At 45.3% G+C, this 571,700-nt stretch overlaps 14 protein-coding genes and 3 long non-coding RNA genes across 44 annotated transcripts; 10 read left to right on the forward strand and 7 right to left on the reverse strand.

Annotated features, from left to right (window-relative positions):
* Window positions 1-1,978: 1,978 nt before the first annotated feature.
* LOC309350369 (16 kDa beta-galactoside-binding lectin-like) lies at window positions 1,979-10,579 on the forward strand. Its single transcript, XM_081877413.1, has 5 exons — window positions 1,979-2,062; window positions 3,163-3,219; window positions 3,307-3,386; window positions 6,003-6,186; window positions 10,415-10,579. Exons 1-5 carry the CDS (start codon window positions 2,054-2,056, stop codon window positions 10,559-10,561), a joined length of 477 nt encoding a protein of 158 aa, XP_081733539.1. The 5' UTR covers window positions 1,979-2,053; the 3' UTR covers window positions 10,562-10,579.
* A 4,573-nt stretch (window positions 10,580-15,152) lies between these two features.
* On the forward strand, window positions 15,153-21,699 carry LOC309350371 (16 kDa beta-galactoside-binding lectin-like; the record flags this gene model as incomplete). The annotated part of the gene is made up of 5 exons (XM_081877416.1): window positions 15,153-15,212; window positions 16,347-16,403; window positions 16,497-16,576; window positions 19,789-19,963; window positions 21,547-21,699. The coding sequence occupies exons 1-5, from the start codon at window positions 15,204-15,206 to the stop codon at window positions 21,697-21,699; spliced, it is 474 nt and encodes a 157-aa protein (XP_081733542.1). The 5' UTR covers window positions 15,153-15,203.
* Window positions 21,700-26,098: 4,399 nt separating this feature from the next.
* LOC309350370 (16 kDa beta-galactoside-binding lectin-like) lies at window positions 26,099-31,920 on the forward strand. Of its 2 annotated transcripts, XM_081877414.1 has the most exons (5): window positions 26,099-26,154; window positions 28,298-28,351; window positions 28,437-28,516; window positions 30,353-30,524; window positions 31,723-31,920. In XM_081877414.1, exons 1-5 carry the CDS (start codon window positions 26,146-26,148, stop codon window positions 31,876-31,878), a joined length of 471 nt encoding a protein of 156 aa, XP_081733540.1. In that variant the 5' UTR covers window positions 26,099-26,145; the 3' UTR covers window positions 31,879-31,920. The 2 variants fall into 2 exon arrangements, with proteins under 2 accessions (XP_081733540.1, XP_081733541.1); XM_081877415.1 differs by lacking the exon at window positions 28,298-28,351 and having other exon boundaries at window positions 26,106-26,154.
* Window positions 31,921-35,358: 3,438 nt separating this feature from the next.
* Window positions 35,359-41,195, forward strand: LOC309350564 (16 kDa beta-galactoside-binding lectin-like; the record flags this gene model as incomplete). Its single annotated transcript, XM_081877529.1, has 4 exons — window positions 35,359-35,420; window positions 37,236-37,315; window positions 39,587-39,758; window positions 41,034-41,195. Exons 1-4 carry the CDS (start codon window positions 35,412-35,414, stop codon window positions 41,193-41,195), a joined length of 423 nt encoding a protein of 140 aa, XP_081733655.1. The 5' UTR covers window positions 35,359-35,411.
* Window positions 41,196-48,574: 7,379 nt separating this feature from the next.
* Window positions 48,575-57,982, forward strand: LOC309350377 (16 kDa beta-galactoside-binding lectin-like). The gene is made up of 4 exons (XM_081877424.1): window positions 48,575-48,711; window positions 52,820-52,899; window positions 56,778-56,949; window positions 57,624-57,982. The coding sequence occupies exons 1-4, from the start codon at window positions 48,703-48,705 to the stop codon at window positions 57,768-57,770; spliced, it is 408 nt and encodes a 135-aa protein (XP_081733550.1). The 5' UTR covers window positions 48,575-48,702; the 3' UTR covers window positions 57,771-57,982.
* Window positions 57,983-62,716: 4,734 nt separating this feature from the next.
* Window positions 62,717-65,476, reverse strand: LOC309350420. The gene is made up of 2 exons (XR_014160342.1): window positions 65,153-65,476; window positions 62,717-65,033 (listed from the first exon to the last, which is right to left on the reverse strand). It is a non-coding gene; the product is annotated as an uncharacterized lncRNA (long non-coding RNA).
* Window positions 65,477-67,293: 1,817 nt separating this feature from the next.
* SHROOM3 (shroom family member 3) lies at window positions 67,294-301,836 on the reverse strand. 5 transcript variants are annotated; one of them, XM_081876598.1, is made up of 11 exons: window positions 301,216-301,836; window positions 249,379-249,533; window positions 115,858-115,989; window positions 92,800-92,931; window positions 85,798-89,116; window positions 80,845-80,921; window positions 76,545-77,402; window positions 74,692-75,207; window positions 71,274-71,427; window positions 70,013-70,285; window positions 67,294-68,882 (listed from the first exon to the last, which is right to left on the reverse strand). In XM_081876598.1, exons 1-11 carry the CDS (start codon window positions 301,381-301,383, stop codon window positions 68,544-68,546), a joined length of 6,123 nt encoding a protein of 2,040 aa, XP_081732724.1. In that variant the 5' UTR covers window positions 301,384-301,836; the 3' UTR covers window positions 67,294-68,543. The 5 variants fall into 5 exon arrangements, with proteins under 5 accessions (XP_081732724.1, XP_081732728.1, XP_081732726.1 ...); XM_081876602.1 differs by lacking the exons at window positions 249,379-249,533; window positions 301,216-301,836 and adding an exon at window positions 237,846-237,913; XM_081876600.1 differs by lacking the exons at window positions 249,379-249,533; window positions 301,216-301,836 and adding an exon at window positions 190,699-190,838.
* Window positions 301,837-313,969: 12,133 nt separating this feature from the next.
* On the forward strand, window positions 313,970-340,371 carry ST3GAL5 (ST3 beta-galactoside alpha-2,3-sialyltransferase 5). Of its 9 annotated transcripts, none has more exons than XM_081877069.1 (7): window positions 313,970-314,063; window positions 330,598-330,719; window positions 334,744-334,858; window positions 335,261-335,604; window positions 336,147-336,333; window positions 337,229-337,387; window positions 339,754-340,371. In XM_081877069.1, exons 2-7 carry the CDS (start codon window positions 330,676-330,678, stop codon window positions 340,015-340,017), a joined length of 1,113 nt encoding a protein of 370 aa, XP_081733195.1. In that variant the 5' UTR covers window positions 313,970-314,063; window positions 330,598-330,675; the 3' UTR covers window positions 340,018-340,371. The 9 variants fall into 9 exon arrangements, with proteins under 9 accessions (XP_081733195.1, XP_081733191.1, XP_081733197.1 ...); XM_081877065.1 differs by having other exon boundaries at window positions 313,976-314,063; window positions 330,598-330,709; XM_081877071.1 differs by lacking the exon at window positions 313,970-314,063 and adding an exon at window positions 314,073-314,097.
* Window positions 340,372-340,405: 34 nt separating this feature from the next.
* Window positions 340,406-343,661, reverse strand: LOC309350433. The gene is made up of 2 exons (XR_014160365.1): window positions 342,765-343,661; window positions 340,406-342,220 (listed from the first exon to the last, which is right to left on the reverse strand). It is a non-coding gene; the product is annotated as an uncharacterized lncRNA (long non-coding RNA).
* Window positions 343,662-347,077: 3,416 nt separating this feature from the next.
* On the forward strand, window positions 347,078-398,393 carry CCDC158 (coiled-coil domain containing 158). Of its 9 annotated transcripts, none has more exons than XM_081876629.1 (27): window positions 347,080-347,559; window positions 351,789-351,840; window positions 352,427-352,463; window positions 353,765-353,886; window positions 357,353-357,654; window positions 359,290-359,399; window positions 360,527-360,854; window positions 364,618-364,694; window positions 366,925-367,035; window positions 368,210-368,324; window positions 370,433-370,552; window positions 372,192-372,389; window positions 374,559-375,041; window positions 377,341-377,530; window positions 379,780-379,938; window positions 382,617-382,729; window positions 383,721-383,879; window positions 384,414-384,506; window positions 386,526-386,642; window positions 387,632-387,798; window positions 389,966-390,019; window positions 391,487-391,546; window positions 393,971-394,038; window positions 394,214-394,423; window positions 396,295-396,315; window positions 397,164-397,265; window positions 398,206-398,393. In XM_081876629.1, the coding sequence occupies exons 3-27, from the start codon at window positions 352,438-352,440 to the stop codon at window positions 398,280-398,282; spliced, it is 3,582 nt and encodes a 1,193-aa protein (XP_081732755.1). In that variant the 5' UTR covers window positions 347,080-347,559; window positions 351,789-351,840; window positions 352,427-352,437; the 3' UTR covers window positions 398,283-398,393. The 9 variants fall into 9 exon arrangements, with proteins under 9 accessions (XP_081732753.1, XP_081732755.1, XP_081732754.1 ...); XM_081876635.1 differs by having other exon boundaries at window positions 347,234-347,559; window positions 379,780-379,932; XM_081876633.1 differs by lacking the exon at window positions 347,080-347,559 and adding an exon at window positions 348,756-348,775.
* A 4,920-nt stretch (window positions 398,394-403,313) lies between these two features.
* STBD1 (starch binding domain 1) lies at window positions 403,314-408,244 on the reverse strand. Its single transcript, XM_081877148.1, has 2 exons — window positions 407,980-408,244; window positions 403,314-404,514 (listed from the first exon to the last, which is right to left on the reverse strand). The coding sequence occupies exons 1-2, from the start codon at window positions 408,227-408,229 to the stop codon at window positions 403,745-403,747; spliced, it is 1,020 nt and encodes a 339-aa protein (XP_081733274.1). The 5' UTR covers window positions 408,230-408,244; the 3' UTR covers window positions 403,314-403,744.
* Window positions 408,245-415,310: 7,066 nt separating this feature from the next.
* LOC309350231 (protein FAM47E-like) lies at window positions 415,311-442,206 on the reverse strand. Of its 5 annotated transcripts, XM_081877053.1 has the most exons (9): window positions 441,898-442,206; window positions 438,340-438,724; window positions 436,451-436,605; window positions 430,768-430,921; window positions 426,478-426,657; window positions 424,390-424,542; window positions 423,267-423,344; window positions 416,381-417,203; window positions 415,311-416,093 (listed from the first exon to the last, which is right to left on the reverse strand). In XM_081877053.1, exons 1-8 carry the CDS (start codon window positions 441,912-441,914, stop codon window positions 416,997-416,999), a joined length of 1,329 nt encoding a protein of 442 aa, XP_081733179.1. In that variant the 5' UTR covers window positions 441,915-442,206; the 3' UTR covers window positions 415,311-416,093; window positions 416,381-416,996. The 5 variants fall into 5 exon arrangements, with proteins under 5 accessions (XP_081733179.1, XP_081733176.1, XP_081733177.1 ...); XM_081877050.1 differs by lacking the exon at window positions 416,381-417,203 and having other exon boundaries at window positions 415,311-415,811; window positions 441,898-442,190; XM_081877051.1 differs by lacking the exons at window positions 416,381-417,203; window positions 441,898-442,206 and adding an exon at window positions 439,668-439,754 and having other exon boundaries at window positions 415,311-415,811.
* A 12,818-nt stretch (window positions 442,207-455,024) lies between these two features.
* Window positions 455,025-489,728, forward strand: SCARB2 (scavenger receptor class B member 2). Of its 2 annotated transcripts, XM_081877001.1 has the most exons (13): window positions 455,026-455,224; window positions 469,977-470,134; window positions 470,969-471,116; window positions 474,603-474,791; window positions 475,543-475,634; window positions 477,084-477,203; window positions 477,954-478,132; window positions 479,721-479,839; window positions 481,857-481,930; window positions 483,236-483,287; window positions 484,790-484,948; window positions 485,167-485,238; window positions 488,419-489,728. In XM_081877001.1, exons 1-12 carry the CDS (start codon window positions 455,108-455,110, stop codon window positions 485,194-485,196), a joined length of 1,437 nt encoding a protein of 478 aa, XP_081733127.1. In that variant the 5' UTR covers window positions 455,026-455,107; the 3' UTR covers window positions 485,197-485,238; window positions 488,419-489,728. The 2 variants fall into 2 exon arrangements, with proteins under 2 accessions (XP_081733126.1, XP_081733127.1); XM_081877000.1 differs by lacking the exon at window positions 485,167-485,238 and having other exon boundaries at window positions 455,025-455,224.
* Window positions 489,729-495,931: 6,203 nt separating this feature from the next.
* On the forward strand, window positions 495,932-511,328 carry NUP54 (nucleoporin 54). Of its 2 annotated transcripts, XM_081876996.1 has the most exons (13): window positions 495,932-496,227; window positions 497,818-497,979; window positions 500,623-500,706; window positions 500,816-500,944; window positions 501,913-502,139; window positions 502,342-502,529; window positions 504,388-504,584; window positions 505,322-505,376; window positions 505,997-506,090; window positions 507,527-507,634; window positions 509,149-509,268; window positions 510,020-510,130; window positions 510,752-511,328. In XM_081876996.1, the coding sequence occupies exons 1-13, from the start codon at window positions 496,173-496,175 to the stop codon at window positions 510,878-510,880; spliced, it is 1,659 nt and encodes a 552-aa protein (XP_081733122.1). In that variant the 5' UTR covers window positions 495,932-496,172; the 3' UTR covers window positions 510,881-511,328. The 2 variants fall into 2 exon arrangements, with proteins under 2 accessions (XP_081733122.1, XP_081733121.1); XM_081876995.1 differs by lacking the exon at window positions 497,818-497,979 and having other exon boundaries at window positions 495,944-496,227.
* Window positions 497,995-500,306, forward strand: LOC309350480. Its single transcript, XR_014160421.1, has 2 exons — window positions 497,995-498,310; window positions 498,511-500,306. It is a non-coding gene; the product is annotated as an uncharacterized lncRNA (long non-coding RNA).
* A 1,378-nt stretch (window positions 511,329-512,706) lies between the features above and the next one.
* Window positions 512,707-538,358, reverse strand: PPEF2 (protein phosphatase with EF-hand domain 2). Its single transcript, XM_081876839.1, has 16 exons — window positions 538,202-538,358; window positions 536,450-536,577; window positions 534,260-534,317; window positions 532,122-532,300; window positions 529,915-530,029; window positions 528,151-528,197; window positions 526,197-526,363; window positions 526,065-526,101; window positions 523,807-523,956; window positions 523,104-523,331; window positions 520,727-520,912; window positions 518,733-518,875; window positions 517,186-517,289; window positions 515,883-516,052; window positions 515,304-515,391; window positions 512,707-513,256 (listed from the first exon to the last, which is right to left on the reverse strand). The coding sequence occupies exons 1-16, from the start codon at window positions 538,272-538,274 to the stop codon at window positions 513,012-513,014; spliced, it is 2,118 nt and encodes a 705-aa protein (XP_081732965.1). The 5' UTR covers window positions 538,275-538,358; the 3' UTR covers window positions 512,707-513,011.
* A 10,164-nt stretch (window positions 538,359-548,522) lies between these two features.
* On the reverse strand, window positions 548,523-564,526 carry LOC309350255 (N-acylethanolamine-hydrolyzing acid amidase-like; the record flags this gene model as incomplete). Its single annotated transcript, XM_081877102.1, has 11 exons — window positions 548,523-548,553; window positions 550,592-550,673; window positions 552,002-552,030; window positions 553,246-553,312; window positions 553,928-553,990; window positions 556,135-556,307; window positions 558,484-558,560; window positions 560,113-560,203; window positions 560,911-561,037; window positions 562,245-562,409; window positions 564,294-564,526. The coding sequence occupies 10 exons, from the start codon at window positions 564,524-564,526 to the stop codon at window positions 550,598-550,600; spliced, it is 1,101 nt and encodes a 366-aa protein (XP_081733228.1). The 3' UTR covers window positions 548,523-548,553; window positions 550,592-550,597.
* Between the last annotated feature and the right edge of the window lie 7,174 nt (window positions 564,527-571,700).

Genomic DNA, 571,700 nt, shown 5'->3' on the forward strand with positions numbered 1-571,700 from the left:
TCTGTCTCCAACTAGGAGGAGAAATTAATGGACCTGTCAACAATGTCGATTAATTACAATGCACCCCCCTCAGCATTGGACTAACATTAGATGCAACCCAATATTATCTCCCCCCCAAAAAAAATCTGTATATATAGAAATGTTTGTATTTATGATCTTTATATTTATAAAATATTATGCCACAATGTACTTGTTCAAAGGAAGGCAATGTGGTGTAGTGGTTAGAGTCATGTCAGGCTGGGACAAGTGAGTCCTGCGTTCGAATTCCCCAGGACTGAGCCACAATCCAGTCTTTATTCTCCAGCCCATGGGTAGGCAAACTAAGGCCTGGGGGCCAGATCCGGCCCAATCGCCTTCTAAATCAGGCCCGCAGACGGTCTGGGAATCAGCATGTTTTTACATGAGTAAAACGTGTCTTTTATTTAAAATGCACCTCTGGGTTATTTGTGGGGCCTGCCTGGTGTTTTTACATGAGTAGAATGTGTGCTTTTATTTAAAATGCATCTCTAGGTTATTTGTGGGGCATAGGAATTCCTTCTCCCCCCCCAAAAAAAAAATATAGTCCGGCCCCCCACAAGGTCTGAGGGACAGTGAAAAAGTTTGCTGACCCCTGCTCCAGCCCTTCCACACTGTAGACCAATAAAAGTATTTTAACAGGGTGTTTCCCAAACGTGGGTCTCCAGCTGTTTTCAGACTCAAGTTCCCATCATCCCTAACCATTGGTCCTGCTAGCTAGGGATGATGGGAGTTGTAGTCCCAAAAAACAGCTGGAGGCCCAAGTTTGGGAGACCCTGCTCTAACTCTTCCTTTTCCATCGGCTCAATTGCCTGCTGGCCTAGTGTTGTGATGTGAATGAGAGGAAACCATGTATGCCATCCTGGGTTTCTTGGAGCAAAAGTGGGGGCAAGGATGTCCTCTCCATATGTTTGGACTACAGCTATCATCACCCCAACCTGCACAGGTGAGGGCTAATCCTGATGGGAGCTGCAGCTGTCAAAGCATCTGGAGGGTACCAGGTGAATGAAGGGCAGCAGGAAGACATAGCACCAGACAATGGGAAACTTTTTTTTTTCATTTTCCTTTGCATGAGATTTTTCAACTGTTCTTCTATGTTCTTTCAATGCTGATTTCAAATCGGAAATCGATTTTTGTGTACATGCTATAGTTATCTTTCAATTTCCGACTTTTGCTGATATGTCATATTTACACTGGGGATAATTGCACACTGATACGTTGATCTACCCTAACCACATGGTAATTATTGTATTGCAAACTTAATTTTTCTTTATTTTTACAGTTTTTTAACCAAAATATTTGTATTTTTCAGATCGGACTGTGGCTTCTTCAAGTAGACAAAAATGTGTCTATAGCATGTACACGAAAATTGATTTCAGATTTGAAATCAGCATTGAAAGAACATGTAACAACAGTTGAAAAATCTCATGCAAAACAAAATGGAAAATTTTTTGTTCCCCAGTATACTGTGTATCCCAAAGGAATACATTTTTTTGCATACCTCCAACTGTACATAGATATACATGTCATTTTCAATGCCATACATATCATGTTTAATGCTATATAAGTCACTTACATTTATACTCATATTGTACTACTTTGGCTATGTGTTTAATAAAATATTGAATTCTGGCATTATGAAAAACAAAGATTATGGTGAAAGGTGAAAAACATGAATTGCAAAAAAACTAGAGCTTACAGAACAAAACCAACTTCAGATTTCAGAATCAGCACTTCGAAATTAGGTTAGAACAACTGCAGGTGTCAATGCAACAAAAAAATTGTTCCCCAGTGTAATCACTGTTCTCCTGCATTCAAAGCAGGCCAGGTGTTTTGCTTGTTGACCATGATTTTCCTCCTCCTCGCATTTCTAGAGAGCTCCAGTCAGAGCAGACCCTTTTTGTCAGGTGGTGCATTTCCCCCCAGCTACTTAAAGACACAAGGGGGCACTTTCTTTTTGCAAGGTACTTCTTTTGCTGAGGCACAGAACTGAGATTGGAAGGGAGAAGGCGTCGCTGGACCCGAGCGAGATTGCATCATGGATCCTGTGAGAGTCCTCTTTATTGTTGCTCTTAGATTATTGGTTCTGAGATTGTTTTACAAGCAGCAGGACCTAAACAAGGCCAGAAACTTATAAGCATCAATAGGTCTCTTTGGGAAGCGGTGTATCAGCTACGAAACAAGCACATTTTGCATGTGTCACTATTGCATGTCTGACTTCTATCTTTTTCTCTTGCTTTGGGGTTCTTGAAAATCTATTATTGGTGCATCGTTAGTAGGGCTGTCCTCTGTTGATGATGATGGTGTGCTATCCAGACAGTTGTGCTTTCTAGCATAAAGGGGGGCGGGACTGGTCTCTGCCCTGCAGAGCTTACAATCAAAACGTCTACCTGTGGGAGAGATAAGTGTAATTTAGGAGGCGGATGTATGCCGATGCAGTTCAGCATACTCAAAAAGTCTTTCTAGAAGGGGTGGGCGTTGAGGCTTCACAGAAAAGGCAAGATTTGAAGAGGGCTTGGAAACATGTGTTTGAGAAAAATCTCCAAATGAATCCGAACTTCAATGTCTAAAATCCCTGGACAAGGATCCTGAGATCACGTTAAGGGTAGCCAAATTCTGTGCGATTGCCATAAAACTTAGGGAACAAGCTGTGCTATTATAATAATGTTTTAAATGATAATTTTAGGTTATATGTTAGTGATTAAGTTTTAATTTATATATATTTTTAACTGTTGCTATATCTGTATTGTCCCTGTTATACCTAATTGCAAATTCAAATGTATCCCCATGGTGTTTGATGATTCCCTTGATATTGTATGTGGGCTGGAACTGGTCTGTGACCGAAATAATGAAATTCATTCATTCATGTGTTTGAGTGAGTATGCAAAAAATAATCTGTGGTTTGTTTACAGTGTCTTTAGGCTTCCCTATAAGAGTTAGTGAAAGCAGCGCTTTTAACTGGAGGTTGCTACTGGGAATAACATGGCAGGAGGGAGAAGTAATTGCTTTCTATATGGGACTAGCAAGCTGCTAGTCTTAAAGATCTGGCAAGCCTTGGATTCCCAACACTGTCTGTAGCAAATGAAATTCTCTGTGCTTCTGCCTATTGATTTATTGTTGACTCCTTCCTCTTATCCTGTCCCATAGGTATTAGGGAGTGCCCTCATTCATCCATGGACCCGGTTTCACGACAAGCCAATGAATGTAAGAGCCTTCACTTTCTTGCCCCTTTCCCTCCGAAATCTCACCATTCCACCATCGCAGCTGAAGGCGTGTTTCCCTCTTCCCTAGGGGCTGGTTGCGACGGATTTTCTCCTTATGCACGGAGACACTGTCCAAGTGAAAGGGAGGATCTCGTCGGATGCCAAAGAGTAAGTTGAGAAGTAGGAAAGTGTCTTGCGACTCTTGTGGTGCATTCATATTACTGCTTTGGAGTACAGTGGTACCTCGGGTTACATACGCTTCAGGTTAGACTCTGCTAACCCAGAAATAGTACCTCGGGTTAAGAACTTTGCTTCAGGATGAGAACAGAAATCGTGCTCCGGTGGCGTGGCAGCAGCAGGAGGCCCCGTTAGCTAAAGTGGTGCTTCAGGTTAAGAACAGTTTCAGGTTAAGAATGGACCTCCAGAACAAATTAAGTTCTTAACCTGAGATACCACTGTTGCTATTTTGCCTGCTTGCCCCCCAAGCTGTTCATGTCAGCATGGCTTCAGTTAGTATAATAAATAATAATAAATTTTTATTTATATCGCGCCCTTCCTGGTTCAGGAAACTGGGCTCCTAACAACAAATTTAAAACACTTAATTGATGCTACAAAAAAACACCAACAACCCAGCATAAAATACGGTATAAAGCATAAATAACAATAAAATCAAATATTGATTTAGGGGGGGGGGAAATCCATCCAATAAACATTAGATGATCACCAGGGCTAGCTGGCTAAATTAGTCCCACCTGGGCCAGCGAGGAGACCAGGGGAGAACCAGCTGTGGGATCCCAGAGTGGGTAATCTTCACAAAAAGGGAAGGGGGAGGGAAGGAAGGGGAATAAAAGATCAGGCCAGGTTCAAATATACACACCGGAGAGCACTTATGGGGCAGAAATGTCTAATTCCTACGCAAAGGTGTTCGTAGATTGGCTAGTGATAAGTTGGGAACACCTTAAGGACTGCAGTCTTTATGAAGCTGGGTTAAGAAACAACTGCACCAAACTGTTGCCTGTTACACAGGTTTCCCGTTTGTAATTTATTATATTATATTTCTATCCCACCTTTCCTCCAGAGAATGAAAGGCGGCATGCACACTTTCCCCATTTTTTTATCCTTGCAACAACCCTGTGAGGCAGGTTAGGCTGAGAGAGTGGGGGGGGGGGATGCCTCCTAGAGTTTCATGGCTGAGCAGGATTTGAACCCGGCTCTCTGAGGCGCAACTCCAGCGCTCTAACCACTACTCCACACTGGCTCTCAAAATAATGCAGTTTAGATGACATCATGCGGATTTAAAGTTCCAGCAGGGTCGACAGGAGTGCAAACACACCCTTGGATGGTTTTGCTAATGCAGGGGTGAGAATAAGAAGTGGACCTCTGCACTGTTTTCTGGCCCTTGGCCCTTTCCCCAGGCTGAATCCCTTGCTGGCCCTGATGCCTGCAGAGTGTCCTTGCCTGGTTGGAATTTCCCATTGAACTCTTAATTTTTCATGCTAGCTAAGATGGAGTGTAAGGTAAAGGTAAAGGGACCCCTGACCATTAGGTCCAGTTGTGACCGACTCTGGGCTTGCGGCGCTCATCTTGCTTTACTGACCGAGGGAGCCGGCGTACAGCTTCCGGGTCATGTGGCCAGCATGACTAAGCCACTTCTGGTGAACCAGAGCAGTGCACAGAAACGCTGTTTACCTTCCCGCCGGAGTGGTACCTATTTATCTACTTGCACTTTGACGTGCTTTCGAACTGCTAGGTTGGCAGGAGCAGGGACCGAGCAACGGGAGCTCACCCCGTCGCGGGGATTCGAACCACCAACCTTCTGTTCGGCAAGTTCTAGGCTCTGTGGTTTAACCCACAGTCCCAGGATGGAATGTGGAGAATCTTATACTGTACACTTTGTGACTCCTGTTGCACGACAGGGCTCTCCAAACTCTGATCTGTGAGCTTTGTTCAGGTGGCCCTCAGCCTGTCTATAAAAACAGCAATTCAAAATCCTATAGCACCTGTTGCAGCACATTACAACATGCAGGAAAAAAACCATTAAGTTCTCTATGTGGACCTGTGGTGATTCTCAAGTGACCCATGAGGGGAGGAGAAATGTTGGGGTACCACCGAGTTCAGGCACTTAAGAGTCATGGGGGAAGGAAGCAGATTTGGGAGTCTATCCTGCCACCCCAACAGTCTATATCAGGGTTTCCAAAATTTGGGTCTCAAGCTGTTTTTGGACTACCATCATCCCTAGCTAGCAGGATCCATGAGTGATAATTGTAGTCCAAAAACAGCTGGAGACCCAAGTTTGGGAAACTCTGGCCTATACAGTGGTACCTTGGCCTACATACGCTTCAGGTTACAGACTCCGCTAACCCAGAAATAGTGCTTCAGGTTAAGAACTTTGCTTCAGGATAAGAACAGAAATCGTGCTGCGGTGGCAGCAGGAGGCCCCATTAGCTAAAGTGGTGCTTCAGGTTAAGAACAGTTTCAGGTTAAGAACGGATCTCCGGAACGAATTAAGTTCTCAACCCGAGGTACCGCTGTATGCTGCTCTCGGTTGCTAATTCCTGTGTGATTCTCTTGCATCCCTGAGCGCTAGAACCAGGCCTTATTTCTATTTCTTTTTAAAGCTACCATTCTCATGAAGCCCAAATACAGCACTAAATGTTCTCACTGTTTGGCAATACAGGCAAGATGCCCAGGAGAGGGGCTGCATAGTTGTTGTTTGTTTATACAGAAGTCCAGGAAGCCTTAACCTCCACGCTCTTGTTTTCCATAACTTCCATCCTCTTCAAGTTTTGTTGTGCATCTGGGCCGTGATCGCGACAATCTCGTTCTTCACTTCAACGCCCGCTTTGACTACCAGACGGACGAGAACACCATTTTGAACACCATCGTGTGCAACTCCTTGCAGGACAGCGTCTGGGGGAAAGAACAGAGAATCACCGATTTCCCTTTCGAACAAGGTGCCAAAGTTCAGGTGAGGGTACGGCAGTCTTATCAAAGATCTGTGTGCAAATGGAGCAGGCAGGCGAGTGGCTACTCTGCAGAGGACATGAGTGGCCTGCAGTGTTCATGCAAGGGCCTTCTCGGTAGTGGCACCTGCCCTGTGGAACGCCCTCCCACCAGATGTCAAAGGGTAACAACAACTACCAGACTTTTAGAAGACATCTGAAGGCAGCCCTCTTTAGGGAAGCTTTTAACGTTTGATGCATTACTGTATTTTAATATTTTGTTGAAAGCTGCCCAGAGTGGCTGGGGAAGCCCAGCCAGATGGTGGGGTATAAATAAATTATTATTATTATTATTATTATTATTATTACTACTACTACTACTGTACTCCTATCAACCCCAGCCGGTATGGCCAATGGTCAGGCATGGGAGCAATACCTGAACATCTGGAAGACCCCACGTATCTTTTCCTTAGAGCAGGCACCCCCAAACTCAGCCCTCCAGATGTTTTGGGACTACAACTCCCATCATCCCTAGCTAACAGGACCAGTGGTCAGGGATGATGGGAATTGTAGTCCCAAAACATCTGGAGGGCCGAGTTTGGGGCTGCCTGCCTTAGAGGGTGTGGAAGGAGGACCTTCCTCCTTTCAAAAAATTCAATTTATATGTGTAGAACTGGAATGCAGGTGATTGAAGACGGGCTTGACTGAATAAGGCTTCTGTGCTTTATATATGTATATGTGTGTGCGTGTGCGTGTGCATGCACAGGCCAGCTCACCTTTGCCTATAGATAACTAGCATATAAGGATTCTAGCCTGGCCTGAGAAGCTAGTTTTCTGCACACAGGTTCTTTCCCTCCTGTGATTCTTATCTCTAGCTCTGCATTCTGTACCAGCTCCACTCCAAGCTTGGAGGAGGCCCTGGAAAAAACAATGTACCGTATTTTTCGCTCCATAGGGCGCACCGGACCATAGGGCGCACCTAGTTTTTATTCCCCCCCCCCAGGTCCAGGAGCGGCGGCAAGATTGTGCGCAACCTCGCCGCCGCTCCCGGAGCTTGCGGGGCTAGGGATGGGGGAAGCCCGAGCTTCCCCCGACCCCAGCCCCCAGAACAGGCAGCTATCCAAAAGCCTTCGGAGCGCAGTGGGAACTCCCGCCACGCTCAGAAGGCATGCGGATGGCTGCCTGAAGCCCGGCGAGCGCTATTTGTACTAACTATTCGTACATACATATATTTACCATACGACTATTATTTAAGTATTATTAACCTATATATTTAAGAATATTTATGTATATCGTGCATTACTGTACAACCTCATGGATATCCATTAATCACTACCTTCCATAATCTTACATTCAGACATTACCTGCAATCATTCTCTTCAACACGGAAGTGTATTTTATACATGGTTATCTCTTAATCTAGCTTCTCACGTGAGAATCATCAACCCCTGCGTATAAGGCCCGCCTCCCTAGTCTCACGTCCATAACATGAGGTTGCACCACTTTCTCACCTTTTCCAAGGCCTCTGGTTGTTAGGTCAGGACCATTCTACTCTCCATCACCACTTTCTCACCTTTTCCAAGGCCTCTGGTTAATGGGTTAGTTACCCTCTTACCCTTGCTCATAGCATAACTGGTTTTCCTGGCGGCTGGTATTTTTTATTTCTCTTTCCCTTCAGACCTCATCTCTTTCCCTTCAGACCTCATCTCAAGTGCTCCTACCAATCCGGTTTCAGCCTGAGCTAACAGTGCAATGGAGTTGGCGCAGCACTTACCAGGCTTCAGGGTGCAGGCTGCTGTCCGCAAGCCTTCAGAGCGCTCCGAAGGCTTGCGGATAGCTGCCTGAAGCCTGGAGAGCGAGAGGGGTTGGTGCGCACCGACCCCTCTCGCTCTCCAGGCTTCAGCGAAAGCCTGCATTCGCTCCACAGGACGCACACACATTTTTGGAGGGGAAAAAGTGCATCCTATCGAGCGAAAAATTAGGTAGATGGAGGTGATTTTTATGTAAATTATGCGTCTTCAGTACAAATGAGCAACTCTGTCTTAATTCTGGGTGTATATCAGTTTGCATCTGACCTGAGCAAACACTGTAGCTGCAGTGAGGCTGCTCATTGGGAGAATTCAGTGTGCAAAAAGCAAGGCTGGTACAGTGGCTTGGGCGATACCTTCCGTTGTTCTAATAGAATTGTAGAGATGGAAGGGAGACTGAGGGTCATCTACTCCAACCTCTACAAAGCAGGAATCTTTTGCCCAACATGGGGCTCAAACCCATGACCCTGAGATCAAGAGTCCCACTTGCTCTTCCACATAAGAGCCTTCTGGATCAGGCCAGTCTAGTGTCCTGTTCTTATCGCGGCCAGCCTGATGCCTGTGGAAAACCTGCAAGCAGGACCTTAGCCAGATTTAGGTTTGATGAGGCCCTAAGCTACTGAAGGTAATGGGGCTCTTTATATGTCCAACTGTCCTTTGTCAACTACAAATTGTCACTGTTTTTTGTGTTGAATATGTGATATATGGTAATTTATGGACCTAATAGGTATCTAAAGCCATTTGCAATAACAAAATACGTATTTTATCAAAGTGCATCCAGGTTTTTTTCCTTGGAATTTTTTGGGGGCCCTCAAGAGAGTGGGGCCCTAAGCTATAGCTTGTTTAGTTCACAGTGGTACCTCGGGTTACATACGCTTCAGGTTACATACGCTTCAGGTTACAGACTCCGCTAACCCAGAAATATTACTTCGGGTTAAGAACTTTGCTTCAGGATAAGAACAGAAATCGTGCTCCGGCGACGCAGCAGCAGCAGGAGGCCCCATTAGCTAAAGTGATGCTTCAGGTTAAGAACAGTTTCAGGTTAAGAATGGACCTCCGGAACGAATTAAGTACTTAACCAGAGGTACCACTGTATACGTAAATCTGCCACTGCCCAGCACAAGAGCAATCTCCCCTCTTGTGGTTTCGGCAACTGGTGTTGGGAAAACTTCCTTGCCTCCAAATTGTGTGTGCTAACTGTCCTTGCTCCTAGCCAAGGCATTATGGGCACCGTGAAGACATTGAGGCCAATGATCCTTTGACTAACACCATCCTCCGGCAAATGAAATTTCCCAGTGGACTGTTCAATGTTCCCTACTTTATGGTACTGTTGCTCCACCACTCAGGACTCTAGTTTCCTCTCAAAAGCAATAGAACTGGGGATTTTCTTTCTCTTGGGGGTTGATTTGTGGTTTGTTTGTTAAGTTAATGTGTTGACATCATTGTTCATTTTCACATATATTTTTTCCCCAATGCATTTTTATTCAGACTATCCAAATAAACATAAACAAATAAACGTATCAATATAGATATATAATACACAAATAAACGAACTATAATTATAGCTATATGTACATTGATATGTTTATTGGTATGTTTCTTTGTGTATTTTCACATATTTTTGTGCCCCTAAATATGCTGCAAGTTACTTTGTGTAACGTTTTGTGTAGTGAGCATTTTCACAGATTTAAACATTAATATGGTACACCCCTCTCCCCATCTTATCCTGCTTGTAACATGAGGGATTAAGTCCAGGGGTCAGTAAACTTTTTCAGAAGGGGGCCAGTCCACTGTCCCTCAGACCTTGTGTGGGGGAAATGAACGAATTCCTATGCCCCATAAATAACCCAGAGATGCATTTTAAATAAAACCACACATTCTACTCATGTAAAAACATGCTGATTCCCAGACCACCACCGGGCCGGATTTAGAAGGCACCATATTTTTCGCTCAATAAGACGCACCAGACCACAAGACGCACCTAGTTTTTGGAGGAGGAAAACAAGAAAAAAAATATTCTGAATCTCAGAAGCCAGAACAGCAAGAGGGATCGCTGAGAAGTGAAAGCAGCAATCCCTCTTGCTGTTCTGGCTTCTGGGATAGCTGCGCAGCCTGCATTCGCTCCATAACACACACACACATTTCCCCTTACTTTTTAGGAGGGAAAAAGTGAGTCTTATAGAGAAAAAATATGGCAATTGGGCCGGATCTGGCCCCCGGGCCTTAGTTTGCCTACCCATGGTAGGCAACTCTGGTCCTTGGGCTCTGAAGTGCCTCAGACTCAACTGAAATGTAAAGCACTTGGGTAGAAGCAGCCTCAGACAGGAGATGGAAATGCTGAATGCCCAATGTCTATACAGTAGTTGCCATTCCTTTTAGTCTTTCAGGGCATGTAAAGTGTTTAGTGTACTGGTTTTCTCATGATGACTCCTCCTGCTTCTTCCAGCTTTCCTTCATTTTTCTTTCTGCGGAGATAAAGGTGAAGCTGGCAGAAGGTCACGAGTTCACCTTTCCCAACCGGCTGGGCCTGAAGACCATCAGCTACATCAAGGTGGAAGGAGACTTCAGAATCAGAGCCCTCAAATTTCTCTAATTTCGCCCTGCGTCCCTGTAGTCCGGCAACAAGTCTGAATAAACTCAACCGTTCTTCAAAAACTGCCTCCATGGTTTTAGTTTGTAACAGTGAGGGGAAATACTTTTGAGTCCAGGAGCCTCATTCCCTGCTGGAGAGCCTTCTGTGGCCCACATGACCATGGTGGGTGGAGCCAGAGGCAAAAGTGGACAGGGCAACAAATGTAAATATTGCCTTTGAACAGTTGGGCATTTTCTAGGTAAAGGGACCCCTGACCATTAGGTCCAGTCGTGGCCGACTCTGGGGTTGCGGCGCTCATCTCACTTTATTGGCCAAGGGAGCCGATGTACAGCTTCCGGGTCATGTGGCCAGCATGACTAAGCCGCTTCTGGCGAACCAGAGCAGTGCATGGAAACGCCGTTTACCTTCCCACCGGAGTGTTACCTATTTATCTACTTGCACTTTGAGGTGCTTTTGAACTGCTAGGTTGGCAGGAGCAGGGACCAAGCAACAGGAGCTCACCCCATTGTGGGGATTCGAACCACCGACCTTCTGATCGGCAAGTCCTCGGCTCTGAGGTTTAACCCACAGCGCCACCCACGTCCCCTAGGCACACTCAAAACCCCCACTCACTTCTCTATCTAGACCGGTCTCTCTCAACCTCTGGTCCCTGGCTGTTGTTGGGGCTGCAAATCCCATCATCCCTAGCTAGCAGAACCAGTGGTCAAGGGTGATGGGAGTTAAGCCAAGGTTAAGAAAGGCTGGTCTAGACTCTAGACCGGGGGTTTTCAACCAGTGTGTTGTGGCACCCTGGGGTGCCTTGAATGATGGTTTGGAGTGCCATGGGCAACACTGGCCTCTGTCCTCCTTTCCTTCTCTCCCTCCTTGATGCCCTCTCATGTCTCTGCCTCCCGAAGGCTTGCACGGCTGGTTGTTGCAGCAGCCCTGGCTGCAATCTCCCCTGGCGAATGGTTGCCTCTGGGGCTGGCCTGGGGGTTGCCAGGAGCCGAGGCGGCTTTGGAGTGAGCAAGCAAGTGGGAGAGGGAGCCCAGCCATCTTGTCCGCCAGCCCTTGCTGTTGAGAACAGACAGACAAAAGGGAGGCAGGTGGTGTGCTGGCCTTTTTGTGCTTGCTGTGTGCAAGGCCTGCCTGGGAGCCGAGTGCCCGTTGCTGAAGCCTTTCTGCCACAACAAACAATACAAGCAACACGCAGACCAGTATGCTAGATAGCACTGTAATTCTTATTGCATAATATACATGATTTAGTAACAAAAACAAAATGTGTGCACTTGTAAATTCTGTAATATATTTGAAATAAATTGAACACACGTCTGTCAATCTTTGAAAGTGGTTTGAAAGTATAATAAGTCTATGGTTGAAACAAAGTAATAGATGCTATCCTGTGGGCTAAGCGGTAAAACTTTTTTTAGCCGTTCATGGTGCCGAAGTAGTAGGTGAATAACAATGGACGGTGATCCCGGATAATCTGAGTGTTTCGCTGGAATCTTCTTCAGCACAACTACAAAAGAATTCAAATATGAAACAATGACCTGTGTACATAAAAACTATATAAACTTCACACATTACAATCCATATGCTATAACTACAATAAGAAGAACAGAGGTATTCTGTATTGAAGCCTCTCTGCCATGCAGACCTGGCAGCGGCCACTGTCGCCTCCCAAGATAAGGTGCTGGTCTTATGTTCATCTTTGGCCAGTCTGTGTTGGGCCACTAAGGCTGGGGGCATCCTCTTCCCAGGTCCCTGTGGGACAAACCTCACTTTGGGGCGGGGGGGGGGGGGTAGCTCAGAAACCAGGGGTGGTGGCAGCGACAGCCCAGAGGACTCCCAAGGAGAGGGGAGTAGAAGCTGAGGGAACACCCCACAAAGGAGGGTGTTTGAAAAAGGGTGAGTTGCAGGTAAGGGGTGACATAACTCCTGAGCTCCACATAGGTGCCACAGAAAGAATGTAGTTGGTCAAGGGAGCTGTGGACACAAAAAGGTTGAAAACCTCTGCTGTAGACAAGCAGGTGGCATTGGGCAAGAACACTTGGAGATGTGAAATCGGAGCAGTGAGGGGTGTGTGGCTAGGAAACCTATTGAGGGCCACACAAAGGAGCCTTGGGGACCACATTTGGCTTTCTGGACTGAGGTTCTCCACCTGTATTTTATAAAAATTGGTACATCCTGCTGTCCTGTATTTGCTGTGGAGAAAAGAGGAAATTCTGGTGCCTGTGTCAAAATGATTTGAAAGCCTCTTTTGTTTGGTACCTATTTTTATGGATTGTCCTGGCTGGCAGTTTAAATCACAGGATTTAAACAGTACAGGAGAGGTGCCCGTCCACAAAAGGGTTGCAGTCTCAAAGGCATGATGCACATGTCCATGTTTTGAAGCAAGATCGTGGTAATTCTTTGCACATTTGGGACAGGTAAGTAATCTAGACGGACAAAATCATAAGCAGTCACTTACCAGGAAAGGCCACTGAGGAAGATTTCCTGGGAGGTGGGAAAGGAAAATATATTCAAAAGCCACATTATATGTGCTGTTCCCTGACCCCTACTGCAATGACACAGTCGCTGCGGGTCTGAGCGAGAGGATGTTATATGAGGTACTGTGACATCACCCAAAACAGACACTTTGGGGCCAGAAACTTGAATGGAAGAGGTCTAAATGGTCTGCCTCCTCAACTGTAATGAAATTAGAAAGTTTTGGGAAATGATATGCAACGAGCTGAAGAAAATGTTCCATCTAACATTTGTTTAAAAACCTGAAGCATTTTTGTTAGGGACTGTAGGAAAAGACCTGCCAAGGAAAGTGAAAAATATATTTATGCATGCGACAATGGCAGCAAGAGTCTTAATAGCACAAGGATGGAAGAACGAGGAAATCCCGACTAAAGAATTATGGCAAGAGAAACTGATGGACTACGCAGAATTGACAAAACTGACATACAAACTACGGGACAAGGATAACTGTGACTTTAAAGATGAATGGGAACCTTTTACAAAGCACTTAAAGAAACAACAAAGGGAACTGAACTCCTTGGCAGGTTTTGATTAAATAATCACAAACTTTTTATTGACAATAGCCAGTCAGATAAATTAAGGATTTATACAATTGTGTAACATGCAGAGAATAACATTTGTTGATAAACCAGAGAGAGGAGCTGAAGGAAGTCGGGGGGGGGGGAGAGGGGAGGCTGGGTTACTTTATGGGGAGAGGGAAATGGGGGGAAATTGATATGTCTTTTTTGATAAAATGTCTTGTTGGAATTCCTAATAAAAAATATTTTAAATAAATAAATGGTCTGCATCCTCCAGACATGCCTGGAGTTGTTCCACGACTCTCTGCTTGATTGCGTTGCCCAGGGATACTGGAGACTGGGCAATACTTGGCCACAGTGGCCAGGTCCAAAGATGCTTTAATAACTGCTTCCTTAAGGGGTTCCAGGAAGATTTCCTCACAGAGGGAAGCGTTCACCACCCCATGGAGCCCGTTGCCCAGTTCTGCCCAGCTCGCTTTTATGAGCTGGGATGGACAAGGGCTGAGAAGACAGGCTGTCGGTTCTACTTGCGCAAGCGGCCTGTCTACATCCTCAGAGGTAACAGAGGATGAGGCTTCTTCAGCTGGTGTGGGAGGAGATATTTCCAAATCTGCCCAGTGCTCCACTCTGTGGGAATTTTGGCAGGAAGGTAGTGCAGTGTACCGTAGTGGTTAGAGTAGTGTCAGACTAGAACTAGCAAGATCCCAGTTCCAAGCCCTAGACATGAATCGCCAGTCACAGTCTCTCAGCCGAGCTGAGCTTGCAAGGTTGTCATGAGACTAATGAGGGGGGGCCATGCCTGCCACCCTGAGTTTCTTGGAAGGAGAGTGGGCCAAAATGTAATTATTTATAATAACAAAATAATGGTAGAGTGGATGGTTGAAAATATAGTCCAGGCAAAGCACATTAGTTCATGGGAGATGCCAAAAGCACAAGCAGCTTTAAATCTGTTTTTAAAAATGAAATACAGCAAATATATCTGCCTTCCTGCATGGCTGTCCCGGAACTGATCTACCTCCGTCCAAATGGATGCAAAGCAACGTAGGAAGAGTCTACTGCATGGTGCCTTTAAAGATTGTTACCCACCCACCCACCACCCCGATTTCCAAGCCTTGTGAGAGCCAGGGGGTCTGTGTTTCCTTTTGGACAAGGAGGCTCAGCGGTGGGGAGGGAGAATGAACAAATGCCTGAATGGTTACCAGCTGTTGATTTAAATTGCATAAGGTGGTGTTGGCCAACAATGCGCCCTCCATAGGTTTCAGACTCCAACTCCCATCAGCCGCACCTGAGCACAGGTGAGGGCTCAAGCTGATGGAAGCCATATTCTCAAACATCTGGAGGTACTAGGCTGGCGTAAATAAATAGCACCAACTGTTTGAGCTTATTAGGTGTGTTCCCAGGCCAGCTGTTTAGCCTATTGACTCTGATTTTCTCCACCTTGCATTGCTAGAGAGAGGAGCAGACCCTTCACTCACTGCAAACCCTTTTTATCACGTGATGCAGTTTAAAAGGACCTTGAGAACAAGCCTCAGCTATTTAAGGTGTAAGTGGGGCTTCTTTTGCAGAGGTTGGAAGGAATAAAGTTTTGGTTATTTGCGGCACCCTTGGAAGAGATCATTATGCAGCCTGTGAGTCTTGTATGTCCATTTTTGTGGTTGTTAGTATAGGAGGAAGTTGCTATTGAAGCTGTAATACCACCAAGTGCAATACAACTAGGCGGAAAATTTAGAAGGATTAATAGGAGGCTTGTTCTCTCTAGGGAAGAACATGATTGTTTCTCAGCTGCTAACTCTTATATCTCTGACTTCTAGCCTCTGTTTCTCTAGCTGCTTCTGGGTTCTTTATTTTAATTTTTTATTGAAAGCATTTCAATTAAGCAATATAAAGTAGGAATAAAAAGTGCATAAAGAGAAAAAGAAGGTGTATTATATCACTATATATGCAATCAACTACAATTCCGCAAGTGCTTATCTACAATAGAGGCATATAAATGTTATTATTATCCAAATACAAGTATGGTTATTTATAACCATATATTTAGAAATATGTTCCAAATTTCATTATCCTGCTTCTAAAGTAGGTCCAGAAGCAGTAGCTACCGCAAAATGCAGGTCAGCTGTTCACTGGGGCAGGAGAAAGAGCAGGAAAACGTGGGATCTGAGAAGGGCTCAAAAACACGCGTATTTGAGTGAACATGGCTAAGTCATCTATTTTATGGTTCCCTTACAGTACTTGTAAGGTAAAGGGTACAGGGACCCCTGACCATTAGGTCTAGTTGTGACCGACTCTGGGGTTGCAGTGCTCACCTTGTTTTATTGGCCGAGGGAGCCGGCGTACAGCTTCCAGGTCATGTGGCCAGCATGATTAAGCCGCTTCTGGCGAACCAGAGCAGCGCACGGAAATGCCGTTTACCTTCCTGCCAGAGCGGTACCTATTTATCTACTTGCACTTAGTGCTTTCGAACTGCTAGGTGGGCAGGAGCTGGGACTGAACAAGAGGAGCTCACCCCGTCGTGGGGATTCGAACCGCCGACCTTCTGATCAGCAAGCCCTAGGCTCTGTGGTTTAACCCACAGCGCCACCTGCGTCCCTTTCACAGTATTTGTAAGCTGTCCTAAAGCAGAGTTCCTGGAAGCATCTCATTCTATTAACCTGAGTGTTGAAATTCCTGCACAGGTTCCCTAGCACTGCTCTAACCAATGCAGTCTATGCTCTTGTCTGTCTGTCTATTGTTGACGGCTTCCTTTTGTCCTCCTTTTGCAGCAACTGCCAAGTCTACTCGGTGGTCCCTGGGCTCACCTTATTTCCAGGACAAAGACTGTAAGAGCATTGATTTCCCTTCCCCCTTCCCCTCCTGAATCTCATCCTGCCACCACTGCGATTGAAAAATGTCTCTTGTTTCCCTTGCTATAGGGAGTAGTTGCCACTGAGTTTCAAGTCCTGCATGGAGATATGGTCCAGATAAAAGGAAGGATCCTGCCAGATGCCAAAGAGTGAGTAGGGAAGGGGCAGAGTATCGCCTGTCTCTGGGAACTCGCGTGTAGGCACACTGTGTAAAAGGTAAAGGGTAAAGGGACCCCTGACCATTAGGTCTAGTTGTGACCAACTCTAGGGTTGCGGCGCTCATCTCGCTTTATTGGCCGAGGGAGCTGGTGTACAGCTGCCGGGTCATGTGGCCAGCATGACTAAGCTGCTTCTGGAGAACCAGAGCAGCGCACAGAAACGCCGTTTACCTTCCCGCCAGAGCGGTACCTATTTTTTTTATATAATTTAAAATATAACTTTATTGAATAATACAATCAAATTTCCAGACATATCTGCAAAAACACAATTTTTTACAATTTTTTACACATTTGCCAAACATAAAGAGTAAGAAGAAATGAAAAAGAAAGAAAGAAAAGGAAAACAAAACAAAAAGAAAATGCTGTTTTCCCTAAACAGTAATTCCAGATGTACACTTACACACATTATAAAATACAAATCTTAATTAAAATATCTTAAAAGACTTCCACCGCCTAAACCACACTTCTTTTGTTATTTAATTCTCCTTTACCTCTGAGCAACGGGAGCTCACCCTGTCATGGGGATTCGAACCACCGACCTTCTGATTGGCAAGTCCTAGGCTCTGTGGTTTAACCCACAGTGTGTACATAGCCCTTAAACATGCTTCTGAGAGCGGAGAATCTCTTATGTATGCCAGGCAAGCTCTGCCCTGGTCATGCGTCCAGGACATAGCAATTCACACCTGTACCAAGTTCTTAAGCTGAATGCTGAAGCACCAGATTTATTAAAATCAGGCATGGAAGGGCGAATCATGTTCTAAACAAGAATGTAGAACACAGATCCTCTCATGTTTTTTTAACCTGACTTCATACTACATCCACACCCTTAAAATGGAGAGTAAATTAGGAGAGAGATTGCAAGAGGGCTGTGCCTGGGTGTATGGCGAAAACGCCCTACTGCACAAAAGTAAAATGTATTTGCCTACCTTCTTCTGCCTCTGGCACTGCCTGCTATTGGCATGTTACCTAGGAAGGAATGCAAACCACCTCCCCACTGGGCTTAAACAGGTTCCCCCCACCCTGTGCTAATGTGTAGATGAAATCTTCCTCCTTGTCTTGGTTTCTACCAGCTGGCTGGGGCCGATGGGAGTTTCCAAAACATCTGGAGCAGCCTTTCTCAACCTGTGGATCCCCAGATGTTGTTGAACTGCAACTCCCATCAGCCCTAGCTAGCAAGGCCAGAGCTCAGAGATGATGGGAGTTGTAGTCCAACAACATCTGGGGACCCAGAGGTTGAGAACTGGTGATTATTCTGGAGGGTACCAGGTTACAGAATGCAGTAGCCAGCAACAAAATAAATTTGCTCCATCAGTATGGCAAGCCCTTCAAAACATTTGAAGACGCCTTTCCTATAGCATCCTAACTCTCTTGTCTAGATCCTGTGTACCCTACTTGGTCCCATTAACCAAGTTGCCTTCCCATAGCCCCCTCACCTTCAGCAGGGGGACGCTGGCCTTCCCTACAAGGCTGTTGTAAATTATGTAATGGGGAATGTGGGATATGGGGATATATATTGTGAGTTAAGTAATTTAAGAGTCACGGGGATTGGCAGACACATTATGCAGATCTTGGGCTCCATCCTGACACCTCATTGGTCTATAACAAGCTCCAGGTAGATAATTCCTGAGTGAATCTCTGCAACCGTGAGTACTAGAACATTGCTTTATTTTTAATTTTTTAAGTGTTTTCATGAAGCCTAAATCCAGTACGATATATGAATTTGAGGTGGGTTTAGGCTATAGGCCTGGGTCCCCTTCTAATTGTTGGATCCAGAATGGATACAATTCCTAGACTAGCCAGGCAAGATTCCTGGTTATTCCTAAAGGCCCGCTGTGGGTTAAACCACAGAGCCTAGGGCTTGCCAATCAGAAGGTGAGCGGTTCGAATCCCCACGACGGGGTGAGCTCCCGTTGCTCGGTCCCTGCTCCTGCCAACCTAGCAGTTCAAAAGTACATCAAAGTGCAAGTAGATAAATAGGTACCGCTCCGGCAGGAAGGTAAACGGCGTTTCCGTGCGCTGCTCTGGTTTCACCAGAAGCAGCTTAGTTATGCTGGCCACATGACCCAGAAGCTGTATGCCGGCTCCCTCGGCCAATAAAATGAGATCAGCGCTGTAACCCCAGAGTCGGCCACAACTGGACCTAATGGTCAGGGGTCCCTTTACCTTTACCTATGGGTCATTCAGGAAGCAAAGGAAGAGGCTCGGCGCCCCAGGGCAAATGGGTGCTTCCCTCCCCCCCCCCAAGTTGCTGGTAGTTACAAAGACTGGAAGAGAGAGTTGAGTTATGTGACCTAGAAGCTAGAAGCTGGAAGCAGCCGGCTGGGAAACCAGGGAGATAGAGCTGTGCCTGATTTCTGCTTGAATCCAAGGCTGCATCTAAGGGGAAAGAAAAGGGGGTGTTAATGTTGTGAACCTAACAACAACAACAACAACAACAACAACAACAACAACAACAACAACAACAACAACAATAGTAGTAGTAGTAATAATAATAATAATAATAATAATAATAATAATAATAATAATTTTCTACCCCCACCCATCTGGCTGGGTTTCCCCAGCCACTCTGGGCAGCTTCCAACAGAACACTAAAATACAATAACCTATTAAACATTAAAAGCTTTCCTAAACAGGGCTGCCTTCAGATGTCTTCTAAAAGTTTGGTAGTTATTTTTCTCTTTGACATCTGGTGGGAGGGCATTCCACAGGGTGGGTGCCACTACCGAGAAGGCCCTCTGCCTGGGTTCTCTGTAACTTGGCTTCTCACAGTGAGGGAACTGCTAGAAGGCCCTCGGCGCTGGACCTCAGTGTCCGGGTGGAACAATGGAGGTGGAGACACTCCTTCATAGGTTCAGGTTGTATATATGTGCAAACAAACCATATGTCATAAAGGCAGCTCAGTCTCTGCTGCACCTCATTCTGAAGGAAACGCAAACCCCGGTAAGTGCTTGAAACCCCTGGAATCTCACCCCTCAGAGATCGAGGTAGCATGTAAAAATGTTCTCAATATACTCACGGCATGGCAAGCATGTGAACATCTAGGAGAGGAGCCCTGTTGTTGTCGTTGTTGCTGGTGCTGCAGTCCAGTAAGCCTCTCACGTTTGCTATTCTTGTTTCTTTCATAACTTTCCAACCTCTTCAAGATTTGTTGTGAAACTGGGCCAAGACCCCGAGAACCTCGTTCTTCACTTCAACCCGCACTTTGACCCCCAGAAGTGTCGGAACACCATTGTATGCAACTCCAAGGAAAATGGGTTGTGGGGGGAAGAGGAGGAGAGCATCTCCAAGTTCCCTTTTGAGCAAGGCGGCAGAGTTCAGGTGAGGTCTTAGCAGTAGATCAAATGGAGCCAGCCAGCCAGCCAGGCAGCTTCTCCTGGAGTTCCCTGTGGAGGGAGGGGCATCTGTAGCCTTCCAGATGACATTATAATCCCATCTCCCATCAGCCTTGGCTAGCATGGCTGATGGTCAGGCATGATGGGACCAACAGGCCAACAATGTCTGGAGGGGACGACGACACAGGTTTACTTTTCCCTGGGACGCCTCCATGTTTTATAGGAGGGTTCATTTTATATGGGCAGAACAACTGGAATGCCAGCGTTGGGGGACCTGGCCTGTCTGAACAACAGTTGCGTCCCACTTTTAATTACAAGGGTTCGCAAATGAAATGATCATCGCCTTTGTTTTGTGGATGTTTATGAATTCCATGTGTTATTACGATGCTTTTAAAAAATAAAAATATAAAAGCCTATGCTTATCACTCAAGATCCTTTATTAGGCATAGCCAACCACACATTATCAAACAGACACTGTATACAAATTGTGCAACATACAAGCTCAACATAACAAGGTTTGTCCGGGTCAGATCTTTAACCCCAGAGAAAATCAATTTGCATAAATAATACAATACAGCACTACCAAATCCCCAATCAGTTAAGAACCGCTAATTCACTTTATAATGACCCAGGCTTTCTACATGGACAGCACTTAAAAATTCAGCCACTATTAAAATAATTTGTTCATTCCTGTCCGAAAGCAGATCCTGAACCGTTGGGAGCATAGAAATCAGCCTATTGAGTTGTAAGGCCTCTAATAATTGTCTTCTGGCATAAATGCCAAAATCACAAGAAAAGAAAATATGCTCCAAAGTAGCCTATGCTTATGCACTTACATATATATATTGCAAGTCAGGTAGAGATGTTTTTGGTACAAGTGACTCTATGCGGATAGATGTAAAAATGTGGCTGTCTTGGTCCTTGGGTTTTGATGTACAGCCATACCTCATGTTATGTCCGCTTCATGTTACGTTCTTTCAGGTTACGTCCCACAGCAACCCGGAAGTACCCGAAAGGGTTACTTCCAGGTTTTGCCGCTTGCGCATGCGCAGAAGCACAAAATGACATCACGTGCATGTGCAGAAGCGGCGAACCGCAACCCGCATGTGCGCAGATGTGCCGCTGCGGGTTGCGCTCTTTTCATGTTGCGAACGGGCCTCCAGAACGGATCCCATTCACAACCAGAGGTACCACTATGCTACAGACTCATCAGCAGTGGAAAAGCCTTGGGGTCAAAGCAGCCTTTGGTGCTCTTGTCAGGAAAGGGAAACCCAGAATGGCCAGCTTGCACTGTCGACAACAGTGACTGCCATTCCTTTGGAATCATAGAATTGTAGAGTTGGAAGTGACCCCAAGATTCATCTATTCCAACCCCCTTCAATGCAGGAATCTCACCGTAAAGCATCCATGACAGATGGCCACCCAACCTCTGCTTAAAAACCTCCAAGGAAGGAGAGTCCATCACCTCCCAAGGGAGACTGTTCCAATTTAAGAAGTTAAAAGGTTCCCAGGTCATTTAAAAAACGGTTCAGTGTCCTGTGTTGACGGCTCCCTCTCTGCTTCTTGCAGCTTTCCTTCGCGTTCCTTACTTCTGAGATTATGGTGCTCCTGGACGACAAACATGAGATCTCCTTCCCCAACCGGCTGGGCCTGAGGGTCCTTGAATACATGGCGGTGGAAGGAGGCTTCCGAATCAGAGCCCTCAGATTCCTCGAATCTTGATTTCCCGCAGTCCTGTAACATGTCCGAATAAATTCAACTTGGTTATTCGAAATGGGCAGTGGAACATAGTTTTGTTTTATATATTGTGTGCATTTCTGAGCACAATTCAAAGTGTTGGTGTTGACCTTTAAAGCTGTAAACGGCCTCGGCCCAGGATACCTGAAGGAGCGTCTCCAGCCCCATCGTTCAGCCCAGACACTGAGATCCAGCGCTAAGGGCCTTCTGGCGGTTCCCTCATTGCTAGAAGTGAGGTTACAGGGAACCAGGCAGAGGGCCTTCTCGGTAGTGGCGCCCGCCCTGTGGAACGCCCTCCCACCAGGTGTCAAAGAGAAAAACAACTACCAGACTTTTACAAGACATCTGAAGGCAGCCCTGTTTAGGGAAGCTTTTAATGTTTGATGCATTACTGTATTTTAATATTTTGTTGGAAGCCGCCCAGAGTGGCTGGGGAAGCCCAGTCAGATGGGCAGGATATTATTATTATTATTATTATTATTATTATTATTAATAATAATAATAATATAAATCTTTGAACAGTATTGTTAGAGCTCAGAGATTGACAACTAGGTGTAAACTATAGGGGTCTGTGCTTTAATTCATTTATTAAATGAGTTTCTAAACTTAATATAAAATATCTAAGCCAGGAACAAGAATATATAAAAATATACAGGATAAAACCAGCCATAAAGCACCATACAAAATCCTCCCTTGCAGACCTAGCCATGAGTTTAACGTTGATTGCATGAACTATGCTAGCCAGATTATCCCTGTGCAAGTATGCTCACAATTGCCTCAGGAGGTAAAAAGTCTTATGGCTGCCCAACTAATTGTTTTGCATTCCTTTTTTGTATGTGCATCTCAGGTTTAGTTTTCCACAAGGCCATAAATCTAGGATGCACCACTTCAGACTGCAGGTGGTAATTACTTCAGGCTTCTTTGTTTATTATTATTTTTCAAATCCCTCCCAGCCAAGAGACTTAACATGCTAGCAGGCAATGAGAGAGGTTCTAGCTTGGCCACCATTGCAACTTGTTAGTCTTCAATGCAGAGGGAATCTTTTGTATGGAGGTGAATTCTGTCATCTGACCAAGCTGAGGTGGTGCAGCTCAGACAGAAATATTACTTCCTTCCTCAGTGGAAAATGTGGCCTTTATTCGCACTCTGCCAATGTGGGCAAAGCCCAGTTCCTTCCAACACACCCCTGTTTCCTCTTTTTAGCACAGGCTCTACTTTAGCTCTCATTTCTACTTAACTCTCTGTTTCACTCATTCACTCACTCACTCACAACCCACCCAGGCAATGAGCAACCTTCAGATGGCTCTATTTTTAGGAAACCACCAGAATGTGCCTTTAATAGCACCTCTGGACTGTATTAGCAATTCTCACCTGCCAACTGCTGCATGTAAAAGCTACTGTTAAAGGCACAGCTGCAGAATCGGAGTGCAAATTTGGCAACTCCACAATCTGCAACACCTGCTGCAACAGGTTTTCAATTGTTGACTGAAGATGTAAATCGCACTGATACAAGACCAGTGGGTTCGCCTTTTTGCTACCTCTTGCATTGGTAAAAAGATTGTGTGCAACTAGGTTCTACTCAGAGAAGACCCATTGAAATCAATGGGCTTAGGTTAACCAAGTCTATAAATACCTTGGAGTAGGACTAAGGTTGGCTACAACAAATTATTTCTCAAAAACAAAACAAACCCTGTGGTGGTATTTTTATAGTCCTTGTGAAACCTTAGACCACAATATTTTTCTTAGTCAAGGAGACAGTTTGTGGATTAGTATACTTTTATCATGCACAAAAGATTTTGTGAGACCTCCTCCACCTTACAAAATGTTTTGGTTGCTATGTTTGCATGTGGTAACTAGAATTGTCACACAAACGGAAGCCGCCCAGAGTGGCTGGGGAAACCCAGCCAGATGGGCGTGGTATAAATAATAAAATTATTCTTAAATATAACTATTTAAAGGATGTAAAAATCTGACCTCGTGTCTTGGAAAGGGTAGATGGGTTTTTATTTTCATAGAATCATAGAACTGTAGAGCTGGGTCATTAGTCCAACCTCCCCACAATGCAGGAATATGCAGCTCCCCCATACAGGGATCAAACCTGCAACCTTGGCGTTATCAGCACAATGCTCTAACCAACTGAGCTATCCATTTTGAGCTATATGCATTCTGAATAAACAATATTGTTTATTCTGTAATATGAGGTTGTGTTGTTGTTTTTAAAGAGACTCTCTTTTTATTGCTTTGGAAATTGCGAGCTGGGTGGGTTAACCTTTAAACGTGAACTCGATCAAAATTCTCCCTAGTCACAAGATGCTTTGGGTGGAATTCAGCAGTCACTCTGACAAACTGGAACGTGTCCAGAGGAGGGCAACCAAAATGGTCAAAGGCCTGGAAACGATGCCTTATGAGGAACGACTAAGGGAGCTGGGCATGTTTAGCCTGGAGAAGAGGAGGTTAAGGGGTGATATGATAGCCATGTTCAAATATATAAAAGGATGTCACATAGAGGAGGGAGAAAGGTTGTTTTCTGCTGCTCCAGAGAAGCGGACACGGAGCAATGGTTCCAAACTACAAGAAAGAAGATTCCACCTAAACATTAGGAAGGACTTCCTGACAGTAAGAGCTGTTCGACAGTGGAATTTGCTGCCAAGGAGTGTGGTGGAGTCTCCTTCTTTGGAGGTCTTTAAGCAGAGGCTTGACAACCATATGTCAGGAGTGCTCTGATGGTGTTTCCTGCTTGGCAGGGGGTTGGACTCAATGGCCCTTGTGCTCTCTTCCAACTCTATGATTCTATGATTCTATGAAATGCGCCGTCTGCACAAACTTCGCAGCTCATCAGATGAAAGGATCCCTTCTCTCCTTCTCCGCACACTCTTTTGGGGGACCTCCTGAATCTCACCAAGCCAATTTGGGTGGTGCCACTGAAGGCAGTGGTGTAGAGTGGTTGGAGGCCACAGGGGCAACTGCCCCTCATGCAAAATTTCAACACCCCTGCCCCAATACAGCTGCATGTTTCCAATGCTGGGCTCTCTTGAAAATGGCTTCTCCATGTGAACCAGGAAGTGACCTCTCAAGACAACGGGAAAACTATTCTATGCTTATCTTGGCAGCTATGATCTCCTGGGCAATGCAGACACTGTTAGGCAGTTGAAGTTGAATGTGCATGCGTACTCTGCCCGTTTCCCTTCCACCTACCCCTCTGCACAGCCCCAGGTGCTGGCAACCTCCGCTATGCCACTGGTTGACGGGGCCTGATAAGTGACTCTCTCCCTTGGTGCAGCAAATTAGCATGGCGACCCCTCTGATGGGATGCGGGTGGTGCTGTGGGTGAAACCACAGAGCCTAGGACTTGCCGATCAGAAGGTCAGCGGTTCGAATCCCCACAACAGGGTGAGCTCCCGTTGCTCGGTCCCAGCTCCTGCCCACCTAGCAGTTCAAAAGCACGTCAAAATGCAAGTAGATAAATAGGTACCGCTCCGGCGGGAAGGTAAACGGATTTCCGTGTGCTGCTCTGGTTCACCAGAAGCGGCTTAGTCATGCTGGCCACATGACCTGGAAGCTGTATTGAAATATACTCAGAGTCGCAAATGTACGCTGGCTCCCTTGGCCAATAAAGCGAAATGAGTGCCACAACCCCAGAGTTGGTCACAACTGGACCTAATGGTCAGGGGTCCCTTTACCTTTACCCCTCTGACATTTGCTATGTCCACAGCTGAGGCTTCCCCAGATTCGAGAAGATGTGGGAAGGGACACTTCTGCGTTGGCCTAGACTAGCAAGTTCTATAGTATCAGCATCTGGTAGGAAGCCAGTGTGGTGTAGTGGTTAGAGCCATTCCAGACTTCAACAGGCAAGACCTGGTTCAAATCCCCACTCGTCCACGAACCAATCACCTTATTCCACTGAAGACCATTTATTTCCTTGGCTCAGTTGTTTGCTGACCTATCGTTTTTGCTCTGCTGGCACCCAAAACCCAGATCAAAGTAAAAAAATAGAGTGGACAAATGTTCCAACAAGTGCCAGCCAGGAAGCTGCTGATAATCAATTGCATAAAGCCGACTTTGCCAACCTTGTGCTTTCCAGGTATTTTGGACAACAGATCCCATCAGCCCAGGTGATGGGAGCTGTAGTCTGAAACATCTGGAAAGCAAAAGGTTGGGGAGGGCTGGCAAAGCAAACTAGCTTCAGCTGTTTGAGTATATCATCAGTGCTCCCATTCATCTGATTTTTGCAAATCAACCCAGATTTTCTCTGACTTGCATTTCTGGGTATCTGAACAGACCACCCACTCACAGCAGACCCTTTTTGTCATGTGGTGCTGTTTCCCCAGCTATTTAAAGCAGCTGGGGCTTGTTCTCCTAAAACTGCAGAGCTGAGATTAGGCAGAAGAAAACGTTGCTTACTTGTCGGCCGGACTCCTGCAAGAGTGTCCCATGGATTGTGTGAGTTCCAGGTGCTCTCTGGTTTTTAGCATAGGAGACTGTTTGCAGGGAGGCTGCAGTATAAACTGCTGGGACTAAGCAGTTCTAGAAACCTGAAAGTGTTAATAGGTAGCTTGTTCTTGCAGGAGAAGAGTAAGCTTGTTTCCTAGATGACAGGTGCTTGTTTCTAGTTCCTTGCTAAATATTGTTGGTGCTTTGTCAGGGTGTGGGTGTGTCCTGTAATGCAATACAGTGGTACCTCGGGTTAAGTACTTAATTCGTTCCAGAGGTCTGTTCTTAACCTGAAACTGTTCTTAACCTGAAGCACCACTTTAGCTAATGGGGCCTCCCACTGCTGCTTGGCCGCCAGAGCACAATTTCTCTTCTTATCCTGAAGCAAAGTTCTTAACCTGAGGTACTATTTCTGGGTTAGCGGAGTCTGTAACCTGAAGCGTATGTAACCCGAGGTACCACTGTACCATCAATACACACAAAGCTTTCTGGAGCTTAGAAAAAGACTGGTCTCTGTCCCTAGCACCTTACAGTCCAAAAATCTGCCCATGGGAAAGGCAAGTACAGTGTAATTTAATGGGAAGTGGGTGCATAAATGTGGTTTTGTATTATAAGGAAAAACTGCTCCCTTTCCCTTATGGGGTATTCCGGAGACTGTATGGAGTCCTTAAGTGGGTTCCCTATCGGTAGGAGAAAATAAGAGGCCAACCAGAGAATATTGAGAAGCAAAGCAGCTAGTAAGCCTGGTCTTTATTAAAGGGACTGTCACAACAGGGTCCCCACTCATTACACACAGGAGGGAGGCGAACCCTGAGCAATGGTGCACAAGCCCTTATATAGACTTTTGAAACTGCCCACCCTGGCAGTCTACAGCAGAAATCCTGCCTGCCAGGATACCTGATAATGGTCACTGATTGCTTTACCTGGGCAGCCTGGTCATTCTTTTGTGATGGTAAATACTTTAGTTCAGGCTTCTTCAACCTTGGCCATCCAGATATTTTTGGCCTACAACTCCCATGATCCCTAGCTAGCAGGACCAGTGGGCAGGGATGATGGGAATTGTAGTCTCAAAAACATCTGGAGGGCAGAGGTTGAGGAAGCCTGCTTTAGTTCCTGAATCCAGGTCACAGGCTCGCCCTATTCAATACACAAATACGGCCTTAAGACAGGATTTGCAAGCAAAAAGACAATGGGAAGGCTTTCCCTATTTGCCTCCCTTACTGCAGAGGAATATTTGAGGAGAGTCAAAATGGCTTCAGGATTGCTCTATTTCAGACACATGGTTCATATATTTAGATATGTGTGCATTTATGAATATTCATTCTATATCGGAGACCTTAAAATTCTTATAACAGTGTGCTCAAAGGGGAATGGGTTTGAAGTAAGGACTTCACAGAAAATGTGGGTTTGGCAGAATGCATATTTGAGTGAATTGGTCCAATTGATCTGTGGTGTTATTTATTCACAGTAGTTTTACATTGCCCAGTGATGGAGTTCTTGGGACCAGCGCCATCTTTTTTAAATGAACAAGGAATAAAGGGGGGGGGGGCGGAAGGAGGAAAACTCTGGAGGTCCAGTGGAGTTCAGCCTTCTGACCCTAAGCAGCTAATAACTCCTGAAAAAAAAGTCAGTTCCTGAAAAGCTTTCCTACCCCTGCTCTAACAAATGAGATGAGTACTTTTCCGAGCACAATTCAAAGTGTTGGTGCTGACCTTTAAAGCCCTAAATGGCCTCGGTCCAGTATACCTGAAGGAGCGTCCGCACCCCCATCGTTCAGCCCAGACACTGAGATCCAGCGCCGAGGGCCTTCTGGCGGTTCCCTCATTGCTAGAAGTGAGGTTAAAGGGAACCAGGCAGAGGGCCTTCTTGGTAGTGGCGCCCACCCTGTGGAATGCCCTCCCATCAGATGTCAAAGAGATAAACAACTACCTGACATTCAGAAGACATCTTAAGGCAGCCCTGTTCAGGGAAGTTTTTAACATTTAACGCTGTACTGTTTTTAACACTTGATTGGGAGCTGCCCAGAGTGGCTGGGGAAACTCAGCCAGATGGGCGGGGTATAAATAATTTATTATTATTATTATTATTATTATGCATGTGCTTCTTGTTTATGGACTCATAGCCGGCTGCTTCCTTTTCTTCTGTATTGTAGGCTTTGTGTCCTAACCTTGATGCATGGGATGAGCCTTGCTCCAGCCCAAAGACTGTAAGAGCACCAATTCCCCTTCCTCCACTAAATCCTACCGTGTCACCGCCGCAGCTCAATTTGTGTCTGATTTCTCTTTCTGCAGAAATTGACTGCCACTGAATTTGAACTTGAGCAAGGGGACACCATTCAAGTGAAAGGGGTGATCTTGCCAGGTGCCAAAGAGTATGTTGTTCTTGTGTTTTTATTTCCCTCCCCGCCAATTTTTATTTATCGTTTTCATTTTTACACTTGAAACAATAACAACGCTTCACTTTTAAAAAAGAAAAACAAACCACAATTAATATCCACTCCACTTCCACCCCTTCCATTCTTCGTTTTGCACATTCTAATTTCCCCCTACATCTTATTCTTTCTCAACTTTATATCTCAATATTTCTTACTGCTGAATTTATTTTGTTACTGTTAACTTTTTGATAGGTTTACAATACATTTCCAAATAATCTATAAAATATTTCCAGTCTTATTCGAATACTCCCTGCCCCTGTTCCCTTGTTCTATTTGTCAGTTTTGCCATTTCTATATATTCTATGAATAGAATAATTTAATCTATTCATCTGTATCTGCCCTTAGGGTGAAAGGTGGGTAAGGAATAAAGAACCAGCAGCATGTGTCTCTATCCTGTCATTCCTGTGTTTGGATGTGTTTTTCCACTATCTTGGATCCAAATTCAGAAACAGAATGACCTAGCTTGAGGTTGAATCCTGACAAGACAGAAGTACTGTTTTGGGGGGACAAGAGGCGGGCGTGTGTGGAGGACTCCCTGGTCCTGAATGGGGTAACTGTGAAGGACCAGGTGTGCAGCCTGGGAGTCATTCTGGACTCACAGCTGAGCTGTCCATGGAGGCGCAGGTCAATTCTCTGTCCAGGGCAGCTGTTTATCAGCTCCACCTGGTACGCAGGCTGAGACCCTGTCTGCCCGCGGACTGACTCGCTAGAGTGATGCATGCTCTATTATCTCTTGCTTGGACTACTGCAATGCGCTCTATGTGGGGCTACCTTTGAAGGTGAGCCAGAAACTGCAACTAATCTAGAATGCGGCAGCTAGAATGGTGACTGGGAGCGGCCACCGAGACCATATAACACTGGTCTTGAAAGACCTACACTGGCTCCCAGTATGTTTCTGAGCACAATTTAAAGTGTTGGTGCTCACCTTTAAAGCCCTAAACAGCCTCGGTCCAGTATACCTGAAGGAGCGTCTCCACCTCCATTGTTCTGCCCGGACACTGAGATCCAGCGCCGAGGGCCTTCTGGCGGCTCCCTCCCTGCAAGAAGCCAAGTTACAGGGAACCAGGCAGAGGGCCTTCTCGGTAGTGGCACCCAGCTGTGGAACGCCCTCCCACCAGATGTCAAAGAGAAAAACAACTACCAGACTTTTAGAAGACATCTGAAGGCAGCCCTGTTCAGGGAAGCTTTTAATGTTTAATAGGTTATTGTATTTTAGTGTTTTGTTGGAAGCCGCCCAGAGTGGCAGGGTATAAATAATAAATTATTATTATTACTATTATTATTACTAGCTGCATTTTAAGCCTGAGAAGAGTATTCCCAGAGCACTGACTAACTTTTAAAGCAGTGGATCCCTTTCGGAGGCCATCTTCCAACATGGGTGTAGTCAGAATTTGTGTTTTGGGGGGCAGGACCCCCCACCTGTCATCATTCTCTGTCTGGCTCTGTCTAGAAGATTTGGAATGAAATATCTCAACAACCATTGTTTTAAGTTGCTTTCTTTTGACCCCAAGTGTTCAGAAAAACCTGTCAAAATCTTTCTACCATTTCTACTGTTAGTTAAGTTAGCTATGCCACTGCCCCCTGAGGCAGTTTGTTCCAGCTCTTGCTGTTTCTAAATGTATGATGTGAATGTGGCCCTTCAGTCCCAAGTTCGAGTTTTAGAGTTGGAAGGGGCCTTAGAGTCATCTAGTCCAACCCCTGCAATGCAGTCACCAGTAACACTTTCACCCTGAGTTCACGTTTTTCCTCCCTGCATTGGTCATCCTCTTAAAGGTTTTCCGTCAATCTGGGCGAAGACTGTGAAAATCTTGTCCTTCACTTCAACCCACGCTTTGACAACCAGAATGACATGAGCTCCATTATCTGCATGTCCAAAAAACATGGGGTGTGGGGGAAAGAAGAGAGGATAACCGACTTCCCTTTTGAGAAAGGTGGCAAATTTAAGGTGAGCACTTAGCTGTATATCATAGAATCTTAGAATTGGAAGGGACCCTAGGGGTCATCTAGTCCAACAATTCAGGAATCTCAGCCAAAGCAGCCATGGCAGATGGCCACCCAACCTCCAAGGAAGGAGAGTCCACAACCTTCTGAGGGCATCTGTTACATTGCTGAACAGCTCTTAGCCTCCAGAGCAGGAGAACACAAACTTGCTCCATCCTCTACACCAGTGTTTCCCAACCTTGGGTCTTCAACTGTTTTTGGACTACAATTCCCATCACCCCTGACCACTGATCTTGCTAGCTAGGGATGATGGGAGTTGGAGTCCAGAAATGGGTGGAGACCCAAGGTTGGGAAACACTGCTCTATACAACAACCCTTTTGATATTTGAAGATGACTATCCTATCTCCTGTTGACTTTGTCCATGGAGTTTTCTTGGCAGGGATACTGCAGTGGCTTGCCGGCTCCTGCTCCAGGTGGATCACGTTTGGTCAAAACTCTCCACTATGACCTGTCCATCTTGGGTGGCCCTGCACGGCATAGCTCGTAGCTACTCTGAGTTATTCAAGCCCCTTCACCACGGCCAGGCAGTGATCCCATGGACTGCAAGAAGACCAAACCTATCCATTCTTAAGGAAATCAGCCCTGAGTGCTCACTGGAAGCTGAGGCTCCAAGACTTTGGCCACCTCATGAGAAGAGAAGACTCCCTGGAAAAGACCCTGATGCTGGGAAAGATGGAGGGCACAAGGAGAAGGGGACGACAGAGGACAAGATGGTTGGATAGTGTTCTCAAAGCTACCAGCATGAGTTTGACCAAACTGCGGGAGGCAGTGGAAGACAGGAGTGCCTGGCGTGCTCTGGTCCATGGGGTCACGAAGAGTCAGACATGACTAAACGACTAAACAACAACAACAAGCTTCTGGTGCAAACAAGCAATGCATCACTAGCAGAAAATCGACCCATACCAACAGGTTAACCTGGATTAATAGCATTTATTTAACTCACTGTAGATAAGAGTAAAATGGGGGTGCAAGGCAATTCTGATGTGCCCTAGACTGCCACACTTGGGGTCAGAACAGCCTGGGGTGCCCTTGCAGGAACCATTCCTTTAAAAGCTTTCAAATGCTGCCTGGGACATGTGTTTTGTTTTTAAAGTGTGTGGTGTCCCCCGCTGGTCATGATTATTCCTTTTATTTATTGTAGCTTTCCTTCATTCTTTACACTTATGAGATCAAGGTGCAGCTGGCAGACGGCCATGACATCTTCTTCCCCAACAGGCTGGGCCTGGAGACCATCAAGTACGTTGCGGTGGAAGGAGACGTCAGAATCAAAGCCCTCAGATTTCTCAGATTATCCTAGTCCCAAGTCACTGTTGTCTTGTTACATGTCTGAATAAACACAGCTTGTGCTCTTCAATACATGTCATTTCACATGGTTTTATTTTGTAAGAGGGAGGAAGGGGGCAATTTTCAGGCCAGGAGCTGCTGCCATTAATAATAATAATAATAATAATAATAATAATAATATTTACTCTGCCCATCTGACTGGGTTTCCCAAGCCCCTCCAGGTGGCTTCCAGCACATATAAAAACATAATAAAATGCCAAACATTTAAAATGTTAAGAGTTTTCAACATACGATACAATAAGAACCCAACTAGTGTAAAAAAACAACAACGGAAAATTAAGGATAAAGGAGCAAAAGAGGAAAGAAAGAAAGAAAAGAGAGAAATAAATTAATATAATAAAACACAAGGAGACGATAGAGAAGAAGAAGAAGAGGAGTTTGGACTTGATATCCTGCTTTATCACTACCCGAAGGAGTCTCAAAGCGGCTAGAGAGAGAGATATAGAATCTCCTATCACACTTGTTTCTTAATTTTCAATCTGCATACAGAGAATTTAATTCTCCCAGCGCTTCCTCCTTCCTCAGTCTCACACCCCCAAAAAATCACTCTAGCTTGCCTCTCAAATGGCTGACTTTCTCTTTGGTCTATTACCTCTCTGAATCTACCTTCGTTTATCCTGATTATATGTCTTCAGAGATCGAAACATTCATATGAATAACATTAATTGAGAACCATAAAAAATTAAAGATCTTTGGGAATGGGTGGGGGTGGGGGTGTTGAGGGAAAAAAGCCTTTGAGGGCCACATTCCACTGGTGAGTTGGGGTTGGGGCCCAATATAGGTTGAGGAACAAATGGAAGTTTTTCCTTTATGGCTTCTGTGCGCACACAGGCAGAGCACTTTGCAGCAGTAGACCCTACCCCAAAGCGACGGGTCAGGCCGTAGCTTAGACATGGAATGCGTGCTCTACATGCACAAGGTCCCTGGTCCAATTCTTGGCTCAGTTCTCCAGGTAGGACTAGGAATGTCCCTCATCCGAAACCTTGGACAGGCTCTGCCAGTCAGTCAGGGCTGGATTTAGGTTTGATGAGGCCCTAAACTACTGAAGGTAATGGGGTCCTTTATATGGGGCAGCTGTCTACCAGCTCCACCTGGTACGCAGGCTGAGACCCTACCTGCCCATGGACTGTCTCACCAGAGTGGTGAATGCTCTAGGTATCTCTCGCTTGGACTACTGCAATGCGCTCTACGTAGGGCTACCTTTGAAGGTGACCCGGAAACTACAACTAATCCAGAATACGGCAGCTAGACTGGGAGCGGCCACCGTGACCACATAACACCAGTCTTGAAAGACCTACGCTGGTTCCCAGTATGTTTCTGAGCACAATTCAAAGTGTTGGTGCTCACCTTTAAAGCCCTAAACAGCCTCGGTCCAGTATACCTGAAGGAGCGTCTCCACCTCCATTGTTCTGCCCGGACACGGAGGTCCAGGGCCGAGGGCCTTCTGGCAGTTCCATCTCTGCGAAGCAAAGCTACAGGGAACCAGGCAGAGGGCCTTCTCGGTGGTGGCGCCTGCCTTGTGGAATGCCCTCCCATTAGATGTCAAAGAGATAAACAACTACCTGACATTTAGAAAACACCTGAAGGCAGCCCTGTTCAGGGAAGCTTTTAATGTGTGACATTTTGATGTATTTTTAATTTTTGTTGGAAGCCGTCCAGAGTGGCTGGGGAAACCCAGCCAGATGGGTGGGGTCAGTGGCGTAGCGTGGGTTGTCAGCACCCGGGGCAAGGCAAGTAATTTGCACCTCCTAACCCATGGATTTGCGCCCCCTAACCCTAACCCCCAGATGTTGCGCCCGGTGCGGCCGGCCCCCCCTGCACCCCCACGCTACGCCACTGGGTGGGGTACAAACAAACAAACAAACAAACAAATAAAATGTCCAACTGTCCTTTGTCAACAACCAATTATCACTGTTTTTTTGTACTGAATATATGCTATATGGTAATTTATGGACCTAACAGGTATCTAAAGCCATTTGCATATGCAGATTGTAGACACCTTATATATAGAAATGAGCAAACCCGTGATATTTTAGGGAACAGGCTAGCAGGCGGGGCCCATTACTTACATCACAGGAGCCTACACAACACAAAACACTGTTGCTGTATGTAGGTTTTATTTTATTTGTTTTTTATCTTCTATTTTGGAAATGTACATCCAGTTTCTTTTTCCTTAAAAAAAATTTGGGGCCCCCAAAAGAGTGGGGCCCTAGGTTATAGCTTATTTAGCTTATATGTAAATCCGGCACTGCAAATGGAGCCGTGCACTGTCTACTCAGAAGTAAGTCCCACTGTAATCAATGGAGCTTACTCCCAGGTAACTGGGTAGCTTTATACTGCAATCCTAAGCATTTTTACTCAGAACTAATTCCCACTGAGTTCAATAGGATTTACTCTTTGGTATGTTCCTAAGCATTCTCACAGTTTCCATCATTTTTATTATTACTATTACTATATTCCACCTCTCTCCCTGACAGCGACTCAAGGCAGCTTTCAGCTAAAATTTGATTTCATTCCATTTATCTGCGGAAGCTGTTGTATACGATCCCTTCCCACATTTATTCCCTTCTTCACATTTATTCTTTACAACACTCCTGCTAGGTAGGTTACTTGTAATTGGCTCAAGGTGATGTAGATGTGTGTATTCAATCTATGTGTTTGGCGAGATCAAATGCAGGAGTAATAATAATAATAATAAATATTTATTTATACCCTGCCCATCTGGCTGGGTTTCCCGAGGGAGAAGAGGATGTCCCCATTTTCATCAGAGAAATTAGCTAAGGCTGTGTTTAAAATAGTGCTTTTGCGGGCCCATAAAGTTTGTTGGAATAAGCAACAGACTGCAATGTCCACTGTGCTGAGAGAATATCAGCCACCAAATGGTTATTGAACCTAAGAACAGAAAGCCAAGTGGCCCTTCTACATTTTGTGCTTTGCTTTCTCTTTAAGCTTTCCTGCTTCTTTCTGCTATATCCCAGAAATGCCTGCTGAAATTAAAAGTTTACAGCAGAGAACCAGCTTCCAGCACCACCAATCAGGAGCACTTTGCTGCTGCAGGCCCATTAATGCCATTTACATCTAAATCTAATTTAACTGGCTGGCCGGCCAGCCTTTGCTGCTTGTGCTGCTTTCCAAAATCCAAATCAAATCAAAGAAGCAATGACCAAATATTTCAAGGAGCCCAAGCCAGGAGGCTGCTGAGATCAATTGCACATTAAGAAGTAGCATCAGCTGTTTGAGTTTACGATTAGTGTTTCCATTCATTTGAAAGCCGCTAGCTTCCCACCCCATTGACTGATTTTTCCTCCTTGCATTTCTGCCGGTCTTCACTCAGAGGATAACCTTTTTGTCATGTGATGCAATTTCCCCAGATATTTAAGGGCAGCTGGGGAGTCTTTGCTGAAACCTTTTAAAAAGCAGCTGGAAGTGGCTTGATTTATTGAATCTCAGAGAGAAGAAAGTATTGCTTACTTGTGAGATTGTATCATGGAGACGGTGAGTCCCGGGTTCTCTGTTGCTGCTGTAAGACTAGGAGACTGTTGGTATTGAGGTGGTAATACAAGCAACAGACACTGAACAGGACTGGAAACCTATCAGCTTGGGAATGAGTTAACAGTTATCAGCTAGGAAACAATCTATGTGTGGCACTTCTAACCTTCCCTGTTTTCTTGCTTCTGGTTTCTTACTAAATTCTTTTTTTGTGTTTTGTCAGTGGGACTCTCCTCTGTTTTTGTTTGTTTGTTTTTTTAAAATTTACCGTATTTTTTGCCCTATAGGACGCACTTTTTCCCCTCCAAAAATGAAGGGGAAATGTGTGTGCGTCCTATGGGGCGAATGCAGGCTTTCGCTGAAGCCTGGAGAGCGAGGGGGGTTGGTGCGCACCGACCCCTCTCGCTCTCCAGGCTTCAGGAAGCTATCCGTTAGCTGTGGGAGAGCCGCGCGGCTCTCCCATGGCTAGCGGAAAGCTTGCCTGTACCCAGAAGCTTGGGGCGCGCTGAGCTCTGCACGCCCCAAGCTTCGGGATTAGCGCAGAGCACCTGGGGGGGAAATAATTTCCCCCCCTTTATTCCCCGCCAAAAAAAACTAGGTGCGTCCTATGGGGCGAAAAATACGGTAATCTTTTTTTGATGCAAACAACAACCGCAAAAGACACAACAAAAACCAATAATAACACAATTTGACAATTCAGATTTAAATACACCGATATACCTATGACTGCACCTTTTTAACAATATTTTCCCACCTCTCTCTCCTCCCCCCAGTTCCCCCCACTATCCGCCTTATCGCTTAAATATTCATTCCAGATTTCTTCATATTTATCCATTCTTAATTTGCGTCGACATGCAGTTCGTTCATATGTAGCTAATCTGTCCATATTATCAAGCCATGTGCTCAATGGAATCTTTTTCGCTCCTCTGTTAATGATGAGACCGTATTATCAAAATGCATGGTAATTTCCAGCATAAATTGAAAAGATGGGTCCCACCGAACTTACAAACAAAGGTTTACCTGTGGGAGAAGCAAGTATAATGTGATTTTAGGGGATGGAGGTGTGCAAATGTAGCTTTTCATGCGCAAACGGCCCCAAGGCAGGTGCCTGTGAGGGGGCCCAGACTCTGAGCTTCTATTTTAAAAATAGAAATCTCTAGCCCACTAGAAGGAAGGTTATAGAGCAAAAGGTGCAGGTACCCTTCTAAGCAATTTCTGCGAGGTAATGTTAGCCTGGCTCCTGCTGCCTTGCAGTGTTTTTAACCAGTGAGTGAAGTCATTTAGTTATTATTTCATAAAATTTATATACTGCTTGATTGTAGGAAACTTTAGTGTAGTTTACCCTGCTCTGCCCCTTCTATGACAAATGAGATACAGTGGTACCTCTGGTTAAGTACTTAATTCGTTCCGGAGGTCCGTACTTAACCTGAAACTGTTCTTAACCTGAAGCATCACTTTAGCTAATGGGGCCTCCTGCTGCTGCTGCGCCGCTGGAGCCCAATTTCTGTTCTTACCCTGAAGCAAAGTTCTTAACCTGAAGCACTATTTCTGGGTTAGCAGAGTCTGTAACCTGAAGCGTATGTAACCTGAGGTACCACTGTATTACCTATGTTCTTGTCTATTTGTTTGTTGCTGGCTGCATTCTTTGGTCCTGTCTTGTAGAAATTAGAAAGTCTTCTCCACCCATGACTCATGGGCTCAATTTGTTTCCTGGCCAAAGATTGTAACAGCACTAATTTCCCCTCTCCTTTCCTCTGTCTCTCCTAAATCTCACCATGCTATCGCTATGGTTGAAAACCTGTCTGGTTTCCCCTGCCGTAGAAGCTGATTGCTACCCATCTTCAACTTCTACATGGAGACACGATTCTAGTAAACGGGAGGTGCTGGGAAGATGCCAAAAGGTAAGATGAGAAGGTGGGGAAGAGTGTTCCCAGGACTGCAGTGGTGAGGAACCTCAGCCTTGGGGCAGAATGTGGCCCTCCATCTCTCTCTGACTCTGGCCCTCAGAACTGTTTCGGACTGCATATTTCCCTGGCCCTGCTCCACACCCTTCCTAAGTATTCTGGCCTGGCTGGAATGTGTCCTTGAACTCCGATATGCCTCTTGCTCAGATGCAGAGAGGTGTGACAATCTGCATAGCAATTATCTCACTGTACAAAGGTAAAAATTGCAACCAACGTTTGCCTCTGGCATGTTGCGCTGACCTGGAAAACGTTAATCCCCCTCCTTGCTGTTCTAGTGTGCGCATGAAATCTTCCTCCTTGCAATCTGAACTCATTGGTTTCATTCCCACCCTTTAGATCAGGCTTCCCCAACCTGGTGCCCTCCAGAACTGAAATTCCATCACCCCTGACTGCTGGGTATGCTGGCTAGGGCTTGTCCCAAACATCTGAAGGGCACCAGGTTGTGGAAAGATGCTCTTTAACCAACAAAATACAGTTGGGAAGGCTGATCTGCCAATCCTTTAAAACATGTGCAGGTGGGGAACACATAGCCCCCTTGACCATTTTTCTCTAGGTTCTGCTTACCCTGCTCGGTCCTAATAATAATAATAATAATTAATAATAAATTTATTATTTATACCCTGCCCATCTGGCTGGGCTTCCCCAGCCACTCTGGGCGGCTTCCAACAAAACATTAAAATCCAGTAATGCATCAAACATTAAAAGCTTCCCTAAACAGGGCTGCCTTCAAATGTCTTCTAATAGTCTGGTAGTTGTTGTTCTCTTTGACATCTGGGGGGAGGGTGTTCCACAGGGCGGGTGCCACCACCAAGAAGGCCCTCTGCCTGGTTACCTGTAGCCTCACTTCTTGCAGTGAGGGAACTGCCAGAAGGCCCTTGGCACTGGACCTCAGTGTCCGGGCTGAACGATAGAGGTGGAGACGCTCCTTCAGATATACATGACTGAGGCCGTTTAGGGGTTTAAAGGTCAGCACCAACACTTTGAATTGTGCTTGGAAACATACTGGGAGCCAGTGTAGGTCTTTCAACACCGGTGTTATGTAGTCTTGGCAGCCGCTCCCAGTCACCAGTCTAGCTGCCGCATTCTGGAGTAGTTGTAGTTTCCGGGTCACCTTCAAAGGTAGCCCCACATAGAGTGCATTGTGGTAGTCCAAGCGGGAGATGACCAGAGCATGAGCCACTCTGATGAGGCAGTCAGCGGGCAGGTAGGGTCTCAGCCTATGTACCAGATGGAGCTGGTAGACAGGCGCCCTGGACACAACTTTCTGCAAGTTGTTAGCCCTCATCTGCTGTAGAGGGATAAGAATGCCAGCTTACATTGCAAGGTTGTTGTAAGTCCTACATTGCAGGGGGTTGGACTAGAATGATGATCCTTTGGGTCCCAACTCTACAGTTCTATAAGAAGCTATTTAAGGGTGAATGTGGTGTTGGGAGGTTGGCATGAGTTAAGTAACTTAAGAGCTACACAGAAGGAAGCCACAGCAAGCAGAGAGTAGGCTCTATCTTGCTACCCCATCAATATACACCAGGGATCAGGAAACTTTTTCAGCAGGGGGCCGGTCCACTGTCCCTCAGACCTTGTAGGGGGCTGGACTATATTGGGGGGGGGGAAATGAACAAATTCCTATGCCCCACAAATAACCCAGAGATGCATTTTAAATAAAAGGACACATTCTACTCATGTAAAAACACGCTGATACCCGGACCGTCTGCGGGCCAGATTTAGAAGGTGAGTGGGCCGGATCCGGCCCCCAGGCATTAGTTTGCCTACCCAGGATATACATTCAACTCCAGACTTCATTACAGTGGTACCTCGGGTTAAGTACTTAATTCGTTCCAGAGGTCCGTTCTTAACCTGAAACTGTTCTTAACCTGAGGTACCACTTTAGCTAATGGGGCCTCCTGCTGCCGCTGCACTGCCAGCGTGTGATTTCTGTTCTCACCCTGAAGCAAAGTTCTTAACCCGAGGTAGTATTTCTGGGTTAGCGGAGTTGGTAACCTGAAGCATATTTAACCCAAGGTACCACTGTATTCTCTGCAATCTAGAACTTTGCTTTATAGTGAAGAGTTCTCACAAAACCTAAATCTTTGGGCTGAAGACGTCCTAGCTGCATAGGCCATATATCAATACCTGGTACCGGGGGCCTGTATTAGTTACTCTGCTGGTTTCACTCTGTATCCTTGCTTCATATCTGTTATCCTCGCCAAGCTTTGTTGTGAATCTGGGCCAAGACTGTGAAAACGTCGTCCTTCACTTCAACCCCCGCTTTAACTACCGGACCGATGTGAACGTCATTGTCTGCAACTTCAAGAAGCTGGGGAAGTGGGGGAAAGAGGAGAGACTAAACTTCTTCCCTTTTGAGCAAGGCGGCAAAGTCAAGGTGAGGACTTGGCAGAAGTGGGGTGGGTGGGTGGTCCTGGTTCCATTATGGTGGAGGTCCGCTAGGGGGGTGAACTTGTGGTCCTCCAGGTGACATTGCACTCCAAACTCCCATCAGCCCCAGCCAGCTTGCCCAGTGGTCAGGCACAATGGGGCCAGCAGTCCAACAGCACTTGGAGTGCCTATGTACAGGACAACTGGAACCCCACTGTGTGTCTTCTTCTAAGATCTCACCTTCCCAGCTGTTTCTTAGCCAAGCTGGTGCCTTCCAGATGTGTTGTCTCAGGCTGATGGGACTTGTCATCTGGAAGATGCGGTTGGTGTAAAAAGGTAAAGTTAAAGGGACCCCTGACCATTAGGTCCAGTCGTGACCGACTCAGGGGTTGCGGCACTCATCTCGCTTTATTGGCCAAGGGAGCCGGCGTACAGCTTCCGGGTCATGTGGCCAGCATGACTAAGCCTCTTCTGGAGAACCAGAGCAGCGCACGGAAACACCGTTTATCTTTCCGTCGGAGCGGTACCTATTTATCTACTTGCACTTTGATGTGCTTTTCAACTGCTAGGTTGGCAGGAGCAGGGATCGAGCAATGGGAGCTCACCCTTTGGTGGGGATTCGAACCGCCGACCTTCTGATTGGCAAGTCCTGGGCTCTGTGGTTTAACCCACAGCAACACCCACATCCCTGAGGTTGGTGTAGACAGTGCTAAACTCACAAGTTCACACCAAGTCAACCAACCCTCCTAGACCATCCTGCTAGCTGCCCTAACAATACTTTGGCTATTATGCTCCCCTAATCTAGCTAGAGGGACATAGGTGACGCTGTGGGTTAAACCACAGAGCCTAGGACTTGCTGATCAGAAGGTGGACATGATATGATTGGCTGCAGAGGCATCCTGCAGTCCATTGGAAGCTGTGCCGGACGTTCGGCTTCCGAAAGTCATTCAAAACCCGGAACACTCACTTCCGGGTTTCGATCGTTTGGGAGCCGATTTGTTTGGGAGCCAAGGCGTTTGAGTTCCAAGGTACGGCTGTACAGTCTTTTAATAGGTAGTATTAACATGTAGAGTTAAGACAAGTCTGGCTCTTGGGCTTTGGAAGGGCACAAACTCGGCCACTATGAAGAGCCCTGGGGTCAAAGTAACTCATGATGCTCTTGCACAAGACCTGGACACTGAATGGTCAACTCGCCATGTCTCCAGAATGACTGCTGTTCTGCTAGAAGTTTTCAAACACCATCAGGCTTTATAAAAAATGTTCCTCCTTCTGCTTCTTTCAGATCTCCTTCACCTTTCTTTCTTCAGAGATAAAAGTCTTGGCAGAGGGCCACGAATATACCTTCCCCAACCGTGTGGGCCTGGATGTCATCAGCTACATAGCAGTGCAAGGAGACATTAACCTCAGAGTCCTCAAACTTGTCCCCCCTCGTCCTGTGGATTAATAAATTCAATTGTGTTGTTCAAAGAAAGGGCGCATCGCATGTTTTGATTTTAGAATGGGAATGGTGAACCGTTTTTCAGCTTGAGGGCCTCATTCTGTCCTAGACAACCTCTAGAGGGCCGCCATGTGGGAGCAGTTGATTGGCTCAGAGGCCCAACGCATGGGAATTTCACCTTTTAGGTTTCTCTGCACACTCACCCAACCTTCTCTGGTCCTCCATCCAGGCCACCAAGAGGAATGGTCAGATTTCAAGGACACATTGAAACCAGGCAAAACTCATGGAATACAGAGTAATAATAAATTTATTATTATTATTATTTATTCCCCGCCCATCTGGCTGGGTTTCCCCAGCCACTCTGGGCTGCTTCCAACCGAATATTAAAAACACAATACAGCATTAATCATTTAAAAACTTGCCTAAACAGGGTTGCCTTCAGATGTCTTTTAAAAGTAAGATAGTTGCTTATTTCCTTGACATCTAATGGGTTGGTGAGGGTTGTAGCCTGGGCATACTTCCAACGGCCAGATAAGAAGGTCCTGGGGGCCACATTTGGCTCCCTGTCCTGAGGGTCCCCACCTGTATTTTATAACATCTTTGGGATTATGCTCTTCTGCTTTTGGATGACAGTAAAGAGGAAGCCATGATCCCCTCTGCCGGGGTTTCCTGAGTCATTGACCTCAAACATTTCTCTCTCTTGGGGGCCATCTTGATAGGGGGCCCCCCTCTGTATGAAGCAGCATCAAAGGTTGTCCTCATCTGAAGTGGGAGGGGTGGTGTGTTTACTCTGCAAAACTGCATCAAACATACAAAACGGGATTCAGCCGCAGTTTTTTTTTATTTTTGTTGTCCTCTTCAGTTAGCTAAGGCTTGCATGTGATGGCACATGCAAACTTAGATGTTCTTGTGTGACTTTCTGCTTGAATTGTGGCAGTTCAGTATAAATGGGAGGGTATCTTAAATATAATTCAATTTGGCTTTACAAATGCATTGCTATGTTTTTGAGAGAGGAGAGGCCAAGTCGCTGCTGCTGCTTTCTCTTTAGAGTCAAAGAAGCCTACTATTAGTTCCTTTTGCTCCCCTAAAATGCAGTTTACAAGGTGTGTTCTTGTTTTCCGAAACATAACTGCTAATAACTAATGCTGAGTGTGCCACCTATTGGCTGAAGCAAGTTTCAGGTCTTATTAAAGGACTTGCTTTTTATATTTCGATGTGGGAGAGCTAAACAACCCTCTCGTCAGCACCACCTCCCTGGGGAGTTTTTAAGTAAAAATAAAGTAGTGGGGAGGAGTTCATTTGAAGGCTTACCAGTAATAATATACCCCGCCCATCTGACTGGGTTGCCCCAGCCACTCTGGGCAGCTTCCAGCCCTCGTATCTACGGGACCGCCTCTCCTGGTATGCCCCACAGAGGACCTTAAGGTCAATGAATAACCATAGTTTAGAGGTCCCGGGCCCTAAGGAAGTCAGACTATCCTCCGCCAGGGCCAGGGCCTTTTCAGTGATGGCTCCTACCTGGTGGAATGCTCTGTCCCATGAAACTAGGGCCCTTCAGGATTTAACCTCCTTCCGTCAGGCCTGTAAGAGAGAGCTATTCCACCTGGCCTTTAATTTGAATTTAGCCTGATCTTTTATTTCCCTTCCCTTCTCTTCCCTCCCCCTTTTATGAAGATCACCTGCTCTGAGACCCCACAGCTAATTCTCCCCTGGCCTCCTCGCTGGCCCAAGTAGGACCAATTCAGCCAGCTAGCCCTGGGGATTAAATGTAAATGTAAAGGGACCCCTGACCATTAGGTCCAGTCGTGGCCGACTCTGGGATTGCGGCGCTCATCTCACTTTATTGGCCGAGGGAGCCGGCGTACAGCTTCCAGGTCATGTGGCCAGCAAGACTAAACTGCTTCGGGTGAACCAGAACTACTAGGTTGGCAGGAGCTGGGACAGAGCAACAGGAGCTCACCCCGTTGCGGGGATTCGAACCACCGATCTTCTGATAGGTTTAACCCACAGCGCCACCCGCGTCTCCTGCCCTGGGGGTTATCTAATGCTTATTTCCCCTAAATTGATTTTTGATTTTTGATTTTTATTGTTATTCATGTTTTTATACTGTCTTTTATGCTGCTTTTATAATTAAGTGTTTTAAAATTGTTGTTAGCCACCTGAGCCCGGTTTTTGAACTGGGAAGGGTGGGGTATAAATAAAAATTTATTAGTATTATTATAAAAAACATAACATTGTAGAATTGTTGGAAGGAATCCTGAGTGTCATCAAGTCCAATCCCCCACAATGCAGGGATCTTTTTCCCAATGTGGGGCTTGACTGAGAGTCTCATGCTCTCCTGACTGAGCTCACTATATGCATCTAGGGCACAAATTGTTAGGATATTTCCGTTCCACCTTAAAAGGGAGCAGGCTATGTGAGTCATACAGCCTGCGTATTTCCTGTTCACAGGATGTTTCTGTTTTGATAGAGCTGTTGTCTCTCACTCTCTCTGCGCCTGAACACGCAAGCAGGCAGTCATGTTTTTTCTTTGTTCTGACCAACACTGAATAAACTTCTAAATGATACTCTCCTGAGTGCGTCTTTCGCTGTGCATTATCTGCTGATAGAGCGAGCATCAGTTCTGGAATGTGGAAAGCTATTTTCTGGAGCTCGTGTCGCTAATTGCTGATACTGTATCTACGGGAGATCGATGGACGTCCGGAGTCGACGTGGAGGCAGTGATGGCCTTTGTCTCCCTGGCAGTATCCCAACAAAGTCTCTGCTCGAATAAATGTTGCTAAATGTGTTTAGAGGCAGATATTCTGTGAAGTGGAGGCTGCCAGATCCACTGCGAGATTAAAATGCTAAGAAACATCCTTTGGAACAGTGAGCTGACAGGCTGGGCTTTAGAAGTGAGTGCAGGACAGAGAATGGGGCAAATAAAGTAATGTTACACATGGTGGAGAAGAGCCATCATCAGCAATGTGGAATAAGAGACAGGCAGAGCTGTCCCGAGACATTTTGGCACCTGAGGGGAATTATAAAAGGGTGTCCCCCTGCCCTGTCAGGGAAGAAGCGGGGTGAGTGAAGATCTACATCAGGATCAAGGGGGGGGATGATGATTACATGGATCCCACCTTCGTCGCCAGTGAAATATACTCAGAGTCCTGTAGTGATTTCATGCTCTTTATTGCAGCTTGTAAAACAGTGATTTAATTTCCCCCCAAACCTCAGGTCTTTATATACATTATTTACACCCTGAGTCCCATCTGATTGGCTGATTCTCCTTCCCTCCTGGAGCCTGATTGGTCAGGCCAATCAGTTGTTGCATTCTACGATCCTACCAGCCTAATAGGCTGATTAACTTCTTCCTGGAGCCTGATTGGTCTTCCCCTGCAAGCCAATCGGTTGTTGCATTCTAGGATCCTACTTGCCTATTGTTCTAGGATCCAAGGTTAGTACATAACAGGGAACAAGGGTGAGAAGGGACATGCAGTGCCTCCTATTTGCCAAGAGGTTGCTGTAGACGTGGCATGGAAGGGTCTGCCAAAGAGGTGGCAGTTCCAGCCTCCAGGGAATGTTGTTGTTGTCGTCATCTTTGGCAATCCCTCGTAGCCGAGTAAGATTGTCTTCCATGAACACGGTGATTCCGTAAGTGACTGTGGAGGCCAATTCTGGATCCACATGTCCTTCCACAGGGGGGACATTGGTTTCCGGGTGGGAAATAACCCAGAGATGCATTTTAAATAAAAGCACACATTCTACTCATGTAAAAACACGCTGATTCCCGGACTGTCCGTGGGCTAAATTTAGAAGGCAAATGGGACTGATCCGTCCCCCAGGCCTTAGTTTACCTAAGGTAAAGGTAAAGGTACCCCTGCCCGTACGGGCCAGTCTTGACAGACTCTGGGGTTGTGCGCCCATCTCACTCAAGAGGCCAGGGGCCAGCGCTGTCCGGAGACACTTCCGGGTCACGTGGCCAGCGTGACAAAGCTGCATCTGGCGAACCAGAGCCGCACACGGAAACGCCGTTTACCTTCCCGCTGGTAAGCGGTCCCTATTTATCTACTTGCACCCAGAGGTGCTTTCGAACTGCTAGGTTGGCAGGCGCTGGGACCGAGCAGCGGGAGCGCACCCCGCCGCAGGGATTCGAACTGCCGACCTTTCGATCGGCAAGTCCTAGGTGCTGAGGCTTTAACCCACAGCGCCACCTGCGTCCCTAGTTTAGTTTACCTACCCATGGGTTAAATAGAAGAAGAAGAGAAAGTGGACGTAAGCTTGCAGGTGCATTCCTCTTCCTGTGTGTTGAATTCCCAAGGGGGTGATAATGTTCCAAAGATTGCCAAAAGATTCCAGCAAAGGCAGGGCAGAACTCTTCCTGGGAAACAATCCGTTCCTTCTCTGAAGGTGCTTTGTTGCTGCAAGGTCTTTTATTCCACAAACAACTGCTTCTTTGACTCTGCCCAGATATGCTTGCTTTTCCTGGATCGTTAAAAGATCACTTTGCCATTTTTGCCATTTTTTCAGAATCTCTGGAGGCATCATTAAAGGGATGTTTATTAATTTAATTATCGAAAAGCCTGCCGGTTTAAGATAAGAAGGCAACAGCATGTTGACTCAAGTTCCACAAAGATGGAAATCTGGAAGCTCAGACCTGTGCCTTAACAGATGTGTCTTGTGATCAGCAATGATGTTGTGCAATGTAATGAATTGTGCTTGCTTACAATTTGCCCTCATTTGGGGCAAATTTGGGCCTAGGCACCCCCAGTTATTATTTTTAAACTTATTTTAGATATTGGGGGTGTACTTACATGCCCTTTTCAGTGCCTTGAAGATAGAGTTGAGCTTTCGGCTGGACAGGAATCAACCCAGCCCTTCGGAGAATACTCTCTTAAACGCAATGGGTGTATGATTTATGGTGTCCCAGAGATAATTTGGGGGGTTACATCCTGATTTTCTTACTTGTTATTCTCATTCGAGGTTCTTCGCAAGTGTTGCACAAGCACAACAACCTTGATCAGAGAATGTTGGTCCAGTAGGGCGAGTCTGACAAATTTGGTTTCTCTCCTTTTCACAGTGTCCAGTTAGATTTCCACAGCAAACTACGCTGAAAAAAATATCCCCATGAAAATTCAACAGTATATCTGTGCAAATTTCTCACAACACACACACTTTTGTATGCAGATTTTTAACATACAGATTTTTGCATGAAGGTTTCCCTAATAGAATCATAGAGTTGGAAGAGACCACAAGGGCCATCGAGTCCAACCCCCTGCCAAGCAGGAAACACCATCAGAGCACTCCTGACATATGGTTGTCAAGCCTCTGCTTAAAGACCTCCAATATCATGCATTTTTATGTTACGGTCACAATATATGCATTTCTGTACCACATTGACTGGAGAACTGCGTCACAAAATTTGGAGAAATGCAAAGCTTGAAGGATTCTGGTGTTTCAGTTAATGTATTAGTTTGAGAAGTGAGAATTCTCACTTAAATGCAAACAGAATCTAATTTACCACCCAGAGTGGCTTGGGGCAACCCAGTCAGATGAGTGAGGTACGAATAAAACAACAACAAACCCCTTTGTTTGTCTCCAAAGGGACTGAGACTTCCAACCACAGAGACATACAATATGGGGTATACCAAATCATTCCTGAACTTTGGAGTTTAGGAACATATTGACTTTTTTTTTCCAAGTAAATTTTTATTGCTTTCCTTACATATTCTTTTCCAACAAACCATATTAATGCCATACATTCCCTTTGACTCTGCCGAGTCGTGACTCCCCTCCCTCCCTGCAGTTGGTATATTTAACCCCTTTCTATCGCGCACATCAATCTCACAATAGTGCTATTATACATTGAAGGTATTATGTCAATCCTGCTAGTGTCTTGACCTCTTTACAATTCTCCTTTAAATATTCAATAAGTTTACTCCAGTTATTTTGGTATCTTTGATTTTCCTGGTCCCGGATCCTCCCTGACAATTTGGCAAGTTCTGCATATTCTGCCAACTTCAACTTCACCTGCCACTCCTGGATGGTTGGTATGTCTGGTGTTTTCCATCTTTGGGCCAGGAGGGTTCTTGTGGCAGCCGTAGCATACATAAACAGATTTTGGTCTCCCATTTTGATTTCCATTCCTATTAAGCCTAATAGACACGCTTCCAGTCTTTTGGGGAAAGTATACCTAAATATATATATATATATTTATATGATATTTATTAAAATTTTCCAATTTATTACAAAAAGAAAAAGCAACAGACAAAAAAGCAAAAATACACAATTAAAACAAACAAGTATTGTTCCCATTTCTTATTTCCATTACCTTATATCCCGGACCTCCTCTCACCTCCACCTTTTGTATTCCTATTCAGATTCTTAATTCAGCAAATCCTTATTATAACTTAATATAACTTATTTTAGCTTATTGTTCAACCTTTACATTACAGCTGGTAACCATTTAATTTCAGTCCAACATCATTCTAACATTCATTAATTTTGCAGTATTTCTGTAAATAGTCTTTAAATTTCCTCCAATCCTCTTCCGCCGACTCTTTTCCCTGGTCTCGGATTCTGCTGGTCATTTCTGCCAGTCCCATGTAATCGATCAGCTTCATCTGCCATTCCTCCAGAGTGGGTAAATCTTGTGTCTTCCAATATTTTGCGAAAAGAATTCTTGCTGCAGTTGTTGCGTACATAAAAAAAGTTCTGTCCTTCTTTGGTACCAATTGGCCAACCATGCCCAGGAGAAAGGCCTCTGGTTTTTTCAAGAAGGTGTACTTAAGTACCTTTTTCAATTCATTATAAATCATTTCCCATATACCTAAATATTTTTTTGAGTTCATTATAAATTGATTCCCATAATTTTTTAACCTTAGCACAGGTCCACCACATAAGAAAATAATCCCCATCTACTTTTTTACATTTCCCAGGAACATATAGACTTTTTAAAGCTTTCTGGTTAAGCTGCGCTTCCAACTTTTGCACAGATCCTTGTGAACCAGGAGCGTTGACCATGCAAGGCTACTTTTGGGTCCTGCCCTACCTCACTGAAAGCCAATAAAAGTGATTTACGTCTCAGTCTTTCCAGTGTCTCCTGCTGCCTGCTTTTCTGCTGGCATCCAAAACCCAGATCAAACAATGAACAAATGTTTCAGCAAATGCCAGCCAGGAGGTTGCTGGCATCGATTGCACACAGAAATAGTGTCAGCCGCTTGTGTTTGTTATCAATGTTCCCATTCATCTGAAGCAGGTTAGGGGTTTGGGGGGGGTTTTGCCCATTGACTCTGATTTCCCCCAGCTTGAATTTCTGGATATCTGAGCAGACCCTCCACTCACAACACACACTTTCAGTCATGTGGTGCAGTTTGCCCAGCTATTTAAAAACAACTGGGGGGGGGGTCTTCCTGGCTGAGTCCTTTAAAAAGGCAGCTGCCTTGACTTCTTTCGCTGAGTCACAGAGCTGAGAATAGAGGGAAGAGAGCCTTGCTGCCTTTATTCACTGGCTGGACACTAGCAAGACGGCACCATGGAGTGTGTGAGTCCTGGATTGTTGCTGTTAGGAAAGCAGGCTGTTGCTGCTGAGCTTGCAAGACATGGTACTGTAACTGAGCAGGGCTGGAGAACTAAGGGGCATTAATAAGTAGCCGGTCAGAGGCAGTAATGGTTCTGAATACCAGTTATTGGAAACTGTAGGAAGAGAGAGGGCTCTTGTAATCAGGTCCTGGTTGCAGATTTCCCACGGGCGTTTGGTTGGCCACTGTAAGAATAGGATGGTAGGTAGATTAGATGGGTTATTGGCCTCATCTAACAGGTTCTCCTGATGTTCTCGGGTTGTTCTCTTTGGAGAAAAGTTAGCCTGTTTCCTGTTGTATGCAACTTGCATTTCTTCTTGTTTCTGGTTTCCTAAGTGAACATTCTTGGTGCTTTGTCAGCGGGACAGATCTCTGTTGATGATGCTGTGCCATTAATTACACACACACACACACACACACACACACACACACTGCTTTCTAAAAAAGATTGGTGTCTTGTCCTAAATAGCTTATTATTGCAGGAGAGACAAAGGTAACTGAAGAGATGAATGCGTGCAACAACAACGACAAAAAAGACTTTTTGCATGCTCAAAGGGAATGTGAGCCAAAGTTTTAAGTAAGGACCTCACAGAATAGATTGGGATTTCTAAAGCCCGGTGTGTAAACTCACCGTACTGATCAATGCTCCTTAGCATTTTAATTTCACGGTGAATCTGGTGGCTTCCTTCTCACAGGATAAAAGGTAAAGGGACCCCTGACCATTAGGTCCAATCGCGGATGACTCTGCGGTTGCGGCACTCATCTCACTTTACTGGCCGAGGGAGCCAGCGTACAGCTTCCGGGTCATGTGGCCAGCATGACTAAGCCGCTTCTGGTGAACCAGAGCAGCGCACAGAAACTTCTTTACCTTCCCGCCGGAGTGGTACCTACTTATCTACTTTCACTTTGACGTGCTTTTGAACTGCTAGGTTGGCAGGAGCAGGGACTGAACAATCGGAGCTCACCCCGTCGCGGGGATCTGAACCGCCAATCTTCTGATTGGCAAGTCCTAGGCTCTGTGGTTTAACCCACAGATTTAACTCTAAGCACATTTAGGGCTCTGATTTGGACTGAAGGAGTGGTGCTGGGGAAACTAGCAACTTAGTGCTGAATTGGAACAAATGCTGGATAGCTCTGTCGGTTAGAGCACGGTGCTGAACATGCCAAGGTCTCAGGTTTGATCCCCATTCGGGACAGGTCCGTGTTCCTGCATTGCAGGGGGTTGAACTAGATGACCCCCAGGGTACCTTCCAACTCTGATTCTATGATTCCTATGAAATGGCAGCCATGCTTTCTGCAGATTGCTGTTTGTTCCAATTTATCACTAAAGAGCGGGTTTTGTAGGAGTAATGGCAGAGCAAAGGCAAAACCGATTGGATCTGTGCTTACTAGGCATGGGACAAGCCCTGTCTATTCTTACCTGGCTTAGCTGTTGCTGCTTCCTTGGTCCTGTACAGTCATACCTCGGGTTACAGACACTTCGAGTTGCGGTTTTTTTCGGCGGGTTACAGACCGCCGAAACCCGAAAGTACCGGAATGGGTTACTTCCGGTTTTTGGTGGTCTCACATGCACAGAAGCGCTAAATCGCACTTTGCACATGCACAGAAGCACCAAATTGAAACCCCTGCGTGCGCAGATGTGCCGCTGCGGGTTGCGGACGCTGTGGGTTGCAGACGTGCATCCTACACAGATCACGTTCGCAACCCGAGCATCCACTGTATTCTCATTTCCATTTTCCCAGGGACTGCATGCATTGGTGGCTTGTTCAAGAGGGGCTGGCTGTGGAATCGGAACACAAATTTTAACTGCCATGGCGATCACTGGTTTTTAGGCTTGAAGGCTTGTTTTTAGAGATAGCTAGACAAAGAGGATTGATCCAGTTGCAGTTAGCCAAGGCCATCCTGGTTTGGAGAAACCCATCACAAAAAAATCCGTGGAGGCCTTTGCCCACCTAGCCTGGGACGCCCCGGACTGACTCCAGCTGCAAAATCTGAGGCTGCTGAACCGACTAGGGTGTTGGGGTATTGCTTAGTGGGGTTTTTTTTTGGGGGGGTGAGGTTCTTTCTGGTTTTTGATACTAATTTTTTATATCTTAACTTTAGATCTTATGTTGGTAGTTCGAGCCCACCCAGCTGTGGGAGAGATTCCTGCGCTGCGGAGGGTTGGAACAGAAGGGTTGCCATATGTCTGGAATTTCCAGGACATAGCTGGGATTCGGTAGTCAGAAACAGTGTCAGGGCGGAAATAGCTGAGATGTCCGGGGAAATCCAGACATTTGGCAACCCATGTTGAAAGTGTAGATTTTGGTGAATTTCATTAAAAACAGCTCAAAAACTACTACTTCTTCTTTTGAGATAAAACTCAACAACTCTGTGTCCGAATTTTCACTTTTTGAAATATGGCAACCCAGTAATAGAGGAACCTGGAGGTCCCTTCCAATTTCTATGGTTCTATGTGGAAAGTGTTTACTTTTGTTGTGTATTTTGAAGTTTTATTTATTGTTTATGACTACTGTAACGTTTCTGTGTGCTGCTCTGGTTCGCCAGAAGCGGCTTAGTCATGCTGGCCACATGACCCGGAAGCTGTATGCCGGCTCCCTCGGCCAATAAAGCGAGATGAGTGCCGCAACCCCAGAGTCGGTCACAACCGCACCTAATGGTCAGGGGTCCCTTTACCTTTACCTTACTGTAATTATGTCCCCCTCCCCCCCAGGTTGTAAGCTGCCTTGCTCATGGCTTTAACTATGGAAAGGTGGCATACAAATAAACTTATGCATTTATGGTGGTGTCCTTAAGTTCTGACGGTGGTTGGTTGGCTGGAGGACAGAGAAGGGTGTGTGCCCCACTATGGCACTGTGCAAATGATGATGGTAGCTCCACCCACTTCAGCCTCTGCCCCCACCCACCACTTGCATGTGGCCCCTGGAAAGTTACCAAGAAGTAAATGCGGCCCTCAAGCTTAAAGAGGTTCCTATTTATTGTCTATTTATTTATTGCTTGGTTTGCTTCCTTTTGTCCTGTCTTATAGCAACTGGGAAGTCTGCTCCTCCATGATCCATATTTCTTTTTCTTTTTTTTTAATTTTCAAAGATCTTTATTGAAACTTAACATATATACATAATAACCAAAATTCCCAATGATTCCCTCACATAAAATAAAATATCTTAATTACAACAGCTGCATAATTATACACTTAATTATAAAATCCACCCACCCCCTACTTCCCTCCACAGCAATTTGACTTCTTTCTATTTCTTTCTACCTTTTCCCCCTTGCATTCTATAATAAATTATTTTTGTTAAATTCTGATTTTTCCTTCTTTCTTTATTGGTTTTGTCATTACTTACCTTTTTCATTCTAAGCCTATTAACGTGTCATTTTTAGAACAATATTTTGACATATCATCTTTGAAATACTTCCACTCCATTCTTAACTTTTGATTTGATTGATATCTTATAATTGAAGTTAATTTTGCCAATTCTATATACTCACTTAATTTACAAATCCTTTGTTGGTGTGTCTGAAATTTCCATTTAGTAGCAATCACTACCCTGGCAGCTGTTGTTGCATATAAAAAGATTGTTTTTTTTCATACGTGGCATGAGGAACTTAAGAAAATGCTTAAAAACAACAACACCTTGATAAAAAAAACCCCTGAAGCTTATCTGTTAGGGTTGGTGGGCAAAAACATGATCCATACTTTCAATGTGGTTTTCTTGGTTTAATTTCCACTCGTCTTTCTCCAGGGCCGTCTTACCCATAGGCCCTAGGGGTGCAGGGCACCCGGGCGCTGGGCCGAGAGTCCAGGGCCCGAGAGTTGAGTCCGGAGATGAGCCCACCCATTGGTAGGAGCATCGCGGTGGGCTCTTCTGCTGCGGGAGGCTCTGTGCCGTGAGTTCGGGTGCGACCGAGCCAGTGAGATTCTGAGGCAGCCAGCTGGCTCTGCCCTCCTGCACACCTGGGTCTTGGCAACCTGGGGCTGGTGGTGGCGCCGGGCAGATCTTTTCACCCTTAAGACAGCCCTGCCTTTCTCTCCTGAATCTCAAATAAGTTTTTCTCCTCCTGCTGCAGGGACTGGTTGCTACTCATCTGAAACTTCAGCATGGAGAGACGGTTGAGGTGAAGGGGAAGATCTTGTCCGATTGCAAAGAGTAAGTTGAGAAGGAGGGGAAAGTGTCTCCAAGTAATACTGGGACTTGTGGTGCTTTTGCTCCTGCTTGTGGTGGGCTGAGGAACCTTAGGGTACAGGAGCCAAGTGGGGTCCTCCACACCTCTGACATATGGCCCTCGGAAGCCTGCCCAGAAGAGAACGCAGCCCTACCTTACAAGGTTGTTGTGACTTTTAAAAAATCATTTTTATTAGTTTTTTTTAACATAGCATTTCCAACAATCATATAACATAACTTCTTATCTTATACAATGTTTTAGACTTCCATCAACACCTCTGATGATTTTCTGTTCTTTATCACTTATTCTGCATTTCTTAATTTATCTATTACTCTTAATTATCATCAACTAATAATTCTCCTCATAGTCTTTCTTGCAATATTTCATACAGTCCTCCTTACAAAACTTCTTGCAGTCCTACTAGCGTAATCTGTTCATTACTATTACTTTTCAAATAGTTTGTATATTTACTTCCATCTTCTAAGAATCTCTGGTCCCGCAGGTTTCGAATCCTTCCTGTTAATTTATCCAATTCTACATAGTTCATCAATTTCATCTGCCATTCTTCTTTCGTTGGTAATTCTTCTTGCTTCCATTTTGGTGCCAAAAGGTTGTTGTGACTAATTGAAGGGGGAAAGTGGGGCTGGGGTATTGGCATGAGTTATGTACTGTACGTGTCATGGGAAAGCATGATTTAGGCTCCATCATTTCACCTCATCTCTAGGGCTTCAGGGAATCCGATCCCTCCCCCAGTGGCAGCCAGTAAGCAGACAAACGAGGAAATCTTACCAAGTAATTTATTCCATAGATCACAAAGATGAAGGAATGCAGCCTCCCTAAAATAATGGCATTGCTCCAAATAAAGTCCAACCCCCTCCATCGGTGTAGTGGTTAGGAGCAATGGACTCGTAATCTGGTGAACCGAGTTCGATTCCCTGCTCCTCCATATTCAGCTGCTGGGTGACCTTGGGCCAGTCACACTTCTTTGAAGTCTCTCAGCCTCACTCACATCACAGAGTGTTTGTTGTGGGGGAGGAAGGGAAAGGCGATTGTTAGCCGCTTTGAGACTCCTTTGGGTAGTGATAGAGCGGGATATCAAATCCAAACTCTTCTTCTTCTTCCATCCCTGTTAAAGTTTGTGGGTCGTAAATCCTTTGACCCACTGAGTCTGCTGCAACGGCCCTGTAATAAATTTGATTTATTGCCACTCCGACAAACTTCCACTTGCGCGCTGCCACTCTTCTCAGTTGCTGGATGATAGCAGAGTTCACACGCAGTGTAAAATGGCTCAACTGTGTCGACGTGGTGTCTCCAATAACTCAGCTCGACACCAGTGCTTCTATTCTATCACTCTTTATTTAGAAGCATAACAAACAGAAAAGAAAAACCTACAGAATCTAGCTGCATGTTCACAGCTTTCTGTCTCTAACAAAAACGAAACTACCTTGCTCACATTCTCAGACAGACTGCTCTCCAGAGAGAGCTCAGCCCCCACAGAGCACAGATCAAAGGAAAATGCCCAGGTCATGTGGGCAGTGCACCCAGTGAATCAAGAACGCTCCTGGAGTGTTAACTCTTAACTGTCCAGAACCACAACAATCCCTCCTATTCTACGTCACCCTTATAATGGCTAATCTGAGCTTTCTGTCTCTGAGCCTTCTGTTTTACTACCTTTAATGCTCGCCTGGTCCTGTGCAGGGTGAATCAGGAATGCTTTCCAAAGACACTGAGTCTGTTAGTTATCTCTCCCCCAGTGTTTCTTCTTCCTGCTGTCCCTCTCCCAATATTTCCCATCTCCACTGCAGCCTCTGAACTATGGCCTTCTGCAAACCGCTGTTCTAGATCTATACTGTCTTCTTGTTCTTGGGAAGGTTCAGGAGAAGGTGGAGGGCATCCCCCACCATTCCTCCTCAGTCCAGCCCCTGACAACATTGGTCTACCTACAGCTCGAGACATATAATTGCTGCAGAATACTCTGCAACAATAAGTGGTGTAACCTGGTTTTATATTTTTATTTTAAAATCGAAGTGTTTTCAATCACACAGAAGATATTCCAGCTAGCAGGTGTCTATGCCTAGTATAGGGAGCTGCATAGCAGTTGCTGCTTCTATGAAAATCCAATAAGCTACTCACACATGTGTTTCTTCTGAAAATAGGTGTGTCAATTGGAACTTATAATATGGTTTAGCTCTGTAGATTGCATAGCATAAGTATAATGGTTGTCATAACTTAAATATGACATGAGATTCTCTCTCTCTCTCTCTCTCTCTCTCTCTCTCTCTCATTTTGATTAAATTTTCTTTTTTGCAATTTAAAATACTCATTTTAACATCCTTAAAATATCAATGACTTCCCTTCTCCTTTTTTTATGGTTTATTTTGCATATCATAAATCCCTGCATATTTTACAAAAACTAAACCATTCAGTATTCCATCATTTCATCCATCAAAACTTATTTACACTGTTGAATTTATCTTAATGCTGCCAGCGTTTTCAGGGGTACACATCCCCCCCCCATATATTCAATAAATGTTTTCCAGTCTTCTCTAGACGTATGTTCTTCTTGTTCTCTTATTCTATATGTTAAATCTGCGAGCTGCGCATATTCTGTCAGGTTAAGTTGCCATTCTTCTTTAGCTGGGACCTCGCTCGTTTTCCATTTTTAAATATGACATGAGATTCTCCATCACAAACATGACTTGACGTTGGTACAGGCCTCATTCCAGCCTCATCTCAAAACGTGCCCTGAAGGTATTCAGGGGAGCATCGTGAGTTCCTCACGCCTTGTAATAAAGGTCAGTGCATGTACATCAAGTTGCCAAGTAGAGTCTATTCCAGGCATAGGCAAACTCAGCCCTCCAGATGTTTTGGGACTACAACTCCCATCATCCCTAGCTAACAGGACCAGTGGTCAGGGATGATGGGAACTGTAGTCCCAAAACATCTGGAGGGCTGAGTTTGCCTATGCCTGGTCTATCCCAATTCTTGGATGGGGGCCATCAATAGACCAGGCATAGGCAAACTCAGCCCTCTAGATGTTTTGGGACTACAATTCCCACCGCCCAGTACAGTCAAAGCTCACAAGGGTGAGTTTCATTCAAACATTTAATTTGCAAAAAGGTTGAGCTGGGCGGGAACTCTGGGGGAAAGACAACAAGAGCAACTGGAATTGCTCATCTCAAGCACTCCTCTGTTCCTCACTAAAGATATATTAGCAAGAAATAATATAAATACACCAAGTTCAGAACAGTTGGTGGGCTCTCCTAGGTCCCAAGGAATCAGCAAACACCTTAAGGACAGATCTATTCTGTCTCCCACCCCCACCTCAATTTCTTAACTTGCTATTAGTGTGGGTTCTCTGGCAAAATTGTCAGGCCCATGCCAGGCTTTGAAAATAGGTTAGGGGTTCTGTCCCTCTCCAGATCAAGGTGTGTACGCATGGTAGGATTTGCTGCCTGCTAAAATTGTAATTTTACCATCTGAAACGGCATGCATGAATTCTGTCATTTTCACTTTGTGTAATAAACTAAGCTTTCTTTGTTGATTTCCCTCTCAACAATCTTAAGGGTAAAGCTATTGGATTTTCTCTCTAAAAATTACTGGGTGACCTGTCTGGTATTTCAGGGGTCTTTAGGACTGCCAGCCCAGAATAAAACAATGTTATTGGATGTCAGGGGTTTGATTTAGGCAGGAATAGAGGCAAACACATATTAGTAAACGGACACGTGTTATAGCGCTAGCAAAAGACCCCAAAGCTCTTGTTGGGGTGTGTGTGTGTGTCTGTGTGTGGACACGTGAGTGCTTGTTACGCATGTGAATTCAGACACATACAGCAACAGTTCTGTCTGCCATCCTCTCCAAGATTTGTTGTGAATCTGGGCCAAGACTGCGACAACATCGCCCTTCACTTCAACCCGCGTTTTGACTGCAAGGGGGATGTGAACACCATCGTCTGCAACTCTAAGGAAAATGGGGAATGGGGAGAAGAGCAGAGAGAAAGCGACTTCCCTTTTGAGCAGGACGGCAAAGTTCAGGTGAGGGCTTAGCAGTGTAAACCAAATGCACTTACTGAAGATGTGCAGGAAAATGCATATATTGGTGATGTGCAGCTTATTTTTTAGTTGCTGTTTTCTTAGTGTTTCATAGACTGTGATTGTTTTATTGATGATTATTTGACTGATGATTTGTTAATTATTTTATATGATCAATGCTGTGTTTGTGATGTTCTGTTATACTGTATTATGTCATTGCTATTTATCGTTTGTGAGCCGCTTTGAGATAAATTTGAATGAAAAGTGACACAGAAATAAAATCTGCTCATCCACTCCAAGGGAGGCGAGTGGAACAGGCAGGGAGGTGGCTTTCCTGGGATTCCTGGCTCAATAATAATAATAATAATAATAATAATAATAATAATAATAATACTTACTTTATTATTTATACCCCACCCGTCTGGCTGGGTTTCCTCAGCCACTCTGGGCTGCTCCCAACAGAATATTAAAAACACAATAAAACATCCAGCATCGAAAACTTCCCTAATTATGCAGGGAGGCAGTATGTTGAGGTGATAAAGATGCCAATGGACACTCTCTGGACAGCCACTTGCACTGTCTACAAAATGGCTGCCATTCCCCTTTGGGGCATGTAAAATAAAAATAAAAATGGCGTCTCCCACACTCGTCATGATTCTTTCTTTTGCTTCTTGCAGCTTTCCTTCACCTTTCTTCCCGGTGAGATCAAGGTGCTTCTAGCAGAGGGCCACGAAATCTCCTTCCTCAACCGGCTGGGCCTGAAGACCATCGAGTACATTGCGGTGGAAGGGGACTTCAAGATTCGAGTCCTCAAATTTCCCTAATCTAGTCCTCCGTCCCCTTCGCCTTGTTACATGGCTGAACAAAACTCAGCTGTGTTCTTCCAAAAAAAGTAGGCCGCTTAACATGGTTCTATTTTATAACCTGGATGGGGAAACCTTTTTCACCCAAAGAGTCGGATTCCCTCCTGGGAGACCTCCCAGTGCATTGAAAAACATCTCCATGGTAAAAGATGAATAAATTTTGGGACAGTCAACTGTGTAAGATATCCCATTCTTCCACTTGCAGATGGTTGGAGTGTTGTAAGGTAGTAAAATCCTGGCTGGGGCTGAAGGGAGTTGCAGACCAAAATATTTGGAGAGCACCATTTTGGTAACAGCTGGTGTAGGGTGGACTTCAGGACAGAGCAGAGTTTGCTCTGAATCACCTTAAGGTTCTGGCTCTAGGTGAGGCTGGGAAGTGAGAGGCACAAAACCTTAGAGAGCAGCTGTGGACATTGTGGACATTGCTGAGCTAGATGTAAGGTCAAAATTTTCTATATGTGAACACAAAAGCTGAGGGCTCTCATCACTTTGCGGCGGGGGGGGGGGGGGGAGCAACCGTGAGAGTTGCAGTCTTCCCAGCCTGTCCCCTGCTTCATCCATGTAGATTGTAAAATGAGGTTTCCTTGGACTCAAAAGGTTTTTGAACACTTGTGCTTGTTTGAGTGATGAGCCCGAAGCAAGAGGAATGTAGCTGCTCCACCCTTCTTGGTTTTCACAAATCCTGATCAGTGGAAACAGCTGGGAACGTTCTCTCTCTGGCCAAGGAATCTAAAAGCAGCAGATGATCAGAGTGGGAACAGGAAACAGTTTCACTCTTTTATTTATCTGCAGGGTTGAAAGAGTTGTGCATTGGCTACACAGCGCAAGCGTTACTTTCCTTTTTAAATTCAGGTAGGTAGCCGTGTTGGTCTGATGCAGTTGAAATAAATAAAAAAATTGTCCAGTAGCACCTTATAGACTGAGACCAACTAACTTTGTTCTGGGTATAAGCTTTTGTGTGCATGCACACTTCTTTTGAAGAAGGGAGATGGTGGTGCTGTGGTCTAAACCAGTGTTTCCCAACCTTTTTTGGGCAAAGGCACACTTGTTTCATGAAAAAAATCTCGAGGCACACCACCATTAGAAAATGTTTAAAAAATTAACTCTGTGCCTATATTGACTATATATAAAGTAACTCTCTTTAATAGGAATCAAATAAACACAAAGAAAGTATTTTATAATTACTTTATTATGAAACAGTAAGTACCGTATTTTTCGTCCCATAGGACGCTCCGTCCCATAGGACGCACCTACTTTTTTGAGGGGGGAAATAAAGGAAAAAATTTTTTTCCTTTATTTCCCCCCCAAAAAACCAGGTCGGGGAACAGTGGGATGGCGGTGCTGCGCCTCCCCGCTGTCCCCCGAGCTTGTGGGGCTGGCCCATGTCTGCCTGGCGCGAGGGGCGCTCTGCTTCAGGGCGCCCCACGCGTCCGGCGGCAGGCTACAGTCCGCAGCATGGGGAACCCTCTGTTTCAGGGCGCCCCATGCGCCCCCCGGGTGCGCAAGGCTTGCCAACACGAGCGCGGAGCACGGGGCGTCCTCCGAAGGGCGCCCCGTGCTCCGCGCTGCCAGCTGCCGCCCGCAAGCCTTGCGCTCCCGGGGGGAGATCCCCCGGGTGCGCAAGGCTTGCGGACACCTGCGTGGAGCACGGGGCGTCCTCTGGAGGGCGCCCCGTGCTCCGCGCTGCAGGCTGCTGCCCGCAAGCCGTGCGCTCCCGGGGGGAGATCCCCCGGGTGCGCAAGGCTTGCGGACACCTGCGTGGAGCACGGGGCGTCCTCCGAAGGGCGCCCCGTGCTCCGCACTGCCAGCTGATGCCCGCAAGCCTTGCGCTCTCGGGGGGAGGTCCCCCGGGTGCGCAGGGCTGGCCTACAACAGCGCGGAGCACGGGGCGATGGGATGTGGGAGGGAGCTCGCTCCCCGCCCCGCGTGTGCTCGCCGCCGCCGCCCCGCCTCTCGCCGCCCGACTCGCCCACCTCCCTCCCACGGCACACCAGGCAACGTCTCGCGGCACACTAGTGTGCCGCGGAACACCGGTTGGGAAACACTGGTCTAAACCACTGAGCCTCTTGGGCTTGCCAATCAGAAGGTCGGCGGTTTGAATCCCCACAATGGGGTGAGCTCCCGTTGTTCGATCCCAGCTCCTGCCAACCTAGCAGTTCGAAATCTCGCCAATGCAAGTAGATAAATGGGTACTGCTCTGGCGAGAAGGTAAACGGTGTTTCCATGCGCTGCTCTGGTTTCACCAGAAGTGGCTTAGTCATGCTGGCCACATGACCTGGAAAAACTGTCTGAGGACAAACGCCAGCTCCCTTGGCCTGTAAAGCAAGATAAGCGCCACAACCCCAGAGTTGTCTGTGACTGGACTTAACTGTCAGGGGTCCTTTACCTTTTAAAGGTGCTACTGGACAATTTTTCAAATTTATTTCCTTTTAATGTCAGTGTTACCTGGGAACTCTTTGTACCTTACCGTGGGTGAAACAATGCATGGCGCAATCTCCCCCTACTAGATTTTACTAGCACTGACGGAGCGCGTGTAATAGGGTCAAGTGTCCTAGAAACATCTAGCTTTGAGCAACCACTAAGTACTGATAACCCAAATCCTGCAAAATTAACCCATAACCCACCTCTTTTCTGCAGCAGTGATTCTTTGCCACACTATGCTCTACATAATTTCTCCTGTACTAACTTGCCAGTCTTTTTCCTTCTCTATATTGACGTACCAATTGGCTTTCGAGAACTCGGGTTCCTGCTCTGTACGGTCGCTGGTATTGCTAAAGAAACATTTCAGTTGGCCTTCTCTCTGTGGAAGTTTTGAGTCTCACAGGTGGGGAGAAGAAACACCACCGCCCATTTCTGGCACCTTCTTCCCCCTCCCCACCTGTTTTGCAAGCACAACCAACCAGAATCCCAGCACCAAACAGCTAAGCGCTGTGTCTCAGAAATGCTTCATCCATTTATATCATGTAAGAGCTTGTCAGTGGACTTGAGGAGTATCAGCGATCTGCAGTGACGGTTGCAAGCTTGCATTTGTTACTCATGCAGGTGTGCCTTGGGAAACTTACCTACTCAAGGCAATCTGCATATCCATCCACAGACATGCTTGTAGCATGGGAAAGAGTTCCTGCTCTTCCAGAGAGGTAGGAAATGGCTCTGTGCCATTCCACCTTGCTGTGGGGGGTCATAGGGTTGCTTTGAGACGCTTGTGTACACTTGCCTAGTGACCAGGGGATCTGGGGTGCATCTACAGGTGTGCACGTTTGCTATGGAGACAAGCCAGTGCACCTGTACCATTTGGCTGCTGTGTGGTGCTATTTCAGGAGATCATTAGGACTGCCTGTGGTGGAAACAACAACCTGAGACAGGCCTGCAAGAAATCCTGGGTAACGTTCTGATGATGTGGAGGGGAGTTGTTGAGTGGTGGTTTTCATACAGCTTAAATTCTTGGCATCTCCTGGTAGGGTTGGGAAGACTCCTGTCTGAACCCCCACATTGCTGCTGCTAGTCAATTTAGATCAGGGATTGGCAAGGTTTACTTGCCTGGGCTGGTTCACTCCATGGGCCGGATTGCGCCCACGTGCCTGTGATTTTTGGCGTCTGTGCAGACGCGATTTCCGGTGCCGCGGAAGCGAGTCCCAGCACCACACTGCACTGGTTTAGCACAGCATGTGGGGACTCACCAAGCGGGTAGCTCAGTTCGGGGGCGGCTCAGGGGCCGGTTAAACGACCCCCATGGGACGCTTGTGGCCCATGGGCCTTAGGTTGCCTACCCCTGATGTAGACCATAGTTCACTGAACCAGTTGGGGGGGGCGCAGTTGAAATGTTCCTCCCATGTCTAACAAAGGCTTCCACACAGACATCCAGCGCATCAGAGAGAGGTTCTGGCTTCTTCCCACTGCGCATATATATATATATATATATATATGTGTGTGTGTGTGTGTGCAATGAATGTTTGTTTTATACACAGGAACATTTCATTGGGTGAGCTGTTCAAAGGTTGGGCACAAATGTGACTGTTTCAGATTTGGCTACTTTACAAGGAGACAAGGACACCAAGACTCTTGTAAATGCAGGATGAGCTACAACAGAAAAGTAGCACAATGCAGAGCTGACCATAGTCCCCATGGGTGCTCTAGCAGAGAGGTGGGGGTGAGGATCCAGGGTAGAGGTCCAGCAAATGCCTGACCATGCAAACTGCTGACACAGCTAAGGTTTTAGGGATTTGTTATGGATACCAGTCATGACAATGCAAAATACTGGATGGCCATCTGCCATGTATGCTTTAGTTGAGATTCCTGCAGGGGGTTGGACTAGAGGACCCTGAGGGCTCTATAATTCTATGATTCCATGTTGGGATGGGAGGTAGGGGGAGCAGAGGAAGGGGATGTGGTTTGTTGAGTATGTGGGATGGGTTTACAGGCAGAAATGGATCAAGTCAGGTTGCTGCTGGAGCAACTGGAAGTTCAGCTACCAATGCACCACCATGTGGTCTTTTAGTGAAGAGAAAAGCTAGGGAAGGATTTGCTTCCAAAGCCACATCCAGATGACCTGCTTATTGAGAATTCATCCTGATTTTGTTTGCAAGGGGTTCAGATTATGTTGGCTGCTGAATGAGCATATATCCTCATTTGGTTGCAGGAAAGTTTGATGATGTTGTGTCAAAGGAAGCATTATCCAACACTTTCCAGTCCATTTTTCTATCACTTTCCTTATTGCAAAAGTCCTCTCTTTTGGGGAAGCAGGTTTGTTGGGTGGGACCTCCCAATAAACTACCATTGTGCACCCTGAATTTGCCCATGTGCGATTGAATCCCACCCGCAAATAGCAACACTCTTGATACAGGCCAGTGGAGCTTAGCCCGAAAGGAAACGAAAGGATCAGAAGTCACACTTGAGGCAGGAAGAAACAATTGCACAGTGAACTATTAACCTTTAATTGTTTCCAAGTACACATCACCATCCTCTTTACCAATGTTGATCATTCATAAAATTAAAAAAAACAACAACCCAGAGAATCATGACAATCTTTAGATGAGGCAGTGCAAAAACAAAACAAACCCTTTTCTTTAACCAACCAACAACCCACGCAAAGCAGGAACAAAAGGGTGCTATGCAGGGCCGGCCAACCCATGAGGCAAGGTGAGGTGACTGCCTCAGGCGGCAGAATCAACAGGGACAGCAGAACCCAATGTAGGTCCTCATTCCCCCTTGTTCTTGATGTAGATCTTCACTTGACCCAACTTCCCTGGCAGGGAAGAGGGGTGCCTTTTTGTGGTTCACCTCAGATGCCAAAATGTCTTGACCCAGCCCTGGCATCTTGTCCACACACGCACACACAACTGGAGTCCCCTTGCCTGCCACAAGACAGACATAGATTTTTAAGGCCACCAAAACCACATTATTGTCAATAGCCAGTCTTGCCCATTTGCTTGAGGGCATGCAAGAATAATTTCTAGGCCACCAGCTTGGGAAGCTTGAGTTGGTGAGTTTTCTCTTTATGCTCTCTGTATGCCACAAAACCCCAACAGAGAGCTGTGTAGGCAAGTGGGCTAGGACATTTTTAAGGGGCTAGTAGTGATTATGGACATATTGGAGTGTATTCAATGTAGAGCTGCCTTAAAATCATTTAGTGGTATAGTGCTCCACGGGATAAAAATTTTGCACTAGGGAAGCATTGTCGGGCAAAAGAATGCATAAGCAAGTTGCTGGTAACTTTTGTTGCATAATAAGTGGAGCAGCCTGTTGCACGAAGGGTTTCTGCTAATGCGACTTTTGCATTGGATCCCTCAGTTGCGTAACATTAAAGCTTACCCCCCTGCTAGCACAAGATCCCTTGCATTAGCAGACAGAGAATGTTGGATGCAGCCCACTGGCAAAGCTGATGCGAGTTTGCCCTGGGATCTTGGTGACACTGTAAATATTCAAACGCCACACCAGCCTTCCTCACTCGGCACTCGACTGCATCACCAAAGGAGGCTGCTTGTGGTGGAAGGTACCTCAAGAAATACAAGGTAGTTCTGTACTATCCCATGTTGAACTGTGCTCTTTGGACCAGCAGCAAGCCCAGCTGGTCTACTGAACCTGCCATCCAGAAATGTCCTATGACAACCAGCTTAGCACTTAACCAGAAATGGGCTCTCCATCTTTCAGTGATAGCAACACCATTATTCCACCTCCTGTAACTTATCGGCTTTGAACAGCTTACCAGCTTAAAACACAGCCAAGTCTTTCGTTTTCTCAATTTGGATCAAAACTGGTTTGGGGAAAATGTCTCAAAACACAGTATTTCATAAGAAATGACAGGATAGAAACAGGATAGTTTTGGATTATATACACAACTTCCCAAACCAGTGGGGGAAACTCACAGGATGCAGTGTAAACAAGAGCCTTACAACACAGCCTAAGGAGATGCTAGGATCAAGACTTTTCCACAGATCATGTAAGCCAAAGGCAAGGATGCCAAGATCCCTCCTGATCTACGGTAGGCTTAGCCAACGTGGTGCCCTTCAGACAATATCTGACTACAATTCCCATCAGCACAAGCCAACAAAGGCCAAAGGTCATGGATGATGGGAGTTGTCGGCCTGCAACTTCTGGAGGGCACCATGTTGGCCACCCCTGTTCTACTGGTCCAAAATCCTCCCAGAGCTCCCAAAAGCACAATTATACTGAAACCAAGAAGCATCCTAGTCGGAGCAGCATGGCAATTCATCAAAAGCATAGAGTATTACAAGTTATGCCTTGAGTATACAAAAAGCACCTACACTGCAAAACGGGTCTGATTCCAAATCTTAGAACTGCAGCAGAGCCTAAATTGTGATGGGTTGAGATTCTGCACAGCGCTCAATAGGATACTATGGATTTGAGGCCGAGTTGCTGCTAAAAGATGCATTTTAGACTTCTGTGCTTGCTTCTCTACAAAGAGCAAAACGGAAAGCACTCCACGTGGTTTCTTTGGAACAAACTTTATCTGGCAAGATAAAGGATCAGAGCCAGAGAAGCTGCTTGGAGCCAATCAACATCCAGATAGAACAATGCGGAGGACAAACCCCCATTGAATGGAGATGAACCAAATACCTCCTCGATTGTTGGAAGAAATGCTTTTCACACAGGCAAAACAAAATCACCACTGTAAGAGATTCGGCTTCACAGTTAGGCTAGGGAGCTTTCCCACGGGCAGAATATGCTCTGATCCAGCGCAAACACGATAAACCAGCCTTTCTCAACCTGTGGGTCCCCAGATGTTGTTGGACTACAACTCCCATCACCCCTAGCTAGCAAGGCCAGAGCTCAGGGATGATGGGAGTTGTAGTCCAACAACATCTGGGGACCCACAGGTTGAGAACCACTGTGATAAGCATTCGGTAGACTTGCCCTTCTGCAGGGCAACATATAAAATTTCAGACCTTGGGAAACATCTGGAAGTGATGCACCTTGCAGGGCAAATAAAGGCAGAGCAAATCTTGCCCTAGGCGGAGATGATGGTATTCCTCTCTCCCCACCATTCCACATACGGAAGCCAACCAGAGGGGCAGCAGACTCTTGCTTCAACACTAGCGATGAGACAACTTCCTCCATTGCACCTGAGGTAGTGTGCCAGATCGTGTGAACTAAGGACAGGCAGGGTGGAATAAGCAGCTGTGTCCTCCAACACAAGGGAACAGCTAGAAGGTTGCTAGAAGGTTGATGAGTCCCTGGCTGGTTTAACTCACCATTTTTTCAGCCTTGCCTCATGTCTGTAAGGAAGAGGAGTAAGAGACCTACTTGCTTGTTAGAGAGTCACTGTGAAAATGAACAGGCCTTGCATATTCGGAAAAAGCTGCCACAGAAGAGGTTAATGAAGCTTAGTGCAAGGATAAGTGTCCTGCAGCCTTCCAGATGTTGTTGGAGAATTAGCCATCTTGGCTGGGGCTGATGGGTGTTCAGCAACATCTGCAGGACCACAGGTTCCCCATCCCAGCTTAGTGGAAATATGTGGAGGGCACAGAAGGGGATCCATTCCAGGTTGCAGGAGCAACAGCATCAAATCAGAGGTAGCCGAAGTCTGGTCAGCCACATCAAAGGTGACGCAACTGGTCTATTATCCAAGCTAAGCAACCACACTGGCCTTTACCGTACAAGCTGCAGGTGAACAGAGTCTCAACAGCTGATTCCCTTGGACACCTTTGGCAGTCAGATTGGGCCACTTCCACCAACAATTAAGTAAACCCGTGTGCTTGCTAGGCATGCATTTCTTTCAAACATCACAAAATCCCTTTGTTTGGAAAGAGAGGCTGGCTGTTTGCCTCGCTGGCAATGCTGCAATAGTTAAGACAAGCTACGAAAATGAAAACCTATAGGAAGAAATGCTCTTAAAAATAGCACTCCTGTTCCTTGTCATTAAACTCTGGGCAGAGCTGTGCATTACAAGTGAAAGGCAGGCTTCGTAACTCCATGTTTCCACCATAATGCTCACCACGAGTGGGGTAGCTAGCAAGGGGAAGTTGGCAGGTGGCAGCTGACTGGCTCTATCCTGCCACATTGCCTGCCCACACCTGCTGGCCATGACTTTTAAAACTTTCTTTCCCCCTAAAGAATCCGGGGGTGAGGTGGATCCAGGGTGGGTGTGTCGGCAAATGCACAAAGAGTCAAGTCTCCTCTTTGCAACCTCCCTGCAAATGCATTAATCAGCAGATACATTTCTGCTGATATCCTATGGACCCCTCAACGCATCTGGAAGCAGCCAGGTCTTTGCTGAACGCTGGTCACCCAGCATAAACAGGAAGGTCTCTCTCTGCCTTAGTATGTCTTAAAAGATATAGAGCAGAGCACATGGAGGCAGTATTATGTTTCATCAAAATCAGAGATGATGAACCTCCAAGAGCCAATTGTCACCCTCTAGGCCCATCTGACCCCAAATAATATATTTTTTGTTTTTGCTTCTTATCCACTAGGCCAGGAATAGGCAAATTTGGCCCTCCAGATGTTTTGGGACTACAACTCCCATCATCCCTAGTGGTCAGGGATGGTGGGAATTGTAGTCTCAAAACATCTGGAGGGCAGAGTTTGCCAATGCCTGCACTAGGCTAAGCCCCTCAATGGCTGTGTCCTCCACAAGGGCTTTTGCCTGGCTGGAAAGGGTCCTTGAACTGGGATTATGGCTCATTTGGAAGATGGGAGAGATGTGTGTTGGAATCTGACTTTTGCATAGCTGGAGTGTAGCCCACTTTTTGCTCTACCCATTTCTGCACCTGGACTCTCTCGCCACTGCCCCCTCCCCCAGGTTGCCCACAAGAGAATGGGGTCTGATAAAGGTCTCCCATCTAAACAAAGGGGCAGGCTTTTAGCAGAGAGTGTTGAAGAGAGTGTGGGATGGGCAACTCTACCTGCGCAACTTTTGTGCTTCCTACCTCAGTTTTGGGTAAGGATGGCTTTGGGGGAATGACCAGTTCCAATGGGGTTTAAGCAAAGCACTGCTACATTTAAAAGAAACAACCAAGGCTAAGGATTTCATTTCCGTTTCCGTTTAAAGCAATCTATAAATAAGGACATTCAATGAACCACCTCAAGAAGTCGTTCAAATAAGTTTGCAGGCTGCATGCAGTTCCATGCTTTCTCTTGTTACTGTTTTTCTTTTTGTAAAAAATAATAATATCACAGAGCCCACAAGAGAGAGTCTCAAGGAGGAAGTATCTCTTTGCTTCAGTTTCACGTTGACTCCTGAGTTGTTCGGTTCACACAAGTGCTTGTTCCAACGGCGGCTGCTCCGCACTGCAGATCTGGAAGACGGGATTTTGCTGTGCAACGCTTTCGTGGAAAGGTCACTTACTGGCAGCATTCACTGGGCACTGAGAGAGATAAAAAGCTGCAATCCAGCGACCGCCTCGATGGTACACGGGTGGGGACCCTGCTCATGGACCTGCACTGGATCCCACCATGCAGGGAGAGAGAGAATAAGGACAGAGCCATAGCACTCTGACTGGGGATCCTTGCCCAGGGAAAACGAGATGCCAAACTGCACCCACATCCAACGTCTGGGCTGACATTCACAAAGTACATCTTTCTGCATGCAAGCATCCTTGGATCCTGGCCTGTAGCTTTTCCTGCTAGTCCTTTATTTAGATATGGTGCGTGACTATGGGTTTTTTGGGGGGCGGGTGGGATCGAGGGTGTTCCTCTTTTCTTTCCCCATGTGAAGTACAAAAAAAAAAAAAAATTAACCATTTCCCCCCTACGTACATATTGAAGTAGAATCGATAACTGGTTAGCGTATGTACAAAATCTTTACAGAATTCTATCTTGTAGCTTTAAAAAATATAAATATGGATATTGTTCAAGACAGCAGGTCTCTCATTAATATTTTAATTAAGGCTTCATTATTGTATATCCTTCATTATTTTAATGACCGTCAGGGGCTCAGAGGGGGAGGGGGCAAGACTCCTTCAGCAGGGACAGCTTGAGTTTATTTATAATTAGCTAACGACCTCCCTCATAGAACCTGCTGCCAGTCTCTTCTGCATCTTGCTTGGCCGCAAGAATCCAATGTATTTCACACAGATTTAAGTCGTGATCTCTGGGAGAGGATGAAGAAGAAAAAGAAATATTTCCGTGCTGTTTATTCCCCACCCCCACCCCAACGTTAATTAAAAAATAATAATTAATTCCTCCCTCAATTCTTTTTTTTTAAAAAAGTTAAAAGAGGTTTCTGATTAAATAATTCTGAGAAGAAAAGGTTTGACGCAGCCGCGTCGGGAAAGGTCAGAGCGAAGATGCTGGCGCTGGAGGTCGGCTGGTCCCAGTGGATGTCGGAGGTTCGGCTCCCTTTCTGCTGCTAAGCACGAAGTCCGTGGGGAGGCTCTCCAGAAGGCACTTGAGCTGTTCCTGCCCTAGCTTGATCTTGTCGTCCAGCTCGCGCTGTTCTATGAGCAGCCCAGATTTCATCTTCACGAAATGCTGGTAGTCTCGGAGCTGCTCCCCCGAGAGGTAATTGCATAGGATGTCCAAGACCACGTGTTCTCGCCGGTCCAGGTTCTCCTTCAGCTCGCGGGCGTCTTCGTGCTGGCCAGCCAGCATCTTCCGCTTCTCGTTCAGAGAGCTCTGTCCCGCGTGGGGTGGGAGGGAAGGAAAAGGGAGAGGTTTAGGGGCACAGCTCTTCTGGCTAAAATTCGCCCCCGTCTATTCCCTTCCCCACTGTCTCAGTGCATTCCTAACTACGTCCGCTTAGAAGCAGGTCCTGTTAAACTCCATGGGGCAATTCGCACGAATGTCTTCAACCTATTGCTTTCATGCTTTCAAGAATAGATGCGGTTGTGTTCCGGCATCCCACACATGGGGGATGCACAGAATGGACCATACTGAAGTATTGTCCCTCTCCCTTTCTCTAAGTAGATTTCAAAAGTTTCCGAGCACAATTCAAAGTGTTGGTGTTGATTCTTTAAAGCCCTAAACGGCCTCGGCCCAGTATACCTGAAGGAGCGTCTCCACTCCCATCGTTCTGCCCAGACACTGAGATCCAGCGCCGAGGGCCTTCTGGCGGTTCCCTCATTGCGAGAAGCAAAGCTACAGGGAACCAGGCAGAGGGCCTTCTCAGTAGTGGCGCCCACCCTGTGGAGCACCCTCCCATCAGATGTCAAAGAGATAAACAACTACCTGACATTCAGAAGACATCTGAAGGCAGCCCTGTTCAGGGAAGTTTTTAATGTGTGACATTTTAGTGTATTTTGGTCTTTGTTGGACGCCGCCTAGAGTGGCTGGGGAAACCCAGCCAGATGGGTGGGGTACAAACAATAAATTATTATTATATATTAAAAAATCACTGCCCAGTGAATGGGATTAGGGCTGTGGTCTCAGAGTCCTGTGGGTCCCCAGATGTTGTTGAACTACAACTCCTACCACCCCAGCTAGCAAGGCCAGAGCTCAGAGATGATGGGAGTTGTAGTCCAACATCTGGGGACCCACAGGTTGCCTTGTGCTGCCCCTGGATGCAAGAGCTGTCTCATTCACTGCAATGGGGAGGACAAGACAGGGTGGGAGGAGCTGCCTTTGAGCTTGAAGCGAACCAGGGAACTCACTTGTGCAGTAAGCTCCCTAAACCAAGCTTATGGCGCTTGGTTTAGTGGAGAGCTTTTTCAACCCACTTTCATTGCTGAAGATGCTGCTGTAGGGAAGCGCCACTCGTGCGCAGGCAAGAGTGAACATTTGCACGCCAGTTTTCTGAATCTACCTACCCGTTCTTGGTTATCTGCATCCTCACTGAGGCTGCTGAGAACATTCTCCACCCGAGCGAGGCGTCCTGAGAGTGAAAGCAAGAGATTGACCACTTTATCCAGGTCTCCGATGAACATTCTGTATTTCTCAAACTCATTGGGCTTGCATAGGCCACTGATTAAAGCTTCGACTTCTTCTCCCAAGGCATTGTTGAGCTTGATGTCTGCCAGCAGACTCTCCTTGGCTTCTTTCAGGGTCTCCAGCTTGTGGGACAAGCTCTCAATGAGTTCAGCCTGGTGGGACAGAATTGAGGAAAAATCATCCTCTACTACTATGTCAGGCAGCCGTCAAAAGTTGGTGTGTGGAAACTGTGGCCCTCCAGATATTCCAATGGACTCCAGTTCCCATCAGCCACAGTCAACGAGGTCTAGGATGATGGGAGATGTAGTCCAGCAACATTTGGAGAACCCCGGACACCCAACACCTGTTTTAAAGCATGTGTCTGAACATTCCTTATGAATTCCTCCAGCCAATAAAAGTTATGTATACTGTACTGAAAACTATTAATAATAAAATTTTAAAAAAACTATGTATACAAAGAAACTAATCAAGAATAAGGGTTCCATTATGGATGCTATTGTGATAAACAATTCAGTTGTTTGACCTTCTAAGGAACAATCCTGTGCAATGGTGTTCTCAGTAGTACAGTATAGGCTTCATTTGCTCAAGAACTAGAAGGCAAGTTGGAGAATTTCACCCTGGGGACAGAATCGCTTGCCTTTGCGTAAATAAAGAGAAAATGCCTTCTTCTGGCAGCACGGGGTAACTGCATTAAGAGATCTCTTAAAAATGAAAATGAAAAGCCACCCACACTTTTTTGCTTGCATAGCACCAACCAACAGGAGGTCATAGGTACACACTGAATTGAGGAATTAAGCTGACCAATGGAAGCAGCTTTACTACAAATATCTGACTTGAGCCAGAAATTAAACTATTTCTGTTTTCAACAGAAGACCTCAGATCTTCAGAAATCTTTTATGTTTCAAAAGGTGGGGACTTGTCAAATTTCAGCTAGGAGCACACCAGCAGAGCACAAACCACTTGGATTTTGTGCATGAACATAACTGCCATTAATTAGTCTTAAGGGTTAGAAGCATGGTTTTTCTTGTTTAACTCTGCTCCTTGCACAGTGCAATCACAGATCTCTGGGACTGACAGAGCTCCGGTTATGATCATGACTGACCTTGGTTCCTTCTGTGCTGAGAGATGCTCAAAACTCACCTTTTTCTCATTGATTGCCACCTGCTCTTCATCGCCACCTGTTTCCTCTGGCAAATCCTTGATTTTGTTCAGGAGTTCGGCTTTGGGTACTGATACGTTGTAGTAAGCTGAGCATGAGGCCAGCATTGAGGCAGAAGCTTCTTTCTCATCTTTCCTAAACCACGGCAGAGAACAGATATGAATGTAGGCGTCTGGGACATACACGGCTGCCATTCTTGTACCGATGAAGAAACACACATGCACAAACTGCAGAAGGAATTTTGAACTCTGCCCTCGTGCCTTGCTTTGAGATCCCAAACCCATGGCTTCTTTGGTACATTTCCCACAAGTAAGTGAATTTAATTGGGGATTGCCACCAGATGGCGCAAGTTTAACCATTTTTTAAAAAAACGGTTCATGTTTAATCAACATCTCTACACATATAGCACAAGACTGCCTAAACCGCTCCCTCCCACTAAAAATCACTGAGAGTCTTGGCAGACCACTTAATGATTTTTCTCCCTAGTGTGCTAGGTGGTGAATGATTTGTAATTTCATTTTTACTGCTCTTTTGGTTCTTACAATGTAATTTTATTCATAGCTGACAATTTACAGATTTGAAAAGAAGGGACCAGCAGCCACGGAAATAAGGGATCAGCAGCCAAAATAAGGGATTTTCCAAGTTCAACTTCTGAGCCCCTCCGAGCCAAAGGCAGAAAGCCCAGCCAACAGCCAGACGAAGCCTCAAGCCTCAAGGAAAACCACAGTCAGCTCTCCGCTGGGAAGCGCTGAGCAAAGGCGAGTCCCCAGGCAACGCAGCCGATTTGATCGGCACAAGGCATGCAAGCTCCACCCCCCCCAGTCGTTCTTAGACTCCTTATTGGATGAGCAACACAGCCAAGCAACACAGCTGGAGCCTCCCTCCTCCCTGGCCGGCAAGGAGGGAGGGAGAGGAGCTGCTTCCTTTGAAACCCGGGAAATTTAAGGGACATCATCAGTAAGGGGGCAGCAGTGGGACACGGCGCTGGGATAAGGGACTGTCCCGCCAAATAAGGGACACTTGACAGCTATGATTTTATTGCTTTGCCATTTAAATTCAGGAGAACTGCGACTGCAAGTGTTCTTCGCCAACATGCCATGGACCACCTGAATGAGGCGCATGGGCTACTGACAGTCTTCATCAAATGCCCAAATGCAGCCCCCTCCAGGCCACACCCCTTCCCAGGCCACGCCTCTCACTGGCCTTGCTTCAGGAAACCAAAAGGTCCAATCAGAGTTTAAGGACATATTCCAGCCAGGTGAGAGCACGTCAGGAGACTGCGAAGCAGGATTGTTAAAGGCAGTGGCCTGGGAAGAGGTGGTGTGTGGCTGGCGAGAGAGTGTGGTGTTGGGAGAGTCCCAGAGGCCAGACAGAGTGACTTGGAGAACCAAATTTGCTCCCCGCCCCACCAGACCGGAGGCTCCGCTCCTCCTGCACTCCAATAGGTTTCTGAGAAATCATAACCGTTCCCTGAACTGAACTCGAGAGCCACCAGAAGAAAGAGGCACTATTCATTCTGCACATTCCTCTCAAGCTGCAGGATGGATTGATTCTTAGATATCGTGTGCTTTCTTTCAAAAGAAAGTCCTTGCAGAGATTATGTGACATCCTACCCTTGCACCATTAACACAGACAAGAAAAAATCAAGCTGTGTCCATTTTCAGGGGAGCAGGTAGGAGTCTGGAATAGCTCTTTGGGTGCTTTGCAAAAAGAAAAGCCGGCGCTGTGTGTGCTTCTGTGCATTAAACCAGCAGGGATGGATTTGTTGTAGTTTAGTGGTTTAGTCGTGTCTGACTCTTCGTGACCCCATGGACCAGAGCACGCCAGGCACTCCTGTCTTCCACTGCCTCCCGCAGTTTGGTCAAACTCATGCTGGTAGCTTCGAGAACACTGTCCAGCCATCTCGTCCTCTGTCGTCCCCTTCTCCTTGTGCCCTCCATCTTCCCCAACATCAGGGTCTTTTCCAGGGAGTCTTCTCTTCTCATGAGGTGGCCAAAGTATTGGAGCCTCAGCTTCACGATCTGTCCTTCCAGTGAGCACTCAGGGCTGATTTCCTTCAGAATGGATAGGTTTGATCTTCTTGCAGTCCATGGGACTCTCAAGAGTCTCCTCCAGCACCATAATTCAAAATCATCCATTCTTCGGCGATCAGCCTTCTTGATGGTCCAGCTCTCACATCACTACTGGGAAAACCATGGCTTTAACTATATGGACTTTGTTGGCAAGGTGATGTCTCTGCTTTTTAAGATGCTGTCTAGGTTTGCCATCGCCTTTCTCCCAAGGAGCAGGCGTCTTTTAATTTTGTGACTGCTGTCACCATCTGCAGTGATCATGGAGCCCAAGAAAGTAAAATCTCTCACTGCCTCCATTTCTTCCCCTTCTATCTGCCAGGAGGTGATAGGCCCAGTGGCCATGATCTTCGTTTTTTTGATGTTGAAGGGGACGACAGAGGACGAGATGGTTGGACAGTGTTCTCAAAGCTACAAACATGAGTCTGACCAAACTGCGGGAGGCAGTGGAAGACAGGAGTGCCTGGCGTGCTCTTGTCCATAGGGTCACGAAGAGTCGGACATGACTAAACAACAACAAACAAGAACACCAATGTTCCGTACAGCCCATTTGCACTTCGATTTAAGCCAGCGGCGCAAAGGAATATTTGAACTCACGGAAAGCCTGTTTGGGGCAGGCAGTAGCTGCCCTATGGAGGTCCTGATGGGTCAAGGGAACCCTATGATGGTTCCTGACAGAGAGCTCCACAATGCACTCAGCACTGGTCAGCTGACTGGTGACAGCAAGCTTTCCTTGCCAATGCACAACTGGGAATCCACTTCAAGGCTTATGATCATTTTTTGGCAGCTGCATCTCCACCCATCTGACGTAACAGTTGACATCAGCTGTGGGCGTGCTTTGGGGGAAACATCCCCATTGGGCAAACTGGAGAGAAGGAAGATTTTAACACCCAGGGGCGCTTCCAGATGGGCTTGTTTATGGAGCATTCATCCTGGTTTTCCTGCACAAGATTTGCCTGGAGGTTATGCAATATTGCCATCTAGTGGTTTTTACTCCATGCAATTTCCCAACTCTTTTCTTAAAAGAAACGACGGGAAACTGCACTGGAAGGTGCAGGTTAACAAGGACCAGATGGCGACATCGTATAACCTTGTAATAATAATAATAATAATAATAATAATAATAATAATAATAATAATACTGCGCTTGTGATGAACGTTCAATGCTCAGGTAACGTCATATAACCTCAGCACAAATTTTGTGCAGACATATCAGGATGGGTGCCTGATAAAAAGGCAGATGGAGCTTAAAACATGGCCCATCGTGTAAGTGGAGTGTAAAAAATATCTGCTCTATGGGGTGCAAAAACCTTAAGGAAATGGGACTTACCTGCTATCACTGGGCAGGACAGAGCCACTGCCAGAGCTGCTGGCCCTTTTCTGCATCGGTTTCCTCTTCGAGTTCTCTCGAAGCATCCTGGCCCCGCTGGGAAATATCCCTTCCATCAAGTCCATGGTGGTCTTCATCTTGGAGTCGGGGTCCAGGATGTCGGCCAGCGACTTGTCCTTGTGGATGATCTCCTTTGCCAAAGCCTCCTCCTTGATGTCCTCCGGGGTCTTCATCTTCCCTGGGTTACTCTCGGGGCTGAGGTCACCGCTTTCGGGATCCCTGCTGGTGATGACAGGTGTGAGAGGCTGGCTGGCAGGAGCTTCGTCAGGCAGCCCCTGAGCAGGCAGAGGCGGCGGTTGTGCTTCCGAGAAAGGCGCGACGCCATTCGCTTTGGGTCCTGAGGTTCCGGCAGGGGGCGGTGAAGCAGCCCGGCTGCTCTTGGCGTTGGCAGTGGAGGCAGCGTTTGGTCCCGTTTTCTCTCTCTCGCCAAAGTTCCTGGGAATCCTTTTGAAGTTTCTGCCGATAAGCAGGGGGGAAAGCTATTTTAAACCTGGGTTTCTGAAACTCTGTGCTAACATGCCTCTCCCAAGGCAAGAACAAAATCATTTGAGCTTCTCGGTCATGTGCAGTAACCATCAAACAAGGCCAGCCATTAAATGCATGCCTACTAATATGAATATGCCAACTATCAAAAAAAGAACAGTGGTTCCTAAAGTGGGTGGTACCGTTCGGGGGGGGGGGCATGATCTACCAGGCAGAGGGTGCTAAGAGGCAAGGGGTCAGCAGGGGATATAAATGACTATCAGACTCGGAAAAGCTGGCATCACTGGATGAAGTTTATCAATTTTGTTGAATTAGTTAAACTAAATATTTTTAATTTGAACAATGGGGACACTTGGGATGAATTTATGGAACCAAAGGGCCAGTGCATACCCCCCCCCCAGTTTAGGAATGACTGAAATAGAATTAAATACTGCCTGGATTAACTGCCATTGAATATCTACTGAGATCAAATATAATCAGAAGTTACATGCCAAGGTTTCAAAAACTTATGTGAGCACTGGGCAATTTTTATTCAAAGAACAGTTGACCTCAACAGCTGTAAAGCTTTTGGGAGCAAATATATGGTTAGTTTGGAACAAGCAGATCAAATAAAAATTGAGGCTCTATGCACCCTTTAAAGTTATTGTTGCTGGAATCCCAAGAAACCAAACACGAAGAATGACGACAACAACAACAACAACAACAACAACAACAATAAATTTTCTATTGGAAACTCAAGGCAGTAGAGATATAAGATAATCAGAGCCCCACCGAAATCGAAGCATGAGAAGTCCCATTTTTTTTTTATAATTTGGCAGAATATTTGGACTATATGATATGTATTTTTATAAATTGGAATATTAAATGTGATTTGATTGGATTGTTAAAATGGAAAATTTAATAAAAAATATTTTTTAAAAAAATATTATAATAATAAAAATTTTTATTTATACCCCGCCCTCCCCAGCCAAGACTGGGCTTAGGGTGGCTAACACCAGGTATAAAAACAATTGCTTAAGATACTTAAAAACAAGATTAAAATACAACATTAAAACACTGCCTCATTTCAAAAGAAACTCAAATCAAGAACTTTTTGAGGATGAAAAGTCAAATCTTCACCAAGGCCAACTATTCAGACTGGTCCTACGTGTGCCAGAAAAAAACCAGGGAAGTCCCCAAATAGGAGTTCCATCACAGAAGGAGAAAGGAAAAAGGAAAGAGGGGGAGGGGGAGGGGATCAAGTTGATTCCAAGCCAAGAAGGATTGCTTGCAAAGTAAGAGCAGGGATGGGCGCGCAAGAAGAGCCTTACCTGTGTGCAGACCCTTCCTCTCCAAGGCTGGCAGTGTTCCCAGCTGCTGGATCCTTCTCTTCCAGAATGCCAGCAGGAGGAGGGGGGAATTCTTCCATGGTGTTTTCAGCAGCACTGCTGGGGCTCTGGGCGAGGAGTGGAGGGGGCGAAAGCTCATAGGCGGCATCCAAAACACGAGGCTGGAAGAAAACGTCGTCATCGCCCTCTTCCTGAGGAGACACCTGCAGGCAGGACTCTGAGATGCGGAGGGAGAGCCTGCTTTGGCCAGAAGGAGTCTCTGGCTCAGAAGAGGAGCTGTTTTGCGATGGAAGGCTTTGCCACCTCTGGAAGGCCTTCTGCCCAGATGTCTGAAAAAGCACTGCGCTTCTGGAGGGGCCGTCATCTTTGATCCGTTTAATTGTAGGAGGGAGGTGCCTTAGAGGCAGCGTCGCCTTCCATCTCCAGGTAATATCTTCCACCGGCTCTTTAGGTGGGCCGTTGGAACTTTCTGGAACCTGGCCCTGAACAATGTCATCGCTCTCAGGTCTGGGGTGCCATCTTGTGACTAGGTTTTCACTGGCAACTTGGAAATCTGAGGGAGCTGGCATGGGGTTAGCACCGTTAGATGGCGACCAGCCAAATCTGGAAGGGGTAGCAAGCCTGGCGCCTGGCTTAGGTTCAGGATGATGACCCTTCATATCTGCTGAAGGTGAGGCAAATGCTGAGGTCCTGCTGAGGTGCCTGAGGAGATCTGGAGCTTTCTGTCTCTCATTCGGAATGAACGAGCTCCCGACACTCTCATTGCTATGGCGAGTGTGGGGGCGATATTGTGTGAACGCCGATTTCTCTTTTTGACTTCTTTCTTTGCTGCCGAATGATCTAGGACAGGGTATAAAACTAGTGAGTTTTCAAAAAAAAAAAAAGGCAATCAAGTTGATGCATCAATTTTATATCAATGCGGGCTCCAGGCTTTTGCAGCAATAATAATAATAATAATAATAATAATAATAATAATAATAATACCCCAAGTTCAAATGCTGCAAAAATTCAGCAATGAAAATAAAACCTGCACAAATGGAGAACCTTTGCATGCACCCATTATTCTCATTATACTGCAATTATCTGTGTTCTTGCTGAACGTGTTATTTCTTTTATCAAGAACTCAAGCCGTGGAGGAGGCAGACTGAAAACATGCTGTGTGGGAGGGGAAGGTTTGGGTGCATGAAGTAAAAGCAGAAATCTTCTCTGCCAAGAACAACACATAGTCCGCTTCTGATCTCTGAGTCTCTACCCTATGTTCCTTATGCTTACAAGCAATTTTCTCCCCAGTGTTAAGGACTGGGTGCTTGCTTTTTTAAATAATGTGTGTACACCTCACAGTCTCCATATGGCACCATGATTGCTATCTGATATTCATTCCTATTGCATATTTTTATCCCTTCTTTTTCAGAAAATAACGCCTGTTTGTCTTTCTCTTGAAGTAGTTCCTTTTGCTTTAGCCTAACATTCACTATCTCCTGCCAACCTAGCAGTTCAAAAGCACGTCAAATTGCAAGTAGATCAATAGGTACCGCTCCAGCGGGAAGGTAAACGGCGTTTCTGTGCGCTGCTCTGGTTCGCCAGAAGCGGCTTAGTCATGCTGGCCACATGACCCGGAAGCTGTACACCGGCTCCCTCTGCCAATAAAGCGAGATAAGCACCGCAACCCCAGAGTCGGCCACGACTGGAACTAATGGTCAGGGGTCCCTTTACCTTTACCTTTAAGGAAAAGTGAAGGGATGCAGGTGGCGCTGTGGGTTAAACCACAGAGCCTAGGACTTTCCGATCAGAAGGTCGGCGGTTCGAATCCCCGCCACGGGGTGAGCTCCCGTTGCTCGGTCCCTGCTCCTGCCAACCTAGCAGTTCGAAAGCACGTCAAAGTACAAGTAGATAAATAGGTACCAGTCCGGCGGGAAGGTAAACGGCGTTTCCGTGCGCTGCTCTGGTTCACCAGAAGTGGCTTAGTCATGCTGGCCACATGACCTGGAAGCTGTATGCCAGCTCCCTTGGCCAATAAAGCGAGATGAGCGCAGCAACCCCAGAGTCGGTCATAACTGGACCTAATGGTCAGGGGTCCCTTTACCTTTAACATTCACTATCTCTTTCTTCCAGCTGTTGCTCCTGGAAAAGATGTTTCAACTTATACCATAACTATTCAGTTTTATGAAAAGCCTTTATCAAAGGCTTCCTTGGAAGCCCACAAACCTTCACTTCCTTACGGATGGTGAAGAATTATCTCTGGCTTATTGATAACTTCAGAATTCTGGCAGAGCCGTGAGCTAGTCTTTCTTTTCACGAGGCCCACCTTGACTCATCTTCAATAATGCCCAGTGCTCATTTGCATATTTAGCGAGTCTGCTGTGAACTACTGCTTTTCCAACTCAACCGGTTCCCTTCTTTGGAGCGGGGGTGGGGGAGAGAACTGTGAAACAATTCCTGAACACAAAAAAAGCTTTCCGCCAGAGGAATGCGCTTAATGTAACACATACATTGCTGATGCAGCAACAGCATTCCGAAGACCTTAAGACGGTAATAAGCACTTAGGAATGTCAGGCTTGGCAGCAAGGCATATTACTTAATAGCCCATATCGTGCTCCCGTTGGCTCGTTTCTCTGCAAGTGTCAATCTCGTTACTTAAGAAGCTGCATGCAGAAGCCAACTCATAAAAAGAGTCTCAGAACACTGATTAATTGGGAAGGATGAGACGACAGCCAGGGTTGCTTTCACGCAAAGACCACTAAAAGCTATTCGAAAACTGTTTGCTAGATTCCCACGGGGCAAAAGTCTTGGCTCCTCTGGCTTCAAAATACTTTCCTAGAAACCAGGCACCGACGCCAAGGCTGGCTTAGCTGTTGCAATTCCAAGTTAATCACTCTTCCCTAAAACTCTTTATTTTCAAAGCCATACATCAGTGTTTGCAAACCTGGTGCCCTCCAGACTACAGCTCCCATAAGCACTGAGCGGCATGGCACGGCCATGCTGGCTGGAGCTGATGGCAGTTTTAGTTCAAAGCACCAGGCGGGCACCAGGTTGGCAAAGGCTGCTCCAAGTGATAAGAGGCTATTTGTGGTGCATCAAAAGAAAGCAGAGTCTGCATCAGCTGACTCAGAATACATCGTGAGCTTGCACCTCCTTCACTGTGACCCTTGCGCCTCTCCTGATAATGTGAACATTTTCCATCAAACGGTTAAGAAGGGCCGTGTGGTTACGTATCACACCAATGACGCACATAACCACATGATGTGTGCTAGCAGCGTGGGTGGGAGGTATTATGCATTATCCTGAGCTGCTTTGGAACAACCATGGAGGTGGCAGCAGTAACCATGGTTCAAGGTAAAGTCTGCATGGATATTGCGCTACGAGTGGGCACAGAAAATCCAATAACCTTTTGTGTCTGAGCAAGAATGCAGTTCGCAGGGAAAACATACCTTTGAATTTGTTTTATCAGTTTTGGGATAGTTTCTGTGCCTTTGCCAATCTTTTCAGATATATTTGATTCCCTTACTGCTTCGGAGTACACCTTGAAACAGGGTTCTGTTTTTGTTCCAAAGGCAATTGTGATTTTATTTTTTTTAACCTGCTTCTCTTGATGAAGATGTGTGCAAGCTCCCCCCCCCCCAGCTATATATGGGGCAAGCTCACCTACTATTTTTAATGCATTTCCTCCCCCCCCCCCCAATATAAGGTGATCAGAACCCTTTCCTTGAACATTCATTATGCTATTATTAAGATGCTATGACTATCTTACTATTAGTTTCACTGTGTGCTGTGGTTTTTAATGGTGTAGTTTACTTATTCTTAAGGGACGCGGGTGGCGCTGTGGGTTAAACCACAGAGCCTAGAACTTGCCGATCAGAAGGCCGGCGGTTCGAATCCCCGCAACAGGGTGAGCTCCCGTTGCTCGGTCCCTGCTCCTGCCAACCTAGCAGTTCGCAAGCACCTCAAAGTGCAAGTAGATCAATAGGTACCGCTCTGGCGGGAAGGTAAACGGCGTTTCCGTGCGCTGCTCTGGTTCGCTAGAAGCAGCTTAGTCATGCTGGCCACATGACCTGGAAGCTGTACGCCTGCTCCCTTGGCCAATAAAGCGAGATGAGCGCCGCAACCCCAGAGTCGGTCACGACCGGACTTAATGGTCAGGGGTCCCTTTACCTTACTTATTCTTACAGAAACTGTTCTGTCGTCATTTGGTAGTATGTGCTACACACACACACACACACAGAGAGAGAGAGAGAGAGAGAGGGAGGGAGGGAGGGAGGGAGGGAGGGAGAGAATAAGTACCTACCTGGTGCCAGCAGCCACGACATAGAAAGGATCTTTCACAAAATGGCTGAACTCACTACTTTCTCCCATCAGGATGTCCTTGAGGAGAAAGAGAAGCAAACAGAAAACTGAACATTCTGCAGGCAGGCAAAAATACTGCTTTAGAAGTATAGGATGGTAATTAATACATGCATTTATTTGTTCAAATATTTACATTCCACCTTCTAACACAACCCATCATGCCACATTCTATAATTAAATAACCATGGGGGGTATTTAATTTTAAGTTTTACCGCATGTTGAGATTCCTGCCATAGCTGTCAACTTTCCCTTTTTTTTTGCGGGAAATTTCCTTATTTCAGTGCCGTTTCCCGCTGCTATCCCAGATTGTTAGATATCCCGTAGACGGTCTCTGGGACAGGTGAGGCTGCTGATCCCTTATTTTCAAATCTGGAAGTTGACAGCTATGATTCCTGCATGGCTGTGGGTTGGGACTAGAGGCTCTCTGGGTGTCCCAACTCTACCATTCTATGGTTCTATGGAATATTAGCTGCTGGAAACCGCAGGAGGGGAGAGACCTGTCACACTCAGATACTGCTTGCGAGCTTTCCACAGGCATCTGGTTGGCCACCATGAGAACAGGAAGGATGTTGAAGAAGAGCAATGTCCAGCCACTTTTGATTGATGGGGTCTGTGTGGAGAGGGTAACAACGTTCAGATTTTTGGGTATTGAATTACAAGAGGATCTGTCCTGGAGTGGGGGGCTTGTGAAGAAGGCGCAGCAGAGACTGTACTTTTTGAGAATCCTAAGGAAAAACCATCTTCCGCAGAAACTGCTGCTTGCCTTCTATCACTGTGCCATTGAGAGCGTGCTCACTTATGGCTTATGTGTGTGGTACGGAAGCTGTACTACCCAGGACAGGATGGGGTTGTGCAGAGTTGTTAAGGCAGCAAAGAGCAGCAGATTTATGCCACAAGGTGCCATAGGAAGGCACTGGACATAGTAAAAGGTCCATTGCATCCTGGTCACTGTCTCTTCGAGCTCCTGCCGTCGGGACGGAGATACAGGACGATGAAGACAAGAACGAGCTGTCTCAAGAACAGCTTCTTCTCCAGAGCGATCTTGGCCCTGAATGGGAAACCTGGACTTTGAAAGTCATCTAATCTTCCTTGCTGTATTATACTGTATTGTTTTAATTAGTGTTTTTATAGTTGTTCTGATTTTGTGTGGAGTGCCCTACCAGGGTGGATGGAGCAGCCAAGTAATTTTCGTTGTCCCCGAGAGGGTGCAATGACAATAAAGATATTATTATTATTATTATTATTATTATTATTATTATTATTATTATTATTATTATGTTGGACTAAATCAGCATCTCTGAAATCCAAAACATCTGACGTCCAAGACACAGGGAGACTTTGCTGCCAATTTAAATTCACCTGGACAATTACATTCTTACCTATTAAGATACAGTGAATAGTTTTTAAAGCAGGAAAAGCCCAATTCTAGAACAAGACAAAGAGCCTGGGAATTTGCACACAAATATAGTTGCCAGATGTGAAGAGATGCATGTTTTGAGATCAAGGAGCTCACAACTCAATCTATAATTCTCCACTCCAAAGATTGTTCCCCCCCACCCCACCCCCCAAGTTTGCCTTGCTTTGTTGTTAGATGCAAAGGCGGTAGCCAGGACAGGGTGGGGAGTTATAAGTGCTTGACCAAATTTAGAAGCCGGAGATTTACCCGGCACGCAGGCTGAGACAAGCTAAAAGAGGAGACGCAGAAGAAGATGGAGAATGTGTGGTTGAAGACAGATGGGCCAGCAATTCCGCATAGCTATCAATTTCCTCAGATCTTTAAACAAATTCCTTCAGTGACACTGCAGTGTAATTTATAGTCCGTCTGCAGGGAACAGTATATATCCCTTTTAAAAATATATAGCAAGCCAAAAGCTGAGGCACGTCTGCTGCTGCAACAACAGATAAAAAGGCTTTGGCAAACCTGATTTTTTAAAAAAGGAAACAGGGAACAAGGGGAAAAAAGAGAAGATCCTGTTTTGCTTTAACTGCTACTCTTTCTCTGTCCTCACCCCCTTCTCTTGTCCCCTTATTAAAAACATGTTGGGGTTTGCAGGAAAACATTCATATTCAAACCACAGGCTGGCTGCAATTAAATTGACCAGGCCTTGGAGAACTTGTGTGGCCACAGAGGCTTTCAAACCCTCCAATTCAACTTAGTTCCTCCCTCTTTGGTCACATATACACCAAACATTGGCTTCCCTCCAAAAAAACCACCCTGAAACTGAATCAGCAAGACAGAGGGGCTAGGATGGACTCACAGGTCTTTGGAACCAGTGAGATGCCCTGTTCTGGCTTGGGATGCACTTTGCCTCTTCAATGACTGCCTTTTCATTTCCCAAGCTCAATTCAAGGTGCTGACAGTTAAGCCCTAAATGACTTGCAAACACTGACCCCATATCATCCTGCCAGTGGGTGAAAGTCTGCAGAAGCTACCCTACATGTGGCCCCACCAGTAGGTGAAGCATGTGGTAGAGATGCTGGTACATGAAAGGGCCTTCTCTGAAATGACACCCTATCTCCAGAATGACTTCCCCCTTGGACGTCCAACTCCCAAAAGACTGCGATCTACTCACAAAATAAAAAACTGGCAGGTGATCTACCACTTTTTTGGGGGGGGGGGTGTTTCAGGGCAAAGTGGTTGAGCTTTTTTTTAGGGAGAAGGAAGGAGAAAGGTGGGAGAAAAGTCACTCACCAAAAGATTGCTAAGAAAAGAAAAGAAAAGAAACAGCCTCACAATTCCGTCTCCTGTTCTAGCGATCATGCGCAAATGGAGGACAGGGTGAGGCCAGAAGGAAAAGGAGCCTGAGATCGACCGAGATCGACCAAAACCTCCATGGGATCGACCAGTCAATCCCGATCAACCTGTTGCGACATCCCTGATCTACTGCATTGGTGTGTCTACAGCTGACACTGTTGACTTTTTATCAGTTGGCTACCTCTTCATCCAGGTCTTTGGGATGAGAACTATAATGCTGTTGCTTGTTGATGTGAGGATGTTTTCTGCTTTTATTGTTTTATCGTTGAATTCTGACCTTGGGACCGGCTGGATGAAAGATGGGTCAGAGATACCATAAATGAATAAAATGAGATATTAACATGTAAAGTGGTGTTGTTCTATTCCAGTATCTATATGGTTAAACCCCATATAATTAATAATAATAATAATAATTTATTTATACCCCGCCCTTCAAAAACTGGGCCCAGGGCGGCTAAATTATACTTGCAAATTATAGAATCATAGAATTGTAGAGGGGAACCCAAGCAATGCAGGAATCTCATACATGACAGATGGCCATCCAACCTCTGCTTAAAAACCTCCATTTGATTCCATTTATATTCCACATTTTTCTCCCAAGGAGCTCAAAGTGGCATACATGGTTCTCCCACTCCTCATTTAATCCTCACAACAACCCTGTGAGGTAGCTTAGGCTGAGAGGCAGGGACTGGCCCAAGGCCATCCAGTGAGCTTCACAGCCAAGTGGGGACTTGAACCCTGGTCTCCCAGGTCCTAGTCCGACACTCTAACCACTACACTACACTGGCTCCTTAAAATGCCAGCTAGTTCAGCTTCATGCCGGATGTGCTTGTAAAGACTGCAGTGGCTCTCACCGTCAACACAGTTTCACAGAGCGAATTTAAAAGAGCCAAAATGCAGGTTGGACACCAAGGATGTTAGCTAGATAACGTGGCACAGCTAGAACATTTGCTTACAAACCAGGGACACATGAGAAAGTTGGTGGTCCACAGCTGCTTAAGCATTTTGACTCCTTCACTATTTTGCTTTGCTGTTTATTCTGTCCTGTTTTGAAAACATAAGCTTGGTAGGTCTGGTGGTGGCCTGACAAGACAACCTGATACAGCCAGCAGAAGAGCACAGAGAAGCCAGCATGAAAAAGAAAACAACAAAAGGCCTCAGACTAAGCATTTTGCAATCTGGCAGGGCTCTTGGGCTTTACAAAGAGAAATCTCAGAGCAAATGGTTTTCCAGATTGCCTTATAAAATACCTGGTGGTGGTAGTAAGAGGAGAAATGGTTTTTGTGTGGTTTATTCCCTCCAGAAACCCAGTTTTTTGTCTCTCTAAAAATCCTCAGCAGGCAGGCAGGTTTCCCAAGAGTGCTTTTAGCAGCTGGAGGCAGAGCTAAAACTAAAAACGTTTGCCCAAAGCCAATTTAAATTCCATTGTCACCAATAAAACAATATGACAATCAATTTGCGGTGTAGGGGGGGGTATTATAGCACTGGCTTTGAAATGGTGAGACCCAGGGTCAGATTCCCAGGTAGCCCTGTGAGGAGAAAATGAATGGGACACATCCAAAGTTGCCCTTATGTAAATAGAAGGACATTGCGAGATACAGTTTCCCTCAAAAGGAAAAGCAGGATGCATGTGAATAATAATAAAAAACACCGTGTTTCAGCAAAGATAGGATATACCACCAGCCAAACATTGCACAACCCACCTTTCCTTCTCTGGTCCCATGTAAATGAATAGAGCTGTGGAATAAGAATGCTTCTTCACAATTGCCTCTCATTCCTGTATTGCAGGAAGGGTTGGACTAGACGGCCCTTGGGGCCCCCTCCAACTCTACAATTCTATGGAGAAGTGGGGAGAGAAACCTCCATGCAAGTGTGAAGATTCTCATAGAATGTAGGGGTTATTGTGGCTTTTATACCCACCAAATTCCACTGCTCACTAGAACCTTTGCAATAATGGATTGAACCCACTAAGCTATGCTAATAGTAGACGCACTGGAATTAATGCCTCTATGGTAGTCACACCCATTAATTTCAATGGGACCACAGTACTTTGAGCAGAACTAACAGTGTCTGTGCTCCAGCATAACCAGGGGGAATGAACAATAGATGGACCAAGGAAGTCCCACATCTTTTACATACCTGGCACATTTTATCCGCTGAGGGAGACGACCTGGATCGGATGTGGATGGCAACTGCCTGGTTTTCTGATCTCTCCAGCAAGTCCTCTGCAGAGGCCGACTTCCCGGGCTTCTTGGTGGGTGCCGACCTCTTCTCCAGAACTTGGTCATTAGCATGGCATGGCTTGGTGCACACGTCAAGATCTGTCTGGGTGCTTTTGGTGAGCTCTGGGTCAGCTCTGCAATCCTGACGCTGGTCTGCTTTCAGCCAACTGGGAAAGGAGCTGCTCCTGCTGCCGTGATTTGGGCTGGTCACCTTCCTGCCCTCAGGTCCGCTGGGATCGAAGCAGCCCGTGAGCCCAGGAGGAAGAGTGGCAAAGCCCCGCCCCGCTCTAGAGACTGGCTCCAGGGACTCCCGGCGATGGCAAAGACTCTGGTCCTGGAGAGAATTCATGCTGGATGAGGTTGAAAGAGACTGCCCCTCTTGGGCACCTGTTTGCGTGCAAGAGGACTGAGAGCCCTCCTGCAGGAAGCTGGAGTCTTGGGATGCAGACGAAGGCCGCTTCCCAGTTTTGCGTTCAATGTAATCTGCCAGCGCGTTCTGCTGCAGCTGCTTCAGCTCCGGCTTGGAAAGATTGATGGTGGAGCATGCCTTGTTCTCCCTCTCAAATATCTTGCGGCGGTCAGCCACCGTACTCTCTGGGAAAACAAACTGGAGGGCTTTCTTCTGGTGGGAGAAGGGCGACAGCTCGCTGTCAGACACACCCACTTCGTTCATCTTCTCCGGCTCAGAGTAAGACTTCTTTTTCTGGTCGGGGTTCAGGCGCCTCCTGCCCCCAATGCGTGCCACGTGCAGAGGGGCAGGAAGGCTCTCCTTGTTGGGATAATCCAGCTTGGTCTCTGTCGGTGTGATGCTATGCCTCTCCTTTGGGGTATGGGGAGACGCTGCCATGCTCCTCATCCCAACATGTGCTGATGCCGGCCTTTGCACACTCCTTCTGGGCTCCTTCCCGCACTGAGGGCTGATGTTGAGGTCCTTGCGGCTGAAGGAGGTGGCCCTCAAAACCTTAGACTGGGCATCTTTGATGCTGTTCCTGTAAGCCCTGCTAAAGGGGAGGTCCAGCTGCGAGCCGTTCGAGTTCTGGGTGCTGCCCTTCCACAACAGCTCTCTCTCGCGCTCCTCCGACAACTGGAAAGCACTTCTGCTTTGGGGCAGCTGCCCAGCCGGTTTCGGTAGCTCGCTTTCAGAGGTCCCGGCCTGATGATAGATGCTGTGCCATCCTGGCATCGCCACGGCAGCACTTGCTGCCTCCATCTGCTGCTCTGCACCGTGCCAATTAGCCCTCTCTGGTCTGCCAGCCCCACTCTCGCTTGCGCGCTGCATATAGGCGGCCGGGTCTGAGCTCCTTGCGCTGGCCAGGCGGCTATGATCTCCAAGCAAGTGAAGATGCTCTTGAGAGTTCCGCCTCTTTCGGATGTCCTCAACATGGTTGAGGTTGGGCTTGCCTGAGCTGAAATTCTGGCTGAAGCTGTTAGGGCTGACACTCTGCAGCCACTGGCCGCCTTGTTCACGTTGCTCTATCTTACTGACCTTCTCCAGGACAGAGCACCGGGCCTTCCGAGAGTCCAGTTGCCCATACTGAGAGTTCTGGAGGTTGCTAGAACCCAGCTGGTGAATATTTAAGTCTGACATCTTAGGGGCCATCGGAGAAGAGGGCTCCTTGTACTTTGGCTCCACCCCATGGAAATGCTCTGTGCTGGGAATGGTGTCCTGGTACCCTTCTAAGCTGTGCCACTCGCCATCCTGCCAGTGCCCAGGGATCTGCCCCTTCTCCGCTTGGCTGCTGTAATTCACAAAATGCCACTTGGCACTGGAGTAGCCCTTGCACTGTGGTACCTCCTTCAGATCTGAGCTGTTCTGCAGCTTGCTGCTCTCCGGGATGTTTTGCAAGGAGGAAAAAGCGTGCTGCTTGGCCTTACTGGGGTTCCACTGGTTTTGAGCCGTGGGATCTCTCTGCAGGTTTGCGTTCTTATCTTCCTTCTGCTCCCCTGCCCCATACCCCTTTGAGTGGCAGGTGGCTTTGCTGTCAATCGCATCCCTCGGGTGAGGCAGGCGTGCCTGAGAGCTGTGGTTCGAGTGCTGTGCGTTTCTTGCACTTTCCTGGATCGAAGCTGTGGTCATATACGGTGGGGCCGGCTCATCCTGCCTGGGAGATGTGGGGTAGGCTTCGGGATGCATCCTGTACAAGACGAACTTTGCAGCCGCATCTTCCACCTCCTGCTTCTTCCCTGGCGTGTACTCAGGCTGGTAGAAGATGGCAGCCTTGTTTGGCGGGCTTTGGTTTCCGTTCTCGTCCAAGCCAGCATGCTGCCTGCAGGCTGCAACGTTTTCGTACGAGGATGGAGAAGACGCAGGGGCGTGTGCGTACCCACTCTCTTTGGCAAGCGCTGGGTAAAGCATCCCGCTGTTGCTTGCGGAAGGGTGAGGAACCTGGGCAAAGTGGGGCTCAGGAGAAGGGACAGGGTAAACACCAGTAGGAAGCAAAGGCTGCCCTGGCTGAGCTGCCTGCGAGTAAACCTGTTTGGGCTTCATGGTGGGACTGCTCTCTGGGCTCTTCTCCATCACAGTGTGGAGCTGTCCTTCTAGGAATGCAGGTTTCTGGAGATGCCCTGGAGGAGGGGTGCCCTGGCCTAGGTGAGGCCAAGCGCTTTTGGGGTGAGTCCTACAGGACTTCCTGTGTTCAAGGCTGGACCAGGAGCTGGGCCTCTCGTGGTGCCTGGTTGCTGCATAACTGTCACTACGGGTCGGTGGCATGGGGGGGCCCTTCATATAGTGGCTATCGCTGTCAGACGAGCTCCGAGTCGGGAGGCCTTTGTTGTAGCCATGCAACCTGCTGTAGCCGTATCCTTTAGCCTGGGACTCACAGCTTGGCGAAAGAGCAGAGGACTTCACCTCGTATTCCTCCGAAACGCCTCGCTGGGCGTTGTAGACAGTTTTAATGTACCTGATATCAGCCTGCCTCATTCCCCCTTCTTGAGGTCTGCCCCGGGAATGGACGTTCTCCATGGAATAGGACCTCTCCTTGCAGAACGTGGGCGCCAGGTATTCGGGAATGCTGGAGCTGGTTGAAAAAGAGCTGTAGGCGGAATCCCTCTTGCTGTGGAGATGGGCAAGCTGGTCAATACTATTGGTGGATTTGGCTGGTGAAAGGTGGCAGGGGTGATGGGTATACCCCGCAGGGGTATGGTCCAAACTCTCCATGCTTTCCCTAGAGCTGTACTGGTCAGGACTTCTTCTTAAATAGGCATGCTCATAGCCGGAGAGATCGCTTGTGGAAGAACTGGAGGAAGGAGCGAGAGAGAGAGAAGCGAAAACTTGTTAACATGAGAGCAAGAGAGAGTTGTACTGGCTTATAAAGGGACTCTGAGGGATATGTTTAGTTTTTAGAGGAAGAGACGAAAACCCATATTTGGGCCTTGTTCTGTTCTTAGTCTGCAGTCATCCTGGTTTGCTCGGAAGGACCGCTTGACATTGCAACACATGTCTCTTATTTATCACTAGAAAGGGAGGGGAAAAAATAGATGGGAGGCAGGTTGCAAGCAGGGGAGGCTTTGCAGGGAAGTCCAAGCATGTCTACTCCGCCCTCGCAATCCATCAAAAGCACCCTAAACAGAATACCCAGACATCCACGAGTAAGAGAGAGAGAGAGAAAGAGAAAGAGGGTGAAAGGAAGAACAAGAGAGTAAGAGAAGCTTGAGGACGGAGAGGAATTTGCCCCCTCCTCCATGTCTCTCTCTCTCTCTCTCTCTTTCTTTTTTTGCTTCTTTTCTTTTTATGGAGGTGAAGGCTATACGCTGGCAGTGTTCCTGGAATCTCCAACTGAACTGGAGACATTTTGTTTGCTGTGAGAAAACTAAACAGACATGACAGGGAAGGAGGCAATGAGGGATGGGGTGGAGATGGGACAGAGAGCAGCGGAACCACAACAGCTTCAATAAGTCCATGGCAAGAGCTTTTCATCACGGACCAAGCTGACGAAAAGTCAAAGGCTGCTCCAGAAAGGATATGACACAGCTATTTGTCAAGGAGGCTCAGTTGCAGGCATAAACCCTCCTGTTGTTGTTGCTGCTGCTGCTGCTATTTGGAGGGGAGGAAGCTGGTTAGGTTGATTCCTTGACATTATTTTCCCTCATAAAAGCTGATGAAGATGTGTAGGCCTTAAAACCAGCCTGGTTCACTGTCATTATTACTCAGCTACCCAGTGGCTCAAGGGACCCCAGGTCCATGCTGAGTCATTATTCCTCAACATCAGCAAAATGAGATAATACATTATTTAACTCAAAGGAAGGTGAATCCTTCACACTGACACCAGGAAGCTTAGGAACTACATTTCCCAGAACGCCTGAATGGAGCTAAGACCTCAAGCCTGAGGCCTATGATTGCCACCTCATCCTTTCGGTTAAGAAGTGGGGTGGCAGGGAGGACATGGGTAAACTGTGGGAGAGGAAGGGGAAATAAAAAAATGGTTCTCTTCTGAATGATGCCCACATTCAATCAGCAGTGGGCTTGGTTAATAGAGCTGGGCATTTGAAATTCATTCAAAAATGGCAACCCACAGCCCCAGCCTGGCTCTGGCACAGTCAATTTCCCCTCAGCCCCGTGACAGCATAAACTTGGCCTCCTCAAACCAAGTTGCTCTGGCCACTGAAAACCCTTCAATTTCCTTATAAGCCCATCTGTCGTGTCTCCTGCTGTGACAATGGCAGGGCCTTGGGGAACCAAGGTCTCGTTCACGAATTGCTGTTTGCTCCAATTCAGCAGTAAAGAGCGGGTTTGTGTGGGAAATGCGCCTGGGGGGAAAAAACAAAAGTGCTTGGACGTGAGAGTTTTAAAGTATGTGCTAAGAAAGAACAGTGCAAAGTGTGGATGACCCTTTAGTGTCCCAAGGCCCAACTGTTGCCTGGTTTGTGTTGTTCTCCTGCTCGGCATTATCTTTTCTCATGGTACCTCCTAGCCTAAGGATAGTATCCCCACCACATGGAAGCAAAAACATAAAGGCAAAAGGAAGGATGCTGCAAAGCGACTATCTAGGGACTGAGCTGTTTGCCAAGTGAAGAAGAAGTACAGTGGTACCTCGGGTTAAGAACTTATTCATTCTGGAGGTCCGTTCTTAACCTGAAACTGTTCCTAACCTGAGACACCACTTTAGCTAATGGGGCCTCCTGCTGCCCCCAGAGCACGATTTCTATTCTCATCCCGAAGCAAAGTTCTTAACCCAAGGTACTATTTCTGAGTTAGCGGAGTCTGTAACTTGAAGCATATGTAACCTGAAGCGTATGTAACCCGAGGTACCACTGTACAGAGAATAAGAAAGAACCAGATCACAGAGAATAAGGAGGAGGAGGAATGGTTTCAACAGAACTGGCCATTTTTCTGGTTTCATTTCCTCAGCCGCTTGTGCCATTTCCTTTCCTTTTTAAACAAATGATCTCCAGATTTGACCACTCTGGCCCTCACCTATTACCAACAGACAGCGACAGAAGAAGGCTGGCAATCCGACCACTAGATGCCACTGGCGTTCTTCAGTGTTGAAACACCTGGAGCGATGGCTTCTATGCCAGCAGAGATGCGACAATAGAGACGGTAGAAATCTGGGGCTTGGAACTCTATGAGCTAGGCCATAGCAAAGAATAATTTTAAAAAAGGCAGCTCCCTGGGAAGGAATGAATGCCGTTGCCAGATGATTTGTGTTGGGTGTCAAGGAGAGAAAGAGAACACACATCTCTGTTGGAATGGTTTCTTTTTTCGTTTCTTTTTGTAATCCTAGAGTTTCTTCCTGCTTTCCCATCCCATGCTTCCTTTGATCTCAATAAATTACTATTGGTGCCAGTATTTAGGTTTCACAGAGGTCCTGAAATTCCAGCGGCTAAGTTGGGGAGGAGGAAAAGCCACTGTGCTGATGCTGAGATTCGGAATCTGCTACAAAGATGTTCAAGGAGATTGAAAGACTGGGGATTTGTCTATACATCGAAAAAGAAACATCACTAAGAACTTTCCGGTTGTGTTATGTTCCATCTTTCAGAACAGATACAGAAAAGTGGAAACACATTGTAGGGAACAGGCCGAAGCTCTATATGATCAGCTCCTTTAAAAAAAGATATTTGTGTTCCAAGAAAAGCTGAATTCTGAAACCTGTATGTATTCTGCAAACAGAACAAACTTGCAAGGGATAGAGCATGGGTAGGAAAACTAAGGCCCGGGGGCCGGATCCAGCACAATTGCCTTCTAAATCCGGCCTGCAGACGGTCCGGGAATCAGTGTGTTTTTACATGAGTAGAATGTGTCCTTTCATTTAAAATGCATCTGTGGGTTATTTGTGGGGCCTGCCTGGTGTTTTTACATGAGTAGAATGTGTGCTTTTATTTAAAAGGCTTCTCTGGGTTATTTGTGGGGCGCAGGAATTCGTTCATTCCCCCCCCCCTTTCAAAATATAGTCCAGCCCCCCACAAGGTCTGAGGGACAGTGGAGCGGCCCCCTGCTGAAAAAGTTTGCTGACCCCTGGGATAAAGCGAGCAGAACAGATGATGCAAAATAAGCAAATGCATGAAATCTGAATAATGTGTAAAGGCTATAGAATTCAGAATTTTGATTTATCTGCTCTTTTCTTTTTTTTACTGCAGAGCCTGTAGAATTCTACAATCAGCAGGGAAATCTGGGCAAAGTTCGCTGCTTGATAAATCCTCCACTCCACCACCGTGGTTGCATAGCTTTTGCAAAAATGGCTGAGGGTACCCGCTTCTTCAACCTGATACACCTTTGTTTCAGATCCATAAAGGTAACGCAGCACCTGGAAGAAAGCTCAGCAGCTTTTAAAAGACTGTGAGGTGAATGCACATTACTGCTGAGGATCATGCTTTCAGGGTGGAGCATAAATTGTTCTCTTCCTGGAATGGGAAGCACACAACGCACCAATCCTCGGATACAGGGTTGTTGTTGTTTTGGCCAAACTGCTGTGAGGCTTACCTGGAATGGTAGGCTTGATGCCAAGGAGTGCCAATCATGCCAGGAGATATTTGCATCATGCTGAGATCGGGCTGGTTCTCTATGAACTTGGCAGAATGCCAGGAGTGCGGTCGGCCCACAGGGTCGCTTCGTCTGGGAAAAGAACAAAAAGGGGTAAAATAATTAGAGACAGGAACTTGCTCAGATACCCTGACAGGTGGAGCAGGAGCAATATGATTATTATTTAGCATTTATTCTGTGCCAGCAGCGTGACCCTGTCAAGAATACAAACACGTCACGGTCTCTGCTCTCTAATGTTTATTACATTCTGCTCTGGTGCTATGCACCAGTGTGTTCCACTGAGACCATCCTGTTGAAAAACACACTAACCATTTCATTGGGCCTGGTGCAAGAGGATACCCTAAATGTCAAAAATGTCATTAGATTAATCCTGAGGCTTTGGTGGCAACCTTAAGAGGAATGTGGCTTGGAATCTACTAGAGAGCCTTGCTTCAACCAAGGGTACAGAATCTGTTTCAATCTGAGGGCCACATTCAATCCTGCACAACCTTCTGGGGGCCTGTGCAAGTGGTGGGCAGAGGAACAAGTGCAAATTTTGCCTTTGTGCAGTAGGCTAGTTTCTGCACATGCTCTCACACCCTTCTCTTCGCCCAGGGAAGCAAATCAGAGTTGATAGCTCATTGTTGTTGTTGTTTAGTCGTTTAGTCGTGTCTGACTCTTCGTGACCCCCTGGACCAGAGCACGCCAGGCACTTCTGTCTTCCACTGCCTCCCGCAGTTTGGTCAAACTCATGCTGGTAGCTTCAAGAACACCGTCCAACCATCTCGTCCTCCATCGTCCCCTTCTCCTTGTGCCCCCCATCTTTCCCAACATCAGGGTCTTTTCCAGGGAGTCTTCTCTTCTCATGAGGTGGCCAAAGTCTTGGAGCCTCAACTTCAGGATCTGTCCTTCCAGTGAGCACTCAGGGCTGATTTCCTTAAGAATGGATAGGTTTGATCTTCTTACAGTCCATGGGACTCTCAAGAGTCTCCTCCAGCACCATAATTCAAGAGCATCAATTCTTCTTCAAGAGCATCAAGCCTTCTTTATGGTCCATCTCTCACTTCCATACATTACTACTGGGAAAACCAGTAGCTTTAACTATACGGACCTTTGTTGGCAAGGCAATGTCTTTGCTTTTTAAGATGCTGTCTAGGTTTGTCATTGCTTTTCCCCCAAGAAGCAGGCGTCTTTTCATTTCGTGACTGCTGTCACCATCTGCAGTGATCATGGAGCCCAAGAAAGTAAAATCTCTCACGGCTTCCATTCCCCCCCCCCATTTGCTAGGATGTGATTACAGCCAGGTAAAAACACTCTCACAGAGGGTACAAAGAAGGGGCAGTAGGGAGTGTGCAGGTCTGTAAATCATGCAGTCCATAGTTGGTGTTTAACTCATTATTTGCAAAAAGACGATCTCCACATACTTGGCTGAGTCAGCCCTAATGCACACAGGAGCTCATTCCCTGTGGGTCTTACTCCATGAAATCAGTTGCCGAGACTAAAAGTCCCCACCTCCCCACAGCTGTCATGTTGCCTCCTCTCCATGGCATTTCCCAAGCAATTGGAGACTGTGCCTGTGTTCAACCAATCTCTCCTCTGCTCCTTTCATGCCTCTCCTGGTTCGGAGAAATGGAAGGGGAGCTTGTCTCAGCAGGAGAGGGAGACACCAATGGCTCGTCTCTGCCTCTTGACCTCCCTCCTCCCACTTGCCAGCTTCAGCTTCTTGACTTCCCCCTGCCACCGACTTCCTCAGCTCACTAAGCCCTGTTTCCCCTTCAGCTTCTGACACTTCCTTCTCCCTCTGACCGCTTCTCATCATCATCCCACAACCACTCCCTGAGGTCTGAGCCTTATTCCCTTGCTGGTTCCCCAGCTGGTTCCTCCCACCATTTCTCTGCATTCAACCAGTCCATGACAGTGTGGCTGGTGTGTGTGTGCGTGTGTGTGTGTGTGCGCGCGCGTGTGGCCTGGGGAGGGTCCAAAGAGCCAGGCAGGCAGGATTGGAGCATCACATTTGGTCTCTGGACCTGAAGCTCCCCACCCCTGCTTCAGACTGATGTTGACAATGCACGTGACACCATCAACATTGTGTTAGGCTTAAGTTTCATTTAAAAACAGGGGAAGGGAAAGATCACGGGAGAGGGTGACCAGATATACAGGAGACACAATCCCTTTGTGGGTTGTTAGTTCCCTCCATGCAAGTAGAACCACAAAAGGGAGCAGGGATATCCTCACTAACCCTGCCCCACTGTTCCACCCTCCATGCACTGGAGAGTGAACAACTGCAACAGGGAAGCTGCTCTCCATGGGATTAAGAACCCTGTTGGTGTTAGGAGCTTCCATGAGTACAACTGTCTAATGAGTACAGACATGCCATGGAGGCAGAAGGGCAAGCTAGCATATCCTGCTCTCCCCGACGTGATTCTAACCACACAGGGGAATTGAATACCCAAACAACAGGGTTAAAGAATAAAGGAAAGCACGTTTATACTGAAGCACAATAAAGTACATGAAATAATAATAATTTGTACCCTGCCCATCAGACAAAACAGGGAAGATGCAAATAAGGCAGTAAAACTCTGAACTGGTTGCTATCATTACACTGCGAAATTTCATGGTCTCGATGGAAAACCAGCCTATTAACCTAATTCATGCGGAAAACTAGTCAGAGGTATATAGTTTCTGATAATGCTTCTTTCAACAACCTGCATTAGAATTCTGGCAAATGCGAAGAAGACTGGAAGAAGTTTAAGCAATATTTGAAAAAATATGTTGATATTTAAACCTTAAAATAGCTTTGGAAGTGGATATAGGCTGTAGGGTTAGAAGTAGAAGATAGGGTATTTTTAAAAAGTATTATTTGTAAGTGATAAAATGTGAAATTATTTTAAGTGTGATTTTTTTAAAAAAAACATGGTTAGAAATTATGATATATGTAAACTGCTAAAGATGAAGTAAAATGAAAATCAGATAGGTGGGACTTGGGGAAGCCCACTTAACAATGTTTAGAAAAATAAGGCTATGGCAAGAATTTGTTCGTATTGTTTTTCTTTTCTGTTTGCGTTTTTTATTTGTGTTATAAAATGAATTTTAAAAATGGGGGGGGGAGAATTTGGGCAAATGCATCTTTTCTCATCATGACATGGGGCAAGCTACGTATGCCCACAGTCTCTGCTGTGGTTAGTGGGACAGGAGCCCTTGCCTGCCCATAGCTGTCAACTTACAGATTTGAAAATAAGGGACCAGCAGCCTCGAAAATAAGGGATCAGCAGCCAAAATAAGGGATTTTCCAAGCACAGGTAGGTTCAACTTCTGAGCCCCTCTGAGCCAAAGGCAGAAAGCCAAGCCAGCAGCCAAACGAAGCCTCAAGCGGTGGTTCCCACAGTGCAGCAACCCAGCAAAGGGGATGCAGCAAGGAAAACCACCGTCACCTCTCCGCTGGGAAGTGCTGGGCAAAGGCGAGTCCCCAGGCAATGAGGCCGATTTGATTGGCACCAGGCATGCAAGCTCCACCCCCCAGTCGTTCTTAGACTCCTTATTGGGTGAGCAACGCAGCCTAGCAACACAGTTGGAGCCTCCCTCCTCCCTGGCTGGCAGGGAGGGAGGGAGAGGAGCTGCTTCCTTTGAAACCCGGGAAATTGAAGGGACATCATCAATAAGGGACAGCAGTGGGACACGGCGCTGGGATAAGGGAGTTTCCCGCCAAATAAGGGACGGTTGACAGCTATGTGCCTGTCTCTGCACCTGCTCACCAGGAGGAGGGGAAAGCTGCATATATATATATATGGTAAAAACTAAGCAAACTTGAAGTGGCTTTCATTTTTACAGGCTGGGCCTGAAAAAGTCACAGACTAGGAAGGGGAAGCATTTCCACTGCCTCTACTGGTGGCTTCTAACCCTGCTCAGTTTCTTAACAACTCACTGTTGCAGGGTGATTCCTAAACAGTGTGGGTTGTGAGAGAATTACATTCAAACAATAAGCATAAAAGAGGGTGCCTGTTGCACCTCTGAGTGATTTACTGATCTGGGTCATTATTTGACAGGCCAGCCTTTACTGGGTGTGGGTAATTTCTCTGCACGAAGGATCATGCATTTACTCCCAAAGAACAAATACCACAGTCGTCTGCTTTCGGAGGCAACAGACACAGTTCACTGACTCATGCAGAAACTCCGTGACTGTTTCATTTTTCTGAAGGTAGGTAGCTCTTACTCTTAAGATACTCCCAAGTGCCACCTGTTTCAGTTATAAGAATGAGAAGGATGCACCAACAGCTTTTATCTGCTTAATTTTTCATCCAAACTATTGTTATCCACGTCCAGAAAGAATTGCAGAGATTGAGAGAGAGGATCTAAATACTTTGCATAGTAAACATGCTTTCTAGCTGGGAAACAGAGCCCAAGTCTTTGGGTTTCATGAGCCTTTTTGAATACCACCCAAAGAATGAGATTCTCTTACTCCTCACCACCCGCCTCTGTTGACAGAATCATATTAGTAAAGGGTGAAGGTTCCTAAGAGGAGCTGCACAAATTAAATATCATATATAGGTGCCTTTCAGACAGAGGCCCCTTGTAGCCTCCTTTGCCAAGAAAACAAGGAAACTGAATGCCGTAGGCTGGGAGGCAGACAGAATGGGATTTAACTCAGCAATTCACAGCCTGATCTTCAGAGACCCTCAAGATGTCTCCACGCAGCACACAGAGAGGCCAGAGGGATTTAAAGATTTCTTTGTAGTTCTGGTCGAATCAAAACCTAGGACATTCTCATTTCTTGCTTGAGAAAGCACATTGTCTGACAGAAATAAAACACCCTCCCCCCTCGAAGCAGCCAGCAACTGGCTTCTGAGAGATGCCTTGCCAGGGTTTGGTTTTATTTTATTTTTTAAAGCCTGCAATATTTTTAAAGCACTTCAGCCAAACAGCCCCAGAACAAAGTAATCCAGTAAATAATTAAGCTGTGGACCTGAACCAAGAGACAAGTATAAATAGCTGCGGGGCAAAGCTTTGCATTGTGTCTATAGCCTACCTCTGTTCGGAAAATGTGGATTAAGTGTCATGCGATGAGTGCTGCAATTTCCAAACAGGCCAGAACTTCCTCCTGTTGCAAAGGTTTGAACTGTGTTTGCCTGAACAGGTGTGGCGTTGTTTGGTCTTTGGTGGATTAGGCAGGAGGAAAACGTAGGCAGTTCTACCTGGTAGTCAACAGAAACCTCTCATTGACTTCAAAATGACAGATCTGCATGTAACTAGTCCTCAGCTATTGCCCTTCAACTGCATAAGCAGAATTGGAGTGAAGGGTAAATGGGAGAAAGAGGAAAGTAAAATGATGCTCTCAGAATTACAGGTCCTTATGTCTGGGGTGTATCAGTTAGCAAACCAAAGTTTGATCCTGTTTGGTTGTAAGGATTAGAACCAACCAGAGTCTCCCCACCTGTATGCAACAGGAAACTGTGATTTAGTCCAATGTGGAACTGGAAACATTCATGGTCCTCCTCGCCACCACAAATGAGGAAAGGGGAAGGGAAGCTCACAAGATCGAGGCTCGCTTTGGCTCTTCTGCAGAAATCTAACCATGGTTTAGAACAGAGCATAATCTGAACTGATAATCTAGATCTAAGGTGGGGAACCTGTAGCTCTTCATATACCGTATTTTTCGCCCTATAGGACGCACTTTTCCCCCTCCAAAAATGAAGGGGAAATCTGGGTGCGTCCTATGGGGCAAATGCAGGCTTTCGCTGAAGCTTGGAGAGTGAGAGGGGTCAGTGCGCACCGACCCCTCTCGCTCTCCAGGCTTCAGGAAGACATCCGCAGCCTAGGCAGCCCTGCGGGAGTTCCCGCAGGGATGTCTAGGCTGCGGATAGCAGCCTGCCTCCCGGAGCGTCGTGCGCTCTGCTTTCAGGGCGCCTAGCGTTTCGGATAGCAGCCTGCCACCTGGTGGGCGGGACACCCTGAAGCAGAGCACCCCTCGCGCCAGGCATACATCCACAGCGTGGGGAGCCCTGCAGGAGATCCCCGCAGGGCTCCCCGCGCTGCGGATAGCAGCCTGCCGCCCGGCGGACAGGGCGCCCTGAAGCAGAGCGCCCCTCGCGCCGGGCAGACATCGGCCAGCCCCACAAGCTCGGGGGACAGCAGGGAGGTGCAGCGCCGCCATCCCGCTGTTCCTCGACCTGGTTCGGTTTCCCTGACCTGCTTTGGGGGGGGAGGGAAAAAAATTCCTTTATTTCCCCCCCAAAAAAACTAGGTGCGTCCTATGGGACAGTTCAAATCAAATTAGTGGCAACCATTGGGCTAGAGTTCTGTGAGGATTGCCAAAGGAGGGGGTCAGACTGTGCCTTGGCCAAAGGCCTGGTGGAACAGCTCTGTTTTGCAGGCCCTGTGGAAAGGTGTCAAGTCCCGCAGGGCCCTAGTCTCTTGTGACAGAGCGTACCACCAGATTGGAGCCACAGCCAAAAAAGCCCTGGCTCTGGTTGAGGCCAGCCTAACCTCCCTGTGGCCTGGGACCTTCAGGATGTTTTTGTTTGAAGACCGTAAGGTCCTCCATGGGACATACCAGGAGAGGCAGTCCCGTAGGTACGAGGGTCCTAGGCCATTGAGGTGTTGTTGAGGCTGCCGCTCCATCATCCCTGTCCGTTGGCCATGCTGGTTGGGTTGGGGCTGAACAGGACTGGAAAGTTAACAACACCTGGTGGCCTGCAGTTTCTTCACCCTTGATCTAGCTATCAGCTCTATAGAATTGCCAGATTTTATATTTTCAAAAATGGGCAAATGGCTGTTGTGTGTTTCTTCATCTCAGCCTTCCTGGATGTAACCTAAAACCTGTCCAGCACTTAGGAGAGACTAATCTATTAAGTCTGCTAGTGCCTTCCACATCCCGGCTGCATACACATACAGTGGTGCCCCGCAAGACGAAAAACCCGCTAGACAAAAGGGTTTTCCATTTTGGAGGTGCTTTGCAAGTCGAATTTCCCTATGGGCTTGCTTCGCAAGACAAAAATGTCTTCCGAGTTTTTCCGACTCCCCCCCTTTTTTCTAAGCCGCTAAGCCGCTTATCAGCTAAGCCGCTAAAAGCCGCTAAGCGCGCTAATCCGCTAATGGGCTTGCTTCGCAAAACGAAAAAACCGCTAGACGAAGAGACTCGCGGAACGGATTCTTTTCGTCTTGCGAGGCACCACTGTACATTTAAAGCACATGACTTCACCATAAAGGAATCGTGGAAACTGTAGTTTACCCCTCACAGTTCCAATTCCCAGCACCCTTAACAAACTACATTTCCCTGAATTCGGGGAGCGGGGGGAAGCCATGTGCTTCAAATTTATATTGTAAACTGCCCTCTGTCCCTCATAGAAGGGTGGTGTGGAAATTTAAATGACAATAATAATAATTAATAATAATATATGTAAGGTGTGCATACAGTCTCCATCTTATGACCGAAACCAGTGTGGACTTCATTTCCTTAGTATCATGGCAGCTTTATTTGTTCTGCCTCTACAGTACTATGCACCACTTTGCCCGGTACTCAACCAAGTGTAGAGCTTTAGAGAACTTGAAAGCTTGCTGTGGCTATTTGGGGGCATTTTGAACAGCCTAATAATGGTATTGCCCTAGTATGGATTTTGGAGCCTGAACTGTGTTTCAGTGCCGTGGCAAAACTGTGGTGAAACTGAATCAAATGCTGGTGCATAAAGTGAGCAACTGAGTCACGGAACAGAAGTAATCAGAGCACAAGTCTGTCGCAGGGCATCTGTGATGCAGACAGATTAAGCAGGACCAACTAATCTGCCACAATGACTCTTTTCCTTCTTTTCATGTTAAGAAAACCAGCAGCAATATAAACAACTATGCCTTGAAATTTCATTCTTTTCTGGTGCACAAAGTGGTTAACGCAAATTAACAGAAGTGGAAGGAAAGCTAAACCGAAGACAACCTATGTTTATTAAGTAGATTCTATGCTGTAACAGAATGTACCTTCCTGTACAGCCACATCAACAATAGCAAACACAGACTCTGGGCCAAGTTAATCAACACACTCCAGCTGAGATATTTTGCTTCAGCCACATCAGTTAGATATAGACACACACTCTCTCACTCTCTCTCTCTCTCTCTCTCTCTCTGTGTGTGTGTGTGTGTGTGTGTGTGTGTTTGTGTGTGTGTGTACACAGTTTTTCTCTTTCTCTTTCTCTCTTGCTCTCCAAAGAAATATTTAGGAGTCAGATACCCATGCTGATCTACAGAAAATCACCCTAAGGTATACACCCTGATCTATCTTTTGCCCACCGCAGCTTTAATTTATAAAATGGCTAGTATTGCTTCTGAACAACTTGACCCAAGGAAGCTGCATGCAAGGCAACACTTCTGGTCTGGCAGCTGTCCTTCTCAGCATGAACTGGGAAGACACCTCAGAGGCCTCTGTTAATACTACATCCCCGGATTAAGGTCTTGGGACCTGGGGTGAAGACTTCAAGGTCAAAGGCGGAAGGTGTGTATGTACCCAAGACCATTTTTCACATTTAAGATACTGCTGTTTCCCACACTGGTTTGCTTGACCGCTTGCTTTTGAAGATGTGTGCTAAATGCAGAGCAGAAAGCAGATTCGCCATATTTAAACCCAGTGGGTATTATCTAGCCAAGGCAGCAATGGCATTCCATTTGCAAAAGCAGCAAATGGAAAAGTAAAAAAGCAACCCCATTTAAGCATCTTGTGTGAAAGTGACCTTACATCCTAATCTGTAGCTGTGTTCACTCAGAACTGCGGCAAGTATAGGGAAGTAAGTCCTTCTGAGATCAGCAGGCTTCCTCCTGAGTAAATGAATTTATGGAGCACCCAGGTTTCTCTGTTCTGGATTGCAAATGTTGGCAGATATGAAGTTGCCTTGTGACATTCATCAACACTTTTGACAGCAAAACTCTGGCCAAAGCAATATCAAATGAGCTTGGTAGTTGGCCCTAGGAGGTTTCCTCCTGTTCCTTGTTGCTTATCTTGTTTTTTCTTGGATTAGCATACTCAATAGCAAAGCTTCCTAGAAACTCCCGTTCTTGCATCACTTTGAGACACAAAACCTCAGTTTCCCTAACCCATCTGAGAGGTCTGGAGGTAGGCATTTGATGCATGGAAAAATACACACACACACACACACACACACACACACACACACACAAACCCTGCAAGGAATTAGCTCAGGGATAGGCAACCTAAGGCAACCAACCGCCTTCTCAATCCGGCCCTGCAGCCTTCAGGGGAGTAGAACCTTCAGACTGACTTTCTTTGTGGGACCATAAAACCCAGGTGGTTGCTCCAGGGCATTGCTGAGTCTTCTTAACTGCAGGATTGCTGGCCAAGGTTCTGAGATTTAGCCAGCCAGTGACCTCTGGATCAGCACCTCCAGTTCTGTCCAGGGTCCTGATCTGTGATGGATAAGGAGAGTAAGATGATTCGCATGACACGGTAAAACAAGCTACGGTTTAGGAAGTCCATGCAATATGAAGGTTATTAGAGAGGAGTTTGCAGCTGCTCCCTGCTCCTTTTTACTGCCACACCAAGGTTTGGTTTAGCATGTTGTCCAAAGCAAAGCTCATAGTTGAGCTTTGCTAACCAAGAGTGTTAATCAAGGTTATAGCTTGTAGTTGGCTTAACTGTGAGTCCCAGTTCAGACAAGATCCTAAGCCAAACTTTGACTTAGCACAGCAGTAAAAATGGCCAGGGAGGAGGTAAGTGGCTGTGAGCTTCTCTCTGCGTGCCTACATACCTGTGTGGGGCAAACCAGATCACTGTGTTGCAGCAGACACCTAAATAGGTGTTCTTTCCTCTTGCACATAAAAACAGGAAATGCAGTCCTATCTGCAGCTGTTATAAGTTATATGAAAAAACCATTAACACCCTTTGAAAGCATTCTGCTCAATTAGCAAAGGGCACCTTCTTAGGCAATCAAAGGACTTTTAGTTGACACATCTAACCAATTAACTGACAGAATGCTGCAGCCCTAGAGGCTCCTGCAAAACAGCCTACATAAACACCAGGCATTTCCCTTTCAAAAGATCTATTGGTACCAGCACACTCTCTTTGCTCAAAGTAAGATTTCAATAGTTCATTCTCCAGAGCCATCATAAATGCCCTGCTGTGTTGATATTGTGACTCTGCTGCTATTTTAGTTAGTTTAGCATTTTATTAAACATGTCCTTTGCTCCTTGAGAGGAAAGACGGTACTGTATATAAATAAAATAGGAATAAGCTGTTCAACTCAATGTAAACAAAACAGAAAAGAGAAAGTCATTATTTGGAGAAATGGCTTGAAAATGGCCCATGCTCCTTCCTCCTTAAGGAATCCTGGATTTTACATTATTTTAGCTTTTATAAAGGTGCATCCAAAGTTAGTCGTACTCAGAGCAGATCCACTGAAATTCATGAACGTTACTAACTTATGTGCACTCATTTCAATGAGTCTGCTCCAGTGATTCCCAAACCTTTTGCCCCATGGACCATGTGAAATTTTCTAATGACTTTTCTGCGTGTTGTATCTCACTTTACTAGATCCTGCCTCCCCCCGCCCCCCGATTGTATTTGTATCACTCCTTTGATTTCTTATACTGTATTTTATTCTACTGCAATCTGAATTCTGCGGAATTCAAACTGCAATGCAACAAAACAACAGTTAGGAAATAAAAGAAGAACTAAAAACGCAATTAAAAAATGGGCCTTAGCTGGAGGTGCTGGGGACTGAACCTGGAATCATCTGCATTGAGCTACAGTGGGGGCAGCAGCTATGAGGAATGTTGATTTAGGCCACCACATAAAGTTTTCCTTTACATAATTCTGCCAAAATCACACCAAAGGTTTGCAGAGAGGACAGGAAAAACTAAAGCACTTGGAAGCTTATTAGGATTTCAGTTGCACAAAGCCTCAATCCTCTAAAAAAAAAATTTGTTGGTTGCAATCAAGATGAAGCCACATTGCTGACAATAGCATGCTGGGAATTAGGCCAAGCTACTGCAGCTTGATTCCTCCATCCTAAGCCTGTCTATTTAGGTTCCTAGAACTCTGTTACCATGTGCCAAGGCTGGGTTGTAAGGGAAATGTGATAAGCACAGCATTATTCCACCAAAGTAGCACCACTTCCAGAGGTGCTGTTTCACATTTAAGGAGGTGGGAAAGAGTGTTGTTTTTTTACTGAGATGAGTGGAGAATACAGCAATGTTCAAAGGCCAGCTCTTGCTTATATGCAAAGTTAAATTGCAAAAAAAGCAATGCAATCTTAGCAAAGTTGTCATCGATACAAGCCAGTCACCTCTTTATTTAATGCAAAGAGATTTTTGCCTTTAGCAGGTATGTCTAACCCTCATTTAGTGCTTTAAAGCAAGTCATTCAGTGGTTAAAACCAGTGGCTTGGTCAAAGACCCTGGTGTTTGCTTCTGAGGAACAGGGGTGTTGTTGTTGTTGTTGCTGCAGGGGTGTTGTTGTTGTTGTTGCTGTTGGGGTGTCCTCCTCCTCCTCCTCCTTCTTCTTCTTCTTCTTCTTCTTCTTCTTCTTCTTCTTCTTCTTCGATCACTCGTAGCCAAGTAAGATTGTCTTCCATAAACACGGTTTTAACAATGAGCCCGTAAGTGACTCTGGAGGCCAATTCTGGAACCACACATCCTTCCACAGTGGGGACATTGGTTTCCGGGTAAGAACAAATCACAATGTGGATTTGCCAGGTGTGCCTTCCTCTTAGCACATTTCTCCCTTGCGTCCTGAGTTGAGTGTCTTCAAAGCCCATAACACCTTTGGTAAAGGTTGTTCCCCAACTGGAACGCTCCCAATTGTTGGTGTTTATACTACATTTTTTTAGATTTGCTTTGAGACAGTCTTTAAACTTCTTTTGTTGATCACCAGCATTACGCTTTCCATTTTTAAGTTCGGAATAGAGTAGTTGCTTTGGAAGACGATCATCAGGCATCCGCGCATGACCAGTTCAACAAAGCTGATGTTGAAGAATCATTTCTTCAACACTTGTAATCTTTGCTTCTTCCAGTACATTGGTGTTAGTTCACCTGTCTTCCCAAGGCCTGAGTCCTAGGTATTTTGCCCCAGGCCTTAAGTTTTCCTCCCCATGTTTAAACTTTGCTTACAGGGTGGACTTTCCCTCTGAAAGTCCATCTGATTTTGCATCTATACATAAATATTGGCACCTGCAAAGTTCATGCAAATTTGTGACATGAGCTACAGCCCTTCTCCCTGAAACTATTTCCCTCCAGTCATTTTTCTCTTGGCAGGGATTCCTTCCGCTTTTAGAGAGGCTCACGGGTGGGGGGGGGAGATGGGGAGCAGCTTGGAACTTTCCTCCAAACAACTCATGTTCTACTGCACATATGCTCTGCTTTGTAGGGATTTGACAACAATTGATGGGACTACCAGCATTACGCCTAGCTTGCCACAAAGTGCAAGCATGCACATCAGTGCCACCATCCAAATTAAATACAGTGTAATAATTTCCAATTATTGCTTAAGTTAAATATGGCTATCTACTGCTTTGCAAGGGATGCGGGTGGCGCTGTGGGTTAAACCACAGAGCCTAGGACTTGCCGATCAGAAAGTCGGCGGTTCGAATCCCCGCAACAGGGTGAGCTCCTGTTGCTCAGTCCCTGCTCCTGCCAACCTAGCAGTTCGAAAGCACGTCAAAGTGCAAGTAGATAAATAGGTACCACTCCGGCGGGAAGGTAAACGGCATTTCTGTGCTCTGCTCTGGTTCGCCAGAAGCGGCTTAGTCATGCTGGCCACATGACCCGGAAGCTGTATGCAGGCTCCCTCGGCCAATAAAGCGAGATGAGCTCCGCAACCCCAGAGTCGGTCACGACTGGACCTAATGGTCAGGGGTCCCTTTACCTTTTTACTGCTTTGCATACTGAAAGTATCACACACTTGAAGGTCTAAAAAAGGAGTGCATTGTCTTATTTTTTCCCTGAGTGTCCCTAGTGTACATAGGTATGTTGGAGTTTTGTGCATAAAATAATTTTTTAAACAAACAAACAAACAAACAAACAAGTAGCATCTCAATTAATAAATATTAGTAACAACTAAGCTGCGCTGACCATGCATTGAGTCGGTCACGACTGGACCTAATGGTCAGGGGTCCCTTTACCTTTTTACTGCTTTGCATACTGAAAGTATCACACACTTGAAGGTCTAAAAAAGGAGTGCATTGTCTTATTTTTTCCCTGAGTGTCCCTAGTGTACATAGGTATGTTGGAGTTTTGTGCATAAAATAATTTTTTAAACAAACAAACAAACAAACAAACAAGTAGCATCTCAATTAATAAATATTAGTAACAACTAAGCTGCGCTGACCATGCATTGAGTCGGTCACGACTGGACCTAATGGTCAGGGGTCCCTTTACCTTTTTACTGCTTTGCATACTGAAAGTATCACACACTTGAAGGTCTAAAAAAGGAGTGCATTGTCTTATTTTTTCCCTGAGTGTCCCTAGTGTACATAGGTATGTTGGAGTTTTGTGCATAAAATAATTTTTTAAACAAACAAACAAACAAACAAACAAGTAGCATCTCAATTAATAAATATTAGTAACAACTAAGCTGCGCTGACCATGCATTGCTAGAGCATCCCTGCCTCTTTCCTTTTAATCTGAAAGCCCCCACAAAATTCTCCCTGGGGTAGGAACCGAGGCAGTGAACATGAAGTTAAACAGAACCACGCTGGATGCTGCCAGGTCATAGGCCATAAAGCCCCCAAGTTTCCCAGAAGACTAAAAACAGCTATTTTATCCTTTCCGCAATTTCACACATTGCTATGCCATCCCATTAATCTTTCTGTGTTTACACAAGTAAATGAGAGGGATGACTGCAGTCAGTGGCAATGGCCAAGGCTATGGGAGGCAAAGCCTGGAATTCCCTCCTACTCAAACATTCTTCTCCAGTGGAGCTGCTTCCTGTTTGCAAGCACTGCTCTCAGCAAATGTATACTCTCCACCCACATTGCAACACAGGGTGGATTTCAGAAAGGTGTCTTCCAAGGACACAAACCAGAAAGCTACTTAGGTAAGCCAGAGTAGGGCATATGAATGAATGGATGGATGGATGGATGGATGGATGGATGGATGGATCTATCTATCTATCTATCTATCTACCTACCTACAGGGAGCCAGCGTGGTGTAGTGGTTAAGAGTGGTAGACTTGTAATCTGGTGAACCGGGTTCGCATCTCTGCTCCTCCACATGCAGCTGCTGGGTGACCTTGGGCCAGTCACACTTCTCTGACATCTCTCAGCCCCACTCACCTCACAGAGTGTTTGTTGTGGGGGAGGAAGGGAAAGGACAATGTTAGCCGCTTTGAGACTCCTTAAGGGGAGTGAAAGGCGGGATATCAAATCCAAACTCTTCTTCTACAGTGGTACCTCTGGTTAAGAACTTAATTCGTTCCAGAGGTCCGTTCTTAACCTGAAACTGTTCTTAACCCTGCTGCCGCCGCTGCGCGATTTCTGTTCTCATCCTGAGGTAAAGTTCTTAACCTGAGGTGCTATTTCTGAGTTAGTGGAGTCTGTAACCTGAAGTGTATGTAACCCAAGGTACCACTGTATCCATCTATCTATCATCTATCTATCTATCTATCTATCTATCTATCTATCTATCTATATCATCTACAGAAGAGGGAAAAAGCAGTATCAAATGGTCCTGAATGAATATACTAAGAACCTTAATAAAATAACTGCATGCCCAATGAGTTCAAGTGGAAACCCTCCGAAAGAGCACAAGAATGCAATTTATTGAGCATTTCTGGTAAGGTAACATCTCACCTAGGATACTCAAATTGTTCTGCCCCTGTGGAAGGTTTTCATTAAAATGGACTGGGCGTTTCACAATTGGATAAGACTTTCCTGTCATATCCAATCTGGCCCTTGGATTGCATTCTGACAAGCACACTTAAAAGCGAAAATCAAAACTGGCAGGTGTTTTAAACTCCCACTTTGTTTTAATATTGTTCAGGATATTCAGCTGTTATTGATTTTTGATTTGTTGACAATTCAACAGCTCCTTCTTTCTGTCTCTCAACACACACACACAAACACACACACACAGAGAGAGAGAGAGAGATACAGGCAACAACTCATTTATGCATGTCCCATTGACACGCAATTGTGCATGCGCGCACGGCACCGAAGTGAATCCAGAAGTGACCCAAAAACATCACTAAAATGCCACTAAAAGGGTAGGGCGGGTTGAAACAAAGGCAAAATGCTTTATGTGGATCCTGTCAATGCGTGCAGGGGCCCGGAATGTAACCTCTGCACAAAACAAGGATTGCCTGTACTTCTGAGTTTTTAAGAGAAGCTCACAACTGCTATAAATGTGTAGGATTTGTCATCAACCTAAAAAGAAGCAAAGATAAGGCCAAAAGAAAACCAAACCAAAAGGCCACTTTTTTCTGAGTGAAACCTTGTGTCCTCAAAGGCCAAACCTGTACACAGAAAAAGCAACAATTTTCCGTTTGCTGCCAAGTCTTGACACAAGGCTGGCTGCTTTAGCTGATCATTGTGCTTCCATGCACATTTAAAGCACCCAATATGTGAATCTGACCTGTGTCATACTGCATTAAAATCATGGAAGAATGGCCATTTGCAAAACCTGGCCTTTCTGCTGATGTTTTAACCGTCTCTGACGCAAGTATCATATGTTCAGTGCTTTTCCCTGCAAAAGAAGTTATTCTTCTCTAGCAGTACAGACCCAGGTGACCCAGTGTATGTGTGTATCTAGAGCTTTTCAAACTTTACATGTTGGTGACACACATTATAGACATGAATTGTTTTGTGACACAGTAATTCAGTTTGCCTGTTGTTTAAAGAAGGTTGATCGCCAAAGAATTGATGCTTTTGAATTATGGTGCTGGAGAAGACTCTTGAGAGTCCCATGGACTGCAAGAAAATCAAACCTATCCATTCTGAAGGAAATCAGCCCTGAGTGCTCACTGGAAGGACAGATCCTGAAGCTGAGGCTCCAATACTTTGGCCACCTCATGAGAAGAGAAGACTCCCTAGAAAAGACCCTGATGTTGGGAAAGATGGAGGGCACAAGGAGAAGGGGACGACAGAGGACGAGATGGTTGGACAGTGTTCTCGAAGCTACAAACATGAGTCTGACCAAACTGCGGGAGGCAGTGGAAGACAGGAGTGCCTGGCGTGCTCTGGTCCATGGGGACACGAAGAGTCGGACATGACTAAACGACTAAACAACAACAATTCAGTTTAGCTAGCAAACCGGAGGTTAAACTAGCCCCTTATAAGAGCATTTGCGCAACACACCTACACACTGCAGCCAACACACTAATGTGTCGCGACAGAGTTTAGAAAGCTCTGATCTAGAGAGAGAAAGACTGACCAACCAAGACAGAATATAGATATATACTGTATATACAGTCACTTCAGGTTGCATTTTTTCGGGTTACAGACTGCCAAAACCCGGAAGTACCGGAATGGGTTACTTCCTGGTTTCGGCGGTTGCACATGCGCAGAAGTGCCGAATTGTAACCTGCGCGTGTGCAGATGAGCCGCTGCGGGTTGCGAATGCTGCAGGTTGCGAACGTGCATCCCGCACGGATCATGTTCGCAACCCGAGCGTCCACTGTATATAGAGAAAGAGACAGATACACGTACATAACTGTTCAATTCTATGACTCAACAGCCACTTCTTCTCTGCCCCACCTCAATCCACACACATATCCAATGATCATATTATCAAAGACACTTAGAAGAAAAAGCAAACATGCGTTTTGTCTTGGGAACAAAGTTTACGGGCATTTACAGCAACTGCATCACAGAATTCTTTTTGTTTTCTCTTTCCATGCTCGTGCTATTGTAGTGCCCTGCCGGCTTTTACAAATATGCGAGTGTAGTTCTCGGGGTGTGGCAGGCAGACAAGCAAACGCCACCCACACATTCCTGCAGCCAAGTGCTGCCAGCATCTGCCAACACATTTAGACACAAGGAAAGAAAGTGTGGAGGAGGGAGAGAAAGAAAACAGGCACACAAAGACAGAACCAGGATATCCTGCAGTGGGAAGGAGGCTTGGGGACAAAGTTGGTAAGGCGATTCCTTTTATTTACCTTATGGCTTTAAAGCTCTCCTATCGACTATGCTGCTGCAATATAAAGGACTCACGTTTCTTCCTTTGTCTCACCCATCGTCTAAGAACCTTATACCACAAACTGAATACAGCCATCAGAAGGTGAATGTGTACACAAATCAGAATACAGGGAACATAAGCTGCCACCTAAGAAAATAATTCGCGCATGGCAGGCAGAAGTTCTTTTGAAGTTTTTCTCTGCTGTTCCTACTGCCAAAGAGGCAAGGTGGTGTCCTGTTTAAAAAGAAAATGTCACAGGGAGCTTGGGAAACGAACACATCACAGCGTTTGAAATTTGCCAAGCGCTGGGCACATTTTGCACCTGGCTATTGGCCACTTGCGACCAAGTGAAGATGCCAGGGTGCCAGGACGGCACCTGATGTCTCCACCATCGGGAAGTGAATCCCTGGGGATCCCTGGATCTTGCCTGTTTTCACACACTAACAACACATCCTGAAGAATTCTATCTGTGATATTTTATCTGCACAATCAGAATGAATGTCAGGAACCAAAAAGTCTTATTGAAGAATACAACTTTTGAGTCATCTGGCCCCCGAATGGCAACTAGACATTCTGTTTTGGCGACTGCAACCCTGGTTTAAGGAGCCATTTGGAGCCAAGCTTATATATCTGAGTTTATAACACTGATGCATCATGTTATTCACACATGAAATCCTTCTTTGGGTAGCAGGCTTTAATTTATAGGGCTCCAGGAGATCTGAGCACCATGTAGCAGCTAGATTCTTGATGAATCGCCAGAGGAGAGGACTGCTACCCCCAATTTCCCATTGGGGGTATCTGGTTGGTTGCTGTGAGAACAGCATGCTGGGCTAGATGGGCCTTTGGCCTGATCCAGCATGGCCCTTCTTATAATAAAATCATAGAATTGTAGGGTTGGAAGGCACCTTGAGGATCATCTAGTCCAGCGATGGCCAAACTTGGCCCTCCAGCTGTTTTGGGACTACCATTCCCATCATCCCTGACCACTGGTCCTGTTAGGTAGGGATGATGGGAGTTGTGGTCCCAAAACAGCTGGAGGGCCAAGTTTGTCCACGGCAGGAATATGCAGCTGTCCCATACGGGGATCAAACTTGCAACCTTGGTGTTATCAGCCCTAAACTCTAACCAACGGAGCTATCCTGTTCTTGAGAATACAGAATCTTGCATTCCTAACTCCACTTATCACCTTAAACTACATAGTTCAGATTATACAATTAATATTCTTTTTCCATAGGGAAAGGGGAGAGCATGGAAAACAGAAGAGGTAAAAGAATAAGAGAAGTAGTAAACAAGCAGAGACGGAACTGGAAAACAACCAAGCCACACCTGAAACTTCTTCTTTTAGCCAAACCTTTCTGAGGAACACCAGCAACCGGGATCTCGGGATCTCTCTTCCTAACCGCTCTTCTACCAAGGCAGCTGCAAAGAAGCATCACCAATGCCCAGAAGCTGAGCTTTGCCCACAACACAAGACTTGACTTTTGCACTGTCTCTTCTCTCCAGCCCTGTACCAGAGGAGTAACAGGTAGCTGGGAAGGACCTTGGAGGAAGTGGAGTAATTGCCATGATCTAATCAGTGTCTCGCTGATTATCCTTGCCTCCTCCAGAAAAGGTGAGACTTGGTGATTTACAAGAAGAATATTTGGCCCACACCTCCAACAACACAGCACTGCATCCTCAGCTTCAACAAGGCTGAGCTGGTTCCATATGTGTGCGGGCACAGAGGACAAAGGCATCTATTTTTTCATCTAGTAATTCAGATTTTTCTCCCCACCCTCGGATGTTTCTGCTCTGTCATGCAGTAAGGGAACAGCCCTCATGTTCTGAACTGCAGGGATGTTTCAGTGTTGCTTCTGTTCAGTGCTCAGCAGAGACATCACCTTGCCAACAAAGGTCCGTATAGTGAAAGCTATGGTTTTCCCAGTAGTGATGTATGGAAGTGAGAGCTGGACCATAAAGAAGGCTGATCGCCAAAGAATTGATGCTTTTGAATGATGGTGCTGGAGGAGACTCTTGAGAGTCCCATGGACTGCAAGAAGATCAAACCTATCCATTCAGAAGGAAATCAGCCCTGAATGCTCACTGGAAGGACAGATTGTGAAGCTGAGACTCCAATACTTTGGCCACCTCACGAGAAGAGAAGACTCCCTGGAAAAGACCCTAATGTTGGGAAAGAGAAGGAGAGGACAGAGGATGAGATGTTTGGACAGTGTTCTTGAAGCATGAGTTTGACCAAACTGTGGGAAGCAGTGGAAGACAGGAATGCCTGGTGTTCTCTGGTCCATGAGGTGACAAAGAGTCGGACACAACTAAATGACTAAACAACAACATGCTTAAGAGATGTAATAAAATCCAGAAAGTGGAAGGAGCCATATTACAGAGCATTCAGGAACAGAGTTTATGGAACCCAGGAACACTCACATACACTGTTGCAGTTAAACAGTTGATAGCAGGGTTTCCCAAACTTGGGTCTCCAGCTGTTTTTGAACTACAGCTCCTATTCTCCCTAGGTAGCAAGGTCAGGGATGATGGGAACTGTAGTCTGGAAACAGCTGGAGACCCAAGTTGGGAAACACTGGTGTCAGGGGTTCAGGGAGAGAGGCGCAGATGAGGGAGGAGACAGAGAGTGAGGGGGAAGGATTCCAGAGTGACGAGGAAGAGGATGACAATGACCCAAGATTGTCCATGAGTCCGTCCAGTGAATCGGAGGACTCCCAAAAGGGAGCCCCTCTGGTCAAGCCAAGGGGAGCTAGAGGGGGAAGCAGTCAGGAGCAGGGAAACGAAGGGGGAACCCCCAGTGGGAGTTGGAGAGCGAGACCGGCTGCTTCGCTGGAACGGAGTGAGGGGGGAGGAGTGACCAGTGTGTCAGAAGGAGCAGAACAGGAAGCAGAGAGGGGAAGGAGATCAGGGCAAAACGTCCTGCCGGAAGGGGAGGAAAGTAGTATCGAGGGCAGTGTAACTGTCGAAGGGAAGGTCAGGAGCAACGTACGCGCGCCAAGTTCAAAATGGGAGGCGCGCGGAAGTGAAGAGAGTCCTGGGGAGGAGCCTGGTCCCAAAGCCCGAAGGAGGGGGGAGGAGGCGGCAGAGGATTCAGCCTCTGGAGAGTCCCGAAGGGAGAGAACACAGGGGGGCAGAAAGACCCTGCGGAAAAGGAAAGAGAGAAAGAGGTGGACCAGTACAAGCCTCTTAAACTGGTGTAGAGGCGGGACTGACTCAGAGGGGACTTCAGCGGTCTAAGCGTAACAGACGTAGAGTCACGGAGCTCGGATGTAAAGCTAAGAATGTTCTTCAATAAAAGCTTTTGTACATAAGCTGGAGTGGACTTTGGTCTCTTGTGAGCTGGGACCACGGGTGACTCTGACAACTGGTAAATAGGATGGGAAGCAAATCATTGCCCCTCATCCGCCGAAGAACCACCTGGACGATGCTGCGCAATGACTCTATAGGTTAGCTTATTTGCAATCCTGGCTACTTCCTCCATGATGGCTTAGTTGTCTAGTACTGATTGGCATCAACAATGTTTGGGAAGAACATTGTCTGGAAAAATTTTTTTCCAGTGCTTTGTTTTTCCCATGGAAAAATTTCAGTTTCATAAACTCATTAGTAACAATGAATGCAATTCCAGTTGCAAATGCAGTATCAGGCATGCCTGGCTGTTTCGAAGTTGAAGCACGTTAGTCCCGATCTCTGTGGCGCAGTGTGACAAAAAATAATAATCATAGGGTACTTTTTGAAAAAGCTGTGTTTCCTAAATACAATTAAGATAAATGCTAGTTAAATTCTCTCTCTCTCTCTCTCTCTCTCTCTCTCTCTCAGCAGAAAAATTTCCCCTGCAAACTGAAAGTTTCCTGATGCAAATTACCCTAATGGCCTCTTTCCCTAAAGAGAGAGCAAATTTTCATTTGTTACAGTTGAGTGCATATGTCTTCCCTTCTGGAAAAAAACCCAGAAATAAATCTAATGGCTTTTAGTAATTTCCTCTGTGCTCTAGCCCACAATCTATCTTGTGTAAGCATTTTCTTTCTGAGGATATTGTGTCAGCCTCATTTGGAAGATAAGATGTATTGGGAATCAAGTTGGGAAACAATGGCAACAGGTACGCATAGTACTACGTACCCTAATTTGCCCTGGAAACTGTAAAATCTTCCCATTCGAAATGGAAAACCAGAAAGCCCACATCACGAATGAGCTAGCAATGCCCTGCTATTGTGTGAAATGTTTCCTTACCAGCCTTGGGCTTCCCAAAAGGACAGCTGGTGCAAGCCAGGAAAATGTGTGACAGGCACTGTTAAGTAATAGAAGGCTGGAGAGGAAAGTCACCCTGAATATGTGGCCAGTGTGTAACTTAACTACCATGTAAAGGTAAAGGGACCCCTGACCATTAGGTCCAGTTGTGACTGACTCTGGGGTTGCGGCGCACATCTCGCTTTATTGGCCGAGGGAGCCAGCGTACAGCTTCCAGGTCATGTGGCCAGCATGACTAAGCCACTTCTGGCGAACCAGAGCAGTGCACGGAAACACCGTTTACCTTCCCGCCGGAGCGATACCTATTTATCTCCTTGCACTTTGACGTGCTTTTGAACTGCTAGGTTGACAGGAGCAGGGACTAAGCAACGGGAGCTCACCCCATCGCGGGGATTCGAACCACCGACCTTCTGATCAGCAAGCCCTAGGCTCTGTGGTTTAACCCACAGGGCCACCCGCATCCCTTGTAGAGTGGCCCAAAGGAGCTGGCCATACAAAGCATATATCTTGCATACATTGTGTGCTTCAGGCTGCAATGTGCAATATGAAAAGTTGCTTTTAGTACCCACCGATATGGCGCAGGAGAACGAGAAAGACAGAAAACAGTAGTAGACAGAGGAAGAGAATGTTTGTTCCCTCTGACATACTTCTGGCGGGGAAGGGACCCACAAGTTCAAGCTGCACATTCTGTTAACGGAAACCTTCTAATCTACACCCGCATTTGGGATTTATTTTAAAGACTCGCAAAGTTATCAAAGTATGCTAGATCCAGACACTACCAAGCACAGACAAAAAGAATGACCAAAATTATCTTGTACAGTGGTACCTCGGGTTAAGAACTTAATTCGTTTCAGAGGTCCGTTCTTAACCTGAAACTGTTCTTAACCCGAGGTACCACTTTAGCTAATGGGGCCTCCCGCTGCCTCCATGCGATATCTGTTCTCATCCTGAAGCAAAGTTCTTAACCTGAGGTACTATTTCTGGGTTAGGGGAGTCTGTAACCTGACGCATCCGTAACCTGAAGCTTCTGTAACCCGAGGTACCACTGTATAGGGCAAGTGGCTCTAAAGCAAGGCTGGGGAGCAGGTTCCGGCAGGTGGAACTAAATTTATTAAGCCCCCACACCCAGTCCGTACCACTTTGACAAGTAAATGTCTTTCGCCTGGTGTCAGTAAGAAGTCAGGTAACTTAGCTTCAAAGGAAATATTTGTGAGTGCAAACTTAAGAGTATGCGCCCTACTTCATTCCTTCCTTCCAGACCAGGTGGAGTTGAAGCAAGGATGCAAAGGGGGGGAAAGTGGAGTTGATTCCAGTGGGCCTTAATAATAATAATAATAAATTTTTATTTATACCCCGCCCTCCCCTGCCAAGACCAGGCTCAGGGCGGCTAACAACCTATAATAAAAACAAGTTGATTAAAATACAATTTAAAAGATTAAGATACAACATTAAAACATTAGGTTGCAATCTCTTGCATTTGCTGCTAATTTTAAAGTGCACCCAAGGCTTGCAGAAGCACAATCTAGGGCACACTTTAACGTTCCCAGTGGTTCCTTTGCAGCTGCATCTTTAACTGCCCCACACATTACTCCAGTGGTTCCCCTTGCCTGGTCTGAAGTACACAAGAAAGATTCAGAAGTGCAGCAACATTGGCAGAAACACTCCACTCCTCACCTGTTCTTTAAGCGCAGTTTAACTCCAGCAGGCCATGGGGTTTTGCTGTATTGCAAGTCAGACCTGAGACACTCTGAGCTGAGGGAACGGGAAGCTGTAATCTCAGGATGTCCTTTTGCTGCAAAGGTATCCCTGGGAAAAGAAACAGACCAAAGAGAGGGAGCTTGAGGACGGTGCAATCACACTTCAGCAAGGAGCATTCAGGATGAAATAACTCCTCTCTTTTTAAATAAAATGCATTAGAGACCACAGATGCATATATTTGATGCTAATATTTATTTGAGTATTTCTGTCCAGCATGAAGACCGCAGAGGTGTTAACAATACAATAATGAAATAATAATAAAACAACCATTTAATAGGAAATGGAACACAATAAAAAGCCACGAGACATAAAAGGAGCAAGATGCAGGTTTGATTCAAAGCAGGATCTTCTGAAAGTCTGAGAGAGAGCAAAATCTGTACTTCAAAGCAAGTCTGTTGAGCTCAATGGGAGCTACTCCTGGGTGAAGCATGTGCGGATTGTAGCGCTGCGCTCCCAGAATCAGGTTGTCTAAATCCCACTGAAGCATCCTGAATGCAGCTTCGCAATTATATAGCCTGATCTTGTTTGTGCCAAATCAAGTCCTACCTAAGTTCAAAGGGGAGGGGGGTAACTCTCTAATAAATGTGCAAAAGCAAAAAGAAAGCTGTCTTCTGCCAGGCCAGACTGTCGTGTTCTGACAGGCAGCAGCTATGCCAGGGAGAGGTTACCTGACATCTTTTCAACAGGAGTCGCCATGGACTGAGCCTGAGGGGTGTTCACAAAATGCATGGGCTCTGCTACCCACTGAGCTATAGTTCTTGGCTGTGCATTGTAGCTCCAGTCACAATAAAATAAAAAAGCTGACAAAACGAATGCAAAGCCAGCAAAGGGAGAGAGTTTTCAGACATAAATTGCAAGAGTGACTCCCATAACTGAACCCGTTAGTACAAGGAGCAGAGAGTCTGGATTGCAGTTTAAAGATGGGTGCTGTGAAAATGCTACTTCCTTGTCCTATGCCACAGTTGCTATAGCTCTCGGTCAACTGAGATGGAGGTTTGTTATTTCCCCGAGCTTAATAGTAGTACGGGAGTTCAAAACAAAACAAAACAGAACAACCCTCTCTCATTCCAGTCCTGGTTGCTCACACATATACTGCACCAACCTCAATCTGCAACAGACACATACATATTTAGTATTTTCAGAACTATTGATAATGTATCCCAAAGTGCAGAAAGACTGTACCCCTCCAGATTGGGTGGGTTTTGCCTTGTCTTGCACAGGTGAATTATTCTGCAACATCTCACTGGTGCAATAATAGTGCATTAATTGTGGTTTACATCAGACCACCTGTACAGCTGCTCTGTAATGCTTCCACGGTGTTACTGCACTATTGCCATTTGGAGGAGCTGCACTGCACCACAGAGCAACGAAAGCGGGGCAAAAAAAATAAATCAGAACATTTGTGGTACAGGAGCTCAGAATGAAGTTACCAGACATGCACAGACTTGAAACATGCCAGTATGTTTGCCCCACAACCTTTGCACGTATTAACAGTATTGAAAGTGAAACTGCATGTAACTGCCCCAATAACATCACAAGCACAAAACCACCATGAATGCAAAATAAAAAGGATGGCAGAAGGGGCCTCTTATCTGTGGCTTCATGTGGCTGCCATGATATCCTCAGAAAGAACTATGCTTAATACCAGATGGAATTGTGGGTTGGAGGGAGAAAATCACTAGAAGCAAATAGGGTTGGCATATTTCAAGAAGTAGGGACGCGGGTGGCGCTGTGGGTTAAACCACAGAGCCTAGGACCGCCGATCAGAAGGTTGGCGGTTCTAATCCCCACGACGGGGGAGCTCCTGTTGCTCGGTCCCTGCTCCTGCCAACCTAGCAGTTCGAAAGCACATCAAAGTGCAAGTAGATAAATAGGCACCGCTCCGGCGGGAAGGTAAACGGCATTTCCGTGCGTTGCTCTGGTTCGCCAGAAGTGGCTTAGTCATGCTGGCCACATGACCCGGAAGCTGTACGCTGGCTCCCTCGGCCTATAGAGCGAGATGAGCGCCACAACCCCAGAGTCGGCCACGACTGGACCTAATGGTCAGGGGTCCCTTTACCTTTACCTTATTTCAAGAAGTAAAACTGCGGACAGTTGTTAAGCCCCAAACTTGTTGAGCTTTTTTGCACAATTAATCAAAGGTTGAACTCCAGGACTTCAAGCAGGGGTCTCTCCCAGCCAGGCCAAGAGCACTGAACCTGGGTCCTTCTCTGCACACAAAGCGATGCTCTGCCATTGAGCTATGGCTGCTCCCTGTACCTTCCGCAGCAAAAGGATGGTACAGTGGTACCTCTGGTTGCGAAGGGGATCCGTTCTGGAGGCCCGTTTGCAACATGAAAAGAGAGCAACCCGCAGCAGCGCGTCTGTGCACCCGCGGGTTGCAATTCGCCACTTCTGCACATGCGCAAGATGTCATTTTGCGCGTCTACGCATGCGCGAATGGCAAAACCCAGAAGTAAACCTTTCCGGTACTTCTGGGTCGCCGCGGGACGTATCCTGAAAGAACGTAACATGAAGCAAACGTTAACATGAGGTGTGACTGTACGCTGAAGAGCCAAAGCTCCTGATCCTCAAGACTGGGATGAAAAAGAACAGGGAAGAGAAACAGCGGAACAGAAAGCTGTGTGAGAGGGAGACATTCTGTCCTCCCCTCCCCGTCAATAAAAGAAGAAAAGAGGGCTAATGACAAGGGTGCTGGCATGGCTGTTCTATGTTTAGGGGGCTTATGGCTCAAGCCACATGCCATCCTGTGAGGCTTGGGGACGCTTCGGATAGCTGAGATTCCATAGCGTTGAGGGAAAAGAAAGAGCAGCCTTCTTTGAGGCAACCCAAACCCTCCCGTCACCCCCACTCCTCCCCACACGTGCCAGGCCAGGAATTTTAAGCCGCCACACCGTCCGTTAGAGCCAGGAAAGTGGCAGCGCCCGCAAGACTTTCGCCCCACTAAAAGGGAGATTTCTAGCGCCCGGACGGCATTCTTGCGCAAGCCTGTTGCCGTATGTCACGGCTGGGCTTCAAATCCTCCCTCAGCTGCTCGCCCTCAGCCTTTCCTCTAAATCCCAGCCCGCTTAAGCTTCCTCGCTCGACATGTGCTGCTTCTCCCCATAAGCCGGGAAGGGCCCTTTGGTGCGTTCATGACTGAGGGCGCACGGTGGTGGAAAGTCACTTCAGGTGGTCATCTGGCAGGAGCATGGCTGCCTTTCCCCCATCAGCAAAACAACTAGCAGACCAGTGATCATGGAGCAGTTAAGAGAAGGGGTCTGGCTTGCTACGTTTGCCGTGAAGTCAAACACTCACTTTCAAATTTTACCTCACAAGAGCCAACTGTGATACGAGGCAGAACACGTTGGGCTGAACCAGGAAAAAAGGCCTGTGTATGAATGAATCCCTGCTGAGTTGAGAGACTCTCAAAAGTGGCCTTGAGCTTTTTTCATGAAAAAAGTCAGCGCTGGAGATTAAAAATTAATATGCAAAAGTTTATTTATTATTATTTTTAAAATCATTTTTATTAAGTTTCCCATTTTAACAATCCAATCAAATCACATTGAATGTTCCAAGTTATACAAATGCATATCAAATAGTCCAAATATTCTGCCTAAATTATAATTTTTTTGTTGGGACTTCCCATGCTTCAAGTTTGGGGGGGGGGCTCTGATCATCTCATATCTCTGCTGCCTTGAATAGTCTTTCCTAATATGCAAAAGTTTAAAAGGCGCAAGGAAATAGGAATAATAATATATTAAGGATGGAATAACAAATAAAAGTGAATAACGCAACAATAACAAAAATAATAGCAGGTAAAGAAGATCGCACACGGGTGGAGGGAAGTGCTAGGCTGTCGGCAGGGGGAGAGAGGTGAAGGGATTAACTGAAATTGTTAAAGACTGGTATAGGATTTAAGAGATTTAAATTTTCATGAAGATTCTATAAGGAAAGCAGAAAGCAGCAAGAAATATCAAGTAAAGGTATCGGAGAGGAAATCAGCGTAAATAAAAACATGAGACTTATGGTTTTGTTACATATGATTGTATTTTGGAGTTGCCTGTTTATTTTGGAGTTGTTTGTTGTAAAGAATGTATATTATGTGAATAAAATAATAAAGGATTTGGAAAAAAACCACAAAAAAACAAAACCAAAAGTGGCCGTGAGCAAGTTGCTTCCTGCCACTCTGATCTGCCCCGCAGGGGTGTTATGAGGATAAAATAGGATAATCCTTCATATGCTGCCCTGAACTCCTGGGAGGAAGAGCAGAATAAACAAAACAATGCACCTGTCAGATCCAGTCTGTAATATAGGGATGGCAAGGCTAGTTTACAGGGCTGCTGTCAAGGATTAAGGGTGATGATGTTACATGAAGCAGCCCTACCTGACCTGGAATTTGTATATCCTGGGCCAGGTATCTCCAAACTCAGCCCTCCAGATGTTTTGGGACTATAACTCCCATCACCCCTAGCTAACAGGACCAGTGGTCTAGGATGATGGGAATTGTAGTCCCAAAACAGCTAGAGGGCCAAGTTTGCGGGTACCTGTCCTAGGCCTCCCCCCTGCCATACTTTTAAAGCACTCTTATTCCACTTTAGACAGTCAAATTTAGACAGAATTTCTCAAAGAATTCTGGGAGCTGTAGTTCATAATGGGTGCTGAGAATTGACCGGAGATACACACCCCCAGTTCCCCTTATGCAGCTACAATTCCCAGAGTAGTTCAACTGTCAATCCCTCTTCCCAGTGGACTCTGGGAATCATAGTTCTGTTTGAGGAAAGGGGTATCCCGAAAACTTATAAAGAGGATCCATTTTTCTACAGAGAGGTTATCAGATTGTCTATATGGTAAAGTACACAAATACTGTGAGAACCTGAGAAATATTATTATTTATTAAATTCATCTATTTCATATAACCAAATCACAGAATTAAGGAGTCCATAGCTAGCCCATGACCAGTTATTAATTCAATTTTAGTTATTACTTCTTCCCATCCATCCCCTAAAAGGGTTTGGGGGGCAGGCCCAAATAACCTAGCATCTCTGACATTGTCCTTGACACACACCCTACTTTTTTGCCGACAACATCCCTTTACGGTAGGCTAAGTGGTAGTGATTGGTCCAAGGCCACCCAGGAAGCAGAACCCAAATTGGAGCACAGGTCTTCATGGCTGGCCCAGTGTTCCTACGTGACCATATTGGCTCTCTTTATGCCACAGCCAAAACTCAATCCAAATGTAACCCAGTGTGGGGAATATAAGAAGCATCACAGTAGAATTAAGAACTTGCTCTTTCCAAAACACACAATTGTTTTGTTTACCTCACTCACACAGCCAAGAGATCATCCCTGAGTTGTTGAGCAAGATTTAGGACTGCTGATGTTCTTGATAAGGAGCACTGGAAATGAGCCCTTTTAATTGTCTGACACATTTTTTTTTAAAAAAAAACATACTAGTCACCTGAGCATTAGAAAATTAGATGGAATGCTGAACAGTAACGATTATAAGTAACTGGACCAATATTAAGTGAGATTAGAGAACAGGTAATTAGAGGTTGCATTCTTAGCATGAACCAACTTAAAAGATAGAGGGAGAACCATTTCAGAACCTTCTCTGGAATGTACCACAAATGGAATTTCACATGGGTAATGTTACTCAGTTCCTCCTGTCAGGTACCGTATTTTGCGCCCCATAGGACGCACCTAGTTTTTTGGGGGGGAAATAAAGAAAAAAAAATTATTCCCCCCCCCCCAGGTGCGGGGCTGGAAGAACCAGGTTGGGGAACAGCAGGAAGGCGCGCTCCGCCTCCCCGCTGTCCCCTGAGCTTGTGGGGCTGGCGATGGGGAGAAATGCACTCCCGATGGCCGCGCAGAGCTGCGCTGAGCACGGGACTGCAGGCAGCTCTGCGCAACCCTCAGAGCCAGTCTCCCGACCCCTCACGCTCTCCAGGCTTCAGCGAAAGCCTGCATTCGCCCCATAGGACGCACATACATTTCCCCTTCATTTTTGGAGGGGAAAAAGTGCGTCCTATAGGGCGAACAATATGGTAGCTCAGTTCTAGCCTGATTTGCAACTACTGCCAGACTCCACTCATCCCCTGTTTTTCCTGTAGGATAAAGAGGTGAAAATGAGCCTAGAGAGGTGATGGTGGGACTGCCACCTCCTTTTTTTGAGGGGTCTTCGTCAAAAGATGGAAATATTGCTCTGCTTCACATGCAACTGTGGAGGGTTTTCAAATGTATTAATGACCCCATGATGAGGAGACAACATACCTAGAAATGTATTGGGGGACCTATCAGACAGACAGACAGACAGACAGAATGTAACACAAAGGCAGTGAGTCCTAAAAAGCAGGAATCAACTATCACCTCATTCATGAACTTAGAAAGGGGACCTGGGCAAGGCATTCTCTATACAGCTCAGTCTGCCTTCCCTGCTTCCAGCTCACCAAACGCAAGGAGGGGCACAGCTCCTGCACTTCTACATCAGAATATAAAAAAGCCCTGCTCGATTATGCCAATGCCCATTTAGGTCAGGGTTCTGTTCTCACAGGAGACAACCAAATGCCAACAGAGAGATCGCAAACAACAAATGCCAACAACTGAGAGACATACTGCCTTTGACCATGGAGGGAGGACATAGTCATTGTGGCTTAAGGTCATAAATTTGCCTAATCCTCTTTTCAGACCAGCCACACTGGTGGCCATCATTGCATCCTGTGGTATTAAACTCCATAGTTTTAACTATGCACTGTGCGTATCTCGTTTTGCCTCTCTTGAATCGTCCAACGTTCTGCTTCATCCAAAGACCCTGGGTTCCCGCATTATGATATAAGTACACCTACTGATGATATTCCCTCATCTATACAACTACTAACGGTGCAGAAGTCCTGTTCTCTCTTGCAAGTGGCCACCCTAGTCCCCACCCACCTGCAATATGAGGTTAATACAGACCACACTTTGATTAATTATGTGTTATGTGCAAACCAGGCCAATGGCAGCCCTTTCTCTTTGCTCCATTAGAATGAAGAGGAGGGGTTTTCATTCAGGTCACTTTCATGGAATGAGGAGGAAAGTAGCTACACTGGCCTGTAGCTCCTTGAATTCTGCTACCCTAGTGTACCCTCGGTGAATAGGTCTAATGCGAGCAAGACGTGGTCTTGGGTCAATCCCTGTTTATTACAGTTGGGTATCTGGATGAGTTGAGTGCCTGATCACCTCATCTGTCTCCTGAGAAATCTCTATGTGGGACAAGAAGCTACAGTTAGAACTGGATATGGAACAACTGATTGGTTCAAAATTGGGGAAGGAGTACGACAAGGCTGTATATTGTCTCCCTGCTTATTTAACTTATATGCAGAATTCATCATGCGAAAGGCTGGGCTGGATGAATCCCTAGCCGGAATTAAGATTGCCGGAAGAAATATCAACAACCTCAGATATGCAGATGACACAACCTTGATGGCAGAAAGTGAGGAGGAATTAAAGAACCTTTTATTGAGAGTGAAAGAGGAGAGCGCAAAATATGGTCTGAAGCTCAACATCAAAAAAATGAAGATCATGGCCACTGGGCCCATCACCTCCTGGCAAATAGAAGGGGAAGAAATGGAGGCAGTGAGAGATTTTACTTTCTTGGGCTCCATGATCACTGCAGATGGTGACAGCAGTCACGAAATTAAAAGACGCCTGCTTCTTGGGAGAAAAGCAATGACAAACCTAGACAGCATCTTAAAAAGTAGAGACATCACCTTGCCAACAAAGGTCCGTATAGTTAAAGCAATGTTTTTCCCAGTAGTGATGTATGGAAGTGAGACGTGGACCATCAAGAAGGCTGATTGCCGAAGAATGGATGCTTTTGAATTATGGTGCTGGAGGAGACTCTTGAGAGTCCCATGGACTGCAAGAAGATCAAACCTCTCCATTCTGAAGGAAATCAGCCCAGAGTGCTCACTGGAAGGACAGATCCTGAAGCTGAGACTCCAGTACTTTGGCCACGTCATGAGAAGAGAAGACTCCCTGGAAAAGACCCTGATGCTGGGAAAGATGGAGGGCACAAGGAGAAGGGGACGACGGAGGATGAGATGGTGGGACAGTGTACCCGAAGCTACCAGCATGAGTTTGACCAAACTGCGGGAGGCAGTGGAAGACAGGAGTGCCTGGCGTGCTCTGGTCCATGGGGTCACGAAGAGTCAGACACGACTAAACAACTCAACAACAACAACAACAACATCTGGATGAGTTGTGCTCAGTGCATTGTGCCCAGTGTCTGACTTTTTTATATAAAAAAAAACTGAGCCCAAAAAAGCCCGAGATGTCTTTTTATTAAAAATAAACGAAAGCTGGCGTTCTCAGGATTCCAACCTTTGCGCCGGGTTCCGTGCATTCATGGCGCATGGCCAGATATGAACAGCCCTATTCATAGCAACGGTTGCAAGTGTTCATCCCCGAAAAGAACAGACGAGCATTTGTCCTGCCTTTTAACACACGAAATAAGGGCTTTCAGGAGCTATTTCAGACTGAGTTATATCCTACCGACCCATCTCGCCCCCCTCAACGTTGGCAACAGCATTTGAAATGTTTTCTCTCTCTACAGAGATCACTTCTAGCTGTTCACTGTTATTTATACCAGCTGCTCCCATTGTGCCTTTGGAATTTCATGCCACACACATTTACTGTACAAACACATTCTGTAAATGCTTTCTTGGGCTTAGCTGTATGGGATGACATCCAGGGAAAGTTAGCCTAAATCCTATTGAATTCAGTTAAGCGCTTGTGCCCCACTGGTTTCTGTGGGTCCCGCAGTCCAAAGCTATGCATGTTTACTCAGACGTAAGCCCCTGCAAGTTCCACAGTGCTGACTCCCAAGTAACTATGCATGGGGTTGCAGCTGTAGATAAAGCTTTACTTTCTCCAGGTTGCAACTGTAGATTTTCAGCTCTTTGCATAGCACTATCAGCCACAAAACAAATGCATATAATCCCTTTCTTAGAAGAAGATATTTGTTGTGGTAGTCATGGCAACTTTTAAACCCTTTCGGAGATCCCCTAAAGTCTCAAAACACCAATATATACTGATAAATGTACAAATATCAGATAAAAGAACATTTGGTTTAGAAAAGTACTGTGTTGGTGGTATAAGAGAAGATACAAACTTGATGCATTTTTTTTGGACCAGCGGCACCCCACACCACTTTCCCCCCATATTGCTTCAACCCTTCCTCAGGTGGCTTTTCTACATCCTTGAACACTTTCTTGCTTACTTACAGGCCAGAATCAGTTCACTGTTACATTTGGGACAACTTTCCTGTCCTATTTCCCATTTTTATTTATCACTGCTTAATAAATTATTATTATTATTATTATAGTGGTACCTCGGGATGCGAATGGGATCTGTTCCGGAGCCCCGTTCACATCCCGAATGGAATGCAAGATGCAACGGTATGTCTGCGCATGCCGCGCTTCTGCGCATGTGTGTGACGTCATTTTGACAGTCTGCGCATGTGCGCGCGGCGAAACCCAGAAGTAACGTGCTCTGTTACTTCCGGGTCGCCGCGGAGCACAACCCGAATTTGCCTAATCCAAAGCGTATTCATCCCGAGGTATGACTGTATTATTATTATCATCATCTTTACAATTTATTGCCTGAAATTTGTTGCTATTTTATTGATGTTTTGGGTTTCATTCACCTTATGCAGAATGATGGCGCAGGATACTGAAGTGCAAATACATAGAGTTAAAAAGATCATACGAGGGACAGGAGCTCTGTTACAAGGGCAATCTTTAGAAGGTCCACAATTCCCTCTTGCAAATTTCACCCAGTATAAACATTTGCATACAAATGGAACAGCCTTGGTCCTATATACCTGAAGGAGCGTCTCCACCCCCATCGTTCAGCCCGGACACTGAAATCCAGCGCCAAGCGCCTTTTGGCGGTTCCCTCATTGCGAGAAACCAAGTTACAGGGAACCAGACAAAGAGCCTTCTCGGTAGTGGCGCCCACCCTGTGAAACGCCCTCCCTTCAGATGTGAAGGAAATAAGCAGCTATCCTATCTTTAAAAGGCATCTGAAGGCAGCCCTGTTTAGGGAAGTTTTTAATATTTTTAACACTCGATTGGGAGCCGTCCAGAGTGGCTGGGGAAACTCAGCCAGATGGGTGGGGTATAAACAAACAACAACAACAATAATAATTTTCATCTGATACTTTACTAACATATCCCACCCCTCTATGCATTAAAAGATACTTTATTAGTGCCATGTGCTACTGTGAAAACGGCGCATTTCTAGCTACCAGCTGCATTTTGCAGGTGGTATGTTATGTGCCTCTGAAAGTTTACAAATCATCACGGAAGCCTACTCTCTAAGCACAGCCCCAGATGGAGCGGGAAGACTCTCTAAGTAAACCCGCATAGCTTCCATCTTCATGGGGAAAACGATTCAACCATATCTTTCCAACAAAATGGCTAGACAGATCTCATCAGCAAAGGCATTATTTTCACTGGCGCCACATCTGGCAATAATATGGATAGCCCTTCAAAGGGGGAGTCCCTCCTGGACAAAATATGAAAGCAAGAACCAGCTCTTTCCAGACAGGTTCTGTCGATGGCAACTGCTGCGAGGAGGGAAGTAGCAAGAAAAACTGTATTGTGTGCATCAATTACTTGGCATTGGTCCAAAATCTAGATGCTAATGTGTCCATGCCTCCATCCCTGAGTGCACTTAAAACATTGCACTATATATATTTCTCTGCAACATTTCAAAAAGATAAAAGGGTCAATGTATCAAATCCATATGTGGCTGCATCCTGATCCGCGTTCACTTCAAAGCCCGCTGCCAGAAGACTAATGGGGCTGCAGGTAACTGCAAAGGCAACTGGCAATTTTTCAGTTTGTGTCCGCTGCATTTCATTCATTAATGTTAAAAGCCTATGAATGAGGCCATCCATGTTTCTAATCAATCAAAATTCTACCTGACCGCAGCCCCTCTTACATGGTTGCTTGACAGGAAGGTCATTATTTTCTCACAACTAAAATTAAATGCAAAAAGGAGTTTTCGCCACACTCCCATCCCCGATACAGATGGCTGGCAGGCAGCTGGAGGCAGCTGGGAGAGCCTGGGCAGATCTGCACACCATAAAGGCCTTCAAGTGCACAACTTCTTCCAAAGAATCCTGGGAACTGTATGGAAGAAAGGGGTTAAGTTTACTGCATGTATGATGTTACAGGAAAATATCATGAAAATGATGTATAAGTGGTACTTAACCCCTGTAAAACTAGCAAAGATTTACCACAATAGTGATAATCTTTGCTGGAAATGTAAAAAAAAAGAGGGTACCTTTTTTCTTATGTGGTGGACCTGTCCCAAGGTGAAAAAGTTCTGGGAGAAAAAATGCTGAAATATACATTTATTAAGAAACCAGAGGCCTTTCTTCTTGGAATAACAGGTTTGGAATTGCCCAAGAAAGATGTTAAATTGTTTTTGTATGCCACAACGGCTGCTCAAATTTTATTAGCCAAGAATTGGAAAACACAAGAATTACCAACAGTGGGAGATTGGCAGATGAAGATGATGGACTTTTCGGAGCTAGCTGACCTGACGGGAAGAATCCGTGACCAGAGAGAAGAGGAATACCAAGAAGATTAGAGGAAATTTAAGGACTATTTGAATAAATATTGTAATATAAAAAACTTAGAAACTACTTGAAAGTACCAAATAGGCCTAGGATTAAATTAGGATTTAATTAAATAAATGGGATGTAGAACAGTAAGAAAAGTGAATAAATTTGATTATAATTGGAATATTGTTTAACAATGATATTGGAAAGCTGTTATATTCAGATACAAGAAAACTCAGAAGGGAGGGACTAGAGGAAGTCAATTAATATGTTTATAAGGTTGTATTTTTAAAACAATTAAGTTCATTTTTATTGTTTGTTTTTGTTTTCTTTGACCCCCCCCCCTTTTTTCTTTCTGTTTGTTTTGGTTTGCCCTTTGGTTGTGCAATGTTTGCTGCAATATTTGTTACAATTGTGGAAAACATAATAAAAATTATTGGGGGGGGGGGGAGAAGAATCCCGGGAACTGTAGTTTATCCCTAATAGAGCTACAAATATAGATATGGAAGATTGGCAAAAAATATGGAACGAAAATTTGAAGTTTACAGCATGTACCACATTAAAAGAAAATGTTATGAAAATGGTATATAGATGGTATATGACACCAGTAAAATTAGCAAAAATGTACAAAACTTGTAATAAATGCTGGAAATGTAAAGAGAAAGAAGGTACATTTATGCATATGTGGTGGGAATGTAAGAAGGTAAAGGGGTTCTGGGAGATGATATATAATGAATTAAAGAAAATGCTGAAATATAGCTTTGTTAAGAAACCAGAAACCTTTTTGCTGGGAATAACAAGAATGGATATAAATAAGAGGGACTGTAAACTTTTTCAGTACGCAATAACAGCAGCGAGAACATTGATGGCTCAAAAATGGAAACAAGAAAAAGTACCGACTTTGGAAGAATGGAGAACAAAATTAACAGACTATGCAGAACTGGACAAACTAACTGGAAAAATTAGATTCCAAAGGGACCACAAGTTTTTTGAGGACTGGGGAAAATTTACAGAATATTTGAAAACTGTATGTGAGGAATACACAACGCTAGTGTGTTTTAAAGAAGCTCTGTGAAAATATAAGGAATATTGCAAGAATGTAAATGAGGACAGAAATATTGTATTTAAAGGCAATACTAAAATTAAGGAATGTGAAGATAGAAATTGAACTACGAATGATTGTCAGAGAAGTTGAGGGAGGTCAAAGAAGTTAAGATATGTGATGTGGAAATTTGTATGATTGGAGCTTTTATGGGAAAATTTAATAAAAAAATTTATATATATATAAAAAAACAGAGCTACAAATCCCAGCACCCCTAGCAAACTACAGTTCCCAGGATTCTTTGGAGGAAGCCATGTGCTTTATGGGTTTATGGGTGGATCTGCCCCTTGTTCCCAAAACTATAGTTCAGGGGTTCAGTGTGTTTGGCAGTTAACCAGAAGGTGGGTGATTCGAGCCCATCCACGGACAGCTGTGGGAAGATTCGTGCATTGCAGGGGGTTGGCCTAGCACACCCAGCAGCTAGCGATGGTGGAAACTAAAATCTGAAACCATATGGAGACCTACAGGTTAGTCACCCCTCTTTGGAGACCTGGTGCAAGGTATCTAAAGGTAAAGGGACCCCTGACCATTAGGTCCAGTCATGGCCAACTCTGGGTTGCGGCACTCATCTCGCTTTATTGGCCGAGGGAGCCGGCGTACAGCTTCCAGATCATGTGGCCAGCATGACTAAGCCACTTCTGGCGAACCAGAGCAGCGCACGGAAACGCCGTTTACCTTCCCGCCGGAGCGGTACCTATTTATCTACTTGCGCTTTGACGTGCTTTCAAACTGCTAGGTTGGCAGGAGCAGGGACCGAGTGTTTGTGTCTGTCAATGGGGGCTGTCATTCCCGTGGTGGGGATTCGAACTGCCGACCTTCTGATCGGCAAGATCTAGGCTCTGTGGTTTAACCCACAGAACCACCCGCGTCCCTGCAAGGTGTCTACTTGCCTCTATTATCTACTTGCCTCTATTATGTACTACTTGAAAACGGACCAATAAAGATTACAAAGACATGCCAAGTCTCCAGTGCGATTCCGACAAAAGAAGAATGCTAGATGAAATTAATGGACTATGCAGAATTGGACAAAATGACAGGAAGGATTCGAAACCTGCGAGACCAGAGATTTACAGAAGATTGGGAGAAGTATATGAATTGTTTGAAGAGCAACTGTAATCAACAAATTCTGCCAGTAGGACTACAAGAAGTTTTGTAAGGAGAAATATACGGTGTTACAAAGTAGAAAAAGATAGAGATATTAGTTATGAGTTTGAAATGTAATAGGGAAAATAAGAAGTGCATATTAAGAGATTAGACTGGAAAATTTTCAGACAGGACTGAGGGAAGTCGAAAAAATTGAATAAGATGTAAAAGTATGTTTAATCACTGTTGAAAATGGTATGTGAAGAAACTAATAAAAGTGTTTGTGTGTGTGTTTCTCCAGTGCTCTCTGATCCAAGAGACATCAAATGCTCAACACTTGCAACCTTGCCACTTGGGGGGAAAGGATGAGCCTATACCAGAGGTGTTGTTTTACCTGCAAAGCTGTCCTCGTTCCATTAAAAAGACAGACTGATAAGGCCCTGATGATGCCTAGTGAAAATATTGCATTACAGATCAAGCAGAACATCACCCATGGCTGCGAATGACAGCCCCCATTGACAGACACAAACACATTCGTCTTCAACAATAAAACCTCTGCTGTCTGAAGAATTCTGGTCCATGGTAACCTCTAAACTGGGCACAGGGAACCTGTTGCTCTCCATCTATTGCTGGACTCCAACTCCCAACAGCCCCAGCCGTCACAGCCAAAGAGCCAGGGATGATGGGAACTGTAGCCCGGCAAAAAATGGAAGACCACAGGCTTGTCCCAAGCACTGATTTGCACATCCCAAATCCAGAGCTGGTTCTCTCACAAGCTGTTGCTCTGCAATAACCGCCGCCGTCTGCACAAGCAAGGCATTTCAACCTTGCTATTGAGAGTCATTCACAGGTCACTGTTTCGCTGTGGAGCTGCAGATTCTTCCCACAAAGAGCCTTGCCAGTTTTGTTTGAAAGAAACTGGCCATGCTCCTGTGCCTTTAATAGCAGCCTGAACCATTAAGCAGCCCAAGTTCTTCCCAGCATTTATTTCCATGCCAGGAAAGGCTGCTGAATGATGTCTATGTGCCCGGCAGCTGTAAAAAGGCACAGAGGGGAACAGCCATCCTACTTCACTATTCTGCCACTGCTGTTTACCCCTTAACTTCCTGGGACAGATAGTTGTGGGAGACTGCTGAACGCACTATACTACTGCTGTCAACTAGGAAAGCATCTTTTGCCCTTTGGGGACATAGGATGTTGCCTTATGGCAAGGCAGACTATGGCTCCATCTAATTCACTATGGCGCTGGAGGAGACTCTTGAGAGTCCCATGGACTGCAAGAAGATCAAACCTCTCCATTCTGAAGGAAATCAGCCCTGAGTGCTCACTGGAAGGACAGTTTGTGAAGCTGAGGCTCCAGTACTTTGGCCACCTCATGAGAAGAGAAGACTCCCTGGAGAAGACCCTAATGTTGGGAAAGATGGAGGGCAGAAGGAGAAGGGGGCGACAGAGGACGAGATGGTTGGATAATGTTTTCGAGGTTACCAGCATGAGTTTGACCAAACTGCGGGAGGCAGTGGAGGACAGGAGTGCCTGGCGTTCTCTGGTCCATGGGGTCACGAAGAGTCGGACACGAATAAACGACTAAACAACAATTCACTACTGTCTAGAAGAACAGGGGTTCTCAACCTGTGGGTCCCCAGATGTTGTTGGACTACAACTCCCATCAACCCTGAGTTCTGGCCTTGCTAGCTAGGGGTGATGGGAGTTGTAGTTCAACAACATATGTCAGGAGTGCTCTGATGGTGTTTCCTGCTTGGCAGGGGGTTGGACTTGATGGCCCTTGTGGTCTCTTCCAACTCTATGATTCTATGAACATCGGGGGACCCACAGGTTGAGAAAGGCTGGTCTAGAACATGGGTAGGCAAACTAAGGCCCAGGGGACGGATCCGGCCCAATCGCCTTCCAAATCCGGCCCAGGGATGGTCCGGGAATCAGCGTGTTTTTACATGAGTAGAATGTGTCCTTTTATTTAAAATGCTTCTTAAATGGGTTATTTGTGGGGCATAGGAATTTGTTCATTCCCCCCCAAAAAAAAAAATATAGTCCGGCCCCGCACAAGGTCTGAGGGAGAGTGGACCGGCCCCCTGCTGAAAAAGTCTGCTGACCCCTGGTCTAGAATCATAGGATTTTATAGAACTGGAAGGGACTCCACGGATCATCTAGTCCAACCCCCTGCAATGCAGGAACATGGAGTTGTCCCATATGGGGATCAAACCTGCAACCTTGGCCTTATCAGCACCACGCTGCAGCCAACTCAGCTCTCCAGGCTGACAGTGGTTCTCAACATTTTTTTCCTCTGGGCCACATTTCAGAATAAAAATCCGCTCTCGCCACACCAATTATTATTTTTTTATTGCTGAGAAATACATTGGAAAACAAAAGGAAACAACTCCTATCAGAGCTTGATTTATAACACAGAATACAACTACAGTGGTACCTCGGGTTAAGTACTTAATTCGTTCTGGAGGTCCGTTCTTAACCTGAAACTGTTCTTAACCTGAAGCACCACTTTAGGTAATGGGGCCTCCTGCTGCTGCTGCTGCGCTGCCAGAGCCCGATTTCTGTTCTCATCCTGAAGCAAAGTTCTTAACCTGAAGCACTATTTCTGGGTTAGCGGAGTCGGTAACCTGAAGCGTATGTAACCTGAGGTACCACTGTACTTTATAATATTATCATGGAGCATCCAGAAAGTATAAAATAATGCAGCTAAATAAGAACATGAATGATTCCTATAACATAACTATAAACAACAACTAGGATTGTCCTTGTGTTGCATAAAATCAGAGAATTGGGAAGGGACCTCAAGGATCAACTGGTCCGAGTCTCTGCAATGCAGGAATCTAAACTGAAGCATCTATGACAGATGGACATCCAACCTCTGCTTAATAACCTTCAAGGAAGGAGAGTCCACCATCTCCCAAGGGAGACTGTTATGCTGTCCAACAGCTCTTACATGATGCTGTTTTGAAAAGGTATCTGTCCCTATTCTGCAGATAAAAAAAAAATTTTTTTTGATGCTATGTTGTACTACACCACACAGAAATGTTTAAATCAGGGGTCAGCAATGTTTTTCAGCCGTAGGCTGGTCCACCGTCCCTCAGACCATGTGGTGGGCCAGACTATATTTTGAAGGAAAAAATGAATGAATTCCTATGCCCCATTCCAACGAAAGAAGAATGGCAGACAAAATTAATGGACTATGCAGAACTAGATAAAATAAGAGGAACTAGATAAAATAAGAGGAAGGATTTGAAACCACCCCCACCCGATTTGAAACCTGCATGTCATTATCCCATCACACTGCAGGACCAGAGATTTGCAAAAGATTGGAAAAAATATACGAACTATTTGAAGAGCAGCTGTAATCAACAAATTACGTTAGTAGGACTACAATAAGTTTTGTAAGGAAAATATATGAAATATTGTAAAATAGAGAAAGATTAGAGATATGAGTTATGAGATTTAAAGGTAATAGTGAAAGTAAGAAATGTATATTAAGTAATTAGATTGGAAAATTTCTACTCATGTAAAAACACACTGATTCCGGGACCGTCCGCGGGCCAGATTGAGAAGGTGATTGGGCTGCATCCGGCCCACGGGCCTTAGATTGCCTCCCCGTGGTTTAAAAGTTTCTTTGATTGCCCTTGAATCTTCCTGCCACACTTACCATCCTCTCGCGCCGCACCCTTTGAGAACCACTGGCCTACGCTGACTTGCAGTGGGTCTCCAGGTTTGCATATAATCTGTCTCCCAACCCTGCCAGGAGCAATTGGGGATCGAACCCTGAGCAGATGCTCTGCTGAACTATACAAGACTCTTCAGTGGCTAGAGTGGAGGCGGGGGAACTAATAGCCCACTTCTTGTCCTGCATGTCTAAATTACTTGCGATACGGAGATAGGACCGCTCTATTCTTAGCAACTGTTGCTTGGCAGATGCAACACAGAGTGAGCCAAACTGCATGGTGAAATAAGAATTATTGCAGTTGCTAGCAGGAGCTAGGCCAAAGTTTCAGTCACTGGCATGTGCCCTTATCTACAACCTCCCAGCAATCTCCAGGTATGCAGCCTGCATCATGCAGCAATGGCCCAAGCAACTCTGGGCCAAGAGAGGCCTCTGCAGCACAAACAAGGTTAACAGGTGGGCTATTACCTAGTTGAGAATTAGTGCTGTGTCCTCCATTCATACCAACATGTGTAGTTCAAAGGCTCACCTACTTCTGCTATCAGTGGCACCTGAGCCCGTGTAAAATTATGCAATGTACAGTGGCACCTCTGGATGCGAACAGGATCCGTTCCGGAGCCCCGTTCGCATCCCGAAGCGAACGCAACCTGCGCCTCTGCGTGCGCAGGTTGCAACTTGCCACTTCCGCACATGCACATAACGTCATTGTGAGCGTCAGCACATGCGCAAGCAGCGAAACCCGGAAGTAACACACTCCATTACTTCCGGGTCGCCGCAGAGCGCAACCCAAAAATATTCATCCCGAAGCTACTTCAAGCCGAGGTATGACTGTATCTCTTTTACTTCCAATAGAGATTTTTCTTGGAGAAGCCACGTGTTGCCATTCATATAAATGGCTAAATAGGTAAAGGACACCTGACAGTTAAGTCCAGTCGCGAACGACTCTGGGGTTGCGCCGCTCATCTCGCTTTGCAGGCCGAGGGAGCTGACGTTTGTCCGCAGTTTTTCTGGGTCATGTGGCCAGCATGACTAAGCCGCTTCTGGCGAAACCAGAGCAGTGCATGGAAAAGCCGTTTACCTTACCTATTTATCTACTTGCACTTTGATGTGCTTTCGTACTGCTAGTTTGGCAGGAGCTGGGACCAAGCAACGGGAGCTCACCCCGTCACGGGGATTCGAACTGCCAACCTTCTGATCGGCAAGCCCTATGCTCAGTGGTTTAGACTATAGCGCACATCACATAAACACAAACAGATGATAAGACACCCCTTAAGAGATGGCAAATCTTTTTATACCTGGAGGGGTTCTGCCCTGTGGAACACCCTCCCATCAGATATCAAAGAGATAAATAACTATACAAACATCAGTAGACATCTAAAGGCAGCTCTGTATTGGGAAGTTTTTTTATTGTGCGACGTTCTGCTGTGTCTTTGCGTATTTGTCGGAAGCCGCCCGCAGCAGCTGGGGCAACCCGGTCAGATGGATGGGGTACAAAAAAGGAATTGTTATTTTTATGGGAAATGATACCCTAACCCAGGGGTCAGCAAATTTTTTCAGCAGGGGGCTAGTCCACTGTCCCTCAGTCCTTGTGGGGGGCCGGACTATATTTGGGGGGTAAACAAATTCCTATGCCCCACAAATAACCCAGAGATGCATTTTAAATAAAAACACACAATCTACTCATGTAAAAACACCAGGCAGGCCCCACAAATAACCCAGAGATGCATTTTAAATAAAAGCACACATTCTACTCATGTAAAAACATGTTGATTCCTGGACCGTCCATGGGCCGGATTTAGAAGGCGATTGGGCCGGATCCGGCCCCCGGGCCTTAGTTTGCCTACCTATGCCCTAACCCTTCTCTCACAGGGCTTTGTGTTACACAATGTCACTCACTGTCCTAATACCCCTGCCCAATCAGGTCTGGGTTCAAGCAAGTGAGATAAGGATAGAGCACTTTGGTGTTAACTCTCTCTATCCTCATGCCTCAAGGTTAAGGCAGGCTCTTAAAGGGACAGTGGGACAGATGGTGCAAGGACTGCTTTCACCGCTCTACTTTTTCTGAAGGACAAGGGAGGAGCATTTTGTGACACAGCAGGGAAGTGAATGGTAATCGCCCCTGACACAAGGGGAATTAGAATCACAGGAGTTGGAGGGGGGGCCCCAGGCATCATCCAGCCCAACCCCTGCAATGCAAGCATCTCAGCTAAAGCATCTGTGATTTTTGCAAATGACCTTGGTTATGTCTGCGGCAGAACAGATTGAAAGAGCAAACAAATGTAAAAGGGAAAGGAAGCCTTTGGTGGTTCATAAGAGAGAAAGAAGGGGAAAACCCCCACAGAAGGACAATATATTTATTCGGACCAACCCAAATGTCATTCACTGAGTGGCAAGCTTTCGAGTTCTGCAGAAGCCTTGGTCAGGCAAAGTGTTACACAAATGGGAAATAAACAATGGAAGTACAGAATTTTATCGTAGCCATGAGGTTAGCTTGCAGGAAAACCTCTAGAAAAAATGGGTCTTTCAGTCTCACTGGGCTGCCATTGCTGTTGTTTATACCGTATTTTTCGCCATATAGGACACACTTTTCCCCCTCCAAAAATGAAGGGGAAATGTGTGTGCATCCTATGGGGCGAATGCAGGCTTTCGCTGAAACCTGGAGAGTGAGAGGGGTCGGTGCGCACTGACCCCTCTTGCTCTCCAGGCTTGCGGAGAGTTGCCTGCATGCTGAAGCCTGGGTGCGCTGAGCTCAGCGCGCCCAGACTTCGCACAGCTCTCCGCAAAGCGCGGGAGCCCGGCGCCAGGTTCCACAGCTTGAGGAGAGTTGCCTGTTCTGGGGTCGGGGGTCGGGGGAAGCTTGGGCTTCCCCCGCCCCAGCCCCGCGCCTGGGGGGGAAATAAATTTTTTCCCCTTTATTCCCCCCCCCCCAAAAAAAACCTAGGTGCGCCTTATGGGATGGTGCGTCCTATAGGGCGAAAAATACAGTAATAGCCAAGACCCTGTTCCCTTGAAACACCAGCCTGCCAGACATTAAAGGCATTGAGCAGGTGTGAAGCTTTTCTGCATGGCTTTGCAAACCTTGTCAGCAAGCAACATGACTGCTACATAGCAGCAAGTCTTGTTGCTTGCCTGACTGGCAAGGGAGAAAAAGAAAATAACTGGGAATCCTCAGCACTGCTTTTCTGTCTGGGATGGTAAAAGTCTGCCTTTTTTTGTCTGAAGCAGCTTCCTGGTCTGAAACTGAACCGGTGCACAGTATTCGCAACTCCCATTGTTCTAGGCACATTTTGCAGCAGGGAATTTCATTAGAGTGAGTAGTTTCTGAGCTCTGGGCCTAAGATTTCAGATTAAAACTGCAGAGTGGAAGGAAAGGAGGACCTTTTTCTGCCTCCCCACTTCCAGCTGCTCTCTGAAGACTGGAAAAGAGACCCTCTTAAGAATATTAGGGGGGTGGGCAGGGGAAGAACTAGACCATGTGAAAAACGAACATGAATTTTAGCTGCAATTCATTCATTTCCAGCTTTGTATTCTTCTTATAAAAAAGTGCACCTAGACATTGTGTTGTTGAGCCCATAACCTAGGTTAAAGGAGCCATTTAGCTCCTAGCTTTCATATCTCAGTTTTTAACACTGCAGTGGTACAGTCCCTGTGGACAGGCTGTACCATTTCAATAAATGCTTGTGAGAAGAGACAAGAATTTTATATAAAAAAATATTGTGCAACTTATCACCGTTTCTTTTACTCTTTCTCTCTCCCCCCCTTCTTTCCCCTCTAGTAAATTTGATTCAACACCTTTAAGGACTATGATTCATCAGTTTTAAAAAAGAAATTACAAAAAGAGAAACACGATCCTTGCCCAAAGGTTTACAATCTACTAAGCATGAGGCAACAGAAGAAGCTGAAGAGGTGAGAACGAGATGTTAAAATTGACTCCCAGCAAAAGAAAAGCAAACCTGGAAAACCCAAGGATAAAAAGGAGAAGCAACATGCATTTCCAGAGGCAGGGAATCTGAAAGGAGGAGTGCGCTAAGGGAAAGCAGAGGGGGGACAAGAAAGCAGCAGGAAGTAACACAAGATTTAGTAAGAAGATGAGAGCATAATCCCCAAAGCTAAGCACACTAAGCAGTTCCCTTGGACCAAAGGAATATGGGAGGGGGTGTCTCTGGCCAATGCCTCCATCTGAGACAGGAGCGGGTTACCTTTGGTCCTCCAGGTGTTGTTGAACTACAACTCCCATCAGCCCTAGCAAGCATGGTCAATGGCCAGGGATGGTGGGAGTTTTAGTTCAGCAACATCTGGAAAGTCGAGAGTTCTGCACCCTTAACCTAAGGCTTCTTGATCCTTTAAAACTGGAGATGCCGGGAATGAAATTCAGGGCTTTCTGCACACAGACTTTCTGCTCTACCACTGAGCTGTGGCTCCACCAAATGCAGCCACCTCCGTCTGGAAACTTAGAAGTGCTTCCAGACAACCTGTTTATCATGCGTTCATCCTGATCTGGTTGTGGGAAGGTGAGACAACGGTTGTGTCAAGCAAATGTGATTACACAGTCCACAGTGCGTTTCTTTCCAACACTTCTGTATGGCAAAAAGTCTGACCTTACAGGAAATCAGGTTTGTTGCACAAGAACTTCAAATAATTTTTTAATTGTGCAGTCTTGCATTTGCCAGTATGTGATTGAACTCCACCCAAAAAGAGCAAGTCTGGAAGCACCCTTGATTTTTAGTTGCCGCTATTTTAAAAGATATTCCCAGGATCATGAATCCCATCAGTTTCCTAGCAAATAAGATTTTGTGAATATATAGACTCAGCAAGACTTATATCAGTGGTAAGAGGCCAATCAGACCAAAATCTGATAGAGGAGTGGACTTTTAAGAAGAAATGGCTATAAGATGAGATAGTCAAAAATAATATTGATAACACAGCGAAAAGAAGAAAAGAAAGGAAGGAAGCAGCATATAGGTAGAGGGAAGTCAAAATTTATGTCTGTATGTTTAGTTTGTATGTTTGTTTTCTTTTTTGTAATCTAAGTTGAGAGGTGTATGTATCTATGTATAATAAGTTTGTTTAGTGTTCTGGTTTGTAAGTATTGCATTTATCAATAAAAGTTTCTTTTTTTAAAAAAGAATCCCATCAGTTTCCAAATTCCACAAATGCAGTGTAATCCTCTGGGAGTTTGTGATGCATACAGTTGTTTTGAGATAGCTTTGTGGGAGGGATATTAAAAAAATTATAATTCAGAAAATGCAGCGTTTTGCCTTTTTTACTGTAATAAAGATCCCTCCTTCCCCTGTAAGCAAGAACTGCATGGGGCATGCAGTTAGACCAGGTTCATCGTTGTCATTAGCACAGGACATGTTTCTGCTTCACCAGGTACAGCAAGAAAAGATGGGGCAGAGAAGCCAAAATCCTTGCCTTGCCAAATACACATGCACAGAAGCATCTCAAACTAATCCCGCAAGCTCCTAGCTTTGCATGTGGGTGTGTCTTTTACGTGGTCTCTCTGTTTGATTAGATCTGACCTCAATTCCTCACACGGGAAGCTATGCAGAGTTGCTGCTTTGCCTCTGTGCGAATTCAAGAAGGGAACCGAACGTGGAATTTCTCTTAATTGTGGGGTGGGGCGAAGAGTACGTGAGTGGGAGGGGATTCTGTTCTCCACTAATTTGGCACCGGCGGAGAGATCTTTGAGAAAATGAACTCTGTTTTTGCAGGAGACCTAATAATCCTTCCTTTGCACTGGGGGATTACCGGGTACTTAGAGAGACACTCACATGGACATTTTTAGCCTGTGCCAAGCGTGTTTTGTGTCCACAGGAGCCAGGCTTCATTCTGCTCTTTCGCTGGGAGTGAATAGGCATTCCAAGGCATTTAAATGCAGCCACAGACCTTCTCCCCTAAGCTTTTCACCCTTTTAAAGCGCTCTGAATTGCCGGTTTGGGTTTTTTTGTTTAATTCTGTTTGCAATGAGGGCTCTACATTTGCTTCCAGTATTATGTGGCCCTCCCCCTCCATCCTCCCCTCTTTTTGCTCTGTCTGAGTGCATCGCTGTCCCGCCGCAACCTCTGGCCCTGAATCCTCAATAAGAACATATAGTCACAACTGTGGGTGCATCTTTACTTGCCAGGTGTCTGCACATGAGCCCTGAAATTAGCCCGTCACCCATAAATTGGGAGGTCAGCAACCAACTACCGTATTTTTCGCTCTATAAGACGCACCAGACCATAAGACGCACCTAGTTTTTGGAGGAGGAAAACAAACAAAAAAATTATTCGGAATTTCAGAAGCCAGAACAACAAGAAGGATCACTGTGCAGCGAAAGCAGCAATCCCTCTTGCTCTTTTGGCTTCTGGGATAGCTGTGCAGCCTGCATTCGCTCCATAAGACGCACACACATTTCCCCTTACTTTTTAGGAGGGAAAAAGTGAGTCTTATAGAGCAAAAAATACGGTACCTTAAGGTCAAATACACCCTAGACCAGGGGTCCCCAAACTAAGGACCACGGGCTGAATAAGGCCCGAGGGACTCGTTTATCTGGCCTGCAGCGCCCCCCGCCACCACACCCACTCTTACCTGTGCTGCGCAATTGCCAACTTCCGGGTAGGAGGAGCACCTACCTACCTGCGCATGCACAAGCATTATTTGGGCATGCGCATGCGTTATTTCCAGTGCACATCTGGGTTGGAGGAGGCCCATGCACATGCGCACAAGCTATTTCTGGTGCTCCTCCAACCCGGAAGTGTGCCAGAAATAGCATGTGCGCACACGTATGGGCACACATATGGGCACGCGCTCCCCCGCCCTCCACGCGATCGGCGCTGGAGACACCGGCCCGAGGCGAGGTAAGTTTGCTGACCCCTGCCCTAGACATATTGACTTCTAAGCTAGCTCACCAACCTACTTTGCCTCCCAACATATCCAGCGACACCTATTTGAAGAGCAACTGTAATCAACAAATTACACTAGTAGGACTATAAGTAGTTTTGTAAGGAGAATTATATGAAACATTGCAAAATAGAGAAAGGTTAGAGATGTGAGATTTTAATGTAATAGTGAAAGTAAGAAATGTATATTAAGTGATAAGATTGGAAAATTTTCAGATGTGATTGATGGAAGTCAAAAAAATTGTATAAGATGTAAAAGTATGTTTAATTATTGTTGAAAATGATATGTTAAAAAACTAATAAAAATTATAAAAAAGGAAAGAGGCAGGAAATGTTTATAGGAAAGCACTCCTAAAACACACACACATTGAATATCTCTTCCTTGCATGCAGCTGAACAGATGTCTGTTGTGCACACATGGTCACTCGCCACATGGTGTGCTTGGTTGGTAGAAGAGCAAAACGCAGAGGAAACAGGGGAAAACCACCATTCCAAAAGCCTAGGAAATATATGGATGTACAAAGGACAGGAGAGGCAGGGCTGGACAGGCGCTAGTTAGCATGTCTGTTTATTTGCTCCTTGTGCCTCCCTTCCCAGACTTTTGTGGCAGGAGAGGGGCAAAGAAGCAGCAGGTGACAAATGTGTGAGAAGGATGCTCAAAGCAACAGGAATGCAGAGGTCAAGAAGGATGAATAGGGTGGGGGAAAGGCTTAGGTAAAGGTAAAGGGACCCCTGACCATTAGGCCCAGTCGTGGCTGACTCTGGGGTTGCGGCGCTCATCTCGCTTTATTGGCTGAGGGAGCCGGCGTACAGCTTCCGGGTCATGTGGCCAGCATGACTAAGCTGCTTCTGGCAAACCAGAGCAGCGCACGGAAACGCCGTTTACCTTCCCGCTGGAGCGGTACCTATTTATCTACTTGCACTCTGACGTGCTTTCGAACTGCTAGGTTGGCAGGAGCAGGGACTGAGCAGCAGGAGCTCACCCCGTCGCGGGGATTCGAACTGCCGACCTTCTGATCGGCAAGTCCTAGGCTCTGTGGTTTAACCCACAGCGCCACCCACGTCCCAGGAGGAAAGGCTTACCTCCCCGCTAAAGAAGACTGTGCCCAGAGTTCCAAATATACTGACGCTTTTGGAGCAGTGGGTCAATCTATTTGCGGGCCGCTGCTGCAGGAATTAAAAATGGCCAGACAAATATTCCAAACCTTAAACTTAGTGAGATGCAGAACATGGGAGAGGAAAGCATTAAGAGAAACAAAACCCAAGAGTGATTAAAATTGTTTGCCAAGGTGACTCAGTGTGCTCCCCTGCCAAGCTTGAGTCTAAAAAAAGAAAGTTGGGATGGGGTATTTGCCAAGCACTAATGTATCTGGCAGCTGATGCTTCAATGTTAGAAATTATTTTTACAGTTTTAAATGATGGCATGAAATCTTCTCTCTCTTTTTAGGCTAGGGAACCCTTTGTCTGCAGGCTGATCACAGAGTTGTTATGTACACAGTATAACTCATTATCAAATCCAAACTCCTCCTCCTCCTCCTCTTCTTCTTCTTCTGCAATGGTGGTGATTTTACTTTGATGTCATCTAACTCTTCTTTCCTCTGCAACTCTTCTTCAAGAGTTCTCACATACGCATAATCTCTAATTACAATAAAACTGGAGGTGATGAGTGTTTTATTGGTGTGGGGTTAAGCGAGGGTGGGTGTGGAGGAGAGGAGATTTATCAGCTGCCTGAAGATAATGGCCCCTAACCCATCTCCTCCCAGGCAAGTGCTAAATTCTGGGATGCAAAAGGAATCTCAAGCCATGCTAATTTTAATCCCCACCCACCCACATATTTTTGAGACAACTGCTGAAACCCTCAATCAAAAACAACTCATTGACTCTCACCATTTTTAGCTTAAATGCATGCTAAAACACACTTTGCTGTGTTGTGTATTCTCCCAAACAGCAAAAATTCCAAGGATCCTCTGCCATTACATAGTCCGAGAAGAACACATAATCATAGCAAGAAACTGGAACCGTCAATTGTAATTTGACGGGAGAATGGCACAGACAAATATGAATGGTTGTCTCAATGGAGAAATTAACCCAACAAATAATAAGAACGAATCCAACCCAAAAAGAACACTTTCCATGGCAAATTGTATTGTTTTGTAGCTTATGTGGCCCAAAAGGAACATAACTGGAGTCAACCAGTTACAGATAGGTAGCCGTGTTGGTCTGCCATAGTCAAAACAAAACAAATTCCTTCCAGTAGCACCTTAAAGACCAACTAAGTCAGTTCTTGGTATGAGCTTTCGTGTGCATGCACACTTCTTCAGATACACTGAAACAGAAGTTTCCAGACCCTTCTATATAGTGAGAAGGTGGGGAGGGGTATTACTCAGAAGGGTGGTGGGAATGGGTGATTGGCAGATAGCTGTGATGAGCCTGTTGACGACTCTTAACGACTGCAATAGGTCTTACAGGAAAAAGCAAGGGGTGAAAAGGTGAAAAATGGCTTTGTCATGTATAATGAGATAAGAATCCAAGGTCTTTGTTCAGACCAGGTTTTTCCATGGTTTTGAGTTTGGTGATAAGTTGTAATTCAGCAGCTTCTCTTTCCAGTCTATTTCTGAAATTCCTTTGTAGTAAAACAGCTACTTTGAGATCTTGTATAGAATGTCCTGGGAGATTGAAATGTTCTCCTACTGGTTTCTCTGTCTTGTGATTCCTGATGTCCGATTTATGTCCGTTTATTCTTTGGCGTAAGGTCTGGCCTGTTTGTCCAATATAGAGAGCTGAAGGACACTGTTGGCATTTTATGGCATACACAATGTTAGACGATGAGCAATTAAATAGTCCCGAGATGGTATGTGTGATGTTGTTGGGGCCAGTAATGGTGTTGTCCGGGTGTATGTGGCAGCAAAGTTGGCATCTGGGTTTATTGCAGGCTCTGGTGCCAGTGTCCGTGTTAGGTCTGGTTGTAGTATTATTGTGGGTTAGGAGTTGTTTAAGACTGGGTGGCTGTCTGTAGGCAATGAAAGGTCTTCCTCCCAGAGCTTGAGAAAGAGAACTGTCATTGTCCAGGAGAGGTTGTAGATCTCTGATGATGCGTTGTACTGTTTTAACTTGGGAGCTGTATGTGATGACTAGAGGTGTTCTGTTATTTTCTTTTTTGGGTCTGTCTTGCAGCAAGTTCTCTCTGGGTATCAGTCTGGCTCTGTTGATCTGTTGTCTAACTTCATCTGTTGGGTATTTTAGTTCTAAAAAGGTTTGCTGTAGATCTCTTAGGTGAGAGTCTCTGTCTTCACCCCTTGCTTTTTCCTGTAAGACCTATTGCAGTCGTTAAGAGTCGTCAACAGGCTCATCACAGCTATCTGCCAATCACCCATTCCCACCACCCTTCTGAGTAATACCCCTCCCCACCTTCTCACTATATAGAAGGGTCTGGAAACTTCTGTTTCAGTGTATCTGAAGAAGTGTGCATGCACACGAAAGCTCATACCAAGAACTGACTTAGTTGGTCTTCAAGGTGCTACTGGAAGGAATTTGTTTTGTTTTGGAGTCAACCAGAGATTCATGCTTCATTACAGAAGGATGTATTGGGTTAACAGTTTGACAGCTTTAAAAATCTGTGTCTATTTCCTGTCTTAGGTAAAGGTAAAGGGACCCCTGACTGTTAGGTCCAGTCATGGATGACTCTAGGGTTGCGGCGCTCATCTTGCTTTATTGGCCGAGGGAGCCGGTGTACAGCTTCCGGGTCATGTGGCCAGCATGACTAAGCCCCTTCTGGCGAACCAGAGCAGCGCACAGAAACACCGTTTACCTTCCCGCCAGAGTGGTACCTGTTTATCTACTTGCACTTTGATGTGCTTTTGAACTGCTAGGTTGGCAGGAGCAGGGACCAAGCAACGGGAGCTCACCCAGTCGAGGGGATTTGAACCGCTGACCTTCTGATCAGGAAGCCCACAGCGCTACCCGCATCCCTGTTTTTTATGTTGTCTTACAAAATTACAATTATTACTATTTTATGAGCAAGTTAAATTTTTAAAAAATAATACTGCATGGTGGTGAGGGGTCGCTAAGGGGGAATGAAAGGGAAAACCCTGTATACACAGGCAATTTTTTTTGTGCAATGGGGATTGTGGTCCACAATACAAGAAGGAAGTGCATGTATCCTGCGTAAGTAACAGATGGGGAAAACCTACCCCCAGTGCAAGTTTGACCTCAGCTATAAACTTATCCAGCAACTACAGGCAAGCCATTATTCTCTTAGCCCTCCCTGCCACCCCATTTGCAATGTGCAACCTAAACTTGCAGGGCTGCCATAAAAAATTACTGAGATAATAATATAATAAAAAACAGATCAAGGATCAAGTGCTGCTATAATTGCTATATAGGACTACAGTTATCAGTGGTGACTGGCAACCATTGGAACTGGTGGAACAGAAGCCAGGGAAACCACAGGAAGGTGCAGCCAGAGCTAATGACACACAGAGTGGTTTCTACTGACTAGCATTCTCTTAAAAGTGTGAAAGAAGACTTGGGGAGACTCTTGAGAGTCCCATGGACTGCAAGAAGATCAAACCTCTCCATTCTTAAGGAAATCAGCCCTGAGTGCTCACTGGAAGGACAGAACCTGAAGCTGAGGCTCCAATATTTTGGTCACCTCATGAGAAGTGAAGACTCCCTGGAAAAGACCCTGATGTTGGGAAAGAGGGAGGGCACAAGGAGAAGGGGACGACAGAGGACAAGATGGCTGGACAGTGTTCTCGAAGCTACCAGCATGAGTTTGACCAAACTGCGGGAGGCAGTGGAAGACAGGAGAGCCTGGCGTGCTCTGGTCCATGGGGTCACGAAGAGTCAGACACAAAGAGTCAGACACTTGGTCCATAGGTTTGCATCTGACCATCACAGAACTCTAGGCATTAGAAGGTATAGCAAATGAGCATATCAAACAGAGGTGGGATTCCCATTTTTCAGTTCCAGCAGTGGTTCTTTTTTTAAAAAAAACTGAGTCTGAGCAATTCCTGTTTGGTTTGCCATTTCTTCACTATCACCAATTTGTCACTTATTAAATATCCCAGATTCGTGAGCTCAGACTTGCAAAGCATTGTGGGTTTTGTGCTATTCAGCTGTTCAAGAGCAAGAGAATGAAGATTAAGATATTTTAAATTCTACTTTGCTGCATTATTACTAGAAAGCAGGTGGTCCCGACATGCAAAGGATGAACTGCTACACGCATGAACATACCATAGGTCTTTTCCAATTCACAATTCTATGATTCTATGACCAGTTCCCTAAAGCTACATCTCTATGCTTCTGCATCCCAGTGCCTGAAGTGCCTGAAACAAGAAATTTTAATTTGTTCTTCCAGCCTCAAAACACTCACACAGGATCAATGAATCTACAACTCATTTAGTATTGAGCTTTCCCTACACTTAAGTCACTTCCAGATTGAATTCTACCCGAAAAACCACTTTGAGGTCTTTTACAATCAAGTCGTGTGTGTAATTTCATGAAATAAATAAATAAATAAATAAGCAAGCACATACTGGCAATTTCAGATGGCCCTATAAAAGTTGATTTAGTGCTCTTATTTATTTCATATTTAACAAGGTTTGCATGCTGCTTCATCATCAAAACCTCTAGACTCATACGCAACAAACCTGCCAACCACCTGCCAAATTGTACAGTTTGCAATAAAGAAAGCACACTTGAAAAATGTCTCATCTCCCTGAAAATGAACCAGAATGAATGCACACATCATCTAACCTCTCCACAAACATTGTGCAAACAAATCAGGATGAATGCACAACCAACAGGTCACATGGAACCGACCTTAGTCTTAGCATCATAGATTTTGTCTTTCCATACTAAATGCTTAAATGTCATTTACAAAACACAGGAAAAAAATGCCATGAAAAATTGACTTCTGCAGACTGAAGGGGGGAATTGCTCAGAAATTCTTAACTACAGCTGCAATGATGCAGGAACCTATCTCTCAAAAGAAGGAGCTCAAACTCCCAATTTTGCTCTGCCAGGTTGAAAAGCCTAAGAATTTGCCCTCTGCCTTTGTTGTTGTTTAGTCGTTTAGTCGTGTCCGACTCTTCGTGACCCCATGGACCAGAGCACGCCAGGCACTTCTGTCTTCCACTGCCTCCCGCAGTTTGGTCAGACTCATGCTGGTAGCTTCGAGAACACTGTCCAACCATCTCGTCCTCTGTCGTCCCCTTCTCCTTGTGCCCTCCATCTTTCCCAACATCAGGGTCTTTTCCAGGGAGTCTTCTCTTCTCAGGAGGTGGCCAAAGTATTGGAGCCTCAGCTTCACGATTTGTCCTTCCAGTGAGCACTCAGGGCTGATTTCCTTCAGAATGGAGAGGTTTGATCTTCTTGCAGTCCATGGGACTCTCAAGAGTCTCCTCCAGCACCATCATTCAAAAGCATCAATTCTTCATCGATCAGCCTTCTTTGTGGTCCAGCTCTCACTTCCATACATCACTACTGGGAAAACCATAGCTTTTACTATACGGACCTTTGTGGGCATGGTGATGTCTCTACTTTTTAAGATGCTTTCAAGGTCTGCCTCTACTCCCCTTCAAAAAGGATGAATTACAATTTAGCCTTCTGGTGCCAAGTCTAGCAGCGCATGAATGGCTTAAGCCAGATGGGTTTGTTGGGCAGAATTTCATGTTCCTTTTACTACCAGGTAGGTGGTTGTTGTAACTATAGGAATTGACATAAAGGAGCTAATTTTAGAAGGCACAGAAGGAGGAGCAGGAGTTGTTGGTTCTAATTTCCACTAAGTTCTAGCAAAGTAGAAAGTATTGGAAGAAAAATTAGCGGAAATCTCAGCAATGGGACAAAGAAGCACAACTCATCAGAACCACCACAGGTCATAAAGGTGAAAAACTCCCCCATTTGGTTTTGATTCCCCATTGTCAGAAATCAGGGATGTGGTAATCACATTTTCACACATTCATCACACACCCAAGTTTGCCTCCCCTTTCTCTTACTGTCCTCGAGGGTAAGAACTCTGCTGAAAAACCCACTAGGCAACATGTGCGCTGATGGCTCTCTACAAATCATGTTGTACCATGTGGCATCTTTGCAGAACACTGGAGGGGAGAGCCAGCGTGGTGTAGTGGTTAAGAGCAGTGGACTCGTAATCTGGTGAACTGGGTTCGATTCCCTGCTCCTCCACATGCAGCTGCTGGGTGACCTTGGGCTAGTCACACTTCTCTGAAAGTCTCTCAGCCCCACTCACCTCACAGAGTGTTTGTTGTGGGGGAGGAAGGGAAAGGAGAATGTTAGCCACTTTGAGACTCCTTCGGGTAGTGATAAAGCGGGATATCAAATCCAAACTCTTCTTCTTCTTCTTGTGCTCAAATCCTGCTTGCTGGTTTCCCCCAGGCATCTGGTTGGCCACGGTGAGAACTGAATGCTGGACAAGATGGGCAGCTGGCCTGATTCAGCAAGCTTTATTTACATTCTTATGCTAAATGATAGGGTGCAGTTCTCCAACTGCAGTTCTCCATATAGCCATAAAGAAGATACAGTGGTACCTCTGGATGAGAACGGGATCCATTCTGGAGCCCCGCTCGTATCCTGAGCAGAACGCAACCCACATCTGCGCGTGTGTGGATCACGATTCACCACTTCTGTGCATGCACGTGACGTCGTTTTGAGCATCTGCGCATGCGTGAGCGGCGAAACCTGGAAGTAATGTGTTCTGTTACTTCCGGGTCGCCGCGGAGTGTAACCTGAAAACGCTTAACCTGAAGCGACCTTAACCCGAGGTATGACTGTATATAAGCAGGGCCGTCTTAAGCATATCCGGCGCCATGGTGCAAAGATCCCTCCAGCGCCCCGCCCCCCCCCCCGGCAACTCCAAAACAAGGGAGGGGGCGGTGGAAAATGTCCTCTGCCACCCCCACCGCCCCGATTGCCAGCGTGGTGGCGACGATCAAGCAGGAAAACGTGCTGGTAGACATGTTTTCCGGCGTCAGGGTGCCCGGGAAGGCTGCGTGCCGCCTTTTGCCAGGAAGCAGAAGGAGACAATGACCAGGAGCAGGGCCATCTTTATCAGATACAGAGGCCTCTGTGGGGATCGCTCTCCTCCTGAGGAGGCTCTGCATGCCTGCCAGCCATATGGTTGGTGGGCATGCAGGGAAAGGGGAGGCTGCTGCCAAAGCTGTGCAGCTCCCCCACTCACTAGGGCGCCCCTGAGAGGCCGGCGCCCTGGCGCAACGAACCACTAAGATCAATGGGAAAGACGGCTCTGTATATAAGGCGCCCACCCTTCTGTTAGTCTTCCCTTGTTGTGGGGAATACGCCTGCAAAGTAAGTTGGGCGTGGTAGTCAAGGACAGGCAAGAGAAAGATCACACTTCTTGCTTGGCTTCTTTTCAAACTTTTTCATCCCTCATAGCTGCCAACTGCACTTAAAACCCTTCCCCCTCATTGCAACCTGCCAGCCAAATCCTATTAAGCAGCCATCACTGTCAGTGTTTATTTCTAGTAAAAGAGCAAGGCCAGTTTCTTAATAAAGTGAGAGGCAAAGCCTGCAAGGAGAGAAGGGTGGGCACGAGGAAGATGACCAGGCCTCATTAATTAGCAGCTGCCCTGCAAAACACTGACAGGAACAAGACCCTAAACTCCGCTAAGCCACTTAAGATGCTAAAGCTCTTTGTAAACTACCTGGGCTGCTCTGCAGGTTGGATCCGGGTTTTATTTATTCGTTTTGCTAGATCAGGGCCCCAGTGAGATGGGGTAAGACTCCACCAAATCCAGATAACCAGTTCAGGACATGGGGTGGCTCCAGGCAGGCCGAGGGTAAAAAGTCCCAAAATATTGAGGTAGTGCAATACGTCTCAACTAGCAGGAGACAACAACCCGGGAAAACAAGATTGAGGCAAAAGCCAAAATCCCAGCAGAGCAAGACATAGTGAGCAGGGCAGGAAAGCAAAGGAACAAGCAGGAACAAACAGGTCTAAGGGGTTGGCCTGGGTTCCCCAAACCATGACTAAGCCGCATGAACCAGCGAGGGAAAATCGCAGCATCATGCAAAGCCTTGGTTTGCCTTAGTGGCAGTATTGTGCAAAGCAGGTCCACGAACAGAAGCTTGTGTTTATCACAATGGTGGGGAGCCCTTTTCAGCCGGGGGGGGGGGGGCGGGGGACCATAGCTGTCAACCGTCCCTTATTTGGCGGGAAAGTCCCTTATCCCAGCGCCGTGTCCCGCTGCTGTCCCTTATTGATGATGTCCCTTAAATTTCCCGGGTTTCAAAGGAAGCAGCTCCTCTCCCTCCCTCCCTCCCTCCCTGCCAGCCAGGGAGGCTCCAACTGTGTTGCTTGGCTGCGTTGCTCACCCAATAAGGAGTCTAAGAACGACTGGGGGGTGGAGCTTGCATGCCTTGTGCCGATCAAATCGGCCGCGTTGCCTGGGGACTCGCCTTTGCTCAGCGCTTCCCAGCGGAGAGGTGACGGTGGTTTTCCTTGCTGCATCCCCTTTGTCGGGTTGCTGTGCTGTGGGAACCACCGCTTGAGGCTTCGTTTGGCTGCTGGCTGGGCTTTCTGCCTTTGGCTTGGAGGGGCTCAGAAGTTGAACATACCTGTGCTCGGGAAATCCCTTATTTTGGCTGCTGATCCCTTATTTTCGAGGCTGCTGGTCCCTTATTTTCAAATCTGTAAGTTGACAGCTATGGGGGGACCATTCCTTTCTCTAGGCTACCCTTTCAGGAGCAACATGCAAGTGGTAGGCAGGGCCAGAGAAAAAGAAGGTGGAGCAATGAAGCAACATTTTAGCTTTGTTCTACAGTAGGCTAAGTTCTACACATTACACAACCCCCTATCTACCCCCCACCCAGGCAAGCAAGAGGCATCACCAGAGTACTTGCAAAAACACTCATGGAGGGTGCAAAGGAAAGCTGGGGAAGATGTCTGGCTGTGGAGAACCCTGTTGGCCAGGTGAGCATGACGATCCTCATCCTTGGTTTATTAGATTACTTGAGAACTCACAGGAACGAAGATATTGGAGATATTCTTCAGAGGTCCAGACTATGGGGAGCCCAGAAAAATTAATAATTAGCAATTTGGACTGTAATTTGGTTGTTTTTTTTAATTTTAGTTTATTTTTAAAAATTGGATTATGATGTGGATATGTTGATTGGCTGTTTTTATTGGAAATTCAATAAAAATGATTAAAAAAAAAAGATTGCTTGAGAACTCACAGTCCCTTCCAGTTTCTCAAAAGAGAACCTTTGCCAAGCTTTTGGAATAATCCAGATTATTTTGATTTAACCTAGTAGATAATTGATATAGTTCGAAGGAAGATTTTAAAGGTCTTTTATAATGCTGGGGTTTTTTAAATTCTCGTGGGCTTGTGTTTGTTCAGCTTTATCGTCAGTCACCCCGAAGCTGGGGTACACAGACATAAAATAATAAACTAAAAACTTGCAAGTTGACAGCTCTAGTTAAAATAGAGCGGGGAAGGAAAGACATATAATGTGTTGCTTTTGGGATGTTTGTTTATTGAATTCATATCCTGTCCTTCCTCCCGAAGGAGCCCAGGGCAGCAAACACCATGACAATCAAGGAAAGACAAAGTTGCAGAAACAAAAATTGCTACTTCTCCTTATCCTATTGCAAAGCCAATTGTAGCATTTATGAGCACAATACCCTTCAGGTCTTTATAATGATACACAAGGCCCTCAATAACTTCAGGCAGCAGGTTATGTTCAAGTTCCATCAACCTACAATAAGGAAGGCTGAATCCTATATGCAATCTTACTAAGCTCCATCGCCTGCATTGGGGCATGCCTCCCAGTACACTAATACCTTGGTTGTCGAACGGAATCCGTTCCAGAAGTCCGTTCGACTTCTGAAAACGTTCGACAACCAAGGCGCAGCTTCCGACTGGCTGCAGGAGCTCCCTGAACTCAACTGGGAGCCGTGGAAGCCCCATCAGATGTTTGGTTTCCAAAGAACGTTCACAAACCGGAACACTGACTTCCAGGTTTGCGGCGTTTGGGAGCCATAACGTTCAACTTGCAAGGCGTTCAGTGTTAGGATATTTCCGTTCCACCTTAAAAAGGGAGCAGGTTTTTGTGTGTCACAAGCCTGCGTACTTCCAGCTCACAGGAAGTTTCTGTTTTGCATATAGCTTTACATATAAGCAAGCTTATATATAGGATATATAGGATATATAATATCCTAATATTCAGCTTCCAAGGTATGACTGTATATATGTAGAGCAGTGGTTCCCAACCTTTTTTTGGCCATGACCCACCTAAGCATCTCTAAAATCCTGATGCCCCCTCCACAAGACATATAATTCTTATTATTCAAAAAGTGAACTCCTATTTTCATGGAGGAAGCCTAAAAGGCCATGAACTTGGTCTAAACAAGTTTCCAAAGAACATGGCATCCATGAAAGTGTGTGTATATATATATGTGTGTGTGTGTGTGTGTGTGTGTGTATAAACACACCGTATTTTTCCGTGTATCGGATGAGGTTTTTTGACTCAAAAATCACGTCAAAAAACTGGGGTTGTCCAATACACGGATAGTGGCATGGGGGGGGGGGAGAAGCTGTGTGCCACCAGCCAGTTCGCTGGCAGGAGTGCAACTCCCCCAATACCAGCAGGTGGGTGGGTGCTCCATGGGTTGATTCCCATGCATGACGGGAGCGCAACCTCCCCCGATACCGCTGCATGCAGTGGGCACTCTCTGGATTGTTTCCTGTGTGGTGATGGCGGCATCAGAGTACAATGGCTGGTGGGAGCGCAAATTCCCCCGATGCCGCTGTGCGCAGGAAACAATCTCGGAAGTGTTTCCTGCCCCCAGCAGCATGGGGGAGAGAGGCTCAACAACCTTGGGCCATCTCCCCTCATTTTCCTAAAATGGAGTCCCCCCAAAATAGGGGGGGTCTTATACACGGGGGCATCCTATAGACGGAAAAATATGGTATACAGTGGTACCTCGGGTTAAGTACTTAATTCATTCCGGAGGTCCGTTCTTAACCTGAAACTGTTCTTAACCTGAAGCACCACTTTAGCTAATGGGGCCTCCGGCTGCCACTGCACCACCAGAGCATGATTTCTGTTCTCATCTTGAAGCAAAGTTATTAACCTGAAGCACTTTTTCTGGGTTAGGTATGTAACCTGAAGCGTATGTAACCTGAAGCATATGTAACCTGAGATACCACTGTATTTATATTCGGTATACGAGGCCCCTAGAACCATAAGGAATGCATACAATTCACTGTTAATAACACATTCTCAAATTGCCCCCTTTAAAAATCAAATCCCCCCCCCCCATGTGTGCCCCATGTTGGGAACCATGGGTATAGAGGCTGATTTACAAATTTACAAATGCAGACACAAAAATATAATGCACACATTCGGCATTTGGGAACTCTTTCCTGCCTTCCTTCCTAACCTGTTGAAGCACCTTCTCCTTCCTAGGCACCTTCCCACCTCCTGTCCCTGCCCAAAACATTAGCTGCAGCCTCCTCTTTCTGCTCCCAAAACCATGTTGTAGTCCATGATCTCCGACACCCTCCAAAAAAATGCTTCTTTTCCTGGCATAGCTAACCGCTTGGCACCCTCTGTAGGTTTGCTACTTGGGAGAAACATCCCATCAGTCCAAACAGATTGGAGTGGCAACTCCCTCATTTCACACTCGCACACAAACACACTCCCCCCCCCCCCAGTGGGTTGAAATATTAGAAAATTTGTAGATTATGACAAGTGCTTACTGTAATCACGACACAGACATTTGCAACTAACAGAGTCATCTAAATGAATCAAAAGGAGGAAATGTCAGGGGAAACAAAAGGAAAGGTATTCAATCACATCTGAGCAAAACTGTATCTCATTAGCCAGCCTTTCATGTGCAAATCCACTGGAAAGTATTTTAATTAAAAGCTTAATCTCGACATTCTTCCCCCGCACAGCCCTTGTTAAAACAATTGCAGGCTGTTGTGTGCACACTGTGTGTGCGCGAACCCAGTGTGTGCCAAGGAAATCCAAAACCTATGTTTACATTTATTTAAATCGAACTAATTTGCCTAAATTGCATTAATTTGCTCTGCTAGCCAGGCTGGAGTTTGTGGAATATCGGAATATTTGGCAAGAAGCAAAAAAGGAACAGTGCAGGAACTCAGTGGCTGAGCGCATGCTCTGCATTTAGAAGGGTCTTGAGCTGGCTCCCCAATGCTGCCAGATAAATTGATGTCAAGTAGCAGCTGATGGCAAAGATGGCTGCCAGAGACCTTAAAGCAGTGACTCTCAAAGGAAGTGGCAGGAGAGGGTGGCAAGGGTGGCAGGAAGATTCAACGACAATCAAAGGAACCTTTCAACATTTCAGTAAAGCGTAGCACCAAAATAATGTTTAGTATCAAACACAGTGTCAAAATAATGTGTATATACAACCAGAAACAGTATTCACACTTCTTTTCAAGAAGAGAACATTGGCTATTCTTCTACAATTCTCCATGATACAAGTGGTACCTCAGTTTTTGAGCATTTCGGAAGCCAAACATTTCGGTTTTTGAATGCTGAAACCCCAGAAGTAAATGCTTTCGTTTTTGAACGCGCCTTGGAAGTCAAACTTCTGAGGCGGCTTCCTGTTTGAGTTTTCCATACGTTTTAAGGCTTCCGTATTGAGTTTTTGGTTTTCGGACTTTTCGGAAGTTGAACGGTCTTCCAGAAGGGATTGCATTTGAAAACCGAGGTACCACTGTGTATTGTTGTGAACAGAGATTTTCAACTCTGACAAACGTGAGAGATCAGAAAAATGTCATAAACAGATTGAACAAGCTTGCAAACCAGGGTTGGAGCTACAGTGGTACCTCGGGTTAAGTACTTAATTCGTTCCGGGGTCTGTTCTTAACCTGAAACTGTTCTTAACCTGAAGCACCAATTTAGCTAATGGGGCCTCCTGCCGCCACTGCTGCACGATTTCTGTTCTCTTCAAGAAGCAAAGTTCTTAACCCGAGGTACTATTTATGGGTTAGTAGAGTCTGTAACCTGAAGCGTATGTAACCTGAAGCATCTGTAACCCGAGGTACCACTGTACTTGTTTGGCCCTAGAGCCACATCCCCTTCTCATTGAGCTTCCGAAGTGGGCTGGGCCATTGGCAAAAGTGGGCAGAGCAACCAATATAAACATTATCTTTGTCCAGTGGGCTTCTACACACACCCCCCCCACACACACCCACATACACAACATGCATCTGTCTCTAGCCTCCATCCAAGTCCTTATAACTTCAAGGACACATGGAATCATAGAATCCAGCCAGATCCATGGGCTGCATAACAAACCAGAGAACGGTGTGGCCTAAGGGAATGTTCCAAGGGCCAGGCAGAGAGGCATGGAGGGCCACATTCAGATCCCAGTTCTGGGGTTCTCCCCCTACAACACCTGTTGTAAAGCTTACAGTAAGCAGATGACACATTAATTAAAACTCAGAAGCAGTTGTTTGCACTGATTGCCAAATGCTAACAAACAAGTGAAATCTCAGACTATTTTGTTGGAAACTGAATTGTCTAATCATGTAGAGTTCTTAGGCTTAATTCAGAGGTGGACAACCTGTAGGCTGAAGGCTGTATGCTGTGTTCAGGCTATTTAGGGTGGATGGCAAGGGTGGGGGACCAGGAAAGGAGAAAGGGGGTGGCAGAAGCAGAGAGATGTTCTAACATGGACAGTAAAAACAACATAGAACTTCCTATTGGGAAGAAATCTCTTGAAATCAATCCCAAAACAGTTTGATACACTCCCATTACAAATTGTCAGACTGTTGAACTCGGAACTGGGAGATCAGACTTTGTATTAGCTACTCAGCCACAAATTCAGTAGATGGGTTTTGGCCAAAACAAAGCCTCAATTTCCCACCTGTAAAATGTTAACAGTGACCTATTTCAAGGAATGGACAAAATCAGGCTAAGAAAGCATTTCAGCAACATGCACGTTTTAGCAAACTTCAAGAGATTCAGTGAGTTGGGGGAGGTGGCGCTGTGCTTGCTGCTGTAATTCTAATCAAGTCTATTCATGAATAAACTACATTGTATTCAATGGGTCTGTACTCCTAGAAACGTGAAGTTTGGATTGCTACATAACTCTTTCTTATCTGAATCCGTGCGATTTATAGAAGTGCCTCACTTCGCGTGGGCTGGGATTCTTCATCCCCTGGACAGCCTTGTGAGGTAGTTCAGGTTGAGATCTACAGTGGTACCTCAGGTTACATACGCTTCAGGTTACAGACGCTTCAGGTTACATACTCCGCTAACCCAGAAATAGTGCTTCAGGTTAAGAACTTTGCTTCAGGATGAGAACAGAAATCGTGCTCCGGCAGCGCAGCAGCAGCAGGAGGCCCCATTAGCTAAAGTGATGCTTCAGGTTAAGAACAGTTTCAGGTTAAGTACGGACCTCCGGAATGAATTAAGTACTTAACCCGAGGTACCACTGTACTGCTATTCCCATACCTCATAAATGAACAGAAATTTCAACCAGTCTCGCACATCAAAGCCCACCACTCTAAGTGAGAGTGTGGTATCTTTCCTTTTTTTTCCTTTTACAGTCTCCTTGTGCTTTCCTGCAGTTTTCCCTACAGTGATCTAGGGAGACAGCACCACAGACCTCACTCTGTAACGTTCAGTCCCACACACCCCTCCTATAATCCAGCCCCCCCCCAGAATGAGGGTTGGACTAGATGACCCACAGGGTCCCTTTAAACTCTACAGTTCTCTGCACTGCCTCTGCCACTTGCTGCAGGCATGCTAGCCAGTGCATCACTAACAAAACTCTTTCCTAACCTACATCCCCCACCCCAGAAAATGATCTCCTGGCCTCTCTTGCAGAAATGAAGCCTTGTTGCCCCTTTAGCAGCAGCAGAATGACTACCCCTAGCTAATTAAATGCATTCCTCCTGGCTTTTTTTTAAAATGCTGTCGTTATTGCATCAGTTGCAAATGCACTGCAAAAAAAAATGGGGTATGGCATACTTTCAATCTGTGTCCTCTAATTATACACCTTTAAAAACCAATAATTAAAAGGTCATTTGTCAATTTGACCCACATTTATATTAGCAGGGTGGGCAGTTTGATTTGCTTCCCCCCCTAATTTGATTTGATTTGCTTCCCCCCCCAAAAAAAAATTTGATTTGCTTCCTCCCCCCCCCTAAAAAATAGGGTACTTTGATGAAGCCTCTAAGAGAAATCCGACAGAATTTCACTTTCATCTGCTAGCAATTCACCGGCGTTGGAAACTCTTAAGGACCTCTACAGGTTTATATGTCTGATTTATTATCCCTGCACATGAAAGCAAAGAAGCCATGCCCGCAAGAAGCTTGGGGTAGGATGAATCACTCAGCCTAGCAAGGTGCATTCCTCTCCCTCGCTCACTGTGGCGAAAGAAAAAGCGTTTCTTGGAAAGTATTTCTACCAGAATTTTTTTTTTAAAAAAACACCCAAAAATGCAAAATACACACGTGCGCACAAACACAACTAAAATGCCCCAAATCCTTCCCTTTGCCACGCACTGCATTCTAAATCCTGTTCAAATGAGAGAGGGGCGCCCTCCCCCCATTTTTTCAAAATGAAAGGAATGCGGGAAGAAAGAAGGAAAAGCGAAAGTTGCAAAGGAGGGAAGGAAGAAACTGTGCAGAGAGAGAGAGAGAGAGAGAGAGAGAGAGAGAGAGGGGAATGGTGGGAGCGTGGAGAGGGGGAGGCAGAAAAGATGGGCGAGAAGGTGAAGAAGCGAGGGAGAAAGAGAGTGAAGGAGGAAGGGACCCGCGCGAAGGGAAAGGAGGAGCAATGGAGAGAGGGAAGCGGCTTTTTCCTCCTCCTCCTCTCCCTTTCTCCCTCCCCTCCTCCAGCTCCAGCGGGAGCCGCGTCCCTAACCAGCCCAGCCCAGCCCAGCCCCGGCGGCGGCGCAGCCACTTACCGCTCCTGCCGGCCGCGGCCCGTCGGCGTGCCCGGCCCCGAGGGCTGCACATGGGCCGCCTCCTGTCAGCAGCCGCCCAAGTTCAACGGCTTCCCCGGCATCACCCCGCGAGGAGGGGGAGACACAGAGAGAGGAGCCCCCGGCGCCTGCAACAAGAGCCGGCGCAGCGCCTCCTCAGCAGCTCCCGGGTCGGCGCGCCCTCGGAGCGCGCAGCAGACGCCGCCGCCGCCGCATCGCTTCTTCTGGCCGGGCTGCAGCGGCAGCAGGAGCCGCGGAAAGGGGAGGGGGCTTGGCGGCAGGAGGCGGAGAGAGAAGGCGGAGGGGCTCGACGCCGCAGAGCCAGGCCTTGCCCCCGGGGAGGGACGGAGGGGAAGGAGGGCGGACCCTCGACGGGTCGGTGGGGAGAGGAGGCAAGTCGAGCGCGCGGCTGCTCGGCTCGGCCAGTCCTCTCTCCCTCCCTCCCTCCCTCCTCCCAGGTAATCCCTCCTCGGGCGGTAATCCCGTCCCGATTGGCTCCCGCCGGACGGATTTGCATGTCAATGCCCCCCCCGCCCCCCAAGTTGGCGAAGGGATCGGGAATCCGGGCAGAGGAAGGGGAGGAGAAGCGCGGCTGCGTCGCGCGCTGCGTAAAAGCGCACCGATCCTCCGCCACGTGGGTCAGGGTTGGTGGTGGGTGTGTTGGAAGGGGGGGATCGGGGGCGCGCCTCATTGCCTGGCTAGGATCGGAGCCCAACACGCGCGGGAAGGTTTCGAGGAGGGAACGCGCATGTGGGAACGGAGTTTCAGTTTGCACGCGTTTCCCAGCAAGCGAGGCTGGGCGGTGTCACCCGTGGCGCAGCAGGGAAGGCTCGTCTGCCACCAGAAACGTACATGGGACAAGGAGCAGCAGGCGGCAAAACGGAACGCGTGACCTATCTCCTGGTTTCTCCTGGCAGGAGATCATGGCAAGACACGTGAATACTTCTTGCACCTTGGCAGCCTGCACAACAGCGGGGCAAGGCAGGAGCTGCGCGGATTGTCCCTCGAGGGAGATCAGAGCCTTGAAGAAACAAACAACCTGGAGGAACTTGGGGCCATATTTACACCATACATTTCAAGCACTAAGATGCCACTTTAAACAGTCATGGCTTCTGCCAAATAATTATGTGAGCTGTAGTTGAAGGGTGCTGAGCAGTGCTTAGAAAGAAAAGATGCTAGTACTCACTGTGAAATTGTTACAGTAAGGGCCACAATTTTAAAATTGGGGGGGGGGGGGAGCTTGTACTACTGTGTACCTTTGAGTACCCCCAGGGGGGAAAGCACTGGTGCTGAGAAGAAGAGTAGTTTGGTTTTGATATCCCGCTTTATCACTACCGGAAGGAGTCTCAAAGCGGCTAACATTCTCCTTTCCCTTCCTCCCCCACAACAAACACTCTGTGAGGTGAGTGGGGCTGAGAGACTTCACAGAAGTGTGACTGGCCCAAGGTCACCCAGCAGCTGCATGTGGAGGAGCGGGGAATCGAACCCGGTTCCCCAGATTACGAGTCTACCGCTCTTAACCACTACACCACACTGGCTCTAAGAATTGTTAGAAGACACCTGATTTCCCCTCCCAGAGCTACAATTCCCTGTGAAGAAGAATGGTCAAACCACTCCAAGAATTGTAGCTCTATGTGAGGAATAGGGGTCTTTAAAAGCTCTCAGCAGCCTTACCCAACCACATCTCCCAGGAATCTTTGGGGGAAACTGTAACTGTTTCAAGGGGTATAGTGCTTTAACTCTGGTATGAATGGGGCCTTGGTAACAAGCTTGATGTGACTTGCACAATAACAGCAGTATGGTGTATTTCACCAGGATATGCCGGGTGACAACATAAGAAAAGTTTTGCTGGATCAAATCAAAGGCCCATGTCGTCCAGCCTTCTGTTCTTGCAATGGCCAACCAGATAGGCATGGGAAACCCACAAGCAGTACTCTCTCATCTGTAATCCCCAACAACTGGTATTCGGAGACCTCTGATAAAATAACCATCGTGACTAGGAGTCATTGATCAGCCTTATCCCCCCATGAATTTGTCTAACCCCTTTTATAGTCCTCCAAAGTATAGATGGTGGTATAGGGACATGGGTGGCGCTGTGGGTTAAACCACAGAGCCTACGGCTTGCCGATCAGAAGGTCAGCGGTTTGAATCCCCGTGATGGGGTGAGCTCCCGTTGCTCGGTCCCTGCTCCTGCCAGTTCGAAAGCACGAAGTGCAAGTAGATAAATAGGTACCACTCTGGCAGGAAGGTAAACGGCGTTTCCATGCGCTGCTCTGGTTCGCCAGAAGCGGCTTAGTCATGCTGGCCACATGACCCAGAAGCTGTACGCTGGCTCCCTCGGCCAGTAAAGCGAGATGAGCGCCGCAACTTCAGAATCGTCTGCAACTGGACCTAATAGTCAGGGGTACCTTTACCTTTACTAAAGTGGTGGTATAGAATGCCATAATTTAACTATGTGTTGTGTGAATACTTCCTTTTGTCTGCCCTAACCCTTCTATAACTCATGTTCATTGGATGGTCCTGGTCCCGTCCCGTCCCGTCCCCCCCGTCCACTCCCCCCACCCCCTATGCTTACATGATACACCTCTTATCATGCCTACGGATCGCCACATTTGCCAATTTAAGTTCCGCTCTGTTTCTTGCTTTTCCAGCCTTAAATTCAGTTCTCCATATTACAGCATAAGATTTTTTTAATGTCCCGTGTAAATTCATCATTTTAAGGCAAATCACTCCCAATATACACATCTGCATGCAATCTTCCTTGATACTCTTAAATGCAAACTCAGTCAAATTTCTCCTCCATCCCTCTTCATGCCTCCCCTTGCCTTTTCTCCAAACTCAAAAGCCCCATGTGCTGCAACCTCACAGCAGGGGTGTTGATCAGCCCCCTTGAACATTTGGTTGTCCTTTTCCGCACCTTTTCCCAGTTCCACAATATCATTGGGAAGTGCTACAGTTAGAACTATGCACACTATTCCAAGTGTGGAAGCACCCCAGATTTATACAAATGCATGGAGATATTGGCAGGTTTATTTTGGTCCTTTTCTTAATTATCCCCAGCATGGAGCTTGCCTTGTTTGCAGCAGCCAAACATTGAGTGACTGCCGTCTGATTACCAGCCCCAAAAGTTCCTACCCCAATAAATCTGCATGTTTCTAATGCGCCACAAAACACTTTGGCTGTGATCCAGCACTTTTAAACACCATTAATTTCAATACAGAGAGTTTTAAGCGTATGCTTAATGATTCTGTTGAAAACCAGTGGTATCTTTACTGCTCACACCCTTTACCGTTTTAGTCACAGCATTACACCAGCTCGCTATAGTAAGAATGAGGACTGCTGGGGTAGCTCAGTAGGTAGAGCACAATACTGTTAATCTCAGGGTTGTGGGCTTGAGCCCCACACTAGGCAAAAGGGCTAGGATGACCCCTGTGAATCTATGAATTTTTCAAGGATCAATGCAGCTGATCTGAGATCTAAGGATGAAGGTCGGTCTACAAATTTAATAAATGACAATATCTACAATCTCCTTTGGCTAAAGATGGCAATTATCCAGGGGTAAAATTAATTTATCCTGATGGAGCATCTCCACCCCCATCATCCAGCCCTGGCAATGAGGTCCAGCTCCGAGGGCCTTCTGGTGGTTCCCTCATTGCGAGGTTACAGGGAACCAGGCAGAGGGCCTTCTCGGTAGTGGCGCCCACCCTGTGGAATGCCCTCCCATCAAATGCCAACAAAATAAGCAACTATCTGACTTTTATAAGACATCTGGAGACAGCCCTGTCAGATGGGTGGCATATAAATAAATTATAATTATAATTATAAAGTAAATACTGGAAAAATAAAAAAGCAATGTGTAATGTATGCAAGTCAGAAAAAAAGCTTTTTTCAGCAGCAAAAATCAGTTTGTCTGCCTGCCTTAATTTTTAAACACTGACTTAGCATTTAGGCTCGACAAGTGCTGCAAGTTTTCACTGAATCAGCACAGGGTAGGGGAGTGGAAAACAAACTTGCTATAATATTATGTTGAGTTTTAGCTTTTGGCACAGCAGTTGCCCCCCTGAATTCTCCTGCAAAAGTTGAGCTTGAAGTAGAGTAAGCCACAATCCCAAAACACAGAACAGGAAGAACCTGTGTCCCTCCAGATGTTGCTGGACTCCAGCTCCCATTGTCCCCAACCAGCACCGGATTTATGTATAAGCTAAACAAGCTATAGCTTAGGGCCCCACTCTCTTGGGGGCCCCCAAAAATTTAAAGGGAGAAAAACCTGGATGTACATTTCCAAAATATAAAATAAAAAACAAATAAAATAAAACCTACATACAGCAACAGTGTTTTGTGTTCTGTAGGCTCCTATGATGTAAGTAACGGGCCCCCATGCATATATTCAACACACAAAAACAGCAACAATTTGTTGTTGACAAAGGACAGCTGGACATATAAAGGGCTCCATTACCTTCAATAGCTTAGGGCCTCATCAAACCTAAATCCAGCCCTGTCCCCAACCACTGGCCCTGCTGGCTGGGGCTGATGGGAGCAAATGAGGGCCATTGGTTCCGCACCCCTAATGTAGAGGCCTCAGTCCTCAGCTTTCCCCAAAGGACACATGTTTCTGTGTTAAAAACTTCAGCTACTTTTTCAACTTCCAAAAGGTATCTTTTGAAATTGGGGTGGGTGTGCATGCAAATCCTTATGCCTACCTTCCAAGCCAGCCAGGGCCACACAGACGCAACCCAGCAGGTCAACTGGAGCATTGATTATTGGAGGTAAAAAGTTCACCGCTCGTAAAAAGCTCATGTTGCAGCAAATGGGAATTATCATCTCCCCTCTTTGCCTTGCTCTAATAATAACAAGCGAATGGCAAAGCCTGGCATCCGAAAGCCATTCCTCTTGTGCAGCAACCAAATGGTTGATTGGAAATAGGAGTGTCCAGGTGCATCTTTCCCCCAAAGAACAAACAAAAGACAGGGCAGGGCTGATAAAGGGCCCCCACTCTTGAGCTCTGTCTTCTGGGTGGTGGTTTCTCTCTCAGGTCATGTGTAGGCTCTGCTTCCCTGGGTTGATAGAGGATGCTCAGGATCAGTCTAAGATGTTTCTCTGCCTGAGGCAAAGGACATGATGGCACCCCGTACACAGAAGCCAGCCAGGCTGGTGGCCAAATCTTCAGCAGTTGCAGCAGCATTAGCGGGTAGAGGGCAGGACCCTTGGTACACACAACTCTCTTCTCTAATACCTTTCTACTGTTTGCTAACCACTGGCAATGACAAACATAGACAGCATCTTAAAAAGCAGAGACATCACCTCGCCAACAAAATCCGTATAGTAAAAGCTATGGTTTTCCGAGTAGTGATGTAAGGAAGTGAAAGCTGGACCACAAAGAAGGCTGATCGCTGAAGAATTGATGCTTTTGAATTCTGGTGCTGGAGGAGACTCTTGAGAGTCCCATGGACTGCAAGAAGATCAAACCTTTCCATTCTGAAGGAAATCAGCCCTGAGTGCTCACTGGAAGGACAGATCCTGAAGCTGAGGCTCCAGAACTTTGGCCACCTCATGAGAAGAGAAGACTCCCTGGAAAAGACCCTGATGTTGGGAAAGATGGAGGGCACAAGGATAAGGGGACGACAGAGGATGAGATGGTTGGATAGTGTTCTCGAAGCTACGAGCATAACTCATATTCATTGGATGGTCCTGGTCCTGTCCTGTCCCCCGTCCACTTCCCCCCACCCCCTATGCTTACATGATACACCTCTTATCATGCGTATGGATCGCCACATTTGCCAATTTAAGTTTCACTCTGTTTCTTGCTTTTCAAGCCTTAAATTCAGTTCTTCATTCAGTTTGCCCAAAATGCGGGAGGCAGTGGAAGACAGGAGTACCTGGCGTGCTCTGTTCCATGGGGTCATGAAAAGTCAGACATGACTAAACGACTAAACAACAACAACAACAACAACAACAACAACAACAACAACAACAAGAAGCATTCACTGCCTGAGGCAGTTGCCTTCTGCCTAATGGCAGATCCAGCCCTGAGCTAAACAGAATTCATGTCGTGCGTGCTCAAGATCCACCGCTGTGTCGTCCTTGTTCTCCCTTTTCAACATACTGTGCCAAATATTGTTGGCATCCACCTGTCTCAAGAGGCAATGGAGTGTGCCTCCAGGGGTAAAGTCAAACCCCTGTGTTAGCAGCACCAAAGTGACCTTCCCGGGGCACAAGCCTGGGCAGTCTGTATGGAGGTTTTGGGCTGCCCAGACAATAAAAGCCTCCTCTCAGCCTCACTGATGTGGTCCAAAGGAAAGCAGAGCAATGCACTTCCTTGATTTTTTGTTGTTTAGTCGTTTAGTCCTGTCCGACTCTTCGTGACCCCATGGACCAGAGCACGCCAGGCACTCCTGTCTTCCACTTCCTTGATGCTACCACATTATTGCTGTCTGGAGGGATTGCAGCACAACGATAGCAGGACAAAACCCAAAATAAAATTCCAGAACATTTGAAAGATTACAGGATTTCATCAGGAAGCTATGCTATATGCATGGACCACCCCAAAACATTTGAGGACTCAGACAGTGTGGAAAGCAGGATCGAATGTGACCACTCTGATAGCATCATGATCACAAATCATCACGAATGTGCAATTTTAAAAAATGTCTGGAGGGGTCCTTAGTCCTTGAATTTGTACTTTTTGCAGCCTTTCTGGAAATTGTTCCTGCAAGAAGATTGCCCAAAAGTGACATGAATAAGTATTGGAGGCGGCACAGCCCAAAGCTTAGCCTCAGAGCCCAATAAGGCAGCTGGTGTGTATTTAAGCAGTTAGAGGCTAAGCAATGCCTTGAGTAAATGCAGGATGTCCTCCAAAGAAGGGTCAGCTCTTCCTACCACTCTGGACTCAATTTACAGGTCTTTCCATTCTATTCCCTGGTAGAGACTTCAAGCACTGCCCTTGCTATTTTCATGATTAATCACGGGGCTACGAAAGCCTTTCTGGGGTCATGAAGTTCAACCCCCATTTGAATCCTCATTAGGCTGCTTCCATTTGCTTCAAGGGGTTTAATTTACAGCTGTTGTGATTGTTGGTGCTGTTTTCGCTATTGATTTGCTTTTGTTATCTGGTTTCGCTGTAAGAGCTCAGCTCCCAAGGTACCAGCGGCAGCAGAGCCGGTGTCTTAATTTCGTGGGTTCCTCAAGATGTTACTGGGTGGGGTCCTCCTCTCGTAAATAGCAAACAGGCTGGATGATTAAATAGAATCAGGATCCCAGCCTTGTAGGGGAAAGGGGTGCTGCGTTTTCTAATAAACAAACCCTCCTTGCAGCCATCAACAATGTTGATAGCGCAGGAGGAAAATGCAGGTAGTTTCTCCTTTCTGAAAGCAAAGGAGAGCTTGGCTGGGTTTCATTTTTGTGCAGTTAAAATGCACGTTTTCTGCCATGGTAGAAGTTAGTAATGGTATCGGTATGCAAGTCACATGGAGACAGAAATGCACCCTCAGCTGCAGGGATGGAGGGAGATGACGGTTTCATACAGGTTGGTTTGCAGCCTTACAGGTATGCAGATCCTAAACAAGCATTAAAGAGAGACAAAGCCTTAAAGCACAGGAAGTAGGGTGTTATTTATATATGGGCATCTCCTAGGAAGGATCACCCACCCATTTCTAGCTCTCTCCTTTCTGAATGTTATTCAAGAATATGGAAAAATTGTAAGACGCAATGACTATTTTCTATGTATTTCAGTGAAGTACTGTCAATCAAATTATTGACAACAGTTCAGAAAGCGGGACTTCCGGGTTGGCGCCATCGCCGAATGGCGGACTCCCTCCGAGCTCCGGAGGGAGCCTGCTCGGCAGGGGCTGGGTTCTACCGCGTCGGCGTCGCGGGGACCCTCAAAAACCATGGGCGCTGAAACCCATGGGCATGGTGACTCGGCGGGCACCGTTTGCGGCCCCCCCGACCCGCGAAGGAGCCTTTTTAAAGGCTGCGGAGCGGGTGCCGGGGGGGTGTGTGCTATGAGTCCTCCGCTTCCCCTGCCGAGCGAAGCCGCATGCCATTTGGCGGAGAGCGCTGACTTCTTCCATTGAAAATTCGGATTAAAAGAATAACCCGTGAGTAATTGGAAACTGGACTTAAAAAAGGAAAAAACTTTAAATTTTAAATTAGGAGCGAGCGGGGGAGGTGCAAAAAGGAAGTCAGCCTCCCCCCTGTTGTAGAGGATTTAAAGCAAAGGATTTAACAACTAAGATCGAGTGCTACCTAAGTTTGATAAAGCTACTAATTTCACGATGGAAAATTATAAGACTGGGCTGGAGAAGAAAAGTAGAATGTGAGCTAAAATGCAACCCCCCCCCCCGGACCGGGAGCGATCTGCGAGAGCGCCGGGAGAGGAGAAACAGAGGCTTTGACAGCTGTCAAAGGAGCTGTCAAAGCTGAAGAGTAAAAAGAGAACTTTGTTATGAGGACTTTGCCGGTTATATTTGTTACAAATTAGATATAAATTGTTTAAAATAAGGAATAACAAGTTACTTTGACTGTTGGGTAGGATCTGGAAGGAAACTGAGTAACTATAATCCCCCTAGAGGGGCTGTGGGACACTACAAGTATTGCTGCCATGGAATTTGAACTGGATTTTTTATCTCCTGGGAAACTGCAGAAATGGAACACTATTTTGTCTACAGAGGTCTCTACACTAAAGGAGACAATAGACTTATCTATTGAAGAATGGAAGGGACTTGACGTAAAGTTTTGTTCCTGAATAACAAAGCCTCTGTAGGAGATTTAGAAGCTTTTGGAATTGGAACATTTTTGCAGGAGAGCAGGAAAAGAAACTAGAGAAAAATGAGGAGAGAGAATAATAAGAACAACATGAACAATAAGAATTGGACAAAAAATGGACCTTTTTGAGATAGAGTTTCTTCCAAGACTTGATGCTCGAAATTAAAGATGATCAAAAAGACAGCAAAGAATATTTAAAAAGACGGTAAAGTGGACCTCTGAAGGATTTCGGCCTAGATGTGGGATCTCCAGGATGACAACAGGCATTGATGGACATTGGGGAACGCAACCGGGAAAGGGGGGAGGGAAATTTGGAATCCAAAGGGTGTTAAATTATACTTTATTCTTTTTTCTATTTTCTTTTATTTTAATCTGTTCTGCATATTAAAGAGGGGAACTCGTGGAAGGGAGCGGGGTCGATTTTAGGGGAGGGAAAAACATTCTTAACATTGGGTTAATTGTAATAAGTTTAAAACTTGGAGTAAGAACTTGTTGAATTTATTTGAAGGAATTGGAATACAAGAGGGGGTGGGGTGGGGAAGTCCTGGAAAAATGTTAATGAAAATAAGCTTATAGAATGGATGTTCTATTTTTTTTTTCTTTCTCTTTTTTGTTATATTTGAAAATGCTCAATAAATATTATTAAAAAAAAAAAAAACAGAAAGCATGTGAGAGCTCACATCTTGTCTTGCTTACCTAAGTTTCCATTGCATCTCTTAAGAGACATACTCAGTATGTTGGGTTTCTTCATTTTTGGTCTCCCCTCCCAAGAGAGTTCTTGAATGCCGAATGCCATTTCACAGGCAAAGGTTATATTTAGACATCAATGATGGTTTATCATGCAGGAAATGAGTTTGTGTAAAGCTTGGGCTCTCACAACCCCCTCTGCCCTCCAGAACTGTCACAAGGAGGATATCAGAAGTATTTACCTCCTTTTGTGATTGACTGCAGTTTAGTGTTTTTGAACCCCAAATTGTGGTTCATGTTAGTTACAAACAAACAAGCCAGCTTTATAAACCATGGCTTGAGGTTGGATTGTTTCAAATAGACCATAGTTAAGACTAATTATAGTTTGCCAGGTTAGGATGAAATGACAAGCTGTGGTTAATTAAAAGTGGAAAGGCAAGCTTCCCAAGAGGAGGAAGGGGGAAGTGAGAAAGTCCAAGGTTTATGTAGGCTCATCAGCATCACAGTAAACTATGGTTTATCATTATGCCTCAAGGCAGTCAAAATTATAGTCCATGTTTTCTGTCATCCATTAGAACATGCATGCAGAATCCATCGCCTGGGTTAAGAAAACCTTTAACATCTCATAACTGTTTCCTTTTGACCAAAGCAGTGATGAGAAGACAGTGAACCACCAAGGAAGGGAGAGATTAATATTCATTTGGAAACATACAGGTGAGAAAAGTGTGGAATTATTGGAAAAGTGGATGGAACAGAAATCCAATGCTTGACCTGAATACAGTACACTGTAAGTGTATCACAGGTAAAAGGTATGTTATGTGCACAGCAGAAAATTCCAGATACCTCAAATTTCAACACCCATGACCTCTGACTTTTAGACCCAGAGGACCATCACTCACTAGAAGGATGGGGAATCCCCAGGGAACAATTCACAGCAATTGGGAAGGAAAGAAATTGAACTGGCTTCAAACACAATAGCACTTAGCATTTCGCATAAATTAGCTCAATAATCCTAACAACAGCCCTGTAGGGTCAGACAGCATAATTATCAAAAACACTGCGGATGAGAAAAGGGAGCTGAGGATGGAGGAGGGAGGGAAGGGGTGTGTCTGCATTGTTGAGGCGAAAATCAAACCAGGGACTTTAGTTCAGCCTTCGCCACTCCACTTCACCAGCTGCCCTTTCATGCAAATTTGTAATGCCGTACTGCGGGTTGCCCAAGGCAGCTGCAGTTTGCAATACTGATCTGCATATCGTGTTTCCCCCATCGCCACCTAACAGGCCAGGTGTCTTCCCATTTTAGGAAATGAGGAAAGCACAGCCTGCATTTTATAGGGTGTGTCCCTCTGTAAAACTGGACAGCATCTATTACCATTCCAAGAATATTCCACTGACTGCCAGAGGAAACTTGTCCGAAACTTCCAGGTGTTAGTTGGTCCCATCCTGGTTTGGGGGATCCTGATCTGATCAACCAGTGCTGGCCTCAACAACATCCCTGCCTAGTGCAGAGACACAAGCAGCCAGGTATTGTCGTCGTTGTGTGATGAAGTCTAACAAACGCCACCTAGCCCGTAAAACTGCCTTAAACCGTCAGGTATTTATTTCAGCATTTTCTAGCAGTGACAAAACAAGGTACAATGAGCAAGCCATCGCCTTGGCTCTTGCCATCCAGAAATATCCAGTAACGATCATAACAAGCAGTTGTTTGGAGTTATTCCCCAGTGTTGCATGAGGAAGACATGGTCCTGGTCGTTTGCTGCTTCAGGCTAGTGTTGTTTCATGCTTAACAGGCTGGAGCTCAAACAAGAAAGCTCTGTTCTGATAATAGGTGTGCAGCAGCGAACAGCAATTGCTTTGGGGGAAAGGCTATCTGCACATGCTTTTAAGACACTTGTATAAATGGCTTGTGTTCCTGGTTCCAAGCCCAATCTACTTATTAGGGCATCAGGAATGTAGCCCGGATGCTTGAAAGCCAAGCACTGGATCTAGATCAGGGATCAGCAACCTTTATCAGCTGTGGGTTGGTCCACCATCCCTCAGACTATGTGGTGGGCCGGACTATACTGGGGGGGGGGGTGAACGAATTCCTATGCCCCACAAATAAGCCAGAGATGCATTTTAAATAAAAGCACACATTCTACTCATGTAAAAACACCAGGTAGGTCCCACAAATAAGCCAGAGGTACATTTTAAATAAAAGCACACACTCTACTCATGTAAAAACACGCTGATTCCCAGACCGTCCACAGGCCAGATTTAGAAGGTGATTGGGCCATATCCGGCCCCCGGGCCTTAGGTTGCCTACACCTGATCTGGACCCTACTAACACAGTTGTTTGGTGTACTGCCAATAGTCAACTGCTGTGCAGGGGAACCTCAACTTCAGGCTTCTCTGCCAGCCATGTTTAGGCCATGCCTTTGAAAATGTTCCTTGACATAACATCAAAGCAGAACGTGAAGAAAGTGGAGCGGGTCTTTCCTCTGCCCTTGTAGCGTTCTGGCATGCTTGCCTGAAGTCAAACAACAAGCCGTCTAAGTGAAATGCTTCAGAGGGGTATGTGTCTACCACTTGGGGGTGAAAAGGCCAGTTATTACAGAAATAATTCGCCGGAGGTATCTAGCACTGCTGAACTCCAATCTTTCCCATGATCTAAATGCGAAATATTTGCTAGATATACCTTCGCATCCCGATAGGGTTGCCAACTCTTTTCTGAAAAGGCTCCTGTGCTTTGAAATCAGTCCTGAGAAGGGGCTGGAGGAAAGCGATACATCATCTGCTCAGCATTCATGATAATTCAGGCCCAATCCCCAACATCTCAAATTATATAAAGCTTCCGACTTACTGGAAACATTCCTTATTTTCTGGCACCAGCCAATACTCTTCTTTGGTTGCTCTTGGCTTTCTGAGTGGTTTGGGGGATGTGTTTTAATGTTTTTTGACTCAAATCCTTGGTGGATTGGGGACTTCCACTGCGTGCCAAGTCAAGCTCTGGCAGATTGAGCAGACAAGAAGTGGTCCAATGGTCAAGAAGGCGGTTTCTGTACATGCTGTAGAGCAGTGTTTCCCAAAGTTGGGTCTCCAGCTGTTTTTGGACTACAACTCCCATCATCCCTAGCTAGCAAGATCAGTGGTCAGGGATGATGATAATTGTAGTCTGAAAACAGCTGGAGACCCAACTTTGGGAAACGTTGTAGAGGGAAGTGAGGGGCACTTGGTGCTCATCAACCTGGGAAGGTAGCCCATCTAGGAGGAGAACTCTGTGTGGCGATCACACAGGGTCCCCGGACGTTTCACCATCTATTGATCCCTGTGCCACCACTTTATTTCTCGCTGCCCCCACCCAGGCCCTACCTGGGACAATACTGAAACCAGTCAGGGTTAAATTGGAACATAAACTTCTGTTTATTTACTGCAGTTTAACAAGTGTGTGGTTTCATAAACGGTCTCAGTCAATTACAATCATGGGGTGCCTATCCAGACCTATAACTTCCACTACCTGCTCTCATTCACTAAACCACCTCTCAGATATTGACTTGTCTTCCTAGGTCCTAACTGTTCCTGGCTCAACTTATTTTGCTACACTAACTCAAACTACCCACAGACTCTATCCCAATTCACTCCCACTCCACCCAACTCCCAACAAACTCCTCCCTTTGTCCCTCCCAGAGCTGATTTTATAGTCCCTCTGACTCCACCCCCTGGGTTCTGATTGGGTAACCTGTTTAACTATTTCACCTCCAGCACTCTCATATTTTAACGTCACATTCTGACGCCTTGCAAGATATCTTTGGGAGAAGAGAAGGTTAAGGAGTAAATTGGAGTGGAGTCCCTAAGACGGTTCCTCCTTCCAGCAACTCTTGCAGCCAAGCTGGTGCTAAACATCTTGATCTGCTTTCCTTTGGTCCAAATTAGCAAGGCCAAGAGGGGGGTCTTGTCGTCTGGGCAGCCCAGGACTTCCATACACACTGCCTGGGAGTGCGCCTCGGTGAGGTCAATTCGGTGATGCTAACGCAGCAGTTTGACTTCACCCCTGGAGGCACACTCCATTGTCTCTCGAGACAGAGGGGGGCCAACTCTGAAGGATGAGTTGCTAGAGTTGTCATTCTTCAGATAACTGCCATTTTTTGAAAAACCCTGTCCATGTGGCTTCATGCATAGCTCTCAATCAGGGGCCTACCCAGGCAAAGTTGTGGCTGGGTGCTGTCTTTTCTTGCACTGTTCTCTAGGCAAGAGCTCTTGATAAATCTCTTGAGCTTTGGTTTTAATTCACAGGGCTTGTCTCTCCCCCCCCCAAAGGAAAAGCTTTGCTGCAACAGCAGGTAAGCAAGAGAATTAAAGCCAATAAAAGCATATTATCTGGCGAGCTCATTGTTCTCAGAGTCCTGAGATAAGGCCAGTTCCCAATGTATGAGAAGTTTCTTCTATTCCTTCCAGAAAAAAAAAGAGGGCACCCTATTCGTCTCATGCTTTTTTTCTTTTTTCTTTTTTTTGCACAGGCTTTAATTTGGTGAGAAAATATATTTTCCCATCAAGAGAAGCTATTCTGCCTCATTAACTCTCATTAAAAAAAGCCCTGCCCCCCCTCCCACACCTCACCCGGACCCCTAACCTTGAAACCTGAAAAGGAAGCATCAATGAAGAGAGAACTTTGTTGTCGGTAGACTGAATTAACAAACAACATTTAGGACATAAAACAAAAGGGCCACAAACAGTCCTATAAATTAAATTTATGGGGAAACACAGAAGTCTCCGTTTCTCAGCCCACAAACATTTCTGAGGTGTTTGGTTTTTTCCCTTTCTGGAGAGGGATGTTGCCTGTTGAAAAATGGTGGCCTGGTTTGCTATTTTCTTCCATTGCTGAAGTTCCACGCATCCACCGTGGCAAGTTTTAAACTTCTCTGGTGCTATCAATTAGGACCTAGAAAGCCGCCTGCTTCCCTTCTTTGTTGTACAAATGAAGTTCACAACAGAGTGCCTTGAAGTCACAATTAGAGAGTTAAGCACATGCCAGAGAGTCTCCATAGTGTTTGTAGTTTTTTGAGTTTGAAAAATTCAGGGTTTTTAAATAAAAAAATAATCTCTCCCTTTCTCTCTCTGGGAAGAGAAAAATAGGATCATATTCTCATTTCAATATTCTGCCATTTTGCCTTCTGGGTTCCTCAGGCCCCTCAGGAAAGGAGTTGCTCATGGGCCAGTGAGGCCCAATCCAGACCTCTAATCCAATGTTTCTGGCCCTGAGGGACCCTACCAATTTCGGGGAAGGTGGCAAAAAGAAAAGAAGGTTTAAAGCAGACACACTGTTGGAGTGGGCTGAGGGGTTTAAAACCTAAACCTCCACAGCCTTGCAGGGTATCTTCAGGAGAAGAAAAGGCTAAGGAATAAACCATGGGTAGGCAAACTAAGGCCCAGGGGCCGGATTTGGCCCAATCGTCTCCTCAATCCGGCTCGCGGATGGTCTGGGAATCAGCATGTTTTTACATGAGTAGAATGTGTCCTTTTATTTAAAATGCATCTCTGGGTTATTTGTGGGGCATAGGAATTCGTTCATTATTTTTTTTCAAAATACAGTGGTGCCCCGCAAGACGAACGCCTCGCAAGACGGAAAACCCGCTAGACGAAAGGGTTTTCCGTTTTGGAAGTGCTTTGCAAAACGAATTTCCTATGGGCTTGCTTCGCAAGACGAAAATGTCTTGCGAGTTCCTGCGGGGGTTTTTTCCTCCCCCCACTTTTTCTAAGCCGCTAAGCCGCTTATCTGCTTATCCGCTAAGCCGATAAGCTGCTAAAAGCTGCTAATAATAGCGCTAATCCGCTAAGCCGTCAATGGGCTTGCTTCGCAAGACGAAAAAACCGGTAGACGAGGAGACTCACGGAACGGATTAATTTCGTCTTGCGAGGCACCACTGTATAGTCCGGTCCACCACAAGGCCTGAGGGATAGTGGACCGGCCCACAGCTGAGAAAGGTTGCTGACCCCTGGAATAAACCCTACAAAAATCCAGAGCGGACTCCGTAAACAGTTGGATGATGCCTTGTATGCTTCCTTCTAGTGATTCCTGCAGCCCACCTAGTGTTCAGCATCTTGCTCTGCTTTATTTTGGACCACATCAGCAAGGCCAAGAGGGGGGTCTTGTCATTTCGGCAGCCCAGGACCCCATACACAAAAAACAATTGGACTCACAAAACTTTTTAGTTCAGTCAACAAACGTAATGAAACGCGGCTGGCACTGGGCGCCACCCTGCGGGGGCCGGCACTTACCACGGGGCCTGCAGCATGCCCGAGCCATGTGTCTCTCCTGGGAGTGACATGGTGGCTTGGGTGCCTGCAGGCTCTGTGCCACCTGAAACTGCATTGTGGAGCTTGTGTCTGCCCTCTGCCTCTCCCTCAGCCACCCTACAGCTGAGGGGGAGGCGGTGGAGAGGCTCCACACAGCGTGCCCTGCCCCCATGGGTGGCTCGCCCCATTCCCCGGCTGCAGGACGTGCACGCCGCACCGGACACCTGAGCGGCTAGCTACGCCGCTACCCCCAAAGGCTCACTCCATTGTCTTTTACCCCCACCGTTCTACCCAGACAGTGAGGTCCAGTGCCGAGGGCCTTCTGGCTGCTCCCTTACTGTGAGAAGCCAAGTTACAGGGAACCAGGCAGAGGGCCTTCTTGGTAGTGGCGCCCTGTGGAACGCCCTCCCACCAGATGTCAAAGAGAACAACAACTACCAGACTTTTACAAGACATCTGAAGGTGGCCCTGTTTAGGGAAGCATTTAATGTTTGGTGCATTACTTCATATACATTGTAATGCACCAAACATTAACTAGAGAGAAGCTAGCATTGGGGCCAGTCTGAATGGGCCTGTGCTTTTTAGGCGGTTCGTTTTGTCAAACCAGCCTTCAATTCTTCGAGCCCTTGGTAGGTTTCCTTGGCATTTTACAACCCGACTCCTTTCTCCCCCCAAACCCAATTGCCTTTTGTGCTGAGCCCGGTGGCAGAGGTTAGAAACCACCCCCCAAAAAAGAAACCATCCTGATTAAAGCAGCTTCTATCTTATTCCAAAAGCAATTTCCTCTTTCCCCTTCTCAAGCCATGTCTGCTCCAGAGCCAGGCAGCCTTTGAATCTCACATTCGCTGCCAAGCTCTGTTTTACATGGCCTGGCTGCGGATTTACGGGAGTCAGGCAGCTTCACCAGCACGAAAGCCAACAGATATAAATAACCCCTGCGAGGCAGCTCTCCTTTCACAAGGATTTGCCATTGTCCTGTATAAAACTGATGAAATCTTTCTTGTTTTGTTTTTTGGGTTGCTTCATCGCTGTGAACTGAAAATAACCCGTCTTCCTCTTGTGATAAACGACAAGACTCAGAAGACAAAATATATCCCCCTGGATCTCCTGCTATCGTTGCCAATGCAGGGCCATTCCGGCAGATGATTTGCACACCTTTGGCTGCGGCAACCCAGAAAGCAAGGCTGCTTTCGCACGGCTCCCTTGATTTACTTCAATGCGGCATGTGTGGGGACAGGGAAAGTGCACGTCCGCCTGCACGCTTTAAATTTATTCCATTAAATTTACACCTCATGCCAAGAGAGAGGCCATAGCTCCATAGCAGAGGGCATGTTCTGCATGCTAAAAGTCTCAGGATCAGTCCCAGTTAAAGGGATTTTAGATGGCTGGGCAGGAGACACCCCCAGATTATCCGCTACTTGTAATCATGATCTGGCTCAGAATGGCATCTTCACAGGTTCAACTGCTGTTATGGAGGGGCCGGAGTTTAGTGGCACAACAGGCTCCAGCCTTTCCCAACCTGGTGCCCTCCAGATGATGGACTACTCCAGGGGTGGGGAGCCTCGGGCCTGGGAGCCATATGCAACCCACCCAACCTCTGGCCTCTCTATCGGACCCAGTGTTTCCCAAACTTGGGTGTCCAGCTGTTTTTGGACTACAACTCCCATCATGCCTAGCTAGCAAGACCAGTGATCAGGGATGATGGGAAATGTAGTCCAAAAAAACAGCTGGAGACCAAAGGTTGGGAAGCACTGATCTCACAATTCATCATGAGCTCCACAGCGCTGTTAGGATTAGGGTTGGGTTGAGAGGCTCTTACAGAAGAAATGGGGGAAGACTGAATAATGGGAGCCTGGGTTGGAGATAGGGAGAGATCTCCCCTTTCCACTCCAACTTCAGTCACTTTGGAAGGGGGAGCAGGATGGCAGGATAATAATAATAATAATTTATTATTTGTACCCCACCCATCTGGCTGGGTTTCCCCAGCCACTCTGGGCGGCTTCCAACAAAGATTAAAAATACATTAAAATGTCACACATTAAAAACTTCCCTGAACAGGGCTGCCTTCAGATGTCTTTTAAACGTCTGGTAGTTGTTCTTCTCTTTGACATCTGATGGGAGGGCGTTCCACAGGGTGGGGGCCACCACCGAGAAGGCCCTCTGCCTGGTTCCTCGTAGCTTTGCTTCTCGCAGAGAGGGAACCACCAGAAGGCCCTCAGCGCTGGATCTCAGTGTCCGGGCTGAACGATGGGGGTGGAGACGCTCCTTCAGGTATGCTGGACCGAGGCTGTTTAGGGCTTTAAAGGTCAGCACCAACACTTTGAATTGTGCTTGGAAACATACTGGGAGCCAATGCAGATCTCTCAGGACCGGTGTTATGTGGTCAGCACCAACTCTTTGAATTGTTTCAGAGGAAATGAAAGAGATGTGAAAAATAAAATACTCCATATTTGCATGTGTAAAATAATCTACAGATCCTTTGAAAAATATGGAACCAAATTATATTTTCAGTCGTGGAGGGCGAAAATGGTACAACGAGTATAGCATCAAACGCTGCCATACATACGGACTCAAACATATTCTACGACCAAGTAGTTTGTGCCAGGCAAAGAAATTCAAGATTGAGCACGGATGCGATGCCAACAGCTCCAATATTTTCAATTAAGGAATCATATCACCACCAATATAAGAAATGGGGACTTGAAGACTACTATGACAACATTTCAAATTCTTGTTACGAACAATAAATCAACAAAAGGAATGCTATATAAAATGCCACTTGGACAGAACTAGGAAGCCAGTTGGGAAATAAAGACAAAATGGGAGAAAATGACAGGCAAGATGGAATATGGAGTTGCTTTCTTCATATACAGAGGAAATGCTTGAAGATATATCTGTTTGGGTCGGGGGTTGTTTCTGCAGCCAAGTCAGGCAATATTTCCTTGGGCTGCACTGACAATTCAGGTAGTAAAGAACATCAAATCTTTAATTTGGAATCTTTTAAAAAGCAGCAGAAAACGGGATGCTTTCAAATGGCGGACGATGATAACTCCCTCAGTTTGGATTACCCAAGGACTGACGAATGGCAAAACTAATGTAATTGCAGGAGGCATAAAGACGAAAGAAGGACGATATTGAGATATATTGAACTGCATTTATTAACTCCCATAAATTACAATACAGTCTTAAGATAGGCAAATACAGGTGTCTTGTAGTACATTCTTTATTCTCGTGTATTTGTGTGTTCATTTAAGGCTAATGGTTTTCATTATTGTGCCCTGTACACAATGAACATTTTGTGCCTTATGATTAAATTTGATTAAAATGATTTGAAATGCAAGTGGGTTGTCTTTCTCTGTTGGCGCAGTCACAGACTGGCCAGACTTGTACAGCTGGCACAGTATTTTTAATGCTTTATTGTTTTAACTGCTTTAATTGCTACACTTTTAAATTGTTTGTTTAATTGCCTATTTTAATTAAGGTGTGAGCTTGCTTTCGCTGGGTAATCTCATTTATATTAGGTCTAATTTGAGACAACTCTCCTCCTCATCAACACAAAGAAGTCACTCTCTTTTTTGATCTTTCATATTTGTCAGTTGAAATATATTACAGTGGTACCTCGGGTTAAGTACTTAATTCGTTCCGGAGGTCCGTACTTAACCTGAAACTGTTTTTAACCTGAAGCACCACTTTAGCTAATGGGGCCTCCTGCTGCCGCCGGAGCCCGATTTCTGTTCTCATCCTGAAGCAAAGTTCTTAACCTGAAGCATTATTTCTGGGTTAGCGGAGTCTGTAACCTGAAGCGTATGTAACCCGAGGTACCACTGTATACTGTATTATACTACACTTAAATGTTTAAAGGTTTCTTTGCTAGTCCTTGACTCTTCCCACCACACTCACCATCCTTTCCTGTCATACCCTCTGAGAACCGCTGCCTTAGTATAATCTTTGTTCATAAATTACAGCCGGTTACAAACACCATCAGCTTCACATAAGCTATAGTAAATATACTGATATTGATGTATACATGCATGTATGTTAGGATGCTTTCTGGATTGTAGTCGATATTAGACCTGATCCAGAATGTCAGCCGCGCTTCATTGAAATCAGTTGACTGTACAATTTGTCTAATCAGAAGAAAGCTTCAATTAGTTCAATGGGGCATACTCTCAGGTTAGTATCCACAGCACTGTAGCTTTCGTCTGCAACCCTGAACCCTCTCCCCTCATTGTCTTGATCAAAACGTCTTCTTTATTCTTTGCTACATTTCCCTGAGAAAGACTTCTGTGCAACCTGCAGGCGAACGATCCAAAATTACGGAAGCTGCCCGAGAAAGAATTCTCACTGCGTCTTTGTAGCTCTCATTTCCTGGGACACACAAGGCATTCACAACTCTCTGCCTGAAACTACAAAATCATAGACAAGGAAGTTGTGGCAACCAACAAACAGCCACTCCCTGTGAAATCAAATACTACGGGAATGAGGAAAATAGGGGGAACTCGACTAACTCTGGATGAGTAAACAGGTTGCAGAAATCCCAGCAGTTAATGAGGATTGATTATGCTGCTAAACACCTACACATTAATAAAACTCTGAATAGCTGATCTGTAAAACTGTGTGATAAGTGTAATACAGGAATATGTGACAGAGAGAAAAAGAAAGAAAGAAAGAAAGAAAGAAAGAAAGAAAGAAAGAAAGAAAGAAAGAGAAATTTTAAAAATGCTTCCTTTTTTGGAATAAAAGATTAGTATATCATAGCAGCAACACCAGCAAGAGACAACTGAGGTTAAGGACAGAAAATCATATGCGAAATCATATGTTCAGCTGTTTTTTGTGTTGAATATATGCTATACGGTAATTTATGGATCTAAAGCCATTTGGACATAACAAAATATGTACTTTATCAAAGCAATTGTTGAACTGAAATACAATTAAGAAGAAGTATATTAATAGTGAAATACAATTAAGAAGAATTTAAGCTCTAACTTAAAATGATGTGGGTGGCCAGATGGGCGGGGTATAAATAATAAATTATATTATTATTATTATTATTATTATTATTATTATTATTATTATTAAGATTGTGAGCAAACTCCATTTGTGAAGTGCGCCTTCAGACAAAAACGCGGAGAGGAGTAGGAGAAACATGAGAACTTCCTTCTCCCTATGCTTCCAGGTCACATTCAGAGTGGGGGATACATGCACCTCCTGCAGATCAATGCATGTTCTGCCCCTGTGCTGGTATAATATTCAACTCCTCTTAGAGAAAATGTGCTTTTCTGCTCTTCACAAGGCCCAGAAACAGAGGGGAAGGAAGCTCCCCAAGCAAAAAACAATTCCGGTTCAACCCCACTCTAGCTAGCACCCTGAACACGACAGCATGCAGGGATTTCCCAGGTTCAACTCCTGGCATCTCCTGTTAGAATTCCTGCCCCATGATTGCAGTCATGGGATTTTTGTCTATCACATGACGGTATATGTTTTGACTCCACAGAGTGGGAAGTGATGGAGACAGGATGTTTGTGTTACTGTGTTCCATTAAGTGGGACTATTGTCCTTTGTTCATTTTCTTTGCTGTCTGATGCTAGAGAGAGAGGAAGCCATGTTGCAGTGCTCCATGTGTGTTTATATGTAAATAAAGTAGATTAGCCAAAATGCTGAGTTGCTGAAGTCTGTCACGCAAGCTGTGAAGACTCTGCAGATCCCTAAGTGTGCCGGTGTCAGTTGGCATCAGTTGTGATGTTCAGGCAGAAGAAAGCTTTTGAAGCTCCCAAACGAACAGCCAGGAGGGAGGGAACATGCCAGTCGGGCGTATGTCTCTGCCAGGGACCTACTCGAGAGTAGGCTGAGCTCCTGACGTCTCCATATGGGTCTGGGAATACTCTCCTTCCTGCAACCCCAAGGAGCCACTTCTAGTCAGTGTAGGAAACACTGCTAGATGGACCCAGCACCTGACTGGCTAGGTGTTTGACAGTTTTCCCTAAGGATGGAGATTTTTTTATAGCAGAGCTTTTATGAGGCTATTAAATAAGACCTTTGCATGATGAGAACACAGCTCAGCTCTCAGACTGAAGGTTGAGGTTACTGGTCCTGCAGCTAGGAAAATGGTTTTACTACCAAATGAGGCATATTTGCTGTGCAAATCGTAAGAGAGAGGGGGAGGGAGAGAGAGAAACCAATTCCAGCAGTGGTAGTTTTGCAAAATTGCTTTGTCCTCTTTGAACTGCTGTTTACTGCCAAAAATAAAAATAAAATGCACTGACAGGTACTTAGGGCTTCTGGGAGGTACGGGAGCAGTGAGGGTCATACATTTCCAGGGCTGTAGCTGCTAGCTAGCCTTCCTTACGAGGTGGGTACCTACCTTTCTTGGTGGCGTTTCAACCTGTGATTTCTTCAGAGCCATGCAGAAATGTCTGTAATCATACTGTCAAGGTCAAAGGCCTGTCCGTATTCTAAAGTCACTGAGTTCTTAGCACCTGTATATAGCATACTTTGAAGAAGAATAGCTGTTTTCATTTCAGAATCTGCTCACAATGCTGTTTAACAAGTAACACCCTCATATTTTTGAAATGTCCAGCCAAGCCTACAATCCCAGTGGCTTAAGGAAGAGCTGTCCTCACAACACATGATTTCCTGATGACTTATGGATGATAATGATATTGATATCGGGGGAGAATCTTGAGCCAAGGAGAATCTTAGAGGTGTAGGTCTGGGCAGCCTGGACAGATGGATTTGAGAATTACCACTTTGGGGAGCCACTACTGATTTTCCCATAAGAAATTACACACATTTCAGATTTTAATGTCTCTGTCTTAATTATGGCTGGGATAACGCGAGCATAAAAGGGTAGCAAACAACAGGGTTGTTTAATTATTAGGGGCAGAGTGCATGCAAAGCAACCTGAATGCTCCAGTGTGCTATATAAATGCTAACTTGATATTCCTATTCCACATAATATTGCTGTCAGGGTGTTCTCAATAGGAGAACTAGGGTCAGTATAAATCTCAATACAGTATGCCAGGTTTCAAACTACACATAAGGCTTTCTCAGTCTAGATGCCTGGTAAGGGAATTAAAAACAAAGGAAAATAGCTCTCCACATTTCCACATCATCTTGTGAGAAAATTCACATGCACTTCAATACAGATTTTCCCCTGATATATGCATTTTTGTCTTCAGTTCTGCACGGTATACACATTTTTGTGAAGCAATTTTCCTTAATACAATGCAGTTTCTAATCTGTGCAGTTAATTGCACACCTCACCCCACAGCGTGCGTTCTTGTGGACGTCACTTAGCTAGAGAACCGCATTGCAAAATTTAGAGAAGCACAAATTTCGAAGGATGGCCGTGTTTCAGTTTGCATATTGTTCCAGAAAGCGCAACTTAGGCAGGTTCACCTTTCAATGCGAAACGAGTCAAATCTCTCCGGCAACCCTGTTAACAACTCAAACACACGTTAATGACCTCCACGTGCACGATGCCTTCTCATGTTTGTCCTGGCTACTGCTTGCTATACTGGTTGAGCATATCCCTTCAGGCTTTTTTCTTTCTTTCTTTTCACTCAGCATCACAGCTTCCACCTCACATAAACAAGCCAGCTGTAAAAGGGAAAGCAGATTCTTATCAGGCTGCCATTTGCATCCAGAGCAGCTTGTGGCTGTTGCTGAGTTGAGCATGTGATCCCTGGCTTTGCATTTCTTGTGGGAAAAGCCAGCAGTGGCAGGCTTTGATAATGTTCACAACACATCGACCATCCTCAGAAATTCACACCCTGCTCCAATCAACTGACTGCCTCATAATTCAGGGCAGACTTAAGGCCCCTCTAGACTTTTGAGGTTTTGTTTAGTTTTGTTTTGTTTGCATGTGTACCTTGCAATATGTCATTGCTGCAATTATAGTGCATTAATGGTGGATTTATACTGTACTGTACATCATTCCTCTTCATCAGTTGCATTTGCAGGTGGCGCTGTCGTCTAAACCACTGAGTCCTTTGGGCCATTCAAATCCGTGTGAAGGGGTGAGCTCCAGTTACTCTGCCCCAGCTCCTGCCTACCTAGCAGCTCAAAAGCATACCAGTGTGAGTAGATAAATAGGTACTGTTGCAGCGGGAAGGTAAACGGCGTTTCTGTGAGCTCTGGCATTTGTCACAGTGCTCTGTGTGCCAGAAGCAGTTTAGTCATGCTCTCCACATGACCAGGAAAAGCTGTCTGTGGACAAACGCCAGCTCCCTTGGCCTCAAAGTAGAGATGAGCACTGCACCCCATAATTGAATTCAACTGGACTTAACCGTTCAGGCGTCCTTTACATTTACCTGTCATCTGGAGGGGCATTCTTGTGCTATAGTGCAACAAAAGTGGGACGCGAAAGCCCCCCAGAACATTTGTGGTATGAAATGTTAGGATTTCTATAGAAACCAATGGGACCTGCACTGTTTGGAAACGATGTAACATATCCGCCCCAAAACTTTTGCTGGTACAAATTGAAAGCAGGATTGTGTATAACCACCCCAATACCATTACGAGTACAAATAACCATGAATGCACAAGAAAAAAGACATTCTGAAACAAAGACAGAGTTCCCAAACCCATATCTGCAGCTACTGTACAATGAATTATGGGGAGATATGGGGATTTTCCAGACTGCCATTATTTTCGGGGTGGGGGTGGGGATTCACACACACAGTTGCAAGTTCAGGTTGTGCAATTAAAGCAGATTTAGCAATTCTGCTGTACAACAGAATTGGGTTCTCCAAAAGATCAGACAAGGAAAGTGATGGGAAAACCCACAGTTGGATATCACTTGCTTTGATGCACTATTCTCCAGCTTTCCCGCAAACAAATCGGGAAATCGGGATGAATGCTCAATAAACAGATCCTCTGGAAGCGCTCATATGCAAAGGAGAACTGGGGCTGGTGAAATTCTCTCACGCTTATTGCCATTTCTGAGACCAGAAATAAACCCGGCTAAGGAGAAAGATGGAAGGTAGGGAGAAGGTATTAAAGGTAAAGAAGGCTGATCGCTGAAGAATTGATGCTTTTGAATTATGGTGCTGGAGGAGACTCTTGAGAGTCCCATGGACTGCAAGAAGATCAAACCTCTCCATTCTTAAGGAAATCAGCCCTGAGTGCTCACTGGAAGGACAGATCCTGAAGCTGAGGCTCCAATACTTTAGCCACCTCATGAGAAGAGAAGACTCCCTGGAAAAGACCCTGATGTTGGGAAAGATGGAGGGCACAAGGAGAAGGGGACAACAGAGGACGAGATGGTTGGGCAGTGTTCTCGAAGCTACAAGCATGAGTTTGACCAAACTGCAGGAGGCAGTGGAAGACAGGAGTGCCTGGCGTGCTCTGGTCTACGGGTCATGAAAAGTCGGACACGACTGAATGACTAAACAACAACAAAATGGACGAGAATGGGTGGTCAAGCAACCCAGCCCTCCCCCAAATCTCCTCTGCAAATGGACCTCGCCATTGGCCATCCAGCAGATGCATGCAGGGCACCATTCTTATTTATCACACTAGTTGCTTGCTTTTTCGTGCCCAAGGAAACTCAAGGCAACTTGCAACCAGGCATATTTGCTGAGATAACATGTTGGCCTCATGAGCCCTTTCACCCTCTTGATGCCCCATATAAAAATCAGAGCTGATTCATGCTTCATGCTTCATATTGTGAACTCAGACGCAAAAAGGACCTGAACTTACACAGCTAAACAGAAACCTGGCTTTGCCACACTGGTTCTAATGGTCAGACCTCTCTGCAAAAAAACAAAAACCCTACAGAAAAAGGGAGGGGAGAGAGTGATGCTTGTGTAATGTAATCTGGTGGCTAAGAGTAGCAAGTGAAAAGTGGCGAGTTCAAATCTCACATCAGCCACAAATTCACAATGGTCTTCTTAAGCAAACCAACCCTTTCTCAGATGTTGCAATATGTGGATAATAATATTGACTGTTTTAAAGGATTACTGAGACTGTCTTTGTGCTCATATACTTATTTCAGCTTATTTCTGCAGCCAGAGGTTCTTTCTTCTTTTAAAAAAGGGCAGCGAGGACAGACAGCAACACAAAGCCTTGATTTTTCAAGTGCTGTATTCTAAACCAAAGATCAAAGTCCATGCTTTCGCAGTGCCATTATAAACATAGATGCCATGATACTGGTAATGTTAACTTTGGCTGGGAGTATATAGAGCCAAACTTTATAATAGCACTTATTAACAGTAGGTAAAATTGCTGTGCTGTGTGGACTTTGATCCTTGTATAACCATTGGTAATAAGCAAATGGAATGGCATTATGTACACAGCAAGTTACAAGTCATGGCATATAGGGCTGGGCAATATATTGATATACTGTCCAAAACCTGTTTGAAGTCCATATTGTGATATCAGTTTCATAATTTTTGACCTGGCAATGTATTGCAAATCATGGTGTGTGTCTGTGTGTCTGTGTTTGTGATGCAAAAATCACAATGTAGGGAAAACCATGAAGCCAGCCAATGCCTCTACATAGCTCCATCCTTATTTCAGACATCGTGATATATCAATATATTGTGATGTTTAGCTGGTGATATATCACAGTGTTGAAAAACAGATACCGCCCAGCCCTAGTGGTATATCATGGCTAGAATTAACTTCTGTAGTCTCCTCCAGATTGTCAGTATTTTGCACAAGAGAGATTCCAGTATGTGCAGTAAAAGCACTCTGTTACCCTACTGCAAACAATCCACTCTGTTTGTGTGTGTGTGTGTGTGTGTGCGCGCGCACGTGTGTGCATTTTTTGTAATTTTGAAAACAGACTTTTGCTGTTAGGAAAGTGATGGGGAAATGCACTGAAAAGTGTCAGATAAGCAGTTATTAAACAGGAAGACCGGCAGCCAACACACAAGCAAATCAGGGTGAATGCTCATTGTTCTATAACCTCCTTGCAAACATATCAGAGCAAATGCGCAATAAACAGCGGGAATTTTTCTGTAAACTTCCTGCAAGCATATCAAGATGGATGCTAGATAAACTGGTTGCCTGAAGGAGCCCTTGAGCTCATCCACAATCATTGATGCCTTTGCTTATTATTAAGAGCATTACTATTGGTAGCAGCGGGGATCTTAATGTGTTAACTGACCTTAAAGGCAGACATTTTATACCACAAAGAATCAGACTGGACCACACACATATACATTTGCAGTGTAACCTTACTGCGACTCAAGACAAAAGCAATTCTACCTATTGATTTCCCAAAAGAAGACCTCTGAAGTTTTTCGCTCTGGAAAGTCCTTGCTGCAATAGTTAGGTGTGGCTGAAAATTGCTTTGTTCCCATGATATCCTTTCAAGTAGCTGAAACCTGCCTGTGAGATTCTAACAGGTGCCGGAGATTATTTCTACTGCTTATTTTCTACTGTGGAAGTTCTCTTCTCTTTTATGTTCTCCCCTCTTCCCCTTCGTGCATTTGTGTGACGATCCCTGGGGACTGGAACCACCAATGAGGCTGTGGGCGATCCGTCGAGTGCAATTGCCAGGGAAGGAGCCGCAATCACAAAGGATTAATCTTTTAAAGAGCTTATAAAGTTTCACGAAGGATATTGCCAAGCGCCTTTCAACGAGCCAATTAAAACATCACTCATCTTTTTGATATGCCCATTCTTCAGACTGTCTCAGCTGACTGCCTTGCTGGAAGCAAAATCCTTTAAAGTTTATATTTAAACATGGGATACAAAGGAAGCAGGCGGGAAGGGGGTTGTGTGTAAAACTCGCCATGCATAGTGCTGACCCAGCCTCCGACGCCGATTTCCGACGCCAGCTATTGAGGCTGTGGGGTTCCCCTCCCTTCTGGTTGTTGCCCAGACCTGGTGACCGAGTCCTACTAGCTGCCCCACCTTCCTAGCTGCATTGGTTGATTTAAAACCAAAAACAATGGTCTAGGTTGCTGGCAATCCTATGCACTGGATGGGAGGTCTTTTGGAGCAAATCCTACTTCAGCTAATAATAAAAATAAAAATAAAAATAAAAATAAAAATAAAAATAAAAATAAAAAAAATAAAAATATTTATTTATACGCTGCCCTCCCCGGCCAGAGCCAGGCTCAGGGTGGCTAACACCAGTAAAATTACAGTAAAAACATAATGGGGGGGACCAATTTAAAATACAGGTTAAAATACAATTTAAAATGCAGCCTCGTTTTAATAATAGCCCATAGATCAAAACCATAAGGGGAGGGAAACATAAGGGTCAGACAAAGCCCAGGAGGAACAGCTCTGTCTTGCAGGCCCTGCGGAAAGATGTCAAGTCCCGCAGGGCCCTGGTCTTTTGTGAGTGTTCCACCATATTGGGGCCAGTACTGAAAAGGCCCTGGTCCTAGCTGAGACCAATCTAACCACCTTGAGACTTGGGACCTCCAAAATATTGTCATTTGTGGACCTTAAGGTCCTCTGTGGGGCATACCAGGAGAGGCAGTCCCGTAAGTACGTGGGTCCTAGGCCGCATAGGGCTTTAAAGGTCAAAACCAGCACTTTAAACCTGACCCTGTACTCCACCAGGAGCCAGTGCAGTTGGTAAAGCACTGGATGAATGTGATCCCATGGCAAGGAGCCCATAAGGAGCCTTGCCGCGGCATTCTGCACCTGCTGGGGTTTCTGGGCCAGCTTCAAGGGCAGCCCCACATAGAGCAAGTTGCAATAATCAAGCCTGGAGGTGACTGTCGCATGGATCACTGTGGCCAGATCAGCGTGAGAAAGGTAAGGGACCAACTGCTTAATACGGCAGAGATGGAAAAATGCCAATAGGAGATGCAAAAGCTTTATAGTGCTTTTAGGATGGCTCCCGCTGATTTCAACGGGAATTGCAAAGAGGGGCTCTCCCAGTGGCTGTTACCCTTCGTTCTCATCACTGAAGGAAAGGAAGTCTTTTTATTTTTATTGTTTCATCTTTTAATTTTTTTAAGAACGCAAGTGGAGGCCTGCAGGGTCAGGACAAAAGCCTATCAGGTCCACCTGCCAGGACCCCCAAGCAATATGACAGAGGTTCTTATGTCTAAGAAAGAAATACTTATTCAAGATTTGCCATGGCACAGGTCAAGCTACAGGAACAGATCACCAAAGGAACGACTGGAGAGTTCGAGAACAGCTTCAGGGGTCCAAGACTGGATAAAAGCTGCAAAGATGTCTTGCCAAATGGTCGCCCTCCTGCCAACTTTTAAAGGCGGCCTCCCTCGCAAGACTCTCATCCTAAGAGACTGGTACGCTCAAATAATAATAACAAGAACAAGTGTCGAAAACATCTGGTGGCCTCCATGTTGGGGACAGTTGAGGTAGGCCATTTTCAGTAACAGCTTGCCCACTTTGAGAGGGGAAAAACAGTCCTAAGACAGCTACCAGCTGACTCCCATGATGCTAATGTAAGAAAGTTGGTTTTGCTTTCCTTGAGTGACTCTCTGTCCTTATTGATCAGACTTTTTTGCTTGGTGGATGGATGTTTGGGTAGATTGCCAAGCAGAAAAATTTCTGCCCACTACTTTCTGATTCATCCTATGATTCATCCTATGCTAGGGTTGCCATATTGCAAGAAGTTTTTGGCCAAAGTTGTTGAGCTTTTTTGGGCTATTTCCCCCCCCCCGAAATTTGCAAAAAACTAAACACTTCCCATAGGGGCTGCCACATGCATTCCGTACATTTAAACTGGTTATCGGAAATTCTGCCTGAATACCATTTTCGACAGATGAATCCTGGCAATGTCTGGGAAATTCCAGGCATATGGCAGCCCTATAAGGCCAAGATGCGAGGAGCAATGAAAAACAACATAATCTGTATTACTATTAATCCTAATATGACAATAACAATATTGAACACATTTATAGACCACTTCACAGCACTGAAGTATACAGAGCAAAAACAGCAAAACACAGAAACACACATTCTAAAAACAGCAAAATTCAGCAGACAAACCCAATTAAATGAGGTATACAACTACTGTCAGTATTTCACAGGAGAGATTCAAGCTCATATATGCGCATTAACTTTCTACTCTGTCACTCTAGGACAACAGAGCCACTTTTAAAACAAACTTTTTGAGGAAAAGTGATAGGAAAAGGCACTGAAAAGTGTGCGATGAACAAATGACTAATAGGAATATGCATTAACACCCTGCAAGCAAATCAGAATGGATGCTCAATAAAGGTCTGACACAATCTAACCCCCTTGTAAAGTTTAGGCAAGAAAATCAGGAAGGATGTTTAATCCACTCTGGGCTCCTATATGCACAGTCTGTCCTGTAGGCTCCAATTCCTGGGAGGAAGGGAGGTGAATAAATAAAATAATAATAATAATGTCACCTGGAAGAGCCCTAAAGGACGTTTGGAAATGGCCAGAGATTTCTCTCTTTCTGACACACACGTGTGCTTCAGATTTCCCAAGGAATGCAATTTCCAGAGGGTTAGCCATGTTAAGACTCTTGCAATCAAAACAATTCACCATCAAGTGTCACTTAAAAGCCTAACAGTATAAGCTTTTATGGACTCTCTACCGTAATACATTTGTTAGGCTTTAAAGGTTACCACTTGTTCCTTTGTTGTATTCTAAAACTCAGTGCACTTATTTTCAATATACTGACCAAAACTTTCTGCTTTTTTTCTTCCCAGACTTCTCTGGTTAACTCTCCTTGTTACACAAAACCTGAAAAGACTTGCAACCCACAACTTATAAGCCAACCATGTGTGTGTTAATTGTCCGTTTAAAAATAATAACAAATCCTATATGTTATTTTATTTGTTTATTTGGGTGGAGAAGCAGGGTAGAAATTCAAATATTTGCACACACACAACTGATGAATAAGTAAATTAATTATATGGCACTCAAGCATACATTTCTGTCCACAAGGACCCTGTGACTTAGGAACTGTCCAGGGCCACTCACTTAGGTTCACAGCTAAACAACAATCTGAAAACCGCATCTCGATAAACACTAGCCTCGCGAAACTCGCTGGAATCTCAGTGAACTCAACGGGACAGCCATAGGATTACTCAATAATAAGCACGTTTTGTCCTATGCTTAGGCAAGCGAAGCATTCTTAGCCAGCCACAGACACTGGATGTCAACACCTGCAAGTTAATTTACAGACCTTGATTTGGGCATCCAGCAAGCCAGGAACTTCAGAACACAGTGCAGATTGGAAGGCATGGCAAGTCGTCAGAAGTGCAAGTTGCAATCCTATACCCTGTAAGCACCAGTGCATGAGGTTTAGTCACAAAGAGACGACTCTCTGGTCTGGAAGCTGCTCCAGAGCAAAGATGAGAGCAGATTCCAGGTTGTGCCTTTGGCTGACATGCCCGACTAATGATGCTGCTGGTCTTACTACTACGTGTACACACACTGCAGTCCTCAGCATTCCTCCAGGCACTATGAGGCCACGGTGAGTAAGAGAGGGGAGGGAAAGAAGACTCATGAAAGCTTGTGAGGATTTGTGCATCAGTCAGAACTTGCTGGGTATTCAAAATCAGAACACGTACATCGCTCTGTATATATATATTAATATTTTGATTTGATTTTGATTATACAGTGGTACCTCAGGTTAAGTACTTAATTCGTTCCGGAGGTCTGTTCTTAACCTGAAACTGTTCTTAAACTGAAGCCCCACTTTAGCTAATGGGGCCTCCCACTGCCGGAGCACGATTTCTGTTCTCATCCTGAAGCAAAGTTCTTAACCTGAGGTAATATTTCTGGGTTAGCGGAGTCTGTAACCTGAAGCGTATGTAACCTGAGGTACCACTGTATTTCTATGCTGCTTTTCATTCAAATGAATCCCAAAGCGGCTTACAAACAGCAAATAGCAATAACATGATAGAACATACAGTGGTACCTCGGGTTAAGTACTTAATTCGTTCCGGAGGTCCATACTTAACCTGAAACTGTTCTTAACCTGAAGACCACTTTAGCTAATGGGGCCTCCTGCTGCTGCCACACCGCCGGAGCATGATTTCTGTTCTCAACCTGAAGCAAAGTTCTTAACCTGAAGCACTATTTCTGGGCTAGTGGAGTCTGTAACCTGAAGCGTATGTAACCTGAAGCGTATGTAACCCGAGGTACCACTGTAATAAGAGCATCACAAATACAGCATGAGTCGTGTAGAATAATTTACAGATCATCTGTGAAACAGTTGCGATCTGTAACACACAGTTAGCTCAGCAACAACTAAAAAAACAAGCTAAACGCCACAACTGAAGCGAAAGTCTTGATTAAACAAATCGATACAGTGTTTATAATCTATGAAACAATATTAAAAACATTAACCGAACAGCAGCCAAAAGACTAATACACACACTCTCGCCACAGTTCATAATCTTTCACTTTATTCCTCTCATTATGATCTCAGTAGGAATATTCGGCTCAGGGGTAATGTGAGTTACTGCTAGAAACAGGCCCCAGGAATTGTTAAACAGGAATTGTTAAATTGTCTGGAGCCACCAAAAGGTGCAGTCCAAAAGTTGTGTGCCAAGATCCTGTGACGCCATTGCTCCCTAAGTTCGAAATAACCAGACAAGACAGCAGACATAGACTGGGTTCAATTAGGCCACAACTTGATCGCTTACAGGTATGAATGGTTTGGCTGAGGAATTGGGTAAAGTCATTTCCCATCCCCAACCGATCTGCTGGGAATACAACTAAGGATAAACCACCTCTAAAGGTAAAGGGACCCCTGACCATTAGGTCCAGTCGTGACAGACTCTGGGGTTGTGGTGCTCATCTCGCTTTATTGGCCGAGGGAGCCGGCGTACAGCTGTGACCAGCGGCGTAGCGTGGGTTGTCAGCACCCGTGGCAAGTAATTTGTGCCCCCTAACCCGGGGCAAGGCAAGTAATTTGCGCCCCTAACCCCTAACCTGCCGCCACTGCCAGCTTCTTCTTGCTGCTGCCTGGGCTGGGGTATTTACGGTAAGGTAGCCACGGCGGCAGCGGCGGGTCTGTGTCAGGTGCTCTGAGGCGAGTTGCCGCTGGCGCTGCCGCCCAAACGATGCCGCTTGCCCAGAGGAGGAGGAGGGCAGAGAGGCGAGGAAAATGCAACATGGCCTAGCAGCTGCAGCAGCAGCGGTGGCAGCGGGGCTGTGAGGAGGGGCTGCCTGGCGCGCCCTCCGCGGCCCTGATGCGCGGGGACCACGGCGAGTGCTGAGAGCCACTGCCTGCCAGACGCCTTCAGCCCAGACGCGCGCACAGCTCGTCGGTTCCGCGAGACATGGGGCTCTGCTACAGCCTGCGCCCGAGGCTCTTCGGCGACTCCGGAGGTGGCGAGCGCCCCCCCCCCAGATGTTGCGCCCGGTGCAGCCGGCCCCCCCTGCACCCCCCACGCTACGCCACTGGCTGTGACCAGCATGACTAAGCTGCTTCTGGCGAACCAGAGCAGCACATATGGAAACACCGTTCACCTTCCCACCAGAGCGGTGCCTATTTATCTACTTGCGCCTTGACGTGCTTTCGAACTGCTAGGTTGGCAGGAGCAGGGACCGAGCAATGGGAGCTCACCCCGTCACGCGGATTCGAACCACCAACCTTCTGATCAGCAAGTCCTAGGCTCTGTGGTTTAACCCACAGCGCCACCCGCGTCCCTTAAATCTAGGCTTACCCAATGCCTAACCACCAGTCGAACCTCCTAAGGCTCACCTTCACATGTCACCTGACCATGAAAAGTAGGCAAACCTCCTGGCTCCACCCAGGTGGCTTCTGTGGCCTCCATCAGTGCTGCCAAGCCCAAATATGTATGATCTTATGCTTACCATTTTTGACCCAGTCTTTTCATTGTTTGGTTGATAAGAGTTGCTCCTTTCTACCTGCCTCCTCGCAGCCTGATTGATAGTGACAACGTAACAAACATCACAGCTGCCATTGAACAAGGAGTGGTCCCTGCCGGCAAGGCTCCGCTCTCTCTGTGTGCAGCAAATCAAGTCCAAAAAGAAAACATCTGGAGGCTCGGCAGCTATAATTAGATCCTTGGAAGGTATCGCAGTTGCAAGAAGGAGGGAAGGATTTTAATTACACCGGGTGGCTGATGCAGCTTTGTGGAACTGGTTCTGTAATGGCCAGCTCTGTTGCTGCTTCTCTAGAAACCAGAGCTACACCCTAGCTGGGACATTCCATGCAATGCCGCGTTCGGAACAGGTGATTTTCTCCTTTTAATTTCCGGAGCAATTAATTGTAGATGATAATTTCAACTCTGAATCAGGCCAGGCTTAATCTCTATAATGCGCCCTTTCCTAACCTGGCTTCCTCCAGATGTTTTAGCTGGGGGCTGATGGGAAACGGAAGTCCAAACATCTGGAGGGTGACAGGTTGGGAAAGACTGTACCATATGAGTGTACCATCAAAGAGGAAGATGCTTGAGGAATGTTGATGTTTGCAAACATTGATAGCCAGACAGACTTCCTCACCTCTCAAAACAAATGTGTAGTTTTGAAATTAGCTATCCGGCAGAGTTTGCAATGGAGTTTGTGTTTAAAATTGTGCATTTGGCGAGAAAATTTGTTTCAGAATACAGTGGTACCTCAGGTTAAGTACTTAATTCGTTCCGGAGGTCCGTACTTAACCTGAAACTGTTCTTAACCTGAAGCACCACTTTAGCTAATGGGGCCTCCTGCTGCTGCCGCGCCGCCAGAGCACAATTTCTGTTCTCATTCTGAAGCAAAGTTTTTAACCTGAAGCACTATTTCTGGGTTAGCGGAGTCTGTAACCTGAAGTGTATGTAACCCGAGGTACCACTGTACATACTGGAGGGAAAAAACCAATTCATAAATATTTTCCCTTCCTCCCAATTTATTTTACTTATTTGTTGTTGTTATCTCTATTTACAAAATCGATAATGACGATGTCTCAGATCATCAATGAACTTATTTCCATATCAGCAGGATTTCACATAAATGCAGAGCAGATTCGGTCCTGATGCAGATGAGGAAGGAAGTGCAAATCCCTTCGCACTTCTTTTTCCTCTCCATTCTGTAGTATCTGAAACAGACATCTTCTTCCATGTCCCCAAACTGACAGAGAAGGGCATGCACTGCCTCATGCCTCATGCTCAGGCAAACCCCAAGGAGCAAATAAAGACATCCCAGCAAACGTGACCACAGCATTATGAGACCGAGCTAAGAGCGATCAGCATAGACGCCGTTTATTACCATATAAAACTGGGATAAACAAGGAGCCAAGGGTGTTGACCAAACAATGGTCCTGTAACCAATTCAAAGAAGGATCATTGTTTCACATGGCAGTAAAACCAAAATGCTGCTTTAGATGTAGTGACCACAGTGTGTTGCCCGTGCTTATTGCATTATGCAGTAAATGCGGTTAATTACTCATGCACAGCTTTTATTGTGGCATGGCATGAAACCCGAGTAAGAATCTCATGCCTGGATTAACCACAGCGAGAGACCACCCTCTTTGTAAAGACTAGTACTGTTTGCTTCTTCCACAGAACCCTATTATAGAAATTCTCCCACTCCCAAAACATCGCTGCCAATATGTACCGCACCTCCATTTCTTTTACGATATGACACGATAATCTTTATTGTCATTCTCCCATACAGAACGAAATTGGAAAAAAACTACATCAGACATTCAAAAACCAACAAGCCTGCTATCCCAGCTATCCCAGCCTGTTTAGCCCCCTAAAAACTCTGATACCCCATTTTTAAATACAATATACTCCCACAGAGACTACCTTACACTGCGTTTAAAACCAAAATCGCATTTGGGTGGAAACTGTTTCTCAGGCGGATAGTCCTAGTCTTTATAACCCTGTACCTTCTTCCAGAAGGCAGAAGCTGAAAGAGATCATTTCCGGGGTGTGCACTATCCTGCGCTATCTTTGCAGCTTTCTTATGGAACCTGGAAGCGTAGATTTGATCCAAGGTGGGAAGAGTGCACCCAATTATTCTTTCCGCAGTCTTTACAACCCTGGACAGCATTGTTTTTTTCCTGCAGCTCCCAAACCACACACAGAGACCATAAGTTAATACACTCTCAACAGTACAATGGTAAAATGCCACCAACAGGTCCTTTGAGAGATTGTTTTTCCAGAGGATTCTCAGAAAATATAACCTCTACTGTGCTCTCTTCATCAGGTATTTGCTGTTTTCTCCCCAGGTTAGGTCATCTCCCCAACTCCCAGAAATCGAAACATCGAGACCTGTTCCACACACTTCCCCTGAAGAATAAGGTGCATTTTCTATGGTGCAATTGTTTTACACCACAGCAAGAGAGTGTTTTAATCCACTTTCATTGCTCAAACTTACTTTTCTTCCCATGTCCTTGAACCCACCAAAAATCAGGGAGCACCGAGTTCAGACATCATCTCTGCCATCAGGGGTGCCAACTGTAGGCTGAGTCTCTCAGCCTCAGCTTTGCATCTGCACTGGAATGCAGAATTGCTCTAAGGGCTGCTGCAAGACAAGGTCTACGAACCACTCTGAACACACACTCTGCAATCCAACACACGTTTACTCAGAAGCAGTCTCACAGGGTTCAGCAGGGCTTGCCCACAGCAAGAAAGTGTGCATAGGATTGAAGGCCAACATGTTATATGCACGTAAAGTATTACTATTGAACACAACCTCTCTCTCGAAGCAGGACACCTTAGTCTGAGAATGGCCAAGGTCGGCATCTTGGGAGTACAGTGGTACCTCGGGTTAAGTACTTAATTCGTTCCGGAGGTCCGTTCTTAACCTGAAACTGTTCTTAACCTGAAGCACCATTTTAGCTAATGGGGCCTCCTGCTGCCTACGTGCCGCTGGAGCACGATTTCTGTTCTCATCCTGAAGCAAAGTTCTTAACCCGAGGTACTATTTCAGGGTTAGCGGAGTCTGTAACCTGAAGCGTATGTAACCTGAAGCGTATGTAACCCGAGGTACCACTGTACAGTGGTACCTCAGGTTGCGAATGGGATCTGTTCCAGAGGCCCATTCACAACATGAAAAGAATGCAACCTGCAGGAGTGCGTCTGAGCATGCGTGGGTTGCGATTCACCGCTTCTGCGCATGCACATGACGTCATTTTGTGCTTCTGCACATGCGCAAGCAGCAAAACCCAGAAGTAACCCTTTCCGGTACTTCCAGGTCGTAACATGAAAGAACATAACATGAAGCAGACATAACATGAGGTATGACTGTAATCATAGATTCACAAACTTGGAAGATACAGGGTGGCTATCTAAAGAACTTTTAACTGAGTTAACATTAAAAAAGGATGTGTACAAAAAATGGAAAAGGGGGGAAACCACCAAAGAGGAATTCAAACAAATAGCCAGCACGTGTAGACACAAAGTCAGAAAAGCTAAAGCACAGAATGAACTCAGGCTTGCTAGAGAGGTTAAAAGCAACAAAAAAGGCTTATATGGGTATGTTCGTAGCAAAAGGAAGAACAAAGAAACAGTGGGGTCACTCAGAGGAGAAGATGGTGAAATGCAAACAGGGGACACAGAAAGGGCTGAACTCCTCAATGCCTTCTTTGCCTCAGTCTTCTCCGATAAAGAAAACAATGCCCGACCTGAAGAATTTGGAGCAAATGATTCAGCAGAGGAAACACAGCCCAGAATAACTAAGGAGATAGTACAAGAATACTTGGCTAGTTTAGATGTATTCAAGTCTCCAGGGCCAGATGAACTGCATCCAAGAGTATTAAAAGAACTGGCAGATGTGATCTCAGAACCACTGGCAGTCATCTTTGAGAATTCCTGGAGAACAGGCGAAGTCCCGGCAGACTGGAGGAGGGCAAATGTTGTCCCTATTTTCAAAAAGGGGAAAAGAGAGGACCCAAATAATTACCGCCCAGTCAGTCTGACATCAATACCAGGGAAGATTCTGGAGCAGATCATTAAGCAAACAGTCTGTGAGCACCTAGAAAGGAATACTGTGATCACCAATAGTCAGCATGGATTTCTGAAAAATAAGTCATGTCAGACTAACCTGATCTCGTTTTTTGACAGAATTACAAGCCTGGTAGATGAAGGGAACACAGTGGATGTAGCCTACCTTGATTTCAGCAAGGCATTTGACAAGGTGCCCCATGATATTCTTGTAAAGAAGCTGGTAAAATGCGGACTTGACTATGCTACCACTCAGTGGATTTGTAACTGGCTGTCTGACCGAACCCAAAGGGTGCTCATCAATGGTTCCTCTTCATCCTGGAGAAGAGTGACTAGTGGGGTGCCACAGGGTTCTGTCTTGGGCCCCGTCTTATTCAACATCTTTATCAACGACTTGGATGATGGACTCAAGGGCATCCTGATCAAATTTGCAGATGACACCAAACTGGGAGGGGTGGCTAACACCCCAGAGGACAGGATCACACTTCAAAACGACCTTGACAGATTAGAGAACTGGGCCAAAACAAACAAGATGAATTTTAATAGGGAGAAATGTAAAGTATTGCACTTGGGCAAACAAAATGAGAGGCACAAATACAAGATGGGGGACACCTGGCTTGAGAGCAGTACATGTGAAAAGGATCTAGGAGTCTTGGTTGACCACAAACTTGACATGAGCCAACAGTGTGACGCGGCAGCTAAAAAAGCCAATGCAATTCTGGGCTGCATCAATAGGAGTATTGCATCTAGATCAAGGGAAGTAATAATGCCACTGTATTCTGCTCTGGTCAGACCTCACCTGGAGTACTGTGTCCAGTTCTGGGCACCACAGTTCAAGAAGGACACTGACAAACTGGAACGTGTCCAGAGGAGGGCAACCGAAATGGTCAAAGGCCTGGAAACGATGCCTTATGAAGAACGGCTACGGGAGCTGGGTATGTTTAGCCTGGAGAAGAGGAGGTTAAGGGGTGATATGATAGCCATGTTCAAATATATAAAAGGATGTCACATAGAGGAGGGAGAAAGGTTGTTTTCTGCTGCTCCAGAGAAGCGGACACAGAGCAATGGTTCCAAACTACAAGAAAGAAGATTCCACCTAAACATTAGGAAGAACTTCCTGACAGTAAGAGCTGTTTGACAGTGGAATTTGCTGCCAAGGAGTGTGGTGGAGTCTCCTTCTTTGGAGGTCTTTAAGCAGAGGCTTGACAACCATATGTCAGGAGTGCTCTGATGGTGTTTCCTGCTTGGCAGGGGGTTGGACTCGATGGCCCTTGTGGTCTCTTCCAACTCTATGATTCTATGATTCTATGATTCTACTCCATTTGTTCCAACCCTCTGCAATGCAGGAATGTAGAATCTCTATGTACATTAAGCCACACCATTCCTTATATCATTTATTTATATCCTCCAAGGAGCTCAACACACCTCCCCATCGCCAGACGCATTTTATCCTGAACAACAAACCTGCAGGGTATATTTAGCTGGGAGATACTGACTGATTTGGCGGCAGCCAGTGAGCTTAGTGGGCAGGACAGGATTTTAAACAGCCTCGGCCCAGTATAACGGAAGAAGTGTCTCCACCCCCAGCGTTCAGCCCGGACACTGAGGTCCAGCGCTGAGGGCTTTCTGGCACTTCCCTCACTGCGAGAAGTGAGGTTACCGGGAACCAGGCAGAGGGCCTTCTCGGTAGTGGTACCCGCCCTGTGGAACGCCCTCCCATCCAATATCAAGGAGATAAACAACTACAGTGGTACCTCGGGTTAAGAACTGAATTCGTTCTGGAGGTCCGTTCTTAACCTGAAACTGTTCTTAATCTGAGGTACCACTTTAGCTAATGGGGCCTCCCGCTGCCACCTTGCTGCCGCCGCACTATTTCTGTTCTCATCCTGAAACAAAGTTCTTAACCCGAGGTACTATTTCTGGGTTAGTGGAGTCTATAACCTGAAGCATCTGTAACCTGAAGCGTCTGTAACCCGAGGTACCACTGTATCTGACTTTTAGAAGACATCTGAAGGCAGCCCTGTTTAGGGAAGTTTTCAACGTTCTATGTTTTATCGTGTTTTTAATATTCTGTTGGAAGCCGCCCAGAGTGGCAGGGGAAACCCAGCCAGATGGGTGGGGAATAAATAAAGTATTATTATTATTATTATTATTATTATTATTATTATTATTATTATTACAACATCTGATTTGGCCACAGGTTCCAACTGGAATTTGGACCTTGGGAGCGGATCTTAACCTAGGCTGTGCCCTAAGAGGTTTCCCTATATCAGACATATTTTGAATTCCTCTTTAGCCTTGCCATGTGCGCGAGGAAAGAGCTTAGAAGTGTATTATACCTTCAATGCTGATTGGAATGTGTGAACGTGATCAAAGGCCTTCCCCAGCTGCCGAAGTGGAGGGCATTAATTTTCTGGAAATATCTTGACACAGAACTCTTTTTCACCCCCCTCCCCTTCCACTTATTAAAGCAATAATGTTTCGCCACATGGCAAAAGCATTCCCGAGGGATTAGCGAGCCGGTTGGGTTTAATGTATCTCTTGCCATCACTCAGGAGCTGGTTTAATCCACCAGCAAACACTTTCCTAACTTGAACTTGAGGATTTGCAAAAGTCACGCCCCAAATACCACCTGGCTTCAAAAGGTACAAAGTCAAACCTGCAGAGCCAAATTGGTTTTCGAAACATGAATGTTTTTGAAACGTGGAAGAAGGCGAGGGGCTACTCACAGGGAAAGGGCCACGGCAGCGGCGTGACCCTAAGCATTTATAGGGGGCAATTTGCCCACTGCACGTCTTGCAGGATTTCTACAGATGTGGGAATCAGGTCTATAGGATTAGACAACAGAAGTAGGGGGAAGTCGAGGGGAACATAACCAGGAAGGCATGTTAGCACCCATAATCTGCAATAGGGAATCTGTACCCCACAAGTATCTTGGAAACACAGGACATCCTGTTTTTCATCGCAAGAGAACAGGAGCCATTTTGGTTGCCGGGATCACTTGCAATTTCACATGGTTTTCATGGTTCCCCCCTGAAAAAGTGATTTTGGGGGGCCCAATGCATGTTTTTTGGCACCATACTGGAAAAAGTGTGTTGTTTTTGTGGGGGGGGAGCCGCATCACGAAATCACAAAAGATCACGGCAACTAAAATGGCCGCCATGCTCTCGCCATAAAGAACAGGAAAATGGCTTCCCAGATTTGGGATTCAAAGTGCGAGAGGGTTTGGGAGTCTCTGCCAGTGCCGGATTTATGTATAAGCTAAACAAGCTATAGCTTAGGGCCCCACTCTTTTGGGGGCACCCCAAAAAATTTAAAGGAAAAAACAACTGGATGTACATTTCTGAAATATAAGATAAAAAAACAATAAAATAACACCTACATACAGCAACAGTGTTTCGTGTTGTGTAGGCTCCTATGATGTAAGTAATGGGCCCCGCCTGCTAGCCTGCTCCCTGAAATATCATGGATTTGCTCATTTCTATATATAGGGTACCTACATTCTGCATGGACTGGTTGCAGGGCAACATGTGCAAATGGCTTTAGATACCTATTAGGTCCATAAACTACCATATAGCATATATTCAACACAAAAAACAGTGACAATTTGTTGCTGACAAAGGACAGCTGGACATATAAAGGGCCCCATTACCTGCAGTAGCTTAGGGCCTCATCAAACCTAAATCCGGCCCTGGTCTCTGCCCATCAGTGTTGAAGATGAGCTCACCCACACTTATCGTTTGCCCCAAGCTCCATTTCCAAGCGCTTTCTTCCCCCTTGGCCTGCCACTTTCCCTAGGAACCCCTGCCCCCTCTTTAACACTGAATTGGAACAAATAGCAATTCGGGTATTCTGTGGGTTGACGTTTGTTCCGATTCAGCAGTAAAGAGGGAGTTTTCGCAAGGAAAGAGCCGGGGGGGAAAAGGTGCTTGAACAGAGAGCTTTAAAGAGCAGACCTCTGTTTAAAAACAAAGCACGAAAGGAAGTCTAGATTAGCCCAATATTGAGCAAGATGGACCAGTGGTCTGACTCAGTATAAGGTAGATTCCTACATTTCTAAGAATTCATACGGGAATAAACCCATTCAGAGACGTTTTTAAGCAACGTAAGGGAGAAGCTCCACAACCAACAGCTGAAGAAATTTATTTCCTGCCTACTGAAAAATCAGAATCACCTAACCATTTTGACTGCACTATTTCATTAAAAAAGAACTTTTCTGGCCTTTATGGCTGTGAAGAGAGGCTTTATATTTCCCAGGGTTGACAGGTGGTGAAGGGAGACTTTATAGCTCATTTCTTTTCTCGTTGGTTACCTAAAGCAGAATAAATTATGCAAAACTAGGGAAATGCATTACTTGCCTAATTTATACTCGGCACAATTTTAACTTTTCCCAGTGCAGAACGATGTGTGTGTATTAATGTATTAATGTGTGATGTTTTATTATGTTTTGATATGTGTTGTAAAGCTGCCCAGAGTAACTGGGGCAACCCAGTGAGTCGGGCAGAGTATAAATAAAATTATTATTATTATTATTATTATTATTATTATTATTATTATTATTAAACAGGATATCTCTATTTTCATTGGAGAAATGTCAAGGGGTATCATATAACAGGTATCTGCAAATCATCATGACTTTTGTCTCTGACTAGGGATCCACTTCCAAGACTCTAGGAAAATCAATATTCCACTAAAGAAGAGCTGAAGGATGAACTAAAAGTTTGGCAGCAGACCCAGCTCTGGGAAGTTGGATATTTTCCAAACAACTGCAGTGCAACAGAGGAAGGTTGCAATTAGTAGTGGAAAAACTGTAGGTGGGAAGGATGCTTAACCCCTTTCCTGGCTCCCGTTTCCTCTGGCCACCTCTCCCGCAGCCGTTGCCACATTCTTGCCAGCTATAGTTCGGTTTGCTGCATTCTGAGGAGCAAATGCTCTGGGGAGGAGGTCATAAGGGAAGAACAGAAGGCAAGGGTTAAGTCCCATCCTCCCATCTCCTACTTTTCCCGTAAAGGTAAAGGTAAAGGTACCCCTGACCATTAGGTCCAGTCATGGCCGACTCTGGGGTTGCAGCGCTCATTTCGTTTTTTTGGCCGAGGGAGCTGGCGTACAGCTTCTGGGTCATGTGGCTAGCATGACTAAGCCGCTTCTGGCAAACCAGAGCAGTGCACGGAAATGCTGTTTACCTTCCCGCCGGAGTGGTACCTATTTATCTACTTGCAGTTTGACGTGCTTTCGAACTGCTAGGTTGGCAGGAGCAGGGACCGAGCAACGGGAGCTCACCCCGTCGTGGGGATTTGAACCGCCGACCTTCTAATCGGCAAGTCCTAGGCTCTGTGGTTTAACCCACAGATCTGGGTCAACTACCCAACATCTAGTTCAGGGGTCAGCAACCTTTTTCAGCCGTGGGCTGGTCCACCATCCCTCAGACCACGTCAAAGTGCAAGTAGATAAATAGGTACCGCTCCGGCGGGAAGGTAAATGGCATTTCTGTGTGCTGCTCTGGTTTCGCCAGAAGCGGCTTAGTCATGCTAGCCACATGACCCGTCTGTCTGTGGACAAACATCGGCTCCCTCGGCCAGTAAAGCAGATGAGCACCTCAACCCCAGAGTCATTCATGGCTGGACTTAACTGTCAGGGGTCCTTTACCTTTTTTTAAGGAGTGTCTCCACCCCCATCATTCAGCCCAGACACTGAGATCCAGCGCTGAGGGCCTTCTGGCGGTTCCCTCATTACTAGAAGTGAGGTTACAGGGAACCAGACAGAGGGCCTTCTCGGTAGTGGCGCCCGCCGTGTGGAATGCCCTCTCATCAGATGTCAAGGAAATAAGCAGCTATTTTACTTTTAAAAGACATCTGAAGGCAGCCCTGTTTAGGGAAGTTTTCAATATTTAATGCTGTATTGTTTTTAACACTCAATTGGGAGCTGCCCAGAGTGGCTGGGGAAACTCAGCCAGATGGGTGGGTATAAATATATTATTATTTAAGAATAATTGTGGTGCCTCCTGCCTTTTTGGCTGGTTTTTCTGCCTAGGCGGAGCCCTCATTTTCAAAATTTATTATAATTTTAAATAGTTTTATTTAAGCATATCAAGGCAGCTCCCAACACAGGAATACCAGTCCATAAACACTGGTAAATCGTAATATCCCCCAGTACACATCAAATCTCTCCGGCTTCTTCTTCTGACGCTGGTTTTCAGGGAGCGCAGCGGCCACAGACGATTCTCATGCTCCCCTCCTGTCCCTTGGTAACCTTCGTAACAAAACCAGCCTGAATGGCTTCAGAAGTTATTCAGGCCAGAGCAAATGTTGCTCGTGTTCTATCTCCCGGGTAACTCAGAAACCTTCCAAGAATGAAGTCGCAGACGCGAAGCACGGAGAGGGGAAAGAGCTGGCGAGCGGTAACCTACTGTCTCCCTCGCAGACAACAAGGCCCCAGTGTCAAAGCCACAGGACCAAGGGCACACACGTACAAATGTGTGCGCACGCAGGCATACACACACACACACACGCACACAGATACGAGATGCCCTGAAAGAAAGGCACTCAAAAAAACATCTAAATGCCTCTTGCAAGCAGGTGGCTGAGTTCTGAAGAAAGAAGGACACAAAGACACACACACACAGAGAACAAGCAATCTGGCCTAGCCAGACATGGGATATCTTCCTGCTTTTGTGCAACCGGAGGGAATTTAAGGATTCCTTCGTTTATTTATTTCGCAAATGGGTGAATGACTTCACTGCCCGAGGCCATCCAAGCGCTGTGCAGTAAGTTTAAAATAAAATACGAAAATTCTAAAAGGTGTTCTTACGCATTTGAACATTTTTAAAAAATAAAATCCTAAAGAGTCACAGCGATCGTTTCATTAATAACGGCATCACTCCTCAGGGAAAGCCTTCTTAAAGAAAAAGATCTTCAGTAGGCGGCAAAATATCATGACTTTGGACGCCAGTCCAAATTAGGTTAGCAACAGATTCCAGAGGGCTGGAGCCACAACACTAAAAGCCCACCCAGTTTCTAGGACAAACTAAGTGCACCTCTAGGGTATGTGGCCCTCTCAGCAGTGCCCCAGCTGAGGAGCAAAGTAGCCAGGTAGATATATGGGGTGATGCGGTCCCTTAGGTTATCTGGTTCTGTGCTGCTAGGGCCACAATCCCATGCATGCTTACTTCGAAGTAAGTCCCGGTAAGCTCCGTGGGCCTTGTTTCCAAGTAAACATGCTCAGAATCAGACTCTCTCCTTCTTAGTAGGTTTTTGAAGTGATTTTACACACCTTAAAGGTAAAGGTAAAGGGACCCCTGACAGTTAAGTCCAGTTGCAGACGACTCTGAGGTTGCGGCGCTCATCTCGCTTTACTGGCCGAGGGAGTTGGCGTTTGTCCGCAGACAGTTTTTCCGGGTCATGTGACTAGCATGACTAAGCCACTTCTGGCGCAACAGAACAGCGGCGTAGCGTGGGTTGTCAGCACCCGGGGCAAGGCAAGTAATTTGCGCCCCTAACCCCTAACCTGCCGCCGCCGCTGCCAGCTTCTTCTTGCTGCTGCCTGGGCTGGGGTATTCACAGTTCTACAAATCTTTGGCACTGGCTTGCTCCATTAGTTTAACTTGGGGGGGGGGTTGAGAGAGAGATTGCAATCGTGCTATGTGCACCGAGAGGGGGGGCACGGTTGCAACGCAGTGGGGGGGAGAGAAGAAGAGAAACTAGCAGGAGAACCTGGATTTCCCTCGGCAGCTCTGTGGGGAAGGAGGACGCAGACTGGGCTCCTTCCTCGCCACAAGATCCTGGCTGCGGGGTGCAATTCGGGAGGCTCGGCTGGCCGGGCCCAGGCCCCGCGGGGCTCCTCCGCGCTCCCCTCCCCCGGTCGGGCGGCGCCTGCAAAGGCTGCGGGTTTCACTGCACCTCCGTCTCTCTTTCCACTGGTAGTGAGAGCGGGGCGGGGGGAGGAGGCCACCCGGGAGCTGGAACCGGGCGCCAAATAAGGAGAGCGGGGCGGGCCCGGATCCTGGCCTTGTATGGTGCTTCCCCTCGGCCGGCGAGGCGATGCCCGCGCAGGGGGGCGCCCACCCCTCAGCCCCCACCCGGTGCCGCCGCCCTACCACCTGCCCGCTCCTCCCAAGGGGCCTCCTCTCCCTCCCGCCTCTTCGCAGCAGTCCTCGCGGGGGGGGGAACAGGTTCCACTCTCCCTCCCTCTTGTGCCCCGTCCCACGCACGATCCTGGCCAGGCTCCGGCTCCGGACCTCCTTGCTGGTGCCTGCTGCTCCCCCTGGTTGCCCAGCCCGACCCCTCCTCCCAAAGGAGCTGAGCCCCGAGGCTCTTCGGCGACTCTGGAGGTGGCGAGCGCGCCCCCCCAGATGTTGCCCCCGGTGCGGCCGGCACCCCCTGCACCCCCCACGCTACGCCACTGCAACAGAACACCGAAACCAGAGCAGAGCACATAAACACTGTTTACCTTCCCACTGCATTGGTACCTGTTTATCTACTTGCACTTTGGCGTGCTTTCAAACTGCTAGGTTGGAAGGAGCTGGGACCGAGCAACGGGAGCTCACCCCGTCGCGGGGATTCGAACTGCCGACCTTCTGATCAGCAAGCCCCAGGCTCTGTGGTTTACACCACAGCTCCACCCACATCCCTCTTGCACACCTTAAAAGGTAAAGGGACCCCTGACCATTAGGTCCAGTTGTGGCCGACTCTGGGGTTGCGTCGCTCATTTTGCTTTACTGGCCGAAGGAGCCAGTGTACAGCTTCCGGGTCATGTGGCCAGCATGATTAAGCCGCTTCTGGCGAACCAGAGCAGCGCACGGAAATGCCGTTTACCTTCCCGCCAGAGCGATACCTATTTATCTACTTGCACTTTGGTGTGCTTTCGAACTGCTAGGTTTGCAGGAGCAGGGACTGAGCAACGGGAGCTCACCCCATGGCAGGGATTCGAACCGCCGACCTTCTGATCAGCAAGCCCTAGGCTCTGTGGTTTAACCCACAGCGCCACCTCTTGCACACCTTACACTTGCACACCTTACATGTGTATAAAACCTAGCTTGGGAGTAGAACATACCTTTCCCCAGCTGCAATTGTGTCTCCTTTCTCAGAACAGAAGCAAGCAGTCTCTTCTTTAAAGGGCAAAACCTGCTGCATGCTGTCAGGCCAGGTAATGAGGTATGTGTCCTGAACAAAGGGATTAGGAACTCAGGTTTTAAAGACAGAGAGAAGGGAAATTACACCGGTCTGCCTTGAAAAGAAACATGGGACTGTAGGCAGAAAACCTGGAACCCTTCATATGCAAACGGAGTCAAGTCTTTGTCAAAATTCCTCAATATACTTTTTAAAAAGATTGAAGTAAATATACACCTTATGATTCAGCTTCTGCATTAAAAAAAGAAAGTTTTAAAGAGCTACCTTTCTATTTTGTTTCATGCCTGTTCTTTTGAAGAGTCCTTTATATTGCTTTATACTCATGCGTGGAATTGTGGAATAACAGAGTTGGGACCACAAGGGTCATCTAGTCCAACCCCTGCAATGCAGTAATCTTTTTTTTCCCCAAAACCGAAAAAAGAAAAATTACAAACATCAAATTCAACAGCCATATTCATTTTCTAACATAAACCTATTACGTAATTAAGTAAATTAAAATATACCTAATTACTCTAAACTTCTCTTTGCTGTATATGAATACAACACAGAAATTTTATATTAAAGCTTTTATATTATAAATAATATTTCAAATTCCCCTATACCCCCGGTTCCCCTTCACCCATGTGTGATATCTCTCTCTCTCTCTCTCTCTCTCTTTACTTCTTCCGTCTTGTTGTGTTGTTATAATTTAACCATTGTTCAGCTGTTTCTTTTATTATTTCCTTGCTTACCCCTTCACGTTTTACATGTTATCTATTAATATTCCAGTCCCGGAACCATATTTTTTTCATATATTCCTTCACTCCCTCCCACTCTTTAATTATTCTCTGATTTGAGTGGCCTCTAATAGTTGCCGTCATTTTTGCCATTTCCACAAACTCACAGAGTTTACTTTGCCATTCTAATACAGTCATACCTCGGGGTGAAGTAGCTTCGGGATAAGTTTTTTCGGGTTGCGCACTGGGGCATGTTACTTCTGGGTTTTGCCACTCGCACATGCGCAGACGGTCAAAATGACGTCACGCGCATGAGCGGAAGCGGCAAATCGCGACCCACACATGCACAGACGCGCAGACGCAGGTTGCGTTCGCTTCTGGATGTGAACGGGGCTCCAGAACGGATCCAATTCGCATCCAGAGGTACCACTGTAATGGCAAATGCAGGAATATGTTGCCCAGTGTGGGCCTCGAACCCACAACGCTGAGATTAAGGGTCTAGTGCTCTACCGACTGAGCTGTGCTCACCTTCTATAGTTTGTTGTTGTTGTTGTTGTTGTTGTTGTTGTTGTTGTTGTTGTTGTTATTTATACTCCGCCCATCTGGCTGGGTTTCCCCAGCCACTCTGGGCGGCTTCCAATAGAACACTAAAATACAATAACCTATTAAACATTAACAGCTTCCCTAAACAGGGCTGCCTTCAGATGTCTTCTAAAAGTTTGGTAGTTATTTTTCTCTTTGACATCTGGTGGGAGGGCATTCCACAGGGCGGGTGCCACCACCGAGAAGGCCCTCTGCCTGGTTCCCTGTAACCTGGCTTCTCACAGCGAAGGAACTGCCAGAAGGTCCTCGGAGCTGGACATCAGTGTCCGGGTAGAATTATCAAGTAAGAATCAAACTAGATGAGATACTGGGAGGCCTGTAATCATATACAGTGGTACCTCGGGTTACAGACGCTTCAGGTTACATATGCTTCAGGTTACAGACTCCGCTATCCCAGAAATAGTACCTCAGGTTAAGAACTTTGCTTCAGGATGAGAACAGAAATTGCCTGGCGGCGGGAGCAGGAGGCCCCATTAGCTAAAGTGGTGCTTCAGGTTAAGAACAGTTTCAGGTTAAGAACAGACCTCCAGAATGAATTAAGTATGTAACCAGAGCTACCACTGTATAGTGTAACTTTTTCTCTCTCTCCCAGTTTGAACCAGCAGCATCTCCTGCTGGGTCAGTGCTTCTGGGGAAGGAGTTTTTAACCTCTCCCCCCCCCCCATTTTCCCACATTAAATTCCCTCCCACCAATATTTGCCCCATGGGGGAAAAACATACAGACACAAAACAGAGGGCATTTAATATCTCGCATCCAGGGAGGCGGAATACAAGAGGGAATGGAGACACACAGGTACAATGGAGTCTAATACAGTTAGGGCTTTTTGGGGAAAGGGCAGGTGGAAATCCATCCCAAAAGTTAATCACCGAGAGCAAATACCGGAGCAGGGAAATAAAAATGTAGACAGGCTGCTTACAAGGTCTGGGAGGGGGCTGGAGCAGAATAATTTTCATTAAAAAGATAAGATCGCCCAGGATGCTTAGGTAGCTTATAGAAGTTAATACCCCTCAGTCCCTCAGACCATTTATTGTTTTCTTTAACAATCAGACACACACACAGAGAGAGAATCTTGCATACCTTTCTGTTTCATTACAAGTTTAAAATGTAAAAAAACGGGGAGGGGGGAATCACGTTAATGACTGGTAAAGGGAAAATGAGAGCTGCCCTTGTTTCTTTAAGGAAACCTACCTGATAAGTTTTCCAGAAGGTGACTGACACTTGTCCAGTAAAGGAAATCTGAAATGTTTATCAGTATTATCTCAGAGTCTTTTTACACTCATTACAAGCTATACATTCAGGGAGCTATATGGGAAGAACAGCCTAGTGCTTTCATTCAGACAGCAGTAATTGAGGGGGCATTGGAAACGGCCTCATACCAAGGCTGAATCTAGATGCATCAAAAAAAGCGTTTCAGTTAAACACAGTGCAAACTTTGTATGAGAAACCGAGTAAGGAAAAACAGAACTCCACAGCGCCATCTGGTGTCACAGTGTTAGAATGCATCAACAATGCATATAAAGCGATTTTTCTTTATGTAGCTGAGTCCCAAGTTAGACTATTGCTCTATCTAGTTCAGAACTGTCTACACCACTGGTTCTCAAACTTTTTTCTCTGGACCGCACTTCTAGAATAAGAATTTGCTTGCACCACAACATATTTTTGGCAACTCCTAGTAGTGCTTGATTTATAACATATAATACTTTATAATATGATCATGGGACATCCAGAAATTATAAAACAATCTAGCTACATAAAAAAGAATGAATCATTCCCAAAATATAATTACAAATGAGTCATGTTATGTCGCGAATTAGAAACACATAACTCATATGTTAACAGCAACAAGAACGACCATTGCCAGGACATGGAAATCATTGCAATTAATGACCATAGACCCATGGTATAGTGCAATCTACCAGGTAACATTCCTGGAAAAACGTACATGGAAACTGAAGACAGCAAGAGGCATGGGGAAAGAGGATAACTTGTATGCAGTCTGGGGGGACTTTATAGATTAAATCGTTCTGGAGGTCCATTCTTAACCTGAAACTGTTCTTAAGCTGAGGTACCACTTTAGCTAATGGGGCCTCCCACTGCCGCCGCACCGCCGGAGCACGATTTCTGTTCTTATCCTGAAGCAAAGTTCTTAACTCAAGGTACTATTTCTGGGTTAGTGGAGTCTGTAACCTGAAGCGTCTGTAACCCGAGGTACAACTGTATTTTAATTATCTTTCTCCCCCTCCTTCCTTCCTGCCTTTGGATAAACCCTGAAAAACAGAACTGCTTCTGATACAATATAGCTTTTTAGTTGTGGACAAGAGTCCAAGCGATGGAGGTTATGATGTATCATTTTGTGATTATTATGATTATGATTATGCCTCCTATCTGACTGGGTTTCCTCAGCCACTCTGGCTGACTTCCAACAGATTAAACACAGTAAAACATCAAACATTAAAACCTCCCTATACAGGGCTGCCTTCAGATGTCTTCTAAATGTCAGAGAGTTGTTTATTTCTTTGACATCTGACGGGAGGGCGTTCCACAAAGCAGGGGCTGCCACCGAAAAGGCCCTCTGCCTGGTTCCCTGTAACCTCACTTCCCGCAGGGAGGAAGGTGCCAGAAGGCCCTCGGAGCTGGAACTCAGTGTCCCTGAAATGAACAGAAGCAGCAAATGAACTAATGTGCTTCCACCAGCCCTGTGTGCTTCCTGTGTGCTTCCACCAGCCCTGTTCACTTCAGCAAGCTTTGCTCTTTGGGCTCTCCTCACAGTCCTGCTCCGCCACACCTCTGCTGGGCGAGTCTTTCTGGAAAAATAGATCATAGCCGCTGACCTAGCCACTGTGATCCATGCAACGGTCACCTCCAGACTGGATTATTGCAACTCGCTCTACGTGGGGCTGCCCTTGAAACTCCAGCAGGTGCAGAATGCCGTGGCGAGACCACATTCACCCGGTGCTATACGGGCTGCACTGGCTCCCGGTGGAGTACAGGATCAGGTTTAAGGTGCTGATTTTAACCTTTAAAGCCCTATACGGCTTAGGACCCTCGTACCTACGGGACCGCCTCTCCTGGTATGTCCCACAGAGGAACTTACGGTCTGCAAATAAAAACATCTTGAAGATCCCAGGCCACAGAGAGGTTAGGCTGGCCTCAACTAGAGCCAGGGCTTTTTCGGCTGCGGCTCCAATCTGGTGGAACGCTCTGTCACAAGAGACTAGGGCCCTGTGGGACCTGACATCTTTCCGCAGGGCCTGCAAGACAGAGCTGTTCCACCAGGCCTTTGGTCAGGGCGCAGCCTGACTCCCTCCTTTGGCAATCTTTACAGAACTTAGGCTTAATGGTTGCCATCAATTTGATTTTAATTAATTTTTATAATGAAATGTTTTTAGAATGTTGCACTATTTTATTGTTGTTAGCCGCCCTGAGCCCGGCTTCAGCTGGGGAGGGCGGGAAATAAATAAAATTATTATTATTATCATCATCATCATCATCATCATCATCATCATCATCATGCAAGCTGCTCCCGGTCTAACTTGGTCCCAGTTTTTCAGCAGCCCTAAATTAGGAAGCAGGAAGAGCCTGTTAGCCAGTTACTCTTGTTCTGTGGTCCAACCTGTTCCCTGCTTTGGAAGAGAACATTTGGCTGCCTTTGGACTTGTAAATTCTTTTCTGTGCCTTGATGCTTTGAGCCTGAGATGATCCTTGCCTGCCAGGAGTCTCAATCTCAATCTAACAATGTTGATCTGATTTTCCAAAGGGGATGGCAACCCCTTTTTCAGCCTCTAGTCTTGGCCGGATAGCCAGCCCCAGCCCTGTGTGTGTAACGCAGTTGCACCAAGAGGTCACGACAGTAGCTAGAAACCTCTTATGACAAAAAGTTGATTGTGTACATACGCAAAGAGCCAGTCCCTGCCCCAAAGAACAAACACGAGTCCGAACTGACAAAGGATGGGGAAAGTTAGTATACAAGCTGAGAGAATGAAAAGCTTTGCCAAAGGTCAGGCTGCATAATCCAAATCCACTGTATCATGCTATATCTCAAGCACTTATTTTATTCGGGGTGGCGCTGTGGGTTAAACCACAGAGCCTAGGACTTGCCGATCAGAAGGTCGGCGGTTCAAATCCCCGCGACGGGGTGAGCTCCCGTTGCTCGGTCCCTGCTCCTGCCAACCTAGCAGTTCGAAAGCACGTCAAAGTGCAAGTAGATAAATAGGTACCATTCTGGCGGAAAGGTAAACGGCGTTTCCGTGAGCTGCTCTGGTTCGCCAGAAGCGGCTTAGTCATGCTGGCCACATGACCCGGAAGCTGTACACCGGCTCCCTCAGCCAATAAAGCAAGATGAGCACCGCAACCCCAGAGTCAGTCACGACTGGACCTAATGGTCAGGGGTCCCTTTACCTTTACCTAATTACTTGTTGCAAAGAGAGGGAGGGAGAGAACGCTCTTGCAAGACATTTTGGCAGGCAGTTCATCATGTTTTTATTTGAGGTGTAGCCAACAATGGATGGTTGGCTTTTTTAAGGTTTTGTCAAACCTTGTATAAGTGGTTTGACACGTTCCCAGATGACCTGCTCAACTACAGCTACAGTCCCAAGTCATTCCCTCGCGACTGTCTCTCAGGCTGCATCAGAAACCTATGGATACTTTTGATCACACAAATAGCCTGCCTCAGGTGGAGGTCCAGGTAAATGGACGGTGGCTTTCCAATAAGTTAACATATTCTTTGAGCCTCGCTTTCCAATGGGGGAAAATGAAGGAATACCTCTCTGGAGAGGAGCAACCTAGCTATGTGCATTCAAAGGGCCTGAAAAGCATCTGAAATAATTGCTCATTTTTCCATTATGTTTTATTACGTTTCCAAAAATTTCACATACACATTCCTATACATAATAGATTTTTCTTTTGTTTTGTCAACTTCCCATCCCATTTTTCCATGGTGTTTTTTTATTACTCCTCTGTGCCTTATCTTTTCTCTCTTATATCATGGCAATAATATAATCATCTCTAATTCCTTCTGATGTTCATAGTTCGAATCCTGCTCAGAAATTCACCGTACTGTAAAATTTATTTAAACAGTCCTAATAGTTGCTCCTTATTTGCTTCGTCAACAGCGACCAAACCGCCATGAGTCAGATTTCACCTCCTACTTTTAAAGGTTGTTTTTGCCTTCATAAGGGCTAGATTTTTAAAAAATTTTGTTTTAGTGAATGAATCTTATCAGGATGCTAAATTCTATGCTCAGTACCAAATTCTGCACTTATATGATATTATCATGCCACTGAGAGATACAATTCTATGAAATCCATTAAATAAATCTAGTTTACACTGTGGAACACCTTAACTTAATTAGTCAGCTATGCCTCTTTCACTGCGAGTAGATAATAATTATATAAAAGAGAGAGAGGTAACTGCATGATCGTTCTTTAAACAACTTCTAGTCAAGCACACTGTTCCAACCCACTTACAAATAACATTCTGCCCTCTTGGAAAAATGAAGAGCATTAATTTGGGCAGATAAAAGCAAGCAAACTCCCTTTTTTGCTCTTCTCTGATTCTTTGCCCAACCAGAGACACAAATCTGTCCAGCAGTTAGCATACAGAACAAACAAGGCTTTCCCCCACTCCTTAGATTGCTTCATAAAAACACGCTCACATATCTGGACTGAAAAACTAGTCCGTGAACCAGCGGATTGTGATTTATTGCAACTTCAAACACCATTTGTAAACACAGCACTGGAAAAGAAAATGGGAGCACAAAGCAGACCTCTAACAGCAGCTCTCCTTAAATGACTGTATTATGTTACATGAGTGGCATCCTAGAGGAATCAAGATTTCAAAGCCGTCCTATCAGATTTTTCCACCTGGAGTGGAACTCGTTAGTTTCATCCTCCTTCCCCCAACCTTCAGTTCAGGGCAGAGTCAAGGACACTTTTGGAGCTCAAGGGCCACGTTATCTCTTGAGCAACCCTTTGGGGGCCATCTGCCATCTGCCATGGATGCTTAAGCTGTGATTCCTGCATTGAAGGAAGTTGGAGCGGGTGTCCCTTGGGTTTTTCCCCCTAGTCTATGATTCTATGCTGACAAACCTAGACAGCATCTTAAAAAGCAGAGATATCACCTTGCCAACAAAGGTCCGTATAGTTAAAGCTATGGTTTTCCTAGTAGTGATGTATGGAAGTGAGAGCTGGACCATAAAGAAGGCTGATCACCAAAGAATTGATACTTTTGAATTATGGTGCTGGAGGAGGCTCTTGAGAGTCCCACGGACTGCAAGAAGATCAAACCTCTCCATTCTTAAGGAAATCAGCCCTGAGTGCTCACTGGAAGGACAGATCCTGAAGCTGATGCTCCAATACTTTGGCCACTTCATGAGAAGAGAAGACTCCCTGGAAAAGACCCTGATGTTGGGAAAGATGGAGGGCACAAGGGGAAGGGGACGACAGAAGATGAGATGGCTGGACAGTGTTCTCAAAGCTACCAGCATGAGTTTGACCAAACTGCGGGAGGCGGTGGAAGACAGGCGTGCCTGGCGTGCTTTGGTCCATGGGGTCACAAAGAGTTGGACACGACTAAACGACTAAACAACAACAACAACTTCAGCTGCAAAATGCAAAATGCAAAAAAAAAAGCCAAGAAATTATGACTTAGAAAGCTGTCTCCTCTACCCTGCCACCCCACCCCATCATCCTTAGCAAGGGAGAAAGAAGTAGCCAGGAATGCGGACCATCAGATAAGACGGCCTTTAAGAAAACAACATGGTTTTCCAACCTGGCTCATTCATAACACAGTGAGGGCCTTTCAAAGGCACAGCATTCACCTAGAAAAAGAGGGAGGCCTAGAACTAAGCAACCCAAAATAATAAGTTTTATTATTTATGCCCCTCCCATCTGACTGGGTTGCCCAAGCTGCTCTGGGCGGCTTCCAACATATATAAAACCATAATGAAACATGAAACATTAAAAAGATTCTCAATACAGGACTGCCTTCAGATACCTTCTAAAGGTTGCATAGTTATCTCCTAGGCTTGGGGGATGCATAATTCCATACCCTCCAACATTTATCCAACATTTACTATTTAGGGATGCCCTAAGGAAAAGCAGGGATGTGAGTGGCACTGTGGGTTAAACCACAGAGCCTAGGGCTTGCCAGTCAGAAGGTCGACAGTTTGAATCCCCGCAACAGGGTGAGCTCCCGTTGTTCGGTCCCAGCTCCTGCCAACCTAGCAGTTCGAAAGCATGTCAAAGTGCAAGTAGATAAATAGGTACTACTCCGGCGGGAAGGTAAACGGCATTTCCGTGCGCTGCTCTGGTTCAGCTTAGTCATGCTGGCCACATGACCCGGAAGCTGTACGCCGGCTCCCTCGGCCAATAAAGCGAGATGAGCGCCGCAACCCCAGAGTCGGCCACAACTGGACCCAGTGGTCAGGGGTCCCTTTACCTTTACTTTTAAGGAAAAGCAGGACACCCCACCTTCCTGCAGATATTTTTTAGGCATCACCAGCCACCATTATTTAACATCTAGGCACACACTAAGTCCTTTGAAGCCAACTGGAACATATTCAAGGGTCTGTCTCTCTGACGTTCGTGAACAAATATGCTATCGTCATGCAAGTGAAATTCCCCACAAGGTTCGTCAAGAGGGTTTGGGTGAGAACAGAAGGGTGAATTGGAACAGAAGCTTTATGCCTCTGTTGAAGATGCAAGTTTTTCCTGCACCGAGCCGGGGAGTAAATCAGCATTTCAGAGTCAATTGTCATTTTTACTCCTGGATGAAATGCCCCTATTATAATGGCGGAAACCTGTGGATTGGCAGACACATTCTTTACAGAACATTTTCTTTCAATAAAAGGAAATTACCAAATCGTGACTCTTTTGTCAGTCGGGGCAGAGAAGCAGGATCTCATGTCAGTTTCCCTGTAATGATGACATTCTTTGGCTTTCTGTTCATGACAGTCAAATGATACCTGCAAGTTGAAAGCACCAACCGATTTCCTTTACTTTCCGCCCAGTGTGCAGGGCAAATCATTCTCAGAAACCCGAGACAGGAGCAATTTGCCTTCTGCAAACTGACAGCCATCGGGTGATAATGATTACCTGTTGATTAGAGAGAGTATCTCCAATATATTGCTTATAGCACTATCATCTTGCACTAAAATTATCTGTGCTTTCTGATGATCAAGGCACATTTTTGTTCTAGATGCTGAATTTCAAATATTTCCATGAGGCTTGCAGCCTGACCCGGGGGCTTCCTATTCTCCAAACACAAGAGATATCTCAGAGGTCAAACAAAGGCAAGGAGAAAAATTCCCAGTAGTGTTCTCATTACATATTTCTTTCCTTGATGTTTTCCCCGCCTATTTCTGAATAAACTATAATTCAGCGTTTATACATTTGGACAAGGCATGCTTTGAATCAGAATTCATCAAGAGTATGAAATCTGATTTTTTTCTCCCAGGCCTGACAATAAGATGGAAGTTGAAGTAACGATTTTAAAACAAGGATAGGGAATTTCATGCCCAGGGGCCAAATGATTACTCACCATGTTTTTATATTATTTGCTGTGATTTAATTACGACATTGCTTGTTAGCTGCCTTGGAAAGTTCTGTGTGCTGAATGACAGGAATGAAACATTTATAGGGTTGCCATATTTCAAAAAGTGAAAATCCAGACACAAAAGTTGTTGAGTTTTTTTAAAGCAAAGTTGTTAAGTTTCTCTTTTGGGAGGGGGGAGTTGTTGAAGTTTTAAAGCTCTTTTTTAGGACACTTTGACCAATTATCGGAAATTTCACCCAGACGCCATTTTTGACGGATGAATCTTGGCTATGGTGGCCCTACATTAGAATAAAATGAAACCTAGATTCCAAAAACATCTGTTTTTACCCTTCCAAAGATCACAGCCACATCAGGCAATTACATGACTGTACATTTGGCAATCATGACTTCCCCGAAAGACTCCTGGGAACTGTTAAGCGTCATGAGAGCTATTGGGAAACCCATATTCCTCTCACAAAGCTATAATTCCCAGAATGGTTTAATAGAATGGTTAATAGTCAATCCTTCTTCCCAAAGAACTTTGGTAATTTTAGCTCTGTGAGAGGAATAGGGGTCTCCCCTCGGCGCCCTTGATAAACTAAGATAAAATAAGCAAGCGGGAAACTACCTCTGCTTCGAGAATAGAAATGTAATACGGTGGTACCTCAGGTTACAGACGCTTCAGGTTACATACGCTTCAGGTTACAGACTCCGTTAACCCAGAAATAATACCTCGGGTTAAGAAATTTGCTTCAGGATGAGAACAGAAATTGTGCTCCGGCGGCACGGCAGCAGCTGGAGGCCCCATTAGTTCAGGTTAAGAACAGACCTCCGGAATGAATTAAGTACTTAACCCGAGGTACCACTGTACACAAAATAATATGGCCTAAAACCATACAGTGGTACCTTGGTTCTCAAACTTAATCCATTCCAGAAGTCCATTCCAAAACCAAAGCCTTCCAAAACCAAGGTGTGCTGTCCCATGGAAAGCAATGCAAAATGGATTAATCTGTTACAGACATTAAAAACAGCCCCTAAAACAGCCATTTAACATGGATTTTACTATCCAACAAGACCATGGATCCATAAAATGAAAGCAATAAACGATGTACTGCAGTCACACAATCAATCAGTAGCTGAACTGGGTTCCACACAGTCACACAAAAAAGAGCCACGAAAACAAAAATGCAAAATAAGTAGCAAAAACAGAAAGACCTCGGTGTAACACTCAAATCGGAAGCGTAACACTCAAAACAGAAGTATGGCACTCAAATCAGAAGCGTAACAATCAAAACGGAGCGTGTTCAGCTTCCGAAAAAGGATTGCAAACCGGAACACTTACTTCCGGGTTTGCAGTGTTTGGGTTCCAAGTTGTTTGAGAACCAAGGCGTTTGAGAACCAAGGTACCACTCTATTTAGACAAGGGTACCCCTAGAGGCCGGACACGGGTGACGCTGTGGGTTAAACCACAGAGCCTAGGACTTGTCAATCAGAAAGTCGGCGGTTCGAATCCCTGCAATGGGGTGAGCTCCTGTTGCTCAGTCCCTGCTCCTGCCAACCTAGCAGTTCAAAAGCACCTCAAAGTGCAAGTAGATAAATAGGTACTGCTCCGGTGGGAAGGTAAACGGTGTTTCCGCGCACTGCTCTGATTCGGTAGAAGGGGCTTAGTCATGCTGGTCACATGACCCGGAAGCTGTACGCCGGCTCCCTCGGCCAATAAAGCGAGATGAGCGCCGCAACCCCAGAGTCGGCCACAACTGGACCCAATGGTCAGGGGTCCCTTTACCTTTACTTTTGAGGAAAAGCAGGACACCCCACCTTCCTGCAGATATTTTTTAGGCATCACCAGCCACCATTATTTAGCATCTAGGCACACACTAAGTCCTTTGAAGCCAACTGGAACATATTCAAGGGTCTGTCTCTCTGACGTTCGTGAACAAATATGCTATCATCATGCAAGTGAAATTCCCCACAAGGTTCGTCAGGGGTCCCTTTATCCTTTTACCCCTGGAGGCAGCAGGCTGCAGTTTGCCATGCCCTGTTATGTGGTACCAAGCTTGTATTTAAGTTTGACGCTCGTGCCTCAAGTGGTCCTTAGCAAGGATTTCCTGCAGCGAAACATTATCTCGAGGGTTTTCCACCACCCTTGTATCAAATATGTGTTCAAACGGAGAAGAACAAGGAAGCCCTTTGAAATATTTACTGGGCAAAAGGTGTATGTTGGTTCAGTTATTATCTCAGTCTCGAACTAGTCCTTTCGAGAGGCAGTTACTCAGCAAATTCTTGTGGGAACTGCCTAGGAAAGGGCATCTTGGTTCAAGCTGTTTCTTGAAATGAAGTGGGCTCCCAGACCTCCCAGATTTCTGGATGTTTAAAAAGCTGCTCTGGACCATAAAGAAGGCTGATCGCCGAAGAATTGATGCTTTTGAATTATGGTGCTGGAGGAGACTCTTGAGAGTCCCATGGACTGCAAGAAGATCAAACCTCTCCATTCTGAAGGAAATCAGCCCTGAGTGCTCACTGGAAGGACAGATCCTGAAGCTGAGACTCCAATACTTTGGCCACCTTATGAGAAGAGAAGACTCCCTGGAAAAGACCCAGATGTTGGGAAAGATGGAGGGCACAAGGAGAAGGGGACGACAGAGGACGAGATGGTTGGACAGTGTTCTCGAAGCTACCAGCATGAGTTTGACCAAACTGCAGGAGGTAGTGGAAGACAGGAGTGCCTGGCGTGCTCTGGTCCATGGGGACACAAAGAGTCGGACATGACTAAATGACTAAACAACAACAACAACATCTCGGGACCCACAGGTTGAGAAAGGCTGGTCTAGGGAAATCTGTGCTGCCCCTATAAGCTAGACTGGGCCCTAAACCTCTGCCCTGTTTATCCTAAACTGCATGAGAGTTCTTAATGATAAAAAAAAACCGTCTTGAGAAGCTGTTGCTATGGCAAGCTGCCACTCAAGAAGGTCGGCATCAAGAGCCTCTGTCCTCAGCGCCGGGCTCTAAAGCTGCGCACTCAAGCATGCCTCTGGCGTTCTTCGCATTCCTGCGGCCTTTGCAGCTTCAGTTCAGGGCAGCCACTGCCCTCTAGACAAACCCCAGGCAGGCAGCTGCTCGCCTGTCTCCAGACAAGGGGCTCTTCCCCGGTTAGTCTGGAGATGCTGCAGGAGGAAAGGCCATTGCCCCCCGCTTCTGGTTCACCCATCAGGTGGCAAGGGGGGGGGGGAATAAAGATTTTAAGCGGGGCGGAGGAGGGCAGGCAAAATAATTCAGTAGCGTGGGACGCGGTGCAAAGGTCTTATGAACTAGAGGGCTCGGGCTCATTAGTTTGTATCCATATTTTAGGGCTTGTCCTCCAATTCAGGAATACTGAAATCAGCTCTTATTTGATTCAATGAATCTGCAAATCGCCAAAAACTTCAATATAGTTGTTGCTTTTGGAGGTGTCGAACGCAAGTGTGGCATAATCGCAGCAGCAGCAGCAGCACTGTTACTGCACATCTGCTGAAAAGCCACATTTTGGTTTGGGTAGTACAGTGGTACCTCGGGTTACATACGCTTCAGGTTACATACGCTTCAGGTTACAGACTCCGCTAACCCAGAAATAGTACCTCAGGTTAAGAACTTTGCTTCAGGATGAGAACAGAAATTGTGCTCCGGCAGTGCAGCAGCAGCAGGAGGCCCCATTAGCTAATGTGGTGCTTCAGGTTAAGAACAGTTTCAGGTTAAGAACGGACCTCCGGAACGAATTAAGTACTTAACCTGAAGTACCACTGTATATGCATTCCTTTTAAGTTACTATGTAAGGTTTCTACATCAACTAAATATTCCTTAGTCAGATGACAGCCCTGAAGCAGCACCACTAATAATGTTAATATTGCTAATATTGCTAATAATAATAATAATAATAATAATAATAATAATAATAATAGCATGTTGTTGTTATTACTTGTAATAGCAGTAGCAGAGGTGGTGGAGGCAGAACACAGGTATTGTGGCTAGTAGCCATTGATGTGTAGGTGTGCATATTCTCTGCAACTATTATGGTGACAGAAATGACCTCTGCACCTGCTCAGGAGCACTTTAATCTGATCTGAAATAATTAACTGCAAGGTCGAGCCCAGGCATCTCAGAACACAATAAAGCGGTCCTGGGGTTATCTGTACGGGATTTATGTTGGCTTGTTTTCATATTATTGCTTAACGTTGACTTTAATTTTATGTGTTCTCACCCTGTTGTCTTCCACTAAAAGGCGATGTATACATATGATTGGTAAATAAAATACGTGACTACGTTTTCTGAGGGGAAGCCTCCACCTCACTGGGACAACGCGTCACAACAGTCAACTGGAGGTATCATGGCATGGACATACACAGAGTTCATTGAAATAAATAATAATAATAATTTTATTGTTGATACCCCGCCCATCTGGCTGGGTTTCCCCAGCCACCTTGGGCAGCTTCCAGCAAAATATAAAAAATAATAAAACGTCAGACATTAAAAACTTCACTGAACACGGCTGCCTTCAGATGTTTTCTAAAAAGTTGTCTAAAAGCAGAATATTTGAAATAGTTGTCTTACAAAGTGACAAAGGTTTCCTTTTAATCTCCCCACCTTGCCCTGCACTACTCAATAGCGTACTTTCGAATCTGGATCATTTACACCTTTGTAATATGAGACAATGACTGGCGGGGAATTAACAGAGGCTGGGTTTGTTGGCATGCAAGAGTTTTTACACACACAATAGTTGTGATTTGGTATTTATGAGCTTAACTTGGGCATAAAGGAAGAATGAAAAGTTCCAGGTGGCTCTCTCATTCTTTCATCTCTATCTTTTTTTGTAGGTGGTTCTGAGGCATCTAATCATAAGCCTGCATTTTTATCAAAGCTTCTATATATTTCAATCAAGGCTTGTATTTAAAAATGAGCTTAAAAAAAAGGATTTTCAAATGTTTCATGCCAGGCAAAAGACCAGCTGCCTAAAAGAACCTTGGCAAGATGTTTTTCCTCCTAAGACAAGAAGGGCCCCATTGATTTATAGTAGAAAAACAATTCTCAAAGTCATAAAAAGGGAGAATTACATATGCTGCCCCAAGGCTGAGAAAACACCATTAGGAATGGGGAAAGATAATACTAATGTGCCTCCCAGTAAAATGAGCCAGATCTTCTTTCTAAGGTTGAAAGGCCAGGAGCAAATGGAAGGAAAAACATTTAGCTAGAAAGAAAGAGAGCATTTTTGGGGAAGTCTCTTCTAAAGCTGTTTCTTAAACTGAGAGAGTTAAAAAAGGTTAAAATGTGTTAAATGTTGGAAAGGCAACTGGCTTGGCAGAAGAAGCAGCTTCTTCCTATTTTATTTTGAGGCTGGAGAGGAGGGGGAAAGGGGGAGGTGCAAACTGAAGAGGCTTCTTTTAAAAGCTGTGTTTTATTGAGTTCCTTCCTTTTCACTTTGAGAAGCTTTATTCTTTTAAGAGGCTACCTATGATAAATGTATGAAATATATTAGCTTAAATATATTGGCTTAAATGTAATTATGCAAAGGATTTAAGGAATGCTAGATTCTTATTTCATATGGTTGTAAGAGTTGTATTTATCCTGAAATTAAGTCAGCCACCAGCCCCCCCCCCCTGCCAGACAGAAGACGCCATCCAAGCAGTCTTGATATATAGTTGTCAGGCATTTTGTTTAGAAACATTAAATGAAGGAAATCTTTCAATGTTGATGTGAAACTCAAGATCCTTGACATCTGTTGAACATAAAATGTAAGATTAAACCATTTGTTTTAGAAGGCAATAGGGCAAGAAGGGCAAGAGGTGAGCTGGTAATTAAGATTCCATGTAAGATATATTATTACTTATATGTCATATATATAGCTCTTTGTCTCCCTTATAAGGGCAAGGAAGTGGGTGTATCTTTTGTGGGTGTATCTTTTGTGATTGGTTCTAGCAAACAGCCAATAGGAATTTCAACCAGGCTGATTGGACAGAGGCAGCCACAGGAGGAGCAAAGGGGGCTGGATTAAGGGAATATAAATGCTGGCCAGAATGGCAGGAGGCCAGGCCAGAGCTTGGTAACCACGTACCACTGAGCCTCTTATTTATTTGTCTGACAAATAAATTACTATTTTAATTTCTCTATTGCTGCGTTGAATATTTCATTCCAGCTAAGCGTTAACCACAAGCAGGGTGCTACATTTTATGGTGCCGTGACTCGGATAAGTGGTCTGCTGGAACGCAGCCCCTTCGCCCTACTGGGCAGGGTACAAGAGAGAGGACAACTGCTTACCCAAAGCGCGCACTGGTAATTTTTTCCAGGGGGAACGCAGAAGACTCGTCTGTCTGATACCCTGCTCACTGGCGGCGACGGACCGGGGGAAACAGGGAACCAACCAAGGGTAAGTGCACAAAGGGATTTTTGGCCCTCCAATTAATTAGGAGGAAGAGAAGTCTTGATCAAACTTCTGCGTCTCAGTAAGGGGAAACTGAGTACGCTAGGTGGTTGGGTACATCAGATGGTGATCTGGTGTAGGGAAAGGGAAAAATTGGGAGGTAGAGTGTGGTGAAGTATCCAGCACATTGTATGTGTGAGAAAGTACAGAGCAATCTGTAGCTGACCCGAGTGTGGAGTGGGCAGTACTTCGGTTCCTAGTAAGGCGACTTCACTAGGCAAGGAAACCCACGAAGCGCGTCTGTGAGTGACTGAGTGGATACTTCACAGGGCCATACAATGGGAGTTGGGGGTTCAAAGGGGGAAAATACACCTCTTGAGTGTATGTTAAATAATTTTAAGAAAGCCTTCTCAGGGGCATATGGAGTCAAAATGATGCCAGAGCGCTTGAGAACGTTATGTGAACTAGAATGGCCAAAACAAATTACTGGATGGCCATCTCAGGGAACCTTTGATATAAATTTAGTAAGCAAACTTTGGACTGATATCGCCAAAGAAACTGGAGGGTGCCCAGAACAATTTCCATATATAGATTCCTGGCTGAGCACATTAAATAAAAATCCTCCATGGATAAGGGAATGCAAAGTCAAACGATGCAAATTATTGGCTGTAAAAGCCGAAGCTAGGAAAGGAATCTTGCCAAATAAACTCAAACCCATTTTTGAGGGGCCAGAGGAAGAGGTGCTTCCACCTCCACCCTATGCTCCACATCGAAGGGAGCTTAATCCAAACACTCCACCAGTTGTAACCCCAAGGCAAGAAACTGGAATGAATAATGGGAGTGGAGTCACAGAGCTTGATTCCTTGATAGATTATGATAAATATCTTCAGGAGGCATTGGAGTTCTATAATAAAGCCCAAGCAGAAGTGGTTATTCCACCTGTGACTCCTAATAGACCTCCATCTACAGTCTCCTTTAGTGGAACAACTGATTGCCCACCCCAAACCCCTGTACATCCAAGTCCCAGAGAAATGTTACAGAAGTTACAGGGAGACCTTGCTCGGTCAGCAAGCAATACAGCCAGGCGTATAAAGCTGCTAAAAGAACGCCTTGCGACAGATACCATCCCCTATGATTTGAGGCCCCTAGAGCAAAGTGAAGAGAAAGATCACGTAGTAGCCCCTCTTAGAAGAGTATTTGATGCACTTGAGGAGCCTGCGCTGGTTAATGGGCAACCCGGACCACGGCCACCTCGAACTTCGACCCTGCAATATATTCCATTCACAACTACAGATCTGATGAATTGGAAAACACACACCCCATCTTTTGCAGAAAAACCTCAGGCTATGATGGACTTGGTGACTTCAATAGTAAATACTCATAGCCCTACTTGGACAGATTGTCGCCAGCTCCTAAATACTCTGTTCACCACTGAGGAAAGGAGAGACATAATTGAAAAGGCACAGATATATTTGCGTGAGCAGGCCAGAGCGGGAAATATTTATAATATTGACCGTCATCTCCAAGATAACTTTCCCTTGGAAGATCCTAATTGGGATCCAAACAATGCAATTCACCTGGCCAGACTTACCACCTACCGCCAGACACTTGTGCAAGGTATCCGCAGGGCATGCCAGAAGCCCACTAATATGTCTAAAGTCTCAGAAGTAGAACAGAAACCAAATGAGAGTCCGGGAGACTTTTTAGAGAGGCTGCAAGAAGCCTATCGTATATGGACTCCTTTTGACCCTGAAGCCCCTGAAAACAGTAGAATGATTACTGCTACATTTGTGGCCCAGTGCGCTTCTGACATTCGTAAGAAAATTCAGAAATCAGAAGGATGGGAAGGGATGCTGATGAGCCAAATTATGGCCATTGCACGCCGAGTTTATCGGAATAGGGATGAGGCTGAGAAACAAGAGAAGAAGAAGTGGCAGAAGGAAAAGATGGTAATGCTAGCCACAGCAGTGAAGCAAGACCACCGCCCCTTAAATGGAGGGCGAGGGCGAGGAAGGAATCCACCACTGGGAAGGAATCAATGTGCAAATTGCAAGAAGGAGGGTCATTGGAAGCGGGAGTGTCCTGAACCCCTGAGGTTGGAAGAAGTGCGCCCAGGCCCAGGCCCAGGCCCAGGCCCAGGCTCCGGCCCAAGAAACCAGGGATGGGGACGGGGAATGATCCGAGATGGAAGATATCAGAGACCAGGACAGGGACGGAGTAGAGACAATTTCATTGGACTGGCAGAAGAGGATTTTACCCAAGACTAGGAACGACCGGACTCCATAAAGTTAGGCTTCCAGGAGCCCACGGTCACGATTCAATTAGGGAGCCATTTAATAGATTTTATGATTGATACTGGGGCTGAATACTCGGTACTCCCAGAACTATTGCAGAAAAAGGCATCTAAAAGTGTAGTCATTAAAAGTGCCACTGGACAGTCAGCCAAGAGGTCTTTCCTCCAACCTTTGGAATGCCAGATTGGGGGACATCGTTTAACCCATCAGTTTTTGTATATACCTGAGTGTCCAATACCTCTCTTAGGTAGAGATATGCTGTCCAAATTGCAGGCCCAAATCACTTTCACTCCTCGAGGTCCAGAAATGAAACTGCCATCAAAAGCAGCAGGAATAATTACCCTCTCAGTACCTAAGGAACAATCATGGCGCCTAATGTCAGCCTTGCAAGTCCAACCCACATTGGATACAGAATTAAACAAGCTCCTCCGAACTCTACAGGTGCCACCAGGAGTATGGGCTGAAAATAGCCCACCAGGAATGGCTAAGAATATAGCTCCAATTGTAGTAACCCTAAAACCTATGGCTACCCCTGTATCTGTAAAGCAATATCCCTTACCCCGGCGAGCAGCGGAGGGCATCCAGAAACATTTGGACCGCCTATTAAAATATGGTCTGCTTAAGCCTTGCCAATCAGAATGGAACACACCCCTTTTGCCTGTTCGAAAACCTGGGACAGATGAATACAGGCCAGTGCAGGACTTGAGGCTCGTAAACCAGGCTATCGAGACCTTGCACCCAAATGTACCAAACCCATATACCTTGCTGAGTTTGATCCCACCAGAAGCAACATTTTTTACTGTATTGGACTTGAAAGATGCATTCTTCTGTTGCCGGCTGGCACCACAGAGCCAACCTATATTTGCCTTCCAGTGGGAAGACCCTTTGACAGGAACAAAAGGCCAGCTAACCTGGACAAGATTGCCCCAAGGATTCAAAAATTCCCCAACTTTATTTGGCACTGCCTTGGCGAGGGATCTAACAAGTTACCCCTCAATACCGGGAGAAAAGGTGGTTCTGCAATATGTGGATGATCTTATACTAGCTGCAAAGGATTTTGATACCTGTAAAGAAGGGACAGAGGAACTGCTCCACTTGCTCTGGGAAGCTGGCTACCGAGTTTCCCAGAAAAAGGCACAGTTATGTTTAGAAAAGGTCAAATATTTGGGCTTTGACATCTCACACCAACAACGAGCATTGAGACCAGAGAGGAAAGAAGCTATTTGCCTTATCAAGGAACCTACCACAAGAAAACAACTTAGGGGATTCCTGGGAACAGCAGGGTTTTGTAGACTATGGATACCTGATTTCAGCAGTCTGGCCAAGCCCTTACATGAAAGCACTCGAGGTGCAGAAAAGGACCCATTCGTATGGGGACCTGAGCAGAAACAAGCCTTTTTAGTTATCAAACAGCGACTTATGGAGGCACCAGCCCTTGGATTGCCTAATTCGGAAAAACCCTTTCAGCTGTATGTACATGAACAGAATGGGATTGCAGCGGCAGTCCTGACCCAGAGATTAGGAAGTTGGAACCGTCCAGTAGCTTATTTGTCTAAACAATTGGACTCAGTAGCAAAAGGATGGCCTCCATGCCTAAGGGCAGTAGCGGCCACTGCGAGCCTTGTCAAAGAAGCTGATAAATTTACCTTTGGCCAGACGATGTATGTGAATGTACCTCATGCTGTTCTGACACTCATGGAATATAAGGGTAGTTATTGGCTAACGAACCCAAGGATGGCTAGATACCAAGGCCTATTGTGTGAAAATCCCAGGATTCATCTACGAGTAGTGAATATGCTCAATCCAGCGACTTTGCTGCCCCTACCAGAGGTAGATGATGAGGAATCACATGATTGTCTCCAAATAATGGATGAAGTTTATTCCAGTAGACCTGATCTGAAAGATGAACCATTAAAAAATCCAGATGTTGTATATTATACTGATGGTAGCAGTTACCTGCATGAAGGTGCCAGACGAGCAGGATATGCTGTGGTCACCAATGAGGAAGTTGTGGAAGCTGAAGCTTTGCCTGCTGGCACCTCAGCACAAAAGGCTGAACTTATAGGTTTAACTAGAGCTCTGCAATTGGCAGCCGGATGTAAGGCAAACATCTATACTGATTCAAAATATGCCTTCTTAACCCTGCATGCACATGGAGCTCTATGGAAAGAAAGAGGTCTAATCGGAGCCCACGGGAAGGCCTTGAAATATGGACCTGAAGTAGAAATCCTGTTAGAAGCAGTATGGGCTCCAGAACAGATTGCTGTAATGCACTGCAAAGGTCATGGACGAGGAAGGGATCCAATAACCAGAGGAAATCATGCTGCTGACAAAGCAGCCCGAGAGGCAGCCCAAAAGCCTGTGGGAGGATTTATAGCAGCCCTCATACCAGAGGTAGTTCCAGAAGATGTTAAACCTCACTATACCCCAGAAGAGAGGAAGTGGGCTGAACAGGAAGGAGCAGTTGTGAAGGACGGTTGGATGATCCTGCCGGACAATAGGATTTATGTACCTCATCATCTAGCAGGCACAATTGTAAGAAATTATCATGAATCTACTCACCTTGGCGGTACTGCAACTAGAGAGAGTCTCAGTCGGAAGTTGTATATTATTAATCTATCACAATTAGCAACTTGCATTTCACAGAAATGTGTTCTTTGTGCTAAAAACAATCCCAGGCAGGGACCGGTACAACCTCCTGGAATTCAGCATGTGGGATACGTCCCCATGGAAAGCCTAATTGTGGACTTCACAGAGCTGGTCCCTTCTAAGGGATTCAAGTATCTCCTTGTGTTTGTAGATACTCTTACCGGATGGGTTGAAGCTTTTCCCACCCGAACTGAAAAGGCACGAGAGGTAACTAAAAGACTCCTCACTGAATTGATCCCAAGGTTTGGATTACCTAGATGCATTGGAAGTGATAATGGGCCAGCGTTCATTGATCAAGTAGTACAAGATGTATGTCGAGTCCTACAAGTAAAATGGAGACTGCATACAGCATATAGGCCTCAGAGTTCAGGGAAAACTGAAAGAATGAATCGGACTCTGAAAACCCAATTGGCAAAATTAACCCAGGAAACGGGATTGGGATGGGTAGATGTGTTACCCATAACACTGTTTCGTGTTCGGTGTGCACCCACAAAAAGACTTAAGTTGTCACCTTTTGAGCTCCTGTATGGGAGACCGCCCTCCTTTGTTCAGGATATTCCAGCTGACCTTAAACAAATAGGAGACCATGTGACACAGGAACAAGTGCAATCTCTCTCCCGTGTTTTTGTTTCTCTTAACAGGTGGGCCCTCGAGCGCACGCCGTGCAGCATTGCCGAGCCGATTCATCAGTTCCAGGCTGGCGATAGCGTATGGGTGAAAGAGTGGAAACGCGATCCACTTGCACCTAAGTGGCGTGGACCTTACACCGTCTTGCTCTCTACTCCAACAGCGGTGAAGGTAGCTGAGGTGACCCCCTGGATTCATCACTCTCGTTTGAAGAAGTCTGAAGGCAGTTGGACGTGCAAAGGTGACCCCTCTAATCCTTTAAAACTAACTCTCTCCAAAAACCCCTGTATCTAGCCCTACCGGGAACGGGCTAGGTCACGGGCAACATTTGACGACCGGCCTGCTGCAGCCACAACCTGGAAGCTGGCTGACCTGCGCACGCCTGAAGCTTGAGGAGCGTCTGAACCAGCGACTGTGAACGGAAAGATTCTCTAATACAATTGATTGACTGCCCCCCCCTTGTGGAACAATTATCAGAGATATTACTCATTGGGGATCCTCGGGATATATGTTTTGGTCTTGGTGGTTCCCCATTTCTGTCACTGGGGGAATTATATTGGGGCTAATAATTATTTGCTATCACAATAAGGTAATCTTTTGTGGAAGGAATGCATATACTAGACATCAACATGATATTATTAATCCTGATCCCTTGGGAAGGGGAAGGGTCCTTGAATCTGACCAAATTGGCTAAATATGGATTCAGCCATGACCACAATATGTGGGTAGGTTTAGCTGAAATGGTAGCTAATGTTGCAAATAGGACCAATTGCCTTGTTTGCTCTCTTGGGCCAGATGATTCAGAGGGAGGTATGCCGTTATTACCGATACCATTAGATGCTATTGGTATGGTAAGCGAAATGCCACACCAAACTGAAATACAGAATTTCCCCGGATGGAACTCAACTAAACCATTACGAGTTATACCTGTACAAGGGGAATTCTGTGTACATAAATCATCAGATGCAGCTGATTCTCCCATGATAGGCTCTTCTCATTGTCACTATACTTGGGATTATAAGAAGAATAGTCATACCTGGGCACACGGTACTACCTATCGAACTCGGAATGCCTTGCCCTGTGCACCTCCTTTTATTCATGCATGGAAAGTGGTGTGGAACATAACTGTGACAGAAGAAGGCAATCTAACATACTGCACTGTGAACTCTCTACCCCTTTTGGTATTTCGCCTTCTGTATTCCCCGTACCAAAAACCTCAGACCCGATGGTTGTGGTGGATATGTGGAGAATGGGCATACAAGAAACTCCCTTCCAAATGGAGTGGGACTTGTTTCTTGGGTTGGGTATTACCACCAATGTGGATTATGCCCACTAGTTCGGCCAGGCGAACACGAAGGAATGCTGATATTTCTCATATAGCAGGAGGAAGTACCCAAAGTTGGAGCGGTACTGATGATTGGCCGCCAGAGCGCATTATAGCCTATTATGATCCTGCCTCCTGGAATCCTGGTGAGCTCATACAAGGGGCACGGGATCCTATTTATAATCTAAACAGAATAATTCGATTGCAAGCAGTAGTGGAACTTGTAACCAATGCAACGGCCCAGAGTTTGAGACTTATTGCACAACAGTTGGATGAAAGTAGAGCCGCCATTTTGCAGCTGAAAATGGGAATGGATTATGTACTTGCCAGGCAGGGAGGCCTATGTGGAGTCTTGAACTTGACAGGGAATGCCTGTTGCTTTAACATTTCTGATAATGGTGAGGCAATCCGTGTGTTGGCCACAAAGATGGAGAATATAGCACATGTCCCAGTACAAACATGGGAAGGATGGGATATGGGATGGCTCACCAATTGGTTACCTAATGTCACAGGACTCAAAGGGATACTATTGTCTTGCTTGTTTTTCTTGACAGTAGTAGTATTGGTTTTATGTATGATGCCATGTATCATTTCATGTTTTAGAAGTACAATTAGCAAGATGGTTTCAAATGAAACTCTACCTCATATCATGGCCCTATACAGAGCTTTACCTCAGGAATATGATGAAGGTCAAGCTATCAAGGACACTTGGGATGAAGGTCCTTGAGCTTGAAAGGGGGGAATGAGGCATCTAATCATAAGCCTGCATTTTTATCAAAGCTTCTATATATTTCAATCAAGGCTTGTATTTAAAAATGAGCTTAAAAAAAAGGATTTTCAAATGTTTCATGCCAGGCAAAAGACCAGCTGCCTAAAAGAACCTTGGCAAGATGTTTTTCCTCCTAAGACAAGAAGGGCCCCATTGATTTATAGTAGAAAAACAATTCTCAAAGTCATAAAAAGGGAGAATTACATATGCTGCCCCAAGGCTGAGAAAACACCATTAGGAATGGGGAAAGATAATACTAATGTGCCTCCCAGTAAAATGAGCCAGATCTTCTTTCTAAGGTTGAAAGGCCAGGAGCAAATGGAAGGAAAAACATTTAGCTAGAAAGAAAGAGAGCATTTTTGGGGAAGTCTCTTCTAAAGCTGTTTCTTAAACTGAGAGAGTTAAAAAAGGTTAAAATGTGTTAAATGTTGGAAAGGCAACTGGCTTGGCAGAAGAAGCAGCTTCTTCCTATTTTATTTTGAGGCTGGAGAGGAGGGGGAAAGGGGGAGGTGCAAACTGAAGAGGCTTCTTTTAAAAGCTGTGTTTTATTGAGTTCCTTCCTTTTCACTTTGAGAAGCTTTATTCTTTTAAGAGGCTACCTATGATAAATGTATGAAATATATTAGCTTAAATATATTGGCTTAAATGTAATTATGCAAAGGATTTAAGGAATGCTAGATTCTTATTTCATATGGTTGTAAGAGTTGTATTTATCCTGAAATTAAGTCAGCCACCAGCCCCCCCCCCCTGCCAGACAGAAGACGCCATCCAAGCAGTCTTGATATATAGTTGTCAGGCATTTTGTTTAGAAACATTAAATGAAGGAAATCTTTCAATGTTGATGTGAAACTCAAGATCCTTGACATCTGTTGAACATAAAATGTAAGATTAAACCATTTGTTTTAGAAGGCAATAGGGCAAGAAGGGCAAGAGGTGAGCTGGTAATTAAGATTCCATGTAAGATATATTATTACTTATATGTCATATATATAGCTCTTTGTCTCCCTTATAAGGGCAAGGAAGTGGGTGTATCTGTTGTGGGTGTATCTTTTGTGATTGGTTCTAGCAAACAGCCAATAGGAATTTCAACCAGGCTGATTGGACAGAGGCAGCCACAGGAGGAGCAAAGGGGGCTGGATTAAGGGAATATAAGTGCTGGCCAGAATGGCAGGAGGCCAGGCCAGAGCTTGGTAACCACGTACCACTGAGCCTCTTATTTATTTGTCTGACAAATAAATTACTATTTTAATTTCTCTATTGCTGCGTTGAATATTTCATTCCAGCTAAGCGTTAACCACAAGCAGGGTGCTACAGTTCTTTTTTAAAAAGTAGTGATTAATCAAATCACTATTGTTACTTCTATAGAGTAAAAGGGCCCCGCTTCAGGAATCCGCTCTCACAAGGCAACTTGCCTTAAGTAATTGTTATGTTGTCTCTGGGAACTCCAGTTTGTAAAAATAATTGAACAATGAACCAAATGACAGGATTTTGCTGCTGAAGTAAACTAATATGTGACATCACTAGTACTCTACCGAGACTACGAAAATTAAAACAGGTTGTTACACTTAAATCTCGCTTTTTTAAAGCACTTGGTATATTCACAACCCTATAATACAGGCATGTATTATTGTCCCCATTTTACAGATGGGAGACTGAGGGACAGAGACTTGCCCAAGGCCTCCCGTTTGAAATCTGAACCAGGGAGTTCACAGTTCAGTCTCTTTACCACAGCACTGTATTATCCAGGCTGAATTAGAAGCTAGGTATAACTTGGGAGTTTCTTTTTCTCTCCCTTTCTCTTTATTTTTTAACTTAATTGGCAGCTCTATACAATGACAGTGCTACATAGTGTGCCAGTCAGGGTCTCCATAACCTTTAAAAACAAATAAGCAACAATCCAGGTGATCTTCGAGCAGTGATGGGCAAATCTGCAAATTCGAGTTTCTCATTTTGCCTAACTTAAAGTCAGTTCACATTTCTGCACCAGTTTCTGATTGCCTTTAAATCCCCAAACACATTTGTCAGCGCTTTAAACTGCATGTATCCTGACAGACACTCAACAATCTGCAAAGAGCAATGAAAGACAGCAAGAAACAAAAAGGAAAAGAAAAATTCCTTGTAACAGAGACTTTCCTCACAAAAGATTTTAAGAATATAAGAACAGCCTTCTGGACCAAGTTAATGGCCAATCTAATCCACCATCCTGTACTCACAAGGGCCCACCAGATGCCTGTGGGAAACCCACAATCAGGATTCGAACACTCTCCCCTCCTGTGGTTTCCAGCAACTGATATTCTGATGTGTTACAGTATAGGTAAAGCATAGCCTTCTTGGCCAGTAGCCACCGATGGAATTTGTCTAATCTTCTTTTAAAGCCATCCTAATTGGTGGCCTCCTGCCCACCTAGCAGTTCGAAAGCACGTCAAAGTGCAAGTAGATAAATAGGTACCACTCCGGCGGGAAGGTAAACGGCGTTTCTGTGTGCTGCTCTGGTTCGCCAGAAGCGGCTTAGTCATGCCGCTGTACGCCGGCTCCCTCAGCCAATAAAGTGAGATGAGCGCCACAACCCCAGAGTCGGTCACGACTGGACCTAATGGTCAGGGGCCCCTTTACACTTTACCTTTAATTGGTGGCCACCACTGTTTCCTGTGGCAGGGAGTTCCGCAGTTTAACTAGATTAAACTACAAAAGACTACAACAGCACCAGGTAGGTTCAAGGAATGCCTTCAACTACTGGGCAGTGGGTCTCTCTCCCCCCCTACCCCCCCCCCCACACACCTCAAACATTCACAATTTCCTACAGATGGATAGGTTCAAGCTTCACTTATATGCACCACAAAATCGTTTGTCACTAATAATAAAAATTATTATTATTTATTATTTATACCCCGCCCATCTGGCTGGGTTTCCCCAGCCATTCTGGTTGGTTTCCAACAGAATCAGTGGCGTAGCGTGGGGGGTGCAGGGGGGCCGGCCGCACCGGGCGCAACATCTGGGGGTTAGGGTTAGGAGGCGCAAATCCACGGGTTAGGGGGCGCAAATTACTTGCCTTGCCCCGGGTGCTGACAACCCACGCTATGCCACTGAACAGAATATTAAAATACAATAACCTATTAAACATTAAAAGCTTCCCTAAACAGGGCTGCCTTCAGATGTCTTCTAACAGACTGGTAGTTGTTTTTCTCTTTGACATCTGGTGGGAGGGTGTTCCACAGGATGGGTGCCACCACCGAGAAGGCCCTCCGCCTGGTTCCCTGTAACTTGGCTTCCCGCAGCGAGGGAACCGCCAGAAGGCCCTCGGAGCTGGACCTCAGTGTCCTGGTAGAACGATGGGGGTGGAGGTGCTCCTCCAGGTATACTGGACCAAGACCATTTAGGGCTTTAAAGATCAGCACCAACACTTTGAATTGTGCTCAGAAACGTACTGGCAGCCAGTGTAGGTCTTTCAAGACCAGTGTTATATGGTCTCGGTGGCCGCTCCCTGTCACCACTCTAGCTGCCACATTCTGGATTAGTTGTAGTTTCTGGGTCACCTTCAAAGGTAGCCCCAGATAGAGCGCATTGCAGTAGTCCAAGCGAGAGATAACCAGAGCATGCACCATTCTGGCGAGGCAGTCTGTGGGCAGATAGAGTCTCAGCCTGCATACCAGATGGAGCTGGTACACAGCTGCCCTGGACACAGAATTGACCTGTGCCTCCATGGACAGCTGTGAGTCCAAAATGACTCCCAGGCTGCGCACCTGGTCCTTCAGGGGCACAGTTACCCTGTTCAGGACCAGGGAGTCCTCCACACCCACCCGCCTCCTGTCCCCCAAAAATAGTGCTTCTGTATTGTCAGGATTCAACCTCAATCTGTTAGCTGCCATCCATCCTCCAACTCAGGCTCTGGCCTCCTACTTTGAAAAGATAGGTGATGCTTCGCTAAGAATCTCACATATCACAGCCAAACAGCAAAACTACTGGAAAAAGTAGCAGCAGCGTAGATTGAAAGACGCACATCGCTCTCAGATCTAGGATTATCTTTTCACTATGGGAACTGAAAACCTAGCCAGTAAATTTACTCACAATTCAAAGTCCATCGCATCATAGTTTGATAAGACATCTGATAAAGTTGTGTATGTTATTGGGCATCGTCTCACCCAGTGCAAACTAGGGTGGCACCATTGTGGAACTGCACACCTAAATCAGGATTAAGTCTACCCAGGTTCTTTAAAAACATATAGAGCCCTAGGAGGGAAGAAGAAGAAGAAGAAGAAGAAGAAGAAGAAGAAGAAGAAGAAGAGGAGGAGGAGGAGGAGGAGGAGGAGGAGGAAGAGGAAGAGGAGGAGGAGGAAGAAGAAGAAGAAGGAGAAGAAGAAGAAGAAGAAGAAGAAGAAGAAGAAGAGGAGGAGGAGGAAGAGGAAGAAGAGGAAGAAGAAGGAGAAGAAGAAGAAGAAGACATAATGCTCTCTTCCCCACTTAATGTCCATCATCTGTACCACAAAGATCAAAGTATTTTAATACCGATTAATTAAGTTGAAATTGTTGGCGCTGCTGGCTCTGTATTCACAGTACAAAACAGTGCATTTACAGCACCATTCCAAGATGGTTTGGGCTCAGTTCTCCTGCTCAGTGGATGGCCTTGCATAGATCAGCCTTACCTTCTCACAAAGTTGCTGCAAGGATAATAATAATAATAATAATAATAATAATAATAATATATTTATACCCTGCACATCTGGATGGGTTTTCCTAGCCACTCTGGGCGGCTTTCAACAGAATATTAAAATACAATAACCTATTAATGCCCGACCTGAAGAATTTGGAGCAAATGATTCAGCAGAGGAAACACAGCCCAGAATAAGTAAGGAGATAGTACAAGAATACTTGGCTAGTTTAGATGTATTCAAGTCTCCAGGGCCAGATGAATTGCATCCAAGAGTATTAAAAGAACTGGCAGATGTGATCTCAGAACCACTGGCAGTCATCTTTGAGAATTCCTGGAGAACAGGTGAAGTCCCGGCAGACTGGAGGAGGGCAAATGTTGTCCCTATTTTCAAAAAGAGGAAAAGAGAGGACCCAAATAATTACCGCCCAGTCAGTCTGACATCAATACCAGGGAAGATTCTGGAGCAGATCATTAAGCAAACAGTCTGTGAGCACCTAGAAAGGAATACTGTGATCACCAATAGTCAGCATGGATTTCTGAAAAATAAGTCATGTCAGACTAACCTGATCTCGTTTTTTGACAGAATTACAAGCCTGGTAGATGAAGGGAACGCAGTGGATGTAGCCTACCTTGATTTCAGCAAGGCATTTGACAAGGTGCCCCATGATATTCTTGTAAAGAAGCTGGTAAAATGCGGACTTGACTATGCTACCACTCAGTGGATTTGTAACTGGCTGACTGACCGAACCCAAAGGGTGCTCATCAATGGTTCCTCTTCATCCTGGAGAAGAGTGACTAGTGGGGTGCCACAGGGTTCTGTCTTGGGCCCCGTCTTATTCAACATCTTTATCAACGACTTGGATGATGGACTCAAGGGCATCCTGATCAAATTTGCAGATGACACCAAACTGGGAGGGGTGGCTAACACCCCAGAGGACAGGATCACACTTCAAAACGACCTTGACAGATTAGAGAACTGGGCCAAAACAAACAAGATGAATTTTAACAGGGAGAAATGTAAAGTATTGCACTTGGGCAAACAAAATGAGAGGCACAAATACAAGATGGGTGACACCTGGCTTGAGAGCAGTACATGTGAAAAGGATCTAGGAGTCTTGGTTGACCACAAACTTGACATGAGCCAACAGTGTGACGCGGCAGCTAAAAAAGCCAATGCAATTCTGGGCTGCATCAATAGGAGTATAGCATCTAGATCAAGGGAAGTAATCGTGCCACTGTATTCTGCTCTGGTCAGACCTCACCTGGAGTACTGTGTCCAGTTCTGGGCACCACAGTTCAAGAAGGACACTGACAAACTGGAACGTGTCCAGAGGAGGGCAACCAAAATGGTCAAAGGTCTGGAAACGATGCCTTATGAGGAACGGCTGAGGGAGCTAGGCATGTTTAGCCTGGAGAAGAGGATGTCACATAGAGGAGGGAGAAAGGTTGTTTTCTGCTGCTCCAGAGAAGCGGACATGGAGCAATGGTTCCAAACTACAAGAAAAAAGATTCCACCTAAACATTAGGAAGAACTTCCTGACAGTAAGAGCTGTTTGACAGTGGAATTTGCTGCCAAGGAGTGTGGTGGAGTCTCCTTCTTTGGAGGTCTTTAAGCAGAGGCTTGACAACCATATGTCAGGAGTGCTCTGATGGTGTTTCCTGCTTGGCAGGGGGTTGGACTCGATGGCCCTTGTGGTCTCTTCCAACTCTATGATTCTATGATTCTATTAAACATTAAAAGCTTCCCTAAACAGGGCTGCCTTCAGATATCTTCTAAAAGTCTGTAAGTTGTTTTTCTCTTTTTTACATCTGGTGGGAGGGCGTTCCGCAGGGTGGGTGCCACCACCGTAAAGGCCCTCTGCCTGGTTCCCTGTAACTTGGCTTCTCACAGTGAGGGAACTGCCAGAAAGCCCTTGGTGCTGGTGTCCGGGCAGAACAATGGGGGTGGAGACGCTCCTTCAGGTATACTGGACCAAGGCCGTTTAGGGCTTTAAAGGTCAGCACATCTTGATGAAAGATGCAAAAATGAGTAATACACAATCGGAGTTAATAGAATCCCTGTGCACTGAAACCTGCTCTTGGGTTTTGCATCCAAGGCCACGCCAACTGTTGCCAATGTGGTACCCTCCAGATGTTTTGAACTACAACTCCCATCGGCCACAGCCAGCACCAGCCACATGGGAGTTGTAGTCCAAAATATCTGGAGGGCATCAGGTTGGGCTACGCGGAATAAACACTGCCCAACGACTGCTTCCCCGAGTGGGTGGCTGTTGCAGGCTCAGAAGCCCAGGGAGCAAAGCTGTGGATAGGCAGCCAGCTGTTGGGGGAATCCCTGGGCCGGCCACTTGGATTAGTGGGCTTTCCCACCGTTTGAATCCTGGCCAATCCAGCCAGCGTGAGTGGGCGGGGCTTGGGAGCAGACTGAAGCAGAGCAGGCTTCACTCTGGTCCACCCCTAGCCTATAAAGGCTGGCTGCACCCAACCCCAGGGACTGTAGTCAGTCGAAGAACAAAATAGGTGAAAACACCCATCTACAACCAGGCCTTTGGCTGATAAATATCTGATACCCCCTTTTAATATTTTGATGTATTTATGGGGGGATGGGGCTATTGGTCCCCCTCCTTGTTTTTATCATGTATTTAGTGCATTTATATTGTATTTTTATGTTGTGAACTGCCCTGAGATCTGTGGCTGAAGGGCAATATACAAATTAAATTAATTAATTAATGGTGTTATTATTTATACCCCGCCCATCTGGCTGGGTTTCCCCAGCCACTCTGGGCGGCTTCCAGCATATATAAAAACATAATAGAATGTCAAACATGAAAAACTTCCCAATACAGGGCTGCCTTCAGATGTCTACTAAAAATGTCTTCTTCAGATGCCTTCTAAAAATTATTTATTATTCAATAAATAATAAAACAATACACAAACAATACACAAAGTGCTCAACAACACAAGAATATAAAGCAGCAAACCCATGTTCTTCCACAAAGTTATATAATAAACTGAAGGGACTTCCCGGAGATCTGTTGACGATGGAAGGTTACACCATTCAGAAGGGCTGAGGTTAAATAAATTTTTACACATTCCACCAAATCGATTCATACATAGAGCAGACTAGAACAAAAACTCAAAAAAGTTGTTTGTTCATATGTAACATAAATTTTGACCAAACTGCAACCTAGTTTTCTGGATCAGCTTGGCCTCTGAGTCTTTAGGTGCAGATAGGTAGCCGTGTTGGTCTGCCATAGTCAAAACAAAATAAAAAAATTCCTTCCAGTAGCACCTTAAAGACCAACTAAGTTAGTTCTAGGTATGAGCTTTCGTGTGCATGCACACTTCTTCAGATACACTGAAACAGAAGTCACCAGACCCTTCAGAATTCCTTCTGGAAGGAATTTTTTTATTTTGTTTAGTCTTTAGGTGGTGAGTCATCTTTAGATTGCTATTTAATACATTTTCATTGCAATTGATAGGACTGAACTGTTAAAACTGTAGCCCCTGAAACAGCACCCAAACTCCAAAGCAACCTTTGCAGACATCTCTTCAACTTAAACATGCTGGCCTCAAATGCCAAGTCACATTTACACCTCTGGGCCTCTTACACCAATCTATTTCACTAAACAGTGTTTAACAGAGCATTTGCCTGGCTGCTTCACTGCAGACACCTTCAATTTCTGCAAGTCAACTTCATAACCCTGTTTCAGCAATCCTATTATTATATACAATCAGGGCTTTTTATTTGAATCCAGGCTTAGGTAGTTTTCCTTGCCAGGCTACGCGCCGGAACCTGAGAAGCATGGAATACAAGAGTGCCTCTAAGCATGTGCAGAGTGATTTCCTCTCATTTGCAAATAATTACAACCATCAACTGAAACTCGCAGGAATTTGGGACGGTGTTTCCGGGTTCGAAAGAACAACTTCAGGTAACCTTGAGCCCTGTTAAATTACGGCCCTGTAATCTGTCACTTTTCTCCCAGCCCAGCTCACTTCCAGTGAAGCAGCAAAAGGACAACAGGCAGGTAGGTAAAATGCGGAAGGGCTCTGTAACCCTCATGCACACACCCCATATTGATGTTAAAATCAGCCGCTTTGTCTGCCCCTAAGTACCATATTTTTTGCTCTATAGGACGCACTTTTCCCCCTCTAAAAATTAAGGGGAAATGTGTGTGCGCCCTATAGAGCGATTGCAGGCTCCTTGGCTTCAGCGAAAGCAACATGAAGCCTCCAAAGCGCAGAGGGAGCGCTCCCTCCATGCTCCGCAGGCTACGCGTTGCTTTCGCTGAAGCCTGGAGAGTGAGAGGGGTCAGGATAGCAGCCTGAAGCCTTTGGAGTGCAGCGGGACCTCGCACAGCTCTCCAAAGGCTTCGGGGATAGCTGCGCAAAGTGCTCCGTCTTGCTGTTCTAGCTTCGGGGTTAGCGGCACAAAGCCTCCGCAGGGCAGCGGGGTGCCTTCATCCCACTGCCCTCCGGAGGTTTCGCAGGCTGTCCCAGAAGCCTCCGCAGGGCACGGACGGGGATGAAGGCTCCCCGTGCCCTGCGGAGGCTTCGCGCAAAGCTATCCCAGCTATCCCAGCGGCTATCCCAGAAGCCAGAATAGCAAGAGGCTATCCCAGAAGCCAGATCCCTCTTGCTGTTCTGGCTTCTGTGATTCAGATTTTTATTTTTTCTTGTTTCCTCCCCCCCAAACTAGGTGCATCTTATCGTCTGGTGTGTCATATAGAGCAAAAAATACAGTAGAAGTCGGTTCAGCAGATTTCCCACCACTGCTTCTCTATGCCAGCAGAAACTTCACCTGTTGAATTTCCTCCGGTCACACATTTGTTAAAGAGACAGGAGCTCTGCCTGGGCAGGGGGGTGGGGGCAGCCAGAGAGAAAGAAAAGTGGCCACCTTTCTCACAGAACAGCCTCTACATTTTCAAGTTTCACTAGAAAAGCCCCGAGACAGCAGGTGAATCATTTGTAGGACACAGAACATACTATGAGATTTAAATCGTACACATCCCACATCATGCACAGGGCTTTAAGCCAACTCTTTTCATGCTCCAGGCGGCCTTCCTTAATTTTTAATCTCAAGGCCTCAACTTTGAAGCGACACCTCTTAACAGAACGTCCTTACCTCCCCAGCCAAGGTTTCAAAACTCCAGCAAAGTCTGGGCAAAGTCTCTATTTGTGGCAGGATGCAAACTTGTCTCCGGGAGCCTGGGCGATTTCTCCTGCTGTCATCACCGGGAGACTTGTTTGTCCACTTTATGGGCCCTAAAGAATCATTGCAGCCGGCCACCTGGATTCCTGAGATTCCCACCTCCTTCCTCCCGAGCCATTGTGTACGCAGGTTCCAGATTCAACTCTCCCTTCTTCTCAGCGCTGAGTTCAGCAAAGATTGCTTTACCTTACAGAATCCGGAGGAGAGTCTTGTCGACAGCCATGCTTGTTTGGAGAGGTGCTGAAAGAGGCGAAGGCGGCAGTGGCGGCAAAGCAGGGATCATCTCAAACACGTTTACGGGAAAGGAAGGAAGGGAGGACGACTGAGCAGGCTGTTGCTGGTACATAAGGGAACTAACTGGAGGCTGGCAAATCAGTAGCAGGCCAATGAGGCAGGTGGATTCTGTCTGCTGCCTGCCGGCGCTCAGGAGAGCCAACTGCTGAATAAAAACTGCTCTTAGATTACTGCTCTACCTGCCAATTGCCAGCAGGCTGGGCTGCAGACAAGGGCTGGAGCAGATGGGAAAAAACGGGAAGTGGCGGGGAAGTGTGAGTCAGCTTTTGCCAGGAGTTTTGGGGAATGCAATTATGCCACACAAAGAGACAGGAGAGAGGTTGGAACAGAAGTAAATCCCGAACAAGCAAACACGCCAGAGAAATGCAGCGCCGCGATTTATTACGTGGTAGCCACTGCCACCCCAAATCTCTCTGTAAAGGGACTTGGGAATTAAGCACCCAAGAGGGCAACTTGTCAAGAGATCCCAATCACTAGGAAAGTCTGGAAACAGGACACCTGTATGTCTCTGCCCCGCAAACGTGGAGATCGTGAAATACGGTGGAAATATCCCAGGCCACTTAGAAAGGTGAAATTTGATGCGCATGTGTTGGTGACACCCATAGACACACAAAAAGTGTAAATATGAGCTGTTTTGCATCCAGTGGCCATCGGGAACTTAGAGCACACAAGCACAAGGAAAGCCTAGGCAGTGCAGCATAGTGGTTAGAGTGCCAGAGTGGGATCTTGGGAGACCTGTGGCCATGTTGCTCGCAGGATGGCTTTGTGCCAGAAAATGTATATGTCAGCAAAATGAAATCTAGATTTACAGTGGTACCTTGGTTCTCAAAGTTAATCTGCTCCAGAAGTCTGTTCCAAAACCAAAATATTCCAAAACCAAGGGACACTTTCCCATAGAAAGTACAGTAATGCAAAATGGATCAATCCATTCCAGACTTTGAAAAGCAATCCCTAAAACAGCAATTTGACATGAATTTTACTATCTAATAATACCATTGATCCATAAAATGAAAGCAATAATCAATGTACTGTACTATAAAATAAATAAGACAGTATTGTAGATGATAAAAATTTAAAAAAAAATTCCCCTGCACTGATGATAGTCAGTTTGGATGGGGGGGCTTTTATCCATTTCCATAGTCACACAATCAATCAATCAGTAGCTGAACTGGGTTCCACACAGTCACAAAAACAAATTAACCAACAAAGCCTCAAAAACAAAAACACAAAATAAATTAAAAAACAAAAGCGCCAAACTTAATCCATAAGACTTCCGGAATGTTTGAAAGCCAAGGCACAGCTTCTGATTGGTGCAGGCACCAATCAGAATAGCCAAAAAAACATTTGAAAACTGTTGAAAAACTTACTTCCAGGGTTTCGGCGTTTGAGAATCAAGGCGTTTGAGAACCAAGGTACCACTGTACTAATATAGATATAGATGATAGATAGATAGATAGATAGATAGATAGATAGATAGATAGATAGATGATAGATAGATAGATAGATGATAGATAGATAGATAGATAGATAGATAGATAGATAGATAGATAGATGATAGGTAGGTAGATAGATAGATAGATAGATAGATAGATGATAGATAGATAGATAGATGATAGATAGATAGATAGATAGATAGATAGATAGATAGATAGATAGATAGATAGATGATAGATGATATAGATATATAATGTGTGAACACCATTATGTCCGTCATTGCACACAACTGCCACCAGATTTACATTGTGGATTTTCAAAACCCAGCCATAGAAAAGTGATCATGTGCACACTTCCCATTTGGCAGCTTTCTATGTTTACCCAAGGATCTTCTGAATGAAGACTTTTTTGTCTTTAGACTAACTAGCCAAAGGCTTTGAGATTCTATGTACCACAGCCTTTGTGACAGAAGTATTACAAATGGTTCCAACCAGACCCAACAATGCGAAGCCAATGCATCTAAAAGTTCACATTTAAAGTCTGATGAAATGTCTCTGCAGCACCACCCATAGAGTGGGGGGGAAAGAGAAGAAGATGATTAATGCTGCACAAAACTAACTCGAGCAGAACATTAGCATCCGCTGCTGCGGCAAGCCCTACAAAGCTACGACTGGATTCATAATCACTGGAACCAAATCCATCTGCTAATTGATTTCATTCACAAAAGTGGGATTTAGTTGATTTGCTTTCTTGGCACTGTGTGCCAAAGCTCACATGAAGTGACATTAATGCCACAGCAAAATTAAAGGCGGGGGAGGGGGGGAAGAGAGATTAGGTTAACATGGTTTGTAAACTATTATTCTGGCATCTTGCTTTTTTTGTAAAAATGCCAGATACTCTTGAGGCATAATCCATTAACTCCTGGTAATGAAAGAAGAAATGCAATACCTGAATGAAGAATGCTAAAAAGCAGCAGGAATCTTTCCTTTGATTCAGAGGGACTCTGATTGTTAAGCTTCCTTTTCCTCCTTTAACTCCTATGCAGTGGTACCTTGGGTTACATACGCTTCAGTTTACATACGCTTCAGGTTACAGACTCTGCTTACCCAGAAATATTACCTCAGGTTAAGAAGTTTGCTTCAGGATGAGAACAGAAATCGTGCTCCGGCGGCAGTGGGAGGCCCCATTTGCTAAAGTGGTACCTCAGGTTGAGAATAGTTTCAGGTTAAGAATGGACCTCCGGAACGAATTAAGTACTTAACCCAAGGTACCACTGTATCAGGGGTAGGCAACCTAAACCCCGGGGGCTGGATCCGGCCCAATCGCCTTCTAAATCTGGCCCACGAACGGTCCGGGAATCAGCGTATTTTTACATGAGTAGAATGTGTCCCTTTATTTAAAATGCATCTCTGGGTTATTTGTGGGGTCTGCTTGGTGTTTCTACATGAGTAGAATGTGTGCTTTTATTTAAAATGCATCTCTGGGTTATTTGTGGGGCATAGGAATTCGATCTTTTTTTTTTTTTAAAATATAGTCCAGCCCACCACATGGTCTGAGGGACGATGGACAGGCCCACGGCTGAAAAAGTTTGCTGACCCCTATCCTTCTCCAGGCGCCAATACTTATGTAGGCCAAAACAGCACCATCCATTCACAAGAGACTTGGGTGAACCTCCAGGTTTGCAGAAGTATGAGAGAAAACTCCAGAAAAGAAATCCTAAGTGATGAGGCGAGAAAACAGGAAGCCTGAACCAAGTGCTCTAGGCAGAGCACACTTTTCTAAAAACCATCTGCTTCAACAAAACCATCCCACGGCCATTTTAGGAAACAAATCCCCTGCACCCCGAAAGCTACAGGAGTGCCAGCTTGGACCCACGACCGTGGGTAACCTGCTGCGTGCATGGCTCTGGCACCGAAATTTGCGAGTGCCTGGCCCCTTCATGGGGAATTTTGTGGGTGCTCGGGCACCCGGGGCCCCAGGGAGTTGGCACCTATGGAAAGCTACAATAACAAGAACGTGTGCAGAGGAGGGCAACTAAGATGATCAAGCACCTAGAAGCCAAGCCCTATGAGGAATGGTTGAAGAAGCCAGGTGTGTTTAGCCTGGAAAAGAGGCAAGTGAGAGGATAAAGGTAAAGGTAAAGGGACCCCTGACCATTAGGTCCAGTTGTGGCCGACTCTGGGATTGCGGCGCTCATCTCGCTTTCTTGGCCGAGGGAGCCGGCATACAGCTTCCAGGTCATGTGGCCAGCATGACTAAGCCGCTTCTGGCGAACCAGAGCAGTGCATGGAAACGCCATTTACCTTCCCGCCGGAGCGGTACCTATTTATCTACTTGCACTTTGACATGCTTTTCAACTGCTAGGTTGGCAGGAGCAGGGACCAAGCAAGGGGAGCTCACCCCGTCACAGGGATTCGAACCACCGACCTGCTGATCGGCAAGTCCTCGGCTCTGTGGTTTAACCCACAGTGCCACCTGCATCCCAAGTGAGAGGATAGCTATCTTCAAATATCTCAACGGCTATCACATGGAAGATGGAGCAAGCTTGTTTTCTGCTGTTCTTGAGGATAGGACTCGAACCAAGTTACAAGGAGATTTGGACTAAATATCAGGAAGAACCCTCTGACAGTAAGAGCTGTTTGGCAGTGGAATGGACTCCCTCAGAAGGCGGTGGGCTCTCCTTCCTTGGAGGTTTTTAAGCAAAGGTTGGATAGCCATCTGTCATGTATGCTTTAGCTGAGATTACTGCATTGCAGGGGGTTGGACTAGATGACCCCTGGTCCCTTCCAACTCTACAATCTATGAAGGTATGTGTGGCGTTTGCCCGTTCTTTTTAAAATGTCTGTACAGGGGGAGAGAAAGAGTTAATAGTTGGACCAATAGAAAAGCCAGAGGCAGAGCCTACCTGTTTATAAAAGGGCTTAGCTCGAGGTTGAGTGAGTGAGTGAGTGAGTGAGTGAGTGAATGAATGAATGAATGAATGAATTAGTTAGTTAGTTGGTTAGTTAGTTGGTTGGGAAAAGGCGGTTGGGAAAGCAGTTGGCAGACAGATGGAAATAGAGAGACAGTTAGTGCAGTTGGTTTTTGTGTGAGGGGAGGTAGAAGAGTTAGAGACAGAATAAAATAAGACTAAAATAAGGGTAAAGGGTAACAGTGTTTCGAATGCATTTAAAGTTTATTTGTGTTTGCAATAAACTACAGTCTTCATTGTTAACTTAAGAACCTGACTGCGACTAAGTGATTTACTGGGGAGGACCTGGTTGGTGGCAGCGGATTAGTGGTGTACGGTCAATAGTCCGTGAGACGACTGGGGGCTCTGTATGAACGCCACAGTATGACTCTAAGAAAAAATGTGAGATGAATTCTTCTTGACATCTAATTTTATAAATGAGAGAATTGGGGCAGAGGCAGAGGGAAGTAGAGGTGCCCCCAGTCATGTGAGTTCTCCTGACTGCAAGCTGAACTGGTATAGCCCAGACCAGACACAAGCTGACTACGTGAGTGTTCCTCCACAAGCCATAAATATTTGGCTTTTCAGGTAGTTATATATTCACTGCAGACGTGGGTGGCACTATGGCATAAACCACTTAGCCTCTTGTACTTGCCAATCAGAAGGTTGGCGGTTCAAATCCCCGCAACAGGGTGAGCTCCCGTTGCTCTGTCCCAGCTCCTGCCAACCTAGCAGTTCGAAAGCACGCCAGTGCGAGTAGATAAATAGGTACCACTGTGGTGGGAAGGTAAATGGTGTTTCTGTGCGTTCTGGTTTCCGTCACGGTGTTCCGTTGCACCAGAAGTGGTTTAGTCATGCTGTCCACATGACCTGGAAAGCTGTCTGCAGACAAACGCCGGCTCCCTCAGTCTGAAAAGCGAGATGATCACCGCAACCCCAAAGTCGCCTTTGACTGGACTGAACCATCCAGGGGTCCTTTACCTTTACCTTATACCTGCTGTGTTAAGTTACTGCTTGGGAAATGGTCCTTCATTCAAAGTCCATCGAGATTCCCGCTTGCCCTGCTTTGCATGACTGCTGAAACATGATAAAAATCTGTTCTCCAACACGAGTTGCAGATTACAACACCGCTCTGCGGTGGCAACATGATCAGCCCCAGAGGGGAGTGGGGGCTGGGTAGCTGGATGCACATCGCTGCTTGTGGACCTTATATATATTTATCCCATCCATCAAATGGACGTCAGCCTTTGCCCCTATTCATTTTTATCTACTGTTTTCTTTGCATGCCTTCCAATAACTGTGGTGCGCTTATGGTGACCTGAGAACTCACCTGAGTCAGCTTTGGTTTCCCCCTTCGACAGAAACCGAGGTCCGGTAGTGACTTGTCAGCTATATTGCGGAAAGTTCATGTTCCCCTATCATAAAATGCATGGTGGAGGCCAAGTGAACTGTACGGCAATAAATTAAACCAGTAGAAGTAAAGCAATATCATAAATGCACTGAAGGGTAGAAGGCAGGGCAATATGAAAGAAAAGTCAGGCCACTGGGATTTTAAGTGTATGAGGATCATAGGCAGACTTACTAAGAGGTGCTTATTTTTTCACAGCTAAACAGTATCAGTGAGCAGCACTGAGATAGGTAAACTGCTCATTAAACCAGAGCTCCTTACTAGAATTAAGGGGATGTAGGTGGTGCTGTGGTCTAAACCACAGAGCCTAGGACTTGCCGATTAGAAGGTCGGCGGTTCGAATCCCCGTGACGGGGTGAGCTCCCGTTGCTGTGTCCCAGCTGCTGCCAACCTAGCAGTTCAAAAGCATGCCAGTGCAAGTAGATAAATAGGTACCACTCCGGTGGGAAGGTAAACAGCGTTTCCGTGCACTGCTCTGGTTTCCGTCATGGTGTTCCGTTGAGCCAGAAGTGGTTTAGTCCTGCTGGCCACATGACCCAGAAAGCTGTCTGTGGACAAACGCTGGCTCCCTTGGCCTGAAAGCAAGATGACCGCCGCAACCCCATAGTCGCCTTTAACTCGACTTAATCGTCCAGGTGTCCTTTACCTTTAACTTGACTAGAATTCCACCCCCTCTGTGAATTTCTCCCTTATGTTCGCCAGATTATATATGCTGGTGAATTTTCATGAAGACTTAATTTTAATGCAAACTGATTGGAATATGGCAAACTGAAAGAAACCAAGATTGACAGATTGGACCCTCCCTAGCTTTTACTGGTGATCAATCCAGCATCCATGGTCTACTTATCGCACTACTCAGTGAACGTGACGCAAGCATTTTTGTTTATACATGGAGGTTTATCTGTCTAGAAAGAGCCAACTCCCAAACCCGCAAAACACACTTCCGCCTTATTGCTTCTGTCTGAACAGTCAAATGCGAGGAAGTAACAAATGAATCTCATCATATCCTGGCCAAAGTATCTTCTGTGAGAACAGAAGTTCAAGCGAGTTAAGGGCTTATTAAACCAACTGTTCTTTTGTGGATCATAGCCAAAATGTACTGAATGTAGGAGAGGTGTTTTGCTGTTATTTGTCAACATACAGGATACCGTATTTTTCTCTCTATAAGACACACTTTTTCCCCTCAAAAAATTAAGGGGAAATGTGTGTGTGTCTTATGGAGTGAATGCAGGCTCCATGGCTTCAGCAAAAGCAATGCAAAGCCTCCGAAGCGCAGCAGGAGCGCTCCCACCGCGCTCCGGAGGTTTCACATTGCTTTCGCTGAAGCCTGGAGAGCTTTGTGTTACTTTCGCTGAAGCCGATCCCTCTTGCTCTCCTGGCTTCACTTCGCTGGAGAGGTGCTGCATAGCTTTCCCTCTCTGCGCAGCGCCCCTTCAGTGAAGCGGGAGAAGAAATGGAAGGGGCTCCGTTTCTCCTGCTGCTTCGCTGAAGGGGTGCTGCACAGAGAGGGAGAGAATTTTTTTTCTTGTTCTCCCCCTATAAAACTAGGTGTGTCCTATGTTCGGGTGTGTCCTATAGAGCGAAAAATACGGTACTTTACTCTTATAAAACAATGCAAGCCCCCCCCCCCAAGGCAATCCTTGCTCCAGAGCGCTTTATAAGCTATTCTTGCAAAAATGCATTTCCCAACAGGCAGCAGGGAAGAATTGCACATCATGCAACACATGAGGCTACTATCCAAAATGGCAGCCTCCTGTCTAAGTACCACCCCTTTCTTGGATAATCTGTAAGCACCAACGCATAATGCGAGGTCATAACCTCTTCTATATGATCATCCATACCAGTAGCAGCCAATAATATGGAGCATGGGTGAGTAACACCCAGCATGATGACATCATAACATGGGTTAGTATATCATTCAGGGCAGGGGTCAAATGCAGTCCTCTGTTTGGTTGTCATTGACTCATTGACTGACAGGACACTGAGGAATGGTGGGAGGAACCAGCTGGGGAACCCTCAAGTGAAGATGGCTCAGAGCCTGGGGAGTGGTGGAGGGAGAAGACTGGGGGAGGTGTCAGAAGCTGAAGATGTAAGAGGGCTCAGTGAGCAGGGGGAATCTGTGGCAGACAGCAGTCCAGAATCAGAGGTAGAAGCTGAAGCAGGAGAAGAGGCAGCCAAGAGGCAGAGATGAGTTTGGCTGGTGAAGAGTCACAAGTGTCTCCCCCTCCTGCTGCAACAAGCTCCCCTCCCTCCTGGTCTCCCAGACCCTAGAGAGGAATGAAGAGGGCGGATGAGTAGTTAGCTTCACTCAGGCATAGTATCAGATTGCTTGGGGGAAACCCTGGAAAGGAAGGGACTTAGATGCCTTTGGGGAAGTGGGGACCTTCAGTCTCAGCAACTGATTCACGGGGCAAGACCTGCCACAGATAAGTTGCTGGGCTCATTAAGCCTGTTTTTGCTAAAAAAGAGTTAACTTTATGGTGCTCCTGTGCTTTTACGGGCTCTCACCATAAACACAGTCTTGAATATACCGTATTTTTCGCTCTATAAGACACACTTTTCCCCTCCTAAAAAGTAAGGGGAAATGTGTGTGCATCTTATGGAGTGAATGCAGGCGGGAGGGTCTGCTCAGCGCTCCCTTTAAAGAGCCACGTGGAGCATGTGAAGGGCTGCCCTTCTCCCTCCTCGGGGAAAAGCCCCCAAGAGCCGCACACATGCTCCACGTGCTCTTTAAAGGGAGTGCAGCTCTTGGGGGAGACTTAGCCGTGCGCAGCCTCTCCCGGGCAGGGGGATGAAGGCTGTCCTAGCTTCTTGCTTGGCCGCGCACAGCCTCTCCCGGGTAAGGGGAGCCTTCATCCCCTGCCCAGGAGAGGCTGCGCGCGGCTATCCCATAAGCCAGGACAGCCAGCGGGATCGCTGCGCTGCGATCCCACTAGCTGTCCTGGCTTCTGGGATTCAGAATATTTTTTTCTCGTTTTCCTCTTCCAAAAACTAGGTGCATCTTATGGTCTGGTGCATCTTATAGAGCAAAAAATACGGCAGCTAGCAATAGCTTCTCAGGTCATATCCACCCCATGTGTTTAAAGCACAATCAAGCCCCTTTGATTGTCCAGCAGAATCGTGGGACATGTAGTTTGCCGATGTCACAGAGTCACAATTCCCAGCTCTCTGAACAAACAACAACTCCCAGGATCCTCCAGGACTGTCAGAGTGGTATGATAGTACTTTTATTTATAAATCAGTCTGGGAAGAGTAATGCTGACCCAGGAAGTGAAGGGGTGTGGAACTGACCAATGAAAGCAAATAAGCAAAAGCTGCTTCTTTTAGGGGAGAGGCCACAAACCAGTTAACAGGGCTAAAAGAGAATCTGGAAGGTGTCCCGGGCTCTGGAAATGGCCGCACTGCTCTCACTGAGAGGAGACAGCAAACCACTTGGGCTTGGCTAACATCGGCACTGAAACTGCATGCATTCTGTTTTGTTTTGTTTTTGACCCGATTCTGACTCAGATAAGCCATTCTGGAAGCACAGTGTGCTCAGCCAGGTGAACTGCTCTGCCTCCACCTGCAGAACTCTTGCTATAAAGTGTGGGCGGGGAAAGGGAACTTAGATCTAAAAATAGACCAAATTGAAAGGGGAAAAGGGAGGGGGAGGACAGAGCCCCATGCATGGCTTCTTTCTCATGGACTGCTAACCGCCGGTGATCAGGTCGTTAGAATCGGGGTGTGGACTGGGCGGGGTGTGTGTCTTTTTTTCTATAAATGGAAGAAACTGAAGATGCACAGAGATAGGAGCAACCGATGTCACACAATCACAGAGCCATAGAATGGTAAAGTCGGAAGAGACCCAAGGGCAGGGGAGAAATCAGGCTTTATTTCACCCGGGTCAATGACCCAGTTTGGACCCCCCAGGGGGTATAGCGTGGGGGTGCCATGGCCCCGGGCGCACATTTTTGAGGGGGCACAATCAGGTGACCCCATGACAGGCATGGAGCCCTGGCAGCTGAGGTGCAATGGCAAGCAGGTTGGTCTAGTGGGCAGGTGGATGGAGGCAGAGGGTGAGGAGCCTATTGGAGGTGGGTTTCATTCATATTCCACACGGGCTCCATGTGCACACACCCCTGGTGTACCCCCCACCCCAGTCCATCAGGAGAAACAACACTTTCCCCGCCCCGGGCACCGGCAACCCACACTATGCCACTGCCTCCCCATGCATTTAGATATGCACATACACATACAGGCTGGGAACCTCACTGGCACCCCTCTGGAGGCTTCACCTGGGGCAATAATAATAATAATACCAGGCTAGGCCCCCCCCCCATAGTTATAGCACTGCCAAGGGTCACCTAGTCCAACCCCCTACAAGTTGGGAATCTCAACTAGATCATACATGACAGATGGTCATCCAAACTCTGCTTAAAAACCTCCACGGAAGGGATGTTGTGGATTAAGTACCAAGGAATTCATTTCAAAGATACGCTTCCTTAGGAGGCTGAGGTTAATAAGGAAATAATAAAGGTTTCAGCCTCAAGAACTCTGAGATCCCTTCCTTTTCTTCCTCAGTATGAATGGTATCATTGGGAAACACCAGGTGAGGCATAAAACCAACCAAGATTTACAGTCTGTGAGCCACAAAGCTTACTCGTAAGTAAGTGGCATACAGAACACAGGCTTCCTTTTGAGAAAAGGTGCACAAGATCAAGCTTCTAAGGCTGCAGTCCTATGGACATCTACCATGCATTTGGTGAGGCTTTCGTCTGAGTAAATACACACAGGATCAGCTGCTGGGTTCTTCTTTTAATGCACCTCCACCCTCCTCTTTGAAGGAGAATTATTTTTCTCCCCAACAGCCTGGACTTTCTCAATATGAGCAGTATTGTTGAGAGACACCAGGTAAGGAGGCGTAAAGCCAGTACAGCACATGGTATTTCTGCCTGTTGTAGCACCATTAAGCGGCCGGCCTGCCAAGACCCTGAGCAATGTTCAAGTGGTCCATCAGAAAAAACGTGTTGAAATCACTGCCATTATATTTAGACTCATTCTCAGCTATCTGGATTGTATTTATGAAACAAAGAGGCTAGGTGAGCAACAATGATCCCTAGGTATTTGATAGCCACATAATTTTAGCAAGCACCACAAGAACTGTGACAGAATTGCAATGGTACGTGTCAGGGAACTGCCATCGGCTCAGGGGCGAGAGGGGAAAAGGCGGATGGATTACCGAGAGCCCCCAAAGATCGTGGGAAGCAGCACTTCCTCAGCAGAGGAAGGCAGCCACGCCTCTAGTGGGGAGGAGATGCAGGGCTCGGAGGAGGCAAGGCGGGGCCAGGACACCTTGCCTGAGCAAAGCGGGGAGGAGGGAGGTCCCCCTTTACCCAAGCCTTCCTTGCGCAGTAGGCTTCTGCGCAGAGAGGGGAGGCGCAGACGGGGGGGGGGGTCAAGAAACTACTCTGCTGGGGAAGATTTAAGGACCGCCCACTCTCAGATTCTGCCAGTGAATGAGCAAGACATGGAACAGAGACACTCTGAATTGTAAAGGTTTTTAGCACCAATAATAAAGCTTTAGAACAGACAAGTGTACCCCTTACAGTACGCAACAACCCTTTGCACCTCTATCGTGGCTTACGCTTACCTACCTGCGGACAAGCAGTTTCAATTTCTTGCACGAGCCTTTCACTAAAGAGATGGCTTTCTGCCTGGAACTGCTGAGCTCCACCTCGTTGATGTTCACCACTTCATCTCCAGGCTGCAGCTGAGAGTTCAATAAATCTGCTTTCCCTCCTTCTTCAATCTGGATTGGGGGGTGGGGGTGGGGGCACAAGGAGAGAAACAGAACAATGGTTTCAACAGGATTGCTTTTTGCCACGCGCTCCTTCCTCCCACCCTAGAGAAATTAATGAAATTGTTGTGGACGTTCAAACTTATTTCTACATGCCGCACGAATATAAAGTTGTTGTTCTCAGCCCTGCTGAAAGTTGACTCAGTTCTCAGCCCCAAAGCTCTTGCAAGATTTCCAGAAACAATATTTCGCAGCCTCCTTTGGCCGGTTCCCCCCACCCTAGTGCTCAGTTGTTCCTACTGTTAGGAAGCACAGATCTCACAGGGAATTCTATCTGTCACCAGATCCTAATACAGTGGTACCTCCAGTTACATGCGCTTCAGGTTACATACACTTCAGGTTACAGACTCTGCTAACCCAGAAATAGTGCTTCAGGTTAAGCACTTTGCTTCAGGATGAGAACGGAAAACGTGCTCCGGTGGCGCGGCAACAGCAAGAGGCCCCATTAGCTAAAGTGGTGCTTCAGGTTAAGAACAGTTTCAGGTTAAGTACGGACCTCCAGAACGAATTAAGTACTTAATCTGAGGTACCACTGTACAGTATTGTCGGGTTTCAGTTGTGCCTCATTTGTTTCAGTACTTAAGAAATATCAAGAGATGGTGCAATGTATCTGCCAAGTTGAATTGTTCTACCCAGTTTAACAATTTTCTTTCTTTCTTTCTTTCTTTCTTTCTTTCTTTCTTTCTTTCTTTCTCAGAACCGTTTGTTTGCAAGGAAACAGCCTGAACCTTGAAACCAAAAGTCAACAAGACGCAGAAATCAGAATGTGCCAGGACTCCTTAGCTTGGCGCTTCTGGCCTGAAGTGGAACAAAACTTCCTGAAACATATGCGATGTGGCCTGTCAGACTGGGGCCGGTATTTTAGAACCAAGCTGTACGATCAAAAGAGTCACGTGGTACGACTTCTTGTTGGGCTGTGCCAATTCAAACTGCAGGTGGGGGGGGGGAACTGCGAGGAGAAATCTGCAGGCAGATTAAGTGACACTGCACCATTGCACTTTGGCATCACTTTACTTACTGAAAAAGTCCAATCTTTTTGCCGAAAGTGGGTTTGTTGAGTAAGGCTTCCCAATCAACTATTATTATGCAGTCCGAATTTGCTGATTAGTGACTGAATTGCACCAGAAAATTGTAACGGTCCAAAAGCACTCTTTGATAGTACTTACTTTATTTTATTAAATGTGTATACTACCCTTCATCTGAAGATCTTAGGGTGGTTCACAGCATAAAAAGGCAAAATAAAAACACAAAATACATAATAGAAACAAGAGCAAGAACAAAACAAAAGAATAACCCACTGCCCCCCCCCAAATAAACACACATACTTAAAAGGGTAAAAGGATGTCATTCAGTCAAAGGCCTGGTTGAAGAGGAACATTCTCACCTGGTGCCTAAAGGTGTATAATGAAGGTGCCAGGTGAACCTCGCTGGGGAGAGCATTCCACAAATGGGGAGCCACGACAGAAAAGGGCCGTTTTCGTGTTGCCATCCTCTGGACCTCTTGCAGAGGAAGCACATGAAGAAGGGCCTCAGAGGACGATCACACGGTCCAGGTTGGTTCATATGTTTATGAGACTAACAGTGAGCTTGAGAAGTTCCACACATTACATAAGAAAGCTGTGCATCAATATATCGCTTCAGTTTGGCTCCTATGCGTATACTATATAAACCAGTTGTCTTTATCCACCTGGATAAAAATACAGTGCTACCTCGGGTTAAGTACTTAATTCGTTCCAGAGGTCCGTTCTTAACCTGAAACTGTTCTTAACCAGAAGCACCACTTTAGCTAATGGGGCCTCCTGCTGCCGCCGCACTGCCAGAGCACGATTTCTGTTCTCATCCTGAAGCAAAGTTCTTAACCTGAGGTACTATTTCTGGGTTAGCGGAGTCTGTAACCTGAAGCGTCTGTAACCAGAAGCGTATGTAACCACTGTATATAGTAAAGTTGAAGCTAGCCTGTCAAGTTGGTTGATTTACTCCTGTGCTTTTTATTATTAACAATCAATCAATCAATCAATCAATCGGCTTTTTAGTGATGTCTCAAGGCAAATAACAAACATAAAATCAGCTAAAAAGAGTTTTAAAAATAGTAAAGGTTTCTGGTATTTGGGGGACTTTAAGGAGAAACTCTCCTGCTGATCGCAGTGACCTATAGGATATATAAGGGATATGTTGTGTTAAAGATCACCAAGGGCTAGGGCTGAAGCTGAGCTGAAGTGAGTTCACTCAAAATTAGATCACCCCCTGGGTTTCCGACAGCATCTTTGAGCTTCCAGTGTGGAGAGCCAGTGTGGTGTAGTGGTTAAGAGCGGTAGTCTCGTAATCTGGGGAACTGGGTTCGCGTCTCCGCTCCTGCACATGCAGCTCCTTGGGCTAATCACACTTCGGTGAAGTCTCTCAGCCCCACTCACCTCACAGAGTGTTTGTTGTGGGGGAGGAAGGGAAAGGAGAATGTTAGCCGCTTTGAGACTCCTTAAAGTGAAAGGCGGGATATCAAATCCAAACTCTTCTCTTCTTCTTCTTCTTCCAGTGCACTGCAGTTTAAACAGGGCCATATTCTGAAAATAAACCTGGAAGAAGTATTTGCATTTAGGGTGTGGTGTCAACCCCAAGACAACAGCAGTGCTCAGATTCAGCAAGTGACGTCCTATGATACACAACTCTACCTTCAGCCAACGTCACCATGTTTGCAAAGGCAAACAAAAGCCCAGCGGCAGACACCACCTATTTCACCAAGCAGCTGTTTCAACAGACAGACTGGGAAACAGTGAAACCAGGAAACATGAAACGCAGCACGCCAACATGAGACCTTGCCAGGAAAGAAAAGTAAAGAGTTGGGATTGGTCTTTTGATCTCAGGGTAGCAAGACTGGCCAAGAGAAGGAAGTCTATTCTAGGCTTTGGGATCTAGGTGAACATTAGCCTAAAAACCCGTGAATCCCACAGGCTCCTGAGCAACCAATGAAATAACTGGATGTGAGAGATGCAAATTTAAATTCCTACTCAGTGTCAGGTGGCGGGTGTTGGGTACAGGTCTGCAATAACTCACAAGGTGTCCATGAAGTTAACTCTTTATTCAAAGAAACAAAACAGCTCAGGCCTGGTGAGCACAACAACTCAACTTCATGGTGAGTCCCGGCACCTATTTTTCTTGAAAAAAAGCACTGGTGGGAATGAGTTCCATAGTTTAACTATAAGAACATCCATTGTTTTCAACAAGAACTACAGAGTTGACTGAGTCTGCTATGGGCAATTCCAGAGAGGGAAAGCTGAAGGAAATAGCTCAGTAGACATCTTTTGAAGCCCACACTGCAAAGGAGGTGGTGATATCGGCACACTGGAAGGAGGTCTCAGAACATTTGGAGTACCACTAGATGCTAAAACAAAATTCTGAACCAAAAGTTTTCACTTATCCCCAATGTGGATACGGTAATATCTGTTAACAGTTGTCTGCATTGTGTTTTCTGCAGATACACCGTGGTAAGGTAAGGAGACAGTGACATAAAATGATTTAGCTATTATATATTGTTGTTTAGTCGTTTAGTTGTGTCCGACTCTTCGTGACCCCCTGGACCAGAGCACGCCAGGCATTCCTGTCTTCCACTGCCTCCCACAGTTTGGTCAAACTCATGCTGGTAGCTTCGAGAACACTGTCCAACCATCTCGTCCTCTGTCATCCCCTTCTCCTTGCGCCCTCCATCTTTCCCAGCATCAGGGTCTTTTCCAGGGAGTCTTCTCTTCTCATAAGGTGGCCAAAGTATTGGAGCCTCAGCTTCAGGATCTGTCCTTCCAGTGAGCACTAAGGGCTGATTTCCTTAAGAATGGATAGGTTTGATCTTCTTGCAATCCATGGGACTCTCAAGAGTCTCCTCCAGCACCATAATTCAAAAGCATCAATTCTTTGGCGATCAGCCTTCTTTATGGTCCAGCTCTCACTTCCATACGTCACTACTGGGAAAACCATATCTTTAACTACACGGACCTTTGTTGGCAAGGTGATGTCTCTGCTTTTTTAAGATGCTGTCTAGGTTTGTCATTGCGCTATTATATATACAAATGTGCAAATGAGATATTATCTATTTGGATTTTTTTGCTAAGTATTATATAGCAATCATAGGTAGCTACTTCATAAGGATTTGGACCATTTGTCCACCTAATTCAGTACTGTCTACTTTGACTAGCAGCAGGTCTCCAGGATTTCAGAGAAGGGATCCTCTAGGTCCCACCTGGAGATGGCAGGGTTTGGACTAGGGGACCTTCTACATGCCAGGCTGATGCCGTGTATTATGAGTAACAGCCTCATAAATGCAACAAAATGGGAAAGGCAACCTATAATTTCTGCATACCTTGACATTTTGAAAGGAAATCTGATCTGGAAGGAAGAAGGAGTGCTGAGGGCCACAGCAACTGCCCTGCTCTTCTCCAAGATAATTGTGGCAAAACAACCAGCACAAATGAACTGCTGGTGCTGATAATACACTATCTGCAGGAAATAGCTTTTTTAAAAATAAAAATAAAAATAAAACTAACATAATGAGAGAGCGACTTGTGTGGTTGCATGAAAAAGTTGCAGATTTATATTTGAGTTTCTCTCACAGTGGTCATGAAGACTAGAAACCTGCTAGAAAACAAAATTTGCTGCCGGCATCAAAGGTGTAAACGGGATTGTGCTTCCTTATCTGACTCCTTGTGGCGACTCTGAATTCTTAATCCAATAGCAGAAAGAAGGCTTAGCCCTTAAGTTGATTTTCCACCTGCATGAGCAGAGTCATTCCTGGCTCCACGAGAGATTTCTCTTTAGGAAGCAAAGAGAAGCTCCTTCTCTTCATCTCCTTACTAAACAAAGATTGAGTATAAATATGAAAACAAGGAAAGCATCAAATGTTGAAGCAGCATTTCTTGCTCAATGACCAGGTAAGGTAATATATGTATTAACTCTGCTAAGACAATCAAACTGCCGCAGCAGCAGGACACAAATTCTATATTTAGTAACTGATATGAAATTAAATATATTATATATTTTGACCACTGCTGCCGCTTTGCCGTGCGTGTGGGGAGGGCTTCCCCCTGCTAGCCCATTCTCCATCTTGGGCTTGGGGACGGGCCCCAGACACCACCTCAGCATAAAAGACTCCAAGTAGGCCCGGGACACTGCTGCTGCCGCTTTGCCGGTGAGTCTTGGGGAGGACCGCTCCCCCTGCAAGCCCATTCTCCATCTTGGGCCTGGGGGCGGGCCCCAGACTCCATCTCAGCATATAAGGCTTCAAGGAGGCCTTGGAACACCACTGCTGCCGCTTTGCCGTGCGTGTGGGGAGGGCTTCCCCCTGCTAGCCCATTCTCCATCTTGGGCTTGGGGACGGGCCCCAGACACCACCTCAGCATAAAAGACTCCAAGTAGGCCCGGGACACTGCTGCTGCCGCTTTGCCGGTGAGTCTTGGGGAGGACCGCTCCCCCTGCAAGCCCATTCTCCATCTTGGGCCTGGGGGCGGGCCCCAGACTCCATCTCAGCATATAAGGCTTCAAGGAGGCCTTGGAACACCACTGCTGCCGCTTTGCCGTGCGTGTGGGGAGGGCTTCCCCCTGCTAGCCCATTCTCCATCTTGGGCTTGGGGACGGGCCCCAGACTCCACCCCAGCATAAAAGACTCCAAGGAGGCCCGGAACACTGCTGCTGCCGCTTTGCCGGTGAGTCTTGGGGAGGACCGCTCCCCCTGCAAGCCCATTCTCCACCTTGGGCCTGGGGGCGGGCCCCAGACTCCACCTCAGCATATAAGGCTTCAAGGAGGCCTCGGAACACCACTGCTGCCGCTTCGCCGTGCGTGTGGGGAGGGCTTCCCCCTGCAGGCCCACTCTCCATCAGGCCTTGGGGCGGGGCCTACGCTCATCACTGCCGCACCTTTGGGGACATTGGTGCTGCGGCAGCGGTTGTTTGAAGTGTTTTTATATGTTTTAAACTGTGTGGGTTTTTTGTTTTGTTTTGCTTTGTTGTACCACCATAAGCGGTGATTTTTATCCATGTATTTTTATTTTGTTTTGGTCTATTTTGGGTTGGGGTGGGGTGGTTGTGGAGTGGGGTGGGGATCGGCTTTATTTTCGTATAATTGTTTTTGTTTGTTTGCTTTTATATTCTGTAAATGGAGGTGAGCCTGAGGCTTGGGATTCCTACTGTGGAGGGGCAAGGGAGGTATGGCGGTGGGGGCAGATGTCATAGGCGAAGGGGATCGAGATACGGATATGCTCGTACCCCTTCCAATCTGCGCCCCATCCCGAGAGACGAGGGTAGGGTGAGCAAGGATTACTCACCTCCGTCACTGGTGTTGTGCAATGCCAGGTCTATAGGCAACAAAACCGCCACCCTGCGAGATTTCTTCACCTCGCAGGGGGTTGACCTGGCATGTGTGACTGAGACCTGGGTGCGCGAAGGGGATACTGTTACCTTACGAGAGATGGCGCCCCCGGGTTTCTCCGTCCTCCACCAGTCGCGGACTGTGGGCCGGGGGGGAGGGGTGGCGTTATTAATCCGGGAAGATTGTCCTTTCAGGGCTCTACCATCGCCATCGATCCCCGGCATTGAATGTGTTGGCCTAGTGTGGGGCTCCGAGGTGAGCTTGGCTGTCTGGCTGGTGTACCGGCCACCCAGCGCACCAGCAGCCACCCTGTCAGGCCTGCTGGAGGCGGTGGCCGGCTGGGCCTTGGAGTTCCCTAACCTATTGGTATTGGGGGACTTCAACATCCATGCTGATGCCACTCCCTCCTCGCAGGCTCTGGACCTGGTGTCTTCCATGGCGACACTAGGGCTCTCCCAGTTTGTTTCGGGCCCCACACATCAAGCAGGCCACACGCTGGATCTGATCTTTGGCATCGGTATAGATGTGATCATGTTTCCTTCGATGAAGGTGCCATGGTCTGATCACTATGCCCTGAAAGCCAGGATTGACGTTCCACCCCCACCCTGCTTGGGTGGCGAGCCAATTTGGGCTCGCCCGCAAAGGCTGATGGACCCTGATAGATTCCGTCAAGCCTTGCGGGACCTTTCTCCCCCTGGCGACTCATTGACTGAGCTTGTTGAGGCCTGGAATACCCAGCTCCTGGCAGCCATCAATGAGATCGCACCTAAGCGCCCTCTGCGACCCCGCAGAAACCGGGCTCCCTGGTTTACCGAGGAGCTCCGGAAAATGAAGCGGGACCTCAGACGGCTAGAGCGAGTATGGCGGGGTGCCCGTGACGGAGCCTCAAGAACATCTTATAGGGTTTTTATGAAAACCTATGAGATGGCAGTGAAGGCCGCTAAGAAGTCTTACTTCTCGGCCTCCATTGCATCCGCTAGCTCTCGCCCGGCGCAATTATTTAGTATAATTCGGTCTTTAACGTCCCTCGAAGGACAGCCAAATTTAAATAACAATTTGACACACAGCTGTGAGGCATTTGCGAGCTTTTTTGCGGAGAAGGTCTTGTTGCTCCGCCATGACCTCCCTGCCAATTTGGATACAATAAAGGAACTGGAGGCCCCTCGACTGTCCTCGGGTCCAGTATTGGACCACTTTGACCGGATATCCCCAGCCGATGTGGACAGACTCCTCCGAGCTGGAAAGCCCACCACATGTCCTCTCGACCCGTGCCCGTCCTGGCTGATTAGAGCGTGTCCAGACGAGGTGCGGGCCCCCCTGGGGGATATCATCAATCTGTCCCTTGGCACCGGGACATTCCCAGGGGAACTGAAGGAGGCAGTGGTGCGCCCGCTCTTAAAGAAAACATCATTAGATCCCTTAGATCTATCCAATTACCGCCCGGTTTCGAATCTTCCATTCCTGGGTAAGGTGATTGAGAGAGCGGTTGCTGAACAGCTTGGTAGGTTTCTGGATGAAACATCGGCTCTGGATCCATTCCAGTCCGGCTTCCGCGCTGGTCATGGGACTGAGACGGCTCTGGTCGCCCTAACAGATGATCTCCGCAGGCAGCTGGATCGAGGCGGGTCAGGGCTGCTGATTCTTCTAGACCTGTCAGCAGCCTTCGACATGGTCGATCACGAACTCCTGGACCACCGCCTTGCCGACGTGGGGATCCAGGGCACAGTCCTTCAATGGCTGCGCTCGTTTCTCTCCGGTCGGGGACAGAGGGTGGCGCTTGGGGGGGAATTGTCATCCCACCACTCCTTGGTGTGTGGTGTGCCCCAGGGTGCAATACTCTCCCCAATGCTTTTTAACATCTTTATGCGCCCCCTCGCCCAGCTTGTCCGGAGTTTTGGGCTGGGCTGCCATCAGTATGCTGATGACACCCAACTCTATCTGTTGATGGACGGCCACCCGGACTCTGCCCCAGACACACTGATCAGATGCTTGGAGGCTGTGGCTGGATGGTTACGTGGGAGCCGGCTGAAGTTAAATCCTTCGAAGACAGAGGTCCTCTGGCTGGGACGGGACGACAGGGGGCTGAGGGGGCAACTCCCATCTCTTGCGGGGGTGCAATTAGTGCCAGCACCGTCCGTTAAGAGTTTGGGTGTAATCTTCGATACCTCCCTCTCCATGGAGGCGCAGATTGCAGCTATAACAAAGGCGGCATTCTTTCATCTCCGCCAAGCTAAGCAGTTGGCTCCTTACCTCTCACGCCCTGACCTAGCCACTGTGATCCACGCGACGGTCACCTCCAGACTGGATTATTGTAACTCGCTCTACGTGGGGCTGCCCTTGAGACTGACCCAGAAACTCCAGCGGGTGCAAAATGCTGCAGCGAGACTCCTTACGGGGTCTTCGCTTAGAGATCACATTCATCCGGTGCTATACCAGCTGCACTGGCTCCCGGTGGAGTACAGGATCAGGTTTAAGGTGCTGGTTTTAACCTTCAAAGCCCTATACGGCCTAGGGCCCTCGTACCTACGGGACCGCCTCTCCTGGTATGCCCCACAGAGGAACTTACGATCTTCAAATAAAAACATCTTGAAGGTCCCAAGCCACAGAGAGGTTAGGCTGGCCTCAACTAGAGCCAGGGCTTTTTCGGCTGCGGCTCCAACCTGGTGGAACGCTCTCTCACAAGAGACAAGGGCCCTGCAGGACTTGACATCTTTCCGCAGGGCCTGCAAGACAGAGCTGTTCCACCTGGCCTTTGGTCAGGGCGCAGCCTGACTCCCTCCTCTGGCAATCTTTACAAAACTTTAGTTTATGGTTGCCATCAATTTTGATTTTAATTCATTTTAATCCATTTTTATAATGTTTTATAATGTTGTACTGTTTTAGTGTTGTTAGCCGCCCTGAGCCCGGCTTCGGCTGGGGAGGGCGGGATATAAATAAAATTTATTATTTATTATTATTATTATTATTATTATTATTCCTGCTAGTCACAAGAAGCAGCAAATGGCTCTATAGGGCATCAGATTTTCTCACCAGAAATCTGGCCTGGCATCTGCATTCTGTATCAACACCAATTTTTGCCTGGCCTTTGAAAAGACACAGTCAGGGTGTCTGGACACAGTGGAAGAGAATGCAATTGTAGGAAGAGGAGGATTTAGAGAAGCGTGACAGGTTCAGTCGCCCTGGGTGCAGAGTCTGGGGGTGCCACAAGGGGGCTCTGCAACTATGAGCTAGAATGGAAGGCGGGGAGGACCAAATTTGGGGGTTGCATAGGGTGCTGTTAAAATTTGAAACCTAAAGGTCTGCCTTTGCGTCAGGTCTGGAGAGTGTAAAGGAGGGCTGACTGAGTTCAGGCACTGTAACCTTCGGCAAAAAGACTCTTTAAGGTGGCAGTGCCACAGTTGTATTCTCTTCCATTGTCTCCAAACACCTCAGATGGCACACGGGGTCGCTTGGTGAGGCTGCATTTTAAATTGCATTTTAACCTGTATTTTAAATTGGGGTTTTTTCCCCCCCATTATGTTTTTATTGTAATTTTACTGGTGTTAGCTGCCCTGAGCCCGGCTCCAGCTGTGGAGGGTGGGGTATAAATAAAATGTATTATTATTATTATTATTATTATTATTAATATTATTACCTTGCAATGCAGATTTGAAAAAAAGAAGGCAACATATGGGATAGTTGGGACTTTGCTTGCTGCAACGGTCCCCCCCCCCTCCAGTTGTCCTGAATGTTTTTCACGCCCAGCCAACCATCTGGCCTGGATCCATCAAAACCCTACAGCCATCAGGATTAGCCAACACGTCCCCTGTGAATTTGCCTACATCACCACATCTGATGACAGCAAATGTTATGTACTGTATTCAGTGGTCTGTGTTTGCCTGAGCTTGAGTTCTGGACTAAGGATTCTGGGCCCCTGTGTTCCAAATCGATACATGATATCCAATCACAGAACTTTTCAGGATTTGGGCCTCTGCCATTGGCCCTTGAACTCTGGGTTATAATTCGCAGCTTGGAAGTTTAGACAGCCAATCACGATGGGAGTGGGAGTGGCCCAGGACTTCAGAAATGTATATAAGCAGTTGCTTTGTCCAGTTCTGTTAGTTCAATAAAGGTTCTTGCTGTTATCACTGTGTCTTGCCTCATGGGAACCCACCTACACTTCAGCAAGTTGCCTGAATTAATCCCACCCCAGATAAGCACATCAGGGTTGGTCAGCCAACCAGCCTGGGACTCTGATCTTCTGCCAGCACTGGCATTGAGGGACAGCTTTCTCCGCCATGCCTGAGAGCAGCAAGCTAGCTTAGGGGACACCAAGCGGTTGAGTAGAACATACAGCTCTGCCCTCCAGCAAGAGCCACTGCCTGAGCCATCCTGCGTAATGGAAGGTTCAGCTCTATTGCTGCAAGTTCTTCTTTGAGAGCCAGCGTGGTGTAGTGGTTAAGAGCGGTAGACTCGTAATCTGGGGAACCGGGTTTGCATCTCCGCTCCTCCACATGCAGCTGCTGGGGGACCTTGGGCTAGTCACACTTCTCTGAAGTCTCTCAGCCCCACTCACCTCACATCTACTTTTTAATTTGAATTCAGCCTGATCTTTTATTTCCCTTCTCTTCCCTCCCCCTCCCCTTTTTATGAAGATCACCCACTCTGAGACCCCACAGTTAATTCTCCCATGGCCTCCTCGCTGGCCCAAGTAGGACCAATTCAGCCAGCTAGCCCTGGGGGTTATCTAATGCTTATTTCCACTAAACTCATTTTTGATTTTTGAATTTTATTGTTATTCATGTTTTTATACTGTATTTTACGCTGCTTTTATAATTGTTTTAATTTTGTTGTTAGCCGCCCTGAGCCCGGTTTTTGAATCGGGAAGGGCGGGGTATAATTTTATTATTATTATTATTATTATTATTATTATTATTATTACTCTGCAACAGCCTGCCTGCCACTGACTTCTGAAGCAGCCGCATTAGCAAAACGGCCCCAGTGGTTACACTGTGCAAACATCTGCAGGGGTTAAATAGAATCTTTAATCTGATAAATGGATCTGGTTGTACTTTTTATAGAGTAGCTGCAGCTCAGCAGCATTCCGCAACAGTTGCTGCTTGGATAGGCAGTTTGGGCACCATCACCAAAATATAGAAAAGGCAGATTGGCACAGTTAACAACAAACGTATTTAAAATGGTAGAAGGAGCCTGCTTGGTGGGGACACAGCTGCTGTGCTTAGCTTCCTGGGAGCAGTATCACGGTTGCTTAAGGCAAGAGGTGAAGGGGAGTCCACAAATACCAGCAGGGGCACCAGATTGTCTCTGCCAGGGCACCCACATTAACCTCCCTCATGCTTCATCTCCCCCCTCCCATTAAGAGGTATAAATTGTGGGATTGTAGTAAAAAATTTTAAAAAAATGGGAAATGATATACAATGAGTTGAAGAAAATGTTCCAATTAACATTTGTACAAAAGCCTGAAGCTTTCTTGTTAGGGATTGTAGGAAAAGACCTGCCAAGGAAATTAAAAAACATTTTCATGTACGCGACAACAGCGGCAAGAGTCTTAATAGCGCAAGGATGGAAGAATGAAGAAATCCCGACTAAAGAACTGTGGCAAGAGAAATTGATGGACTATGCGGAATTGGCAGAATTGACGCATAAACTACGTGACAAGGATAACTGTGATTTTAAAGAAGAATGGGAACCTTTTACGAAGTGTTTAAAGAAACAACAAAATGAACTGGACTCCTTGGCAGGTTTTGAATAAACACTCACAAATTCTTTATTGGTAACATACAGATAGATAAATTGAGGATCTTTACAATTTTATAACATGCAGAGAATAACATGTGTTGAGAAACCAGAGAGAGGAGCTGAGGTAAGTCTCGGAGAGGGGTGGGAGGGTGCGTTTTTCCTTTTGGGGGGGGGAATGTGGATGATGTATTTTTGATAAACTGTTATGTTGAAATCCCTAATAATAAAATATTTTAAAAGAGGTATAAATTCCACTACCAGAGAGCTAGGAGGCTCTGCCCCACTAGTTGAGCAACTTCTAGAAAATGGGATCCCTAGAATCTGTACAAACGGCAAACTAGGAACCAGACAAGGACCAGAAAGTAGGGACTGTGACGGTTATATAGGGACAGCAACCCTGGATCCAACCTCACTGGAGCCGCCATTTGTAAGGCCAACCACAACTCAGGCATGCTAGCTCTGCTCTTGACATCTCTTGTATTTGGGTGTGTGCATTCCATGTCCCTTCTCAAAACAAACAGAGGCCATCTTCCAAAGGGCAATACTTCCGTTTCCACAAACTCAAGATGCCTTTGGGCTTGCATTGCTCAAAGACCAGTCCTGTCTCTCCTCGTTCCCATCCTTTGCAGATTTTTTTTCCAAAAAATTTTATTGGTTTTCCAAATTTTCAACAAACATAAAAGCAAACATTACACTATTAAAAAGACAAACAATCATGTATCCTAACTGTTAAAATCCCAATTTAGTTATCATTGTTAAGTGACTTCCTTAGATCCCCCCAAACTGAGTTTGTAGCAGTTTTCCAATATCCACTTTCAAATAAATTTAACTTATTCAAATTACCATCTTAATATCTTTTCATAATGTTTTCAATCCATAATGTTATACAATTCCACATATTTTACCCCTAGGTCAGTTTGGTGCTTACAAGTAGTTCTACTTATACTATATTAGAATATCTAGCTAAATAGTCCTTAAATTTCTTCCAATCTTCTTGATGTTCCTCCTCTTTCTGATTCCTCCAGTCAGGTTGGCCAGCTCCAAAAAGTCGATCATCTTCATCTGCCATTCCTCCACTGTTGGTATTTCTTGTAGTTTCCAATTTTTGGCTAACAAAATTCTTGCGGCAGTTGTGGCATACAAAAACAATCTAACGTCTTTTTTGGGCAGTTCCATCCTTTGCATAGATATAAAGAGCAGCCACTCACCTCTCCGCCCCAGCTTTTATCAGCTTTTTGAGTCAATTCAGTAGCAGGAAAATTTCCCCACCACCGTTTACTTGCATGTGGTATCAGGACTGTTCTTAAAAGGCACAGGAGGAAGGGCAAGGAAAGGGGAAACTTTTGTCCCACAAGCTCCTTTCAAAAGGGAAGGGAATCCTCAAGGAAAGAACAAAATTCACGCTCAAGAAGCACTTTGGATCCCAGCCAGATTTCCCCATTGCCGGGCAATGGAGTATGTAGCACATGGGTGTGGTGAATCTATCAATTCCCATTTTGTTCCAGCCTTAAGTTCAGTTCTCCACATGCCCACATCCAGTGAAAACACACACACACACACACACACACACACACACAGAGCTTTGTCAGCGTTTTAGAGCATGCTCCTCCTAATATTCACATATACATATTTTTGCAAAGCAATTTCCCCTGAAATAATGCACGTCTGCATGTTGTTTTCAGTAATAAATGCACATTTAGTACATTTGCATTTTTGCACACATTGCTTGGTTGGAGAATCACAGAATCACAAGATTCAGAGAAGAGTGTATTTCGATGGTTGGCTGTGTTTTGGTTCTCGCAGTGTTTCAGAAAGTGTGAATTAGGGCAGGGTCACCTTTGAATTTGAACTCAGTTGAATTTCTCCTCCATCTCTTAACAGATCTGGGCCTTCTGGGGTAGGAGACAATGCATTCCATACCACAAAAATCCATAGGGCAAGATATTATATAAAGAACAGATGCGCTCCCGAGGCGCAATCCTCTTGCACACTTACTTGGGAGTAAGCATCCTTAATCTCAATGGGTCTTATTTCTCAACAAGCATGCATAGGATCGAGTGCCACCAGGACTTTGGCAAAGCCTTAGAAAGAAGCTGAACAAAGAGGTAATAAACTTTCAGTGTCCCCATTCAAAGTAGGACCTCAACCTAACTGCATCAGCCTCATAAACGCGGCTTGGTGGCAAAGGTCATTGCCACCAGCCCTTTCAGTCCTAAAATGATGCTTTAATGCCAACGACCATCACTGTCACCCATACGATGCTGTCCATAAAATGCTTGCCTTTTATGAGGCAAACACGTGGCCTTTTAGCATCAATGGGAATTGACGGGACATGGAATGAGGCAGGCGTATGACCACAAGCACAGGAACTTTGGCTTTGTAAAATCTGCCAAATAAACCCGGGAAATTGTCTCCTTTTGTCCATCTTAGATTAGCAGTGTGTACCCATAAGGAGCGCAGAAGCCACTCAAGCCAGGTTGTAAAACCACACAGCAATGCTAATGGCAAAGCACCTCTAATTATTCTGAATGTCCACTGACATGTCAATTGACAAGTTCTGGACGGGGAAGTAACTTGCAGAACGTTGCAAACAGGGCCATAGCTGGTAAGCGCACTGAATTCAATTTTTTTAAAAAGTGGGCTCTGTTTTGTTACCTTTAGAACACATCTGCGCAAGGTATTTAAAGAACCATTGTACCACTTAATCAGCCATGGTTTCCCCCCAAAGAACCCAGAGCACTGTAGATTGTTCAGGGTGCTGAGTCTCGCTAGCAGACCCCTGTTCTCCTCCCAGAGCTGCAATTCCCAAAATTCCCCACGAAGAGGGATTGATGGTTAAATCACCCTGTGAACTGTAGCTCTGTGCAGGGATTAGGAGATCAAACTACAATACCCATGGTGCTTTAGGGGAAGCCATGATTGCTAAAGTGGTATAAGAGTGCTTTAAATGTGTGGTGCAGATGTGGCCTTAGGGACAGAAGAAGTTGCTATGAAGGTGGTCAAACTATTCGTCCATCTAGCCCAGGGGTCAGCAAACTTTTTCAGCAGGGGGCCGGTCCACTGTCCTTCAGACCTTGTGGGGGGCCGGACTATATTGGGGGGGGGGGAATGAACGAATTCCTATGCCCCACAAATAACCCAGAGATGCATTTTAAATAAAAGCACACATTCTGCTCATGTAAAAACACGCTGATTCCCGGACCGTCCGTGGGCTGGATTTAGAAGGTGGGGGGCCAGATCCGGCCCCCGGGCCTTAGTTTGCCTACCCCAATCTAGTCCCCTCTGATTGGCAGCTGCTTCCCTACATCTCGTTATTACCACCTGCCACCTGAACCTCTTATGTGATGATGCCAGTGATTTGTAGCTATGATATTCCACCTGCAAAGCCAGGTCTCTCTCTCCCAAGCCCCAAATAACGTTTTATATCTTCATGCTTGTTTTATCTTGTAATACAAGCCGGTGCCCCTTTCAATTATTTCCTTTTCACGCGTTGCATTCTAGACATTCAATTCACCCACTTGGTGGCCACGGCCGTTTTTCAAAATAAAATGATATGTATCCAAACTTCTTGAGAGATGGTCATTGCTAGCTAATGGATTGGTGAATCATTCGAGGCGATCTTCAATCCTGTTTGCTCCTGCAACACGCTAGCCTTTGCTCTGTAGGCTTCCCAAGAGGCAACGGGTACCGTATTTTTCGCACCATAGGACGCACTGGACAATAGGACGCACCTTGTTTTAGAGGGGGGAGAACAAGAAAAAAAATTCTCCCCCTCTCTGCCCAGCGCCCCTTCAGCGAAGCGGCAGGAGGCGCTGCGCAGAGAGGGGGAGAATTTCCCCCCTCGTTTTCCCGCACTAAAACAAGGTGCCGTTTAAGGTGCGTTCAGGCGGCTACCTTGGAAGCACAGGCGGCTACCTTGGTGCACACCGACCCCTCTCGCTCTCCAGGCTTCAGGTTCCTTTCGACCTGCTCTTTGGGGCTGGCGGGGGGAAGCCCACCACCAGCCCCAAAGAGCAGGTCAGGGAGCAGCGGAAAGGCACAGCGGAGAGGCTGCTGCCATAGTCGCGCGTCACCTCTCCAGCTGGGAGAGGGTCGCGGGGCTATGGCTTCTTTAGCCCCTCACGCGCTCTCCCAGCTGGAGAGGTGGCGCGCGGCTAAAGAGGATCCTGCCATAGTCGTGCGTCACCTCTCCAGCTGGGAGAGGGTCGCAGGGCTATGGCTCCTGCAGGGCTCCCCACGCTGGGGTGTCTGCCCGGCGCAAGGGGCGCTCTGCTTCAGGGCGCCCCTCGCTCCGGGCGGCAGGCTGCTATCCGCAGTGTGGGGAGCCCTGCAGGGAACTCCTGCAGGGCTGCCTAGGCTGCGGGTGTGTTCCCGAAGCGCCGGGCGCTCTGATTTCAGCGCGCCCGGCGCTCCGGGAAGCAGGCTGCTATCCTCTATAGAGGCTCCTTCCATAGCCGCGCGTCACCTCTCCAGCCGGGAGAGGGTAGCGGGGCTATGGCGTCTTCGCTCCATAGGACGCACACACATTTCCCCTTCATTTTTGAAGGGGAAAAAGTGCGTCCTATAGAGCGAAAAATACGGTAGTTTCAAGGAGGAGGAGAATGCTATTAAGGGCCCCCTGGCTTCACAAAAGCTTAAGTTTATTCTATGCATAGATAATTTCCATGCAGGAGATTATGTCACGCTCGTCAATTATTGGCTTCACCTGCAGTTCATTCCACAAATTCCATTCTGAAACATCACCAGGTGATGGAAACTCGATCCCTTTCGGGTTCTGGTGGTTATCATGGTGATGCAAAACCATGGGATTTCGTTAACTCTGCGGCAGCTCCTATCTCTTATTCTTCCCTCAGCAACCTCCTTCCCCAAAGCGTACAAAACTCTGCCAACAACGCTTATCAAGGTGTTAACATTTGCTCTGCAGCGTAATTGCAAAAAAGTATTTGCCAAAAGGAACAGAAGGCATATTCAATATAATGCTTCCCATGGATAAGAATTATGCTTGGGAACAATGGCTAGGTCCAGAGATCATGCAGGTCAGGCCAATACTGGAGACACCAGACTTGGAGAAGGGGAGGGGAGGAACTAAACATAATACTTTGCACTTCCATTTTCATTTTTTGCCATGATCCTAGGAAGCTTGCTAGCAGCTGATCTGGAGCAGGATAGAATGAAGTATTTTAAAATAGGGCACGCTGGTTGCCTGGAACCCTGAACAGAAGTGCTTCATCATACCCTCCAACATTTCTCTGATGAAAATAGGGCTGTTCTATTCCATAAATAGGGACGCGGGTGGCGCTGTGGGTTAAACCACAGAGCCTAGGGCTTGCTGATCAGAAGGTTGGCGGTTCAAATCCCCGCGACGGGATGAGCTCCCGTTGCTCAGTCCCTGCTCCTGCCAACCTAGCAGTTTGAAAGCACGTCAAAGTGCAAGTAGATAAATAGGTACCGCTCCGGCAGGAAGGTAAACAGCGCCGTGTGCTGTTCTGGTTCGCCAGAAGCGGCTTAGTCATGCTGGCCACATGACCCGGAAGCTGTACACCGGCTCCCTCAGCCAGTAAAGCGAGATGAGCACCGCAACCCCAGAGTTGGCCACAACTGGACCTAATGGTCAGGAGTCCCTTTACCTTTACCTATTCCATTAATAATAATAATAATAATAATAATAATAATAATAATAATTTATACCCTGCCCATCTGACTGGGCTCCCCCAGCCACTCTGGGCAGCTTCCAACATATATAAAATCATAATGGAACATTTTAAAAAAACGTCCCTGTACAGGGCTGCCTTCAGAAGGTTTGGGCGTTGGATAACTCCATACCCTCCAACATTTGTCTAATGAAAATATGAAAGTCCTAAGGAAAAGCGGGACATTCTGGGATCAAATCAGAAACTGGGATTTGTTGTTGTTGTTTAGTCATTTAGTCATGTCCGACTCTTCGTGACCCCATGGACCAGAGCATGCCAGGCCCTCCTGTCTTTCACTGCCTCCCGCAGTTTGGTCAAACTCATGCTGGTAGCTTCGAGAACACTGTCCAACCATCTCGTCCTCTGTTGTCCCCTTCTCCTTGTGCCCTCCATCTTTCCCAACATCTGGGTCTTTTCCAGGGAGTCTTCTCTTCTCAGGAGGTGGCCAAAGTATTGGAGCCTCAGCTTCAGGATCTGTCCTTCCAGTGAGCACTCAGGGCTGATTTCCTTCAGAATGGATAGGTTTGTTCTTCTTGCAGTCCATGGGGCTCTCAAGAGTCTCCTCCAGCACCATAATTCAAAAGCATCAATTCTTCGGTGATCAGCCTTCTTTATGGTCCAGCTCTCACTTCCATACATCACTACTGGGAAAACCATGGCTTTAACTATACCGACCTTTGTTGGCAAGGTGATGTCTCTGCTTTTTAAGATGCTGTCTAGGTTTGTCATCGCCTTTCTCCCAAAAAGCAGGCGAGGACAAACCTAGATAGCTTCTATAAATCCGGGACTGTCCCTGGAAAACGGGGGCGCTTGGAGGGTATGCTTCATGCAGAAACATTTTGCAGTTTATTTGTAAAATAATTACCTCCTGCACCTCAGCTTATCGCTAAATCGTGGTCTTTTTGATCTGCATATATATTGGCTAGAAGGGCATTTTGCTAGCATCGGAAGGATAAAGGTCTGTGGCCGTTTCCTATGGCAACATTCCTATGGATAAATAGCATTTGCTTGTTGTGTCAAGCACAGTAGGTGGGGAGCCTTCCCTCCTGGAAAATTGGCTCACCAGGAGGAATCCAAAGCCCTGGGCCATGTGTCTCTTTGCTGTCTCTCTGGCCTGCTTACTCCCATACCAACATTTGTAGGACCTGTTGCCACAGACAGGCAAATGGAAGCATGGGAATAAAGAGGAACCAGTCCTTTAAAACCAGTCCTTCGGCACTCCATCGTGTTACCTATTCCATCTCTATTGCCTTTTTTTGGCACCTGTGGAAAACCTTCCTTCTCCACCAGATGTTTTGAGCGGAAATGAAAAGGAAAAACCCTGTAAAAAAGAGACAGAGAGCTTTAACTCTTCAAGGTTAAAACATTGTCCTTTACTGCCACCTTATGTCCAGAGTTGGAGCTCTGTTGGACAAAATTCTGAATGTGTATGCTGTTCTCACAGAAAGGAGAGGGCCAGTTAGATTTTATGTCCACACCACTCTGATTTATAACATTGTCAGCCAACACGAGAGTCCGGGAGGTCACTGGAGATTGGGAGTCCCAACAGAAATCAAGGTCAGGAATTTCAAGAAGCAGCAGGCTTGGAGCTTGGGAAGGAAGCCACCAGAAGGAACAATTCACTTTGTTATTGTTACTACTCGCTTCTGTCTCTTGTGCTGGCTCCAGCCAATTGTTCTTATAGCCAGGTCCAACTGAAGTGTCCAGCTGAAAGCTGGCCCAGAGAGGGCAGTAGGCTTCAATGGGGACTTTGCTCTTTTCCATAACTGCAATAAATCACAGGAGGGGCATGGACCATAGATTTTAAGGAAGTTATAAATAGACTGTGTCCTTCTATAGGAACGCAGGGAGCTGCCTTGGACTGAGACACAACATTGGTCTGTCTAGCTGGGTTTTGATACACTGACCAGCAGCATCTCTTCAATATCTCATCTCTTAGCCCTAACTAGAGATGGTGGGGAATGAACCCAGGACCATCTACATGCCAAACTATCACTGAGCTACACCCTTTGTCAACTATCAAGGCATACATCCCTTTCTCTCGACCCCTTTGTGCTGTAATTTCAATAGATGATGAAGGATTTGGCTTCACCCCTTATATCACCTTCACTTATTTATTTATTTATTTATTTATTTATTTATTTGTTTGTTTATTTAATATACATTTTTTTACATCTGTTTTACATTTCTGAATATTCACTTAAACAACCTTAAAATATCAGTGACTTCCCTTCCTCTCTTTCCGTGGTTCATTTTGCATAACATAAATCCCTGCATATTTTACATAAACTAAACCATTCAGTATTCCATTATTACAGCCATCAAAACATATTTGCACTGTTGAATTTATCTCAATGCTGCCAACGTTTTCAAGCGTACACAATTTCCCCCCATATATTCAATAATCATTTTCCAGTCTTCTTTAAAAGTATGTTCTTCTTGATCTCCTATTTATTCTGCATGTTAGATCTGCAAGCTGGGCATATTCCGTCAGCTTAACTTGCCATTCTTCTTTGGTTAGGACCTCGTTCGTTTTCTATTTTTGGGCTAACGAAGCACGGGCCACAGTAGTGGCAAACATAAATAGCCTTTTTTGACACATGGGAATTTCCCTCTGAATTATCCCCAACAAAAAGGACTCTGTTGTTTGTTTGTTTTTTGAGAAAGTGCTTTTAAACATTTTTTTCAATTCATTATAAATTATTTCCCAATATGCTGTTACCCTTTTACATGTCCACCACAAATGAAAGAACTGAGGGATGTAATCCACTGAGAGCAGTCAAGTACAACATTCCTTGTTTTCCTAGAGTGGACATGCAAGGGAATGTTTGGTCCAGCCAGTCAAAACTTCCTGCTCCTCCTGGCCTGGAGCATCCTTCCTCTTGCATGTGACTAGTGGGTGGGCATGACCTTTCCAGACCTGGCAAAAGGAGAAGGCATGCTGCCTCTCTCTCTCTTTTCCATCTTCTTTTCATCCTGCAAACTTCCTCTACTGATGAAGCCTAGGATGGTGAAACAAGGCTAATATTCCGGAAATCCTTGTCTTAGACTCTATGAAAGGCTTCTGTGGAACTGTTACAACCTTTCATGTAGATTATTGGACTCTATGAACAGACAGGTGGAATAGATACTTATACATGTATGGACCTTATGCATGAACTGACTAGAGAATGAACTGATCCACTGGGTCTTCTGCTTTTTTCGTTGAACTTTATGAGACTTCCATTGAAATCTACAATTGGATACCATGAATAGTATACCTTATTTATTCAAAAGTACAGCCGGTTACGTCGTGTGTGTTTATTGAGCATGTTTCACGTAACCATAGGTTTGTTGTTGTTGTTTTACCCTGAACATTCCCACAAGAACATACACTCAACCACATTGCATCTCTAGCACTTATCTGATTCAAGAAGAAGAGTAGGAGTTTGGATTTGATATCCCGCTTTAGCACCACAAGAAGGAGTCTCAGAGCGGCTAACATTCTCCTTTCCTTTCCTCCCTCACAACAAACACTCCGTGAGGTGAGTGAGGCTGAGAGACTTCAGAGAAGGTCACCCAGCAGCTGCATGTGGAGGAGCGGGGAAGCGAACCCGGTTCCCCAGATTACAAGTCTACTGCTCTTAACCACTACACCACACTGGCTCTAATGTAAAAGATGTATAAGACTGAATCCACACTGGATTCAGTCTTATACATCTTAGCTGGCCTACTCGGAGTTAAGTACCATCTACAAATCATTTTCAAGTAGTTCTCCTTCAAGGAATGTTGTTGTTGTTTAGTCGTTTAGTTGTGTCCCACTCTTCGTGACCCCATGGACCAGAGAAGAAGAAGAAGAAGAGTTTGGATTTGATATCCCGCCTTTCACTCCCTTTAAGGAGTCTCAAAGCGGCTAACATTCTCCTTTCCCTTCCTCCCCCACAACAGACACTCTGTGAAGTGAGTGAGGCTGAGAGACTTCAAAGAAGTGTGACTGGCCCAAGGTCACCCAGCAGCTGCATGTGGAGGAGCGGCGACGCGAACCCGGTTCCCCAGATTACGAGACTACCGCTCTTAACCACTACACCACACTGGCTCCGGGCACTCCTGTCTTTCACTGCCTCCCACAGTTTGGTCAAACTCATGCTGGTAGCTTCAAGAACACTGTCCAACCATCTCGTCCTCTGTTGTCCCCTTCTCCTTGTGCCCTCCATCTTTCCCAACATCAGGGTCTTTTCCAGGGAGTCTTCTCTTCTCATGAGGTGGCCAAAGTATTGGAGCCTCAGCTTCAGGATCTGTCCTTCCAGTGAGCACTCAGGGCTGATTTCCTTCAGAATGGATAGGTTTGTTCTTCTTGCAGTCCATGGGGCTCTCAAGAGTCTCCTCCAGCACCATAATTCAAAAGCATCAATTCTTCGGTGATCAGCCTTCTTTATGGTCCAGCTCTCACTTCCATACATCACTACTGGGAAAACCATAGCTTTTACTATACAGACCTTTGTTGGCAAGGTGATGTCTCTACTTTTTAAGATGCTGTCTAGGTTTGTCATTGCTTTCCTTCAAGGAATAACATGCTGTAAACTTCAGATCACCTTTGCTATCTTGCTTCCCTTGCATTTGCTGAAGCCCATCAGGTGTTAGGATATTTCCGTTCCACCTTAAAAGGGAGCAGGATGTTTGTGTCACAGCCTGCGTATTTCCTGTTCACAGGATGTTTCTGTTTTTGATAGAGCTGTTGTCTCTCTCTCTCTCTGCACCTGAACACGCAAGCAGGCAGTCATGTTTTTTCTTTGATCTGACTAACGCTGAATAAACTTGTAAATAATGCTCTCCTGAGTGCAACTTTCGCTGTGCATTATCTGCTGATAGAGCGTGCATCAGTTCCGGAATGTAGAAAGCTATTTTCTGGAGCTCATGTCGCTAATTGCTGTATACTGTATCTACGGGAGATCGATGGACGTCCGGAGTCCAGAGTCGACGTGGAGGCAGTGATGGCCTATATCTCCCTGGCAGTATCCCAACTTGTGCAACTTGTGCAAAAGACAATACTTTGCAGACATGGCATTCAAAAGGATTTTGGCAGTACTAAGGAGGACATAATAAACCTGATTCAAAAGTGTCTAATCTGCCACCTCTGCACACATGCCTCAAATATTATGCATTTTGCCCTTGTTAAAGAGAGAGCAGGAAAAACAGCAGCTACTCTTTAGCTAATTACCATGATGCAGACCGGTTTTTTGGCTACCATTGGATCTCTAATTGAGTCTCTCAGTTGCCAAACAGCTTTGCAGGCTGTGTGCCTATGCAGAATAAGGCCATTTGAGGAGCACAGGGAAGGAATGCTCTGAGAGAGGCAATGGTAATCTTGGAACAGGGACAGCTGTTCCTCTGGCTGCCTTGTCATTCATAATAACATTCAGAGCCACTGCTTTCCATAAACAGGATCCAGAAGTGGGTTTCTCTAGGAGCCTGGCAACAGCCGAAACACCCTTTGAACCAAATTGGCTCCATTAATGACTACTTGGTGTGGCAACCCTTCCATCACCCCTGCCCTCCAAAAACAGATGGATGCCTGCCACCCCCACATCTTTGGCTGCAGCAATTTGGCCTGCCACCCCCACATCTTTGGCTGCAGCAATTCGAGGCTTACAGATGCTTGGCTTAGTTCCTAGTAGAATGAAGGTGGCACATCTGGAGTAAATGCACATTCATTGGGCTGTCCTGTGCTTCTGCCATATCAATCTCACAGACAACCTAGAATTGGCAGCGGCGGCAGGCGTCCCCCCACTTAGGTGGTGTTGTTGTTGTTTAGCCGTGTCCCACTCTTCGTGACCCCATGGACCAGAGCACGCCAGGCCCTCTTGTCTTCCACTGCCTCCCACAGTTTGATCAAACTCATGCTGGTAGCTTCGAGAACACCGTCCAACCATCTCGTCCTCTGTCATTCCCTTCTCCTTGTGCCCTCCATCTTTCCCAACATCAGGGTCTTTTCCAGGGAATCTTCTCTTCTCATGAGGTGGCCAAAGTATTGGAGCCTCAGCTTCACGATTTGCCCTTCCAGTGAGCACTCAGGGCTGATTTCCTTAAGAATGGATAGGTTTGATCTTCTTGCAGTCTATGGGACTCCAGTCTCCTCCAGCACCATAATTCAAAACCCACTTATGTTTGATAGCATATGTAACTAAATAATTCAATTCAAACCTAGAAATGGCGGGAGAGAGCTGGAAAGTCCTTGTGGCTTGCGAGCAGACCCTTCCCAGAGCCCAAAGAGGACGTCAATGAGGACGGATGAAGCCCTGAAGAGACTGGAGGCACAGTGGGGCTTTGTTTAGGCTGCTCAGCCTCCCCGCCTAACAGCTGATATGTGGAATAGAAGCCAGCAGCAGCAGCTGCTTCCCTGCACGTCTTCCAGACTCCACCAGAGCTTCAACGCTAGTTATTGATATTTTTGGATACAGTATTTTTTGGTCTACATTGGAGAGAGAGCAGCAGAGGGGGCATTTAAAGGATGTTTAGATTAAGGTTATGAAATATACTTGATGTCGAGTGTGTATTTCATGCTCTCTATTCAGCTCATAGTAGTGAGGGATGGAAGTTCCCCCAAAATGTCTGCTTTATATACATTATTTACACAGTGGGCCCCATGTGATTGGCTAATTCCGGGATTCTCCTGTAGGCCAATCAGGTTGAGGATTCACTTCCACCTGGAGTTGGATTAGGTGGCTCCTGCGGACCAATCAAACTGCTGCATTCTGGATCCTATTGTTCTAGGACCAATCAGACTGCCTCATTCTGAATCCTATTGTTCTAGGACCAATCAGACTGCCGCATTCTGAATCCTATTGTTCTAGGACCAATCAGACTGCCTCATTCTGAATCCTATTGTTCTAGGACCAATCAGACTGCCACATTCTGGATCCTATTGTTCTAGGACCAATCAGACTGCTGCATTCTGGATCCTATTGTTCTAGGACCAATCAAACTGCCGCATTCTGGATCCTATTGTTCTAGGACCAATCAGACTGCCTCATTCTGAATCCTATTGTTCTAGGACCAATCAGACTGCCTCATTCTGAATCCTATTGTTCTAGGACCAATCAGACTGCCACATTCTGGATCCTATTGTTCTAGGACCAATCAGACTGCTGCATTCTGAATCCTATTGTTCTAGGACCAATCAAACTGCCGCATTCTGGATCCTATTGTTCTAGGACCAATCAGACTGCTGCATTCTGAATCCTATTGTTCTAGGACCAATCAGACTGCTGCAATTTGGATCCTATTCAGCTCAGTACATAACAGGTTACCAGATTTTTTCCCAATGAATCTGGAGACAGTTATTGTGTGCTACGTACATGTGAATGCTGGGAAAGCTGTAAATCTGGGGACTGTCCCCGGGAAACGGGGACGTCTGGTAACCTTAGTTTAGAGGCTGCTCCCCATTTTATGCATTTTCACTTATGTGCACAGGAGCCCAGGACATAACCTCTGCATAAGAGGGGGCGCGTTTCTAACCATGGCAGTGGCAGAACTTGGTCTTTCAAATTTCAGCTGTACCCTGTAGAAGGCGAAAATTCAGCAAAACTGCCCCCTCGCCTCTCAGCTTCCATTCTGCATATTGGGGAACCAGCCGCAGTGCCGTAGATCCAATTCTGACCATGGGCTCTAGCCAAAGTTTGTTCTTAGCTGCAGCTCATGGTTAGTGAGACAAGAGCTCAACCACAAGTCCATGAATTTCAATGGTTCTACTCTCAAAAGAAGGGAAGCGGGTGGCGCTGTGGGTTAAACCACAGAGCCTAGGGCTTGCCGATCAGAAGGTCGGCGGTTCGAATCCCCGTGATGGGGTGAGCTCCCGTTGCTCGGTTCCTGCTCCTGCCAACCTAGCAGTTCAAAAGCACAAAGTGCAAGTAGATAAATAGGTACCGCTCTGGCAGGAAGGTAAACAGTGTTTCCGTGCACTGCTCTGGTTCGCCAGAAGCGGCTTAGTCATGCTGGCCACATGACCTGGAAGCTGTACGCCGGCTCCCTCGGCCAATAAAGCGAGATGAGCGTCGCAACCCCAGAGTCGGTCACGACTGGACCTAATGGTCAGGGGTCCCTTTACCTTTTACTCTCAAAAGGGATGGAAAGCTCCGTCCATTTCTCTCTCTCTCTGTCTCTGTCTCTCTCTCTCTCTCTCTCTCTCTCTCCTTTTCTTGATTTTCCAATCTTTAATTCAGCTCCCCACATTTCTGTAGCAATATCATCATAATAGATTACTCCTTGTGAACATTTTTTAGCATTTCAGTGCAAATCTATCCTCACAAACTGGTTTTGGTGCGCCGCTTTGACTAATGGGAGTTGTAGTCCAAAAACATCAAGTTGGGCAAGGCCTCTTTGAGGTCTAGTAGGCAGGAAACAAACATTTGCCAGGGAAACCAGAGTGTCTCAAAGGTGAAAAGATGCATTTCATCAGAGATTTGTCTCAGTCTTGGAAAAAGGCTTGCTAATATATTTGATGTGGGTTGTTGCTCCCCCCCCCCTCCTGCTGGCGCATTCCTGTTATGCAATTCTTTTGTTGCATTATTATTTGTGCTATGGAGTTGTTGCTGTGCCTCAACCCAGATTTCAGAACAACCATAATAAGACTAACATGGAAAGCTCATTACAGTTCAGTGTAACAGAATGTTCTAGCCTTACGGAAGCATGATTTTTTGTTCTGCTGCTAAACCATTTGGTCCTCTCCCCATTCCGCCTCCCCACAATGACTATTAGTCCCTTCTTACAACCGTGAGCCCAGATAATGGCTCACATAACAAAAAGAGCTGCAGGGAAATGGCCTTCTCCCAAGTCAGGCCATGGACCCATCTCACCCTAACACTGCACACCACAGCCTTCTCTAATTTGGCACCATCTGGATGCTTTGGACTGTAAAACTCTGATCAGCCCCAGCCATTTGTCACAGGTGCTCCCCAGCCAAAGGAACACTCAAGGTAGATAGTTAACTCTGTATTGCTAACGCCAAGCTAAGCAGTTGGCTCCTTACCTCTCTCGCCCTGACCTAGCCACTGTGATCCACGCAACGGTCACCTCCAGACTGGATTATTGTAACTCGCTCTACGTGGGGCTGCCCTTGAGACTGACCCAGAAACTCCAGCGGGTGCAGAATGCCGCGGCGAGACTCCTTACAGGGTCTTCGCTGCGAGATCACATTCATCCGGTGCTATACCAGCTGCACTGGCTCCCGGTGGAGTACAGGATCAGGTTTAAGGTGCTGGTTTTAACCTTCAAAGCCCTATACAGCCTAGGACCCTCGTACCTATGGGACCGCCTCTCCTGGTATGTCCCACGGAGAAACTTATGGTCTTCAAATAAAAACATCTTGGAGGTCCCAGGCCACAGAGAGGTTAGGCTGGCCTCAACTAGAGCCAGGGCTTTTTCGGCTGCGGCTCCGATCTGGTGGAACGCTCTGTCACAAGAGACTAGGGCCCTGCAGGACTTGACATCTTTCCACAGGGCCTGCAAGACAGAGCTGTTCCACCAGGCCTTTGGCCAGGGCACAGCCTGACTCCCTCCTTCGGCAATCTTCGTGGAGCTCTGGCCCAATGGTTAGCATTGCTTTGATTTTAATTAGTTTATAATGAATGATTTTAGAGTGTTGTGTTGTACTGTTGTACAGTGGTGCCTCACAAGACGAAATTAATTCGTTCCGCAAGTTTTTTCTTCTTGTGAGTTTTTCTTCTTGCGAAGCACGGTTTCCCATAGGAATGCATTGAAAATCAATTAATGCGTTCCTAGGGAGACCGCCTTCAGACCAGGTCCGGGGACAATCTGAGGGCTGGCGGGGGGAGAAGGACTTTTCTCCCCACCGCCAGCCTTCAGAACAGCCTTCTGAAGGCTGGCGGTGGGAAGAAAAGCCCTTCTCCCGCCGCCAGCCTTCAGAAGAGTTCCTGCAGGGCTGCCTAGGCTGCGGATAGCAGCCTGCTGCCCGGCGTGAGGGGCGCTCTGAAGCGCGGGGCAGACATTCGCAGCTTGGGGAGCCCTGCAGGACTTCCCCGCAGGGCTCTCCAAGCTGCGGATAGCAGGCTGCTGCCCCGCACGAGGGGCACTCTGCTTCAGAGCGCCCCTCGCGCGGGGCAGACATTCAAAGCTTGGGGAGCCCTGCAGGACTTCCCCTCAGGGCTCTCCAAGCTGTGGATAGGGGCAGCAGGCTGCTATCCGCAGCTTGGAGAGCCCTGCGGGGAACTCTTCTGAAGGCTGGCGGGGAAGAAGGGCTTTTCTTCCCACCGCCAGCCTTCAGAACAGCCTTCTGAATGTTGGCGGTGGGGAGGAAAACCTTCCTCCAACCGCAAGTCTTCAAGACAGGTCCGGGAACAGAGGAGAAGCGCTGCCGCCTTCCCCTCTGTTCCCGGACCTGTCCTGAAGGCTTGCGGTGGGAGGAGGGCTTTCCTCCCCACTGCCAACATTCAGAATGCTGTTCTGAATGTTGGCGGTGGGGAGGAAAAACCCTCCTCCCACTGCAAGCCCCAGGAACAGAGGAGAAGCGCTGCGCGCCTTCTCCTCTGTTCCCGGACCTCCCACCGCAAGCCTTCAGGACAGGTCCAGGAACAGAGGAGAAGGCGCGCTGCGCTTCCCCGCTGTCCCCGGAGATTTCCCTATGGGCTTTCGTCTTGCGAAGCAAGCCCATAGGGAAATTCGTCTTGCGAAGCCGCTAAAAATCGGAAAACCCTTTCGTCTTGCGGGTTTTTCGTTTAGCGAGGCATTCGTCTTGCGGGGCACCACTGTATTGATGTTAGCCGCCCTAAGCCCAGCTTCAGCTGGGGAGGGCAGGATATAAATAAAATTTATTATTATTATTATTATTATTAAGTACTGCAAGGCGGTAGTTAACTCTGTATTAGACTACTGCAATGCGCTCTACGTGCGGCTACCTTTTAAGGTGACTTGGAAACTGCAATCAATCCAGAATGCAGCAGCTAGACTGGTGACTGGGAGTGGCCGCCGAGACCATATAACACCGGTCCTGAAAGATCTTCATTGGCTCCTAGTACGTTTCCGAGCACAATTCAAAGTGCTGGTGTTGACCTTTAAAGCCCTAAACGGCCTCGGTCCTGTATACCTGAAGGGGCATCTCCACCCCCATCATCCAGCCCGGACACTGAGATCCAGCATCGAGGGCCTTCTGGCGGTTCCCTCACTGCAAGAAGTGAGGTTACAGGGAACCAGGCAGAGGGCCTTCTCGGTAGTGGCGCCTGCCCTGTGGAACGCCCTCCCAGCAGATGTCAAGGTAATAAACAACTATTTTACTTTTAAAAGACACATGAAGGCAGCCATGTTTAGGGAAGTTTTTAATGTCTGACACTGTATTGTTTTTGATATTTGGTTGGAAGCCACCTAGAGTGGCTGGGGAGACCCAGTCAGATGGGTGGGATATCAATTTTTGTTGTTTAGTCGTTTAGCCAATTCCAACTTCCAGTGGCAAGAGAGACTTTTCTTCCCATGGAATCAACTTCTACAGTATTATTCTCTTCTGTGTATTCTCTTGTGCATCTCTCTCTCTGTGTGTGTCTATTTTTATAGGGTTCTGTTGTTGTTGTTTAGTCGTATCTGACTCTTCGTGACCCCATGGACCAGAGCACGCCAGGCACTCCTGTCTTCCACTGCCTCCCACAGTTTGATCAAACTCATGCTCGTAGCTTCAACAACACTGTCCAACCATCTCGTCCTCTGTCGTCCCCTTCTCCTTGTGCCCTCCATCTTTCCCAACATCAGGGTCTTTTCCAGGGAGTCTTCTCTTCTCATGAGGTGGCCAAAGTATTGGAGCCTCAGCTTCAGGATCTTTCTTTCCAGTGAGCACTCAGGGCTGATTTCCTTCGGAATGGAGAGGTTTGATCTTCTTGCAGTCCATGGGACTCTCAAGAGTCTCCTCCAGCACCAGAATTCAAAAGCATCAATTCTTCGGCAATCAGCCTTTTTTATGGTCTAAATGACTAAACAACGACAAGGTGAGAGCTTGGAGGGTCCACACCTTTTTGTGAGACAAGGGTTTGGATCTAACTTTGAGAGAGGACTTTGCATTCCCCCCCCCCCTTTTCTGTTTTTGTTTTCATTTAGATTAGTCTGCTTTTTTATTGCATTGTATTATGAAAAAGACTCAATAAAAAATTATTTGGGGGTGGGGAGTAAAGCATAGAGTATTTCTCATTCCTTCCTGAAGAAGGAATAACAGACTAAACCTGAGGGCTTCTGCATTCAAAGTACGAGCTCCCTCACTGAGCTGAAGACCTTCATCATAGCGATGTAATTTTCCAGAGACATTATATATCTAATTATCGAGATGCGGAGAGACCTGCAACGATGAATATTACCATTCTGCCTTCCTTATGAACTTTCCTGGGTCTGCATGGCTGCTGCCATGTGAAATGCAGAATCAATGCCAGAAATTGTGGCAAACGCGTCTCCATGCCCTCATGTAAAGTATCAGGTTCATTGGTTTTATATGCATCGCGTGACAATGCCAGGACTTCCAATAGATTAATCCTTAAAATCCTGCCTCCAGGACCAACAAATGACATCATCACCATCATAATAAATCCCAAAACCAACCACACATATATGACCTGCTTAGGAGGGTCAGGGAGCAATGAACGTGCGTTTCCCCTCTTAAACACACTTTTTCCCCTCCCCCCCCCCAGTCAGATGCCATGTGCTTTAAATAGCTAAATAACTGAATTGTTTATCATAGCACATGTGGTTATTAAAGAAAAACAAAAAATATTGTTCTTGCTGAATAGCTTGTGCATTTTTGCTGCACCCATGTGCAATTTTAATGGTCCGAGATAGCTGGCTCGCCTCATTAGTACGCTCATGCACAAATCCTGGTACGGAAAGGAAAGCTTGCCATTGTCCCTTCACATACTGTTCCAATTGTGATGGTGCCTCTCATGTGGAGAGGGTGGGGTGGGAAAGAGAAGAGCTGAGCCACGGCGGAACAAGGAAAAGTTACAGCCGCGATGCCCTTGTCCTGAGCTAACCTCAACGCTGTCAGTGTTAGTTAGGTGTGACGTGTCCCCACAGTTTGCCTCGGTCTCTGAGGTTAGCAGCACAGACTGGAAGACATGATTGCGCCCTTAGAAGTGAATCTGAAGTGAAGGAATTTCAAGCAGTTGCTCCAGTTCAGAACTAGTGAGCAAGAGGAGTTATTCTCCTGGTGAAGCTCAGAAAACCCCAGGGAGTGGATGGGGAACTTGGCTTGTCCTGAGCCAAACCGGATCCCACTGTACCGTCTCGGAATGCAATAAAAACCATTTAAGACAAGGCAGAAAATACAATACCAAATAGGCACCCGTGGCAGGGACCTATTCATCCAGAACTGAAGGCCTGCAGCTAAATTGAAATCCTCTCACTCAATTCATGTTTTTTATGGTTTTCCAGAGTTTGGGGGGGGAGAGTTTAGTTGCCCCCACAGCTGAGGTACTTCAAAAGAATATTGTCCCAGAATTATTGTACTGTGCAGAGATTTAGGGATATAGTAATGTCCTTCTGTTAGAAGTGGTGGTGAACTCTTTCCTAAAATCACTGTTGATTGTCCCCAAAGATACAACCGCACCCTTTTTAAGAGCTGAAACAGGGCTAATTTTCTTATAAACCAGTGTGCATGTAGCGCTAGCCCTATACTGACTGAAGCTGGCATGAGTAATATTAGGCTCCCGAAAAAATGCTTCCTAGAGCAATTGTATTCTATGCCCCGAAGCTCTTGGGCAAACTCAGTCAGTAAGATTCCCCATTATTATGGGATTAATGTGGACTCCCTACCAAATTTTGCCTCTAACTGAGTCAAACAACTCATCAAAGAAAAAAATTGCTGTATTTTCCCGTATATAAGACTGGGTTTTTTCCCTAAAAAATAATGTCAAAAATTAGGGGGCATCTTATACACAGGGCCATCTCCCCCATTTTCTTAAATCTGAGTCCCCAAAATAGGGGCATCTTATAGATGGGGGCGTCTTATAGATGGAAAAATACAGTATTTGGACTCTAAATGGAGGGACCTTCATTCGCTTTCCCAAATGGCATACTCATCCTGGTATCCAATATATAAAACATCTTTTGGGCTGCAGCAATAATCTCACGCTGGCACCACTTAGAAAAGCATTTACAGGTTGGTGTTTTCAGTGTATATATCTAATGGGAAGATTTAATAACACACACACCCCGTGTACCAAAGACTCTGCATCTGTGAGGCGGGAGATGTGGAGGACCTCCAACGCTATTTGTTACGATGCCCTTTATATACATCCCCTCGACAAAAATTCCTCGATTACATCCTTTGCTCTCTCTCCAACCGACCTCCCCTTGAGCAAATCTCTATTTTGCTGGCTGGCAATAACGTATTTATTACTGCACAGGTTGCAAAATTTGCCTTGGCTGCAGGTAAGTTAAGAGTTAGGCACCAAGACAAGTACTGTATCATAAGGGGGAGTGTGAGAAGTAGAGTGCTTAACATATGCAGGTGTGATTTTTGCATTTTTGTATGTTTGCTTTGCTGTTGTTGCCATTCAGTTTTAAATTAATTATTTGTATTCTACGCATTGTGACCAATTGTGATGGCTTATAGATTTTAGCAATAAAGATTTCATTCAGTTGAAGGCTTTTCTAAACAGAAATGACTCCAGTTGCTTCTGGGAACTTCAAGTAGCGGGTACCTCACACATCTCAACAAGGATGTTCTTCCACAGAACAAGGGAAGTCACACTAAAAGCCTTGTTGCAAGTTATTGCGGTGTGGGCTTCTGAGATCTTGTACCGCTAGTTATACAGCAAAACAGTAGATAGCTCAGCCTAAAGGACCAAGATTTCCCTACTGATAACGTTACAGTAGTGACACTGAGTCTCTTGGGCTTTCTGATTGGAAGGTTGGCGGTTCAAATCCCCACGACAGGGTGAGCTCCCGTTGCTCTGTCTCAGCTCCTGTCAACCTAGCAGTTCGAAAGCATGCCAGTGCAAGTAGATAAATAGGCACCACTGTGGCGGGAAGGGAAACGGCATTTTGGTGTGCTCTGGCACTCGTCACGATGTCCCGTTGAACCAGAAGCAGTTTAGTCCTGCTGGCCACATGACCCGGAAAGCTGTCTGTGGACAAACGCTGGCTTCCTTGGCCTGAAAGCGAGATGAGCGCCGCACCCCATAGTCGCCTTTGACTGGACTTTAACCATCCAGCGGTCCTTTACCTTTTACCTCTCACAGTGGCCACACAGGTGCCTGTGGGAAACCCATAGGCAGGACTCAAGCACAATAGCATATCTCTCCTCCTGTGCAGCTGGGATTCGGCTGGGATTCAAAGGCATCCTGCCTTGCCCTCAAAGGCAGATGGAGAGTGTAGCTATTGTTATCCTAGCCTTATCCTCCATGAATCCTTTACCTTTTACCTTTTTTATAATGGAATTGCCTTCCTTCCAACTTACATCTTCTTGCCCCCATCATTTTCGATGATGGATCAAGAAACACACCTCTCTAATGGGGCATTTGGTTTAATGGCCACCTTCCCAACTGCATTGCAGTTCTGTGCTCCCATTTTGCTGCTTAGCAATTGCTTTGTGGCTTTATTCTACACTTTCAGCGGCAGTTCTACCTGCTTTAAAGCCTGGTGTTTCTCAAACTTGGGTCCCCGGCTCTTGTTGGACTACAACTCCCATCATCCCTAGCTAGCAGGACCAGTGGTCAGGGATAATGGGAGTTGTAGTCCAACAAGAGCCGGGGACCCAAGTTTGAGAAACTGTGAAATTTGTGTAACCCACCTTGAGGCCATTGGTTATACGTGCAAATAATTATTAAAAGGTACTGGTCACATCACCTCCTGGCAAACAGAAGGGGAAGAAATGGAGGCAGTGAGAGATTTTACTTTCTTGGGCTCCATGAACACTGCAAATGGTGACAGCAGTCACGAAATTAAAAGACACCTGCTTCTTGGGAGAAAAGCAATGACAAACCTAGACAGCATCTTAAAAACGGAGACATCACCTTGCCAACAAAGGTCCGTATAGTTAAAGCTATGGTTTTCCCAGTAGTGATGTATGGAAGTGAGAGCTGGACCATAAAGAAGGCTGATCGCCGAAGAATTGATGCTTCTGAATTCTGGTGCTGGAGGAGACTCTTGAGAGTCCCATGGACTGCAAGAAGATCAAACCTATCCATTCTGAAGGAAATCAGCCCTGAGTGCTCACTGGAAGGACAGGTCGTGAAGCTGAGGCTCCAATACTTTGGCCAACTCATGAGAAGAGAAGATTCCCTGGAAAAGACCCTGATGCTGGGAAAGATGGAGGGCACAAGGAGAAGGGGACGACAGAGGACGAGATGGTTGGACAGTGTTCTCGAAGCTACCAGCATGAGTTTGGCCAAACTTTTGGGAGGCAGTGGAAGACAGGAATGCCTGGCGTGCTCTGGTCCAGGGGGTCACGAAGAGGCGGACATGACTAAACGACTAAACAACAACAACTATTATGTAGAAAATATCTGGGCATCCTTCCACACAAATCAGTGATGAGGGTCTGCCAGATGTTGCTAGACTACAGCTTCCATCATCTCTGAGCACTGGCCATGCTGGTGGGGACTGATGGGACTTTGAGTTCAACAAGTTTCCCTTCCCTGATTTAATATTCCTGCATTGCAGGAGGTGGACTAGATGACAATTGGTGTCCCTTTCATCTCTGTTGTTGTTGTTGTTGTTGTTGTTGTTGTTGTTGTTGTTGTTTTGTACCTCACTCATCTAACTAGGCTGCCCCAGCCACTCTGGGCAGTTTCCAGCATATACAAAAACACAATAAAACATTAAACATTAAAAACTTTCGTATACAGGTCTGCCTTCAGATGTCTTCTAAAGATTGTACAGTTGCTTATCTTCTTATCTTCTATGATTCTAAAAGGCATGCAAAGTTACTTCAATGCTTAACACACAAACGAAGATGCAACAAGCAGAAAGAAACTCAGGTAGAAAGATAGAAGAATCATGTCTGACAATGAAAGATTGCATTAAAAAAAAACCTTTCATATATCACTCTCAATCACCCACACCCAATGTGTGGAGCTGTGGGTAGGGGTTTTTTGGGGGGGAGGGGGAACGTCTCTTATTCTCAGAATTGCTTGACGGGCAACTCTGAGACCCTTCATGCAAGATCAACCCAAAAGCGAATTCATCATTGTTTGGTTTCTGTCACCCAGCTGCCCGGGTCAGAGTTTCTCTCTGACCTGAGCTTGCAAGTGATAGACAGGGCTGGCAAGGGTATTATCGCAGTATAATTGGACAGAGTGAAAAGGAAAGCCCTGCACTCTCCTCTGGCCCCCGCCTCCCTGCCTGTTTGATGACTTGAGCATAATATGGCACTTTTCTTTTCACTGCACTCTTTGCTGAGAAATTCCGAAGCAGGAAACTCTTGAAAACGTAGCCACCAAAGTTGTGATTTGCAAAACATCCTTAATGGAGAAACTCCTAACGTAGTCACAAAACTTCTGCTGTATATACCTGAACAAGGGCAATGCTGTTCTTTTTAGCTGTAGTCTAGCCTGCCAGTCTGGATACTTGTTGAACTATTATTATTATTATTATTATTATTATTATTATTATTATTATTTTCTATGCAGCCTTTCACTCGAGAGTCACAGAGCAGTTTATAATGTAAAAGCACAAAAAATACATAGCATAACCAAAATGATAACAGACACACACACCACTTTAAAAGGCCATACAGTGGTACCTCGGGTTACAGACGCTTCAGGTTACAGACGCTTCCGGTTACAGACTCCGCTAACCCAGAAATAGTACCTCGGGTTAAGAACTTTGCTTCAGGATGAGAACAGAAATCACGCAGCAGTGGTGCAGCGGCAGCGGGAGGCCCCATTAGCTAAAGTGGTGCTTCAAGTTAAGAACAGTTTCAGGTTAAGAATGGACCTCTAGAACGAATTAAGTTCTTAACCCGAGGTACCACTGTTGATTGTTTAATTAGCCAAAGGACTGGTTGAAGAGGAATGCTTTTGCTTGGTGCCTAAATATAAGTAATGAAGGTGCCAGGCAAACCTCCCTGGGAGGCACTGCAGAAAACGCCCATTCTCATGTTGCCACCCTCCAGACGTCTCATGGAAGAGACATGCAAAGAAGGGCCTCGGATTATGGTCACAGGTTTCGGATCAGTTCACACGGGGAGAGGCGGTCCTTGAGGAACTGCACATGCTTAAAGCTTGGATTTGGCGTACAAATTCTCTTTAAACGATTGCAATCTCATCCACCATCCACGCCATCCCATTCAGGGCTGTGCACACGTGTGTTACTAACGCTACATTCACCTTGCAAACTCTGTTTCTAAACTATTTCTGTATTTCTTTGGTCATGAATACACTGACTATCTGGTTTAATGCCTCCATTCCTTTCCAGGTTTTTCAAGTATTTTGAGCAAGACATAGTTCAGCTGAGGATTGGATTTAAATCAGGGGTCAGCAAACTTTTTCAGCAGAGGGCCGGTCCACTCAGAACTTGTGGGGGGCCGGACTATATTTTTTGGGGGGAAATATATATGAACAAATTCCTATGCCCCGCAAATAACCCAGAGATGCATTTTAAATAAAAGCACACATTCTACTCATGTGAAAACACCAGGCAGGCCCCACAAATAACCCAGAGATGCATTTTAAATAAAAGCACACATTCTACTCATGTGAAAACACCAGGCAGGCCCCACAAATAACCTAGAAATGCAGTTTAAATAAATGGACGCATTCTACTCATGTAAAAACACGCTGATTCCTGGACCATCCACGGGCCAGATTTAGAAGGCAATTGGGCTGGATCCGGCCCCCGGGCCTTAGTTTGCCTACCCATGGATTAATTCCTCAAAAGTTCAACGTGACTAACGCATTTCCCAACACTGGAGGAATTCACACATCACAAAATGAGCTTTCAAAATGCCCATTTTGGACCAAGGCGTAGCTACTTCACTGGTACTGAAGTAACCTTCTGTTTTAAGTTCTCTAGCAGCATGTATCTCCAAAGGCTAATTCTGGATATGGAATAATGCAAAATCCTCTTAGCTGACCTAGAATGAGACATTTCCACAGTAACTTGAAAGCTTGCATTTTGCCCCCCCCCCGCCCGCCCGCCCGCCCGCCCGAAAAGTCTTGCAGTCATTGAACTAGCGGGTTGGGGGCACATCTCAGCAGCAATTTAACCAAGGCATACATGCCAACTACTTAATTATTGATTGTGTGCCACGGGTGCCACAATACACCTATTAAACCAGTCCGCTCTACATGACTAATTCTCCTAACCTTTTTGCTGTCGCCTTATATGGAGGTCACTAGCTGCATCTCTTATGAGTGGGTGCTATTCATTCAACATCGGCAAACGCATTACACAAACATGGTGGGATCTAGAAAAGATGAAGATCATTCCCCCTGCCCTTCCATCTCCGTAAAGCTTCTACACTACATCCTCTTTTGAGATGAGACTAGCATCTTGCAAGACATACATTTCTGGAACAGTGCCAGACCTTGGCCCAAATTCCAGCAGCTAATTTCTCAATTACTATGAGACTTGGTTTGAGAAACATTGGGTGCCTCTAAGCCTATTTGCAAAATTGAACATCTAGAAAGGAGATGCAGCTCAGACTCTTGACCTAAAATAGTCACTTGGTGTGGTTTTTTTTCCTAATTTTGGTTTCTGTTATAACTAAGTGCCACCAAAAGTTCAGGAGTAAATAAATCATCCCAAAACAAGATAACCGCCTGTTCAGCTTCCAATTTGTCTATTCAATCACATACTGGCAAATTTAGGTTGTGCAATTGAAGTTGGTTTGCCGCTCTTGTGCAACAAACCTCCTTCCCACCCACCCCCAAAATTAAACTTTTTCTAGTAAGGAAAATGATGCAGGAAATGCACTGGAAAGTGCTGGATTACAAATGGTTGGTGCACCATTGTATAGCCTCCCCCCAAACAAATCAGAATGAATGCTCAAAACACAGGTTGTCTAAAAGAGACTGTTGTGTAGAAACCCATGCACACATTCCACCACATAAATCTGAACTTTGCTTATCACACATGAAGTGTAGGTGGGTTCCCACAAGGCAAGACACAGCGATAATAGCAAGAACCTTTACTGAACTACATACCTGGGAAACAGGGGCAAAGCAACTGCTTATATACATTCCTGAAAGCCTGGGCCACTCCCACTCCCAACGTGACTGGCCGTCTAAACTTCCAAGCTGCGAATCACAACTCATGGTTCAAAGGCCAATGGCAGAGGCCCAAACCCTGAAATGTTCTGTGATTGGACATCATGTATCGAATCAGAACACAGGAGCTCAGACTCCTTAGTCCAGACTCAAGCTCAGGCAAACACAGACCACTGAATACAAAACAACAAAGAAGATTGAACAGGCTTGTTCTTGGCTGCTCTACAGGGCAGGACTAAAACCAATGGATGCATATTGCAGGGAAGCAGATTTTAGGTAAACATCAGGAAAAACCTCATAATAAGAGCCATCTGACAGCTTTAGATTCACTGTCACTGGGCATATTAAACAGAGCTGGTGCTATTTTTCTGGAAAAAGAGGTACTGGAACTCACCATGAACACCTCCCTCATTCTTTTAGAATGGCAATGGCTCTCACCTTAGAGGGGCCAGAACTGTGTTCCAGCTGAAAAAAAGCCCTGGGCAAAGCCTAGACAGCCCTATGTCAGGGATATCGTACTTGTACCCCACATTAAATACCTTGAATTGGATATTAATAGACAGGATAATAAACTGTTTTTATATGCAACAATGGCAGCAAGAGTACTATTGGCACAGAAATGGAAACAAGAAGAACTACCAACGAAAGAAGAATGGCAGACGAAATTAATGGACTATGCAGAATTCGATAAAATGACAGGAAGGATTTGAAACCTGCGGGATCAGAGGGTCTCAGAGGACTGAAGTAAATATGTGAAATATTTGAAAAGCAATTGTAATCAACAGATTGCGCTAGTAGGACTACAAGAAGTTTTGTAAGGAGGACTATGTGAAATATTGCAGAGAAAAGCATAAAGAGAGTTATTAGTGAAGGACTATTAAAAGTAATAGTGAAACTAATGAAAAGCAGATTAAGTGATAAAGACTGAAAAATCTTCAAACGTGATTGATGGAAGTCCAAAACATTGGATAAGATAAGAAAATATGTTGTATGTTTTTGGAAACTTTATGTAAAAATTAAAAATATATATGTATTTAAAAAAAGTCCTTGAATTGAGAAAGGGTTTGTCTAGATCTCCAAGATCCCTTCCAAACCTACAATTCTATGGTTCTACAGTTCTAAGTCCTGGGGCCTATTCTCACTGTAGGATTTATTGAGTGGTTCCAGAAAGTGCATTTTTTTTAGAATCATAGAATTGTTGACTAAGAATGGACAATGAGGGCAATCTAGGTCAAACTCCTGTAATGCAGGAATATTTTGCCCAACTTAGGGCTCAAACCCACAACCCTGAAATTTAGAGTCTCATGCTCTACCGGACTGAGCTACAGATGACGTGTGAAAATATATTGTAAAGCTATATGGACATTTGGTGGAACTGATCGTGGGCCTTGAGGTCTCAAATGTCAGTGACGCCAAAATTTGGGGCCCCTCCACCTCTCGTCTTCCATTTGGCAACATAGTTGCAGCAACCCCAAGGCTTCATGCCCAGTGCAACCAAACAGGTCACACTCCCCTAAATTTACCTCCAGTGGAACAAGTGGCCTTTATGATCTAAAGTTGAAAACAGATGATTTTTAAAACAGGCTCTGCTATCTACAACTTGCACACTGATTTACTTTGCTTCACTTTGATTTCTGGTCAAACAAGTTTGGGAGGTTTTTGAAGACTTACAGAGACATCACCTTGCCAACAAAGGTCCGTATAGTTACAGCTATGGCTTTCCCAGTAATGGGCCTCCACAGTCACTTATGGCCTCCACAGTCACTTATGGACTCACTGTTAAAACTGTGTTTATGGAAGAAGAAGAGTTTGGATTTGATATCCCGCTTTATCACTACCTGAAGGAGTCTCTAAGTGACTAACATTCTCCTTTCCCTTCCTCCCCCACAACAAATGCTCTGTGAGGTGAGTGAGGCTGAGAGACTTCAGAGAAGTGTGACTAGCCCAAGGTCACCCAGCAGCTGCATGTGGAGGAGCAGGGAAGCGAACCCGGTTCACCAGATTATGAGTCCACCGCTCTTAATCACTACACCACACTTACAATCTTACTCAGCTACGAGTGATCGCCAAAGAAGAAGATAAGAGAACAAGGGAGGTGATTTCCAGGGAAAATAGCACTAGCAGAGACATCACCTTGCCAACAAAGGTCCTTATAGTTAAAGCTCTGGTTTTCCCATTAGTGATGTATGGAAGTGAGAGCTGGACCATAAAAAAGGCTGATCGCCAAAGAATTGATGCTTTTGAATTATGGTGCTGGAGGAGACTCTTGAGAGTCCCGTGGACTGCAAGAAGATCAAACCTCTCCATTCTGAAGGAAATCAGCCCTGAGTGCTCACTGGAAGGACCGATCGTGAAGCTGAGGCTCCAATACTTTGGCCACCTCATGAGAAGAGAAGACTCCCTGGAAAAGACCCTGATGTTGGGAAAGATGGAGGGCACAAGGAGAAGGGGACGACAGAGGACGAGATGGTTGGACAGTGTTCTCGAAGCTACCAGCATGAGTTTGACCAAACTGCAGGAGGCAGTGGAAGACAGGAGTGCCTGGCGTGCTCTGGTCCAGGGGGGTCACAAAGAGTCGGACACAACTAAACAACAACAACAGAACCCCACAAAAATAGACACACACACACACACACAGAGAGAGAGAGAGAGAGAGAGAGAGAGAGATGCACACAGAAGAGAATACATAGAAGTTGATTCCATGGGAAGAAAAGTCTCTCCCACCACTGGAAATTAGAATTGGATTTCAGGCCAGTTGATCACCAAGGAAGGATTGTAGGAGTGAAATGACTGCATTGGCCTGGCAATGGCACCAGCCCAATGCTACATGTTTCCAGGGGGAGAAGCTAAGGAGGCAGGAGGAATGTACATAAATCCTGTTATTTCTTAATGGGATTTTGGAGCTTATTTCCAAGCCAACACTTTGAAATGCACCCTGCAGCCTGCTTCATACTGAATTTTCAATCATGCCGAATAGCAATGTCCTTATCAGCAGTTCTTACACTCCAACGCTTTATCCAATATTTCTTACTTCCATGGGCAGATCCACACCATACTCTTAAAGCCCATCCAACGTACAGTACATTTAAAGCACATTACACCTCCCCCCTCAAAGGATCTTGACAAATGTAGTTTCCTCCTCACAGAGCTACAATTCACAGCATCCCTGAAGAAACCACAGTTCCCAGGACTCTGGGGGAAAGTCATGGGGTTTAAATGTGCATTGAGTGTGTTTTAAATGCATGCTGTGGATCTGCTCAGGGTCCACATATAGTTCTCAGTGAAACCAAGGAGGAAAGTTAGTCATGACTGGAGACCCATTGATTTCAGTGGGAACTAAGCGCAATAACAGCAGCCCAGATTGAGTCATATGTCTACAGAGCCACTGAGTAACTATGAAGAATGAAGATGCACTAATTTTTAACCTGAAGAAATTTGGAGTGTAATTTGACATCAGGATTTAGACTTCAGAATTAAAATTCATTACCAAACTGATTGCCTTTCTCAGGGTTTCAATAAATCTTGTACTTGAACTAGGAGAACCAAAAGGAAATTGTGTACTTTGTCAGTGACAGACTTAGGTGCTCCAATAATCAGGATGCATTTGGTTACCCTTCGTTCTTACCCTATTATATTTGTTGTTGGTTAGTCGTTTAGTCGTGTCCGACTCTTCGTGACCCCATGGACCAGAGCACGCCAGGCACTTCTGTCTTACACTGCCTCCCACAGTTTGGCCAAACTCATGCTGGTAGCTTCACGAACACTATCCAACCATCTCATCCTCTGTCGTCCCCTTCTCCTTGTGCCCTCCATCTTTCCCAACATCAGGGTCTTTTCCAGGGAGTCTTCTCTTCTCATGAGGTGGCCAAAGTATCAGCTTCATGATCTGTCCTTCCAGTGAGCACTCAGGGCTGATTTCCTTAAGAATGGAGAGGTTTAATCTTCTTGCAGTCCATGGGACTCTCAAGAGTCTCCTCCAGCACCATAATTCAAAAGCATCAATTCTTTGGCGATCAGCCTTCTTTATGGTCCATCTTTCACTTCCATACATCACTACTGGGAAAACCATAGCTTTTACTATACGGACCTTTGTTGGCAAGGTGATGTCTCTACTTTTTAAGATGCTGTCTAGGTTTGTCATTGCTTTTCTCCCAAGAAGCAAGCGTCTTTTAATTTTGTGGTTGCTGTCACCATCTGCAGTGATCATGGAGCCCAAGAAAGTATTTGCATTTGACCAATGGCAATCCTCTTAAAGCTGCAGAAGCAACATTATTATCTTGTGCACCTGACTACATGACTGTGGCAGGACACTGTTGTAACACTGCAGATTGACTGTCTGTGCTGCACTCACTCAGTAGCCCATGCTCCCTGCCTGAAAACTCCAGCTGTTTAGGCTTCAACTCCAAAAATAATAATAATAATAATAAATTTTATTTATATCCCGCCCTCCCCAGCCGAAGCCGGGCTCAGGGCGGCTAACAACAATCAACAATCAAACAATCAAATATTCACACATTCTAAAAATATTACATTATAAAAATCAATTAAAATCAAATTAATGGCAACTAATTAAGCAAGATTCTAAGCAGGTTGCCAGAGGAGGGAGTCAGGCTGCGCCCTGACCAAAGGCCTGGTGGAACAACTCTGTCTTGCAGGCCCTGCGGAAGGATGTCAGGTCCCGCAGGGCCCTAGTCTCTTGTGACAGAGCGTTCCACCAGATTGGAGCCGCAGCCGAGAAGGCCCTGGCTCTAGTTGAGGCCAGCCTAACCTCTCTGAGGCCTGGGACCTTGAGGATGTTATTATTTGCAGACCGTAGGTTTCTCTGTGGGGCATACCAGGAGAGGCGGTCCCGTAGGTACGAGGGTCCTAGGCCGTATAGGGCTTTAAAGGTTAAAACCAGCACCTTAAACCTGATCCTGTACTCCACCGGGAGCCAGTGCAGCTGGTATAGTACCGGTTGAATGTGATCTCGCAGCGAAGACCCCATAAGGAGTCTCGTCGCGGCATTCTGCACCCGCTGGAGTTTCTGGGTCAGTCTTAAGGGCAGCCCCACGTAGAGCGAGTTACAATAATCCAGTCTGGAGGTGACCGTCGCATGGATCACAGTGGCTAGGTCAGGGCGAGAGAGATAAGGGGCCAACTGCTTAGCTTGGCGGAGATGAAAAAATGCCGCCTTTGTTATAGCTGTAATCTGCGCCTCCATAGAGAGGGAGGTATCGAAGATTACACCCAAACTCTTAACGGACGGTGCTGGCACTAGTTGCACCCCCGCAAGAGATGGGAGTTGCCCCCTCAATCCCATATCATCCCGCCCAAGCCAGAGGACCTCTGTCTTCGAAGGATTTAACTTCAACCGGCTCCCACGTAACCATCCAGCCACAGCTTCCAGACATCTCGCCAGTGTATCGGGGGCCGAGTCAGGATGGCCATCCATCAACAGATAGGGTTGGGTGTCATCGGCATACTGATGGCAACCCAGCCCAAAACTCCGGACAAGCTGGGCGAGGGGGCGCATAAAGATGTTAAAAAGCATCGGGGAGAGAATCGCACCCTGAGGCACTCCACACACCAAGGAGTGGCGCGATGACAATTCCCCCCCGAGCGCCACCCTCTGTCCCCGACCAGAGAGAAACGAGCGCAGCCATTGAAGGACTGTGCCCTGGATCCCCACGTCGGCAAGGCGGTGGTCCAGGAGTTCGTGATCGACCATGTCGAAGGCTGCTGACAGATCTAGAAGAATCAGCAGCCCCGACCCGCCTCGATCCAGCTGCCTACGGAGATCATCTGTTAGGGCGACCAGAGCCGTCTCGGTCCCATGACCAGCACGGAAGCCGGACTGGAATGGATCCAGAGCAGCTTCTCACACCTCAGCCCAAACACCTCAGCCCAAAGCAGCTTCTCACACCTCAGCCCAAACACGACCAACCAGTGTGTGCAACAGAAGGGAACAGGAAGCCTTTTGTGCTAAAGGAAGATTGACAGCCAAATAGATATGGGTAACAAAAGAGTCCTTTTAACTGCACACAACCTATTGATCTAAGAAAAGATAAGATATCTTTTACCCAAGAGCTTGCACAAGGTGGGATACCATCAGCATTATCCTCTGGGAGCAACTGGGAATTTTGAGTGTTCCTCTACTGGGCGTGTGTAGGATTTAGGGAACAAAGAAACTCCACTTTGCTTTTTGTCCAGTTTAATTTCCCATTTTTCTGTTGGTAGTATCCATTTTGCAATTATTCTCTCTCTCCCTCTCCAGGTAGCATTCTTTACCTGCTTTTGCACCTTCTGCATATCTAAACAAGAAAAGCAAAAAAAGGGGAGGAATCTTGGAGTGTATGGGAGTGCTTTTGCAGAGGGAAAAGACAAATGAGACTGAAAAGCATGGAAAAATTACAAAAGTACCCACAGAGCTTTTAAATTTCCCCCTCTCTCATAAACACGAGGACTCGTGATCATCCAATAAATCAGCAACAAGTTCAAACAAAAAGAGATATTTCTTTGTGCAATACATGGTTAACTCATGCTTTCATTGCCAGAAGATAGGCTAAATGGCTCTAAAATAATTAGATTTATCCTCTATCAATGGTTATGAACCACAGTAGAAAGATACAACCTTCCTCAACCTGGTGACCTCCAGTTATTGTTGGACTGCCAACTGTCATCAGCCCCAGTCAGCATAGCCAATGGTCAGGGATTATGGGAATTATATTATATTCCTGAGATTACCATATGGCAGGAACATCCACCAAATGAGTGGGAAGATCACAAGCAGAGCATGAAGACATCCGCTTGGGAGTCCAAATTGTGGTTATCTGATCTGATTCAGGATGGCAAATCCTTTCTCATGAGTGGTTCCCAGGATCCTGGCTTGTCTCTAAAAGTAAGGGGATGCTGGCACCTCAGACCAAATGGGGCTCCACTGTCTTCAAGGTGGTCCTTGTCACCAAAATGCCAACAAATTCATACATCGCTGTTACAACACAGGCCACTAAAGCTGTTTCTTTAATATTGTCCCTCTCTCCAATCACAAAACAAAAATGTTTTTAGAGCCCTGTAAATTTTATAAAACAGTATAAACAGATGTATACGTAGGCTTAGCCCTCATAAGCAGCTGATGTGGTGGCTAAATTCCTTTCTGTTCTGAAGGATGTAATCCACCCTAGGCGGAAGAATATACCGTCTAAACCAAAATTAAACAATGAGATTAAAAGAAAATCCTTATTAATTTACAATTAAAAGCAGCAGCAGAGACAGGCATTCAATACAAATGCCCAGTTCAATGCCACCCCCCTTCCCCCAAAGCTGAGGAAAAGATTTCACCTGCCGCAGAAACCTGAAGCGGAATATTTTCCTTGTGGTGATGGCAATGGAATCCACTCAGCAGAAGGATGGCTATGGGGGGGAGGACCCATAGTTAAGGGGGTTTAAGGTAAGGTTAAAAGTAAAGGGTAAAGGGACCCCTGACCATTAGGTCCAGTCATGGCCGACTCTGGGGTTGCGGAGCTCATCTCGCTTTATTGGCTGAGGGAGCCGGCGTATAGCTTCCAGGTCATGTGACCAGCATGACTAAGCCGCTTCTGGCGAACCAGAGCAGCACACAGAAACGCCGTTTACCTTCCCACCAGAGCGGTACCTTTTTATCTACTTGCACTTTGGCGTGCTTTCGAACTGCTAGGTTGGCAGGAGCAGGGACTGAGCAACGGGAGCTCACCCCGTCACGGGGATTCGAACCACCGACCTTCTGATTGGCAAGTCCTAGGTTCTGTGGTTTAACCCACAGCGCCACCCGCATCCCTTTAAGGTAAGGTTACCAGATTTTTTTCAATGAATCTGGGAACACTTTAAATACATACATACATACATACATATATACATACTACACGTTTAGGACGTTGATGCTGCAGTGATGGCGGTGGCAGAGGGACGTCCGCTGCCTCGACCTCAACCGCCATGTTTCCCCTTCCTCCGAGGCTTCTATCTCCTTTCTCCATGAGCCTGGGCAGTCCCTGAGTTGTTGGTTCTTCGGTGGTGGTGGTGTGGAAGCAGTGCACAGTGGGTCAGGCATGGAAGGCGGAGAAGGAGGGCTGAGAGCGGCGGCAGCAGCGAGGCTCGGGCAGCGCAATGCCTCCCTTCCCATCAGAGCAGCCCCAATCCCATTCCTACTTGCGTGCAAGCAGGAGGGGGCAGGGATCCCTGAGCTGGGAAGGGAGGCTTCCCCTTGCCTAACTGAGAGATCCCTGCCCCCTCCTGCTTGCACACAAGCTCTGATAGGCCGCATGAAGTCTCCCTTCACAGCTGAGAGATTCCTGCCCCGATCCTTTTTGCATGCAGGTAGGAGTTGGGGGGCTGCCCCAAGAGGGAGCATGAAGCCTCCCTTCACAGCTGAGTTGCTGGGGTCAGGGAAGGTGGAAGCAGCCCGGAAGCTGCATCTGAGAGCCCCTGCACCACCATCATAGGGGAACTTCCGAGCAGCTCCTGAAGCCAGCCAGAGCCAACTGCTCTGGGCTGCTAAGACTGCCGCTGCTGCGTTTCCCGGGGACATTAGATGAAATCCGGGGACATTACGGGGATGGAATTTGTCCGGGGACCTATTCACAAATCCGGGGACTGTCCCCAGGAAACAGGGACATCTGGTAACCCTAGTTTAAGGGGCAATGTTTCAGTAGCCAGCACACTGCCTTGCCCCTCCATGACTAAGAGAACACATGACACAAAATGAGCAATATGCAAAGTTTACCAGGTCAAACAATTTAGCCTCTTTTTTTAATCCCTTTGGCAGTGCACAGATTTCAGCTTGGCTTGCGTTTTGTAATGTAAACATGCAGAGTATGTGTAGGTCCAGCCCTAATTCAATCATGTACTGCAAAAATAAATAAATATAGGCTTGCCATATGTCAGGAATATTCCTGACGTGTCCTGGTTTTCGGGTATAAAAATGGCATCGGGGGGGATTTTATCAGGAAAAAAACCCAGATGCATGGCAATGCAGTGGAAAAAGGAGCGGAAACAACCAAAAAAGCTTAAAATCACTATTTTGGGGTTAAAGGTACCCCGGCCCATACGGGCCGGTCTTGCCAGACTCTAGGGTTGTGTGCTCATCTCACTCTATAGGCCGGGAGCCAGCGCTGTCCCCAGACACTTCCGGGTCACGTGGCCAGCGTGACAAGCTGCATCTGGCGAGCCAGCGCAGCACATGGAACGCCGTTTACCTTCCCGCTGGTAAGCGGTCCCTATTTATCTACTTGTACCCGGAGGTGCTTTCGAACTGCTAGGTTGGCAGGCGCTGGGACCGAACGACGGGAGCGCACCCCGCCGCGGGGATTCGAACTGCCGACCATGCGATCGGCAAGTCCTAGGCACTGAGGTTTTACCCACAGCGCCACCCGCGTCCCTATTTTGGGGTTAGGTTTCCTAAAAAAAAAAATTTGGGGTCTTCCTAGAAAAAGCTAAACAACTTTGTGGGTGTCAGGAATTTTACTTTTTAAAATATAGCAACCCTAAATTTAAAAACATCCTAGCTAATATTTGGGATTATACTTCAGGCTCCCTCCAACTAATATTCCAGTTTTAGGGTTGTTGTTTTTTAATAAGTTTATTTGCTGGTTAGTGCTTACCACAGATAAAGTTGTCTCAAAGCAGCTAACAGACTGTTGTCATGTTTTTTGCGTGTGTGTGTGTGTGTGTGTTTTAAGCATACATTACCAAATACATAAAATAAGAGGCCATTTTTATGGGAAAGTCCTCATCCCGCAATAACATAAAAAGGACACATTCCACCCCACCCAACTAAAAGACGAACACCAGTTGAGAGCGAAATGTCAGGCAGGGTGAGTAGGAATGTCTCCACCTGGCACCCAAAGACTGATAGCCATAGCAAGTTTTATCACTTGCTATTACCCTACTGGCAGGAAAATATTTTACTCTTCTTTGCTTGCTTCCAGCAGCTACCAAAGTAGCTGGATGCTTATGAGTTTAAGGAGATGAATGGGCAATGGCACAGCAGGTAACAGCATTCCCATATTGCTGCTACCCAGGCAAGAATGCAGTTGAGGTCTCTGTTCCTAGGACAAGAATTTTCTCTCTTGTTAAATATGTGGCTGTTGAATTTAAGATTAGAAAGGGCATTTCAGAGAAGCCCTGTGGCATGTTAAGCTGTTCCAAAACGCCTGAGCCATAACCACTGAATGAGCAGATAAATTGTTCTTGGTGAGCAGGAGATTCTCTAAACATTGAGCAACTGTTCCACTTGCTACTATATAAAAGGTGAAACAAACATCTGTCGAAATATTGGAGCTATATGTGTTGGTTTCTGTGTGTTGCCACTGTGCAGTGCTTGGAGTCACAAGACTCTGTTTACATTCCAGAGATTCCATACTGTTGGAAGTCTCGCGGGAGACATGAGACGGATGTGATGTTTCCTGTTCTTTTGTTCCAGTTGCTCTCTGCTTTCACAGAGAGAGCATGTTTGTTGCTTTTCTGTCTGCGTAGCTAGAAATAAAACTCTTAGTGATGTAGCTCATAAATCTTGTCACTTCTGCTGCTTTGAAACTGTGCGTATTGGGAACGTGCTTGGAGCCTTATCAAAGGCTCAGGTCGTTAATCATGTCGGAGGGCGATTCTGGAGGAGTCGCTTGGTCGAACACAGGCTCCGACAATATGGTCATTATATGTCTGCTACCAGGAACAATCCTAAAACACAGAGAGACGCAGCTTTGGCAAGGACTGTGCTGCAAATGTGGGGAGAAGGTCAAGCCAGGTGAAAATTGCAACTGGGGCTGCACAGAAAACTACACACAGTTCCAGCTCAAAAGCTGCTAAGGCTTAGTTCCACAAGGAGCGTGTACTACTGTACCCAACCTAGAAGAGATCAAGAAGACCAAGGGCTGTGGTTTTCAGATGGACAATCCTGGGATTCCTTGGGAAGTTTCTACAGGTTGTGTCATGAGAAGATCAATCAAAGCAGGCAAGCTTCTCTGAAAGACAGCCTGCCCATCACTACTGCAACACAAAGCCTTAGTTGAGTTCTGGTGCCCTCTTGCTGTTCCTACCATTCAATAGAGCTGGTGTGGGCCCTCCAGATGTTGCCGGACTACAGCTCCCATCATCCCTTACCACTTGCCCTATTAGCTAAGGCTGGTGGGAGTTGGGGTTCACACTTGCTACCCTTACTTTAGAGAATATTTTACAGCACACAAGGGTCCTCATCAGATAGACCAATGTGAAGAAGGTTCCCAGAAGGTAGAAAACTGGGAAACTGTTGTTCTGTGGCAGCGTTCCCCATCCTTTGCCCTCCAGTTGTTATGTAATACAACTCCCATCAGCCCGGACTTGGTATGAACAATGGGAATTGTGCTCAAAAACACCTGGAGGACACCAAGCTTGGGGAAACTGGTCTAGGGTAGTCTGGAGTCAGTTGCTGGTCAGCCGAAGAAGCAGAGCCAGTTGTCAGTGAAGTTAACTTTTTATTTAAGGCAACAAGCAACATTCTCAGTAGGTCTTGCCCTATGGAGCCGTTGCCAGGACTGATGGTCCCCACCTTCTACCCTCTCTAAAGCTCCTCCTCTCCCAGATGTTTCCCAAGCAGTCTCAAACTGCACCTGTGCACCTCTGGTTTCTGTTTTGCCATCCTCATTATCCTGCGTGTTCTTGGAGACCAGGAGAGGGAAACTCTCTGGATTCTTCAATAGTCCATTGACCTCCCTCCTCTGTTTCAGCCTCATAGTCTGAACTGCTCTCTGTCACAGGCTCTTCCTGCCCACTAAACCCTGTTGCCCCTTTGGCATCCAGCATCTCCTCCCACTTTCCTCCCCCTGACCTCTTCTCAGCATCCCATCACTAACCCCTGGGCTCTTAGCTTTCCTCCTCTGGGGTTTCCCTTGGCGGTTCCCTGGCTGGTGTCATCCAGCCAGTCCCTGGCAGATAATGGGTTCATATCTGGAGGAAGCAATTTGGACACCAGGCCTCTACTGAGGCCCTAAATTCAGGTATTGGTCTTAATATGAAACCATGGCCTAGCTAAATCGTTGTTTGTTTCAAAGTTCATACCCAAACCTGCCTACAAACCAGAGATTTATTGGGGGCAGGGGGTAGCAACCAGGATCTGAAATAATGCTTTGAAGTTGGTTTACAAATCCGTTCTAGCTGTGGATTCCAGTTACTGTAAGTGCAAACTCAAAACATTGAGTCAGGAAGCTCAGACCCTGCAAGCACGTAAATACAAAGCCACAATCACAACCGCTTTCAATAAGTAACTTTTAAAAAGACAAACAGAAGTACCAATTTTGCACAGACGTTTTAAGGAACAGGAACAAAGGGACTGAGCTCCCGGTGGTATCATGCACACCCCAGGCATGTTTGACATTAAGGGAGTTGGTTGTTGTAGAAACCAAGTCCCATAGACTCATTAATTTTCAGCAGTAAGCACCATCCATCCCTCTTGTTGTTGTTTAAAAACTATGAGCTGTGCATATTACACTTATTATACAACAAAACACTCTTCCCTCTAAGCCGAAAGAGGTGGAATACGTTGTTTCGCCTCTCAGTGCTAAATGGCTTGCATTTCATATTGTTCTCACAGGAGAGGGTTTTGCTTAAATTTAAAATAGAATGAGGAGATCAGGAGTGGACTGAGAATTGTGATCCCCCTTTTTCTCAACTTTCAGTGTCAATGCATTCTGTCACAGCCCTCCTGACTCCTTCCCCAAACCAGTTCTGCCACACTTGACTCTGCTTCCTTGCCTTTAGTTTCTTGGAACAACTTTTGTCTGTAAGATTATACTGGTTTGTGGTCTCCCAAAGAGCTCTTGCACCGCTTGAAAAAGAATTCAGTGAAACCCCACAGATTGCACATTATTGATTAAAGAGTCCACTTCAAGGCTTCCCTCGGTTACTTTCTCTAGGACCAACAGCACAGCAACTTCCTGTAGTTACAGCTAACATTGCACACAAACCAGCTACCTGAATTTATTTATTTATTTAATATTTATTAAATTTTATTTGACAATAAATATATATAAAAACATATCAATTTCAGATATCATCATTTCATAAACATCCTTGGACTTCCTCACGCCTCTTGTTCCTACTCTCTAGACTCATAAGTTTTACCAGCAAATTATTAACTTAATCAGCTACCTGAATTTAAAAACCAAGAATCAAAACACTAATAACAAATAAAGTTTCTTCTTTCTCTTTCTCACAAAACCAATGCATGCTGCTTGATCTGCTAAACCGAACTTCATTGATTTAAGCCAGTTTGATCTCTTTGACATGAATTAGACTAAATTGTTTAAGTCCAAGTATGCCAGCTTATTTTAATTGTAAATTAGGTTAGCGTTATGAGAGATTTCCCCTTGAATACAGAAAAGTAATTTAAGTGCAGGATGTATCCTCTTCTGTGCAAGCCCCTTTGGACCATGATTTTTGCACAATTCCCATTTATTTTAATGGGGTATGTGCAAAAGAAGTTCCCCGTGTTTTGCGCCAAATGCCCTTTCGCTTCACAGTACACCAAAGTACTGAACTAACCACTCAGTGAATCAAAGAGTTCAGAGCAAGCACATTCCTGGACTTAAAAAAAAAAATCCACTCTCCACCTGGATTACATTTTAACCACAATTTTACATTTTACATTTTAACCACAATCTGCAGCTGAATGCATCTTTAATTCAAGTAAACAAGGTTACCTTGGAGATGATTAATGGTTCCCCATGCTCCAGTCCACCTTTCAAAGTAAATCCCCATGGAGGACCTCCTTGTAGCAAAACCTCCAAATAAATGTATCTTCCTTTATGGGTTAAGTTTGCTTCCGAAGAAGAAATAATAGTCCTGTTTAAATTGTCCAGCATCCTCATCTTTATATTCTCAAGCACTCACTGAAGCCAAAAGCAGGGACTGGAAGAGTCTGGGGAGGAGGAGGAGGAGAGAGTAGAAGATTAAAATCCCTCACGTCCATGATGAATTGCCTCAAAGTCTACAGGATCGCAGGCTGCTAGGATTGCCAGGAGGTTATGTTTGCCTTCTCAGCAGAAGTCCAGAAGGCAGAGCTCAATCTGCGCATCATTTCTATCTCAGAACTTCCAGCTTTTTGGATGCAGTTTTTTGAACACGAAGCATTTCTCCCCGTGCAAACATTGGTCCCGTGGAAGATCCTTCCTTTCACCTCTTCAATCTTTCCCTTAACATTTGCAATCGGTGGCTTTTCAGCATAAAAAGGGAAAAAAGAGACATTTAAATGCTTTGGATAGCAAGCTCCTCAAATGCACACCAGCGCTTCATTATTATTATTTTATATTGATTATCAGCCCTTTCTCCCCTTCTGTGAGCAATTTACCATTACAATGGCCGTTTTTTCCTCAGTTCATTGCATCCAAAGAATGAAAGCATCTCCCACCCCCTGTCTGCCAGCTCGCTTTTCTGCTAACTTCACAATTTTGTGACTTGTCAAAAGTAGCAGGGGGAAGGGAGTAAAAGCCTGGACCTTAAACAACTTGTTCTCTCGAGCTGGGGACTTGAAATAGTTTCCCAGCTGAGTTTATAAAGGGGGAAAGAGAGCGTGCCAGGAAAACAGGAAAGGCAGGTGAAATTAATCCCTTGAAAAAATGTTAAGGAGATAGCTTAGCTCTTTTCAGCAGTTTCTCACTGCACTCGCTTGCCCGTGTTGTCATGCCTGCTGCTAAATGAGAGTGTTCAACTGGAGGAAGGAGGGAGAGAGAAGAAGAAAACTTGTCTGTTTTTGCCACTGCATACGAAAAAAAAATGTGTGGTGCCTCATAACTGAGGTTTCCATATTTATAAGGAGCCCAGAGGCTGCTGCTGTCATGGAGCTTCTTCTGCCTTCTGGGGAAAACATCACTTCGCTAATTATTTGTTGGGAAATGCTTCAGAATTTCCACTCCAATTCAATATTTGTTGGCCACAGATATGATTATGTGTTAGGCACCGGGTGATTTATGGGAGATCGCACCCCAAAACGCTCCATGGATATCATTGATTCATAGCATCACAGAACTGCAGAGTTGGAAGGGAACGTGAGAATCATCTGGTCCAACCCTCTGCAATGCAGAAATCTTTTGCCCAACGTGGGGCTCGAACCCACAACTGTGAGATTAAAAGTCTCAGGCTCTATCCCAACATCACACGAAGCATAACGTTAAGATACCGGTATTGCCTGCAGTGACAGCAGCAAGAATATTGATGGCCCAGAAGTGGAAACAAGAGGAGATACCTACGTTAGAAGAATGGAAAATGAAAATGATGGACTATGCAGAGCTTGACAGAATGACTGGAAGGATCCGAAATCGACGAGATCAGAGATTTACAGAAGATTGGGAAAAAAATTATAGAATATATGCAAACATTAAGTGATAATCAGATAACGTTTGTAAGTTTTAATGAAGCTCTGTGAGAAGAAATGTTAGAATATTACCAAAAAATAAGGTTTAATATATAACAATAATAGAAGTATGACTTTAGGAACGCGGAAGAAGTAAAATTGTGAAGGAGTTTCAGTCTGGTTGAGGGAAGTCAAAAAAGAGAAAGGGGATATAATTAAGATGTATGAAATGTATAAATTTGTATTGGAAAATGAATAAAAATATTATTAAAAAAAAGATACCGGTATTGCCGACACTGAAATACATTCAGTTCCAGCGATCTTTACACATAACCATGTGACTGGGAGCGGCCACCGAGACCACATAACCACATAACACTGGTCTTGAAAGACCTACACTGGCTCCCAGTACGTTTCCAAGCACAATTGAAAGTGTTGGTGCTGACAAGACAGAAGTACTGTTTTGGGGGAACAGGAGGCAGGCGGGTGTGGAGGACTCTCTGGTCCTGAATGGTCCTGAATAGTAACTGTGCCCCTGAAGAACCAGGTGTGCAGCCTGGGAGTCATTTTGGACTCACAGCTGTCCATGGAGACACAGGTTAATTCTGTCTCCAAGGCAGCTGTTTATCAGCTCCATCTGGTACACAGGCTGAGATCCTACCTGCCTGCGGACTGTCTCGCCAGAATGGTGCATGCTCTGGTTATCTCTTGCTTGGACTACTACAATGCGCTCTATGTGGGGCTACCTTTGAAGGTGACCCGGAAACTACAACTAATCCAGAATGCGGCAGCTAGACTGGTGACTGGGAGCGGCCGCCAAGACAATATAACACCAGTCTTGAAAGACCTACATTGGCTCCCAGTACGTTTCCGAGCACAATTCAAAGTGTTGGTGCTGACCTTTAAAGCCCTAAACGGCCTCTGTCCAGTATATCTGAAGGAGCGTCTCCACCCCCATCGTTCTACCCGGACACTGAGGTCCAGTGCTGAGGGCCTTCTGGCGGTTCCCTTGCTGCGAGAAGCAAAGCTAGAGGGAACCAGGCAGAGGGCCTTCTTGGTAGTGGCACCCGCCCTGTGGAACACCCTCCCACCAGATGTAAAAAAAGAGAAAAACAACTACCAGACTTTTAGAAGACATCTGAAGGCAGCCCTGTTTAGGGAAGCTTTTAATGTTTAATAGAGTGTTGTATTTTAATATTCTGTTGGAAGCGGGGTATAAATACATTATTATTATTATTATTATTATTATTATTATTATTATTATTATTATTACCATGTCTTAAGCACCTCCTTATCCTGACCCTCAGAGCTCCTCTAAAAAAGCAACCACCACAAAACTCAACATACACCAGCAAATACCACTTCAGGGAATCTATATCCTGAGATTCTTACAGAGGGTTGGTCTAGATCAGGGGTGGCCAGCTCCCAAGAGGCAGTGATCTACCCCCGTTTTTGGGGGGTTCAGGTCAAAGTTGTTGAGCTTCTGTGTGGGGAGCCAGTGATCTACCAGTGATCTACCACAGATGTCCAGTGATCTGCCGGTAGATCACGATCTACCTGTTGGACGTGCCTGGTCTAGATGACCCATGGGATCCCTTCCAACTCTACTATTCAACGGAGTTGAATAGGATCCAAAAGGCAGCAGTCTGATTGGTCCTAGAACAATAGGATTCAGAATGCAGCAGTCTGATTGGCCCTAGAACAATAGGATTCAGAATGCAGCAGTCTGATTGGTCCACAGGAGCCACCCAATCCAGCTCCAGGTGGAAGTGAATCCGCAACCTGATTGGCCTACAGGTGAATTAGCCAATCACGTGGGGCCCATTGTGTAAATAATGTACCTTATATAAAGCAGACATTCTGGGGGAACTTCCATTCCTCCTCACCACTCTGAGCTGAATAAAGAGCATGAAATCCACTTCATGCTCTTCTTCAGCCTGGCTTTGCCACCAGGAGGCTTCCGCTGTGATGGAGGTCCCCACTGAACCAGGGGTGTTTCGGGAGCAGAGGCGGTCTGGTCAAGGAAATGCTAGATCTTACGATGGCCCAGCTACTGCCAATGGATCTGGTCCAGGGTAAGAAACTTAAATCTATTAAGCTCATTGTTATGTACTGAGTTGAATAGGATCCAAAATGCAGCAGTCTGATTGGTCCTAGAACAATAGGATTCAGAATGCAGCAGTCTGATTGGTCCTAGAATAATAGGATCCAGAATGCAGCAGTCTGATTGGTCCACAGGAGCCACCCAATCCAGCTCCAGGTAGAAGGGAATCTGATTGGCCTACAGGAGAATCCCGGAATTAGCCTATCAGGTGGGGCCCATTGTGTAAATAATGTATATAAGGCAGACATTCTGGGGGAACTTCTATTCCTCCTCACCACTATGAGCTGAATAAAGAGCATGAAATCCACTCTCGACTAAGGGTATATTTCACTGATCAACAAACCTAGGTTACAGTTGCCACTATTAACTTGGATCAAACACCACAATGGAATGTCTAGCGGTCTTTTATTTTTTTTAATCAGTGAAATTTATTCTTCATTTCTATAACGTTCAATATTTTAAAGAAAAAATCTCAAAGCGGTTCACAACACATTAAAGCATCAAATCCAGAATAATAATAAAAAATCAATGTTCAAGGAGAATATTTCAGATCCTTTTCTAAGTGACATTTTACTTTCCCCATTATTATTTTTACCTATTTCAACACGGAGGAAGGGGACTGTTTTTGGTCCCTCTATATCCATTTTTTATTTTCCTTTTATTTTATAATCATTAATATTTATCATTATTAATTGGAAATACATTTTATTATCAAGCACCCATCTCATAGGAACAGATCTTTACCAGCTGGTTTCTGTATTGCATTTTATTTTTTATATGTGCTCTGGTTGTTGTTTTAAAATGTGGATAGATTGTTGTTGTTGTTTTAAAAATTGTTTCTATGTGTTTTTATTGCATTTTAAATCATAGTAATACCTTCTTGTTTCTCTCTAGAAAGGGATGGATGAGATTTATTTTACGAAATTCTTATCATGTTCTTGTACTGCTAAGCCATGGAACACGCTTCCATCTTTGATCATAAATATTTCAGTTTAAGATTGTGTATCGTCAAAGTTTTCCCCAGTTCCATAAAATGCAAGACAGTGATGAGCTTCTTCAGCAAAGTGTGACAAGATATTTTTTTAGTGCCATGAAATCCATAAGTCAAATACCAAGCTGAAACTCCTTGTAAAATAAGTTCCTCTTTCAGAGAATAATATGTAACACTTGAGATGTTCAAAAAGTAAGAAGTGGTGACAATATTTGCAGCGGTTTCTCATTTCAGCTTCTCATACGACAGGATTGAAGATGATATGACAAATACCTTTTCCTTAAGGGGTTTCAAGCATATACTGCATATAAGCACCTTATTCCTGCTATTCAAATTAACACAATTATTTCATCTAACTGTATTTTGCCTTCTCTGTCGCTGCACTTTCAGGATCTGAAAAAGAACCCTCTTAGCTGTAGACTGAATACGATCAGTTTCTGTTACAAGCAAAGCATCAAGACAGATAAGTCTGCTACAATTAATGCTTGGCTGCATGCTTGATAGAACAGCTCTCCCCAACCATAAACATGAAAAATCTATGAGCTTTCAAATGTGGTTTGACGCCAGTTGTCATCAGCCTTAGATGGTATGGTGTATGGGTAGGCAAATAAAGCCCCGGGGACCTGATCCCGCCCAATCGCCTTCTAAATCCAGCCTGCGGACGTTCCAGGAATCAGCGTGGTTTTTTTGTGTGTGTGTGTTTTCAAAATTTTTATTAATTTCCCAAAGATTTTTTAAACAAACAAACAAACATAAATCTCAACTGTATTTAAACCAAACTTAATAATATTGTTAGGTGACTTCCTCGTATTCCCCCTGGTTGAATTTCAGTGTATATCATTTTAACGGTTTTCCAAAACCACTTTGTTGTTGTTGCTGTTGTTGTTTAGTCGTTTGTCGTGTCCGACTCTTTGTGACCCCATGGACCAGAACACACCAGGCACTCCTGTCGTCCACTGCCTCCCGCAATTTGGTCAAACTCATGTTGGTAGCTTCGAGAACACTGTCCAACCATCTCGTCCTCTGTTGTCCCCTTCTCCTTTTGCCCTCCATCTTTCCCAACATCAGGGTCTTTTCCAGGGAGTCTTCTCTTCTCATGAGGTGGCCAAAGTATTGGAGTCTCAGCTTCAGGATCTGTCCTTCTCAGGGCTGATTTCCTTAAGAATGAACCTAAAACCACTATTCTTATAAAATTAACTTAATCACTTAACATCATCATATTTTCCTTTCCAATTCAGTATTAAACATATTAATTCATCCGATTACCTAGTTATGTCCTAAGCCTATCTGTTATTTGCAAACTTCTCCAACTAATTTAACTTAACATATTTAACTAAATAGTCTTTAAATTTCGTCCATTCTTCCTGATAATCCTCCTCCTTCTGGTCACGGACTCTTCCAGTCAGGTTGGCTAGCTCCGAAAAGTCCATCATCTTCATCTGCCAATGTTCCACTGTTGTTACTTCTTGTGTTTTCCAATTCTTAGCTAATAAAATTTGAGCAGCAGTTGTGGCATACAAAAATAATTTAACATCCTTCTTGGGCAATTCCAAACCTGTTATTCCAAGAAGTTTCTTACTGAATATATCTCACTGAATGTGTATTTCAACATTTTTTTCCAGTTCATTATAAATCTTCTCCCAGAAGTCTTTCACCTTGGGGCAGGTCCACCACATGTGATAAAAAGTACTCTCTTTATCTTTACATTTCCAACATAAATTATCACTGTTATAGTAAATCTTTGCTAATTTTAGGAATCAGCATGTTTTTACATGAGCAGAATGTGTTCTTTTATTTAAAATGCATCTCTGGGTTATTTGTGGGTGTTATGTACTGAGTTAAATAGGATCCAAAATCCCTGACCACTGGTCCTGCTAGCTAGAGATGATGGGAGTTGTAGTCCCAAAACAGCTGGAGGGCCAACTTTGGTCATCACTGCCTTATACTGTATCCCTCAACTAGAAGTTAATACCTAGAAAGTAGTTAAAAATAAAAGCCACCAGGTGTCAGTAGAGGATCAAGTTCCAATATTTATTTATTTTCTTTCCTTTCCATTTGCAGTCTGCTTCCTATGAAACATAGCAAAGCAATTCTCTAGTGTCTCCTTCAAGGATTGTGGGGTCTGCTTCTATTAGGTCAGGGATGCACCGAGAATCCAATATTTATGCAAAAGTGTCGGCTAAGATCTATTACAGTAGGTTTTTCCATCCATGGACTTTCTATAGATGTACTCAAGTGTTTATGTTGCTTTTTAATAAGCAAATAAATTTTAAAAATCCAAAAATTATTGTAATTCTGACATATATCAAAGTGGATATTAGTAGCTTTGGAATTAATCCACTCAAAAAATTTCCTCCAAAACTCTTGCTTCTCCCCTCCAACTGTAATATACCGTATTGGCCCGAATATAAGCCGCACCCGAATATAAGCCGCACCTTTAAAATTGGAAGGGGAAAAAGAAAAAAAAGAAAAAAATACCCGAATATAAGCCACTCTATTCCTTGCTGCTCCTGGCCGTGAATATAAGCCGCACTTTAACTTTTCAAGGTTGGAATTTGGGGGGGAAGTGAGGCTTATATTCAGGCCAATGCAGTATATACCAGATCATATTACATATGGATTCTTCAAAGAATGAGCAATTCTCTTTTCATATGTATTCCATTTATAAATTGGGCATCACTACAGCCAGAGGCTACACCCAACTGCTACATCTTTTTCTTCATTTTGCTCCCCACCCCTTTTGTCAAACAAGAAATAGTTCCTGTACAAAACTATTTCTGTCACCAAGAGGAAAAAAAATAGGTTGCAGGATGTCTTTTTGGTTTCCTTCCTAGGATGTAGAGTCATGAGGTAATACTAGTATAGAGTTATTGTACATCTATTGTTATTAAAGTGTCACTATCATCCACTTCTATTACGTTACTCTTATTTATAGTCCATGGAATCTCGTATGTAAGAGGGAATCAAAGGAACAAATGGCTTACAAAGTTAATCCACAAACGTAGAAAAAATGGCAAAGAATGAAATTGTACCCTGAGGTACTTATTCCCTTTATGGAATCATAGAATCATAGAATCATAGAGTTGAAAGAGACCACAAGGGCCATCAAGTCCAACCCCCTGCCAAGCAGGAAACACCATCAGAGCACTCCTGACATATGGTTGTCAAGCCTCTGCTTAAAGACCTCCAAAGAAGGAGACTCCACCACACTCCTTGGCAGCAAATTCCACTGTCAAACAGCTCTTACTGTCAGGAAGTTCTTCCTAATGTTTAGGTGGAATCTTCTTTCTTGTAGTTTGGAACCATTGCTCCGTGTCCGCTTCTCTGGAGCAGCAGAAAACAACCTTTCTCCCTCCTCTATGTGACATCCTTTTATATATTTGAACATGGCTATCCTATCACCCCTTAACCTCCTCTTCTCCAGGCTAAACATGCCCAGCTCCCTTAGCCGTTCCTCATAAGGCATCGTTTCCAGGCCTTTGACCATTTTGGTTGCCCTCCTCCTCTTTATGGATTTTAGGTAGGATGTAAAAGAAAAGAAAGAAAGAGTCTTATTGGAAATTTATTATGCAAATATATTTGTTTCTCCTTTGTGGTTTTCCTGAAATTCAGTCCTTCTTCTAAAACAAACCTTATTTTTATTACTGGCTTAATTTGCAGGATTTACTGGACCTACGTGATATTCTGGCTGACTTCTAAATGACATTTAACTTCACTGTCAAAACAGGAGTGGTTTACCACAGCTTCCTCTGCTGTGACTAAGCTTGAACAATGTGATGATCCTCATGATTTAAATCAGACCAAGAATGCACTGCTGAGAGCTACACACATCAACTCTTGTAAGTTGTTACCAATCCGTCTGTTCGATACTAATTCTAATACGAATCAAACCGTCCAATTTTGTTGAAAAGTCCTTACTGACCAAATTCTTGCAGCTGATAGTTATTTATATCTAGTAATTTCATCCGTGTGGGTTTTGTGCTTGCAAGTTTTCCATTGGCATCTGGTTGGCCACTGTGAAAACAGGATGGCAGAAGCAAAAATGGGCGTGCAATGGACTCCGACATTTGCATCGTAGGCTACATTCCAAAAGGTTTCTACACACAGAGCTGCACTTCTCTATCCAGGCAACCAAGAAGGATTATCATAGTCAAGGACATATCCTAGCCAGGCAAAAATGATTGAGGTGGGTTAGTGAAGGACATTGCTTGGGGGACTATGTGGAGTCCTGAAAACTAAACAGAAAAGTGTGGAGGGTGACATTTGACGCTTAGGCCTGAGGTTCCCTGCTGCTGAAGATGCTTCAGCAATAAATTCAGGATCCTCCAGGGGTGAACAACTCCCAAGAGACTGCGATCTACTCACAGAGTTAAAAACTGTCAGTCATCTACCTTTTGGGGGTTCAGGTCATGGCTGTTGTGCTTTTTAAAAGAAGGAAAGCCCCGTTTTGAGGGTGTGCAGGGTAAATGAGCTTTTTTTAGGGGAGCAAAAGTTGTTGAGCTTCTTTGGGGGGGGGGACCAGTGATCTACCACAGACGTCCAGTGATCTACCGACGGTAGATCATGATCTACCTGTTGGACATGCCTGCGAGAGGCTTACAACATTATGTAAACTCCGGATTTCACAGAGACATTCCTGGAATTACGAAAGTCACCCCAGCTTCTGAGCTGAACCTGGAATGTCCTTATTTCACCCGCCAGTGCTGCTGCCACCAAGCTGGGGGGGGGGGGGAGAGGGTGAGCCAGAGCTTGTCCCAAGCAGTGGTGGCTGCAATGGAGCATCCCATTGCCCTTGGACTTTACTGCCTATAAAACCCAATTGAGAGAATGGATCCTGATCAAAACCTGGAAGGAGTCAAGGTTGCAGCCCACCTGTGAAAAGCCTTCTGAATAAAGATTCTGGATGTGGTGTCAGAGCCAGTGGGGGGGGGTGGATTTTACATTGCAATAGGCAGACGTGATAGGTGTGAACTTCAGCAACTTTGCCCAGACTTTATTATTTCAAAGGGGTCCAGGACCAGCATTTATATCTCGGGGGGGGGGGGGAGTAAGAAATGTCCCTACTTTCATCTAAGTAACATTGGAGAGTATGCAGTTTACAAATTAGTACTCCACCTCTTCAGATCAGCTTGGTAGTTCTTTTCCTATTCATGGATATTTTCCTTGCTGGAGTACTAAGTTGGGAGCTATCTCCTATCTGACTGTTTTACTTTCAATGCCATCCTGAACATGTTGGTTTATAAGCAGCCGAGGCACTTTTCTTATTCGCCTTTGCATTTTTTAGTTTGGACTTACTGTAAGTTATTGTAAGTTTAAGTTAAATCTGCTGCAACTGGATTTCTTATGGATAGTGCCAATCCTGAATGTATTGGATATGTGACCACTATGCTCATTTGCCTTCACTAGCAGTAAAGTTCTGCTGGATGAAATACAATTGCCTCTGATCTATTGCCTCTGATCCACCAGCATTACGCTCACTTACGGACTCATTGTTAAAACCGTGTTTATGGAAGACAATCTTACTCGGCTACAAGTGATTGCCAAAGAAAATGAAGAAGAAGCTTGCGAAACATGCACCACTTATAAACGCCATTTCCAACTCCTCAAAAGATTCCATCAATGGTGTCTCTGAAAAATTTTACACATCACTTGGGAAGACAGGCAAACTAAAGCCAGTGTAGCGGAAGAAGCAAAGATCACCTGTGTTGAAGCAATGATTCATCAACATCAACTTGGTTGGACTGGTCATGTTGTGTGGATGCCTGATGATCATCTTCCAAAGCAACTATTCTATTCCAAACTTAAAAATGGAAAGCATGATGCTAGTGGTCAGCAAAAGAGGTTTAAAGACTGTCTCAAGGCAAATCTAAAAAAATGTAGTATAAACACTGACAACTGGGAAACACTGGCCTGCAAGCGCTCCAATTGGAGAACAGCCTTTACCAAAGGCGTCATGGGTTTTGAAGACACTCAAACTCAGGATTAAAGGGAGAAACGTGCTAAGAGGAGGGCATGCTTGGCAAACCCACACCGTGGTCAACTCCCACCCGGAAACATGTGTCCCCACTGTGGAAGGAGGTGTGGATCCAAAATTGGCCTCCACAGTCACTTATGGACTCACTGTTAAAACTGTGTTTATGGAAGAAGAAGAGTTTGGATTTGATATCCCGCTTTATCACTACCTGAAGGAGTCTCTAAGTGACTAACATTCTCCTTTCCCTTCCTCCCCCACAACAAATGCTCTGTGAGGTGAGTGAGGCTGAGAGACTTCAGAGAAGTGTGACTAGCCCAAGGTCACCCAGCAGCTGCATGTGGAGGAGCAGGGAAGCGAACCCGGTTCACCAGATTATGAGTCCACCGCTCTTAATCACTACACCACACTTACAATCTTACTCAGCTACGAGTGATCGCCAAAGAAGAAGATAAGAGAACAAGGGATGTGATTTCCAGGGAAAATAGCACTAGCAGAGACATCACCTTGCCAACAAAGGTCCTTATAGTTAAAGCTCTGGTTTTACCATTAGTGATGTATGGAAGTAAGAGCTGGACCATAAAGAAGGCTGATCGCCGAAGAATTGATGCTTTTGAATTATGGTGCTGGAGGAGACTCTTGAGAGTCCCATGGACTGCAAGAAGATCAAACCTCTCCATTCTTAAGGAAAACAGCCCTGAGTGCTCACTGGAAGGACAGATCCTGAAACTGAGGCTCCAATACTTTGGCCATCTCATGAGAAGAGAAGACTCCCTGGAAAAGACCCTGATGTTGGGAAAGATGGAGGGCACAAGGAGAAGGGGACGACAGAGGACGAGATGGTTGGACAGTGTTCTTGAAGCTACCAGCATGAGTTTGACCAAACTGCGGGAGGCACTGGAAGACAGGAGTGCCTGGCGTGCTCTGGTCCATGGGGTCACAAAAAGTCAGACACGACTAAGCGACTAAACAACAACGACAAATACTTGTTCAACAATGAAGGGAATCCTTTCAGAGAAAGATGTTTGGACAAGGCAGGCTAGTGGCAGTTGGGGGGTGTTTTTTATTATTTTCCCATCGGCTGTTCTTCTGACTGTGGTGGGGGATGTGATAGGAATTTTATGGACTTAGATATATGGTAATGTTCATAAGCGTACCAACCAAGAACGTACATAGATCAGCACAGGAAGACCAACCTGGAACCATTTTGATTCCTAAACTGAGCAAATGTTTTCTCTGCAAGGTCAAAGTGGGAAACCTCCCATTGTCTCTTTCCTCACAAATCCTGTCTTAAGGGCACATTTAAGATATGAATAGGGTGTGAGCCTGTGACCTGGCCCAGGAACTAAGTATTTATCATTACAAAAGACTGGCCAGGCTCCCCAGGAAATCCAATCAAGTAACCTGCCAGACAGGAGATAAACAACGACAGGAGAAAAACAACATTCAAATTTCTGTTTTAGAGTGATGTAGGTGTGATGTATCTGAGGGGTGGTCTTAGGTTACACCCCTTCTGTGATGTATGTATGGTGTTTCTGGGGGTGGTCTTGATCTATAGCGTGGCAATTTCAAAAGTCTTTATAAGGTATTGCACACCATTTTTCGGGGTTCCTCCTCTCTCCTCGTTGCACCCTGTTGCAACAGTTCAATAAAGGTCAAGTTTACTAGCTGCTTTGCTTCTCAATATTCTCTGGTTGCCTCTGTTATTTTCTCCTAGCAATAGGGAACCCACTTAAGGACTCTATATGGGCTCTTGGATACCCCATAAGGGAAAAGGGCAATTTTTGTTTACAACAGGGACAATTAAAAAAAAAAAAGCTCCTGTCTGAATATTTATACGAAAAGTATAAATAAAAAAATCTCCTTCAGCAAGGGCTCGAGCGTGTCGCTCTGCATCATTCCTAGCTCTGTGGGCTGCTTCTTGGTCACCCATCCCCTCTCGCGCTCCCTCTTTCGCTGCCAGCTATTGGCTGGCCCTGGGCCACGTGCTCGGCGACGGGCCCGGCTGTCCACCATCCCGCTGCCCGCTGCGCGCCAGCGCCCCCGCTTTCTCCCTCGGCGCCTCTCTCGCCGATGGGACTTTCTCGCTCACGAGGCCCAGCGCGGAGGGAGAAGCAGCGTATCCCTCCGCAGGTAAAGCGCCGAGTCGTCGCCCGGCCGTGCAGAGGTAACGGGCAGGTACAGGTGGCGGTGATTGGCCCGGCTTGCTGCGGAGGCGGGCCCGCGCGGTCGCCAAGTAACGGGAGGGCTCCCTGGTTCGGAGAGGGAGAGCAGCATCGGCAGCTGCGTTAGGCTGAGCCAGGTCATTGGCCTGCCTGGGTCAGCGTTGGCTGCACTGACTGGCAGGTGGGCACTGCAGGGTTTTCTCGGGTGGGAGGCGCAGCGTTTGGGGATCGAACCAGGGACTTTCTGCATGCGGAGCAGGCGCTCTTTCCCGCTGGGCTACGGCCCGCACCTGGGTAAGTTATCCCGAGCAAAGCCTTATTGGCATTTTCTTGGGTGATTGATTGATTGATTATTTGGTTGATTGATTGGGTTATTTATTCCATTTCTTTGTGGCATTTATTTATGTATTGCATTTTAATGTATTTATTTATTGCTATTTATTGCATTTTAATGCATTTATTTATTTATTGCATTTCGTTGCATATATTGCATTTTCTCTGCTGTGCTCAGGTGGTACGCCTGATTCTCTTCCTAACCACCCAGCTGCTCCCCCTCGTTTAATCCCCCACAACATTTGTTTATTTATTGCATTTTATTGCATTTATGTATTGCATTTTACTATATTTATTTTTTATTGCATTTATTTACTTAATTTTAATGCATTTATTTATTTATTGCATTGCATTGCATTTATTGCATTTTCTGTACGGTGCCCATGGTTCTCTTGCTAACCACCCAGCTGCTCCCCCTCGTTTAATCCCCCACAACAACCCTGTGAGGTGGGTTAGGCTGAGAGGCCCAAGGTCAAACCAATGAGTTTCACACGGTGGAGCAGGGATTTGAACCCTGGTCTCCCAGGTCCCAGCCTATGTGACACCGACTCTCCTTGGAAGAAAAGGAAAGTTCCCATTCACTTCTATAAGGTTTCCTGGTGGGTTGTGTCCTCATTGTTGTGGATTGGCACTCTTGGTCGACTGCTCAGCTCTTAGTTAGGTTGTACCCCAAAAGTTCTGCTCGGAGTAGATCCATTGCATCTAATGGACCTAAATTAGCCATGTCTGTGAACTTCAGTAGGTGTACTCTGAGTAGGGCTGGTGTTGCTTACAGTCCCCTGTATTTGGCTGGCAAATGGCCAGTGATATAGATCTGTGATCTCCTTTCATGCCCATCTGGCATCTGTCTTTTTTTCTTTCGAATCTGCTAAGCCTTTCCCTCACTTGCTTAGCAACTATTTTGCTCCATCAATATGCACAATCAGAAATTTCAGTATTTTTTGTGTAATTACGTTGACAAAGCAATATCATAATGTAGCCTTATGAGGCTTTGCCCTCGGGTGGGAAAAATATTGCGCCTGGGAAAGGGAAGTGGGAGTCAACAGACACTCAAGGAATAGTTTCGGAGAAAAGGCTTTTATTTCTACCATCCATGAACTGGTAGAAGGAGCAAGTGTGATAAGTTCACAAAAAGCATGCACGAAATTCACAGTCATGTGCACAAGCATATATACCCCTTTCCAGTTCCCTCCTCCTTTCTCCTCTCTCAGGAGTCCTCTGAGCATGAACAGAAAGCTGTCTTGGGACTATTGGGACTCTTGGCACCCTTCCCAGGAAAGGGGTTTCAGAGTGTTCAGATATGTTTCAATCTCTTGTTCTGGCATGGTTCCCGGACAGAAAGTAAGTTGCAATGTGGTTCTTTAGCAAGGCCAGAAGGCATGAGAAAGGCCTGAGAAACAATGGACTGTGTTCCCTACCTTTTGTTACAATATTTTTAGTTACAGCAAGCGGAATGTTTCTGATGCTTAGCTGCTGAGAAAATGATTTTGAAAAACTTTGAGAAGCTTTGAGCCTGCTTTGGTGGGGGGTGACTTCAGGCCTAGGTGAGGTCACCTGTCCTCACCTTCCTTCAATAATGATGATGATGGTTCGTGAAAATAAAATTCCAGAATAAGAAAGTGTGGCTTCGTGAATGCGACTTTACTATTCAGTGTTTTGCTCCAGAGAATTGTAACAGGTTTGTGTGAATTGGATAATAGTTTTGGTGTAGTTGGAGACGAAATCAGGCTTTCTGAACCTCTGTATTTATATACAATATTTTTGACCCCTCTTCCATGAGATAGACTCATGACATGCAAAGCGAGATATGGCAAGCCTTTATTTGTTATAATTGTGATGATCATGGCGTACAGCAGATGAAAACCCCAAAGGCTTACCATATCTCGCTTTGCATGTCATGAGTCTATCTCATATATTAGTTTCACCTATTAAGTTGTATTACTGAAATAAATGAACTTTTCCACAATATTCTAATTTTCCAGTTTCACCTGTATATTGAAAGTGCTGACAGTCACAGTCTTAACAGTGGTAGAACAATATATCTGTTAAAGCTATTAAAACCATACAAATAATTACAGTAAAAACAACACGGCACCAACCCTTTCATTATATGTGCAGTATAAATGTGCAAAGAAACAAACTGGAACCTTTAAGAACTGGTGCCCAAACTTGCCTCTTTCTTCCTCCCTCACCCACATCCCTCTTTCACGTGTCTTCTGTCTTTTAGATTTGTAAGGCTGAAGACAAGAACTGACTACTGGCTTTCGTACGCCACTCAGGGAGCTTTTCTAATAAAGCCCATTGGGACTCAAATGGCGGGCGGTAGTTGGAACTGGAGCTAATGAGTCAACAAATAGGCAGCGTCAACTAATTTTAGTTTTCTCCCCATCTTCCTCTCCGTTGAGGTTCTTCGAGGGCAGCACTGAGGCTGAGGAAGAGAAAACCGATAGGCAGTTCTACCCCCCGGGCCTTGGGTGTAAGAAAAAAGGCACGTATGGGCAGGCAGAGGGCAGAATGAGATTATTATTATTAATACAGTGGTACCTCAGGTTAAGTACTTAATTCCTTCTGGAGGTCCGTTCTTAACCTGAAGCACCACTTTAGCTAATGGGGCCTCCTGCTGTCGCCGCGCCACTGGAGCACGATTTCTATTCTTATCCTGAAGCAAAGTTCTTAACCCGAGGTACTATTTCTGGGTTAGCGGAGTATGTAACCTGAAGCATATGTAACCCGAGGAACCACTGTAATAATAATATTATTATTATTATCATCACAAGCATGACTGCGAGACAAAATCATCGGGGAAGAAAGTATTTTAGAGCATTGAGCCTAAATGCTTTATTATTATTATTATTATTATTATTATTATTATTATTATTATTTTATACCCCGCCCATCTGGCTGGGTATCCCCAGCCACTCTGGGCGGCTTCCAACACAATATTAAAATACAGTAATGCATCAAACATTAAAAGCTTCCCTAAACCCTAAAGATGGGGGAGGTAGTGGCCCATTCACTCTGGTGGACCAGCCTCTACTGGGTAAAAATGCTTTAAGTACGTTAGGGCACCTGGCCATTATTATTATAATTTATTTATTAATTAATTAAATTTGTATACCCTCCTTTATCTGTAGACCTCAGCTTAAAAATACAAGGAAAAAAACACAATATACATAATAAAGACAAGAACAAAACAATATTCCCCATCCCACCAAATGCATGTAAAAGGATATAGGATGTTATTCAGCCTGGTTGAAGAGGAACGTTTTCGCCTGGTGCCTAAAGGTGTATAAGGAAGGCGCCAGGCGAACCTCCCTGGGGAGAGCATTCCACAAACGGGGAGCCACTGCAGGGAAGGCCCCGTTCTCATGTTGCCGCCATCCAGACCTCTCGCGGAGGAGGCACACAAAGAAGCGCCTCAGATTATTATCTGTCCAGGACAGTTTATATGGAGAGAGGTGGTCCTTGAGGCGTTGCAGTCCTGAGCCGTTTAAGGCTTTATAGGTCAAATCCAGTACTTTGAATTGGGCCCGGAAGCTAATTGAGTGCAGTTGGGCCAGGATAGGTATAATATGCTCAAACCGTGAGCAGCCTGGCCTCCGAATTCAGCAAAAAAAAAGGGGAGGGGGGAAACAGCTATTAAAATAATGGTAAAACCAACAAACAAAAACAGAATTTCAAAGTTCTGAAGTTTTCATGAAGGAATAAATATGAATGTTTTCCCCTTGATAAAGATATTTCTGAAACACACAGTGAACATTTCACTCTTTGTAGCTGCTTTTTGTGTGAGTAAAACCTGCAATTAAATGGATGCTGTGTGTGTATTTAGTTCTTTTGAAGTACAATTCCTTTCTCGTTTTATAGAATGGTATTCTTCCACCATTCTGTTCTGAAGAAATGCACTTCTGATCTAAAAGAGTTCACATTTTAAAGGAAAGTGGTGATTGTGCACATTAAAGTATTGTTAGACATGTTGATAAAACAAAAATAAATAATAGGTGTATCCAAAACTGGTGGTGTTTGATATAACTACAAGCATGACTGTGAGACGAAATCATTGGTGAAGAAACAGTCTTTTAGAGCATTGAGCCTAAATGCTTTATTGTGGTGTAAAGCTATGAGGGGCAGAGATCACATTATCTGATACTGTACAAATCATGCACATACTGTATAAGGAATCCCACAAGATGTATTTGCTTGTTTATTGCTTTGTTAGTCAGTAGTAGCAAAGACTGCTCACTGCAACATTTTCATGGAACAGCAGAGCTATTGCACTTCTGCAGTCTGGCCACTCACAGCAGAAGGTGAGCAGGCAGATTATGCCCAGCTCAGCCGCACCCTAAGAACACCCCATTTTGGAGCTTTCTGCCAGGCACTTCCAGCGGGAATATTAATTTTATTTATTTCATAAAATTTATACACTGCTTAGTTGTAAAATACCGTATTTTTCGCTCTATAAGACGCACTCTTCCCCTCCTAAAAAGTAAGGGGAAATGTGTGTGTGTCTTACGGAGCGAATGCGGGGGGGGGGCTCTTCTTTAAAGAACTGTGTGGAGCGTGTGAAGGGCTGCCCTTCTCCCTCCTTGGGGAAAAGCCCCCAAGAGCTGCACGCACACTCCGCACGCTCTTTAAAGGGAGCGCGGCTCTTGGGGGAGCCTTAGCTGTAAGCAGCTTCTCCCGGGCAAGGGATGAAGGCTCCCCTTGTCCGGGAGAGGCTGCGCGTAGCTAAGCAAGAAGTCAGGACAGCCAGCAGGATCGCAGCACAGTATGGTGTAGTGTAGTGGTTAAGAGCGGTAGACTCGTAATCTGGGGAACCGGGTTCAATTCCCCGCTCCTCCACATGCAGCTGCCAGTCACACTTCTCTGAAGTCTCTCAGCCCCACTCACCTCACAGAGTGTTTGTTGTGGGGGAGGAAGGGAAAGGAGATTGTTAGCCGCTTTGAGACTCCTTAAAGGGAGTGAAAGGCGGGATATCAAATCCAAACTCCTCCTCCTCCTCCTCCTCCTCTTCTTCTTCTTCTTCTTCTTCTTCTTCTTCTTCTTCTTCTGTCCTGGCTTCTGGGATTCAGAATCCCCCCCCCTTGTTTTCCTCTTCCAAAAACTAGGTGCGTCTTATGGTCTGGTGCACCTTATGGAGCGAAAAGTACGGTAATACAGTGGTACCTCGGGTTACATACGCTTCAGGTTACATACGCTTCAGGTTACAGACTCCACTAACCCAGAAATAGTGCTTCAGGTTAAGAACTTCGCTTCAGGATAAGAACAGAAATCGGGCTCCGGCAGCATGGCAGCAGCGGGAGGCCCCATTAGCTAAAGTGGTGCTTCAGGTTAAGAACAGTTTCAGGTTAAGAACGGACCTCCGGAACGAATTAAGTACTTAACCTGAGGTACCACTGTAATAATAATAATTGAACTGGTTTGCGCATTGTGGTTTATTGCGAATGAGCAGCTCATGGCCTGGAGAGAAGCAAAACTGCAAGTGCTGGTTCACATGTAATGCTAAGCAGAGGCTCTTGGTTTGTTGCACCTGGCTGCAGGCAGGGTGGAGCAAAATGGGAGTGATTTATTAACAGGAAGGCACGGTTTACTCTGCAAACCATGGCTTACCATCATGTGTGGATCAGCTCAGTGTCTGAGGCCGTGTACAGCATTCCAAATTTGCCAGGCGCCTGTTGTATCTTGCAGCTGGCTATTGGCCGCTTGCAACCAAGTGAAGATGCCTGGGAGGGAGCCAGGATGATGCCCGCTGTCTCCACCATCTGGAGGTGCGTGCCTGGGGAATCCTTGGATCTTGACGGTTTTCCCATCCTGTCGAATTCTATCTGTTATATTTTGTATGCACAATCAGAATGAATTTTAGGAACCTAAAAATCATATTGAAAAATACAACTTTTGAGTCACCTGGCCCCAAAATGGCAACTAGGCATTCTGTTTTGGTGACTGTAATCCTGGTTTAAGGGGTCATTTGGCTCCTATCTTATATATCTGAATTTCTAACACTGGCTGTCTGCACATTTCTGTTTACTCTTCATCTTGTGTTCTCCCACTGCTGTCTTAGAAAAGCTTGTATACACTATGTCAGTCACAATCCATATCTATTCTGTAGTTTCTTGTGAAATAATGCATTTTGATGCATTCCCCCCCCCCAAAAAAAAATCAGCTTTGATTTGGATTGAGAACTGCTCATTGGGTAAAGGCATTCCTGACTGATCTCTGCATGCCATTCACGCAGATACATCTCAGACTGTGCTTATGTGTACAACAGGGTGCAAATGCATTTAAAACACAGTGAAAATGACCTTTAAGCTAGTAGTGTATACACAGCCATTGTCTAGAAGTTTTGGCATCCTGGTGTTGAAATAAATCTGTACACCATTTTTATAACGTAACACTGGTGTTTAAAAATACAGTGGCACCTCGGGTTATAGACGCTTCAGGTTACAGACGCTTCAGGTTACAGACTCTGCTAACCCAGAAATAGTACCTCAGGTTAAGAACTTTGCTTCAGGATGAGAACAGAAATTGCGTGGCGGCGGCAGTGGGAGGCCCCGTTAGCTAAAGTGGTACGTCAGGTTAAGAACAGTTTCAGGTTAAGAATGGACTTCCAGAACAAATTAAGTTCTTAACCCGAGGTACCACTGTAGATGGAACAGTGGTAGATATTTGCATGCACTGGGTGGCTTAACAGAATTTTGGCACCTCTAATGAGGGAGTTGCCATTGCTTCCTTTCCATTCTTAATTTATTACTGTCCTCTTAGCACTTGCTTTCATTCCCCCCCCCAAATAATATTTATTCAAGTTTTAAAAGATTACAAAACGGAACACAATATACAAAAACAAAACATATCCAAGAGAAAAATAAAAATAAAAAAACCAAAAACAGCTAAAAAGAAAAAAAGATACAATCAAAAAAGACAAAAGAACAAGTTAAACCTTGATATAACTCCCTTTCTTAACTTATCTCCTTGACCTCCTCACACCTCCCAGGCGGAGGAAGCCTGGGAACGTGGGATTCAGCTGACACCAGGAGCGCCCCCCTACCCGCAGGGAAACCCCTTTTTTGGGGTTCCAAAGTGACGTGGGGTGAGCGGCGCGGTGTTTTGAATCACGACCCGAATTCCACGGAGCGGGTTCCTCTCAGTCAGAGGAACACCGCCATTGCCGATGGCGCTAATCCGGAACTGTCCTCTTAGCACTTGCTTTCAAACTCTGGAAACATTTCATAGATAAATATAAAATGCATCAATGCTAAAACACTTAGAGATCATACTTTGAAAAAGCCAAAGGCTTCTAGGATAGAGTCAGAGCTGTATCATGTTGCAAATATTAATTCATGCTCAAACAACAGCAGTTAGAATGTTGCATTCTGAGGCCAAAGGAAAAGGACTGGACCCTGATTAAAATAAGACACGAGGCTGTGACCGGCAAGGCTCTTGGAGGAAGTGCGTATCTCCACACCCCCATCCAGGCTGATTTATTAAAAAAGATCCCTTCACACAGTGTTCGTAAGAACCAATCAGATTTCTTCTGAGCATTTCAACAAACCCCATGTGGGCACAAAGTTAAACTGTTGTTGTTTAGTCGTGTCCGACTCTTTGTGACCCCATGGACCAGAGCACGCCGGGCACTCCTGTCTTCCAGTGCCTCCCGCAGTTTAGTCAAACTCATGCTGGTAGCTTCAAGAACATTGTCCAACCATCTCATCCTCGGTCATCCGCTTCTCCTTGTGCCCTCCATCTTTCCCAATATCAGGGCCTTTTCCAGGGAGTCTTCCCTTCTCATGAGGTGGCCAAAGTATTGGAGCCTCAGCTTCAGGATCAGCCCTTCCAGTGAGCACTCAGGGCTCCTCCCTGCTTTTTAAGATTCTGTCTAGGTTTGTCATTGCTTTTCTCTCAAGAAGCAGACGTCTTTTAATTTCGTGACTGCAGTGATCATGGAGCCCAAGAAAGTAAAATCTTTCACTGCCACCATTTCTTCCCCTTCTATTTGGCAGGAGGTGATGGGCCCAGTGGCAATGATATTTTTTTTTTTTTTTTTTTTTTTGATGTTGAGCTTCAGACCATATTTTGCGCTCTCCTCCTTCACCCTCATTAAAAGGTTCTTTAATTCCTCCTCACTCCTCACATCAAGGTTGTGTCATCTGCATATCTGAGGTTGTTGATATTTCTTCTGGCAATCTTAATTCCGGCTTGGGATTCATCCAGCCCAGCCTTTCACATGATGAATTCTGCATATAAATTAAATAAGCAGGGAGACAATATACAGCCTTGTCGTACTCCTTTCCCAATTTTGAACCAATCAGTTGTTCCATATCCAGTTCTAACTGTAGTTTCTTGTCCCACATAGAGATTTCTCAGGAGACAGATGAGGTGATCAGGCACTCCCATTTCTTTAAGAACTTGCCATAGTTTGCTGTGGTCGACACAGTCAAAGGCTTTTGCATAGTCAATGAAGCAGAAGTAGATGTCTTTCTGGAACTCTCTAGCTTTCTCCATAATCCAGCGCATGTTTTCAATTTGGTCTCTGGTTCCTCTGCCTCTTCTAAATCCAGCTTGCACTTCTGGGAGTTCTCGGTCCACATACGGCTCGAGCCTTCCTTGTAGAATTTTAAGCATAACCTTGCTAGTGTGGGAAATGAGTGCAATTGTGCGGTAGTTGGACCATTCTTTGGCACTGCCCTTCTTTAGGATTGGGATGTAGACTGATCTTCTCCAATCCTCTGGCCAATGCTGAGTTTTCCAAATTTGCTGGCATATTGAGTGTAGCACCTTAACAGCATCATTGTTTAAAATTTTAAATAGTTCAGCTGGAATATCATCACTTCCACTGGCCTTGTTATTTGCAGTGCTTTCTAAGGCCCATTTGACTTCATTCTTCAGGATGTCTGGCTCAAAGTCAGCAACCACACTACCCGGGGTGTATGAGACATCCATATCTTTCTGGTATATTTCCTCTGTGTATTCTTATTATTATTATATAAAGGAACTCCACATTTAAAAGTGTAAGCGGGTTTTAAATAGGAACCTGTTTTTTGAATAAAGATTACTTCCCATGGCACCTGTTGAATTAAAACTAGGCATGAATATTTAGAAGGGTTAAACTAAACTATCTCAAGTTAATCAGTAAATGCAAACAGAGAAGACAGAGAAGAACTTATTAAGGACTTGTGCTCCTGTTTTAGAAAAAAGCACATAACAAGCAGCAATACCAAATCCAGTGTTAGGCAATTTAGAGTGTAGCCACTCTAAAATCACTATTCTGTCAGCAGTGTCTGGGGAAAAAAGTAGTCCTGTAGGTGAAAACGTTCTGTTAAGAAGAATCACTCCTATGAAGTGACCCCAAAACTCCGCTACTGCTGTAAAGTAAATTCATTAGGAATTTTAAGTTCAGGGAGGAAAGGAGAAAAAACAGTCTGCAATAGCGATGAAGAATGAGTCTCACTGTCTGAGGTGGAATCAGACCTGTATGCTATGTCTTAATTTTATAAACCACCATAGGGAACTGGAACTGAAAAGTAGCAAGTTCTGCTGTCATTAGATTCAAACCAGCACTGCCCTTAGCGGCATGGAGCAGATCTGTCACAGGAGACAGTGTGTTGAAAGCAACTGTGTTAGAAGCAATAGCTGGCTTTGCTAATTTAGCTTCAGCAAGAGACTGACAATCAGCTGGCACAACAGTCTTTGTTCTCCCATTTTTTTATTTTTTTAAATATTTTATTAAGGGTTTTCTTGTTTTACAGTGTAAGTGTAATGCCTCATTCCCCCCCCCCCATGTAACATTTTTACAAATCCGTTTCATTTGTTGAGGCATTAGGGGGAGAAGAAAAAAGGGGGGGAAAAGAGAGGGGGGAAAAGAAAGTCGGGTGGAGGGAGGGGAGATGGATGGGGGTGGGGTCGGGTAGCGGTGTTTCTATTATGCTTAATGTATGTAGAGTTTGGTGTCAGCCTGCTTGTGTTGTTCACTTGTGTTCCTTTGGTGGTGAGAGAGGTTGTGGCTGGCATTGCCTGTCTTTAGCAGGATGAACTGAAGGAGACTGAGCTGCTGCTAGGAGAGCAGATTTGTGAGTTTCAGTGTCAGTATTCTGGCAAGGTAATCATTTGAGCAATATATGTTTATGGCTTCTGATAAATTGCTTTAAGAGCAGTTTTGCAATCAGCTTTTGCATTTTAATAAATTTGCATTTTCATAAGCTAGTTTCATTGAAACTTCAGAGGCTTCAAGGTTTGGAATTAAAGTACTGGCTCCTCTTAGCCCATCGAGAATGCCATGCAACCCATGGCTTCGCTTCAGTTCTTTAAAAACTGCGAAGGGCAATGATTCATGGGCTCTCTGTTCCTATGCATTCTGAACAACAGGACAGACTGCTAATAATGGTAATGTATCAGCTATTTCTTCTTCTTTACTGCTTCCTTCTGCCATATTTGGAATAATCAATTTTTGCACTGTGGTCTGAGCCCCTTGTGAGCATTGGTCCACCGAAGGTGGCATGGAATTTACATTCGACCCAGTCAGATTTTTGACAGAGGAAGGTGCCAATGGAATTACCTTTGGCATGCCCTCAGAGAGAGGCTGGAAATCTAGAGGCTGGGATGAAGGAAACACCCTAAGGCACTTAGGGGTTGCAACAATGTGAGAGCATTCACAGAGACAGCTGGTGGCTGCAGTAAAGGGTTAAAGAGCTTCCCAACTACGTCTCTTGTTGTAAATAAAAATATGCCCTTTTCCCTTATGGGGTATCCAAGAGCCCATATAGAGTCCTTACATAGGTTCCCTATTGGTAGGAGAAAATAACAGAGGCCAACCAGAGAATATTGAGAAGCAAAGCAGCTAGTAAGCTTGATCTTTATTGATCTGTTGCAACAGGGTACTCCCCTCACACGCAGGAGAGGAGGAGGACCCCCAAAATTGCTGTGCAAGGGCTTATAAAGACTTTTGAAATTCCCATCCTGTAGATCAAGACCACCCCCAGAAACATTATGCATTCATCACAGAAGGGGTGTAACCTAAGACCACCCCTCAGATAAGGCGATCTAAAACAGAACATTTGCATGTTGTTTTCTCCTGTCGCTTTGTTTATTTCCTGTCTGGCAGGTTATTTGATTGGATTTCCTGGGGAGCCTGGGCAGTCTTTTGTAATGATAAAATACTTATTTCCTGGGCCAGGTCACAGGCTCACACCTTATTCATATATTAAATGTGACCTTAAGACAGGATTTGTGAGGAAAGAGACAATGGGGAGACTTTTCCAGTTTGACCATGCAGAGAAACATTTGCTCAGTTTAGGAATCAAAATGGTTCCAGGTTGGCTTTCCTGTGCTGATCTATATACGTGTGGTTGTGAACGTTGCCATATATCTAAGACCATAAAATTCCTATCACACTCTACACAATTGCCAGGTGTGCAAGACTTGTACAGATGCCTCAGGATGTCTTTGGAGTGTATCTCCCAGCTCATTCCATTTCTTAATGTCATAAGTACCCCCTTCTGGAAACCAGGGGCACAGCCTAGCAATCTCTAACATCAGTTTTTCTACTGGAGGTGCTAATTGCTTATCATGCCCTGCCTGAGCTAGCAAAAATAATAAATTATTCCTATGCTTTTCCTGCACGTGTGAAAGCTTGCTTCCCATGGTCTCACCTGAAGCGTAATAACGCGCGTCTCTGGAACTCGTTCCGAGCAAATGAGATCCTAAGTCTAGGAATTGTTTTGCAGGAGATGATCACCGCGACCGAGGGAAGCTGGTTGCTAGCTCCGAGGGGAGCCCAATCCTGGGGGTTTCCTTTTGCTGTGCCGCAAACGCTGAGGTTTCTTATACAAGCCTCACACACTGAGGTTTTCTTTTAGCATTGCCTCACACGTTTCTTTTTAGCTTTGCCTCACACGGGGCACCAAAAGGTTGCGTTCTGAGGCCAAGGGAAAAGGACCGGACCCTGATTAAAATAAGGCAATAATAATAAGATAATAAAAAATAATAAGATAATTATTAAAATAAGAGGAAATGGCCAGAGATGCAGAGGGTTGTGAGATTTGAGCAGAAATTATTGTCAATGAATTGAACCCAGTCAACGCCATGCTTTCATAGCGGACACAATGGCTTGATGCATATTTTATAATTCATCATAGTAATCCCATCTGATTTTCACACTCTGGATATTTGCACTCCTACATTAGAAGTCCTCTGCAAACAATGCAAGCATGATGTCTGCCTAATATATATTTAAAAATACTTGAATGAAAACGGAACTTGAGAACCTGGCAGGCATTTTTATAACGGCCTTTCAAAATGTTGCATACTCTGGTGTCTGGGTTCAGTTAATTCTTGGGTGAGCTGTGAGGCTGCGCAGATGCCTCTCATGCTAAAAAAAAAAACCCCTACAATGCATAGTTTTCCTTGGGCTGGAATAGTGTGAAGATGTGGAGATGGCCGGCAGATGCAGGTGGTGCTGTGAAATCATGGTCACGCCTGCACAGTTTAATAGCCAGCTGCTCAAAATAAGATTATCGAGGCAGAAGCAGACTTGATTCTCAGGGATTGAAGTCATTGGGTCCAGGCAGCAAATGCGTCAAATTGTGTCCTGAACACACAGCTTTTTGTTCTTCAGTATACAGGAGGAGTTGCTGTTATCTTTTGACAATACTGTTGCAGTGAGGATAAAACATGGCCTTCACTCCTGACTCCGTGTGGTTTTCTTCTGGGAGGAAGTTTTCAGTATAGTTCATGCGCAGAAAGCAGGGACGTATGCACGCACACCCTCCAGGGGGTGTTTGCAGTTACAGGCTCTGCTGCCCCGTGGTGAAGACATAGCCTCCTGTCATTTTGACAATTCAGTATATTATTTCTTTAGGTCCTTTATCAGTCAGTGATCTTGGATAGCTTTACAACACACAGTGGAATTCACTTGACTTCTTTAAGGCAGGTGGAGGGTATGATGCAAAGCAGTCATTGTTGTTGTTGTTGTTTAGTCATTTAGTCGTGTCCGACTCTTCGTGACCCCCTGGACCAGAGCACGCCAGGCACTCCTGTCTTCCACTGCCTCCCGCAGTTTGGTCAGACTCATGCTGGTAGCTTCGAGAACACTGTCCAACCATCTCGTCCCCTGTCATCCCCTTCTCCTTGTGCCCTCCATCTTTCCCAACATCAGGGTCTTTTCCAGGGAGTCTTCTCTTCTCATGAGGTAGCCCAAGTATTGGAGCCTCAGCTTCAGGGTCTGTCCTTCCAGTGAGCACTCAGGGCTGATTTCCTTAAGAATGGAGAGGTTTGATCTTCTTGCAGTCCATGGGACTCTCAAGAGTCTCCTCCAGCACCAGTCATAGAAAATGAAAATACCCTCTCTCTTTTTAGAAAGGGGGAAAGCATCAAAGTGTGAATCGTAAGTGGATCCCTTCAAAGCCTAGAATAATAATAATAATAATAATAATAATAATAATAATAATAATAATTTATTATTTATACCCCGCCCATCTGGCTGAGTTTCCCCAGCCACTCTGGGCGGCTCCCAATCAGTGTTAAAAACAGTACAGCATTACATATTAAAAACTTCCCTGAACAGGGCTGCCTTCAGATGTCTTCTGAATGTCAGGTAATTCTTTATCTCTTTGACATCTGATGGGAGGGCGTTCCACAGGGCGGGCGCCACTACCGAGAAGGCCCTCTGTCTGGTTCCCTGTAGCCTCACTTCTCGCAATTAGGGAACCGCCAGAAGGCCCTCAAGGCGCTGGATCTCAGTGTCCGGGCTGAACGATGGGGGTGGAGACGCTCCTTCAGGTATACAGGACCGAGGCCGTAGAAGTTGCTGGGAGATGTGTTAAGGGAGAAACACAGCTAATTATCTGGAGGACAAGGGAAGTTTTGTACTGTGCGGTCAACCACTTTTAAGAGTTCATCATCTACTGACTTGAGCCACAGTTATTGACCTATTTAGAAACTCAGATATATAAGCTAATCGCCAAATAGCACCTTAAATCTAGGTTATGGTCTCCACAATGGAATGTCTAGCTGCTTTTTTTTTACAATAAGATTTTACAATATTATTATTATTATTATTATTATTATTATTATTATTATTCCTTGCATTTCTATATTGCTTATATATTAAAGAAAAAAATCTCAAAGCAGCTTACAACACATTAAAACATCAGATAATCCGGAATCTAGCTCTGTTTGGTTAGATTCTATTATTCTGCTCCCAAGACAGTCAAGAGCTTTCAATCTTCAGAACAAATTCAAGCCTCGAGGAAAATATTTCAGATCCTTCTCTAAGTAACGTTTTGCTTTCCCCACATTTAGTTATTTGCTTGCTTAATTTATAAAGCTGCCCCATAGCAGAAGTGCTCTAGGGCAGTGTTTCCCAACCTTGTGCCTCCAGCTGTTTTTGAACTACAACTCCCATCATCCCTGACTAGCAAGACCAGTGGCAAGGGATAATGGGAATTGTAGTCCAAAAACAGCTGGAGGCACAAGGTTGGGAAACACTGCTCTAGGGAATCGGTGTGGTTTAGTGGTTAGGGGGTATCTAGGGTGCATGGTTATTTTTTTGCCCATCCCTTCAATCACTCCTGCCCTCTTTTTACCATTACAGCAGCTTGTCCCCATGCAGTTGGCCTGCTTTAAGGGCAGAAATGCCTCTCTCCCAGGGACCTCTGCCAGAACATAGAACAACATAAGGCTTGGCAAGGTTTCAGTCAGGCTGAGATCATGTACCAGGATGAAGAAGAAGACATACGGCTCTTTAGCCGCTCTGAGTGACCTTCGTGAGAATCCCTTATACCCCGATAAGCCTTGGGATAATGCCAGACCCTAGAACAATGAGGAACTGTTTCTGCAAGTGTTTGCCCTGTGAGCTGCCACTTGCCAGATCGAGGCAGATTTTAGTTTTGAGTAAGCAGGGATGAAAACAGGCATAGGCAAACGTGGCCCTCCTGATGTTTTGGGACTACTATTCCCATCATCCCTGACCACTGGTCCTGTTAGCTAGGGATGATGAGAGTTGTAGTCGCAAAACATACCTATGCCTGGATTAAAACAAGCAAGAGAAGATTTCTGGAATGTCAAAGAAAAGATAGAAGTGGCCTTTTCCTTCTGTGGACTCCATCTTCGCTTCATCTCTTTTTCACAGATGCAGTTTATTCTTGCGTCCTTTATTGACATCTCTTCTCTGGAATACACACAGAGAAGCAAACTTTGCCTTTAGCTTCCATTCTTACTAGTTGTAATAATTTTACACTAAGTGAAGCTTATCTGCCCTGAGCCCAGTCTTGGCTGGGGAGGGTGGGGTATAAATAAAAATTTGTTTGTTTGTTTGTTTGTTTGTTTGTTTGTTATTATCTGTGCAGAATTTTCCAAATCCTTTTTGAACAGCTCTTATTCCTGCTCGAGGTTCAGGCTTCACTATTGGGGGGGGGGATTAAAACAATTTTTTTTTTAATTTTTACCTGTAGTCTTTTTATTATTATTATTATTATTATTTTATTTTTCCAGGATCAAATATCCTGGAATAACAGATTCATTTAACTTCTATCTAAGACCACAGGAGCATCTTCTCTGGAATCTAATCTCACTCTAGATTGGGATCTCTTAAACCAAAAGCCATGTAGGTGAGACAGCCAGGATAATGTAGAATTTAGCAATGGTTAAGGCATAGTTAATTTTAATCTTGCTAATAATAATAATAATAATAGATTATTTATACTCCACCCATCTGGCTGAGTTTCCCCAGCCACCCTGGGCGGCTTCCAAATGAGTGTTAAATATTAAAAACTTAAACATTTCCCTAAACAGGGCTGCCTTCAGATATCTTTTAAAGATAAGATAGCTGCTTATTTCCTTGACGTCTGATGGGAGGGCGTTCCAAGAAGGCCCTCTGCCTGGTTCCCTGTAACTTGGCTTCTTGCAGCGAGGGAACCGCCAGAACACCCTCGGCTCTGGATCTCAGTGTATCTTCTCCGAGTCCTGTTCAGTAAGCACCCTCTTGCAAGTTGCAGCAATGTAAGAACATCAAAGGGTGCATTTTGAGCTAAAATTGTAATTAAGCTTTCACCATGTTATCGTCATGTTTTTTAGAAAATGCAAGAGATACTGTTTGCATGGAGGAAACCGTCAATTACTGTGGGTGGGTGTTTTCTTTTAAAGTGCAATGTTAACCTTGTTAACGGGATTTCTCTTTGCAGCAATGCGGAGTGAAGATCACACTATTAACCTGAAAAAGGAGTGCTTGTCTTCTGCGCCATGCTCTAAGGTACCTGCACATGAAGATGAAAAGGCCAAGTGGGTTTTTAAAAGGTACTTTCAAGTAAGTGACTCTGTCTATGATACCAGCCATAAATTCTTGTTTAACATCTCATTTATTATTTCTCCTTACGGGGTAGGATGTTAAAGCCTGACTGCTGGATTTGTTTTAAAAGTTATATTTGCCACTAAATCCTGGAATGTTTAAAAAAAAGAACACCACCCATGAAAGCACAAGAAAAAAGAAGTTGCGTTTCGCTTACAAAAAGATTATGATTTATTCCACTGCTTTCTGAATACTATTTTCAGACTTAGGGTTTATCCGTACTTCCTCTTGTTCCACTGCATTCCTCTGGGGGGAAACCTCTCTTTAACGCTCAATCGGAACAAATGTCAATTCAGGTTTGTCCCAGGACTTCCGGGTTAGCGCGAACGGCTAATGGCGGATTCCCTCCGAGCTCCGGAGGGAATCGGCTCCGCTGAAGACGGGTCTTGCCGTGCCGGCGACACGGGGACCCTCAGAAACCGCAGGCGCGGAAGCCTGCGGACTTGGTGACTCGGTGGGCACCTTAAGCGCCCTCCCCGACCCACGAAGAGCCTTTTTAAAGGCTACGGAGAGGGTACGGAGAGTGGCGTGGTGCTGAGAGTAGACCGCTACTTCAGTGGAGCGAAGCCGCGAGCCATGGCCGGAGAGCGCTGACTTTCTTCCCAAAATTCGGATTGGATAACAAAGGACCCGTGAGTAGTGGAATTTGGACTTTAAAAAATTTTTACCTTCTGAATTCGGCACGATCGGGGGATGTGTTAAAGGGAAGTCCGCACCCCCTCTACTTACAGACGATTTAAAGCAAGGAACGGAGAATTAAGGCGGAATGAATACTGTTTTGATGATTTAAAAGTTTTTCACAAATTTGATAGAAGAAGTTTTTGTGCTGGAGAGAAAGGGAGGAACTTTGGAACTTTGTGTGTAATCCCCCCCCAAAACCCGGGAGTGTCCTGTTTGTGTGCCGGAGGAAAAAGTGAAAGGAGTTTGACAGCTGTCAAAGGAGCTGTCAAACGGGCGGACAAAGTAAAGAATTTTGTTATTTAACAACTCTCTGAATTAAAGGTGATACATTTGAGCTGAGGTGATTGGAAACAAAGTAGTGATAATAACAAAGTAACAGATTATTGGAAAAGGACTACCAAATAACTGAAAGCCCCCTAGGGGGAATTAGTGACATTACAATGGCTGCAGAGGGAAAATTACTGGCGGAGATAGAAAAAATGTTCTTTCTCGTGGGAATCCTGCAAGAGCAGAGTATGGCTTTGAGCAAAGTATTTATTACCTTGAATTCTAAAACAAACAACTCTGCTGAATGCACAAAGGAGATGTCTGACAAAAACTCTGCAGCTGAATTGACAGAGAGGAAAGAAGGAGTGCAGACACTACAAGTGGAAAATATCAATCAGGAATCTACACTGTTAGAGTACGAGCAAGAAGACCTTTGGATTACAAACCTGCGAAAGATGAGAAAGAAGAAGAGGGAAGTCCCTGGAGTACTTGGAATATTAAAACTAAAAAGAATAAAGCAACATGATTGGGACTTTCCTCTTGAGTATGGAAAAGTAGATGATCCTTCGCAGCAACCACTTTTAAACATTCTGGATGAAAGAAAATATGATGTGACTCTGACTGAACTCCTTCGGGGTCTTAGGACCAACAAAGAGGACTACCAATATAGTTGGCAGAGAGGGACTGACAGAGAATCAGAGGCCTCGGACGTGAGGAATCCGGGCTAAGAACTATTTTTTGTTTGTTTTTTGGACATTTGTTTGGGAAGGGACAGAAACCGGGGCGGGGGGGGAGAGAGAATAGAACTATAAAATGTTATGATTTGTTTATTTGGTCAATGTGACCTATAATTAATATAATAAAGGGAAAAATTTGTGGAAGGGAAGTTAGATCGACCTTAAAAAAAAAAAATTAATGATTATAAGAGAATTGGATAAGTTGAATATAGATAAACAAAAAGAATTAAATTTTTAAAAGCAATATGAATATGTTTAAGAGGTTAGGTAAGAACTTGCTGAATTAATTATTGGAACTGGGATGTAAGAGGAGGGGGTGGGGGGAAGTCAATGAAAGTGGGTAAAGAAAATTAGGGCATGAAATTGTATCTGTTTGTTTTTGTCTTTGTGTGTGTGTCTGTTGTTATAAAATGTAAAAACCCAATAAAAATTATTAAAAAAAAAAAATTCAGGTTTGTCCCAGTTGCCTTTTGTTCTGATCTATCGCTAAAGAGCAGGTTTTCCTTTGGAAAAGAGCAGGGCCAGGGGAAAACCGCTTGGACAAGCAGAAATGTGGATGACCCCTTAATCCAATGGCAGATTACCATATTTTTCCGTGTATAAGACGCCCCCATGTATAAGACGACCTCTATTTTTTTAACCCCAAATTAAGAAATTAAGTTGTTTACCCTCCCGCTGCCAATCTCCTGCTTGCTGCTGCCATTAACTGCATGCCCCCCCTCTGCATTCACTATCCATATATAAGACAAGATAATAAAAAATTCCTTCCAGTAGCACCTTAGAGACCAGCTAAGTTTGTTATTGGTATGAGCTTTCGTGTGCATGCACACACCTTCAGATACGTATAGAAGACGACACCCAATTTTTGCCTAATTTTTTTAAAGCAAAAAGCATCATCTTATACACAGAAAAATACGGTATGTTGTTGATAATGTAATCAAATGGTTTTGATAGCACAGTCTTTTGCATTTTTACTCAAGTCCTGCTTATTTCATTGGGACTTAAACCCCAGTGAGTGTGCATTGGATTGCTATTTGGGTCTGTTTTTTGTGTCAAGAGCTGAAGTCTTAAAATTAGATGTGAATTGGGAAATAGGGGGGGACCCTATGGACGAGCCTCACCAACCTCAGATATGCAGATGACACGACCTTGATGGCAGAAAGTGAGGAGGAATTAAAGAACCTTTTAATGAGGGTGAAAGAGGAGAGCGCAAAATATGGCCTGAAGCTCAACATCAAAAAAACTAACATCATGGCCACTGGTCCCATCACCTCCTGGCAAATAGAAGGGGATGAAATGGAAGCAGTGAGAGAATTTACTTTCTTGGACTCTGTGATCACTGCAGATGGTGACAGCAGCCATGAAATTAAAGGACGCCTGCTTCTTGGGAGAAAAGCGATGACAAACCTAGACAGCATCTTAAAAAGCAGAGACATCACCTTACCAACAAAGGTCCGTATAGTTAAAGCTTTGGTTTTCCCAGTAGTGATGTATGGAAGTGAGAGCTGGACCATAAAGAAGGCTGATCGCCAAAGAATTGATGCTTTTGAATGGTGCTGGAGGAGACTCTTGAGAGTCCCATGGACTGCAAGAAGATCAAACCTATCCATTCTGAAGGAAATCAGCCCTGAGAGCTCACTGGAAGGACAGATCCTGAAGCTGAGGCTCCAATACTTTGGCCACCTCAAGAGAAGAGAAGACTCCCTGGAAAAGACCCTGATGTTGGGAAAGATGGAGGGCACAAGGAGAAGGGGACGACAGAGGACGAGATGGTTGGACAGTGTTCTTGAAGATACCAGCATGAGTTTGACCAAACTGCGGGAGGCAGTGGAAGACAGGAGTGCCTGGCCTGCTCTGGTCCATGGGGTCATGAAGAGTTGGACACAACTAAACAACAACAACATGGGCGAGCAGTTCTCAAGTCTGGGAATTGGTTTGTGTACCAGCTCTGAGTGGAGTTGCATCTCCCCTGAAGGATCAGGTACACAGTTTGGGGAGCTTCTAGATGCATTGCTGTTGCTAGAGGCCCAGATCGCATCAGTGGCTTGGAGTGCCCATTTCCAGCTTCAGTTGGTGTGCCAACTGACTGTTCTTGGACTGTTCTCAAGTTGTCCAGTTTCCATTTCTAGAAAATTGCACACAAAAATATACAATGAAATAAAGCCTTTCTTGATTTTATTGGTATGTGTAATTTTCGTTTTAGTGTTGAATTGCGAATAAATATTACATTTATGGGACACCTTTTAGTGCTTTTATGCTTGTAGAGAAATAACAAAATTTCTCCTTTTTATTTTTAGACATGTCATCCTAGTTGCGATTGGTCTTTGCTTTGTCTACATGGTCAAATTAAGCTTTCATTCCAAAGAATGTGACATGGCAAGAATTCATTATGTCAACCCTGAGCACGCAAAGGTTAGTTATTATGTCATACAGAAAAATACAACTTTAGCCCCCAAATGGCAACTAGACATTCTGTTTTGGTGACTGTGACCCTGGTTTAAGGAGCCATTTGGCCCCTAGCTTAGATATCTGAGTTTCTAAGACTGCATGTACAGCTGTACCTCGGTTTAAGAACAGTCCAGTTTAAGAACAAATTGGTTTACAAACTCCGCAAAACCAGAAATAGTGTCTTGGTTTGAGAACTCTACCTCGGTCTAAGAACAGAATCTAAACAGTGGAAGGGCACTGGCGGCGGGAGGCCTCATGAGGGAAAGCGCACAACGGTTTCGGTTTAAGAACGGACCTCCGGAACAGATTAAGTTTGTAAATCAAAGTACCACTGTACAGCTTAACTTCTGTGTCTTCATCTTCTAGAGAGCACAGAAGTATGCTGAGCAAGTTGTTCAAGCTGAGTGCCAGCCATCTTTTGTGAAGACAGGGATGGGCAGATTATTTATGGAAAAGTACAGTATGAATGCATCTCCTTTTGTAAGAAGAGGCATAAAGACGCAAGAAGCCATCTTCAAATACAAACCGCCCTTTGGATTTCACAAGTTTTCTGAAAAACTTCAAGACCTGTTGGAACTTTTACCCGAATATGACCTTCCGGAAAGCTTGCAGTCGAAGCCTTGTAAACGCTGTGTTGTGGTTGGGAGTGGCGGGGTTCTTAATGGACTGGAGTTGGGCTACGCCCTGAACCAATTTGACATTGTTATAAGGTATATATTGCTGTTTTTTCCCCTTGAAGGTTTTGAGTGAAACATAGAGCTGTGACTGAAATTCAGAATCTTTGCTGAAAAAACATTAGCCTCTGTTAGATTTGTTCTTCCTGTGCTCAGTTTGTGATCGGTCGTTTTCTAGTTACGACCGTTTAAAATGTGATTGTCACTACAGCGGTACCTTGGGTTACATACGCTTCAGGTTACATAATCTTCAGGTTACAGACTCCCCTAACCCAGAAATAGTGCTTCGGGTTAAGAACTTTGCTTCAGGATGAGAACAGAAATCGTGCTCCGGTGGCGCGGCGGCAACAGGAGGCCCCTTAGCTAAAGTGGTGCTTCAGGTTAAGAACAGTTTCAGGTTAAGAACAGACCTCCGGAACGAATTAAGTATGTAACCAGAGTTACCACTGTATGCTTTTCCGTTTCAAAATGAATCTAAAATTGTAGCTAAGCAGGAACTACAGAGGGATCTTTTAGGTTTGTCTTTACAAAACTCATTAAGATGGGCACTCATTCATGTGATTTATTTTACTTTACAGGTTAAATAATGCACCAGTTCAGGGATACACAGATGATGTTGGTAATAAAACTACCATAAGGATGACATATCCAGAAGGTGCCCCCTTATCTGAACATGAGTATTATCCAAATGGCTTATTTGTTGCTGTTTTGTTTAAAAGTGTTGATTTTGACTGGATTCAAGCAATGGTGAAAAATGAAACACTTGTAAGTAATAGCCATATAAACACCTTATCAACGTTTGGGTTTCCTGTTACCCAGTGCTATCTTTCCAGAAAAAGGGGTTCCAGAACTGAGTTCTGGCTGAAAAAAAGCCCTGGTATTACCTGTGTAAATAACATTGAGAGGGGTTTTTTAAGCTTAGGACTGCCAGAATCAATACGGTTTTCATGTTTACTGTTCAAAATTCTTGGAAGTCTGCATAATCTGAGAATGTCTATCCCATTTCATGGAACGTATTGCACTGTTCTTCCAATTGGTGGCACTGTGTTCTAAACCACAGAGCCTAGGACTTGCCAGTCAGAAGGTTGGCGGTTCTAATCCCTGCAACGGGGTGAGCTCCCATTGCTCGGTCCCAGCTCCTGCCAACCTAGCAGTTCAAAGCACATCAAAGTGCAAGTAGATAAATAGGTACCGCTCCAGCGGGAAGGTAAACAGCGTTTCCGTGTGCTGCTCTGGTTTGCCAGAAGCGACTTAGTCATGCTGGCCACATGACCCGGAAGCTGTACGCCGGCTCCCTTGGCCAATAAAGCAAGATGAGCACCGCAACCCCAGAGTCGGCCACGACTGGACCTAATCGTCAGGGGTCCCATTACCTTTACCTTTACATAAGAACATTTAGTCCACCATGGAGGCAAAGCATTACCTCCATCATGGCTAGGAATGACTTAAACATGTAAGTCCCATGATTTATACATAAATAGCTAGTAGGGACTATTACTATGTGTACTCTTCACTTTTTCCAAACCTAAATGTGTTTTGGGAGGGCAGTTGTATAATAAAAATTAGACTGTATTATGACTCATAACCCTGGGAAGTGTGTGTTATACGTTCGTTATGGATTCCAAACTTTGTAATCATTTTAATATTCTTTTTCTTGCAGCCACTCTGGATGCGGCTGTTTTTTTGGAAGCAGGTAGCCGAGAAAATACCAGTGCTACCTAAACACATTCGCATCTTAAACCCGTTAATAGTCAAAGAGACGGCTTTTGATATTCTGGAGTATCCTGAACCTCGAGCAACGTTCTGGGGCTGGGACAAGGTGTGTGTCTGTTTTGCGGATAAAAGAAGATGCTTGCATTTTTCTGCTGCAGTTCAGTCATTGTTAAGGATACATGAAAATGCCTTAATCCAGCGTTCCCCAAACTTGGGTTTCCAGCTGTTTTGGGACTACAGCTCCCATCACTTCCTAGCTAGCAGGACCAGAGGTCAGGGGTGATGGGAATTGTACTCCAGAAACAGTTGAAGACCCAAGTTTGGGGAACCCTGCATTCCGACAGTAATTCACACTTTCACCTGATATTTTGCATTCCACTGCAATTTGTTTAATTTGCCCAAGTTCCATTAGACATGGATACGGAAATACTTTTTTATGTAACATGCAACAGACACACATATCTCATCAATCGACAATATTTACATACCAGCTGCTTCCCCTGGGTGTTCCCTGTCAAAGCTGATAAGTTTCCAGAGGGGTGGCCCTGATAGTCTTCTGCAGCAAAAACAGACAAGAATTTTGTCGCACCTGAAAGACAAATCAATTTATCAGCTTTTGGCCATCTTCCAGCTCTACAAATCTATAATCAGCTAATACAGTCATACCTTGTGTTGTGTTAGGTTCATGTTGTGTCTTTTCTTTTTTTCTTTTTTAAATAAATTTTTATTAAGATTTTAAAGATTACAGAAAAAAAGGAGATAAAAGTAATAACAATTAAAGAAAAAACGAAAAAACAGTACATATATTTAAGAAACCATCATCAAAAACCATAAAACAGAAAAAAGATAAAAAAACCAGTCAAACCTGTACATCAGATGTCAAAGCGATAAACAACTACCTGACATTCAGAAGACATCTGAAGGCAGCCCTGTTCAGGGAAGTTTTTAATATGTGACATTTTAATGTATTTTTCATCTCTGTTGGAAGCCGCCCAGAGTGGCTGGGGAAACCCAGCCAGATGGGCGGGGTACAAATAATAAATTATTATTATTATTATTATTTATCACTTGCTTACATTCACTTATTTCCTTGACCTCCTCACACCTCCCATTTTTGTATTCTAATTCAATTTGTTATTTCAGCAAATCCTTCCAACCTTATTTTTATCTTAATAATTTGTCTTAATATACTATAATTTTACATTCTCTCTTTCACCAACTCATTTTTACTTAATCCTTTATGTCATTTCTACTAAAACCACATAATTTTCTTTTCCCAACATCTTTCTAACAATCCTTAATTTTGCAGTATTTTTGAAGATAAACTTTGAATTTTTTCCAATCTTCTTCCACCGACTCTTCTCCTTGGTCCCGGATTCTGCCAGTCATCTCAGCCAGTTCCATGTACTCATGTTGGGTCTTTTCAGCTTGCAAATGCGGCATACCTGAAAGTGTACACTTACGGGTTTCTGCGCCCGCAGAAGCAGCGCTCTAGTTACAGATTTTCGGGGTGCGAATGGCATCCTGGAACGGATCGAGTCCGTAACTAGAGGTACCACTGTACCTTTAACATCATTTACTTTTATTCTTGATCAAAAGTGTGATTGTTAGTGTGGTGGTTTTGTTTGTAGTTTTCTTTGTTTGCTGTGGTCGGTTTTGTTTCTTTCTTTACTAGTTGCCATTGACTGCATTGGACGGCTTTAACTAATTTTTATTGATGTCACCTGGTGCCTTTGGCATTAGGTAACTAAATAAATTCAGTAAATAACGATAGATCACATTTTCGCAGTAAAACTGCAGTTTCAAAACAAAAACAAAAAACGGTCATGTAAAATAGAATATTGCAACAGCCAAAAAAGTACAGTGGTGCCTCGCAAGACGAAATTAATCCGTTCCGCGAGTCTCTTCGTCTTGCGGTTTTTTCGTCTTGCGAAGCACGGCTATTAGCGGCTATTAGTGGCTTAGCGGCTATTAATGGCTTAGTGGCTTTAAGAAAAAGGAAACAAACTCGCAAGACGTTTCGTCTTGCGAAGCAAGCCCATAGGGAAATTCGTCTTGCGAAGCACCTCAAAAAAACGGAAAACTCTTTCGTCTAGCGAGTTTTTCGTCTTGTGAGGCATTCGTCTTGCGGGGCACCACTGTATCTAAAGGAACTTAAGACAGACTTGTACAAGTTAAACAAATTGCAGTGGAATGCAAAATATCAGACATAGCATAAGAAATCATAATTGCATGCACATTCTCCATGATTTTCTTCATTTTTAAACCAAGCAAAGAATATCAGGCATGGCTTAAGTCTAGGGAATCTTGTGGTTGCCTGTGTTTGGACAAGATGATGATCTATTAATTGATTCCTTTACTATATTTGTTAGTAATTAGTTGATTTTCAGCAGCAGTAGTGTGTAATATGGCATTGTCACCCTAATATAACAGGCATACTCTAATTTGGGAATGTAATTTCCTCCCCTTTAGAATGTGCCTACAATCGGTGTGATGGCCGTGGTTCTGGCCTCGCATTTATGTGACGAAGTGAGTATAGCTGGATTTGGATACGATCTGAGTCAGCCCAACACCCCACTGCATTATTTTGACAATCTTTGCATGGCTGCGATGAACAGCCAGAGAATGCACAATGTGACTACAGAAGCAAAATTTCTTCAGAGGCTGATAAAAGAGAGAATTGTAAGAGACCTCAGTGGAGGAATACATTGCGACTTCTGCAGAAAGACAAGTTAGTGACTGAAAATGAGCCCAAAGACTGGATTCTGTGTGTTCCCGCAGCCTCCTCCTCCCCAAAGGAGGCACTCTCTGTTTTTCCATCTTGCAGGATGCCCTAAAGGACTTTTTATTACCGTGTTCAGCTGCTTTCCCTTTTAATTTTATGTTCAGTTGGGTAAGTATTTTTTAATGTACATGAAAATAACGTTTTGCTTCCCACAAGGATTTTGTGGGTAATTTAAATTTCCTTAGTGCATATTTAATGGTTTAGTGTTTGGAAAGAGATCCAGAACCTTTTTATTATATAGGTTACTGTGCCTAGAGCTGTGTTTTTTGTCTTCATGAAGGAAAAATTTCTCAGTTGGTGGTTCATTCTAACGTCGTGTAGCACTTTTAAATGTGTGGATTTATTTTTATTATTATTAGAGAACATGAATATTGGGATATGGAAGTGACTCTCATTACCGGGTAAAGCAATCACTTGCATTCCCTTCCTTAGACCATACTCCTGACATTTTAATTCTTCCTCCAGTGAGCCTTTTACACTGCAGAGCCAAAGCCCCTTTTCAGTGACACGGCCAGAAAGTGCAGCATCTATTCCCAATTTAGAGGCCAAGGCCTTTAATAATCACCAAGCATGGTCTGGGCTGGGGCTGTTTGAAATCCGTCTTACTGTGAAGACACTGACTTCCTTGAAACAAGCAAATAAGAACAATTTTGATAACCCGGTACAGTATTACAGTATAGGTGTTTTTTAGGTGTTAAGTATTTCTCTCCTTCCAAGTCATGCATTACCTAGAGAGGTATAGCAATGATACGGCAGCTTACCATAAGATCTGAATATCCCACGTGATTCAGTCTTTCAAATGTGGTAAACCTGTGGACCTGATGCAGCCCTCCTCCCATGATTTTTTTTGGGGGGGCACCCCCAATGTGAGGGACGCAGGCGGCGCTGTGGGTTAAACCACAGAGCCTAGGACTTGCCGATCAGAAGGTCAGCAGTTCGAATCCTCATGACAGGGTGAGCTCCCGTTGCTCAGTCCCAGCTCCTGCCAACCTAGCAGTTCAAAAGCGCAAAGTGCAAGTAGATAAATAGGTACTGCTCTGGCGGGAAGGTAAACGGCGTTTCCGTGTGCTGCTCTGGCTTGCCAGAAGCGGCTTAGTCATGCTGGCCACATGACCCGGAAACTGTACGCCGGCTCCCTTGGCCAATAAAGCGAGATGAGCGCCACAACCCCAGAGTCGTCCACGACTGGACCTAATGGTCCCTTTACCTTTACCCCCAATGTGGGTGGTTGCTGTGAATCGCAAACCCAGAGAACTCCCTCCTGTTTCTGAAGCACTCATCTGTTAGCAGCGGTAGATGGGGACAGGAGGAGAGGCAAGATTTCGACGCCTCTTTTTTTGCTGCCCATTGCAGAATGCCACTGCCAAGGGACCATTACACGAACAAACACCCTCTTACCATCCTCACACCAAGTGGTAAGAGTTGGAGTCCAGCAACGTCTCAAGGGCTGACAGTTCCCCAATCCTAATGTTAAGGATGGTGTATGTAGAAACGACAAATGAAATAGTATTTACCATTACGGGTTGGTTGCTGTGGTGTGAAATAGTAATTTCATGAAGAATGAGGATTCTGTTAAGATGTGCTTCCCATGTGGTCCCGGTGGCATGATGGGACCTGCAGTAGAGATGCTTCTTCCTAACAAGAGAAACCCCTGCAGAAAATCATGTGGAAGAAGCCCAGTTTTCCAGGGATGGTTCCTGGTGTACGGTAAAAGTGCAGTGTTGACTTCTCAAGTTATTACCCTGATATTATAGCAGGGAGCGAGACTGTGGCAGTTATCATGGGTAACCTGGGACCTAGGGCCACTCCAGACTGGTGTTTTATTGCAGGCATATTCTGCATCATTTTCTTGCCACATGAATAGTGCAAAAATAGTGGATGTGTTCTGCTTTATTAGTTGTTCTGCGATGCTTCCCAATCCTACATTATTGATCTCCAGAGGAGCAATAGGAGCATAAGAAGCTGCCTTATACAGAATCACACCACTGACCCATCTGGCTCAGTGCTATCTGTTATCATTGTTTATTAAATTTATAGAGCACCTTTCATCAGGAGATCACAGGGCGGTTGACAACATGGACAAGAAAGAGGTGGGCAGTCTTGATGGAGCACTCTTCTCAATCAGTGCTGTAAGTGCTTTAATGTATTTTTAATCTTTTTATTGAAACTGCCCAGAGTGACGGGGTATAAATAATAAATGATTAAAATATTATTATTATTATTATTATTATTATTATTATTATTATTATTATTATTTTAATCATTTATTATTTATACCCTGCCCATCTGGCTGGGTTTCAACAGCCACTCTGGGCAGCTCCCAACAGAATGTTAAAAATGCGATAAAACACCAGCCATTAAAAACTTCCCTAAACAGGGCTGCCTTCAGATGCCTTCTAAAAGTCAGATAGTTCTCTATTTCCTTGACAGCTAATGGGAGGGGATTCCACAGGGTGGGCGCCGCTACCGAGAAGGCCCTCTGCCTAGTTAATGATACAGTCTTACGTTTTGCAAATACAAGCGGCTCCCCCATATATGCGGGGTTACATTTTGAACCCATGCACCCATCAGGGAAATTGCATAAAATGGGGAGTCACCTGTCCCATGAACCACCACTTTCCTGCACGTCAGCTGGGAGACTCAGCAAAGCCCCGCTGTGCCTCTGGCTTGTTGAGGCTCATCAGGTCTCCCCCTCCACTTCCAGGTTTCCAGAGCTGCATGTAGATTGAACACACGTAAATGGGAGGAACCCTGTATATGCATCTTCCCAAGAGCCTATGTTTATTGAACAAATATCTCAGCAAGTTCAAGGATTTGGCTACATGCAAATGAAAAAGAAGTCCGACAGCTGACCAGCTTCATTTGGCTTGTGTTGCACATAAGAGGGAGCTTGCCCTCAATTTAGACACACTCAGTAAGAAAGCACCCCATTTAGATCATGCTTGAATTCATATAAGAAGAATTTGAGGAGCACAATGTTCAGCCATCCTAGTATTTTAGGCACGAGTCTTTCCCAACTCCTACCTAGATATGACAGAGAATGAAAATGGGACCCTCAGCTTGCAAGGAAGACCTTCTGCCACTGAGCTTTGCTCCCTCCCCAGCACAGCCAAAGCAGAACAAAAATAAACCAGAACATTTGTGGCATAAAAGGTGATGGGATTTTAGCAGGACATTGCAGGATATGCACTGATTGGAAACAGAGCGGCAAGATCGCCCCAAAATATTTGCAGGTGGAAACAATATTGGAAGGAAAACCCAATTTTTTTATTTATTATATTTATGTCCCACCATTTTCTCAATGAGCCGAAGGTGGTACATGGTTTCCCCCCTCCCCAATTAATTCCCACAACAGCCGTGTGAGGTAGGTTGGGCGGAGAGGCAGTAGCTGCCCCAAAGCCACCCTGTGAGCTCCACGGCCAAGTGGGGATTTGAACCCAGATCCTAGACTGACACTGCAACCACTGCACCACACTGGCATTGCAAGCACAAATTATTATGAATGTGCGCAATAAAAAAATGATGTCTGGAGGGGCCTACTAAGTACTAATGAATTTTTGTATGAATTGCATCGGTTATAATAAACGTTATTTCCAACAAACTTTTAGTTGACTTGTTGAAGAGATGGTGTGTGTTCTTGATAACCGCTTATGTGTACTCTATTTCTTGAGACAGCTGTTGTGTGCTCTTCAGTCAAATGGTTTACAGCAAGTTCTGAATGAATCAGATCTGTTAATGGGATAGTAGACATTCAGCTAAAACACACGAGCTGTGATGCAAAGAAGGTAGTCTATTTTCTCAATATATTTGTTGAGGTGAGGGAGGGCAGAGGGAGGATAAAAGAGAGGTCCTTGCCTAATACCAGTGTCTCAAGATGATGACACTGGCAGTCACTAAATATAACATAAAACAAATGTTCCGTATTTTGAATTTCCAAAAAAATTACATTAACCCAATGACAAACACCACAAACTTCCGCATGTTCCTAATTCTCAAAAGAGGGTTTGGGATTTTTCTTAATTCACCTCTCAGGCCTGGCTCCAACACTGCACCAGGTGAACTGAAGGAGAGTAGCGCTGTGGTTTGTCTTGTGGGTCTCAGTACATTGCACGATGGACTCTTCAAAATGCACATTCTGAATACTGAAAATATCATGCAAAATCCCTTTTTAATATGAGGCAAGGGCTTCTTTTGTGAGCCTCTCACTACTTTCCTAAGGTGTTATACCTCATTTTGTGTCATGGAGACCCAAAATCTGTGCAGATGAATTGTATGGAACCACTCTGGAAGCAAAATAGGTAAAAGTACTTTTCACTTCTTTTCACTCAAGTACTTGAGCTGAAGTGCTTGGTTTTGCAACAATGGAAATCTAAATGCCCCCCATACATTAAGTACCGTATTTTTCACTCCATAAGACACACTTTTTTCCTCCTCTAAAGCAGCAAAGCGGGTGGCTCCTGTCCGCTTTGCTGCTTTAAAGCGAGCTACGGAGGAGGGACAGACGGGAGCCGCTTTGCTGCTTTAAATATTTTAGTACAACATTTGATTCAGAATTCCCCCCCCCCCCCGGTGTTTTCCTCCTTTAAAAACAAGGTGATGAACTCTTGAAAAGCTTGAAAATCTCTCATCTCTCTGAGGGGGGAAGTTCCCTAATTCAGGAATTTGATAATGAGCCTGTAGTCTGACCTTCGATGACACTACCAAGCATCCCACCTGCCTTTCTATTCTCTTTTTTCATTACCTTATATTTTTTATTCATCATGGCAGACAGAGGGGAAAGATAAATGAAGAATTGGATGGAGAAGATGTTGTTCAATGTGAGAAGGAGGGTAGGGGATAGAGTATGATCGGAACGAGCCTGCCAAAAGCCTAACCAGTCCAGCACTCCGCTTCTCAGAGTGGCCAACCAGTTTCCCAGGGTGCTTCATTGCCGAGTGGGGATTCCAACCCTTGTCTCAGTCACAGAACTGTAAAGTTGGAAGGGACCCTGAGCATCATCTAGTCCATGGGTAGGCAAACAAAGGCCCGGGGGTTGGATCTGGCCCAATCGCCTTCTAAATCAAGCCCGTGGACGTTCCAGGAATCAGCATGTTTTTACATGAGTAGAATGTGTCCTTTTATTTAAAATGCATCTCTGGGTTACTTGTGGGGCATAGGAATTCGTTCATTTTTTTCTTCAAAATACAGTCCGGCCCCCCACAAGGTCTGAGGGACAGTGGACTGGCCCCCTGCTGAAAAAGCTTGCTGACCCCTGAATGAGTCCAGCCCCCTGCAATGCAGGAATATGTAGCTGGTCCATACAGGGATTGAACCTGCAACCTTGGCGTTATCAGCACCATGCTTTAACCAACTGAGCTATACAGCTGAAATCCAATGCACTAACCACTATATCATGCTCTCTCTCTCTCTTTCTGATTGGTAATGAAGCTGTGCAACCGCCCCAAAACCTTTGCAGGTGCAAACAGCATTGAAAGCGTGTGACTGCCTTGATAGCATCAGGACCACAAATCACCAGAAATGCGCCATAAAGGTTTCCTGCTGCATTACAAGCCCCCACAGCTAGGGTAGGAAGCCATGACATAAAAGCAGCAAACTTGGGGATAATAAAGCATCTTTTCTGCCTCTTCTCTTCCCAAAACTCTCCCTTGCCCAAAGCATCTTCAACTAGAAACAACAGCTGCTGGGATTCTAATACTTAGGTTTCTGTGTACAGTGGTACCTCGGGTTAAGAACTTAATTCGTTCTGGAGGTCCGTTCTTAACCTGAAACTGTTCTTAACCTGAGGTATCACTTTAGCTAATGGGGCCTCCTGCTGCCGCTGCACGGTTTCTGTTCTCATCCTGAAGCAAAGTTCTTAACCTGAGGTACTATTTCTGGGTTAGCGGAGTCTGTAACCTGAAGCGTCTGTAACCCGAGGTACCACTGTGTAATGTGTAGGTTGGCTGTGAAAACCCAGTCTTAATCAGAGATTCTGGCCTTGCAAGCAGAATGTATGAAATATCCAGCGTTTCACAGCAAGGAAAAACAAGTCTGTGCCTGGGTCCACATTACCACTTCAAAGCGCGGCCAGGTCATTTTCTCGGTTTGGGAGCCATCAAAACACAGCATGTTGGGATAGATGCAGGATAAATATGGGGTGTGATTTACCCGATGTGTTCACCTGTGTATTCTGCATCCTGCGTGTTGGATGCAGAGTACACAGGAATATGTGCAGTTTCTTTGTTGCGTATGTTGCAAATGTGCGTTACAGTGGTACCTTGGGTTACATACACTTCAGGTTACATACACTTCAGGTTACAGACTCCGCTAACCCAGAAATAGTACCTTGGGTTAAGAACTTTGCTTCAGGAGGAAGAGAAAAATCGTGGAATGAAATTTTTATGACCCTAGTGGAAATGTTTTAAGAGATTAAGTTCAAATAGATATATTAGTTTCAAGGAGAAATAAGATTTTTTTAAAAAAGTAAAAACCGATTGTTAATTGGTGAAAGAAGAGAATGTAAAATTACAGTACATTAAGATAGATTATAAGGACAAAATAAAGAGGGAAAGGATTTGCTGAAATATCTAACTGAATTAGAATTCAAAAAAGGGAGGTGGGAGGAGGTCAAGGAAACAAGCAAATGAAACATAAATTATATGAAGGTTTGATGTGTTTTTTGCTTTTGTTTTTTTCTTTTTTCTTGATTTTTTTTCTATTTTTGTATTCTTTTTTATTGTGATACATTGTTTTGTTTTTGTTTAATTTGGTGTTTTTCTGTTTCATGTGTAACCTTTAAAACCTCAATAAATATTATTTAAAAAAAAAAAAGAACTTTGCTTCAGGATGAGAACAGAAATCGTGCTCCGGCGATGCGGCAGCAGGAGGCCCCATTAGCTAAAGTGGTGCTTCAGATTAAGAAGTTTCAGGTTAAGAACGGACCTCCGGAACGAATTAAGTACTTAACCTGAGGCACCACTGTATTCTGATAGGAGGTTCTATAAATCCCCCCAACCCCAAGTGCATAAGGGCTTATGCTGACCAGCAGCAGAGAAACATCAGCAAGCGCTGTAGCATGGCAGTATTCAGTTTCCTTCCACAGCAATTACCGAGATGCATGAACAAAAGCCGTCTTCTGGAGAAACCAAACACCAGAAGTGGCATTCATTGGTTCCCACACATGCACACAGCAGCTACTATCAGAGGTGGAGTTTGTTGCCTAGGTTATTCCATACACCGCCAGCCAGAGGGAGGGCTGGTGACTCTCAACGGTTCTGCACTTCAGGAGTCCTGTTTGGCATTCAACTGTGGCCCATGTGTCGTGTGCAAAAGAAGGAGGGAAGCATGAACTGCAGGGCAGCCCTCGGAGAGAAGCAATGTGGTCCCTTCTCCCCTCGTGTGTGCAGAGCAAGGTCATCATCGCACAAGGCAGTTCACAACTCCTGGCCTAACAAACGTTTTCGCACATTGCAAAAGACTGCAAGGCACAAACCCCGCAGGTGTCGTTCTCAGAGGTAGGTGCAATGCAACAAGTCCCAGGATAGGACTTTGTTGTTTGGAAATTTATTTCAATCTTTGCACTTTTTTACATATCTCCTGCTAGCACTGCAGCGGGATTTTTCCGCCTGATACCCTCCCCCTTCTTGGATTCTCACACGGTGGCTTTTTACCGCCTTGGTTTCTTTCTCATGAAGCACAGTGTGCAGAGATAGATAGATAGATAGATAGATAGATAGATAGATAGATAGATAGATAGATATAGATATCCTACCCTCATTGCATACTGTATCAGAGTCTGGGTGAATTTCTGTTGCAGATTATTTTGGGGGACAACCCTAAAAGTTCCAGATTGAACACTTAATGTACCTGACACCTGCACATTATCACAAACATTACAGTGTGGCTGCTTTTTTCCTCGATTTTATTATTTTTGTTACTTTTCTGTAAACCCGCTTTGAAGGTTTGTTTGGTTGGTTGTTTGTTTCAGTCAAGTGGTGTATTATGAAATAAACAATCTTTTTAAAAGCCCGCCTCCCTTGATTTTATTGGGGGTTTTTTTTTACCTTTTTGTAAACCTGCTTTGAGGCGTGTGGTTTTTGTTTTACAATTATATTTTATTAAGTATCAACATTTTTAGCATATACAGGCAAGACCACCATTTCGTCTTTTCTCTGATTTTTTTTTTGTCGACTTCCCACTCTTTTATTCCGCGGAGTTGCTGTTTCTCTCCTTCTGTTGCACCCAATCTCCTATCTATCATATCATCACCACAATATTATGATCTAATTACTTCTGTTGCTTTCAGTGGTTTTCTTTGGTGGTTTTTGGCAATCAAGCGGTGTGTTATGACATAAATAAAGAGCAATCTCTTTTTTAAAGCGTGACTGTGTCTACCCCCACCCCCACCCCCAATTCTATTGCTTTTCTCCTTTTGGCAAACCCACATTGAGGTCTTTTGTTGTTGTTGTAGTAGTAAAACAAGTAAACAAATGCCTCTGCCACTAACTAGGACTCAAGGGGTATATATATATGTGTGTGTGTGTGTGTGTGTGTGTGTGTGTGTGTGTGTATATATATATATATATATATAATATAAGGTGGCGCAGGGAGGGCCTGGGCCTAAGCGAAGCCTTTGCAGTTCCACCTCCCACCAGCAGGGGCTGCTGTGGGCTCCTAGTTCACCTGCCCCAGGTGTGTCCACTTCCTTCCCCTACTTGGATCCTCTTTCAGGTGAGGAGTGGGAAGAGGACAGTCCGTAGCAGGTGGGGCGCAGGCCTTGGGCCTAGGAGAAGATGGCGTTTCCTTGTAGGCCAAGGGGCCAACCACCCCCTACTCTTCCGCCCCTCCCCAAATAACCTTTACTGACCTTGCGGTTCTAAGGTTTTCAAGAATTGGAGCATCTCCGCCCAACGCCTAGTCAAGTGACCAACACAATCTCAGAGCTACGTTTTGGGGCTTTTTTGGGGGGGGGGTTACCTATCCTCTCGATTTTTGGCCTGGCAGGGTGTTCAAGCCGCCGGACAAGGCTTTTGGAGCATCCGGACCCACGTTTTCATATTTAGCAGGGGAAAGTGTTGGGACTTGAAAGACAGGGAGGCAGTCAGCTGGCCTGCCTGCGATACCTTTTTCGGGGGGGTTTGCCCTTAGCTTTCCTGTTTCTGAGGAATGTCTACGCTGGGGCGGATTTTGGTCATCTTTCATCATATGGTGCCCTGAGCGAGGCCAGAATCCGGTGCCCCCAAACGGATCTTCTCAGTTATGAATCTTCTCCGTTTTGTGCCCCTTCGGCTTGGCAGGGGAACCGGCCGCACTGTCCTAGATCCGGCACTGGTGGGTTTTCTCTGAGAGTTATTACAATACAACAGGTATGGACTGTTGACAATTTCACCTCTTCCTCGCAGGACCCAGAGCGTGCAGACTTTGTCGGCATGGCCCAGTCCTCGGGTCCCTGGGTAACTGCTAGTGGATTGTGGGTTAGGATGCCAGATTATGGATTTCTTGATTGTTGAGTTCTTAAATCTGCTGTTTTGCTCAAAGGGTCCAAAAGGCCTGGGACCTGCCTATGTCAGCCCCTCAAGTCTCCTTGACAGCTGCTTCCCTATATTAATTTATTTTATTTACACCCCACCTTTTCTCCTGAAAGAGCAAACGACATCAATAATAACATGATTTTTTAAAAGTGTTTTAAAACATCTCAACCAGTGAGCTCAGGGTTGCCAAGAAGCGGCTTTCAGCCAACTAACGTCTAGGCAAAGAGGGATGGTTTTTTAAAAAATAAAAAATCCTGAAAGTCATAAATGATGGAGACAGGCTCACCTCACCAGGGAGATCATTTCACAACAGGGGAAGTGCAAAGGTCAGCACCGACTGGGCGGTCTCCCCACCCCAGGGGTGGCACCACCAACAAGGTGAATATGTCACAAATACAGAAAATTCTGACATCCTGGTTTTATAATTCACTACTAAATGATTCCTTCTCCCCTCCCAAATCCTGAATGGTCCTCTTGGTGTTCTCTCCTTTTTCACCATTTCAGCCAGCTTCATTCATTCACTTTCTTTTCTCCTATGCATTGGCCTTATATATTGCATTTTAAAAGAGAATCAAGAAAGGCAGATCCCAAACATCTTATAGTACTCTACACTACCATATTAATAAATGAAAAAAGAATGTATTTGACATGCCCTAGAGAGACCTTGTTACTATAAAAACATATTTAAACGATTCTAGTGCACCTCTTTGCCTGTTATTGAGCTCAGTTGTCAGCTTTTCTTAGGTCACCCCTCAAAGCTCGATACTGAGTGCAGGGGAAGGGGAATAAAACCATTTAAAAAAGAAATAAGTATATGTATTTCAGCCTTGTAAATAAGCCCCCCTCCCCAGTAGTAGCCTGCAAAATAAAAAAAACAAAACTGAAAGCACAGCAGACTGCCAAAGGAAGGACAGAACACACAGGCTTTCCCCCCATATATTTATTGATTTTCAAGAATACAGTGTTATGTAAAGAAATAAAAGTTAAACTGCTACACCCTTCCTCCCAATTCTTCCCTTACCACCTGTCCTTGAGTGTATAGATTTCTTTGATATCTGAGTTAAGGTTAGCATAAATTCCATACTTTTGTAGCTGTCCAAACAGTTTCTTCTTCACCAGCCTGTTTTATCTTCCTCCATACCCAGTGAGGAAGTTGAGTAGGATGATGAAGGTGAAACCTGCTAACTCTCCTTGAGAGAATTCCACACACTTAGCTGCATGGAATTCCGGGTTGCCAATGGCAACAAGGTGAGTGTTTAAATACAAGACTCTTGTACACACTTGGGGATTTATATCCTTTCCTTACATGAATATACAGTAGCTAGATTATTCTGGACAATTACCCCTAATAAGTGTTCACATTGTTCCAGAGCATCAATGTTCACCCGGGTTTAGGTATTCTTGCAAGACCTCCCATTCATTTGTGGTTGCACAGGCACAAAAATGTAATTTATTTATATAAAAAGGTCAAATGTCTACAACATAGCCAAAATGTGTTAAACTGGATTGTGCCTTTTAGAGAATCAGCAAAGCCTCCCTTTTCCCTGGCGGATGATGGTGGGAGGATCCCCTGAGAATGTTCTCCTGATAAGTTTTTCTGGACAGTGCAAAGGCAAGGTCTTAGCATCTTATTTTCATCAATGCAAGTGCTTTTTGACATCCCTCATTTTTAATTAAATATTATGATCCTTTAGGACATCCAGGCTCCATGAAACTTAAGGCAATTGTATTATTTTCAATAACTTTTAGGCACCTCCTAGTCCAGCACATCATGAGCACAGAATTAGTCCTACTCTCCTTGTCTTCTGCATCTAGTCCCTTTGGCAAATTCCACATCACCACTGTTTGCGGCTCTTTGTTGAAACATCTAAAGTCCTCCTGACTTGCATGGGCGTTTTTGAGACTTTGTGAGCCAGCAAAGTTGCTGCACTTTGCTGATTTGTCATCCATCACATTGAGCATGATGCGCTGATTGGTGATCTGACCAAAAGTCAAAAAGGCAAAGCAGTCAAATGTATCTGGCTTTGGTTTGCATCCTCTTGTGTCACACCTGCATAAGCAAAGAGTTGAGCAAATTTCTACTACATCTTTTAAACTTGAAATTGGAATCTGTATCCTGAAAATGTGAAATCTCTTATCTTGATTTTCTAAAGGTTCTGCCTTCTAAAAGTATGTGTGACTTTTGAATGCTGATAAAGTTTATATCTATTTAGGTTTGTCGTGAAATCCTTTTGCGGTTCTTGGAGAGGACAAACACCTTTTGAGGTATAAATATTTTGGTGGTAGATCAGATTTTTATTGCTGTTATCTGGCACTGGCTGAGTAAGGAGGCGTGTGTAAGCCATACACTTACTGTATTTTCATTCAGTAAAATACTGTTTCCTTCCAACTATTCAGACACTACATAGAAAGCCTGAAAAGGCAAGGAACAATAAGGATAAAATGAACAGATAGGAAGTAATCATGATGGGGTGGAAAGTTAGGTCAGTTTCATGACGCTTGGGAGACCACATAAAATGTGGTTGGTCCCTGTTTTCCAGGTTGCTCACCTGTTCAATAGTACAAGGCAAGGTATTCATTTTTTAAAAAAAAAGTTATAGTAAAGAAGCTTTCTTGTGAAAGGAGCTTTTCTTAAACTTTTTGTTTGTTTTGAAATGGAAAAGAGCAAAAACACGTAATTTTAAAAATACACAATCAGTTTGTTAAAATATGTAACATTTAAGAACCATGGCTGGATTCTAAAATAAATGTATCCCATGTATATTTGTAATGCTCTTGCATTCATTTGTAAATTTTATCACAGAGGCTTTCTCAAATTGATTTCTTATGAAATAATTGTTGTTGTTTGCAGGTTTTGCAAAAATGAGCAAGAATATTAAAGAACTAAGGTAGTACCTGCTTGCTTTTATCCTGTTACAGAGGTGTCAATAATCTGCAGTTGACAATTTGAGCACAGGAATGTCCTTGATAATTAATAGATTCTTGGGAGAATTTAGCAGTAAAGGATTTATCTGTTAGTCGACACTATCATTTCTCAGAAAGGTCCAGCAGACAGTGCATGTGTTAAGGTCTGAAGTGTGCAAATGCTTTTAACTGTCACTGTACATTTAGGAGTGTGACCTGAAAGAAAATATTAGACCAGATTATGGAATAAATGTACAAGTATCTCACATTTTGAGGGACGTGGGTGGCGCTGTGGGTTAAACCACAGAGCCTAGGACTTGCTGATCAGAAGGTTGGCGGTTAAAATCCCCGCAACGGGGTGAGCTCCCGTTGCTCGGTCCCTGCTCCTGCCAACCTAGCAGTTCGAAAGCACGTCAAAGTGCAAGTAGATAAATAGGTACCTCTCCGGCAGGAAGATAAACGGCGTTTCCGTGCGCTGCTCTAGTTCGCCAGAAGCGGCTTAGTCATGCTGGCTACATGACCCGGAAGCTGTACGCCGGCTCCCTCGGCCAATAAAGCGAGATGAGCGCCGCAACCCCAGAGTCAGCCACGACTGGACCTAATGGTCAGGGGTCCCTTTACCTTTTAACTCGCATTTTTTGGAAGGGTTCTGTTTTGGGGTCAATGCATAAACGCAAAATCACATAAAGCCAGGAAACCCCAGAACTGCCCTCGCCCCGCAACCATCCTTACCTGTCTGGAATGAGCCTTGCCCACCACCTTGCTTAGCAGGCTCTGGGAGGGAGGAAGAGGGCTCAGAAAGTTATTTCCAGAGTGTCTTTTCCTGTAAGGTGCAAGTCACCTGTAGGTGGTGTAGTTCTTCTTTGGCGATCACTCGTAGATTGTAAGTAAGATTGTCTCACATGAACACTGTCTTAACGGTGTGTCCGTAAGTGACTGTGGAGGCCAATTCTGGATCCACACGTCCTTCCAAACCTACGTGGGGACATAGGTTTCCGGGCTGGAGTTGATCAAGGTGAGAGTTTGCCAGACATGCCTTCATCTTTGCTTGTTTCTCCCTTTTGCCCTGAGTTTGAGCATCTTCAAAACCCACAACACCTTTGGTAAAGGCTGTCCTCCAACTGGAGCACTCACAGACCAGTGTTTCCAATCTTCCGTGCTTATACTGCTTTTTTTTTTTTAAGATTTGCCTTGAGAGCATCTTTAAACCTCTTTTGTTGTCCATCGGTGTTTTGCTTTCCATCCAGCATAGTCTCTACTCATATGCAGCCTTTTGACTCTACAGGGAAGCGCTGCAAAGGCAAACCCAAGAGACCTTGAAACTGCAGGAAGAAGCAACCAAATTCTCAGTGGAATCCCTCACACGTCAAGGGTGTTCCTCTCCTTCAAACCTCTTGACAAGTTCAGGTATGTACAACCTGCATGTACATAAATTTTAAAAAATGGAGAATGCCTTGCAGTTGACCATAGAGGCAACAAGGTGATTTCAGAGCTACTAGTTGCGTTCAAAAGATGAATGAAAAGGGTAAGCCTCTTAAATTTCAAACAGGCAGCCCTGGCTAAAACTCAACAAAAGAGTGAGTTGATTAGATCAGTTTAGCGAGATATATATTTTAAAAATGGAGCAAAACTCACTTCTAATATGTTACATACTCGAACCAGTTCTTCATTCAGACAGTAAATACCCTCAAACTGATCTAGGTCTATGCTCAAAAGGTTGGGATTTTTATACCATTCCAAGAAATTAGATACCTGACCCAATAAGGTAATCAAGTGTAATAAGCATCCTGCTTAAATTTTCATATACCCGATTCACTCTTTAAAACTATCCTGCCAGTGCTTATTCTACATTATTCTACAATATTATTATAAATTGCAACAGCAAAAAAAATGTTATAGTTAAACCCAATACAAATGGAAAATAGGAAAGGTTTATATAAAACACAGGAAATTTAAGAGTCTGAGTTTCCCATCACATCTGTAGCTGTCATCCAGTTGATACCCTCATCAAGCCCATTAGGCAATAACATGACCCTTATCTGTGGGCCCAATACATCCTTTTCTTTAACTGTTTGAATAGTTCTTTTCCTGAAGCTTGTGCATGCTCTACACACCACAATTTCAGAATCTTTCCTGCAAGTTGGTGTTCAAAGATTGTTTGGCCTATGGACTTTGAAGTCTACTAGTTCCAGTGCAACTTCTACGCTCACAGATAGGAGTTGTAGTTTTTTTGTGTTGTCATGCCTTCATGCCATAATGAGCAAAAGCGCTGCCCTATACTGATTGCTCCTTCAGTGCTGTATGTATAAAAGTCCTTAATTATATATATTCCTTCTTATTCCTAGAATTAATTCATCGTATGGTTTCTCTCTCACAGAGATACCGTTTTCAGCACCCTTAACAAACTACAGTTTCCAGAACGCAGCCCATGTCTTGCTTCAATTCAGACAAACACTACAACTTCCACAAGGATATTGTCTCTTGCTGTTGGCATCTGCCTGTTAGGATTCCTGCTCCATAATTGCAGTCATAGGATTGTTGTCTTTCACATGACAGTATATGTTTTGACTCCACAGAGTGGGAAGTGACGGAAACAGGATGTTTGTGTTACTGTGTTCCATGAAGTGGGACTATTGTCCTTTGTTTTTTTCTCTTTGCTGTCTGATGCTAGAGAGAGAGGGAGCCATGTTGCAGTGCTCCGTGTGTGTTTATATGTAAATAAAGTAGATTAGCCAAAATGCTGAGTCACTGAGGTCTGTCACGCAAGGTGTGCAAACTCTGCAGATCCCTAAGTGTGCCAATGTCTGTTGGCATCGGTCGCTGTGATGTTCGGGCTGAAGAAAGCTTATGAAGCTCCCGAACGATCGACCGATAGGGAGGGAACATGCCAGTTGGGCATGTGTCTCTGCCAGGGTCCTACTCGAGTGTAGGCTGAACTCCTGACACTGCCTGCCTTGAGAGTTACTGGAAGAGTGTGCCACAGGGGGGTGAAGTCAAACCGTTGGAGAGTTACAGCACCTGCTGTGGCTGTAGAGACCAATACGGGAGAGACATATTTTGTTGCAGCTGGGGCAGATGAAGGCATCCAGTTGTGCTGCTTTAGATGCACCGTGGTGTTTCATCTCTCTCTGCGGTCCTCACAGCGGTCATTCTTCCTCTGGTCATTGACCTGACTGCCTGTCTCCAGGCACTGCGGTCATTTGCAAGGGATTCCCACATGGAAGGCTTGATGTCTGCCAGCCTTCATGTCACATTTGCACACATTTTTGTAGCACAGAATTGCTCTGTCAACGAGCCTGGTGGCTGAAGCTAGCTCCCCGTAAGGCGCATCCTTGGGGATCCTGCCATCTTCTACTCTGTGTAAAGGTAAAGGGACCCCTGACCATTAGGTCCAGTCGTGACCGACTCTGGGGTTGCGCGCTCATCTCGCTCTATAGGCCGAGGGAGCCGGCGTTTGTCCGCAGACAGCTTCCGGGTCATGTGGCCAGCATGACTAAGCCGCTTCTGGCTTCTACTTGCTCTTTGACGTGCTTTCGAACTGCTAGGTTGGCAGTTCTACTCTGTGTACATGACTCTAATACAGGGGTTGGCAAGGTTTAGCTCGCCAGGGCCAGTTCGCTCCAGCAGAAATCCCTCCGTGGGCTGGATCGCACCCATGATTTTTGGTGTCTGCACAGACGCAATTTTTGGCGCTGCGGAAGCAAGTCCCCGTGCCACGCTGCGGTGGTTTAGCGCAGCGCACGGGGACTCGCCAAGCCGGTGGTTTGGTTCAGGAGCAGCTCATGAGCCGGTTAAACGACCCCCGTGGGCTGCTTGTGGCCCATGGGTCTTAGGTTGCCGACTCCTGCTCTAATACAACAAACAATACAAGCAACACGCAGACCAGTATACTAGATAGCACTGTAATTCTTATTGCATAATATACATGATTTAGTAGCAAAAACAAAATGTGTGCACTTGTAAATACTCTTCATATATTTGAAATCAATTGAACACACCTCTGTCAATCTTTGAAAGTCCACAGAAGTATAATAAGTCTATGGTTGAAACAAAGTAATAGATGCTATCCTGTGGGCTAAGCGGTAAAACTTATTTTAGGCGTACATGGTGCCGAAGTAGTAGGTGAATAACAACGGACAGTGATCCCGGATAATCTGAGTGTTGCGCTGGAATCTTCTTCAGCACAACTACAAAAGAATTCAAATATGAAACAATGACCTGTGTACATGAAAACTATATAAACTCCACACATTACAATCCATATACTACAACTACAATAAGAAGGACAAAGGTACATACCCCATAGATTAGAAAAATGCACAAGGAGCAGTGGTCATGTGGATATGTAACCACTGCTACCAGTTGCATGATACCGGAAGCATAAGTAACCATTCCTAGGTGGCACTCATTACAGGGAGAATGAATTGCAGTAATTCAATTAAAGGTACAAAGCAGTATAACAACAATAAGAAAACATCAAATAAAACAATTTAAATCCAGTTCAGAATTGAGTCCTTCAGGGTGAATGGTCTTAAACATAAAAATGAATTGAGATTCTTTCTGTCGTAGGCGTTTTTCATGATCTTGTCGTTTGTTGATGGTTTTCTGATTCACCCACAGTACTGTGAACAATAAATCCCTATCAGAATGATTCTGCGATATAAAATGCTCAACCAGAGGAGATTCCAACACAGCACACCCTGCTCTAATAGCTAACCTATTGTTTGCTCTCAATTCCCCCCCCCCCCCGCCATGTGAATGGTTGTGGAATAGGCAAGCAGCCAGCCGCTGTTTACTGCACTTGCACTGCTATTGCTACTGCTACTGTTCCACTTTCTTCAGCTGCCCTGAACATCTTTGTTGTTTTCCATAGGCACTTCTTCTGCATATAAGAGCAACCCAAACGCACCATCTTCCAGGCTCGGCACACTGATGGAGGGCTCCACAAGTTCTACCTGTAGTACAGCCCCTGCTGCTGCTGCTGCTGCTGCTGCTGCTGCTGCTGCCACCAGCAGTAGCCCTCCCAAAATTTTATACACTAAATATGAATTGGACATTGACATGGAGACCAGTAAAAGGCCCAAGAAATGTCCAGGGAAAGGGAAAGAGTCCATTGAGTCCATCTTGGAAGAATATTCTCAGCAAGTCAGAGATCTGCAGAAGAAGCTAAATGAAGTGAGTTTCAAGCTTGGCAGAAAGGCTCTCCATGTATTGATTGTCATTTAACTGCGGGGGGTGGATATCACAACCAGGGCAGTGTATTCCCTGCACTAAAGGTGGTGGCGGGAGAATCAAAACCGTAGACCAAAGTAACTTAAGTTATGCACAAAGAAAATCTGAATGCAGCAGATTGGGATCATACAGGAAGGGTTTTATAATTAATTATAATTTTTTCCAAATTTCATCAACTTTTAGGAAGTTTTAATAGAAAAATTTTAATGAATAAATGCATACATTGATATTGTTTACACTACCAAAATGTTGAGAATAATAATAATAATAATTTATTATTTGTACCCCGCCCATCTGGCTGGGTTTCCCCAGCCACTCTGGGCGGCTTCCAACAGAGATGAAAAATACATTAAAATGTCACATATTAAAAACTTCCCTGAACAGGGCTGCCTTCAGATGTCTTCTGAATGTCAGGTAGTTGTTTATCGCTTTGACATCTGATGGGAGGGCATTCCACAGGGCGGGCGCCACTACCAAGAAGGCCCTCTGCCTGGTTCCCTGTAACTTGGCCTCTCGCAGTGAGGGAACCGCCAGAAGGCCCTCGGAGCTGGACCTCAGTGTCCGGGCAGAATGATGGGGGAGGAGACGCTCCTTCAGATATACTGGACCGAGGCCATTTAGGGCTTTAAAGGTCAGCACCAACACTTTGAATTGTGCTCGGAGAACTGTTTGTTAAGGGTAAAAAAGCCTCTCTTCATCTCAGTTCAGGAGCCCAGTTTAACTAGTTTAGTTTTTATTCTGCAGATATGCTTTCAGAGCCTGGATTTTAATCTGCAACTGCATGCCTTCGTGTGGTGCATGTTTGTGAAAATGAGGGGGTGTTGTTGTCAGAAATCAAGCCTTTATCAGGAGAAACTGGCAACTCTCCCAGGCACCCGGCATGATTCCCTGTTGACCTCCCTGGCTGCATTCCCCAGCAAGATCCAGGCGAGGTCTCGATAGGTGATCCTTCTCAGCGTGAGAAGAACACACCCCCTCTTTCCTGCCCCACCCCCGGGCAGGGGGAAAGAGATAGACAGAAACGTATTTACATGCCTTTATTTCTGTCTTTGCAGCATTACAAAAAACGTGACTGCTCTCTTCAAGCTCCAGCAGTCTAGTGACAAAAACTTCCTGCACTTCCTGGACAGGAATAAACGGAAGAGCTCATATTACACTCTGAGCTAATTCCGGTGCTTCGCACTGTGAATTGACTGTCCCTCTGTTTCCCACGGGCAGCCCCAACATTCCCATCATGTTTACTTTTCAAGCTAGCACTTTGCAGCTGCATTGCATCCATATCGTAACAGTTGTTGAAGGCTAGGGATAGATCAGACTCCCTTTGGTTCTGTTAAATGAAAATGGTCTGCCATGTCTAAATGATACCTTTTGCGCTCATCAGATTAGCAAAACAGCCAGAGCCGGATAATTCATCATGGAAAACTGCAGCAAGCCTTCTCTTAATTACAATTATCTGACTTCTGCAAATCTGAAGATCTGTCCTAGAGCAGTGCCGCCAATATTTGCCTTGCTCCATTTCCCAAATTGCATTTTGTCTACTGTTAATACTGTTTCATGATCTTATTTCGCTTCCCGCAGGCTACAGAACAGCATGAGCAACAGAAATTAACTTTAAGACAGACAATAATTGAGTTGCAGACAAACCTTCGGGAGGTAACGAGGGAAAAAGAGTCTATAACTGATCTCAGGTGAGCATCCTCATGGTACAAACTAGAGAGGGTATCATGGACTGGTTCAACACAGAGGAATGGCGTGAAAAACCAGCTAGTGAACCCCCAATTGAAGAAGGCTCAGAGCCCAGGGAGTGGTGGTAGGATGGTGATGAGTGGTCAGAGGGAGAAGACTGGGAGGAGGTGGTGTTAGATGCTGAAGAGGTATCAGGGCTTAGCGAGCTGGGAGAGTCTGTGGCAGCGATAGGTCAGGCTTATGAAGAAGCATGGGTGTCTCCACCTCCTGCAGCAACACGCTCCCCTCCCCTTGATCTCCCAGAACCAGGAGAGGCATGAAGCGAGAGGAGCAAATACAGACAAGCAGGCACAGTCTCCAATTGCTTGGGGGGGGGGGGAGGACCCAGAAGAGGAGAAGACACAGCTGTCTATGGGGAGGCAGGGACCTTTAGTCTCGGCAACTACTTCATGGGGGCAGAACTTGAGTTGCTGTGCTCATTAGGCCTCCCACTTCTAGGCAGATCCTGTTTTGCTTATAAGGAGTTAACTCCAGCTTGCTCAGTGTGATTTACTGCTGGCTCACTCCTGTCAGAGGGCCACAGTTCTAAGACCATTTGCATATTCCAATTGCAGCTTCCCAGCTAGGCTCTAAAATTATGACCTGGGATCAAAGAAAACATCTTGGGAATGGCCCCGTGCCCTGTGCAACTCAGGTAGCTGGTATTGTTTTGCAGGCCTCCCATTTTCCCAGGTAGTGGGAAGTTCCAGAGTCAATTTGCTACACATTCAGTTGTCTTGTGATGATGGCATATCAGAAGTTTAACAGTGGTTTCTTTTTCATATTGCTGCGGGTTTGTGGGGACCACGGACAGAAAGCTTTTACAGCCCAAGAACCACATTTGCTTCTGGGCAACCTGCCAAAGGCCACATGCCATTGGTGGGTGGAGCCAAAAGCAAAAGTGGGTGGGGAGATCTATGTAAATTATACCTTTGTACAATAGTCTAGGTCAGCAAAGAAGTGTACCCAGAATAGCACTAAAAGACTGTACACCTATTTTGAGGCTGCAAAAGAAACCACAAAACAGAGTTGTGGGATGTTGTCAGAGGCCCCTGAATTTGCACTGGATGCTTCCTTTTCTGATAAATAGGCGAAAAGAGTCTCAAACCCAAGAGGATCTCAATTGCAAGCTGAAGGCTACAATCAATGAGCTGCAAACAGCCAATCACCTTCAGGAGGAGATGCTGAAGGAAGCCAACAACCAAACAGAACATCTGAAAAAGATGGTACAGGGCCATGAAGACATCCTCCAGGAACTTCGCAATGTCCTACTGGCCTATGAAGAAAGTTCGGGAAAGAAGATCTTTGATCAGGAGAGCATTGCCAACCTTCACGTCTGCAACCTTCCCAGGGCTTTCAGTAAAGTTCTGCGAGATCTAGATACAGAGATATCCCTGCTCAAAGCGAGGCTTACTCCAGTAAGTGCCCTTCAACTCATTCTGAATGAAATTTAAGCATAAGATCACTGTGTACTCAAGACAGGAGGGAATCTGGTGGCATAACCAAGGTCATATTGACAGCTGGATTGTAACCAGGTAACGGGAGCACAAGGTCAGCTCACATCCTGTGGTCATTTTTACACTTGATTATCCTATTTCACAGGATAGAATTAGGTAACAATTTTGGATCTAACCACAGTGGCATCCCTTTTTGTTGGCCAGTGTCATCGGCCACAATTCTGGTGCACAGCCATGCACGCTCTGGTCCCTCTGAAAACACTGAGGCTTAAATGCAGATAACTGGATTGCACCTCTGATTGGGCTCTGGGCCAGACCTGGTGTGAAAACGGCCATTCCATGTGTCAAAATTTGGGTCACCTCTCTCTCCTCATAAGGCTGGAGTTTGGAGCTGGGGGGCGGGTATTCAAAGGGCAGCAAAGGCAGGTGGGAAGGGGCATTGAGCTTCTGCCGAATCTCACCCACCTCTGCCCAGAATGAATTCTTACCTCCTGTCATATTTTTTTATTGCTGGGATTTGATGAAAGCAGAACAATCAACTAAGATTTTAATGGGTGTTAAAGCCCTAACATGAATAAATTATTGTTAATAACCGCAAGTATTATTATTCTCTTATTTATGCAGAACCGTTTTTTCCTCAGAGAAACTCCACCAAACTCCAATTAAGTTAAATGCATTGTTAGTTTGACCTTGTGCATTTATTTATTTTATATTAAATAGCCACAGTGAGCCCAATGTGGACCAGGACTATGGCATGGTGGAACAGGGGTGTTTTTAACCATGTATTTCTTTGTCACAGACCCAAGAAAAATAGCAGCTTACAACAAATAATTCAGATGGCACCAATAAGGAGTTATAAAAATGTAAACGGAGACCTTGAACCTCTTCCTTTTCTTCTGCTGGAGTTTTGTACATCTTCCTAGGGTGCTCATCCTTTCCGTGTCTGCAGCCAACTTCATTTGCTTTGGTTGGAGTGCCTCCAAAATGATCCAGTTTCCAGTCCGAATGCCTCATCATGGTTTATTGGGATCCAAAGGCCATGGGAAACTCTCATTACTATAATTAATAGTTCAGTAGGGTATGAGAATACATTTTGGCCTGGATGGCAAATGGCTGCAGACCCCCCAGTCCAAAGAGCACCAGTCTCATAAGACAAAGTGACATCAGGTGTAGGACAGGTATAGTCACGCCTCCTTGCTGAAAGCTGGATTGCGGGTGCTGCCAATCAGCTGATCAATGACACCTGCAAACCCCTGGACCTATGCCTTAGCAGTCTGGTTCCAAACTATACAGGAAAATGTCTCACCCAAAGGGGGTCAGGATCAGGTCAGTTTTTCCATCCCAGCATGCAAAAGGTACCAGTTTCAATCACTAACATCTCCATTTGGAGAATCTTGGGTAGCAGAGCTGGGAAAGAGCCTGAGACCTTGGAAGACCCATTGCCTCTCTGAGGAGTCAACTAGGCTCAATCATACTCATGGTATTATGCCTTCCCGAATCTCTGGTCCAAAACGTCCACATGCTTTGGACTACAGTTCATCCCAGGCCATTGGCCATGCTGGCTGGGCCTGGCAGAAGTTGTTCACCAAAACATCTGGAAAGCACACAGCTGTGATAGGCTGCAGCCAGTCTCATACTTCCATAGGATGTGTGTTGAAGCCTCTGAACCACAGCAATCTCTTCCCCTTCCTGTGATCACAGGCCTGGCAATTAAGATGACACTGTGGTGAATTGTGGAGCACATACAGGACAGTTGTTGAAGCCTCTGTCAGGTGGAGAAAGGGCCAAGTAGAGGCATTTTATTGTTTCAGCTTCTAGGCTGTGGCAAGTACCTTGGAATAAGCAACGATGGGAGCAATAACCACAAGCTTATCTTGTGCAGATGTTGTTGTTGTTTGCATCCTTCTGTCTCAAGAGACAATGGAGTACGACTCTGAGGGTAAAGTTAGCAGCACCGATGTGAACTCCCCACGGTGCACGCCTGGGCAGTGTGTATGGAGGTCCTGGGCTGACCAGTCAACAAGGCCACCCCCTGTCTTGCTGATGTGATCCAAAGGAAAGCAGAACAATACGTTTGGCACCAGCTTGACTGCAGGAGTTAGCAGAGAGAGGCATACAAGAGGCCATCTAACTGTCTTAGGAGCTCGACTCTGGATTTGTGTAGGGTCTATTCCTTAGCCTTTTCTTCTCCCAAAAATATCCTGCCAGGCTTAAGTTAACCCCCTCCCTCCCGTTTCTCTTTATCGTTGCTGCTTTTTTATCTCTGGGAAAGATTTACTGTTAAGCGTTGGAGCTACAAAAAACCAGAAATAATTGGAATGCGGAAAACATTAAAGAACTGACTAGAGACTTCGAATACCTTTGTGCTGGAAAAGCAAAAAGTTAAAGAGTAACCACGTTCATCTATTTCAATAGAGCTGCAGTTAAGAAGACTGTGAAAAGACTTGAAAAGCAGCCTTTCTCAACCTGTGGTCCCCAGATGTTGAACTACAACTCCCATCACCCCTACCTAGCAAGGCCAGAGCTCAGGGATGATGGGAGTTGTAGTCCAACAACATCTGGGGACCCACAGGTTAAGAACAGCTACTCTACATCATGGGTAGGCAAACTAAGGCCCGGGGGCCGGATCCGGCCCAATCGCCTTCTAAATCCGGGACAGTCCGGGAATCAGCATGTTTTTACATGAGTAGAATGTGTCCTTTTATTTAAAATGTGTCTCTGGATTATTTGTGGGGCATAGGAATCCATTCATTATTTTTTTCCAAAATATTGTCCGGCCCCCCACAAGGTCTGAGGGACAGTGGATCAGCCCCCTGCTGAAAAAGTTTGCTGACCCCTGCTCTACAGCATGTGCAGAAACCACCTTCTCCACTGCTGTACCTAGAATCATAAAATCATAGAATCATAGAGTTGGAAGAGACCACAAGGGCCATCGAGTCCAACCCCTTGCCAAGCAGGAAACACCATCAGAGCACTCCTGACCTATGGTTGTCAAGCCTCTGCTTAAAGACCTCCAAAGAAGGAGACTCCACCACACTCCTTGGCAGCAAATTCCACTGTCGAACAGCTCTTACTGTCAGGAAGTTCTTCCTAATGTTTAGGTGGAATCTTCTTTCTTGTAATTTGGAACCATTGCTCCATGTCCGCTTCTCTGGAGCAGCAGAAAACAACCTTTCTCCCTCCTCTATGTGACACCTGCTATTGGTCTCATCTGCTCAATCCGCCAGAGCCTGTCTTTGCATGCAGGATAAGTCCCTATCTTGAGGGTTTGAGACCCATCAGCTACCCTCACCTGGTTTAGCTGGTCAATCAAAGCTATTCCCTGGGGTGTGGCTGCTTTTGCATGGTGACAGCTTCCAGGAGCCCCAGGTGAGAGCTAAGTGTCAGGTGGCGGACCAAAGGTGGACAAACTACCCTAGAAGGAGCACAATGTGTCCCCCACCAGAGGTACTAGCCCTCCCCTGACACCCCATACACCTCCCACCCCACCACAGATGCAGCTGGAGTTATTCAGAATACACAGTCAGCACAGATTGCATGTTAATGATAAACCACCATGTGATTCTTATCGGTCTAAACATAGGAGTGCTGAATCAACAAACTTTGCTATCCCCCTTAATGCTTGTGTTTTATAAATAGGCTGCTGTAAGGTCCTTTATGAGATACATTTAGGTAAGGCTAATTGCTCACTTGGTTGTGACTCATGACTGTTTATTAACAACAGATGGAAGAGCAAGTGGACATGGTGAGGAGAGAATCACAGTGCAAAACTGAAGCTTTGCTTCAACAGCAACAAGAGAGGTACACTGTGCTCTTATCTTCTCCCTCTATATTTGTTTAGAAAATAATTCATAAGACTAAAATTTAGAACAAAGAAAATGACTGCATTTGTCAAAATATGCTGCCACCTTGAACTCTCGGAAGAAAGGTGAGATAGAAATCTAATAAATCAGTAAATCTTTAAAAGCCCATCCAGTTTCATAGACAGGGAGAGTTCCCATTTCTTTTCCCACCTCACCGCACATCCAATCTTGAGTTAGAGAAGCTGGATCTGGAGATGGTTGTCAGTTGAGACGAGGTTGGCTTGGGAAATAGGTCTCCCTCACTACTCCTCCTCCTTCCCACTGCCTTAGCAGTGATAAATAGAAAGGTGAGTAGCAGGGATGGAAACTTCCAGCCTTCTATGTTCCCCCTTTGTAGGAGATGAATTGAGGATTGAATCTGTAGATTAAAATTTAAACCTCCTATCCTGTGTGTAGGAAAAATACAAAAAGTCACGGGCTGAGAGTTCTTTTTAGCAAACACTTCTATATTTTTGCATCTTACTAATGCTTAGGAATTAGGCTATTGCACCTTTTAATCCCTTTTATTTGTGGTCTGCTGACCTCCTTTCCTCACCCTTGTTGCACAGAAAGAACCACAAGTTTTTAGTAAGATAAAACAAAAAAAGGTTTACTTCATAGCTGTCAACTTTTCCCTTTTCTTGTGAGGAATCCTATTCGGAATAAGGGAATTTCCCTTTAAAAAAGGGAAAAGATGACAGCTATGGTTTACTTACATTTCAGTGCAGGCAGGAAATACAGCAAAATAGTATGCAGAAAACGACTTCCAAGTTACAGTAAAATAAAAGTTGGTAGTCTCGGCAACTTGGCTGAAACCAGGAGCTTCAGCAAAATATGTTTGCTTAGCTTGGAAGCATGATGGAAGAGAGTAACTCAGAGGCAGGAGGAAGTATGAAATATTATCTCCTTTGCTACATAATTCCTGCCCAGAGGAGTCCGGGGAAGTGGGCACACAGAGGGTCCTCTTTGGAAGTTTAAGAACCCTCTCTGTACTAGCCCTGTGCTTGTCTAGCGAAACCTGATGGCTGAACTCCCATCAGGGATAAATGAAAGACTTTCCTCCCATGGGGACCGGGCTGTGTGCAGAATCTTGGGAACGGTAGTTTACCCCTCACAGAGCTGCTATCCTAATAATAATAATAATAATAATTTATTTATATTCCGCCCTCCCCAGCCAAAGCCGGGCTCAGAGCAGCTAACAACAGTAAAATGATACAACATTCTAAAATCATTTCATTATAAAATCAGATCAAATCAGATCAATGGCAACCATTGGGCTAGTGTTCGGTGAGGATTGCCAAAGGAGGGGGTCAGGCTGTGCCCTGGCCAAAGGCCTGGTGGAACAGCTCTGTCTTGCAGGCCCTGCAGAAAGATGTCAAGTCCTGCAGGGCCCTAGTCTCCTGTGACAGAGGGTTCCACCAGATCGGAGCCACAGCCGAAAAAGCCCTGGCTCTGATTGAGGCCAGCCTAACCTCTCTGTGGCCCGGGACCTCCAAGATGTTTTTGTTTGAAGACCGTAAGGTCCTCCATGGGACATACCAGGAGAGGCGGTCCCGTAGGTACAAGGGTCCTAGGCCGTATAGGGCTTTAAAGGTTAAAACCAGCACCTTACACCTGATCCTGTACTCCACTGGGAGCCAGTGCAGCTGGTATAGCACTGGGTGAATGTGATCCCGCAGCGAGGACCCCGTAACACTTAACAAACTTCAGTTCCCAGGATTATTTGGGGGAAAGATGTGAGGTGTGTACCCAGCCTAGATTGTCCCCGAACACAGAGCTTTACTTTTCCCTGCAAGAATGTACAATCCCAGAGACATTAGAAACCAAGCCACCTGCTATCTGCATTGCTTCATCCTAAGTTGTTTCTTTATCACTCTAAAGAATGACTGAGGATTTGCCCACATGTCTTCTTGTGCTGTGCATAGAAAGCATGAGGTTGAGAGGTTTTCTGCTTCACACACCCTTTTTTAGGCATGGGTCCGAGCAATTTTCCCCTTGCCTCGTTCCCTTCCAAGGGAAAACCCATTCTTTAGAGGTGGAACAATTTTTTCTCTGGGGAGCAGTGAGAAGCAATGAGACAAAGTGAAGTGTGGATAAGCCCTCTGTTTTTGCCACTGCCTTCTCTACAGATAGATCACAGATGTCTTACTATTGCATTTCTGTTTTTTGTGGGGGGGTTTTAATAACAGTGTTGAGAGACTGATAAGTGCGCATGAACAGGAATTGGAAGCTCTGAACGAAAAGCTGAACAGCTCTCGCAGCCATGCAAGCAACATCGAAAGCCAGCTGGAGATCGTCCAGTAAGTGTCTCAGTAATGCTGTTCTGCAAGTACATCACTGAAAAGTTACAAGCAAACACTGTCTGGTGAATACACAGAAACCCTTGATTATACCAATGCAGGACATGGATTGTTTACTAGATTTCTCTTAGGATTCATTAAACCTTTTAGGGTGAGAATTCTGGGGTGGAAGAAAGCTGGTTAGGACCCCTGCCCTCCTGCTTTCCCAGTGTAATGCAGTAAAAATTTAAGTAGAAGAGAAATTCTAGTGACACAGGAATAATGTGTAGTAGGCTATAGCTGAAGCAAATTTAGGGCTCATTCACATTTTTGCTTGATCCATATCTTGAATGTATTGTATTGTTTATCAATTAATTCCCCTGGGTCCGAGAACTTTTTTCATTGTTCTGTGGCTGTGCCATGCCAAAAACTGATTGTACCCCCTGAATTGAACCTCGGTTAAGCAAAAACTCTTCAGATTTTTCACACATCTGTGAAAATCCAATTCATTGTGCAACATATTTTTTGGAAGGCACAGCTTGCAGAATAACAATAAAAGCTATTGGAAACGGGATAATCAGTTGTTGTTGTTGTTGTTGTTCATTCATTCATTCATTCTCCGCCCATCTGGCTGGGTTTCTCCAGCCACTCTGGGCTGCTTCCAGCAAAATATTAAAATACAATAATTCATCAAATATTAAAAGCAGTACACCAGGCTTCCTCAGCCTTGGCACCCCAGATGTTTTAGGCCTACAACTCCCATGATCCCTAGCTAGCAGGACCAGTGGTCAGGGATGCTGGGAATTGTAGTCTCAAAACATCTGGAGAGCCAAGGTTGAGGAAGCCTGCAGTATGATCAAAATATGAGTCAAGTGAAAGTGCAATTGAGCCCCATCCTGCACTCTCTACACAATATAAATGTGAACGGCACAATTAAAGTTATTTGGAATATTAGGAATCTGAAATATTTTATCACCCAGTAGTAAGTCATTGCAGGTGTACTGTAGTTATAAGTCTGTTTTATGTATTCCATTTCTGAAGGGCTTGGGAGCTGGGATGGCTCTGTTGGTAGAGCATGGGGCTCTTAATCTCAGGGTCGTGGCTTTATGTCTGCACCATCATCTCTGTACATGTTGCACTTTCACATTGGTTTCAGGTTGTTCACTTTCTCTCTTCCTTCTACTATATTTTTTAGAGAACAAGCAAGAAACCAGAACTCATTGTACATGCGACAGATCAGTCAGCTGGAAAGCACTGTGTCCTCGCTGCGTTCTGAGCTCCGAGAATCAAGGAGGATGTCTCAGGACAAGGTGGGTTGCAAAATGATGTTGGCGAGACACTTGCAAATTAAATTCTGTGTATGTGTTCTGTGATCGTGAATGTAATGCATTTAGTATTATCCGCCGGGACAATATTACACCGGTCCTAAAGGATCTTCACTGGCTCCCAGTACGTTTCCGAGCACAATTCAAAGTGTTGGTGCTGACCTTTAAAGCCCTAAATGGCCTCGGCCCAGTATACCTGAAGGAGCGTCTCCACCCCCATCGTTCTGCCCGGACGCTGAGGTCCACCTCCGAGGGCCTTCTGGCGGTTCCCTCACTGCGAGAAGCAAAGCTACAGGGAACCAGGCAGAGGGCCTTCTCGGTAGTGGCGCCCGCCCTGTGGAACGCCCTCCCATCAGATGTCAAAGAGATAAACAACTACCTGACATTCAGAAGACATCTTAAGGCAGCCCTGTTCAGGGAAGTTTTTAATATGTGACATCTTAGTGTCTTTTTGGTCTTTGTGGAAGCCGCCCAGAGTGGCTGGGAAAACCCAGCCACATGGGTGGGGTACAAATAATAAATTGTTGTTGTTGTTGTTGTTGTTGTTGTTGTTGTTGTTGTGGGTACAAATAATAAGTTGTTGTTGTTGTTGTTGTTGTGGGTACAAATAATAAATTGTTGTTGTTGTTGTTGTTGTTGTGGGTACAAATAATAAGTTGTTGTTGTTGTTGTTGTTGTTGTTGTTGTTGTTGTTGTTGTTGTATTTTAGGGTGGTGAAAAAAGTTTGTCCTCATGTTTCTGGTCTCCAGACTTCTCACAACGGAGGTACACAAAGAAGGGCCTTAGACAATGATTGCTTAGAGGAAGGTTATACAACGGTACCTTGGTTCCCGAACGGCTTAGTTGTCAAACAAATCGGCTCCCAAACGCCACAAACCCGGAATTAAGTTTTCCGGTTTGTGAACATTTTTTAGAAGCCAAATGTCCGACGTGGCTTCCATGGCTTCCAGTTGAGTGCAGGAAGCTCCTGCAGCCAATCAGAAGCTGCACCTTGGTTTTTGAACGGGCTCCCGGAACTGCTTAAGTTCGAGAACCAAGGTACCACTGTATTTTTGTCTTTTAAAATTTAGAGGCAATAATTCACACATAGTCATTTGACTTCCATTCCCAACTGCAGCTTAGCTTACAAGCCACATTGGGCTGGGCAGGTTCCTTCTTCCAAGTTACAAATGAATGATGTTTTCTCTTATATAGAAAAGTCCAAGAAATCAAATAACAGGTAGGCTGATCAAGGTGACATTGCAGTGGATATCAATAGGTTTTTTTGGTAAAGTGATGCAGTACGTGCTTTATTGAGTTCCACATGCCTTTCATTTACGTTTTCATGTATTGATCACGGAAGTGAATCACTAAGCACATGTATTCTTGCAATGAATGGGTGTTGGTCAAGACCACAGGTGAAGTTGTGCTGAGATTTGATTGATCTATGAATTGTGCCAGTTTTCCAGACAAATATTTGGAAGTATTCTGTTAATGTCTTAACAGCCCAGTCCACTTCCAGATTAGTATCAGATGTTGTTTTAGCAGCCATAGTGAAAACTAATAACAGGACTAGCTTTCTACCTCCACCAACTAAGAGGGTGTTCAATCAACCAAAAAGATTCAAGCAGGCAATCCAAATTATGTGCTGAGGGGGAAAAGAGAATCCTGAAAGCAGTGTCAACTTTGCAAACCAACCAGACTTGCATTATTTCTTGCTTTGCACTATTTATTGGTTGGACAGTTTTAATTACTTTGCACAATTCTAGTTTTTGCTAATCAGAAGCAGCTAGTTGCTCTGTAGGAACCTGAAGGCCGGCCCCCGAGCACTGCAAATACCCACCCAGGCACCTTTTGGATTCCTGACAATTCAGGAGGCACATTCCATATGCTGTCAAATGTGCCTTCAAAACTGCAGGCTAGAAAAAGCTTTTGTTTAAACAGAAAGGAGAGCTAAGATTCCCAGGAAGCTGAGTTCTGCTCCTAATACCTCATTCTGTGGTACCACGTTTGTCCTGTTGCAGAAATTGGATCACAGCAGACATGCTACCCCTTTCTTCCTCGTAGAAATCTGCTGTAAGACTATTTTGTGTGTCTTTGTGTTAATATCTTAGATAGAAGAGCTGGAGAAACAGCTGCATTTGGTTCATTCTGAGATGGCGGAGGCTCAAAATGAAAGGGACCAGTATAGCCAGGAAACTGGAAACTTGGACGATCAGGTTCAGCAGTTGGTGGTAGGCATCTGAGACTGAATCACTTCCATAAAGTTTGCTTTTTGTAAATCACTTTAACGTTCCAGCTACGTAAGTAGATCAAATTCCAATCCTTTGTGTGAAACTGGGGGACACCAGAGCTTGTAATGAAGAGCCAGCTTTAATCTGCATGCTACATAAACCCTCCACTACATAAAAAAAAGGAAAACACATCGGAAAATTCTTTGAGAAAGTTGAACAGTTAGCACAGATCATTCAGGACTTGGAAAATGGTGCTGGGGAGGGTTCTTTAGCTGCATGCAAAAGAACATCACACAGGCATAGTCCGAGGAATGCTGTTGACTATCACAAAACGCTCACATAATAGGATTCATGAGAAGTCTGAATTGTTAGCTTCATTTAGAACAGGAATAATTTCATTGTGAGTCATAAGTAAAAGACTAAGCAAGGGGTGGTGGTGAAAGGGAAGATGGACATTGGGACAGGGAAAAGAGGAGCTTCCTATACCCTCACGCCATTTTTATTCCTGAACACCCCCGCCTGGCTTTCCCAACTTGCTTTCCCACTCATTAGGGAAAGGGAGCTTGGGGTGGCTCTTTTCATCATGGTGCGGGGAGCACACATGGAAAGTAATAGGAAACCTCTTAGGCTCCATCTCGTCTTCAGATTACAGCCTTACTTTGGGGGTGGAGAAACATTTTAAGGGAAGAATATATGTTGGCCTTTAGCCCAAATCAAGGACGACATTTCAGGTGTTAATAGCTAGCCGATGTCTGCCTGCCAGACAGCCAGCGTACCTTTTGCATGTTCTATCTATCATCTATCTATCTATCTATCTATCTAGAGAGGTCCGCGAAGCCTGGACGCGCTGAGCTCAGCGCGCGCAGGCTTCAGCATGCAGGCACCTCTCCGCAAGCAGCGGGAGCGCTCCCACCGCTTGCGGAGAGGTCCGCGAAGCCTGGAGAGCGAGAGGGGTCTGTGCGCACCGACCCCTCTCGCTCTCCAGGCTTCAGCGAAAGCCTGCATTCGCTCCATAGGATGCACACACATTTCCGCTTCATTTTTTGAGGGGAAAAAGTGCGTCCTATAGGGCGAAAAATACGGTAATTGAAACAAACAAGCAAAAAGCAGTTCCTGTCCTCAGAGTTTTACAACCTAAGAAGACACAACAAAACAGGAAAATGGATTGGGTGGGAGGAAGAAATGGCTGTTAATAAATAAGTAATTAAGCAAAACTCTGTTCTTGGTTACAAATTCTCATAAGGACAAGCTGTGTCGATGGAGACTTAGGGTTGCCATATTTCAAAAAGTGAAAATCTGGGCACAAAAGTTCTCTCTTTTATTTGGAAATTTTTGCAATTTCCATCTGGGCACTGTTTCTGACAGCTGAGTCCTGGAATCCCAGCTACTGTATGTCCAAAATATTTTGGATGTATGGTAACCCTAGATGGAGTGATGTGGCATCCCTTCTCCTCTCTCCTCTGCTGCACCCTGCCAGAAAGGCTGCTGCCAGATGGAGGGATGGAACGAGGAGCCTGATTTCCTAGCAGCGCTAATTGTGATGCCTCTCCTCTTCTACAGCCTATTGTAATGGCTGCCAATTAGACCCATGGAATACTTTTAAAAGCTTTATTTAATGCTTGGGCTCACACACTTTCAGAGTGAGCTTCATAAGAAAGATATGGAGCTGAATCTGGAAAAAGAGCAGAACAAGCGGCTCTGGGATCGGGACACCGGCAGCAGCATCACCATTGACCACTTGCGGAGGGAACTGGACAACAAAAACATGGAACTGCAGCGCATGGAGTCCATCGTGTCGTCCATGAAGATGGAGTCTCAGGGGCAAATGGAACGTCAGGTCAGGAAAGGTGGCCCAAGCCGGGAACAATGCAAACGCCCCCAAGCCGAAGGGAAACATCCATACTGCAGATTGTATAGGTTCCAAGTGATGCTGCTAACCCCTTCAATTAAAGCTGGAGGTGTGCTTCACTCTTGTGCCTTGTGGCTTAGGGCCCTCATATTTACGAGACCGCCTCTCCTGGTATGCCCCACAAAGGTCCATGAATAATCATAGTTTAGAGGTCCCGTGCCCTAAGGAAGTCAGATTATCCTCCACCAGGGCCAGGGCCTTCTCAGTGATGGCTCCGACCTGGTGGAATGCTCTGTCCCATGAGACCAGGGCCCTGCAGGATTTAACTTCCTTCCGCAGGGCCTGTAAGATAGAGCTATTCCGCTGGCTTTCAACTTAGCCTGATTTTTTATTTCCCTTCCTTCCCTCCCCCTCCCCTTTTTATGAAGATTACCCGCTCTGGGATCCCACAGCTAATTCTCCCTTGGTCTCCACGCTGGTCCAAATAGGACTAATTTAGCCAGCTAGCCCTGGTGATCATCTAATATTTATTAGATGGATTTCCCCCCTAAATTGATTTTTGGATTCTGAATTTATTGTTATTCACGTTTTATACTGTTGTTTTATGCTGTTTTTTTGTTGCGTTAATTAACTGTTTTAAATTTGTTTTTGAACTGGGAAGGGTGGGGTATAGATAAAATTTTATTATTATTATTATTATTATTATTATTATTATTATTATTATTATTATGCCTGCAGGGGTTTACGTTGGGCAGCGGCGGAGGAAGCCGCTTGGGCGCCTGGGGCGGAGTGCCCAGGGGTGTGGCGAGCTGCCCATAGGGGCGTGGTGCACCACGGGGCCTCCAGAGTCTGCCTGCCTCCTCCTACTCAGCCGTCCTACAACTGGGGCAGCGGGCAGACTGTTTAGGCAGCACGGAGCCTGTGCGTGCCCAAGCTACCATGTTTCCCAGTGGCTCGGGTGCGCTGCAGGCCCCATGGTGAGTGCTGCCTGGCATTTTGTCACCCCTGCCCCTCGGTGGTGACACCCAGGATGGGCCACCCCTACCGCACCCCCCTTCCTCCACCCCTGACATTGGGGCTTCAGTTGTGGGCAATTTATGGGTATTTCTTCAACTGGCCTGCAGGTGGCATGATTGCTTTTGGAGTTAAAGCAAAGACCCTAGTGGGGCTGCAACTGCAGGAAAAATTGAGGCACTGAGCAGTTGTACCAGGCAGTACTGTAAGTACCACGGCCCTGGACATCTCGTTTTTGTGCTTGGATGAAATAATTTATTTTAATGCTTGTGACGAGAAGTTATGAAAAATAGCAGTGGGGCAGCGTCTGTTTAACCCATCCTGAAAGATACCATCCAAGTGTGTTGTGAATGCAATTGTCAGCATGCTGACCGACTAGGATCAAGGAGATAGGCAGGTTCAAATCCTCACAAGGCTCATTTTGGCCCCATTGATCTCTCTGAGAAGTCGTGGAGAGAGCTATATACTCTGCCTTAAGAGCCATGAAGGAAAGACAGGATACAATTGTGATAAGTAAAGGAGGAAGCCATGCTGATGCACTGTTAAAGAGAACTTCCTATCTTTTGGAATCTTATTTAAGATTAAAACCTTGTTTGAATTCTGTGAGGCCTAGTATTTCATGTGCTGCTGGAAGGTCTTTCAGCCATTTGGCAAGAGGGGTGGCTCAGAGCAGACAGCTTGGTGGGTGTTAAATGCCACAGAGGTGGCAAGGAGAGGGAGCTTCTGGCCCTCTAGAAGTATCACAAGATATATTTTCCCCCAAACATGGTTTCCATCCTGGAAACCACGCTTTGCAGTAGAGAATGGATGTGGCTACCAGATATCCAAAACTTGCTAGACGCTGTCTTATGCAAAGGGAAGAAGTGGTTGAGAATAGGCAAGCAAGAAAGAGATGGCGGGAGTGACAGGGTGATGAGGAAATTTTGCCCAGGTGCCTAGGTGAAAGTTTCATTGGAGGAGAAAGTGGACAAAAGCATTAAGCCCACCCCTCTGATCTGAGGCTCTGTGGGGGAGGGGGAGGCTACTGACTTGACCCCACATATACTTCAGCCCCCGTGCCTCCCCAATCCCACCCCGGGCAGTCAAAATTGTAATAACCTCCCTTAATACGATGAAAACATATGGAACATTTGTCCCCACCAGATGTCTGCAATTAAGGAAAAGAACGAAAGCATCGAGAGGATGGCCTCTATGGCCTCCCAGCAAGAGTCCACCAAAGAGATGCTCCGCAAAGTCGTGGAGGAGCTGACGGAGAAGAAGGTGAGTTTGGACGCAGCAGAGAAGCATGTGGCAGAGCTGACCGCGTGCCTGCAGGAGAAGGAGAGGGTGATCGAGGCGACCAACGAGGAAATCCAGAAGCTGCGTGGGCGTGTGGACGGGAAGCTGCAGGAGCTCCAGGTGCTGAAGAGCGAGAGCGACCACATGCGGAGCGTGCGCTCGGATTGCGACTCCCTGAGGCTGCAGGTGGTGGAGAAGGAGAAGGTGATCGAGATCCTGCGGAAGCAAGTCGAGAACATGACTCAGATCGTGGGCCAGCACAGTCGGACAGCTGGGTCGATGGAGATGGAAAAATGCCAGCTCGCGAAAGAAGTCAACGACAAGAAAATGGAACTCCATGAGCTTAAGGTGTGCATGTTTCTCTGTGTGGGGGGGGGAAGTGTTGGTACTTTTAAAAAAAGATAAAGCTTTTCTTTTGGTCATGGGAATTCTGAGTCAGAAAACTAGACCAGAAGAGCTAGCTTTAAACAGAATGTTTGACTAAATACACATTGATCTGGTCCAGGAAGGCAGTTCGTATGGCATGTCTTTAGTGCAAACAATTAACCTCCTGTGTTGCAAACAATTATCAGTAATTATCCAAGGCAACACGATGACCAAGTACATCAATGCGATGTCAATGTAACTCTTTATATAATGTATACAGAACATTGAACAGTATGAAATATATGAAATATGCACTCTCTGCAAATCCAAATAAACAGAAATCTTATAAATCTCTGAAAGTCACAAAATATGCACTCTTGATGGATTCTCTTGAAAACATAGAACAATTGCTATGGAGCAGTGGTCATAAAGTTATGTAACCATACAATTCCATTTACCATCTAGATGGGTTAATGAAGCATTTCTGTAACCTTCTGCTGTGCTGAAGAAGAATTCCACGAAACAGTGATCTGGAATCACTGTTCACGATGTCTGTTTGCGGACCACTTCAGCAGTGTTGGACGTCATAAAACAAAGCTTTATGGCTTGTTTTCACCAGATAAGAATCTGACCCGATGTAGGGATCAGATGGGATTACCATGAGGAATTATAAAATATACATCAAGCCATCGTGTCCACGATGAAAGCATTGTGTTGACTGGGTTTGATATATTGACGATAATTTCTGATTAAATCCCATAAGACTCTACATTCATGTCCTTTCCATGCCCTTTTGCCTCTGCTGCCCATTTCTCCTTGCTCTCCACAAATCATGTACACACTTAGACAGGCAGGCGTCCTGTGTCCTCAAAGACTGGGCAGTTTTGTCTTTGCAGTTTCTAGTAGGTAATCTTAGGATGTTAATCTTAGGGCCAGGAAACAGATCTCACATGAAGGTGATAATGATTGCTGTCCTCCTGGCCATCCTCCTTATCATATGTATTGATTGTTTATTACCAGATACTCTTCTTTGTAGTTCTGTTCTTTGTTTACCCCAGAAATATTTGTGCTTAATTAGTTTTAGTAGTTTAACTTTCTCCCCACTGGGTTTGTGGAAATGCTCAGAAGAAATCTGATTGGTTCTTTTGAACACTCTGTAAAAAGTTCTTTTGTAAATAAAACGGCCTGGGCCAGGGGGCTGCGCACTCGGACAAGCACAGAGAGACACGATTATACGCACCCTTCCCAGAGTCTTGCTGGTTCAAGTCTCTGTGTGTATTGTTATTAACCAGAGTTCAATCCTTCCTTTACTTTGCAAACACAACACCCATTGCTTCTTTCATAGACTTGCATAGTCTACAAAGACTTTCAGAGACTTATAAGACTTATGTTTATTTGGTTCTATGTTTTCAAGAGAATCCATCAAGAGTGCATATTTTGTGACTTTCAGAGATTTATAAGATTTCTGTTTATTTGGTTTTGCAGAGAGTGCATATTTCATATATTTCATACTGTTCAATGTCTTTAGTGCAGCCTTCACTAACATGGCACCCTCCAAATGTTTTGGGTTTCAACTCCCATCAGTCCCAGCCAGCACCACTGTAGTGGCTGGGGCAGATGTCACTTGTAGTGCAAAGCATTTAAGGCCAGCAGGTTGACGAATGCTGCCTTAGTGTATGGGTCAAAAGGGCCCTTCCCACAGCTGATTTTGCTCATTTCAATCATCTAAAAATAGAGTTGTGTATCTGGATGAATCCATTGTCTGCAAGGGTTGATGTGGGTCTTGAATCAGGGGCCCGGGCAGCCAGAGTCAAGCAGCTTACTCTTTGCACCGCTGTGGCAGTTTTCCAGAAGGAACTGCTGGCCAGATCTCTGCTGCCCTTGGGCACCATCACTGCAGATGGCCTGAGGATGCTATTGCAACTACTAGGTCATCAGTGGTCAGATAATACAGTAGGCCCATGAGTATAGCCCTGGCCATACAAAGACTCTTAACTCTCATCTATCATCTCAGTTTTGAGCAACTTGTCATTCGGACAAAGACTGTGCTATCAACACCCTGCTGTCAAAGTGGTGTGTCCCATTCTGTTCTCAAGCTTAGAAATTACCATTTTCTAGTCACCTGTGGCAAGTAAGAATTGTTTTCCAGGTGACCAGCTATGGAGGGAAGTTTTGCAGAAGTTGTGTCCCCTCCTCCTTATTTAGGCTAGCCCTGTGAAGGTCAAATGGGCTAGCACGTTTAGTCAAGGAGCATAAAGGAAAATTAGCTTGTATTATCTAGATTTTGCTGGACAAGAAAGACATCCAGGTTCGTGAGCTGGAGGCCAGGCTGAGCGAGATGGAGCTGGAGAAGGTGAAACTGATGAACGCCAGCTCTGAGAGGCTCCGGGCACTGAAAGAAGTAAGCATGGAAAAAGAAGAGCTGATGAGTGAAGTAAAAAGCAGCCGCATTGAGCTTGCTGCGCTTGCAGGTATGGACCATCAGCCAGGATATTATTCACCTGCTTCATCTTTCTTTGGGTTGCCTTCACAACCAAACAGTACGTGCCAGCAGGAAGGCTGGATTGGCTCTGCCGGTGCATTTGCACCGTGCTGACCTCTCTGCTGCCTCGTCTCTCCCCTCTCCGGTGTGTAGCAGTGACTCAGCCAGAGGTAGGTCAGGTTAGCAGCACAGCCCCACCACCCCCACCTGTTGCATCCAAACTCCAGCTGCAGACCACACCAGAGTGGCAGGTTCACATCTGAAGCTCTGTTGCTCACAGAAGAATGCAGGAGGGTGTCTTGTCTTTTGTGGCTTGCAATGAAGTGACTTGGTTTATTCAGGTGCTAGAGGACCTGCCTTCTCGAAGGCAGAGAAAGCGCAGATGTTGCTCTCCTATTGTGCTATCTCAATTCTTCAAGGAGACAGACTATCCAGTGTTTCTCAACCTGTGGGTCCCCAGATGTTGTTGGACTACAACTCCCATCATCCCTGGCCACTGGTCATGCTGGCTAGGAATGATGGGAGTTGTAGTCCAACAACATCTGGGGACCCACAGGTTGAGAAACACCAACTGCCTGCCCGGGGTGCTCCGTTTCTTTCTCTCTCTCTCCTACTGCTATTCTGTTTTTCCTTGTATCTTTGCATTTATATTTGTGTGGTGTATTTTTCCCCCCTGCTGAAACTGGATTTGCTCTACATGAGCTAAATTTTGCCTTGCTAGGGATCTGGCAAGAAAAAGATACGATTTATGCCTTAGTATACCTCTACTAGAGACTTTTCCTGCATTCTGTGTCTTGTTGGAATTCATGTGCCTATCAAAGTTCCGCTGCTCTGCTGAACAAACAATGAGGCAGGGGTGTCCCAGGTCTTGGGGCACTGGTTCTCGACAGTGCCAACTCCAGGCTAATGCAGTTAATAGGCGTGAATCTTTCCCCTCCGGGAATATATTAACTTAAAATTCAGTGGCCCCATAGCCAGCTTTGTACCAGCCCTTCTACACACCTGTAATACCCTGTTTTGAGGTCCTGCACTGGCTACTCCCCTTCTGTGTTATACTGTGTTATTTTCAGTTTACTTTATAGACCAGGAAGAGGAGGGAAAAGATATCTATATTTCTTTTATAAATCATGGAGTTCTGCAGATACCATCATTTTTAATTGATTTCTCCAATCCACACATCCCTCTTGGGAGTACTTTTCTTGCTCTGAAATGGCCCCAGTGGAGATCTGTACTTAAAAATTAAACCAGGAAGTTCTGAATAATAATAGCTCAGTTAAAGATTTTCCTTTCTGAGGCAAGGTTCTTAGGATTGCTTAGGAAATGTTTAGGATTGCACGGCATTTACCTAGCTACTCGGGGAGTAAGCTCCATTGAATTCAGTGGGACATGCTTTTTAGTAGAGGCCTGCAGTGGAAGGCTCAGTTTACACACTGCATGTGTTCCTCTAAAAATTGCTGGCTGCTCAACCATTGCAATGAAATAATTTAAAGTGGATTGGTTACATTTTCCTTCAAAATTATAGGCAGGGATAAATACAAAGTGCTTTGTATGTCAGCTTCACCATCTCCTTCATTTGATGCAGGTATTTTATTTCCAGTATAAACAGGACTCTGTTTTTGTAGCTGATTCTATACAGCAATGCCTACTTTGTGTATTCACATGGTGTAAACATGTTTGTTGTCCTCTAGCCTAAGAGATTCCTGAGGACCATAGCTCAGTTGGTAGAACATGAGACTCTTAATCTCAGGGTTGCGGGTTCAAGCCCCATGTTGGGCAAAATATTCCTGTGTCACAGAAGGTTGGACTAGATGACCCTCACAGTCCCTTCCAACTCTGCAATTCTATGATTTGGTCCCTAAACCTGCGGATTCCCAGTTCTGTGTTACATGCTTTAGAAGCTTCCTCCTCCCTCCTTGCTTCCTACCTGTCTGCCCTGGATCCTCACTTACAATTTGCTCTGTGACTGATCCATTTCTGATTCCACCCTCAATCCAGTTCTGTCATACACTTGGTGCTGCCATGTAAAACCTTAAATACTGCTCTCCTCCAACTGGTCTCTGAGATATGTATGTTGTGTTCATTTCTGAGCCCAGCTTCAGCTGGGGAGGGCAGGATATAAATAAATTATTATTATTATTATTATTATTATTATTATTATTATTATTATTATTTATTTCATTCACATGTGTTTAGAGATACGCAACACTGTGACTTCATTGTGACTCTTGTGCCCTGCAGATGAACTGGAAAGTATGAAGAGCAGCTACCGAGATAAAAGCGAAGAGATGGAAACCACTGTGGGCAAGCTGAGAGTGCAACTGAAGTCCGCTCAGATTGAGCTGGAGCAAACCAGGGCCACTGTAAAGACTATGGAGGGATCTGATGGCCACGGTAATCGTGGAAGTGTTATTTCATTTTATTTTGTAAGATCGTTACCTTGTGGCACTGTGGGTTAAACCACAGAGCCTAGGACTTGCTGATCAGAAGGTTGGCGGTTCGAATCCCCGCAACGGGGTGAGCTCCCGTTGCTCGGTCCCTGCTCCTGCCAACATAGCAGTTCGAAAGCACATCAAAATGCAAGTAGATAAATAGGTACCGCTCTGGCGGGAAGGTAAACGGTGTTTCTGTGTGCTGCTCTGGTTCGCCAGAAGCGGCTTAGTCATGCTGGCCACATGACCCGGAAGCTGTACACCGGCTCCCTCGGCCAATAAAGCGAGATGAGCGCTGCAACTCCAGAGTCGGCCACGATTGGACCTAATGGTCAGTGGTCCCTTAACCTTTTTTACCTTTCAGGCAGAATTTGTAAACCTGTTTTATTTCGTCATTTGATATTTCTAATATAGATTTTCAGATAGGAAAAATGCCGTGGACAACACTTAATCAAAACTAAGTGTTCAGTGTAGATTTATAAAGCCATGAAACTGATGAATCTTGCAGCTAGAGATGATCAAAATTAGTGGTTCCTAAATTGTGAACGAGCATGTATGTACTAGGCTTTAGAGCTTATGTGGGGTTTGCTGTCAAGATCACAAATGCATGTTTTGCTAGACAAGCACAGGGCTAGTACACAGAGAGTTCTTGATCTTCCTAGAGAGCACCCTCTGTGTATGGTCATTTCCTTTGTTTCCTCTGGGTGGGAACTCTATAACAAAGGAGACAATCCTTTATACAGTGGTACCTTGGGTTACAGATGCTTCAGGTTACATACGCTTCAGGTTACCAACTCCGCTAACCCAGAAATAGTACCTCGGGTTAAGAACTTTGCTACAGGATGAGAACAGAAATCGTGCTCTGGCGGCACAGCGGCAGCGGGAGGCCCCATTAGCTAAAGTGGTGCTTCAGGTTAAGAACAGTTTCAGGTTAAGAACGGACCTCCAGTACGAATTAAGTACTTAACCTGAGGTACCACTGTATTTCCTTCTGCCTGTGAGGAGATTCTCTCTTTCCACCATGCCTTCAAGATGATCACACATTGATGACTATGGCTCCTGGTTTCAGCCATATTAGCTAAGACTACCAACTATTAGATGCTCCTGCCAACCTAGCAGTTCGAAAGCACATCAAAGTGCAAGTAGATAAATAGGTACCGCTCCGGCGGGAAGGTAAATAGCGTTTCTGTGTGCTGTTCTGGTTTGCCAGAAGCAGCTTAGTCATGCTAGCCACATGACCCAGAAGCTGTCTGCAGACAAACGCCAGCTCCCTCGGCCAGTAGAATCATAGAATCATAGAGCTGGAAGAGACCACAAGGGCCATCGAGTCCAACCCCCTGCCAAGCAGGAAACACCATCAGAGCACTCCTGACATATGGTTGTCAAGCCTCTGCTTAAAGACCTCCAAAGAAGGAGACTCCACCACACTCCTTGGCAGCAAATTCCACTGTCGAACAGCTCTTACTGTCAGGAAGTTCTTCCCAATGTTTAGGTGGAATCTTCTTTCTTGTAGTTTGGAACCATTGCTCCGTGTCCGCTTCTCTGGAGCAGCAGAAAACAAACTTTCTCCCTCCTCTATGTGACATCCTTTTATATATTTAAAACATCCTTTTATATATAAGTTTATATATATATAAACTTATATATATAAGTTTATATATAAGTTTACTTATATATAAGTAAAGCGAGATGAGCACTGCAACCCCAGAGTCGTCCACGACTGGACTTAATGGTCAGGGGTCCCTTTACCTTTACCAACTATTAGAAGTATTTGTCTGCACATTGCTTTGCTGTATAGGTTGCTGGCATTGAAATGTAAGTACTGTAAACCCCTTTTCCATTTATCTTACCAAACAAACCAAACAAAAATGTGGTTCATTCTCTGCAGTGATGGTGAAGAGAAGTCAACAGACCACAAATAGAAGGGATAAAAAGGTGTGATTGCCTTATTCTTAAGCTTTAATTAGCTGCAAAATTTACGTGTTTTAATGTCCTGAAAATTCTTCACCCAGCTTTTCTTTTTGTTTTTCTCCCACATATTTGGGGTAGGAGGTTTAGATCTACATCTACAGCTTTAATCCTCAATATGTTTCCCACATTTTAACCATCTTTCCTCCTCTTCAGAGAAAACTGAAAAGGGTGGGGTAGAAATCTCTTAACAAAGAATTCTTAGTGTTCTAACCAAACTACAATTCCCAGGTTTTGGGGGGTGGGGGTAGATTTATAGTGTAGATGCTTCTGTTTACATAAGAGCTCAGCAATGGAATTGTTTTTATTTGGGGGGGGGCATGGATTAATCCCAGAATCTAGATTACATGCTAAGTAAAATTAGACCTACATTCTACACTGCCATTCCCTACTGCCAGCCTTATCAATCTTAAACACCTTCAAGCTATTTGTGCATCCTGCCTACCATTTGAGAACAGTTGGGTTAGATCATTAGTTGTTATAGTATAAATATACTTTAATTATGCACACTGTCTTCCTCTCATTTCAGACATAGTAGAATAATGTTATTTTTGCCTAGGACAAGAAGCCTTAGGCCCTGCCTCTACCGAAAGCTCAGTATATTACCCACAAGGCGTTTCTTAAACTCTGCTGTCAAACACGATGCCGCTAATGCTTTGGAAATCTTGTCTTTTATAGCAATGAAAGTTGCAATGGGGATGCAAAAGCAAATCACAGCCAAGCGCGGACAGATAGATGCTTTGCAGAGCAAGATTAAGTTCCTGGAGGAAGCAATGACCAACGCAACTAAGGTCAAAACTGCTAAGATACATAATTTAGATAAATGTGTCCCAGTAGAATGGCTGGACCAAATTCTAACATGCCAAAGCCATGCTAAAATGAGTGTTATCGGTGTAAATCTGCCTTGAACGTATGTATTTTGCACTAGCAAAGATTCTTACGGGGGGGGGGATCAAATTTACTTACCGTATTTTTCACTCTATAAGACACACCAGACCATAAGACGCACCTAGTTTTTGGAAGAGGAAAACAAGGAAAAAAATATTCTGAATCTCAGAAGCCAGAACAACAAGAGAGATCGCTGTGCAACGAAAGCAGCAATCCCTCTTGCTGTTCTGGCTTCTGGGATAGCTGCTCAGCCTGCATTCACTCCATAAGACGAACACACATTTCCCCTTACTTTTTAGGAGGGAAAAAGTGAGTCTTATAGAGCAAAAAATACGGTAACTAAGCTCACAAATCCCACTGAGCATTATCTTAGGGTTGGTTCTTTTGTATATTAAAAGAGCCCTCAGGGTTCTTGTGATATAGCAGCATTTGCTAGGAGAATTCAGTCAAAATATGTAGATTGTTTACATGAAACCCACATAGAAGCATCTTCCTTTGGTTAATAGAAAGGACAGAAGATCAGTCAAACTGATAGGGCATTTGAAATGGAACAGTATGTCAATGTTATGATAACTTTTACAGGGAGGTTTTGAATTTGTTAAGTTGTATATTTCAATACTGATTTTTTTAAAAAAATGATTTCCCTCTGTACATTTGCTATATCACATTCAGAGTTGGGGCCAAGAATATTTCACCTACCAGCTGGTATGCAGATACAGAATTCTGATCAGTTTCTTTGTGTTACCTCATAGAAGTGGGGTCATTGTCTATTTAATCACAATCTGACTAAATTTCAGGAAAATTATCAGAAATTCAGATTTTGAAATCAAAATGCAGTGCTGTGTTTACCTTTTCTTCAAATTTTGTTCTATTCTTTCAACTTTGTCCATCTAGGAGAAACATTATCTGAAAGAAGAGAGAAATAAGTTGAGCCAGGAATTGAGCTGTGTGGCTTCTTTAAACAACAAAATGGCTGGAGAGCTGGAGGTTCTTAAGTCACAGGATAAACGGTTGAGAGAAAAACTTGCTACCATGGAGGCAGCACTGGATAAAGTAATAATAATAATAATAATAATAATAATAATAATAATTTATTTTTTATACCACGTCTATCTGACTTTGTATTATTTTGTCCCTGGTATTAGTAGACATACTGTTTGTTTTGAGTTTTTATTAGATGGCTTTTTTTTCTTCTTCCACATGTATTTATGCCAGTTTGATCTTTTGATCCCAAGCTTTTTTAAAAATCACATGTTCAGTTTCTTGGGATTTATTTCCCTTTTTGTACCACTCAGTATACTAGCATCCAAGCCCCCAAACAGGACTGTGGCTGGTATTTAACTCAGTTTTGTTCAGAGTAGCCCCGTTGAAAGGAATGACCCTGAGCATTGGCGCCATTAATTCCAGTGAGTCTACTCTTTGAGCAAAACTTAGCTGAATACCATCCAGTGGCTTTTAGGGTTTGTTTGTTTTTTGAAAAGCTTGTGTGAGTTTACCAAGAAAAACTCTTCAAGGGCCTCAAACTTAACTGATAATACACAAAGTTCCCTCATGAAGGTGAATAATCTCCGCCATTTTCTCTCACAGGCTTCTATGCAGTTTGCAGAATGTCAGTGCATTATGCAGCGGCAAGAACAGGAGGCGATGCGCTTCAAGCTTCAGCACACTTTAGATGTGAAAGTAAGTCTTCAGCTTCACTGAAGAGGTGCACTGGGAGCATATCCTTTACAACTAAATTTAATTTTTGAAAGCCAAGCTTATCTCTTACCCCAGAACATTCTTAATGCATGCCCACACCAGGGAATTATTGCACACTTTGTCCCAAAGCATACTTTTGGGGGCAGGGGCTAACTTGCGGTTTCCAAACTGCACCCCATGTTTCCCTCATAATCATAAAGTCATAGAATCGAAGAGTTGGAAGGGACCGTGTAATGGTTCTAGGGGTTGCTCGTGCGTAAGCCGGTGCTTATCTCCCCGGCTGGGTGCAAACACCTGGCTGAGTTGCCTAAGTGAACCTTTTCTGTCCAGACAGCCACTCACCCGTGGCTGACTCAATCACTTGCAGAATCCGTCAGTGGGCTTTTCTTAAACTTCTTCCAGCAAATAAGCTCTTTGACGCCTAGTCTCCTCCTACTCTCTCTGCGCGAAAGCCTTCTGCGCAAGGAGGGCGTGGACAACGGAGGACCCCTACTCTCCCCGCTGGTCCCCGGCAAGGAGTCATGGGACTGCCTCACCACTTCCCCCATCTGCCCCCCTTCTCCACTGGTGCTACGCTGATTCTCTTCCCCAGAAGATGGGCTGCTTCTCCCCATCCCGGGACGCTCTCTGGAATCCCTCTGGATTTTGCTCTCTCCCTCCGGCACTGATGGCAGTTCCCTGACAGACCACGAGGGTTGTATACGGAGAATGGAAAATATTTAAGGAATATATAAGACTATATTGTAAAAATGATGCCATTCTAGCAGAATTGAATGATATTTGTGTATAATAAATAGATGGAATAAACATCTTAGCGGTATATATGGAAAAAGATATAAAACAAACTGGGATAAAATCAAGAAAATAGAAGAAGCATAATGAGAACGATTGGAAGCTTTTCACAGAAGACTTTATTAGATAAGACATGATGTTGTATAAATATCTGGTACTTTTATTTGGTTTTCCCCCCTTCTTGTTACTTTTAAACTTTTTGTACCTTTTGATGTGGAGAATTCTTTTTTCTCTCTCTTTTTTCTTTTTTCTTTTTTTCTTTTCTGTGCTTAACTTTGTTGTATTTAACTTTATTGTAAGATTGTATTTTAAACCAATAAAGATGTATTTTTAAAAAACAAAAAAGGAAGGGATAACGGGGGTCATCTACTCCAAACCCCTGCAATGCAGGAATCTTTTTGCCCAACATGGGGCTTGAACCCACAACCCTGACATTAAGAGCCTTGTGCTCTACCAACTGAGCTATTAAGCCCACTAATGAAAGCTGGCGCCTCATAATTTGCCTGGTAATTAAAACTTGTACAAGCCTTTATGCAATGTTGCTTATGCATAAATCCACTCTTGACTGAGCCCTAAATGAATAGAATCAGTCTGGTCCAGCAATTTCACAATGGAAGCTTCTTTCAGGTAAGCAGTGGCATATCTCCTCCCGGTTTCTGAATATCAACAGTTTTTATGTCGGATCTGCATCCATTTATTCTCTCATGGAGATTCAAACCAGTGTGGCATCTATCGCTTTGCAGGATGAGCAGGTGTATGAGCCTTTGATGGCATAGCTGATGTTATTAGCTCTTATAATAGTTCTTCCTGCGTAGATACGGCGAGAAAGCACAGACTGGGTTGAAATATGCTTTCTTAAAAATGTGCCTGAACTGGTCACGTTTTATTTTGAAGAAAAAGTGACTACAGAGTCCCAGTTCAGAGTGTGCTGTTCATCATGCTGCTGACACCCCACCCCACCCTGCAAGATCTGACCAGAGTTGGCATCTGGGTTTGTTGAACAGCGTAGTCCCCATATTTTATATTTCTATTAATTGCCCCATCATTAATGCTGGGCAGTTATTGTAGATTGTAGATTAGGGAGCTCTCTGTAAGTGGGCACAGGCCTAACGTTTCTCTGGCAACCTTCCATTCTGGATTCTTTGCCGAAACTGAAGCCCTATGAACATAATTTTTATTCTGCTTACTCAGACGCTCCTTCGTCCACAGGAGCTGCAAGGACCAGGGTACCTGCTGGGCTCCTCTTCGGCCAGGCCACGCCTTTCATCCTTGCCTCATTCCCACTCTTCTAGCGCACCAGCATCCCAAGCCTTCGCTGGCCATATCGTAAGTATCACAAAATATCCCTGCCAGGTTTAGCAACAGGCGACGCTGTGGGTTAAACCACAGAGCCTAGGACTTGCCAATCAGAAGGTTAGCAGTTCAAATCCCTGCGACGGGGTGAGCTCCCCTTGCTCGGTCCCTGCTCCTGCCAACCTAGCAGTTCGAAAGCACAAAAGCAAGTAGATAAATAGGTACCACTCTGGCGGGAAGGTAAACTGTGTTTCCGTGCGCTGCTCTGGTTCGCCAGAAGTGGCTTAGTCATGCTGACCACATGACCTGGAAGCTGTACGCCGACTCCCTCGGCCAATAAAGCGAGATGAACGCCGTAACCCCAGAGTCAGTCACGACTGGACCTAATGGTTAGGGGTCCCTTTACCTTTAACTTCCATAAATTACCGTATTTTTCCGTGTATAACACACCCCCATGTATAAGACGCCTCCTGTTTTGGGGGACTCAAAATTAAGAAATTGGGGAGGATTGCACATAGTTGTTGAGCTTTTGTGGGGGGACAATGTTGTTGAGATTGCCGAAAATTGCTCACTTGTCTGCCTGATGCTGCCACAGCCACCAAGAACATGCCCAATAGCCGCTGGCGATCTCTGGCTCGTGGCAGCAACCAATCCCACATCCCACCTTATGCACTATCCATGTATAAGACGACCACCAACTTTTGGACATAACTTTTAAAGAAAAAAACCTTGTCTTATACACGGAAAAGAACGGTAACTTGGTTAATACAGCAGTGCAGTTTAGGGAACATCCCTCTTCTTTGAAAGAAAGAAAAAAAGCGAAGACATCTGTAGTATTTGCATCACTACCTCCTGTGGGATAACAATTCTCGGTAATTGGTCAGACAATATAAAAATGAAACTAGATGTTGCCTTTAACTAGTGCCAAAAAAAATTACTATATTTATTTGGGGGTGTTTTGTTACGCTTCTGAAAAGTGAAAGCCTGTTTTCATAGTATTTGAAATCCATATTTCCATTCAGATACCATCCAGGGCCAGCTGCTCTGGCAAGGACGACCCATTACGAGATTTAAAGCAACTTCTCCAAGAATTGCGGTGTACCATTGATGAGATCCCCTCTACCATTCTCCCCAGAAGAGAAAGTGACAGCGAGCCGGATTCGATTCTGGAAGGCGCTAGCAATTTATTGTAAGAATGTACAAAAAACCATGGACATGCCTTCAGAAATGGGTGAAATCTTATTATCCATGGGTTTGGAGAAGAATGATTCGTTTCAGAAATGAATGATTCTTAGGCAAGGGACTTTCTGCTCATACAGTGTGCGACAAGTACTGTGGTCTCTGATTTACTGATACATCACCCATGCTGTGTTAATCCACTAACAGGCTTCAAATTGGATTCTAGTTTTGCCCTGCGGCAGGCAGGAGTGAAAGTTGATTGATGTAGTAGGTGAACTTTGAAATTCAGATTGAGCTAGTTATTTCAAATGAACATGGAACTTGGTGTCCCTCACCCATGCAGCTCCATGTACACCTCTCATTCCATAGAATCATAGAATCATAGAGTTGGAAGAGACCACAAGGGCCATCGAGTCCAACCCCTTGCCAAGCAGGAAACACCATCAGAGCACTCCTGACATATGGTTGTCAAGCCTCTGCTTAAAGACCTCCAAAGAAGGAGACTCCACCACACTCCTTGGCAGCAAATTCCACTGTCAAACAGCTCTTACTGTCAGGAAGTTCTTCCTAATGTTTAGGTGGAATCTTCTTTCTTGTAGTTTGGAACCATTGCTCCATGTCCGCTTCTCTGGAGCAGCAGAAAACAAACTTTCTCCCTCCTCTATGTGACATCCTTTTATATATTTGAACATGGCTATCATATCACCCCTTAACCTCCTCTTCTCCAGGCTAAACATGCCCAGCTCCCTTAGCCGTTCCTCATAAGGCATCGTTTCCAGGCCTTTGACCATTTTGGTTGCCCTCCTCTGGACACGTTCCAGTTTGTCATTGTCCTTCTTGAACTGTGGTGCCCAGAACTGGACACAGTACTCCAGGTGAGGTCTGACCAGAGCAGAATACAGTGGCACTATTACTTCCCTTGATCTAGATGCTATACTCCTATTGATGCAGCCCAGAATTGCATTGGCTTTTTTAGCTGCCGCGTCACACTGTTGGCTCATGTCAAGTTTGTGGTCAACCAAGACTCCTAGATCCTTTTCACATGTACTGCTCTCAAGCCAGGTGTCACCCATCTTGTATTTGTGCCTCTCATTTTTTTTGTCCTCCCTCTTCTCTTCTTCCCCCTCTTCTTTTTATTCTTCTCAGGCTCCTCTCTCTGATCTTCTCCTTTCTCATGCATTTTTCTGGCCCCCTCCAAACACCTGTTCTCCCTAGGCTCCCTAGCCAGCCTTGCCCCTCTCTATGATCTCAGCAGCTTGAACCACTAGCACCCACAGATTCCCTTCTGGGTTCAGGAGGGCAGCTCAGCCAATCACCGAGAGGCTTAATCACCACCACAAAATCTTTTAAGTACATTACATCAAGGGAGGGCAGAAAGTAGATCAGGATCTACTGAGAGATCACAGGGTGATTTGCAGTAGATCAACAAGGATTTCTGACTAACAATAGCAGCAACAAAATCACTCTCACCCCACCTTAAATTATACTACTGAAGAAAGCTTGGGGTAACCCACATTGGGTTTTGATATGGAAGGACTGTGTGTTTTGTTCACTCTTCCACATTTCTGCAGCAATTTGCTGGGAGTTTTTTGGTTTTGTGTTTTTTTAATGCTCGTGAAAATTATTCAGCCGCTTAGTGTGAATTTTCATAATAAACCTATTTTCATACGCCGTTTTGTCTAACACACACATTTTTGCAAGCGATTTCTAATATAACACAATTTTGTATGTTGCATTCATTAATACATTCATTTAATTCACATTTCCAGCAATACGTGTTCTTTTGTAAACACTGGTTAGAGAATTGTGCTTTAACATTCGGATTAGAGCGAATAAGTGCAAGTTTTGAAGGATGTCTGTGTTTCGGTTCTCATATTGTTTTGGAGCCTGCATATGTGATGGTTTCAGCTTTAAATGTAAACTGAACTGATTCCCCCCCCCCCCTGCTGCTGAATCTAAGGATTCTAGTAAAAACAACAACTCAAAGTAGATCCTTCAGGCCTGAAATCTGCCCACCAACCCACTGTGCTATGTTATAGAAAGACAGCACTTTTGGACAAAGGCTTAGCAACCCTATACTTACCTATTTGTTTCAAAGCATTCTATTACTCTCCAGGGTGGGGGCAGATTAGGAATTTAAACAAGCACCTCTCATGCAGTATTTTCCTCCCACACAGGGACCTTGCAAGCAGAGACTGCATTGGCAGGAGATCACATGAAACTTACAGCAGGTGAGCCAATTCAGCCAAGGCTCTGAAATTCCTTTGAAGATCAAAGTTTCTGTGGTGCAGCCAGGTAGAAGAGCGAGGGTGCACTTGTCACAGTTCTGCATTTCTTTTAATGTACAAGTTGCTCTTTAGTTTCATGAAAACCTACCGGTCACTTCTGTGATATCTGTATATCTATGAGCGTTACTTGGCCGCTCAAAAAGCTGTTCCAGGGACAGCCAACAGATGGAGTTCCCTCCAGCCTGCCTTTTTGCCTTTGTGCCACAGTTACAGGTGTTTCTTAAGCTGACTCAAGCACAGCAGGAACCAACATCAGCATCTGGCCTAGAGGCAGGGTGGGACTTGCCCAGAAACTACAGCCTGCTGAGCAGCTCCCTTAGGGAGGAGGATTGCCCAAGCAAAAAAATTACAAAATACTTCCCTGATTCTCCAGCAGCTTCCATCCAGCATGGAAGAACGAACCACTTCTTCTTAAAGTGTGGGATAGAGCAGCTGCCAGATAGGAAACTCTTTGTGCACTGCTTTTGCCTACGAACCACTGCTACCCAAGCAACTTGCTCAGGAAGAGCACTGGTTGAGAAAAACAAGCATAGAATTGTAGAGTTGGAAGGGACCCCAAGGGTCATCTAGTCCAGCCCCCTGCAATGCAGGAATCTCAGTGAAAGCATCCATGACAGATGGCCACCCAACCTCTGCTTAGAAGCCACCAAGGAAGGGGAGTCCACCACCTCCCAAGGGAGACCATTCCACTGTTGAACAGCTCTTTCTGTCAGAAAGTTCTACCTGGTGTTTAGTTGGAATCTCCTTGTAACTTGAAGCCATAGAAGAAGAAGAAGAAGAAGAAGAAGAAGAAGAAGAAGAAGAAGAAGAAGAAGAAGAAGAAGAATTTGGATTTGATATCTGGCTTTATCACTACCCTAAGGAGTCTCAAAGCGGCTAACAATCTCCTTTCCCTTCCTCACCCACAACAAACACTCTGTGAGGTGAGTGGGGCCGAGAGACTTCAGAGAAGTGTGACTAGCCCAAGGTCACCCAGCATCTGCATGTGGAGGAGCGGGGAAGCGAACCCGGTTCACCAGATTACGAGTCCACACATTGGTTCGAGAGTCCTCCCCTCCACAGCAGGAGAAAACAAGCTTGCTCAATCTTCCATGTGACAGCCCCAGAGATATATGAAGATGGCTATCCTCTCTTCTCTCAGTCTCCTCTTTTCTAGGCGAAACATACCCAGTTCCTTCAACCGTTCCTCATAAGTCTTCGTTTCCAGACCCTTGATCGTCTTGGTCACCCTTCTTTGCATAGTGGGTTCCAGCTCAGAGGAGTCTTAATTTTATTTTTAATGTCTATTCCCCCTTTAAAAGACTGTTCTCCTTTTTCACTCAGAGGGTTTCTCCAGAGGGGCTCAAGTATTGCTTTGTTCCCGAGCATCATCACTTCTCACTTTAATGAGACCCTTGTCTCTCAACACAGGGAAACTGCAGTCCGGGACCTGCCTTCCGATGTCAGCATGGGGCAAGATAGTTTCAGCAGGTGAGAAATGATGCCTTCGGCTTGGGTCTCTGACATGACAAATTTGTCACTCCTCCCTTTTTACACAAAGGAGAAATGTTTTAGGGGGGGAGAGACAATCTCACCACTGAGACAGTGGCAGCATGTGTGTGTGTGTGTGTGTGTGTGTGTGTGTGTATAGATAGATAGATAGATAGATAGATAGATAGATAGATAGATAGATAGATTTATAGATAGATAGTCCTGGCAGTTTTATGTTAAAACATTACGCATTGGGGCACCTTATCAGAGCTCAGGAAACCCAAGCTGGTCTTCCAGAAGTCTCCTGCCTCTCTGCTTGCTTTGAACTAGACCCAACAAATTCTACAGCAGCCGCTGAGGATCACACACAACTCCTGTAGCATATTAGCTTGCTGTTGCCAACAGCAGCAGCAGTTGCAGGTCTGAGTGTAGCTAGAGGTAAAAATCTTCCACTGCAGTTCAATTAATAAATAAATAAGGGTGTGTTTCACTGTACATTCATTTGGTCCATTCTACACACTGCGACATGTCAGGCCCTATACGAAGACTTTACCCTTTAATTTAGAAAGCCATAGACTTGCTGGTAGCAGAGCACAGCAGGCTGCCCCGGACAGCTGTCTCTCCCCGCTGAGAATTAGACACATGGAAATATTTTTATATCAGGAATGACTTTCTGAGACAAACTAAGTTGAATTGCTAGTAAAAAACAACAACAACCAATCTTATCACAGAACAAAAACGTAAGATGAGATTAATCCAAAAATTCACGAAATCATAGCACGGATAATACAAAACTTCTAAGAGTAAGTGTGGCTTCCCAGATTTATATCACACAAGTGGACAGCTTTCAACAAGAAAACTGTCAAACTTGCTTTTTGTATCTATCTGTGTGCATGCTCTTAGACACTATTTCTTTAACACCCTAAGTCAGCTGCTAATTAATACAATTAAAAATGCTATCAATCAAAACTACAAAACAGGAATAGTTGTTTCAAAAGATGCAATCATACAAACTATTACTGTTAGTAGAATGCTGTCCACAGGGAGGTTTGCCTGGCATCTTCATTATACACCTTTAGGCACCGGGCAAAAACGTTCTTCTTTAACCAGGCCTTTGTCAGGATGCTGTCAAGGCTCCCGGCTGGTTGCCCGGGAAGTATAAAGGCAAGCAAAAGTTTCTTGCCATCCTTTTTTATTTCAATCTTTACACAGAGAGGCTATAGAACCCAGCCTCTTGGATAATGGTGTTGTCCCGAGTGAACCCCCCCCCCCCGTCCCCATCTCTCCCTCATTCATCACTTCTACAGGTGCTGCGACATGCCCTCTGTCTTTGAGCTCTTTGCTCTCCTACTTTCAAGGCTCGCCAGGTTCTGGGAGATGGTGGGTCTGGAATGCTTTCTGATGACAATGTGTCAGCCAGCTGCTGCTCTGGTTCTGCCTGGTCCTCCTCTCCCTTTCTTTCCCAACTTTCCCCCTCATCTGCCTCTGAGCTGTGACCTCCTGCAAACCACTGTTGTGAATCTATACTGTCTTCCTCTTCCTCCTCCCTGGGAGGGTCAGGCTGGGGAGGTGGTCTCCACCATTCTTCCTCTGCCCAGTCCCTGACAGCCTTTGGCTGATTGACATCCAATGCCCTTTTAAAATGTGGGGTGGGGTTGTTTTTGTTATGTATTTTGTGGCTTTATATTATGATAATAATAATAGTAATAATAATACAAATATTTTGAAAAGCAGACTTTTAAACTCACATGTATATGTATATGAGAGACATATTTTAATCTCAACCATTTTATACACCTGACGGAAGACCACATACACCCAGCCATAATGCTAAGGTTTAATTGAGAATTGATGAATTCTTTTTTGTATGTGCATATGTAAGAGTGTGACTGCTTCCAGAAACATAACCCCCTAGCACCTAAATCAGCCTTTCTCAACCTGTGGGTCCCCAGATGTTGTTGAACTACAACTCCCATCACCCCTAGCTAGCAAGGCCAGAGCTCAGGGATGATGGGAGTTGTAGTCCAACCACATCTGGGGACCCACAGGTTGAGAACCGCTCATGATGTTTTTGTGTATGAAATGGTGTGGTTGCAAAGTACTTCTGCCCCCTTGTGCTATTTGGAGCAACACGACTGCTTTCTGGACTTCTGCGTGGCTCTTGCACAGCTCTGCTTATGTAGCAGCTCTGCTTCTTGAGACGGAGGATAAGCTTTTGAAGGCTACTATCCAAGAAAGCTATACTCCATGGTCCGTGTGCTTCCGAATGCCAGCGTTGGAGGGGAGAGTGCCGTTGCGCTCAGGTCCTGCTAGCAGGCTTTGCATGAGCATCTGGTTGGCCACTGTGAAAACAGACTCCTGGACTAAATGGGCCATGGACCTGATCCAGCTGGGCTACTCTTGTGTTCTTCTGTTTGTGCACAGGGAACCTTTAACGTTACATGCTACAGACCTCGAAGATTCAGATGCTACCCTTCCCTTCACGTCCAGTGGTGAGTGTCCATTAAACAATTAAAGAACTAATATTCAGGGAGGGCACAGTATCGGCTTGGAATATGGACTCGAGTTTTGTTTTCCAGGCCTTGCCTAACGTGCTCTTTCTATAAGGTTTGTTTAATTTTTTTAAACTACCCTTTATTACTGCAATGCTGTCTTTGCCACATCCAGTGTCTAAAGGAATCTTCAGTTCCACTCCTCGTTTTACTTCTTCGAATAAACTGTCCCCAGAGGAGAGGTACAAAGACAGGTCTCCCGTGCACTCACTGTTAACGGCTCATCTGGATGACCTGAAGGTAACTCCTGCAACCTGTTCAGAACGCCGGTCAAGTCTGAAGAAGAGCAGCTCCCCGGAAGCTACATCATCTTCTGCCTGTAGAAGTAAGTGCCAAGCTATAATCTAAAGCCAGCCATAAAACCACTGGAACAAGGGGTAGTTGGGCCTTCTTCATATGGTCTTCCCAACCCATATTAGATTTAGGAGAGAGCCAACTGGATAGCTTGAAAGACCTACACTGGCTTCCAGTACGTTTCCGAGCACAATTCAAAGTGTTGGTGCTGACCTTTAAAGCCCTAAACGGCCTCAGTCCAGTATACCTGAAGGAGCGTCTCCACCCCCATTGTTCTGCCTGATACTGAGGTCCGGGGCCGAGGGCCTTCTGGTGGTTCCCTCACTGCGAGAAGCGAAGTTACAGGGAACCAGGCAGAGGGCCTTCTCGGTAGTGGCACCCGCCCTGTGGAACGCCCTCCCACCAGATGTCAAAGAGAAGAACAACTACCAGACTTCTGAAGGCAGCCCTGTTTAGGGAAGCTTTTAATGTTTAACAGACCACTGTATTTTGATACTCTGTTGGGAGCCGCCCAGAGTGGCTGGGGAAACCATAAGAAATTCTATTCTAGAGCATGAAATTCTTTATCCCAGGGCCATGGATTCGAGACCCACGTTGGGTGAAAGATTCCTGGATTGAAGGGGCTTGGACTAGATGACCCTTGTGGCCCCTTCCAATTCTACGATCCTATGATTGCTTCCATGAGCAGGGCAGTTGCAAGATATTGCACCATCCCATCCCCTTCCCCCTTAATTTTCAAGTGTTCATTGCTGCTAATATGGCGGCAGTGCTGGCAGGCTCTCTGCCTTGTAGTGTGGAAGTGGGTCCTTAGAGTGAAGCGTTTGGGCAAAATGCCTCTGCCATAGCTTTCCTACAATGGCTTGGAATTCTCTCTTAAACGTCGGTTAAAGTGGAAGCTTGACATTTAACTAATATTTTTTTTAAAAGAATTTCTAGCCGCCGCCACCACAGAACAGCTCTTGCAGTGCAGCCACTCTCCCAGGTCCCCTTACCCAGAAAGTCTTGCTCTGGGGAAGGACTGGCAAGATCTGGATAGGTGGCAGTAGCGGCAGCAGTTGAGTGACAAAGCAAATAAGGGCTGTGAGGCCCACACATAGCCTGAGGCAATTGCCTCGTTTTGCCTATTGGATCCCTTAGCAGAATGGCAATGTGCTTCAACAGCCAAGTACAGTGGTACCTCGGGTTAAGTACTTAATTCGTTCCGGAGGTCTGTTCTTAACCTGAAACTGTTCTTAACCTGAAGCACCACTTTAGCTAATGGGGCCTCCTGCTGCCACCGCGCCGCCGGAGCCCGATTTCTGTTCTTATCCTGAAGCAAAGTTCTTAACCTGAAGCACTATTTCTGGGTTAGCAGAGTCTATAACCTGAAGCGTATGTAACCCGAGGTACCACTGTACTATATATTATTAAAGGGAGACGACATTGCCCACAGGCTTGGTGATGACATCACAAGGAAAAGGGATAGAACAGAAAATGTAGGGGCATACGGAGGACTCGGCCCAAATTTAGCTTTTTTGGCATCAGAGCCAGCCACAAGCCTGAGGGAGCCATCAGCACAGTGCTCCCCTGTGGTTTTCACCAAGCAGCAGCGTAGCAAAAGGTGTCAGCAAAGTGAGCGTTTTAAATTGCCCACAATGCCCCTGACATTCAAGTCATTCAGGAGCACTCATGGCATGTGAAAAATGGTGGGTCTCAGGCTACTAGGCTGGGTGTTGTAGCCCCATTCCCAGGTGCCCAAGGATGCCGTGTGCAGAAGCTGGGTCTCTTTTGGCATGCCAGTCAGTGCAAACATTCAAAACCTCCAGGTGTAAATAAAGGTCAAGTGGCACCTTTTATTGTCATGAAATCATGATCTAAAATCACATTATCTTAACTGGGGTTTTCCTTCTTCTTTCCAAACAGGTATCTCCTTTGGCACCTCTTGTAAGTGAACTTTTGCTTAAACATTTTGCAACGTTTCTCACTAAATAATTCTGCTCCCACTGCTGTAATGTACTAGCAGTCTCCCAGCTCGCTGAAATATTGAGAAAAAGAAATTCTGCCTACTTTACACATTCCTTTTCGTCCTTGCCTTGGTGGTGGTGGTAGTTTTATTTCTTCAATTTATATACCATCAAAAGATCTCAGAAACACATTACAAAACATCAGTGATAAAAAACATAGTAAAAAGCACACGGACAGACAGCCTAATAGTAAAATATTCATAATAGTAACATTCTTCTCCCCTACGCTTTCACAGGCCATAGATTATTTAATGGCCACAGGCCTGAGCTTGCTTTTAATTACCGATAGACAGATTTTGGTGATAGGAAAATGGCCAGCTTTCTGGAATGTGTTTTCCCCAAGCAATTGCTTCACATTGCTTCCTGTTAAGCCAGTTCCAGCTGGGTTTCCCCACAGATGATGGTGAATTTAGCCTGGAATCTGCAGGATTTTGATCGGCTCCCGTTTCATGTACAATCTCCCTTCTCTGCACACTTCTTTTCATGAAAAGTGTAAAGCATACTTCATTCCTGTTTTGTGAACATGGCAGAAATGTTAGCAGCATTCCCATTGCATCTGTTTTGGCCCTTAAACAAGTAGGATTTCAAGTGTAAATGTGCTGATCTTCAGAAGATCAACATGACCACCACCATCAGCCAGTGTTAATGTGATACCACTAATAAATTGTGAGCTGGCCCAGTTCCAGGGTCTTCAACACTATGGCGGGCCTGCTTTCAGATGAACACTCCGTTTATATCTCTGACTGTGATTTAATATTTTGTCTGCAGCTATTCAGGCAGGGGAAGCCAATGGCAACGCCTGCAGGAAATTACAGAATAAGATGGAGAGTCTACAAAACTTAGTGGAAACATTGCAGTTGAAAAACCAAGGTATGAAATCATACACTGACATTTCAGTAATTTGCCTGGAATAAGACTTGTCTTCCTACATGTTGCTGCCAACAAAAAAGAGAAGACTTTCTACACAGGAAGGACCACTTACTAAAAAGTTTTCAAATGTAACTGTTTCGCAAATTATTTTACTGCCCATTGCAAATATGTATGCTGTATCACTTTTGGGAGGAATAATTCTGAGAGTCCTGGTGCAGCTGCTGCAAACCTTTGAGTAGACGCGTCAAGAAAGGAAACAGTGGTACAGTTAGGTGATTTTAAACTCTGCACTTAATAGTCGTGGGGGTGGAGACACACACACCCTTTAGTTAGCAATGTGTATTACTTATTTCAAAACACCAGTTTATTAATCGCCTTCTGTAGAATCAATCTCAAGGCGACGTACAATACAAACAGCAAAAAGCATGGTAGGCCAATCCTGCTATGGAGATTGGGGGGGGCTGGTTATTCTGCTTAGTATTTACCCCCCTATCCCTGCACCTGCTCTGGCACCACCCCTGCAGAGGAAGAGCAATAGCTCAAACCACCCCTTGCTGACAGAATGTTTACATCGTGCCATCAGTATGTTTGAGTGTACAAGGAAACATCTCTACCTGGAGGGGTCATTTGACACAGGCCAAGCAGAAAACAGGAGTGGAGAATGCTGGGAAAAGGCACCTTCATTCCTTTGCAATGCACTGGGGACCGCCCTGCTGTTACCAACGCTGGTTGGATGGTACTTGTGACAAGAGGAACAAGCTCTGATCGTAAATGCAGAAGGTTCATTGCAAACCTCATCCCTTCCACTGGTGCGCATTGTTGAATATGGTCCTGGGTTTCGTAAAGAGCCAACCTGCAGGGGGACAGGAGCATTGTTGTTTTGTGTTTTCTACCATCCTTTGTTGTGTATTAACGTTCCTTCCCTCAATGCTACCTTCAGCAATGTCCACAATGATCCGATGCCAGGAAAAGAAGATCGAGAAGGCGAAGGAGAAGGAGAAGAAGCTGTCGAAATGAAATGTGGTGTGGTTCTCAGTCACTCAGATGTATGTAGATTTTGCTCTGTTAAATGGAGTGCTAAAAGCCTACCGTTACTGTTTAATAATAAAAGTTGCCATAGTTTTGTAATCTGCCTCTCTGTGTAGAAAAAACAGGTTTGGCAAACAAAAGTGCCAGTCTCTTGTTGGCATAAACAAGGCAGTGGCCATATTCATCAAATGGATGTGCTCAGCTACAAACAACTCCCTAAATGTTCATACCATCTTAACTTGCATCTTATCCTTTATTATTTAAATAGGACTTTTATGAGACCCAACGTAGTAGCTCAGTCGGTAGAACACGAGACTTTTAATCTCAAGGTCATGGGTTCGAGCCTCACGTTGGGCAAAAGATTCCTGCAATGCAGGGGGCTGGACTAGAGGACCCTTGTGATCCCTTCCAACTCTACAATGCTATGATTTCAATGAATATCTTATATTTACACCAGAACACCGCATTTCCTTTTTAGCACAATTGTGCAGAATGAACTGGGGACCACCCCCACCCCTGCATTTTCCAGTCAAAGTTGGGAGAGGGAGAGGCTGGTTGGAAATCTAAGCCAGTGCTCGGAGATATTTATCTTGTTACTTTGTACATTCATGCAACTCTTACTCAATGCAAACACAAGCTACAGTTTCCTTTCTCTGCTGCCAAGGTGGCTGGCTGTGCAGTGAATTAATGGGTGCCCTGTCTCAAATGGAGGTGTCAACGGGTGCCATCTAACTGTATTCTGTATTCTGTGTTCTGCTTAAAAGGCTGCCTCTCCACCCACCCTTCATATGACCTCTCCTGCAGGCTGGCAGAAGCCCCATCACTTCTCCCTTCCCCATGAAACTGCACCCCCTCGGTATATGTGTTTATGTTCAGTTCCTATGTAGACTTTGGTCTTTTGTAAGGTTGCACAGCACATTCCTCTTTCATTCCCTTTATACATCTCAGCCAAAGTAAACAGCGCCCATTTCCAAAGGGTTGCATTCAAATACAGGCGTGATTTTAAAGTTACTAATCCACTGCCAAGTCAATGGAGTAAAACCTGCAGTTGGTATAATCTTGAGTTAACTAAGAAGAATGAAAATACTGACCCAGGCTTGCATGCTACCCGTTACTTCAGACTGATCAGAGCCTGCCATTTACTCAAACCCACATGTTGATGTTCTTGGGTAGTTTAAAAATAAATCTAATATGCCAAGCATGCCAGACATTCAGAGATACATATATAGCATACGGAACACTCTCGCTGCTGTCTTCTAGGTGTGTTTTAACATGGCTGTTACCTTTTTTAGAAAACTGGAATATTCCCGCTCTTGAGTCTAAGAATAGGTTAAGACCTTCCTAAAACTGAGCTAGTGTTTAGTACTAGATTATAAAAAAACAAGCTATTATATGCCCAGCCCCTAGATCTAATTAATTAATTAATTGTTGTACTAGAAAAGACAATCTGTTAATGTGCTCTAAGCACTGTCTCCCTAAACAGCTAGCCAGAAGCCCCAGCTAACTTCAGATGGGTACAGATTCAAAACAGGTTTGAGCTGGACTGCTGCAGCCTTACACAAGATTCACCTCCCTGTATCTGGCTGTTATAATAAACACCACAGTTTCAGCTGTAATGGGAATGAACGAGTCCTAAAAGAGGCGTATTTGCAAAACCATGGCATCTTACATATACGCCATTTAGCATGGTCAGACAGGTCTTGATTTTAATTGAAAAAAGGTGATCTAAAGGCTTAAGTACCACTTAGTTGGCTTCAAAATGTAGTTATCTGGAAGGTCAGTTCTCTGTTTTGAGAGGAAACTCTCATGAACTCTGCTACAGCACCGTTACACTGCAAACCTTCTGGTTAAAGAATGACCATGTAGTGAGGCAGTAGTTTTCTTTCAAGTGGTAGTGCAGGTCTTTTGACCTCCCTGCTGCCTGTTGTGGCTCTGTGGAATAATAGAATTGTGGAGTTGGAAGGGACCCCAAGAGTCATCTATTCCAACCCCCTAAAATGCAGGAATCTCAACTGTACAGCATCCATGACAGATGGCCATCCAACCTCTGCTTAAAAACCTCCAAGGAAGGAGTACACAACCTCCCGAAGGAGTCCTTTCCACTGCTGACCCAGACCCCAGACAACCTCTGCATGAGCCTGCAGACCACCCAGTACTAAAGTCCAATATGCACGTATGCTATGTGAAATGAGATGTACTGCTTAGTATCTCTGGACTCTGAAACAGGTTCCAGGTGGATTTTCCTTTATCAACTTGGACCAGCAGCACAGAAGCTATCTGCTAAACACAGCTTTGCAAATTGAGATTATGCGCCCAACTCCTGTCCATGCAAGAATAAACTCCCCAGAAACAGACACTGAGCTATTCTAGTGAAGGGTAAGTGGCTTTCAGATGCGAACATCTGAATCAGCTAAATAATGCAGATAATCCTCTCAGACAGGCCTCCAACATGCCTTTAAACCCATTTGCAAAACTTAAAAGCCCTTGTTAAGACTGCTTTAACCTTTGTAATGTGTCAGTCAACCAAAAAACTCTGAACACCAGCAGAAATATTTGCATTCAAGGAAGCCCCTTCTGTCTTAGTAATTCAAGAGCGTGGCAAGCTTCAGCTCAAGTATGTATGAAAGTCTTCATATACCATACTTAAAAGCTGCTGGTGGTGGTGGTGGTACTATATTATAAAACAAAGAGTATTTTATGTTTTTCTGTTGAATGCTGAGAGCAAAGGAACTAGAAGGGGGATTCAGAAATCACACCACAGCAAGTGCTGAGTGACAGGACTAGGACCACAGTAGGTTTAAGAACATAAGAGTCCTTCTGGATCAAGTCAAAGGCCTGTTAGGCCAGCATCTTGTTTGCATGGTGGCCAAGCAGATGCCTAGGGGAGACTCGGCGGTTTGAATCCCCACGACGGGGTGAGCTCCCGTTGCTCGGTCCCTGCTCCTGCTAACCTAGCAGTTCAAAAGCACAAAGTGCAAGTAGATAAATAGGTACTGCTCTGGCGGGAAGGTAAATGGCGTTGCCATGCGCTGCTCTGGTTCGCCAGAAGCGGCTTAGTCATGCTGGCCACATGACCCAGAAGCTGTACGCCAGCTCCCTCGGCCAATAATGCGAGATAAGCACTGCAACCCCAGAGTCGTCCGTAACTGAACCTAATGGTCAGGAGTCCCTTTACCTTTACTTGTTCCATGCCAAGGTCCCAACAATCAGCTTGTCTTCCCACAACTGCTATTACATTATTAAAAGCCATACCTACAATTGCATGAACACCATTTTGTCGTCTTTGGCACAAAACCTCATATTAATGGTAATCCCACTGACTTTGGGACTTCTTCAAAGTTGGGTACCGTGGCCAGGACCTTCCAATGATACTGCAATGTTTACCATTTGGCCAGAGCATGTTTGTTGCTGTTTTCTTGCACCCTCTCTGCAGTTCCTTGAGGAGAGAACAACTAGCTCTGAGGCACCTTTAAAGATTAATGAGTTCATTAAGTATGGCAGAAGCTTTTGTGGAAGCCTGAAGCAAATTCCCATGGTTCCCTCCCCAGAAAGACTTGCCAAGTTAAGTGTGGTGCCAAAAGCATTTGCGGTATAATACTGTACTTTAAGATGGTCTAATAATATCCCCTGGTTCATTTTGAGCTCTTCAGGAAAAGTATAGAGGCATCTTATTGAACAACTTTCATCTTCACTTCTTTGCAGCCAAACAAGAGGGCTGGCCTTATCCGATACCAGTACCTAGCCATTTGGAGGGTTAAAAAAAACCCCTATTAACATTTTGTGCATCCCATTTCACTCTTCCTGGCATTCAATCATAGGCCCACTCAGTCCTACTTTGTATAGATCTTTTTCAAAGAATGCATGAAGTTTACATTTTAATTCGTATGCATTCCCCACCCCCCAACAGTTTTTCCATAGAATATGTGTTTTGTATTTTAACTGTGAAATACTGTATGTATTTTTATATGCATTTGTGCACCCAAACTGCACCGCAAAATCAAGATAATTGCATAATCCAATTGGGAGTTTCTTTCTGCTCCACAAGCAAGTTCTGACCCACTGAATTGCGTCTGCTGCAAAAAGTGCACTGAATGAACTCTTCTATCCCTAATTTGAAGTCCATCAATGTAATATTGAGGTAAGGATCAGATTTTGTGCAGAAACGAACACTGAAACATTAAAAAAATCCTGTAACTTTAGGCCAGGGGCTGAGTGGATCCTTCTCTCCCACACCTCATGGGCCATGTTTGACAGATGGGCAGGGCTGCTCAACCTTGCAATGATGTCAGCTGAGCTGCTTTCCTTTGCCCACCCATTCTGAAATCAACCCATGTGGACAAAGCCACAGTGCTCTGAAAGGGCTATCATCTGACTAGCAACGCTTTGCATGCTGCAAACCCCCTTTCAGCCCAGCCACACCTTTACCTGCCCGACATTTGACATCATATCTAATAGTAGGTGTGTTCATGGTTGGCCAAAAGAGACTCATGGGCCAAACAGGGCAGCCTCATTAGGCCCTGCAAACCAGCGGTTCCCCATCACTGATCTACACCAAGTAACAATTCAACCTCCCTTCATTGTTTCCTTCTTAAGAGAGAGAGGGCTACACTTCAAGTCTTTCAACAGCCCCCTGTCAAAGACCCACCACTAGTTAGACAGAAAACATTACCTTCCATTGGAAAGATTCACAAACTCTGAATATGTAGTCGCAGATATTCCTGCTGTGCAAAGCAGCAATTTTGAAATCCTATCAGGGGAGAAAAAGCCATGGAAACTAGAATCTTCACTATGGTCAACATGCTTCTGTAACAGTTAACTCGTCCCAAACATGTACTGAGCACCTCAAATGGGAGGAACCAGCCCATCGCCATTTCTCTGTTTCTCACAAAAGTACATTGTGAGAACAGTGGCAACAAAGAATTTCTGTCGAATCATGAGGGCAACCTGGGAAGGGCAAAGGAGCTTCTGACTAGAAGGCAGAGAACTTCTGCTTTAGGTCTGAAGATATAAAGGACGGTCACCAGTCTAAAAATAATCTTTATTGTTTCCTTTTGCAGTCATGATAAGTTAAGAACATTTTAACAGACAGTTACAGTGTAGTTTAACTGCACCTTCTCCTGCTCTGTCAGTCCAGTGTCCACACTCAATGCTCCTATCTCCTCACACAGTACAATCTCAAGTTTAGGGATTAAAGCTTTTTTATGCAGGGAGTTGTTTTGAAACACCACCCCCTAGACAGCTCTAACGTGTCTGCACTAGGAAGGCTTTGGTCTGATTCAGTTTGAAGAGTTTTCTTTATATCTTAAAAGCCTAAGCTAGCAGCAGAGACACTTTAATCTAAGGCAATTCTGGCAAAACATGCAGCACAGAGATATACTAAGGTAGGCAAAAACAGGAAAACTCCCTATAGTGAAATGGAATAAAAACAGAACCCCTGTGCTAGGCCAGATTCAGTGAAATCCCCACCACTTATGGGCCACTCGATCCTCATGTTCAGTCATCAGGGTTCGATTGTCACATTCTTCCCACCGCCTGACTTTCCCATTCTCTACCACTATGAACTTCCACTCAACTCTGGTATCAACTGGTAAGACGACAGAGTCCGACCAGAACCCATCCTTGTCACACCTGAGTGGTACGTAGTGGTGCCACTGGCCTAGACACTCATGGTCACCTGTGATGGCAATCAGCTGGGCTTCCGAGTGAGTGATGTAATGTACCCGAAAAGTCACATGGACAGTTTGAGGCATTGGAGACACAGCAGCAACCCTCTTGGCTTGCTCTGGGTCCTTGTTGCTTGCATCGTCCACGCTGCTCTTCCTCGTAGCCTCTCCCCACGCCAAATGCTCAGGGACGATTTCCCATTCCTCATGGTCCACAGAGTGATGGCACCTCTGTTCCGTGAATCTCTCCTCATGCTTGTCACTAGGGGCACCTGCTTCTGCTGAAGTACTCGCCTCATGAACTTCAGCTTCTGGGCTCTGTTGAGCTGCTGTCGGGGGGTAACCGAATGCTTCGTTCCTGAGATATTCCTTGTAGTTCATTAAGGGGGTTGTAGGCTCCTCGGCCGGGTGCTCTCTTTCAGGAAACTCTCCAGGAACATCAGGGGAACTATGTTCTATTGGAGGACCCAGCTGGTTCCCCACTGGCTCCCGGGGGCTGGACACATTGATTGGCTTTGTTTCAGGTATGGCAGGCTCATAGCTTCTCTGAAGGGATTCTAAACAGAAAAAAATGTTAATTAGCTAGGAAGAACACAATTTCTAGGTCCCTGTCTGTGTCTCAGTTCATATACTGTAGCAAGTTGGGCCTCTTTTACATGGGATGGTATTTGCTATTTCTACCAACACCAGTCCCACGTTCATTCATTTCAGTAGGTTTACTCGGAGTAGAATTTTGCTGAGTGCCACTCAAAGGAATTTAACCCCTCACAAATTGTGCTCTCCCCTGCAATCTAACACTAGCACACCAACGTTATTTTTGTCCCCAGCAGCAACAACTGGTGAACATCAGATTTCTACTAATTCCCACCTTCCACCACTATGTGAGATCATCCTCATCAAGTTCCTCCTGCCTTTCCCAACTGCAGCACCTTCAACCACACCTGTCTGTGGAATCCTTGTAAGTGTGTGTGCAAGTTTTTTTTAAAAAAATGCTTTCATTGCACTTACAGGAGTGCTGAAAGGTGTTTTTTTTTTCCAAACTACAAGGATAAAGCAAATTTAACTGCACATGAGTGAGCAAGCCACAACCATTACCCTGATCTGGCTGAAGCTTTGCAAGTGAAACACTATACAAAACTAAAAATATATAAGCAAGAAAACTGGCAGAGACAACCAACCCTGGGGAAGGGCTCTAATGCACCACATACTGGACCACATCCAACTATCTGATGCTAGATGCCAGATTGTACTTGAAGCCAGTTGGCAGATGAGCAACTATAGTCATGGCAGAAAACAACTTGGCCACGCAATGACAGAAATGAAAGAATTTTGCCCAGATTTGGCTCCCCACAAATGTATCACTAAATCCCACCCCTTCTTTTTTCTGTCCTAGTTGGACAGAAGCTGGACACAGCAGTATCAACTCAAATGAAAATGGCATGAAGCCATCATTATTTTTCCTAAACAGTAATATACTGACACTCATTTGCCTTTCTTTTTTTTCTCACAGAAGTTTATTTTTAAACTCATGGTCAGCAAATGGTTCCCCAGCCATAACCTTGCATTCTATTGTTTTGGACTCTGCTAGGTTTCACAAGATTCTTGTTCTGCTCTGACGTGAATATGCTTAATGACAAACATGCTATTCCCACACGGGAACTAAAAATAGCCGATGGCTTGATTTACATTAGCGTTGCCTATAAGTGTCCATCAGGCTAGTGCGCAGCCCAGGTTCTTAGGAGAGGATTCCCACGGGACAGCCAGAACTAAGAGACAAGAGCTCTGTCTGATGGAAATGCAGCAATGCAAAAGGTCACAACTGCCAATATACTTCTCCTGCCTGCCTTTCCATAGCAGCTGAAGCTATGCTGAAAAGTTGCTTAGTAGGCTAGCAAGAAGCCAAGAGATTCCAGCTCACTCCTTCAGGCTATGTGCTCTGATCATATCTCCTCCTTTTCTATTACTGAGAACAAGCAGAAAAAGAAGCATAGAGAGCAGGTTGCAGGGAGATTAACAGCTTTAAAAGCTGATTCATACATGAACGTGAATCACTTCTATTCCCATTAGCTGATTACTTTCACTTCCGTTTTCATTTAACGTGGTAAAATGAAACCTGTTTGCAACCACAAGACTTCCACACGTGTAAATCTTTGGGACAACAATAATAATAATAATAATTTATTATTTGTACCCCGCCCATCTGGCTGGGTTTCCCCAGCCACTCTGGGCAGCTTCCAACAAAAGATTAAAAATACATTAAAATCAGCAAGCAAGCAAAATGCATAAGCAACAGCAGGAGATCAGAGTTGGTTTTTGCAGTAGCTCAAGGTGGGGCTGAACATGTCCCCCGTCTGAAATCCTAGGCAATCGGTGTTGACAGTGCCAAGTTGGATGGGTTAATGGTTTAGGCTCAGTATAAGGCACCTTCCTGTGTTTCTCTGAGCTCAGGAGAGCTGAAAAGAATGAAGGGTCCATTTCCTCCAGGAGGAGGAGGAGAGGGGAACACTGCACACAGGTCACCAAGTCTGAGACAGTGGGTCAGACTCAATCAGGACCAAGCACCAGCTATAAGACTCTCTACTTCTGCACATATAGCAGCAGGAGGAGGCAAGGAAAGACAAAACATGGAACAGGCTTTTCAGATAGGAGCCTCAAGCAATTAAAGGAAGCAGGCGCTCCCTATTCCCTCATTACTTCAGATCAGGAACCATAAGGCATGTTATGGGAGGAAAATCAGGAATAATTACTGCGCACCACTCCATCCTGGGTAGAAGTGGCATCTCCTGAATTTGCATGCAGGGCACAAGAGCCCTGCAACGCAGGCTTCCCTAAGGAGGCGCGAGTTTTGCACCAGGATAATGGGTGCTGTAGCCTAAAACATCTGGAGGACCGCAGGGTGGTTTATGGAGGGGGGGGGGAGAGGCTTCTCCAAGGTGTAGAATCACAGAATTGAAGAGCTGGAAGAGACCCTAAGGATCATCTAGTCCAACCCCCTGCAGGAATCTCAACTAGATCATACATGACAGAGGACCATCCAACCTCTGCTTTGAAACCTCGGAGGAAAGAGAATCCACAGCCTTTCTGTTCCCCTGCCGAACATCCCTTACATAGTTGCATGTCAAAACAAAACAAATTCCTTCCAGTAGCACCTTAAAGACCAACTAAGTCAGTTCTTGGTATGAGCTTTCGTGTGCATGCACACTTCTTCGGATACACCATATCTAGGTGAGGAGGTGTATCTGAAGAAGTGTGCATGCACACGAAAGCTCATACCAAGAACTGACTTAGTTGGTCTTTAAGGTGCTACTGGAAGGAATTTGTTTTGTTTTGACTATGGCAGACCAACACGGCTACCTATCTGTAAATAGTTGCATGTGTTATTTTATTTTGAAGCAATCTAGCACACTGGGGTGCGGGTATAAATTTGCAATATACCAATTTAATGAATAAATAAAAAAACAGAGGGGTTGAACCCCCTTCTACCCCCTCCCCCCACCCACCGCACAACACACACTTTGCGGGAGTGGATTTGAGGGGCTGGGGTGGAGAAAGATTATAGCCAAAGGAGTAGGTTGACCTAGAAGCTGTCCAATGCACGGAGGGCAGATTTAATTTGGTGGGGGTTTTTTTTCTAACCCAACTAGCGCGCCCTTCTCAAGACCACCGGAGACACGTGAAGAAGGAAAAGCGGGGCCGGCGTGGAAAACGCACGATGCACGGAATCCCTTGCGGGGAGAAGAGAGAAAACCCCAGGGGTGTTTTTTTTGGGGGGGGTGTCACACCCCCTCCAAGACATGGGGTTCAGTGAGGAGAACCCCACAAAAAACCCCTCAGGGACGAAACGAGGCAGGAAAGGAAGAAGTTAGGAGAGGAGGGGAGCCAGGAAAAGTTGGGGAACCAACTTATAGCAACGCAGTCAGAGGGGCGGGGTAGAAAGAATAAAAGTTATTATTGTCAATATTATTATTATTATTATTATTATGGAGTTTCCCCTCAGGGAGGGAGGGAACCAGGCGCCGTACCTCGGTTTCCGCGCTGAGGGGACCCCCGGGCCGCCGCCTCCGCCTCCGCCTCCTCCTCCTTCCCCTTGCCGTCTCCGCGGCCGTACCACAGCCAGGCGAGCAGCGCCGCCACCAGCGCCACCAGCAAGGCCGGCCACAGACCCGCCCCGGGCTCTCCTCCGCCGCCGCCGCCGTCGCCCAGCGGGTGAGGCGCGGGGCGCAGAGGCGTCGCCGGGGCGTCGCCGCCGCCCTCCTCGCCCGCCGCAGCCATGGCCGGAGAGCGGGAGAGAGTCGCCGGGGAGACGTGAGGCGAGGCACGGCAGGCCCGAGCGAGGCCTGGAGGGGCCTCCCTCCCGCGGCGGGAGCCTTATATGGGCCCGGAGAGGAGCCCGGAGCCCGGCCCAGGGAGGAGCCGGCCCAGGCCCAGGACGGGCCTTCGGGGTGGAGCCGCCGCCCGCCGCACCTGCTCCTTCCCCTCCTTCTCCTCCTCCTCCTCCGGAGTCACTCCGGATTAGCTTCGGCTCCAGCTCCGCGCGTGCACTCGCTGACTTTCCCTCCTGGGAGAAACGCGGCGGGGCTTTACGGCTAACACCGTGAAAAAGTATAATAACTTGATTTATTTTGATTTGAATGTTTTGCCCCCATCTCTGTGCTCTGTAATATGCCGCTATTTATTCATTTAGTCGATTGCACAAAATTTATACACCTCTTGATCGGAGAAAGGGGAAGCACTGAGCGGGAAAAGCGGCTCCTGTTTTCTAAAATCACTGAGATAATGTAACAGGGCTTTTTAAATGTTATTGAATATTTTTCGTAGAATCATAGAATTGTAGACTTGGAAGGGATCCCGAGGGTCATCTAGTCCAACCCCGTGCAAGGCGAGAATCTCACCTAAATCATAAAAGATGAATGGCCATTCAACTTTTGCTTAAAAACCTCCGAGGAAGGAGTGTCTGCCATCTTCTGAAGGAGTCCATTCCATGTCAAACAGCTCATACTATCAGAAAGTTATTCCTGATATAGAGTTGAAGTCTTCTATCTTCTAACTTGGAGCCACTGGTTCTGGTCCTATCCTCCAGAAGAGGAGAAAACAAGTACTGTATGGCTCTTTCCTCCATGTGACAGCCCTTAAGGTATTTGAAGATGGTTCTCTTTTTAAAAAAAAAAAAATCTTTTTATTAAGTTTCAGTTACAACATTGAACGAAAAATAAAGAAAACCAAAGAAAAGGAACACAAAAGACCAAAACAGTTTCAAAAATTAAAATTGGAAAAAAAGAAACAAGGAAAAAAAAACATGCCCATACCTAACCCCAAATTGTTACAATTCTCTTTAAAACTTCATATATTTAAATATCTAGATCTTTCTTCTATTCCCCCATTGACCTCCTTCCCTCCCGATTTTGGGCTTCTTGATAAAAAATTCCATTTTCTGCAGCTGGTAATTATTAAAGATTTACACATCGTAAGTTTTATAACAGACCTGCTATAGTTTTTAAGTTTCTATGATTTCCTTCAATATAAACCATAAATTTATTCCAATCACCAATAAACTTTGTATTTTTTTGGTTTCTAATTTTTTGCGTCATTTTTGCTAATTCAACAAATTGGTTCTCCTATCTCCTCTCAGTCTCCTCTTTTCCAGGCTAAACATATGCAACTCCCTCAACCATTCCTCATAAGGCTTGGTTTCCAGACCTTTGATCATCTTGGCCGCTCTGTCTGCACACATCCCACCTTGTCAATATTCTTCTGAAGGTGGAGTGCTCACAACTGGACACAGTATTCCAGGTGTGGTTGTTCTGACCATGGCAGAATAGAGCGGTACCATGACTTCCCTTGATTGGAACACATTTTTTATTTGCCATTTGGTGGGGAGGGGGATACCTAGAGATATTCTGGCCTTTGTTAAGAAAATTCCCAAACCCAGATCCACGGGCGACTTTGGGTCATTTCTCTAAGGTAGTCTATTTTTAAGTTTTTATGTGTTGATATGCCTATTGCACTTTTAAACTTAAAATCTATTGCTGTATATTGTTTTAAATGTTTGTTTTGCTATTGGGATTGTAGTTCCATTTGTGTTTCTCAAGCTGGTCTATGACCATAATAAATTTCATGTTCATGATATTCTGGCCAATAACTGAGTCACCTTCTAGTGCCACCTTCCCCCCCCCCCCCACTTCTTCTAGTGAAAGACTGAAAGACATTATCTTCTCTACTTTGCTGAGAGTCCTCTTTCCCCTCTTACTAAAACAAAATGCCTATTTGCTTCTTGTGATGTCCTGAGTAAACTGGGCAAATGGGCATGTATGCACAAGGAGGAGACATACAGACAGCCATCGTTCAATGAACTAGCATACTGATGACAATGGGTTAAGTGGGAGAAAGGTCCTCAGCCTGTGTTATTGTAGGAATGGACCTGCTTGCCTGCAACACAGTTGGTTTAAAGACAAGGCAGGCAGAGTTTTGCACAAGAGGTTGGGAGCCTAAAGTGTGGAGGCCCTGGGTGGTGGTTGCCCAATATACCCCCCCCCCCCACACACAAAACCCTCCATGGCTCCTTCCTGTAAGCAACAGTGACAAATTTTAATCTATTCCCATGTAATAGAAGGGTTATTGCTTCTATCACCCTCTCACAACAAGAGTGGCTGAGGAAACTCAGCCAGATGGGCGGGGTATAAATAATAAATTATTATTATTATTATTATTATTATTATTATTATTAAGCTCAGCATCAGGTGCTGTGATGATGAATTCCAACAATTGCAAGCAGAATTAGGATATCTATGAGGATTGTTGAGCTTTCTAAGTGCTATAATTAAATGCTGGATTCAAACCACCACCACCCCTTTTCTCTTCTGGAATTGCTTTTTTTCTATTTTAAAAAATAGCTTCCACAAACTAGATTAGATTTCTTAATACCACATTGCCCTTCCTTATTTGTGATGAAGTTCAAAGAAATGAAGGATTTTGCAAAGAGTGGGCGGGTAAGTCTTGTCAGGGCTATCAGATCCTATTAAAACAAATTAGATTTACTAATTATGCTAATTCAATTTTATTACCCATTTTGATGCTACTCTTGAAGCAGTGATGTCAGATTTTAGGACAGGATTAAAAGATTATTCTGGTGAAAGATTAAACCAACAGCCAAGGAAGTTGACTGCAAGAAGCTTTGCAATACAGACTTTGCAGAGCTACAAAAAAATGATAAATCAGATGTCAGTAGAGAGACTCTACATCAAGAAACTCATTAAGTTGTTGCTTCAAATGCTGGAAAATATCCCCACATCCCTTCTGAATAGAATATTTATTTTCAATCCATTATTTTTATCTTTCTTTAATCATGGTCATAATTTGAATTCTAAGACGCACTAATGAGATCTCATTCCCAGCTATCTCATTAAAAAAGGGAATGGCTAATTGGATGTCTCTGTGAATCTATTTCCAGTAGTTAGAGTTCTTAATCTTCCCATGTCATTCAGAGCTTTTAACTTGATGGGATATTAAATGTCATTTTAATTTATAGACACACAAGTTTCCAGTCTTCACAATGGCAACAGCAGACTTCTCTTATTTGAATGCCTGCCTCTCCACAGCTCAAAGTCAGAAATGAAACAGTCATGTCTTCATCTCCATGTGGCTCAGTTCAAAGTAAACGTGTAGGATTGTGCTGTTAGTGCTTATGGTTTTCTTCCTTTCCTTCCTTCCTTACTTCATTTTGCTATGATAGACAGCAACCTGCCCTCCAAATTAGACTTCAGGTTGTTAGTGCATTGTTTTGTGCAGCCAAAAACAGCACTCCCTCCATACAAGAGGGAAGTTGGTAGAGGTTTGCAGAAGTGCAAACCTACGGAGGGAGGGCAAAATGAACTCAGCGAAGACTAAGCATGCTCCCTGCTGCTTTCTCCAAAGAATCCTAAGAACTTTAGTTCACATCTTACAGGGCTACAATTCCCATCACCCTTTAAAAAACTAGAATTCCCATGATTTATTTGTGGGGGACATAATGCACTTTTAAATGCATAATATGTTGTTGTTGTTGTTGTTGTTTAGTCGTTTAGTCGTTTCCGACTCTTCGTGACCCCATGGACCAGAGCACGCCAGGCACTCCTGTCTTCCACTGCCTCCCGCAGTTTGGTCAAACTCATGCTGGTAGCTTCAAGAACACTATCCAACCATCTCGTCCTCTATCGTCCCCTTCTCCTTGTGCCAGTGGCGTAGAGTGGGTTGTCAGCACCCGGGGCAAGGCAAGTAATTTGCGCCCCCTAACCCATAGATTTTAGTAGGGGCAGAGAGCTGCGAGTGCGAGCGCACCCCCTCAGATGTTGCGCCCGGTGCGGCCGGCCCCCCCTGCACCCCCCACGCTACGCCACTGCCTTGTGCCCTCCATCTTTCCCAACATCAGGGTCTTTTCCAGGGAGTCTTCTCTTTTCATGAGGTGGCCAAAGTATTGGAGCCTCAGCTTCATGATCTGTCCTTCCAGTGAGCACCCAGGGCTGATTTCCTTCAGAATGGATAGGTTTGGTCTTCTTGTAGTCCATGGGACTCTCAGGAGTCTCCTCCAGCACCGTCATTCAAAAGCATCAATTCTTTGGCAAACAGCCTTCTTTATGGTCCAGCTCTCACTTCCATACATCACTACTGGGAAAAGCATAGCTTTAACTATACGGACCTTAGGGTATACTAAAATGTATGGGAGAAAAAGTGGAATGGAGTATCTTGAACAGGAGCAATATGCAATTTTTGCTGCAGGGCCCACTTGTTCATTACATTTTGTATTTTGAGAAGTGGAAAACAGTAGTAACATTTGTAACCATTCAGATTTTTTAAAAGCTACAGTGTTAAGCATGTACCATTTTGCAATTATCTGAATTCGTACAGCATCAATTTGAGGGCACAATCCATCAGAAAGTTCCCCTGTGTAAGCCCCATGGAAATAGTGTTCTTGCACATCTTCCATACATTTCACTTTCACTTGTGCAGATGAAATTCCCAGTGGATTGTGCCCCAGGAAGACTTGGCATCCTTAAAGCTGCGTATCCATTGGGACCTCCCCATGGTTAACTTAGCATTGCACATTCAGATCTTACTTTCCTGCAAGGCTGGCTATGCAGTGGCCCTCCATGTGTTGCTGGACTCCAACTCCCAGCAGCATGGTCAATGGTTGAGAATGATGGAGTCACAGCAACATCTGAAGGTCCAACCCTAGGTTTATTGGGTAGAAAGTGCAGAAAACGAATGGTTTTTTTCCTGAAACCACTTAGAAACGATTGAGCAAGTCCAGAGTAACTCCCTACCATTGCCAAATGGAACTTGCAGTGCTGAAAGAAATACAGGTGGACGTGCCAGTTTGGGTTTCTTTAAAAGATTCCCAAAAGTCCTGGAACAAGAGGCCTAACCTTCTCATAATGAGTAGTGCTGCGGTTTATTTATCTTATGAAGCATTTAGCACCTTAACCATCTGTTACTGACTGTCAGGACCAATCTGCTGATATTGTAAAAGTGAAATCACAGCCAGCTTTCCAGGAAGTCTGTGCAGATAAAGGTGGCTCTCCTGCTGGGGGTGGTTTCAAGGACAGTTCGTGGACAAGTCTACAATTAGATGTCAAGCAGAACCATTTATTTAGGCCGGCCAAAATCAAACACCTGTGCAGTCCTGTATTCAGAAAACTACCGTATTTTTCCGTGTAGAAGACTGTATTTTCCCCTAAATTTTTGAAGTTTAAAATAAGGGGTCATCTTATACATGGATAGTGCATAGTGCATTTTCTTAATTTTGAGTCCCAAAAAATAGGGGGCTTCTTATACACGGGGGTGTCTTATACACAGGAAAAAAAATGGTATATTCAGAGTTCAATGCTGTGTACTTCCAAGCAAGGAGTCATACTATTCATTTTGTTTTTGCTTGACTGGCTGAAACCCATTTGGTTCCAGTTCAGGCCAGCAAAGAGCCAGTAACTGGTTCAGAACATATAACCAACCAGCTGGACTATTATAGAATTAACCCAGAGGAGGAGGACGAATGCCAAGATCCAGTGGAAGCTGCTTTGTTATGGCAAATGGGGCACTGTCTCACCAACCTTGATCTGCTCTCAGCCATCCCCCAGCTGCCTGTCCTGGGGGTGGCACTGGCTGTCGTACTCCTCCCCTTAGTGTTAATGTTGCCGTTGCAGAACTCAGGAAGGAGGATAAGGACAATAGAAGAATTATTTGGCTCATTGCTGTCACTATCTGTGGCTCCACCTACTGTTGGGGTGTGTTCACATTAGAGAGTGGTGAAGTCCTCACCCCACCCTGTGCATTTCACAGCTCTTTCCCCCTCTAAGTGTTTATTCACATCAGCATTGCTTCAATTCGGTTCTGTTCCTGTACATACCAGGAGACAGTGATGGTGGGGTCAGGACAACTTAGGAACATTTAAAGGACTCCAGTTGATGTGAAACTTGTTGGGCAAACAACACATAAAACAGTAGTATCTCATAATGAAGAACAGGATAGATATGCATTTTGGATAATGTCATGTGAGCATAGATTAGAAACACAGAACTGGAAACACAGTGAGTGTGCAGTAAACAAGGGTGTGAACACAGCCTTGGTCTCCCTGCCTCCCATCCTATCAGTCTCAATAGGAACCAGCCACTGCTGCTAGGATCCAACAATAATGATAAGAATAAGAAGAATAATTTATTATTTATACCCCGCCCATCTGGCTGGGTTTCCAAGCCAGAGGACAGTCCCTTTAAGGTCCTCTACTTCTCAGGGACGCAGGTGGCGCTGTGGGTTAAACCACAGAGCCTAGGACTTGCCGATCAGAAGGTCGGCAGTTTGAATCCCCGCGACGGGGTGAGCTCCCGTTGCTCAGTCCCAGCTCCTGCCAACCTAGCAGTTCGAAAGCACATCATAGTGCAAGTAGATAAATAGGTACCGCTCTGGCAGGAAGGTAAACAGTGTTTCCGTGTGCTGCTCTGGTTCGCCAGAAGTGGCTTAGTCATGCTGGCCACATGACCCGAAAGCTGTACGCCGGCTCCCTTGGCCAATAAAGCGAGAAGAGCACCGCAACCCCAGAGTCAGCCACGACTGGACCTAGTGGTCAGGGGTCCCTTTACCTTTACCTTACTTCTCAGGGAAGGGATGGCACCTACTAGGAATGATCTGGCCCCAGAATTAGAGGAATAAAGCCATCCTTTTGGGGAGCAAGCTGCTTATTCAGAGTTCTTTAGGGTGCTGCATCTAATTGGCTCACCCTGCAACTTCATGGGTTGAAACTGGGAAAGAACATATGTTTTTTGTCCCCATAATAATAATAATAAATATTCACACTACTTTGAAGAACAAAATCAGGTAGTAATGTTGGTCAAGTTCAGAGACAAAGCTTCTTTTATTAGATACAGCCAGTATTTCAAATACTGTATGTAAATTATCGTGTTAAACAACAGTTACACTCATAATACATGTACTAAGTTTCTCCTAATATATAATGTCTGAATAATTCTCTCTGCTACCCCTGTAATAGTAGACATTTTAGTGGCCATTTTTTTATTTGAATTTTATGGCCTCACCCATTTCCTTAGTTAATTTATCTATGTGTGTAACAAATTAGGCTTGTCTCTGCAGTTTCTGATGAAGGGAAGTGTGAAATCTGGAATAACTTTGGCGATCTCTTTACAAGTAACTTTTTGCCTTGGTTTTTCGTAAGGAAAAACAGGCGCTCGCTGACCAGGATTGATTCTTAGAAGACTGAGGAGGAATTCAATCTCATTTCTTCAAGGGTCTTCATAGATAATCTCCTTGAGGAAGGGTCATCCTCCTCTAATAGCTTGGCAGAATTATTTGCAGCCAACATCTGCAGAAGGAACTGAAGCAGACAAACACAAGAATTATCATGTTGCCATGGCAATAAGCTACATAGGGGGCTGCAACGTTTTCATGGTAAATCACAACTTAATTGTATTTTCTGTGGCATATTAGCCATTGTCTGATGACGACATCAGTTGTTGCATCAATGTAAGAAACAAACTTGCCATGTTAAAGTAAAATTGGTAACCAACTGAGACAGCTTTCACAGTGTGTGTGGTTGGATGGGTAAGCCAGTGTGGTCCAGTTAGTATTCTGTTGGTCTAGGGCAGGGGTCTGCAACCTTTAAGACAAAAAGAGCCACTTGGACCCGTTTCCGAAGAAAAAAAAACTGGGAGCCGCAAAACCGGGAAGGTGACGTCGGGACGGTGCGTGGCTAACGCACGCACCACCCCCATGCGACGTCACAGCCAGTACAGCGCCCGCCACAGTGGGGAGTGTTGGGGCGCACAATGTGCCTCCTCCCCTCGCTAGTATCTGCCCCGGAGCCACGGCAAAGGTGTAAAAGAGCCACATGCGGCTCCGGAGCCGCGGGTTGCAGACCCCTGGTCTAGGGCCACCGAGGCCAACTCCATGCCTTCAACAGGTTTTGGATTACAACTCTTATCATCTGCAGCTGAAGCTGATGGGAGTGCTAATCCAAAACATCTGGACGGCACCAAGCTTGGTTTGGGAATTTAGGAAGTTTTCTTTAACATCTTGTGCTAGTCAGAGTAGTTGCAACTCTTATGCTACAGTTCAGCTTGAAGCCACTGCACTGTGCATGTGGAGCCCAGTTAGAGAACCTCAGAGACAACAATAAACCTGAGTGGAAAGTCAGGAATGAGGAGACTTAATTAGGGCACAGCATGCATCTCTCAAACAACTACTTATTTCTGATTTTGTCTAACTGGGCTGTATGCGAGCAGCCCCCTCTACGTTCCAAGTTAGGTATAAACCTTTCCCCTTCCGTGCCACTTTGCTAACAGATTTTATTTTTCCTGTGCAAAGAGCTTCTGTCTCTCCCTTCACACGGAGTATTCAAAAGCTGTGACAGCCTCATGTGCTTTATGACTTGATTTTGCTGAATGTATCAAAACAGGCTCAAAAACGAAAGTAGTGCAAAGAGACAAGATCAATAGGAAAGAAAATGTATGTGGATATACCGCACATTTCCAAGAATGATCTAAAACATTATTTATTCATGTTACAAGTAGAGACCGGGTCGGGGGGAACGGAGGAGAGGTTTCCTTTTCAAATAAATGGGAGGAAAGCAAACACTTTTCTTGAACTCCTCTAGTTTAGCTTCATGCAGCTCCTTCAGGTTCTCGGATGAAGATCTGTTCAAGTCCTTTGCTCCAGTCTTCATTGTCTTAGTTTTCCCTGTTAGATCGCCAAACGTTTTGGCTTTGCCCTATCACGTATAAATGTGCATTAATATGGTCACAGGGAAGAGGTTTGGAAAGGAACGGGGAAGTTTTTGGTATCACATACCCCCTTAGTTTCTAATGGTAAGATACCCATAGAGCATATCTACCATACTGAAGTGAAGTGGAGCAGCCACACCAAAAATGTAGAAAGCAGACCTGAAACCTTATCTGCATAAGAAAGCTGCTGTAGGGAATCACTTGCAGGATCAGGAAGTGTTAGGCAGAAACAAGGACCTGAACAAGCATCTAAATGCAGCAGCCATCAATTTCTATCAGGGAGACACATGTTCAAATGCACATCACTGTCCACATTCTGGCACAACCAGAATATTGTGGGGTGGACAGGTTTGGTGCTTGCCTTGATGCTTAGCTGAAGTGGGTACTAAGTTGAGCTGACTCTTTGTTATTGATTGATTGATTGATTGATTGATTGATTGCCTGCCCTCCACCCTAAGATCCCATCACTACTTACAACATTAAAGCACAATATTACATGTTAAAATCACAAAATAAGGCGGGTGCTAAAAATATACACTTCAAGTGTCAACAGCCAGGGTAAAGAGGTGAGACTTCGGCATTCTCTGGAAGCTGTATAATCAAAGTGCCAGGCAGAGGGAAAGACGGAGTCCCACAGCTTAGGGGCTGCCACAGAGAATGCCCTCTCCTGAGCCATGTTTTCCCTCTGGGGGCAGAGGAACAACCAAGATTGCCCCTCTTCTCAGAGCTGGCCCAGGATGTTTTGCTGTTTCTGTCGTGCCCACCCTGCCCCCCCACCCACCGGTGTGGAGGAAGAGGAGGAGGTGGGTGCAGAGAAAGTGGGAGTGGTAGCCAGCTACAGAGGTGGTGCTCACCTCCAGAGGCTAGATCTGCCACCGAGGAAAGTGCCTCAGCTCACTTTGAACAGGGGGGCAACTGGCAGGAAAACAGGACATTACTGTGAGGCCTGAGAGCAGGAAGCCCTCTTACACTGTGAGATTTTGCAGCCCAGTTTTGCAAGCCACTCAATTTGGCAACCCTGTAGAACTGGCCACAGAGGAGGGGCCGCAGTCCTCCTTGCCCACTCTTTGTCCTCAGGTTGGCCCTGGGCACAGTCTTCCAAGGATAAATAATTAAGGGGTTTTGTTGTGTTGTGCAGGTGTCACCTCCAAGAGGAAGGTCGCTCGCCTGCCTTCTCCCCACCCACCACGAAGCACTACCGCACCAGAACATTGTGAGTAATTATTCCAGTTGGTGGGTCCTTAACTTTATGGGAGCAGCACAATTGTTGCAACAGAGACAGACGGTGTGGGATGTTTCCTTCAGGAACAGCCAGGGGCAGGGCAGAGTGTGTGTCAAATCAGCCCATTGTGCCTTCAGGGCCCACAGGGACTTCTTGTTCTACTTTGTGTTGGTTTTTTTGTCCGCTTTGCAAAAATGCTTGAGAATGTAATTTATTCTGCTTAGGGCTGCCACTCTTTTATAAACAGGCACTTTGTGACTTTGGGAACTGCATAACAAGCAGAATGACTGCTGGCATAGCATAGTGCAGCCTTCCCCAACTCCCATCAGCCCCAGTTAGCATGCGTCCAAAACATCTGGAGGGCACTGTTATGTACTGAGTTGAATAGGATCCAAAATGCAGCAGTCTGATTGGTCCTGGAACAATAGGATCCAAAATGCAGCAGTCTGATTGGTCCGCAGGAGCCACCCAATCCAGCTCCAGGTGGAAGTGAATCCACAACCTGATTGGCCTACAGGAGAATCCCGGAATTAGCCAATCACGTGCAGCCCATTGTGTAAATAATGTATATAAAGTAGATATTGTGGGGGAACTTCCATTCCTCCTCACCACTATGAACTGAATAAAGAGCATGAAATCCACTCTCGACTCCGAGTATATTTCAGGCACAAAGCTGGGGAAGGCTGGCAAAGTGGTTTACGCTACAATCCTGTAGGGATGGAAGTTAACCTGACACCCCATGGATTTTCCCAAATTAGGTGAAAAAAGATAGGTTGAGTAGAGGAAATTCTTTCCACAAACACCCCATCTAAAAGCAGCTTAATGGGTGCAATTCCCATTAGAAAAATGGTATTGCAGGGGGATAGGGGAAGGTTCCCCCCCCTTAATGGCTAATTTATATTCCACCTTTCCTCTTAACATAGTAGTGTTAGGTGTAAGCAACATTTAAAAGACAATAATCCATAAGTAATTAATTAAAATAATTAAAACCAGAAATAGCATGGCAGGTAATGAAAAGATCAGGTCATCATAAAATAGCAAGGTTGATGTTCCTCTGCCCCCGCTGCTGCAACCACAGTCCACTTGCCCCCATCCCCACATGCACAACTGCTTCAGTGCAAAGAAAATGATACCCAATCTACTGAAATGTTGGCTAAACCCAGCTCTAACCAAAAATTTAACCCAGGGTTGATACCTCTTGAATACTCCCAGTCTGAACTCAATTTGCAACTGATAGTTATTGTTTTCACTGTGTTCATGATTCTTAATTGTTGCAATATTTCTTATCCTCACCATTAATTCTTAACTTTATTGTTTTATTGTTTTATTGCTTAATAGTGAGCGATATGGGCGGTTTACAATGAAATACGGCACAGTAAATAAAATAAAATTACTCTACAAGAGCGTCATAAAATATATACAGGCATTCTCCGTCTTAAAAATCCTGATTCAGAGAAACAGTCTTGGACCACCTTGCTTCTAAAAGCCAACAAAGCATGACAGCTGAACTGTCTTATAGAATCATAGAATCATAGAACTGTAGAGTTAGAAGGGACCCTGAACATTATCTAGTCCAACCCCCTGCAATGCAGGAATATGCAGCTGGTCCATACAGGGATCGAACCTGCAACCTTGGTGTTATCAGCACCATGGTCTAACCAACTGAGCTATCCAGGTCTTCATCAAGGAATTACCCAAATACGGGTGCCACTACCAAGAAGATTCAGTCTTATGCCAGCCCGCTGTGTGTGTGTGATCAGTGTTATCAAAGGCTGGTGAGAGAGCTAGGAAAACCAGGAGGGATGTTGCTTTATCTACAGTGGTGCCTCGCAAGACGAAATTAATCCGTTCCGCGAGTCTCTTCGTCTTGCGGTTTTTTCGTCTTGCGAAGCACAGCTATTAGCGGCTTAGCGGCTTAGCGGCTATTAGTGGCTTAGCGGCTTAGAAAAAGGGGGGGAAAGCGAAAAAACTCGCAAGAACTCGCAAGACGTTTCGTCTTGCGAAGCAAGCCCATAGGGAAATTCGTCTTGCGAAGCACCTCAAAAGACGGAAAACTCTTTCGTCTAGCGAGTTTTTCGTCTTGCGAGGCATTCGTCTTGTGGGGCACCACTGTATCTGTCTCCCGGCAGAGGTCATCCATCAGCTTGACCGAGGTAGTAGCTGTCCCCAAATCGGACTGTGATAAGTTCCTGTTCTTTGGATCAGCCTTGCAAAATGGTTTCCACCCTCCACTACTGTATACATCAAGGCCATTTCACACATTAGGTTGCAACACACCCACATTTGTCGCCACACATACATTTAGCAGAATACTGTTGCTGTTCATTGATCCTTATGCATATACCCATATGCTTGTGGCCGTTGTACCATCATTAGGTACACACTTAGAATCAGAGATGGAAGGGACCCCAAGGGTTCATCTAGTCCAGCCTTTCTCAACCTGTGGGTCCCCAGATGTTGTTGAACTACAACTCCCATCACCCCTAGCTAGCAAGGCCAGAGCTCAGGGATGAGCTCACCCCCATCGTTCTGCCCGGACACTGAGGTCCAGCGCCGAGGGCCTTCTGGCAGTTCCCTCACTGCGAGAAGTGAGGTTACAGGGAACCAGGCAGAGGGCGTTCTCGGTGGTGGCGCCCGCCCTGTGGAACACCCTCCCATCAGATGTCAAGGAAATAAACAACTATCTGACTTTTAGAAGACATCTGAAGGCAGCCCTGTTTAGGGAAGCTTTTAATGTTTGATGCATTACTGTATTTTAATATTTGGTTGGAAGCCGTCCAGAGTGGCTGGGGAAGCCCAGCCAGATGAGCGGGGTATAAATAATAAATTATTATTATTATTGTAGTCCAACAACATCTGGGGACCCACAGGTTGAGAACCGCTGATTCTAGTCCAACCCCCTGCAATGCAGGAATACACAGCTGGCGCGTACGGGGATTGAACTCGCGATCTTGGCATTATCAGCAGCACCAGGCTCTAGCCATGTGAGCTAACCGGATGGCCTCACTTGGGGGGTCTTAGGTGCGCATAACACAAAATGCAACGTATGAAGCGAACTGTAGCCTAGAGTGAAAGGTGAAGTGGCACAGGTGTATGTGTGTGTGTGTGCGCGCGCGCACCAACTAGGAGAAATGGTTTAGTACTCCTCCCCTCCTGCCCCTTTTCTGCAAATCACATCTTTGTGAGGGTGTTTTGCAAGAAAGAAGCAGCTGTCTGTCTAATGGGACATGTGGCTGCATTGTAACAAGTACTACTATGGAAATGAATCCATATTACAGCCCTCCAATTTATTCCCTGCCAAATTCTGCATGCCTCCAGATACCAGCAGCTGTCCAGTTAATATCCTTTTGAGAAATGCATGGTTCTCTTTTTATCACCCAAACAAACACAAAGGGTTATATTTAACTGAGGTTTATGCAGAGTACACACATTGAATAAACACCAGAAATCTAAATTGTATACAGCCGTGTGAACTTGTATTATTTAGATGGTGTTTTTGTTTGTAGTTGCAGGTTTTTAAATATTGTTTTTAATATTGCATATTAAATGACTGTCACCTACCCTGAGAACTTAGAGGGAAGCGTGGGTGATAGTAACTATAGTAATAGTATAAGTTAATCAAGATAGCTAAGTTAGGCCCTCTAATTTCAGTGGGTGTACTCTGAGTAAAACTTAGTTGACTACCATCCATTAGGAGAAGAGTGAACCAACACAACACAAAAGCACCTAAAACACACTGGAACTGTTGCGCTCAGGTTCTGCTTGCAAACTTCCTCTAGACATCTGACTGGCCTCCATGAGAACAGCATGTTGGAGTAGATGGGCCTTTGACTTGATCCAGTAGGGGTTTTCTTACATTGTTATAGTCTTATAAATGACAGTTCTTAAATAGGGAAAGGGTTATGTTAGGCGATAGTTTGTACTGTATATTGTTTCAGGAAACCTGCAGTGTGTTTGGTCAGCAGTGAAACAAAAGGAAATGCATAGGAAGAGCCTAAGCTATGAACCAATAAGTCCCTGGTTCAATTCTCTACCATTAATTAATTGATCTGATGGCCATTAGCATACCTCCGTCTGCATTAAGGGGATAATAATAAATAAAACTGCCTTGCCCTTACAAGGTCACTGGGCACTTTGAGCACTCTTGTGCTATGTAAATGCTGCAAGTTCCCATACCATCTCAAATCATTATCTTATTTCTTCACACAGAGGATAGTTAAACTATGGGACTCCCACATAATATATGTGGGAGTCCCAATTCATCTAATTCCCTTCTGGGCAATCTTCTGGGGGCCAGTGGTGGCCAGGGCCAGAGGCAAAAGGGGGGGCAGAGCAATTAATGTAAATTTTACCTTTATACAGTAGGCTACTCTCTACACACACTCACACCCCCCTCTCTCCTCCATCCAGACAAGCAGCAGTCACAAGGGCATGTTCTAGCCAGGCAAAAATACTCAAACGTGTGAAACATAGCAGGTGAGGGGTGTGGCCTCAGGAAGGTGTGGTTAGATAGGGGTGTGGCCTAGGTAGAATCTCAAAGGCCAGACAGAGAGGGCTGGAGGGCCACATCTGCCCCTTGGCCTGAGGTTCCCCACACCTGCTCTAGACCAGACCTATACAACCCATCAGCCATGCATGATGCCTGATTTTGCTGCCTTGACTGCAAAAACAAGCACTAGTAAGTTGTCAAGCACTAGTAAGTTAGGCTTGGCAGGTCACACATGGTTGGGAAGGTTTGATGTAGCCACATAAAAACACTGCCTTTACACAGCTGCAGCTGCTTCAATTCTGATCTCTAGTTGTATCACGGACAGTAGGATTTGCTCACCTGAGGCTTCCTGTAACCTTTCCTGTCAAGAAATTGCTCAAAGGCGTAGATTGCATGGAACCCACTTGCCTCCTCCACCTGCAACAATAGATTTTACTAATTTCACACAGGAAAGGAATGTTCAGACACTATTTTCCACCTATTCAGGTTTACCTATATCATTGCCCCTAGGGACCAGAGGTGCACCCGCGCACCTGGGTAATTTTCTTACAAATAAGATAAACAAATTTTGCAGTGCATTTTCCATTCACATTTATTATTTTGTGTGTCAGTTTCTGAATTGCTGCTCATTCAGAAACTTTGGAACTGTTTGCTTATACTTGTTCACTGCGACATCAAAAAGTACTGTTTCTATGAGTGAAAATCTTAGCCACCATGCATCAAATTCCACTTACTGAACTTTCATATCACTTGACAACACATCAGCTAGAGCCCTGAAGCTGTGTTGAGTGGCGAAATTCCAACCCACACTGCCCCCCCTCTATAAATAGGGAAATCCTGACAGATACCCAAGGTATCCATGACACCTCATGTCAGTTGTGAATGGCATTCAAATTACCACTTTTCACGCTTCCCAAAAGCCACCAGTGCCTGCTTTTTGTCACACACAAAAGGAGTTCCTTGAGTGCATGTGTCTATTCAAAACTGAGGCAAACTGAGTGCATTTGGTACCTATGTAAAGGTAAAGGGACCCCTTCACAGTTAAGTCCAGTCGTGGACGACTCTGGGGTTGTGGCGCTCATCTCGCTTTACTGGCTGAGGGAGCCGGTGTTTGTTCGTGTGGTGAACCAGAGCAACACACGGAAACTCTGTTTACCTTCCCGCCGGAGCGGTCCCTATTTATCTACTTGCACTTTGACGTGCTTTCAAACTGCTAGGTTGGCAGGAGCAGGGACCGAGCAACAGGAGCTCACCCCGTCACGGGGATTTGAACCGATGACCTTCTGATCGGCAAGTCCTAGGCTCTGTGGTTAAGACCACAGCGCCACCCGTGTCCCACTGGTACCTATCAAGCACAAAAACATTGCTGGAAGATGGCTAAAAATTACCGACATTTATTTACCTCATGAATTCCCTATAACAAGACTTGGCCAGCATAGAACACTATGGGCATTTTCATTACCTTTGGCGCCTTCTTCTTCTTCCTTAAATCCATAAAGGATTGCAGACATACAGGGACTTCTTCCTCATCTCTGACTTTTTTCTTTTTCCATTTCTTGGGGGGAAGATACCAGGCTCCATATTTAATCTTGTCCCATTTTGGCGGAGGAGGTGTCTGATAGGCAAAAGAACAAGAGCACGGTATTAGGTGGGTTGTTGTTTTTAGCCATGTCTGTCATTTTATAACTACAGTGGTACCTCGGGTTAAGTACTTAATTCGTTCTGGAGGTCCATTCTTAACCTGAAACTGTTCTTAACCTGAAGCACCACTTTCGCTAATGGGGCCTCCTGCTGCTGCTGCGCCGCCGGATCCCGATTTCTGTTCTCATGCTGAAGCAAAGTTCTTAACCTGAGGTACTATTTCTAGGTTAGCGGAGTCTGTAACCTGAAGCGTATGTAACCTGAAGCATATGTCATGGAGGTACCACTGTATTCATTTTGTGCTTACATCTCACCATGATGGCATAAAAATTACTCACCATCCATGTGGTCTTGTTGGTTTGGCATGCAACAGAGGCTGGTCCATTAGGGCAAATGCAGGGGTTGCCCCACCAACGTCACTCTGCCCCCAGGCAACCCCCCTCCTTGCCTTCCAACTTGCAACCAGCCTGTGGGATGGCATTGCCTGTTGGCTTCCTCCTCTGTAGCCTCAGTGCTGCCCTTGCAAAGCTCAGCAGAGAGGATTTTATATACTGAGTTGAATAGGATCCAAAAGGCAGCAGTCTGATTGGTCCTAGAACAATAGGATTCAGAATGCAGCAGTCTGATTGGTCCCAGAACAATAGGATTCAGAATGCAGCAGTCTGATTGGTCCACAGGAACCACCCAATCCAGCTCCAGGTAGAAGTGAATCCACAACCTGATTGGCCTACAGGTGAATCCCGGAATTAGCCAATTACGTGGGGCCCATTGTGTAAATAATGTGTATAAAGCAGACATTCTGGTGGAACTTCCATTCCTCCTCATCACTATGAGCTGAATAAAGAGCATGAAATCCACTCTTGACTCTGAGTATATTTCAGAGGAAGAAGCGACAAAACTAGATTTAGTTGACTCTGGCTCTGCCTGTCCTTGACCTTGGCTCCGCCTACTGTTGGCCTCCTTGCCTTCCACTCTACCAGCCCCAACGAGCACTACCCACCTTCGCTGATATGGATGGGGAAAATCCTGGTGCAAAGCTAAGAGGGAGGGGAACACAATGTCTTGCGGAAATATGTCCCTTTTCACCAAGGAGAGAACAGTCCCCATGTTCCTTTACAGGGGGGAAATATGGCAACATTAGGGAGCCACTAGCATTTCTGTGATATCTGCAACCTTGATTGCACCAATCCTTGCCCTCACCTCAGACCTATTTGTGTGCCTAGAAAAGCAACCAACGTACTTGTGCCCATCAGGCTTGGAGGTTAAGGATCAAGAAAGGACACAGGGAACAACTGTGAGTCCCATTCAACTGCAGACCATCTTAAGGGCCAAATTTCCCTACCTATTCCCACCAGTTGGTGGACATTTTCCTGGTATCTAATGAAGAGAGAAGTCACCAACCTGCAGATCTCTGCAACTGCAGTACTACAGAGTTCCCAGCAAGTGGCAATCTAAGAACACTGTTCTGAGTAGCAGAAATGCCAAACAATTCATAACCCTCCATACATCCTTTGGCTTGTGCATTCATGATGGCTTGTGATCATGACGTTATCAGAGCAGTTATATGCAATCTGGCTTTCAATACTGTTTTGCACCTGCAGAGGTTTCTGGGCAGTCGTACTGCTGCGTTTCCAAACACTGCATGTCCTGTAAGCTCCTGTTGAAATTATTTTTGTAACACAAATGTTCTGGTTTGTTTTTTGTGCTACTTTTGTTGTGCTGTAGTGCAAGAGTGCCCCTCCAGATGGCAATAATATGGCAACACGGAGGAAACACTGCAGAATGATGTGTGGAAGTTCCAGTATAAATCCATAAGAGTTAAGCAACCACTCCTTTCCCCACCCATCCCACTACCATTCCTTTTCTCAAACTCACAGCCCACTGAAACTGAGATTTTCTTGTAATTTACCTTCATAGAGTTCTTGATGGTTTGCCAGTCCGGACGGTGCCCCAGGCACTCCTTCAGCTCTCCTGGCACATTGTAAAGCTGTACAATTTTCATGGGCGATGACGTCTTGGATTCTGATTCGTAGCTTGTGTCAAACAATTTCATGATGGTGGCTTCGTCAATGTTATACTTTTCGACTCCCTGGGATTAGAAGTCCAAGAACACTTTCAGAAGGCAGCCTTTTCATTCATGCAAACACTCTCTAAGGAAGATAATAGTGGTGAGCTGCACATTTCAGCAGATGGGCAAGGGCCTGGAAGAAGACTAGTTGTGTCATCAGCTCTAATTGTCACAGCTTTTAGAGCAAAAACCTTGGCCTCTTGTTTCGCCACCGTTAGGTCACGCTGATTAATTGTGGGCATATGACTGCAGTCTTTTAGGGTGCTCTGCATTCACACATGCACTCAGAAGACAGCAGGTTACTTCAGCAGCAAAGAGTTGTTTCGTTGTATGGAGGAGTCACTTACTGGTTCACATGGAGAAGTCATGTGCCCAGTGATGGAAGTGTGGACAGCTGTATTGAGGCAGCAACAAGTGTTTAAATTTTGCACCCTTAACAATTTTGTGCTAGGGCAACCTCCCCATGCTATAATAACAATAAAAGATAATAAAAATGTGTTTATACCCAGCCCTTCCCGGTTCAAAAACCGGGCTCAGGGCGGCTAACAACAAATTTTAAACACTTTAAAACACTTAATTATAAAAGCAGCATAAATATGGTATAAAAACATCAATAACAATAAAAATCAAAAATCAATCAGATAATCCCCAGGGCTAGCTGGCTGAATTGGTCCTACTTGGGCCAGCGAGGAGGCCAGGGGAGAATTTGCTGTGGGGTCTCAGAGCGGGTGATCTTCATAAAAAGGAGAGGGGAAGGGAAGAGATGGGAAATAAAAGATCAGGCTAAATTAAAATTAAAGGCCAGGCGGAATAGCTCTGTCTTACAGGTCTGATGGAAGGAGGTTAAATCCTGTAGGGCCCTAGTCTCATGGGACAGAGCATTCCACCAGGTCGGAGCCATAACTGAAAAGGCCCTGGCCCTGGTGGAGGATAGTCTGACTTCCTTAGGGCCCGGGACCTCTAAATTATGGTTATTCATGGACCTTAAGGTCCTCTGCGGGGCATACCAGGAGAGGCGGTCCCATAAATACGAGGGCCCTAAGCCAGAAGGCATAAGAGTGAAGCACACCTCCAGCTTTAATTGAAGGGGTTAGCAGCATCACTTGGCTATCAGGAACCTGCCCCAACAGTCAAAATCATACTTCCCTTGCCTGCAACCTGAAGTGATGTAATATAAGGGTGGGGGGACTTTACCTCTTGATTCTACTAGTCATCTGCCCTAGAGGAGATGACTAATGAGACCTGAACGTGAAGTCACTCCAAAGATTTCATCAGATGACACTATGTCTCCCACCTTCCTGCCTCCAAACCACGTTGCTCCAGAGAGCACCCAAAATCACATGCAAAGGGGGGGGGGGAGGGAGAGACCACAAACAAGTCATCAGAAGAGAAATAAGAATATAACCCTTCACAAAGCTCAGCTCTTCCTGTGGGACTGTTCCAGAATGTTATCTCTCTTAATTTGGAGGAGGAAGCATCAGTTCCTGTTAATTTATATACCAGAACTGGTTGAAAGCAAAACGTTTGTTCTATCCTTTCCCCTGTTACTATTGTTTTTAAAAGTGTTTATTAAAGTTTTTGAACATGTGTGCAATAAATAAATAAACAGACAACTGCACGACGGAACTATATGGCTCACATTATGTAAGCTATTGTTTATGCATCTAAGTGCTTGGCTGTAATAAAGAAACAAGTGGGAAAATAGCTAAATTATACTGGTGCAAAGGGTGCACTGTTCTTCCAATTGGTGGCGCTGTGGGTTAAACCACAGAGCCTAGGGCTTGCCGATCAGAAGGTCAGCGGTTCGAATCCCCGCGATGGGGTGAGCTCCCATTGCTCTGTCCCAGCTCCTGCCAACCTAGCAGTTCAAAAGCACGTCAAAGTGCAAGTAGATAAATAGGTACTGCTCCAGCGGGAAGGTAAACGGCGTTTCCGTGCGCTGCTCTGGTTCACCAGAAGCGGCTTAGTCATGCTGGCCATGTACGCCAGCTCCCTCGGCCAATAAAGCGAGATGAGCGCCGCAACCCCAGAGTCGGTCACAACTGGACCTAATGGTCAGGGGTCCCTTTATTTTATACTGGAGCAAAGGCCCACATGTGTCTGAGTAGCAGGAACTGTGAGACTGCATTGCCTTAAAATATGCAAATTATAAGATAACCAATGTTTCAAAACCACATCGTTTTTTGGGGGCTCCACAAAATTCTCTATTATACTGTATGCAGTAAGTTTTCCCCGCTAATGCTAAAGTGCAGACTTTAAACCACTAGCTCTACACCCTACTGCTATTTTTTAGAACCTCACAAGATTGACCAAGTCATGCTGCACATGAATCACACTGGAGACTTTCACTGATGTTGAATTAACAAGTTTCTCAGTTCCTCTTTCCTTTTGCTTTTTACTCAACAGCAGAACAGAGATTAAGAAATGTGTCAAAGTTCCCCTGACTATGTATTATTGTATTCTGATTTCTGAGTGAACAATTCTTCTATTTTGCCTGCTGTATTATTAATAGCTAAGGGGGCTTTCAGAATCCAAATGGGGGCTTAATATTGCAAACAAATGGTTCCAACACCCAATATTAAGGTTACTGGATTTTATGCCAAAAAAGTAAATCTGAATTAAACAAGGAAAAATATGGACTGACATTTTGATGCCAACAATGTTGTGTAGACATACAAAAAATTGCCTGCATAAGAAGCACCCATCACACATTAACACTCTTCTGGAAACACAGCGGTATGACTACATCCCCAGAGGTGAACTCCATTGTCTCTCAATACAGATGGATGTCAACAATAACAACAAGCACACTAAAATAAATAAGGATATTACAAACATTTCCATTATGCTTAGTGATGTGGTGGTGCCCTATTTTGTGCTAAGTTTAAAATACTGCACAGAGACTGGTCAAAGGACTTTACATTTATGGAAGATGAACACAGAAACAGCTATCGGGTGGGATGCTGAAAAAATCCCTCACATAGCCATTTTCTACAAATATTCCGTGTTTCGTGGAAGTAGTCTGAATACACATTTTCAGCCTGAAAACAAATGCAAATATGAATCAGACCACATCCACCACAATTCAGAATGTTGCTCTATCTCAGGCTTAGGCAAACTCAGCCCTCCAGATGTTTGGGGACTACAGCTCCCATCATCCCTAGCTAATAGGACTAGTGGTCAGGGATGATGATGATGATAATACTAATTTATTGAGTCTCCCCAGCCACTCTGGGTGGCTCCCAATCGAGTGTTAAAAATAATACAGCATTAAATATTTAAAACTTCCCTAAACAGGGCTGCCTTCAGATGTCTTTTAAAAATAGGACAGCTGCTTATTTCTTTGACATCTGATGGGAGGGCATTCCACAGGGCAGGCGCCACTACCGAGAAGGCCCTCTGCCTGGTTCCCTGTAGCTTTGCTTCTCGCAGTGAGGGAACCGCCAGAAGGTCCTCAGCGCTGGATCTCAGTGTCCGGGCTGAACGATGGGGGTGGAGATGCTCCTTCAGGTATACAGGACCAAGGCCATTTAGGGCTTTAAAGGTCAGCACCAACACTTTGAATTGTGCTCGGAAACGTACTGGGAGCCGATGCAGATCTCTCAGGACCGGTGTTATGTTGTCCAGTCACCAGTCTAGCTGCCGCATTCTGGATTAATTGCAGTTTCCGGGTCACCTTCAAAGGTAGCCCCACGTAGAGCGCATTGCAGTAGTCCAAGCGGGAGATAACTAGAGCATTCACCACTCTGGCAAGACAGTCCGTGGGCAGGTAAGGTCTCAGCCTGCATACCAGATGGAACTGGTAGGCAGCCGCCCTGGACACAGAATTAACCTGCGCCTCCATGGACAGCTGTAAGTCCAAAATGTCTCCCAGGCTGCACACTTCAGGGCCCTTCAGGGGCACAGTTACCCCATTCAGGACCAGGGAGTCCCCCACACCCACCCGCTCCGTCCCCCCAAAACAGTACTTCTGTCTTGTCAGGATTCAAGCTCAATCTAGATGACTAGATGACCCTCAGGGTCCTTTCGGACTCTATGATTCTATGACTTTTATGAAGTCCCCCATTCTGGATCAGCTGAACCCTTGACGGTTTTGCCCTGAAGTCTTCCATTGCACCTCTCTTAGCTTACCATTGAGCTGACCCACTCAACAAACTCCTTCGTTGCACGCTTTACATTCTCATCCAAGGGAGGAATATAGGCTATTTGGGCTGCCTTTTCTCTTTCACTCACTTCTTTTTTACTAAACCACGTATAAGGGTTCTTGCTTTTAGGCGCCCAGGGCCTAAAGAGGAATGAAAAATACATCATGATCATCAAGTTTCTGTCACACAGAATCAATTACATTTCCCTCCCCCCACCACTGCATTTAATTGAATGAGGAGGAATAACATAATGACAACTTTATTTCCATATGTTACATGATTTCACCCCAGTGGATAGTGAGGGGAATAATGTAACTTTTTGGTGGGAGAACAACTGCAGTGGAATAGAAACAGTGCTGCATGTGTTGAATATTGAGCAAAATGGACAATTATGCCTTCTTATATCACAGAACAAATCCCTGCAAAACATTCCCAGAGTTTCATGTGCAGGATCTGGTACTGTAAATGATCTGGCTTGAGTTCTGCTGCTACCATGGGCTGTGCCAGATTTACATATAAGCTAAACAAACGATAGCTTAGGGCCCCCAAAACAAATTAAAGGAAAAAACCTGGATGTACATTTCCAAAATATAAGATAAAAAACAAATAAAATAAAAATACAGCAACAGTGTTTTGTGTTGTGTTACTTTGATAAAATACATATTTTGTTACTTGCAAATGGCTTTACGATACGATACGATATCTTTATTGTCATTGTCCCTTGCGGAACAATGAAATTGAAAACTACATAAAACTACATAAAAACTACATAAAACTACCACAAAACTACATAAAACTACATAAAAACTACATAAAACTACATAAAAGCTACATAAAACATTCAAAAACCCCTAAAAACTCTAAAACCCCATTTTAAAATACACTATACTACAGAGACCCCTTATGCTGCGTTTATAACCAGAATTGCATTAGCGTAGAAACTGTTTCTAAGGCGGCTAGTCCTGGCCTTTATAACCCTGTACCTTCTTCCATAAGGCAGAAGCTGAAAGAGATCAGGGTGCTATCTCTGCCGCTTTCTTATGGCACCTGGCAGCATAGATTTGATCTAAGGTGGGAAGAGTGCACCCAATAATTCTCTCTGCTTATTAGATACTTATTAGGTCCATAAATTACCATAAAGCATATATTCAACACAAAAACAGCAGCAACAACAATTTGTTGTTGACAAAGAACAGCTGGACATATAAAGGGCCCCATTACCTTCAGTAGCTTAGGGCCTCATCACACCTAAATCCAGCCCTGACCATGGGATGCCAGTTACCTTGTTCCCACATTAGTCATCAGAGTCCTCCAGCTTATCTTATTTCCTTATGTGGAAATGCTGTATGGTACAGAAAGATGTTGGCGAGAAGTCACCACATTCATAGATTGAGGGGAAAGGCAAGGAGAGCGAAATGAGAAGTGGCAGGTTTTTGAGAGATTTATTGTGCCTTTGCAGTAGCTTTAGAGAAGGGAAACTCTTGCAACATTGCCTGCTTATAGATAGGATCAGTTTCTATGGGTTGTGTCAAGTTCCCAGAGGATGCTCTTAATGAGTGGTCAATAAAGGTCAAAATAAGTAAATAAATACGGGCCTCAAAATAAGCTCTGTTCTGTTTATCTCTCTGTTGCATCTCTCTCTGATTACAGGAAAATAACCAAGCTGTGTGCTTTCCATGTGGCTATATGGGTTTGCAAGGCAGATTCAAAAACTGGGACAGGCACTTAGCATGGAATTCTCCAGCTTGACAATCCCAGCTACCACTGCCAGATCCCAGAATGGATGAAGGTAGTTGGTGTCTAGGAGAATAACATTTTTGCTAACTACACCACAAGCATTCTTGATATATAAAGGTAGAGGTAAAGGGACCATTAGGTCCAGTCGTGACCGACTCTGGGGTTGCGGTGCTCATCTCGCTTTATTGACCGAGGGAGCCAGGGTACAGCTTCCAGGTCATGTGGCCAGCATGACTGAGCCGCTTCTGGCGAACCAGAGCAGCGCACAGAAACGCCGTTTACCTTCCCGCCAGAGTGGTACCTATTTATCTACTTGCAATTTGACGTGCTTTCTTTCTTTTTTAAAAAAATATTTTTTATTAACTGACCAATCAAATCAAATCACATCACATCATATAAATTCCGAATTACAAAGCCGAATTTTAATTTTTTGTTGAGGGGACCCATATTTCAAGTTCCGAAGGGGGATTCTGATCATCTTCTCGCTGCTGCGTTAATATCCACAAATCAATCCAAATAATGTTCATAATTCTATCCAGTCTTATCTTGCTGTTTCCACATCTCATCTTATTCGTATATTTTTTCTTCTTTTCTTTACGATCTCTTCTGATAATCTTCTTAAGCTGACAAACACCAATTATAATCCTGTGTGAATTTTCCGTTCGACCAGTCCTCATATCAGATGGTTTCCATATATCATCGCTTTCATAAATAACATCACTCTTTCCATCATTAACTCGTAGATCTGCCACTCTTAAGTCCCTCTGAGGAGTATCACCCACAATATAAAAACAGCTCTGTTCCTCCTCCCAGACTTAAGTCCTCCGACAGAACAGTATTTTTTACTGCGTCATTCCAAAGCTCTTATAATTTTCACAGTCTTCTTGAAACATGCTTTGGTTAGTGAATTCTCTCCACACAGTCTTAAATCCACAGCTTAAGTCATTAAAATGACATTTCTGACTTGTGAGGGGGGGATTCTTGTTTAATCACATAGAGGAAAGAAAGGAAAGTTTTTTCCCCTTCCCTATCAGTCCCTTTGCCATACCGAGTCTTGGCGTATCTTCTCATGATTTATTCTTGTTCCTCTGACTCGTCTTGTTTTATCAGAGATCTCTTCTGTTAGCAGTCTGTACTCCCCCTCCTTCCTTGAAATATGTGCATTCGCTTCATCCTAATTGTTTCTTTTGAAGTTCTTGCAGCTAGCGGCGCGAATCAGAGACGGCGTCCAGGAGTGCCAAAATCCCACAGGAGGGCATTGTGCCTAGTGCCCCCATCCCCACAAATTTGGGGGTGGTATAGGGCACAGCAGGCAAGGGCAGCCCCCCCCACAACCTTGGGGGGGGGTAGGAAGGCTGTTTTACTCCCATCACAGCCTCCTAATTACCTCGTGTGGGTCAGAGAAATGTTATTGTCAGCCATCTTCCGATGCGCCCCTAGTGGCCCCTCCTGACGTGCTTTCAAACTGCTAGGTTGGCAGGAGCTGGGAACGAGCAACGGGAGCTCAGCCCATCGCGGGGATTCGAACCACCGACCTTCTGATCGGCAAGTCCTAGGCTCTGTGGTTTAACGCACAGCGCCACCCGCGTCCCTATTCTTGATATGTAGCTTCCAGGAATTCGGCAGTTTGTTTTGCAGCCTGGGCTAAGTAGGGTGGGTTGGAGCAAGCGATAGTACTGCTGCCATATCCCTCAGCTACAAGACTGCCCTGTTAAACCATATCTCCTTCCTCCGCTCCTTATGAGAAGATGAGAGATTGCATCGTCGTCGTCATTATTTAAAGTGAGACATAGAAGCATCATACAAAATCGAATGTTTTGAGGCACACTTGCAGAAAACCCAACAGACATCAAGCTGTTTCTAATGGTTAACCTCTAAGCGAATGCACTTCTGTATTTCATCACACCCAGAGGCGTACCTAGGCTCACTTGTGTGCTTGGCAGTGTGTGGTGTTTGCCTCCTAGGTGGGTCATAAGGAAAGGGTTAAATGAGTGTGACGTGATTGGCCAGTGGAAACTGATAGTAGTTAGAGTGGGAGTTGGAGTGGTGTGGTGTGGAGTTCAGTTGAGAGTTGGGAGTTGAAGAAGGAAGAGGGAGGAATAGTCTGTGGGTTGGTCGTGTTGTGTTGTGAGAGAGAGAGAGAGAGGAATTGTTAGGTGGAGTCAGATACTTAGTTGGGATAATCAGTTTGAAGTTGTTAGGAACGAATAGGACAGTTAAGGAACTAAGATTAAGAAACTGACAAGAAAATTAACTGAAACCATAAGCTTGTTCATGCCTATAAAATAAACTTGATTATTTGTTAATGTTAACAACTGACTGGACTCCGTGTGTACCCGTGAGAAACGGGTTGGTGGCAGCGAAGAAAGCAAATACAGTGGTGGCACAGGGTCAATAGACCGTCAAACATCTGGGGACCCTGTGTGATCGCCACACAGTGCATCCAAAGACCATGGACCAGAAACACAAAGTTTGTTTTTTGCCACCTTTCAGACTCTGCCAGTGATTTCCTCCATGGCCATCAGGGTTGGGTCCGCTCTGCTCTGTTCAGCCTCTCCTCCTCCTCCTCCTCCTCCTTTATTAGTCCATCTGTCTGAGTGTGCAGACAGGCAGACGGGCTCTTGGCCACTCTGAACGAGAGTGGAAAGCTGTGATTTCCATGCCCACTGGGTGTAGCCAGGGGGGCAGCTTCCTCCCCATCAATTAAATCATAAAAAATACAGTGGTGCCTCGCAAGACGAAAAGAATCCGTTCCGCTAGTCTCTTCGTCTAGCGGTTTTTTTGTCTTGCGAAGCAAGCCCATTGACGGCTTAGCGGATTAGCGCTATTAGCGGTTTAGTGGCTTTTAGCGGCTTTTAGCGGCTTATCGGCTTAGCGGATAAGCGGATAAGCAGCTTAGCGGCTTAGAAAAAGGGGGGGAAAGGGAAAAAAACCCGCAGGAACTCGCAAGACATTTTCGTCTTGCGAAGCAAGCCCATAGGAAATTTGTTTTGCGAAGCACCTCCAAAACGGAAAACCCTTTCGTCTAGCGAGTTTTCCGTCTTGCGAGGCATTCGTCTTGCGGGGCACCACTGTACTTAACTAACTGACTGCATCGCAGATAACTCAGTTCTGTCCCCCTAACATAAAGCCTTCCCCCTCCTAAAATAAATCCTGGCTATGCCCATGGCTGTGCCCTTGGTGAGGGCCACCCTAGCCAACCCCTAGGTATGGCTCTGGTCACACCACAGTCCATTTCAAAGGAGCAGAAGCTCCAAAGTCACCCCAGAGTTAACAGGAGATCAGCTTAGCGGGGTATTCTTTCGCATTACACATTTCACCTCCTCCGATTGGGCTGCATCAATAGGAGTATAGCATCTAGATCAAGAGAAGTAATAGTGCCACTGTATTCTGCTCTGGTCAGACCTCACCTGGAGTACTGTGTCCAGTTCTGGGCACCACAGTTCAAGAAGGACACTGACAAACTGGAACGTGTCCAGAGGAGGGCAACCAAAATGGTCAAAGGCCTGGAAACAATGCCTTATGAGGAACGGCTAAGGGAGCTGGGCATGTTTAGCCTGGAGAAGAGGAGGTTAAGGGGTGATATGATAGCCATGTTCAAATATATAAAAGGATGTCACATAGAGGAGGGAGAAAGGTTGTTTTCTGCTGCTCCAGAGAAGCGGACACGGAGCAATGGTTCCAACCTACAAGAAAGAAGATTCCACCTAAACATTAGGAAGAACTTCCTGACAGTAAGAGCTGTTCGACAGTGGAATTTGCTGCCAAGGAGTGTGGTGGAGTCTCCTTCTTTGGAGGTCTTTAAGCAGAGGCTTGACAACCATATGTCAGGAGTGCTCTGATGGTGTTTCCTGCTTGGCAGGGGGTTGGACTTGATGGCCCTTGTGGTCTCTTCCAACTCTATGATTCTATGATTCTAACACTGTACTCACGGGGTTACTTGGCTGAAGCCTGACTCTGACTTTTTGTCGTACTGCTGCAGCCGATACTGAACTGTAGGGGGAACTACTTCTGTTTTGCTATAGTCAGGTGAGCCTCTGGCCAGATGCATTTCAGGGTCTAGGAGCTTCACCACGTCCTGAAACATCTGTGGGTAAAGCAAAGGGAAAGTGAGGCCTCGGAAAAGTGGCTGCAATAACCCAGACTTGGCCTTGCAATTACATATACATGTCATGTATATATTTAATCTCACAGCTTCAGGGATATGATTTTGAACAGTTGGGGTTGAGTCTTTTTTTTTCCTTTTCAATTCTCCATTCTCATTCAAGTGCACGGTTTCTCCTGCACTGTTGTTGTTTTATAATATTTTTATTAGTTTTAATTAAAACAAACATCATATAAAAATATACACTGAAAAGAAAAATTTAAAATAATAAAACTGTAACATTTTTCATACTGTTTATACAATTAATGTAATATCCAAATGTGGGATTTCTCAAATCCCATGATTTCCCTCCACCCTCTCTATGGTTCCATTATTTCGTTATTAGTTCAGGCATGTCCAAATTGTATTCTCCATTTGGGACTGAGTCTTGGTCCTTGCTAGGGATGCACAAATCTGTCAGTTTTGATTTCTCTCAGTTTCTCATTCTTCAAAGCTTGAGTTCACTTAGCCACATACTAGGATGTAATGTTCCCTAATAAAATGCATATTTGTATGTTCATATGCCTTCTTATGCACACAATATACTGCTATGTACATGTTACTCAGCTGGAGAACTGCACTGCAAAATCTGAACAATTTTCTGAAGAAGGCTGTGTTTCATTTAGCAGATTGTTTCAGAATGTGCCAATTAGATAGGCTCATTTTTAAACGCAAACTAAATCAATTCCCACCCTGCCTCTGCCATCCCTAAAGCCTTGTATAGCATTACAGCCCTCCCCCAACCATTAATTTGTTTGCTTAAAAGATTCCTAACTTGCTCTTCAGTGGCGTTTCTAAGGTAAAATACAAAATACAAAAATAAATACAAAAAGAAGATACGTTTAAAAAGTAAATTAAAATACACTAAAGAACTTTGGAGAATAAAAATATATTAGCCTGGCCCTCGATAGGTAACAGTGTTGGTGCCTGGCAGGCCTCTTGGAGGAAGGAATTCCACAAAAAGGGTGCAATGGCCAAGAATACTCTGTCTCTGATTGCCACTACTCTTGTTACTGATGGCAGGATTAACTGGAGGAAAGCCTCTGAAATTACCTGAATATATGGGTACATTGGTATAGAAACAGACATTCCTTCAAGTACCTGAGTACATTATTTCCTTCAGTAGATACATATATTGTAAAGGCAAACCAACTTTTAATATATCTACCCACTTTAAAAATACCATGAGTTTCTGTGTAAGCTTTTCCATGTAGGCCACACAGTCTTTTTGATACCAGTACAGTGGTACCTCAGGTTAAGTACTTAATTTGTTCTGGAGGTCCGTTCTTAACCTGAAACTGTTCTTAACCTGAAGCACCACTTTAGCTAATGGGGCTTCCTGCTGCCACCGCGCTGCCGGAGCATGATTTCTGTTCTCCTCCTGAAGCAAAGTTCTTAACCTTAAGCATTATTTCTGGGTTAGCAGAGTCTGTAACCTGAAGCGTCTGTAACCCAAGGTACCACTGTAAGTGATTGAAGCAAATGTTTGGTGCCGGTTTAATGCGAAGAGTTAAAGTATTTGCCCCTCCCTCTATTTCCTTGGCTATTCTTTGGTCAAAAGGTGAGAATGTGAAATGTGGAATTAAGGGTGAAGGAATTAAGGGTGAAACTCCCCCTTGTGATTGAATGTGCATTGCTGGAAACTTGTCGATGATGATGATTTTGATTATTATTTACCTCTGGGGGCAAACTGTCCTCCAGATGAGGATAAAGGGCAAGTGGATGTTGGGCCAGGCAGTGCTCAGTCTGTGCAATGTACTCCTTTTTGGCTCTCTGAGAAACACTGAGCTTGGAGAACACAATGTCGCTTCTGGTCTTCAGTCCCGTGTCTGTATATGGCACAAGCTGTGAAGGGCCTGGTTTTTTGTACTCTAGAATTACTGGTACGGGCCCCTTTTTGCCTCGGATGATGATGTTATCAGAAGGGGGAGGGTAGCCATTTCTGAAGTCATCCAGGCCACTTTTCAAAAATCTCCATCGCTGGCCATTGAGGGCATCAGAAAACTTCTCTTTGTTAGCAACGCGCTCTTGAAAGCACTTGGTAGCCAATCTCTCCTTATACCTGAAAGCAAAGCATTATGGTCAACACCTGAAGCAAATCAGTCCCAGCCTGGATACCCCAGACTGTGCTAGAAATCAACTGGAGGCTCTCAAGTGGCGTAGTGGGTCATTGGGTCTGGCTGATAATCAGAAGGTTGGTGGTTCGAGCCCATCCAGGGATGGCTGTGGACAGCATTGCATTGCATTGGGTTCCAACTGTACAATTCTAGGATTCTTTGATTCTATGGGTGTCCCCACAGTATTCACCTGAGCCATTCCACCACAGTTATTTTGTGTTCTGCTCAGAAATAGCATTTAATTGGACTAGATGACTGAGAAGACAGGAGTGCTTCCAGATGGTTGCTTATTTCTGGGGGGAATTCAGTCATATACCGGCAAACTAATGAATCACCCCACTCAGAACATTTCAGAGAAATATCCAGTTTTTACCTAGTCATTAGCTGCCATTAAGGAAGTATCTTCCTTATTACTGGATAGGCCAGTAATCTAGTAACAAAAGGCATCAACCCTTTTCTGAACAAATATTGGGTCTCCCTATCCTGCTCTTGTTGCTTTTTTTTCCCCCTAAGGCCAAACATTTTCCTGCTAAAAGAAAAAAGAAATTAAGAAACAGGTTAACAAATACATGGTTGGTTAAGTCAAAGCACAAGTTGTTTCCCCTTTACTGAAATCAGTCCCCTTAAAGAGAAACAGTTAAAAGTTATCCCCTTTTGCAATTTCTGTTCAGACCACCAATGTTAACAATACAGAAATACAAGATTCAGGAGCATCACAATTCTTCAGGCTCCGAACCCCGTTTGCTGCTGACGAAGCACAAAAATCTCAGAGCTCACATGGTTCCTCTAGTACCCATACGATTATGAGTTTCATTGACATGGTTAAACCAAGGATATGAGAGTCCCACTTTGTGACATCAGAGCTGCATTGTGGAAAGAGGTATTTACATAAGATAGCTCAATTGTCTTCACTCCTTCGGGACAGGAAGTATTCAAAAACATGTTTCTTGCTGTCCTAAAACACTCACAAAATAATCGCTGTCAGTTACAGTACACTCCTTTGTGAAGTCACATTTCTGGTGAGTAAATAGTCAGGGAGGAAATAGGCTTTATGCAGTGTTTTCTTTTTTAAAAAATGTTTAGGGGTACTCTCATTTTGGCTGCTCCCCCTCCCCCTTGCCCCCTTCCTTCCCCCAACCCCCGGGCAAGGGACTCGAGGCAGCGGCAGTGGCGCTGAGAGGACGGGAAGGCCCCTGGCGATGGCAATGGCAGAACTGGCTTGAGCGAGGAGAGACAAGTGTTCACTAGCTGGCTCTAGCCTGGCAAGAGGAGGAGCGCCGTCGCCTCCGTCGCAGCCGCCCCAGACTCCCCTCCCTGGGCACCAGCAGGGAGAATGACAGAGCTCCAGTCTGCGCTGCTACTGCAGAGACAGCTGGCATGCCTGTCCATCGGTCAGGGCAACACAAAATCTTTAGGGGTACGTGTCCCCTGTGTCCCCCCAGAAAAAGCACTGGCTGTATGCCAAATCCTTCTATTTTATTTTATTCTATTGATTCTATTGATGTTGTATTATTTTATTGTTGTTAGCTGCCCTGAGCCCGGCTTCGGCTGGGGAGGGTGGGATATAAATATTGTTGTTGTTGTTGTTGTTGTTGTTGTTGTTGTTGTTGTTGTTGTTATTCTAACCCCTCGATCCAGCAGATATAAAGCAGGCTAGCTTCCTGTGTTGAGATGACCGTCTGAGTGATGGGCAATTAAGAGAAAGGAAAGGGGGCTCTGTGTGAGATGGCAAGTGTATGGGGCGCCCTCCCAACTCAGAGAGAGAGGGATAGTGTCTGAGATTAGAGTCGAAAGAGGCTGTAGTGTGACCTAGAAGTAAAGCAGCAAACTGAAAAGAGAGAGCAACTTTGAGAGCAATGCTTGATTCCTGTTTGAATCCAAGGCTGTGGCTTTGGGAGAAACAAGGCCTTTTTGGGGTGTTGATGATGTGAACCCCTCCCTCGGGGGCTCAGGTTGTATATATGTGTGAATAAACCATTTATCATAAAGACACCACAGTCTCCGCTGTGCCTCATTCCCAAAAGGAAACACAGACCCTTGGTAAGCATCTGGGACCCCTGGGATCTCACAACGCTTGGACAGCGGAATGGTATACAACAGCATTTAAAATACAGAATTTTAGGCCTTTTAGTGACGAACCTCTGTAAGGCAACTTCCGTTATAGAAATGTTAAATCACAAACCAGTCACAATCAAATATCATGCATAATCAAACGCAATCAAATGTTGAGTCTCTCTGTGTATTACACAAACACACACAGAGAGAGAGACACAGAGAGAGAGTTATAGCTAGGCCTGCAGTCATAACATTTTGCACCAGACCAACCAACAGCTTAAAGATGATACACTGTTCCTAGCACCATGTAACTCTTCCGGAAAATTGCACAGTACAAAATAACAAGATGTAACCCTCTACTCATGTCCATTTGGCTTAAGCCCAACATTTATCTATAGCTAGAGGGTGTGTGCATGTGTGCAAGGTAGGGTTGCCATACGTCTGGGAAAACCCAGACATGTCCTCTTTTTTGGGGGGGTTGCTGGCAACATGCCCATCCGGGCAGATTTTTACATTTTAAAGGAAATGTCTGGTTTTTCAGGGCTTGGGCTCAGGCGGGGCTGCTCTACACACTGAGGCTGCTGCCAACCTGAGCTGGGGAAAGCCGGCAGCTGTAGATTTGCTGTCTGGAAATGCTTTTACTGTATGCTTTTATGTTTTTTTTGTGTGTGTTTTTTTTGCTGTAAACCACCTTGATTTGTTCTTACGATATAGCAGTATACAAATAAAATTAATAAATAGAAAAGAGACTTCCCAACTAGTGGAATGGATGTCTGACCACCGTCGGGAAGTAAGCATCTCTTAAAGCAGCGATTCTCAACCTGTGTGACCCCAGATGTTGTTGGACTACAACTCCCATCATCCCTAGCTAGCAAGCCCAGAGCTCAGGGATGATGGGAGTTGTAGTCCAACAACATCTGGGGACCCACAGGTTGAGAACCACTGTCTTAAATTGTTCTGGAATAACTGTCACACCAGCTGCTCATCACCACAATACAAGCGTTTGGATCCCTGCAGAAACACATCTCGTTCAGTTCCGCGGAGTACTCGCTCCTTGGCTCACCCTGGGGGGTAGTTCATGGTGATGGATGCAAGGGCTCTTGCAACTGTGGATGAGATGAGGGCTCAGCTGCGAGCCTCTTCTTCTCCTTCGGCCAGGCGAGGCAGAACAAAGCAGCGCTGTGAGCCTCTAACTTCCAGCAACCAGTTCAAAGCCAACCATTCATTCGTTCTCACGCTGGAAAAGACTCTGGTTGCCAGGAGACAGTGGTGGCCAAGCTGTGGCAACAGTTGGCGGACTAACTGCCACAAAGGCTCTGGCTTACATTCTCTGAACTAGTGTTGAAGCTAATTCCCCTCTTCCCCATATTCGCTCCTGAAAAATTTGGTGCTAAACGTTCCCTAGATATTGTGGCAAGTAAGTGGGGGACATAGTAGAGATGTGTAAAATTAAGCACGGTATGAAGGAAGGAGATAGAGAGAAGGTATTCCCCCCTCAAAGTACTAGAACTTAGAGATGTTCCGCTAAGCTGAATGTTGAACGGTTCACGCCAGGCAAAAGAAAGCACTTATTCGCACAGCACACAGCTAAGCTATGGACTGGCTGGATGTTGAGGAAGGGTGGGTGACACCAGCTAGGGAACCCCCAAGGGAAGAAGGCTCCGAGCCAGGGGACTGGTGGTAGGATGATGATGAGTGTCAGAGGGAAAAGAAAGGGAAGACAGGGAGGAGGAGGTGTCGGAAGCTGAAGAGACAACAGGGTTTAGTGAGCAGGAAGAGTTTGTGCAGAGAGCAGTCCAGAATCAGAGGCTGGAGAGGAGAGGGACCAGGAGACAGAGATGAGGCAGGCTTCTGAAGAAATCAGGGAGTCTGCCCCTCCTGCTGTGACCAGCTCCTCACCTCCCTACTCATCTCTCAGAAAACACAGAGAAATGAAGAGGGCTGAGCAAAGAGAGACAAGACAAAGGAGCCTTAGGCTGCTGGGGAAGGAATCTGGGGAGGAGCCTCGCTGAGGCCAGACCTGAGCCGTTGTACTCACTAGGCCTGACACTCCTGTGCAGATCCTGTTTTACTCATAAAGAGTTAACTCCAGCTTGTTTGGTGTGATTTACTGCTGGCTTGCTCCTGTCAGTTATGCACGTTTTTGACATTTCACTTACTTTGCATAATGCGGTCTGGAATTTGTAATGTGTTATACAGGACAAGGAGTTGTGCAGGACAAAACTGGAAATCTTGTTCCACTACCCCTGTGGTGCCTGAGAGTTTAGCAGGCATTACCCACATATTTTCAGGCATATTTTGCACCTTGATGTATATTCTTAGAAAGATGGATACTATACCCAATACCACATTCTGGATTGTAGTTTTCTTGTGTTTCTGTAGAATGGTAACCTACACAGAGGCCTGATTATGCATGTATGCTCTTCAACTGATGCTGAAATAATTCCATATCTCATCTGCTAACAGGTTCTTCTACTCTGTATTATTGTACGCTGCTCAGGCTGATATACTTGAGCTGCCAGTTTCGCAACTAGAAGTTGCCTGTAGGCGTTAACAGTGAAATAATGCAAATGACAGGTGAAAAGGGAGGGGTTTTTATAGAAAGTATCATTAAGGAGTTTCCCCTGCACATCTGGTTTGCTGACCCTTGAATCTAACACACTAAGACTGCGTTATTGCATACATTATTACATACAGAATTAAGTCACACAAAACTCAGCTGGAACGTCTGAATAAAGATGACTAAGATTTCTCTGTGGTCTTATTTGCCCCCTTTGGACTAGCATAAGACAGGGACACGGGTGGCGCTGTGGGTTAAACCGCAGAGCCTAGGACTTGCCGATCAGAAGGTCGGCGGTTCGAATCCCCGTGACGGGGTGAGCTCCTGTTGCTCAGTCCCTGCTCCTGCCAACCGAGCAGTTTGAAAGCACCTCAAAGTGCAAGTAGATAAATAGGTACCGTGAGGTGGGAAGGTAAATGGTGTTTCTGTGTGCTGCTGTGGCTTGGTCATGCTGACCACATGACCCGGAAGCTGTCTGCGGACAAACACCGGCTCACTCGACCTGTAGAGCGAGATGAGTGCCGCAACCCCAGAGTCGTCCACAACTGGACCTTATGGTCAGGGGTACCTTTACCTTTATTGCTACGTACTGAGTTGAATAGGATTCGGCATGCAGCAGTCTGATTGGTCCTAGAACAATAGGACCGAGAATACAGCAGTCTGATTGGTCCATAGGAGCCACCCAATGCAGCTCCAGGTGGAAGTGAATCCGCAACCTGATTGGCCTACAAGAGAATCCTGGAGGGGCCCATTGTGGGGCCCATTGTGTAAATAATGTATATAAAGCAGACACCTGGGGGAACTTCCATTCCTCCTCACCACTATGAGATGAATAAAGAGCATGAAATCCACTCTCGACTCCGAGTATATTTCATTTACCCTTAAGACAGCGAGGCCAGTTAGTGGCTACGAAAACAGCCTCTGAGCCAGGCCTTTGTCTTCTCTATAATGTTCCCCTTTGTGAAAATGGTTCCACTACCAGCCACAAATAATTGCTGCGGTCAACTGTGTTATAAGAACTGCAACTTTAAGCATGTATGCTTGAGTTTGCTTTTTCCTCCTCCCTCCAGTTCCTTTTTCCATGTGTCATGTCTTTTTAGACTGTAAGATGAGTGCAGGGGCTGTCTCAATACCGATTTCTGTATGCCGCTTTTTGTCCAAACCATGGGGTATAAATGCTGTAAGTAGACAAAAAAGTAGTTGGCAGCAATAATATTAAAAGGGACAGGACACACGTGCCAGATGGTGAGGCTGAGGCAACAAAGAGAGAGGCTCGTCTAAAACTACCTAATAAAAGTGGCTGAGATATTCTTTGGATTAGGTACTTCATAGCTCCTAGTCTTAAGCATGATATTATAAATTAAGAATATAGGCATCCCCTGTATTCCAGGTCCGCACGCATAGGTGAAATTGCATAAAGTGGGGAGCACTCTCTAAACACCCTTTAAAGGCCCTCTGTGCCACTGTCCAATTCATACCACAAATGCTGTCTCCAAAAATATCCACAACTAGAATTGAAGCTGTGGGGCCAGCAGGAGGCTGGAGGATGTACAGGGAAGCAGCTGCTGAGCTACCCACACACCAGCTGTTAAGCGGGGAGGCTGAGCAGCGTAAACAAAGTCCCGCTGTGCCTCTGGTCTCTTTGGGGCTTCCTTGCAAATCCTATTTGAGCTCCAGGGCAGATCTCCTTGCAAACAACGAGGACTCTCCAGCTCTCTCTTGCTCTCTCACTATTTTCAGCTTTGAATCAAATTATTTTATTATTTCCCGGTGCTGTGCAAATATGTGGTTGTGCACGTAAGTGTTGCCTGTATAAGAGCCATGCTGGATCCTACCAAAGGCCTACCTAGTTCAGCATTCTGTTCTCATAGTGACCGACGAGATGCCTATGGGAAACCTACAAGATTTACATCAGTGTTTGCTTTTCTTGTTTAGAGGCTGAGGCACTCCTGTGATATTTGTGTCTCTTCACAAATATGCTGAACTCATTATCTATTCTATCTGTGCCTCATCAAAACAGCAATTTTTAAAATGAAGAGACTTGCACACACCCTTTCCACACTGCAGTTAGAGCATGGGTATGGCATGTGGATACATGTTTGTGAATAAAACCTCTAACGTTGCGCCTTCAGATGTAGGTTTGTGACTGCCAGCAATCTCACCCACATATTAAAGAGCGACTCTCCCAGGCAGCAACACGAAATAAGTCGGCAAGCCTGGAAAGGTTCACTTGCCAGCAAGGTGCATCAAACTTAGTGGAACATACATCCAATGAAAAATGCACACTAGTGTCTGGGTCTACTTATTTCATGCAGCGGTTGCAAGGGGGAGTTAGGCGTGGGAAGCAACACGCTAAAAAATGGCAATGTTAAGGCCTTTTATTTCAAGAGAAAAAAATCAAGACATAAGTCGTTTTGGTTCTGCTAATCTGAGAATATTTATTTAGGGGAGCTTATCCTAGTGCTGAACAATCATGTTGAGCAAAATTACTATCCAGACAGGATTTATGGCGACGACTGAGAACAGATGCGGCATGCACATATAAAATTATCCCATGCTGCCTTCATCCTTCTTGAGTGCCCTGTTGGAAGGGAATGTCAGCTCCATTGGTGAGGTGGGCTTTTCCTAGCATTGGGACATCTTGGGAGGTGGTAGACTCTCCTTCCCTGGAGTTTTTTGAGGTTGGATAGTCATCTGTTGGGACGCAGGTGACACTGTGGTATAAACCACTGAGCCTCTTGGGCTTGCCGATCGGAAGGTTAGCGGTTCGAATCCCCGTGACTGGGTGAGCTCCTGTTGCTCGGTCCCTGCTCCTGTCAACCTAGCAGTTTGAAAGCACGTCAAAGTGCAAGTAGATAAATAGATACTGCTCCAGCGGGAAGGTAAACGGTGTTTCCGTGTGCTGCTCTGGTTCACCAGAAGTGGCTTAGTCATGCTGGCCACATGACCTGGAAAAACTGTCTGCGAATAAACGTCAGCTGCCTCGGCCACTAAAGCGAGATGAGCTCCGCAACCCCAGAGTCATTCGTGACTGGACTTCACTGTCAGGGGTCCTTTACCTTTTTAGTCATCTGTCATGGATGATTTAGTTGATATTCCTGCACTGCAGGAGGTTAGACTAGATGACCCTCAGGATCCCTTCCAATGCTATTATTCTATGATTCGGCATGCTTGCACTGATGAGTTGCCAGCCCTGCCTGAATATTTGGGATCCCCCGAGGCAGCAACAACAGAGACAGTAAAAGCGAATGGTAAAGGGACCCCTGACCATTAGGTCCAGTCATGGCTGACTCTGGGGTTGCGGCGCTCATTTTGCTTTATTGCCCGAGGGAGCCAGCATACAGCTTCCAGGTAATGTGGCCAGCATGACTAAGCCGCTTTTGGCGAACCAGAGCAGCGCACAGAAACGCCGTTTACCTTCCCGCCGGAACAGTACCTATTTATCCACTTGCACTTTGACGTGCTTTCGAACTGCTAGGTTGACAGGAGCAGGGACCAAGCAACGGGAGCTCACCCCGTCACGGGGATTCGAACTGCGACCTTCTGATCGGCAAGTCCTAGGCTCTGTGGTTTAACCCACAGCGCCACCCGCGTCCCTAACAGAGACAGTACTTTTTGTTTTAAGTCTTAACATAGACAGTACTTAAGACTTAAAATAATAATACGTCACATTGAATTTTATTCTTAAACTCAGGGGTGCCACCCCTGCACAAATTGCTCAGCACTCCTGCCCCCAAAGCAACCCCCCATCCCTTGTCACACACCACCAAACCCCACGCACTGCTGGCCCATTAGACCAGGGGTGGGGAACACGTTTTGGCTCCCACCCCATAGGCCAAGGTTGACAGCCAGGCGGGGCAACCTACAGGTCTACCATTTGACATAACTTCAATGTCGCTTGATTGGCAGGTGGGTTGCCCAAATCCCAACATTGCTTTGAAAGCACGGGGAAGGTTGCAAACCCTGCCCTGATCCAGTTGACCTTTTGCCATCCTCCTCCATCTTTTGCTTTGCCCCCCATACATGGCAGAGGTGCAAAGGAGTGCCAACCCCAACTCCCTCACCAAAGCCCCCAGTGCCCATTGGAACTCACCAAGCCCCCTCCCCTTAGAGCTTCTCCCATGAGTGTCATGGGCCAGGAGTCAGCTTCACCTGGTGAGCAGCAGCCTGAAGGAGCAGAAGGTGATGTGATTCCACCTCCGGCTGATCAGCCTTCTTGCTCCTGAGGAGAACTGGCTAGCTTCAGCTTTCCTAAGCAGGTTTCCAGCCTCAGTCAGTTGCTGGAAACAATGTTTAGGGTTCCTTGTTGCTTTTTGGTTCTCGTGATCTTGGACCCTCAGCTTTCTTGACCCCCGGATCGTCTGACTACGTGAACTGAGATAGCTGATAAAACTTTATTCGCGTTTGGCATTTTTGTTAGGGATTGTAGGGAAAGACCTGCCAAGGAAAATAAAGAATTTATTTATGTATTCGGCAACGGCGGCAAGAGTCATAATAGCACAAGGATGGAAGAATGAGGAAAGCCCGACAAAAGAACAGTGGCAAGAGAAATTGATGGATTAAGCTGAACTGGCGAAATTGACATATAAACTGCGAGACAAGGACAACTGTGACTTTAAAGAAGAATGCAAACTTTTTACAAACTACTTAAAAAAAAATATGAATTGGACTCCTTGGCAGGTTTTGAATAAACGTACACAAATTTATTGACTGTTAATATACAGTAATAGATAAACAATTTAAGGATTTTCATAATTTTACAATAAGCAGAGAACAACATATGTTAAAAAATCAGAGAGAGGAAGTCTTGGGGGGGAGGGAGGGTTATTTGGGGGGGAATTGGGGGGAAAATGATGAAGATGATATGTTATGATAATTTGTTATATTATTAATAAATTTTTTTTTAAAAAAAAAACCTTTATTCACATTAGCCAGTGCCCATAGCAACAGTAAAACATTACAGTATACACAGAAAAGGAAATTTGAAATAAGAGCACAATTTAAAGTCCTGAATCAGTAGTCAGTTATTCTTATTGCCCCTGCCATGAACCTAGCAACCTTTGCTGTTATCTGCTCATTTTGATCTGATAGAAGAAAGGACATTGTGGCAGTGGTTGAGCGCCCTGGGATGGTTAGTACGAGTGGGGTGATGATCTCGTTCCTCAGGTCTTTGTAGAGAGTGCAAGACAGAAGGACGTGTGCCGCTGTTTCAGTGCTACCATCTACACAGGGGCAAAGACATTTCTCAGGCAGGATCTTTTGGAATCAACCCTCAAGAACCGCAGATGGCAAAACATCCAGTCTTGCAAGAGTAAAAGCAAGTCTGTATTTTGGGATAATAAGTTTGTGCAGATATGGGGCCAGAGAATCAAAATGGAGAGGTGGAAAATGAACATACCAAGGGCAGGATTTCCTTATAGTGGCCAGGTTGTTCTGACGCTCGATATCTTTTAAAAGGTAAATGTAACGGGACCCCTGACCATTAGGTCCAGTCGTGGCCGACTCTGGGATTGCGGCGCTCATCTCGCTTTCTTGGCCGAGGAAGCCGGCGTACAGCTTCTGGGTCATGTGGCCAGCATGACTAAGCCGCTTCTGGTGAACCAGAGCAGTGCACGAAAACGCTGTTTACCTTCCCGCCGGAGCGGTACCTATTTATCTACTTGCACTTTGACGTGCTTTAGAACTGCTAGCTTGGCAGGAGCAGGGACCGAGCAACGGGAGCTCACGCCATCGCGGGGATTCGAACCGCCGACCTTCTGATCGGCAAGTCCTAGGCTCTGTGGTTTAACCCACAGCGCCACCTGCGTCCCTCAATATCTTTTAGACGTTGACCAATTAGACTGTTTGCTTTAGTAGGGCCCATAGTGACTAGGTGTTATGGGGATAGGCCACAAGAGTGAAGTTTTTGATAGACGGTTTTATACATGAACTGAGAAACTCCTGACCTTAGGACTGGACTGGACATTGTATTCAGACTCTGCCTCCAGGCAAGTACCAACCCTGAGACTTGGCTGGTTGGCTGGCTTCTCCCTCCACTGAGCTCAGCCGTGGTTGGCAGCACCGGACTATGACCACGAGGGTCACAGAGGAGAGGACTATTGATGGCTAGCAGCTATGATGGCCATGCTCTGCCTCCACAGTCGAAGGCAGCAATGCTTCTGAAAGCCAGTTGCTATAAGCCATACTAGGGGAGATCGCTCTTGTTCTTGAATCTTGCTTGTGGGTTTCTTTAACACTAGCAGTAACATCTAGTCCAAGGGAGCGTCTCAGCCCTGTTCTTGAGTTTGTTTAAAATCTAAAACAGCTTATTGTGTATTCCTTTCTTTGAATTTGTGCCATTTAGGTTTTTTAAACCTTTTGGTAAAGGCAACACTAGAATTTTTACAGCTGAGTCCTCAACTCTTTATTACTGTGCTTTGCTTACTTTAAGTCGGGCTGTGTCTAAAACTTGCCATTTAGTTTTTCAAAACTTTTTTTGTAAATTCAGGATTAGAAACTGTATCTTTGAGTACTCAATCCTTTATTACTGTGCTTTGCTTCACCTAGGCTGAGCTAGGATTATAATACTTCAGATTTTTTTGGAGTTCTACCCCCTTTTTTGAATTTTGGTCATTTAAGGTTTATGATTTTTCTATTTCCTTCTGAGGAAACTGAATAGTTCAGTGAAACGAGGTTTGTAGCCAGCAACCCGCTAAGGCTTAGTTCAATTTTAGGTTTTTCTAATTTTTTCCTTAAACTTTTTGATTCTTATTATTTAGTTTATTTCCATAAGATAATATTTCTAGTCGATTACTTATCGTTTCAGGGATTTTCAAGGTATTTCATTTGTTTTGTGCAATTTCTCGGTTCCGTGACTGTCTTTTTTCTACTATGGGTTTTCCACAGGCATCTGGGAGGCCACGGTGAGAACACGATGCTGGACTAGATGAGTCACTGGCCTGATCCAACAAGCTCTTCTTCTTATATTCTTTTGAGGAGGAGGAGGATGAAGGCACAAACAGGTGTGTCCAGGCACACCACAAGAACAGTCGCGACAGGTTGTGGCCGCTCTGTCCTGCTCTCCCACAACCCACCACTTGTCCTCTGCCAACTTGTCCAACTTACAGGATTGTAAGTTATTTTTATACGCAATGACGGCAGCAAGAATATTATTGGCACAAAAAAAATGGAAGCAAGAACAATTACCGACGAAAGAAGAATGGCGGATGAAATTGATGGACTATGCAGAACTGGATAAATTAACAGGAAGGATTCGAAACCTGCTGGACCAGAGATTCTTAGAAGACTGGAGTAAATTTACGAACTATTTGAAAAGTAATTGTAATGAACAGATTATGCTAGTAGGGCTGCAAGAAGTTTTGTAAGGATGATTATTTGAAATATTGCAAGAAAGACTATGAGGAGGATTATTAGTTAATGATAATTAAGAGTAATAAAGAATTTAAGAAGTATCACCACCTTCTAGTGCTGCTGTGATAGCCTGGCAGCTCTCAGAAGGCTATCCCTTAAGCAAACTAAGGCCCCGGGGCCGGATCTGGCCCAATCACCTAAATCCGGCCCGCGGACGGTCTGGGAACCAGCGTGTTTTTACATGAGTAGAATGTGTGCTTTTATTTAAAATGCATCTCTGGGTTATTTGTGGGGCATAGGAATTTGTTCATTCCCCCCCCCCCAAAAAAAATATAGTCTGGCCTCCACAAGGTCTGAGGGACAGTGAACATGTTTTCTGACCCCTGCCTTAAGCTTGTAGTTCTCTGCGACACTTCTTAGCAGCCCAGCAGCCTCCTGCATGATGGCAGTCTTAGGGAAATATGTAACAGGAGATTTTCGAAAAGGAACAAGAGACATTTCACTGTTGCGTAGACTATAAGAAAATAGTATTAAAACATAACATGCAAGTCTCATGGTTTCCTGCCTCTTTCTGATTCCAGGTCTGCAGTGCATTCTGACAACAAATCATTTAAACATTTAAAAGATGCTTATTTTTCAGGATGGAAAACAAATCAGCAGGAAGATGGTTTGGCTTATTTCCTCCTCCTACCTACCCCATCTCTGTCCCGTGTAATGATCTTTAAATCTACTCTGTAACAATTAATGCTTCATCAATAAACAACAGACAGGTAATTTATTGATCGTGGCTGTCCTATTTTTGTATATCAGCTCATATACCCTAAAAAGACAGGCCATATATTTTCTCGCTATTATCTCTTAGCCCTGCCTAGGACTACCATTGCATTCAGCCATTTGGCTCCATTTCTGTTACTAGAAAGACAATTTACATCTGTTTGGGGGTATTTTAATGGTTGTAGAGGACACAGCAGCCTTCCACTTCTGTTATGTACTGAGTTGAGTAGGATCCAGAATGCAGCATTCTGATTGGTCCTAGAACAATAGGATTCAGAATGCAGCAGTCTGATTGGTCCACAGGAGTCACCCAATCCAACTCCAGGTGGAAGTGAATCCGCAAGCTGATTGGCCTACAGGAGAATCCCGGAATTAGCCAATCACGTGGGGCCCATTGTGTAAATAATGTATATAAAGCAGACATTTCGGGGGAACTGGCATTCCTCACTACTATGAGCTGAATAAAGAGCATGAAATCCACACTTGACTCCGAGTATATTTCAACTTCCTTGCCTGAAAATTTACGATCTGCAACAATAACAGATACTGATACATAAGTTCAAGAGACGGGGTGAGGCAAGACAGACACCCTTTGAACAGGAGATATGACAAGGCCACAGCAATTTGGGGAAATTTTGTATGGTTTCCAGAAAAGAGCTTGCTCAGTTTCTTTTTTCCTTCACATTGGGGAAGAATGGCTTTGATACGCAAAGAGGCGGTGGAATGTTTCTCCCAGGTCTTGACAATGCTTTCCTACAATCTTATATTGATCTGTTCTTGTATCACTTCCTTCACGAGTGGGAAAGCATCGAATTTCGGGTGGGGTCTGAGTGGGAAAATGTCAGAAAGCAAAAAGCCCTTGCCTCTGCTTCCGCCAACATTCTCATCTCCCAAAAGTCTGCCTTTTGGTTTGTTTCAAAACCCAGAGGAATAATCACAGGACTGCCTAATAGGGTTCCTTCCTCAACAGCAAACCATCCTGGACCCTACAATCAGCTGGTGAGATCTTTTTGGTGGTGCCCCACTCGTGTTGACAGATCTGCAAATACCTATTCTATAAACAACACAAAAAAACCCTGTTGAATCAGGCCAGAGGCCCACCTTATTTTTAATTTTGTGTTGAATAAGCTGCTTTTAACATTGTGTAACATGGTTTTTGAATATTTTGAATATTACCATTGTATTGTAATAGTTTCAACCAACCCTGGGACCCTATGGTGCAGGGTCACCATTTATAATATTCAAATATTGCATTTTCAAATATCTTAAGGGCTGTCACATGGAAGATGGAACAAGCTTGTTTTCTCCTGCTCTGGGGGGTCAGACCCGAACCAATGGCTTCAAGTTACTAGAAAGGAGATTCGGACTTGGCATCAGGAAGAGCTTTCTGACAGTAAGAGCTGTTAGAAAGGTCTCCCTTGTGGACTTTCCATCCTTGGAGGTTTTTAAGCAGAGGTTGGATGGCCATTAGCTGAGATTCCTGCATTTCAGGGTTTAGGACTAGATGACCCTCGGGATCCCTTCCAACTCTACCATGTAGTGATTCTATGACATAACAACAGTCCAGTACCAGGGCTGGATTTAGGTTTGGTGAGGCCCTAAGCTACTGAAGGTAATGGGGCCCTTTATGTGTCCAGCTGTCCTTTGTCAACAACAAATTGTCACTGTTTTTTTGTGTTGAATATATGCCATATGGTAATTTATGGACCTAATAGGTATCTAAAATGGGACGCGGGTGGCGCTGTGGGTTAAACCACAGAGCCTAGGACTTGCCAATCAGAAGGTTGGCGGTTCGAATCCCCGCGACGGGGTGAGCTCCTGTTGCTCAGTCCCTGCTCCTGCCAACCTAGCAGTTCGAAAGCATGTCAAAGTGCAAGTAGATAAATAGGTACCGCTCCGGCAGGAAAGTAAATGGCGTTTCCGTGCGCTGCTCTGGTTCGCCAAAAGCGGCTTAGTCATGCTGGCCACATTACCTGGAAGCTGTATGCTGGCTCCCTCGGTTAGTAAAGCGAGATGAGCGCCGCAACCCCAGAGTCGGCCAGGACTGGACCTAATGGTCAGGGGTCCCTTTACCTTTAATAGGTATCTAAAGCCATTTGCACATAACAAATAGGAGCCAACACAACACAAAACACAGTTGCTGTATGTAGGTTTTATTTTATTTGTTTTTTATCTCATATTTTGGAAATGTACATCGTAGTTTTTTCCCCCTTTAAATTTTTTTGGGGGGCCCAAAAGAGTGGGGCCCTAAGCTATAGCTTGTTTAACGTATACGTAAATCCGGCACCGGCCAGTACCCTGTTCTCACAGTGGCCAACCAGGTGTTTCTGCGGGAAGCTTGCATGCAGGACTTGAGTACTGTATTTTAATATTTTGTTGGAAGCCGCCCAGAGTGGCTGGGGAAGCCCAGCCAGATGGGCGGGGTATAAATGTTCTTGTTGTTTAGTCGTGTCTCTTCGTGACCCCCTGGACCAGAGCACGCCAGGCACTCCTGTCTTCCACTGTCTCCCGCAGTTTGGTCAAACTCATGCTGGTATCTTCAAGAACACTGTCCAACCATCTCGTCCTCTGTCGTCCCCTTCTCCTTGTTCCCTCCATCTTTCCCAACATCAGGGTCTTTTCCAGGGAGTCTCATGAGGTCGCCAAAGTATTGGAGCCTCAGCTTCACGATCTGTCCTTCCAGTGACCACTCAGGGCTGATTTCCTTCAGAATGGAGAGGTTTGATCTTCTTGCAGTCCATGGAACTCTCAAGAAGAGAGTATAAATAATCTATTATTATTATTATTATTATTATTATTATTATTATTATTATTATTATTATTATCATTATTATTATTATTATTATTATTATGGACCATAAAGAAGGCTGATTGCCAAAGAATTGATGCTTTTGAATTATGGTGTTGGAGGAGACTCTTGAGAATCCCCCACAACAACAATTATTATTATTATTATTAAGCGCAACCAGCGTCACTCCCCACTTGGGAGATTGCCAGCAAGCGAGAAGAATCTGCAAAAGATCAATCTGCAAAAATTGCAAATCAGGGCTCTGCAAAGACGAGCCGATTGTGTGGAGGGGAAAGTGCAGGCCATCGCCGGCAGCGCAGATAGCGGAAAACATGGCGTGACTAATCCGGCTCGTGTTTTCCTTGGCTGGGGAAAGCAAGCCGCGGGGCCGGGCCGGCGGTGAATAGCCCAGCAGCACCAACAGCCCGGCCGCTTCGGCGGGGCTTCCCTACCAGCTGACCGCCTCGCCCAGCGCTGAGCTCATCCCGGGCCGGCGCGCCTTGGGGAGCCGGGCGGCCTCGCTGGGTCGGGCGCCTTTTCGGGGAAAGCGAAACCGAAGCGCCTCGCTCCGCCCCCAAGCAGCCGCCTCCGCCGCCCCTCAGGCCCCGGCTTCTTTCCCTCCGCCTTCTCGGGCCGAGGGAGGCGCCTGGCCGGGAGGTCCTGGGCTGGGAGCGCCCAGTGGGAAGGGCGCGGAGCTCGCTGGCTCGCCTGCCTTCTCCGCCCGGCGCCTTTACGCAGCGCCCTCGGCCCGGCCTAGCCGCTCGCTCCTTCGCTCGCTCGCCCGCTCGCCCGCTCGCCGCCATGAGGAAGCTCTGCCTGGGCACGGTGGGCGGGCTGTCCATGACCCTGCTCATCGCCAGCGTCGCCCTGCTGGTGGCCCGCGTCTTGCAGAAAGCCGTGGAGCTGCAAGTCCGACAGGTGAGGAGCGGGCATGGCCTCGGCGCGCGACTGCTCGCATTCACACGTTACGCTGAAAGGAGGGTTGGGGCCTTAGGGTTGCGCTCAGGGGGTGGGGGTGGGGGTGGGGAGAGATCGTCTGGAGGCTTATCTGGGGATTGTTCTGTGTCAGCTTTGAGCTGCTGTATTTTTAAAAACAAAACGCGCCCTTTAAAATTCCCTCCCATGTTTGTCTCTCTTTGCACTTCGTCACTCTCGGGACAGAACTTTTTCTCACCATCCCTTCCCATCAAACATACGGCACCGTCTCCAGGGGATTTAAAAGAAGAAAAAAAATATTTGCAGGCAATAATTATGGGAGAAGACAATACATGGGGGAACACATGACTTCCCGTTAAACGTGGGTGCTGTTTGTATTTATCACTTGCAGAAATTAAGGTGTTCATGGAGGGGTAGTGAAAAGTTCACTGTAAAATAGAAGGGAAGAGAGGACAGGGAATCAACACCTACCCAAGTTGTGCAGTTGCTTTGCTTTCTTTTTTTTAGTTTAATTTTTAAATTAAGAGAATATTCTAAATTGTCAAACATATATTTAAACAAACTTAAAATATCAATGACTTCCCTTCGTTTTGCACAACATAAATCCCTGCATATTTTATATAAACTAAACCATTCAGTATTCCATTATTACATTCATCAGAACCTATTTACGCTGTTGAATTTATCGTAATGCTGCCCGTGTTTTCAAATAAACACAATTTTCCTCCATATATTCAATAAACATTTTCCATTCTTCTTTAAACATGTGTTCTTCCTGTTCTCTTATTTGGTATGTTAGGTCCGCAAACTGCGCACATTCCATCAGTTTAAGTTGCCAATCTTCTTTAGTTGGGACTTTGCTTGTTTTCCGTTTTGGGGCTAACAAAATACGAGCCGTGGTAGTGGCATACATAAATAACCTTTTCCAACATCTGGGAATTTCCGTCTGAGTTATTCCCAACAAAAAGGACCCTGGTGTGTTTTTTTGGAAAAATACTTTTAAACATTTCCCCCCCAAGCTCCTTCAACTGCCCTCTCATGTATAAAACGATGGCACTAGAAAAGCAACACAACTTGGGAATGGATCTTTGCATTTGCATCACAAGCATTGTGTCTCCTTTTGTTGCGACAGCAACTCCTTCCCCTTATGCATGGCATAAATTAAATCAGTCAGCACTTGGAAGCCAGTATTTCTGTGATGGAATCCCTGCTCCTCAAAGCTAACGCGACTTGGGTTGCACAACATGTGCCTTCCTTGGTTTTTCGTCACAGTTGCCCAACACTTAATGACTGGCAGGTAATGGTGTGAACTCACGGCGCTGAAAAAGTTCTATGTTCAAAGCGGTGCCAGACGCTGTTGACGGATCTTGGCCAGGCATAGGCAAACTCTGGTCCTCCAGATGTTTGGGACTACAGTTCCCATCATCCCTGACCACTGGTCCTGTTAGTTGGGGATGATGGGAATTGTAGTCCTAAACATCTGGAGGGCCAGAGTTTGCCTATGTCTGATCTTGGCCCTGGTGGTTAAGCTGTGATAGCTCCTTTTTATGACCTTGTGGTTGATTGACATACATGTGTGAATTGCCCCTGAGCGTTAAGGTACCTGGCTGTGAGCAAACGGCAGTTGGCACATCCTCAGAGGCAGTATGTTCACATAACATAGTTCCGTTCTGTAGATCTGGCATAGTTTGGTGGTTACCAGTGTGAACTCTGAAGCGGGGGAGTCCTGATCAGCTTTCCTCACTGCCATCAACTGACTGCCATTATGAGAGAACAATCACTGAATTGTGGAGGTGGAAGGGACCCCGAGGTGCAGGAATCATTCGCTCAACATGAGACTCGAACCCAGGACCCTGAGATTAAAAGTCACATGATTTGTTAACTGAGGTTTCATAGTTTATTATACAGAAACAGAGAGGTTTCTCATAGAGGTTTGCAGTCTGGAGCCAGTGTGGTGTAGTGGTTAAGAGCGGTAGTCTCCTAATCTGGGGAACCGGGTTCGCGTCTCCGCTCCTCCACATGCAGCTGCTGGGTGACCTTGGGCCAGTCACACTTCTGTGAAGTCTCTCAGCCCCACTCACCTCACAGAGTGTTTGTTGTGGGGGAGGAAGGGAAAGGAGAATGTTAGCCGCTTTGAGACTCCTTAAAGGGAGTGAAAGGCGGGATATCAAATCCAAACTCTTCTTCTTCTACTCTTCTTCTTAAAAGCATGAAATGAACTGGGGAATGCTCAGCAGTGGTTTCGGAAGAGAGGTAATGTATACAGAAATTAATCTAGGAGTCAGGGAGGGGAATCGTAAATGCCAAATAGAATACTTAGAAGGAAACGCATAAAGTAATTGCACAGACGGAAAAGGGGCCCCAGCCAGATATTTAGAGGGAGAGAGTTTGTTTAAGTAACAAGATTTATATACTGCTTAATCAAAATAGCCTCTAAGCAGTTCATGTAAAACAACATGAAGTTCTACTTGGTCCTACTTATGGGTTTCCACTCTGAGAACAGGATGAGGAATAGGTGGCCACTGGCCTGATTCAGCAGGTCTCTTTATGTTCTTGCACATCTCTCTCCTGTCGAGAGATACTCCTGGATGACAGGTACTTTCTGTCGGCCGCCTTTTATTTAGCATCAGAACAACTCGCCATTCCAGATTTGTTGTAAAAGTCTGTAATCTAATACCTGAGCGGTACTTTGAACTTTTAGGGCAAGAGCTAGACAAGTACCGGTATTAAACTTGTGTCAGTGTATGTTGCTAAGCTCTTATTCAAAATACCGTGGACTCTTGGGTTGCAAACGTGATCCGTGCGGGATGCATGTTCGCAACCCGCAGTGTCCACAGCAGCGCGTCTGTGCATGTGTGGGTTGCAATTCGGCGCATATGCGCAAACAATGCGCAAAGCGCAATTTAGCGCTTCTGCGCATGAGTGACTGCCAAAACCCGGAAGTAACCTGTTCCAGTACTTCCAGGTTTCGGCGGTCCGTAACCTGAAAAAACGCAACCTGAAGCGGCTGTAACCCAAGGTATGACTGTACATGTGTACAGTATATGTATCTGTCGGTGAAGGTCAGGTGTTGAGAACCCCTGGGGGTCCTCTGTCTGGCCCCTGGGACTCACCCCAGGCCACCCCCCTCGCCAGCCCTGATCCTCACTCTTCTGGAGTGCTTCTGCCGGGCACAAGTCCTTGAACTTTTGATAATGCTGCTTGCTTGCTTACTGAATGGATGGATGAAGAGGTTCCTGTGTGTACATGTAAGAGCTCTAGACGTTTGCATGGATGTAATGTGGGCTGCTATGCAAATGGAAGAGCAGAACCCTTTGCTCCCTCCTTTTTTACCTGTGACCCTTCTTGCAGGCCCTGTACGGTTCCTCGTGAGGAAATGCAGGCTATGGGCTGGAAAGGTCTCTCTCTCCCCCACCCCCAGTGTACGAAGCAGCAGTATGAGCAAGCACCTAAACTTGAAACAAGGGGTGTGGTATGAGTGGGTGAGAGTTGAGAGCCTTGGATGAGAAAGCAAAAATTAAGAGTCCCGTGCTCCGCCAACTGAGCTATGCATTATTCTATGTGTCTGTGATGTTCTATTCTGTTCTACCATGTTACCGTTGTTCATTGTTTGCAAGCCACTTTGGGATTCATTGGAATTGAAAGCGGCGTACAAATGTAATAAATCAAATCTTTTGTCCCAGGGTATGATCCAAAGGAACATGAGGCCACTGACTTACTGAAGCTAAGCAGGTCTGAGTCTGGTCAGTGTTTGGATGGGAGACCTTCTGAAACAGCAAACACTGCCTCAGGTTCCATAATAATTAATAATAATAATAATAATAATAATAATTTTTTTATATACCCCGCTCTTCCCAGTTCAGAAAACCGGGCTCAGGGTGGCTAATTTAAAACATTTAATTGATGCAACAAAAAACAGCATAAAATACAGTCTAAAATGTGAATAACAATAAATTCAGAATTCAAAAATCAATTTAGGAGGAAAATCCATCCAATAAACATTAGATGATCACCAGGGCTAGCTGGCTAAATTAGTCCTATTTGGGCCAGTGAGGATACCAGGGGAGAATTAGCTGTGGGATCCCAGAGCAGGTAATCTTTATAAAAAGGGGAGGGGGAGGGATGGAAGGAAGGGGAGTAAAAGATCAGGCTAAGTTCAAGTTGAAAGCCAGGTGGAATAGCTCTGTCTTACAGGCCCTGTGGAAGGAAGTGAAATCCTGCAGGGCCCTGGTCTTATGGGACAGAGCATTCCACCAGTTCGGAGCCATCACTGAGAAGGCCCTGGCCCTGGTAGAGGATAATCTGGCTTACTTAGGGCCCGGGACCTCTAAACTATGATTATCCATGGACCTTAAGGTCCTCTGCGGGGCATACCAGGAGAGATATAAATGAGGGAATAAAGGAGAGAGATTAATGAAGGAGGAGGAATAGGGAGGAATTCTGAGTTATATAACCTGGCAGCCTTCAGCTCCACTGTAATCTCCAGATTGTGTGGGGCTCCCTGTCTGTGAGTGGACAATTTCACCTCTTGACAAGAGGTTGTGCTTGGTGACAATGGGGTTGTTGCCTTTTGAGAATGGAGGTGACAAAAAGAAAATGGTGGGAGCCCCCGGAGGAAAATTTCATTCCCCTCCTTTTCCTTCTCTATATGTTATAAAAAAAGCAGTGTTTGAAATTAGCCAGGGGCCAGGCGCATTTTGCACCTGGCTTTCAACCACTTGTGACCAAGTGAAGATGCCTTGGGGCCAGGATGGTGCCTGATGCCTCCACCATCTGGAGATGCATGCCTGGAGATTCTTGAATCTGGACTGCTTTCACACACTAGCAAGACATCCTGAAGAATTCTATCAGTAATACGTATTTTATCTGAACAATGGGAATGAATTTCTGGAACCAAAATGCTTTTCCTGTGCAGCCTGAGCAGGAGCAGTCACCATTAAGAAAAAGAGGTCAGAACAGGTCGATAGATACATGGACTGTCCCTGGATCAAGCGACTTTTCATCTTGAAGTTCTCAAAGCTCTTAACCTAGCTCAGGGTTGTCACCTGAACCAGCTGAGAGTCAATCACAGTCAGTCCATTATCTGAAAAATAAGACTCTAGAGCTGTCCTGCCCCCAAAGGCAGACTAGACATTCCATTTTGGTGACTGTAAGCTTGGTTTAAGAGCCATTTAGCATCTTGAGCTTCTAACACTGCTGGAAAACAATGGCAGATGAAGGCTACTACTCTCAAGTACTGCTTGTGGGTTTCCCAGATGCACAAAGAGGAACTGGGACCTGTTGACCACACAGGCCTTTGGTCTGATTCAGAATAGCTCTTCTTGCATTCTCAAGTGCAGCTGTTGATGTAGTTGCCTCAACAGTAGCCATGTCGGGGGGGAGTGTAACCTAGACATGTGACCCTTTTGTCACATGAGCACCATGACACAGGATCCGATCCCAGAGAATCGGCAAATATGCTGCAGAGATAATGTGCAAAAACTGTATCTTTGTAGCAGTGTTAGAAACTCAGATGCAGTCATACCACATGTTACATCCACTTCTTGTTACGTTCTTTCAGGTTACGTCCCACGGCGACCTGGAAGTACTGGAAAGGGTTACTTCCGGGTTTTGCCACATGCGCAGAAGCACAAAATGATGTTGTGCGCATGCGCAGAAGTGGCGAATCGCAACTCAAACATGCGCAGATGCGCCACTGCGGGTTGCGCTCTTTTCATGTTGCGAATGGGCCTCTGGAACGGATCCCGTTCGCAACTAGAGGTACCACTGTATAGATAAGCACTTATACCGAGTCAGACCCCTGATCCAGCTAGCTCAGGGGTTGGCAAAGTTTTCATGGCTTTGGCTGGTTCACGGTCCCACAGACGCTGCAGTGGGTCGTAGTGTGTGTGCGCGCATGCATGCGCAAACACTATTTCCGGAGTGGAGGAGGTGTGCACAGCTTCCTGCAGCCAATGGAAAGCCGGCCAGTGCAGTGGAAGGCAGTCCCCACTCTGCTCTGCGCCAGTTTAGCGCGGCGCACAGGAGCCCACCAAGCAGGTGGTGGGGGTCCATGGGCCGGTTAAACGACCCCCATGGGCCGCTTGTGGCCCATGGCCCTTAGGTTGCCAACCCCGAGCTAGCTCAATACTGTGTACTTGCTGGCTGGCTACCGCTGTGTCCAGAGTTTTGGACAGATTTCTCTCCCAGCCCTTCCAGGGAGTGCTTTTGGGACCTTCTGCATGCAAAGGAGGTGCTCTGCCACAGGTAAAGGTAAAGGGACCCCTGACCATTAGGTCCAGTCGTGGCCAACTCTGGGGTTGTGGCGCTCATCTCGCTTTATTGGCCGAGGGAGCCATTGTACAGCTTCCGGGTCATGTGGCCAGCATGACTAAGCCGCTTCTGGCAAACCAGAGCAGCGCACGGAAACACCGTTTACCTTCCCACCAGAGTAGTACCTATTTATCTACTTGCACTTTGACGTGCTTTCGAACTGCTAGGTTGGCAGGAGCAGGGACCGAGCAACGGGAGCTCACCCCGTCGCGGGGATTCGAACCTTCTGATCAGCAAGTCCTAGGCTCTGTGGTTTAACCCACAGCGCCACCCGCGTCCCACTGGAGGGGTCTTCTAAAGGGCATCTACTTTATCTGCATGTGATTTCTGAGGCCCTCACATGCAGTTTAGACCTACTTTGGCACTGCCTCCAAGTTAGCAGTGCTGTTCCGTTGTGAAGGTGTGGTTTATGTGGGCGAGCAATGTCAAAACCCAACCTGGTCAAACACGTTCCTCTTACTGCAAGACTGGCTTCTCTGCTGCTTAGCTTTTTTGCCCATCACCCTTATTTGGGTTTTATGTGTCCCTGCTTTGTGCAAAATCAAGCCGTGCATCTAATGCATCCTTTTATGTGCCAGGTTCATTCGTCAGCTGAGGAAGAACCCATTTGTAACCTCTTCCACCTTCGCAGACACCTGCTGCTATCTGCACGGACTTGTTTGCGGTTTCCTGCTCTGTCCTGAGAAAAAGAGGCCTTTGTTTTTTCTGAAGCAGCCTCTCTGAGCCTTCTGGAATGCAAACAGAAAAAGGCATCTTGGTCGATCGGAAAAACAAAATCTGCAGCAGGACAGTAGCTTTATTAGGAACAACTAACATTTCACAAAATATCAAGCAGACTTTCAGGTTCTTCAAAACCTGCCATAAGGCTGATTGTTTAGCAGATTTCCCTTAACTTTTAAGCCTGATGAAAAGTCACATGATGGCTCAAAACTAACAGATTACGCAGAGTTAGACAAATTAACAGGGAAAATTAGATACCAAAAAGACCAGAAATTCATTGAGGACTGGGGGAAATTTACAGAGTATTTGAAAAACATATGTGAGGATAGCACAACGCTAGCGTGTTTCAAAGAAGCTTTGTGAAAATAGAAGGAGTATTGCCAAAAGGCAAGTAAGGATAGAAATATAATATTTAATGGCAATATCTAAAGAAGGAATGTGAGGAGAGGATTTTAACTACGAAAGATTGTCAGAGAAGTTGAGGGAGGTCCAAACAAGGTGAAATATGTGATATATAAATGGATTGGTTTATTATTTTTTTTTATGGAAAAACTTCAATAAAAATTTATTACATGAAAAGTCACATGATGGAGACCTGAAGGAGGTTTGAAGACTTAAGTAGATTAGCCTGTATTGGGTGATAGCAGGATTGTTCCAAGGCTGCTGAGAGAAAGAAACAATTGTGGCAGACTCTCTAGTATTTTTTAAAAAGAATTTAAAATCCAGCCTTTACTCATGCCCATCTCTTAGCAAAATACACAGGTTCCTTGTGAGGCAGAAAACAGAAATAAAGAAGAAACGAGGCTGTCTTTTATATTTGCAAAACTGGAGATGACTTGTAAGGTAAAAGTAAAGGGACCCCTGACCATTAGGTCCAGTCGTGACCAACTCTGGGGTTGCGGCGCTCATCTCGCTTTATTGGCCGAGGGAGCCAGCGTACAGCTTCCAGGTCATGTGGCCAGCATAACTAAGCTGCTTCTGGCAAACCAGAGCAGCACACGGAAACGCCGTTTACCTTCCCGCCGGAGCGGTACCTATTTATCTACTTGCACTTTGACGTGCTTTCAAACTGCTTGGTGGGCAGGAGCAGGGGCCGAGCGACGGGAGCTCACCCCGTCTCGGGGATTCAAACCGCCAACCTTCTCATCTTCTCACCTTCTCCTAGGCTCTGTGGTTTAACCCACAGCACCACCCGCGTCCCGGAGATGACTTGTAGTTGGTGCATTAGGTAAAAAGCTTTCAGATAGTATCTTGCTCCGTTTCTGTTAAGGGAGTTGTTCTTGAGAAGATGGAGCAACAGGCTTTATGGCAAACGGCTTTCTTGAATGTGGGAGAGGTTACAGGAAAGGTGAAGGGAGGGAGAGAGACTGATGTTTAAGTTATCATTTTTCTTGGGAATTCCTTATAATTCCAAGCAGGAAGTTTGGCTGGTTTGCTTAGATGTGGCTGTTTGCTGAGGACCATCTCATGCCTGCCTACCTGGCTATCTCAGCTGTTAACGGCCAAGAATAAAAGGTAGTCCTTCAGTATATGAAGAAAGCTAGACAGCAAATACCAGATGCTCCTCTGCAAGGAGGGAATTTCACAACTCAGGGGGCACCACCCTCTCCAGGAGTGGGAGGCTTTTTAAAAAGCTGTTTCGAACTGTAGGTCATGTTTCTTAATAGTGCTTGTAGAACAAGGTACTGCAGAATACTTTATTATACAATGAAACTCATTAAAGCCACTAAATGCAGCCGAGCCCAGATTCTGTGGCACAGATTTTGGCAATCAGCACATCTCAAGACGTGCGCTTGAAACCTAAATTTGAAAATTGAAATGAGCTACTAAGCACAATAGAGTTTCATCTCCGTTGCAGTGGCATTGAGACACACCCTTCAACATAGAGAATAATGGAAGCTGCCTTCTATGGTGTCATACTATTGGTCTATCTTGCTCAGCATTGTGTACACCAGGGATGGGAAAATCTCTCGCCCATGGACCTTTCACAGCTAAGTCAGTATAGAGCATGGGAGTCATAATCTCAGGATTGTGGGTTCAAGCCTCACATTGCGCCAATGGTTGCTTCATTGCGGGAGGTTGAACTGGAGAAGGTCCTTGTGTTATCTCCCAACACTACAGTTCTTTGATTCTATGAAATCTGTCCTACCAGGCCGTTTCCCCCAAACTTCACCCACCTACCCTAGCATTATATGCGATGTCAAGTACAGGGGCTGGTTGAGATGTGTCTGGATTGGCTGGGCACACTTCTGATCCCTGCAGGAAGCAGGATTGAACTCTCTACCTATCACCTGATGAGCAGGGAGTTCAGTTCTGCTTGGTCACTATCTCAGCCCACCACCACCAACCCTGGCCAACTTGAGCAGGGAGGCGGTCCCTCTCACCTGTCATAGTTGGCCAATGGGTTGCTGGTGAGAGAGAGAGAGATAGAGAAAGATATGGTCTGCCAGGTGGAAAATGTCCGCAGCCCTCATCTATATGGATTGGTAGTGCTCTCAGGAGATGTTCCATGTCCTGCTTGGAGATGCTGGGGATTGAACCAAGGGACGCGGGTGGCACTGTGGGTTAAAACCACAGAGCCTAGGGCTTGCCAATCAGAAGGACGGTGGTTCGAATCCCCACGATGGGGTGAGCTCCTGTTGCTTGGTCCCTGCTCCTGCCAACCTAGCAGTTCAAAAGCACGTCAAAGTGCAAGTAGATAAATAGGCACCACTCCGGCGGGAAGGTAAATGGCATTTCCGTGCGCTGCTCTGGTTTGCCAGAAGCGGCTTAGTCATGCTGGCCACATGACCCGGAAGCTGTACGCCGGCTCCCTCAGCCAATAAAGATGAACACCGCAACCCCAGAGTCATCCGCGACTGGACCTAATGGTCAGGGGTCCCTTTACCTATACCTTTGCCTTCTGCATGCAGAGCAGATGTTCTAATCACTGGGCTATGAGTAGTTCATAGGACACTAATAAGAAGGCACAAATGAAGGTCGCCAGCACCATCTGCCCACCTGATTGCTTCCCATACTACTGATTTGGCATGCGATAGGAAGTTCCACTGGGAAAGGCATCCTTCCAAATGGAATCACTTCTGAGTAATTCACTTCCAAACAGCGTAGATTAAGAAGAGGTTTTGCCAAAGGCCAGATCTGATAGTAGTCAAAGTGACTGACATTCTGGGGGGTCTCCAGCATATTATATTCCTCCATTTCAGGGGGTTGGACTAGACCAGGCATGGCGAAACTTGGCCCTCCAGATGTTTTGGGACTACAACTCCCATCATCCATAGCTAACAGAACCAGTGGTCAGGGATGATGGGAATTGTAGTCCCAAAACATCTGGAGGCCAAGTTTCACCGTGTCTGGAATAAACGATCCTCAGGTTCCCTTCCAACACCACAATTCTATGGCTATATCTTTGAAGAAGCGCTGATAAGCAGATCCTAGGTGTTTCTGCACTTGTTTTGAATTAGCTCAGTAAATGGCATTGGAATGTTTTGGAAAGTCTGGTGGAGGTCCGCCCCACAGCTTGCTCCACTTGCGATCCTCACCCATCCCCAATAACGCCCCCTTTTACCTTATGCAACTGCTAAGCTCCCTTTTCATCTTCCCAACCCGCTTCTCTCTTTGATTCTGCCATCCCTTGGGCCCCAGCCAATACAGCCAGTGATCAGGAATTATGGGAGCTGTAGTTCAGCAATAGGGTATATTGGGTGTTAGGGGAGGGGAAAGTACCTCTGATGGGGACACATCATGCTCCTTCGGAGGTAGTTTGTCCACCTTTGGTCCCACCCTGCGCTCGGCTCTCACCTGTGGCTCCTAGAAGCCTTCGGCATGTGACAGTGGCCACACCCCAGGAAACGGTTTTGACTGACCAGCTAAACCAGGTGAGGGTAGCCGCTGGGTCTCAAACCCTCAGTGTTTTAGGGATTTCCCCACATGCAAAGGTAGAATTGAGCAAATGAAACAAACAAACAAACAAAATTTATTTATTTATTTATACCCTGCCCTCCCCAGCCAAGACTGGGCTCAGGGCAGCTGACACCAGGTATAAAAATAATTGATTAAAATACAACTTAAAAACAAGATTTAAACACAACATTAAAATGCAGCCTCATTTCAGTAGAAACTCAAATCAAAAACTTTTTGGGGATGAAAACGTCAAATCTTCACCAAGGCCAACTATCCAGACTGGTCCTACGTGGGCCAGAAAAAAGCCAGGGAAGTCCCCAAATAGGAGTTCCATCACAGAAGGAGAAAGGAAAGAGGGGAAGGGGATCAAGTTGATTCCAAGCCAAAGGCAGAACAACTCTGTCTTACAGGCCCTGCGGAAAGAAATCAGATCCTGCAGGGCCCTGGTCTCATGAGACAGAGCGTTCCACCAGGCTGGAGCCAATGTTGAAAAGGCCCTGGCCCTGGTTGAGGCTAATCTGACTTCCTTAGGGCCCAGTACCTCTAGGGTGTTGCTTTATATGGACCTATAACAGTGGATCCAATGGTCAAGAAGGTGGTTTCTGCATGTGCTGGAGTAAGGGCAGATTGGGCTTGTCTGCCTGGGAAGGTAGGCCATCTAGGAGAAGAAAAACTCTGATCCTAAAATGGGATGTCTTCAGGAGAAGAACAGGCTCAGGAGTAAACCCTACCCAAATTTGGAGCGGATTCCCTAAGACAGTTGGATGGTGCCTTTTATGTCTCCTTCCGGCAACTCCTGCAGCCAAGCTGGTGCCAAATGTCTTGCTCTGCTTTCCTTTGGGCCTAATAATAATAATAATAATAATAATAATAATAATAATAATAATAATTTATTTATACCCCGCCCATCTGGCTGGGTTTCCCCCGCCACTCTGGGCGGCTTCCAACAGAATATTAAAATACAATAACCTATTAAACATTAAAAGCTTCCCTAAACAGGGCTGCCTTCAGATGTCTTCTAAAAATCTGGTAGTTGTTTTTCTCTTTGACATCTGGTGGGAGGGCGTTCCACAGGGCGGGTGCCACTACTGAGAAGGCCCTCTGCCTGGTTCTCTGTAACTTGGCTTCTCGCAGAGAAGGAAGCGGCAGAAGGGCCTCGGTGCTGGACCTCAGTGTCCGGGCAGAACGATGGGGGTGGAGACGCTCCTTCAGGTATACTGGACATCAGTGAGGCCAAGAGTGGGGTCTTGTCGTCTGTACAGCCCAGGACTTCCACACATACTGCCCAGGCTTGTGCCCGGAGAAGTCGCTTTGGTGCTGCTAATGCAGCAGTTTGACTTCACCCCCAGAAGCTCACTCCATTGTCTCTCGAGACAGATGGATGCCAACTGGAGGACCATAGGTTAGTCACCTCTGTTTTCAAGTTTAAATGGTTTCAGTGGAGATATCTGCATACCAGCCTCTCTCACTGAAACCTGTGGGTTTTTTAAGTGCTTAATTTACAAATACATCATGCCCAATTATTTACTTTAAAATATTATGGGGCTTGGGAGGAAAAGTAAAACCCAATTAAAGATAAAGGGACCCCTGACCATTAGGTTCAGTCATGACCGACTCTGGGGTTGTAGTGCTCATCTCGCTTTATTGGCCAAGGGAGCCGGCATACAGCTTCTGGGTCATGTGGCCAGCATGACTAAGCCGCTTCTGGCGAACCAGAGCAGCGCACGGAAACGGCGTTTATCTTCCTGCCAGAATGGTACCTATTTATCTACTTGCACTTTGACGTGCTTTCGAACTGCTAGGTTGGCAGGAGCAGGGACCGAGCAATGGGAGCTCACCCCGTCGTGGGGCTTTGAACCGCTGACCTTCTGTTCGGCAAGTCCTAGGCTCTGTGGTTTAACCCACAGCACCACCCACGTCCCTAAAACCCAATTACATGGGACTTATTCTCACTAAACTTAGCGATTACTTCTGAGTAATTGCTAAGTGTGTAAAGGTGCACAACAAGACAGGTCCTTGCCCCAAGGATGGTACAGTCTAAAATGCAGTAGGGAAGAGACAAAGGGAAGAGATTCAATTCAAGAATTTTGCCCTCAATTCTATACCTTCTTACCTAGGAGTAAATCCCACTGAACTCACAGTGCACATGCATAGGTTTCAACTGTTGATCTTAAATCTTACCAATGTGATTATTTCAGTCTTGGTCCAGTCGTTGTGTCAGTCTAATCTACCTCACAGGAAAAAAATGTGAGAGCGTCCTGTATTGCTACCCTGAATTCCTTTTGGAAAAAACAACTTACAAATGTGATAAGTTACATTTTGAGGGTTGTTACGGGGATAGTGGCTGGGTTCTAATATTTGTTCACCACAAGGCTGATTAAGTGGCCTTGGAATAGTCATTATCTCTGCACCTCGTCTGCTTCAAAAGCTTGGTGTTGCTTCCGCCGCTCTTATAAAAAACTACCTAGAGTTCCTTGAAACAACTTGGGGATTTAACACAAGAAGAGAGCCACTAAGCATGCGTAAAATCAATATTTTCATTACTGCTGAACTCTTTGCACAGTTCTTTAAGAATTAAATTTATATTGATCTTCTTCCAGAAAGAGGCAGTCGATAGTCTTCAAATGGACACATGAGAACACGTGATAGAAAGCAGGGAAGGGAATAGAAAGGATTGAAAGGATTTTAGCTTCAACTCCCACCCAACAACTCTTCACAGTTAAGGCTGCAGCCCTAGTTCAGTTGACCTGTGAGTTACTCTAGCTGAGTCTAGCACATTTGCAAAGCTAAGCAGGGTCCTGTATTGTTTCAACTTGGAAGGGGGACCATGTGTTGAGATAGATGACCCTTGAGGTCCCTTCCAACTCCTACAATTCTGATGCGTTTAGGAATGTACTATACAGTGGTACCTCGGGTTACATATGCTTCAGGTTACAGAGGCTTCAGATTACAGACTCTGCTAACCCAGAAATATTACCTCGGGTTAAGAACTTTGCTTCAGGATGAGAACAGAAATCGTGCTCCGGCGGTGCGGCGGCAGCGGGAGGCCCCATTAGCTAAAGTGGTGCTTCAGGTTAAGAACAGTTTCAGGTTAACAACGGACCTCTGGAACAAATTAAGTACTTAACCCGAGCTACCACTGTAATGCCACAACCAATGACTTTTGTTATCACAGTTACTCCTGTGCGTGATCACTGTGGTTATTTTTCATACATTTCAAACTTTAATTGAATTTTTACAGACTGGAGTTTATGTGCCACGTGGTCATTTGACCCCACCGTTTGTGATGGGTTTTCTCTATACGTGTGTGTGTGTGTGTGTGTGTGTGTGTGTGTGTGTGTGTGTACCTGTAAAATTTCATGCATCTGATGCATAATAAATTGATTAGTTTTTACAGCACCCCAAGACTCTTCCTTGTTCCATTGCAGCAGATTAAAACAGCTACCTTTCTGGAATATTGACTTTCATCGACGCAGAACATTGAATCAAATGGTGCAGGCTTTGTTCTTGGACTCTACCATTCTGGCTGCATGTTGGAGACTGCATTTTGGAGAGCTCCTGGGAGCAGAGGAGGAAAAATCCCTGCATGTCAGGGGGGGAAGATTCTAAGCCTTCTACTTCCATGTCAGTTTTCTGCTGGATTTTTCTAAAGTGTTTTCTGACCACCACCAGGCAAGGCACAATCCACAGAAAGCTACAGTATATCACGTGGTTCTGCTGCACATGTGGATCAATTCCCTTATTCGGTGCACATCCTGGAAGTATATTAATAATGTTCTTCCTTTCTTCTTCTTCCTTGTAGCAAACCGTGTTAAAAAATGGTACAGAATTTTTTGAAATGTGGGAGGAGCCTCCGCCGCCAGTTTATATGCAGTTCTATTTTTTTAACTTGACCAATCCTTTGGAAGTAGTTCAAGGCGAACCTCCCATTGTGAGACAAGTTGGACCATACACTTACAGGTATTTTTTGCTTCATTCATTACTCCAAGACAGTTTATAAAGAGATTGTGCTTTGGGTCTCAAAACAAGAGTCTTGCCGGGGTCAAGGGATGATTGTGAAAGCAGGAATCATAAGGGTGTCAAAATGTCAGGACAACTTGTCCACTCAGAGAAGTAAGAAAGGTGCTGGTGGGTGAAGGATTAACTGTAGAGTTGGGATCTGTATAAGTTTCCAGCCCTCATGGATATAGAAATAATATTGTATAAGAAATACAGTGGTACCTTGGTTGTTGAACTTAATTCGTTCGACTCCCGGAACTGTTTGAAAACCAAGGCGCGGCTTCTGATTGGCTGCAGGAGCTTCCTGTACTCAATCGGAAGCCACACCGGACGTTCAGTTTCCAAAAAACCTTCGCAAACCGGAACACACACTTCTGAGTTTGCGGTGTTAGGGAGCCCATTTGTTCGGGAGCCAAGCCAATCGACAACCAAGGTGCCACCTGGTACATTTTCAGAGAGCTAAAGGCAGTGTCGTCAACCTTTTTGCACCAGTGGGCACATTAAAAAAAAACCAGAAAGCGCTGTGGGTGCCAGTCAGAAAATGGCTGCCATGGGAGTGTGGCATAGCGCAACATGGCTTAGGGGTTCTGAGCTGGTACTGCTATGACTAGGGTGGAGCAGCAGTGGCAGCGACACCAACTTCTGGTGTGAAGGCATTTATCTTCTGGCGAGATCTTGTACCCTCTGGCCTTTGGCACTGTTTTTCTAGAGTCTATGTAATTCACTAGGATGAACTGAAATATTTTAAAACGCTACTTTCCCCCCTCTCTTTCTCTCCTCTGTCTTTCTCTGCAGGGAACACAGGCTCCACGTAAATGTTCACTTTTTAGACAACGGCACAAAAGTGTCTTCTCTGAATCCAAAGACTTACTTCTTCGAGCCGGAGATGTCTGTGGGGGACCCGGAAGCTCATCTGATCAGGACTATAAACATGCCTGCACTGGTGAGGTTACTTTTGGGCAGCTTGCGAGGATTTTATTGTCACTTTTGTGCTGCTTTAATCAGAGATGCCTGTGATTGAACCTTATGCCTGTAAAGCACGGGTGGGGGAACTTTTTGTCATGCCAGGTGTTGCTGAACTGCATCTCCCATCATCCCTCACCAATGTTTGCGCTTGCGGTGGCCAATGGGAGTTGCAGTGCAAACCGACAAAGTTTAGCCACAGCTGCTGCATAGAAGGTGCCTGTCACTCCTTGCTGTTGGTTCCTGTAGTTTTAAACCCTCTGTGCACCCTACACTTTGATGATGAGCGGTGAGTAGTTTCTTTCCTTTAAAAAATTGCAATCTGGTGTACAGTGGTGCCTCGCAAGACGAAAAGAATCCGTTCCGCGAGACTCTTCGTCTAGCGGTTTTTTCGTCTTGCGAAGCAAGCCCATTGACGGCTTAGTGGATTAGCGCTATTAGCGGTTTAGCGGCTTTTAGCGGCTTAGCGTATAAGCGGCTTAGCGGCTTAGAAAAAGGGGGGGGGGAGGAAAAAACCCCCGCAGGAACTCGCAATACATTTTCGTCTTGCGAAGCAAGCCCATAGGAAATTCATTTTGCGAAGCACCTCCAAAACGGAAAACTCTTTCGTCTAGCGAGTTTTCCGTCTTGCGAGGCGTTCGTCTTGCGGGGCACCACTGTATTACCAAAATCAAGAAGCATCACAAAACAGAACAAATGCAATGAAAAGCAAATGGCGTTCATACTTCCTAGCCCCAAAGTGTGTGAAATCACAGTCCTGTGTGTCCTTTAACAGCAAAATTACGCAGACAAATGGCTTAAACTTGTCCAGCCTAGCTCACACAAATCTCATGGCTATTATATGTAAAACTCAAAAAGAAGTTTCCAAGAATGAATCCTTTTTCTAGAGTGATTAGCTGTGCAGTCTTCATCTGTCAGTTTTTTTTCTCCATTGCAGCAGGGGCCCTACACTTGGTAACCCATGTAATTGAAGGAAGCTTTCCTGATCTTCCTTTATTTTTTTTTTTGTAATTGGGATGCCCTCTGGTTGATGCAAATTGCTTCCTATCAGAGAGGAAGACTCACCTGAAACAGGCTGGGCCTGCTTGTCAAAAACCAGATCGTTCTGTGACAACAGCAAGGGGGCTGTCAACTATTTGCCGTTTACAGAGTGCTTATTTAGAATAAGATCTTACTGAACTATAGACTTGAAGGCAATTCAAGGTGTTACAGGCTGGGGCTCCACCTTGTGGTGGATTGAAGAACCGCTGGCATTTAGGCATTCCATAGGCCAAAGTACACATTACATGGCAGGTGATGGGAATCTCACATATAATTTTCTTATCCAAAAAGAGCTGTGGAGCCATGCCTGGCATAGGGCTGAGGGTGATGGCATTTGGGGTTCAAATGCATTAGCAGAAGTTGAGCTTAACCAGAACCCTTACTTGGAGGGAGCACATTTAACCATTGGATGTAGTCACACTGAGACGCTTAAGTTTAGTAAGATAATAAAAAAAGCTAAGTTGGTTAAAGGAAATACAGTGGTGCCCCGCAAGACGAATGCCTCGCAAGACGGAAAACCCGCTAGACAAAAGGGTTTTCTGTTTTGGAGGTGCTTCGCAAAACGAATTTCCCTATGGGCTTGCTCCGCAAGACGAAAATATCTTGCAAGTTCCTGCGGGTTTTTTTTTCTTTCCCCCCCTTTTTCTAAACCGCTAAGCCGCTTATCTGCTTATCCGCTAAGCCGATAAGCCGCTAAAAGCCGCTAATAGCGCTAATCCGATAATCCGTCAGTGGGCTTGCTTCGCAAGACGAAAAGACCGCTAGACGAAGAGACTCGCGGAATGGATTCTTTTCGTCTTGCGAGGCACCACTGTACATGCTTGACAGAAAATATCCTCGTTCTGTGTAGCCAAGGTGGAGATACAAAGAGGCATGCTTGCTCTTTCATCCTTCAGGAGAGCATAGCTGTCAACCGTCCCTTATTTGGCGGGAAACTCCCTTATCCCAGCGCTGTGTCCCACTGCTGTCCCTTATTGCTGATGTCCCTTAAATTTCACGGGTTTCAAAGGAAGCAGCTCCTCTCCCTCCCTCCCTCCCTGCCGGCCAGGGAGGAGGGAGGCTCCAGCTGTGTTGCTTGGCTGTGTTGCTCACCCAATAAGGAGTCTAAGAACGACTGGGGGGTGGAGCTTGCATGCCTTGTGCCGATCAAATCGGCTGCATTGCCTGGGGACTCGCCTTTGCTCAGCGCTTCCCAGCGGAGAGGTGACGGTGGTTGCTGCGCTGTGGGAACCACCGCTTGAGGCTTCGTTTGGCTGCTGGCTGGGCTTTCTGCCTTTGGCTTGGAGGGGCTCAGAAGTTGAACACACCTGTGCTTGGAAAATCCCTTATTTTGGCTGCTGATACTTTATTTTGAGGCTGCTGGTCACTTATTTTCAAATCTGTAAGTTGACAGCTATGCAGGAGAGACATGCAAATAGGCCTCCTTTCCCAAGGTAAGGACAAAATAGGAAATGAGGTCGGTCACCCTAAGGGTGTCAGTCTGGCATCGTAGGAAGGTCAGTGCAGGTTAAATCAGAAATACAATCTAGGAAGTATGGAGGACCCCCTCTCCATCTACTCTCTCACCCCATGCAAATCCTCCAGTTTTCAATACAAGCTGAGTTGCACTCAGCACTTCCAAAAGATGGCTTAACTCTGCCTCCCCTTTCCTTTTGGACTACCATCAGCTACAAAGGGGAAAACATGCAGGCACTTAATGTGCAGTTTTACCCTGATGATGTCTCAGTAGCACATTTCACAAGTTTAACATGCATTCTCTTAATAGTCTTTGCAACGGCCCTGTGAGCTAGGTTGGTGCCGCTGTGTGCTCCTGAGAGAAAAATGACTTGCCTGTGGCCGCCTGCTTGAGTTTTATGGCCGCCATGAAATTTAAACCGGGGGCTCATCCTGTTTTTCATTATCAAATACATTCAAAGCAGCTTGCAGAGGGAAGTTCTTAAAAGACACCGAATACTTTTAAAAAAATAAAATAAAATAGCGAATCCAATTATTAAAACCAGTTCCCAATTTTCAGTTCAGTTTCTTCTATTTTGGTTTGCCTAACTCTCTGTTCATCCTCTCAGGTGATCTGCTACCTTTAGTACATTGACTCCAGTAAAATGGGGCCAAAAGCCAGAGGATCCAAGATTTTGCCAGAAGATGGTGCCGCTGCCAGCACTGCTTATCCACAGATGGTGGGGTGGGGATGGGCAGGGAGCTTGTGGGGGCACCCAATCTTGGGCTGCCTGAGGCAGCTGCCTCACTTCACCTCATGGGTGAACCGGCCCTACACCCCCTCTAGATTCCATTTCCTACCAGTTCCTGGGAGTCAGAACTACGGAGATTGCTCTTGTGCTTGAGTCCTCCTTGTGGGTTTCCTGCAAGCCCCTGGCTGGCCCCTGTGAGCTCCACATGCTCACAAGCTTTCCTCCTCCTCCTCCATCAGGTTGCAATGAACATGGCTACAGCAACGCCCATGCGTTTCCCTGCAGAGATCTTGCTCATATTATTTGATGAAAACTTGTTCATGACACGCACTGTCCATGAACTGCTGTGGGGGTACACAGACAAGCTGCTCAGCGCCCTACACAAATTCCGCCCCAGTATTGACCCAGACTTCGGCTTTTTTAAAAAGGTAAGGTTCTGACCGCACAATCCTACCTGTTCACAGACTGTCTCGCCAGAGTGGTGCATGCTCTAGTTATCTCCCGCTTGGACTGCTGCAATGCGCTCTATGTGGGGCTCCCTTTGAAGGTGACCCGGAAACTACAACTAATCCAGAATGCGGCAGCTAGACTGGTGACTGGAAGCGGCGGCCGAGACCACATAACATCGGTCTTGAAAGACCTACATAGGCTCCCAATACGTTTCTGAGCACAGTTCAAAGTGTTGGTGTTGACCTTGGAAGCCCTAAATGGCCTCGGCCCAGTATACCTGAAGGAGCGTCTCCCCCCCCCCCATCGTTCTGCCCGGACACTGAGGTCCAGCTCCGAGGGCCTTCTGGCGGTTCCCTCATTGCGAGAAACCAAGTTACAGGGAACCAGGCAGAGGGCCTTCTCGGTAGTGGCACCCGCCCTGTGGAACACCCTCCCACCAGATGTCAAAGAGAAAAACAACTACCAGACTTTTAGAAGACATTTGAAGGCAGCCCTGTTTAGGGAAGCTTTTAATGTTTAATAAGTTATTGCATTTTGGTGTTCAGTTGGAAGCTGTCCAGATGGGCGGGGTATAAATACTCAGATTTGCATATTAGTCTTGGCTGAAAAGGTTCCCAAGTCCTGCAAGAGGGCGAAGGATCAATTGGTTCTTTCCTGTCCCCTCATCCCACCAATCACAAAAGCAGTCATGAAAGCGAAAGCTCTCTCTATCTCGTGTTTTATTTCTAGATGAACGGGTCTGATGATGGCGAGTACATTGTCCTAAGCGGGGAGAAGAACTACCTTGACTTCACGAAGATCGTCAAATGGAGAGGGAAAGAGTAATGTTTCTTTCTTTTCCTTTTAATTTGAGCGCTGGACTCCGTGGTTAATAATTCGCGTTTCAAATTTTGAAAGGCAAGGACGTGCAGAGCAAGAGCTCTTGGGCGATGACGGTGATGATTTGATAGAGTAGCATCAGTGTGCTAAGCCAGGGAGCACATTTTGAGAGAGTGCTTCGGGTGTCCATCAGAAAATGGTTGCCATGGCATGACACACTAAAAGGAGCACAGTCTTGGGGAAGCTTTCCCCAGAATTGTAATTCCATACCAGAAGACTTTTAAGCTTGTTGCATTTCTGCCTCAGAAATGAAACAGAAGCAGGGGAAAGCGCATTAAAGGAGAGGGGAAACCCAGCAAATAAGGACCCCAAGATTTTCTGTTTCCAGGTGTCCAAACAAATCAGTCACAGCTCTGAATTCACCCATTGGCTTAAAACAATGCCACGGAAATCACTTAGAAGGGTACCTGCATGTTTGGGTCCATAACTTTATTTCTAGGAGGGATAGAGTCTTACTTTTTTATTTAAATAAAAGCCCAAGGGCAGCTAAAGTAACCTTTATGAGCATTGTGGTGCCTATGTGCTCTGCCTTGGCAATCCCCGCACTAAACAAAAGGCTGGCCTTTGCCCCCCAAGAACTGGCAGCTCTAAATTTAGACAGGGGAAATGGAAATGGAGCTAACATGGGATGAATCTGCACACCTGGAGAGACAGGTGCTGAAGCTTCGTTTTAGTTGGGCATAAAAGCAGTGATCCCCAAGCCCAATGCTCTGCAGATGCTCTAGGACTCCGACTCCCATCGTCCCTCACCATGGGCCATGCTGTCTGGGGATTGTGGGAGCTGGAGTCTTGAGAACACAAGGGCACCAGGTTGGAGATTGCTGGACTTTTCAAAGACTTGGTGGAAGGGGTCATGTTGTTGTTGTTGTTTAAATAAAAAGAGGTAGTTCTTATTTGTTTCTTTTTTTAAAAAAAGACCAGGAATGGGGGTGGCTTTTGTTGGTTCTCTACGAAATGAGTCCACACAGGGGAGAATGGGCCGTCTCATTGAAAAGACCAGGAGGTCTTATTAACATAGCTGTTAACGTTTTCCTTTTTAAAAAAGGGAAATTCCCTTATTTCGAATAGGATTCCTCGCAAGAAAAGGGAAAAGTTGACAGCTGTGCTTATTAAGGCGGTAAGATCGAGGGAGCCAAGTTGAGAGGCAGGGATCAGTAGATAAATATATTGGGCTATAAGTAAAAATAAAGGAAGGGGGAGTGGAGATCTTTAAAGTTGAGGACAAAGAAATTATTCTGCATATGGAAGGGGATAAGAAGAAACAGAGATGAGGTTCTATCTGGGGCATGGGGAATAATAGCCCTAGACTGTTTTATTTGAGGCTGCTGCAAAACACTGATTTTTCTATGTGCTCAAAAGCTGTTCCTCCTCCGTATGTCTTCCCTCTGTAGCTCCCTAGACTGGTGGACATCACCAACTTGTAACATGATAAATGGAACCGACGGTGATACTTTTCACCCATTGATAGACACTGGTGAAACCATCTACGTTTTCTCGTCAGACTTCTGTAGGTAAGAATGGTGGAAGGTCTTCATATCGTAGTGCTTTTCCTACTGTCACAACAACATTTAGGAAGGAGCAGGTTCAAGCAGGCCACAAGGAAAGTTAACTAGTGCGTTTCAGTGGGATATATGGGGCATCCCAAGCCCATAACTTGCTGGTGAACATTGCTAGCGTAGGATTATACTTTGTTTGGAATACGTGTAAATCGCTCCTTGCCCTGCTGTGCCCCCAAAATACCACTTGTGTGTGTTTGGTCCACGTTTGTGTGTTTGTGTTTGGAAGACGGAAGAGAGAAAATGGGGTGTAGAAGCTGAGCTGGAAGCAGCAAACAGGAGCTGGGAACCAGATGCCACAAACCAGAGGAATCGGAAGCCAGGAATACAAACTGGGAAGTCAGATCTTTAGTCCAAAGTCAGAGCCAAGGCGTGCTGCTGCCCAGGCAACAACTCAGCCCTGCACAGGAAGCTTGCATCGTTCTTTCTAATGAGGGGATGCAATGGCCAGCCTAGGTGGGTGAAGTCTGACTGGAGCCCATTAATCCATTGCCAGCCAAGTGATGCTCTAACCTGCAGCCTTGTTGGCTCACTGAGTAGGGCAACAGTTTCCAGCTCAATGGGTCCCTGGCTTTTGCCCCAGGAGTTTCCAGTGACACAGGCCCTCCATTCACACCACAGCAGTCCTGAAGAGCACACAGTGCGTCTTTTGTTTCCGATCAAAGCCCGCAGCGGAAGGCTTCAGGCTCTTCTTGTCCTTTCCAGGTCTATGTACCTCACGTTTCAGAAGTACGTGACTGTTGAAGGGATCTCAGCCTACCGGTTTTCGCCTCCTGAGATGCTCTTTGCAAACGCCTCTGTCAATCCAGACAATGCCGGGTTTTGTGTACCGGCAGGGAACTGCCTAGGGGCAGGGCTCCTGAACATCAGCGCCTGCAATCAAGGTACGTGAGCCAAAAGGGATGCTAGGGCAGGACAGACTTTGCCAGCCCTGCACACCTCCCTGTGTCATTTTGCAGATTTGGTTGGGGGTTTTTTTGTATGTGTACGTGACCCCGGAAGCTGTCTGTGGACAAGCTCCGGCTCCCGGCCTCTTGAGAGAGATGAGCGCGCAACCCTAGAGTCGGTCACGACTGGACCTGTTGGTCAGGGGTACCTTTACCTTTATATGTAATCTCTGACTCCTGGAAACCCCCAAAATAGCCCGGCAAGGACTGTGCATCCTCGGTGGGTATGGAATGCCGACTGACAGTTGGAGGGAGCAGGAAATGGAAACTGGGAGAGCAGGGGGCATGCAGTGGAGTATCCTGGGAAAGGGTATGACTGGCTGGAAGGAATCCTGAACAGGAGCCCCCCAAGGTGCAGCATTTTTTTGCCAGGGACCATGCTGAGGAGGGGTGCGCTGAGGATCCAGATCTTGAATCTTCCCAGGAGCAGGAGGACAGTATAGATTTGGAACAGCGGTTTGCAGAGGGGCATAGTTCGGAAGGCAGAAGCTGGGGTATACTGGGTGGGGAACAGCTAGGAGAAGAAATACGGGAAGAGAGAGGGCTAACAGACTCAATTTCTCTGGAAAGCGTTCATCCGCTCAGCCCAAGGTCAAGAAGAACAGAAAGCACAGTGGTTGCGAGATCAGGTTGCAAGATGCGGTAGTGACGTGGGGGTCTAGGGAGGAAGTGGGGGGGGACCCTTAATTGGGAGCACCTTCATTCCTAGGAATGGATTCTTTGTGATCATTAAAATTTCTAACTGGTAAGAGCCTCCTTTCTCTTTGTTCTGCTTATCTACTGCCAAAGCGGAGCGGGGGGAGGAAGCCGAGTCCCTGAAGCCTGACACCACTTTCCCCCTGTAGGCAAAAGATTCTTGCATTGCAGAGGGCTGGACTAGAGGACCTTTGGGTCCCTTCCAACTCTGCAATTCTATGAAATACTGCTTTGGCACCAGTGAGAATTTTGTGCACTGGGATGTCCCTGGTTCAGTTCTCACCTCTGGCTCGAATTCATTTGGTGGTCTGTCAGGGAAGCTTCTGCAGGATGGGGATAATGATGCTAGCCTGTTTTATAGTTCTGTCGCAAGGCTCACCGAGCAAAGGTAGAGACCTTTGAATGCTAAAAATGTGCCATATAAATGCTAGCTCATATTATTATAGCAGCTTCGGTTGATTCGTTATCTGGCTTTTTAATTCATCTTCATGGTGTTAAAACAGTGGTACTATTGATTATAATTATAATAGTGTTAAGTCCATGAGATTGAAAGGGTGAGCAAAATCAGGACACTACAAGACTCGATTTATATTCTGCCTTTCCTACAGCAACCTGAAGGTGGCGTATATCGCTTTGCCCTTCTCCATTTTATCTTCCCAACAGCTCTGCGAGGGAGGTTAGGTAATGGCTGGCCCGAGGTCACGCAGTGAGCTTCGTGGTTGAAGGCACTACACCACACGGGCAGAACTGTGGCTGTATGTCTGGAGGGAATTTTTAAAGGGACATTTGCCCTTTTCCGTGCAGTTTCTGACAGCTGCTGTTCTTGCAGGTGCACCAATATTTTTATCACCCCCACATTTTTACCTATCCGATGATAAGTATGTCCAGGACATTGATGGCATGCATCCGAATCAGGAGGAGCACGAGACATATGTGGACATAAACCCTGTAGGTACCCCGCTCTGCCTTATAGTTGTTACAGTTTGGCTTTCAGGAAGGATCTGTAATAAAAATAAAAATAAAAATAATAAATAAAAATAAAAATAAAAATAAAAATAAAAATTATCTGGGCGGCTTTCAACAAAATATTAAAATACAGTAATGCATCAAACATTAAAAGCTTCCCTAAACAGGGCTGCCTTCAGATGTCTTCTAAAAGTCTGGTGGTTGTTGTTCTCTTTGACATCTGGTGGGAGGGTGTTCCACAGGGCAGGTGCCACCACCGAGAAGGCCCTCTGCCTGGTTCCCTGTAACTTGGCTTCTCACAGTGAGGGAACCGCCAGAAGGCCCTTGGTGCTGAACCTCAGTGTCTAGGCAGAACGATGGGGGTGGAGACGCTTCTTCAGATATACTTGACCGAGGCTGTTTAGGGCTTTAAAGGTCAGCACCGACACTTTGAATTGTGCTGGGAATGTGAGCTCATGGGGGCCCCTTTCCTTCTCCTTTCAGGGGTGCTAGTTTCCTTTCCCACTTCCTGGTTCGCAAGAGCCACAGTTTGCTGTTGGCATCTGAATTGGGCAAACCAATGGCCTGTTACCAATGGTTTGGCTCCAAACCAGAGCTTGAAACGCAACTTATGACTCTGCGGGGAGACAAATGATGCTTCAGAGAAACTGCCGTTTGCCAAATGTGGGTGTTGCCGCTGAATAAGGCTGGGAGAGAATCCTCTATGAGGGCTTGGAGAGCTTTTGTCAGTCACTGTAGACAATGCTGAGATGGATGGGCCAGAAGCTTTATTTGCTGGAAGTCAGTTTCTTCTGATGCTAGGAGCAGGCAACTGCCCATTTATGTTCCGAGGCACCGCACATTTAAGTGAAATCGCGTCTATTAGGAACACCATTGGAAAAGCCTGCAAACACCACAGTCATTCCCGCCAAACCTTCTTCCACAAACTCCAATGCTCCACAGGCCTCAAAGGGCTCATGGGATTGCTAGGCACTATTTTTGAGCCTAAAGCAGAGACATCACCTTGCCAACAAAGGTCCATATAGTTAAAGCTATGGTTTTCCCAGTGTGATGTATGGAAGTGAGAGCGGGACCATAAAGAAGGCTGATCGCCGAAGAATTGATGCTTTTGAATTCTGGTGCTGGAGGAGACTCTTGAGAGTCCCGTGGACTGCAAGAAGATCAAACCTCTCCGTTCTGAAGGAAATCAGCCCTGAGTGCTCACTGGAAAGACAGATCCTGAAGCTGAGGCGCCAATACTATGGCCACCTCATGAGAAGAGAAGACTCCCTGGAAAAGACCCTGATGTTGGGAAAGATGGAGGGCACAAGGAGAAGGGGATGACAGAGGACGAGATGGTTGTACAGTGTTCTCGAAGCTACCAGCATGAGTTTGACCAAACTGCGGGAGGCAGTGGAAGACAGGAGTGCCTGGCATGCTCTGGTCATCCAGGGGGTCACGAAGAGTCGGACACGACTAAACAACAACATTTTTGTGCCGTTTTCGCAGCTCTTTTAGGGCTGTTTTTGCTCCTTTTTGCACCGCTTCCGGGTTTGCAGTTACAAGTGCCTTGAACGCAAATGGAGAGTTGCCTGTATTCAGGATTAACAAATTCAGCAAGCAATTAACATGCATGCGGGTAGCCTCCATAAGCAGCAGGAAGCATTGCTTCTGCTGCAGCCCGTGTGGCATGGCAAGGAAGCAGCATAACTCAGTGGTAGAGCGCATGCTTTGAATGCGAAAGGTCCCAGATTTAACCTCTCAGCATCTCCAGGTTGAGGATGTAAAACCCTGGCGAACCTCTGCCAATCAGTGCAGGTAAGTCTAAGCTAGATAGGTCAATGACTCTTGGGTTGAGCGCTATTCTCTGCTTCGTAGGGATGTCTCCTTTGGGCACCATCTTAGGACTGTTTATGATGATGGCAGAGGCTTAGATGCAAATAAATAAAGTGCGCACACTAATGCATGTCAATAACTAACTTCTAAAATCTTAGTGAGTCACAATTCCTTTATCCCTCAGTTGACAGGAGTGCTGGTCAGAGCAGCCCGGCGACTGCAGATCAATACTTACGTTGAAAAGCTACCAGATTTTATGTAAGTACTCTGTTGGGGTTTTTAAATTTTTAAAAAAATTGAGTATAAGAAAACCATTAAAATGAGTCGTATATAAAGCAGGATAGGAGAAGGGGAACAAAGGACGTTAAATTAAAAGGCGCAGTAGATACCTGAAAAGAAGAATGAGATTTTTAGGATATTTAATTATTTAAACTGTATTGCTTTAGCATGTTGATGTTCCCTGGGAACAGGGATTGAGTACTAAACCGCTCTGGGAATTGTAGCTCTGTGAGAGGGGAGAGGAGTCTCCTAACAGCTGGCAGCATCCTTAACAAACTGCAGTCCCCAGGATTCGTTGGAGGGAAGCAATGACTCTTAAAGGTAAAGGGACCCCTGGCCATTAGGTCCAGTCGTGGCCGACTTTGGGGTTGTGGCGCTCATCTCCCTTTATTGGCCAAGGGAGCCGGCGTACAGCTTCCAGGTCATGTGGCCAGCATGACTAAGCTGCTTCTGGTGAACCAGAGCAGCGCACGGAAACGCTGTTTACCTTCCCGCCGGAGCGGTACCTATTTATCTACTTGCACTTTGATGTGCTTTCGAACTGCTAGGTTGGCAGGAGCAGGGACTGAGCAACGGGAGCTCACCCCATCGCGGGGATTCAAACCGCCAACCTTCTGATCGGCAAGTCCTAGGCTTTGTGGTTTAACCCACAGCACCACCCGCGTCCCTTACAAAGTGACTCTTACAAAGTTGTATAATAGTGTTTCAAAGGTCTGGTGCTGGTTTGGCCAGGGATAAGTGCAAGGGGAGGGGTGACGAGATCTGCCTTTCTGCTGTCTGCGTGCTCCTCTCTTTTCCACCCTCTGACCTTGCTAAGCCACTTCAAGCAGCTTGTGGTATGAGTAGGAAAGAAATTGCATGTGTAGAGAGGTGAGCAGCCTATTGTGGCATCTGGGTAGGGAGAGCTGCCCTGCCAGCAGAGCTTCTGACTAGGCACCTGTGCTGTCCCATTGTGTTGTCAATTTTTAGCCGCACCTCTTGCACTCAGTACAATGGACTGGGCAGACACCGCGTTGGGGGAGCAGAGTTTCCAAAAGCTTTTATCCACTGGGGTTGGGGGTAGTGAAGAGAGCCAGTCTCTGATCTCATAGTACCTGAGAGTGAAGTGGCATTCTATATCGTATGAAACAGTTCTTTAAACTACTTTTTCACCTTCTTTTAGCCAAACAGGCAACATCAGAACCATGTTCCTCCCTGTGTTCTGATCTCATAGTACCTGAGAGTGAAGTGGCATTCTATATCGTATGCAACAGTTCTTTAAACTACTTTTTCACCTTCTTTTAGCCAAACAGGCAACATCAGAACCATGTTCCTCCCTGTGTTCTACGTAAACGAGGTAGGCTTTTTTGCAAAACACCTTCTGCTTCTTTACCGCTAACCCACCGTGTTGTGACAGGTGGAACTTATCTGGGGGGGGGCTATATACTGCAAGGAGAATTGTTGGGGAATAATGTGGATTCTGAAATCTCAGAAGCTAGAGAAGCTGCAGAATAACGTTTACTTGAAGAGGGAGAGAATGCTTTAGTGAAGGGGTTAGCAAACTTTTTCAGCAGGGGGCTGGTCCACTGTCCCTCAGACCTTGTGGGGGGCTGGACCATATTTTTTTTAAAAAAATTAAAATGAACGAATTCCTATGCCCCACAAATAACCCAGAGATGCATTTTTAATAAAAGGACACATTCTACTCATGTAAAAGCAAGCTGATTCCCGAACCATCCGTGGGCCAGATTGAGAAGGCGATTGGGCTGGATCCGGCCCCCTTGCCCTTAGTTTGCCTACCCATGCTTTAGTGCATAGATCATTAGTCTTCCTTGCCTTGATTGCCAAAAACAGAATAAATATGACTTAGTCTACTTGCACGATGTGCGTAGGTTGCGGAATTCAGTGCTCTTTGTGTGGAATTTGCATTGCCTACATGTGGAGCTCTACGAGGGTGGTGGTGGGTTACCAAACTTCCAGGAAGACCTTCCTCTCATGTTATTGTTATGTTACTCAGCATACAATTAGAGAGCAGTGCAGTGCAGGGAAGAACACGGCTGCAAAATTTGAACTCACCTGCAACAGCAAAAATGTATTGGGTGTGGTCCTGAGAAAAGAAGACACTGAAAGGGTTCAGGGTATTAGCTTACAGATTTACCTTAGGCTGCAGGGGCAAATTTACAAGCAGGAGAAGCTTGATGATTATGTAATTAGCATCCCGCTTAATGCCAGGATAGCTTCTAAGCGGATCACAAAACATAAAAACCAATTGCACAACATGGGTGAAATACAGATGGATTAGAAACGCACCGTAATTAAAATAAAAAAATGAAGCAATCTCAATAAAATGTTTATGTCCACGAAAAAAAATGTGCAAGCCTGCACAAATTACAAGGTATTTTACTTGCTACAATTGAATGTGCCTTTCAAGCCGAATTTCTGTCTGGGAGGGATCGGGCAGTGATGCACTTTGGGACTTTCAGTGCAGCCCATCCCATTAACACATTAATGCTGTGATTAAAACAGCAGACTTGGATCGAGGGAATGCCTGCATGAGAAGGTTGCCTTCAAGAGCCGGCGGAATGCCCATGCGGATGAGACCTTTCCTATTTCAGCAGGGAGCTCATTCCACAGCACCAGTTGGAGACACAATCTAAATCAGCCTTCCCCAGTCTGCTTGCCCTCCCGACTTTTTTGACTACATCTCCCATCAGCCCCACTCAGGCAGCATAGCAAGTCCAAAACATCTGGCAGGCAGCGTGTCGACAAAGGCAGATCTGAATCTTATTTGACTAGAGTCGTGTGGATAACAGAATGAATCTCTGTCTCTCTCCTCCCTGCCCCCTTTTGATCCTCCAGAGTGTTGTTCTGGACAAAGCATCCGTGGCAAAACTGAAGACTGTTCTTCTTGAAACTGCGGTGATGACCAGTGTCCCCTATATCATCATGGCACTAGGGATTCTTTTTGGTGCTCTGTTCGTTGCGCTTGTCTGCAAGCCCTTACGGGCGAGGGAGGAGGTAAGGTAGCGGTTGGATCTGACCTTTCCCCTCTGCTTTCTGTACCTCTATTATTTAGTTCATTTTCATAAAAATCAAAACCTTTCCCCTTTTTAAATTTCCTCTTGATTTTGTCTTACTTACTTCATGCAATCACCAGAAAGATTTTGTGTTTTTGTTTTATTCCTTTCTCTGTTGTGTCTTCCTTTTATTTGTTTCTTCCGAAATGCTGGTTCTAGGGCAGCGAAGGTTTAGTAGACACAGAGTAAGCACCTTTCCGCAAACGTTCAGCAGCTGTCTTGAGACACATGGTAAGATCAGCAAAGTCCATACCTCTTTCCTAATCCTCCTTCCTAGCTACAATCCTTATTCGCTAAGGAGAAACGGTTAGCTAGTGAACGCCAAAGTCTTAAGGTCTGTTTCGCACATGTGTGATGACCATCATTCATTGACGGTAATGACTTGCACATATGCATGACTAATTAATTGCCAAAGGTAGTTTTTTTCACATAGCCCAATATCAGCTCAAACTGGGAATGGATGGGTCAGTCAATATATTCACCATCTGTGGCAGTTTGCAACGCCCATCTTGTTCGCTCATTGACCTATAAAAAAAATAATCAGTATGAAAATCACCTTTGTATACACATTTGAATACTTACTTTATCACAAATGTGTATTTTTCGCTCTGCGTGCATGGCATTTTACCCTAAAGCACACATCTTTTGAGTCGAGAACTACAAACACATGCATGTGTGAACCAGCCTTAAGGTCAACACTCCTCGCTTGAAGGTCTTGGCAATCTCACTCCTGCAGCCCAAGCAATGTTGGGACGTTTAGGCTGCAGTTCTTACCCCACTTACTAGGAGTGAGCCCCATTAAATTCAGCAGGGCTTAACTTCTGAGTCGACGTAGTCAGAATGGCACCGTTGCTTGCTTGATTAGTCAAGTCGCCGTGTGAGCATGTGTGTGCTTGCGAGAAAAAGCGAGAGAGGGGGATGCCCTTCTTAAGGTGATGTCCGTTCAGACATTTGTGTGCTTTGGGTCAGGGCCGTAGTTCAGTGGTAGAGTATTTGCCAGGTCCAGTCCCCATCATCTGCAGGTGAAGCTGCCAGTCAGTTCAGACAATCCTGAGTTGGATGAACTGTTGGTCTGACTGCATGAGGCAGCTTCCTGTGTCGCTGTGTTCCCCTATTGAATAAGAAAGCAAGCGTGGTCTTTTCCCCTAAGCTAGAAATACAACTTTCCTCATGCGTGGATTTAATTCACTGACTAAAATTATTCTAGTTCTACTGGCCATTGACCGAAATAAATAATATATAATCCTAATCCTGTAATACCTTAACTAGATTTCTTTAGTCAGGAACAGTCCTAGTTACTGTTTTCTTCTTTTATTTTTGTACACATTTTCTTCCATTCCTCCTTCCCTAATAATAATAATAACAACAATAATAATAATAATTTATTTGTACTCTGCCCAACTGGCTGAGTCTCCCCAGTCACTCTGGGCGGCTTCCAACAAAGTATTAAAATACAGTGGTCTGTTAAACATTAAAAGCTTCCCTAAACAGGACTGCCTTTAGATGTCTTCTAAATGTCAGGTAGTTGTTTATTTCCTTGACATCTGATGGGAGGGCGTTCCACAGGGCGGGCACCACTGCCAAGAAGGCCCTCTGTCTGGTTCCCTGTAACTTGACTTCTCACAGTGAGGGAACCTCCAGAAGGCCCTTGGAGCTGGACCTCAGTGTCCGGGCAGAACAATGGGGGTGGAGACGCTCCTTCAGGTATACTGGGCCGAGGTCGTTTAGGGCTTTAAAGATCAGCACCAACACTTTGAATTGTGCTCAGAAACGTACAGGGAGCCAATGTAGGTCTTTCAGGACTGGTGTTATATGGTCTTGGCGGCCGCCCCCAGTCACCAGTCTAGCTGCCGCATTCTGGATTAGTTGTAGTTTCCGGGTCACCTTCAAAGGTAGCCCCACGTAGAGCGCATTGCAGTAGTCCAAGCGGGAGATTACACGACAACCATGCAAGGCTGATTGGCCCAACGTCTCCTTGCAATCATCATGGGCTAAGTGAGAACGTGAACCCAGGTCTCTCCATTCCAAGCTGGGTACTTTGGAGCCCACCCTAGTTTGAAAGTTGGCAGAGGGATACCAGAGTGTTCCAGGAGTCTTTTCCCCACTCTGCCTGTTGTGTGGGCTTCGTTTCTGAGCAGGTTCTTGCAACCGCAAAAGCAAACCTGCATCTGTGTTGGTGTGTGCCATGCGGCTTTGCTTGGGGTGTCCATCACGGTGGTGGTGGGTTTTGTCCAAAATGAGAGAGAGAAGAAACAAGCAAGGGGTGTTGTTCTGTTGCTGGCCGGACATCGGTTTCTCAGTTGAACCTAGAGGCAGCATTGCCCGGTGGGATGGAGCTGCAACCTCTTCCGCTTCCCGGAAGCGAGAGCGGAAAACAGTGGGGAGGTCAGCACGGTGCAGGTGCACCTGCGGAACCCCTGGGTTGGCTCCACCAGTGCTTTCACAGAAAGCGGAGGTGATTCAGCTTCGCCAGGTAAACCCCTTCTGCCCTGCTTCTCCCTGTCCTTCTTACTCTGCTCCCCCTGGAAGCAATTTTACCTACTGCGCTTATGGGTTAACTAAGAGACTGCATGGACCAGGGGAGGCCAAGTCTTGCGGCCAAGGTGATGGGTTTTGGGGAGTGGGGGGTGGGTATTGCCAGTTGTTTACTTTTATGTAAGAATTTTCAGTATGCAAAATGTATTCAGTTTTTGGGGGGCGGGCGAGCAACAACAGCTGGTTCTTACCATAGGAATGTTGAGGGTACAATTCCCAATTTGTCGATTGGCCGGGGAGGCTGGAAGATTTCCCTAAAAGCCATATACATCATATCCCGACTGTAATTTTCCAAATACAGTGGTACCTCGCAAGACGAATGCTTCGCAAGACGAAAAACGCGCAAGACGAAAGAGTTTTTTGTCTTTTGAGTCGTTCTGCAAGATGAATTTCCCCATGGGCTTGCTTCGCAAGACGAAACGTCTTGCGAGTTCTTGCGAGTTTGTTTCTTTTTTCTTAAAGCTGCTAAGCCGCTAATAGCCGTGCTTCGCAAGACGAAAAAACCGCAAGACAAAGAGACTTGCGGAACGGGTTAATTTCATCTTGCAAGGCACCACTGTATATGTGCTTGTGTGATCTCTTAAGGCATAGACATAACACAGACTTCAACTAGTTTCGTGAAATTCTCTGCCCACCCCACCCCCCAAATTGTAATTCTGCAAGTGGAGCCTGGGGATCTCTTAATACTCAGCACCCACCCTAAACTACAAGTCCCAGAATTCTTTGCGGGAAGCTGTGACAGTTTTACAGGTATAAAACCAAGACACTTCTACAGTGTAAGGGAAGCACATGCTGTATTTGTCAGCCTTGGGTTGCAGGTGTCAGGATAGCACCTTTCAGTTCTGTGTTTGTCTTTCCTACCTGTCTTAATTTCAGGCTTCTGAAGACGAGAGAGCGCCACTCATCCGGACATCGTGATTCAATTTCCCCGGCAACAACAAGAACAACACTTTTCAGAAACGAGCTTAGTGATGACTGAACTATGCAAGCTGCTCTTAACTGCAACCACTACGCTGTACAACAGTCTCGACCGTCTCCCCTGCACACTAATATATGTTAACCTTCTTTTTTGGGTTTTGCGGCATTCAGGAAGGGTTTGCTTTGTGAAAAGTGGACCGCTGTTTGAAGAGTGGAGGTTGCAGTGCTGCCTTTTCTAAAAAGCTGGAACAAAGGCAACTTCCGTTGTCTTCCGAGATTGCAAAAAGCAGTGTTCTACTATCCCTGTGTGGCTATAGACACTTGCACTGGTGTTCTCCCATTGACTCCCATGGGACTGTAGTAGTGTAGGTGTCTGTGGATCGGCCCCTTTCGTTTGCCTTTTTGGCGGGCCATGGGAGTTTATGTCAGCTGCAATGGGTCCGTTTTTATTTATTAGAATCACTAGGTACAATCCTGTCCTTCAGTAACCTGACTTACTGCCAGTCTCTCTGACATACTAGGCATTTTAGTTTCCTCCTTGTGTCCATTTTCACATTGCACAGCTGGGAATGTTTTGTCGGTCTAGCTAGCTCATGATCTTGATCCTACGATACAAAGGGAGATCTCCAGCCTTCATCACATTTTTCACGGGTATGGCTGCAAAACTAACAGCCCACTGTTGTACCATACTGCTCTGCATCCATTGGATCGATTTTGGGATGGTTCCCCATGAATGCATACCTGTGAAAGTGACCTGCAGCTGGTTTAGCAGCGCCACTTGGGAGTCACAGATACCTGGTCCAGTGGGCTGTTTTAAAAATGTGTCCAGTTCAGCACCTGTCTTTTAGGTGAATTGGTGTCTCCTCCCACCACCCGCCATGCAAATGTTTTCTAAAAGCTGGTCTGTGGATAGAAAATGTTCCCCGAGAGCCGGCTCTCAAGTATTTGATAAGGAACACTAAGGGAGTGCATTTGAATCAGCACACCTGTAAAGATCACTGATTGCTCTTTTTCCATGGGCTGCCTAAAATTGGCAAAGACGCACCCCTCTTGCATTCTCTGTGAGGTCTCCCTACAGACCAAACTAAGCCCTTGACATGCTACCTCGAAGGGGCTAGGAAATGCCAACGCTGTCCTTTTGCCCTCGGCTCTGCCAGCTAGAGCCTCCATTACTGCAAAAATGCTGAAAGTGCAGGCAGGTAGAAGCAACCATCGACAGCATCCTTGCTGGCGGCAGCCAACCTTACACTGCCCCCGACCCAGAAAAACCCCAGGCATTTTGGGGTGGGCAGGGAGAGCTGCCTTAGCTGGATCAGCTATTGGCAATGGACCTGATCTCTCTCGCCAAGCCAGCCTAGAGTTGGTGTAAGAACAACTCGCAGCTTTTATTGCCATCCTGTTCTGCGGTGGCAGGAGGGCTCTGTATGCAGTGGTGGTTTTGCTGCTTGATTCAGCCCCGCTGCTCCCAGCCTGGAGTTGCAATTGCTTCCCTAGTTTCTTTAGACATAATCTCCGAATAAGCCAGTTTCTCAGATCTAGTAGCATGCAGCGTTTTACGAGACCTCTCAGTAAGAGGCATCTAGCTGTGCCAACCCTCCCTTCCTATCTGCTTATCTATTTGAGCTTCTCCGAGCGTAAAAAGGCACAAGCTCATATTGTGAGGTCTGGAAGAGGAAAGGGCCGCGTCGCCTAATGGGGAGTTTATGGCACCTGAATCGGAAGTCTAGGGAAAAAGAGCTGCAATGTTGTCTTGCACAGGTGTGCATACAGGAGAAGAAGGGAAGAGTTGGATCGCAAGCTACCTTCGCTGGAGAGAAGGTAGCTCCAACCACTAGGTCAAACCAGTCTACGTTACTTAATGACCAGCTAAGCCTCTCCTAGAGGCCCAGCTCATACTTAGATAGGTATAGCAAGCAACATAACCTACAAGTGTTCTGTACACTTTTTCTTCCTTATGTAATCTGCATTGCTTCTGGCATTACCTGAAATCTCATTCTGCCTGCTGACCAAATGCCCCATTATATATTTAAAGATCCCTTATTGAGTCTTCAAAGTAACATGGTATAACTATCTCCCCCACATCCAAACGCCCCATTATTGAGTTGATTGCATTTCCCCCTCCCATTGGAAAAGCAATTATTACCTGAAGCTGCAGTAAGAAGGCAGTTCCCCATCTATTTTTGGAGTGGTTGTCAGGACACACAACTTTGTGTCATTCATAGTGTTCACTAAGAACAGTTATTCGTTTATTTTGGGTTGTGCTGGTGCGGGAACCACAGAATATGTTGCTGGAATTCCTTTTCTGGAGCAGCCGAAAGACCCATCTGGTCCACTGTTCCATTTCCAGCAGTGGTTTCACCAGTGGCCTTCTAGATGTTGTCCAACTCCTGATTTCATTAAAGACCTCAAGTCTATGTAGGAGAAAAAGATGATTCTCACATTACTAGAACCTGAGCGTCATCTAATGGAGGGAAGCTGCCCCGTGATTGGCCAAAGGAGGCTGCAGGCATTGCAGATTGATGTGCATCCTTAATTGTTTCCTTGGAAGCTTGTGCAAATTATTTCCCGTGGTACATTTACAAAATTATAGCATGAACATTTACACTTCCAGCAATTGGCACACAGCATTGCTTAAAATAACTGGAAGGCAGCAGGGAGGCTGCTTGTATATATTTCTGAGGGTACAAAGGAGCAAAGGATAACTTAGAACCATGAATAGTATTAGTATAGTATTATTTCTGATAGATGCACCTCTAGGTCATTGGCTCAGATCACCTTTCAGTGTTCATTTATACTTTAAAAGGAATTCCAAGTTCTTGAAATTGCCCCTTTGATGCTGCCTCTCAGTCTTAGTATTATGGGGTTGAGTAGTGTTTAGGGCCTCTTAACAGTTCAAAGCCTCCTAGGCTGCTTAAGTTATGTTATGTGGGTGTTGGGAAAGATGGCACTCCAGGTTTTGCTTCACTACGACTCAACGTGATCCCAGATTATTAGCCATGCTGGCTGGGACTCATGGGAGTTGGAGTCCAACAACTTTTCTGCAAGGCCACGGTCTCTCCTCCCTTGTTTATAGTGTCTGGTCAAGGCAGGGAGATTGTGCACAGTACTATCACGAGTGGCTAAAGCGAGGGCTGTGCAATGTTTATAAAACACCGAGCAGCCCTCATAAAAGGTTGCCTGTCCTGTGTCCCTAAATTTAGACAGAACCATGTATACAACAGGATGGGCCAGCTGCTTGCTGTGAACGACTGAGTGAGTGCAAAGTTAGCGAAAGAGCAAAACTGAAAGTTCCAGGGTCCTTTCCTATTTTTGGTTTGAGGGGTGGCGATGGTGACATTTGTGGGCACTTTTATTTTTCTAGTTGTAGTGGAGACCGTTTGCTTCCCTGTTAAATAGTTCTGCTGCAAGAAATGTCCCAACAGTCTCCTGAAGCTGTGGACAAGGAGCTCCTAGGGGACTTTGGGATTTCCTGGAGCATAAATTCTCTTGTGGGCTGCGCTGACATAACTAATGGTTTGTAAGTGCTTATTTAAATTGCTCGGAGAGCTTCAGGTACAGAATATTTATAAGACTGGTGTAAGCCAGGAAGCCTGTATTAGGCCCATATATGATGTGGACCTAAGCTTGAGAGAGTTTTCCCGAGGCCACAATAGTTGATGACGAGTTTCTCTTAACCATGGCACTGTAGAAGCAGTAAAAGAGCCTACTATCAGATCTCTCTTCAATAATACTTCTCCATATTTAAAACATGTTTAGTGGTGCAGCCAGAAAATCTATAGGGACATGTCACAGTTGACAGCTTTTTAATGCAAAAAGAGAGAAATCTAGTCTCAGGAGACAAACTATGGAAAAGATTCAGCTCTTATTTGGGGTAATTCTTTGTAGGTCAATCATGGTAGTTTCTCCAAAGCAAAAAGAATGCCCTTTTTTTTTGGTGGGGGGTATCTAACACTGACTCTTTACACTCAGCCCTGTTAGTAATGAACAAAGTGGACTGTTGTCATGTCAATGAACTGTTGTCATGTTAATGTGGAATATCACATTAAATGGCTTTTTTGTTTCATTGCCTTTTCTCCTTATTCTTGTAACTTGCATTTCTGAATATTTTTCTCCTAAGGAACATCTGTTTAGTTAGTGAATCTCCCTCTATGTAAAAAATAAAATAAAATCCCAACTAGGCCTGTTCTAGTTCTACTGCTTCTGAGAGAGGACAGTAGGAAATCCTGTCCATTTATATGGGTGGGCCAGGTGAGCAGATACATTCTTACTTGCCAGTTGTCCAGGTGACAAATGCTAAGACAAGCACTGCTGGACCAGATGACTGTGGCAAGTCCATAAGCAGGAATGAATGCAGCCACACTCTGCCCATGGGTGATTCCCACAACTGGGATTCAGAGACATGCTGCCTCGGACAGTGGAGGATAGAACATCTAGTAGTTACTGATGAGAGCCTTATCCTCCATGAATTTGTCTAATTCTCTCTTAAAATTATCAAAATGGATTGCCATTGTTGCCTCTTGTAGGAGCAAATGCCATAGTTTAACAACTATGCACCAGAGGTGAATTTGGGGCAGCAACGACCATTTCCATCACTCTGGGCACAGAGCCTAGGAGTGTTGTAAGGTATCGCAATGAAGATGTACTCCACTAAGCAGAACAGAAAGCAGGGGAACTGAATTTTGGCCACAGGCCATTGAAATCGGAGAGACCAAAGTCTGCCCCTGTATGCAATGTGCTTTCTAGCTGTCCCAGAGTTCTGGGTAGTCATTTCTCATTAGTATGGCCTAAAACATACTTTCTGCAGTTTCCCTTGCCCCTGAAAAGGATCTTGGCATTACGGCTAGATTAAACACAAAAAAGCTAAAGCAAAAGACCACAAAATCACTGAAATCATGAGGTACAGTGGTACCTCGGGTTACATATGCTTCAGGTTACAGACGCTTCAGGTTACAGACTCCGCTAACCCAGACATAGTACCTTGGGTTAAGAACTTTGCTTCAGGATGAGAACAGAAATCATGCTCCAGCGGCAGTGGGAGGTCCCATTAGCTAAAGTGGTGCTTCAGGTTAAGAACGGACCTCCAGGATGAATTAAGAATGAACCCAAGGTACCACTGTATAGCCATGCAGCAGCAGTAGAAAATACATTTTCAATACTTAGTGCGCCTCACCCCTCCTGGACAAAGAGGCATGTGTGTTTACCTGCCAATGAAAGGAAAACAGAATTTTGGCTAGATGCACCTGAGAGGGGGGAGTCAGTTGGAGGTGTGCAGCTGCTAGACAAAGCCCTCCCAGTGATCCCTGCACCTCATTTGCAATATTCTCAAGCGTGTCCTTTGCAAACCTTTCTGCTAAGCATGCACCGCAGCAGATTCCAGGAGAACACAATGGTTGCGTAATTAAACATGTGATAAACGGGACTAACAGGTGACAAACAGGACCGGATGACGCGGGACTAAACTGGCCAAGGCCTGAAACACACATCCTAAATCCCCTCACTGAGTCATAGGTTGCAGTTCCTTTCATCATCATCATCATTTTTAATTTGCATAAAATCTATCTTACAATACTCAAGGCAGTTTACAAGCTGAAGAAAGAAAGAATGTACATTTTATAACAATCTAATGCCATACAAAAAGGGGATAATAAAACATAACTTTAAAATAGGCAACCTACATCAAAAAGTAACATTCAACTATCATTAGGTAAGGTAAAGGTCCCCCTGCCCATATGGGCCAGTCTTGACAGACTCTAGGGTTGTGCGCTCATCTCACTCTAGAGGCCGGGAGCCAGCGCTGTCCGCAGACACTTCCGGGTCACGTGGCCAGCGTGACGAAGCTGCTTTAGCGAACCGGCACCAGAGCAGCACACGGAAACGCCATTTACCTTCCCGCTATAAAGAGGTACCTATTTATCTACTTGCACTTAAGGGTGCTTTCGAACTGCTAGGTGGGCAGGAGCTGGGACCGAAGACGGGAGCTCACCCCGCCGCGGGGATTTGAACCGCCGACCTTCTGATCGGCAAGTCCTAGGCACTGAGGTTTTACCCACAGCGCCACCCGCATCCCACTCAACAATCATTAGAATAGTATTAAATAATAATAACATATGAAAGTTAAACAGAAATCCACTCAACAGTTACAATAAATAATTTCTAAACTATAATCAATAAAACAACGGCAAGCCACAGTACATAGAATAATACAATACAAATTGAGAAGCAGAGACTACAGGGTGGGGCAAGGCAGGTGGGAAAAGGCCTTGTTTGATGGAGTCTCTCCCCTCACAGGTTTTCAGGAACAGATCCCTTATGAGGACTCCTAGGGTCGGAGTCGGAATAGGGTTTGAACCTATTGCACACCGTATCCCGCATCATTAGGTGTGAGGATCACCAAAGCAGGTTGCCATACAGTGGTGCCTCGCAAGACGAAATTAATCCGTTCCGCGAGTCTCTTCGTCTAGCGGTTTTTTCGTCTTGCGAAGCAAGCCCATTGACGGATTAGCGCTATTAGCGGCTTTTAGCGGCTTAGTGGATAAGCAGATAAGCAGCTTAGCGGCTTAGAAAAAGGGGGGGGGAGGAAGAAAACCCCGCAGGAACTCGCAAGACATTTTCGTCTTGCAAAGCAAGCCCATAGGAAATTCGTTTTGCGAAGCACCTCCAAAACGGAAAACCCTTTTGTCTAGCGGGTTTTCCGTCTTGCGAGGCATTCGTCTTGCGGGGCACCACTGTATTTCAAAAAGTGGAAAACTTGTTGAGGTTTTTTTTGGGGGGGGGAACGTTGTTGGAAATTCTCCCCCCCCCAAAAAAAAATCTACATTTCCGACTTGGGTTGCCCTACGCCTGATTTTCCCCATCAGGATCCCATTGGCACTTCCCCTCCAGTCCACAAGGCGGAGCCTCTACCTTCCAGTTACAGATAGGTAGCCGTGTTGGTCTGCCATGGTCAAAACAAAATAAAAAAATTCCTTCCAGTAGCACCTTAAAGACCAACTGAGTTAGTTCTAGGTATGAGCTTTCGTGTGCATGCACACTTCTTCAGATACACTGAAACAGAAGTCACCGGACCTTTCTATATAGTGAGAAGGTGGGGAGGGGTATTACTCAGAAGGGTGGTGGGAATGGGTGATTGGCAGATAGCTGCGATGAGCCTGTTGACGACTCTTAACGACTGCAATAGGTCTAACAGGAAAAAGCAAGGGGTGAGAAGGTGAAAAATGGCTTTGTCATGTATAATGAGATAAGAATCCAATGTCTTTGTTCAAACCAGGTCTCTCCATAGTTTTAAGTTTGGTGATAAGTTGCAATTCAGCAGCTTCTCTTTCTCTTTTTTTTAATAGTATTACAAAGGAATTTCAGAAATAGACTGGAAAGAGAAGCTGCTGAATTGCAACTTATCACCAAACTTAAAACTATGGAGAGATTCCAAACCCGGTGCCAGGTTTCAGCTAGCTTCCCGCTCTAATTTTTCGACGCGAAATGCATAAAGTGGGATTCGAAGTTAAGAGAGGCCGAAGGGCAGAGCGGCGGGTCCCTAGGAAACCGCGGCCGGCGCTAATATTGGGTTCCACTCTACCCTTTTCCTATCTCTATGGCCTGGTCGCGGCCCCTCCGCGTCTGGGTTGCCGTTTCCACCCGGACGACGGCGCTGAGCGGACCTTCCCAGGGTCAGTGGGTGCCGCCGCTGCCTCCGCCTCCGCTGCTCGGGTTCCCTCATGGCTTTCAACTTCGGGCCAGCCGCCGGCGCCGCAGCCGCCCCAAACCCTGCGGGTGAGTGCGGGGCGGAGAGGGGGGGGGGCGATGGGCGTGGCCCTGGTCGCCCTGGCAACCGGGAAGGTAGCGGGGGGGGGGCGGGCGGGGAAGGGCAGCACCTGTTGAATGAACGCGAATGAACGCGAAGAAGCCCGGCACAAAATGAAGATGCGCCTTAAGGTTGCCTGAAGGTCCGCTGGGCGCCGGGTTTTAGAACAGGAAGGGACCCTCGAGGGTCTTGGAGTCCAAACCCCTGCAATGCAAATGCAAGTGTGTGTGTGTGTGTGTGTGTGTACACATACACACACATATCCCCAAAGAAAACCCCCACTCCCACACGCAAAAGAGGCACTTAATAATAATAATAATAATAATAATATCACAGGGTCTGTATAAAAATGTAGCTATATATATCCCAAAGGAGGACCCCCCCACACAGAGAGAAAAGAGGCACTTATTATCATTATTCATTAATATCACAGGGTCTGTATAAAAATGTAGCTATATATATCCCAAAGGAGGACCCCCCCACACACAGAGAAAAGAGGCGCTTATTATTCATTATAATCACATTCATTAATATCACAGGGTCTATGTATAAATGTAACTATATATATCCCAAAGGAGCACCCCCACACACATACAAAAGAGGAACTTATTATCATTATTCATTAATATCACAGGGTGGTTGTAGAGAAAGGCCAAGGGGCTGCAAAGTGTGGCTCTCCCATGCCACGCTTCTATTTCCATCCATTAGCAAAACTAGGTCTCTGGCTGCTGCCAGTCCCATGTTGCAGAGCCCCACAAATAAACATAATTAGTGCTAATTCCTACGAAATACATACAGTAGGATTGTAGAGTCCCATGGCTTGGCTTTTGAAAAACAGGAGGTTCACAGTACTTAGCAAATTGAGAACCGCTGTGCTAGCCTGTTGTTGTCTGCCTGGTACTGCGAAGAGTACGTGTTTGTCTAGTATATGGCTGGCAGGCTGCATTTGACTTGGGAATTCACAAATTGCATGTTGATATGGACTGTTGTGATAATGTATGGGAAGCACTTTGAACAAAAATCCATGTTTAAATGCAAAGTATTTGTATTAATCAGCATGGGGAGAGAGTAATTCTAAGAAGGAGGTTTGGGGAAGGGAACCACTGTCAAGTTTGTTAATGGTTCTTTACTTGGTCATAGAATCATAGAATCATAGAGTTGGAAGAGACCACAAGGGCCATCGAGTCCAACCCCCTGCCAAGCAGGAAACCCCCTGCCAAGCAGGTCATTCATATCTACAAAATGATAAGCCTAAGTGTACTGCTCAGCTCTTTACTTCTAAACCCTTCAAAACGTAGACCATTCAAAACACCCTGCTCTCATTCTGAGAAGGAATTTTTATTTGCATGTTTTTGGAACTAATATTTGGCAGTGAAAACTTCATTTGTCCTATAACAGCAGAGAAACGCTCTTGTACTTTTTCTTGCTATGGACTGATGTTTCTTCTCCTGCGTTCTTTGAAATTTCTCATTTTTGCTAACCAGAAATGGTTTTACTGCTTACATGTTTTGTTTCTCACTAATACTTCCTTGCTTTCTTTTCTGCTTCCCACTCATCAGGATTTGGTGGGCTTGAAACAGCAAACTCCACTGCCAGCGGGTTTAATTTTGGGGGTTTTGGATTAACTGCTAATCCTGCAGTGAATTTTAATATTGGGAATTTTGGTGTGTCTACTACCTCGGCTCCACCATTCAATTTTGGTAACAGTCTGGCCAGTGCAGGTAGAGAATGCACACAAGTGGTGTTTGTAATTGCATTGTTGCTGGGAAGGGTCCAAGAATTTGCTTCAGGCACCTGGGGTCTAAACTCATTCATGTGGCATTGTTCCATTAAAATCCATTAAAGACCTCTTTCAGTGTTTAAGGACTGGAGTAGAAGCAGAATACTTCTTTTGCTTTTATCCTTGTAGCTTTTAAAATAACGTTTGCATCGGACTCCTTAAATGTATGGCTGAAATGCTTAATTTTTCAAAGCTGTTTTATCACTGCAAAGAGAGACTGCTCTGATTCAGCAGTTGCTTATGGGAACATAACGCTTCACAGAAACAGATAGGTAGCCGTGTTGGTCTGTCATGGTCAAAACAAAATAAAAAAATTCCTTCCAGTAGCACCTTAAAGACCAACTGAGTTAGTTCTAGGTATGAAGAAGTGTGCATGCACACGAAAGCTCATACCTAGAACTAACTCAGTTGGTCTTTAAGGTGCTACTGGAAGGAATTTTTTTATTTTGTTTTGCTTCACAGAAAGATGCAGTCTATGTGTTCGTTAAAGAAATGATTGATCAGGTCCCTCCACCATTCAATAAATGAGGAAGTCTGCACAGTCAGGAAATCCATGTGAGAGGCAACACAGCATTGTGGGACTACTAGCTACTTGCTGTGATATAATGTGTGAAGGGAAGACAACCTCTCCAAACATGGGATGAATTCATGGCAAATCATTTCGCCATAGTACACATCCACCATGTTTGTGCCCTATCAGCTTGGGAGGGTGTGGAATTCTCACTTTCCTTTAACAATTTCCCCGTTTACTGTGTGCCTATGAAACGGTGTAATGTGTGAATTAGCCTTGAATCCATGTGGATCTAGATTGGCTCATTTTCCTTGGGGGAAAACCGTTTTAATGACTCAGAGTGTCTTAGCAGGCCAAATTTGTCATGTGCATTCTGCAAACAGGGATATAAAATTATGATCCCTTGGTAATAAAGTTGAATAACTTTGAAAAGGTATTTTTCTGTATCTCAAATTCTTGGACCCTACTGCATTTATGTCTTCCCCCTTTCCTACGTCTCTTCATTGGATTTCAGTCATCACGAACTCACCACACTTTTATCAAGGCTTAATGGAGAAGCAAATTTTATACGATCAGCTAAAAAAATCCTCACTTTTGGTCTTTGAGAAATATGCTGGCTTTGACAAAAAGATTCCGACTTTTAAACATTCTCAACTATTTACCGTCTGTAGAACAAGTTGATAATTCAATTAGCTGATTTTGAACAGCCAGGCATTGATCCATCTTTGTACTTGAATGTGCCTGACATTAATATTCAGTATTCTAATATTTAGTATTTCTAATGCATTCATTTAGTGTTAACCTTCAGTTCTTGTGGCTGTTCGTATAGGAAATTACATCATTCCATAGTCCTATCATTTCTGTACTGTAATATGCAACAGTTTCAATTATTTGTATAGTGTAACTCTCATCTCAGCTGTTAAAGAAACCATTTGTTCATCCCAGTGACATTGTTTGCTTTGTGATTGGTCTGAATGGCTTTCACAATGCGAGTCTCTCTCGCACCTCCACCCACCGCATACAAATGCATGCACACTTCCAATCAGTTTTAAAATTCTTCTTGGAAAATTTCTGTGCAAGGAAGGACACGAGAAAGAGCTCACCATTGGACTACGATTGTCACTAGTATTACATTAAAATAATTGTTTTAAGATGGCAGCTATAGCTGAACTTTAAGCTTTTGAGTGCAGACAGGGATCACAAATTCTAATGCATTTATAAAAAATTTGTTTCAAACTAGTATTTATTTGTTTGTTTATTTATTCTTTTGTTTAATACATTTACAATCCTGCACTTTCATCCAAAGGAGCCCAGGGCAGCACTGATTTCAGTGGGACTAAAGCACAACTAACTTAGTCTTTGGGCCCATCCCGCAGTTTTATGACTGTATAGGTTTTGAGTGCTTCAGGACAGGTTTAACCAGTGCATCTTTCACCCAAAAAGTTCAGGCAGGAACAGTGCTGGTTGGTGCTTGGTCAAGGAGAAGAGCAGGGTCCATATAAGCAGTTGCAGGGCCAACGTGTTAATGGCAGGCTGGAACCCTTCTTCTGATTGAAACCTATTCTGGGAGCTCCAGCAAAGCCATTTAATCAACTCTGTTGTGCCTGTTTAACACAAAGAAAGGCATGCAAAGAGTGCTGGGAGCAGCTGGTTTCTACAATGCAAGGAGAATTCAGAAGACATATTTATGCCCACATAAGGAGCACTGATGTTCTAGAGTAGCTTAAAGCAGAGGCACTGCATTGATTAGTTTGTTTGTTTTTTAAAGAATTTAAATGTGTTTTCCTTCTAGTAACAGGATAGGCTTTCCAAAAAATAACAACAAAAATGTGCATCTGATATGATTTCCCAAAAGATGAAAGCGTGTTAGCTACTTTAGTGTTAGCCCCTTCTCTGCAATCACTTCGGCTTTAAACGAGGGCAACGCATACGAGTTGTTTCCTCAGCAGCATTCATTTGTCATCATCTCCCTTCCTAAAAAAAAACTTACCAGCATGTGATCATCAAAACTGTGGCCTCGTAAGAGCCTGCTGGGCTTCTTCTTCTTTTGATTTTGGCCTTTTGGTTTCCTAGGGGCCTTTGGAGGATTTGGGACGGCAAACACCACAGCTGGATCTACGTTCAGCTTCTCGGCACCTACCAACACCGGGGCTGGTGGTAAGAGCGCATGAATTGCACTGCACATGTGTGTCTTTCCAGTTAAAGCGTTGCGGGAGCTTAGCATGACCTTATTCACACTGTGTTGTCCCGCTTTTCTTCTTTCAAGGGTTGTTTAGTGCTACCCAGAACAAGGGTTTTGGATTTGGTACTGGCTTCGGGACAGGTACCGGACTTGGGACAGGTTTGGGAACTGGTTTGGGATTTGGAGCCTTCAGCACCCAGCAGCAGCAACCAAGTAAGTACCCTAAGGCTAAATAGTGCCAGGGGTTTTATCTAACCTCTTTATTTCATATTGGAGCTCCTTCTTTCCTCTCTTCGTCTCTCCCTCCCATCAGACATCTGGGTGACAGCCTGTTGGGCAAAGAAGTGGACTTTATGAACTGTCAAAACAAAAAAATCCTTCCAGTAGCACCTTCAGATCTGAAGAAGTGTGCATGCACACGAAAGCTCATACCTAGAACTAACTTAGTTGGTCTTTAAGGTGCTACTGGAAGGAATTTTTTGTTTTGACTATGGCAGACCAACACGGCTACCTATCTGTAACTGGATTTATGAATCCAGTTTATGAACTGTATTCTGGTTGGGTGTTTCAGGCGCCTGCTGTAGCTATTACTTTTGTCAGACATACATATATCTGCCTGAATGAGATAGGATCTGCCCATGCGATGCCCACCTGGTGGAAAATCTTGCTCACATGGCCCTTAAATGTAAAATGTATGATTATCTCTGCCAATAATTTCTAGGGCACCTATGTATTCCAACATGGAAACCAGAGACAGAGGTTATACGCTTCTTATTACAGGGGAGAGACCAGAAGCGCACCAAGACAGTAGCTAAGTTCCTCTATTTGATTTTTTGTCACCGAAGTATGCTACAGGATCCTGCCCTTGTTGGAGACCCACAGAGATGAAATAGATTGCTTGCCTCTTCTTCCCTTTGGCAAATGACTGTACTGTTGAAAGGGCGACGAGATCGCACTGGCCTATTTATTCTGAATGTTTGTATGTGGTGCCAATAAAGGTTTGATGATGATCATGATATATCTGCCTAAATTGCAAAAAATATAATAGCGATAAGCTCAGAAAATATGTAAACTCTTGGTCAGCATCTTATTTTACAAAGGGGCTACTTTGAGGAGAGGATAGTAGGCTAGCCTTGAGTGGTTGGATTTCATTTGCCATCTATCTTCCCATCTCATTTTAGCACTAGGAAGCCTCTTCAGCCAGCCTGCTCAAGCCCCTGCCCAGTCTAACCAGTTGATAAACACAGCAAGTGCCCTTTCTGCACCCACGCTGTTGGGAGATGAGCGAGATGCCATTTTGGCCAAGTGGAACCAGCTGCAGGCATTTTGGGGCACAGGCAAAGGATATTTCAACAACAGCATTGCCCCAGTGGAGTTCTCGCAGGAAAACCCGTTTTGCAGGTTTAAGGTATGATTGGTTTTTCTGAAGACCACCTTCTTGGAAACGGTTGGTTGGCTAGCTAGTCTTAACTGCTGCTAGACATTTAGAGTTGATTTCCTTCGCTACATTTCAGGGAGTTGTGGAATCGTAGCTTTCATGTCTTTGTGGTGCTGCAGCAAAAAGTTTGGGTATCTTTTTGTTGGCTGAAAAGGCTGGTGTCTATTCACAGGCTGTTGGCTATAGCTGCATGTCCAACAACAAGGATGAAGATGGCTTGGTAGCACTGGTCTTCAACAAGAAGGAATCAGAAATCCGAAGCCAGCAGCAGCAGCTTGTGGAATCTTTGCACAAAATCTTAGGCTCAAACCAGACTCTCACAGTCAACGTGGAAGGTGTGAAGACCATGCCAGATGATCAGTAAGTACATTGCATGGTGCATGTGTGTCCCTTCCTGGCAAGAAGAGGCCTCTTTATGCCCAAGGAGAGTAACATGCTTGATGCAGGCATGGCTAACAGGTGTAGGCACACCCATTTCACCTCGCCTCCTGTGCTGGTCCCGTGGGTTACCTGAGAGGCGAGGTCCAAGTCCGGTCCGTGGTCAAAGGTACAACATGGAGGAAGTTCGTAGAAGCTGAAGCTGGGTGCAGGACAGGGAGTCGGGCAAAGTCAGGAACAGGCTTGCAAGCAGGGAGCCAGGGCAGGGCAGGCAGGAAAGCAGGACAGGGTTCAGGCAGGAACTAGCAACCAACAATTTTGTTCCTGCAACTTGGGACTGGGACTGGCTGGCTTTTATCTGCCGTGAGGCATAGGGCGTCCCTGATCCTCTGGTGACTCGCCTCTCCTGGCCTGGAGGCGAGCACTACTCCTGCGGGAACTTAGTTCCCTCCGCCTCTCTGCCCTGAGCCTCTGCAGCTCAGGAGAGGTTGGAGGGTTACCGGACCCAGAGGCAACCACAGCTTCCCCTGACGGGGCTGAGAGTGGGGCACCTGCAGGCAATGGGTCCTCCATCCCCTCAGGAGCCAGAGCAGACTCAGATGGTGCCTGCACCTGAGGATCCAGCACAGGTGAGGACCCTTCAGGCTCATGCCCCAGCCCCGGCTCAGCTGGTTCTGGAGGCAGGGAATCCTGTGCAGGCTGGGATCCCTCAGGTTCAGCATCCGAGTCCAAATCCCAGGCAATAAAAATAAAAATAAAAATAAAAATTTATTATTTATACCCCGCCCATCTGGCGGGGCCTCGCCAGCCACTCTGGGCAGCTTCCAAAAGAATATTAAAATACTGTGATACATCAAACAGTAAAAGCATCCCTAAACAGGGCTGCCTTCAGATGTCTTCTAAGAGTCTGGTAGTTGTTGTTCTCTTTGACATCTGGTGGGAGGGCGTTCCACAGGGCGGGTGCCACTACCGAGAAGGCCCTCTGCCTGGTTCCCTGTAACTTGGCTTCTCGCAGTGAGGGAACCGCCAGAAGGCCCTCGGTGCTGGACCTTAGTGTCCGGGTAGAACGATGGAGGTGGAGACGCTCCTTCAGGTATACTGGACCGAGGCCGTTTAGGGCTTTAAAGGTCAGCACCAGCACTTTGAATTGTGCTCGGAAACGTACTGGGAGCCAATGCAGGTCTTTCAAGACCGGTGTTATATGGTCTCGGCGGCCGCTCCCTGTCACCAGTCTGGCTGCTGCGTTCTGGATTAGTTGTAGTTTCCGGGTCACCTTCAAAGGTAGCCCCACGTAGAGCGCATTGCAGTAGTCCAAGCGGGAGATAACCAGAGCATGCACCACTCTGGCGAGGCAGTCCGCAGGCAGATAGGGTCACACCTCCTTTGTTCCTCTCTGTGCCAGATTGGGCAGAGGTGCTTCCTCTTATCTGCAAGACATCCCTCTCAGGAGGAGGTGAAGGCACCCCAGAGGCTTGTCATTTGGAGGTCCATGTACAGAGTGTCCCATCCAAGTCGCTGGTGGGTGGAAATTGCTGCCATAGCAAGCTCCATACATACATCAGATGAAGAGCCCAGCCAGGCAGATAATAATTGGAGGAAGCTGGCCAGACCATCTCAGTTGGTTAGAGCATGGTGCTGAGAATGCCAAGGTTGCAGGTTCAATCCCCATAAGGGACAGCTACATGACCCTGCATTGCAGGGTGTTGGACCAGATGATCCTCAGGGTCCCTTGCAATTCTATGGTGCTATGAATACATTTGGTTTTTTGAGATCAACCTTGAGCGTAACAACAGTAAATCATTTTAAAATGTGTAAAATGTGTTTGTATTGGCTCTTTTAGGACTGAAGTAGTCATCTATGTTGTTGAGCGATCTCCAAACGGGACTTCCAGGCGAGTCCCATCTACCACTCTGTATGCACACTTTGAACAAGCAAATGTCAAAAACCAGCTGCAGCAGCTTGGAGTCACCCTCATCATGGCCAGGACAGAGCTTTCTCCAGCACAGGTCAAGCAGCTTCTACAGAGTCCTCCTGCAGGTAATCTGTACTGCAGCTAAGTGCTTTGGTTAGATCAGGCTTCCTCAACCTTGCCCCTCCAGATGTTTTTGGCCTACAACTCCCATGATTCCTAGCTAGCAGGACCAGTGGTCAGGGATTATGGGAATTGTAGTCTCAAAACATCTGGAGGGCCGAGGTTGAGGAAGCCTGGGTTAGATGATGGAGGAGCATGTCCTGCTGTAATACAAGCTGAAAGAACTGTCATGTTCTTTAAAAATAAGTATTTGGCCAGCGATTTAAGGGGTTTGCTTTAAATATGGGATGTATTTTAATTGGCTTGTAGATACAATCTGGAAAGAGACCTAAAGGACAAGTAAATAATCTTCTAACTCACTCATTGTGCTGTAGATCAGCAGTTGGTTGGTTTTTTTTCCTTTTCCCTCATGAGATAAAACATCAGGACAGAAGCAGAAAGTGGTACTTGCAGCAGCAATTAATGCTGCTTTAGGGGTGGGTTCTCACAAGAGAAAAATTCACTGAATTAATTGGAAATGGGATATGAAGAGAATATCTGAAGTGTGCTAAAACTCACTTCTGAAATGTAGTTCACCTGTTTCTTTGGAGGGGAGGGGGGCTATGATTTATATGTATGTTAAACCTGGGTGTGTGTTTTTTAGCAAGATAAATCTTACCTCCAACTGATCCTAATAAACAATGGCTGAGGCTCAATGACTCGATATTGTCCTCAACGGCTTAACTTGTTTTTCCTTTTCCAGGAGTTGATCCAATCATTTGGGAACAGGCCAAAGTTGACAATCCAGATCCTGAAAAGTAAGTCTGGTGGTTTTCAAGGTGGTTTTTGCATTGCTTGGATAATTTGTTATGGGAATTATGTGTCTTTCTGAGAAGGGGTGGGCAAAATGAGCACTCTGGAGACTACAGCTCCCAAGAGCAACAGCTGGAAAATAGTCATAACGCCACACCGAAATCTAGATGGCTTTCAGTTAGGCAGAGCATGCAAGACTGTACCATCACAAGAATGCATGTTTGAGTGTGTCCCTGTGTTAAAATCTTGCTTTGTTACTACTACATTGGGGAGAAGCTACGCTAAATTTGCAGGTTGAAGAAGGTTTTAGATGTTGTTGCATATTCAGGCATGCTATCCCTCATGCATACTAATAGGAGCTTGTTGGGACGTCAAACCCAACAGTCTTCAGTGGAATCTGTTAAGCCTTCCAGCTGCTGGCAACAGAGTTAGCACAATCAAGGGTGTGTGTGCATGTGTTTGAACCAGATTCATGGTAATTTACCAGAGAAAAAACCACCGTCTTTTCCCCCTAAAGGAGTCAAGCCCCCTGACTCCCTAGATGGAGTGCCTTGTTTGCTCCTATAGCCTATTCATTTCTATGTGTTGCCTAATTTCTACCATGTCAATGCTCTTACTTCTGTAGGCTAATTCCAGTGCCGATGGTTGGTTTCAAAGAACTGTTGAGGAGGTTGAAAGTCCAAGACCAAATGACGAAGCAGCATCAAACCAGATTAGATGTGAGCACCAGCTTCTGAATACCACTGTTGTGATCATTTATGGCTGACAATGGATGCTCTGGCTAAGAGTCTAGTTGCCTTTTGCTTTGTAAATCCTGTGTTCCAGGTGCCAGAAACTTATTACCATAAAACACTCTGGACTCTCGGGGCCAGGGATTGGTCGCTTGCTCCACCTAGGCTGGGGTTAGCAATTTCCCAGCAATTGTAAAGAGCGTGGAAGATGCTAAACTTGAGGAATCAAAATGCATAGCACATTCTACAATACTTCCACTGAGCTTCTACTGCTTCTGTGTTCCAGGGCACAAATCAACCCAGTCTCTTCACTTTCACTAGGAGCTACACTTGAGATGCTCAAAGTGAAGTCTTACGTCCCTATTTCCCCCCCTAATTTATAGCTTTATTAGAACAATCCATACATTTTACGAAAGCAAAAAACAACACCATCACATTCTCTTGACTTCCATTCATCCCCTTGCGTTATCTAAACTTCATTTTCTACTTCACACTTTTATATTTCCTCTTTTTAAATATTTAAAATTACTTTATTATTTGGTCCTCTGTTGTCTTGCAAGATTCAGTCCAGACCCGTCAAAGCATTTAGATTTTTACAGTACTGTTTTATATACTCTCTAAAGACATTCCATTCTTTATTTAATCTCTGTTTTGAGTCATCTCTTAAACTTCCCGTCATTTTGGCTGCTTCTGTATATTCTATCATCTTTACCTGCCAGTCTAATTTGGTGGGTATCACTTGTCCTTTCCAATTTTTTTGCTATTAAAATTCTAGCCACTGTTGTTGCATGCATGAAGATTAAAAAAAAAGGGGGGGATTTCAGTCTAACCTCCCTAATTTAGAGGAGGGACATAGCTCACTATAGTACATGTTATGCGCAGAAGGTCCCAGGTTCACTCATTAACATCTCAAAGTAGTGTTGGCAAAAACTGTCTGAATTACTCCTTGTAAGTGCAGACAATATAACTGTTTGAGTTGCAATAAGGCAGCTTCCTGTGTTTAGTCTTAAATCTGTCCAGTGGCTAAACCAGTAATACCTCTTCACTTGCATACTAACTTCAATGGTATCAAATCTGTTTTAATCTTTGAGTTCTGTTATTCTTACTGGGACCAGCTGGCTTGGTTAGTTAAAAGGGTTCCCCGCCTCAAAGCATTTCTGCTATGGTACATTGCATCCATTTTTTCTCTCTCTGCAGTTGGCTTGTTGTGATTTTTGAAGCGTGTGTTTTTGATTTTCAGGGGATTTTTAGAGCAGTCACTGTAGATCCACCCAGCTCCATAATTCTGTAGCTAGTTGTGGACTGTAGCTGCAAAGGATTTAAAAGGCTTTTGACACATGAAGGGACACCTAGGTGTAAAAGCTGATAGTTCACAACCTGTGCATTCTCTCTAAACAGTTGACCCAATCTCTCCCTGTCTGTAGATAATATCAGAAGACATAAGTGAGCTTCAGAAAAACCAGACTACAACGATGGCCAAAATAGCTCAGTACAAGAGGAAGCTAATGGATCTTTCACACAGAACATTGCAGGTAGGCTGTTGCTTGTCCCTGTGGTAAAAATGGGTGGTGATTAAGAACATTGGTAAAGTGCAGTAGCAAAGAACATGAGATCAGGTCAAGTCTCAATTCAAGTAGGGTTGTCTAAGGTGGTCCTTAGGCAAGCTCCTCTCTGCCTCAGTCCTCCCATCTGCAGTTTGGGGGAAGATGGATAAGACCATAAAAAGAGAGTCCCAGGTCCCTCTATACCTGCATCCTGATTCCATCTGGGGCCAGACAGATGATTCTGGGAAATCCATAAGCCCAGGCCATAAAGGCAAGACATTGCGTTTTCTCCCAGACCCCTATGGTACCTTAGAACACTGAGGTTCCCCATTGCTGTCATGGCTAATCAGCCACCAGTAGATAGATCTTCATTCTCCTCTTAAAGCCATTCAAACTGCTGTTTGGATAAGAGATCAAAGAAACTTTGGGTCTTGATCCCAGTTTAGCCACACACTGCCCCTTCCCTTTCTAGGTTCTGCTTTCTCATTCCCCCCCCTCCCCCCTTTTATAATTGAAAAACAACAGTTGATATGGTACATGGTTGATTTATGCAATGGAATAATGTACATTGGACATGTTTATTTTACGGTCTCTTAATTTTCAACTGTATCTTAAAAAATAAATTATTACACAACTAGGGAGAAAATGGGTTTATAAGCTCCTCTTTCTTTTTTTCACTTCCATTACTCTGTAAACCTCCATGTGTATCTTATAATAATAATAATAATTTTATTATTTGTACCCTGCCCACCTGAGGGAGCGTCTCCACCCCCATCATTCTGCCCGGACACTGAGGTCCAGCACTGAGGGCCTTCTGGCGGTTCCCTTGCTGCGAGAAGCCAAGTTACAGGGAACCAGGCAGAGAAAGGGCCTTCTCGGTGCTGGCGCCCGCCCTGTGGAACGCCCTCCCACCAGATGTCAAAGAGAAGAACAAACTACCAGACTTTTAGAAGACATCTTAAGGCAGCCCTGTTTAGGGAAGCTTTTAATGTTTAATAGACTATTGTATTTTAATATTTTGTTGGAAGCCGCCCAGAGTGGCTGGGGAAACCCAGCCAGATGGGCGGGGTATAAATAAATTATTATTATTATTATTATTATTATTATTATTATTATTATTATTTATTATATTTTATTATTCTTCCAACAAAATACTAAAACACAGTAAGACATCAAACATTAAAAAAACTTCCCTGTACAGGGCTGCCTTCAAATGTCTAACTCTTTGACATCTGATAGGAGGGTGTTCCACAGGGTGGGCGCCACTACCAATAAGGCCTCTGTGTAAAGACACTCTGCATCTGTCCACTCCCTTGAGCGGCCTTATTGACCTCAGGTGTGTCTGAGGATAGCCTTCCCATTTCCAGGTATATTTTGCATCCCCAAGGCACCTGGGGAAAAACAGACCAGGTGCTCCACATTCAGCTGTGCTGCCCAAAAAAGGGCAATCTCTTTTTTTGGTAAGGGGTAGCCTTCTAAAGCATCTCAGTTTCTTCACGAAGGTGTTAATCAAGCAAGAGATCCAGAGGAAAAGCGGCTATGCCATCCAAGCCGATGAGGAGCAGCTTCGCGTACAGTTGGATACGATCCAGTGTGAACTCAATGCTCCCACGCAGTTCAAGGTCAGCAACTCAGGACGCATAACCAAACATAGAACTTTGCAATAAGCTGCCTGGTGCTTTGTGCTTGCTCCTTCTGTGCACTTTCATTTCATGCCTGTCTTACATCTCCCAAGTTCTTTTATGCTAATGTGGAAGGCTGTGTCTGTCTTGGACCTATGCCACGCTGTTTGTTCATGTTTAGATGCATTTTAGAGTTCCTCTTTGAAAAATCATACAATGACAGTGTCTTTGAAAATGCCTCCAGCTCCTTCAAACTAATCTGGTAAAATCTGTAAGTGGTATATTTTCACAGGCCTCTCAACCTGATCGCTGACACTTCCTTTCAAGAAAGCAGCCTTAGGGAGAGGTTACGGAGTCAAGTCAGCAGGGTGCCACATCAGTCTGAGAGGCCTTGAGATACTTGCTTGTTGGAGATACTAAGGCAGGGGGCGGCAAGGTTTACCTCGCCTGGGCCAGTTCACTCCAGCGGAGATTCCTCCGTGGGCCGGATTGTGTGCGTGCGTGATTTCCGGCGTCTGCGTAGACACAATTTCCGGCGTTGTGGAAGCGAATCCCTGTGCCGCGCTGGCTTAGTGGAGCGCACAGGGGCTCGCCAAGCGGGTGACTTGGGAGCAGCCCATGGGCCTTAGGTTGCCTATCCCTGTACTAAGGACTGGATCTGCTTATAAATCTCTGGCACTTGTCCCACAGGCAGGGAAAAAGAAACTGCTTTCTGCCCTGAATTCAGAGTTTCTTCCTTTATTTTTTCCAGGGCCGGCTGAATGAGTTGATGTCCCAGATCAGAATGCAGAACCACTTTGGAGCCGTGAGATCGGAAGAGAGGTACTACATCGATGCAGACCTCTTGCGGGAAATTAAACAGGTAACAATCGGCAGGAATGCAAATTCCTTCGTCACTATAACATGAGAAAGTCCTGGATGCATATTTTGTGCTTCCACTATTTCCATTCCCAAAGAATTGGATGTTTCTGTTGCATGAGGTGAGGGAGCGGGATGGCCATTGAAATTTGTGTTTGGTAGCATAGAAAACCTGGGGGACGGACTCCATGGTGCAGAGCCTCCGCTGCAAGCCCTGGTCAACCCTAATTTTTGGCCATTTGCCACCAGGCAACGCTTACGTGTTTCCAAGGTGGTCTTCCAAAACATAAGGGCTAGAAACTTGCATTTAAAAAACAACACACTGAAACATAGTAAGCTGAATAAGGCAACAAGAGCTGTGACCTAATCCTGGGTCTGGATTCCAGTGTTAATATGTATGGAAGAGGGGATATCAGCATGTGACTTTCTGCTGAGTAACCCATGTCTCTCATGTAAACACATAGGGGAAAGATTGGAGCAGTTGTGATCTCTCAGTTGAGGACTGATGCCTAGCATTTTACAAACAGAAGGGCTGAGCGTTGCCAGGAAATTTACAGGCTAGGCTTGGGAAGGTCAGAGTGGAGTGTTTACATTGCTATTCTGTCTCCCCTTCCCTTTCTTTTAGCATCTGAAGCAGCAACAAGAAGGGCTCAGCCACCTGATCAGCATCGTAAAAGATGACCTGGAAGATATAAAGCTCATAGAACATGGATTAAATGAGAGCATACCTATCAGAGGAGGGGTGTTCAGTTGATGGGCACCCTTCCATTGTCCAGAGGCATATGGAACCTGTAATTTCCTCTCCATGACCAAAACTCACTAGGTGGTTTAAAATATATCTATCTATCAATAAATCTTATTATGGGGCGAGAGGAGTCCAATAGTATTGGTGTCCTTTCCCCAATTTGGCCATCAAGTGGTTCGGTTTCCTAATGGTGCAGCTGGTTTCAAGAACAGACTTTAGACACTTCAGAAGCTGCTTTGTGATCTAAGCCTGCAATTTTGGCACTATCGACTGTGTGGGTTAGGTTTATGAAGACACCTTCCGTGTTAACATCTTGAGAGGAAATACAATGTTATTGCTTACAGGAAACACACCCCAAAATAACTGCTGGTTGTTTATGTGCCCATAAGACATTGTCCAATCTGTTTAAACAAACTTCAAAATAAAGCTTTGAACCTTCTACATTACAGGGGGGAAACTGGATGTCTGATGTGCTTCTTTCAGACAGGTGATGGAAAAGAAGCACTGGATAAAGGTGTTTAAAAACAAAAAAACTATTGGTATCTAAAGCCTATATTTTTATATCATTTTAATTCAACAGAATATGCAAAACCTTCTTTCTAAGAGGTAATAAAATCAAATATTTACCCTTGTTATCTTGCTGTATGCTGTTTGTAATGGAACACCAGTTTTGCAAATTTGTGCAGTGGATGCAATTTCTTCCTAAGCAGCATTTGAGGAATTGCCCTAAAGAGTTCCTCACTTGGTAGGATGCTCTTATCAGCCACAACAGTGTGATTTTTCTATTGTTGTTGATTCCTCAGCAGGGCATCCCTCCTCTTTCATTAACATCACCATTACAGTTCTCTGTGTTTAAGCTATAGCGCTCATTTTGCTTATATACTTTCTATGTGCTGAAGATCAAAACTAAACTGAACTGAACTGACCCGATACTGAAACGAAGCCAAGAGTTTGCTTCATGACTCTGGTCTGGGGGTAGTGCTGCTACAAAGCCCTCCTCAAAAATAGCAGTGGATGAGCTGGCTGGAGCGGGGAGAAACAATTGGCAAAAACTGCAAGTAATGATTGCAGCAGGAAAAGCTGTTGCGATTTAATAAAAACAGCAACACATCCGTCCAGCTGCTAGTACTCCGCCTCCTGTGCAAATGCATTTCTGTAAACAAGGGTTAACAATTTAGGCATGCCTTTTAAAAAAATCACTTTAGATGCGGCAGCTGTGGGTGTCAACACCAGCAAGGACCTGCTGCAGCACCTGCAAGATTCCCTGCCCCTTCCAAGAGTCCAGGGGCATTGTGGGGGAATCATGATGCCAAGTACTTTGCGGAATGCCTGGCTGTCCTGTGCAAATGTTCTAAAAAGAAAGATAAATCGAAGCGTATGCAGGAGGTGAGCAAACCAGGGCAACAGCAGGCCGGGGGCAGGACAGTGGAGCAAGGAAGGCAACTCAGGGGTATCAGGCCCAGAGAAGGGAGGAAGCTACAGAACCAAATTTATCCTGGCTTCTTGCCCATGCTAGAATTGTGGCGCTTTGGGCCAAAGTGGCAAGATCTGGCAAACTCCCAGTGTATTCACAACAGGCCTTTCTAACATAAGCCTATTTGACAAGGGAACTTAAAAAAAACAAAAACCAGTCCTTTAACACAGCTGCCTGCCTTGAAGAACTATCAGGGTGGCCTATATGGACCACAAAATAGTCAAAAAATGAGTCTGCATAGGAATAACACAGTTCTGAAGAAACCCCACAACAACCCTGTGAGGTAGGCCAGGCTGAGAGGCCGTGGTTCATAGCCGAGTGGGGATTGGAAGCCGTCTAGAGAGATCAGGGTCAAGGGAGACACAGGGTGATAAACATTTATTCCGTCCATTTTAAAGCTGGGCTGGAGAAAACAAATACAGGCTAAGACTGACTCACCGATGGCTTTAAAAAAAGCAAAAAAAAAAAAAGCTACAGCAATTCCCTAATATTAGATGCCGTCGTTGGGATGGAACGGGGATGCAGATGTCCTGTTTTCCCCTCTCGCTCAACAGAAGAAATCTGAAAATGGCTGTATCAGTTGTGAGGCAGTTGCTAGGAACTGTCTTACCACTTAGTTGTGAGGCAAGTTCTTAGGTTGAAAGATGAGCCTGGGTTGAGAAGCCACTACAAAGATGCTGTCTGTGGGTTGGTGGCGTCCATGACGTGGGGATTCCAGCTGCTAATGTCATCTGAGGAAGACTGTCGGACAATGCGGAAGGCCTCGATGAACTCGTTGAAATCAATGTTTCCATCTTTGTTGAAATCGATGCTGTTGACCAGGTTCGTCACGTCCTGGTCTGAGATCTCAATATTCATATGGGCACTGAACAACTTGAAGGTCTGGTGGAACTCGTCGTGAGAAATGAACCCTGAAGGTGGTGGAGGAAAAAACATTTTATTTGCTCAAATAGCAGGGGAATAAATGTAGCAGTGGTGGCTCACCTGTGACCCTACAGGTGGGGATTGGACCCCAAGCCCCAGCCAGCATGGCCAATGGCAAAGGGATGCTTGGAGTCACAGTTTACAAACATCCAGAAGACCACCTCTGATTTGTAGCCTGCTACATCTCTCAGACGCATAGCAGATACCGGTAATTCAAACTCACAAATTCTCATTATTCACAGCAGAATAATAATAATAATAATAATAATTTTTTATTTGTACCCCGCCCATCTGGCTGGGTTTCCCCAGCCACTCTGGGCGGCTTCCAACAGAGATGAAAAATACACAAAAATGTCACATATTAAAAACTTCCCTGAACAGGGCTGCCTTCAGATGTCTTCTGAATGTCAGGTAGTTGTTTATCGCTTTGACATCTGATGGGAGGGCATTCCACAGGGCGGGCGCCACTACCAAGAAGGCCCTCTGCCTGGTTCCCTGTAACTTGGCCTCTCGCAGTGAGGAAACTGCCAGAAGGCCCTCGGAGCTGGACCTCAGTGTCCGGGCAGAACCCTCTATTTCCCTCCTACTGTTCTGGAACGGGAATTTCAGCATCCTGTTTGCCGGAGCATAGAATCATAGAAACTTAAGAGTTGGTAGGGACCCAACTCCTGCAATGCAGGGGTCTCAGCTAAAGCATCCCTCTGGCAATCGCCGGATGTCTCTGGGAACAAGCATGAAGACAACAGACCCTCCCTCCTTGCCCCTAAACCATGGCTAGTAACTACAGGTAAATGTCCAAGGTCCTCTTGAAGCTGTCTCAAGTCCATGGCCTTCATCTTCTGGCAGATCTAAGAACAGAACCTTGACTGCTGTCTCACCCTCTCCCAATTCAACCCCAGGCCTTGTAACAGTTTGGCGACAGCAAACTTCAGAAATGTTAGGGAAAGCTCCACTTGCTGCCACCGGTCTTCCAATTCACCAATTGCAAAAGGACAGAACACGATTTACCAGCTATGTGTGTGCACATTATTTACGGGATATCTTTTTGTTGTTGCTGTTAGCCTCTGTTGTCTCAAGAGGCAAAGGAGTGCACCTCAAGCCGCAGTGTGTATGGAGGCCTGAGGTTGCCCAGGCAACTCGCTGATGTGATCCAAAGGAAAGCAGAGCAATATGGGTGGCGCTGTGGTCTAAACCACTGAGCCTCTTGGGCTTGCCAATCAGAAGGTCGGCAGTTCGAATCCCCGCGATGGGGTGAGCTCCTGTTGCTCTGCCCCAGCTCCTGCCAACCTAGCAGTTCGAAAGCACGCCAGTGCAAGTAGATAAATAGGCACCACTGTGGTGGGAAGGTAAACGGCGTTTCCGTGCGCTGCTCTGGTTTCTGTCACGGTGTTCCATTGCACCATAGGTGGTTTAGTAATGCTGGCCACATGACTTATAAATGTCAGACAAATGCCAGCTCCCTCAGTCTGAAAGCAAGATGAGCGCTGCACCCCATAGTCGCCTTTGACTGGACTTAACCATCCAGGGGTCCTTTACCTTTACAGTGGTACCTCGGGTTACATATGTTTCAGGTTACATACGCTTCAGGTTACAGACTCCGCTAACCCAGAAATAGTGCTTCAGGTTAAGAACTTTCCTTCAGGATGAGAACAGAAATTGTGCTCTGGCGGCGCGGCAGCAGCAGGAGGCCCCATTAGCTAAAGTGGTGCTTCAGGTTAAGAACAGTTTCAGGTTAAGTACAGACCTCCGGAACGAATTAAGTACTTAACCCGAGGTACCACTGTACATTTGGTATCAGCTTTGCTGCAGGAGTTGCTGGAAGGAGGTGTACAAGACCCCATACAACCATCTAAGGGACTCCCCCTCTGTTTTTTATGTAGTGCTCCTCTATGATTACTCCTTTCAGGGGGTTTTTAATATAAAAAAGTGGGGCCTCTATTGCCCCTCCCTCCTATGTGATATTTATTCCTTTTTCAACACTGGGCTATCTAAAATTCTGAACTAAAAACAATAGGGAATTATTAATGCACTTACCTGAATGATCACTGTCTATAATATTGAAGAGAGTCTCCAGGTTGGATAAGTTTCGGTAAATGTTTTCCAGCAAACTTGATTGAATGCGCTGAAAAAAACAAGACTACGGCTTAACAATCTCACAGATAAACAAAACACAAAAATGGCTAGCCTGTTTTAATGTTTTATTGCTGTAAACAGCTTTGATCCCCCCCCCCAGGCATACCACTACATGAATATTCTTTTATAAATAATAATAAGTAATTCAAAATGCATCCACTGGCCATTTCATCAGAAACCTCCCTAATAAAAGATGTGCCTGACAACTTAGTACCTGAATATTTAAGAGTATTTGTGGCCATTCTGGCTCCGTTGCCCCCCTCTTGTCAAATTGCCGCTCCCCAACCAACCGAACCTGGGAATAATATTATTCCCATAGGAGCTGGCATAGCTATCATTTATCACATCCCCTTAGTAGTTCATTTGCTGCTACAGGAAACATTGGAACAAGCTAAAGGGTGAAATCTCAGTTCCAGCCCATAACCACTGGAGGCAGCATTCAACTTCGGATTGACCAATGTACTACAAAGTCCATGTTACCTCTTGAGAGGCTGACCACTGCTCTGTCACAAGGTCTTTGAGCCACAAATTGTAATCCAGCATCCCGTCGACAGCGTTGGAAACAAGGTGTGGTCTCAGCATCCTCCAGGGCAGCCCTAGATTGAGAACGGACTCCACCACCTTTGCCCAGTCATTTAGTGTGATCATTCCTGTCCGGAAAGGGAAGCCACAAGGTGTTTTAAGGACAATGGGCTGCCAAAATTGCCATAGGCATGAACCTAGAAAGATTGCTTTTGTGTAACTGGAATTAGCTGACTGTGCAGAGTTACATTCCTGGTTTTGCCTCTGACCCCACCCACCAATATGCACCCCTCCAGGAAAGGTTTGCTCACTAGGAAATGACTGCTAAAACTAAGCCATAGATCACTTCGTCAGCCTCCTTCTTCCCAAAACACTTTGGGGGTGATGAGAAGAGAGACACGAGAGAAAGAGTCTCACCCACAAATCCAGTGTGGATTATTTAGGACCATAGATCAGAAGCAGAAAGGGGGAGGCAGCAACCATGCAGAAATAAAAATGCAAACTCCAAAAGTGCAGAGAATAAGGTTTAATCCATTAAACATTTAGAACTCCACTTCTCTGCCCTCCTTTATTTCCCTTAATGGCTCATCACCTTTTCTTTTTCCCTCTTTCAATGGCCCATCTCTCAGGCGATCTCCTGAACACAAGAAGCTGCTCTGTCTTACCTTTTAACACACACTAAATCTGTCTGGCACTGAGATTAAGACTCCAAGCATTGATTAAATTCTCACCCCTACTGGACCCAGGAATTTAGTGCTGAGGTGTATGTTTGGCACCCCAAAACTCTTAGCAGTATGGTGTAGATGTGGTTGAATGCTCATCTGGAAGCACACAAATAGGGCAGTCCGTGTGGGAATGGCAAACAGAAGTGCATGCCTGGCTGTGTCACAGCCAAGCATGGAAGTCTTCCCTTCCCTTTCCTGATTTACCTGTGGCGCCCCTGCTACTGTTTCACTACCAATGGTCGACGTATCCTGGGTTCACAAACACAGCAAAATTCATTGTCTTCACATGCAAAATTGCCAAGGCAGAGGCAGCAATGGTTCGCAGAGCCTGTGATGACGATTTCAGTTTTGGGAGGAGCACTTCTCTTGCAGAGCATCCGTAGGGCAAGCCTTGTTTTCTTATATCCATCAGGGAGCTTGCACGGCTGGCTGTCAGAAATCTCTCCTTTTTGTCAGGTATTTACATTCCTTATAAATAAATTCCTTATATTCCTTCTAAATACCCTTATATATTAGGTGTTTACCCTTCACCTTACCTGAATCCTGATCACATTGCCTGAAGGCGGAGGCGAGCTCTGACCTGTGAGCAAACAATTGCTCCCTTAAAACCTGGTACGCTGATTCCTCCACCCGGCTGATCCTGAGGAGAGTAGATAAGCATTTCTGCCATGTAACATCATAAATGAGGGATGAAAATACAACACACACACACACACGTCTCTGCCCCTTCTGAGAAACAGAGAGCCCTTCTGGGCTTTGGGTGAAAGGACCACAGAAAGGAAATAATACCTAATTTATGACCTTTAAAATATTGTTTTGACATTTCCTTTATACTAAAATGACCTTTAAAAGGTAAAGGTAAAGGTACCCCTGACTGTTAGGTCCAGTCGCGGATGACTCTAGGGCAGTGTTTCCCAACCTTGGGTCTCCAGCTGCTGTTGGACTACAATTCCCATTGGTCTTGCTAGCAAGGGATGATGGGAGTTGTAGTCCAAAAACAGCTGGAGTCCCAAGGTTGGAAAACACTGCTCTAGGGTTGCGCTATCATCTCGCTCTATAGGCCAAGGGAGCCAGCGTTTGTCCGCAGACAGCTTCCGGGTCATGTGGCCAGCATGACTAAGCCGCTTATGGCGAACCAGAGCAGCGCACGGAAATGCTGTTTACCTTACCGCTGGAGCGGTACCTATTTATCTACTTGCACTTGACATGCTTCGAACTGCTAGGTGGGCAGGAGCTGGGACCAAACAATGGGAGTTCACCCCATCGCAGGGATTTGAACTGCCGACCTTCTGATCGGCAAGCCCTAGGGTGTGTGGTTTAGACTACAGCGCGACCTTAAGTTACGCGACTAGATATGTAACTTAAGTTAAATAGCGGTCAGTGAGATGAGCAATGTAGTTATGTGGCAGAAGATGAACTGCAGATGAATGGAAACAACAGAAACTAACAAGTACAGATGGGAACAGAAATTTATGCATTCTTAACTGGATCCCAAACCTGCATAGGGTTTTGTCTAAATCAGGGCATGGGGAAGCTTTAGTCCTCCAGTTGTTGCTGAACAACGCCCATTATCCCTTGACCATGCTTGCTAGGGCTGATGGGAGTTGTAGTTCAGCAACACATGGAGGGCCAACTTTGCCACACCTGGTATAAATCACTATCACCCACTAGTTGGGTCTGCCCAGCTAGCACTGACCCATGACAGGGCCTTGTCAGTGGTGGCTCCCCTGTTGTGGAATGCCCTCCCCTGCTAGTGAGTGGCTCCTGTCTCCATCAGTATTAACTTTCAGGAGGAAACTGAAAGTGTTCCTAGTAGCTGAAGAATACAGTTCCTGGCAACCTTGAGGTCTTTGGATGGAAGTATGTTTTTTAACTGTAATTGTTTTTAGAATCTTTTCGTCTGTTTTAGAATGTTTTCGCTTTGCTTTCATTTTTAATGGCGTATCTGCAGGAAGGGGCAGATATAAACAAGCATATAAATGAAAGCTAATGGGGCAAGATAGGGCCATACAAAGGATTGCTTTCTCCAATGGCCTAACTGATGGGGAGGGGAAGAGATGAAGAGAAAGAGGGAGATGCTTGCCTTTGAGTCATTGTAAGTTTATGTGCATCCTTGCTGGCTTGATACTGGATGATGTGAGGGATCAGGTCAGGCCCCAGTTTGAGGTAGGCACCCCTGTTACTGCCAACTGCATAGTAGTTTGAAGCGGAAAATACAGTGATTACCTAAGCAAGTAAACAGAAACAAACCAGCAATTTCAAATCAATAAGAAGCACATATTACTTTACGGTCAGTTCCCTTCTCCCCCCAGCTATACAGTCTCACCATAAATATGCCCGACAGATTTGCAAAAGCATTTCTACGCACTTTCTTCCCCATGAAAACCACATTTACCATGCGACAAAACTCACATTGCAAAACTGATAATAAAATCTTCTGGGAAGTTCTTCCTGGCCTAAGGTCCCAGAAACGCTTCCGTTTAAACCTACGGTAGAACCTTGGTTTTTTAGCGTCTCGGAAGCCGAACAATTTGGAACCTGAATGCCAAAAACCCAGAAGTAGTTGCTTCCATTTTCAAATGCGCCTTGGAAGTCGAACGGCTTCCGATGCCATTTCTCATTTTCCCCCATTGACTTTGCAGCCAGCCACTTGATCCTCGGTTTTCAAACGTTTCGGAAGTCGAATGGGACTTCCGGAATGGATTACGTTCAAAAACCAAGGTTCCACTGTATTATCATTAAATGCCACATTCTCCTTTTGTCCGTCAGCAGGATTTCCCATTCATATTAATTTTCTACCTCCATTTTCTGCGAGATATTAAATTAGACCCGAACATATGCCAAATATTCATTAAACGCTTCTTCGGGTCAGTCACATTGCCGTTGCTTACTGTGGAGGCAGAAAGAAAGGGCAGGAGGGCCCACAAGGTTGGCACAGTACAAACACTCTGGCAGAGCCAATCTGGTGCCCCTGCCAGTTCATTCGCACTACTCCACCCTCCACACCACCTCTCATTCCCCCCTATAACTCCCACTAATGCACCTGGCTGGAGGTAATGTGAATATGCGGCTGAGGACTCCTGCAAGATGCATGCATGCACCCCTGCTTCACCCTGCATGATGAAGGGCAATCAGGAAATACCGTATTTTTCGCTCCATAAGACACACTTTTTCCCTCCTAAAAAGTCAGGGGAAATGTGTGTGTGTCTTATGGAGTGAGTGAATGCAGGCAGGAGACTCTGCTCAGCGCTCCCTTTAAAGAGCCGCGTGGAGCGTGTGTGCGGCGCTTGCAGACTTTTCCCCAAGGAGGGCTGCCCCACTCACCTCACAGAGTGTTTGTTGTGGGGCAGGAAGGGAAAGGAGAATGTTAGCCGCTTTGAGACTCCTTTGGGTATTGATAAAGCGGGATATCAAATCCAAACTACTCCTCCTCCTCCTCCTCCTCCTCCTTTTCCTCTTCTTCTTCTTCTTCTTCTTCTTCTCCCTCCTTGGGGAAAAGCCCCCAAGAGCTGCACACACGCTCCGCATGCTCTTTAAAGGGAGCATGGCTCTTGGGGGCTTTTCCACAAGGTGGGAGAAGGGCACACTGTCAGTCCCTTCTCCCACCTCGCGGAAAAGCCCCCAAGAGCCGCACACACGCTAGACGTGGCTCTTTAAAGAGCGCGTGGCTCGTGCTGGCTTTTCCAGGAGGTGGGGGAAGGGACAGAGGGCAGCCCCATAGAGGGCAGCCCCTCCCGGAAAAGCCCCCAAGAGCCGCACTCCCTTTAAAGAGCTGCGTGTGTGCGGGCTTTTCCCCGAGGAGGGAGAAGGGCAGCCCGTCACCGAAAAGCCTGCAAGCGGCGCACACACTCTCCACGCAGCTCGTGAAAGGGAGCGCTGAGCAGAGCCTGGGATGCATGCAGGCTTTGCTCAGCACTCCCTTTAAATAATCTTTTTTTTCTTGAATCCCCCCTCTAAAAACTAGGTGCGTCTTATGGTCAGGTGTGTCTTATGGAGCGAAAAATACTGTGTATATCAAGACACATCCTCCCACTCCCAGCTCTGCCCAAAGCCTTGATTGATGCTCTGCTGAGCTACCTTTCGGTCGTGGCAGAACTCATAACCTTCCGGCTTGCACTCGTGGGATCGGATGATGAACTGCAAGTTGTACTTTTCCAGAAGCTCGTTCGTCACATCGGGGCCAAAGTAGCAGCCTCCTCCTCGGTCCTGATTCACTCTGCAGCCGTTTTGAGGAATGGGGTCGCTCCACAATATATCCGTCACCTAAAAATGGAGAGAGGGGGAGCTGAGTTGTTAAGCACCGCTTTGGCACCGACCCAGATCAGAAGCTTCGGAAACCAGAGCGCTGATCTTCACGGAAAGAAAACTGTATGAAAATGATGTATCGGTGGTACTTAACCCCAGCAGAACTAGCAAAAATGTATAGAACAAGTACCAATACATGCTGGAAATGCAAAGAAAAAGAGGGTTACTTTTATCATATGTGGCGGAACTGTAATGTAGTTTAAAAATTCTGGGAAATGATATAAAATGAAATGAAAAAATTATTAGATTACGCAGAAATGGCTCTATTGACAAATAAACTGAGGGGTAATACTAAACAATTCAATAAACTGAGGGGTAATACTAAACAATTCAAAAATGGGCTGTGTTCAAGAGATATTTACAAAAATATAACAGTGATATAACATCTATGGCAGCGTTCGAATGACCCTTGTGTAAAGTAAATATTAAGAAATAAGGGAATATGGTACAACATGTTGTAAGAAAGCATTAGAAAATATATTAAGAGTAAGGTAATAATTACAGTGGTACCTCGGGTTAAGAACTTAATTCGTTCTGGAGGTCCGTTCTTAACCTGAGGTACCACTTTAGCTAATGGGGCTTCCTGCTGCCGCTGTGCCGTGGTGGCGGCGCAATTTCTGTTCTCATCCTGAAGCAAAGTTCTTAACCTGAGGTACTATTTTTGGGTTAGCGGAGTCTGTAACCTGAAGCGTTTGTAACCCGAGGTACCACTGTATAAGTACATTTAATATTACAAATGTTAATTACATTGGGAAATGATGGGAAGTCTATTTGATTTTACTTTATCTTAGTTTATCTTAGTTTAGTTAGAAAATATGTGGAAAGAGTAATTTAATATTTAACTGTAAATTTATGTAAGGTTATTTTATTTGTTTTATTTGTATGTGTGGATTTAAGATACTGTATGATATCTTACAGTATCTTACACGCTGGCCACGTGACCCGGAAGTGTCTCCGGACAGCGCTGGCCCCCGGCCTCTTGAGTGAGATGGGCGCACCAACCCCAGAGTCGGACACGACTGGCCTGTACGAGCAGGGGTACCTTTACCTTTTACCTTTATGATATCTATGAATTTCAATAAAGGATTAAATAAATAAATAAATAAATAAAAGTTTAAATTAACTTTTGTTAAAAAACAACAACAGAAGCTTTTTTTTAGTAGGAATTATAAGTACCAAGATTCCAAAAGATCCATGTACACTACAACAGCCATCCAGATGCTGCTAGCCCAGAGATGGATGGAAGAGACAACCCCGACCAAAGAAAATTGGCAGATCAAGTTGATGGACTATGCCGAAATGGCAAAATTCATTGGGAGGCTCAGGAATCAAGATGACAATTTTTTTTTTTTTTTAAAGGATGGGAAATGTTTATAATGTATATAAAATCATTGCAAACAGGTTAAAGCATTAGTAGGAGTTTAAATACTCTTGGAATGTGATAGAAACTACAGATAATTTGGGAAGATGAAAATTGTAGAGAAGTATTGATATGCAGATGAAAACAGAATTGAGGGGACCCATGGATGGGATGGGGGGAAGTCAGGAGATTGAGAGTAATCTCGATATGTGAATGTGTATGACATTTTGATGTAACTTTATTCTTTTTCTTTTTCCTTTTTTTTTCTTTTCCCTTCATTTTTGAAAATCAAATAAAAAAATTATATATCTACAGTGGACGCTCGGGTTGCGAACATGATCCATGTGGGAGGCATGTTCACAACCCAAAGCTTTCGCAACCCGCAGCGCCGCGTCTGCGTACGTGCAGGTTGCGATTCAGTGATTCTGCGTAAACGCAAAGCGTGTTTTAGAGCTTCTCCACATGTGTGACCGCCGAAACCTGGAAGTAACCCGTTCTGATACTTCCAGGTTTCGGCACGTCTGTAACCTGAAAAAACGAAACCAGAGTGCTGAAATCCTGGAGAAGTTTGAATTCAGAGCTGAGGAACCTGTAGCCCTAGACGACGAGGGATGGATGGATGGATCTGCCCTCTGTTTCTCATTTTTCCAGTCTAGAATTCACACTTTGCAATTAAATAAGAATTAAATAATCATTATTTAATCATTAAAAAATTAAATAATAAAACTCATGAAGATTCATCAGGGGTTGCTTTTTTTTGCGCTACGTTCATTCTCCGAATCAACCCACCTGCTGAACGTCCTCGTCTTCAAGGAGTGATGAGTCGTCGGATCTGGCATCCACAGAGGTAAGTGACATTCCCGCCATCCTGCGGCAGGACCGGAGCTCTTCCTGGACACTCGAGTGGGGCAGCTGAGACCTGCTTGATAAACTGCTCTTGCCACATCGGGATGCTTTTGATTCATGGATGCCCCAAACTCTTGACTGTTTTCTCTTCTGGGTCAATACAGAGAGAAGCTAAGAAAAGCAAGACAGCGAGTCAGATATTCCGAATACAGGACTGTGAGACTAGTGCCGTCCTTACCTGTCGCCCCCCCCCCCCCGGGTTTTGGATCACCCAGATCAAGTTAATGGGCTTCAAGACAAGGTGATGGGGTTAGAAGAGTTTGAAGAAGAGTTTGGATTTGATATCCCGCTTGATCGCTACCCGAAGGAGTCTCAAAGCGGCTAAGATTCTCCTTTCCCTTCCTCCATCACAACAAACACTCTGTGTGGTGAGCGAGGCTGAGAGACTTCAGAGAAGTGTGACTGGCCCAAGGTCACCCAGCAGCTGCATGTGGAGGAGCGGAGACTCGAACCCGGTTCACCAGATTACGAGTCTACCGCTCTTAACCACTACACCACACTGGTGTAAAAAAAAAAAAAAAAAAAAACTCATAGGGAACTTTCCAAGGACCTGCCCTGAGATCTACAGATCTGGAGGGCTCTGTACCTTGCGCCGGTCGACCGTGGCTAGCCGCTCCAAATCAGTCATGTTCGAGATTCCTCCGTGTACAATCAAGACCTTCTGGTCAATCAGGGTGGCCAGAGGCAGGCAGCTGAAGACCGTCTTGAGCTCTTTCAGGATTTTGCTGCCGTGTTCCTAGAACAGAGGGCAGGAACAGTAAAGGAGAATGAGAGAAATGTCCACTACAAATATTGATATGTGGCACAGAAATGGAAACAAGAAGAATTACTGGCGAAAGAAGAATGGCAGACGAAATTAATGGACTACACAGAATTAGATAAGATGACAGGCAGGATTCGAAACCTGCGGGACCAGAGATTCTCAGAAGACTGGACGGAATATGCGGACTATTTGAAAAGCAACCGTAATCAACTGGTTACGCTAGTAGGACTGCAAGAAGTTTTGTAAGGAGTAATATGTGAAATATTGTAAGGGAGTTTATGATGAGAGAGTCAATAGATAAGATAATTAATAGCAATAGTGAAATTAAGAACTGTAAATTAAGTGAAAAAAATGGAAAAATTTCAGATGTGGTTGATGGAAGTCTAAAAAAATTGTATAAGATGTAACTTATGTTGAATGCCTGTTGAAAATGATATATTAAAAAACAAATTATATACACACAGACATACATACACAAATATTGATATGTATCCAGGTCCCAGAGTTTGTGGGTGCAAAAGCACCCTTAATTCCTAGAGTTAACAAATGCCAGAGATTACTAAAAATATTCAGAATTACTAAATGCTGGGAGTCTTCACCAGGGTGTCAGACAATTTAACAGTGTGAGAATACAGACTGAACTTGTTTTTCTGTACTGGGGCATCATTGGGGAGATAGAGCATTATTATTATTATTATTATTAATAATAATAATAATAATAATACCACACTTCATCTAAAGCTCTCAGGGTGGGTCACAATATAAGAATACACAATAAAAGTGCAAAACAATACCCCCCCTAAAATACACATTTTAAAGGCCAAAGAATATCATTCAGCCAAGGGCCTGGTTAAAGAAGAACGTTTTTGCCTGGCGCCTAAAGGTGTATAATGAATGTGCCAAGTGAACCTCCCTGAGGAGAGCACTCCACAATTGGGGAGCCACTACAGAAAAGGCCCTGTTCTTGTGTTGCCACCCTCTGACCTCTTGTGGAGGAGACACACAAAGAAGGGCCTCAGAAAGTCATCTCAGGGTCTGGGTCACTTCATATGCAGAGGGGTGATCCTTGAAGTATTGAGGCTCTGAGCCACTATATGTCTGACTCTAAAAGAAAAGCCAAGGCTCCACCAAAAACAGTTACTCGTTTCAGATGCAACAAAGAAGGGCATATCTCCAAATTCTGCGAAGCCCACAAACCAGCAAAATTCCTTTCATTTAAGCAACAAAATTCCAAGGGACAAGGGAATCAAAACAAGAAGAGAAAAAGAAGAGTTTGGACTTGATATCGCACCTTTCACTCCCCTTAAAGAGTCTCAAAGCGGCTAACATTCTCCTTTCCCTTCCTCCCCCACAACAAAGACTCTGAGGTGAGTGGGGCTGAGAGACTTCAGAGAAGTGTGACCAGTCCAAGGTCACCCAGCAGCTGCATGTGGAGGAGCGGGGAATCGAACCCGGTTCACCAGATTACAAGTCCACCACTATTAACCACTACACCACGCTGGCAAGAGGCAAACAAGAGGAACAGGGACAAAGAACACAATCTTCTTTTGCAAGAGAAGAGTCCAACTGTAAACAGCTGTGATACAAAATCCAACAAATTGATTCTGAATGTTCCCTCTCAGATATGTTATGATAAATGTTTCATTGGCGGCATTGAGAGTATTAACCCATCAGTGGAGGGCAGTATTCAAATTGCAAATGGCGACACCGTAAATATTTGCAGCACAGGTTCAGGAACCTTAAACTGCAAACTAAGCAATCACAGAAGGAATTGATACTTTAACCAAAATAGCAAAAACTAAAACATGGCATAATTGGGTGGGGAAGCCTCTCTTAGAAGGTGGTTGACTGTCCTCTTGTTCTTAAGCAGAGGCTGGATGGCAGCATCCATAGCTGTCAACTTTTCTTGCGAGAAATCCTATTTGGAATAAGGGAATTTCCCTTAAAAAATGGGAAACGTTGACAGCTATGGCTACATCTTGGCAGGATTGTAGCAAGTGGATTTCTTGTGTTGACAGTGCAGATTGGACTCGATGACTTTTGAGAACGTCTGTGAGTCTAAGGTTCACAAACAAGCTTACCTTATATTTGCGCGTGACCTCTTTGGTGAAACCATAGCTAGAGATCAAGAGAAGAGAGGACTTGTAAGTAGATACCCATTAACGTAACCCATGCATTTCTTAATTCCTGAAACGTGTTTTCAGGGGCCATACCGTAAGTTGATCATATAGTCCTCGTGGTTCCCTCTGTTCAGGTGGACCTCCTTCGGGTAAACCAAAAGGAAGACGAAGAGGATGATCAGGACTTCTATGGAACACTTGCCTCGGTCCACAAAGTCACCGTTAAAGACATAAAACTTTTGTGGAGAGGGAATACCATTCTGCAATGGAAAAACAACAACAGTCATCCAGAAAGTGCTTAGGTAAAGGATCCCTGACAGTTAAGTCCAGTCGTGGACGACTCTGGGGTTTCAGCGCTCATCTTGCTTTACTGGTCGAGGGAGCCAGAGTACAGTTTCCAGGTCATGTGGCCAGCATGACTAAGACGCTTCTGGTGAACCAGAGTAGCGCACGGAAATGCCGTCTGCCTTCCTGCCGGAGAGGTACCTATTTTTCTACTTGCACTTTGACGTGTTTTCAAACTGCTAGGTTGGCAGGAGTTGGGACCGAGCAACAGGAGCTCACCCCATCACGGGGATTCAAACCACCAACCTTCTGATCGGCAAGCCCTACGCTCTGTGGTTTAGACCACAGCGCCACCCACATGCCAAATGCTTACCAAATGCTAAATTTGCAGGCAAAATGGTTGGCAGTTTCTACCAGCCACCCTCCACAGCTCCCACTCTGCAATACTTTGAGAAGATCTCCAGTAAGGAACTCCACAAGCCACAGGTGAGAGGAATAGGCTTGACAGGAGGACACAGAAGAAGGGGAAGAATGGGAGAAACCACAGCTGCCTCGTCTCCCAATTCAACTGTAAATTTAAAGGCAAGGGGACAACCTGACACCTTTACCCAACAACACAGGCAGAGCAAGCCTACCCAGGCAGATAGGTCAAGGAGCAGATACACTCTTTTGCGGCCTAGGACCCATGTACCTATGAGACCGCCTCTCCTGTTATGCCCCGCGGAGGACCTTAAGGTCTACAAATGACAACATTTTGGAGGTCCCAAGTCGCAAGATGGTTAGATTGGTCTCAACCAGGGCCAGGGCCTTTTCAGTACTGGCCCCGACTTGGTGGAACGCTCTGTCACAAGAGACTAGGGCCCTGCGAGACTTGACATCTTTCCGCAGGGCCAGCAAGACAGAGCTGTTCCGCCTGGCCTTTGGTTTGGACTCAGTCTGACCCTTAAGTTTTCCTCCCCTTATAGTTTTGATCTATGGGCTACTTTTAAAATGAGGCTGCATTTTAAATTGTATTTTAACCTGTATTTTAAATTTATTTTTTTCCCTATTATGTTTTTATTGTAATTTTAATGGTGTTAGCCGTCCTGAGCCCGGCTCTGGCTGGGGAGGGTGGGGTATAAATAAAAATTATTATTATTATTATTATTATTATTATTATTATTATTATTATTATTATTATTATTATTTTAAGGGAAGCATCATCCTAACTGGTTCTGGCCAGGGGTACTGGGGTGGATGAAGTAAACCTTCATTTTCGTAATTTTTATTTCTCAATTATATTTAGTGGTAGTATGGTTGTAATGTTTTTTTGTAACATAAAATCATTCAATAAAAATTATTTTTTTAAAAAGAAAAGAAATGGCAAAGCTGACCGGAAAGCTCAGGAACCAAGAGGACATTTTTTTTAAAAAAAGAGTGGGCAAAATTTATAATTTATTTAAGAGACCACTGTAAGCAGATGAAAACATTAGCAGGATTTTAATCCCATTTGTAATGTAACAAATACGAAGGATAATACGGATGGATACAGAGCATAGTTTATGGAATAATATGCAGTTGTAAATGTTAACAATAGGACCTGTGGAGGGGTTTGGGGGTAAGTCTCGAGATTCAGAGTAACTTCTATCCATGGATTTGCATTTGGATTGTTATAAATTTATATATGTAAAATCAAATAAAAATGATTCCATATATATATATATATATGCTGCATTTTGGCACGCAGCCATACATGTAATGCGAACACGTATTCTTTACGTACCTTGTAGAAAATGAGGAACAAGTCACTCAGCTGTCCATGCAAATCTCCTAATAAATGAAGGGGGCAAAAAGTCAGCTTTGTGGTTTAAAGTTAAAAGCATTTCACATCAAGCAGTGTATTCCTTTCATGGTGCTGGTTTATTCACATTCCCACCCCCCTCTCAGGTTCTACAGCCCACATTCCTTCTGCTGTGAAACCCAGTTATTTGGTAGTTCGCAGGTCGTCCCCCTTCCCTGCACTGACCAGCCCCAAACCTGCTTAGCTTCAGCAAGCTGCTGGTGCCATGTGCTTTCGGACCATACCATTGGACCTGGGAACTGTGGTTATATTTCCCAGGGAACTGTGGCTTTTCTCCCCATTAAGATCTGCCTGTCACCATCTGCCAGAAGCGAGCCAGCAGTAAATCGCACTGAGCAAGCTGGAGTTAACTCTTTATTAGCAAAAATACCATCTGCACAGGAGTGTCGGGCCTAATGAGTGCAGCGACTTGTCTCTGGCAGGTCTTGCCCCCATGAAGCAGTTGCTGAGATAGGTGGTCCCTGACTCCCCACAGCTGCCTAAGCCTCCTCCTCTCCAGGTTTCCCCCCAAGCAATTGGGGACTGTGCCCCTTCACATAGTCAACCTCTCCTCTGCCCTTATCATGCCTCTCCTGGTTCTGCGCCTTCTTCCCTTGGGGATTCCCCAGCTGGTTCCTCCCACCATTCCTCTGAGTCCAGCCAGTCCACGACAACATCATAGGTTTCTTTCTGGACCAGCAAGAGTTGTTTCTGCTCTACCAGGGTTTCTTCAATCGCATTACTTTCCCATGGAAAACAAGTTATACAGTTTGTTAAGAAAGGTGGGGGGGCAGTGCCTGGTTTCTAAAGACAGATGTTGGAACTTATCTGAATGGAAGAGATGTTCATTAGCCCTGCTCCTTATGTTTAAATGTGGAAGAAAGGTACAGACTACAGTTGTTCATTAATATTTGGAAGAAAATGCACTTTGTACATTCTTAGAGGCACACTGCTCTTTCATGTTAAGAGTGGGGAAAGGGCAGGTACTAGTATCCTAGCAAAGGGCACTCTGTTGTAGATGCCCAACCTGTCTCCCTCACCTGTCTCCCTTCTCCAGATCTGTTTCAGTTACACACCTGTTCCTCTTATCTCCAATTTGTTTGTATGTTTGAAGATACCCCCACAGGATAACACCTCCAAGGAAATTAGGCTGAGTTAATTAGCTTTTAATACAAGCTGATTTCCTAGGCTTTAGAGATGCCTAATACACAGTTTAGGAAGCTTGCCTAACAAAATTAGCTTTCCACACATGCTAATTTCAGAGGGTTTGGAAATACACAGGTCAAATACACCCACGGGTCCAGCCATCACCTTACACAGGAGACTAGATTATCCTAATTGGCTTCTGATGCCCCAAGCCTTAATTAAATTCTAGCACCTACAAACCTATAACAATACATTAAAAACATCCCAGCCACTTTTAAAAAGCCACAGGTAGTTAAAGACAAAAGGCCTGGAGAGAGTGAAAACTTTTTGCCCAGTGCCTAAAAATATATCATTATGGCACCAGGCGAATCTCCCTGGGGAGAGCATTCTACAAGTGGGGAGCCACCACAGAGAAGGCCTGTTCTCGTGTTGCCACCCTCCGTACCTCTCATGGAGCTGGTACATGAAGAAACGCCTCAAATAATGAGCTGGATTAGATCACATGAGCTGAGGCGGTGCTTGAGGCACGTACCTCAGCAGTTGGTAAACAACAGCACTTACCACATACAGTGATCTCCTCACTGTAGCAGGTGGAGATGCAGGTGATGTTTGGAAGCTGGGCAAGATGCTTTTCAGTCTCACTCAAGAGTCTTAGGACATAGTAAGCGTGAAGATGCTACTGGGAGAAAGTGAGGAAATTACAGAAAGCCATCAAGGAGAGCGTGGGCTCGCCTCTCAAACTACAGTTCCCAGGATCCTTCGGGGAGAAACAATTAACTGTTTACTTGTGCTAATTTATATCCTGCATTTCTACAGAGACTAGGCAGTTCACAATTTAAAACAACACAGCGTTATGCATGCCCCAGTTTTCCAAGTGGTGGGAGATTTCTGGGGCGGAGGACTTTAGTCAAATTTGGTGTCCTGTGGCTTTTTGCAGCATTTGCATTCATTTGCAAACATCAAAATTTAGCCTAGGAGCAGGTGCAGCTTTAACGCTCCAGCAGAAGCCCCTAAACCCGCTGCTCCCATTTTGGACACCTATGGGTACAGTCACCAAGATGCTCCCAGGGCTAAAGTCGGTCCAAATGAAGCAGGACCACCTAGAGGAATTTTACCCTTATGCTTTCTTATACAATCAGTTATTCATATATCCATATACAGTATAACCAAATATTTCTATGATGATTTTTATATAATCCATGTTTGAATCATGAAGGCTTCTGCAAAGCTTAGAGCAAATTGCTTAGATTTGAAAAATCCTAAAAGAACTCTGCCCCAGTTTCCTTCCCTTGTTCTTCTCAATGTCTCGCTAACATAAGGGGGAAGCAATAAATCTGATGTGCTGGCACTTTCCCCCCTGTCCAGACAGGGTCCTGAGCAGCTAAAAACAGGAAGATGCTAACCGCAAATGTCCCTGTATAGCAGATGCCGCATAGGAGAACGTAACAGTCGAAGTTCCTTTCGCCTTAAGTTTCCTTTTCTCCTTCTTGCCATAAATCAGGGGAAAGGTTACACTGAATGTTCAGACTGAAGAAAGCAGAAGTTGGGAGGGAACTCTTTACATGATCAGAGGGCAAGGCTTGAATGCGTTCATTGGTCTTATTTTTGCTGCCGTGTGCGATTGTATTTGATTATGTCATGTATGTACTCAGGTATAAAGCCTTAGGGCGCTAAAGCCCGGGGCCCAGTCTTTGGAAATCATTCCACTGGGTCAATTATTGCTCAGCAATAAATATCACTTTCTTTTTCTCCACTGCTGCGTCTGTCAGTTCTTGGACACAATTTGAGTGGGTCACAGGTACCTTAAAAATCCTTGCAACACAAATAGCCATGACGTCACACAGACAGAGTGTGTTGACAACATCCTCAGTAAAGGCAGAGAAAGTGATGTCCCTTCTCTAAAACAGCTCATGCTTTCCAGAACAGTTTATTCCCACAGCTATTGCTAAGGCCGGGGTCTGAGAGCCATCAGCCACATGGCCCTGTTGCTGGCTAACTGGCTGCGGTGTAAAATACTGGGAAGCCAAATCAGCAAAGCATTTTGGGGTTGGGTTGCTTATCGTTAATACCATGGGTAGGCAAACTAAGGCTCGGGGGCCGGATCCAGCCTAATCGCCCTCTAAATCCGGCCCACGGACGGTCCGGGAATCAGTGTGTTTTTACATGAGTAGAATGTGTCCTTTTATTTAAAATGCATCTCTGGGTTATTTGTGGGGCCTGCCTGGTGTTTTTATATGAGTAGAATGTGTGCTTTTATTTAAAATGCATCTCTGGGTTATTTGTGGGGAATAGGAATTCGTTCATCCCCCCCCCAAAAAAAAATATAGTCCGGCCCCCGACAAGGTCTGAGGGATAGGGGACCGGCCCCCCACTGAAAATGTTTGCTGACCCGTTTTTTACAAATAGCAACCTATGGTTTGCACCAGGCAAAGTTACGGTTAGTTATGGCACCTGCTCAGGTGTCAAAGGCCAAGGTAAAGAAGTACGTTTTCGGCATAGGACCAAAGGTGGACAAACAATCCCAGAAGGAACACAAACAAGTTGTAGTGCAACAACATCTGGCGGACCACAATTTCCTCATCCCAGGCATATAATGATATAATAATCTCCAGGGATTTAAGGAGATGAGTCTTTCCCAGCCTGGACCTCAGAAATGCTGTGTATCACTGAGCTACAGAAATTCCCCTTCGGTTCCATTCTTTACCTTGCAGGAGCTTCTGGAAGCGAAAACTGAGGTAAAAGTAGACGGCTACTGTGAAGATACTTACTTGCTCGTGTTGGTACGCTTCCAGTAAGTTAGTGGCGTCTTCAGGCACGAGTGGGAAGGAAAGGCGAGGCCCCACATAGGTGTCCGGCACCACAACGGATTCAAAGGTTTCAACGGGTTTTTCGAGCTTGGGGTCAAAGATGATTTCAGGTTCTGACAATATGCGGTTAAGGAAATCTCCTAGGGTGGAATGACAACCAACACGGTTGGCTTCTAGAATGTGGCTCTTTGCTTCTCTACATGGCCAGCAGCAGCAGCAGCAGCAGCAGCGTAAGTTTTAGCTGAGATTCCTGCACTGCATGGGGTTGGACTAGATGACCCTTGGGTCCCTTCCAACTCTTTTTTTTTTTAAAGAAATTATTTTATTTTTACCAACCACCAAAACACAAACAGTGAAACCCCCCAGGTGGCTGATACATTGGGTATACAATATTCAATAATATACATATTCAATAATATACTGGTACATATTCAATAATAACATATTCAAATTAACCATATGTACACTTCTATATACCTTAACACTCCTCCCTCCACAAGGTTTATTTAACTTTCAACATTTTAATTGCCCCAAATTGTTCAAACCTACTCAAATAATTCAATATCATCTCAAACCAATCCTCCTCTTTCTCACTGACCTTAAACCCTTTCATTCTATGTATCTTCACAGTTAGGTATTCTAAAATTATAATATTATTCAGTTTTTTCCTCCATTGGTTCACCCCTAGCTCTTCTGCATTTTTCCAATTACTCGCTATAACGTGTCTGGCTGTAATTACCATCAATTTTACCCATTTGCATTCCTCTTTTGTTTTTAACTCGGTACTACTCAGGGTAATAATAACCATTAATTTAGTTATTTCCACGTGGAAACGTGGGTCCCTTCCAACTCTTAAGATTCTATGATGCAAAATAAACGCGTCGGTTTCGTAGATGACCTTTCTTCCCAACCCTCTTCTCACATGCAGCCTCAAAGGCATCTTACGAGTATCACGTTAAAGCCAGAGAAATTAAAACCACTCCATGGCCAAAAAGGCACAATAATAATATAAACAAACAAACAAACCAGACGGTAACGCCAGTTGAAAGCATCAGAATAGTCTGAAGGCAATGAAACAATTCTAAAGGCCACCTGCTGACAGTTAAAGAGGTGAGCACACCATGAAATTTAACACACCTGAGTGCTGTTCAGTTAGCTACAAGTTAGTTGGCCTTGTATTGGCTCAAGAATCCTAAGAAACCAACCAATCAGAGCCCATGGTTCAAGTCAGTGCCATTTTGAAGGGTTCAGTCAACCATCTTGATGTGATGGTATCCAAACACAGACATAAAAGCCTGCTCTTTAACATTGTGTCCAATTTGGTTAAAGCCAATAGTTGTTAAAGGTGCAGCTTTCTGAAATATAAATCTAGATTGTACACTCCAGAGCATGGGTAGGCAAACTAAGGCCCAGGGGCCGGATCCGGCCCACTTACCTTCTAAATTCAACCCGCGGATGGTCCAGGAATCAGCATATTTTTACATGAGTAGAATGTGTGCTTTTATTTAAAATGCACCTCTGGGTTATTTGTGGAGCCTGCCTGGTGTTTTTACATGAGTAGAATGTGTGCTTTTATTTAAAATGCATCTCTGGGTTATTCGTGGGGCATAGGAATTCATTCATTCCCCCCCCCCTTCAAAATATAGTCTGGCCCCCCACAAGGTTTGAGGGACAGGGGACCGGCCCCCTGCTGAAAAAGTTTGCTGACCCCTGCTCCAGAGCTATTCATCCAGGATTTGTAGGTACAGTGGTACCTCGGTTCTTGAACGTCATCAGTTCCGGAAGACCGTTTGAGTTCCGAAATGTTTGAAAACCAAGGTGCAAAGGGCTGTCTGCAAATTCAATTGAGAAAATTGAAAAACATGCGGAAAGCCGTTTGATTTCCGAGGCGCGTTCGGAAACAGAAGCATTCCAGGTTTTCGCCATTTATATTCCGAAATGTTCATCAACGGAGATGTTTGAGAACCGAGGTACACTGTACCAACATTTCCACATTTGATCGGTTTGCAAAACGCATACAAGGTCACAAAATTTAGTTGCCCTGACAAGAGAGAGAGTGATATATAATACAAACTGTATTTCCCCGTTTTTGAGCTTACTGTCTTTGTTGTTGCTTGGCGTGAAGTAGGTCATAAGGTAGTCAAAGAAATGGTTGAGCTGCAGAAGACAAGAAGAATGCTGTCAACGTCCATCATTAAGCCATCTTTGTACTCTCTTCCCCTGCCATAGCCTCTCCCTCCCATTCTGTTCCCTCTCCCATTTCTCATGCCACACCAGTGATGTAGCGTGGCTTGCCAGAGCCCGGGGCCGTGTGGAGAGGTTGGGCTGGAAGGGAGAGAAACGGACAGAGTACACATTCGCACTTGGCTGCCAATCAGCATCCGCATCACCCAGGAGATCGCAACTGTAGAGATAAGAAATTGAAATTCACGGCATGTTGTACAGTCATACCTCATGTAACGTTTGCTTCATGATATGTTTTTTCAGGTTGCGGCCCCCGGCGACCCGAAGTACCGGAAAGGGTTACTTCCAGGTTTTGTCGCTCACGCATGCGCAGAAGCGGTGAATCGCAACCCGCGCGTGTGCAGATGTGCCGCTGCGGGTTGCGTTCTGTTCATGTTGCGAACGGGCCTCCAGAACGGATCCTGTTCGCAATCAGAGGTACCACTGTACGCTGAAAGAAAACTATATGAAAATGATGTACCAGTGGTATTTAACTCCTAGTAAATTTGCAAAAAAGTACAGAACAGGTACAAATACCTGCTGGAAATGTAAAGAAAAAGAAGGTATCTTTCATCATATGTGGTGGTCTTGTAAGGTAATAAAAGCCTTCTGGGAAATGATATATAATGAATTGGGGGGGGGGGGAATGTTTAAAAAATCTTTTGTTAAAAAACCAGAAGCCTTTCTATCAGGAATTATAGGTACCGACATCCCAAAGGAACAGAAAAGACTTTTTATGTATGCGACAACAGCAGCACGAATGCTACTAGCCCAGAGATGGAAAGAAGAAAGAGCCCCTATCAGAGAGGAATAGCAAACTAAGCTGTTAGACTATGCGGAAATGGTTAAACTGACTGGGAAACTCAGAGACCAAGAAAACAAGAAGTTCAAGAAAGAATGGGAAAAGTTTATAACTTATTTAGGAGACCACTGTAAGCAGATGAAAACATTAGCAGGATTTTAATCCCACTTGTAATGTAACAAATATTACGGACAAAATGGATGGATACAAAACACAGACTGTGAAATAATATGCAGTTGGAAATGTTGACAATAGGACTCAGGGAGGGGATGGGGGGAAGTCGCGAGATTCAGAGAAATCTCATTTTATGGATATGTATTTGGCACTGTAACTAATTTGTATTTGTAAAAATCAAATAAAATTGATTTTAAAGAAAAGAAAAGAAATTTTGTGCCCCTAACAATTTTGTGCCTGGGGCAACCAACCCTGTGCCCCCCCAACTCACACTAGGTCACTGTGCCACACAGAGCTGCAAGTGATTCAGAAGGTGTGCGAAACTGGCACATGCCATGTAATTTTGGAGTGTGAAGTGCTTCTCTTTCCAACACACACTCTGCATCGTTGGGCAGCCACTGAGGATGCTCAGTGGGCTGTTTGGGTTTGTTTGGAGTTTTCTGCCTCCTCTGTCCCTCATACATGCATACATATACATATATTACTAATAGGAGTCACAACTCAAAACGAGGATCGCAAAGACTGAATGAGAGCACTGTTGGACTGAGTTATGCTTGCACGAAAGTACTTAGGCAGAGGATTTAGAATGAATTTGGATCACTGAATTCTGTTAGCAAAGTCACTTAACACAGGATGGAGACCAGGGGGAAAATAAACCCTGATAACACTTGACTGTGGACAACTGAACCAAAACAGTGTATAATTTGAGGGGGGAAAGATTTTGTCTCTCTTACTTTGGGCCTTGTACATATCAGAAAAATATTCAGCTATGCGTACAGAGGAAAATTCCCTTAGAAATAACCAGCCAATCAGCACGAGTTACCTCAGCATGGATCATGCCATTCTGACTTGTTGCTAGGCAACACCTCCACCCCACACCACCTACTAATTATTAACAGAATTAACCCTTAGGTTCCAAACTGAATGCTCCCTGCTGTTGTACTTCTAGCCAAGTCTGGGCTGTGTTGGGGGCAGATGAGAATCAGAAGAATAATTATGAGCGCTAAATTCCTTTTACCGCTACCAACAGCAAAAATAGAACAGGCAGAAGGAAGGATTTCCCCTCTGCCTTCCTCCTTTGCCATCATACCTTGAGATGATCCAGCTCTCCCGCATACTCTATGGACTGAAATATGCGCCATGTGCATCTTCGGCGCATTTCAAGCCGGGCCACATAACGTCGATACCACGTTTGGATCAGGATAGCTCCTCTGAAGGCTGAGATGCAAAAAGAGAGATGTGTGATATAGCCTCTTGCTTTTTGGAGTACAGAAACATGAAGCCCATAAAACTGCTGGAATCAGCAGCTAGCAACCTTGGGCAGCTGTTGGGGTCAGGTATCATGGCAGAGTTCACATGACACAGAAGTTTGGCCCTGCCACCCATCCATTTCTTCAGCCATTGACTTAACTGGTAGTAGGGATTTGGCCTAGCAGCCCGCCATTTTAAATAGCCCACATTGTGCCACAGCAGCGCACCACTGTGGCATTGTGGGTAAGTAAAATGGCAGGCAGCTCACAACCCTGTCATCTCTGATTGTCCAAGAAGCACTTTGGAGAAGGGAAGAAACGTTAGGAGCTTCTCAGATGGGTAGAACGGCCCCGGACACTGGCAACCCACTCTATGCCACCAGTGTGGCATGAGAAATGGGAGAGGGAACCCTGTGCTGCACTTTGAAGAAATTAAGATCTGTTAGGAGATACTCTTGCTGTTCATAGAATTGTAGGGCCACAAAAGACCACAAATCAGGAATCAGAAATCTCTGGCTAGCCAACCTCTGTTTATAAAACTCCAAAAAAGGTGAGCCCATCTCCTTCTTAAGTCATCTGTTCAACTGTTGAACAGCTCCTGCCATTGGATTGGTCTCCTCCCCTCTCCTCTCGCCCAAATGAGGGCAATCTCTGACACACCTCAACAAAGGCAGATCTAGGGGAGCACATTTCTCAGATGGAAATGGGGACATTTCTGACTCCCCACCAACTGACCTCCTCATCCCCCCCCCCAAGCATTTCCTATCAGAAGAAGGGCAAGTGCTGCCACCACCTCCACACCAATAGAAGAAGAGTTTGGATTTGATATCCCGCTTTATCACTACCCTAAGGAGTCTCAAGGGATGCGGGTGGCACTGTGGGTTAAACCACAGAACCTAGGGCTTGCCATTCAGAAGGTTGGCGGTTCGAATCCCCACAACGGGGTGAGCTCCCGTTACTCAGTCCCTGCTCCTGCCAACCTAGCAGTTCGAAAGCATGTCAAAGTGCAAGTAGATAAATAGGTACCGCTCCGGCAGGAAGGTAAACGGTGTTTCCGTGCACTGCTTTGGTTCGCCAGAAGCGTCTTACTCATGCTGGCCACATGACCCAGAAGCTGTACGCCGGCTCCCTCGGCCAATAAAGCGAGATGAGCGCCGCAACCCCAGAGTCGGTCACGACTGGACCTAATGGTCAGGGGTTCCTTTACCTTTTAAGGAGTCTCAAAGCGGTTCACAATCTCCTTTCCCTTCCTCCCCCACAACAAACACTCTGTGAGGTGAGTAAGGCTGAGAGACTTCAAAGAAGTGTGACTAGCCTAATCAGCTGTATGTTGAGGAGCGGGGAAGCGAACCCGGTTCACCAGATTACGAGTCTACCACTCTTAACCACTACACCACGCTGGCTCCACACTGCTATGTGTGGGACATAGCACACACACATTCCACCATACTAAGAAAACCCCTTAAACACACACCAATAGCAGTTGCAGGGGAAATAGGGACATCCCAGGATCAAATCAGAAGCCAGGATGGCTTTTGCAATTCCGGGACTGTCCCTGGAAAATCAGGACACTCGGAGGGTATGGCACTCACCCGAAAAAGGGAAGCGCTTAAAGGATGGTTTGTTTTCTTCAGCCAAATTCTTGGTACTTTTTTTCTTGTTCATCCCTCCCAACTGTACGACTGATTCAGCCAGAATGCTAGTGTGTTCTAGGGCTTTTCCTGGCTTCCAAAACAAGCCAATCAACCCATTTTGAGCTGGACGGGTTCATTGTCTGAAACCATCCAATGGGAAAATCGGATGCAAAGCAGGAAGAACAAGTCCTGACCTCATTGGCTAGAACCTTCAGCAGGAGTAAAGTTCCAACCTGAAGCTTCTCTCCTGCCAGAGAAAATTGTCATATAATGTCAGAGACCAGGCTGAGGAGTACTGCTCTGATGAGGAATGGTGGGAGTCTCCCACTTCCCCTGCTACTGACCAGGATCCTGAAGCTGCCCAAGAGCAGGGGAGCAGTATAGATTTAGAACAGTGGTTTGCAGAGGGGCATAGTTCTGAAGACAGAAGTTGGGAAAAACTGGGGGGTAAACAGCAAGGTGAAGAAGAACGGAGGGAGAGAGAGCTAACAGACTCTCTCTCACTGGAGATCGTCCAGCCTATCAGTCCAAGCTCACATAGAACAGATAAGGTGGCTACACAAAAAGCACGGCGGTTGCAAGATCAGGTTGCAAGGCGCAGAGGTGACGGGGTGACTAGGGGGAAAGTGGGTGGAAACCTTAATTGGGAGCACCTTTACTCTGAGATGGGACGCGGGTGGCGCTGTGGGATAAACCACAGAGCCTAGGACTTGCCGATCAGAAGGTTGGCGGTTCGAATCCCCACAACGGGGTGAGCTCCCGTTGCTTGGTTCCTTCTCCTGCCTACCTAGCAGTTCGAAAGCATGTCAAGTGCAAGTAGATAAATAGGTACCGCTCTAGCGGGAAGGTAAACTGCGTTTCCGTGTGCTGATCTGGTTCGCCAGAAGCGGCTTAGTCATGCTGGCCACATGACCCGGAAGCTGTACGCCAGAACCCTCGGCCAATAAAGCGAGATGAGCGCCACAAACCCAGAGTCGGTCACGACTGGACCTAATGGTCAGGGGTCCCTTTACTTTTATTTACTTTGAGATGGACTCTTTGTTCTTTCGCTGTGATCATTAAAAACTCTTTAAATGGCAATAAACTATTTTTGCTTTGTTCTGCTTATCCACAGCCAATGGGAAGGAGGAAGCGCCACTTCCCCGAAGCCTGACATATAGTGAGGGTTTGTGCTTTCAAAAGAGACGAGGAGCCAGTGGCTCTCCTGATATTGCTGGCCTCCAGTTTCCACCAACCCCAGCTAGTATCAACAATAGTGGGCAGGGAATAACTTCTTTCCCTCCCTTAAAATTAATGAAGGCTATAAAGACATGGGTTTAAAAATTAGTGATTTGCAGGGGTGTTGATTAAGGAAAAAGAATAGAATTATTAAAAACTATGGGAAATATGGGAATGGATTTGCTGACAAGATAAATGAGATTAGAATACCGAAGGGGGAGGTGTGAGGAGGTCGGGGAAATTAGGCTTAGAAAATAAGGTTTGAATTTATACTTGTTTTTGGTTTGTTGGTTTATGTATGTTTTTATTGTTGTCTGTGTTTATATGTTTTTATTCGAAACTTTAATAAATATCATTTTTTTAAAAAAAAAAACTTCTTTCCCTCCATGCTTGCCACAGGAGAATGAACATTCTTCACATGCTCCTTCATTGGTTATTCCCTTCCCTCAAATTTTCTGACACGCTGTTCTTCCATAGACCTTGTTCAGATTTCTTTTTATAAAAAAATAATTTTTATTTATTACATACGAGATGCACAGTTACATAAAACGAGAATAAAAGTACAGTCGTACCTCGGAGGTTGAACGGAATCTGTTCCAGAAGTCCGTTTGACTTCCAAAACGTTCGGAAACCAAAGCGTGGCTTCTGATTGGCTGTAGGAAGCTCCTGCAGCCAATCGGAAATTGCAGAAACCCCATCGGACGTATGGCTTCCAAAAATAGTTCACAAACCAGAACTCTCATTTCTGGGTTTGCGGCACTGGGGAGCCAAAACATTTGAGAACTAAGCTGCTCGAAAACCAAGGTACGATTGTAAATAATACTGTGTTTATGATTTGATGGAAAAAACATATGGTGTGGCAGAAAGGGAGAAACAACAACTAGATGGAAAACTGGGTGGGGAGTTGACAAAAATAAAAGACGAAATTGTGTTTTGACTGCATTATGTTAAAAACGTTGAAACTAATTGAAAAAAATAAAACAGCAGTATGCAGAATGCTCAATTAAACGTTTCTGAATACAATAACAAAGTTGTGTCAGCATCTATATAGCATAATTATTAGATATGAAATGATGTATAATAATGTGTGTGCTTAGATTGTTGACCATCAGTAAAATGTATTTTGCATCAATGACAATTTTAATTTGTAGGGAGTAAAGGAGAAGCAGGACTTGACAGTCAACAACAGGGGTGGCTAACCTGTAGCTCTGCAGTTGCTTTTTGAACTACATCTCCCAATAACCAAAGTCAGGGAGTTGTAGTTTAGCAACATCTGGAGGACACCATATGAGCCACTCAGATCTTCAAAGTAATCCATTTCTGCATGGCCTGTGTGTCCCCTGAATATGACTAAATGCCTGCCTTGTCCGTGCGTTGTCAAATTTCACAGGGCCACCAAATTTCCTACTGGAGAGATTATATAACGTTAACTTACCAGGATGTGAAGCATCTGGCAATTCATGGCCTAGTGAGAAAGGAGGAACATATGGATGTTTACTCAAAAAGGACATCAGAAAACAACACTGAAAATGTTTCAGAAAGGAAATAAATAACTTACCTCTGTTTGTCTTGGAAACAAAGGTGCTGTGTGCAGAACTACCACATCCCATAGTCTTTGAGCAATGCACCTATCGGATTGCAATTAAACACAGTATCTTAAATGTACAAAAGCTACATGCCAGTGGTCCCCAATCTGTGAGTGACTGCTGTCCTCTAGGGATGGGGAGGAAATTTGATTCACTCCAATAATAATAATAATAATAATAATAATAATAATAATAATAATAATAATAATTTATTATTTATACCCCGCCCATCTGGCTGGGCCTCCCCAGCCACTCTGGGCGGCTTCCATAGAAAGCAAAAATACAGTAAAATATCACACGTTAAAAACTTCCTTGAACAGGGCTGCCTTAAGATGTCTTCTGAATGTCAGGTAGTTGTTTATCGCTTTGACATCTGCTGGAAGGGCGTTCCACAGGGCGGGCACCACTACCGAGAAGGCCCTCTGCCTGGTTCCCTGTAGCTTTGCTTCTCGCAATGAGGGAACCGCCAGAAGGCCCTCGGCGCTGGACCTCAACGTCCAGGCGGAATGATGGGGGTGGAGACGCTCCTTCAGGTATACTGGACCGAGGCCGTTTAGGGCTTTAAAGGTCAGCACCAACACTTTGAATTGTGCCCGGAAACGTACTGGGAGCCAATGTAGGTCTTTCAAGACCGGTGTTATATGGTCTTGGCGGCCGCCCCCAGTCACCAGTCTAGCTGCCGCATTCTGGATTAGTTGTAGTTTCTGAGTCACCTTCAAAGGTAGCCCCACGTAGAGTGCATTGCAGTAGTCCAAGTGGGAGATAACCAGAGCATGCACCACTCTGGCGAGACAGACCGCAGGCAGATAGGGTCTCAGCCTACGTACCAGATGGAGCTGGTCAACAGCTGCCCTGGACACAGATTTGACCTGTGCCTCCATGGACAGCTGTGAGTCCAAAATGACTCCCAGGCTGCGCACCTGGTCCTTCAGGGGCACAGTTACCCCATTCAGGACCAGGGAATCCTCCACACCTGCCCACCTCCTGTCCCCCCAAAATAGTACTTCTGTCTTGTCAGGATTCAACCTCAATCTGTTAGCCGCCATCCATCCTCCAACCGCCTCCAGACACTCACACAGGACCTTCACCGCCCCACTGGTTCTGATTTAAAAGAGAGGTAGAGCTGGGTATCATCCGCATACTGATGAACACCCAGCCCAAACCTCCTGATGATCTCTCCCAGCGGCTGCATGTAAATGTTGAAAAGCATGGGGGAGAGGACAGAACCCTGAGGCACCCCACAAGTGAGAGCCCAGGGGTCTGAACACTCATCCCCCACCACCACTTTCTGAACACGGCCCAGGAGGAAGGAGCGGAACCACTGTATGACAGTGCCCCCAGCTCCCAGCCCCTCAAGACGGTCCAGAAGGATGTTATGGTCAATGGTATCAAACGCCGCTGAGAGATCCAGCAGAACTAGGAAACAGCTCTCACCTTTGTCCCTAGCCCGCCGGAGATCATCAACCAGTGCGACCAAGGCAGTTTCAGTCCCATGATGAGGCCTGAATCCCGACTGGAAGGGATCCATTAAGATGAATTGACCTAATTTGCACATTCTGAAACAATCCACAAACCAGAGCGCAGCCATACTTTGGAATTTGCACACCTCTGGATTTTGAGGTGCAGTTGATTCTGGTAATGTGGACAAAAATGGCAGCACTGGGGTGGTGTGTGCATCAGAATGACTATATTAATGACAACAACATAAAAATGCATCGCATGAGGGGAAATTGTTTTGAAAAATTTGTGTTCGGAGAAATGGCATACAAGAATGTGCATATCAGGAGAAATTTGTACTAAAATGCTTAGGAATGTTTGTGAGAACTTCAAAAAAATATTGTAGGCTGCTGCAGAGATATAGAGAACTGAATTTAAGATTGGAAAAATGAGAAATTGACCAATTTGTCTTCTCTTCCTCCATCATTGGTTGAACTGCTGTGACATTACTTTCAAACTGCCACAGTTTGAAACTGCATGCACAGTATTCCTTTAGGGCACATTTGAATTACCGGGTACATTCTTTCCCTCAAAGAAGTCTAGGTATTGCATACCCTTCAACATTTCTCCGACGAAAAATTGGACATCCTACCATACCCTCCAACATTTCTCTGATGAAAACGGGGACATCCTAAGGGGAAACGGGACATTTTGGGATCAAAGCAGAAACTGGGATGGCTTCTGTAAATCTGGAACTGTCGCTGGAAAATAAGGACACTTGGAAGGTCTGGAAATACACCTTTTTGCCTGACATTTGACACCTAAGCTATATACGTTTAGGACCCATCCTATTCTTCTGATTGTAAATTGTTTTAACTGATTTTTATACCGCATTCTTACATAACCTGCCCTGGGATCTTATGGTGAACAGAGAGCATGAAATCTAACAATTCAACATGATAAATGGGGCCCATTCATGACTGACTTCTGAGTGATCTTCTTACATACAGGCTGAAGAGGAGATGTTTTGGTCAATATACCTGTACATAAATAGAAATTCAGGACAATTAAGAGGGGGGGAAACCATACCTTAATCCCGATGCCTGCTATAGAGAGGAGTGCTTCTGTCTTTGAAGCCTTGACGGGATGTCTACTGGACTTTGAAGGTTGGTTTTTACTGCTAGCCTTATGCATTTATAAGACAGCTGTTAATTCTCAAGTGCTTCCAAGACAGCTTTCTACACTCCAGACTGAATAAACGATCTCCGGAGGTTTAACAAGATGAGCATTCTCTTCTAAAGTTGCCATAGGAAGAAAGGGCAAATTCCCCCCTTTTTTTGCCCCCCCCCCCGTATGTGAAGCGTCTGGTTTATTTACTCGATGTTGTTCTGAGAGGTCTTAAGAGCCTTCCCACGTGACAAGGAAAGACCGCAAACTGAAATGGATTAGGATTACATACAGGATTAAGAACAAAGGATATAGTCCATTGCCCTTTCTTGTTTGAGGACCTGGTCATGCACACCTCTGGACACTCCTTCTGTTTTTGAAAAACCATGTCATTGGCCTTCAAGATGTTGCTGAACGACAACTCCTCCTTTCCTTTCCTGCCTGTGAGGGGAGCACCCTGTTGCAACAGTTCAATAAAGATCAGGTTTACAAGCTGCTTTGTATCTCAATATTCTCTGGTTGGTCTGTTATTTTCTCTGGCCGATGGAGAAGGACGCTATACAAAGGACGCTATAAGGGCTCTTGTGTTCCCCATAAGGGAATAAGGCCAGATTTTTGTTTATTACGTTAACAGCACTTTTGACCCAGGAAGAGGGCAGAACAGGGACGGAACAGGGCACAATGGACAACACGGTTTTTTGCCTGACTGCCGACGCACACAATTACCCAAAACACAACCCCTGCGCAAACAGGGAGTTGCCTCTACTTCAGTTTATGAGCCCCAGGCTGCAATGCCTTTATTTTCAATGGATTTATCTAGTCCTTTTTGAAGAGCTAGCTAAGACATTATCCATTGCTACATCTTGTGGTACTTAAGACATGGGAGAAGAAATCCAATCAGTTTGCATTTAAAGGCAAACTTACTAAATTCTCACTTTCCGAAACAATACGCAAATCAAAACACAGCTATCCCTCGAAACTGGTACAGTTTTGCAATGCATCTCTCTAGCCAATAAATGTGTACTAGGGAAAGCATGCACAAAAATGCATGTAACAGTGAAAATAACACACTAAGTAATTCATTATCTTTGGGGAAATCGCTTGCAAAAACGTTTTGTTAGGCAAAACTGCATACAAAAAGCTGTTTATTGGGAGAAATTTTGCATTACAACGTTGACAAATTTTCATGGTCTGCAAATCGTCGCAGAAAAATGACAAGCTTGATTTAAGATTGGAAAAATAAACTTGGAGAACCAAAATGGACAGCTGCATCCAACTGCAGTGGTAAAATTCCACACTAGAAATATACTTAGGATGAATACTTTGTTTTGCTTGTCTAGGATTAGCTTCCAGCCCATTTGCATGGACGCCTTCAATTTCTGCACTGTTTACCTCATTAGGCACTTGTTTAACGCTAGTGACTATAAACTGGGTCAATGCAAAGCTCCCTTAACCCTCTTGGGGGTTGAAGCCGAGCGTGTTGGTAAGCAGGTAGCGACACTTCGGGTGAGATCTTGATCCTATTAAAGCCCATGGCAACATGTTTGTTGTTGACTTCAAAACACAATTTCACAGGCAAGGATTTTGGGGTGTGTGTGTGTGTATTTGTGGGGGACGAGAAAGTATGTCCATGTCTGTTGCACTCAGAAGCACTTAATTCACATCAGTTTTAAAATATAAGATATGAAGTTCTAAAAAAACAGTCGCCCAGTTAAGACAGCAAGGGATGAGAGACAGCAAGCAGGGTCACTGTTTCGTTTGGTGAACTACAGGTAAATGTATTGCAATGGGAACAAAATGGTTAGATAATTGCTTCTCAATACTGAACACTTTTGCATTCTAGTGAATAAGATAAACCAAGCAGAAGGGGGCAGATATTTTTGCCATCCAGGTAAAAATGGAAAATGATCTGCCACATTCTGACAGATCCAATACAGTGATACCTCAGGTTACATATGCTTCAGGTTACACACGCTTCAGGTTACAGACTCCGCTAACCCAGAAATAGTGCTTCAGGTTAAGAACTTTGCTTCAGGATGAGAACAGAAATCACACAGTGGTGGCGCAGAGGCAGCGTTAGGCCCCATTAGCTAAAGTGGTGCTTCAGGTTAAGAACAGTTTCAGGTTAAGAACTACGAATTAAGTACTTAACCCGAGGTACCACTGTACTTGAAATGTGCACATATATACAAGCAAGAATAACTTGCAAGACGTATCCCCCAACTTCATGTTCCTGTTTCAAGCCAGCTTCCCACACTTCCAAATAGCACTTAGGTCACCAAGTGAGTTGTGGGTTCAAGCCCCATATTGGGTGAAAAATTCATGCATTGCAGGGGACTGGACTAGATGACTCTCATGGTCCCTTCCAACTCTACAATTTTATGATATCCACAGGGTGGCGCTGTGGTCAAAACCACTGAGCCTCTTGGGCTTGCCGATCAGAAGGTCGGCAGTTCGCATCCCCGCGACGGGTGAGCTCCTGTTGCTCTGTCCCAGCTCCTGCCAACCTAGCAGTTCGAAAGCATGACAGTGCAAATAGATAAATAGGTACTGCTGTGGCAGGAAGGTAAACGGAGTTTCCATGCACTCTGGTTTCTGTCATGGGGTCTCCGTTGCACCAGTAGCAGTTTAGTCCTGCTGGCCACATGACCCGGAAAGCTGTCTGTGGACAAACGCCGGCTCCCTTGGCCTGAAAGTGAGATGAGCGCTGCAACGCCATAGTCGCCTTTGACTGGACTTAACCGTCCAGGGGTCCTTTACCTTACAAACATTCTTAACCTGCCACATTGGGGAGGGAGACTGGGAACCACACACAAAAAAACTTGTTCAAAAGCTACTACAGTGGTAGCTCGTGTTACATACACTTCAGATTACATACGCTTCAGGTTACAGACTCCGCTAACCCAGAAATATTACCTTGGGTTAAGAACTTTGTTTCAGGATGAGAACAGAAATCGTGCTCTGGCGGTGCGGTGGCAGCAGGAGACCCCATTAGCTAAAGTGGCGCTTCAGGTTAAGAACAGTTTCAGGTTAAGAACGGACCTCCGGAACGAATTAAGTACTTAACCCGAGGTACCACTGTACTTTGTGTGAGTATTTTGTCAATATCCTCCTTGAATTGTAGTTCCCAGAAATGAATGTACTATACAGTATGATCATATATAAGCCGGGGATTTCAAGTACAGTGGTACCTCGGATTACAAATGCTTCGGGTTACAAACGCTTCAGGTTACAGACTCTGCTAACCCGTAAGTAGTACCTCGGGTTAAGAACTTTACTTCAGGATGAGAACAGAAATTGTGTGGCGGCAGCGGGAGGCCCCATTAGCTAAAGTGGTACCTCAGGTTAAGAACAGTTTCAGGTTTAGAACGGACCTCCAGAACGAATTAAGTTCTTAACCGGAGGTAACACTGTATTATATGCACATACAAAAATCACATATACCTGAGCCCTTGGTGTCACTCTATGTCTAGCAGATGAGGGGAGATATGGAATCCCTTGTACTCTACAGCTGGTGTACTGGGTGGGTCTCACCTTCATGTGAGAGGAAAAGCTTTAAAGCTCTTTCCATGCTGAGTAACCTCAACCATACCTGGCACAAAAAGAGCTTTTAAGCTCTCCACCTTGCTTGGATTTGACTTGTGCAATTTCAACCAGCCTGCCTCCAACCACATGTGGTTGAATCTGAGCAAGTTAAATGTGTGTAAGATGCAATTATACCACTTTGGCTTTTTATGCTGCTGTATTTCAAGGCTGGCCCTGGCTCAGAGTCTTTTGATACCATTTTGCTGCAGAATGAGAAGTAGGCGAGATAAGAGGGAGGGTTGTGCGGGGGGGGAGAAAACCACCACTGCTTTAAAAATCCATTTATTTCAGTTCTCTCCTCATAGATCAACAGCAAAACATTTTATTGGGGGGGGGGGGACACAATAAAAATAATTCATCAACTTCAGCTTCTGCTTACCAATCATTTTGCAAGAGCGGAAAAAAGGCACTAGTAAGTTGAAATGTTTTTGGTCTTATTTTGGGTGTAAGTTATTATTAATGGCTTTATACACTGGGAGGTGGGGGCTGCTGGGGTATCCGCAGCGAGTCTCCTTAGCCTACAGAAGATGTGCAAAATGGGAATTTTCTTCCACAGCATCTTTCTAAAATGTCCCATGCAAAGTGGGGAAAAAAAGAGTTTTGGGGGCAGTGAATCGTTTGGCTAATTAGGGGCCCCAGCAAATGCTCAGTTCTATCATTCTGTGAAGTTTCAGCAAGCTCTCTGCATTTTTGTGCCTTCAGAGCATCATCTGCTGAAAATCATACGAAGACAGAATAATGCTTCACTCTGTCGCAGTTCTGTTTCGGTTTGGTCAGTGCTCCTCTGTATATGAGGGAGGAACGATTTCAGGTTCTATACAGTCAACGGCACCCAGTGAGTGACCCTTTAACTCACAAATATTGTACAGGACAACACAGGCTGTTATTACAGCAGACACGTTATCTTCAGCAACTGGGAGTTTGCATGTGAGGCAACATCAGCATCCCTTAAAGAAACCAAATCGTGCATCTATTAAAACCGTGGCTGAAGAGCATTGGGGGGGGGCACTCTATGATTCCATCAACCCCTTCTTCTGCGAGGTATGTGTTTGCCGTGAATTGGTACAGCAGGATTTCCAGATACAAATACCCAACATCCATTTCTTGGCAAGGTGCAGTTTACAGAAATGAAGGCATCGCGGTTTTCGCCACTCCTGCTAACTTCCAGACTGATAAAAAGTTTACACTGTGGTCTGTTCCTTGTAATGGGAACGGAACGATAGTTTTTCCTATTAGCGTGTTGATCTGATTTGTCCTGGGATAGCACAGATCTTGATATGGGTCCCATCTACCACACCGATGCAGTGGGGGAAGCCCCTGCACAAAGACCAGAATAAAGAAAGAAAGGAAACTAAAATCAGTGCCCTGCTACTGTTAGGCCGACATGCACCTGTAACACATGGCAATTCTGTAATGAGCTGCAACTTTTGGTAGGCTGTCTCCCAGCTGTGGGAAGTGATCCATGAGAGGCAGTCAAGTACAACATTCCTTGTAATGCTAGAGAAGACATGCAAGAGAATGTTTGGTCCAGCCAGTAGAAACTTCCTGTTCCTCTGGGCTGGAGCATCCGTCCTTCTGCATGTGATAGAAGGTGGGTGTGACCTAACCTTCAGGTAACAAAAGGACAAATCACACAGCACTCTTTCCTTCTTTTTGACGTCCTTCTTCATTTGACCAGCTTTTAGTTAGGACTGCTCTGCTAGCTCTCAGAAGCACTGGGATTATTCCCCCATATGGGGTAGATCCACATTGTACATATTTGTAACTAAGTCCGCCTTCAGGAATCCAACTGTGAACTGATGTGAGAAGCTTCTTTTATTGACTTTGAATAAGATTGTGGCGTCTTTATTCTTTTAAGAGGGATTCAAGGGAACTTACCAGGAACGTACAATTCAATCCGAAGACAGAACGAATTGTATAATAGCGAGAGGCTCACACGAGCCTGCAACCAGCTATCTGCTGTGCATGTAAAAAGGGGGGATGTAACTCTGCAAAGCAAAGGAACTTGCTAGCACAAGTTAAGAAGGATATTAATAAACAATATATCCTCTCCTGCCACCCTGAACATTCCCACACCAGCTTCACAAACTGGCTCAGTAGCAGATGTCTTATAGCAAACTAAAACTCCAGGACCACATTTGCCACGGTGGATATCCCAATATCAAACTGAGCAGCCACTTCTCTCTAACAGGGCACACTGGACAGCCACAAAATTCCTGGGTTTCCCCCTGCAGATATAGCTTCCTCCATTGCTGAAGAGGATATCAAAGAAGGTCTGATCTCAAAGAGGGCAGCTCATTCACAGATTTTTAATTCAGTGTTCATCAACCCACAGTATCATGACGAAGTTATCTTATCAGGCAGAGCCTGCTGGATAAACAGGCAGTCAGACAAGAGTTTTTCCTTTTCCAATTGGGGCAGGTCACTACTAAGGTAAAGGTAAAGGTACCCCTGCCCGTACAGGCCAGTCGTGTCCGACTCTAGGGTTGTGCGCCCATCTCACTTAAGAGGCTGGGGGCCAGCGCTGTCCGGAGACACTTCTGGGTCACGTGGCCAGCGTGACGAAGCTGCTCTGGCGAGCCAGCACCAGCGCAGCACATGGAAACGCTGTTTACCTTCCCGCTATAAAGCGGTACCTATTTATCTACTTGCACTTAGGGGTGCTTTCGAACTGCTAGGTGGGCAGGAGCTGGGACCGAAAGACGGGAGCTCACCCCACCACGGGGATTCGAACCGCCGACCATGCGATCGGCATGCTCTAGGCGCTGAGGTTTTACCCACAGCGCCACCCATAGGTCACTACTACTGGGGGCATAAAATAAGCTTGCATTTCCAGGAAAATAAGAAAATGAGAGACTTTGAATACCAAAAGCTTTCTAGCCAGCACAAAGCAGTTAAATGCCAGAAATTGCAAGCAGGAATGTTGGAGAATTCCTCTAAAAACAGAAATGGGAGCAGAGATTGCCACTGGCTGCTTATTTGCTCCATGTCTAGAACTAAAATCAATCCAGCGAATATAATCAGAATTTTCTGGTGTCGTTGGCTTTCAGTGTGCAAATGATATGTAATTAGTTACGTCCCACCTGCTTAATTTGCATTGTGTTTCCTTGGCACTGAAATGGATGGGGTGCAATAACGTAATTAAGCAAATGGTGTAGTTTTGCCACAGAGGACAGCAAGACAGATCCTGTGGGCTTTGGCAGAAGAACTTCTGCAAAATGTCAACAGTATTGCACGTGACGAATGCAAGGTGGAACGAAAACCTTCTTACATCCCTAATTGCAAGCCAGAAGTGCTGGGTATTTAGATGGGTGTCTGAACTCCTATTCCAAATGCATTAAATATCAGAACTTACACGTTTTCACACCAAGTTCCTGATCCGTGTCGTGTAATTGCCAGGGGTTGCAGCACTCATTACGGTGGTGTAAATTGTTCCCCTGGTAAAGAGTAGGAAACGAATTGAGTCATGGTATATACCAGGGACGTTCAACTCCCAAGTGACTGAGATCTACTCACAGAACAAAAAACTGGCAGTGATCTACCCCCTTATTTTTTGGGGGGGGAGTGTTTCAGGTCAAAATTGTTGAGCTTGTTGTTTAGGGAGGAAAATTGTTTAGGGAGGAAAGTCCCATTTTGGGGGGTTCAGGTCAAAAATGCTCTTTTGCCAAAGGAAAGGAAAGGGAGCCTGCGATCAATTGCAATCTACCAAAACCTTCCGGGGATCAACCAGTTGATCACGATCGACCTGTTAGACATCCCTGGTATATACTGTGGAATGGCACCCCAATCTCTGAGCACTGTGGGATTCCAGGTGTTCCAGGCGTTTACCCTGGGTTCGGTTTCCTTGGAATGAGGGACAGCAAAGACTGTACAACCTACGATGGAGAGGCTCACAGTACAGTGGTACCTCGGGTTACATACACTTCAGGTTACATACGCTTCAGGTTACAGACTCTGCTAATCCAGAAATAGTACCTCGGGTTAAGAACTTTGCTTCAGGATGAGAACAGAAATCACATGGCGGCAGCGGGAGGCCCCATTAGTGGTGCTTCAGGTTAAGAACAGTTTCAGGTTAAGAACAGACCTCCAGAACGAATTAAGTTCTTAACCCAAGGTACCACTGTATTAATGCCCCCAAAGGGTCTTACGTCTGCCATAGCCACAGTCTTGGACCCAGCAGAAATCAGGAATGGCTCTGCCTCTCTGCTGCCCAGGCTACAGCCTGCTTCTAGAGCACACATTCCACTCTGGTTTTTGTCCTTCGAACTACCAGCAAGGCGAAACAGGGGCCCCCACCTATTTGTCCTCTGGCACAGAGCCATTTCCTTTGTTACCTTAGCGACCCATACTTAAGGGACCGTAATGGCCCTTGCCTGGCTAATTCAGCAACTGGATCCTTGCTGGATCCCAGGAATTAAAAGGAACTCCATCATACAACCTCATCTGGCTTGGTGCCCTTGAAATGCTGCTGGATTGCAGCTCCCGTCCTCACGCTGGCTGGGGGCTCATGGGAGTTGTAGTCCAGCAACATCTGGAGGGCACCATGTCAGCTAGTCCTGCCATAGAGATATTGATAGGCCAGCCTCCAGGTGTTGCTGAACTACAACTCCCATAACGCCTAGCCATTAGCCATGCTTGCAAGGGCTGATGGGATTTGCAGTCCAACAACATTTGGTGGGGACAGAGGTTCCCCATCTGAGGCCTAAAGGAAGGCGGGCAGGGTGGAATCCAAACCTATTATAGAAAAAATGCAAACAAAACTTACTCATTTAAGACTGGATAGACTGACAATACCTGGAAAAAACCAAAATGAAATGAAAGGAGTCCATTTATTTATGTATTTAAAAGCATTTCTAAACAGCTGAAGCTTTTAAAACGCTGAAGGGGGTTACATTCCGAGGCACCACATGCACCAGTGAAATCCCGTATATTTGAAAGACAATTGAAAAAGCCTGCAGGCACCCTGCCCCATCCTGCCTCTTTTTAAAAGCTTTTGAGTCACTTCTGGGTTCAGTGTGTTGTGCTTATACACGGTAGCTCATAAATGAAGGGTTTCCCTGTAACAACAGGGTGTAATCTTGTGGGCCATGGAAAGCCTGGGCAAAAAGAAAGGCCTTTACAGGACACACAAAGCATTTGATGGGTGGTAGTTTGTGTATGCCAAAAGGAAGGGCCTTCCTGAGTACTGGGGCAATGGCACCTGTATGTGTCAGGGACTGTGCTGAGGAGGCGTGCGCTGAAGAGGAATGGTGGGAGTCTCCCCCTCCCCCTGCTCTGGATTTTGAATTTTCCTAGGAGCAGAAGACAGTGTAGATTTGGAACAGTGGTTTGCAGAGGGGCATAGTTCAGAAGGCAGAAGCTGGGAAATACTGAGGGGAACAGCTAGGAGAAGAAACACTGGAAGAGAGAGGATTAACAGATTCACCGTCTCTGGGCAGCATTCTCTCTCTCTCTCTCTCTCTCTCTCTCTCTCTCTCTCTCACACACACACACACGTGTCTCCAAAGTCATTGAGAGCTCAGAAAGTGTCAGCACAGAAAGCACAGAGGGTACAAGCTCAGATTACAAGACGTAGGAGTGGTGTAGACTAATAGGGATGGAGGGGGTGTTAGCCTTAATTGGGAGCACCGCCATTCTGGGAGATGTGTTCTTTGTTCTCTTGGTGTGATTATTAAAGTTTCTAACTGGTAAGAAGACTCCTTTTCCTTTGTTCTGCTTATCTACTGCCATGGGGGAGAAAGCTGGTTCCCTGAAGCCTGACATTTGCAAAGGCACCCCAAGAGGTAATTGCTCAACCCCTTAACTGAAATTAGGCATTAAAGAAGCACTGCGTTGCAGCCAATACAATATGCTGTGTTGTGTGATTGTTTGTGTGTATGTGTGTGTTACCCCCAAAAGGTTCTCGTTTGCAAATGTGGCAAACCTTGAAAAATCCTAGCATAAAGACCTCAAAAAAAGCGAGTTTTGTTTTGCTTCTAAAATGAGCAGGATGTAAAATGGAAGACTTACTTTGTACAGAGACTCGAGATTAATATTCTTCTGTCCGGTGGCATTCAGTGCTTTCATGGCTTGGGTTCTGCAGAGTAAAAATAAAACCATTTCATACCGGAGGTAAGAGCTGTTGGAGTGTTTTGCGATTCTCCTTGTCCATGCAAAAATAAAATAATAAAAGAACAGCAGTCTTTCTCTGTGACATCCGACGCAGCCTGACAACCCTAAGGTAAAGGGACCCCTGACCATTAGGTCCAGTCGTGACCGAATCTGGGGTTGCGGCGCTCATCTCGCTTTATTGGCTGAGGGAGCCGGCATACAGCTTCCGGGTCATGTGGCCAGCATGACTAAGAACCAGAGCAGTGCACGGAAATGCTGTTTACCTTCCCGCCAGAGTGGTACCTATTTATCTACTTGCACTTTGACATGCTTTCGAACTGCTAGGTGGGCAGGAGCAGGGACCGAGCAATGGGAGCTCACCCCGTCGTGGGTATTCGAACCGCCAACCTTCTGATCGGCAAGTCCTAGGCTCTGTGGTTTAACCCACAGCGCCACCCGCGTCCCTCTGACAACCCTACCTATGCGCAAAAGGGAGTTATTCCAACTGTGGAAGTATAACAAAGTATGCATATACAGTTCCTTTTCTTCTTTCTTTAAAATAAGATCATCTTGACACAGTTTACCTCCCAGGAAAACATACCTTCGATGATCTAGAGGAGGAGGGGTTGTCCAGTGATCGTAATTTGTCTCTATCCGGTACCACCTACATAAAATGAACATTAAAACTTTATCACTGTATCCTTTTGCCATATGGGTATAAGGTACTTAATTTTTTTTTTTAAGGGGTGGATTAGTTCCCTCAAAAAGCTTTTCAGACCTACTGTCTGTAAGGTCTAGAACATTCATTGGTTCAAGCCACTAAAATTAAGGAACAAGATTAAGTGAGGTCCACTAATTTCAGTGGGTGTTCTCTGAGCAAAACTTATGTTGATTACCACAATACTTGAAGGTGCTTTTTGATTTTGTTACCCAGAATACCTGTGTTGTTTCTGCTGTATTCATGATGAGAGCTGTGGTTACTGTAAGTAAAACATTTTAACTTACTAAAGGTTGTAGTCTATTCACTCCGAGAGGGATCGAGGAGGGGGAAGAATTGTAAGCGCTTAATACTGGGACATTGTACACAGAATCTGGCGACCATCCAGGTCATCTTCTGATCTTTGCCTTACAGCAAAAGGTCAAATTTTTGCTTTTGCGGGAAGTCGGAGAGCCTCACCAGTAGGTGATCAATGATCTTACTACGTGCCTCTTCATAAAAGGGACATCTAAAGAACAAGTGTTCTGGGCTTCCTATCTCTCCCAATGGACAGGTGCAAAGTCTCTGAGCATAGGGGACTTTTCTAAAGGCTCCATCCAGGACCGGCGAGGGAAGAGCCGAGCTTCTGGTGAGTGTAAAGGCCCTTCTTGCATTTCTAGATACGAGAAAGAAGAGATATGCTGCCGGTGCGGCTATCTCTCTCTCGATTTCTCAAATTTTATAGTTGGGGCACCTTGCGCAGTCCTGTTGTCTCTCGGTGGCTAATATTCTTTGCCTGACCGTAGCTTTTGCCTGGCCCAAGCCCAGACTTAGAAGGGCTTGAGGGGCAAAACCCAGTTTCCGGAGGGTGTTCAGGACTGCAGTCTGCCAGCCTGACTAAAATTGGTCGCAGAGGATCAATGGGGCTATCCCGCGGGGGAGCAGATTCAAGGTCAGCCATTTGTAGACTGATGTTAGGCAGATGCTAGCCTCCACTCTCATTATCATATGGTTTTGTTTTTCTTTTTGTTTGTTTGTTTTATCCTGGTCTGTGACCGTAATAAACAGCGGCGTAGCGTGGGTTATCAGCACCCGGGGCAAGGCAAGTAATTTGCGCCCCCCAACCCGGGGCAAGGCAAATAATTTGCGCCCCCTAACCCGGGGCAAGGCAAGTACAGTAATTTACTCTCCCAAGCAGCAGCAGCAGCGAGGCTTCTCTCCTCAATTGATTCCCCCTCCACACCGCGTCGTTTCCTGGCTGCTCCCCCCCCCTTCCCCTCTCTCTCCTCCTCGCTCTGCTTGCCTTGCCCTGCCCTGCCTGAGGGCACCCTGAGGAGACTCCGCTCTCCTTTTTGACCAGGCGAGGTGGGAAAAAGGGGGGAAAGTCTCTTCCCGCCCCCTCGCCAGACTCCCTGCTCCGCTCGGCTCACTACCCAGGCGGCCAGTGGAAAGAGAGACGCAATTACCTCTCCCTCCGCTTCGCCAAGCTGTCAAAGCCCGGCAGCAGCGGCAACGGCAGCAGCAGGCGCAGCCAGACCCCCGCGAGCCAGCCAGCCCGCCCGCCCGCCCGGCTTCCTCTCCTTTTTTTGCCAGCGGCAGAAGGCTTTGCTCTCCCCCTTCTGCGACCTCCTCGCCAAGCCGAGCGAGCGCGGGCTCCCTAACCAGTGGATTTTAGTAGGGGCAGAGAGCTGCTAGTGCGAGTGCGCCCCTGCCCAAGTTGCGCCCGGTGCGGCCGGCACCCCTGGCACCCCCCACGCTACGCCACTGGTAATAAATTTCATTCATACTGGGACATTTAAAGGTGTAACAATCTATATTCCCCGTGCTTTGCAAATACTGCATAGATTTGTGTTTTAAACTCTGCTGGGGGCTATTTCGGCTAAAGAGTGAATCAGGCCCCATACACTTTTTGAATTCAGGCAGTCAGCTGTTTTTTCTCTGTGATTCCCCACACATGGGGGGAGCACTTCACAATTACTGGTGCTCCCCAGTTATTTATTTCCCAACACTCTGCCCTGCTCATAAGACACCAAGGGGCAATTATACCCCTCCATCTACAAATTCATAACTTGTTTCCTACAAAACCCAGGGTTACAAAATTTCATGCTTACCCTCCGGTCAGAGGATCCAAGGGCCAAATATCTACTGGACCGCTTCTCCTTCTCGTAATGACTGCCCCTTCCCCAGGCTTCGTGCCCCCAATGATGAAGTAGACATTTGCTATAATCGGTGTCTTGGACAGCATGAGAGCAGCAGCCTCAAAGGTCTCAGCTTCGCTCAAAACCTGCAGCAAAGCAGAAACAAGAGTGGGCATTTTGGACTTGGAGGTCCACACCCTGAGAGGTATAGCTGTCAACCTTCCCTTTTTTTGTGGGAAATTCCCTTATTCCAGCACCGTTTTCCACTGCTTCCCGCTGCTATCCCTGATTGTTAGATATCCCATAGACTGTCCCCGGGACAGGTGAGGTTGCTGATCCTTTATTTTTGAGGCTGCTGATCCCTTATTTTCAAATCTGAAAGTTGACAGCTATGCTGAGAGGCCTCCTGTTCTTTTAAGAGATGCGTAGGAGCAAGCTTCTCACCAGACAAAGCTTTTCCCATTGTGTTGCTATAGAGTTGGGAGAAGTCACAGAAGCCCCATTTTGGGGCTGGAGCTGGCAAACTGGCAAACATTTATTATAGAATCATAGAATCATAGAGTTGGAAGAGACCACAAGGGCCATCGAGTCCAACCCCCTGCCAAGCAGGAAACACCATCAGAGCACTCCTGACATATGGTTGCCAAGCCTCTGCTTAGAGACCTCCAAAGAAGGAGACTCCACCACACTCCTTGGCAGCAAATTCCACTGTCAAACAGCTCTTACTGTCAGGAAGTTCTTCCTAATGTTTAGGTGGAATCTTCTTTCTTGTAGTTTGGAACCATTGCCCCATGTCCGCTTCTCTGGAGCAGCAGAAAACAACCTTTCTCCCTCCTCTATGTGACATCCTTTTATATATTTGAACATGGCTATCATATCACTCCTTAACCTCCTCTTCTCCAGGCTAAACATGCCCAGCTCCCTTAGCCATTCCTCATAAGGCATCGTTTCCAGGCCTTTGACCATTTTGGTTGCCCTCCTCTGGACACGTTCCAGTTTGTCAGTGTCCTTCTTGAACTGTGGTGCCCAGAACTGGACACAGTACTCCAGGTGAGGTCTGACCAGAGCAGAATACAGTGGCACTATTACTTCCCTTGATCTAGATGCTATACTCCTATTGATGCAGCCCAGAATTGCATTGGCTTTTTTAGCTGCCGCGTCACACTGTTGGCTCATGTCAAGTTTGTGGTCAACCAAGACTCCTAGATCCTTTTCACATGTACTGCTCTCAAGCCAGGTCACACTGCATTACCTACAAGGCTCCAGAAGTAACCGAGTTGCTGCTTATCAGAATCCTGAAAACCCGAATTCCCATTTTAAGGAAGCAACCTTCTAGTCCTCATATTTCATAGAATCATAGAAGAGACCTCTGTGCAATGCAGGAATCACAGCTAAAGCATCCTTGACAGGTGGGCATCCGATATCTGCTTAAAAGCCTCCAAGGAAGGAAAGTTTGCAGAGCTAAGCTGAAAAGCACCAAGGGCAGAGTGCCTGAAACAGCTGGCAAGCAAAACAACCCTCAGAATGATGTTTGTTTTTAACTGGCACATTTAGCAACCTGAAACAGGCTTCAACAGAGGATGCAAAGATTGTTGTTTATGATCTGTGCTGATGAAAAGTGACTTCAAAGCTGAATGTCATGACATCTGAAAGAAATTTACTTTTGCTGCAATGGTTTGAGCTCGATCAAGAAAACCGAGTGTTGTTGGTCTTGAAACGCATATTTTTAAGGACCCCACCCTCTATTCTTGCAATTGTGGTTTCTTTTAAACTGTTTTAAATGTTGCATTTTAAAGTGTTGGGACCTCCCCTGGGGCCACAAGGTGAAGGACAGGTAATAAAGAAAGATGCCTTAAGTCCCTGTCAAGGAAAAAGGTGGGGTATAAATAAATAAATTAAGATTAAATAATAATAATAATAATAATAATAATAATAATAATATAATAATAGATTTGGAGGCTTCTCCTGCTCTCAGAAAAAAACCAAAACGAAACCATCTGTCACAGGAAGCACGGAAAATATCTTAATAAATAAGAGAAATAAACTAAATGCACATTTCTCCCATTGGTAATAGCCCCCTCCACCCAAAAAAACCACCCTTGCAAATTCTTAGATGTACTAGGCAGAGACCATTCTTTTTCTGCGCTACACAAATTATAACATTTCTGAACCTTCACCACCCCTACATCTATTTTACAAAGCAACGTTATCTGTTCAATCGTAAAAAGAGAGAGGAAAGATTATTAATTAACACTTGGATTTTCAGCAACTTGGTGGTTAGTGAGCAACAAATCTGAAAAGAGCGAAACTTTGGCTACTTACAGTCCTGGCCAGCCAGCTGGCCGGAGAATTTCGATTCAGGAAAGTGGCAATTGCAGTCTCCCACCATGCGCCACGATCTATAAGAGCGTGTAAGGGGAAAAGAAATGCCTCGTGAGAATCAGCCGTCACAAACATAGGCCGTTTCCTCCTATTGCTTCAGTGCTTAAGAGCTCCCATCCCAAATGGCCAGAATGAATATAAAAAGCATTTCTTCAAAGCAAAATAAAATCACAGAACAGACCATAGACAGAGTGGCAGTGCTTAGCTGGCCTCCCTCCACCTGCATTATGGGGGCGTATTGATAGGGAGGAGGAGTAAGGGAGTGGCAAGGTCAGCGTAGTGCAAACTTGCCAGCAGAGCCCACCTGGCGCTCCTGGCATTGCGCAAGTAGCCGGCTTTGCCCCTCTTCTTCCTCCTGGTACATCACAGCAAAGACGGTGACAGGAGGTCTGGTAAGTGCTGTTATCCTGCCCGCTGTGGGAGGACCAGGCCCATTATTGCAATGTACTATATACATTACCCAAGTACAGTCGTACCTCGGAAGTCAAACAGAATCCGTCCTGGAAGTCTGTTCGACTTCCGAAACATTTGACTTCCAAAGCACGGCTTCTGATTCGCTGCAGGAAGCTCCAATCAGAAACTGTAGAAGCCCCATCGGACGTTCAGATTCCCCAAAAAAATAAAAATAAAAAACCAGAACACTCGCTGGTTCAGGAGTCAGATCATTCGACTACCAAGGCAATCGGGAGCCAAGGAATGACTGTATACCGTATAATGCATTGCCCATATTGTTCAGAATGCAACAGAACTGCCCATTTTTTGTCTGCAAGCCTTGATCTTCATTCCTGGGGGTGGGAGCTATCTATCAGGGCCTCCTTAGCGGTGGCTCCCCATCTATGGAACTCCCAGGCAAAGTCTCGTTTTTCCACACAGTTACTGTTTCCAAAAAAGAAAGCTAAAGAGGTTCCTATCTGTCCAGGTGTTTTGGCTTATGAAGTGTAAAAGGGTGAAGGTAAAGGGACCCCTGACAATTAAGTCCTCTCGCGAATGACTCTGGGGTTGCGGCGCTCATCTCGCTTTACAAGCCGAGGGAGCCGGCGTTTGTCCATTTCTGCAGACAGTTTTTCCGGGTCATGTGGCCAGCATGACTAATCCGCTTCTGGCAAAACCAGAGCACCGCACGGATACACCATTTACCTTCCCACTGGGGCAGTACCTATTTATCTACTTGCACTGTGTACTTTCAAATTGCTAGGTTGGCAGGAGCTGGAACCGAACAATGGGAGCTCACCCCATTGCGGGGATTCGAACCGCTGACCTTTCGATCGGCAAGCCCAAGCGGCACAGTGGTTTAACCCACAGCGCCACCTGCACTGTGTATGAAGTGTACTATTTTCCAAATGTGGCCGTAGCGATATGTATCACGGATGTTGCGCTATGTTTTACTGTACTTTTCTGGTTTTAATTATGGTTTTCTCTCTTTAACATTCTTTTAATTTTTTTTTTTTTTTAAATCTACATTATGCTCCAGAATGGAAGCGGGGAGGGAATCAAAGTAGAGCTGACATTTTTCTGTAGGATGTGGCAGAAATGTGATTCTTCTGTTCAGGAAGAATGAAATCTGCTTACCTCTTGCGTCTCCAGAAAATGTAAACTTATATGGACTTTGTCCTGTCCATATACCAACATAACCGAAAAATGTAGTGCCTCTGAATTTTACCTAAAAATAAAAAGGACACAGAATGGACTGTAGTTAACCATAACTGCTTTTAATGCAAAGCACACCCCAAAACATGATCAGGTATGTAAGTAATTTAACTTCAAGAAAACAGAGACCTTTATTTGACTGTAAACTGAGGCTCTAATACTTAAAATGCTTTAGCTCAGGATTTAGGAAGAACAGGTTAAAATTCAATCTCTCTCATTTACTAATGCAAAAAAACAATGAGGGGAAAGCTCCAAAAACATTATTATCTCTCTAGAGGTCGCCTGCATTATTTGACTTTGCTAAAACCTTGATCATTGGGCCACAGTGTTTGTGGCTTATGGGAATTGCAGCTCAACTATACCTGGGCTGCAAACATGCTGCACATTTAGAACACACCCCAAGAGCCCTTTGAACTGCAGTTTACCCCCTCACACAGCTAAAATTCCCAGCACCCTTAGCAAACTACAGTTCCCAGAATCCTTTTGGGGATGTCATGCACTTTAAATGTGCCAAGCATATGCAGAAGTGGAAGGTGCCCCCATTTCTGCCCTAGGCAGTCAGGTGTCTAAATCTCACACCTCACCTCCCTCCCTGGAAAACATGACGGACACTACTGCAGAATCCTGGATAATAGAGGATCTAAACAGCAACCTGGCAAAAATGCATGCTCCCTGTGTTTCTCGCAGTGATACTTAACCGCTGCCAAGAGCTTTTTATACCTGCCCATTCTTTAAAAAGTCCACATTTATGGTTGTCTTCTGAAAAATGTCGAGAAACGGTGCATCCAGATTCCGGCCATGATAAATGCTCCCATTAGTGTCCTGAGCGATGATACTGGTGCAGTATCTGTGGGATAAGAAAACAAGAGTGAAGAGATTAGATTGGAAAATTTTCAGACAGGATTGATGGAAGTCAAAAAATTGAATAAGATGTAAAAGTATGTTTAATTACTGTTGAAAATGATATGTTAAAAAACTAATTAAAAAATTATATGGAAAAAACAAGACAGTGGTGAAGAAAAAGAGGACACTCAAAAACACTCACAAAAAGAACATGTTTTCCCTGACGCTTCATCTAGAAAACAAGAACGATGGAGGGCAAACAATGATGAGAGACTGAACCAGGGAGGAGTTCCCAAGAGGGGAAAGCTCAATTTCACACACTGATTTGGTGTGGCCAGCCAATTCTTTGGCTATGGACTTCTAGGAAGATCGCTCCCTCTAATAGAGAACTCACATGGTCAGTGCCAACAGAAATGGGGCCCAAAACCAGAGGGTTGTATTAGCATAGTCATTAGAACTTGAAGGTTTGTCAAAGTACAATATTTACCTACCTACCTATCTACATATGTGCACACAAGTAGCTGGGAGTGTTTAATTCTGCCCAAATATTTTTAGCAACCAAAAAATATTGAGACCTTCAAATGGATAGTGCAATTTTATGAGCTTGGACCCGCCACGCCAAAAAAAAAACCAGGTGAAGTCATGCCAAAGCCACATTTTGGTCCGCCATCTTGATTCAAAATGGCCCCTGGCATCCAAACATCAACAAAGACTGCCGCCTCCACTTTGGGAACCCTCATGCAGAGACTGGTGCCAGTATCTTGAGAAGCAGCTGAAGTGATGCTAAAGAAACAAAGAAAGTCACACTAATGTGCTGTTTTTGTCTGCCATATTGATTCAAAATGGCGGCCAGCATCCAATCACTGATGCAAAAGAACACTCCCATGGATTTTAGGTGTTGGTATTTTAATGCTGGTATTTTATTCTGCTCTGATATGATACTCTTTTATGTATTGTGCATTAATATATTTCTTTTTAAAAAATCTTATTTCCTCACTTGAAAGGTGCTCTGAGAACAGTGGCTGCAGAGCTTGTAAAGATTTAAATTTAAATTAAAAAGTGTGTTTTTAAGTTTGCACATACAGGGAAAACCTCACTTCTCCCCACACAACAGATGATTGTACTAATGTTTTCATTCATCTTTCATTGATAGATAAAACAAACAAGCAAAGATTCCTTGCATCTTCTTCACCAACATCAAGAACGCTTACGTGGTAATTTCGTAGGCCAAATTGAGGAGCAAGCCATCCCCAACGTTCAGCCCCAGGGCTTGGCAGAGTCCCCGGATCTCGCCTGCAAACGGCTGAGGGACAAAGGATTCTATTTCTTCCGCCAGAGGCCGGATAATGGCATGAACCCACTTGGGAACCACTTTGCTGCAATGCAAGACAAGAAAGCAGTACATCAAATATCTAAAGGGCTGCCGCATGGAAGATGGAACAAGCTTGTTTTCTCCTACTCTGGTGGTAGAACCCAAACAGGGGCCACCTGGCCGCGGAATACAGTAATACCTCGGTTTACAGACGCTTCAGGTTGCACGTTTTCGGGTTACGGACGCTCCGAAACCCGGAAGTACCGGAATGGGTTACTTCTGGGTTTCGGCGCTCGCAGAAGCACCGAATCGCAACCTGTGCATGCGCAGACGCGGCGCTGCAGGTTGCAAATGTGCCTCCTGCACGGATCACATTCGCAACCCGAGCGTCCACTGGGCCCCACTCTCTTGGGGCCCCCAAAAAAATTTAAAGGGAAAAAAACTGGATGTACATTTCCAAAATACAGTGGTACCTCGGATTACATACACTTCAGGTTACAGACTCCACTAACCCAGAAATAGTACCTCGGGTTAAGAACTTTGCTTCAGGATGAGAACAGAAATCGTGCTCCGGCAGCGCGGCAGCAGCAGGAGGCCCCATTAGCTAAAGTGGTGCTTCAGGTTAAGTGCAGTTTCAGGTTAAGAACAGACCTCCGGAACGAATTAAGTACTTAACCCGAGGTACCACTGTATAAGAGACAAAACAAATAAAACCTACATACAGCAACAGTGTTTTGTGTTGTGTAGGCTCCTATGATGTAAGTCATGGGCCCCACCTGCTAGCCTGCTCCCTGAAATATCACGGGTTTGCTCATTTCTATATATAGGGTGCCTACATTGTGCATGTGCAAATGGCTTGAGATACCTATTAGGTCCATAAATTACCATATAGTATTTATTCAACACAAAAAACATCAACAATTTGTTGTTGACAAAGGACAGCTGGACATAGAAAGGGTCCCATTACCTTCAGTAGCTTAGGGCAGGGATGTCCAAAGTCTGTTTCGGAGGCCTAATCCGACAGTTTATTTCCTTGGGTAAGATCCTAAAAAAAACCTCAACAACTTCAACCCTAAAAAATAGCTCTACAATTTCAATCCTAAAAAAGCACAAGTTTGGTCGGCCCTCACCGCCCTTCACTTCATCAAATCTGGCCCTCTTTGAAAAAAGTTTGGACACCACTGGCTTAGGGACTCATCAAACCTAAATCTGGCCCTGCAGGTGAGGGTATCCAACAAAGACGGGGCTCTAGGGCAGGGGTCAGCAAACTTCTTCAGCAGGGGGCTGTTCCCCTGTCCCACAAACCTTGGGGGGGGCCGGACCATATTTTGAAGAGGGGGAAAAAAAGAATGAATTCCTATGCCCCACAAATAACCCAGAGATGCATTTTAAATAAAAGCACACATTCTACTCATGTAAAAACACGCTGATTCCTGGACTGATTGCCGGCTAGATTTAGAAGGTGATTCCGGACCCCTGGCCTTAGTTTGCCTACCCATTCTCTAGGATTGAGTGGAGACCAATAGTGTGTCGCGGGTGGCGATGTGGGTTGAACCACAAAGCCTAGGACTTGCCGATCAGAAGGTCGGAGGTTCGAATCCCCACGACGGGGTGAGCTCCCGTTGCTCGGTCCCTGCTCCTGCCAACCTAGCAGTTCAAAAGCACGTCAAAGTGCAAGTAGATAAATAGGTACCACTCCGGCGGGAAGGTAAACGGCATTTCCATGCGCTGCTCTGGTTCGCCAGAAGCGGCTTTGTCATGCTGTCCACATGGCTTAGTCATGCTGTACGCCGCTCCCTCGGCCAATAAAGGGGTCCCTGGTCAAGCCCACAGCTGGATCCGACCACCCTCTTTCAGAAGTTAATATGAACCAGGATTCCAAGGAAGGAAAAAGCAGCGGAGAGACTGATGCCCCCCACCCAAAATCCCCCTCCCGGTTCGCACTCACTCGATGAGCTGCACGAAAGCCTCTCGGAGGAGCGCCGGGTCGAAGTGGAGGCGCAGGACCGGCAGCCAGCGCTCCTCGGGCGGGCTGTCCAAGCTGACATTGCAGTGCAAGGGCGCGGGCACCTCGGTCCTCGCCGCCCCCTGGGGGGCAGCAGCCCCACCGCACAGCAGCAGGAGCGGGAGGGCGAAGGGGAGCCGCGCAAAGCCGCCCCGCGGGCGCAGCCCTGGCTCCATGGATGCGCGCGAGCAAAAGCGGCTCTGCAAAGAAGCCCGGGCTGCGCGTGGGAGGCGAGCTTAAGATTAGGGGAGGCGACCGGGGGCGGAGCCCGAGAAGGGAAAGTACAGTACTCTAACCGCAACCAGGGACGCCGCTTTGCAATGCTTATTGCATACGGGGATATATAAACGCGTCTTGGGATCTCGGGGTGTGGCGAGAAAGCGCGGCTTGGCTAATAGCCGGCACATTTTTGGCCTATTTTTTATTCGGACAAAGTAATAATCAGAAATAAATAAGAATAACAATGTGCGCAACACCACCCAGACCATTCCATTGTAACTTAGCCAAGCTCCCAAAACTTCAACACCTGTTGCCACGGTTTGACCCCTTTCCGATTTAACAGGACGAATTCTACAAACAGCTCCCATATCTCCTCAAAATCATTTCTCCTGCGTATTCCTTAATGGCACGTTTTAATTTATCATTAATAGCCACATCCCGCACCTCTTTAGAGTAGGCACATTTTAAAGCGCTTGGGGGTTTTTGCACTCCCAGCCGCTTTAACAGCTGCGGGGCGGGCAGGCAGTAATTCAACAGGTGAAGCTTTCCACTGCATGGTTGCTGGTGTGCAGGCAGTAATTCAACAGATGAAGCTTTCCATGGCATGGTTGGTGGTGGGCAGGCAGTAATTCAACAGGTGAAGCTTTCCATGACATGGTTGGTAGTGGGCAGGCAGTAATTCAACAGGTGAAGCTTTCCACGGCATGGTTGGTAGTGGGCAGGCCGTAATTCAACAGGTGAAGCTTTCCACGGCATGGTTGGCGGCTCAAAGGCAGGAGGACCTTGCATTGAAAAGCAGGAAAGCAGAGGAGGGCAAGGTTTCTCTTTTATCCATTACCATTCAACATAGGACCCAACTCTTCGCCCCCCCCTAAAATATTTGATGGGGCTGCCCCACCCCCAGTGGGTGGGCATTGCCAATCAAATTGCGTGTGTGCACCCTGTCATGTGATCGATTATGTGGAGTGGTGCTTACCTCCCCAATATTTTCTTCAAGTTGGCCCCCCTGCTATTCAGTCAGGGAGTTAAAGGTATAAGTGGCAATATTGGCACATGGGGAAAATTCCAACACTGGGGCAATAACTGAAAATGGCACATATTTTTGTGGCATTTCTGATTTTATGCATTGTGATTGCTGTTATTTTTATTGATTACAGTATAGTAATTCTTCATTATAATTTTTAAGTGCGAACTGTTTATTATTTGCTATTTAATTTTACTGTTTACTAATGGATTATTGAATATTGCTTTATTTAAGTCGTTTATTTTAAAGTTATCAGGACTTTTTTGTATTGGGTCGGACTGTTATTAATCGCGTGAACTTTGCTGCCTATCCTCTTGTTTCTCCAGCTTGGAAATTGCCTTCATGCATAGTAATATAGAAAGGCAGGATACAAATTAAAAGTGAAATGAAAATAAAATAATAATAATATAATGTATTTTGTTTTGCGTGTCTCTTCTGCTAAACTTTTTTTTTTAATGATATTTTTATTAAGTTTATGAAGTACAGAAAAAAGAAATAGAGACATAGATAGAAAAATACAGTAGAGAAATTACAAATTTCCATAATCCTTTTTTCCAGCACATCTATTGGACTTCCCCACATCCTCCAAACCCTGCATTCTCTGTAGTACAAAATATCAGCAATTTGTTAACTTATTTCCAGACATTATTGTATCTTTCATTTTATCATGTTGCCTAATTTCAAAACTATTGTAACCCAAATCTTATATGTTTTAACTTAAACATAATAAAGTTATTTCATTATTCCACCTTTAACTTCTTGTACCTTAATTTCCATTTCATTAATTTACCAATGCTGAAGCAAGAATTTCTAAAAAGAGCATTTTTTAACATTCATACAACTTATAATGTTTTTTCAAATAGTCTTTAAATTTTTCCCAGTCCTCCTCGATTGTTTCTTCTCCCAAGTCTCGGATTCTGCCAGTCATTTCAGCCAGTTCCATATAGTCCATCAACTGCGTCTGCCATTCCTCCAGCGTGGGTAAATCTTGTGTCTTCCAATGCTTAGCAATCAGGATCCTTGCTGCTGTGGTAGCATACATAAAAAAAGTTCTATCTTTCTTAAGTACTCTCTGGTCCACAATGCCCAGAAGAAAGGCCTCCGGTTTCTTAGGTAAGGTATATCTAAGTACCTTTTTTAGTTCATTATGAATCATCTCCCAAAAGGCCTTCACTTTCGGGCAAGTCCACCAGAGGTGAAAGAATGTCCCTTCCGCCTCTTTACATTTCCAACATTTGTTACCAGACAGGTGATATATCTTAGCAAGTTTGACTGGGGTCATGTACCACCGGTATATCATTTTCATAATATTTTCCTTCAAGGCACTACATGCCGTAAATTTCATTCCGGTGTTCCATAACCTTTCCCAGTCTTCAAACATAATGTTGTGCCCCAAGTCCTGTGCCCATTTTATCATGGCGGATTTGACTGTCTCGTCCTGTGTATTCCATTTAAGCAGCAAATTATACATTCTTGAAAGTAATTTATTTTTTGGCTCTAACAGTTCTGTCTCTAGTTTCGATTTTTCCACCTGGAATCCAACCTTTTTATCCACTTTAAAAACCTCCTGGATTTGAGCATAATGCAACCAATCTCGCACCTTGTTTTTCAATTTTTCCAAGCTCAGCAGCCTCCAATTGTCTCCAATTTTTTCAATTATTTCCCAATATTTAGGCCAGTAGGCTTCCATGTTAAGTCTCTTATGTGCCTTGGCCTCCACCGGTGAGAGCCACCTCGGAGTCTTACTCTCCAATAAGTCCTTTTATTTTGTCCAGACCATCAAAATTGCTCTTCTGACAATATGGTTTTTAAACAATTTGTGAACTTTAACCTTGTCATACCACAAATATGCATGCCACCCAAAAGCATTGTCAAACCCTTCCAGATCTAGGACATCAGTGTTTTCCAATAAGATCCAATCTTTCAACCAGCAGAAGGCTGCAGATTCATAATATAATCTCAAGTCTGGCAGGGCAAATCCCCCTCTTTCTTTCGCATCAGTTAGTATTTTAAACTTTATTCGGGGCTTTTTGCCCTGCCAAACAAACTTGGAAATATCCTTCTGCCACTTTCCAAAACATTCCACTTTGTCCACGATCTGTAGGGCCTGAAACAGAAATAACATTTTCGGCAATACATTCATCTTTATAGCTGCTATTCGGCCCAACAAGGAAAGTTTCAATCTTGACCATATTTCCAAATCTCTTTTGATTTCTGACCAACATTTCTCATAATTGTCTTTAAACAAATTCAATTTTTTAGAGGTCAAGTACACCCCTAGATATTTTACTTTTTTAACCACATTTAATTCTGTTTCTTTCAGGAACTCATCTGTTTCTGTAGTTGTCAAATTTTTTGCTAGAACCTTAGTTTTTTGCTTGTTCAGCTTAAATCCCGCCACCCGACCAAAATCAGAAATTAATTCTAACACTCTTTTAGTGCTAGAGACTGGCTCCTGTAATGTTAATACCAAGTCATCTGCAAAAGCTTTCAATTTATATTGTTTCACTCCGACCTCGATTCCTTGTACAGACCGGTCCTTTCTGATCATGTTCAATAGCACCTCCAGGACTGAAATAAATAATAGAGGTGATAGGGGGCACCCCTGTCGTGTCCCTTTTTCTATTTTGAACTCCTCTGTCACCACATTGTTAACAATCAATTTAGCTTTTTGCTCTGAGTAAATTGCTTCTATTCCATTTTCAAACCCCCGCCCGACTCCCATCCCTTCCAAATTTTTCTTCATAAACATCCAAGAAATGTTGTCAAAGGCTTTCTCCGCATCAATAAAGATTAGAACCGCTCTAGTGTTAAGGTTTGTTTGTAGAAGTTCCAAAATGTCAATAATGTTTCTTGTATTATCAAACAAATGCCTACCGGGGAGAAAGCCAGCCTGGTCCTTATGGATCACTTCATTAAGTACTTTTTTAAACCTACTTGCTAAAATATCCGCAAAAATTTTGTAATCCACGTTTAGGAGTGAGATGGGGCGGTAGTTCTTAAGCTGGGTCTTTTCAGTTTCTTGTTTAGGTATCAATGTGATGAAAGCTTCTTTCCACGTCTCCGGTGCCTTCCTCCCCTCCATAATCTGATTGCAGACCTCCAACAGAGGTTGTATCAAATAGTCCTTCAAAACCTTATAATATTTGGAGGTAAGTCCATCAGGGCCTGGAGATTTGCCTAGTTGAAGGTTCTGAATGGCACTTTCAATTTCTTGCTGGGTGATATTACTATTCAGGGTAGTTCTCATTTCCTGAGTTATTTTTTGTAATCCATTAGTTTTAAGGAATTGATCCATCTCAAAGTCTTTCTGTGGCCCTTGTGAATAAAGTTCTTTAAAATATCTCTGGAAACACTTTCTAATTTCCTCGGGTTTCTGAACCATTCTCCCTTCAATCTCTAGATTTGTAACTGTGTTAAGTTTTTGTCTCTTTTTCAACTGCCATGCTAGCAGTTTCCCACACTTATTTGCTGATTCGAAGGATCTTTGTTTCATTTGTTTAATTTTCCATTCCACCTCTTGATTTATCAATTTCGAGTATTGTGCCTGGAAAAATTTCACCTCTCTCAGCACTTCCTTCGACTTGGGCCTAGATCTTAATTTTTTCTCTCCTTCTCTTATTTTCTCCAATATCTTCTCCTTCTTTTCATTCCAGAACTTTTTCTTAATCGTATTTTGTTGTATTAGAAACCCTCTCATAACTGCTTTACTTGCGTCCCAGATTGTTCTTTTTTCCACAGTGGTGTTTAGATTTATTTCAAAATAGTCCTTTAAAGTTTTTTGGGCCTTCTTAACAATCTCCTGGTCCCTTAATAAGGTGTCATTCATTTTCCATCTAAAGGATCCGGTTATGTTAAGTCTCAGTTCCACTTTCAAAGCATTATGGTCGGAGCAGGTTTTTGGGCAGATTTCCACTTTTCTAGTCTTAGGTACCAGTCCTCTAGTTGTCCATATTTGGTCGATTCGTGTCCATGTCAGATGAGCTTCAGAAAAGAAAGTTCCTTCTTTTCCTAAGGGGTTCTTAACCCTCCATATGTCAATTAAGTCCATATTGTCAGTCATTTCAAAGAAAGTTTTAGGTAGTCTGCCATCTTTCGTTATGTTAGCACTTTGCGACTTATCCATGTTTACAGATACGACCCCATTCATATCGCCCAACATAATAATGTTGTTGTAGTCTAAGTAGTCCAGCATAATCTCATGCAGCTTCCTGAAGAATTCCGATTTTCCTTCATTTGGAGCATATATTCCTAATATCAAAAATTTTTCTCCTTGCGTCTGAATTTCAATCGCCAAAATTCTGCCGTGTTCATTTTTAAATAGAAATTTCGGTGACAGGCTCTCCTTTGCATAAATCACCACTCCTCTTTTCTTAACTTTATCCGAAGAAATAAATTCTTGGCCTAATCTTTTATTAATTAACACTTTTCTATGGAGCCTTGTCACATGTGTTTCTTGCAGGCAAATAATGTCCAATTGTTATTTTTTCAAAATATGAAATACTTTTCTTCTTTTTTCCGGAGAGTTTCCGCCATTTATATTCCAGCTAAGAAGCTGCAGAGACATCCTGGTTTAGTTGGTGGGTCTTACAATGGGGTGTCTAGGTTTTCCTCCGGTCCCAGAGGTAGTGGTGCTGGTCCAGATCCAGACGGTGTAGGTTTTGGTGGTGGTCCCGGTGGTGGTGGTGGCCAAGAAGCTGCAGCTCCTTTTTGAAGATCCTCCTCGTGGTCGTGTAGGAACTTCTGCTGATCCTCAGGTGATTTAATTCTTACTTTCCTTTCTTTATAAGTAAATGATAGTCCTTGTGGAAACTCCCACCTATAAGGAATTGCGTTATGTCTTAGCAATTTGGTCAGGTCTGTGTAGGTGGTCCTAAGATCCAATAGATGTTTGGGAATATCTCTGTAGATTTCAGCCTTTTTACCTTCTATCTCCAAGGATTTTTTGAAGTGTAGGCCTAATATCTTATCTCTTTCCTCTCTTGATCTCAAAATAACCAAACAGTCTCTGGCCTTATCTTTCTTTACCGATCTTCCCAGTCTAAAGGCCGTCACGATTTTAAAGTCTTTATCTTCCTCAATTCCCCAGAATTTAGAAAATAGGAGTGTCAGAAATCCCTCTAAGTTGCCTGCCTCCAATTCTGGGATGGCCCTTAACCTGAGGTTATTTTCCTTGCTTTTCAATTCAACCAGTGACAGGTAGGCTTGTTGTTCCCCTACCTGTCTTTTCAAAGGCCTAACTTCCCCTTTAATCTCATCAACTTTTCGGTTTGCCTGCTCTGCTTTTTGATTGGCTTCCACAGCTAATTTATAATTTTCAGCCGTAGCTCCTTGCAAATTGTCAATTGCCTGAGTATGCTGGGAAACCTGCTCAGTTAATTTACCAATAGAGGATGTGGCTTGGTCAATTTTTGTTGATTGATTGTCCACCTTTTGATTTAAAATTGCCAGTTGCTCCAGAATTTGTTTCAGGACTGATTCAGATCCTCCAGTTGCCATATCTTCTGTAGCAGGCTGCTCAATTTCCACCTCCTGTGCTGTTAGCACAGTTGGGACAGATGATCTGCGTTGATGAGTTAAAGTTGTTTGAACAAGTTGCACAGGCTTCTTTTCTTTTTCTTTTTCTTTAGCTTTGGCTGCTCTTGTTTTCCCTGGGCCACTCATTCCACACCTGCCTCAGTTCAAGGTCAAATTGTCTTTTATTCCATGAGAAAGACAAGTTCAAAATATAAACAATCAAACCACAAGAAGTCTCAATAAAGTACAGTTCCCAGGCCTCTATGTCTCCACAATCCTCTAGGGGGAGTATTTCAAAATTTCAAGAAAGGAAAGAACTCTTTTCCGCCATTGAAGTTCCTATAATCCCATATTAAGTCTTTGTAATTCCTGAATACAAAAGGAAGGTTCCCAAAGCTTTCTATTTCTTGATTAAAAGCCACAAGGTGTCAAGAATGGTCCCAGAAACAATGTTTAAACTTTAGTATCTCAGTCTATGTAACAGTTTGAACTTCAGCAACAGTATCAGCAGTTTGACAGTTCTCTGTTGCACTCTGGCAGCCCGACGACTAGGTTATCCCTTTTAACTCCGTATATCTCAAAAATAGGAA

The sequence above is a fragment of the Podarcis erhardii genome, assembly GCF_964252035.2.
Source record: "Podarcis erhardii genome assembly, chromosome: 9".
Lineage (NCBI taxonomy): Eukaryota > Metazoa > Chordata > Lepidosauria > Squamata > Lacertidae > Podarcis > Podarcis erhardii.

Coding starts and splice junctions, on each gene's coding strand:
- LOC309350369 (XM_081877413.1), top strand. Junction 3,220..3,306: donor TTCACGACAAGCCAATGAAT/GTAAGAGCCTTC, acceptor CCTCTTCCCTAG/GGGCTGGTTGCGACGGATTT. Junction 3,387..6,002: donor ATCTCGTCGGATGCCAAAGA/GTAAGTTGAGAA, acceptor ATCCTCTTCAAG/TTTTGTTGTGCATCTGGGCC.
- LOC309350370 (XM_081877414.1), top strand. Junction 28,352..28,436: donor CTTGCTCCAGCCCAAAGACT/GTAAGAGCACCA, acceptor CTCTTTCTGCAG/AAATTGACTGCCACTGAATT. Junction 30,525..31,722: donor AGAAAGGTGGCAAATTTAAG/GTGAGCACTTAG, acceptor TATTTATTGTAG/CTTTCCTTCATTCTTTACAC.
- LOC309350377 (XM_081877424.1), top strand. Junction 52,900..56,777: donor ATCTTGTCCGATTGCAAAGA/GTAAGTTGAGAA, acceptor ATCCTCTCCAAG/ATTTGTTGTGAATCTGGGCC. Junction 56,950..57,623: donor AGCAGGACGGCAAAGTTCAG/GTGAGGGCTTAG, acceptor TGCTTCTTGCAG/CTTTCCTTCACCTTTCTTCC.
- SHROOM3 (XM_081876598.1), bottom strand. CDS start 301,383: ATGAGGATGCTGGACAATTTAAACAGGACTATTATTTCTTCTTCGGAA. Junction 75,208..76,544: donor GAGGAAGGGTCTGCACACAG/GTAAGGCTCTTC, acceptor GCTTATCGGCAG/AAACTTCAAAAGGATTCCCA. Junction 68,883..70,012: donor ATGCAGATAACCAAGAACGG/GTAGGTAGATTC, acceptor CACGCGGGACAG/AGCTCTCTGAACGAGAAGCG.
- ST3GAL5 (XM_081877064.1), top strand. CDS start 314,344: ATGCGGAGCAGGCGCTCTTTCCCGCTGGGCTACGGCCCGCACCTGG. Junction 314,390..330,597: donor GGGCTACGGCCCGCACCTGG/GTAAGTTATCCC, acceptor TTCTCTTTGCAG/CAATGCGGAGTGAAGATCAC. Junction 330,710..334,743: donor GCCAAGTGGGTTTTTAAAAG/GTACTTTCAAGT, acceptor TTTTATTTTTAG/ACATGTCATCCTAGTTGCGA.
- CCDC158 (XM_081876627.1), top strand. CDS start 347,159: ATGCATGAACAAAAGCCGTCTTCTGGAGAAACCAAACACCAGAAGTGG. Junction 383,880..384,413: donor TGGAGGCAGCACTGGATAAA/GTAATAATAATA, acceptor TTTCTCTCACAG/GCTTCTATGCAGTTTGCAGA. Junction 396,316..397,163: donor TATCTCCTTTGGCACCTCTT/GTAAGTGAACTT, acceptor TTTTGTCTGCAG/CTATTCAGGCAGGGGAAGCC.
- STBD1 (XM_081877148.1), bottom strand. CDS start 408,229: ATGGCTGCGGCGGGCGAGGAGGGCGGCGGCGACGCCCCGGCGACGCCT. Junction 404,515..407,979: donor CCCTCAGCGCGGAAACCGAG/GTACGGCGCCTG, acceptor TTTTCTGTTTAG/AATCCCTTCAGAGAAGCTAT.
- LOC309350231 (XM_081877053.1), bottom strand. Junction 426,658..430,767: donor TTGAGTGGGTCAGCTCAATG/GTAAGCTAAGAG, acceptor TTCTAATCCCAG/GGAGTCGAAAAGTATAACAT. Junction 417,204..423,266: donor AAGGTTACAGGAAGCCTCAG/GTGAGCAAATCC, acceptor TATACGTGATAG/GGCAAAGCCAAAACGTTTGG.
- SCARB2 (XM_081877000.1), top strand. CDS start 455,108: ATGAGGAAGCTCTGCCTGGGCACGGTGGGCGGGCTGTCCATGACCCTG. Junction 477,204..477,953: donor TTCTCGTCAGACTTCTGTAG/GTAAGAATGGTG, acceptor TGTCCTTTCCAG/GTCTATGTACCTCACGTTTC. Junction 478,133..479,720: donor CATCAGCGCCTGCAATCAAG/GTACGTGAGCCA, acceptor CTGTTCTTGCAG/GTGCACCAATATTTTTATCA.
- NUP54 (XM_081876996.1), top strand. CDS start 496,173: ATGGCTTTCAACTTCGGGCCAGCCGCCGGCGCCGCAGCCGCCCCAAAC. Junction 500,945..501,912: donor CACCCAGCAGCAGCAACCAA/GTAAGTACCCTA, acceptor ATCTCATTTTAG/CACTAGGAAGCCTCTTCAGC. Junction 502,140..502,341: donor ACCCGTTTTGCAGGTTTAAG/GTATGATTGGTT, acceptor GTCTATTCACAG/GCTGTTGGCTATAGCTGCAT.
- PPEF2 (XM_081876839.1), bottom strand. CDS start 538,274: ATGAACAAGAAAAAAAGTACCAAGAATTTGGCTGAAGAAAACAAACCA. Junction 536,578..538,201: donor TAAGCGCTTCCCTTTTTCGG/GTGAGTGCCATA, acceptor TTTGCATCTCAG/CCTTCAGAGGAGCTATCCTG. Junction 517,290..518,732: donor AAACTTACAATGACTCAAAG/GCAAGCATCTCC, acceptor TACTCTCCTCAG/GATCAGCCGGGTGGAGGAAT.